Below are 576716 nucleotides of genomic sequence, written 5' to 3'. Positions count from 1 at the left end.
GGATGGGGTGGAATCTTCCCCTTCCCAGTAGGCTAAGAAAAAGCAATCTGCTGCTGCCTCTTCTAGCTTGTTAGCTCATCATCATTAATAAATTCTGCCATCTTGTCCTCACTCTGATATTGTTTGACCACACGTGTCCAAGTATTCATCTGTGAAATGTTTGAGGATCTAAGAAAAGACTTACAAATAATTGCCAACTCATATCTAGAATACCATCCCGTAGAAAGCTCACTTGACATCTACCCTGATGTTCTTGGGATTTGATTTTTAAAATACCTGTAACTGCTCACAAAGAAAGAAAACAAGGACAAGATTTTTTCATGGGTAGAGACCAGCAAATAAAACAGTCTATGTTTGAAGTGGACTGTTGGTATTCAAGCCCAAGGTTATTACTTTAAGGTATAGTAATAATATGTGACATAGATACCCATGAGTAATTGTTTACAAGACAAGAGACCATGTATTCCTGTACTGCTCAGGCCTTGTAAATGAACATTTGTTTATGGTTTTTTGAGATTTTTTTTTACAAACATGTTATGTAAAATCTGGGATGGAGGTGGTAACTGATAATGGAACTCAGTGATTTAATATATGCTATATTGAGATATCAATGTCTCAAAGTACTGGTACATTATTAAACAAATAATGTTTAATCTCTATCAAGATGACATTTCCCATTACAAAAGAAAGATATATTATAATTATTATTATTTTCATTGCATAAGTGTTACTTGATAGCCATGGCTCTCATAGGATTGATTCTTATTTGTGGAGGCCTTGATGCTAGAAGATTTATTTCATTTGCATGCAGGAACAGTGACATCTAGTGGACAGATAACTTTAAAAGGTTTAAAATTTGGGTTTTTTAAATTCCATTTTTCACTTTTCCTGATTTTTAAACACAGGAGTTTATCACATGGGACGGGAGGCTCTCAATTTCGAAAGAGAAAGCTAGCAATGTCAATTCAAAAATTCATGCAATTACGTGATTACTTATCACACCTTAAATTCACTGTAATGACCTCCCCGAACGTGGCCCATATTCTGTGCAAAGTAACCCATCACATCGGTGAGTTCTTAATTGCGAATTTGCACCCTTGCGCATGCTCAGTGAGACTCCAGATGACTGGAGCATAGCATATTTAGGCAAGTGAGAGATGAACCAAGGAACCCCACAATTTTCAAAAGGGGGGGGCAGGAAGAATGGTTGAAAGAACATGCTCTGTTCACATTAAAACGAGCATATATTCACTCTTGTCACATTAAAAGGTGAATATAATGGTTATCCAATAGCTCCGGGTCCATGCCTCTTAATTAGCAGGCAGCAGCCCCCCTTCAGCAATGCTGAAGGACAAGCAGAAGCAAAATTGAAGCGGAATTGCAGCGTGGCTTCATGGGAAACCCTCCCTTCCAGATTGGGGGGGGAACAGGACCAAAGGGCACATGCACATCACACTAAACAACAGCGCACTGAGTGTGAAGTTGCCTAGGAATAGGGCTTGTGACTTCGCTAATTCACCGAATTTACTTAACAGTGGATTGACTTGTGATTGCGTTTGGACTGCCAGCAATCGCGTGTGGTAACCTTTGCGCAATAACGTGAATATGCATGATTGCGTTCAGGATGACACTGGATTATACTTCCAATTTCAGTTGTGTGATATCCTCCACAGTAAGATTTATCATGTGGCTACAATGTAACTAAAAGATAGTAACACAGTGCTGAAATATTCTGAGACTTCTTCTTTCAAATGCATATGTCGCAATTCTTCCTCCCATCATCAATGCAGAGGTAGAGATTAGAATATATGCAGAGTCTTCGGAGCTTATTGCATGGACAAAAACCCCAGTTGCACACCAATGGGATGCAGCTGGGTTGTGGAATGCAGACAGGAATTATTGGAGCTAATTCACTGCCGATTCCGCTGGGCGAGTCCCAGGCAAACTTCAGAGACTGCTATTCAAAGCCAGGAACTTTCCGAAAAGCAGCCTCCGAAGTGCTCCTGGGACACGAGATGCAGTCGGGCTGCACTCACCTGGCGGAATCAGTGGCAAATTATGTGTGATAATTCCCACCTGCATCCTGCAACCCAGCTGCATCCTGTTGGGGTGTAGTCGGAAGTTTTGTCCATGTAATAAACTCCTTCCTGTCCCTTTATCTGGATTAGTCACCCAAATAAGATTCAGATCTAGTATTGTTGCTCTGATCTTCCTGAATCCTTTGGCAAAGTTTCTCATGGACATAATGAAACTGGCCATATTTTCAGCAAATCTGTCACACATGGCTACATCTGCACTACAGAAATAATGCAGTTTTAATGGGATTTGTAGTTTGCTATGAAATCAGAGATCTCCAACAGAGAAAGCTAAATATCTCACAAAACTACAAATCCTAGAATTCTATAGCACTGAGCCATGACAGTTAAAGTGGTGTCAAACTGCATTATTTCTGCAGTGCAGGTGCGGTCTATGTCTTAATTGTCATACTGGTGGCAGTGAGTTTTCACTGTTCCTGTATTGTCTTCATTCTGCTATTTTAACCTTCTTGTGGCAAACTATTTTCACCAAAACCCCACCATTCCAGACACACCAAAACTTGAAGAAGATGTTCATGTAAGAGAACATAAAAATATCTCCATGGCCTTAAAGACAACCAGATGCCTGATGGAATGAGCATAGAGCAAATTGCAAGGGCTCAGGGATCAATTGCAATCTGCATCTGTGAACAACCCTGACATAAGCCTGCATCTTCTGAGTTAGCTAACCCCATGCTCCATATCTGTCATGAGTAGAGAATAAGTCTTATTTGTTTAAATATATAAAAGAATACATATTATTTGATGTATGGGAAAGCAATAAAGAATCATGGAAAGATAAATAGGAAATTGCAATTAATAAAGTAGAAGGTAAAATGAGGTATGAAGAAGTAAAATATATAATTAATGATATTTTCCACATCTTCAATAATCATTATTAACTTGATTGTAATGTATTTCCCTCAAATGCTGATTTTGGGAGGGGGGGAGAGAGGAGAAAAGCATGTTATGAAATGTGGATTGTATAATTTGCATTATGTACTGTGTAATAAAAAGATAGATAGATAGATAGATAGATAGATAGATAGATAGATAGATAGATAGAAGCAAACATGAGCTAGAGAATCCCCATCCCTACTTCCATCTATTTAACAGCGGAACATGCTGCCTCAGAGTGTGGTGGAGTCTCCTTCTTTTGAGGTTTTTAAACAGAGGCTGGTTAGCCATCTGTCGGGAGTACTTTGATTGTCTCATATGCACTGCAGGGTGTTGAATTGGGTGGCCCTTGTGGTCTCTTCTATGATTCTAATGTAAAATACTTAGTATTACAGATAATTCTATCTTGTTCTTGGCTGGTGTACTTTAGGGCAGTGTGCCTAGGAAAGTTTTTCTAAATATTTATGTAAGAGGCAGCCCTATATACTGTCTAGACTACAAGATTTGGCAACATTCTAATGCATGTAATGTCTAGAATCTTCCAAACAGAGTTAGACCACTATCCATCATATTCAGTATCATCTGAATTTTGCAGATAATTTTCAAGGGCAAGCCCCATAGAATACAATGGAATAATCCAAAACACAAGATTTCTAGGATCACTGAAGGCAGATTATCTCTGTCCAGATAATGTCATAGCTGGTACATGAACCTAAGGTGGCAAATGTGTTCTGAGCATCAAAGACCACTCCAACCTCTAATAATGATGAATCAATGAGGATCCCGCAAATGGCAAATGTGATCCTCATGTAAAAGTATAACTCCTTCCAGAACATGTTCAGCATCATGCTTCTGGACAAGTGAATCACTCACTAATAGTACAGTGGGCCCTTGGTATCTACTGCAGTTTGGTTCCAGGACTCTCCATGGATACCAAAATACATAGATGCTCAAGTCTCATTATATACAAGGCTGTTGTAAAATAGTGTCCCTTATTTTAAAAATGGCTAAATTAAGGATTTTTGAAAAATATATATTTCAACAACAAGGGTGTTACGGTGGGAGTCTCCTACAGACCCCCAAGTCAGACTGAGGAATTGGATGATATCTTTCTAGAACAGATGACCACACAGTCAGAAAAGAGAGATGTAGTAGTGATGGGTGACTTCAACTATCCTGATATTTGCTGGAAGTCAAACTCAGCAAAATCCTCAAGGCCTAGCAAATTCCTCACTTGCCTGGAAGACAATTTCATGGTCCAAAAGGTGGAAGAGGCAACAAGGGGGTCAGCTATTTTAGATCTGATCCTAACCAACAAGGATGACTTGGCTAATGGGGTGCAGGTAGTGGGATCATTAGGTGGAAGTGACCATGTTCTCCTGGAGTTTGTAATACAGTGGAAAGGAGAAGCCAGGCAGAGTCAGACACGCATCCTAGACTTTAGGAGAGCGGATTTCAGTAAACTTAGAGAAGTATTGAGGGCGATTCCATGGTCAGAAATACTAAAAGATAAAGGAGTTCAGGACGGATGGGACTTTCTCAAAAGGGAGATACTGAAGGCACAATTTCAAACAGTTCCAGTGAGAAAGAAAAACGGGAGGTGTCTCAAGAAACCAGGATGGATGACTAAGGAACTTTCAACCGAGTTAAGTTTGAAACGGAACATGTATAAGAAATGGAAAAAGGGGGAAATCACGAGAAAGGAATTCAAAGAAATAGCAGGCATGTGTAGGGGTAAAGTCAGAAAAGCTAAAGCGCAGAATGAACTCAGGCTTGCTAGAGAGGTTAAGAACAATAAAAAGGGCTTTTTTGGATATGTCCGCAGCAAGAGGAAGAAGAAGGAAACGGTAGGGCCACTGCGTGGAGAAGATGGCAAAATGCTAACAGGAGATAGAGAAAAGGCAGAATTACTCAACACCTTCTTTGCCTCAGTCTTCTCAGAAAAGGCAAAGGGTGCTCAACCTGAGGATAATGGAGCAGAGGACAGAATAGGGGAATTTCAGCACAGAATAAGTAAAGAGATAGTAGAGGAACACCTTGTTAATCTAAATGAATTTAAGTCTCTGGGACCAGATGAACTCCATCCAAGGGTATTAAAAGAACTGGCAAAAATAATATCGGAGCCATTGGCAATCATATTTGAAAACTCCTGGAGAACAGGAGAGATCCCAGCAGACTGGCGGAGGGCAAACGTTGTCCCCATCTTCAAAAAGGGGAAAAAAGAGGATCCCAACAATTATCGTCCAGTTAGTCTGACATCAGTTCTAGGAAAGATTCTGGAGCAGATCATTAAACAGAGAGTCTGTGAACATCTAGAAGGCAATGCCATAATCACAAAAAGTCAACATGGGTTTCAGAGAAACAAGTCATGCCAGACAAATCTAATCTCTTTCTTTGATAAAATTACCAGCTTGGTAGATGAAGGGAATGCTGTGGATATAGTATATCTTGATTTCAGTAAGGCCTTTGACAAGGTTTCCCATGACATTCTTGCAAACAAGCTTGTAAAATGTGGGCTAGACAAAGGAACTGTTAAATGGATCTGTAATTGGTTGACCGGCCGAACCCAAAGGGTGCTCAACAATGGCTCCTTTTCATCCTGGAGAGAAGTGACCAGTGGGGTCCCACAGGGCTCTGTCCTGGGCCCAGTGCTATTCAACATCTTTATCAATGACCTGGATGACAGAATTGGGAGCATACTTATCAAATTTGCAGATGACACCAAATTAGGGGGAATAGCTAATACCCCAGAGGACAGGATCAAGATTCAAAATGACCTGAATAGACTAGAAAGCTGGGCCAAAGCTAACAAAATGAAATTCAACACAGAGAAATGTAAGGTATTGCACTTAGGGCGGAAAAATAAAATGCACAGATATAGGATGGGTGACACCTGGCTGAATGAAACTACGTGTGAAAGGGATCTAGGAGTCCAAGTAGACCACAAGTTGAACATGAGTGAACAGTGTGATGCGGCAGCTAAAAAGGCCAATGCAATTTTAGGCTGCATCAATAGAAGTATAGTGTCTAGACCAAGAGAAGTAATAGTGCCACTGTATTCTGCTTTGGTCAGGCCCCACCTAGAATATTGTGTCCAGTTCTGGGCGCCACAATTCAAAAAGGACATTGAGAAACTGGAGCGTGTCCAAAGGAGGGTGACAAAAATGGTGAAGGGTCTGTAAACCATGCCCTATGAGGAACGACTTAGGGAGCTGGGGATGTTTAGCCTGGAGAAAAGAAGGTTAAGAGGTGATATGATAGCCCTGTTTAAATATTTGAAAGGATGTCACATTGAGGAGGGAGCAAGCTTGTTTTCTGCTGCTCCAGAGAACAGGACCCGGAACAATGGATGCAAGCTACAGGAAAAGAGATTCCACCTGAACATTAGGAGGAACTTCCTGACAGTAAGGGCTGTTCGACAGTGGAATGCACTTCCTCGGAAGGTGATAGAGTCTCCTTCCTTGGAGGTCTTTAAACAGAGGCTGGATGGCCATCTGTCAGGGATGCTTTGATTTGGATTTCCTGCATGGCAGGGGGTTGGACTGGATGGCCCTAGTGGTCTCTTCCAACTCTACGATTCTATGATTCTATGATTCTAAGGTGTGGTTGGTGGAATCCATGGATGCAAAATCTGTGGATAAGAAAGGCCGACTTGTACTTCAGTTTGTCTTTCACCCTCAAGCGGTCCATTGTTGATTTAGCCCTTCCACTGCCTCATCTGGATTTGATTAAAGGAGGAGGGAAACTGGGTATCATCTGCAGATGATACTGCCCTCCAAAGCCTGGATGACCTTACTCAGATGTTTCATGTAGACACTAAATACAAGGCTTGTCTACAGAAAGGAAAATGAGTCCTTATCCTCAAATCTTATGTGATAAGGCCACACAGTGTACCAAACTCACAATATACCATCTTAACCTGAAATTTTAAACACTCACTATTTTTTGCAGAATTTGCAGGGAACTCTGGTGTTTCTGTAATGCTGACAATAAATCCACCCTGAATTCGGGAGTGGGGGCAGGACAGATCGCTGCCTGGGAGCTAAAACCATTTGCCTCAGTGTCCAGGTCAGTTCTCAGCCCAGAACAGTTACAGAAAGATTTTTTCCTCCTCGAAACTGCTGTAGTCTGGTGCCTCGTTTCTAATAACAGAGCAAGCAACTGTGCACTAGCAGCAGTGGTTCTGAAGAGGGAAAAACCTTTCTATAACCATTCAGGGTTGGGAACTGGCCCAGACATTGAGGGAAATGGCAGTAGCTGCTAGGCAGCAACCTTTCTTGGCTCTGATGGAGGAAAGGCAGCAGCAGCAGATGAAAGCAACTTCCACGTGCAGGGACATGTGCAGACAACTACCCGATGATCCTGTAGAGAAATGGATAGTTGGATGGCTCCTGGATGGGTCCAGGCCAGAACAGGTTGCGGAGTCTATTTGGATTTTTGCCCCTAGTGTAAACATGTCCAAGAACAGGAGTAGGCTGAGGTTAAAGTAGGGAATTTCATGGGTTCCCCATGGGACCTCAGAGTAATGATGCCATGTTTTTGAGCAAAAACCCATTAACACAGGCAAGCAGTGTCACCACCAATGCCCACCATAGAGAGCTTCTTCAGAACTTTATGATGGCTGGTAGTATTGAAAGCTGCTGGGAGATCCAGAAGGATCAAAAAAGTTGCATTCTCCTATCTTTCTTGGCAAAGACAAACAGGGTAAACAACGCAATTCTACTACTAAAACCATGCCTAAACACCAGTTGGCATTGATCTAGAAAATCATTTTTATCCAAGAGACTAGAATTATCTTTTGGATAAAAATGATTCTCTAGATCAATGTCAATTGGTCAATGTCAGTTCAGCAACCCACTCAGGCATCTTGCCCCAGAAGTAGATCTTCTGAGGCCAAGATTGCTTTTTTTCAGAAGTGTAACAGCCTCCTTTAATGTAGTTGGGTCTCCACCCTTCCCAAATAGGTGTTTAGCTCCTCCTAGACTCAGTCAGTCCTCTCTGCTCGCCATAGTCAGCAAGGATACTGGTAGCTAACAAGAGTTGACCAAGCATCCTGTCCACATCCTGAGGCTCTTAGAAACTGAAAGTTACCTAGCATCAACAGACCCACTGACTGATTGCATTAATTATTTACAAATGGTGAAAGATGCAAGCAACTTTGCCCTTGACACATAATAATAATAATAATAATAATAATAATAATATAGTTTATTTGTATCCTGCTTTTCCAAAATTTGATCAAAGCGGCAAACAATTATGTATAAGAACATTCCAATAAAATCAATTAAAAACAGCATTAAAAACAGCATAATAATAGTAACAACAAAAGGGCCAGATAGAAGGGGAAATCGATATATACAGTCCGGGGTCATCAATGAAAAGGGGTAAGAGAAGATTTTTCACAGTGGGAAGGCTTGGGAGAAGAAATACGTCTTCAGATTCTTTTTAAAAAAGAGCTAAGGATGTGGTGGAGCGGAGCTCATCTGGGAGACTATTCCAAGATCTAGGGGCCACGATAGAGAATGCCCTCTGTGAGGTCCTCGCATAGCGTGTCACTGGGACCTCCAACATTTTCTTCCCTGTAGATCTGAGTGTGCGGGGCGGATTATATGGGGAGAGGCGGTCCTCCAAGTACCTGGGCCCAAGCCATTTAGGGCTTTATAGGTCATTACCAACACCTTGTATTGAGCCTGGAAGCGAATAGGCAGCCAATGAAGATCTTTCAAGATGGGTGTTATATGGTCAGACCTGGAACAACCAGCGACCACTCTCACTGCCATATTCTGCACTAACTGTAGCTTCCGGGTTTGGTACAAGGGTTGCCCCATGTAGAGTGCATTGCAGAAATCCAATCGAGAGGTTACCAGAGCATGTACTACAGTTTCAAGGTCTCTCCGGTCCAGGTAGGGACGCAGCTGGCGTATCAGCCGAAGCTGATAACAAGCGCTCCTGACCGTCGCATCCACCTGAGATGTTAGCTGGAGCGACGAGTCCAGGAGCACTCCCAAGCTGCGAACCGAGTCCTTCAAGGGGAGCGTGACCCCGTTCAGGACCGGGTGGCAAATCTCACCACCCAGACCTGGGCAACCTATCGCCAGTACTTCCGTTTTCTCTGGATTCACACTGAGTTTGTTTTCCCTCATCCAGCCCATTAACGACTCCAAGCAGGCATTTAGAGGAGAGATGCTATCCCTAGTTACTGTATCAGTCGGGGACACAGAGAAACATATTTGGGTGTCATCAGCGTACTGATAACACCGCGCCCCGTGTCTCCGGATGATCTCTCCCAGCAGTTTCATGTAAATGTTAAATAGCATGGGGGACAGAATTGCTCCTTGAGGGACGCCAGATGTAAGCACCCTCTTGTCGGAGCAAACGTCCCCCAGCTGCACCATCTGGAATCTACCCGAGAGGTAGGAACGGAACCACTGGAGCGCAGTGCCCCCGATACCTAACTCCCTCAGGCGATCCAGAAGGATACCATGGTCAATGGTATCGAAAGCCACATGTCAGAGTAACATACTGAAAAATCCTATGCATCTCTTGTTGGGTCCTGAGGGTTTTCTATTGCTATTGAACTTGAGCCATTTAGAAAACCATGTGCCTTTTCAAACAACTTTGTCCCACCATGGGTTTTCCAAAGATGTATTTTGCAAGCACACATCTCTTGAGAGATACATTTGCAGGAGCTATGAGCATGGGTTATTAATTGCTGAGTTGTGATGAGTGTTGAATTTCCTTTTTTAATGTCATTTTTAAAAAAATTATTTGTTCTGCACAGGAATTTGTACAATTTTTATTTATCTCTTTGATTCACATCTTTCCATTCTGTAGGAGTTGGAATTCAGTTGGTGACTAAACACTACTGTTGAGCAGAATCTGAACCAGTGGTATCCAAAGAAAGGTTGGGGTACTTGGGAGTCCCCACCAACTGTGCCAGCTGCTCTTTAAAAGCCAAGGAATTTGTATAACTCACAGAAGCTTACAAGAGGCTGGGTAACTTGAGGATCATTTCCACTTGTGTATACCAGTACTAACTGAAGAGAACTCCAAGTAGGGGTGGATTAAACAAGGATTCATTTAAAAATATGCAACAGTGCAACCAAACATACAGTAGAAATTTAGACAGACACAACATTCAGAGCTAACCAAAATGGAAGTATAGAAATTGGATAGTGGGGGTTTAGGGGTGCAAAAGAGTGATAATTACCTGTCCTGGAGAGGTGACCATGAAAAGCAGGATGTGACTCAGACTGCAGTCTCAGGGTGACACAGTTAATACGCAGAGGACAGACTGGGGGCCAACTGTATGCAAGGAAGCTAGGTTTAAGACTGACGTTTATATCTGAGATCCTAGCCTCAAGGGGTGCTAGGTACTATATTTCAAGCTCTGATGCCTTTCTTATGGAATGGACAATGAAATTCTGGACTGATTTATGGTTTGAACTTTAGAGTTATGAAAACAATTATTGAATTTAGGACAACCCCAGGATAGATGGATAGGAAAGTTGGCTGGAAACATGGCAGGAGGTCAGTAGAGGATGTTGGCTTACTCCCCTTGGTGCAATGAGACCTCCTTTGTTTCATTGTGCAAGAGGATATGCAGAGAGCCTGAGGGAGGGAGGAGTGACAGCACACCCATTCAGTCTTTGCCTTTGCATTACCTTCCACATGTCTTTGGACCTCCATGTCCTTCCCATGGGATATTCACCTGAATTCCAAAGGCCACTGTGACCCGTTAAGAACAAGCCTGGCCCAAAACATGAAAATATGGAGACTCCAAATATAACAAAGGGTATGCAGAGTGTACTAGCACCGAGTAAGACTATTTGTTCACCTACCCCAGGAGTAGGCAACCTTTTTGAGCCGGGGGCCAGGTTGCTGTCCCTCAGACAACGGGGGGGGGGGGGGGGGCGAAGCCGGAGGGTGGAGCTTCCACCCTCCGGGGGCGGAGCCGCATGCAGGGGGTGGAGCTTCCACCCTCCGGGGGCGGAGCTGCATGCCAGAGGCGGAGCTTCCACCCTCCGGGGGCCAGGCCTCCTCCTCTTTGCCGGCCCCTGACGGGGCCCCAGGCCCTGTCAGAGGCCGGGAAAGAGCCGGTGGAGGCCGCCAGCACTCGAGGCCTCCCCCTCTTTGCTGGCCCCATCAGAGGCTGGCAAAAAAGCTGGCAGGGGCCACCAGTGCTGGAGGCCTCCCCCTCTTTGCTGGCCCCTGACGGGGCCCCAGGCCCCGTCAGAGGCCAGCAAAAAAGCCGGAGGGGACCGCCAGTGCTGGAGGCCTCCTCCTGTTTGCCGGCCCTTTTGCCGTTGCTGGAGTCCTCCAAGAGGGCTCCAGCGGCGGCAACGGGCCTCTTGGAGGGCCCCAGCGACGGCATTGGGCCTCCCAGAGGCCCACTGCCAACGTCGGAGCCCTCCTGGAGGGCCACAGCGACGGCAACTGGCCTCCCAGAGGCCCGCTGCCGCCGCTGGAGCCCTCCTGCAGGGCCACAGCGACGACAACGGGCCTCCCAGAGGCCCGCTGCTGCCATCGGAGCCCTGTTCGAGGGCTCTGGCGGCCGCAGTGGGCCTCCTGGAGGCCGAAGTCTCACGCGACCTTTTCTGTGGTCGCGCGAGACTTCGCCTCTGGGCGCCACCATTTTTTCACCCAAAATGGCGGCAAAGTCTCGTGCAACCTTGGGGAAGGTCACTTGAGACTTCGCTGCCATTTTGGGTGAAAAAATGGCGGCGCCCAGAGTGGCGAAAAGCCGCAATCAGCGGTGGTAGTGGTGGCGGCGGCAGCAGCCAGGGGCTAGACCAAAGGCATCCACGGGCGGCATGCGGCCCGTGGGCCAGAGGTTGCCGACCCCTGACCTACCCTGTCAATTTGCTTGCTCTGACTTGCAAACTGGTGTCTGGGGTTTCTGTCAGATTATCTCTCTGATCTTTTTAACTTGGATATGCCAGGGACTGGGTTTGGGACTTCCTGTCTGCAAGATATGTGTTTCATTCATTGAGTGATGACTTCTTGACATAAAAAGCATGGTGTTATGATTACTTTTCTCTTAAAAGTGAAAGAGGAAGCCTAGTCAAATGGCAGCTTCTAGGTGTGAACAATTTTAAATGTCTCACTCTCTGGAATGCTAGAAGTTAGAGGACTGAAGGCAATTTTCATCTGGACAGCAGCATTCTCATTTGAAGTGGCTATGTTTTGTTCCTCCTACCACCACAGCCACATCCCTGGGCCATTGGCAGGATTTCCTGTGTAAAGTAAAACTTGGAATGAATACAAAAATAGAGAAAAGTTTTTGAGAAATGTATCTCTTCTGAGTGAGGTAAGTCCTACCAAACCATTGCATTTTTGTCTAGTTCAGTGCAATCTGTGTTTTATATGTGATCTGATAAAATATGGGTTGATTTTTTAGGAGAATGCAGGGGTTCAGGAGGGCTTTGGGAGGCTGGCAGGGAGCTGAGAGTCCACATAAAAGCACTTGAAAGTTGCATGTGCTGTGTGGTCCACAGTTTTGGCCATCCTCTGACAAATCAATTCCCCAGTTGGATTGTTGCAGGGGGGAAAATTGGGCTGGAGGAATTATTCTGATAGTAACTACTAAAATTACATTTATAAATGAATCTGTCATCATAAAGAAGTTCTTCATCAACACTCACATTGTCTGAGCCACTGAAGAAACAACAGACAAAAGCTTTGTTTCAAACATGTATTATATAAGGCAATTAACAAAAAGTGAATTTTGAGTAAACAGTTGCATTTAATTACAAAGTAATTAGTAAAACTGCAGAAATACTGTTATTTGGCTAGTCTTTTGGAGCAGCCTTGGTGTTTGTTCCATACGTATTCTTTGGTGAAAGATTCCCTTCTGTTTCTCAAATGTAAGGAAGTCTTATGGGCCCCTTTTTTGCTAAAGCTTTCCCAGATTTTTGATAAGCTTTCTGTGCCATACATATATACCCACATTCCTGACAATGTTTGTTGTTGTGCTCCAAAAGAGAATAAAATTCCAAGAGCGTGATTTAGCCAAAGGAGAATAGTGCAGTCTATTTCTAATAGTGCAGATCCATGTATTTATACAGACATAAGTGCAACTTACTTTCAGATGGAATTACAAGCTGTCTCCTTGTTTCACATAAGCAAGTTAAGCATATGTTTAATTCTTCCTTAAAATGTCTCCCACTGAAACGTGCTTACAACATAGGGCAAAACTAAAGGGAAAAAAACCCCATAACTTCCCAGCAGAGCTAGCCAATGTGTCTCTTTTTCTTCTTCCTCTAGACCTAGAGTTATCACGGGGGGGGGGGGGGGGGCAATCTAGATCAGGAAGATAGAATGGGGAAGGGATGTGAATTGCTAACATGCTAACTAAATCAGCCTCCCATCCCACAAACAATTTACATCACCCCAAAGTGATCCATTAAGACAAATAACACTGCTGTAAATTGCAGTTCTGTGTCAAACTCACTTTTGCCTGTAATATTTGCTCCCTTTCATTTCTCTGCTCCTTTTGTAACTGGCTTCCACAGTCATGGTAAACCACAAAACCACAGTTTAAGCTATAACTTTGCGGTTTGTTTAGGAGTATGTTTTATTAAACTAGGTAGGATTCACTTCTAAATACACCAGGCAACAGATCATACAGGCAGATTTTTTTCATGGGTAGGATCAAAAGTCAGGTGGTAAATGAGCTAGCATGTTGTTGTGGTTTGAATGTTGGTCTAGGACACTGGGATACCAGAGTTTGCATCCTGCATGGCCATGGAAACCCATTGAGTGACCTTGGACAAGTCACATTCTCTCAGGTTCAGACGAAGGCAAGGGCAAACCCACTCTGAATAAATTATCCCAAGAAAACCTTGTGATAGGTTCACATTAGGGTCACCATAAGCTGGAAATGACTTGAAAGCACACACCAATAACAAAAGGGGTCATGGCCCAATCCTATGTTATTCTTTTCTATGCCTGATTCCTCAGATTGAAGTCCTGCTGAATTCAATTAAGTTTATTCCTATGTGAACATGCATAGGTTTGCAATCTAATAGACTGACAAAGGGTGGCGTGGGTGCTTCAGGTCCGCACACCACATGCCCTGATTCCGCCCCCAAGCTGGCATCACACCACCCACCCAAACAGATGGTAGGCAGCATTGAGACATTCCTGCAGTGCAGCGTTTAGAGGCCACACATCACAGAAACGTGGAAGAGCCGCCGGTGTTTTGAAAGGGGCAGCTTTTTTTCATCCCAAAAGGGAGCGGCATTTTGTGGCGTGTAGTTGCCACAGCCTTGATCTTGCTCTCAAAGGGGCAGCCAGAAGCTGCTCCTTCACAGCAGTCTGCTTCAACCCTTAGTGAATTGGGCTGAGTGCAGAACATCTATATTTGTGGTTATTACAAGCTCCACCTATATCACTCTAGTTTTTAATCTTCAACACATCTGTTGACTTGCCCACACCTCTAAGGACAATGATCTACTTTTTAACATAATGGTAAAATTGCTAGAAATTTATAACAAATCTACCACTTTTAAACCCTAGTTTCATGATTTACAGAATAATGTACAGCATTATGTGACTACTCAGAAGCATGCCCTATTGCTCTTGGATAGGTGTATATAGCATTGCTGCCTAAGGCCAAGCCAATATTTGAAATGCATGCTTATGCAATTTAATAAACAAAATTAAGCTCTAACATAGTTTTTTAAAAGTGTAGCTGGACTGCAGGGCAGTATCAAAATTCTTATGACTTCTGATGCTCTGTTTACATTGAAAATGATATATGAGATCTGTAATATTTCATTTACTGTAGACTGTTTTCTTCCTTGCTTTTTTATTTCTCCATGTCAGGAAGGATTATCTGGGAAGAGGTATGGAAAGATGTTTATATTGTACATTTATGAAAACACCACTGCATTGTAAAAGTAACAATATTCAACTTTTCATTAGATCATTAATATTGCTCTGAAAGAAACAATGAGGAACAAATCAGATGGATGCTTACTGTCACTGGGGGAAACAACATAAGCATTTACACTGGATGAACTAAATTCCTGTTGCAATGTGGGTAGCAATGTGGATTCAGCCAGTGCTCAAGGAACTGTTCTTCAGATCTCTGTTCCAACTGCTGAAGGTAAAGCAAGTATTCCTGTGGAAAGGAAACATTATTTAAGAAAACACCGTGGTGACACTGCCTTCCTCCAGTCCTTCCATTAAATTATTTACAAGATTGTCCTACTAAATTTACATGCTAACAGTGAACTCATTCTACAAGTAGGGATCCTTAAGTAGATAATGGCACCAGCCATACCAGATCTGTATGCTCTCCAACTATACCAGTTCAACAGAGACAGTCCTGATTAACCCACTGTTGCCCTACTTAAAATGTGCCAGCTTCCCTCTCTTCCTCTCAGTTTCCTCCTTTATTATTATTTTCAATTACTGCTAAATGAGTTCAAAGTGTAAAAGGGTTTGCATTCAGTCAGCAGAGGGGTGTTACCCAATGAAAGATGGGAGAACTGGGGCTTCCCCACCAGCTATCAGTGTTACTTCAAATGTTGAGGAAATTAGCTTTGGAAGATTCTAGGTAACCTTTAGGACCATTTGCACCTGTATATACCTGTAATAACAGAAGAGAACTCCAGGTTTGGGTGAATTAAGAGAATTTTATTTAGAAAAATGCAGAGTGCATTCACACACACACACACACACAGAGAGAGAGAGAGAGAGAGAGAGAGAGAGAGAGGCAATTTCACACAGACATATCATTCAGAGCTAACTGAAATGGAAATATGGACATGGGGTAGCAGAATTTGAGAGGTTTTGGGGAGTTATTTGAGAGGTTTAGGGAGTTATATTTACCTATCTGAAGACATTTGCCCCACCATGCCTCTCATATCGCATACCAAATTGCTGCTGCACTGCTGTCTGACCATCGCCTGTCCCCCAGCCATGCTTCTCCTGGTGATTTTGGTGGTACAGAAGCTTTCCATACTACCAAAATTGGCCGGCAGAGCAAGGCTGTGGGGCAGGTGATGGTCGGGTGGCAGCATAGCAGCAATTTTGTGTGTGATATCACCTGTTCTTCCCTGTTCTGGCCCAATCCCATCCCCTGCATGGCTTGGGCAAAAACGGCCAAGAGATAATCTTAGTTAGTGGCTATGATAGATGAGCTACTTCAAGGAAAAAAGGATTCACATTAACTCAGAACGTGACACCACAAGTGTTGCACAGACTAGGAAAATATCCAGTGTTCCATCTGGTCAGGTTCCTGGGGATCAGTTTCAGGCTAATGAAGCATTTGAATCATTCCATCCTTGCTCATCTTGACTGATAAGATCAAGCAGAGATGAATTGATTAGGTGGGTCCATTGGGTGGTACATGGTGCTTCTGTTTGTCAGAGACAGGTGCCTGATGCATTGAAGAATATATGCAGTTGGCTCTCTGTTATCTACGGATTCTGTATCCAGAGATTCAACTATCCAGGGCTTGAAAATATATTATATATATATATATATATATATATATATATATAAATCCAAAAAGCAAACTGATTTTGCCATTATTATATAAGAGACACCATTTTACTATGCCACAGTATATAATAGGACTTGAGTATCCACAGATTTTGTTATCTAGGGAAGGTCTTGGAACTAAACCCCATCAGATTCCAAGCCCACTGTGATATGATATAATATAATATGATATGATATGATATGAAAAAGAGGAGGAGGCTGTAGTATGTCCTTTCTCAAGAAGACATTGCTGGATCCAAAGGCACTACTGAACTACTGCCCCATTGCTGATATCACCTTTTTGAGCAAGGTGGTGGCTGAGCAACATCAGATGTTCTTGGAAAAAATAGATTACCAACTCTTTAACTCTGTTTTTAGACCAGAATATAATGCCAAAACAGCATTAACTGACAATCTATTTCAGGGACAGGATTGGGGGGGGGGGGGGGTTGTTATCATGTTGAGCTTCCTTGATCTCTCAGCAACTTTTGATAGAATTCAAAGATATGGCCATATTAGTCTGTAGAATCAGTATGTAGAGAAATCTTGTAGCTCCTTTGAGACTAATTGAAAGGAAGAAAGAAGTTGGCAGCATGAGCTTTTGTAGACTATGGGCTGGACAGACAGGGGGAAAGGGATGGACAGAGGCCACCCCTTTATCCCCCACATTGTTGCCGTGGCAACCGCAGGTCGCAGCAACAATGTGCTCAGAAAGGAGCTGCAAAACGCGGCTCCTTTTTCTGCCGCTGCAAAGGCGCCTTTAGCACCCTGGTGATGTCCGTTGTGCGCCACCCCATTTTGACATGGCGCACAACGCATGTCATTGGCATGTGTGCCATCTGAAGGCACACGCACCAAAATGGCGCCAGGAGAGCGCAGTAGGGCTCAGGCATGTGGGAACGCTCCACTCTCCCGAGCTCTTAAATCAGCCTCAGGAATGCACTATTTGCCCATCTCTATCGGCCCATGTCTGCATCAGACAGCCCTGAAGGAACAGCTTGATGCTGCCCCATTGAATTCCAGGTTGGGGCCATGGCAACCGCACTTTTGACCTGGCAAAAAAACGGCTTTTCTGCCACCACGGCTTTGTGATGCTTCTGCAGCGTACAGCGTATAAATACCATGCTGTCAGAGTGCTGCAAAGCCCAAGCTGCCAGGAAGCCGCCGCAAAGGGGTTGTCTGTTTCACCCCTGAGTCTATGTAGTTTATCACACTACTTATCTCCCACTCTGCTCCCATCGCCCCAGCGTCATCGATCTGTGATGGGAGCCTCCTGGTGGATTAAATTGGATTAAATCATTATTAAAAACAGGCCCTTTCTCTAACAATTAGGAGAGCGCTTCCAATGACGAAAACGGAAGTGTTCCCCTTTAAAAGCGCCGTCCGCAATCCCACCAGGAGGCTTCCGTCGCAGATCAATGACGCTGGGGCAACGGGAGCAGAGCAGGAGGTAAGTAGTGTGATAAACTCCTATGAAAGCTTATGCTGCCAACCTCTTTCTTTTAGTTAGTCTCAAAGGTGCTACAAGATCACTCTGCATACAGCAACTTTTGATATTATCCTACTGGACTGGCTCCATAAGATATGAGTAGAAGGCACTGTGTTACAATGCTTTCACTCAACCTCAGGATTGGTTCTAAAGAGTGGCACTGGGGGATTCCTCTTCAGCTCCATGGCTATTGAGCCATGAAATGGAACATGGTTCCATCTTCTCCTTCATGCCATTTATTATTTGTATGTCACTATACAATGTCATATAGATATAATGGGTGCGGTCATTACGAGTTTTGGGCGAGGCTGCCATCAGTATGCTGATAACAATAAGTCCTATTTTCCTTGCTGTTACGGTTAGCAGAAGCTGTGGAAGTGTTGGGTCACATGCTTTAATGGCCTGGATGAGGGCCAATGAAGTCAAGCTGAAACCAATGACAGATGCTCTGTGGACTGGTGGTTCTCAAGTCTGGAAACTGGATACATCACCCATGAATGCGGTTACACTTGCCCTGAGGGAGCAGGTGCACAGGTAAGCAATACTCCTAGATAACTTCTCTATTAGATGGATTTTTTTGGGTCTTAATGCCTGTGACAAGCTTTGACTGGCCCACCAGACACTGCATTTCCTGGACAAGGCTAACCTTACCACAGTAGTTTATGTACTGGAAATTTCCCAATTAAATTACACAATACGTACCAGGTGGAGCTACCTCTGTACTGACGGTTGTGCAAAAAGCAGTAACTGGGTTGCTGGGTGGAATGTTTTATAGAAAGCATACAATACTAATTTTCAAGTAATTGCACTGACTGTCATTGCATTTCTGATTTGAATTCAGAGTGCTAGTGGTTGCGTTTAAGGACCTGAATCTCAGTGCATGAAGGACTCTGTCTCTATACAGTATATACACCTGAATTAAGTCTGCGGTGGAGGGCCTCCCTTGTGTCCCACCAGTAGGTGCAACATACTGTGGGGGAATGTGGAAGAGTGCCTTCTCTGCCGTGGTACCTCATTTCTGGAATGCCCTGCCTCTGGAGGTCTAATTGGCACCAATGCTATCTTCATTCCAGCACCAAGTAAAAACACAACTTTTTTTTTAATTAATGCTTTTGAGTGTCTAATAATTTTATCCAATTTGTACATGTACAGTTTTCACATTTTTAACTTGTTGTATTGTTTAATATATTTTGTTTTGGTGAGCCTTCAAGTAGTTCCCCATGTACGGTGACTCCAAGGCAAACCTACATCATACTAACTTATAAACTATCTATGGGGTGATAGTTCTCAAACTATTTATTTAATACACTAATCCTTTGTTGTTTTAATTTTTTAAAATGATTTCATTGTATGACAATATGAGATTTCTTGATATAGGCTGGCAGAGATATAAACATTTTAATAATAAAGTCACAATATTTTTTAAAAAAAATAAATAAATAGAGGATTTATTTTATGCAGCTTTCATTCAGTTTTTATATTAATATACATGTTCAGTAAAAAAAAACAAAGAAACACCACTTCCTGAAGATGAATTGCTACTTTCTTATGATGCAGTCCTACAGATGCCTACTCAGAAGTAAGCCTTACAGAGTTCAGTGTGGTCTACTCCCTGATAGGTAGGTGCAGGATTGTATAGTCTAAACTAAAACTTGAGCCCATCAATTAGAATGGAGAAGTAAGGCATGATTCCCACATTTGGAGAAAGGTTTGGAAAGGGCACATAGGATACAGAGATACTTTCAATCGAGGCATCATAGAAATGATCCTCATGAATTCATTTTGACAAAACAATGTAATTTTTTACTAATTTTAAAGATTGCTTAGAACTTCCTATTAAGAGCCAATTAAAAAAGTGGGCCAGCACAAATAATTATGTGACTTAAATGAAATTTTAAAATCACCCGCATTGGTTCATCAGGGAAACCAGGTTTTCTTGGTCTGTCTTCACGACGGGTTCTCAAAAGCTGCTTGGCTTCTTTTTCTGGTAATATTGGTGAGGCATCTTAAAAAATACATTAAATTGACAAGGATAGTTAGGCTTTCAGGTATAGGATATAATGTTTGGAAGACATTTGTGCATATCTATGTATACATGCTCTGTGCGCATGTGTGTATTACAATACACAAAGTGTTCTTTCATTACACCATCCTCTCAAGAGGATATTGCATTCCAAGAGGCACAGATGCAATCTGAAACCATTTTAATAATAAACTAGAGCTTGCTTATAAATTCGACAAATTAAAGTCTACAAAACAAACATAGAACACACCTCTTTGCAAAATGAGTCAAATATAACAGCACCATCTAATTTGTGATCAGCTTCACTCCATTTTCACTGGGCACACAGCCCATTCCAATCCCTTTACCCCAATACATGCCACATTGGAAGGAATTAAAGGAATGTTTTTGCATAGATTTCAACTATTTTAGTTAGGACTGCTTGGCAAGATAAAAGACCTTTGTCATCATTATTATTAGCATTTGTATTGCTTTTTGCTTTGATAGTATTATCAAGCCAAAAAAATAAAAAATACATGGCAGCTGTAAAAAAAATTAAATCCAGTTCACATTCTATAAATGGATCCTATACAGCCTTACACAGAAGTAAGTCCATTGGATTCAAAGGCAGTCCCTCTCATGGACTCCAGAGAAGACATAGGACTGAAAGAACACACTATGATTGTACAAGGTAGGCTACCTTTGTACTCAAAGGTAGGCTCCACTGTACTGTATTCAGTAGGGAGCAGTTCTAGAAAGTGGAGGTTAGACTAGTAGTCACTATGTTGCTAATTGGTTTCTGCTGTTCATGATGTGCTGGATTTCTTTCAAGCCAGAAACGTTTCGGAATTCAGTAGGGCTTACTCCCAAGTAAGCATGCAAGACACTGAACCACTATTGCTCACTGTGGACTAGCTCCTACAGTAGCACTATGCTTACCCTCTGAAAAACTGTCATGGAAATCTGGGAGTATGTTACATTACACTGTCAATGTTCAATCAAACTATGGAGGGATTTAAATACAATATTACAGACTGGTGCCTGTAAGTACTTCAGATAGGCGAGTGCACATCCCCCAACCTAACCCTATACCCCAGCTAACAATAACACCTACCTATGAAAAAGATTAGAAGGGTCAAAATTAGAACAAAAGCTGTCTTCATTTTGATTCCGCTGTCTCTTGGTCTGCTCCTCCAAAGTGAATTACCCTGACCAAGGTATTAGCCTATTTGAGAAGCGGCTACGTCAGTCACAGATGTTTGTTTATTTTTCGACTACTATGACTTTAGAGTATGATTTTGAGGACATCTGGTCCTGGGTTTTGAATATGGCTATTGTAGGCTTCAACATTCTTTCAATGCTAATCTATTCCTTGGAAAAGGAAACAGAAAGGCCTTCTTTGCAGCATTACACTTCAACCATTTTTTAAAGGGAGCAAAGCTCAAAAAAGACAGACGTAAACAAGCCAAAGGATGCCAGAAAGGTGCAAAGCACTGCCTGTACTGCCTGAAATTATGTGTGTACATACTTAGTTCAAAGGCAGCTTAAGCAATACAAACATGTGCAACAGAATCATAATGAGCCATTGATCCCAGCGAACAGATGGATTCCAAAACAGCATGGGCTCTATAATCTCTGTCTCTTTCTAGAAAAAATAGCTTAACCACACCATTTTGACTTTCACCACCTTCTTGTGCTGTGAAAATTAATATAAGCTGCATTAATTTTCACAGACTTTCCAGTACAGAAGATCCAGGATTTACTACATAAACAGTAGCTGTTGACAACTGTTCCATTCTTCAGTCTACACTCATCCCTCCATATTTGCGGTTTTGATATTTGCAAATTTCATTATTCACAGGTTTGATTAATATGTTCTCTCTAGGAATATCTAAATCCTCCAGTGCAACTCTGTGGTCCACTTTAACTGAAAGTTGCACTGAAAGACCTAGAGATTCCTAGAGAGAATACGCTACTAGGCATTTGTAGCTCCTCTAGTGCAGTTCTATGGCCAGTGTCTGTTGGACGTTGACCACAGAGTTGCACTGGAGGACCTAGAGATTCCTAGAGAGGTGTCCTCTCAGGTAAAAACATGGTGTTTTGTTATTTGTGGTTTGTCCATATTCACGGGGCTCTTGTGCTCCTAACTCTAGTGAATATGGAGGGACAAGTGGAGTTCCTTTTAGTAAAGTTGCAAGCTGCCTCCAGATGAGGCATTTAGTGTGCAGTCCCCATGCCCCCTCCCCAAATTTTTTTTAAAAAATTACTTCATGCAAGTCCACATCTGAAGTTACTTCTTGCAACTTGTATGGTCAGAATCTCCCAATCACTGACCATATGGGCTTCTGACCATCAGATAAATTCTCATCTAATGACAACTTCCATTGGTAACTTTATGGCATCTTCCCACCTCTTCTTCTGTCTTGATTCTTATCACACATTTTTTTCTTGTCTTTTCCCCCTGCTTCGTCCATTAAGAAGAAAAAATCCCAAGAGTGAAACAAAGTCTTCTGATTGGTATGCTAGAAGCCATCCACTTGGATGTGGTTACCATCCTATTGTTGTTGTTGGGTGCCTTTGAGTTGTTTCCAACTTATGGCAACCCTAAGGGGACCTATCATGGGGTTTTCTTGGCAAGATTTGCTTGGAGGGGTTGCCTTTGCCTTCTGCTGAAAGAGTGTGAATTGCCCACAGAACCCAGTGGGTTTCCAAGGATGAACAGGGATTCAAACCCTGGTCTCTGAGTCATAGTCCAATCCTCAAACCACTACAACACACAGGCTCAGTCAGTCATGCACCAACCAAATTTCTCTAGAAAGAATAACATCGTAGACAGATGGATTTTTAAAATAAGCTTTGTGCATCATTCATCAATTTGTTTTAATGCAAGCTGTTGAGAATTACAGTCTGTTTCCTTGATGATGATTGTAATTATTACATCCCTGGCAAAGTATGCTCTCTCTGTGCCTTTTCACAACTGTTAATTGCAGCAGCATCACTAGGGCTGGAGTCACCCAGTGTGGTAACTCATGGTGTCACCCCACCATTGACCTCCTCCCATTACCACACCATACTGAATCCTTAGAAATGTATTTTTGTATCACTGTTACCCAGAAACCAAAGGTCCTGTAGATCACATAAACATCTAGCAACACTAAAATTAAATCTTTAGATTACAATATCATATACACAGTCTACATGTATTTATATGCACATAGTTTCATGTGGTTAAACTAAAATTTTGGTAAGATGTGATTTTTTAAAGGAAAATTTTAAAGAATAAAAAATTAATTTAAAATTTAAAATTTAATTTAAAAAAACCAAAACCTGGGGCCTTTTCTCTCTCCTCACACTGAGTCTCATTCCACTCACACTATCTCTTCTGCTATCATTCCACTCACACTATCTCTTCTGCTGAGACCTAGCATTTTAAAGGAACACAATCGAACACCACAGCCTGTTTCTGCCAAAAGGCAGATGTTTGGGGAGCAGTGGTGTCACACACACATCCTTAGTGTGTCACCTGGGGTGGTCCTAATCTACCTTATCTTTTTGTGACAGCCACTTTTTAAAAAAAGACCTTATTTTCTCCCTTTCCACCCAAAATGATGGTTCCCAGAAGGCATGATTTGGCTTAAAAAAGGAAGGAGTCAGAGGCAGGAGCTTGCTGACTTTGTAAAGGTAACTGTGGCCCCTGAGACATGGACGTAGCCAAGGGGGGGGGGTTGGGGTCTGGACCCCCCACTTCCATTAGAAAAATGAATGGTGTGTGCTGCTGCACCGCCACACCCAAGCCCCATTATAATGGTGGCACTTAGTCTGGACCCCCCCCCCCTTCCTAAAATCCTGGCTATGTCCCTGACTGAGATGTTCTTGGATGTCATCTCCTATCAGTCCTATGCAGCAGAATGGGATGGTGGGAGTTGCAGTACAGTATTTAAAGGGCCACAGTCATCCAGCCCACCCCAGAGTTTTAGCAACACTATTCCTCTTTCTTTTAAGCACTTGTTTAGCACTTTCCTCCTCTGAAACAACTTTTTAAAGAAAGCACTGAGGGAGTGCTATTTCTCTATGCTACTCAGTTCATGGCAGTACGGTTGGTCCACCGCTTTTGCAGCTGTCACTAATAACGGATTTGATTAATAGTTTCTAGGTCCTCTAGTGCAACTTTGCTCAATGCTGACCATAGAGTCACACAGGAGGACCTAGAGATTCCTAGGGAAGACTCTTCTCTAGGCCTTTGTAGGTCCTCCAGCACAAGTCTATGGTCAGCTTACACAGCAGATGTTGATCACAGAGTTGCACTGAGGAGCTAGAGATCCCTAGAGAGAGAGACGTTGAAAGTGTTGTTTTGATTTGCAGTTTTCCCACTGTCCCTGGGTCCTGCACTCCTAGCCCCAGCCAATGAGGAGGTCCACTGTCCTCCTGAACAGGGCCTCCTCACAGCAAGGGACATACCTTTTGAACATTCATATGAAGAAACCTTTCAGGATTTCATGGCCTGCATCCATGGTTTTTTGTGGGCTTTTCAGGCTCTGTGGCCATGTTCTGGAAGAGTTTGTTCCTGACGTTTCGCCAGCAGCTGTGGCTGGCATCTTCATTCTCTAAACGAATGAATGAACGTCAGGAATAAACCCGGGGGAATGGCTCCTAGCACTACCAACCAGAAAACATGGTTCAGCAGCAGCTCTTGGGCCTTGAGAGACCGCTTTAACTGCACCTGGCTCAATGCTAGGGAATTGTGGGAACTGTAGTTTTGTGAGAGATTTAGCCTTTTCTGTCAGAGCTCTGGTGCCACAAGGAGCGACAGTTCCCAGGATTCCCTAGCTCTGAGCCAGGGCAGTGAAAGCGGTCTCAAACTGGATTGTTTCTGCAGTGTGCCTTTTGGACCAGAGAAGGCCACAATAAACTACAAATCCCAGAACCCCACAGTAGACAGCCACAGGAGGAGTGCCAGAGTAGATTGGTGCCCCCGGTGGGTTTCATGGCCAAGCTGGGGCTCCCAGGGTGGGCCTCAAGGCACTAGGCTCCCTGCTCTCGGTCTCTGATGGGGCATTCTCCTCCCCTTGGCTTTGGCCCTGCTTTGCGAGGAGGGAGGGGCGGCCTGCTGCGATTGGTGGCCCGTTTCCTAGCAACTTCCCTCCTGCATTAGACGGAGGCGCTGTGAGTGGCCTCTTCCGCTTCCGCCCGCCCTTGGCTCAGTCACTCTTCGGCGCCCAGTGCCAGGGCGGCGGAGGAGTCGCCAGGAGGGTAAGGAGGAGGAGGAGGAGGGGAAAGGAGATGGAGGGCAGCCTGCGGGGGGTTAGTCACACGGGTCTCCCAGGCTGGGATGGGCAAGCCCTTGTGTGCCCCCTCCCTGCCACTCCCATCGCCCCTCCTCACCTTTGGCTGCCTGCAGGCTGAGGCTGGTGGGGTGCTTGTGAGTCATCACAGGGCGATACAGAAGGGGTTTCCATGGGGCTGCACCCTCCTCTGGCCAAGGGCAGGTGCCCCTTGGGGGTCATGTATACATATATATATCTATATCATTGGGCTGCTGCTCTTATTCATGCTTAGCACTTAGTGATGTTGGCTGAGGAGGATGGCAGGGACAGGGCAACAACATCTGGAGTGCCACACCTTTCTCTCTCCTCGCCCAAGTGGCAGAATAACAGGCACAGGCCTAGACACTCTGGAGATACATATCACACACACACACAAACATCCTTCCATATTGATATTTTCAGATTCAGTTATTCACAGATTTGATCAATGCGTTCTCTCTAGGAATATCTAGGTCCTCCAGGGCAACTCTATGGTCAACGTTAGCCAGAAGTTGCACTCAAGAACCCAGGGGTTCCTAGAGAGGACAGCCCACTAGGCCTTTGTAGCTCCTCCAGGGCAACTCTGTGGTCAATGCCTGTCAGACGCTGAGCACAGAGTTTGCACTGAAGGACCTAGATATTCCTAGAGAGGTGTCCTCGCATTTAAAAACACTGTGTTTTTGTTGTTTATTATTTTTCCACCTCCACGGGGGCTCAGTGCCCCTGACCCCAGAAAATGTGGATGGACAAGCGTATATACACACATGCATCCATGCACACATATATACAATTGTGTGTTCCGTGACTTCAAGTCATTTTCAACTTATGGCGACCCTGTCATGGGTTCCCCACTTCCATCCCCTTCTCCTTTTGTGTCATGTCTTTTTAGGTTGTAAGCCTGAAAGCAAGGAACTGTCAAATTAACTATCTGTAATCCACTCCAAGAGGCTTTGTGGCTGAAGAGTGGAGTATCACTGTAATAAATACACATTTTCTTGGCAAGATGTGTTCAGAGGGGGTTTGCCATTGCCTCCTCCTGAGGCTGAGAGCGTGTGACCTGCCCAAGGTCACCAGGGGGTTTCATGGCCAAGCTGGGAATCAAACCCTGATCTCCAGAGTTGTAGTTAAAACACTGAAACAGCTATGCCATGCTGACTCGTGTGTGTGTGTATATATATATATATGCACATGGAAGCGTGTGTGTGTGATTCTGAGCTGAGGGTGCATCTACACTGTTTGAAATAATGCAGTTTGACAGCTGTAGCTCCATCCTGTGGACTCCTGGGATTTGTATTTTCACAAGGTCTTTGCAATAGAGTGCTGGTGCCTCACCAAACTACAAATCCCAGGATTTTCTAGGAGAGTGACATGACAGTTAAAGTGGTATCAAGCTGCACTCTTTCTACAGTGCTGCTTGATACCATTTCCCAAGGGAAGGGCAGAGCTTGATGGAGAGAACAAAGTACTCCAGGTTGTGTGTGTGTGGTACTGACAATTGTTTTAAAGTATGTTTGAGCAAGTCTCGTGCTTTTCTCCCTCTCAAATTAATCTGTTTTTATTTCAGATGACTTAATTGGGAGCTGCAACAACATCCCGATCCATGATGCACAGACTCTGATAGAAATCTATTCTTGTACTGTCTTGGTTGGGAGTCATGATAGGCGCTGAATTATACTTCTTTAATTGAGCTTGAGTTTGTGTGAGCACAAAGTAGGAAACAAAGTGTTCTTGCCTATAGCCAGGAGAGAAACCAGATAGTGTTATTTGTAGTGAACAGAGAGAATGTGCTTGATTATTGTCTTCTTATAGTTGAGCTGGTTTAGCATTGGATTATTTGCCATTGGAGATGAGCTAAAGTGGTGAGCTGTAACAAGAAGGTGGACACAACTGTCACTATGACATGAAGTCTTTGGGGGAATGTCACTTCTGGAAAAACCAAGATGTGCTGAACATAATAATAAAACAGGAAATATGTCAACATTGTGGAGAGTATAGGAACTAGTGGCTAGGTTTACTGGTTTGTGAGGTGCTTGAAAGGAAAGATATGTTTTATTGCAAGAAATAGATGTTTAAGTATAATTTTTGTCGTGCCACAAATACAAGGGGAAAGTGAGGTTTGTGCTGCAAGGTCTGATGAAGAGGAGGCCAGGAAAGTGTCATTAGGTTGATAAAGTAATTCAGAACATGTATTCTTGGTTATTCAACTGTTGAGTCAAGTTGTTGATGAAATGTGATTATAATAGCAGTAGCCCTCCTCTGCAGCCTAGTACAGGTTAGCTCTCTCGTTTCTGGCCTAGTTTGACATTCAGAGAGCAGATAAGAAATCCAGATAGGATGGAAGGTGTTGAAACCAGCAGGACCTTCTCCACTTCAGGATTGTTTCCAGAATGGGGTCTCGCCTTCTGGACTCTATGTGCTGTGATCGTGCCAGTTCTGCTCACGTTATGGTGCAGCTTCCGGAGGTCCCGGAGACAAGGCCAAGTGCAGGACATCTTGCGCAAGAGCAAGCACGATTGGCAGGACACCGACCTCTTCAGCCAGCCCACCTATTGCTGCATCTGTGCTCAGCACATCCTTCAGGGAGCTTTTTGCAACTGCTGTGGACTGTGTGTTGACGAAGAGTGCCTGAAGAAGGCTGATCGTCGTTTCCACTGCAAGGAGATCATGATGAAGGGAGAAGGGGGCAGCCGAACTTCTATGGTACACCACTGGATCCGAGGCAATGTCCCACTGTGCAGCTACTGTGTTGTGTGCAAGCAGCAGTGTGGTAACCAGCCCAAGCTTTGTGATTACAGGTAACAAGGGGAGGACAAATCTGATAGCAATTTTGAAATAACACAAGGTTGACAGTATAATATTCACTCCCTTCATGTGCCTGAGGCTTAACCAGTGTCACATGTCCTATGTAACTTTCTTTCAGAGCATGGAAAGTTGCTTTTTAAACTGTGAGTCCAACCAGTGTGCCAACTGGCTATGCTAGCTTGGGGTTTCTGAGGGTTACAGTCCAAAAAAGAAACATTTCCAAGGTCTAGTTTCCCTTGAATACTACCATATCAGCCTGAACACACTTCAACTGATTTTGGAAGCTAAGTACTTGGGTGGGAGACCACAGTGGATCTACAGGCAAGTTTAGGAAAGAACTTTGTCCCAACCCCGGAGAGGAGCTGCCAGTCAGAGCTGTCAGAACTGGAGTAGATGGACCAGATGTTGTGACCTAGCATCAGGCAGCCACCTGTGTTCCCAGGTCTCAGTGGTATGGTAAGTGCGAAATCTTTGATGCTGCAAATCTTTTGGCTGACCTCTCCCATCAGTTCCATCCAGCATGGCCAATGGTAAGGGATTGTGGGAGCGGCAGTATAAAACATCTGAGGGACCAAGGTTTCCCAACCCTGGGCTAGAAATTTGAACAAATGAGCAAGGTATATGGATGATTTTCATAGGCCCACTTGTGCTAGCTTCTTTGCTAATTTAGGGTTGTTTGTAAATATGGTTTGGTCCTAGTATTGTACAACATGTGATTCTACTTTGCTGTGAAACCAATGGAGCCAGAGATACAGGATGCTTGAGTTGCAACCAATATTTGTTTGGGGTGATCCTTGGAGCAAAAGCCATCTGAAAATTAAAAACAGCATCTTCACAATTTTGGTAGAATTATGTGGTGTGTCCTCTAAACTGTTTTTTTTTAATAAAATAAAATCACTTTCCTCCTGCACCAACTCCTCAAATAAAATTTAATTCAAATATAAGCATTAAAAAGTAAAATAGTTTAAAATAAGCAGGGCACAATTTTGACAATAAGGACAAAAGAATCAGTGTCAAAGCTCAGTGTGGCCCAATAATGAATAAGTCATGAACTATGTATGACTCTGGAGGCCAGGGTTCTTATGAATGGATGAACCACAAAACACCTAAAGTTCTTCTCTTAAACAAGAAGTTATAGTGGTTTTCTTTTGCAATATTCATCAGTAGGTGCCCATGAGAGCAAGTGTGATGTAGTAGTTTGAATGTTGGACTGCAACTCTGGAGTCCTGGGTTCAGATCCCTCCTTAGACATGGAAACCCACTGAATGACCTTGGGGAAATCACACTTTCTCAACCTCAGAGGAAGGCAAAAGCAAAGCCCTCTAAACAAATCTTGCCAAGAAAACCTGTGATATAGTCGCCATAAGTTGGAAAGGACTTGAAAGCAGACAAGAACAGCAACATTACAAGGGTTTATTTTATGGATGGATGGGTGTGTATTTTTTGTTGTTCTGTTGCTGTTAAGATCACTAGCCTACTCAATGAATGCCCACCAAGCAAGCAGAGGGGATTCCTGGCAGAGGTACTTTCATTTAGTCCATTTCTGTAATCTTGCTCTATTCTCTGAAGACGCCAGCCACAGATGCTGGCGAAACGTCAAGAATAAACTCTTATAGAACATGGCCACATAGCCCGAAAAACCCACAAAAAACTATGGATGCCGGCCATGAAAGCCTTCGACTTCACCTTGCTCTATAGTCCTCATTTTTTTCTGTTCTTGCTCTCCAGGCATCCTTTCTTGGTAAATCTGTTCCATACTTGTGGTGAAGTGCAGTTCTTTTCTCTGAGGAGGGCTAGGTGCTATAAAGTTCTAATGCAATGATGATGTTTTTCTCTTCCTTTACATAACTTAGAGATGTTTTTCTTTGCGCTGTAGAACAGCAGCCTTTTCTGATGCTGAACCACCTGTAATTCCTTCATACATCATGAAAGCCACATACAGTATTTCCTTATTTCTTCATCTGTAGCCATACATATCTTGACCCTTTTCTCTCTAGAGTGCCTAGATGGATAGAGCTGTATTTTTGTGGAAAAAAAATAGTATTTTGATTGTCCAGAAGAGTTGATTTGGGTAAATATATCAAATGAGGCTTGCTGTGCATGATTACCAAAATACCCACTTTTGTAAAACCTGTGAAGAGAAGAGAAAACTGGTGTCTTCCTTGACATCTATTCATGTGCTGTTTGCCTATCTTTCTCCTTTAAAAGAACCAAACAAAGGAAACAGTGCAGGGATTAGTTACTGTTTTGAGATTGAGTTGTTCTTGGAAAGTAACATGGAAGGTGTGGCCAGTACCACACCACATAGAGTCCTGGAATCATTTGTTTCCACACTCTTGAAGGTTATTCTCATTTTATAGGTGAGCAGCAGGGCTGGCTTGCTGCCTGTGTTCCACTTTGCTGTAGTTTCTTAATGTCTCCGAAGACTGTACATCCACTATTATCCACTCTCTTGTGATGCTTTCAGTATGGAGCATGCCACCTTGCATGCACCTGTCCATACATGTCAGTATTCTTGAGCCTTTTTTTAACTAAACAAATATCCTCCAATGAATTACTTCTTTTAAAAAAGGCTTCTTGATTAAAGCTTTGTAGCAATACATCTTAAAGCATGTCGCCTAGTTATAAGACATGGCATCAGAAAGAGTACTGTTTACTCATGTATAAGTCTTGAAATTTTAGTTGAAAAATTCACACACACACACACACAAACCTGGGTCATCATATTCACAGATCAGTGTAATGACTGAACTCTAACTCTTACCAAAAAAAAAAAAAAAAAAAAAAGAACCATCCTCTTCTCTGAATAGAGTAATCAGGCATTAAGGATTTGAATAAGACATTTCTGTATGTTTGTCAGATTTTCTGGGTTAAAATCAAACAAAGTAATCACATTAAAGTTAATGGCTGTAATCACTGCTAACATAGTCACAATTTTTTTGCTTTGTCTTTACATCCTTCTTGACATGTGCACATTTTCTTAGCCCCACCTGCGTCTGGTCACCTCCCCCACACACTATATAGCCACTATTTACCGTAGCCTCCTCATCTATCCAGCCTTTAGGGTGAGCACAAGCAGTTATGCCTGCTGGAATTTTGTAAGTTATTTGGCATTGCTTTCCTTTGCATCGTTCTTTATCTCCTTGGCTACCTACCATCAATTTATCTACAGGTCATATCAAAATCCATAATTTTAGCCCCGAAACCCATCCTCAATTTACACATGAGCTAGACTTATAGTCAAATATATACTGCAAGTTTTAGAAAAGTATTAAGTCCTTTTGAAATGCATTTTGCTGTCTTTCATACTTCTACATGTAGGACAAAGAATTTATCTAGCACAGGAATGGAGAACCTGTGGCTTCAGTTGGTGCCACAATCTCATCATCCCTCACTGCTAGCCTTACTGATGAGGACTAATGAGAATTGGAGTCCCTCATATCTGGAGAACCAAAGATTCCCCATCCCATCCTAGCACAATGTCAATTCTAACTGAGTAGACCTCCCAAGGTATCTTGGGGTGGGTGTTGTGCATTCAACTGTGCCTGCTAGAACGCATGAATACAGTTTGGTGATTTTTTTTCCCCACTGGCTTGCTTGAAACACCATCTTGGAATCCATTCAAAAGCCAAAAGGTGATGGGCAGAGGGGTAACAGCTCTGTTATCTCACTTTTGTGCCTATAGGCAGAGATTGAAAATACTGGTTGCAAGTGAAAAGGATTTTGGGGTTAATGGATGGGGGGGGGGTGTCGGTGTTTTGTTTTGTTTTCTAATCAAAGATAATGTTGCTGGAACATAAATTGTACCTAGCAGTGTGATAGCCGAGCCCCTAATGCCAGACTGGAGGAGGCAAGCTGTAGATACTGAGTTGTATTGAGAAAATATTTCCTTTCATGTACTCAAAAGATTCAAAGCTGCTGCCAAATGGAGTCCCTGGTACTGGAAACTGGGCTCTGGGCAAAGCTCTGGCTCAAATAACAACACATTAAAGAGCTTTGTAACAAGCCTAATGTATTAAAAGTGGGCTTAGTTGATGTTGTATAATAATGTTGCAGCTGTGCACCAAAATTAGAATTTGTCAAATCCTTAATCAGCAGTGAAAGAATTGCCTGTTCAGAATGCTGGTGTGTCTGTAGCTATATGGAAGGTGCCCCAGCCATTCTAGTTCACAATTGGATTAGCACAGAGGCCACTAAAAATAGCAGTGAGAGCTTTTACGATTAACTCTTTGGGTATAGGGTATAGCAATCTCACCTCTCTGGCAGATTGTAATAGGCCATGCTATTGCCACTGCTGCTTTTTGTACCCTCTCAAAGTGATTTCTTAAGTCTAAATCCTGCTTCAGCACTGCAGTATCTGGGCCTTGATTATACAGACCCTAAAAATCCTACTCTCTGCAAAGACAGCATGAAATCTTTTTGTCAAGTGAATGATAGAACATTTTGCACATAGCCCAGAGCATGGTGAAAAAATACTTTTTTGAATTCTTTAACTCCTAGAACCCCCAGCCAGCCTATATATTGGCCATGATGTCTAGGGGATTCTTGGAATTGTAGTGCAAAAAGTGAACTTTTCCAGGCTTTGACATCACCCACAGCAAACTTGTCTATGTTGGGCATAATGATCTCCTAAGCTGCTGCCTCAAGGAAAAAATAAAGCCATTTGACACCACTTCAACTTCCATGGCTCAATGCTATGGAATCCTAGGATTTGTAGTTTGGGGGGCTCCAGAGCTTTCTGACAGAGAAGGCTAAATATCTCAGAAAACTACAAATCTCAGAGTTCCATAGCAGTGACTCACGGCAGTTAAAGTGGTGTTAAACTGCTTTATTTTTTTTGAAGTCTGGATATAGTCCTAGTTGGAGCAAAGGAACATTAAGGTGATTTTAGCGAATGTGCTTAACAATTCTTTTCATCGCCTCTTTTCTCTCCCTCCTATGAAACTCTCATGCCTTCCTCACTCTTCCTTCTCCTGAATGGAGTGGCTTTTGACTATATCAAAGAACACCCCTCTTCTCAGTAGCTGTGCTTCAACCTCCTCTTATGACTCTATAGAGTTTAAACAGTCAAGAAATTTTAAGAAATGCCAGTGCAGTTGTGAAACTGCTGCCATGTGGTTTTGCTGGCCCGGCAACTGTATGTCTAGTGTTGGGGAGATGGCAGGGAAAAAGTCAGGTGCACGTGTGCCATTTGGCAACTGTACCTAGGCAAATGGCATGGCCGAAACTCTCATGTGTTACAGTGCAGTGAATTTAATTGAGTTGCCCCTTTGTTCTTGTTCTTAAAATCTCAGTGCTTGAGACTTAATGCTAATAAGTTTTTTTCAAACTCTTTCCTTTTAGGATGGTTTTTTGTCTGCTTTCCAACTTAGGGTATGGTAGGTGATATGTATTTTTTTTTCTGCAATAGTCAGGGTGATAAACATTGTTTTCTTTTCAAAGGACAGTTTGCACTTTTTTCTGAATTCTAGCAGGCAACTGTAACCCCCATCTGATGGGCCAAATGTTGCCCATCTGCGGTTTGGAGGAAAAAATGGTCGCTTCTCAGAATTGGAAAGCCCCCCCCCCCCCCCCCCCGCTGTGGTTCTTAAGTCACTATGCCAAATGTCTCTTAAGTTTTCAGCCAAGCTTGACTTAACAGTTTCCTTTTAGCAGCCTAGCTTGTACGGTGTGAATTAAGGACCTCATTCACTCTGTGAATCCCAAATAGGTAGCATTTCACAACCTTTAAATATTAATAAGTTTGTACCAAAGTACACAATGTGCTTTGCACAGCAAGAAAATCTAAGGCATTAACTAATATGTATTTTCTTTCTGTCTGTTTTAGAATTCCAAAAACTATATTAGTATACAGCAGAGAAGGTCTAAAAATCAGTGAAAGCTTTTGAGATTGCCAAAATCTCTTCGCCAGGCAAGATGTAATAAAGACTGTTGTGGGGTGAGGGAAAGAAAGGGGGCAAACCTGAATCAATATTGAAGGCATGGCATCTGCATGGGCCTGTGGCCCATTCACACTACAGAATTATAGCATTATTATTCCACTTTAACGACTGTGGTTCCATTGTACGGAATCCTGGAATTTTCCCTTTACGGAGGGGGATTTAGAATTCTCAGCCAGAGAGCTCTAGTGCTTCTGACCAAAGTACAAGCCCAGGATTCCATAGGATGGTGCCATGACCATTGAAGTGGAATCATAGTGTGATAATTGTCTAGTGTGAATGGGCCTGTGGTCTTGGGGTTGAAATGGGGGAGACATTTAAAGGTTCTACCATGGGGTGGGGAAAGCACAACTCATGGGCTTCTCACAAACTTTTCTCTAAGCCATTTTGGCAACATGAAAAAAAATGTGTTTTTCACTGATGGTTTAAATCAGTGGTTCACAAACTTTGGTCCTCCAGTTATTTTAGACTTTTAACTCCCAGAGGTCCTAATCAGATTGGCCAACAGTTGGGAGTTCTGAGAGCTGAAATCCAAAACATCTGGAGGACCAAAGTTTGGGAGCCATTGGTTTAAATGGACCACAGAGTTCACCAGCCCACCTTCCAACTAATCAAAATAGAGAGAGAAGAAATCAAGCCAGAAATGAATCATCTGCATTGATTACTTAGACCCAAAATTCTATTTCAGGCACATGGAATAGAAGTTGTCCACCCCAGCTATATTACTGCCTTACTCTGAGGCTAAGATTGTGTGACATGCCAAAAGTACACAAAAAGACTCAACGCCAGCTCAGGTTCACCATAGAGTCACTATAAGTAAAAAATGACTTGAAGGCACACATCATCAACAACAACAACGAAATTTAATCAATTTTCTTCTTTTCAGGTGTGTTTGGTGTCAGCAAACAGTGCATGATGAATGCATGCAAAACTCTTTGAAGAATGAGCAGTGTGAATTTGGAGAATTTCGTAACCTCATCATCCCTCCATATTACTTATCAAGTGTCAGTCAGATGCGTAAAGACAAGCATATGGACTATGGAAAGGTAGGCCATGCTTTGTACCTGTATATTCTTGGACAGGCAAGTACATATTGAAAGTACAGTAAGTTGAGAGAGATCTTGAGTTTTGCTAAGGTGACCTTGGCAAGCCACAGCTATTCCATTCATGACCAAGACCTACAGAACAAAGGAGAAGGAACTGGAACCGTGAGTGCCCTTGTCATAGGATCCTTTCAGTCTACACAATCATAGCATAATGATTCCATTTTAACTGTCATGGTTCCATCCTATGGAATCCTGGGGCTTGTAGTCTGGGGATTCCATACACCCTTCTATCCACTGCTACTTCCAGGATTCCATAGCACAGAACTATGGGAGTTAAAATGGAATCATAGGGCCGGAATTGTGTTTTTATGAGAGGGCCCATGATTTGTGTTAGCCTATGAAGAGTACTGAATGCACCAATGCTGTATGTATCTACTAGAAAGATGGCCTTTTTTTGTAGTGGCATCCTGAGAGGCCCTGAAAAATTTCCTTTTTGGGAGGATGCAGCTCCCAGAATCTCCAAGCTAGCATGGCCATTCTTCCAAGTTTAGCGCCCTGTTACAAAATAGCATTTTGACACCATCTTGATTGTTTTCTCAGTGCCAAGTTAAAAAATTGTATTTTACAATCTGGGAATCTCATTTTTAAAATGTGCATATAGTTAAAGTAACACCAGGCCAGTTCATTGCCGACAGTTCTTGAAAAAGTCAGTTTGTGATGGCAAACACATACCTAAATGGAACGTATCACCTTTTTAAGTATTACATGGGAATGGAAAATCTGCGTTTTTATGTAAACTGGAAAGGCAGCTATTCTGTTGTAGCTACTCTTTCTGTGCTAATTGTAAGGATATGGTGTCTCTGTTACAATTTGAGAATGAATTTCCCAGCAATGCATTGAAGAGACAGGAAGGGAAAGCATTCAGTGCCTTTTCCTCCATGCTGTGTTGCACAGATGTAAGTGTAAGAAATTGTTTGGGGTTTTTTTCCCTTTCACAGCTAGCTTCCTCCTGTGGGAAAAATTGGACTCCTCTGATTGTTCTGGCTAATACTCGGAGTGGAAACAATATGGGGCAAACCTTGATGGGCCAGTTTAAAAACTTGCTAAACCCAATTCAGGTAATTGTTGTTTATTCAGTGAAATTGCAGGGCAAAGCATACTGTTTTCTAAGTGAAGTTATGTTAACATAGTTTAATATGTCCTTCTAATGTCCTTACGGTACATCTTGAATATGGTATGGAATAAGCTCCATCGAACATGAGTATTACTCCTGAATAAAGATGGCTAGGTTTGCACTGTTAGAGTCAGCATAGTGTAGTGGTTAAAGCAGAGTGGGAATCATGCAGCCCTCTAGATATTGTTAGACTGTAATTTTTACAATTCTTCACCACTGGTATAATGGGAGATGTAGTCCAGGAACATTTGGAGAACTTCATGGTTTCCATCCCTGGGTTAGAGTGTCAGGCTAAGGAGACCTGACTTCAAACTCTCATTCACCAAGGAAGCCATAGATCAAAACACCATACCACATTGGCTTGTGATATAACATACATAGCCATATTTTACCATAATTCCTCTATTAAACACAACATTTTTAATTTTGCTTTTTACAAATCTAGAATATCATGCAACCTTCCCTGAAACTGATACCTATTTACAAGAAAACAGTTCAAGCCTCTGCAGTCAGGCATTTTCATCTGTTCCTTTCTCCTAACCTCATTTAATTTAAGCCAGAGTTTGCTAAAAGAAGCTTGTTTCTGTTGCCAGGGCTCAGACTGAGAATGTATAAAAGGAAATACTATATATTACCATCAAACTGTGTGTTGTTGTTTTTTATGTATCAAGCAACCTTTTGTAATTTTGCCTAACTCTTAATACAAAAGCAGATTTCTATTCCAAGCTGTTTTCTCTTAAGGCAGTTACTGCTGCCTTTGCCAAAGAAACTGCAGGTGGCCTGAACAGCTAATTGGATTGTTTTCCTCTTATCCCAGCCGCTTCAGAAAAAGGAGGCAGTGAGGGCAAGGAGACTTTCTTCCAGAGATGGTTCCACATTCACAGACTGTATGCTGTCTATTGACAATCATTGTCTTGATTGTATTATTTTGCTGGGTATTTGGTCACTATCGGTGGTTCTATATGTGACCAGGAGCATCACAATGCAACCTCTGCAAAAACATGCCATTTTGTGAATGTGTGTTTCTACTTGTTTTGGATGTTGACCAGGACCTGGCTCTGCCATCTACAAAAAGAATGCATGACACATTGTTTTAACACTTCTGGGTTGGATGCTTCACTTTTTTTTATGTGAAACCTCATGTGTATACGTATGTGTGTATTTCTCTGTGTGTGTGTGTTTTGCAGAATGGTTTTAGTGCTATTGAAGCACATTTTCTGAATGGTTATACAGAAGGGCCCTCATTTCTAAATTGGCTATAAACTCCAGACAAGAATACTTTATTGGAAATTGAAAAGGTGTTTAAAAAGAGAAGAAACAGATACAGTTTTTCCCTCCTCCCTTATACATTTCCATAAGGCTTTGCTAGAATATTAAACTTCCTTTTTGGAAATGCTTAGGGCTTTTTCCCTCTGTGTTGTTACATGAGCTAACAAGGTGGGGGAGGAAGAAATATTTCAGGAAGCTTTGACAGAAGCCTGCTGTTTCTCAAGATTCCTGCTGGATTTCTCAGTTCTCTTCCCCAGAAACTCAAAACAACAAACCAAGTTCTTGAAATTCAGTACAAACAAACTGCAACTTAAATAGTCTCAAAAATTAGCACATTTGATGTCTTAAGTAATATTCTTTCACTTTCTCTTGTAAAGACATGACAGTAGAACATCACTGCATAGATTACAAATTTTGCTTAGTCCTAATTTATATGGTAATGTTAGTATTTCATAGTATTGAGTTGCTTCCTTGAAGCAGAGGCTACATCTGCATAGCAGAAATAATGCAGTTTGACACTGCTTTAGCTACCACAACTCAATGCTGTGGAATTCTGGGATTTGTAGTTTTGTGAGATATTTTTTTCCTTGGCTGTTAGAGAGCTCTGGTGCCACAAGATACTACAAACCCCATAGCATTAGACCATGGCAGTTAAAGCAGTGTCAAACTGCATTATTTCTGCAGTGCAGATGCAGCCAGGCAGCATTTGACCTGGAAGTAAAATAGCTTCCATCTTATGGCAGGGGGTTGGACTGGATGGCCCTTGTGGTCTCTTCCAACTCTACGATTCTATGATTCTATCAATAAACTCTCTCCCCCCATTATATATATGTATGTATGTATGTATGTATGTCTTAAATCTCTTCAGGTTTTTGAACTGACCAAAACAACACCTACAAAGGCACTCCAGCTTTGCACCTGGCTGCCTTGCAATTCTGCTAGAGTGCTGGTCTGTGGTGGAGATGGTACAGTGGGATGGGTCTTAGATGCAATCGATGACATGAAGATTAAGGTATGGTGTGCTACAGTGTTTTGGCAAACCCTTTTCCCCACTTCTGCACTAGTTTCTTTAGATTCTGTAGTTTCAAAATGCATCCTACTGAGTACTGCACGCTAGACAATCCAATGGTTAACCAATGGTTAACCAAATTACATATCTCCTTAAAGCAACAGTCCTCTTTAGAAAAACCGGAGGGGGGAAATCAATTTGGTCCATAAGTTTGGAAGTACAGTGTGAAAAATATTTCAGTTGAACTTGACCGTATCTTGCCATATGATGAAAAGACATTTTTACCACCTATTACAAGTACTGTAATTCTGTTACAAGTACTAACCATGAGCTTACTGGAGTATATGCATTGTGACACTCTAGTGTTACTAATTTAATGAACTATATGTCTTGGACCATGAACTATTATGATATAGTATATTACCTTATGATAAAGAACATTGGTTTAAATTTACAGGAATAGTGCTTTAGAATGCTCATAACTTATTATTATTTGTAAAAGAAGTATATTTTTACTTCAAATTTCTGGGGTTTATCTGTTTTATTCAGTGTACTTATCACACCCCAGAGGGTAATTTTGTTTTGTTTTTGATGTCTACTGCTTATTATAGTGTTATAGTAATAGTGTTCACATTGTTTTCAACTCATATTCTCTTTCTGAACACATTTATCCCTAACTCTTAATATGACAGCGAAGGGGCATCATGCATGAAACGTATTCTCTCAGCTTGCCAGGTTGAATCCCAGCTAGGCACAGAAGACAGATTTCAGGCCTCCTGAAAGCCCAACTTTCTTTTAGAGAATCTCTGCTCTTGATTGCTAGTGAGCATCCAGTTCCAGCTCCTACCAAAGACTTCCCCCATCTTGTCTCCCACTCTGTCTGTTAGTCACTAAAAGATATGTAACAACCCAGTAGAGAAAAATGCATGCTTCTTGCTTTATACTTTGTTATGAATATGCATTTTTGCCATCTGTTCTTATTAGACCCCCAGCAGTACCATTCAGTAGTAAGCCTTGAAGCAGGTTTTTTCAATTATTGGTATTTAAGATGTCTTTTACATTCTGGGATTAAATGTGGGAAGGCTGGGAGCATACAGAGATTTTTATGACTGACCGAATCCCTCTGTACGACAGGGACAAGAGCGGTACATCCCACAGGTGGCGATCTTACCATTGGGGACAGGTAATGATCTGTCGAACACCCTGGGTTGGGGTGCTGGATATGCTGGAGAGATTCCAGTAGAGCAGATTCTGCGCAATGTCATGGATGCTGATGGAATCAAGTTGGATAGGTGAGCTGCACAGCAGAAGGTCTCTAAGGGCTCATGCATACAAAGTAAAATGAGTGGCCAGAGGCCACTCCTACGCCGATCGCACTGGAACTGCAGTGACTGCACAAGCCTGATCCAGGCCACTGCTGTAGTCCTCAACGCAGCCACTAGTAGGAGCAGTGTTTCGCCACTCCTTTTTGTGCCAGCTCTTCTGTATTGGCACAGCCACGTTTAGGGCATGTGTTGTGTAAACACCATGCTCCCAACATGGCTTAAAGCCAGCACTTTTGGCCCATCTGTTTGGGGCCATAGATCACTGAACCTTATCCCTCGAGCCTCTATAAAATTTCAGTAGGAAACCTAGAGAACGTTTGGAGTCCTGACATCTGTCCTCACTTCTCTGTGGCTGTGCTTTGATTTCTGCATGAATTACCTGAATTTTGTTATGCTTGCTATGAGTACTTATTCTGAATGTAGGAAAAACAGAGTAATGGGCAGGGAAAGGAAAGAAGTCCAGCTTAATGGTTAAAAGGGTAAGGGGTCACAGAATAAGCAGCTGCCCACAGAAATGATGATAAAGAGATCACAGAGCCCTTTAGTAAGCAGCTTTGGAAGAACCTAACATTTCAGTTTTTATCCAATCTTGTGGCAACACAGGTGTGGCAGCATTCCTACCTTAGAACACTGCAGCAGGATCACAATGGTTTTAGGTGCTATGAAGCCGCAGTATGTGAGTGAGTGAATGAAAAAGTGACTGTGTTAATCTTTTTGTCTAAAGATTAATAAAGATTTAGGTATAGATGACAGTTATATAGATACTATGGAAATGCATTCCCTTTGACATGCTAGAACCCTCTAGATGACTTCATGCTCATCAGCTTTTAAAAATGTACAACTTAAGGATCCATCAAAGAATATAAATACCATTAAAAAAATAGAAGAACTGAAAACCTTATCAACAAGATCCAGTCCAGAATAATTTGTCCTTTTCTAAAGAAGTAAAAATCAGTTCTTTGCTTCATAGGCCTTCCAGAACATGTGGAATGCTAAATTTAAATCAAATGAATAAAGCAAATATCTTTGCCAGCCTCCCAAAGTAAGAGGATAACCTTAAGGAAAGAATTCAGGGAGCCACCAGTAAGAAAGCCCTGCCCTTTTGTAGCCGTGCACTCAGTCTCAATGGCTACTACAGGACTGATCAGATTGCCCAAGCATATGGGGGCAAGGAAATGCTGAGGTCCCCATATACAAGGAAATTCTAAAGATGCTCTCTTCATGAGATCTTTCTTAAGTTCCTAGCTCTTTAGGCCAGAATCTCATTGGGGCACTTGCACAAGCAGAAAAATAGTGACACACACACAAGCACATTCTCAGAGGTTGCCTAACTTTAGTGCTTAGTATATGTTTCCATTTCTCTCTATTTCACTTTGGTTGGTAGGGGGCTAACCGACTGTAATAGTCTTGGAGCAACATTACAACAAAAGGGAGCATTAGTTCTCTTATACTTTTGGTGGTGCCTATGAAATGAGGGGGAAACATACTGTATAATGTAGGAATACAACCTTTCCTGGCTCTTCAAGGTTTTTTTTTAAATGTTTGTCCATTTCTACCTTAAAATGTTAAGAACCTGTTATGAACCTGTTGTTTATGTTTTTCTTGTTACCTTTATTGTTGCATTTTACATTTGTAATATTTCATGTGAAACTTGGAAAAAGAGAGGGAATCTGTTATGAACAAGGAACATACTCTCTGTTCCTTGTTATAAAAGGTTGGCTTTAGTTCCTATGGGGAAAGGCTGATCTATCCCTATTCAAAGGCATGTAAATATATCATAGGACATAATGCATGGAGACCTGAGGGGCTCATCATCCATCATAGTTCCTAAAAGCAAATTTTAAAGAATGACTGGCTTTTAATAACAGTTTTAAGATGCAGAGGAATGCTAAGGGGGTCAATTGTATCCTTAATGTTTCAACTGTTGTTTTTATTAGGTCTTTTTAAAACCTGTCAGTTTTGTACATTTAATCTATATGCGAATTTATGACTTCTTTTTTCTTCCCTCCCCTCCCTATTTAGATGGAAGGTCCAGGTAACAAACAAAGGATACTACAATTTAAGAAAACTAAAGGTACAATTTGGAAAACATTAAAGTTTATAGATAGTAAATAAACTATTGTTTTCTGTTTTTCTTTTTGTTTACCTTGGAGATGTGCAGAAAATCAATCCCCATTACCAGTGGACAACTGTTTGTGATCCATCCTGAGTCTGCTGGTGAATGATATTCTTGTAATACAGGAAAATTGTGTACCTGATTCATCCTTTGAAGGATCTCTATAGTGGAGTTTCTTCTGCCTTTGTCTTTATACATTTATTGGAGATCTGAAATAAGGAGCTATTTAAAGCCTAGGGAACTTTTGAAAGTGAAATGAACTCTTGTTTGCTACTGTGAAAGGTTTTGCATGGCACAGGAGCACTCTTTTGCAGACTGGCAAGGTTTTATTTTCCTCAAGGATGTTGGACTGGGAAAAATGGGTAACATTTATATTTGGTCTTGTGCATTTCACTTTGCCCTCACTCTCTAGTGAAATGGAACACTCAGTGATGCCATAACATCAAATTTATCCCTATAGAGCATTGAGTGTGACTGGATCACCTAGAACTCTACCCTGTGCTATAATCCCACCATCCAGGAGCTCAGGAGGTTAGGACCACCCTGCCTCATATCCCTTAACACTCTATTATTGTTTTGTTCATTTAAAATATATTGATGTACCATGGAATTTGGAGTGGAGAGTGGGATTGCTGGTTGGCTAGCATCCTGTTGATTAGTCCTAACTAGAGTAGACTCATAGAATCAATTGTATAATGAATCAATGTGTAGGTAAATCCCATTGATTTAATGGGATTCTACTCTAGTCAATACTAGCAACAGGATTTAGGCCACTCAAATATAAAGTGGCCAATACTGAGACCTGGAATTAAGGTGAGAAAAGGTCCATTTTAGTAATCTTGGATGGTATTTAAAAACAAAAACAAGCCATGCCAGTGTCTGCCAAAACAGCATTGTGAATCTGAAAGAGAATCCCTTCAGAAGCAAAGAGTTTGGACACTTCCTTCCTGGTTCTAGTTAACTTAGGCCTGGTTCCCAGAAATGACAAAGGTACAAATGGTAAACCTATATCTCTTCTGCATTTATTTTGTTGCAGGTAGCTATGTGATAAAATTATCTTATGTTTAAAAGGTGGGGGGCGCGGTGTCCAGGCATATTTTCATCTACACTTCAGAAAGATGGCTAAGCCTGCTTGAGCCAAAAGGAAGAGTGCAACTCTTTTAACAAATAAACATACAGGAACCCTTTTCTTGGAAGAGCTTTCCATTATGTAAGCCTTCCCCTGCTGTCTGAGATGGTACAGTCCAGACACAAGTTTCCTATTTCATATGCTGTTTGTGAGTAGTAGAACACACGTGATTAAAGCCTCTCTACATCCCGACTTTACTGGCTGTACTGAAGGAATGTGAAATAATCAGATCTACCAGGAGCATGCAAAGTATGCCAGTGGGTATCTGAAGGTTCATAGATGGCCAGCAATACTCTACATTGCCCGGATTTAGCCTTATTCCTAACATTTGGCCATCACATTTTGTGTAACCTCATCCTGTGAGCTTTTCCTCAGAATCAACTAGTATTACATGAAACTAGTGTGAAGTAGCCCTAAAGAAAATCACTGATCTAATGTTATATTTTTTTAAAAAAAATGCTTTCTATGTCACATTTTGCATAAGAGATAATTTAACATTTGTGCAAAGATGGTTTATTAAAAAGATACAGTGTGGTCTGATGGCAAAGTGTGTGTGTGTGTGTGTGTGTGTGTGTGTGTGTGTGTGTGTATATATATATATATATATACACACACACATACATACATACATACATCCCTCTTATGTGTTTACTACACAATGGGGAACCTGTGATCCCCCAGGTGCTGGGTTTTAGTTTCCATTCTCCTTGATAGTTAGCCATGCTTCTGGGACAGATGGGATTTGGAGTCCAATAGCCTCACAGAGAGCAACAGATTCCCTACCCTTGGCTCACTATAATTGCATTATTGCCAGGATTTTTCATTGCTACTGTTCTCTCCTTTCTGCAGATCTTCACAATGAACAACTATTTTTCCATAGGACCAGATGCTCTCATGGCTTTAAACTTTCACACACATCGTGAGAAATCTCCCTCTCTGTTTTCTAGTAGGATCATTAACAAGGTATGTCGGGTAGAACCAAAATTTGCTGTATCCCAATGAGTCTTTCATAGTCTTTCCTCTAGATCAGGTTGGGCAACTGTGGTAGGTCTGGGAACCAATTTTGTGTCCTTGAGACCTCCCTGGGGGCTGCAGAAATTGCCAGATATAACAAGAAGAAAAAGTATTAGAAGTGGCTGGAAGTATACAGTCGACCCTCATTACCCATGGACTTTTTATCCATGGATTCAATCATCCAAGGCTTGGAGTGTGTGTGTGTGTATACACCAGTATTCCAAATTGCAATCCTTAATTTTGCCATTTTATATAAGGGGCACCATTTTAATATTCCATTGATTTAATGGGACTTGAGCATCCGCGGATTTTGTTATTCTTAAAATCCTATTATTATTATTATTATTATTATTATTATTATTATTATTATTTATTACATTAAACTGTATTGCTGGACCGTGTGAATTCTTTCAAAGGTAAATTGCTGCTCTGAAGGCTCCAGGAGAGGCGATTTGCCTTTCCTTTCCATTTTTGAAAATTTGATATTTATTATAATTTTTTTGGTGGTTGTTTTTGGTTTTTGCCAGAAAAAGCATGGAATCTGACAGGGAATAAGGGCTGCAGTTTGCAGTTACACCTTCTAGTTACATGCAGATATCTAATCAAAGCTGCTGTGTGTAATATGCTTTTTAAAAATCTACCAGGTTTGTTAGTCATAATAAAAAGTTTGTTGTTGTTGTTAACTGTCATCAAGTTGGCTTTGATGTATGGTTACTCCATGAATGAGAGATCTCCAAGTCCCCCTGTCTTCAACACAGGGCTGTGGCTTCCCTGATTTGAGTCCTTCCATCTGGAATGTAATTGCCCTCTTTTCCTACTGCCCTCTACCTTAGCAACTATTTCCAGTGAGCTATGTCAGTTCATGATGTCCAAAGTATGGCAGTATCAGTTTAGTCATCTTGGCTTCTGGAGGAAGTTCAGGTTTGATTTATTCTGGGATCTATTTATTTGTTTTTTAGGAGTCCATAGTATCCATAGAACAGTGGTACTCAGAACTTTTATCTTTGGGACCTCCAATTGACATCTAGATGCAGAAGTTGCATTCCCCCTCCACTCGACATAGTATGTGTATAAAAATATTTTAAATAAATAAAAATTATTTACTGTGTGTATTTTCGTCCGCACATTCTCATATATTCATATATTAACATTTTATAAAGAAATAACATTGTTCAACTTAGAATGGCTTTATTTAACTAAATTTAATATTTAACTCGACCCATGTGTAAATTTTACATATAAAAAAGTTTGGGAGGAGGAGACGGGGGAGGGATCAGGGCCGCCAGCTTTTGTAACCCCTTTGAGCATATCTTGTGATGCCCCACACCCACTGTTTGAAAACCACTGCCTTAGAACTCTTCTCCAGCACCACATTTCAAATGGGCTTATTTTCTTCCTATCAGCTTTCTTCACTGTCCAGCTTTCACAACCATACATACTGTAGAACTGGAAATATGATAGTACTGACAAACCTAACTCTAATATTCAATTATATATTTACACACTTCAGGATCTTGTCTAGTTCTTCATAGCTGTCCTTCCAAGTTATAGTCTTATTCTGATTTCTAAAGTAGTATAGTAGTGCCAGTAGTATTTAGGTTAATCGTGACCAATCTAGATCCCATTGTTTTTCTAGCAAGAGAGATTGCTTTAACTCAGGGTAGGCCCTGGGGCCTAATGTCACACTTCAAAGCTGTTTTTATAGTCCTCAGCCATTCCAGTCTCCCCAGAGACCGTTTTGTGGTTCCACAAAGCAATGAACTGACCCATATAGAAGCTTCCAGAAGTGGGGATTCGTCTTTTAGATTGGTATCCTGCAATACTGAACATTTTTTTAAAAATAAACTTTTTTTTTTCCAAAACCAGAAGTGGACTTATACCCAATTCTGGCTTTATTTCTAATCTTGTGGGGGAATTTCGCTATCAGTGAGGCCCTCAAGGGGGTCTCAGAAGCAGAGAATTGATCCAACTGCAGTTGCCCATTTCTGCCTTAACTGGTAATGTCAGCCATTGGGTTTTGAAGATTTACCACCACCAATTTTACCGCTTATTCTTTCTCAGTATGCCTAACTGAAGAGAAGTATTAATGTTCTATAATTATTATATTAGAGAGAGAGAGAGAGAGAGAGAGTGTTATAATGGAACTGAGCATTTAATGGAATTTATAGGTTTCCCATACAAATGTCGGAAGTATTTAAGCTATGATGATATTTCATGGTTGTGTAGTACAGATGCCCTTAAATTTGAAGATTCTAGCAAGAAGTTTCTGCCAAATAACTGGCTGTTGTTCATGGTTAGATACAAAGACTGCTAAGTGCAGCTGATAGCCAAGTAAAATAAGACTTAGGCCTGTTACAGACTGCCAAAATAAAGCTGCTTTGGGTCTCTTTGGAGGTATGCTATTTAAATGATGCATGCATCCTAAGAATCCAGAATCTGCACCAAAGCTGCTTAGGAATGGAGTGTGGCTTTGGCGCAACCTCCGGACTCTTAGGACCCATGCATCATTTAAATAGCATACCTCCAAAGAGACCCGAAGCAGCTTTATTTTGGCAGTCTGTAACAGGCCTTTGTCTGAATATTTTTAAAGTGGTATCAGCACAGTTGTGCTTTCCATTGTTTTTCCCCAATAGTTTTGAAAGGAAGACAGTAACTTTGTTAATGTTTCCATGTTAATACTGTGGGTCCTTGCTATCCACAGGGGTTCCAGGACCCCCTGTGGCTACCAAACTCCATGTATGTTCAAACACAATAGATAATAAAATGGTGTCCCTTATATAAAATGGCCAAATCAAGATTTGCTGTTTGGAATTTATATATTTTCGAATATTTTCAAGCTGTGCGTGCTGAATCCATGGATAAAAAATCCAGGGATACAGATCCAACTGTACATGTAAGGAAGTGGTAATCGATTACTGAAGATCTCAAACATAAGTGTATATTTATTTTTTGGTAACATAATAAGAATTGTTAGTATTGGTGTTTTAGGTTTCCCTCTTTCTTGGGGATATTAATGTTTAATCATGACAGTACTATCACTAGAACACTGGGAATCCAGGTCAGTGGAAGAAGCAGATCCACTTTGTCCAGTCCTTGTCTTTCACAACAAATCCTCCTTATCTCCTCTTCATCTCCTTTGTTTTTTTCTGCAGGCTGTTTATTTCTTTTATGGCACCAAAGATTGTTTAGTACAGGAATGTAAGGATTTGAACAAAAAGATTGAGGTAAGGCAGTTATTCCTACTTTTCTTAATTTATTTGTTGGTTTTCTCTGTGGGAAGAACATTAGTTTTTGGAAGGGCATAGGATATGATGCAGAATACAGCTAAGATACTTTAAATTGGTAGCGCAATAGTAATACCAATAGCAGTTGTACAGTACACTCAGAGAATGGCTTGTTGACCACCTGAGCAGGTGGAACTGTTGAAAGAATACAGTGAGTCTTTCCAGAGTGAGGATGGAGTTGCTGCAGTCACTGGAGTTTATCACACTGCCCTTTTTCCCAATCCTGGCACAGGCTGAAACCGTTGAAAAACAGATTTACACACTTGCCTGTCCAGGCAGGAGGCATCCTATACCTGATTCAGAAAATCCTGTTCTTTGCAAAGTACAGGAGAAGTCTGGATCGAGTACAGGATGCCTCCTGCCTGGGCACAGAGATGTGTGATAAAATCTGGTTTAAACAGTTTCAGCATTCGCCTGGCTCAGGAAAAAGGGCAGTGCGATAAACTCCATTAATAATTGAAAGCTTTTGGCTTGCCCTTTTCTCCTATCCACCCCTAGTCTGACACCTGCAGGGGCTTATTGGATCACCAAATCAGATTGTTTTGAAGCAGTTGGACTTCCCATAAATGGTGGCTTGGTTCCTCTTCCCAAGCCCATAGACCTAGTTTTGAACCAACACTTTTGTTCATGGAGCTTGGTAACAATTTGTTGTATGTCTTTAAAGCTAGAGTTGGATGGAGAGAGAATCGACCTACCAAGTTTGGAAGGGATCATAGTGCTGAATATTTCCTACTGGGGAGGAGGCTGTCGACTGTGGGAAGGAATGGGAGATGAGCTTTATCCTATGGCAAGGTAAGAGTCTGCTCTGTTGTACATGATCTGTATGAAATTCAAAGACATAGCCATATTAGACTGGAAAATCAGACTGCAAAGGAAACTTGTAGCATCTTTGGGACTAACATGCATCTAAGGAAGTTATGTGTATCTGAGGAAGTAAGCTCAAGTTTACGAAAACTCCTGCTACCAACTTCTTTCTTTTAGTTAGTCTCAAATGTGCTACAATATCCCTTTGTATAATGATCTGTATAGAATTAGCTATGTTTGGGGGCTCATATATTTAGGGGATGGCATACCAAGTCAACATTGCTTTGTTGTGTCATCTGTACTGTACCCATCATTGAGACGTCTTTAGGCAAGGGGCTTTCCCAACCCTTGATTGTGCTGCTATTACTCTGCCATCCTGGCTTTTTCTACTTCACATACACTAAAAATCCTTTCTGGCTTTCCCCCTGGGCTGTCCTGATCACTATCTTTTCAGACTCTTTTCCAGGAAAACAACAGGTTGACCCTTTTCACATTTTTAACCAAGTTTTCACAGAGGCTTCTAACATGCTAGACAGCCTAATGCACTCTGTGTGTGTGTGGGGTGGGGTGGGGGGGGGGCTTGTCCAGTTTCTTTGATGCTGCCACAAGTTAGTAAAAGAATAAGGAGAGCAAGCTGAGAGGACCTTTATTTTTTTCGCAGGGAAATAAAGGTCCTCTCAGCTTGCTCTCCTTATTCTTTTACTAGTTTGTGGAAGCATCAAAGAAACTGTACAAGCCCCCCCCACACACACACACATACACTGCTTTTTTGTTTTAAACAGCACACATGGGATACAGTAGAAATAGGGTGCACAGTAACGTTCCGGATATGCCTATGGAACCAGAGTGCCAGCAGCTACAGCTTTGCTTTGCACTGTACCCAATCATTTCCATGTTTTAAGTAAGAAAGAAAGGTGTAAAGTGTTGCTACTCTTGGCCACAGCCAAACATCAAGTTTCAAACACCCTGGGCTTTGGGGAATATAAGACTATGTGCCCCATAGTTTGACCCTAGTGGTTGCATATACTGGACTCAAACAGTTATTTGACGCTGTGTACTATAGTAAGTATCCAGTAATAAACATTACAATAAATACTAATAAAGTATCATTTGTTTGTTTGTTTCAGGCATGATGATGGATTGCTAGAAGTTGTTGGGGTTAATGGCTCCTTCCACTGTGCACAGATTCAAGTGAAGCTTGCAAATCCCATCCGGCTGGGCCAGGCTCATACTGTGAGGGTAGGTAACAGACCTTGGAGCAAGCTGATGGGACATGCATAGAAGTAATAGAAGAATCCTGAAAAAGAGCCTTTTCATGCCTCTTCATTCCAAAACCACTTCCTTGGAGACAGTAATAAAATCTGCATTTCTCAGGCTAGCCAGAATAGAGAAGCAGAGTCAGGAGGATTTGTTCGCCTTTTAATGATGGTGATGTATCCCATGCGTGTTGGCAAATATGGTTTGGGATTCAGCCATGTTTTAAATCTTGGCTGCTTTTAATGGGTGCTTTTGTTTGGAAAGGGCTTACAAAAAGGTAGTGGGATGTTGTGAAAGTTGTCTTGTTTTTATTTTCTTAATTTCAGCTGATCCTGAAAAATTCCAAGATGCCAATGCAGGTAGATGGAGAGCCCTGGGCACAAGGTCCCTGCACAGTTACAATAACTCACAAGACCCACGCACTGATGCTCTATCACTCAGGTGAACAGACGGACGATGATGATGAGGTCTCTAGTGTATCTGAACAGGAGCTAGCAAAAGATCAGACCGATGAGGACACATAGGTCTTGACCACATTTTCATATTCTATCTGGTAGTGGTAATACAGCTTGACTTTCACTGAAAAGCTTTGTGCTAAATATCCTGTCTACAATAGACCTCTTAAGACCATGCCATCTCTATACTTACCTGTGGCATGAAAATTAACCAAGCCATGCTTTTAGCGACCAAAGAAAGCTAGCATAGGCTTAGGTTGAGCATACATGTTTGCTTTGGTGTATATTGTCATGCGGAAGTAGGGATGAGAATCAGGGAGAGGCACTTTCATGTTCATGTGATAGTGACTGCCTCCCTCCCAACAACATTTCTTCTTTGCCAAACCCTTGGAATTTTTATATAGTTCTGTGGACTAGTTGCCTAGCATTTACCATTTGTCATAGCATAAATCTAGTCTTTAAGAGAACATAATATCATGCTACACTGTGCCTCACCAGAAGCACCCTGTGGGTTCAGGTGTGACTTCTCTTCCTCACAAATTCCCTCCTTTTCAGAACCAACTGTGATGCAGTCAGCACCAGTGTTTTGGCTACCCATAGTTAGGTTTGCAGTTGAAAGATGTTGTGGAGTTTGTATCTGAGAGGGGAAGAGTGCCTGAGCCCACAAGACACTCCTGATGAAGCTGAGACTACACTAGATAACAGCCAGCCTCACTGTCACTAGGAGAATCACTGGTTCTGTTGAGAACCTATATAGTTTATAGTTCTGCTTTCTTAGATACTGAGCAGAGTGAGATCTTAACTTGTATGTTACTTAATCAACCCAGACCTAATATTTGAAGTATTCACAGTTATCTAGTAGATTAATTGTGCTTCTTCACTGACTCATCAGAGATTAATAATCTCTGAATCATGGTTATTGGAGACAGTAGCTATGGATATGGGAAACAAGAGCTATGGAAATAAACTGCTAACCCTAATGTAGATAAGTTGCCCCTTGGACTCCCATACAGAATGGCTATGCCATTCTTCCGTTGGAAATTCAGGGTGAGCTCAAATAAACACACTGGCTGAGGGCAAGTCTCCTGTGACATACTTACACCATCATCTGGGCAGAGAAGTCTTCTCCCTCTTTCCCAGTACCTCCCTAGGTTTGTAACAGCTCATGGAACCCTGTCCCTATTCAATTGTGAGAGCAGACATTGTAAGTCTGTTCCTTCTTCCCCAGGTGTTCAAGGACAACCAGTACAAGCCTCAGTGCACTCCTGCCCACTGATCTGTGTCTGAAGGTAATAAGCTGTGCCATGAGCCTTTGCTGCTGTTGTGTACACATTTTACAAGGAGATCCTTTTGCAACATGCCCAAAAATACACTGAGACTAACACCTGCATATGTCACCTAGAGGATTCTAGCTATAAGTTGCTGGAAGAATTTGCAAAGTTTAACAAGCTGAGGATTTTGCAATATCTGCATTTGAAACAAATGGAAGGGAATGAGGCTTTAAATTCCAAAGAATTAGTAATTAAACTGTCCACAACTGCCAGCAGCAAATGAAAACATTATTGACATTCTCTGGCTTAGACTCCAAAAACAGGAAAAAGTCCTGCAATTCTGCAGAAGCTTCCACTGGAGCAAAGGTGGTAGGTGCTTTCTGACAAGCTTCCCCTTCAGCCCAATCCCACTCTCACTTCCCAGCTCTCCCTGCACTGTCCAGGAGGGTCCTCCAGCCCTACAATTCAGCTTTTCAGAAGGCTGATTTTGTAAGCGAAGTTCCACTGATAGGAACTTTAAATCTATGCCTGTGTAATGTATGCTTGTCTAGGTCACATGCAGTGCTTTTTCATTGTTGCGTTTGTCTGGGGCCACAAGCCATAGGAACACTCCCTGCACAAATTCCACCAAAGTGAATGGAAATTATCCAGGGATAGCAATTCTTTTTGTTTCAGTTGCTTTATACAGGACATGTTTCTGACAGATTAAGCTCTTGGTTGGAACACTGAATTTTTTTTCTTGTTACTTTAGGGCAGAGATGCCCCATTTTGGCACTTTGTGCTTAATAGCTCTGATGCATGTTGTCCACTTAGGTAATATAATCCCAAATTATAAAATAATTTTCTTATATAGCTTAAATTAAGACTGCCTCATTCATTTGAGTAAAGAGAAAGTGTTTAAACATTTTGATAAACCAGACTGATTTGATTTCTTAGCAATGAATGGTCTTGTGCCAGTTTCAAAACAAGTTTCTTGGTTTCATGTAGCTTACTATGTAGAAGAGACAGACCAAGTATTGCCCTTTGAAGGTATCAGGGATGATATGTCTAGGGTTTTTGCTGAATCGAGTTTTTTTTCCACTCAGGTATAGTAATATATTTTTGGTAATCCCTTTTACATCAAGCAGATGTGTCATTACACTATGCTTGTGACACTGTGTCTATTCTCTGAGACACAACTGTTGAAAGAAGATTAAATGTCCCCTTATTCACTGTTTATACTTCACTGGAATTTGTTACAATATTCTCTTGTACATACCTAAGTAATAAGAACAGTTTTGAATGTGTGTGAAAAGTCATTATCAGTGTGAGAGTACAATGGACCAAGAAATAGGCTAAGTGGGTGTTAAAGTTTAATGTGAGGTTAACAGATATCTAGTTATTCAAGTTCTGTTCCATTTATTTGAATGAGCCCTTTATTTTTGTATACCTGTTTATTTAAGTACTATGAATGTCTTGGTGTTTACATAGGCATAAAAATAAGTAGACCATTTTTGAAAGGAGCTTATTAGGTTTACTTCATTATTTCCTGCTTAAAGGAAGTATTAATGTTAGTTCAGTACAATGGAGGAGACAATGCTTTTTTCCACTGTTTATCATTCTGCTATCTAGAGTACTTCACTATGTCAGAACTATAATGGAAATTCCTGCTTTTGAGTACTTTCAGTACAATTGTAAGTAATATTCATCTAGCTGTTGAGGGAATGACTCCAACAACCATTGGATTGTGCAGAACTGAAATGTAACATTGCCTGCACTTGGGTTATACACACTGATTGAGGAATCTTTTTATATGAAATGAAGCAGTGAGCATATCTGCCTCCCAGTATGTGATACAGTATACTCTCTAGTTTTCAATCTCACCTTTCCCACAAGTGCCAAACACACTTCAAGGAAACAGTGAGGTGATTACCACAGAATTCTAAACCATGTGGTCTTCCAGATTTTATTGGACTACAGTTTCCATCAGTCTCAGCCAACAAAGCCATTGATAAGATACTATAGGAAGTTGCAGTCCAGCAGCAGAAGAGCACCACACATTCCCCACTCCTTCACTCAATTTAGCTCACAGATCTAAACCATGGTTTAGATCTGTGAGCACGGACCGGAAACCTCCAGTTCATGTGCTCTCCTCCCCTCATATACTGGGATATCTTTAGTTTTATTATTCCTGCCTTCTTATTACCTATGGACCTTATCCTGGTTTATAATAAATTGTGGTTAGTTAAAAAAGCTAGCTTCAGAAACAGTGTTGTGAAGCATCTTGTTGGAAAACTGACCAGAACTTGTGTCATGCCATAGTCACTGGTTCCTACAGTATATAAGGGCAAGTCAGCAGTCCTTGAGACTTAAATTCAACAATGTGAAAGTCCTTATCCTAGCATCGCTGGAGGAGGAGAAAGGAGTACAAGAGTCTGAGGCTTCTGTTCAAGTTGTGCCCATAATCTAGTATGAATATGTAAATTGGTTCCTGCGTCTATGCATTCTCCTTGCCACTGACATTAGGAGATACAAGAGGGTACCTACTGCCCAATTGCACATGGAATATTTTCATACTAATAAAGGGGCAAGACAATAGTCTACTCTTGTATGTCATAGTATGTGTTTATGTCTAATTTCTATATGTATTTCTGTAAATTTTCTATGGAACAAATTCTGTAGGGTATGACTGTATAATTGGATATAATATTTTGATTGTGTTGAACTACTGAACTTTGACCAGAATTGTAACACTGAGAATTACAAAATTCTAACACACCAGTTGACCAAAAGGGGGTGCTCAGCTACCAAATTCCACATTGCATTTGAACAGATTCCGTACCAGTTTACATTATGGGTAAATTAATTAAGCACTTATGTTTTTGAATGTTTTGCATCTTGTTTTGTTTTTGTTTGTTTGTTTGTTTTGCTTATATTTCACTACATTGTTTGCAAAAGAAATGAGTCTTTTCAAAAAAAGTTCCCAACTTGAATTGTTGGAAATTGTGGCATCCCTATTGCACACAGTTGTTTCTCTTGACCTGGTTTATTTATCTCAGTTGCCACATTAGAAGCTGCTTGGACATTGCTTCCACATGATGATAGATAGCATTGTAAAGTGATAGACTGTGGTGCACACACTGTCTAGCCTGTGCAGCATCCCAGTAGTGGCAGAATGGAGAGGCTCCATTTGATCCAGGCAACCTGTGTCCGTGGCTGTTCCCAACCATCCTTGTTTCTACATGGGGTACTTGCCACCTGGATGCTGTGGTGTCTGATTAGTGATTGTGATGGGCATATTTTGCTCTTCACTGCTAACCTCAAGATGCTAAGTGCCAACCTAACTCTAAGCTGGGAGAGTGGAACATGGGGCCCTGCAGATGTTGTTGACTTGCAATTTCCATCAACCCTTGCCACCATAGCTAATGATGAGGGATTATGGGAAGCACAATCCAGCAATTTATGGAGGGCTACCCTGTGCCCATTCACACTATACAGTCATAGCGCTATATTCCACTTTAAGTGCCATTGCTGTGTTCTATGGAATCCTGGGGCTTGCAGTTTGGGGACTGCAAATTAGGTGCTAGATCTCTCTGGATGATAATTTTAAACACCTATCTCTAAACTGTAAACCCCAGGATACCATAGGACTGAACTATGCCAGTTAAAGTGGAGTAATAGAGCTATGACTGCATAGTGTGAAAGGGCCCATGTTCCCCACTTCTGCTTTATACAGGAACTAGAGGTATGCCAGAATCTGCTAAGGGGATTGCTGCTCCCTTGCCTCTGTCATAATGTGGAAGCACAGAGTATTCTGAAGCAAATGCTACACAATTATTAATGTATGCACAAAGGTAATGTGACCATATTCTCTCTTCCATGCTATCTCAAATGACACTCAGGTTGCTTTGTGCTTGCTTCTTGTCTGAACTTTGCCTGTCTCTTTCCATCCCAAATACTGAACCTAATATTGTTTACATATCTCCTGGGGGCCAGAGGGAATCAAATAGGTCCTCCCACAGTTTTCTCTCAATGCTTTGAGCTGGCTTCAAGGTCTAGTTAGTCTTCATAACCCCAAGGCTGCTAGTTTATGGGCTCAGGCTAATGGAACTTTGCTTTATGGACAGAAGTCAGAAGAATACCCAGACATGCATTTTCTAGATCTCACTGTTTAGGGATTTCAAAAAGGAAATCTTTGGATTGTATGAAATACTTTGCTACTGAAATAAAGTGGTTGTTGCACTGAAACTTGAAGTCCAGATGTTGTACTGATCCCTTCTTTAATTTCTTGATCTTTTCTTGTACAGAATGCTTTCTAATCTGATTGTGGATGCTGAAAACAATGGGAAATGTGTAACTCTACCTACTCTAGTCAGAGTTCATACAGTAAGTATGAACTAAAACTGTTTCATTAGGGTTTTTTAATAATTAATTTAAAATCAGAATTAGTGTCTGTGAGCTTTTCATAGAGCTTCTTTCCCTTTCCCCTTCAAGTAGTTCTGATCTTATTGGGGGGGGGGGGGGGGATAAGGCTGGTCCTGACATTCATGTCCCCTTTTAGCATATTATCAAGCACAAAAAACTCATAAGGAAAAGAGGAAAAATTATGGTAGTTGTCCTTTTATGCTGGATTTTCAGGTACAAATGGCTTGTGCCGAATTTGCCAGCACAGCAAAAATGACCCACAAGTAATGAAAAATGAAATGCATAGATATAGGATGGGGGACACCTGCCTGAATGAGACAATGTGTGAAAAGGATCTAGGAGTCCAGGTAGACCACAAGTTGAGCATGAATCAGCAGTGCGATGCAGCAGCTAAAAAGGCCAATGCGATTTTAGGCTGCATCAATAGAAATATAGTGTCTAGGTCTGACCAATGCAGAATAGAGTGTTTCATTGTTCTTCAGCACATGCACTGCATATTTCTCAGGTAATTTCTGTTGCTTCAGATACTTGCACTCCATTTGTAATGTTTTTCCTCATTCATGTGATCCTAGTTATGGTCTTCCCATGGAAGACCTAGCTGCTTTGTGTTTTTCCTTTAATCCAGTTTAGCAGAAAACAGTACTTTATATGGGAAGAATCTGTTGTTCACTTTGCATTGTCAAGAAACCTATTAGCTTGATCTCATCTGTCTGAATTCTCTTCAGTTTAATTAACTAAACACAAAAGGTGTCTGAACATCTTTAGAGCATGCAAATACCAACAGTGGTATAAAAGAAGAAAAGAGTTTCAGTGCAATGTCTGTGTTAATTACCTGTTAATTATCTTAAAACCTAGATGACCCTAGTGTAGTGCTTGCAATCCCCACCCAACCATGCTTAATCTTGGTGCTAACATAGGCCTAAACCACAAATTAGTCTACAGTCCTATACATTCTGGGAGAAAATCTCATTGAACTCAGTGGGATATATGACTGAATGGATGTACATAGAGCTGTACTGTAAGGTATAGTGACTACCACTCTTGCAACTTCCTTACAGTTAACTGAAACTCTCACATAAAATATAGCTGTCAAATGAAAAAAATGTCTAGTGTCCTCATAGCCATTCCAAACCACATCCTAATTTTGACCTGTTTTGAGATTTGACATCTGATCCCTTTCGCGGGTTGACTGGTAATCCATATGGAATCAAAACAGCTGTAAGAGATTAAACGAAGCAACAACCACACATTCAAAGGAATCCAATTTTGTGGCCAGTAGTTTAATTCCCAAGCCCTAGTCTCTTGAACTTGTCCTCATGTTCTCATTTTACACAACTGCTGTTACATTTTAATCTAATTTTTGCAAATATGAGTTACCATTGCAAAGTATAGCTATAGTAAATGACCTATATCTCTCTCCTAAACAGTAGCATGGAAGCCTTGTATTGGTTTAATCCCCTGCTTCTGCTTATTTTATCCAAATGAACTGGCACAGTGTAATGACTAATGTCTCTTCTTACAAACATCAAAGCAGTCAAACCATGGGTAGGAGACTAGCAGTGTGAGGGAGGAGGAGGCTCCATCACCACCAGCACTCAATTTTATTTTTCTGTATGGCTGTCAACACACACCTCTGCTGTGTTTTACTAGAAATGAGGATCAAAAATGTTTGCTGGGATGTATCCAGGCAAATTTTCACTTCAGTCAAGGACATGTTAGGCAGCATTAGGCAAGCCTCTACCTTCTCAGCTTCCACCTCTTTCTATGCTTTGTTGTGTGCTTTCAAGTCATTTTCCATTTATGGCAACCCTATCATAAGGTTTTCTTGGCAAGTTTCTTGAGAAAAGGGTTGCCGTTGCTTCCTCTGAGGCTGAAAGAGTGTGATTTGGCCAGGGTCACCCAGTGGATTTACATACGATTCAAACCCTGGTCTCCAGAGTCCCAGTCCAACAGTCAAACCACTGCAAAACAAGGCTAAAAGTTCAGCCACAGATGTGAATTGTCCTGTTCCTGCTCTATCCCATCTTTCTATGACACTGGAGAAAATGTGCTAAAAGAGCTTTTTTAAAAGAATATCTGCTTTTTAATTTGTAAATAAGAATCCGTATTTTAATAGTTTTTTGTGGGTTTTTCGGGCTATGCCCGTATTTTAAAACTTCCTGAATTTGCTGTTGTTTCTGTCAACAGGAATGTGTCTCCATGTAGATTTGATGTGAAGGAAACTTGTGGATATTAGAATCTATGTCATCTGCTCTCTTGGGGGCGAGACACTAGTCTGAGTGTGGGTCTGTTTCCATAACTTGTGGGGGGGCAAGCTTACAATGAAATAAAGAAATTAAATAAACCATGGGGTTGTTCTCACTGGCTTATATTCCGGGTTACAAATCGAATTCAAGGTATAGTGTTCCTATTTGAACCCGAATTAACTCTAGAACAGTTCTAGAGTAACCCGCAATCATTTCCACTACGATCCGAATCAGAAATCGGGTTTTTTTAATCCGTGGTAGGGGCTTATAAAGTGGGTTAAAAAAATAGAAGAGTCAAACGTACTACTTTCCCTTGATTCGGGATAGGAATCAGAGTATTTAAATAGGAACGATCAGCCTCTGAAATCGGGTTAGCTGGATGGGAGGAGCGGAGCGCGATGGGCTGGCTCGGGGGAGTCGCCCTTTCTTGTCCTCATCCGTCATGGCCGTCGCCATCTTTGCTTCCCTCACCCCTTTGTCCTCAGCGGTCTTTCAATAAGAGATAAGGATTTATTTATTTTTTAATGGTTTACAGGCGCTTAATCTCTTCAGCACTTTAAGCGCCTGAAGTCCCGGCCGCTCAAGCGCCCGCATCTGTCAAAGGACTCTTAAAGGCTTCCCCCGGTGTGAGGAGAGCCATTGAACACCATTTGTAATGGGGGAGAGGCTGGATTCACAGCAATCTGGGGGAAAATAGAGCCTTTCCATCTCTCTTTCCCAATCTGGGGAGACATAGGAAACCCTGGAGATATATATATATGTGTGTGTGTGTGTGTGTGTGTGTGTGTGTGTGTGTGTGTGTGTATTCATCTGTCAAAGGACTCTTAAAGGCTTCCTCCGGTGTGAGGAGAGCCATTGAACACCATTTGTAATGGAGGAGAGGCTGGATGCACAGCAATCTGGGGGGAAATAGAGCCTTTCCATCTCTCTTTCCCAATCTGGACAGACATAGGAAACCCTGGATATGTGTGTGTGTGTGTGTGTGTGTGTGTGTGTGTGTGTGTGTATTCATCTGTCAAAGGACTCTTAAAGGCTTCCCTCGGTGTGAGGAGAGCCATTCAACACCATTTGTAACGGAGGAAAGGCTGGATGCACAGCAATCTCAGGGGAAATAGAGCCTTTCCATCTCTCTTTCCCAAACGGAATCTGCCTTCTCCTCCTTGATCCCATTTTCCAACCCTGGAAAGAGAATCTTTGAGGAAGAGTGCTCCCTCCCTGGGCTGTCCTTAGAGCCATGAAGCAGGGATATGTCCTGCAAAACCCATCCCATAGTTCCTCTGGAAGGAGCTTTCCCCAAATTCGCTTTGCCTGCAGCCTCCCCCATTGATCTCTGGGCTCTCTGGAGGGCTCCCTGGCTGTCTGTAGAGCCATGAAGCGGGGATATGTCCTGCAAAACCCATCCCGTAGTTCCTCTGGAAGGAACTTTCCCCAAATTCGCTTTGCCTGCAGCCTCCCCATTGATCTCTGGGCTCTCTGGAGGGCTCCCTGGCTGTCTGTAGAGCCATGAAGCGGGGATATGTCCTGCAAAACCCATCCCATAGTTCCCCTGGAAGGAGCTTTCCCCAAATTTGCTTTGCCTGCAGCCTCCCCCAGCCTCTCTGGGGTCTTTCCTCCAAGGCAGCAGCCTAGCAGAAGTGCTTTGGGGAGGCAGTTTTCTCTCTCTCTCAACCATCCTTCCCCACGAATAATTACAGGACTCATAGGCACTTTAAGCGCCTCCTCGTTGGCTCTTTTATAAAAAACCGTGAAATTTAAAAGTGACGTTATGATGACGTCGCTTTGATTGACAGCCCTAAAATGGTGAGTGGGAACGAAATAAGGCTAAAACCAGTTTATATATACACTGTTTTATTTGAATAGGAACGAAAGCGAATCACTTAAAGCAAATCAGTTGGTAAATGAGAACGAAGAAAAAAAAAGCGATTTGGAACGTGGGATAACACCCGTTGTATTTTGAATCGGTTTAACTGATACCGGTGTATTTTAAACCGTTGTAAATCACAAGTGAGAACACCCCCCATATTTACCAGTGAATGTTTGTGGTGCTTGCAGGAGGAGGAGAGTGCCCTTGGATGAGAGGCACTCGGGCTGCCTTAGGAAAGGCAACAGATGAAACACACACAAGAAGGCTACCACAATAATGCATATTATTGGTAGATTACATGTATTTGCACAGCATCGCTGCAAAGACATGCGTATATATAAGGTGTTGATCATTACCTATAAAGCCCTACATGGCTTGGGTCCAGCTTACCTGAGGGAACGCCTCCTCCCATACAATCCTTCCCACACTCTCAGGTCCTCTGGGAAGAATCTCTTGCAGTCTAAGAAAACCAGACTGGTAACAACTTCCCAGAGGATGTTTTCTGTTGCCGCTCCAAAAATCTGGAATGACCTGCCGAAGGAGATCTGCATTATAACATCTTTGGAGGCCTTTAAGAAGGCAATAAAAATGGATCTCTTCCGGCAGGCATTCCCAAATTGACCTCCTCGGAATGTTCACTCTCCAGTTGGGAATTGTCATTTTTAATGGTATTTTAAGGTGGGAGGGAGATAGGGAATTGGATTTCATATGTTATGCTATGTTACTTGTGGTTCGTTGTGTTTTATTTTTATTGTTCTTATGTTTGTTGTTACCTGCCTCAATCCAATACAAGGAGAGGTGGGATACAAATAATAATAATAATAATTATTATTATTATTACATACATGTGTGCTTTACACTAAATTGCTGGTTAAACTGGACTCTGTTTGGAAGATGGAAGATCTCCAAGGATACTTAGGAGTTATCTAGCTATTGGGCCAGCACTAGTCAGATTATTGGAAGGGCACCCATTGACAAAATGGTAGGAATATAACCTCCAAATAGTCACTTAAATTATTAGTCCTCATGTCAAGGGGAAACTTTTACTTTTTTATAACAATAAGAAATCACATTTCTTCCATAATCAATAAAATTGTCCTTTTAACAGAGTTCTGTATACATGTGGGTTACTGGGATGTCCTTCAGTGACAATAACATCAAGATATTAGGCATTCCACTTTATTCATTCATTTATTTAGAATATTTATATCTCACACTTCAGCTAAAAAGACTTGATGATTTGACAGTTTGCTGTCCTCAGGTTTATAATCTAAACTAGGACACAGAAAGGGAATGGAAGGAGGCAAGTAGATTAAGTCCAGCAGATTCTGGTTTGTCTTCTTTCCCTCAAAGATGAGAGCAGTAGTGGTTGGACTATGGAACGAGAGCCTTTCACCAGCTGCTGGGCCAAGGCATGGTGGAGATGTGCCTGGCTGCTTTTTTCTCTCTCAGAGACCAATAATAAGATAGTGGGAGATGTGGCGAGTAGGGAGTACTGCCATTCCCCAGGTTGCTAGGGTCCCATACCAGGCTGCTACTGGAAAAAAGAAATAGTGGTTATTCTCATGACATCATTGACATATTTTACTTGATGATCAAAATAAAACCCTTCAGAAGGGGTGCATTTGGCTTAATGGAACTATGGCCTTACCCTGTTCGTAGTTCAAAGCAAAAACAAACAAAACAAGCATTTTTCACATGCTGCAAAGCAGGTACACTACCACTTTTAGAAAACCACACCTCTATTCTGCTCAAAGAAAAATCACTGTTCTTTCTCAGAGGCACCCAATCTCAGGCACTGGCATTTACAACACATGTAGTGGCACATTTACACCTGTTCTGAATTTGCAGTTTAGGAACCTGTGGTGATTATTCCAGATGAATAATTCAGAGATTTCCAGAGAACCTTGTCTTTTCAATCTCTCTCTCTCTCTTTTTCTTTCTTTCTTTCTTTCTTTCTTTCTTTAAGGTTGCTGTCTACTGTGATTCAGGACCATTCTCTTTCCATTTTTAAGATAATTTTGAAAATGATATTACCATTTCACTTTTTGTTTTTGTATGCCCCACAGCTGTCATTTTCTCTGAGGTAATTTCAAACATTTAATCAACTGTCACCTTCCACGCCTGCATCCCTACTGTCTGGATATAATTGTTTTGCTGTTTGTATGTATAAAATGCCATGATTTGTGCTCTCTAGTTCACAGTGACTGACCTCTAAAAGCACCTTTTTCTTTGGCAGAATATGGTGATGTTATCTGTGTCCCTCATTTCTCCCAGAGCTGAGGCATAGAGGCTTTTGCTTAAAGCTGCAACTCCCACCTCTTGGTGCAGCTGTGGACAATGTGAGAACATTCTGTTGGCAATGAGGTAACAGATGGTCCTAAAAGTCTTGTTGCCCATGAGCCTCGTCTTATTGGGGAAGGGAGATGAACAATAGCATACAGAGCCAAGCATGTGCCACCCAACAGTGCGCAGAGCCATTGTTGAATCCCAAGTGCAAAATCCCAATTCCACGCTTAAGGGCGGCCCCAAAGGAACCTCACTCCTTCGAACCTGCAAAAGAGCAGCTCCCCATGTTGCACATTGAAGCCAAAGAAGGGCAATGCATATAGAAATCTAATTATTGGCAGGGACCAAGCAGGCTTTTAGCATGATAATCACAGGGCCCCTGGTGCTTTCTTGTGCACAGACCCCTGAAAGATGATCCTGAAAGCAAAAGTTAAAGCCGTTGAACTTCCATCAATCATTCAATGTTGGCTTTGATTGCACTGACAAGATTCGGTTTTGTTGGCTCTTAAAAGTGCAGTGAGAAACTCTTATTAATCCATTTAAGATTTTTTAAAAAAAAATAAGACAAAAAGGAGCTTGTCTCCTCATTAGCCATCAACCAGAGCCACAAAAGTGGAGAACAGGGCTTCCAACAAATGATGCCTTGAGGGATGGTTTCTCTACTGACCAATGTGGCAGTGAAGATTTCACACACTGCAGGGATCATTTCAAGGCCTGGGGATGACTTAGTGGGCATCAGACAAAATCAGTTACTGGGTGTAAAAGTCTGCAATGTTTATGAGCCTGGGGTGGGGAATTAGTGGTAACTGAATCCTGTCTCATTGCTGCACAATGCAAATCCATCCTTGCTGTTACTCAAAAGTAAGCCGCCCTGTGTTCAAAGGGGCATGTTTTCCTTTAAGTTGAGCTTACCTGAAACTGAAGTTTGCTAGGATGGCATGTCCCTTCCATGGTGATCAACTACAAGGAGTTGGATTAGACTTAAAACAGGTGGACATCTTCAGTGTGTCCAGTCCAGGGACCATCTTTCTGCCTCTGGGATCTTCTGGGTCAGAAAACAAAACACAATGATAAATCCTGGGAGTGGACATGTCTGTTTCTGATCTTAAAAGATGGGGGGGGGGGCTATTTGCTATTTGAAAGGTGAATTGCCACTCCTGAACAGTGCAGAAGTTTACAGAAACAGCCTTAAGGGTTGCACCTTGATCTTGTTCAGCACATTCAAAAAGAAATTGCCCCCTTGTAAAAGAAACTGAGCAAAAGAATTGAGCATCCCAGTCTCTTGCCTGTACCTTTGTGCCATGAAGATTAACAGTTAAGCCTGGCAAGTTTACGTTCAGCTAAAAGAGAGTAGCTAATCCTAGAGCAATTTTCCCAATCTTTATGACCTCCAGTTGCACCTCCCACCATCCCCAGCTAGTCCCTACTAAAGGAGACTAGTCGAAACTCATTTCTTAAGGGATTCCTACAAAAGATTGGTCAAGTATCTGTTTGGAGATGCTGGACAAGCTGGTTACAGGCTAAAAAAAAGGTGATGATTCATGAAGGATGAACTGTAGGATCAGACCCAGATCTTTGTAAACCACTATAAAAGAGACAACTTGCTTGAGTATGCATGTACATTCTTCCCCAGGGTAAGAAGTTTTTATCTCACAAAGTGAAAGTGTACCCACCCTTTTGCTTCCAGGATTCTACATCCATTCTCACAAGCTGCTTCTGCAGTGATCAGGTAACAGGGAATGAACACCATTGAATGAAACTGAGATGTCCCTTGCAGTCTGCAAAGCTGTTGCAAGGAACTGAGTTGTCATCTGTATGCTTGGTGGGAAATACCCAGATCAGTTAGAATTGCTTCTATAATCTATTTTCGGTCTATTTTTATTGCCAAGGTGAAGTTCTTGTGGGACTCTCTGCCTGAAGTGCCAAAAGAATCTAACCACTCTTGGGTATTATTCTGATTGGCAGGGAGAGGGATGTTTGTGGTTCTGCCTTAGGCAGCAAAATATTTTGAGCCAGCCTTCATCCTTACATCCCTCACTCTTTAATCACTCTTGCCTTTTTGTACTCAGACACAGTAATTTCACAACCTCTTACATTTGGTGAAGGAAAACAGGAGAGAAAGGAACAAAGGTGAAGCCAGACAGGGAGGCAGGTATTAATAAAGCCAGAAGGCAAGCTGCTGATGACTTTTCCAATGAAAATGTTTATTTTTTTAAATAACCAGGGAAGACAAAATGAGGGCATGCCCCCCCCCCCATGAAATCTGTCATTCAGTCTCCAAATTTCTAGCATTGCAGTAACTTAAAATTTCAATTGAAAATTTAGAAATACAGTTTAGGCATCCAAAGAAAAGGGCAAGCAAAGTGACCAAGGGAATGTGAACACAGAAAATAGAAGAGTTTTAGGTGTGGATGATTTTCAAGATCTTGCTCTACAATTTGGGCACTGAAAGAATTTTTTATTTTGAGGGCAGAATTCTTAGCTACACCCCTGGAAATATCAATTTCCATACAGCACACACACAGAGCCATATTTACGTCTTATATATTTGTACACTAAATAGGAAACATGAGGCATCTTGCCACAGATGGAACCTAGAAGCCAAAATCCAATTTGTGCCATACATTAGTTTACCCCAGTGTCACCAGCATATGTATTCTCTGCAATACCTTTCACCTCAGGCATGCAACAATAGCCCAGAAGAGCTCCTATTCCCAGGAGGGAAGTTCCTAGGTGTATCTCCAGCCTTCAGATCACTGATCGGCTGCTTAGGAGCGGGGGGGGGGGGGGGTGATCAGGCACATTCTGTTGTCCTTGTGCAAGGAAGTAGCAGCAGAAAAGTGTTGTTTACATTCTGCAAGTGGTCTAATTCAATCATAGCCAGAGATTCTTTTTTCCAGCGCTGGCCCTACCATTAGATAATGAGGCAACACCACAGGTAGCAGGTGCTTTGCGACAGCAATGGGACCACTTGCTGGTTTTACTGAGCCCTAGGTCATTCATTCCACTCTCTTGGAGGACAGGGTGGTCTGTGTGCCACCACATGCCTGTGTCCCCTAAACCAAGATGGCCAAAGTATGGTCCTGGGGCCCCATGTGGCCTCCAAGGCATTTTTGTATCTCTGGTCCTTCCCCAGAGATGCAAGGAAAGGTGGAGGGATGTAGAAAGAGAGGAAGACCTCAACCTAGATGGATAGACAGGGAGGCCATGGGTATGAATTTCCAGAATGTAAGCAGGGCAGTGGAGAGCAAAGAGTCATGGAGACATCTCATCCACAGGGTCACCATGAGTTGGAGGTGACCTGAACAATAAATTCTATGTTTTTAATTGTACTGTTCTTTTAATATTGTGAGCTGCTCTTGGTCCCATTTCTATTTATACAATAAATACAATTGGCCCTCTGTATCCATGGGTTTTTTTAATCCACAGATTCAACCATCCATAGCTAGAAAATATTTATATAAATTCCCATAGGCAAATCTTGATTAATGATGATGATGATGATGATGATGATAATAATAATAATAATATGCTTGTGATGCATCATCTTTATTAGTTGTAAACTTCCCTGAGAATCTCTTCGACTGAGGAAGAAACCATTGGAGCTCTGGGAAACTTCAGCTGGTACAAAATATGGCAGCCAGATTGATCACGGGAACTTCTAGGAATGACCATATAACACCGGTCTTGAAGTCCCTCCACTGGCTGCCTATTAGTTTCTGGACAAAGTACAAGGTGTTGGTGATTACCTTTAAAGCCCTACATGGCTTGGGCCCAGAGTACTTGAGGGAATGCCTTCTTCCCTATTGTCCGTCCCGCACACTAAGGTCCTCTGGAAGAAATCTACTACAGCCAAAAAAATCCAGGCTAACATGTGTCTCCCAGAGGGCCTTCTCTACTACTGCTCCTAAACTGCAGAACGACCTGCCGGAGGAGATCCGTCACATTTCCACTCTGGCAGCTTTCAAGAAAGCACTCAAGACGGATCTCTTTCGGCAGGCCTTTCCAACTTAGTTACCCTCCCCAGATATAGAGATAGTTGTCCCCTCATCTGTCTATTTTTCCCCTGCCAATGTTTCTGCCTATTTTTTGTTTGTTTTTAATGTTTTTAATGTTTTAATATTATTACTGTTTAATTCTGTTTTAGTACTGGGAATGGGTGGTAGGTCTAGGGTTTGATTTTTTAACTCTATTGTAATTTGTTGTATTTTATTGTTGTAACCCGCCCGGATTCTTCGTGATTGGGCGGGCTAGAAATAAATCTATGATGATGATGATGATGATGATGATGATGATGATGATGATGGAGATCAGGAGTTTATCCTGTAAATATCCTGGAAAAAATTGTGTAATTACACGAAACAATTTCACATGATGTCACACAAAACCCACCATTAAAGCAGTCACAAAGAAGCATTAACATGCATCTTTTTACTTTCGGGAGTTCAGTGACAATGCAATTCTGACATTACTTGAGCAATTGCATGTGATAATCATTCGCGCAATTGCTCGCCATTTTTGCTTCTCTGAAAATGCCAGCCACAGATGCTGATGAAACATCAGGAATAAACTCTTCTAGAACATGGCCACATAGCCTGAAAATCCCACAAAAAAAAACTATGGAATGCCAGCCATCAAAGCCTTCGACTTCACATTTTATTTGCGGGATGCTTGAAAGGTAAAGGTAAAGGTACTCCCTTGACATGAATGTCTAGTCGAAACCGGCTGTACGGGGGTGGTGCTCATCTCTGTTTCTAAGCCGAAGAGCCAGCGTTGTCTGAGGACTACTCTGGTGGCCATGTGGCCAGCATGACTGTTACCTTCCCACTGAGTCTGATCACACGCACCTTTTTGCAGCTCAGATCTGACGTGACTGCGGGTCCAATGATGCGAATTCATGTGATAACTTGATGTGTTATCAGACATGATTCCTTTCTATGGGGGCTCCTTCCGTGGTGCTTCCGCAGCGAATCTAAAGTGACTCCTCATTTTGATGAATTTGGGGGGGGGAAATGAATTCACAAAAAGCACTTTCAAGCTTACTTCGATTTCACTCTGAATTGGTCTGGTGTGGAATGCAACTTTGCTTCTGCTCTGGTACACCACTGCAAACTCCCCAGGTTGCAAATTTCCCATGATGCAGCGCTGCAATTTCCCCTCATTTCCTTTCGGTGATCCTTTCACTTTCAGAGCAACTCATTTTTTTTTTAATATATACATGTGTGTATGTGTGTGAATGTGAATATACAGATATGTCTGTCTGTCTGTCTATCTTTCTGTGTGTTGAAATTGCTGAAATGGAAGGCAAAATAAAAAGGGGGGATGAAGAAGACATAGAAATATTCATGAGGCAAACATTCAGGCAATCACGCAATTAGGAGCAACAGGGAACAAGAAGCCCTTTTTCACCCCAGAAACATACAAGGTCATGATGCGTTCAGCCCCCCACTGAGCATGTGCAAGGGTGCCGATTTGAATTGTTGAATCCCACCGGTGTGGTAATACAATTTGCACTCACTAAGCTTTGCTTGAATCCGCATCACGTGACTTGCCTTGGATTCGATTCCCCCTTGTTTTGGAAGGGCAACCAGGTGTGATAAAACATTCACATTATAATGTGAATTCGTATAGCTGAACCAGGAGTCACCCCGGATCTGAGCTGTAAAAATCTCCGTGTGATAAACACCACTGAGGAGTGGTACCTATCCATCTCCTTGCATTTGCATGCTTTCGAACCGCTAGGTTGGCAGAAGCTGGGACCAGTGACAAGAACTCACACCATCATGCAGCCCTCAAGCCTCGAAGTGCCAAGCCTCCAATCTTCTGATCATCACTAAGCTAAGCCACAGCATCTTAGTGCGCTTTAGATGTGCTTTAATCATGTTTTAATGCCTAAATTAGCCCTAGTGCGATAAACTCTTCAAGACTCTTCCACCAAGGTCCAACCTGCAGGCATGGTGTCTTCCAGATTGAAGCATCCCCCCCCTCCATCCTTGGGGCTCCCCTGGGTCCCTGGAACAAAAGGCTGCTCCCTATGCCTTGGCTGTTGGGATGCTGCTGGCCAATAAGCAGGAGGGCGGGCTGGGAAGGAGGGGGGACATCTGTCCACTCCAGGGCCGGTTCAAAAGCCTGGAGGGAAGAAGGAAGGAAGGAAGGAAGGAAGTCTCCCCTGTCCTTCCCTCCGCTGCTGTTGGGAAGAGGGAGCCACTTGCCAGCCAAGAGCCCCAGCAGCCCCTTCCTCTCCTCCCCGCTCTGGCTGGGGCCAAGGCCAAGGCCCATGTCCTTCCTGGGCGGGGAGAGGGCCCTGGTCCTCCTGGCCCTCCTCCTCCTGGCCTGCCATGAGCCCTGGGCCCAGGCCTCCGACTGCAGCTGGAAAGGCAGGTGAGCAGCTGGAAGGGGAAGGGAGGGAAGGGAGCCAGAGCAGAGGAAGCCCAAGAGGAGCAGGAACATTGCCCCTCCGCGCGCGCACACACATGTGTCCTCCTTTTCCCGGACACGTCCTCCATGTCGGCTTCCTGCCTCGGGGGACTTTCCCAAAGTCCCTCCGTTCTAAGAACGGCTAAAAAGAAGCAGGGGTTGCCCTTTCTGTGGTGCCAGCAGCAGCAGCGTTAGGGACTCGGGTTCGAATCCCGGCTCAGCTGTGGAAACTCATTGGGTGGCCTTGGGCAAGTAGTCACACTCTCTCAGCCTCGGAGGGTGGCCAGGGCAAAAACTTCCCTCTCAAGACCCTGGCCAAGAAAACCCCCATGAGAGGGGAACGACTCGAATAGGCACACAATAACAACAACAACAACCACAAAAGAAGCGGGGCTTTGCGTTCCTGGCAGCGTTTGGAGCTTTTGTTGGCTCCTGTCCTCCGTTTTTTCGTGAAGGTCCTCCATTTGGAGGCGCCTCAGCGTGACCAGAGGTCCTCCTTTTCCAGGATAGGTCCTACATGTCTAGGAGGAATTCCAAAATGCCCTCCATTTGGAGCAGGACAAGCAGGATTTACATTGATTTATTAGTGTCTTGAGCTTGTCTTTGGTCGTGTCCTCCATTTTTCTTGGACGTCCTCCATTTCCCTGTGCCTTGTCCTCCTTTGCGGTGAGGACCCCTGCTCACCTTGGATACATATGCTATCCTAGCTTTGGATACAAAAGTAACCCAGGTGGCTTCTTGTTGTTGTTGTTGTTGTTGTGTGCCTTCCAGTCATTTCCAACTTATGGCAAACCTATCCTGAGGTTTTCTTGCCAAGATTCGTTCAGAGGAGGTTTGCCATGGCTGAGAGAGTGTGACTGGCCCAAGGCCACCCAAGTCGATTTTCATGGCTGAGCCAAGATCCAGACCTAAGTCTCCAGAGTCCTAGTCCAAGACTCAAACCACTAGGCCACACCGCTTTAAATGCCATGGCTCAATGCTAAGCAACTCTGGGAATTGTAGGGTTTTTGTGAGACATTTAGGCTGCATCCATACTGGAAAAATAACCTTGTTTGGCACCGCATTAACTCTTTGTGGATCAAGGCTATGGAATTCTGGGAGTTAGAGTTTGTTGTGGGGCCGCTCTGGCCTTGAGCCACAAAGAGTTAAAGAGGTGCAAACAGGGTTATGTCTTCATTGTGGATACAGTAATCATCTTCTCAGTTGTTGTTGTTATTATGTTTCTTCAAATCATTTCCATTTCAAATCATGGGGTTTTCTTGGCAAGTTGTTTTCAGAGGGGGTTTGTCATTGCCACCCTCTCTGGTTGAGAGTGTGTGACTTGCCCGAGGTCCCCCAGTGGGTTCACATCATGACTAAATGATCGTTCAGCTCAGCCATAGTAAGTAGACTTATGGCTAGAACAGCATAAGTATTCATTTACTGCTTTTACATGCCACCTTTCTCCTGGTGTGGCTCACGCACACTAAAAATAACATTAGCTTTTAAAAATTAAATCAAAACACAATGAAAAGATCAGCGTTTTTTTGAAACTACAAATTAAACAATATAAAAACAATTTTAAAATAAAAAAGTTAAAACTAGAGTACCCACCCACCCATCGTAAGAAGGTTTCCTGCAAGCAATTACCCATAAATAGCCTGCTCAAGTTCGTCAATTGAATTTGAGTTAGTGTGCTGTGGTTTGATTATTGGACTATAAATCTGAAGACCAGGGTTCAAATCCCTGCGCAGCCATGGAAATCCATTGGGTAACCTTGGACAAGTCACACTCTCTCAGCCTCAGAGGAAAGCAAAGACAACCCTCACTGAAGAAATCTGGTGAAGAAAACCCTCTTATGGACCTGTGGTCGCCATAAGTCAGAAGTGACAGGGACGCAGCCAAGGGGGGGTTCTTGGGATCCAGACCCCCCCCTTCCGTTAGATAAAATCGATGGTGCATGCTGCCATGCCACCGCATCCAAGTCCCATTATAATGGTGGCACTTAGTCTGGACCAGGGATGTAGCCAAGGGGGGGGGGTTCTTGGGGTCTGGACCCCCCCCCCCTTCCATTAGAAAAATGAATGGTGCGTGCTGCTGCACCACCGCGCCCAAGCCCCATTATAATGGTGGCACTTAGTCTGGACCCCCCCTTCCTAAAATCCTGGCTACATCCCTGTCTGGACCCCCCCTTCCCAAAATCCTGGCTACATCCCTGGAAGTGACTTGGAGGCACACAGCAACAAACAACAATGGAAACCTGGGAGTATTACACTGCACAATAAAAGTTAAATTACAACAAAATAAAGTTGTACGGCCCACAAGCCAAATAAAGTGCTGAGTAGGCTAGCCACTTTTAGTTCAAGTCACTTTGCTTGAGAGACATCAAATTTTGTGTTTAACTTTCCCATCAAAACCAGTGCTTCATTTAGTTCGATTTTGCCCTAATTATTATTACGCTTGACAAATAACTGCTATTTTTTGAAGTGAATTGAATGAATCTAAATTTTATATACCAGCTTTGTGCTATGTTTTTACATATCTGGTAAATTTAAGGATCCAGTCATCATGGCAAAGTTACTTTTAAATCCCATTAGTTGTAGTAGAAGGAATTTACTATTTTCCTGATAATGACCAGATTTTTTGCAATAATTAAATGTGTGTTCTATCTACACAAATAAACTTAAAATATCATTTAACTGAAGTGCATACCTGAATACTAAACCATTTAATTTAAAAACACTGAAACTCACGTTTTCATCTGAAAAGGCCTTATGCATTTGTTGGCAAACTAAAAATGTCTAGATTCACATCTGTATTCTGACGCATGTAGCTGGTGATATTATTAACTGTTTTAACTTGTAACGATTAGATGCATATTTACTGTTTTCTTCCAAGTTTAAGACTTATCTGTAGTTTATCTCCTTTGACCCAAAGGCTGCAAGTACACTGTAGAAATAATCCAGGTTGACACCACTTTAACTGCCATGACTCAGTGCTATGGAATCCTGGGATTTGTAGTTTGTTTTGACACCAGCAACAGAGAAGGCTAAATGTCTCACAAAACTATAATTCCCAGAATTCAATAGCACTGAACCAGGGCAGTTAAAGTGGTGTCAACCTGGATTACTTCTGCAGTGCAGATGCAGCCAAAGACTATCTTTATAACTAGGCAATCCATTTACTCCATGCTGGCTATAGCTCCATGCACTGGCAGTTGGTGGCTCCCATGTCGGTGGGGTTGTGAATCCACTTTGGGATTTTCTCTGAACTAGCCTAATTTGATGGAGGCCAACCTTATCTGGAGAGTACGGTTCAGCAGTTTGTTTGATAGCGTGTTTCAAGCTTGGGATTCACCAAGCTTGGGATTCACCAGCCAGTACTAGACGCTTTCATTCTTCATAAACATTCAAACCAATTTCATGCTCCCTATGAGACCTGATTAAGTCTCTATATGCATCCCTGAGCAGTTGGCAAGGCAATTGGCTCCGCCACGGGACAAAAACCCTGGACAATCCCAATATCTGTATGCTTAGATAGGGGAGTACAACTCAAGATGAGTCTTGGACCTTTTACTGCTTTAGGCAAAGAACAAGATGGTGTCTCTCCCATTTCATGTTGTGGTGCAAAGAGGTATGGTATGTGCCTGGGATCTACCCTGACTTGCCTCCTCTTCCTAGTGCAGTGGTACAGTAGGGCTGCCTGCCACCAAGCCTTTCACTGGAGACTGAATCCTTCTCAGGGGATGTAAGGGTTCAACACCTTCCCTCTCTCTCCTATGGCTATTGGGAACACAGAATAATTCTTATAGGGTTCCTGGTAGTCCTGGCCATGGAGATGTGTGACCAGAACTTCCCCTTCATTCTCCCAAAAGCAAGCTTTTGTAGGTACTAATAAAGAGTTCAGGGTGGGGGGCATTTGAGTCAAGTCCCTTACCATCCTGAATAGCATAGCTGGATGAGACTTCGTAGACGCAATAAATGCAAAATAGAAAGACGTCTTAGCTGCATCTATTGCCACTCCATAGGATTTAAGAAAAATCCTATGGCGTGTCTTATCAGGCATGAGTCGATATTTCTGCCAGTGACGCTCTAGCCGTTGTCCAGCCCACTTCATAATTTTGAGATCTTGAGTATACCACGAATTGCAATTAGAAGCAGGTTGGAAAGGACGCAGAGCTATAGTGTCTATAGCTCTGGTAAGATTGTTGTTCCAAGTTTTAAGCAGAGATTCAACAGAATCGCTGGCATTACCAACCATCAAACCCTCTAGGGCCTCTTGGAACCTAATAGGTTCCATTTGCCTTCAAGGGCGGACCTTTTTAATGGGTCCTCCACCCCAGTGGGGGGGAATAGTGACCTTCAGCCCGGCCTTGACCAGGAAGTGATCCATCCATGACAAAGTGGAAATATTAATTACCTCTGCCCACGGATATGACTGCTCCATACAGAAGACCACATCGAGAGTATGACCTGCACAATGTGTGGGCTCAGAGACTATCTGGGAAAGGCCCATGTTTGTCATGGTGTCCATTAACTCCCAAGCTGCACCAGATAAGTTCGTTAAACTGGCCTCGAGGGGGATGTCTAGGCAACTCCAACAGCAGCTCCGATATCAGGAGTTGAAAGACCAAAATTTGCTGTGTAAGATTACTTCATTGGCAAAATATTCATGGTACAATTGTGGTGAAATCCAGTCTCCCTCTATGTCTACTTACATTTTTTGTAAGAGTTCAGTTACTGAAGAATAACTGTTAGCTCAATATGTTAATGTAATAAAAATTTTGTTATCATAAATACAAAATATTTTCTACACTCTTTGTCACACTTTTGACATCCCAATGTCCCATTTTTATCTCAAGGAAATATGGTCATCCTATAGGAAACAAAACCCTGTGGATGGCAGAGCCAGTCAGCTCTCTCCACTTTCACATCTCCCATTGACTAACACAAATCCTAAACCTTATTCATTTGCCCTGATTTAACATTTCCTGTAGCCTGGTTGAAGAAGTCTTTCAGGGTCATTGCTCATGTCTAGAAGTCAACTGGACATTTCAATGCTTCTTTTTTCAACAGTAGTGATGATGTGGTTAGGGATATTGGGCTCCCCTGAGGTTCTGGACATGGCAGTTCTAACAAAACTGAAATCTCATTAGATCTGCCTTTCTCTGCCTCCCTCTTCTCCCTTCATATCCCACTTATCCTGGTTTTTCACCCTGTTTCCTTCCAGTGGATTGAGTTGGGAGCCCCACTCTCGAGCTGTGGAGCAGGTCCACCTCCGCTGCACTGAGGGCTTCCTGGAATGGATGTACCCAACAAGAGCCCTCCGTGTTATCCTGGAGCCCAACCTCTCCAACGCCCAACACACCACCATATGCATCAAGCCATCCAACAACTTTCAAGGGGCCAACATTTATGTGGAGCGAGACGGACAGCTGCACCTGTTGGTGAGTGACACTGAGGAACTCCGCCTGCATCATGTGTCCTGCTTCAGCACCCCTGCCCCTCACCGGGTGGCCCTCTTCCTACAGGCCAGCCCCCAGAAGGACATCAGTCGCAAGACTGCCAGTTTCCAGTATGAGTTATTCAGCAACCAGAGTGCCACCGGTCCAGACCTCCAGAAAATGGCCCTTGTAGAAGGTAAGCCCTGGGAAAGGAAGTGCCTCATTACATCTTTAATGTTGTTGAATATCATATTATATTGATATTTTGCTAATATGTAATCCTAGGTCTTCAAGGCAGCTTACTTTATGAAAAGCTACATTCTGACTTTGCACCAGAATGACATCGATGTTGGTGCCAATCTGGCCCATGATGGGAAGGTTGTTCTGTAACCAGGGTGCCACAACACAAAAGGCTCTATGCATAGCATGCTGGAGGAAGCTACAGCTGACATAACTATCAAAGTTATGGGTAGCAAAGGCTGTGGACATTAGGTGACCTATCTTCCAGGTCTGCTTGGGAGGCCAGTGAAACAGGAATTGGGAAACATTTTGCATGTTCAAGATGTGGCAGAAATATAACTGTACAATTCTTGGAGTTCTGCTGTACAAAGCTTCTTTATACAGTCCGTCCTCGCCTTACGCGGGGGATCCGTTCCAGATCCCTCCACGTAAGGTGAATTCCGCCTATGATCGAGCCCCATTGGAAACAATGGGGCTCATGCGCGGCGGCACGGGCGCGCGCGGGGCGCAACAGGCGCGCGCGCCCATTCAATTGAATGGGACGCGCCGCCCCTTCTGCCCCACACGCGCCCCGCGGCTTGAGCACGTATGCTCATGGCTGCGTATGGCGTGCCCACGTATGGCGCGGGCGCACTGTATATTTATTGTGCTTGAGCCAGATGTTCTTGACTCCTCAGACTTTCAGGGCAGCTCATTAAACCAGGCTGTCTGCATTCAATCTATTCAAGAGTCCACTTGACCCCTCAAGAGGCTTTAATCTTCTGTTTGATATCTTTGCTCTCCAGCCATGTGCCACCCTTGTGACAACATGGAACTTCTCATGGCCATTTGCAGCAGCGATTTTGGTGAGTAAACCATTTTAAAGGTACTCAATATACTCAGGACCAGCTCTACCAACAGGCAGGATTAATCAGGTGCTTTGGGCAGCTGATCTTAGGTGTCTTGAAACAGGAGTCAATCGTTATTTACTTTATTATTGTATTGTTACTGCCAGGGAGGAGGATTTATGATTATACAAGTTTTTGCCTCCTAGCCTTTGGGTGCTATGCACTAAGACATGATGAAGCACCGTTTGCTTTGTTAATTCAGGCAGCGGCATTTCTTGGGACGGCCATGGATATACTAACAGCTCAAATCCCATTTACTTGTAGATGATGGGAACATTAAGAATATTCATCATTTTTATATCCTTGGTGAAAAGGGGTATGTCAACACTTGGGAAAGCCTATTGAGAAAAGAGACAGTGGCTAGATTCTTCACATTTCACAACCTCTTCTGGGAAAATTATTTTGCCCATAATTACATGAGAATTATTTTCCTGCACATAAGATGTGTTTTCTGCAGAGGAAAACAGATTTATGTGGAAGAACCACACATTATTTCTGTGCAAAATGTTCCAAAAGTCAACCAAAGTGTGAGCATTGGTTAAAACTGTACCAAAACTCTTGTAACTCTGGGAGCAGAGAAAATACTGCTGACATTATTCATTCTAATATGCAAAGAGCAAGTAAGCCAAGATTCACAACCCTAGTCGATGGATAAATAAACTCACTAGCTATACAGTAGTTACATAACTACGAGAGCTACTGTCTTAGGCCATAAGCCATAAGAAATCAGCCTGTTCTGATTTCTATAGCTAAGCTACAGCTAGCTAGTTGTTTCTTTTCGCAGAGGTGATCAGCTCCCCTGTATTAACCTGATGAAGTTAACTGTGTCTCAAGCAAGGCACGCTCCTCTTTGCTAGGCCCACACATACAAGCAAGAGACTGACAGATGTGGTGCTGAAGGACATACAATGGGGGGCATTTATGTTTAAAGCACCAACAGACCAGAAGAAATAGCTCTTTGAGTGGACTCTATTTATGGTTTAACATCCCTGTCCTGAGTTCACCATTCCCTATCATCAAGAGGTTCTGGGGTGTGTTTTTTTTTTTTGGGGGGGGGGGATTGTTTGTGAGGCTGGGGTAAGATAAAATAGCTACTAATGAAAGTGTAAATGACCTTCAAAGTGAATTGGAGCTTTATGGGTTTCTGAAGAGGGTGGTCTTCAGTCACTCGACCAGGGAGACCAGGGACTGTGCCAGAGCAATTCAGAGCAAGATGAACAAGAGCATTACAGCCTGTCAATAGACTTGACTGCATCTGGTATAAAATGCTACACAAAGCCAGGTGGGGGATGGAAGGGGGAAAAGAGCAGGGGACATCTGTTATGCTAAAAGGCTAGCATCTCCAGGAAATTGGATTAGCCAAAGAAGTTCCTGAAATCTTCCAAAAGAAGTTCTTTGTGCCCTTGACATGAGTGGGATAATTATCCCCAAAGGGGAAGACTTAAACTGATGCCTTATTCTGCATGAAAACTATTTGATTTTGGGGGAAGTGCTACAAATGAAAATTTGGAAAGGGCCTTCTAGCCAATCATGTTTGTGACAATTAGACTTAATTCAGCTGTAGCTTTTTAAAAAACAAAAACAAAATGAAAGAGTATCTGACAGGAAGAATCAAATACAGTACATACTTTCAGTAATCATCTGAATGATTTAGACTCCAGGTTTTGATTTAGTTTCTAAATCAGTGAGGAATTCACTACTTTATATACTCACTAGGGCTGATGGGAGTTGCATCCCATAATATCTGGAGGGCCACCTGTTTCCCATCCATTTGAGTACATCATTACAAATAGGATGAAGCTAGATGTGTATGTGATGTACTATTCTAAACCCCTCAAACCATCTGAGATGGCAGTATGAAAAATTCCACTCCAAAGAGTCACACATTTCTGCTTATCTCTCATAGCTTGCTGCTATCAGTCAGGCTTAACCTATACGTTTCAACAGAATTCTGAGTCTGGAACTCCCAGTGGGATTGTCTTCAGCACAAAGGGAATAGGAATAGAAACTGATGGTTTCTTTTGATGGAAGCAATTGATGACTTCTTCATCAGGCAAAGATGTTAAAAATCATAGCGGAGAAAAGTGGTGATGATATTAGAGTCCCAGGCCAACAAAGATAAAACTCTTTCATTGGACTACGATTTGAGACTACAATTTGGCACATTTTGCCTGTTTTTGTTGTTGTGTGCCTTCAAGTTGTATCTGACTTATAGCGACCCTAAGGCAATACCTATACATCACCTAAAAGTTTTGCCAAATGTAACAGTACAGAGATGCCTTGAGAAATTCAATATTTTCTGCCTAAGAAAGGAGCAGATAGCTTCACACAGGACAGAAGAAACCTGAATCTGAATAAAGTTACCTTTCTGTTGTTAATGGGAGTTGAAATAGTATTACCTGTAGTTTTTTGTGGGTTTGGGGGGCTATGAGGCTGTGTTCTGGAAGATTTCTCTGAAGAAGCCAGCCACAGCTGCTGGTGAAACATCAGGAATAAATTCTTTTAGAACACGGACTCATAGCCCGAAAAACCCACAAAAAACTATGGATGCCAGCTGTGAAAGCCTTCGACGTCGCAGTATTACCTGTCTTTTAGTCCTCACATGGCCAACAGTGGGAGTGGCCTCTGCCTACATAGAAATCCTTTTGTACCATCTTAATTGACAACTTCTCAGACAGAATGTAGACCTGTGACTCTAACAGCATCACTATTTCTCTTTTCTACAATTTTTAACATCAAGAAGCTTTGAAAGTTTCCATAGTGCATTATATTCTTTGAGGTTGGCCCCAAAGAGCACCAGCTCCAATTTGTTGATTTTGCATTTTGTTGTATTATGTTGCACAACCAACATGGTTACACCTGAATATTTTTTACAGTGGTGAGAGGATCAATCCAAAATGTTACACATGATTCCGAGAATCACATCTCCCAGGTTGACGTCAATGTACAGCAGGTCTACAGGCAGAAAAACCGTATCTTTCAGCAAGATAAACTGACTGGAGAGTGGAGAGGGACCATCAAAATCTTGCTGCAGTGTAAGGTGAAGAAAGGTACAGGAGACTTCCTCTTCACAGGCAATGAACACTTTGGTGAAGCTTGGTTAGGCTGTGCTCCAAGATTTAAAGACTTTAGTGCTGTATATCAAAGAGCCAGAGAGAAAGGAGCAAACCCCTGCGAGTTTCATTTTTACTAATGAAGCAGTATCAAGGAAATGGATTTCAGAATTTATTTTCATTTTTATTTTTTGGTATAGAAGAAAGGTACTGATAATGAGATTTGGTACAGGTGGAATGTTTACATGTTATGTGTTCAAGCCAGCTACTAAAGGGCAGGTTTGCATCAGGAAGCCTTTGTCAGAGATTCATCTTTGTCAGAGATTCAAATCTTGGGTAAGCTACCTTCTTCTCACCACATTTGCAAATCTGTAAAAAAAGGAACAGTAGTGACCTACCTCACAGGGCTGTTGTGAGGACAAACAATAAAGAATATAAAGCACCTTGCAAGTTAAATAAAGACTGAAAAATACTAAGTGACAGTTATCAAGCCTCTACAATTGCAAGAACATATTCTGAATTTCAGATAGAAAATACTGGACCTTCATGGAATATACAATATAAAGAGTATTTTTAGTATTTATATACTAAATATAAAAGTATTTTAAAAGACTAAAAATAAGGAGAGTTTTTATGGTTGTAGTGATCAGAGCACTGGAACAGGGCTCTGGGAAAATAAAGATCAAATCCCTGCCACAGCTGCAAAATTCATTGGGTTACCTCAGAACAGTTGTGTTGTCTCAGAAAGAAGCTGTGAGGATAAAAATGGGGGAAAGGAGAGCTACATATGCATCATCAGCGAATTGGTGCAAAAGCAAAATCTAAATGAAGCTAATAAATAATTAAGTCCAAGTAGTACTTCAGTCTGGGTGTGTGCGTGTAATATGTACTTGGCTGGAGATGTGAAACTTCCAGATCTTCTCTAATAAAGCAAGTATCTCTTTGCATATGCAAAGCTGTCTTCACTTAACTAAAATGAAGTGCTCTGGTGGGTGTTGTCTTTAGCCTTCACAGAGGCTTTTGCTCAAATTGGTATTTCCCCCCAGACACAACATTGCAGTACAGATTCACCTGCAACATCTCATGGGCTTCTGTGTCCAGGAAAAGGAAAACCCATAAACACACTGATGTCACGTTACAGCTGTTTTAATTGGCTGGATACAAGTAGAGAAATGGAGGAGATGCAGGCCTTCTTTGTTGTTGCTGTTGTTGTTGTTAGGAAAGGCATCATAGCCTCTGTAGTGGCTTGTTTCACCGTCTTTATTTTGAAAGGTGGGGAATATGTGGCCCTCCAGAAGCTGGACTGTTTCTCTTATCAATCTTGGCTGTTATAGACAAGAGTTATACAAGGGGCTTACAGGAATTACAGACCAACATCAAGAGGGCCACATCTTCCTCACTTCAGGGATAGGCTGTTTCAGGTGCCATATTCATTTCATAATGCATATACTTCTCTACATATACTTCTTTCAAATGGTAGCAATATACCTAGCACTTTGCACAAGTGCACAGAAACAAGATTGTAAAATTATCACCTTGGAATGGCCAAATGAGATAAAAGGGGCCTATCCCCTTTCTCCCAGCTTTGACTTCACTACTTGACTTCTCCCTTTGGTTTGGACCCAATGCAAAATGCTAGATGGAAGACATGGAGGGGTATGGAGCAAGCAGCAGAATTGGGCAATGTGGAGAGGCAGCAACGCAGGGGGCTTCCAAGACAGAGCCCCCCTGCCCTGGCTAGCTGGTGGGTCTTGGCAGGGCCCCAACAAGAGTGGCCCCAGCAGCAAAGCCTGGCTGTTTCCAGAATTAAGCAAAATACTTGTGTCAAATGTTTAAAAAGCATTTATGCAGGGATATGCTAAGACAAGGGCGGCCAAAGTGTCACTCTCCAGATGTTAGTGGACTGCAGCTCCCACCATTCGTTACTACTGGCTATGATGACTAGGGCTCTTGGGAGTTGCAGTCCACGAACATCTGGAGATCCCCATGATTACCACCCTTGAGCAGAGGGTATCTTGGAAACCTACATTTCAACCTTCTGTCCAAGAAGAATTTCAATGTGTTCTCCATTTTGAGCATGACTAAGAAGCATGATTTACATTTATATCAGTGTTTTAAGCTTTTATTTATATCCAACATTTTTCTTGAACATCCTACATTGTGTGGTGCCTTGTCCTCCCCTGCAGTTAGGACATCTGGTCACACTAGTCGCATGTAAACAAAGTAACAGGTGTTATGGTACATTTATAAAAGAGATAGAAAGTCCCAGCTGACACATTGTATTAGACGGTCCATGTGTTTTAAGGTAGATTTTCCCAAAAAAGTAGAAAAGATATGGAACAGAGGTGATCCATTCTCCCTTTTTAAAGGAGAGATGGGCAGCTGGGTCAGGAAATATGAACCTCTACTTGCTAGTTAACTACTTCCCCTGCTTCAAGAACAGACAGTTTACTTCCCTCCACAGGTTTCAAATAATAATTCCCACCAACCCCAGGACCCAGGCAAGGTCTTACTGGGGTTGAGTCCTAAACATCTGGAGGGCAGTCAGTTCTCCATCCTGCCCGAGGATATCAGAGCTGGGTTTAATTTCCAGATGTCGAACTCAATATCAGTGTTGAAGGGACTACTGGCAAATCATGCCATTAATAACGCCATTATATCCCTCTTTATGCAGCACTACTGTAGCTTGTTTTTGTCATTTAAATTAAATCCATCTCACTCTACTTTCTTTGCGTGATTAGGTGAGATTTGAATCCAAACCTTTATGTTTTGCTATTGTATCTAACTAAGCAGGCCATGATCATCCACTTTACTGGAGAATTAACAGTTTCAGAACACTATCTGACACTAGCCTTTGTACAACCTTTTGTGGCCCAGTAAAATGAAAAAGGCAAGACTTGTTAGTAAAAGACAATGCATATGTTTAGGATTCTCAACACTTTTCCTTAAGATGGATTTTAGGACTGCAGTGTTCAGAGTCAACATGATGAAGTGGCTTGAGTGCTGGAGTAGGTCTGGTAGTTTTGTTGCTGTGTGCCTTCAAGTTGCTTCCAGTGTACGGCAACATTTTAAAATACTCATAATAACAGAGTCAACACAAAAAAACAGGAACCAGTTTGCAAAAAGAGCTATCTCTGCTTTCAAAAATGGAGCACCCACTTTATATATGAGTGAACACCTCTGAAACATGTCATCCCTCTGCAGTCAACTGAGGCAATCATACAAGTACTCTGATGAAAAAAATTGGATCATAATAGTTTTCTTATAACTTTCATTTACACACACAGGCAGATTAAAAATAGCAGAAGTCATCAAAACGTTAAAAGTTTGTTTTTTAAATCATCTGAATGTGAGCATTTGTGGTGTCAAGCATAAAAACTCACACATTTCATTGACAAAATGTCAAGTGCTACAACTCTGGGTAAAGTTCAGTGGCATTAAAGTTAGTGTTTTATCGCTAACATCAGCAGAAGGCACTAGAAATATTTTTATTCAGATACATTTGTATTAATTATATAGTGTGGCATTTGAAGCACCATTTAGAATATTTTTAATAGTGTTAATTTTTAAACTGGACACTCACACACATGTGCAAAGACACACACACACATACACACCTCTTGGCTGAATGAGCTTGAATCATTTTGGAACCATGAGTCTCTAGTGTTGCCATTTTGCTCCTAAATTATCTACTTCTTTTCAAATAGCTTTTATTATTTTAATGCAGGATCCTCCCACCCTCCCACAGCTTTTTAGACTAGCTCACATAATTGCCTATATTTTATGTAAATGGAATTGTTACACCGTAAAATGATATACAAATGTGTCTACCACACAAAGTCCAATAAAGAGCCTGAATGAGCCCATTATTTACAAGGAAAGAGCATCTGATAGCAGCCTGGGAAACACAGACCTGACAGATGCAGGCCCGTGACAAGGCCTGAAAAGGTGAATGCCCTCAGCTCGAATAGACCGCAGTTAATTGACTTTTAAAATAACTCCTTTTTTCACAGTTCTCCTTGGCTGAGCAGGATTCACAAATTGCTGTCTTGAACTTTTAATGGGACAAAATAGCCGCCAATGAAAGTCTAAATGACACGGACTTTGAAAGGGGACCATACAATGACCACCCCGTGACATGTTTTTAAGTGACATATTGATTATTTGAGAAAAAGCAGCCACTCAATTGAAGATAGAGGAGAAAGGGAGGTGATGAGCTGGGGTGGTAGAAGCCATGGAAATCCTGTGTGTGCGCATGCATGTACACACACGTGTACATCCACATAAAGCAAAGGTAGGAACTGTGTGGCCCTCCAGATGTTGGGCTGCAACTTCCAGCTGCCCTAACCAGCTTACTCATGTTGTGAAATGCTGGGAGTTGCAGTGCAGTATCTAGAAAGTCAGACAATTCCACCAGCATGGCAAAAAGCACAGTTTAAATACTTTATTCGTGATTCAGTGAAATACCCATGCCTAATGTCATGTCTGTGATTCAGTATTGAGATCTCTGGATGAAGACTGGTACTTTTAAAAATCCTGTAGCAAACTCACTAACTGTACTTAGTTGGGAAATTAGTATAGACAAACCTATGACATGATGAGGTAAAATTTGGCTGGGTTGCAATGACACCCAAGCAGAACCAGCACACAAGCTAAAAGTCCACTCCCTGTGGGTTATGTCCACATCAGGCCTTATATGGTATTCATGGGATCTGGATCAAAGACTTTCCACTTGTAGACCCTGTCCTTCGTAAGTTTTTATTCTTTGCTACGTCCTGCTGATTTCAATTATTCTCACATTCTTAAGACTTTGTCCCAGAAGGGCTGGAAAATGGAATTAGAGCAGGATAATAGCATCTGTGGCCATGCCTCATCATATGACACCGTGTCTGTCCAGTAGCTGATTTGTAGTCTATCCATTGCTGGAGTGCTCTTTCTCATTGATGGGCAAAACCCATTAACACCTCCCAATCCTGCTTCTTTTCCACTTTGATTAATGTGTGATAAGTTTCTCCCAAAGCAGTTCCAATAAGTAGGCCATCACATGGTGCCAGTGGGCATGATTCTGCTCCTATCCCCCTATCCTCTAATTCCAAACAGGTTGCTTTTATGTTTATTTTTTTAAAAAATCTTTATTTTTTTCCTTAATGGATTTCCATGATTGCAAAATTGTACTAAAAATGAAAAGAAATAAAGATCAAAAGGTATGCTGGGAAATGGTTAAAGCAGGATATCAGGGCTATGGAGGCTGGTGTGCAGAAGGCAGAGGCTGAGGTAGAAGAAACACCATTGCACTTTTGAAGAGCTATGTGATAATTACTGTCCCAAGCCAGTATGTTGTGACAGTTAGAGGCAACTTGCTTGCATTTCATACAAATGTCACTACATGATAATGATAACAATAATAATTTATTGAACTTTCAATGAATTAGATTTGTTGTAATGAATGAGATCTGATAACTAGGCTAGGTGGTTTTAGATACATTACATTTGTCGCAGTCTGAGATGGCAAAAAGCAGGTTACAAATGAAGGAAAAGAAAAGCAAGACCCTAGCAAAAATAAGACACCCTTTTTGCTATTTACTTCTAATCTGAATTTCTTAAAATCACAGATCAACATTATTTGCAATCTGTACAGTGGGCCTTAGTATCTGCTGGGGTTTGGTTCCAGGACCCTCCTGTGGATACCAAAATTCATGGATGCTGATGTCACACTAAATCCAGTGGTGTAGTAAAATGGCAGCCCTTATCTAAAATGGCAAAATCAAGATTTGCTTTTTGGATTTTTAAAAAATATATTTTCAAGTCATGGATGCTTGAACCCGTGAAGGCAGAATCTGTGGATACAGAGGGCCAACTGTAGAGACATTTGCTAGTTATTCTGTAGAACTGCATACATAATTTTCAAAATTACACAGTGAAACACCTAGGCATAGTCATTTAAATTTTGTTCCATGTAGCCTTTCAACCCAAATATTCCTGCATACTGAAACAATTTATGTCAGGAGTACTAGAAACCATGAGGCTGTTTTCCACCCATTCTGTATGCAAAAAAGCTTGCAAAATGCAAAATGTGTTAATTTCCTAGATCCAAGCACAAACAGCAGAGAGTATTGCTTTTTAAGTATAGAGTTTCACATAATCAGAGAAAAATACTGAGATCACACAGGGGTGTATGACTGACCCTTCACTTCAACTGACTGATTGAGATGGTGGTTCCACTGGAGAAGATCCAGAAAGCTGGGTAGAGAGCTTCTGTGAACTGGGCCTGAAACATGTGGAGGAGGGTCATTTTCTCAGCGACACCAAAGAAAATCACAAAGCCACCTTTACAGTTCAGGAGTACACCAATCTTCTGCACCTTGGTGTTCGGCAGGCACTCCTCAATGTCATTGTGCCATGCAGAGATCCGGGCATTGAACCATTCAATGCACCACGAGCTGCTATTGCGCCCTAAGCGGCTGTCAACTCCTTGCCTGGGCATGCTCCCATAGCAGACGCCAATTCCACAGAAGTTGCTGTGCTCTATCTCGACTTCCCAGTAATAGATGCCCTTTTTGAAACACTGGAAGGCTACCACTTGGGAGCAGTAGGTGAAGCGATGAGGGTGGTAGCTGTAATTCTGGGGGATATCCGACACAGACATTTTGGTGTTTTTCTCTGATATAATCACTTTCTCATGGGCTGTGTTGTAATCCAGACTGAATTTTGTAGCAACTGCAGAAAAATAAGTTCATACCAGAGAAGTCAGAAGACCAAAGCACTACACCTATAAATGCACACCAAAGGCAACAGGAGAATAGTAGCAGCACTGATTCTAGCAATGTGAAGTGCACATCCCAGATTTTCAACCATTCAGCTCCACTGGATGACCCCAGAGTTGTGGAACAGAAAGGAAGAAAAATCTTTTCCCTACATGCTTTACTCCAAAGCATACCAAATTTTCAAAACCTCCATCATGTCCCCACCCCCCAGCCCTACACTCAGTATGTATGTACATATATATGCATATGTATGACTAACATCTGCTTTGTTTACTTAATAATGAAACTCGTTTACCACTTTATTTAGGATCTGCCCACCTGGAGAGAATATTTTGAATTCCTTTGCATTCCCTTTTTGGTTTCACTATTTTAATAATTTGGCAACACCAGAAAGCCTGTCCAAATTGCTGCTCACCTCAACTTCAAAATGTTTATGTTAGGAAGCACCAGTGCCACCCTCTGGGGATGCCACTTCTTTGGTCTCACAATTGTGAGAATTCTCCACTTAGTCTTCTTCTCTACACTCTGTTTTTTCACCAGTTATTGATCAGTAAGTGCACTTGTCTTCTTTTCCCATGGCTGTTAAAAGCCAAGATGAATAAACTTAGACCGCCATGAAAAGACAGGACTCACTAGAAAAGACATTGATGCTTGGAAAGGGGGAGGGCAGCAAGAAAATAGAAAATTCCAGTTTGTCAAAAGTTTTGGAAAGTTCAAATACACAGCATCTATAACTTCTATCCACAGGATTTTTGATGCTCTAAAACAGGCAGGTGAACTGTGGATTTTTAGATGTTGTTGGACTGCAATTCCCACCATCCTTTGCTATCAAAGCTGATGTTAAGGAATGACAGAAGCTGCAGTCCAACAGCATCTGGACACTACATTTTGCATAATACATCTGTTCTTTATGTTTTATGATTTGATCTTTAACAATCTTATCTGACAGCTTACCGAGAACAGACATTGAGATAACTGCTCTGTCATTTCCTGGATTGCCTGAGCTCTTCTAAAAAGTTGGGGCTACTCTGGTTTGCTTCCTAATACAGCTGAAGGTGGCAAAGTGCTGGGGAGAGTGAGGTGGGCTACTGGAAAACAGACAGGGACGCTTTACAGACCGTCCCAAAGGGCGGTCTGAAAAGTGCCCTCATTTGCTGCGCAGAGGAGCCTCAGCCTCCAAACCACGCGGCTCCTCCGCGAAGCAAAAAGAAGCCACAAAAAGCGCTTCTTTTTGCGCCACGGAAATGATGCCGCAAGGTGCCAATGGCGTACTCACGGCATCACTTCCGCTGTGCGACATGCAGACGCTAGGTGTCCGTGCCGTCAAAATGGTGGTGCCCATGTAGAATGGGCGCTGCCATTTTGTACGCGCTTGGCGCGTACTAAGTTTAGGGGCATCCAGAAAGAACGCCCCTTTCTAACCCTAGTACGTGCTGAGCACGTACTAGGGTGCCCGTCTGTAACGGACCTAGATGACTCTGACACTCAGGCACTTACATTCCAAAAGCTCCTCTCTTGATTTATTTAAAAAGGTTTCCAGAGTCTCCGACTGAGTCCGTGGCAGAGACCTGCTTGAACTCCGTTCTTTCCGGCTGGGACTTTGTGCTGTAGAAAAGAAAACAAGAGTGGGGGAGGGTGAGATGAAGTTCAGTCCTGATCCTGGGGGAAAGGCAGAATATAAATAAAGAGGAAGGGATGATGGGATAGATGGATGGACAGATGAAAAAAATGCTTGAAAATCATATTCAAATATTAAAATAAATAAGCTGATCTGGCTGCTTACAAAGATTTACACAACTCTGGAATCCAGGTTGCCCAAATATCACCTGACAGTGTAGACCCAGCCACAGCCATTCAGAAGTAGATCTCCTCAGTTTCAACAGGGCTTATTACCCCCTCCTTCCCAAATCACTGGAAGGTGTGCACAATGTGCTTGAAGACTACACACACTTCCAGCCCTGGAAGACAACAGACTTTGATGAGGCCCATCCAAGGGAGCCACTGAATAACATCTACCCAGGATAACAAATGCCCTCACTCCTGACTGTGCTCCCTGAGCCCAGCGTTCACTAACACATCTGAAGAAAGGAAGACTTTCTCCATTTCACCCCTGTGCTCACTGCTGATCTGATGAGGCAGCAGGCAGGAAGGAGAAAGAGGGGTTTTAATCATTATTCACCTTAAGCCTCCAAAGGTTCTGGGAGCTAAATGCACCTAACAGACAAAACTCAAGAGGCATCCTGGACAATAAAATAAAGTGAAGGCAGTGATATATTACATGTGATATGTTAATTTTTGTCTATTGTTAACAAAATAATGGAAACCATTTGGAGAACTTAATTGGAAGAGAGTGTATAAAGAAAATAACTAAAGCCCAGATCTAAAAACAGTCACCTTATTTGCTCATATCACTATGACCACACATGCATTTTTGATCAAACAAACCTGTTCTCCAATATTCATGCCCACTTCACAATCATCTGACTCTAATGCTCCCTCTGGTGGTCTGCCCACACCAAACCTGATGTAGTTTGCATTGCAACCCGCAAATGAGGTGAGAAATAAAACTATACTCTATCACTGTTTAATCTCATACATTTCTTCGTGACACTTATACACAGTTTTGAAAGGAATGGCAAAGAAAGGAGGTAGGGAAGGAGAAGATTAGAACTCTATAGTATATCCTCTAGAAATTCAAAAGCTCTTACACTGTACACTTACCACCATATTTGCATGGTCCCTTCCCTTTACAAAATGCTGAATGAACTTTGTATGTGTTCTTACAACAGAACCTCAAAGTATGCTTTAGTTACTCTCATTTTACATGTGAGAAATGGAGGTCAAGAACTCAGCTGCCAATGTGGGAATAGAAGAAATCCTATGCATGTGTTTATTTGAAAGACCATATCTCCCAGTATGAACCTATTAAAAGCCATAAGATCATCTGGAGAGGCCCTCCTCTCTGTCCCACCACCTTCTCAGGCTTGTTTGGTGGGAACAAAGAAGAGGGCCTTCCCAGTGGCTGCTCCCAGACTTTGGAACTCTCCCCCCAATAGAGGCCATGCTTGCTTGGTCCTTGCTCTCCTTCTGATGGCAAGTAAAAACATTTTTGTGCTGCCAAGCCTTTACAAATAGTACAGGTTGGGTTCTTAATGCTATGTAGTGCTGGTTTGAAAATTTTAAGGTTATGTATATAGTTTTATTTCTATTGTTTCAATGTTTTAGTATTTTAACTGCTTTAATAAGTAACATTTTGCTTTGATCTTCTTTTTTACTATACACACACACACACACAATCATGATTTAAAAATAAAGAAAAAGGATATTTTTCTGTATTCTAACAAACATAAAATTATCTTCAATATTTTGTATTCTGTCTTTCTTCTTCTCCAACCTTATGTGTATTTATATTTTACCATATACCTCTGCATTACCCATCTCTATTTAACATATGTCTCTATATTTTCATGCATCATCATCCTTGTTAAATTATACTTGATCTTCTGATTGCATTTTATGCATTTAATGAGTGATGTTTTAATATTCTGCTAGTTTAATGCTATTTTAATGTGCACTTTTGTATGTTTTTAATTGTACTGTTTTAATTTATAAGCCACTTTACATCCCAATTTTTGGGGAAAAGAAGGATATAAATAAATATAACAACAACTACACTCCACATGGGAGGTGTGTGAGGAGGGGCTAAGTACCTCTAGGCCCACTGTCATGTCCCTATCACCAGCGCCATTGCTCTCTACACAATGGAAGGTGGAACCTTCTGCATTCCCATCCATTCCCTCTCAGCCATTTAGACCTCCGACTGTGTGAGAAGCCTACACAAATACAGCTAGGGTAGCCACTATCGGAGTTTGCCCTCCAACACATTTAAGACAGTGGGGCTAGTGAGAGGAAAGTGACACAGAAAGCTCACAAGAACATCTCCACATTACCTTCATGTGGGGCTAATGCCATGAAGGAAGCAAATCTTCCTCAAAGGTTAAAATGAAGGAGTCAGTTCTCTCTGTTGTTGCTGTGAACATTCAAGTTGTTTCCAACTTATGGTGACCCTAAGGGATACCTATCACAGGGTTTTCTGGGGCTGAGAGGATGGTCCAAAACACACTGAAGAAATAATCCGGTTTGAGGCAGCTTTAATTGCCCTGGCCCAATGCTAGGGAATTATGGGAATTGTAGTTTGGTGAGACATTGAGCCTTCTCTGTCAGACAGTTCTGGGGCCACAATAAACTACAATTCCCAGGATCAACTAGCACTGAGCCAGGGCAGTTAAAGCAGTCCACATAATCCATATCAGATTATTTCTGCAGTGTGTTTTGGACCTATGTGAATTGCCAAAGGTCAGTGAGTTTCAACCCCTGATATCCATATAATTTTGTCACTTCTGCTAGCCCAGCCCACCAAACCCACACAGGTTCTGACGAATTTCTTTCCATCTGATATGCTCAGAAAATAAGATAAAGATAGGCTAGCTGTTCCTCATATCTTCTAATATGTATCAGTGGGAAGAAAGGGAAATTGTCACTTTCATAGGATCAAACTTACAGCGTTTAGCAGGTCTGCTTCTCCGCTCTGGAAAAAAAAAAGAGAGAAATAGTATCTGATTTAGTTGATGGAGAATACAATGCAATATTTTAAAACAAATTCCTCAGCATATGAAAAGAAAGGGGCAACAGTGATTAAAGATGAAGGACTGCTGGTAGCTGTACTGAAACATCTAACTAGCAAAGTGGTTTTAGATGACAGTAAGGAATCGAGCTGACATATAGGAAGCAAAATACAAAGACTCATCCTTACCCAGAGTCAAGATGAACACAGTCAAAAGGAAAATATAACAGTCACAGCAATAATACAGCAGACAGAGGAGCAAAACTCTTTCATTATATTTTTGTTGTTGTTGTGGCCTTCAAGTCATTTCCAAGTTATCGTGACCCTATCATGGGTTTTCTGGGGCTGAGAATGTGCGATTTGCTCAAGCTCATCCAGTGGGTTTCTATGGCTGAGCGAGGAATCAACCCTGGTTTCCAGAGTCATAATCTAATGCTCAAACCACTACAACACAGTCACCCACTTTAGGTAAAATCTTCTTCCTTTAATACAAGGAGAACCTGGAAAGAAACTCTGCCTCACATAGTATATTCTTTAACTGCATAATGAAATCTTGGCAAGGAAAGGGCTCCTAAATCAAGCTGCAGAAACCTTGCTGGTACAGCCTGGTTTGTATCAAGGTAAGTTTTCTCTGGTCTTTCTTGAAATTTTCCTTTCATGCACTGGTTGAGTAGGGTTACAGCACTCATTTCTGAATGCTTTGTAAGGGCAAAGGGCAAACACAGGGCATAAGCCAAATGAACAGCAGACTCATAAGCATGACTGCATACAAAGAGGATGGGGTCACCACCAATCACCCTAAACCTACAAATTTTCCTGCCTTCTTTTACACTTCAGTAGCCTCAATGCTTGTGGAAACTGCCCTCAGCACTCACTGGTGTCAGTAGCAGCAGTAGCCTCGTTTGCAGACGTCTCCCATGAAGAATTTGCTGGAACACTGCCTCCTTTTGGAGCATCTTTGAAAAAGACAATGACACACACAAACAAAGCAAACTAAAGAGTAGGATTTAACAAAGAAGTGAGTGTGGAAGGGGAAATGCAAGGAATTTGCTTCTTCCACAATACCAGGTCATACTTACCATGGCAGAGGAACAGGAGTAATTCCATTTACTATACAGCAGGAACCATCTACCTGTTACCAAGGGTGCCTCTTAAAGGAGACACTACCAAGTATACTTGGATTACTTGTTAGCAAAGTTCCTAAAATGATTCCAAATGAAAGGCCATATAATTCCAAGGATAGGAATTATGTGGCCTGTATGTGGATCTTTGGGGGAGCCTAGGGTAGAATGGGACCTCAACAACTACCCAAAGGTCAAGACATCCCCTAAAGGGTTTTATCTGGCTGGAAAAAAGGTGTTTGTTGACCAACTCCCCATATTTTTGGTGTAAAAACACTTTAGTGGGGTTACTAGCTGCTGTTTGCTAGGCTCCCCACCGCAACCCTCCCCCAACCCATCATGTATAAGAAATGGAAAAATGGGGAAATCACCAAAGGGGAACTTAAATTGCTAGCATGTGTAGGGGTAAAGTCAGAAAAGCTAAAGCGCAGAATGAACTCAGGCTTGCTAGAGAGGTTAAGAACAATAAAAAGGGCTTTTTTGGATATGTCCGCAGTTCATAAGGTCCTGAAGACTTATATTCATTTAGATTAACCAGATATTCCTGTACTATCTATTTACTTATTCTCTGCTGAATTTTCCCTATTCTGTCCTCTGCTCCATTTTCCTCAGGTTGAGCACCCTTTGCCTTTTCTGAGAAGACTGAGGCAAAGAAGGTGTTGATTAATTCTGCCTTTTCTCTGCCCCCTGTTAGCATTTTGCCATCTTCTCCACACAGTTGCCCTACCATTTCCTTCTTCTTTCTTTTGCTGCAGACTCTCTTTGGGACACTCAGAGGCCGGCAAACACTGAAGGGCGGCACACAGATGCACCTGCCTCAGGCTGCTGTTCTCCGAAGCCCATTTGCCAGCCTCTGAGTGTCCTGCCTCTGGCACCTGCCCTCTGGACAGCTGGAGGCCAGGAAAGGGGGGGGGGGGGCGAAAGCCCTGCCCCCTGGAGGGAAACCTCACCCTCTAAAGAGCAGAAGTCCCACCCCCCGGAGGCCGGAAGCCCCACCACTGGCACCAGGTAGAGCCCGGTACCATAAAAAATCAGTTGGGGCACATGGCCCCAAACAGGTTCGCCATCACTGCTCTAGCATTATCTCTGGTCAAAGTTTCCAACATTAAGCAGATTTTAAGAAGTAGTAGAAACTATTTGGACAGGGACAGCATGACAAAAGACGTTTGCATAGACACTACAAAAAATTATGCTTCTGTCACAGCATCTTACACTTTAAAGAGAGTTGGAGACATATATGCTACTCTCAAAGAAACACAGGTCAGGCCACATGCTTTACTTAGGCCCTGTGCAGTTCGATACTTTGGGCCAACCTGGGGGCAGAGTCGGGGCATAGCCATGACCACATGGCTCCACACAACATGGTGTGTGGCGTCACAGCGCTCCTCTAGCACTGTGTCCGTATGATGCAGCGCCAAAGGAGTGCCTTAAAGCCGTGGTGCTGTGGTTATCACGCCCTTTCCAGGGTGCAGAAAGAAGCTGCTCTTTGCGGCTCCTTTTCACACCCTGGAAAGGCCAGATTAGGGCCATGGTGTGCAGTTCCGATCTGGCTGTAAAAGGGGCAGCTGGCGGCCGCCCCTTCAGGGCTGTGTGTACAGCCCCTTACTTACTTAGTGAAGTGTTCTTTTTTACAGTCTGTAGGTTGGGCTTCCCCTGTGAGCTTCCTGCAAGGAAAGAGGAGAGCGGAGGGAGGGAGGGGGGGGGGTAGACAGACCAGACAGAGTTAGAATCATAGAACTGGAAAGGACCATAAATTGCTTAAATAAGGAGAAGACACATTCCATAAATAAATAATTCACCTTCTGTTTTCTTCTCTTCAGGGTGAGTCAAATATTGTTTCAGAGTTTCTTTCAGGTCAAAGACTTTTTGAAAAACAGTTTGTATCAACTTTTGATCCAAATCTATTTTGGGAATGAATACATCTTTGATTTGCATCTGCCCTAATTTTGCTGATTTCTGTGGAGAAAAAAAGATATTCATGAGATCTGGATCCTTCAAGCTTGTCAGTCACAGATTGCACACTGTCCATCTGAAGTAGAACAGCTAAAGTAATTTTAAGCACGAAGTAGGCCTTTCCTTCTCTAAATGAAAAAAAGGGGGACAGTGGGAGCACAGTTCATCTATTGGAAGAGCTAAGCTAAGGTCAAAATTTTATAGATGCTTACTAGGAATTAAGACAAAATTAATTAAAATATATTTTAGGATTGGGTTGCACAGGTCAATTTATACATCCTAAATGCATATACACTACAGCAGGGGAAAAGGCCATAAATGCTAGTACAAAATATCATGCTTGAAGCTGCCATCCTTGCCTGTTGCAGCGGATTCTCTCTCCAAAGAAGCCATTTGGGTCACAATTCCAGAGTGTTCTCAGCATGACTTAACTCATAGGGTTGTTTTGAGGATAATAGGAAGAGGAAGAGAGCCATGTACACTTCCTACAAATAAAAATTATATTTCTATCTACTTGCCCACCACCACCACCACCATCATACCTGCCCATCCCCATGGGAACATATTAATGGCTAGATGGATTTTCACTCATGTGCTGGGCAGCATGATCAGCATATGACCACCATAACATATGGGCAGTCATCCCCCAGAGCAGTTGACAATGAACAAACATTAACAATGGTTAATGATTTTGCTGTGCAGAGCTGGGTAGTACAGGTAGTAAATAACATAAACCCAATATTTACAGGGAATCCACTTCTAACTGTAGCTTCCTAGTGTATGCATCTAGCAAGGACAGTATAATTTTAGTATGTTAGAGCGAACACCATGTTTGGATGATGAGAGGACCTTAAACATGAAATGGTCCAAAGAATGAACCTTCCTATTAGACAAATAGAATTACTGTTTATTTTTTTCATTCACAAAAAAGGTCAGCTGTGGATACAAGAGTTTATGTCTAGCTGATGTGAAACAAGTGATAGTTTTATTGAGGAAGTAACTCTGTGAACGGAGGGAAGGACCTGAGAGAGCCTTTAGGCTGCCTGTTCAGAAGTTAAAGGAGTTCCATGAAGCTGACAATTACCCTTAAGAAAGCGATGTCATCGTCTTCTGACAAGACCATTTCAATTTGGTCTCTCTCGCCTTGGATTTCATTTTTCTTCTTGCCAAGGACTTTAGAGACAAAATCATATTTATCTAGGACTCTTTTCTCTTCTGCGAGGACCTTCTTCACACATTCCTTTTCTACTTCTTGAATTAAAGCTATCATTTCCAGGAATTCAGACTTTAGCAAATCCACCTTCTGTAAGGCTATACCCTGGAAAGACAAAAAGCTGTATGGAAATCATGTTCAGAATGGCTGCAGGGGCAAAGAGTGACTTCCCTCCTCTATTTATACCGATACAGCTTGATCGTATATATCAGGAGAAGTAAAATCATCATGGAAGTTAAAGTGGAATATTAAGCAAAGCATTCCAGATTGAACAAAGAGTATTGTACAATTCATGTACACATGCAGTCAGTGTAAAACAGTGAATTCAATGAGTCAGTGCTTACTGATGTAGAAAATGAAATGCACCTCTCTTTTCTTTACTTAAAATAATTGTAGCCCATCTTGTATCACAAGATCTCAGGGTGGTGTAGAAATCAGTTTAAAATGATTTGTAAAAGCTACAAATGAGATAGGGAGCCCTTCAGGTACACAAAACCTGGTTGGACTTTATCACACAGGGACCTATGTGCTTGCATCCTGAAAATGGTTAAAGTGTTGGCATCTCGGAAAAGCATACAAATGTGCAATTGATTATCATACACAGGGCACAACAATGTGTTAAAAGCATGTTACTATTGCAACAGAGTGGGTCGAAAGCACATTTGTTTTTCAGACAGATGAGGAAAAATCCCGTTGATGGCTTGGAAATAACTGTTTTGAACATGCACACAGAGACAGTAGTTGCGTCACCAGAAGTCACCCAGAGAAATAAGTAATTTTAGTTACACAATTTTCTTTATAAAGTGTCCCTGCCTCTACTCAGCAGCTAATTTTGTTTTATTTATATACCGCTATTCCAAAGATCATAGCGGTGAACAGCAAGTAAGCTAATTAGCAAGTAAGCTAATTTGCCCCCAACAGTCTGGGTACTCATTTTTAGCGACCTCGGAAGGATGCAAGCCTGAGTCAAGCTTGGGCCCTTTTGCTGGTCTTGAACTCGCAACCTTGTGGTTTTGAGTGAATAGCTGCAGTACAGGCATTTAACCACTGCGCCACCAGGGCACCAGCTAAAGGCTAATGGGAAAGGCTTAAGGAGGAGACCCAAGGTATTGAAGATATAAATATCGTGGTTTGACTCATGACCCGCTCAGCCATGAAACCCACTTGTAAGTCACACGCTCTCAGCCTCAGGGGAAGCCAATGGCAAACCTCCTCTAACCAAATCTTGCCAATGGGGATAGAAAGTTGTTTCTTACACTGGTTTGTTTCTGCTGCACCTGGACTTGGTCCAAGGACTGTAAAGCCTTTTTATTTAGCCCATCGAGTTCTGTCAATTTTTTCTTTAGCTGCAGCTGTAACAGAAGAAAAGAAAGTCTTCATTTAAAACACAGAACAGCCATTTCCATTCCAGCAGGGCTGTCACTTTCAAGCATTTACTTCACAAACGTGAGCTCACAGAAACCGATAAGCTCCATTTAGAGATGGATCTCTGCCTCAGGATTCTGGTTAAAGTGTCACATTTGCAGGTAAAGTTCTTGTTATTTTTTAAAGGGTAGCAAACGTTAGACATCCTAGTTTGAGTTAAGGCGTGTCGCCTGCTTCCTCAGCAATGCAGATCCCAATAAAGAGGGACACTGAGTAATAATCAATTTCAGACGTAAGAGAAGCATGAAATCAAATCAAGCTTTCTATTCTATGTCAATGGAGGCACTTCTTTCGACTCCAACCCAACCCACAACGTTCCTCAGCAGAATCTTTCCCTCCCTCCGGGCAGCTGAGGGGGAAGGAAGGAGCCACCCCTGCTCCTAGGGCTGCCTGAGCCCTCTGCCTCTGTCCCTCCATCTAAGGCCAAGGCCCTTGGGGGGTGTCCTCTGTCTCGGGGAGGGGGGTCCCAGGGGGGCAGCAGCCCCTGTGTTCCAGGCCCAGGGCAAAGCAGAGCCAGCAGCAGCAGGAGGCTGAGCCCCTCTGCCAGCCCCAGTCCACTGACCTCCCCCCCTCCTTGGCTCTCTTTAGAGCACCCAATCCCTAGGGAGAGAGGGCCATCCTGGGCAGCAGCCCTTGCCTCTCCTCCTTCCTTCCTTCCTTCCTTCCAGGGAGGCCTGGGGGCGGCAGCAGGCCCTGCCGGTGCCGGGGTCTGGTCTCACCTGCTGCTGGGCCCTAGCCTGGGGGAGGGCGAGGGGGGCAGGGCAGGCGAGGCCTTGGTGCCGGGGGCGGCAGTCGGGGCAGAGCAGGGCGGCGTGGAGGGGCGCGGGGCAGTAGCCGTCGAGGAGGCGGCCGTGCTCGGGGCAGGTCTGGCCGGGGAGGTCGCGGAGGGGCGGCCGGAGGAGGCGGTGGTGCTGGCGGAAGGCCGGGCTCTGCAGGTGGGGCCGCAGGTGCTCGGCGCAGAAGGAGGCCAGGCAGGTCAGGCAGCTGTGCGTGGCCTCCGACGGAGGAGAGCCCAGGCAGGCGTCGCAGGGCACCGGGGGGGACGCCGCCGCCGCCGCCGCCGCCGCCGCCGGGGCTCTCTGGCCGCCCTCCGGGGGCTCCCGGGCCTCCTCGGCCATCTGCTCCAGGACCCGGCAGAGGAGGCTGTTGGTGGCCAGGGCGGAGGGCCGGGCGTCGAAGGGGCTCCTGCACTGCGGGCAAGAGAGGAGCGGCGGGGAGGAGGAGGCCTCCCAAAGGGCCTGGAGGCAGCCCCGGCAGAAGTTGTGGCCGCAGGGGGTGGTGACGGGGCTCCGGAGGAGGCTCAGGCAGATGGGGCACTCCAGCTCCTCCGACAGACAAGCAGAAGCCATGCTCTTCAGCTGAGGGCTTCTCCTCCGACGGCTGCAGCGGGAAGAAGGAGAAGGGGGCCCCGAAAGCGAAACTTATGGAGCCAGGGAGAAGGAGAGGGAGGGAGGGAGGGAGGGAGTTCCCCGAAGTCACGCGGGGAAGGAGGGCACCAGCCCCGATGCCAGCAGCACCGCGCCCTCGGGACCAGGGCAGAGTCCGGGGCGGGCCCCCGGCTTTGCGGGAGAAAGAAGAAAGGGCGCCCTCCCTCGATCTTCCCCGGCGGCGGCCTTTCCGCTTTCTCCCGTTTCTCCTCCTGGCATCAGGCAAAAGGAAGGGAGCTGCCCAAGGCGAAGCTCCTGGGGTCACAATGCCAAACAACGACAAAGAAGAAGCCGGGCAACAGCTGTAGGGCTTCTTCTCCCTTTTTGTTGTTGTTGTTTTAATGGTGTTTTGCATGTCGACCTGTCCTACCCAGCCTCCAGCCTCGAGGAGAGGCGGGGGAGAAAGAACCATCCTCACCATCGCCATCCTCCCTTCTGCCCCCCCCCCCCGGTGAGCCTGGTCCAAAGGGCGCCCCTTCGGCCCAGAGGGCAGCCCGCTTTTCCCGGGCGCCAGATGCCAGGAGGAGCCTCTCCTCCAGACTGAGGAGGGAGTGCCAAAGGATCCCCAGAGGGCAGAGCCCCAGCCAGGAGCTTCGTCGGACCCCCGGCCTGTTGCCTTGTTGGGCAGCCCCCTCCCTTGGCCTCAGGTTAGGACCAGCTCTAATGCCTGATGCTACGCAGCAGCCTCCGGGGAGAAACTGCAAAGGCAGAAACGCTGCCCAGCAGCAGACCAGTCTGCAAAAGGCCTGCCTTCCTCCTTCATCCCGGAGGGAGGGAGGGAGGGGTGCCACTGCTGCTGCCCCTGATGCGGAGAAATGCGCTTCGCCCTTCCTTCTCTTGCCCCTCAGGTATGGAAAGACCTGCCAGAGGAGATGCGGAACATTCCCAACCTTGAGGGCTTCCAAAAAGCGCTCAAGACAGACCTCTTCCGGCAGGCCTTCCCCAATTAACTTCTCTGCCCCATCAACTGCCTGCCTGCTTGACCTGTTTATGGGCATTTGGTCTGAAATATCATTTTCAATCTGAGGGTGGCTGGGTGGGTTTTAGGTTACAAGGCTTTTATGATGTTCATCATTGGTGGGCCCATACAGACAGGCCAAAATAATGCTGCTTCAGGTCACTTTGGAGGTATGCTGTTAACATGATGCATGCGTCCTAAGAGGCTGGAAGCCACGCCAAAGCCATGCTCCAGTCCTATGGACTACATTATTATTGTTGTTATTATTATGTTGTGGAGCACTGGCACTGAAAAGTGGCTCTGGGGCCTCCCACTACTAGCTTCATGAGGCACTAGTCCCAAGCAAGTCTCCCACAGCCACCTTACTCTTCCTACTAACAGTCGGTGTTGGAATAGGTAGCGATTTTGCATGCTGAAGCCTTCTAGGAATATAAAAGCATGTCTGTCATAGTTTTACTGCTTACTAACAGCCCCCCCCCCCCATCTCATTTCCTGTTTACTAAGAGCAAACATTTTGGCCCTGAGAGAATCGCCATTCTTCCCTATCACCTTTCTTCTTATTTTATTTATTTACAGAATTTATACTCCACCCTTCAGCTCTAATGGCTCTCAGAGCAGCTTACAATTATTATTAATATTTAGACGGTTCCCTGTCCTCAGGCTTACAATTTAAAAAGACACAAGCTAAAAGGAGAAGGGAATGGTGGTGGGAAGGGGATCAGGTCCAGCAGTTCTTCTCTCCCTCTGAGGCCTGGACCAAGGCAGGCGGACTGGAGGGAGGGCTGGGCTTCTTAATCAAGGCCAAGCCCAATGGAGCTGGGCCTGCATCTCTCCCTCCATGACTGGATGGCACCAGGTGGACTGGAGGGAGGGTTCGGCTTCTTAGAAGGCACTTGGAAGGCAGAGGTCCAAATAGCAGTAAAACCACCACCAGCAGCAGCAGCTTCTTCTTTCCTCTGGCCCCAGATAGTCACTGTGGTCCTCCCATTCTTTCTGCTGAGGTGTTTTACAGCAGAGCCCTGTCAGGTCCTGGTTTTATAGCCCTAGCCTGCAAAGCAGCTGTGAGTGCTGGCACAGTGCCTACTGAGTCAGGCCCTTGGTCCTGAAGAGAGAGGAATTCATTTGGAAGGCAGAGGTCCAAGTAGCAATAGAACCAGCAGCTTCTTCCTCCCCCTGGACTCCTGATAGTCACTGTGACCCCCCTTCTCTCTCTGCTGGGGTGTTTTACGCTCTTCCCTCCCTCAGAGCCCACAGCAGTGGCAGTTGGAATGGAGGGAGGCTGCCTCACCAGCTGCTGGGACTGGCAATGATGGCTGTTCTTGTCTGGAGAACCATGCCTTGCCTTGCATGCTGAGGGGAAACTTTCTTAAGAAGCATCTAGTCTATTTTTCTACCTCATCTTCTTTGCAACATGAAGCTAGACCTGTGTATTTCTTCATACACATGATTTTGTGAGGAAACTTACTATTTTTATTCTAACTAAGAGACTTTGTCTTATTTTGGGGGCATGTGGGCTGGAAGATAAATGGGCCTAGCTTTTCCTGCTCACCTATATTCCCCTGTATCTGCTCTGCCAATGAGATTAAACAATCTCTCCTACTTTCCTGAGTAACGAATCTCAGGAAAGGACAATTCCAATGCCCACTAGCCCCATGCGGCAATAGTCCCAAGTAAGTCTCACATGGTCACCTCACTCTTCCTACTCATAGTAGGGCCAGGCTTCAAGCCAGGTGAGGATTAGGACCAACTGGCTCGGAGCTTCCCTAAGGCAGAAAAGAAACAAAAGTGTTGAAATTAAAACGAAATTTAAAAATAAGAAGAAAATAAAATTAAAATAATTAAATTACAAACTTTTCAATTTTGTATTGTCCTTGTATAGGGACAATACATTTAAATAAAATATAAACTACGTTTAATTAAAAAATTAAATACAAAAGAAAACAACATGTAGGTTAAAAATAAAATTCTTCAAAATGTGAGCATAATGTTGCTTGTGCAGGAAATTAATGCTATGGTCCTATACCTGCTGCAGTCTTTTGCAGGTTCTTCTTTTCTTCTAGGTAGCCAGGGGAGAACAAGTATACATCACTACATGATTCATTATGTTTATTTTGCTGAATGTACACTTGTCAGGGAGGGACTGATCCCTCCTGGCAACAGCATATTCAGGTAGGATTAGAACCCAAACAGACAAGGGAGAAAAGGGAGAGCAGATACAAACATGCAATGGGAGCCCCGGGTTTTGCCTAAAGCATGATTCTCAAATAGCCAGATGAGGAAACAATTTACCCAGGAACTTCCAAAAACCGCAAAATGGGGTGTAGAATCATAGAGTTGGAAGAGACCGCAAGGGCCATCCAGTATAACCCCCTGCCATGCAGGAACTCTCAATCAAAGCATACCCAACAGATGGCCATCCAGTCTCTCTCGCATACCTTCCCTCCTCCCACCACTTCTCTCTCTCTTTCTCCTCCCACATGGAACCAAGAAAACCATGTTAAATGTTTGTTATTGCTCCAGAAAAGAGAGCGTATTTTTGAGAAATAATAAAGCCTTCACATAGTTGTTTTGATTCCATGTGGGTGATCTTAATGCTGGACACAACCTGAAGTGTGTTGTACAGGATCACAGACATAAAGACAGGATAGGCAGATGTATTATTGTATGAACTGGCCCATAGTGGAGCATGCTCTTCAGTTTTCTGCTGACATCATTTTTAATGGGCAATAAAACCTAAATGTTAATTAGAATGCACTTTTTATTCATCTTCTAAATTTTGCCCAACATTCGTATGTGGAGCTTATAAAGCAAACTGATGAATTATAACTGCCTTTTGCTCTGTATAGCTGACACCAAAGAAAAATATTGCCTGTTCTTCCCTTATTTTTGGAAGTTGTCTTTTCCTCAAGAAGTGTTTTATAGTAAAACCAGGAGATCAAATGAGACATTCAATATCTCATTTGTCAAAATATAGAGAAAACTACTCTCTTATTTTTTTTAAAAAAAATGGAAATCATGCTATCTTTTCATCTGAAGATGAAAAGGGATTTCTTTTTCAAATAATATCTATCGAAGGCTGATTTTGAAATGATTGTTTTCATCTCTTGCATGGAGGAAGCTGGAAAGGGTTGTAGTGTGAGACCATTACCTCCTTGGCTAAATTTGTTAGCCAAAGTGAAACATGTGTGGCACCTGAGAGTAGATAAGATTCTTCTATAGCTGGGTGAGGAAAGTGCATGCATATGCCCCCCCATCGACCCTCAACGCCACTCCATGGGGGGGGGGGGGGATAATTGCCAAATGTTCATTGGGGAGGGCATGGTAGGCAATGTCATCTTGAATTCAGCCCCTCCCTGGCCTTTTTAAATCCTATGAGATGTATTGTTTAAAACAGGAAGTCAAGTGGAAGCTGGGATGTAGTGGCTCAGCAGTTAAGATGCTGACTTTGACAAGTACAAGATCGGCAGGTCAGCAGTTCAAGACCCAAGTGCTGCCTGATGAGGTAAGCTCCCTTCACTAGTCCCAGGTTCTTCCAATTAGCAGTTTGAAATCATGTAAAATTCAAGTAGAGATAGATAGGTACCACTTCAGTGAGAAGGTAACAGTGTTCTGTGCAGTTATGCTGGCCACACGACCGCAGAGTTGTCTTTGATAATGCTGGCTCTTCAGCTTAGCAATGGAGAGGAGCATCGCCTCTGCATTTGGACATGACTTGACAACTGTCAAAGGGGAACTCTTTACCTCTAAAGTGGAAGCTATACAGGATGACTAGATTTCACAACCACAAAGTAGGACTGATTTTAAGCTCTTCTTGCAAATAATTCAGCCTCTTAGGAAGTTGGAAAAACACTCTAGAGAAAACTTAAGAAGTGACAAAATAATGATATCAAGGGGGAAAGGACTGTGGTGCTCTCTGTAAACCCAGAGGACCAGAGGTGGAGACTAGCTTGATCATATTCAGGCCTCCTGAGCCTAAATGTTGTTCTTGGAAAATTTCTTCAGAGGGAGGTTGCCACTGCCATCCTCTGGGACTGAGTGTGACTTGCCCAAGGTCACCCATTTGATTTCCATTGCCATGCCGGGATTTGAACACTAGTCTCCAGAGTTGTAGTCCAACGCTCAAACCATTAAGCCACGCTGGCTCATGCAAAGTATGTTATCAGGTGCGTGTTATCGGGTGGAAAAGGAATTCACAGAAATGGAGTGGGGCCAGGGATGAATTGGGAAGCTGACCTGGAAAACAGCAGGAGTACTGCTGCTTGGTGAGGGCACATGAAGCATTTATTACAGCAACTACACATACATCCCATTGCATGATTGTTGTCATATGGATACCTACCAAAAATGATACATACCATACATATGTGTAGGCAGAAGAAAATATAATGTATAAGGCACCATTTAGTTTCAACTAGCAGTGAAAAATTATATTCAAGTCACACCAGGCACTTAAAGGTATGTGTTTGTTACAAAATCTCATAGCATCCAACCAAATTCCACAACTAAACCATGGTGAACACCAGGTGAAAGGCAGCACTGTCCACTAAAAAAGACATTTCTGTTGTTCAATAGATGGCATTGTATTTTCTGTTACTGCAACCAGTCCATAGCGTTTAGTGACAAGTTAGCTCATACTGTTTGTTGATATATACAGCTGGGTGTGCACAATCCTTGATATTGCAAAGAATGATAAGAATTTGATAAAGTAAGTCACGCAAGTGAACAGGATGATATCTTCCTTTATTCAGAAACTAAGCTAAATGAGTGTGGTCAGACTTAATAGGGAGCCAGAGTGGTGTTGTGGTTTGAGCATTGGGACTCAGAGTCTGGAGACCAAGGTTTGACTCCCCACTTAGCCTTGGAAATCTACTGAGTGACCTTGGGCAAGTCACATTTTCTCAGCCTCTGAGGAAGGCAAAGGGAAAACCCCTCTGACCAAACCTTTTCAAGAAAACCCTATGATAGGTTCACCTTAGGGTCACCACAATTCAGGATGACCAATGTCCTAACTGCAAAGGAAGACAAGGCACTGCAAAATGTAGGACATTTCCAAGAAAATGTCGACATGGCCAAACACTCATAGAAATGTAAATTCCCTCTTCTTAGTTCTGCTCAAAACGGAGGACATTTTGAAGTGCCTCCTGGACAGAAATGGAGAACAGCTCCTGGAAAGGAGGATGGTTGGTCACCCTGCCATAAGTCAGAAATGACCTAAAAGTAGGCAACAGCAACAATAGCCTTTCCTGCTCATCTAGTTCACTGGATGGGCTCCAAGGCATTCCTTTGCAAAGAATGTCTCTGAATGTGGTTCAGTGCAGAGGGCAGATGAATAGCAAAGGGTTGTGCTCTCTGGTTCGGCTGAAGTTCTAGATCTGTTATTTATTTATTTATTTGAAGGAGGCTGAGCAGGAGCTCCAACTCTTCCCTGGCCAGAGATCTGACAGTGAAACTCAGAGCCAGAGGGAGCTTCCAGATAGTACTCAGGAAGCCCAAGCCTGGTGGCCAGTGAATGGGCAAGTGGAAGCCCCGCCAAGGCCAATGGATCGCCTCTCCCTCCAATCAATAGTCGACAAGGACTGACTTTGCTGGAGATGTCTTGAGATAAGGGCTATCCTCAACCTTTTCCCACCACAAGCTCACTTTTGCCCACATGCCAGAGACTGCATCACATGGCAGAAATAATTCGGTATGATGCCACTTGAACTATGATGGCTCAATGCTGGGAGAGTCTGGAAACTGTAGTTGGTGGTGGCACCAGAACACTGAGATTTTGTAAGGCAAGAACCACATAACTCCATTAGTGGTTATTTATGCTGTGCTGCAGCCATGAATATCTTGGCATTCATTCTGCTTATGGATATCCCAAAAGCGACAGAACAATGGACTAGATAGGTCCCTCATCTGACAAGGGCATATTCAGGTAGTGAGTATTTACAGGACTAGAAGCCATAGCCAGATGAGGAGACAATTCTCTCAGGAACCTCCAAGAACCAGCAAATGTTATCAGGTGGAAAAGAAATTTACAGAAAGGGGTGCGAGTAGTATGAAATGACAGAATAATTCTTCTCATGCCTGAAGAATGCTGGGCAATAAAATTACTGTTCTCTCCGCATGAAAAGTGTGAGATAATTACAAGCTTGTCCCTTCCAAGGGACACTGATCAGCCTTTCCAATCAGGGGCAGGAAATTCCTTTTGAACACACAATTTTGACACTTCATTGGCAAGGGAGCTTTACCTTCACTAGTGTGTGAAAACTCACACCCTCTTGCACACCTGTGGCTTTATTTCACTGGTGCTGTAAAATAATAACTTTGAGAATGACAAGCTTCAAAAGGAATTTCCTACTCCTTTACTTCATTTGCAAGTGAACCATGCGAACATTCTCACACTTAGGCAGTCATGTAGCACATTTCTCGGCTTTTACATAAAACAAAGTGGCTGAAAATCCACAATTCGTCTGTTTAGAGGGTCATGACAAATTATTGTCACATCACTAGATAGGAGGAAGATGAATTGGCTCACTTGAGGCCCTGCAGCTGACTAGGAAAGTAACCAGACTGTTTTTTGGTGAGGGAACATGAAGCTTTTTATACATCAGTCCCACCTCACTATTGTATGGGTCCAGAAACATGGACACCTATCAAAAAGTAAACATATATAAAAATGTGCAGAAAGAAATGATAATGGCGGGTTATAGACCGCCGCTTTGAGGCGGTCTGCCGCCGCCACCGCCGTTTGCTCCGTAAGGGAGCCGTCGCAGCCACACCGCGCGGCTCCCTTACGGAGCAAAAAAGAAGCTCCAAAATGGAGCTTCTTTCTGCGGCGCCCTAATGACGTCGCGAGGTGCCGCTGGCGCACTCGTGACGTCATTAGCGCCGCGACACGTTCAGACGCACAGCGTCCAATACGTAAAGATGGCGCCGGCCGTGTGGAACGGCCGGCGCCATATTGTACGGACAGTCCGTACTAGAGCCAGGGGCGTCTAGAAGAAACGCTCCTTTTTTAAAATGAGACGTCCTGCGGACGTCCCAAGCGGTGGTCTATAACCCGCCAATATATAAGGCACCACTGAAGTTCAACTTATACTGTTTGCTGCTGGGTGTTGGTAAGTAATAAGAATGCGACAAAGTAAATCACTCCAGTGAATTGTATAATGTCCTCCTTTATTAAGAAACACAGGGGCTAAACAGACCCTGATAAAGCCTTATTGAGGCCTTGGCAAGCACACACCATGCCCTAATCCGGCCAGAATCTGGCCCAAATACGGGTGGCAAAGAGTTGCTCCTATTTGGGGTGGGTTGAAGCCGCCCTATTGTAACTTCAGCCGGCTTCCAGCCAACTTGGGGAGGTGTGGTGTCTCAATGCCACACCCCCAGGTTGCCCCAAAGCCATCTGGTATGTAATCGTTGGCACTACTTCCTGGCAACTTGAGGGTGTGGCATGTGTAAACACCACGTTCCCAAGCCAGCTTGAAGCCTGCTGAAGCTGCCAGTCTGTTTGAGCCCATAACTATATTTCATCACATAGAGAGTAGTCAGAGTTAATAAAGAGCCAGCATGAGGAAAAGGTCTGAGTGTTGGATCCACTGCACCACCAACCCACTGCACATCCCATGATACAAAATGACAATCAACATGGGGTGTCGCCAACAATACAATGCATTTAATCATAACATTAACAAACTGGCTGGCCCAACAGAGCCATGGAGGAAGAGGGGGCAGGGGGCATGTACAGGGGCCTCCGTGATTGTGCCAATATGTCATTGGGTGCACCAATAGGCCAGATGGGTGGTTGATTGTTTGTCAGTTGAGAGGGTAGTTTCACAGCTGGGTCATCAAATGGGCTGGCAGGTGAGTGGGATGTGATTGGAGGCTACTGACCTCACATCCATGCACACGTGTTTGGGATGGAAGACAAAATGATGATGATGATGATGGCACAGTGCAGGTTGTACCCACTAATGGCCCATTTTGGCAGGTCTGTCCTTTCAGAACAATTATGAATTCCTGTGGGTGTTCAACCTATTGTGTAAGCCAGAAGTGTGATCAGTGGGTTCTCACTGCAAAATGGGAAACCCCAGAGATGTCAGCTTTTCCCATCTACTCAGGCCCATAATCAGTAGGAAACACCCTAAAAAGCTATTTCAGGGGTGCATTTCTCAGCTCCAACAGCCGATGAAAGAAGAATAAAATGTCAGGCATCAGACATGTTTGCTGTCTACAGTGATGGCACGGAGGGCTCTACCTCCATTCTCCCCTAGAAAAATTAAAAGGCCAAGAAATTCATGGCTTTCTTTAACAGTATTTAAAGAATTATTTTCATTTAAATCATGTTTGAAGAGTAAAGGACTGGGAAAGCACTGATGAATCCATCAAAAAACCATCATGTCCCTCTTCTATTTTTTGATTGATTTTTAAGGAATCTTGAAGTTGTTAGGGGCTTTGGGGGTCTTGCCTAGGATTTTTTTGTTTTTTTATAGAGGAGGCTCAGGAAAGTCTCTGGAGTCTTCAAAAATTGGAGTTTGGGACCACATGCAGCCCATGGTTGCACTTTCCTCACCCCATCCCTAAAGCAGGGAGAAAATGCAGCCTTTCAGAGGCTTTTGGACAGTACTTCTCACAATTCCTTGCCACTGGCTGTATGGGAGTTGCACTACAGCCACATCTAGAGGGTTGTATCTTCCCCATCCGACCCATATGTATGTATAACTAGGGTACAGTGGATAAATGGCCCCAGAATATGTACATGGGAGAAAAAGACTTCTGATGAAGAAGAAGTGCAAATCTCAGCTGATCTGCATGTTGCCAGAAAAGCTTTGGCTTAGACCTACAACTAAGGATCCAGGCTCAATTACTAGCATCTCATAATATTCTCAGGTGCCTGAAACTGTGCCTGAAACACACACACACACAAACTATAAACAGCAATCAGAATATTGGGCTGGGTGAACCAGTCCTCTGACTGCATTAGTGTTGGTGGTGTTTTCACCTAGGATAGGTACACAGGGAAGCATGGACATCAGCTTTGAAGAATCATTGTTTGCTTTTTTATAAGCAGCATATATGCCTGAAAGGATCAAAACTTAATGTTAGACCTAACCAAACCAATTGTGTTTTGTTTTAATACACACCGCCCATCTAAATATGTTAATAAAGCCTCTTACCCCATAGTTTGACATCAGCCATGTTTGACATCTTGCTGTACATGCTCTTTTTATGGTTGTACTTAAACACAGTTTAAGTGCTTTTTAAAGTTTTCATACCTTAAAGGCAATTTTCTCTTGTGTTCAGCAACTGGGTGCTTGATTCAGAAGTTAGTGAACCTGTGTAGAAATTCAGAGAAGAAGAAGAAAGGGGGAAAGTGGATTTTACATTATGCTCCCTACCAATGCATGTGCTTCAGTATTTCCACAGAATACAATTTCAAACTCCACAGTCTCTTTAGCAAGACCCCTGGAACTTCTGGAGGCATGGGAAATAGGTCTTGTTGAGAAACAGTATCCACATATTTGGAATCCTAACAGTGCTGATACAAAGTGTTAAGATTGCAAATGCGAACAAGACATGGCTCTACCTGCTTCAACATGGCTATTATTCTAGTGTCCCTGAATTATTGGAAAACATGAAAAACGGAGTGTGTGGTACACACACACACACACACGAACTGTTTCTGTACTATAACCAAGTGACCAAAATGGATAACTTTAAACAAACGGGCAAAAAAACAGTCCTCACTGGAGGAAGACTAGCCAATGTATCAGGATTGCTGATACATTCTGCATCTGAGCACAATTAAGCAGCAAGAATGTATATTTATAAGTAGCGAGGGGGCGCTCGAGAGCAGTCGTGCGTGACGTCAGCGCTTAGTCTCTCTAATAATGACTCCCTCCTCCTCCTCCAGAGCAATCCAGCGCCTCTTCCGAGAGGGGGCGCTCGAGAGCAGGCGTGCGTGACGTCAGCGCTTAGTCTCTCTAATAATGACTCCCTCCTCCTCCTCCAGAGCAATCCAGCGCCTCTTCCGAGAGGGGGCGCTCGAGAGCAGGCGTGCGTGACGTCAGCGCTTAGTCTCTCTAATAATGACTCCCTCCTCCTCCTCCAGAGCAATCCAGCGCCTCTTCCGAGAGGGGGCGCTCGAGAGCAGGCGTGCGTGAGTGACGTCACTCCCATCCCCGAGTCCTGCTCGCTTTCCCCCTTCCTTTGTCCGGCGCCGCGCTCCGTAGCCCTTCCTGCGCGATCAAAATGGCGGCGGCAGCGGCCGGCGGTGGCGGCGAGGCTCCGCTGCGTCTGCGTCTGCTGTTCGACTTCCCTCCTCCGGGGACGCCGTCCTGCGGCGTGTGCTGGCTGCTGCTGGAGCCCAGCCAGGCGCGGCTCATCACCGACCTGATCAGCCTGATCCGGGAGAAGTTCGGCTTCAGCCGCCACGCCAAGCTCAGCCTCTTCCTGGAGGGGGCGCTGCTGCCGCCCACGGAGAGCGCCCGCCTGGTCAGGGACAACGACGCCCTCCGGTAAGGAGTCAGGATGCAGGCCAGGAACCAGGGAGCCCCGCCCCGCGCTCTCAGTCAAAGCATCCCCATCCAGCCTCTGCTTAAAGGCCTCCGAGGAAGGAGTGTGCTCCAGTTCCTCCTAATGTTGAAGTGGAATCGCTTTCCCTGGAGCTACATCCATTGCTCCCTGTTCTGTTCTCTGGAGCAGCAGGAAACAAGCTCCTTCCATCCTCAAGACAGGCATTCAAGGACACCCCCACATATAAAAGCTAAAAATCACTTATATAAACACAGGGTGACCAGCAGTCCTCCTTTTCCAGGACACGTCCTACTTTCAGCCTCCTGTCCAGGAGGAGTTCCGAAACGTCCTCCGTTTTGAGCATATGCTCAACAGCATGCTTAAAATGGAGGCTATTTGGAATTCTCCTGGACAGGAGGCTGAAAGTAGGAGAGGTCCTGGGGAAGGAGGACTGCTGGTCTCCCTGCCTCCGAACAACTCCTGCCGAGAAAACCCATAATAGGTTCGCCTTGGGGTCACCATACGTCAGAAACTACCTGAAGACACACAACAAGAACGACAGTCATGCCCCTTGGTGGCCTGAATATCCTGAAGGCACCCTGGGATAACCAGGGAACTAAGGTCGTATGTAATATAATCTCATAAATTGGAATAAGACAGTTTTGCCAGTGTCGCTGCTTTCTTTGCTGCAAACTTCGTAGTATTGAGGGTTGGCTGAAATTGGGTTTTCATTTTCTCATAACACTAACATGTAAATGATGCTGTATCGTTCAAATTTCTTTCTCTGTGTTAAATTTGACAGAGTTAAACTGGAAGAAGTTATTGGAGAAGGCAGTTACAATGAAATCACCAATGGTTTCAGTAACGTGTCAAAAAAACAGAAAAGACGTCACAGGCAAAAGTCGGAAGCAAATGATTCTGAAAGTGATTATGAAGAGCATAGGAAAAGGAAGAGGAGCAAACCGCACAGTAAGCATTCTTCCAGCCAGGAAGAGAATGCTGCAGGTATTTGGGACTCGGCACCACTTACGAAAAGGAAGAAAGCAGTGGCTGAATTAGATTGTGTTACAGATGGTAAGAGGGGTGACAATACTCATTCCAAGAAGCTTAAAAAAAGGGATCAAAGAGAGAGGGAGCAGGAGACAGAAACACACAGAAAGAAGAAAAAAGCAAGGACACTTAAAGAAAAGAACATTTTACAGAAGACCAACAACACTTTGCCTTTGAGTTCCAGACAAAAAAACACAGCAAAAAACACAGTAGCACGATCGAGCATAAAAAACGGTCAATCCTCAAGCGAATCTTCCACTTCATCATCAACCAGTGATGATAATATAGCAGACACGAAACAAAAACACACGCTCACAACTAAGGTGGCATCACAGCACATAAAGAAGTCACAGCTAGTATCTCCTGTTACATCTGTTTCTCCTGGTAAAGTTACTGCCAAACTTAAAGACAGACAATCTCTTGAGAGAGCAAAAAGTAAGAAGGCCAAAAGCCAGTCCTCTAGCTCAGGCAGTGATTCTACTTCAGGGGAAGAGGAAAGCCAGCAGAGTGGGAACCTGAAAAATAAAACTTCAAATAATAATCGAGGAACTGGGACTGATGTAACTTCAAAGACCAAAGCAAAAACCTCCTCTTCTGAGTCTGAGAGTTCAGAATCAGAAACGTATGTTATTAAAAAGCCCAAGATGACTGCTATAGTCAGTCGGTCCTTAGGAGGAACTGGCAACCAACAAGTGGTACCTGCCACTTGTGGACTAAATACAGGTTCCAGTGACAATATAAGGGGCCGTGGAAGAGGAGATAGCCCCTTTTGGAGAGGGCCTAGGGTTCGTGGATGCCGGGGGATGTTCCGGGGCCGAGGGAGGGGAAGAGGAGAAAGCACTAACTCATTCTATAATTATACCAGTGAACACCAAAAAGAGCAACAGTTAAATGAAGCAGCGACAAACACTTCAGTTATTATCCAGGTGAGTCCAATTGCAATCTGGCAACATAACATAATTAGATTAAGATGATTAACAAAATGAGAAGCAAACTAGTATAAGCACTTGTAGGATCTGCATCCCAAACTGTTTGCATGCAAGCATCCCATCAGCTAAATTCCACGATCCATGAGATAACAGCTGGTGTCACATTTTATGAGTTTTCAGTGCCAGTTAAGACCTACTTATTCAGCCAGACTTTGGATCCAGGATTCTGTATTCTTTAAATGCTTTTTTTTACTCTGTTTGTGCTGTCCTTTGCTTTTGCTATGTTATTGTTTAGAGTGGACTATATGATTTTATTGTATTTTATTCTGTTATTTGGCATTATGTTGTAATAAAATGGATTAACAACATGAATGAAAAATAATAGAACCTATCTGAACATGGAAATGGTGCGTCTACCTCTATAGTGCAAATTTATCCTGCCATATATTGGCTGACATCGTTTTGCTTAGTGCTAACTAGAGTAGACCCATTCAATCGAATGCTAAATCGTGAATTAACATGTAAGTAAATATCATTGATTGAATGGATGTACTTCAGTCAGAACTAACAACAAAATATGGACCTTTGGCCCAGAACACATGGGCCAAAAGCAGCAGCTCCGGCTGCTTTGGGAGCATGGTATATTGATGACACATGCCCCCAAAGCAGCCGGAAGCTGTGCTGGGGCCACATTCTGGTCCAAAGGACTGGATCAAAAAGGAGTAAATTTAAACTGACTTCTGGTGACAGAATCACCACAGGTTGCAGGCTGCTCTGAGAGCAGGCAGTGTGGTCACCACAGTCTCGGCCAGAGCAGTCAGAGGTCATTCCTTCATGGCCGTCTGCTCTGCACTTTTGTCTTCAATGCAGTTTTTGTACTTTTTATTGAGTTTGTTATAATGACAGTTTTTCTTAACCATTGTTTCATAGAATTCAGTGGAGGTTCAAAAGAAGGACTATAGCATATTACCTCTGTTAGCTGCCCCTCCACAAGTAGGACAGAAAATTGCTTTTAAGGTATGTAATTTTAACAAGGCACTTAAACCATATTTCAGTTGTGTAGAGCGTGTTATTCTAATAGCATTGGAAAAGACTTCATGGCTGGTGTCAAACATGCAGTAAGAGGTTGTATAACATAATTAGATGGGTATGGTATATCAAAACAGGACAATTGGGTTTGTTAGTTCTGTCATTAAGTCTCCACTCTATCAGGCATATATCTTGCTTATAAATAAGTTAACTGAGGCCCTGTACAGCCTGGCACCTTGGGCCAGCTGGGGGGTGGAGTCAGAGCGTGGTGTCTTCATGACGCATGCCCCAGCTCTGCCCCCAGCGCACAGCATCATGGTACTCCTCCAGTGCTGCATCCATACGACGCAGCGTCAAAGAAGTGGCATATAGCCATGGCGCCGCAGCTATGGCACTCTTTCCAGGGCACAAAAGGATCAGTTTTTGAGGCTCCTTTTCGCACCCTGGAAAAGCCAGATCGGGACCATGGAATGCAGTTGCTACAGCCCCGATCCGGCTGAAGAAGGGGTGGCTGGAGGCTGCGCCTTCGTGGTTGTTTGTACAGCCCCTGTTTCTTCAAAGCTAATGTGCTTGCTTTCATGTGTACATATCCTAGGTGAAAACTAACACCATCAATTCTGGTATCTTATGCAGTCAGATGAGTGGTTCATTTAGCCCAGTACTGTGTATCCTGATAACTGTTCGCAGTTTGTTGGGTTTGAGGCAGAAGTTCAGGCACCTTCATCACGAGATACTAGGGTCTGAGTCTGGAATCTTAGATGTACATATGAGCCAATGCTCCTCTTCTGCCAACATGTAGTTCAGCTGTGATTTGCACTTCCTCTTCTTTAGAAGTCTTTTTCTCCAGGTTATATATTCTGGGCCCATTTATCCACCATACGTCTGTTGTATATACTTTTGGGCTTAAGGGTACATGCAACCCTTCAGACATTGTTGGAGTGAAACTCCCATACAGCCAGTGGTGAGGAATTGCAAGAAGTACTGTCCAAAAGCATCTGGAAGGCTGCATTTCCCCTGCTTTAGGAGTGGGGTGGGGAAAGTGCAGCAATGGGTTGCATGTGCCCCCAAGTCCTGTTTTTGCAGCCTTCAGAGACTTTCCTGAGTCCCTTCCAATTTAAAAAAATTGGTCAGTCCCCCCAAAATTATAGAGCAATCCCACAACAACTTTGAAATCCCTTTAAAAATCAGCCAAAAAAATAGCAAAGGAACAAGATGGTTTTTTGTGGATTCATCTGTGTTTTTACCAGTCTTAAGCTCTTCAGATAGGGTGCAATTTAAATGAAAATAATTCACTGAATATTGTTAAATATTGTTAAAGAAATCCATGAATTTCTTGACCTTTAAATTTTTATATGAAAGAATGGTGGTGGAGCCTTGGCTAAATAATGTCATCACTGTAGACAGTAAGCATTTCATTTTTCTTTTGTCAGCTGTTGGAACTAACCGAGAATTACACACCTGAAGTGTCAGATTATAAGGTATTGCTGCTAATCCTTTAGTGTGTTTTCCTACTGATTATGTATTAGTAGTTTAATATGGCCATTTCTCAGTGCTTATAGTAATGGTGGTTAAGAAACAGTAAGGATATATCTACATTCATTAGTCTAGCCATTACATCAACCTTGCCTACCCAACCAAACTGCAAATATAGTGAAAATACTGCTGGCCTATCTTAAAAGGATTATCAAAATAATTGTATGTAAAGCTTGTCTGAGTATTTTGAGTGGTGGTGGTAAATTCATTTAGAAGAAGGGCATATTATGATAATTTTGTTTTGATTTTGGAGTTTTTCTTCTTAATCTACAAACTGCATTGAAATCCTCTTGGCAGAAACGCAGCCTATAAATCGCTTCCTTTTGCTGAAAGTTTGTAAGCGTCTTTATGCCCTGATGGAAGGTGGAGCCCACATTCAACCAAAATTCATGGTGAAACTTATTATTTAAACATACTGGCTTGTTCCTGTAAACAATACTTTTATAGCTTTTTGTGTAAATGTTGGTTTTTTGTGCAAATCTCCATATTTGGGGGGCAAAAAATATATTTTTAAAAAGTTCCAAAATCATCCCCAAATGCAAGAATTTCCACTCATAAGAAAACCTCTGGAGTCATTCTTGTAGTTTACAAGAAAGAAATTAACAGGGGCAGACTATTTTCACCTGTGAAAACAATCCAAAATTCTAAGCTATGGCATATACATAATTGCATTTATTTGTGGGATTTCTGTCTAGAAAGGTCAGATTGTAGAGAGCTGGTAGAGCTGGTTTCTCCCAACTTCAGCAAAATTTACAAGGACAATGCTTGTTTCCCCTTAGGACTGAATAGCATTAATTCACTGAATATGGAGACGTGAAAAGGGAACACCACTAGAAGGCTCCCTACCTCTGTTCACCTTGCTATTGAGGATCAAGCTCAGTATCTTTGCTGCTATTATCCTGTGTTTTTTTCTGGGTCACTGGAGTTTGAGCATTAAGTGTGCGTATGTAATCAGGTTACATTGCGTTATACTGAAGTGTTGTATCAGACTTTTTCCTCTGGTAAAAACACATAGACAGGTAAATTAAGCAAATTATGTTTGACTTATCATAATTGACACTACGTAATCTTGTTCTGTTTTGTAAGGAAGGAAAAATTGTCAGTTGGAACCCTGCTAACAAGCAGTTAGAACTGGAAATTCTTTCTTTTTCATCAGGTGAGTTTTGTGCAGTTTCAGAGATAAATATGAAAATATATGTTACTCTTGTGAACAAGGGCAGCTTACTAATGTTGATATTTCTAATTTTATATAATTCTGGTTTTAAGGACAAATTATTTATACAGAACTGTTGGCAATATAAACACAGATATACCTCAATTAATAGATGTGTTCCTTCAACAGAAACTTTAATAGGAGAGGCAGAAATAATATGGAAAGACTAGGGATAGGTTCCTACATCACAAAAAAGGAGTGGTTCAACCTATTTCAGCGAACATTTTATTTATATTTTGGTCTGCACATGTGAAAGATTGGATAAGACGTGCATTTTGAACCTTCTAGAGACCACTTGAAAGCTTTTCCCAGAATGCATCCAGGGATTTTTTTTAACCAGCCTCCAATTTCCTTACAATTCTGAGCTCAAACTTTATTGCGTTGTTTGCTGGAGATACACTGTGGCAACATAAAACTGAAAGTATATACAGTCATCCCTCCATATTTGCGGATTTGATATTTGCAGATTTGATTATTCACGGATTTCATTAATATGTTCTCTCTAGGACTGTCTAGGTCCTCCAGTGCAACTCTGTGGTCAACTTGAACTAAATGTTGCACTGAAAGACCATTTGTAGCTACTCCAGTGCCATTCTATGGTCAGTGTATGTTGGACATTGACCACAGAGTTGCACTGGAGGACCTAGAGATTCCTAGAGAGGTGTCCTCAGGTAAAAACAGTGTTTTTGTTATTTGTGGTTTTTCCATATTCACGGGGGTCTTGTTCCCCTAACCCTAGCGAATATGGAGGGACAACTGTATTTCTCTATCTTCCTTCAGTATCCTCCCAACGCCCCCCGCCGCCTCCTCGCCGGACTCCGCAGCCAAGCCGCGCTTCTGCCGGGCGGCCTCCTCCCGGGGTGTCGGAGGTGCGCATCTGCGCACCGCCCCGGGAGCGCCGCCCACGGACTGTAGAGCCACCGCTGCGGGACTCTTTACTTTTTGCTGCTTTGGCCTTTGGCGGCAGCCGGGGAGCGGGCCCTTTAAGACTCCTGGGGGGAAGGCAGGGAGTGAGAGCTCGCCAGGTGAGAGCGGCGAGCTCAAAAGCCGGACGCTCGGACCTCCCTGACACGCCCCCCGCTGCCTCCTCACCGGACTCCGCAGCCAAGCCGCGCTTCTGCCGGGCGGCCTCCTCCCGGGGTGTCGGAGGTGCGCATCTGCGCACCGCCCCGGGAGCACCGCCCACGGACTGTAGAGCCACCGCTGCGGGACTCCGCATCTGCGCAGCTGCGCAGTTTTTACTGGGCTAGGGAGGTTGTGGGTCAGCTTGGGCAGAGGATGCCTGCGGTGGCTAACCTCTGCCCCTTATTTGCTGGTGTAGGGTGGGGGGGAGGTCATGGACGCGGGGGATGCATGGGCTGGGGAGGAAGGGGATAACATCACTTTGAGCGGAGCTCCTATTGAGGCTGTGTGGGGCAGGGGGAGGTATGGCGGTGGGAGGAGGGACTTGCGTTCCAGGGGAAGGCGAGATCGATGCCTCATATCCATCTCTCCTTCCTGTCCCCCTCCCAACCTAAGGGACCTGAGGGTTGCTCCAACCGTGCCACAAACCCTGTCGCTGCTCCTGTGCAATGCCAGATCAATTAACAACAAGACCCACATCCTCCACGACCTGTTGGAGGACCGAAGTTGTGATCTGCCTTGCATTACTGAGACCTGGCTGGGGCCTGAAGGGGATGCTGTGTGGGCTCAGGCCCTGCCTGCCAGGTTCTCGGTGAAGGACCAGCCCAGGTTAGGTGGGCGGGGGGGGTGTGTGGCCTTGATACATAGGAACACCGTGTCCCTCACCAGGAACCACATCCGACAGATGTCCTATATCGAGTGTATTTACCTGACCCTAAAGGCGAGGGACAGTCTAGGGATTCTGTTGGTGTATCGGCCACCCCGTGCGCTAACGGACTCCCTTAACGAGCTGACACAGCTGGTCGCTGAACTGATGCTGGAGACGCCCAGGCTTCTTGTCCTGGGCGACTTCAACATCTCCTTCACGGCCAGCTATGTTCCACCCGGTGCAGCTCGCAAATTCATGGACACCATGGCTGCCATGGGCCTGTCCCAGCTAATTCAGGGTCCTACGCATTGTGCGGGTAATACTCTCGATTTGGTCTTCTGTTCTTATGCGGAAAATCCGTGGGTGGAAATATCTGATATTTCCCCCTTGCCATGGACGGATCATTTCCTGGTCGAGGTGAAAATCAAGGTCTCTACCCAGATCCCTCCCGGGGGTGGTGGACCTATTAGGATGGTCCACCCTCGAAGGCTAATGGAACCTGACCGGTTCCAGGAAGCCCTAGAGGGACACATGGTTGGAAGTGACGGCGATTCTGTTGATGCCCTGACTGATATCTGGAATACCAGTCTCTCGAGGGCTATACACAGTATCGCTCCCAAGCGCCCTCTCAGACCCGCTTCCAAACGCAAGCCCTGGTATACGGAAGATCTCCGGGCAAGGAAGCGGGAGCTGCGACGGCTAGAGTACCGTTGGCGGAAACACCTTCGCTTAGACGACAAGACTCTCCTAGCCCAACGGTTAGAGGACTATGGAGAGGCGATACGAGCAGCAAAGAATTCGTTCTATGGTGCTCGTATCGCGTCCGCGGAGTCGCGTCCAGCAGAGTTGTTCAGGGTAGTTAGGGAGCTTACTCAGCTCCCTCCTACCCTGAACCAGATCCTTGAACCTTCTAAGGCCTGCTGTGACTTATTTAATGACTTCTTCGTGGATAAAACTTCTCGGATAAGCGAAGGTCTTAACGCCGACATTCAGGCAGAACCTAGCGTAGAGGTGTCCAGGGCCTCCGTGGACTTTATTAAGCTGGATCGGTTTGAGTTGGTAAGTACCGATGATGTGGACAAGATCCTCGGAAGTGTTCGGAAGACAACCTGCTCTCTCGATCCCTGTCCCTCGTGGCTAGCAGCCCAGGGGGGACCGGCTGTAACTTCATTGTTACGCCGGATAATTAACACATCTCTGAGGGAAGGGCAATTTCCATCTGTTCTTAAATTGGCCCTAGTAAAACCTTTATTAAAAAAGCCCTCCCTCGACCCCCTGGTATATAATAATTATCGGCCAGTTTCACTGCTGCCATTTTTGGGGAAGGTGATCGAGAGGGCGGTTGCAATCCAGCTTCAGGGGGTCTTGGATGAAACGGATTATCTGGACCCATTTCAAACTGGCTTTCGGGCGGGTTATGGGGTTGAGTCGGCCATGGTCGCCTTGGTCGATGATCTCCGTCTGGGCATCGACAGGGGAAGCGTGTCCCTGTTGGTGCTCTTGGACATCTCAGCGGCTTTCGATACCATAGACCATGGTATCCTTCTGGGGCGCCTGGCAGAGGTGGGAATCGGGGGCACTGCGCTCCAGTGGTTCCGGTCCTACCTCTCCGGGAGGTCCCAGATGGTGCAGCTGGGAGACGTGTGCTCCGACGAGAGGGCCCTTAAAACTGGGGTCCCTCAAGGAGCCATTCTGTCTCCCATGCTATTTAACATTTACATGAAACCGCTGGGAGAGATCATCCGGAGACATGGGGCGCGGGGTTATCAGTACGCTGATGACACCCAGATTATTTTCTCTATGTCTCCGACTGATGCAGTGACTGAGGATGGCGTCTCTCCTCTCGTGGCCTGTCTGGAGTCAGTAATGGGCTGGATGAGGGAAAACCGACTCAAGCTGAATCCAGAGAAAACGGAGGTACTCATGATAGGTTCCCCTGGTCCAGGAATGACGGTGGTTCCACCTGTCCTGAACGGGGTCACGCTCTCTGTGAAGGACTCCGTGCGCAGTCTGGGGGTGCTTCTTGACTCGTCCCTTCACCTGACTGCTCAGGTGAATGCGACGGTCAAGAGCACCTGTTATCAGCTTCGGCTTATTCGCCAGCTGCGCCCATACCTGGCCCAGAGGGACCTTGAAACAGTGGTACATGCCCTGGTAACCTCGAGACTGGATTTCTGCAATGGACTCTACATGGGGTAGCCCTTATACCAAACCCGGAAGCTTCAAATGGTGCAGAACATGGCAGCTAGGCTGGTTACTGGTATGTCCAGGGCCAGCCATATAACACCGGTTTTAAAAGACTTCCATTGGCTGCCCATTCGCTTCCGGGCGCAATATAAGGTGTTGGTGATGACCTATAAAGCCCTAAATGGCTTGGGCCCAGGATACCTGAAGGACCGCCTCTCCCCGTACATTCCGCCCCGCACCCTCAGAACATCTGGGCAGCAACTACTTAGGGTTCCCGGGGCGAGATTGTCCTCCACTTCTAGGAGGACTTTTTCCATCGCCGCCCCGGCCCTTTGGAATACGCTGCCCATAGAGCTCCGCTCAGCTACCTCCCTGGCCCAATTCAAACGGGATCTGAAGACCTACCTGTTTCAGATAGCATTCCCCGAATAAGGTCCCATAGCGCCCCCCCCCCCCCCCCGCCGCACAGGCAATGGATTGGCTAACCCGGGGGCTTTTGCTTTTGTCTTGCTTTTGTTTTTGTTTTTTTGTTTTTGATTTTGTTTTATTGTATGATTTATGTAATTTTGGCATGGTTTTAATTGAATATTGTGTATTTTAATTGTTGTAAACCGCCCTGATCTTATGGAAGGGCGGTATATAAATAAAATTTTTATTATTATTATTTAATGTGGTAAAAAACCTCTAGCTAGATAGAGTATGAAAAGGAAAAGTGGGCAAGGCAGGCATAAAAAGACTTTATACATAGAAATTTCTTTTTTAGAGGGTTTGTAAACTGAGGTATGCCTGCATCACAAAGTTAATTTTTATTTTGTTGTATGTGTTTTTAGTTGCAAAAGAGCCAGGAAAGTTTGATCTGGTATACCAATCTGCTGATGGAGCTGAAACAGTAGAATATGCCGTATCTCAAGACAGAAAGGTATATTAGCACTTTCTTGAAATTGTTTTGCAGTAGAAGAACGGTGCTTATGAGAATTGTAGAATCGGAAGAGACCACAAAGACCACCCAATCCAACCCCTTGCCATGCAGGAAGACACAATCAAAGCACTCCTGACAAATGGCTATCCAGCCTCTGTTTACAAATCTCCAAGGAAAAAGACTCCACCACTCTCCAAGGAAATGTGTTCCACTGTCAACCAGCTCTTACTGTTAGGAAATTATTCTTAATGTTTAGGTGGAATCTCTTTTCATGTCGTTTGCATCCATTACTCTTGGTCCTGTTCTCTGGAGCAGCAGAAAACAAGCTTGTTCCATCCTCAATATAACATCCCACCCAATATTTAAACATGGCTGCCATTCCACTCCTTAACTTTCTCTTCCCCAGGCTAAACATACCCAGCTCCCTAACCTGCTCCTCATAGGGAATGGTTTCTGGACCTTTCACCATTTTGGTCAACCCCCTCTGGACATTCTCCAGCTTGTCCACATCCTTCCAAAATTGTGTTACCTCTTCATGGCCATGCTATCTGGGTGATTTGGGAAGCTGCATTTCACAGAATTTCCAGTATCTGTAGAATATAAAATCAACCTAAAACATTTTATCACATACTATGTTTGTAAGGCAATCTAATCTCATTGTGATGTCTGCATGTAGCAAAGGGTTGGGCAGCCTGTAAGGCTGTTTTTATGGTTCCAGATTTTTTTAAAAAACGCCCCTAAATGCTTTTGAGGAGATTTGGGGAGCAGGCAATATTGCCAACCGCCAGGCCATTTTAGTCTCAGAATAAGACATTCTTTTCAAACAAACAAACTAGGACGTAAATCAGAAGTGACTTCCAGATTACTTCTAGCTGTTAAAAATGCTTCTGGCCCCTTTCTGCATTCTTTAGAAGAGTCTTCAGGTGCAGAAGGCTTTTTTTGAATTTTTTGTGGGGGTGCAGCTGGAGTATAGTCTTTCAGGTATTCTGAGAGCCAATGCGGCCTCTGACCCCTGACAGTTTCCCACACCTAACACAAGTGGTTCCTACACCTAGTTGTATAATTTATCTGCATTGTACAAAAGAGGTCAGGGTGGGGAGCATTTTTCAGCATGGGAGGCTGCTAGGAAACCCTTCCTGTGGTTCATGCCATCTTTGGAGGCGACTGAAGCACAAAATTCAGAATATCAGAAATTGTCTGCCTGCCTACTTGCTGAGATTAGAGGAATAAGATGAGGTGCACTGGAGGTGTTTCACATCACTGTTTACAGCTGGGAAATAGCAATCTATATGGGGCTTGCTGTGAAGGAGAAATTTGAATCATTCCACTCTCTCAGTAATCTTCATACGAAGGGCTGTTTCCCTACAGCTTTTAGCACAAGGGGAAACTGCAGATTGTTCTTTATTCCACATCTTAAAAGTGGGCAGAGCAGACTGAGGCTCTATAGACTTGTCTGTATATGTGATAGAATTTCAAGTTGGTGATTTAGTTCCCAGAATTACCTAAGAATATAGAATGTTGTATGCTGTGTATATACAAAACACTGATTAAAATTTATTTTCTCGTGCTATCAAAAGTGCAGATGTTTTGTATATTTCAGCTTTGGCTTCCTTAATTTCAGTCCCAGACTAAAACTGGAATTAAAGGCAGATTTGTCCTCCAAACATTTTATAGATTGGTATTGCATAGCTCTCTTATTTTGTGCAAAAGCATGTTTTTAATATCGGTTACTGAACTGGCATTTAAAAGGTTTTAATGACATTGACACTGTGTGTATTTTTGCCCATGCTGAATTGTATACTTTTTCTCTTTCAGATTACTGAAAGTTGGGATGCACTGATTGAGCCAAGACTAATAGTTGATTCTCTTAATAATGAATCAGGCACTGAAAATGGAAACCCTTCAAATGTGAACAAACAGGCTCCATGCATAAATAGTTTGTAAAGTACTTTCCTTCTGCACATTGCTTCTTTTAAATAAAGGATTTTCAAAAATTAGAGAGGCTTGTTGGACTAGGATTCTGGAGATCAGGGTTTGAATTTCCACTCAGCCATGGAAACCCACTGGGTAACCTTGGGCAAGTCACAGCCTTAGGAAGGCAAGGACAAACTCCCCTCTGAAAAACTTATGCCAAGAAAACCCTGTGATAGGTTCGCCTTAGGATCACCATAAGTCAGAAATGACTTCAAGGCACAGAACAACAACAGAGAATATAAACAATTTGCCAGTACCTTCCATGTTAACTGATAATATAAGCATCTATACCACTTCATATGTTCTTGGGAGTAAATCTCAAGTGGGACTAACATCTGAATAAGCATGTATAAATATGGACTTTTAAAAGATCTGCTGTATAATAACAGCATAATATTCATACGTAGCTAGCTGAAGTACACTTTAATGCTTTTTTTCCACTGAGTGCCACGAGAGGTGGATCATTATTGGTTACAAATTCAGTAAACATAACAAGAGGATGAAAACTGTTTACCCTCCCCAGCTAGTTGAAAGATCACCTTATTGGTTTGGCCTAAAGTCTGGTTTAACCATTTTGTTACTTATTTTAAGCAGAGCTTCTTGATCTTGCAGATGTTACACTGGTGTTGCCTTCTGTGAGACTGAGATGTTTCTGCTCCTGACTGAGAAACTAGAGTCCATTTCAAGTATTAATCTCTGTAACATAGCAATTTCCTTGAAAAGAATGCACATATGGGCCAATCCTGCATTAATATAGGCAAGTGGTGCATCCCTGTAGGCTTTGGCCTATAGTTTGCACAGCAGTGCTATTCCACCACATCAGCCACTGCCATGTGAAATAACTAGGCAGCCTCAACAATGTAGTTTTTGCATATATCTACATTACCACTTGTGTCAGCTGACCAGATGGAACTAGTCTTGCTGTGACAGTCATGTCATAGAGGTAATGCACAGAGATGAGAAGCAAGAAACATGAAAGAAGAATGGGTGGCAGATCCACAGTGAAAACCTGAGTCCATGGGTTGGCATCTACTTGGGAAGCAATCCCCCCCCTTAAAAAACTGCAGGCAAACCCCGCATCCTAGCAAGATGAAGTAGCGCTGCTTTCCATTGCAATCATCCTCAAAATGGTGACAGGAAGTGATATTGCATGGACATGCAGGTATTTGGGGGTAGTATGAAATTCTGGGGTGCTTGTGGGGGTGGGGATAATTATGTGTACTTGGGGAACAGATAGCATTTGGGGTTTTTTAGGTATGGTTTGGGGAGAAAATTGCCTTTAAAACAAATTGGGGAGGTGGGGGTTCAGGAGTTGCACACAGGCTTTAGGCTGCAATTTGCTCAATGCTGCTATATGGGCTTTCTTGGACGTAAGCACCACTGAGTTCTGTGGCACCTACTTCCAGTTTATTGTGCATAGGATTGCTACCTAAGTAATAGAATATAGCAAACTATTATTCATAGCAATGAGAGACCATAAACAGCTAGAAATAGTAACTGTATAAGAAGAAAACAGTTGCACAGACTGCTCTGTTAATAAATGCTATCTAATCAGGGCTTCATCGACACTGCAGAATTAATGCAGTTTGACACTACATTAACTGCTATGGCTCAATGCTATGGAATTCTGGGATCTGTAGTTTTGTGAGATAGTTAGCTTTCTCTGCCAGACAGCTCTGGTACTCCAACAAACTTCAGTTCTATAGGATGACCAAGTGGTGTCAAACTGGTTTAATTTTCTAGTGTGGCAGCAGTTTAGGATTGTAATCTCTTGGAAAGATCGCGGTTTCCATTTCTTGGCCAGCAAATTATGTTCTTTTAAGTCTTGCTAGCAATTACATTCTTTAATGAAATAGTGCATCACAATAACAGTCTCAGAGAAATGGGAAATACAGGTGAAATAATGACAGACAAACCAGAGGAACACCAAAGCATCAGTGTAGGCTGTTGAACTGGAATTGTATCAAAATGTAAAAGAGTAGTGGTATAGAGCACTAGGCCAAATAATCATAACACGAAGCTGTGTAAATAATAATCCCACTGCAAGAAGACAATCACCATATATGTAACATACATATACAGAGAGGTGTAACATAAGACCAAATGTATGACAAAGCTCAAATAGTATATATGATGTAAATACTTGTGAATAATGGAAATTCAGGAATTATGGATGTGGATGAAGAGATGTGGGTGGGGCATTCATTCTCTGCAACATCCTAGCAGCACACGTGTCTCTATGCAGGTTTCGTTTCTCCAAACAAAATACAATCAACTCCAGACTTTACTTTAACTCAAAAATGATTAACTTTTACAACAACCAACAGCGTATCTGAGCCCGGGTTACTTCACCACAAGACCCAGTCCGTTTCCAACTTGTTCACCCTTCACAACTCCTCAGGCTCTGCACCAGAGTGTCTTCCTCCTTGTCCCTTTTCCAGCTCTGCCTTCTCTTTCAGGTCAGGGCCAGGTCTCTGCTCCCCTTTGGGGTCCCACCATTCACCTTCTAGTATTTCCTTTGACTGCCTCCTTCACTCCCCTTCATGTGGGTATTGGAAGTCTCCTTCTCTTCTGGGGTCTGGTAATACAATTTCGGCATGGGGTTCTACCCTCAACAAATTGTGGTGTCCTTGCAGTATCACAGGGCAGCCTAATCATCCTGGGCTCCTGAGGATGCCAACTCTCCCTCTCGCGACTGCCTCCACGTATTCCCGTCTTCCATGTTCTCCTCTCCTCCCCATGTCCACCTGTACTAGGGTTAGCCTAGTACGTACTGGCAGCCCAAAATGGCGGCACCCTGTACATACAGGCACTGCCATTTTGTTGTGATGGATGCCTAGCATCCACACGTCCCGGTGTCTTTGTGACACTGCAGTGCGCCATTGGCGCATTGTGGCGTCACAAACGTGCCACAAAAAGAACCTGCTTGTGGGTTCTTTTTGTTCCGTGACACAGCCGCACGGTTTGTCCTGTCCCTGCACTGCCCTCGCAGAACAAACCAGGGCAGTGCAGGGACGTAGCTAGGATTTTGGGAAGGGGGGGTCCAGACTAAGTGCCACCATTATAATGGGGCTTGGGTGCAGCGGCGCAGCAGCATGCACCATTCATTTTTCTAATGGAAGGGGGGGTCCGGACCCCAAGGACCCCCCCCCTTGGCTACATCCCTGGGCAGTGGGAGACCGCCCTTTTTGGGCAGTCTGTATCCCATCAAGGTAAGATGATTCATACTGACATACATTTCTATTGGTGGTACTGGAAATAAACCATACATTGTGAAGACAGGCTCAAATGTTAAGCACTTGAGGTGGTACTAATTCAAAGGACAGATTTTGCAATGAATGGCAGTAGTAGCTAAAACTGTTTAAGTCTTGCAAAATGCATACAGTACCCAGAGGAAAAGAGTGGTTGATTTAAAAGTCTGATAAGTCCCAGAAATGCATGCCTTAGCCTTTACAATATGAATGGGGGGCGGGCAGTATTGACTTCATAGTGTTTGCTGTACACTGAATACTGAGAAGTTCAACAATGTAAACAACACTGTAATAGAATATATGGAAATATATTTTTTCCTTGATCTACTATTTTTACTCTTCTCTATGCTAATGGCAATACATATATTTTATGAAAAACTGAATTGCTTAAAAAGTAGGAAATTGTGCATTTAACATTTGATTAGGATATATCTACAAAAACTATACTATGTTGACCATATTATCAACTGCACACCAGACTATAGGCTGTATTGCTCCTAATGAAAATCTTAAGGTGGTATCACATTTGAATAAGATGCTGTTCCTTCTGTGCAGCTTTTGCAGTATAAAAAAATTAACTGCAGTGACCATGATGTGAAGCGATGTGAATGTATATTCAGAGGAAAACACTTGGGTTCTTGGGTGCTGCCTATTGTGCAGCTTAAATAGCATAGTTCCTCAGATAAAGAGTTACCATTGATTATATTTCCTAGGTTCATTGCCACTGCAGAAATGTAAACATGAAGCTTTGTGACAAAGTTCAGAGCTGATGCAGGGAATAGCACAAACAAGGCTGCAGGAAAACTATTCAGAGCTGTCAGCGCATTGCTGAGAGAGCAACGTCTGATCCCTCCTTTTCCAGTTTTACATTTGGGCACTGACAGCCAGTGTGTAGTGGTTTAAGCACTGGACTAGGACTGGAGGCCAGGGTTCAACTCCCTATTCAGTCATGTAAACCCACTAGGTGACCTTGGGCAAGTCATACTCTCTCAGCCTCAGAGCTGTCGAAAGCTCCCCCCCACCAAACCTTGCGAAGATAACCCTGTGATGCCTTATAGCCACCTTAAGTCTAAAACTACTTTGAAAGCACACAACAACTAGGACATCCCTGGTGTTCTGACTATTGATACCTGTGTTCATTTGCTCCTCCCTCCCTCAATTTCTCCCTTTGTGTCACAGGTGTACTTCCTGATGTTGGTGGCTTTTGTTCACTGGAACTCCTCAGATTTCCACAGGAGAAAATTCTTTTGTTCATCTGATGTTCTTGTAGCTCTCTTTTTAATCAAATGATTGAGGTATCTCTTAAAGGTCTTGCTTGGCCCCATGATAAAATCTCACTTTTTAAATTGCTTGATGCCCACAGTTGCCATTTCTGTATCCCTTGCTTTATTACTTCTGTGAGCTGCTTCCTGGCATATATTAGGTGGTGACATCACTGTTCTGAAACCTTTAAACTACATACCTTTTGAATGTATACAAATAAGAACCTCGGCACTGTCAGAGAGGACAGCTCTTTGCAATTAATCTGTTTGGTGGATTGAACCAAATTCAGTGGTATTCTTTGTAAAGGTATGCATTGGAGCCCACACAGGGGAACTGGATGAGCAGGGAAGGGTGGTGTTAAATCTGTTATGTACTTTCAAATCATTTCTGGCATATGGTGATCCTAATGTGAACCTGTCACAAGGTTGTCTTGGCAAGGTTTGTTCAGAGGGATTTTGCCATTGCCTTCTTTTGAGGCTCAGAACATGTGACTAGCTACAGGTTACCCAGTGAGTTTCCATGGCTGAGTGGGGAGTCGGACCTTGGTCTCCAAATGAGTCCCAGTCCTCAAACCACTACATGTTGACTCCCTGTTAAGTCTGACCAAACTAAATAATTTACAAAATTTAGGTTAATTTCTTAATAAAGAATATCATACTATTCACTGGAGTGGTTTTCTTTATCACATTCCTTATTTTATGCAATACCAAGGATCTAAAACAATCAAGTGTATGAACAAATAGTACAAGCTAACCTTTCATTAAATTTTATGGTTTGGTTCCTGTAGCAGAAAGCAATTACATGCTGGACAGTGCAAATATCTTCTTAGTGGAAGGTGCTATGTTTCAGCTGGTGTTCACCATGGTTCAGTCATGGAATTGGCTTGGATGCTATGAGAGTTTCTAACAAAAACATACCTCTACCTCTAAGCATATGGTGAGTGTATTTTTCTCACCACTGGTTGAAACTGAATGGTGCCTTGACTCCTCATCTGGTTGCGGATCCTCTTGCTTTATAAGGTATTTCCCACAATACCTGGGATTCTATGACATGTTTATATCCTCCTCTTCTTTTGCCTTTCTCTGTTTGGGTTCTATTCCTGTAAATACTACCTGAATATGCTGTTGCCAGGAGGGATCAGTCCCTCCCTGACAAGTGTACATTCAGCAAAATAAACATAATGAATCATGCAGTGATGTATATTTGTTCTCCCCTGGCTACCAGGGGGAAAAAAGAGAATGATGAGCACACAAGAAATAAGAGTTTCATAAGAACACAAGGTGAGCCTTGCAGGATCAGACAAGAGGTCATTGCTTTATCCCCACAGTGGCTTTTGGGGTACCCAGAATCAAGATTGATGCCTATATCCTACATGGCTGCAGCACAGCATTAATAGCCAGAGTTGTATTCTGTTACACAGTCCCCATAATAAGTATGACTACTGTGCAATGTACGTGGGTCAGTAGTAAATGCACATGGCTGAGCCTCCACTGTGCAAGAGCAATGTACAATGCACAGTGGCAATGTGCAGAGGCTCTAAAATGATGGCACATATTGATCAGGCTGAACATTTAACCACTATAACATGTGCAATAGTTCCACATGGGGAATAATACATCTGCCATCAGCTGGATGTGACTGTTGCACATCGTCTACAAAAGCCACACTATCTATGGTACAACTTACCCCATGGATGTCACTAACAGGGTGCCAGCCAAACGGTATAATGGTGCCCCCTTTTGTCCTCCCAGGCAACATCCAGGCCAAGCATATTCCTGTAACGTAATTTTGTTGCTTCCACATGATCGCTCTAGAGCAGGGTTTCTCATGCAAGATTCCCTGGAGCTCCAGGGTTCCACAGGATACTGTGATTTTTTTAAAAAAAAGCAACAACACTTTAAGCTGTAGCTATAATATTTTTTATGCAGGGGTGGCCGAGTCCTAAAAGTTATTTCAAGTATTTTTCCAGGGTAAACAGTTCGAGAAAGGCTGTTCCAGAGCATGGACTGAGCGGGGAAATTGACTCCATGGAGGAGCACAGACGTTATTTCTGTGCTTGACCCATGTGGTAATAAGTGAGCCATTCGCATGTTCAAGCCAGGATTCACTCCAGGCTCGGAAAAGTTCCTTTTTTGCACTATAATTCCCAGAATCATGTGGTATTAATAAACCGAAGTCCAAGGAAGAAACTTTTCCCAGCTCTGAGCATGCAAGTTATCATTTGGGTGGGTACAGGGTTGGACTGGGTGGCCTTTGGTGGCCTCTTCCAACTCTATGATTCTAATCTATTCTGATAGCCATCCTCTCTCAAGGGTCTTAGTACATCCTAAGTCTTTGGCGACCAAATCTAAATGCCAGATGACCAGTTCAAGCCCCCAACCAAGTTCCTCCTGGTACTTGAAACATGGGCCGTTCGCTCAGTGTTATTTCTTCCCATGCAGACAGAATCCAGGATGCATTTTATCAGTTGTGTAGGCCAGGCCCAGGTTGATCAGATGTCCTAACCACACAAAAGGTACTTCAAAAATGAAGGATATTCAAGACAAACGGAGGACATGACCAAATGAAAGCTGCATACACTCATAGAAATGCAGACCAGATGTCCTCATTTTCCAGGACATGTCCTACATTTCAGCCTTCTGTCCAGGAGGAATTCTCAAATGTTGTCTACTTTGAGCAGGACTAAAAGCAGATTTTTATATTTATAGGAGTGTTTTCAGCTTTTATTTGGTAATGTCCTATATTGTTCTCAAATGTCCTACACTTTGCAGTGCCTTCTCCATCTCTGTGGTTATGACACCTGGTCACCCTCTATACAAGTAAACCTATGCTTCTTAGTCCTGCTCAAAATGAAGGACCTTTCAGAATTCCCCCCAGACAGAAGGCTGAAATGGAAGATATGTCCTGGAAAAGAAGGACAACGAGTTACTCTGCATTTCTATTAGAGTATTTAGCTTTTTAGTTGTCCATGTTTTCAATTTTGAGCAAGACTAAGAAGCAGGAATTTATATTAGTGTCCTGGGGTTTTATTTGGTAATGACTAAGGAGGAGGAATTTACATTTATACAGTGTGACCATATGTCCAAACCAGGTCATGGCTGAAAGCTAAAATGATAAAGCAAAATAAAAGCTAAAACACTATTATTTTTAAATTGTACTGTGCTTTTTAAGATTGTAAGCCACTTTGACATCAGAGTATTGGGAGGAAAGTGGGATAATAATAATAATAATAATAATAGAAATGCAGTGTGACCAAGCGTCCTCCTTTTCCAATGTCCTAGATTTCAGCCTTCCGTCCAGAAGGAATTCCAAAATACCTTCCATTTTGAGCCTGACAAAGAAGCACAGATTTACATTTGTACCATCTTTTTTAGCATTTATGTGGTAAATGTCTGACATTTTTCTTGAATGCCCTAGATTTTTGCAGTGCCTTGTCCTCCTCTGTCACCCTGGATAAATGTGAAGTCATCCTTATTAGGCTCAAAGTGGAAGGCGTTTTGAAATTCTTCCTGGACAGTAGGCTGAAATGGAGGCCAGGTCCTGGAAAAGGAGGATGTGTCTGGTCACCCTGGCCAGAGAGGGCCCCATCCATTGCAGTGAACGGGGCTGCCTTTGGACCTAAGATGAGCTTCCGCAAAGGAGGCCACCATCAGCTGCGGGGCTTGAACATTTCTTCCCCTCTGAAGGCTGGGCAGTGGTGTCCCTAGGCTTGGTGTCACTTTGTGCGGTAACTCATGGTGTCACCCGCCCTCCATTGACTTCTTCCCATTTCACCCCATATAGAATCCTTAAAGGTAAAGGTACTCCCTTGACATGAATGTCTAGTTGTAACTGACCATAGGGGTGGTGCTCATCTCCGTTTCTAAGCCAAAGAGCCAGCGTTATCTGAGGACTACTCTGGTGGCCATGTGGCCAGCATGACTCCAGCGAACACTGTTACCTTCCCACTGAGGAGTGGTACTTATCCATCTCCTTGCATTTGCTTGCTTTTGAACGGCTAGGTTGGCAGAAGCTGGGACGAGTGACAAGAGCTCACCCCATTGTGCAGCACTCAGGCCTCGAAGTGCCTTGATCGTCGCATTGCCAGAACCAGCACTAAGCTACTGCATCCCTAGTAAGAGCAAGACTCCTTAGGAATGCTTTTTTGTACTAATGTCCCTTGCCAATCCTAATTCCCATAGACCCCTGAACATCATGCTAACAGCTGTGACACAAACAACTAGCAAGATCAAAACTATACCTTCAAATTGCAATATTGTTGGCACAACCTAAATGTTCCTACATATGCGCAGTGGAGATTGGCTTAAAATGTGATGTTGTGAAAAAGAAATTTTTAAAAGAATTTCTTTAAATCAAAAATTTCAATTTTAAAAATATTAAAATTTTAAAATTTTAATTTAAAAATAATAAATTGGGGCCACTTCTTTTTGCTTCCCCGCCTGTTTCCGCCCAAATGCAGGCCTTTGAGGAGGAGGAGGAGGAGGAGGCGGACTGGGTTTGCCCTGGAGCAGGGCTGCCCTCCTGCCTCCCCGCGTGACTTCGGGGAACTCCCGCCTCCTCCTCCTCCTGGTCCTTAAGTTTCGCTTTCGTCCTCCCCTTCCTTTCTTCTTCCCGCTGCTGCCGCTGGAGCTGAGCCCTGCTGCTGGGCTGAGAGCATGGCTTCTTCTTCTTCTTCTTCTTCTGCCTCTGCCTCTGCCTCTCCTTCGCTGCTGCTGCCGCCGCCGTCGGGGTTCCTGGAGGAAGAGCTGGAGTGCCCCATCTGCCTGAGCCTCCTCCAGAACCCCGTCACCATCCGCTGCGGCCACAACTTCTGCCGGGGCTGCCTCCAGGCCCTTTGGGAGGCCTCCTTGTCCTCCTTGTCCTCGCCCTCCTCCCCCGCTGCGCCCCTCCGCTGCCCCCAGTGCAGGAGCCCCTTCGACGCCCGGCCCTCCGCCCTCACCACCAACACCCTCCTCTGCAGGGTCCTCCAGCAGGTGGCCCGCCCCAAGGAGAGCCCCCAGGGGCCCAGGCCCGACCCCAAGGAGGCCCCCGACCACCCCCTCCCCAGCCCCACGACCCGCCCCGACGGCCCTGGCCCAGGGACCCACACGGAAGCCAAGGCCCAGAAGCAGGTGAGAGCCCCCAGGACTGCCTGCCCTCTTCCTCCTCCTCTGGGCCTGAGCCTCCTTCCCCGGGCCTCCCAGGAAGGGCTGCTGCCCAGGGGGCCTCTCTCTCCCTAGGGATTGGGTGCTCTAAAGAGAGCCAAGGGGGGGTCAGTGGACTGGGGCTGGCAGAGGGGCTCAGCCTCCTGCTGCTGCTGACTCTGCTTTGCCCTGGGCCTGGAACACAGGGGCTGCTGCCCCCCTGGGACCCCCCTCCCCGAGACAGAGGACACCCCCCAAGGGCCTTGGCCTTAGATGGAGGGACAGAGGCAGAGGGCTCAGGCAGCCCAAGGAGCAGGGGTGGCTCCTTCCTTCCTCCTCAGCTGCCCTGGGACCCTCCTTGTCTGGGAATGGCCAAGGACAGCCTCCCACCCCCAGGGCCTCCTTGAAAGGCAGTGAGGGGTGTGTGTGTTGGGGATCATCTTGCCTTTGGCCCCAGAGTGCCTAAGGTCTTGGGCTGGCCCTCAGTAGCCTACAGCCTTGTGTTGAAAACAGTGAAAACAGAAAGCAAAGAGCCAGCCTGGGGTAGTGATTTAAGTGTTGGGCTTGGACTCTGGGAAACCAGGATTCAGCTCCTCAATTGGCCATGAAACCCACTGAGTGACCTTGGGCAAGTCACACTCTCTCAGCCTCTGAGGAAGGCAAAGGCAACCCCCCTCTGAACAGATCTTGCCAAGAGGCAGGATCACCTTGGCATCTTTGTAAGCCATTAACATAAGATCAGTGAAACGAGTTGTAGGAGGAGGCCATGCCCATCTCAGAAACCAAGCAGCTTGTAACCTAAATGGGCTGATTTACAAGACTGATCCAGCGCTGAGATTGGAAGCCTCTTGGCCTCTACAGATGAAGCTGAGAAATGGCCAGGAATAGCCCCATCATCTTAGCCTGTGGATTTCCTGCATTAACAGGACTGGACTCAATGGTCTTTTGGGTACCATCCCAGTCTGTGATCTTAGGCTCATATCCTGCCTGCTAGGACCTGGGCAAAAAGCTAAGGATTCAAAGAATCAGAAGGAAACAGTGGTATAAGAGGAGAAAGCTAAGGCGGGAGTCAGTGGACCATTACTAGGCTATGAGCAGCTAGTATTGCCAGATTATATGTGTACAACTGGCAAAGGCATACAGAACTTCCACAGGTATTAAGTCTGTTTTATGTTATGCCAACCTTTTTCCTTGTCCAGGACCCAGCAGTGTCTTGATGTATTAGATGGGAACACCCATCATCCCCAGCCAGCCTGGCCAGTGGCCATGAGAGTTCAGCACATCTACTGAGAAACACATAGATTGTGGGGTGGAGTAGAAAAAAGGACTGTGTTGGCATGTAACAGAAAGCTTAATTTGACTAGACTTTATGCTTCTCTGGTGCATGAATTTGACTATGATTCAGTGTCACTCTCTTGTGATTTGTATTGCTCAGGAAGCAGGATACACACCCGATCTGAAACAAGGGAGGATAACCTTTGCTACCCTTTTAAAAAAATTAAGAGCTTTAGCTGCAAATGTGACCTTTTAAGCAGAATCCTGAGGCAGAAATTAGTTTGTAAATGGAGCATAACATTTTCTGTTAACTCACATTTGCAAAGTAAAGGGCCTGAAAGTAATACCTCTGCAGGAATGGAAATGGCTGGTCTGAGTTTTAAATGTGGAACTTTCTTCTCTTTTGTTACAGTTGCAGCTGAAGAAAAGATTGACAGAACTAGATGCGCTAAATGAAAAAGCTTTGCAGTCTTTGGACCAAGTACAAGTGTTGCAGAAAAAAACCAGTGTAAGAAACAACTCCCTCCCATGTTTGTGAAAAAAAAATGATTATATTTTTCTGAGAGCAGTTCTAAATGGATTGGGTTGGGACCTGGGTAGCTGAAAGATGGCATTCAATGCCATGTGGATGTCCAACCTTGTGGCACCCAGACATCTGAAAACAGAGAGAGAGAGACATCTTTCTCAAGCATGGTTGCCCTGTTTGTGGAAGAGGGAGAGAAGGCTCTCTTGATTGTGGGAGCCTGTTTGTTGAATGCCTTCTCTACAGAGGCAATGATTTCTTATCATTTGGCTTTAACCTCACATATTTGTTAGCTGACTATAGATTGTATCTGTCCTGCTGAACTTTATTCTTTAATTTTTACTGTTTGTCTGAAGTTTACTCTGGCCAACATCCAGTTGCTACTCTCAGCCAGAGAGTTGTATGTCTTTGTTCGTCAGAGCTTTCTCCAGTTCTTTCATAGCTGCCCTTCTCATTTCTAATCTTATTCTTATTCTTGACTACAGTCTCCATTCTGGTCAATGTTTGATCCTAGATATGAGAATCTTTGACTGTTTCAATTTCCTCATTGTCTGGGCTGAATTTGTCTATTTCTTCTATGATCATTATTTTTGTTTTCTTTATGTTCACACCTGCCTTTGCACTTTCATCTTTGACCTTCCTTATTAACTGTTCCAATTCCTGGATGTCTTCTACTAATATTATAGTGTTGTCTGCATATCTTAGGTTGTTAATATTGCTTCTTCTTGTCTTAACTCCTCCTTTTTCTGATTCCAGTTCTGCTCTTCTTAGGATTTTTCCAGCATATAAATTAAACAAGTAAGGTGATAGGATGCATCCTTGCCTGATCCCTTTGCCTATTGAGAACCACTTGTGTTTCCCCAAATTCTGTTCTGACAGTGGCCTCTTGTCCTTGATACAGATTCCTCAGGACTATCAGATGTAGTGGCATCCCCACATCTTTGAGTGCGTTCCATAGCTTTTTGTGATCTATACAGTCAAATGCTTTGCTGTAGTCTATAAAACACATGCTGATTCTTTTTTTTTTTTAATTCTTTGGTGCACTCCATTAGCCAACATATATTTGCAATGTATTCCCTAGTGTTCCTTTCTTTTCCTCTGGAATTTCTCTCTCCACATATAGCATATATTCTATGCTGCAGAATTTTGAGCATTATTTTGCTGACATGTGAAATTAGTGCCTTCATCTTAACTCTGATTTTTGTTATGAGCAGTTCATGGTCTGGTTTTGGAAACAAGGATAGAGCTTCATCATCTTCTACTTCCAGTTATGTAGTCTATCTGGTTTTTGTGTTTAGCAAAACAATTCCATAGTAGCCATCCAGAAACTGACCCTCTTATCATTCTTAGAAAATGCCATTCTTAAGACTAATTTCAAATCACCTTCTAGAAACTGACTGCAATGTAATGTAAACAGGGGAAGAATTCTTCCTGTGCTAATAATGTAACTTCATTTGGAAGAGTTAGGGGCTAAACAGATCAGCATTTAACACCAGCCTTGGGGCAGGGGGTGGTGGCGCCCACACGCTGCACACCCCGATGATGCCCGGACACCAGTGTCACGCTGCCTGCCTGACTAGATGCCCCTTCTTCAGTGCAGCATTTAGACATGTTGTGCCAAAGAATCAGCGAAAAGCCACTCCAGCCAGGACAACTTTTCACTGCTTTCAGAAAGAGTAGCCCTTTTTGGGCCAACGAAGTGCTGGATTTGGCCAACAGCGTGCTATTGCCATGGGCCTGATCCAGTGCTCCCAGAGGCAGTGCAAAGCCACTTTATCAGGGTGGTCTGTTTTGCCCCTTAGTTGGTCCAATTATATTTCATTTAGAAGGTGCCTTTGTATATGCAAATTAAGTTTAGGCTGTTTTAATAAAGGCCATTCACATTCACATTTATTTTTTTAAAAATGTTACACCTAAAAGTAGATGTGGCCAATTGCTCTTGAAAAGACTACATTTTTGTTTTTATCTGATTAGTCATTTGGCTTTATGAGGCACAACAGTAGTCTTCAATACCTTCAGTCCATTCATGTTGATACAGTTATTTTCTGTTTCCTTAGTGACATGACATTATAATGTGACAAGACGACAGGGTAAAGGAATTCTTTATTTTATATCCGCAAGTGGGATATGCAAGACTGCAAATAATTGTTGTGGTTTATCCCTGCCCCATGAGAGGAATGCTCCTTTCTCCCCAAACCCACCTCCAGTTTCTTCTTAATTCTTAGTGAACACATTCCACATTTATTTATTTACAGTATTTATACCCTGCCCTTCAGCCCTAAAGGCTTTCAGCGGCTTACAATTATTATTATTTTTAATAAGACGATTCCCTTTCTTCAGGCTCACAATCTAAAAAGACACGACACAAAAGGAGAAGGGAATGGTGGTGGGGAAGGGGATCAGGTCCAGCAGCTCTTCTCTTCCTCTGAGGCCTGGACCAAGGCAGATGGACTGGAGGAAGGGCTCAGCTTCTTAATCATGACCAGGAAGTATACAATTCTTCTTGTCCACTTTTGTTGGGGATGGGAGTTACATTTTTATTTTTTTACTGTACCAGGTTTTGTGTACATGAGTGGCTCACTATCTTATTTATGGCTTTTTCAAATAATTTAAAATTGATTGTATTTCTATGCCAGCCTGAGATCTTGTGGTACAAGGTAGGATATACCTATTTTAAGTAAAGAAGAGTTGTTTCAGTTTTCACATCAATAAGACTGACACACTGAATTCACTATTTTACATAGAATGTATATGTATATGAATTGTACATTACTCTTTGTTCAGTCTGGAAAAGTCTGTTTAGTATTCATCTTCCAACGATGATTTGAATTGTCTTGATATTTGAGATCAAACTGTATCAGTAGAAATCAGAGAGGGAGTCACTTTTTGACCCTGTCAGCCAGTCTAAACTTGACTTCCATACAACCTTTTGTCTCTCCAGGATATAGCCTCACAGAAATTGGATTTGCTGAAATCTGAATTCCTGGAAATGATAGCTTTAATTCATGAAGAAGAAAGGGAATGTGTGAAGAAGGTCCTCGCAGAAGAGAAAAGAGTCCTAGATAAATATGATTTTGTCTCTAAAGTCCTTGGCAAGAAGAAAAATGAAATCCAAGGCGAGAGAGACCAAATTGAAATGGTCTTGTCAGAAGATGATGATATCGCTTTCTTAAGGGTAATTGTCAGCTTCATGGAACTCCTTTAACTTCTGAACAGGCAGCCTAAAGGCTCTCTCAGGTCCTTCCCCTCTGTTTACAGAGTTGCTTCCTCAATAAAACTACCAGTTGTTTCATACCAGCTGACCTCTTTAGTGGATGGAAAAATACAGTGATTCTGTCTGCCTATAAGTTAAATCATGCTGAGAAAGAGAGAGAGAGAGAGAGAATGGGTCAATGTCGCTCAATGGGTTTTGTGGATCACAACTGGATCCAGAAGCTGAATCTCTCATGTTATAGCCCAACACTCTCAAATGTGACCCACATAACTAATTTTAAGTGAGAATATGCTGCAAAAGGAAAGGATGGAAGGTTCAAACATGACATTTGGTACTAGCATTTATGGTTTTCTTCCCCCGCTGTAATGTGTATGTGTTTAGGGAAAATGACCTATATAAAGTGACCTGTGCAGTCCAATCTTAAAACAGAGCTGAATTAATTTTGACTTATTTCCTGGTGTGTATAAAATGTTCACTATAGCTTAGCTGTCCCAACAGGTGAGCTGTTCTCCCACTGTCCTCTGTGTGCGAGTGTTTTCATTTAGAGAAGAAAAGGCCCATTCGTGCTTAAAGTTACTCTAGCTGTCATATTGCAGATGGATAGTAGCATTCTGTGACTGATAAGCTAGAAAGAACTAGACTTCATGAATACTTTTTCCCTCCATAGAAATCGGCAAAATTGGGGCAGATACAAGTCAAAGATGTATTCATTCCCAAAATAGATTTGGATCAAAAGTTGATACATACTGTTTATCAGAAAGCCTTTGGCCTGAAGGAAACTGTGAAACAATATTTGACTCCGCCTGAAGAGAAGAAAACAGAAGGTGATATATTTATTTAAGGAATGCACCTTATATTTATATTTATTTTAGCAATGTATACATGCACACATATTATACTAGCTTCAGTTCAAAAAATTGGAATGAGTGTTGGCAGACTATATGGGCTTTATGTGGATGTCCCAAAGGATCATGACTGGAGAGGCATGCCCCACTGAGCTTGAGCTTGCAGGTTCAGAACAGTAGTTGAATTCTGGCTGGGAGTGCAAGGCTTGGTTCTTTTGGTAAAGAGGTAATATTTCAGTCTTTCATCTGTAAAATGGGTAGATTAATGGCATTCACACTGTTGCACTGTGGTCTTGACAGCTTATTCTGCTAGCACAACAATTTGTTATCAATCTGTAGGTGTGTAGCTGGTCCAACAGAATAATTCCAGGGATAGGATGCAGAGGTTGGGCCAAATCTATGAGGAAAAACTTTTTTTCCATGTTGTCTAGGGCACAGGGCTGTACAATGTAGCATTTATCCTGGCCCAACAGGGCATTTCTATGTGTAGAAATATGTACTACATAGATCTGGTAACAGTTCAGTCCTAGTTCTTTGTGTGTGCATGTATGATTTGGCTGCCACTTACTAGATTGCTTCACATTTAGCTTTTTTTTCTGCCATGCCTTTGTCCAAGCATTTTACTCCTCCTTCCATTCTCTGTCTCCTTTGTAAGTTACTGTTCTTACTTTTCATGACAAAGTTCAGTTTTCATTTATCTCAGTGGTTGGGTGTAGGTTGACTGTCTAGATAGATGTATAGATAAATAGGATGCATGTTGAGTCCAGAACAGCCTCGGGCCTGCTGTTTATGGAAAAGGAAATGTGTATTGCTAATCCTATTCAGCTGACTTTGTTTGGAAAATTAGAAATTAAGTAAATATCAGCTCCTTACTACACACATAATGGGTTAGATCCAGAGTTGTGCCAAGCAAGATTGAATACTCTGTCCCAAGATTCTGCTCTGGAGCCTTCATTGTGGATCCCTCCACATTGAGGGCCCCGTATCCCTGCCACAGAAGCATGCAAGTCAGTTTTCAAAGCTGCAAAGTGGTTTTCTGGGTTTTTTGGGGTGTGAGGGTTGTAACAGAAGCTGTATAAAAGCTTTCTTTTGGTCCATAGGAAATTATCTGTTAGCAGGTGTGACACTATGTTTTCCCAGTGACTTCAGCTCCAGGTCCTTAAGTTTAAGGCTGGTTTCCACTGGGTCTGAAGCCAACTACAAAGTCCTGTTGTCAACAGGCAATTTCATGTTATATGCAGATCTGTGTATGACACCACCAAATGTACACCCTTTGTTTTATTACTTGCTCTTCGCTCCTGGACTTACCATGTAATCATGTCAGTTATGTTCATTCACACACACACACACACACCCCATATATATATATATATATATATATATATATATATATATATTCTGCCTATCAGCCTGTTTGTCTGTCTATGCTTTCCTTGCAGGAACCTCAAAGGGGAAGCCCAAACTACAGACCCAGTCCTCACAGTGTGCAAAAACAATCACTGCATTAAGTAAGTAAAAAAGTAATGCACGTGGCCTGACTTCTGTTTCTTTGACAGTAACATATATGTCTTCAACTCTCTTTAAAATGTAAGGTGCTGTGACAAAAACATAATTTCTTACGGTGTACATGCAAACATTTTTTTGTCATGCTGTCCCTGTCCTAATAGTTTCTGCAGTTTCTGGAAGTGTGCTTCTCTTTGAAAACTGTGCTTGACAGAGATGATGCTATAGCATTTACGTATCATTAGCAGTTATGCCTCCTCCATTGTTTTTTCAGGGTGTAGAAGGCCTAGATTTTTATATTTAAGGAAGACTACTTGTCTCTAGTTTATAATGTCAGAGTTCATGCTGAACATTTGAGTCCTATACGAGGGTTTTTTTCTCTTGAAATTTGATCTTGAAAAGTGAGCATTGTAGCAAGCAGAAGATGGTGTTTGCTGGATGTCCCCATAGTTACAGGTAACTTAAAAACAACCCTCTCCCCAAAGCAATGATAACCTGAAATAACTGTAGATCTTCATAGAAAAGCACTCTTGTGATCTGGAGCAAGTTGAGAAGCCAGAGAGAACTGTTTCTGCAAGAAGACAGGAGGGACAGGCAAACTTTTGATAGTACACACTATTCTATGTGTTTGGCCTTGCATCACACAGTACACCATGTAGTGATCAAATAAAACAGAGTCTATATCCATGGATTCAATCAACAATTGTTCAAAAATATTCATAGCCCCCCCCCCCCCCCCAATCTCAAAAGCACACCTTGATTTTTCTGGACATATTGGTCAGGTTCTCATGTGACAGTAAAGACAGAATTCGATTTGCAGTTTTGGCATACCATGGTACCTGCCATTTGATTGATCCTGCTTATTTCCAAAATTAAATGGACTAGATCAGGATGGGCACACTCTGGAGCACTATTCAGTTTTCTGCTCAGCCACAGGTGTAGCCATGATTTTGGTAATGAGAGTTGCCAATGCATCCTATTCCATCACTTTTTGAGCTGTTTGGGGATAGGAGGTGGGGTAATTTGGGGCCAAAGAACCCCCCAAACAGCATCTAGCAGCCCCACAAAAGTATTTTTATACTGAAAATATGGGGAATTAGTCCAGATACAGCTCTTTTTTGGGTGTCAGAATTGTAAGTAGTTGGGTTCCCATTCTACCCTAGACTCCCCTCAAAGATCCACATGCAAGCCACACAATCTCTACCCCCTGATTATATAGGCTGTCATTTGGATTCATCAGGGTAGCTCTTGTTAGGATTAATGAAGCAAGATTTGAAGAGTCAAGAAAACATCACAGTGAGTTTAACTGACAGTTTATTCAGATTCCAAAACAGAGGTCCACGATGGACCAGTTAGCGTCCAATCTAATTTCCCACAAAATGATGCACACTTTAAAAGCTCTTCCCATCCAACCCCTCCTTCCTCACTATACTTATGAATAGTGTAGGAGATGCCACTTTTCCCTCCACCATGGCAAGTATGACCTGGTTTTGTAGAAGAAGAAAATTCCTTGCGTTTCCCCTTCCACGGTCACTTCTTTGTTAAATCCTACTCCTGTGGTTATGTTGTTTGTGAGTGTCATTGTCTTTTTCAAAGATGCTCCAAAAAGAGATAGTGTTCCATCAAATTCTTCAATGGGGACAGCTATAGAGGAGGCTGCTGCTGCTGCTGCTGCTATTGCAACCAGTGAGGGCTGAGGACAGTTTGCACAAGTAGTGGTGCTACTGAGCTGTAAAAGAAGGCAGGAAGATTCTTAGTGTTAAGGTGCTTGACCAGAAGACTAAAGGCTTTTCTCATGTCTCTCTCACAAGAAAAAAAAACAGAAGGGAGTTATACAGTCAGCCCTCCACATTTGCAGCTTTGACTTTTACGAATTTGATTATTTGTAGATTTTGATTAATATGTTCTCTCTAGGAATCTTTAGCTTCTCCAGAGACATTCTGCTGGACATTGACGATAGAGCTGTGCTGGATAACCTAAAAGTTCTGAGAGAAAACACTTCTCAAGGCATTTGTAGGTCCTCCAGCATAATTCTATGTCAGATGCTGACCACAGAGTTCCGATGGAAGACAGAGAGATTCCTAGAGAGATGTTCTCTCAAGTTAAAAATAATTGTTTTGTAACAGAAATTTCAGGAAACTTAAAAATCTAGGACTGACAGAGCAAAAGAATTGGCAAGAGGACCTAGTAATTGAAAATCCATAAGTTTATTTCCAATTGTCGACAAAGGAAAACATTGAACTCAGTGGAATTCAAGTTCCAAAAAGCTGAGGCCCCGAACAAGACAAAATGGCTCTTTTTATATTATTGAAGACAAAGAAGCTTCTTCAATACACCTCATTGGCTAATTACAATTTAAACATACAGAATTCTTACAATCAGAACAGAAATACATGCATACATTAAAACTGCATCATCACTCCTTACCCCCTCCTTTAGGAATTCAGGAGTCTCCTTCTAACCTTGCTTCTGAATGTCAACTATGTATCCTATCTCAGTAGTTTATGTTATGTCTTTTTACTGGTGCCAGCTTCCATCCAGGTCAAGATGCACTCGTTATTCCTTTGCTCTAGTTTTTTATAAACTCCAAGCCTCTATTTAAAAAACTATCTCTCTGGCTGACAAAGGTGACTCCATCTTTCTATAGCTTTCTTTATTTCAACAAAGAATTTCCACCAGTTTTTTGTATTTGCAGTTTTCCCACTTTCACAGGGGTTCTGTGCCCCTAACCCCAGCAAATGTGGAGGGTCCATTGTATATTGTCATCCAGCTTGTCCCTTCCCATTTTAGTGTGCCTGAGTATCAGTAGCTGAGGAGTAGGAGATGAAGGGAGCAGCTACTCTCATGTCCTGTTCATGGCCTTTCCAAACGGTTGCCACTGTGAGAACAAAAAATGCTGGAGGAGAGAAGCCTTTGTTGTGATGGTTTAGCATGGCTCTTCTTATTGGTGCATCTCCACCACTATATAGGTTAAGCAATCAATGTTTATTGATTAGCCCTTAGACAATATCAAAATAACACAAAAGCAGATAAAACAAGCTATAAAAAAGTTCTACAGGTTAAGCAAAGATGAGGTGAGTAACTTGTGGCTTGTGAACCACTGTGTGCCCTCAGCCATTTTCTGCAGCCCATGCTTAGTCTGCTTAAACAAATTACTGCAGGAACGGGTACCATATTTTAACCTAAAACACCATATGAATTTGACTGCCTTCCCCACTCTACTCCTTGTCCACCCACCACTTCCAGAACATCTGGTGACTTCTGAGAGTTTGCACTCTGGTAATTTTAAATTCTTGCAGCCGGGAAGGAACTTGTCTTCCCCCCCTCCCCCCCCCCCCGCCGGTACTCCACAAACTGATAGCATACACCCAGGGGGCATTCACACTCAGTTTTTTGTCCCAAGGAGATGCTGATAGCCACGCTGGTGCATATCAGGATCGTTGTTCCCATTATGTTTTGGGTTCATGAATCTCTCTGAGTCATTTTAACCTTTGTATTATTCACCCATGCCATCGTTTTGGCATAAAATAGTGCTGCCTCCATTCCCTTGAATGACACAGAGTGACTCGAATCGATTCGGAAGAGTATTCACACTGACAAAGTTGCAGATTGATATGGATCTTTCAGGAAAACTCAGAAAAAAAACTACAGTGGGCCCTCGCCTTATGCAGGGATCCGTTCTGGATCCCTCCGCGTAAGGCGAATTCCGCCTATGCTCAAGCCCCATTGTAAACAATGGGGCTTGTGCACGGCGGCGCAGTGGCGCGTGGGGCGCAATGGGCGCATGCGGCCATTCAATTTAATGGGACGTGCCGCCCCTTCCGCCCCGTGCACGCCCCGCGGCTTGAGCGCGTATGCTCAAGCCGCGTAAGGCGTGCCCGCATATGACACGGGCGCGCTGTATTATGAAATATCCTGGGTGAAGTGAGGGTTTTGGTAGCCCCCCAGCTCCAAAGTGCACTGAATGCATTTGGGGTGGGTGTGAATACCAGGGAAATAACCTGGAATCATTCTAGATTATTTTCATAGTGTGAATGGGGCCCCATTAACATTTCCAGTGTGATCATAAAACTCAAAAGGTGGTGGTGGCAGCCACATCACCTCTTCATACGTAGTCATCCTTATGAGTCTGCTACTCATCTGGCTTATGCCCTGTATTTGACCTTACAAAGCATTCAGAAATGAGTGCTATAACCTTACTCAGCCAATGATTGAAAGGAAGATTTCAAAGAAAGCCAGAGAAAGCATACCTAGATACAAAACAGACTGTACCAGCAAGGTTTGTGCAGACTGATTAGGAGCCCTTTCCTTGCCATGATTTCATGATGCAATTGAAGAACATGCTATATGAGACAGAGTTTCTTTCCTTTTATGGAAGAAATTATTACATAAAATGAGTGATTGCTGATATAGTTGAAGCTGTTCTTAGATTATTTTTATGTTGGTAAAATGTAATGCAAAGATTTTGCTCCTCTATCTGCTGGGTGTTGCTGTGGTTGTTACATTTTCCTTCTGTCTGTATTTGTTAAAAATGTTTCCTATATTTCCACTTCTACTTCTTTCCACCATGCAAAACCACTTTGCTAGTTAAAAGTTTCAGTGGATGTTGCCAGGGGTCTTTCACCTTTAATCATGGTTGACCCTTTCTTTTCATATGTTGAGGAATCCCTTTTAAAATATTGCATTCTGTTCCCCAGCAACTAAATCAGATACTATTTCTTTCCTTTTTTCCAGAGCGGAGAAGCAGACCTGATAAACGCTGTAAGTTTAATCCTATGAAGGTGATACTTTCCCATCCTTCCTAATGACCCATATGATGAAATCTGAGGAACAGTTAACCTATCTTTATTGCTTATTTTCTGAGAATATCAGGGAATATTTTTACTTCCCACTTCATTTGTGGGTTGTGAACCACATCAGGTTTGACTTGGGCAAACCACCAGAGGGAGCATTATAAGTGGTGAAGTGAAGCAGGCATGAACATTTGGAGAGTGTGTTTGTTTGATCAAAAATGCATATTTGCATACTGATATAGGCAAATAAGGTAACTTCTTTGCATCTGGGGTTTAGTTATTTTCTTGATATTCTATCTTCCAATTAAATCCCCCAATTTATTTAGTTTTAAACAATAGACAAGAATTAACATCTGACTTGTAAGGTATCACTGCCATCATGCCCCTCACTTGAGTCTTGCTTGTTAGGTGCTTTTAGCTTCTAGAAGTTTTGGAGGCTCAAGTTGAATAATAATTATTAAAACCCCTCTTTCTCCCTCCTGCCTGCTACCTCATTAGGTCAGCAGTGGCCACAGGATAGAAATGGAGAAAGCGTTTCTTTCTTCAGAGATGTTTCTGAGCACAGGGCTCAAGTTTTTGTGTCCGGAGTGAGGGGGTTTCCCAACATGGGTGCATGTTATTCAGTACCCCCTTTGGGTGGGTCTGTTGTCTTCCAAAGCTGGAAGTGTATGTAGTCTTCATCACTTTGTGCATACCTTCCAGTGGTTGGGGGGAGGAGTGAGCCTTGCTGAAACTGAGCAGCAATACTTCTGAATGGAAGTGGCTGGGTCTAGACTATAAGATAATGTGTGCAATCTAGATTCTAGGGTTGTGTAGATATTTGCAGATAGCCAAATCAACTTATGTACAGTCGGTCCTCCTTATACGCGGATTTGAGCATACGCGCATGGCAAATCCGGAAGTTGTCCCCAAAGGCGGCGTGCGTGTACGTGCGCCGCCATTGAGGACAACTTCCCTCTCCTCCCCCCAACTCTTTCCTTCCCTCCCTCCCTCCTTACTTACCTTTTCCTCGCCGGTGCCGCGTCGCTGCTGCTGCTGCCGCCACCTCAGCCGGAGCCAGGGGGAAGGCCGGGTGGGGGTTTTGGAGGCCGAGAAGCCTCCAGTCTGCCACCCGGCCCTTCTGCGGCGGCGGCAGCGGAGCACCAGCGCCAGAGGCCTCTTCGGCCCCCACTCCGCCGCCGCCGCCAGCACCTCTATGCAAGGGCCGGGTGGTGGGCTGGAGGCCTCTTGGCCTTCAGTCCGCCACTCGGCCCCTGCATCGAGGTGCAGGCGCCGGCGGCGGAGAGGGGGCCGAAGAGGCCTCTGGCGCTTGGCCTCCTCCTCTCCACGGCACCGCCACCGCTGCCAGGAGAAAGGCCGGGTGCTGTTCCTGGAGGCCTCCAGGAGCAGCACCAGGCCTTTCCCCTGGCAGTAGCCGCGGAGGGGAGGCCTCTGGCGCTGGAGGACCAGCGCCAGAGGCCCCCTCTCCGCTGCCATCGCTGCCAGGGGAGAGGCCGAGTGCTGCTCCTGGAGTCCTCCAGGAACAGCACCCGGCCTTTCTCCTGGCAGCGGTGGCGGCGCCGTGGAGAGGAGGAGGAGGAGGCCGAGCGCCAGAGGCCTCTTCGGCCCCCACTCCGCCGGTGCCGCCAGCACCTCTGTGCAAGGGCCGAGTGGCGGACTGGAGGCCAAGAGGCCTCCAGCCCACCACCCGGCCCTTGCACAGAGGTGCTGGCGGCGGCGGCGGAGTGGGGGCCGAAGAGGCCTCTGGCGCTGGTGCTCCGCTGCCGCCGCCGCCGCCGCCGCAGAAAGGCCAGGTGGCAGGCTGGAGGCTTCTTGGCCTCCAAAACCCCCACCTGGCCTTCCCCCCGGCTCCGGCTGAGGCAGTGGCGGCAGCAGCAGCGACGCGGCACCGGCGAGGAAAAGGTAAGTAAGGAGGGAGGGAGGGAGGGAGGGATGGAAAGAGTTGGGGGGAGGAGAGGGGAGGGAGGGAAGTTGTCCCCAATGGTGACGCGTGTGCAAGCGCGCCGCCATTGGGGACAATGGGACTTGAGCATACGCGGATTTTGGTATACGCGGGGGGGTCCGGAACGGATCCCCCGCGTATACCAAGGATGCACTGTAATGAAAGATTTGAATCCACTTTTCAGGCAGATTTTTTATTTTAAAAAAAGCACACTGTCCTCATACTCCTCAGCCATCCATCCAAATCTACTCGTATTTTCCACTTCTTGATTTATACTTTATTTTCCCTAGAATCAAATGCATCTCTCTACCCCTCACCCCCATTTTCTTCCTTAACCTACAGCACAAAGTCCCAGCCAGAGAGAACGGAGCTCTAGCAGGTCTCTGCCACAGACTCATTCGGGGACTCTGGAAACATTTTTAAATAAATCAAGAGAGGAGCTTTTGGAATGTAAGTGCCTGAGTGTCAGAATCATCTAGTCCATTTTCCAGGACCCCACCCCACTCTCCCCAACATTTTTCCATATTCAGCTGGATTGGGGAACAAACCACAGTAACCTCAACTTTTTAGAAGGGTTCAGGCAATCCAGGAAATTACAGGGCATTTGGCTAAATGTCTGTTTTAGGTAGACTGGCTAAAGATAAGATTGCTAAGGATAAAATCATAAAACAGAGAAAAGATGTATCAGCAAAATGTAGCATCCAGTGTTGTTGGACTCCAAATTCTAGAATTCCTCACCATCAGCTTTGATGGCAAGGAATGATGGGAATTACAGTCCAACAACAGCTGGAGAGCAACAGTTAGCCAGCTCTGTTTTAGAACGTCAACAATTCTATGGATAGTAGGGATCCTATAGATGTTATGTATTTGGGCTTTCCTAAAGCTTTTGACAAAACCACTGTTTAAACTAAAGTACTATGGGAAAAAGAAGGCAGGTGCTCTTACTAATCAGTAACAATTGAAAGAATAGGAAGCAGAGAGGAAGAGTAAATGGAGAATTTTTACAGTGGTGAGACCAAAGAAGTGGCATCCCCAGATAGTGGGACTGTTGCTCAGTTAGCACTCCTATCCATGGAGTCTACATCCATGGATTCACCCTTCCAAAATATTTCCACAGGGGGTCCAAACCCCAGCAGATACCAAGGGACCACTTGAAGTTTGGGTCACCAGCAGTTTGGCCAGGTTTGCTGCTACCAAATTATTAAGAGAGTAAAAAAGAGGATTGCAAAGGAGTCCAAAATATTCTCTTCAGGGGGATGAATAGGAAATAAAGTGGCAAATGAGGTTCTGTATAAGCAGCCAATGTACATGGTGAGATCAGTACATATGTGCATATATATGTATGGCTATCATGTGCATTGGTTACTTACGGTTACCACATGGTTCTGAGCTGACAGTAACTGGCTGGGAAAATTATCAGGGAGCTAGTTACAGTAGTTGGGGCTTTTTAGTTACCAAACAAATGTGCATAGAGGTGGCATGAACAGGATGGGGGTTTAGAACATTATGAATGCTTTGGAGAAAGCATGTAGAGAGAAGATTTTTCTTCCTTTCCATTCCACAACCCTGGGGTCATTCAGTGAAGCTCTGTAGTTGAAAATCTGGGTTGTACACTTCACATTGCCTAGAATCAGAATTTATTTTTTCGCAGTTGCTACAAAATTCACTTTGGATTACAACACGGCCCATAAGAAAGTGAGTTTATCGGAGAGAAACACCAAAATGTCTGTGTCGGATATCCCCCAGAACTACAGCCACCACCCTCAGCGCTTCACGTACTGCTCCCAAGTGGTAGCCTTCCAGTGTGTCAAGAGGGGCATCCATTACTGGGAAGTCGAGATAGAGCACAACAACTTCTGTGGAATTGGCGTCTGCTATGGGAGCATGCCCAGGCAAGGAGTTGACAGCCGCTTAGGGCGCAATAGCAGCTCGTGGTGCATTGAATGGTTCAATGCCCGGATCTCTGCATGGCACAATGACATCGAGGAGTGCCTGCCCAACACCAAGGTGCAGAAGATTGGCATTCTACTGAATTATGAGGGTGGCTTTGTGATTTTCTTTGGGGTCGCTGAGAAAATGACCCTCCTCTACAAGTACCAGGCACAGTTCACAGAGGCCCTCTACCCAGCCTTCTGGATCTTCTCCAGTGGAACCACCATCTCAATCAGTCAATTGACGTGAAGGGCCAGGCACACCACCCTTTCCAGCTCACATTGGCATCCTTATGTTAACACCCGTGTCTGTATTGGAGCCCAATTCTTTATATAGCTTTATTGTTTAATTCAGTGCAAAGTTATATATTCTGAAATTTTGGGTTTGCTTTTTGAATGTTTCAAATTGCTTGTGAAATTCTTGGTGGAGGGAAGTCAGTGGGCATATGGCTTACTGTATCCTCTTAGTCACTCCTGGGAAAGGACAGGTAAAGGCAAGTCAAGCAGAAGATTCCCCTATTTCTTCCTTAATGCACAGTCAGAAGGACAGGGTGGTGATCTCTGTTTCTTTGGCACAAGCCTGTGTTTTCTCCAATGGCAGGGCATGCATGTGGCCATGCTGCCATTAGGGACAGTCCCCATTGTCCCCAGTGGTGGCATATGCATGTGGCTATAGTGGCATTACAGACAACTGGACTTAAGCTGAAGTCTCACAGTATGGCTACATGCATGCACCACCACTGGGGACAACAAAACGTGAGCATCACAGGTTTTGTTATCCGCAGGGCTCTTGAATGGATCCCTCGTGAATCCCAAGGGCCAGCTGTACAGTCATTCGTTCACCTCCTCTCTCACTTGTATGGATCAATGGAAGGGAGTTGTATCTTGATCAATGAAACCAGAGCTGGGTCATGAAAGTGGTGGGGCTTTCCTTGTACTGAACACTGTTGTGATTCAGCTGTTGTCTATGCTGCACCATTGACAGTTCTTTCCATTGGGAAGTGAATATCAGGCAAGGGGATCCATGTGAAAGAGAAGAGATAAAATATTATATCTTCTATTTCACAGCACTACTTAGCAGTAATGGAACACTTTGAAAGTAACACTTGGAATTCTGAAACCTCCATGGTGTGACAAAGTCCTCAAATGCTTTGAAGGGATTTTCCTCTTAACCTCTTAAGAGGTAGAGAAGTCCCTCTTCTCATATCGCATAAGTCTTCTCTTAGCTTAATGCAGTGCTTCATAGTCCTGCATATTTAAGAAACTGGAGCTATTGAGGGTTTTGATTAATTCATGTGTAATTACAGGGAATCTGATGTCAAAATATATTTTGGATATCGAAACCCACCACCATAACCAGTCCATTTTAAGTGTACTCATCTGTGTGGCTGCTTGAGAGAGAAACTTTGTTCTCTTTGTATTTGAAGAACTTTGTAGAGCTTTGTGCCTCTGCTATGGTTCTTCACAATATTATGAATACCAGGAGGATGCAGTGAATAGGAATGTGGAATTTTACAGGTTAGCCCTGAAGCATAAAACTTTAGGACAGCATTGGAGCTTTGCTCCAACCTTTGTTGGAAGTGATTAGATCCCTTTCGTTTGCCATGTACAGGTCTCAAAGTGTAGTCTTCTCTAGCATTTGGCTTTGAAGAGATACTTAAAAATCACTTGGTTGATTTGCAAGGAGTGTGAAAAACCTGTCAGTGTTGCAAAGCTAATCATGTTTCTAAGCTATCCTTCCCAGCTGGCATTTCAACTTTAATGTATGAAGTGTATTTTTATCACTAAAATAGTGGTCAGCCTTCTGAGGAGCATAGGAAACTGATAGGCTGTGGTCTCTTGGACAACTTTGTTTTAGCTTTCTTGGAACTGTGATTCCCCCTCCCTTTGGAACTGGATACAGCATGAGTGTAATGATTGTGCATCCTCAACAATTGTGTACAACTTTGTTGCTTTCCTCCCATTAAAGAGGAAAAACAAATTAGATGCACTGCCAAGGTTATATCAATGTATATATGCCTTGGGCTGTGGACTAGTAGGAAACAATACTGTCTTCCCATTCTTGGACCAGCACATAGGGAACAGAAAGGATGCTTGACCGATATGTGCTGCCCTTTTCAAGAATCTCAAAGTAGAGGAAAGTGTGTGCATGTGCACACACACATACAAGAAAGGTAAAATGAATTGGGTAGTATAGAGGACAGCATGGTTGTTGTAAGTTGGCTTGTGTGTTAAAAGTAAAAAAATAAGTCATGGGTTCCTTCTTGGCCTTAACTCAGTCTTAGGATCCCATCGGGGTAAGAATTTCTGTCCAAAAGCTGAAATGGTACACCTCAAGATGCCTGTGTTTGTTCATTAAATGACTTATCAATATTTCTGAAATCTAAGGCTCAGGTTGCCAAGACCTTGGGAAACAGTCTGGGGAGCATAGCAAAATTCAGTAAATCTGGGCAAAGAATAATAGAAAGACATCTCAGAATTACTGCATAGCTAGTTTAGGAAAGCAGCAGCAAGATCAGGACTGAGCTGAAACTGAGCAGAGTTTAAAGCAAAATGATTGAGATGAAGACTGGATAGGTTCTTGCTCTATACAGCAAATATGTCCTTGATGTTCAAGAGCTACAGGGTCCTATAACCCCTGTGAAAAGCCTTGAAATATTTATTGTAGGATCTGAGAATGTTTTCCTTCATGAAGAAGGATTATTGTTGTTCTCTGTTTCCTGCTGGTTGTTCTGAAGAAGTGCTTTTGTGAGCACTTTTGCTCAAAAGGAGTCTCTTTAACCTTTCTTCTTACAAATGATCATTGGGATTTAGGTACACTTTTTGTGTGCTAAAACAAATCCTAGAAGATAAAAGGAATAGTGGATCCAGTCTCTTTTATCAAAAGGTTGTTGGATTTGGGATGTGTTCACTGTGGTGACTTTGCTGGCATCCAAGAGTCTTTGTGCTATGATTGTGATAGATGTTTCTGATCAATATAGTTATATTTGTAGAGTTATAATCTTGCAGTTATACAATTGTCTTACAGTTATACATGAATAGCTCTCATAAGAAAAAAAAATCACTGTACCTCATGGCAAGGTTGTGGAATAATTGATTGTGAGTATAAAGCATTTGTTTCACTGGAAGTGAGCCAAGCTTCATGACTTGGTTTGCTTTTGAAGTCAGTGGTTCTCTGACTTAGAAGCACACCACTGTATGAGCTGAAGGTTTTTTCTGACCTGGTGAAACCCTTTGCTTAAAAAACAATGCTCTCTGATTCCCATGTTTGGATGTTGGAAATTAACACATTTTGTAAACTTTTCCACATACAGAATTAGTTAAAAGCAGTCTCAGGGTTACCAGTGATGCTGGCAGAAATGGTTTCAGCATGCAGGAATATTTGGACTGAAACATTACATAGAATAATGAACATTTAAATGGCTATGCCTAGGTCCCACTGTGTGATCTCTAAAATGATGTATGCAAATCTACAGAATATCCAGCAAATGCCAGTATTTCAGATTATAAATAACAACATTGATCTGTGGGTGATTTTAAGATTGGCTCTTATTTTTTCTAGGGTCTTGCTTTTGTTTTCCTTGATTTGTAACTTGCCTTTTGTCATCTCAAACAGTGACAAATGTAATATATCCAAGGCTACCTTGCCTGGTTATACAGTGCCTCAAATCTCATTCACTGAAAGTTCAATAAATTGTGATTATCATTATCATGGACTAATGTTTGTGGAAAACATAAACATGTTGCCTCTAAATTTGTAAAAGTAATTTAATTCAGTGGGATGTAGCAGAGAATAAAACCATGCTTAGGACAGAAATGTACAGTTGAACTGTGAATGGGAAAGTCTTTGATCCAGATCCCATGAATGCCACAAAAGGCCTCATGTGGATTTGATCCATTGAGAGTGTATTTTGAGATTGTGTGCTGCTTCTGCCTGGGTGTCATTCTACCCACATACATTTTACCTCACCATGTTGTAGTTTCATCAGTACTGATTTTTCCACTAACCACAGTTGGTTAGTTTGTTAGATGATTTTAAAAAGTACCAGTCTTCATCCAGAGATCTCACTACTGACATGACTGCAGTTACAGTTTGATATTTCAGTGAATCATGAATAATGTATTCAAACTGTGCTTATTGCCATGCTGGTGGAATCATTTGCCTTTCTAGATACTGTACCGCACCTCCCAACATTTCACAACATGAGTAAGCTGGTTAGGGCAGCTGGGAGTTGCAGCCCAAAATCTGGAGGGCTGCTTAATTCCTATCCCTGCTTTATGTGGATGTACAACATCGGGAGGGTCATATAATTCCTACCCCTGATTTATGTGGACGGGGACATGTACACACACATACACAGAGGATTTCCATGGCTTCCACCACCCCAGTTCATCACCTCCCTTTCTCCTTTATTTTGAATTAAGAGGCTGCTACTTATTAAATAATACATCACTTAAAAACATGTCATGATGTGGTTATTGTATGCTTTCAAAGTCTGTGTCATTTAGACTTTCATTGGCAGCTATTTTGTCCCATTAAAAGTTCAAGACAGCAATTTGTGCTCAGCCAAGGAGAACTGTGAAAAAAGGAGTTATTTTAAAAGTCAATCAACTGGTCTATTGGAGCTGAGGGCATTCACTTTTCCAGGCCTTGTCACAGGCCTGCATCTGTCAGGTCTGTGTTTCCCAGGCTGCTATCATGTGCTCTAGCCTTGTAAAGAATGGGCTTATTCAGGGTCTTTAACTGATTTTGGCCCTGGACAGATGGGCCCGTTATGGTGACGTGCTAGGGATGCCTCGGGGTGGCGTGTGCACACGCCCCGCAACCCTAGCACATTATGAGGACATCGCAGCTGCGCAGCACCATCTGCACGCACAGCTATGACGTTGCAGCAGCACAGTGTCCAAACAGCGCTGCGCAGCTGTGACGCCATCATGCCACCTCTGGTGGTTTGTAGCAGTGCAACTGCACCGCAAAAAGGAGCTGCTTCTGGGTGCTCCTTTTTTACTGCACAGCAGTGTCACGCAATTTGGTTGCTGTGGCGCTGCTGTGGATCAAAGAGAGGCACCTCCCCAGCCCCTCTTTTTGGCACTCTGTACCCCACCTTTGTTTGGTAGACATATTTGTGTATCATTTTATGGTGTAACAATAAATGATGTCTAGGCAATTATATGCGCAAATCTAAAAAGCTGTGGGAGGATGGGAGGAGCTTGCTGAGTAAAAAATGAGTTGGAGGCACACAACAACAATTGAAAAGAAGTAGAAAATTTAGGAGAAGAAATTGTAACGCTAGAGACTCATCGTTCCAAAACAATTCAAGCTCATTCAGTCAAAGATGTCTGTCTGTGTGCATTCCACAGCTTAAAAATTAACACTATTAAAAATATTCCCAATGTTGATTTAAATACCACCCATTTAATTAATAAAAATGTTTGTGTCTGAATGAAAACATTTCTGTTGCCTTCTGCTGAAGTTAGTGATAAAACATCAACTAACTTTAATGCCACTGAATTTTACCCAGAGTTGTAACACTAGTCATTTTGTTACACTGAACTAATGATTTGTCAATGAAATTTGTGAGCTTTTGTGCTTGGCAACATAAATGCTCATAGTCAAGCAGATTTTTAAAAACTTAAAATGCTCTGATGGCAATACTGAATTTTGCTATTTTTAATGTGCTTATAGTGGTTTGAGCATAGGACTTCAACTCTGGAGATCAGGGTTCAATTCCCCACTCGGCCATGGAAACCTGTTGGGTGATCTTGGGTGAGTTGCACACTCACAGCCCCAGAAAACCCCATGAAAGGTTCACCTGAAAGGTATAGGTAATGGTAGTCCCTTGACATGAATGTCTAGCTGTAACCAACTGTGTGGGTGGCGTTCATCTCAGTTTCGAAGCCGAAGAGCCAGCCTTCTGAGGACTGCTCTGGTGGTCATGTGGCTAGCATGACTGCACTGAATGCTGTTACCTTCCTACTGTGAAGTGGTACCTATCTGTCTACTTGCATTTGCATGCTTTCTAACTGCTAGGTTGGCAGAAGCTGGGACTAGTGGCAGTTCACACCATCATTCAGCACTCGGGCCTGGAAGTGCCAACCTTCTGATCTTCCGATCATCAGAACTGGCATCATAACCACTACGCGACTACATCCCTTAGGTTCATCTTAGATTCACCTTAGAGTTGCCATAAATCAGAAACGTCTGGAAGGCACTCAACAACAACAAAAGCAAAGATGATGCTAATACAAGCAATAGATTTCTTGCATTTGCATCCATAGCAGAACACATCCATGGTCAACTTGTACTATTTTTGCACCTAAGCAGAGAGGAGTCGTATGTCAAGTGAGTCTAACAGTTGCCCTGTATAGCTTAGCCTTTGCATATGTGCCATGGATTCAGTGCCTTTGTTATAACATGGAAACTTGTTTTCTCTGAAAACACAAAATATACTCTTGCAAGGTCAAGGTCCTCTTGTATCTTGTTTCCAAGATACCCACAGTTCAAGGGTGAGAATCATGGGGATCTCCAGATGTTGTTGGACTGCAACTCCCAGCAGCCCTAGCCAGCATAGTCAGTGGTGAGGAATGGTGGGAGTTGCAGTCCAACAACATCTGGAGAGTGACACTTTGGCCACCCCTGTTTTAGCCTATCCCTGCATAAATGCTTTTTAAACATTTGAGACAAGTATTTTGCTTAATTCTGGAGACAGCCAAGCTTTGCTGCCGGGGCCACTCTTGCTGGGGCCCTGCCAAGACCCACCAGCTAGCCAGGGTAGGGGAGCTCTGTCTTGGAAGCCCCCTGGGTTGCTGCCTCTCCACATTGCCCAGCTTTGCTGCCTGTTCAATACCCCTCTGTGTCCTCCACCTAGCATTTTCAGATTGGGTCCAGAGGGAGAAAATCAGGCAGTGAAGCAAAAGCATGTAGAAAGGGAATGGGCCCCTTTTATCCTGTTTGGCCATTCCAGGGTGATGATTTTACAATCTTGTTTCTGTGCGCTTGTGCGAAGTATATTGCACCCACTTAAGTATATTGCAGTCACTTAAAAATATGGTATGTGTAAAAATACTGTATATGCATTATGAAATGAATATGGCACCTGAAACAGCCTAGTCCTGGAGTGAGAAAGGCGTGGCCTTCCTGATGTTGGCCTGCAATTCCTGAAATCCCCTTGTATTGCTCTTGTCTATGACAGCCAAGACTGATGAAAGAACACATCCAATTTCTGGAGGACCAAATATTCCCCATCTCAACCTACTGTGCACAGCATAACTGAACTTGGAATTAATTGGCTTCAAAAAAGATGCTTGTAGTGAATCCTTTCCTTAAAAACTGGCTTGTTTTCTCTGAAAACACAAAATATACTCATGCAAGGTCCATTATGAACCCTGGATACCTAGGTTTGATTCCCAGCTCCACCATAAAACCCACTGGGTGACCTTGGGCAAGTCACACACTCTCAGCCTCAGGGGAAGGCAATAGCAAACCTCTGAATAAATCTTGCCAAGAAAAATCCATCATAGGATTTCCTTACGGTCACTATAAGTTGGACACAACTAGAAGGCATACAATAACCTTATGATTATACATTAGCAAGGATTAACTTTTAATATAACTATTATAACTTCAACTTTTTAGTTAACATTACAATTATGAAGTATGGCTCATCTAATTGGTGGAAGAAGACTATTACATGGTTCAGGTGCTGGCTCATACAGTACAGGCATTTAACCACTGCACCACCAGGGTCAAATACTCAAACTACTGCACCATACTGGGCTTCTTAGGCAAGGAAGAGTCAAGAGGTGGTTTTGCCAGTTCCTGTCTCTGCAATATAGCATGCAGCACCTGGTATTCATTGGGGACTCCCATCCAGGTACTAAACAGAGCTGACCCTACTTAGCTGCTAGCCCTAAAAATTACCGGGTTTAAAGTGGAAGCTGTTCATAGATTGTAAGCCGGAGGGCAGGGAACCGTCCAATTAAAAAGATTGTATGTACAGCGCTGTGTAAATTTACAGCGCTTTATAAATAAAGGTTAATAATAATAATAATAATGATAATAATAGATCCAAGGTTGGTAAATTATCTACTAAAAGAACATCCTGCCCCACACCAATACAATGACATGTAAATTAACAGTGAAAACAAGAAACAGGAATATATGTTTAGACTGTCTGTAGGATGTTTGAGATCTTGTGGCACCATGAAAATAAGCCTCTCTAGTTTTAAACAGAGATATGGTCTTCCTTCCTTGCACATTCCTCCCTCTTTCTCAGAACTGATTATTAATGCGAATTTCCTGTGATTGGATACAAGTTTAGGTGCAATTCAGGATGCATCTGCACTGCAGAAATAATGCAGTTTGACAGTGCTTTAGTTGATATGGCCAAATGCCATTGAATTCTGGGATTTGTAGTTTTGTGAAATATTTAACCTTGCCTATTAGAGGGCTCTGGTCCCATGACAAACTACAGATCCCAGGATTTCATAGCATTGAGCCGCAGCAGTTAAGTGTTGTCAAACTGCATTATTTCTGCAATGCAGATGCAGTCCAGAGCTCTTCAAATCAATATGAATAAATGTGCCTAACTATGTACTATAGGATCAAGTTGCAAGTGGGTGAAACTTTCCCCGGCTCTTATCTTACTGGGAGGAAAGGCTTCACAAGCTAGACTGCTGCTTAAAGGCTAGCCGCCATCAGATTCAGTGGTATCGTCTGTATACAGCAAGGGGGAGAATTCAGACTATTGTTGGAGCACTGGAGACCCACTTCCAAAAATGTTTTTAGAACTCAAAATGCTCCCAGATCTTCTAGGCCTGTGTGTCTTCAACACCAGAGATTGATTTCTGTTTTACTTCCTCATCAGTTTTCAAATAAGTACAGTAGTCGTATTAGTCTCTTGCAACATAAAAAGGAAGAAGGAAGGGAGGGAGAGGGGGGGGAATGCAGCAACACTTTTAAGACTAACTAGTTTTTTCACTCTTATCACTGTACTGTATCTGAAGAAGTGGATTGATATCCTCAAAAACTCATGTTAAAATAAAGGCCAATTTGCCTTAAAGGTACTGCTATATTCTTTTCTTTTTCTTGTTTCCTTTACAAAACCTCTTCCTCCTTTTTTTTTTGGGGGGGGGAGTTAAAAGAGGTCTTTTCTGGACCTAAAGCAGCTCAGAGATTTTAGAAAGGACTGAGAGAACCCAAAGCCAGCCACCCCACCCCCACATCCCCACCCCCAACATGGCAAGATGACTATCCCTTACCTGCTAAAGGCTGTAGAGGGAAATTTGAGAGTTAGAAAATAATTTGAAAAGCTTAAAATGTGGCAGAAAGATACAGCATTCCAAATTCCAGTGAGGACACTTGTAGTCTTTGGTAGCTGCCCACCCCAGTATGGATCCAGACTTCTGTAATGTGAATGTGTTTTCCTTAGCATGGGCCTTTCTTCACTTTGCCTCTCTTGCTTTTGGCTTTGCTAGGCAAATATAGAGCCAGTGTCACATAGTGGTTTGAGCATTGGATTCTGACTCTGGAGACCATTGGGTGACCTTGGGCAAGTCACACTCTCTCAGCCTCAGGAGAAGGCAATGACAAACTCCCTCTGAAGATACTTTCCAGGAAAACCCTATGATAGGTTCTCCTTAGGGTTGCCAAAAGTTGGAAAAAATTTGAAGGCACACAACAACAACATCAAGAACAACAGCCAAATATCGTGAATGATCATCTTAAGGAACAGGCTGATTGTTACTGGATGCCACTTAAGGAAGAGGCTGGATATTTTCTTCAGGCACCACTATGTGGAATGTAACACTCATGAAAATTTGTGGGAAAAGCAGAGATTCATTTTCCATTTTAAATAAGGGCAGAGAGATGAGTCGGAGGTCTCACTGTACTTGGGCTGCACCACTTGAGAATGCTGTTAAGGACCTCAGGTGTGATTGAACCTCCTTATGCAACTGAGTAGGTGAAAATCAATACCAGAATATGTCTTCCCATAACATTTTGATGTAAAGCATTTCAGAACAACCTGGCATACAGCTCAACTGTATCGGCTGAACTTCCTCTCTGCCTTTCATCAGCCATTGTTTGTCTGGGGGTTTTGGTGGTGGAATGAGCTGGCAATTGCATGTAACACAGTCAATTTATTTAATACATGTAAATCTAGCTTTTCTTCTGCTATGGGAATTAAAGCAGCAGACTTGGGATCCCCACATGGTCTCCTATCTGGACATTAGCTTTAGCATGATGTTTCCATTGTGTACTGTACTTCCTCAAACCATGCCCTAAGATGGCTTTCCTTATCCAAGTGCTCTCTGGATGTTTTGGGCCTCAGCTCCTTTCAGCCCCAACCAGCATAAACAATGATCAGGGAGTTAAAGTCCAAAATGTATGGAAGACACCAAACTGGAGAAGGATTTTTGCATACAACACTGGATTTCTGATTCCTGTGGGTTAAGGCTGTATTTCCTTGATTGGACGCACTGTAAATACAGGGAATCTTGGCACCACTGCTTGGGAATTAAAGAGATGTTTCACTTTGACTAGTGGCAGCCTTTTCTTTCACTTTGCCAGGTCATTTTGTCCTGCTGCTGTGCTTGTGTCTGTTGTGTCTGATGGTATCTTCTATGTTTTTTTGTTTGCTGCTGTTCTGTTTCTTTGTGAAAGTACAAGCTGTCCATATATCTTGGCTTAGGGAAAGTTTGTACAGATTTGAAAGTGCCTATGTTTAACTTTTGGGAGACTTTGTTTTCAGTAACAAATGACGGGAGGATATGCGTGTGTGTGTGTGTGCATGTTATTTCTTGCTACAACTGAATGTGGCAAGGTAGTGTGGGTGTTAAGAACTAGAATACACTTCAAATTACACTGCTCAGAGGTGGTGAGAGCTGGCGCTGGGCCTCATGCAAAATGTATGATCGAGGCAAGCCTTCCTCCTTAAATTTAGCAACAGACATTATAGCCACTCTTTGGGCTGTTGATATACTAAAAATTATTTCGGAATACTTTGCATGATTTTTCACTGTCCTGAGCCCCCAGAAGCCCAGGGTTCTAGGGTGCAACTACACTGCAGTTTGACACCACTTTAAGTGCAGTAGCTTCATCCTATGGAATCCTGGGATTTGTTGTTTTACAAGGTCTTGAATCTTCTCTGCCAAAGAGGGCTGGTGCCTCACAAAACTACAGATACCAGGATTCTGTAGGATGGGCCTATGGCAGTTAAAGTGGTATTAAGCGGCATTATTTGTACAGTATAGAAGAACTCCTACAAGAGCCAGTGTGGCATAGGCCGCCCAGGTGGAAAAATACAATGCGATATGACGCGAATACTAATTGGCAAAGCGTATTCAGAGAGCGCGGGTGTGAATGAACGATGCGATATAATGTTAATACACATCGACCAATGCGAACTGAACCTACTTCCGCGCTCAAAAAATCCCAGTGTGGTAAGGTCCATAGTGGTTTGAGGATTGGAGTCCAGGGTTTGAATGCCAGCTCAGCCATGGAATCCCACTGGGTGATCTTGGGCAAGTCACACTCTGTCAGCCTCAGAGGATGCCAATGGCAAACTTCCTCTGAAAAAGCTTGCCAAGAAAATCTCATGGTGAATTCACCTTAGAAACTATTTGAAAAGAGGGTGGGGGGGGGGGGGACTAAGTTTAAAATATTTTGAGGCCTGCTGTCTGTTATGGATGAAAGATTGGATTACACTGGAAAACAGAAATTTATTAGACTTAGAGGGAGACGGAATAAACCTAGGTTGGCATGATGCATAGCATATTTATGGGGAAATTTAACAAAACAAAACTGTTATTAATCACTGTATCAGGAAACCCTTGAATTTATAAAGATATGTTCTCCCAAAAATAAGTGGACGAGTCTCTCCTCATGAAGCCTTTTATAGGAAAGAAATGAGTGGTGATATTAAATGGCTTAGGTATGAAGATATCTGGGAAATAACAGATAGCCAAGTTGAAATAAAAACAAGAGAGAAATTAATTAGAGAAGGGTGGAATATTAATTGGTTCACATATAGACAGATTTTTGAAAGATTCAAAATGGATGCAAAAATATATGATTTTGAATTGGATGGTGATAAATCTGATCTAGGTAAAATTATGACTAAGGAAAAAGAAAAATTAATTGGAAAATTCTATGCGGTACTCTTAAAATTGGAAATTGAAGATGAGGTTGTTGTCAAAGAACAGATTATTAAATGGGCTAAATGTTTTGGTCATCCCATACAATTAATCCAATGGGAAAAGTTATGGAAGGATGTTGGTAGATTGATGATTTCTCAAAATATAATAGAAAATTTCTATAAGATGTTTTATTTTTGGTATCTTTCCCCATACAAATTGGCAAAAATATATAAAACAAAAAAGAGACCTGCTGGAAGTGTAAAAACGAAAAAGGTACTTTCCTTCACTGTTGGTGGACATGTAATAGAGCAAAAAATTATTGGAAAATGGTAAATGATACAATCAATAGCGTATTGGGAACAAAATTAAGTTTAAATCCAGAGTTTTATTTACTAGGCCTAATGGGAAATGAGGTAAAAAGAGATGAAGAAAAAATTGTTTTTATATGATATCTTTAGCCGCCTGGATATGTTTTGCCCAGAAATGGAAAAGTGAACAAATCCCAACTAAAGAAGATTGGTTATCAAAACTGTATGAAGGTATGGGAATGGATATTTTAACACATGCTTTATGAAATGATTTTGATAGTAAAGTTATGAAAGGATGGAGAAAAGTTATAACCTTTTTTGAATTAGAGTGGGGGGAAATAGCAGTAGTTAACCTCAAAATCACCTACCTCAAGTCTGCCTCAAGTAAGATGGGTTTTCGTGAAAAATAAATGTAAAGGACAATCAAAACAAAATAAATAAGATAGTTAGATAATATAGTTAAACATGATAGCCAAGAACTGACACCTTTGAACAAAGTTGGTAGGAAGGAAGTTAGTATGTATGGTAGAAAATTAGTAAAAGGAAGAATGGAGAAGGAAGACAAAGAGTGAATGCGGAAGATGTTGTATTGGATGGTGAAAGAAAATAATAAGAATAGGTAAGAAGACTAGAAAATATTAGAAATAAGCACAGTTTTGAACTCTGTTTTTATTTTCTGGAACTACATTTAAGTGTATTTAAATTGCAGAATGTTTGATGATTGTGTGGTAAATTCATGTGTATGTGCATGTAAATCTTTGTGTGTGATTTGTATTATTTTGTTTTGTTTTGAATTTTAAAACAATATTTGTTTTAAAAAAACTATTTGAAGACACACAACAACAACAACAACAACAACAACAAAGATGCACCCCCCAGAGAGATCTGGAGCCTCCTCGCCCCAGCCCTGACAGTGCACCATCCTTTGCGTAGTATTTTCTTGTGCTTTGGGTTCATGGCCCAGTCATTAAAAAGGCTGCCAGCAACAGTCTAAAACTGTTTTAAACCCAGATCTCTCACTCTGTTTTTGGCTGGGCATCAAAGCTGAGTAGAAAAGAACAAAACATATTAGGCAAATTGGCTATTCTCGAACAGCACAGGAAGCTAGTCTTAACAGCACTGCATATAAGAAACACTCCAGCTCTTCCATTTGCATAGCCAGCTCTCTGTCAGTTTCAGCAGCAGCACTTGCATTTTCGACACTCAGCCATCCCTCCTTCAGTACAAACTTGTTCACATTACTAATTGCCACCGGCCCAGTTTTACAGTGTGAGTGCAGGCTCATATGTTTAGTGTGAAACATGTGTATCCTGTGCACAATGATCTTGCACCACAATGAAACCCCACTGGGTGTTCTTGGGCAAGTCACATTCTCTCAAATCAGGGTGACTAGAGGTCATAACCGCAAAGGAGGACCAGGCAGTGCAAAATGTACGATAGTCAAGAAAAATGTTGGACATTTACCACATAAAACATATAAATCATATAAAATAAGCATATAAATACAATAATATAAGTGTAAATTCCTAGTCATGCTCAGAATGGAGGATGTTTTGGACAATTAAAAATATTAGTGTTTAGCTTTTATTTTGCTTTTATGTTTTTAGCTTTCAACCTTGTCCTCCTGTGTAGTTTGGACATCTGGCCACACTGTATACATGTACATTCCTCCTCTTTAGTCATGCTCAAAAAATGGAGGCTGTTTTGGAATTCCTGCTGGACAGAAAGCTGAAATGTAGGACATGTCCTTGAACAGGAGGACTTTAGGTCATTGTGCCTATATATTAGTGTTTACCTTTTACAGGTATTTTGCTTTTTTGTTTTTACGCTTTTAGCCTTGTCCTCTTTTGTGGTTAGGACATCTGGTCACACTGTATAAATGTAACTTCCTCTAGTCATGCTCAGAAAAATGGAGGACATTTTGGAGAAGAAATGAGTAGAGAAGGAAAGAGGAGAAGAATGATAGGAAGGAAGGATAGAGAAAGAGGAATGAAAGAAGGAAGGGAGAAGTGGAGAAATGGAAGGATAGAGAGGTATGGAGAGCATAGGAGATGGATAAAAGAAGTGAAGGGAAATGGAAAGGTTAAAAGTGAGAGAAAGGAAAGAGCTGGAAGGATAAGGTAACAATGTGATAGGATAGCACAATATATGTTTATTCAAGAGTATGTGCATGTAAATTTGTTATTTGTTAAGTTCTGATATGAAAGTATGAAGTGTCATGATGGCATGATTTTTTCCTGTATATTTTATGGGTTTTTTTAAATAATAAAATTTAATTTTTTAAAAAAGGAATTCCTCCTGGGCAGAAGGCAGAAATGTTGGGCACATCCTGGAAAATGAAGAGATCTGGTCACTCTCTCTCAGCCTCAGAGGATGGCCATGGCAAACCTCCTCTGAGGAAACCTGCCAAGAAAACCCTTGGGAAGGCAGACAACAGCCACCCACCCAGCCAGTCCACCAAGCTTTTGGGACCTAGCTGTGTCCAAACTAGGGCTTGGCTGCTGCACTTCCCAGGCAGAGGCAGGAAGGAAGGAAGGAAGGAAGGGGGCGCCCCTGGGCAGGCCCTGATCTGCATAAAGCTGCCTGTCTCTCAGAGGCGTTCCCCACTTCCCCTTCTTTTCTAGGCAGCTGACAAGGGACTGGAGTCATATGATTTCCAGCCAGGGAAGCACCACAGCAGCTGGGCTTTTGCAAAAATGTTGCAGAGCAAGCATCCGCTTCTGCTCCTCTCCCTGCTGGCTCTGAGCTCAGGTAAGGCTTAACAGGAACAAGCCCTGTCTCTCTGTGTCTGTGTGTTTCTTTCTTAAAAACAGGAGAGGGGACTCCAGTTCAGCTGCAGTTCACAAGTAGTCTCCAGGGTGATCAGGAGTCCTATATGTCAACCTTCTGTCCAGGAAGAATTCCCAAATGTCCTCCATGTTGAGCAGAACCAAGAAGCAGGGAATTTACATTTCTGTGGGTGTAGCTTTTTATTTGGTCGTGTCCCCCCAATTTTTTGAATGTCCTCCATGTTGTACAGGACTAAGAATCAGGGATTTACATTGCTACGATATTTACACTGAAATAACATAATGTATACCTTTGCTTTTACATAATGTATATATTTACATGACATGTTAGACTGTTTATTTGGGCATGCCCTCTGTTTTCCCTGGAATGTCCTCCACATTGAGCATGACTAAGAAGCATGGGTTTATATTTCTGTGAGTGTGTTTAGCTTTTATTTGATCGTGTCCCCCATTTATCTTGAATGCCCTCCATTTTGAGCATGATTGGGAAGCAGGCATCTACATTTTCTATGAGTGTTTTTAACTTTTATTTGGTCACATCCTACATTTTGCTTGAAGGTTCTACGTTTTGCAGCACCGTGCCCTCCTTTGTGGCTAGGTCACCCTGTAGGTGTCTCTGTTTTCATCACTGCACGTACGGTCCAAGTGCCAATAACTTTTAGGAACTAGAATTTTATTGATTTAAAGAAAAATTACTATGCATGTAAAAAAATATCAAAACCCACACACATATATATTAGCATCTCAGTACTGAGAGCCAGCGTGGCATAGTGGTTTGAGGGCAGAACTACACCTCTGGAGACCAGAGTTCGATTCCCAGCTTGGCCATGAAACCTACTGGGTGACTCTCTCAGCCTCTGGGAAGGCAATGGCAAACCTCCTCTGAACAAGCCTTGCCAAGAAAACATCAGGACAGGTTTGCCTTAGGGTTGCCATAAAGTGGAAACCACTTAAAGGCACACAACAACTACTGGCATACATTCTCTTCAAATCACCACATCTTCTAATACCATCCCACCTGACAGACTTCTTCTTTCCTTAGTCCTTTTATATTTCTTCCCCAACTCCTTTTTTATCTCTTTTGTCACACATTTATCTTCCCTTTTACGTATACAAAAAATCTTCATCCTACTTACTCTAATTTTCACTATCACTTACTCCTGTTAATACAATGATGGGACCACTGACAGAAGGACAGGGTAAGCAAAGAATGGGGCAAGGACAGGGGTGATTTCTCCTTATCCTGTGTGATAATCTCCTTAGACTACCCTTAGGTTAGTGTTCAGTTTTATTTCTTTGCACTTTGAGATTTTGTCTAGTTGTTTCATAGCTGTCCTTCCCAGTCCCAATCTTCTCCTGATTACTTTATTGCAGCCTCCATTCTGGTCATTGTTGGATCCATGGTATGAGAAATGAAACTTTCCCTGCTGCCTTTGAGAAATTGCAGACTACCTTGACCTGTGTAGACAAATTTCTGAACTCAGATTCAGCTCAATTTGAATTAACTATTCATTTGTTAAACTCCCTGCATGAATGGAATTGGTCCCTCTTTCGTGGACTCATTTCTCCCTGCGTTTCAGCTGTGGAATCAATAGATGTGAAGGATGGGTGCGGGGCAGGTCCTGGCTTGTCACATCATCTGAACAACTTGCATGGGGGAAATAAGAGTTGCATTGGCTAAGACTGTCAGCGCAACTGCTGGGGTCCAACAACCCTTGTCAGCAACTCAAACGAGTCCTGGGGTTAAAACATACCCTTGGAGCAGAGCTGGCAAATTTCCAGAAGCCGAAGCGTGGCTCCCAGAGTCCAATTGGGATGACAGCAACTGGATGTCTTCCAGGAACTGCAGCAATGCAGGAACCTCCAGGGACACACAGCAAACCGATGCTGTAGCTTCTTCTGATAAACCACCAGAGAAACAAAAGTCCCCAAAGTGCTCTTTATTCACAGTGCTATAATACAATACTAGATCTCTCAAACTCCACAACATACCAATCCAACTCCTACTTCAAACCCACACCACACCCTTGCAACCCCTGGGTTTATATAGTCTCCAGACCATGTGGTCTCCCAAACCCAGTGAGTTCAGGCGTGTAGCCATGTCATGTGTCTCCTCTGCAATCCAGACACATGTTTCATCAGCCATGGCTACGTGCACTTGGACACTGAAGTGTCCTTGGCCCAACGAGCATCAGCTGTGGATGATCAGCCTTGCCACTGTGCTGAATGCTCATGGCCAAACACACACACACACACACATATCAAGCATTTCCCTGTGTGCTGTGTTTTAACCCTTCAAATCCTGACAAAGACTTCCTTGTGTACATGCTGCTATCAAAAACAGTGGAGTGGTGTCCTTTGTACCAGCTTTGTTTCCCCTCTGTATCCTAGCACAATACCTTCTCCTGGTGTACTAAGCCAGAAGGGCTGCCCTTTGGATGCCTGCTTTGATTGAGTGAGAGCTGAGAATCCTTAGGAAATGCAGACCACAATGTTCAATCCTTTCATAGGCTGCTTAAGCATGCAAATTGATTTTAAAATATCTTCAGTTAATTTGGTAGAATTTTTATTGGTTTCAGTTCACATGCTTCTTTAAAATGGTCAAGTCAAGTTTATTGTAATGAAGCAGGCAGCCATTGTTGCCAGTGTTTGCATCTGTGCCTTCAAGTCGCCTGCCAACTTACAGTGACTCCATGAATTTTTCATAGTTTCCTTAGGCAAAGTGGTTTTGCTAGTTCCTTCCTCTAAAATGTAGTATAGAGCGACTGGTATTCTTTGGTTGTCTCCCATCCAAGTACTAACCAGGGCTGACTCTGCTTTGCTTTCAAGAGCTGTTGCGATCAGGTGCCTGTAGAGTATTTAGGCCTATTTTACATTCAGACTAACTTCAGGAGGAGAATACTGTTATGTTAATTCAAATTAATCCCTTTAATGTTTTCCCACAACTACAAGCCATCTTGTTGTTGCTGCTATGTGTTGTCAGCGTAGCACATAAAATTTAGCTGTTTTAAAATATCTGTTAACATCATTCAAACAATCAGTTTTCCAGATTAACAGCAATGGTTCTCTTTAACAGATCCAACTCAGGAAAAAAAAACACCTTTATGCTAACTAAGATCATGATAGGTTACACTTTCAAAGATAAAATGGGACAAAATCTTCAGGAGTAAAAAAATAAAAACTCTATTCCACTTACAGGACAGCTGGGCAAAATTGGGCCCTCAGATTTTTCTTTTAAAAAAATTGGACTGCAAGTCTCATAATTTTCAGCATTACCATGCTGGCTAGGGCTGATGAGAGTTTAAGACAAAAATATGTGGAGGGCCATAGCTGCACACTCCTGCCTTGGAGCAGTCATCCTTCTCTAAACAGGCATGTAATCTGATGTAGAAATTCAACAGGGAGTAATTATTTGCACTAAAAATTGTTAGCTGTGTACTGTACCTTTTGAATTTTTGCCCAAGGAAATTGTTACAGGCCAAGGAGAGGTGGAGAGGTGGCATTGTTTTCTGGGAGTGGTTCACTCACAACCATGGCTTTCCACCTACACATGGGTGGAGAAACTACTGTCTCACAAAGTAATTGCATTGGCTTGAGCAGGAGTACTGTGGCGTAACATTGTGGAGGAGAGTGCCCTTCAGAAGGTTGGTGGAAGAGGTTATGAAAGCTGATGGGGAGTGGATTAGAAACCTACATAACAGTGCAAAGCTCTTGCAAAGGGATTGGTTTCTGTGCCCATGTTTGCCAAACTGTGTTGCTGGAATGAAACCTGGTCTGCTTAAGACTCTCTTTCTGGACAGGAGCTATCACAACTACTTTCCACTTACATCGTTTCTCCAGACTTTGGAAAAATTATTTTTGACTTCAACTCCCAGAACTCCAACATGTTGTAGTGGTTTGAGCATTGGACTACAACTCTGGAGATCAGGGTTCGATTCCCCGCTTGATCATGAAACTCACTGGATGACCTCGGTCAAGTCACATGCTCTTAGCCTTAGAGGAGAGCAATGGCAAACCCCCTCTGAACAAATTTTGCCAAGAAGACCCCCTATATGGCCTTAAGGTTGCTGTAAGTCAGAAATGACTTGAAGGCACACAATAACAATAAATTCAGAATTTCCCCAGGTGGCAAACCCACTGCCTGATTCTGGGAGCTGTAGACAAAAAAACATTCTTTTGAGTTCACCTATCTCTTGTTATCTCTCTCAGATGGGAAGGAAACTAGAACTGTAGAGTGTGCATCACTTAAAAGCATGTCAGAATTAACCACAATAAAAGCCACCTGCTGGAGCAAGTAAAGCAAACTTTACTAAAAGTAGGACCTTTGGCTTTCCAGATGTTTTAGATTTCCTCACCCAGAAGTACTAGCCAGCATGGCAATAGAAAGGGATTGTGAGAGTTTTAGTCCCCAAAGATATGGAGAACCAAACATTCTTCGCCCATACCTTAAGAGACATATTTCTGGGGTGGTGCTGCCTGCTAGTAGCCTTAGTCATGGAATGCCAATAAGAAAATAACAGTCATTTTGCCAATGATTCATGCTGGACCTGCAAACAGTAATGGAAAAGAATACCCTGGATGTGAAGGAGGACAACTTTGTTTGGCTGTGCAAAGGGAATTCTGGCTTGCCTTGTAGAAGTAAGCAAAGTCACATCCACTGAATTTTCGTTCTCCTTTATAGCTTCTGAAGATCCTGGTAATCTATAGCACTTTGTTTGCTTATTTTGTTTATGTATATTTACTCAGGAGGAAGACCTTTTCTGTGTTCAGTGCAATGTTATTATTATTATCATGATATTTATCTGTATCCTGCTTCCCCCCCCCCAAATTGGGATTTAAAGCAGCTTATAGTTTAAAAGCACAGTACAATTAAAAACTTACAAATGTGACAACTAAAATAGAATTAAATTATTACAATATTAAAACAGATAATTTGTTTAAAAATAGAATATGAACAATTTAAAAAGGTAAAAGCACTTAAAAACCATTCACTTCAAAATAGTACAACACCCCTAGGACATTTTTTTGATTGATTGAAATTTTATTTATATACCGCCGTTCCTATGATCACGGCGGTTTACAAACAGAATAAGATACAATACGATACAGGTTACAAATATAATACAATAAAAATCAGAGTTTAAAAATCAAAATTAACAGCTAAAGTCCTTCATAAAAAAAAATCGTATACTACTATATATCATTAAAATCCATCATTAATCAATTTGTTAAAATCTGTTTTAAAAGCCTGTCTGAACAAAAAGATCTTAGCCTGCTGGCAGAAGGACAAGGAAGGGGCCATCCCTGGGAAGGGAATTCCAGAGTCCAGGGACAACCATCAAGAAGGCCCTCTCTCGTGTCCCCATCAACCATGCTTGCGATAGTGGTGGGAATGAGAGAAGGGCCTCTCCTGAAGATCTCAGAGCCCAGACCTGAGACATATAGTGCTTTATAGGTCATAACCAGCACATTAAATTGTGCCTGGAAGCAAACTGGCAACCAGTGGAGCTGTTTCAACAGGGGCACTGTGTGGTCTCTGTAATGTGCCCCGGTTAACAGCCTGGCTGCAGCTCTTTGGACCAGCTGAAGTTTCTGAACACTCTTCAAAGGCAGCCCCAAGTAGAACCTGTTACAGTACTCAAATGGGATGTAACTAAGCCATGAACCACAAATGCATGAACTAATGTTCAATTGTGAGTATGTATTTTCCCTGGATAATGATTAACCTTCCATTTTGGAGCCAAGCCCTCCCTCCAGTCCATCTGCCTTGGTCCAGGCCTCGGAGGTAGAGAGGAACTGCTGGACCCTCTTACCCTTTCCCTCCACCACTCCCTTCTCCTTCTGTGTCATGTCTTTTTAGATTGTAAGCCTGAGGGCAGGGAACCGTCTAACTAAAAAGATTGCATGTACAGCGCTGTGTAAATTTACAGCGCTTCATAAATAAAGGTTAATAATAATAATAATAATAATAATAATAATAATAATAATCCCATATCCGGACTCATAGTTAAATCTTGAGATTGGCTACCTCCACACAGGAGAATGTGCCCTTCTTTTTGGACCCTTCTCTTTGAACTGCAGGATATTGTAGGTGGTGCTGGTGGATATTGGGGCATGCAGCGGGAGGAGCAGCTGTCTCCTCTGTATTCAAAAATAAAGCACTGGGATAAATCCATATGATAGGGAGAGAACCAAGAGAGATTTCTTTTCCTGGTGGTGCTATATTTCTTCTGAGGAGGGAGAGCATGGTTCAGACAATGTTATCTCCTACCTGCCATCAATAGGAGTAAACTCCCCCTTTTTGTGCATGTTTAGACCAAGCCATAGTCTCCTTTTCCTGGCACCTTGTATGCTCTCAGAAGGCAAGAATGAAGTTCCTGCATAGCTACATTCTGTTGAAATGCATGAGTGCAACAAAAAAGTACAAGTCTCATAGCATTGAACCAAGGCAGTTAAGTGGTGTCAAAGTGGATTATTTCTGTAGTGTAGATGTAACCTAAGAGAATATAACTAAATAATGCTATGGTGTCTTACGTTCCTTCCCACCCCATGTGATTATTTTGGAAAAATACATATATTTCCAGAGGTCACTAGTTATACACCTTCATAGGTCTCAAAGGCTCAAATTCTTTCAAACACCATTGTTGGGAAAATGGCAGCAAAAACCTTTTCTACATTTCAACCTTGAATGTGTCCAAGACAAGCTTCTCAGGGTGCACTATATTGAACCTTTGGAACAGAGAAAAAAATGTTTAGCTTTGACTAAGGATGTAAATCATTGCTTTTAAAATTCTTATGAGTAACATCTCATAATTTCAGATGTCTTCTTCTCATTGGGTAAGACAGAGCTTTTGTGCATTTTTGATAATTTTTCACAACTCGGGTCTCTTTGTTGAATTTTTTTTTTTTTACATTAAGTCTTGCAAGGGAAAAAAACCCTCTAATAGTGAAAAATTGTGCAGTTGTTGGCCTTCTTCTCCACAGGGTGGCTTGGTGTGTTAAGATCCTTTCTCACTTGAGGATAAAAATAAATAAATAAATATAAGCAAACATTCTTTACCTCTCGACTTTTGACAATAATTTATTCCAGCCTTTTCAGGGCTGGCCCCATCTTTCCAATAATGAACCATAAGGTATACCTTAGTCTGGAGCCACCTGTCACTGGCAAACCTTTTTTCAGGGAGTTTTGTCTAAATGGTGCAGAAAAAAGAAAAGAAAAGAAATGACTCTTGTGTGTTAGTAAAAGTTAGATAAGCATGCCTTCTTTTTGACCTTGCAAAGCAAAATTCCTTTTCATAAGAATCCCTTTTCCCCACAAAGAATTTTTAAGTTGTCCTTGTGTCCTTATTTAGAATGGCAAATGAATGCTGAGCCTTTGTGATGTATAGTATGTGGTGTTAAGGAAAAAGCAACATGGGACATACAGTGATTGAAATAAAACATGTATGTGAGAGTCAGAGTGACTCAGCAGAAGCCAATGGAGAACCACACAGGTGTACATGGTAATAGAATTAACAAGTCCTGAGTGCCAAGGACAAGAAATGCATAGTGAATAATTGGACACACCTGACAATTGTAAAGTGGTCAAGGATGAGATGATGAAATCATCTAATCTGGATAGAAACAAGAGAACCAATGGGAATGACGTACACGCCTACTGGGTGGAAACAGACCACAGTAGGTGGTACCTTGGTTTGACTATAATAATGACTATGAATCCCAGTATGTTTTGTGGGTAGTAGCAGTGGGTAGTAGTAGTGGATTGGAGAGTGAGGAGTTGAGTATTGTTGGATAGTTTGGAGCTGTGTATATAGTAGAATAAAGTAGATCTTTTATATAAGACTACTGAGTTGTCTGGTGTCTTGGGTGAAGCTACAAGAACCAGCAGGACCCTGGTGAAGAAGGGTGAAGACTTCTGTGGAAGCAAGAGTGAGAAGGCTTGGAGAGTTTGTCAGGGTCTTCAGCCTATTCTCTGCAACTCTTGCAAAGCTTTAACAACTGGCCAAAACTGGTCAGCGTGGTGCACAACCAGGTGGTGAGTTCCAGGCCAGAGGTGAAGAGCCACAACTCCCATCATCCCTGACAAGGGTTATGGGCCCAGTCACTGCAGCACCCAGCATCCACAGAAGCTGAAAGTTCCAGAGAGTGGAAGACAGATCAGAGCAAGCTTTTTACGCTGCACTGATAAGCTCCGTGAGTAACTCCTCCTGTATTTTGATTAAGCCCAAAAGGGGTCAGCTGTGCATACTCAGAAGGACTGTGTCAATTGAGTCACTGCACAAATTAAAATGGAGATTTTGAAGTTTAGCAAATTGAATAGAAGCAACTACTCCACCTGGAAGATTTATGCCCAGTCTCTGCTTGTAAAAGAAAGTTTATGGGACACTGTTCTAGCCGGGCTGCCAGCCGATGCTAATGCAGCTACGAAAGAAAAAGATAGTAAAGCAAAGGCTTGTCTTTTCCTAATGCTGGAAGAAGACTTGATTAACGACGTTAGAGATAAGGAAACCGCCAAAGATGTGTGGGACACTCTGCAGAGATTACACACTCCTTCTACTGCCTTTGCAAAAATGCTATGGTCAAAAAGAATTTATAGACAAAAGATGGAGAAGGGCCAGTGTGTCGTGGAGCATTTGAAAAAGATGCAAGATTTGTTTGTGCAAGCTGAGCTTAGAGGCGTGGAAATTGGCAGAGAACAACAGTGTTACATCTTGATTGAGTCCCTAGACTCTACTTGGGGCAACATCACAAATGCTCTGCAGAACTTACCAACTGAAGAATTAACGAGAGACTTAGTTGTGGCCAGAATTCTGGAAGAAAACCAGAGGAGACTGTCTGAGAGAGATGACGCAGCAACTTCCAGGACTGTGCCAAGGGAGCAAGCCAAGCCTGATGTGCGTGGGATGGTCCAGGCAGCTTCTTCAAGGGAGCAACGGAGATGTTTCTACTGCAAAAAGATAGGACACCTGCAGAGGCACTGTAATCTTTTGGCTGCTGATAGAAGCAAGCAACAGAGCAGGTGGCAACCTCGACATGACCAGAGGCAGAAGCAATCCAAGCCGCCATTTTTGAAGGACAATAAGAATAATAATAAGGGGTTTGCAACAATGATAAAGGAAAAACAAAAAGCAAACTCTAAATGGCTTGTAGATTCAGGAGCTTCGTCCTCTATGTGTAACAACATTAACTTAATTAGTGAGAGAAAGCCAGCAAATGTTAATGCCGTAGTTTTGGCAGATGGGAATGAGCTTAGTACTGTGAATCAAATGGGAACAGTTTACATTCCAGGGCTGAAAGAAAACTTTAATGATGTTTTGCATGTTAAGGAATTAGAAAACAATTTGTTATCAGTAAGCAAATTAACAGACAGAGACTATATAGTAACTTTTGAAAAGAACCTGTGTAAAATAACTTTGAATGGGGAACTGCGTGGCATAGGCTTAAAGAAAGATAAGCTTTATTTTCTGGAAGAGAATGTTGATAGTTATAAGATAGAGAATGCTAATACTGTAGATAATGTTCCGTTGCACAAAGACTGCATACATGAACTGCACAGAAAATTTGGCCATGCAAGCTTTAAGTGTTTGAAGAGTTTAATAAGCATGTGTCCAGATTTGAAAGTGGCAGAATGTAAAAATCATTTAGACTGTACTGTATGTAACCAAGTGAAGGTCAGAGCATATCCAGTTGCTAAGAAGTCTAAAAGGATTGCTCAGAGACCATTTCAATATGTACATGCGGATGTAGCCCAAGCCAATTGTTTGTCACTAGGGGGAAGCAAATATTTTCTGGTAATTGTTGATAGATTTTCAAGATTTGCATATGTAAGAATACTGAAAAATAAGTCAGAAGCTGGACAAAGTTTAAAAGCATGGGTCAGGATGATAGAAAGAAGGTTTGATAGTCAAGTTGGGACTATTGTCACAGATAGAGGTGGCGAATTTTTAAATAACCAACTGTACAATTGGTTTCAGAAAGTGGGGATAAGGCATGAAACCACCAATCCTGCTTGTCCAAGTGAGGATGGTTTAGCAGAGAGAAAAATCCAGGACATCAAAAGGATTTCTGCATGTATGATGGCAGATGCAGGCGTAGGTGAAAGTCTCTGGGGAGAAGCTACGCTGACTGCAATACATATAAGTAATAGGATGTACCACTCTGAGATTGAAGACATTCCCTACAGGGTTTTGTATGGGAGAGTGCCAAATTTCAAATATCTAAGAGTGTTTGGTCAATTTGCACATGTGTACATACCTGCCTGTTTCAGAAGGAAAGGAGAAGCCAAAAGCAAAAGGCTAATGTTCCTAGGGTATTCAGGGAACAGCTACAAGTTTCTAATGAGAGGAAAAGAGATACAGTACTCCAGGTCTGCAAATTTTGAGAGACATGCTGGCTGGGACAAGCTGCATGCCAATAAGGAAGTGTTCTTGAGATTAGGTAGCTCAAGTGAGCAGCAAGCACAGACTGAACCAACTTCAGGAAACGGAGGGGTATCAGTCAAGCCAGAAGCCTCTACTAGCAGTAGTGGTAGTACCTCAGATGGAGAGTCACAAACAAGACCAGTGACCACTAGAATGACAGAGGACAAGAGATTTAGCAAAAAGACAACATCCACTAGTGCAGACAGTGATGAGGAAAGAGGCAGAACGACAGAATTCGTACCCAGGCGAAGTCACAGAGTTAGAAAGTCACCAGATAGGTTTGTTGTGACACAGGCAAGAGCTTGTACAGTTATAGAAGAGCCTGAAAGTTTTGAAGAATTGGAAACCTTTTCTAGGGAAGAACAGGAAAGATGGTGTGAAGCAATGGATAGTGAATTTAGTTGCTTGGTGAACAAAGATGTTTTTGAAGTTGTGGATAGACCCAAAGATAAGAAAGTGATTGGTTGTAAATGGGTGTATAAGAGAAAGGAAATGCCTGATGGTAGCATTAAGTACAAAGCAAGATTGGTAGCTAAGGGTTTTGCACAACAGCAATATGAGAATTATGATAAGACTTATTCTCCAACAGCAAAGCCAGAAAGTTTGAGAATGGTGTTAGCTGTAGCAGCAAGAAGGAATTTAGTAGTAGAGCATTTTGATTTTGAAACGGCTTACTTAAATGCAAATTTGGATGAAGAAATTTTTATGGAACAGCCACAAGGTTTTGAAGAGAATGGAAGTCAGAAAGTTTATAGATTGAAGAAGGCATTGTATGGTTTGAAACAAAGTGCCAGAGCATGGAATTTGTGCATCAATGATGAGCTAGTGAAGCTAGGTTACAAGAGAAGCGTGGCAGATGCTTGTGTATATACAAAAGGAGACATAGTGCTTGTGATTTATGTTGATGACTTGTGCGTGGCAGCAAAGTCAAAACAGGACATAGAGTCAGTCAAGAGAGAATTGTCAGAAAAGTTTGTTTTGAAGGATTTAGGTTTGTTGAAGTCATATTTAGGCATTAATGTTGAGTGGACACAAGAAGGACATTGTTTGTTAAGCCAGAGAAAGAAGATAGAGAACTTGATAAAAAAGTGTGGACTACAGAATGCTAAGACAGTTAGAGCTCCAATGACAACTGGTTTCGTTTCTGAGCCAACAACCAGAGATTTTGAGGACAAAACATTTTTCAGGAGCGTAATAGGATCTTTACAATTCATTTCTTGCCACACTAGACCAGACATTGCGTATTCTGTGAACATTTTATCTAGAAGAGTTTCTAATCCTAAAATTGAGGATTGGACAGCCGTGAAACATTTGTTGAGATACTTGAAAGGGACTTTAGACAAGAAGTTGATCATAAGAAGCAGCAACGCTGATCTAGATTGTTTTGTTGACAGTTCGTTTGCATCAGAATCAGGAGACAAGAAGTCAGTCACAGGAATGATAATCAAGTATAGTGAAAGTCCCATAGTTTGGAGAAGTAGAAAACAAACAAACGTAGCGTTAAGTACAACTGAGGCAGAATTTGCAGCACTGAACGAAATAGTGAACGAGGTACAGTGGATTGAACAATTGTTAATTGACCTGAATGAAAATTTCAGAGTACCAGTGGAAATTCAAGAAGATTCACAATCATGCATAGCAATGGCTGAAACAGAAAGTTTGAAAAACAGAACCAAATATGTGGGTGTAAGATACCAAAATGTAAGAGACATGGTACAAAAAGGAGAAATAGAGTTAAGGTACATAGAGACACAATATAACATTGCAGATTTGTTCACGAAAGCACTAACAGTGGAGAAACATGAAAGGTTAACACAAATGGTTGGAATGACATTTTAAGTCACATACAATATTTTATTTCGGAGGGGATTGTTAAGGAAAAAGCAACATGGGACATACAGTGATTGAAATAAAACATGTATGTGAGAGTCAGAGTGACTCAGCAGAAGCCAATGGAGAACCACACAGGTGTACATGGTAATAGAATTAACAAGTCCTGAGTGCCAAGGACAAGAAATGCATAGTGAATAATTGGACACACCTGACAATTGTAAAGTGGTCAAGGATGAGATGATGAAATCATCTAATCTGGATAGAAACAAGAGAACCAATGGGAATGACGTACACGCCTACTGGGTGGAAACAGACCACAGTAGGTGGTACCTTGGTTTGACTATAATAATGACTATGAATCCCAGTATGTTTTGTGGGTAGTAGCAGTGGGTAGTAGTAGTGGATTGGAGAGTGAGGAGTTGAGTATTGTTGGATAGTTTGGAGCTGTGTATATAGTAGAATAAAGTAGATCTTTTATATAAGACTACTGAGTTGTCTGGTGTCTTGGGTGAAGCTACAAGAACCAGCAGGACCCTGGTGAAGAAGGGTGAAGACTTCTGTGGAAGCAAGAGTGAGAAGGCTTGGAGAGTTTGTCAGGGTCTTCAGCCTATTCTCTGCAACTCTTGCAAAGCTTTAACAACTGGCCAAAACTGGTCAGCGTGGTGCACAACCAGGTGGTGAGTTCCAGGCCAGAGGTGAAGAGCCACAACTCCCATCATCCCTGACATGTGGTACTTTTCCTTCTAGGTTATTTGATAAAGGACCCCAAAGAACCAAAACAGGCATGGGGGTATGTTCCTGTCAGAAGCAATGCAAGTATGTTCTGGTGGCTGTATTATGCAGACAACCCTACACAGAATTTCACAAAGCTTCCTCTTATCATGTGGCTTCAGGTACGTTTGTACAGGGTGTGTTTTGTAATATTTGGAAGAGTTATGCTAGCTTAATTTTTGTAGCAGTATACTGTGGTCAACAGGAGTGCTTTAGCTATGAAGAAGTGAAATGTCAAATCTCTATAGCAGGGGTAGGCAACCTTTTTGAGCCGGGGGCCAGGTTGCTGTCCCTCAGACAACTGGGGGACCAAAGCCGGGGGGGTGGAGCTTCCACCCTCTGGGGGTGGGGCTGTGTGCCGGGGGCGGAGCTTCCACCCCCTGGAAGCCAGGCCTCCTCCTCTTTGGCGGGCCCCTGACGGGGCCCCAGGCCCTGTCAGAGGCCGGGAAAGAGCCGGCGGGGGCCGCCAGTGCTGGAGGCCTCACCCTCTTTGCCGGCCCCTGATGGGGCCCCAGGCCCCGTCAAAGGCCGGCAAAAAAATCAGCGGGGGCCGCCAGTGCTGGAGGCTTTCCCCTCTTTGCCAGACCCTGACGCCAGAGGCCCGCTGCCGCCGCCAGAACCCTCTTGGAGAGCCCCAGGGAAGGCAACGGGCCTCCCAGAGGCTCGCTGTAGCTGCCTGAGCCTTCCTGGAGGGCCCCAGTGAAGGCATCAGGCCTCTGGGAGGCCTGCTGCCGCCGCCGGAGCCCTCCTGAAGGGCCTCAGCAACGGCAACAGGCCTCCCAGAGGCCCGCTGCCACTGTTGGAGTCCTGTTTGAGGGCTCCGGCAGCCGCAGCGGGCCTCAGTGAAGTCTCGCGCGACCTTTCTTGTGGTCGCGTGAGACTTTGCCTCTAGGCGCTGCCATTTTTTTCAAAATGGTGGCGAAGTCTCGTGCGACCTCGGGGAAGGTCGCGCGAGACTTTGCCGCCATTTTGGAAAAAATGACGGCGCCTGGGAGCCGGGAAAAGCCGCAATCGGCGGCGGCAGCAGGGGCAGGCAGGGGCTGGCCAAAAGGCCTCCGTGGGCCACATCCGGCCCGCGGGCCGGAGGTTGCCGACCCCTGCTCTATAGCATATCCTGTCAGCCAACCCCTGACCTGGGAGTATAGTTCTCTCATTATCAAATGGGTTGAAATCATGCCTTGTTTCCAGACAAAACTCAAAAGGATCCAGAGGACAGCATCTCCCAAGTGTAACACACTCTGCATTTTCCCACAGGCTTGGGGGAAAAATACAGTTAAAAAATGTACCCCCAAATCTTTGGGTTTTTTTTAGCTTAAACAATTTTCTTGCACTAATGGTTTATTGCCAACTTATACCCACATTTATTACATTAGGCGCTACATCCTTTTCTGCTCTCACTTTTTTATTATCAAAAGATATTGTTGGACTGCAGCTTCCAGAAGCCCTCGCCAGTATAGCCAATGGTGAGAAATTGTGGTGGCTACAATCTAATAACATCGGGGGTCCATGTTCTTCACAACTGCTTTCAAGAAGAGAATTTTACACAGGTGCATTAGCTTTGCAAACAAAATCCCGGGCTTGATCTTGCACTCAGGTGATTCCCTCTTTGCCATTTCTGGATCCAGATGAGACTGTAGGCATGTAAAACAGTTGTGAGAAACATGTGGCCCTCCAGATATTGTTGAACTGCAACTCTTACCAGCAGGGCCAAAGGGGAGGGATGATGGGAGATGCAGTCTAAAGCATCAGGAAAACAAAAGATTCCTAACGTCTAGACTGGGAATGCTCTGGGAGGTGGATACATTCATATGGAGCTGATCTTGCTTTTCCTGTTGTGGATATGCTTGTTTCTTGAAGGCGCTTGTATTTTTTTTTTAATTTTATTGAAACTTAAAACAGACAATCAAATATACAAACACCAAACATACACAATAACACACTTACATACTCGATGCATTAACATATTTACAATGGGGATTCAAAAAGAGAAAATAGTAATAATGATATATTGAGAGATAACCCATCATTAAAATAATACGTTTTTATATAGGGAATATTACTCTATGATCACTTTCTTTCCCCACTCCTATATTTCCCTTCTTCATCTTTCCCTTCTCCTATTCCTTGCTTTACTTCTTAACCATCTCCTGCTTCTTTCCTTCTCATCTTAACTATCTTTGATCCTCCATTGTTTCCTTCTCTTTCCATCAAATTCCTTCTAAAACCTCTTCCCCCTTATTACTACTTACTTTTCTTTTCCAGTTCCCCATTCCCTGCGATTACTACGCCTTCATCTTCACGCTTACAAACCTTCACTCTGTCACTTTCTCCTCTTCTTCTACCACTTACTCTCACCTTTCATCACTTACTTTACACTCTCTTGAACACTCTTCCTCCATCCTCTACCTTCATTCACTTCATTCTTCCCTGACTTCTCTCTCTAATCTTACTAGATATCTTTGTCTTTTCTACTTTGAGTGTCCCTTTTATTTCTTTATATTCATTTCTTTATTTGAAATCAATCCACAGCAGTAATATATCTCTCTCTCTCTTTTTCTCTTTCTCCTTATCTTGAACCTCGGATTATTTAGATTTTGTTACTCCCTATTTTTGATCCTCTACGTATCCCATTCTAATTTAATATTTCCTTTTTCTTTGCAATTCTTCAAATCCTACATTAGAGTATTTACTTTACTCTCTTAACTTTGTCATTAGATCAATCTTTCACACGTGCGTGTTTCTATCTTCTAACTTATTATTATTGCATTTTAAAACCCACTGTTGCTATTTTTCCCCATTCCTTCTCTAGGTATTTCAAAACTATATTCCATTTGTCTTCTACTTCGTCCACTACATGATCTCTAAGTATTAATGTCATTTTGTCCATCTCGATTGCCTCGTATAGCCTACTTAGCCAATCTCTCCTACTTGGAATTGTTTTCCCTTTCCACTTTTGTGTCAAAGCCAATCTTGCCGTCGAAATTAAATAATATAAGATCTTTCCATATTTCCTATCCACTTCCTCCTCCCACATATTTAGTAAAAAAGTTTCTGGTAAAAATTTTATATTAGTTTGAAAAATTGAATTAATCGTCTCGTGCACTTTCTTTATTCTTTAACCAATTTACATGTCCACAAAAAATGATATAGGGTTCCAGGTTCTTTTTGACACTTCCAACATAGGTTACTTGTTGATTTGTAAATTTTGGATATTCTTTCAGGCGCTTGTATTTTGATCAAGCAGGAATTCAGCCAGTGAAAATTTTTTCATCCCTGCATGTTCAGGTCATGAAATCCTATGCCTGCTAAATTTCTTTTTGTTGGGCTGCTGCTAAAGGCTTGAAGCTCTCTTTGGGGAGGAGAGGTATCATGGAGGACTGATAGTCTCAACAGGTGCAGTAATTCTGCTTGTGAAAAACAGCATACTGTGTTATCAAGGTTTCTGAGGAGAGCACATTCGGGCTAAGCTATTTTTCAACTGTATAATTCTGAGAGATAACTCTCACTCCCACTTTCAGAAAGGAACAGTGCCTACAAAGGGCTTTTGTGGAGAGAAAGAACATACTTTCTGATGTGTATTTTTTTCCCTCCTCTTCTTTTCCCACCTGTGTGCGGTTTTGTAGGGAGGTCCTGGAGCCTCAGGCTGTGGATATGGGAACTTTGAAGAGATTGGCCCTTTAGATGCTGATCTAAAACCAAGAAGGACAACTTGGGTATGTATGTGTCATGACTTATCACTAGAAAATCTAGCTTTTGCTTGTTGGCTGAGCAGTTAGCCACCCTCATTCACATACTAATATACTTAGGCCTCATTTACACTCAGGTTTTTGCGCTATATCAGTTCAGATTGCACAGTCAATTCAACATCGAATAGATGTTCACACTATGTTTGCCACAATTGAGACTGTCCATGTTCACATTAAAGTTCACATTTAAATTTGTAACCAATTGAATATGGTGATCAGAGCCAGCACCCAGGAAGGAGGGGCAGGGGACAGAGGGGTGGAACATACGCATCCCACAGGTCTTGGCAAGCTACCATTCTGTTTCCCCTCTCAGCACTTGCAGTTCCATGGAGCTCCTTGTGATTTCAGATTTCCCACACTGTCAAATAGTTCCTTTTCCCCTGCTGGCCAGAGGTCAGGGAAGTGGGGGGGGGGTTCCTTGGGGGAGCATGGTGCAGCATGTTTTCAAAAAACTTTGACAGCTTCTGTGCATTGTCGCTTTTGTGTCGGTTTGCAGGGGGGTCATGGGTACTGTGGGGGGGATTCTTTGATGGCATGCATGGATTCACAGAAGCTGTCAATGTTTAAAAAAACAAAACATGCCACACCATGTCCCCCCAAGGAACCACCCCCACATACCCCAACACGGAAAAGGGAACTGATTCACTGGCATAAGCGGAAAACAGCTGCACGGTGATTTAAAGGGACCACTTGACAGCACAGGAAATTTGAAATCACAAAGAGCCCCATCGAACTGCGAGGGCTGAGAGGAGAAACAGAATGTGAATGAGGCACCTATAACCTGGTTTCCAAACCGTGTTAAATCGTAGTGTGAATGAGGCCTTAAACTGGGAGTTGGGGTAAGGATAGGAAGTGTTCTGTGCTATTTAAGCTGAAGAGTTCTCCCAGATCTTAATTTCTAGATGTTGCTTTTGTTTGTGTCATATTGCATTTTTAAAAACTCGTTTTGCTTTTGTTCTCATATATTGCAATCCTTCCTGCAATCCTTTCCCTTGAGTATCTACATATGGCCTATTTTAAACTGACACTGATTGTATGACTTTCACAAGAGCTTGTCACTCCTCTCCCCCCCCCCCCATGTAAGGTGAAGCATTTTTCAACACTTAACACGGTAGGAGGGGAAATATCGTTTGCTCTTTTCTGTTTTATGATGGTGGAAAGGTCATGAGTACCATTTCAGATTTATTTGTTTTATTTTTGTCTGTCTTGAAACCTTATGAAATCCCAAAGGCTTACTCTTGGATATATTGAAAGCAGAGCTTGGGAAACCTTTCTGAAGTATAGCTCTCAGATTTGCCCAGCTACCACAGCCCTGGAATATGCTGGCTGGGGAATTCTGGGAGCTGTGACACCATAAAGTAATTTTTCCAAAGTATGACTGAAAGTCAGATGTGTCAAAAAGAAGTGCATATTGCAAACATTCACTTTCATTTCATTCTATTTACACTTCAGCTGTTCACCATAAAACAGTGCCTAAAAACTGAAATTAGTCCACTTACAAAATAGCAACACTGTTTTCTGTTTTGCCTCATAAGTACTATGGAGAGTTTGAATCTGGCTGTTGAAATCCACTGAAACTAAAGTGAAAAGGTATATGAAGAAACCTGGAAGGGTTTTCTTCACTGAATGCATTGTTGTGTTTGTGTTGCTAAGGCCTGACTGAACAACATGACTGTTCATTCATATGTGTGTAGTTGGAATGACTAAAGATTTATTCTGCTTGCTTTTGGTGATGCAGCTGCAGGCAGCAAGTGTCCTGTTTGTTGATAACCCTGTTGGCACTGGATACAGTTATGTGAATGATACCCTGGCCTATGCCACAGATCTCTGCACTGTCACTTCAGATATGATGGTAGTTCTTAGAGAGTTCTTCAGGTCTAAGACAGAATTCCAGGTAAGTATGTTTACTGGCTTGCTTTCCCATGGGAGAATCCCTTTAAAATTTTAGCAGTTATTGTTTTCGCAAGCACTGCAAAGAGCCCATTGGATCAGCACCACAGAAACAAGTACCCACCGTGAGTCATTCTGAGACCCATTTATACATAATTATAGGTGCTGGCAGCTCTTATTTCTCTGTCATAGTAAGGTAAAATGTATGATGTGTCAATGTGTTGTGCATTTTGCCACTCACTACCCCAGCGCCACTATTTCTACAGTGTAGGATAGTGTTTCTGCCTGGGAAGCTCCACTTCTCATCTTGTATTTCAAGTTCCCAGTCTTTTCAAAGAAGGCTTGCAAACCTATGAGCCAGTCCATGCTGAAGTCTCCAAAGGCAACACAGGAGTGAGTAGGTTTTCACAGGAAGTGAGAGTTCAGGGGCATGCACAGCACTTGGTTTAATTTTTCTTTTTTCACAATAGTTGCCCACCCACCCCCAGATCTTCTCTTCCTTAACTGAAAGCCAGTGTGGTGTAGTGTCTGAGTGAAAGAAAAGAATTCACATACATATCTACTTGTTCAGCCATTTAGTTTACTGTGGATCAATGACTCATCTTATATGGTTGTGATGAGAATTAATTGGAAATACCAGATATTCTGAGCTGATGATAAGATAAAAAAATTGTTCAACCCATGATGTTTTTTGAGTTTACTTTGTCACTTGCCAAAGATAGTGGAGATAGTGAAAGATAGTGGGTGGAGAAAAACAAAAACATAGAGAACGCTCTTATGTGTTCTTATGGTTGCGAAAGGAAGTCATGGTTCTATATTTCTGTCTTGTTCTTGAGAATAATTCCGATTTTGCTGTTGTGTTTATGGGCTCAATCTGAGGATGTACAAACAGGAGGTTTTATTTCAGAAGTTACCCCAACATGTTTCAGTTGACAAATATTTAAGCCATCTTCTTTAGAGACTGTTTCAAAAGGGGAAAAAAGACAATACACATAGATTATTAAGTATAAACAAAATACGATGTTACTAATGTACGTATATCATCCCTTTTCTTATTTTTACTGCCCCTGAAGAAGGCTATGTAAACACTTCCTGGCTGAAATGTGTTAGGTTAAAGACGTGTTTCTAGAATAAAACCTTCTTTTTACACCCCGATCCTTAGTCTATCTTTCATATCTGGTTGTACTAGATGTTTCCAGGCTTCGCTTGTTTGTTTTTTTGTTGTGCTGTGGGCACCAAGCAGGATGAAAAATGGGTTTTTTATTTATCAAACGTGAATAAAGTATACAGTGGTCAAAGCCTAACTGTTACTGTGTGGCTTTCCTTGTAGCAAATCCCTTTCTACATCTTCTCAGAATCTTATGGAGGAAAAATGGCAGCTGCCATTGCTTTGGAACTTCATAAGGTAAAGAAAATACTTTCCTGCTAAAGAGAATGAATACTTTCTTAGTAGCATACCTGTTTTGATGTGTCTTCAGCAACATTTTGGGGGGTGGGAGGCAGATGTAACACATGTATTTACATTGGATTCTTTACTTGTAGTTGAGTCTGTGTGATACAGAGATTAGAATATTCAACTAGGACTGTGAAGACTGAGGTTCAAGTGTTGCATGGAGCTATGAAACTCAGTAGCTTTCTTTGTGCTGTTCACAATTGACACCACTGGATTTTGAAAAGGAAATTTAGAGTAGGAGAGCCATATGTTGAGCTCATTGGAGAAAAGGGGAAGGAGTAACAAATTTATATAATAAAAGAATGGACTCATGTCTGTGGGAGGCATAATGTATCAGGACATTGTGCTAAATGGCTCTGATTTTGACTACTATTGCTGCCCAAGTTTAAGTGGCAAGTTTCATATGGAAATTCCAAATGGGTGACTTCCTAGAAACAAAAAAATGGCTGCTGTAAGCTCATGAGAAAATATTAGTTTACAGAAATAGAAAACAGGACAGGGCTCTCCAGTCCAAAACACACTGCAGAAATAATCCAGTTTGAGATCACTTTAACTGCCCTGACTGTTTTACTGTAAGCCGCCTCAGTCCTAGTTGGAGTAGGCGGGATATAAATAAAAGATGATGATGATGATGATGATGATGACGACACTTCAAACAATAAAAAAATCTAGAATTCCATAACCTGTTTTAGACTACAACTCCTACCACTCATCACCCCACATAGCCACAGGAGTCACAAGTGATGGTTCCAAAACATCTGGTGGACACCCAAGTTGGAGAAGGATGGCATAAACATACACAACAGCAAGTAGAATACTGGTTCAGCAAGTGATCCAGCCCATAAACATACTTTTCCCCTGTCTGACCTCCTTTGAAATTTTATTTTAAAGAGACCCACCATATACATATGTATGTGTGATGCTTGAATGGCAAACACATGAAACTGTATTATATTAAGATACTTGTTTTTCTGGCCTGATGCTTAGTACAAAGTATGCATCAGTCAATAAAGTAGATGTGTTCCTAGGCATTACTTCTTTAACAGAAAATTTGGTACCAGAAGCAGAAATAACAAGGAAATCAATGGGATAGGTTCTGTATCAAAAGAAAAGAACAGTTCAGTATGTTCCAGCAAACTCTCTGTCTAAAACTAGCACTATGCACGTGTGAAATGAAACAATGAGGTCAGATAAGCCTTGCATAATAAGTAAACAAAAACATTTTGTACTTTCCAGAGATCATTTGAAAACTTCTTCCAAAATGTGTCCAGGATTTTTCTTTTTCTTTCACCAGCTTCCATTTTTCTCATGATTTCCATTTTGGTGGCCAAACATATACAGTAGACCCTTGGTATCTGCTGGGGTTTGTTCCAGGACCCTTCCCCTGTGGATACCAAATCTGTGGATGCTCAAGTCCCTTCAAATACAATGGCATAGTCAGTTGGTGTCCCTTATACAAAATGGCAAAATCAAGGTTTGCATACTGGAATTTTTTAAAAATATATTTTCAACCCATGGCTGCTTTAACATGCTGGACATGTAAGCTTATCTACTTGCCCTGTTTCTCTCTGTTATGCTGTTAATGCATGCTCAGTAAGGGATTCTGGAGACAGCTGCTGTTTATTTTGCTTGTTAAAAGCAGGCAAACATAGCTAAAGTAGGATCAGCTAGAGTAAAATCCAATTCTTTCCCATCTCAAACATCTATTGTAATGTTTACTGTAGACACACTGCTACCACCTGACACTAAAAGTATGTGTTTGTACATCTTTCCTTCACCATCTTCCCAATGCTGACAGTGCTAAAAAAAAAAAGACCACATTCTAGCTCAACAGAAGACAAGAAAAGAAAGGGGGGGGGGGTATGGACAGGCATTTAAAAACTGTTAAAAGGAACTTCTTTTTCAGGAGCTTTGGCCCCATACAGACAGGCCAAAATAAAGCTGTTTTGGGCCAGTTTGGAGGTATGCTGTTTAAATGATGCATGTGTCCTAAGAGTCTGGAAGCTGCACCAAAGCTGCACTCCAGTCCTTAGGACTGGATAGTGGCTTTGGTGTGGCTTCTGGACTCTTAGGGCACATGCATCATTTAAACAGCATACTTCCAAAGTGGCCCAAAACAGCTTTATTTTGGCCTGTCTGTATGGGGTCTTTGTTAAGCTAAATATGCCTGTATTATTTTCTTTGACTGACAAAAGCTCTTGAGGTCTCAGCCAAGAGTTTTACCTGATTTCCCAGAGACTGAATCTGGTCATGCTTTGCATGCAGAGTATGTGCTGAGACACTGTAGTGTGCTTTGAGACTTCATCCTACTAATTTAAATAAATACACATTAAATTAATTAAAATACACTGTGCCAGGAATTTATGTGTGTGAGGTTCCTGATGACAAAGCACAGGTACTTCCTAATAAGCTTTCTCCACAACACATTCAGCATCAATTGAAGAAATTTACTGAGGTGTGGTGATGGCTATGTTAGTCTGTTTCAGCAAAAACAGCAGAGAGTATTTCCACAGGGCTCTCTTGGTTGCTTTCATATCAGTTGAATAATGTGTTTTCCCTTGGTTGAACTTGAAACCACACCAACAATCTGCAGAACTAGGTGTGTGTGTGTATTTAAAAACACCTTTTAAATGTTGCTTCTGGACCTAAAACAAACTGTCCATATACTCTTCACAACAATGATAGTGCCATCAAATTGGCTTTACCACACTTAAAATGTTATGTGTTTCTGTCCTGCATTGCCATAAACTGCCTGGACACAATCTCACATTCTCTCTCTCTTTTCCCCTACAAGTCTATTCAAGCTGGAACAATCAAATGCAATTTTCTCGGGGTAGCCCTGGGTGATTCGTGGATTTCTCCTCTAGGTATGTTGACAAAAGTTTTCAGAACTTCTTGTGTTTGGGAGAAGGAGAGGGTATGAGTTCTTGTCATTCATTTTGTAATGATTCAAAGAAAAGTATTTTCCCAATAAGAGTTTTGTATTGCATGTGCTTATGTGTAGATATGTTAAATGATTCTCTGAACATTTCAAGATGGTAAAGGAGATAAAAATCATTGGTCAGGACAATCCACTTGCAAGGCAGTACAGAATTATACCCCATTGGTTCAGTGGGACTTACTTTCAGGTAAACATGCAGAGTAATGACTGAAACCTTCCTTCTCCTACTCTGTATTAAATGGAACAAGTGAGATCTGCCACCATCATCACCTTGCAAAAAGGCACCACTGTAGCATATCTCTGTTGTACATGTATGATGGCTAGAAAAATAAAAACAGCATCCAAAACAGAAGTCTCTGTCCTAATCTGGGTCTGTCTACAAAATGTGATTTTATTTATAGTTTCCTCTTGGTCATTTAAGGATTTTACCACCATTCAAGCAACAGTCGTGCTAGAAAAAAATAAAATGGGAACATACTGCTTGCAGAGAAACCATCATGGAACCTCTCCTCGATCACTACTGGGGCTCCTGCCCCCATCACACTCTCTTCCTGACTATCCTATAACCCCATCTCCATGCCTTATGCTCTACCCACCACCCCTTTAAGTAATTTTTCAAAATCCCCACTATTTCCCTGAAAACCAGAGCATTACTACCATGCTTGAAGTAAAATAAATAAATAAATAAATAAATAAATAAATAAATAAATAAATAAATAAATGTTAATCAGGGTTCTTGGAAATAATGAGGGGAAATTGAAATGGGTAATGAGGGAACACTGGCAGCACATGACTGGCAATCCCACAACTGTCGCGGGACCAATACTCTGCACCCTGGGGACTTGCGTGCTTGCCAGGTCATTGACAACTTTCACCCATCAATGGAAAGGAACAGGTAGTGGACAGAGCTGCTACAGGTCAGAGGCATTGTCATGGAATAAGTATTGCCAGAGCCACTTATTTTCTGGTGTAATCACTGTTTAAAAGCCACATGTAGTAATGTCCTAAAACATGGTATACAGTATAACTTTCCTGAGGTCTCAGAGTCAAACAACACCCCACTCCAGCCAGACAGAAGAGGCCTGCACCTCCCCTATGACCTTCCTCTGCCCCTGAAAAGGGACCCTTGCACCCTAATTTTCAGTTTTAAACCTCTGTGATTTAAAACAGTAAATGGCAGGATAAAAAAGAAACCTGACAAAAATGCCACATCCCAGGTGCAAGGACCTTTTTCAGTAATCAAGGAGACTGGAGCGGGGCTGGGGCCATTGGAAGGTTGCCTGCACCACTGGGCAACAATTTATTCACTGCTTATTTAAAAGAACAGTTGCACCCAAGTCAGCAGAGCAAGAGGTTTCTGTATGAGACTGAATGCTGCAGTATTAACACTAGACTACTGTTTAACCTGGGCTCTCAGAACATCTTGCAATAGGAAGAAACAATTAATTGCTCTACAGGTTCTCCTTATATAGTATTCCTCAACCTAATCTGTAATAAGGGAATAAAAGTATGAGTAGCACAGCAAAGTGATTGTTAAGGTAGTGGCATCATTAGGGGGTGAAGTGGATGCAGACTGCAGCAGGTGATATAGGGGGGTGGGGGTGGGGTGACACCACTGCTCCCCAAAGATCTCCCTTTTAGCAGAAGTGGGCTGTGGTATTTACATATTTCCATTTAAAATGCTTAAGAGATGGTGTGAGTGAGGTGAGGAGAGTATAGGAGAGGTCCCAGGTTTTTACATATTGAGTTATTTTTTTAATTAAATTTTCTTTAAAAACATCAAATCTTACCAAGTTTTCACTTTAACTACATGAAACTATGTACGTGTAAATACATTTAGGCTGTTCGTATGATATTTTACTTTTCTAGTTGTTTATCTTACAACATTGCCATTACATTCAGTGATATATGGGAATTATGATTTATGAAAGTAGTACAAAAAGCATTACTAAAGAGTCTGATGGTGCTGTATGGGAGGAGATTAATGGTGGGTGACACCATGAGTTACCACACTGAGTGATGCCTAGTGTTAAGGTGCTCCCTTTGGTTTTGGCCCAGATTGGACAATGTTGCTAGTTTGTTAAAAACCAGTGGCCTATGGACCAGTGCTGGTCCGCAAACCATCAGTTGCTCCTCCATGGAGTTTCCAGGAAAGAAATAAGCAGTTGTACAAAGATGATGCTCATTTCAAAATATTGGGGAGGGAGAATGGTGGTTTTGCATATCAGAAAGCCTGATAAGAAGCACTGTTATAAACACTGTTGGTTGAAAGCATGAGGGAGTGTGTCACCGACCCACCCCTGCCCTTCATTGCTGACATATGTCATGGACACTCATCTCCTTGTCCACAATGGAAAGACTTTTATTCTATCTGTAGGTACATAAAATCTTTTCTGTCACAGAAAGATGAAATCCATGTGTAGAGATAATTGGTATGAGGAGAGATGGTAGAAAAATTCATCTGGGCCAGGTTCCCTTCTGTGTGCAGAACTAGAGTGGCAGTTTTTCAACAAGAAACTGGTACAGTCACCCAGTCTGGATTGGAATCAAGTACTGGATCTACCCTTCCTGTCCAGCTGTGCTTTGTTCCAAATAAAGATGTCCAGTTTAAGCAGAGATTTTAGTGGATTATGCCTAGTAGCAATTCCTACTATTTAAAAAGTTTATTGCATCATGACAGTTCTTAATTTTTGCACTCTTTAGATTCTGTGCTTTCCTGGGGGCCTTATCTTTACAGCACTGTAAGTATTTACTTTGTCCTACTGCATCAGTTCTTTTCACATTTTCAGTTTTCATGAGAATTGCTGGACTAGAACAAATCTAATCCAGGATTCTTGTTTTCCAAAGGCAGCCAGATGTTCTTGGAAAGCTTAAAAGCGCCCCCCTTGTTTGTTTTGTGCATCTGGTAGGATTATTGACAAAATGTTTGCCATATGATACAATCTATATTTATTGAGTGTAGCCACAGGCTACGCATTATAACTGGGGGGGGGGGGGAAATCTGAAACACAGGTTTCATTGCAATTAAGCCCCCCTTCCTATTTATTTTATAGAAGACAACTAAAATAAACTGTACTTCCAGTGATTTCTCGATGTTTAATTGATTTACGTTAATGAGTAGTGTTTACAAACAATGATAATTTATTTAAAATATGTGCATAAATGTTCTCTGTTGTTGCAAATGCAGTAATGCAGTAAGGTAAAACTGTAATTGTACAGTACATGCTGTAGTGATTCCTGGTTTGGTTTGTTTTTCCATATGTGCGCCACAGTCTTTGCTTGATGATAAAGGTTTAAAGGAAGTGACTACTGCTGCTAAAAAAATCCTGGATGCTATGAATAAAAGAGAATTCAAACTGGCTACATTGCTTTGGAGTAAGGCAGAGGATATCATAGAAGAGGTAAGGTGGCTGTTTTGTGGTGAACTCAGGTGAGCATATTAGCTGGAGGAGGGAAGGAATGCATAATGCTTTTTCACAGATTGATGACACCTTCACCCATTTTAATGGACCTTACCGCATTGTCCCCTAGGATATGATGGGGGCATGATAAAAGGGAATGGGATGAGAACAAAATGGATGCTATCGCCCATTCTACCATACAGCAGAACACTGGCGGCGGAAGTTCCCATTGCGTTCCAGATCCGTCCCAGAGGAGGCGATTTTCAGGAACTGTTTAGAAGCATTCCTGAAAATCGCCTCCTCTGGGATGGATCCGGAACCCAATGGGAACTTCCGGTGGTGGCATTGTGCTGTAAGGTAGAACACCCATTCTGTTCTTATCCCACCCCCTTTCATCATGCCCCCATCATGTCCCAAGAGGCAATGCAGTAAGGTTCAATATTAGAGCAAGAGTGGATGAGCTGCAAGCATCCTATCCTGGCCATTTTGGAAAAGCCCCCAGCCAACCCAAAATAATAATAATAAAAAGAAATAGGGAGGAAATTTGTTAAATGCCCCTCACACCTCCTAGGAAGGAGGTTTTAAACAGTTTTGAAAGGCCTCTCTTGGTGCTAGAACAGCCCACCCACTCTCTCTTATGGCAACATTTATCATGCTGTGTGTGGGAATTTTAGGGCAAAAAGTTTCTTTAAAAACATTTTAGAGGGGGTATAGTGTGAATATAGACCCCTGATGTCTTGCAGTGGGCTGATGCAGCTCTCTTAACCTCTGGCAGCTACCCACACCATAGTAGAGGAGCAGAAAAGATTTGTTTCCCCAGATTCAATTAGCTAACAGCACAGGCAGAGTGAAGACCGGCTACAAGGCTGCATCTGACTACAGAAACTGCCTAACTTGGTGTCATCATCTGCAACACAATTAAAGATACAGGAATCCTGCTTACTTTACATCTTGTGACCTGTGCACTGGGCTGAATCCAGGAGAGTTTTTGTGGAAGGGGGTTGTGCTGAGGTGTAGCCATGTCTGCTGGTGAGAAGCAGATTTTGTGACTGTTCTCACTATATTCTTCCATGTCTTCTAGAATACAAATGGCGTGAATTTCTATAACATTCTAACTCAGGAAACTACTTCAAAGGTTGCTGTGGCATCACCAGGAAGTGAAACATTCCCCTTCTGTAAGTGGAGAGAGAGATTGCTCTGTGGGAAGCATCCTCTTTTAAAGGGTGTTTTCCTGCTGCAAGACATCCCTTTGTACTGGAGTTTTTATTTAGAAGATCAAGGGCATCCCTGCTCTATAAGTGTTAAACAGGTTTAGCACTTATCTCTTCTCTATAGAAATCTTGCAAACTATAGTTTTTGAAGCAAGCTGGGATTTACAGAATAAATCTCAGCACCCTTATTTTTTTAGTAGTCTGTTATTTTATTTCATACATTCATATAATGTTTCCCACCATTATGATCAAGATGGTGAATGCACATACAAAAATGAAATTGTTTCTGCCAATAAGACTGTAACTGACTAGCTCAGGCTGCAAGTAAAGCCTGTATGAAAAAGTTATTTATTTATTTAGAGTATTTATACCCCATTCTTCAGCCACAGAGGCTCTCAGAGCAGTTTATAGATTGTTAATTTGACAGTTCCCTGCCCTCGGGCTTACAATTTAAAAAGACATGACACAAAAGCAGAAGCAGACTTGTAGATGCCCTGCCTCATGTCACTAGGAATTGTATCTTAATGTTTTAATCTGTTGTAATATTGCCTCAGGATTTTCTTGATGAAGAGTGTGTGTGTGCACGCATGTGCACGTATAAAATCACAGAATCTGTATTTATATGTGTGTCTATGGGGTATTCCTACACTACTCCAGTCCCCTGCCATGGAATACACAACTAAAGCACTCCTGAAAGATGCCCATCCAAGCTCTGTTTAAAGACCTCCAGAGAAGGAGAATCCATCACCTCATAGTCTATTTCACTGTTGAACAGTTCTTATACGATGGAAGTTCTACCTAACATTAAGGTGTAATCTTTTTTCTTGTACCTTGAATCCATTGGCTTGTGTTCTATCTCTGGGACAGCAGAAAACCAGCTTGCTCCGTCTTTAGTATGACATCCCTTCAGCTATTTCAAGACAGCAATCATATCCCTTCTCAGCCTTCTGTTCTCCAAACTAAACATACTCAACTCCCTCAGTTGTTCCTTATAAAGCCTGGATTCCAGACCTTAGAAATGTTCTCCATCTCTATAACTTATTGTGATGAAAATGAGACAGGATGTTGGGAGAGGAAAACTTGCAGAGATGACGTGGGGTATTCGAAGTGTTCCTGCAGCCACATGTTGCCCCCTACTGCTTTGCTTTCACGTCTCGGAGAGTCCAACTCTGGAAAGGCAGTTAGAGAAAAAACGTTTCAGAGGGAAATTAATGGACAAGAGAAATAGTGTAGGAATACCCCCACACACACACACACACAAATACACATACAGACACATGCCTTTTTGGGAGGGGGGGGGTCTCCTGCAAATTTCTTCCCACCTTCACTTTGGGTGGCAAACATGGCGTTAGAAATCTCATGTTTTCTGTACAAAGTCCAGGAACTATATTATTGGATTATATGAAGAGAAACGGATGCTTGTCTGATGCTAAATCTTGTTTCTCATTGTGAAGCCTTTTCTATGTGCATTTTAGTTTTAGTTTTGCTCATAGAATGTTTTATTCTTCCCTGGCTAAATGTACTACAAAACCCTTCCTTGTTTTGTTTTGGAGCTTGAAAAAAAGTAGAAAACCTTTCTCCTGTAACGTCCCTTGAAGATTTGGAATGAAAGGGCAGGGGGCTTTTAAATAAACTGTCTTCTCTCTGAACAAGCTGTCTAATGCAAATCGCCAAACCATTTTTTCTCTCTCTTTCTTTTTCCTTCTTCTTAAGTAAAACTCTTCCAACGTCATGTTCAGTATCAAAATAAAGACAAGCTGAGTGACTTGATGAATGGGCCCATCAGGAAGAAGCTCAAAATAATTCCAGACCATGTGAAATGGGGAGGTACTGTGATATCTTTCAGACTATATCTAAAGACCATCTAGTAAGACAATGTTTCCTATTTTCTTGACTGCTTAGAAAATAATGATGTCATTACTTTTTGATAGAATATGTGTCTCTAATCTGATTCTTCTGCTTTGAGGGGACTAAAATTACATTTTCACATAGTGTCAGTTGTTATCTGTATCAGGCAGACTGGCGAAGTGTATTTGTCTTGTTGAGATAGTTTAAGAAACCATGTGAAAGTATTCTTACTCAGCTATTTTAATCTCTTCTAATGAGAAGAAAGTTAACTGCTCAAGAGTTGCACTTCTAGTTTAGGATGTAAAAGGACAGTGCAATTAAACTAAGAGGGTAAGTTGTTTGTTTGTTTGTTGCATGTGTTTTCTTCCTTTCTTCCAGTGTGCTTGAGTTGGAGTACAAAGTTTCTTTCCTTTTCCTCCTATCATCATAGTGACCCTATACAGTCGTGCTGAGAGAAAGTGACTGGCTGGAGGTCACCTAGTGGGTTTTGTGACTCAGTGAGGACCGGAACATATATGTTCCAAGTTCCAGTCTAACATGGTATGGGAGGGGGCAGGTTGCTTCAGTCTTCTACCTGTAAAACTAGTTAGCCATTTTTGATATTTGTTCAAGATGCTGTGGTGATGGTTGTGTATTTTCAAAGTATCATAATGACATAGGAGTTTGGGTTTTGTCCAACAAGTATGAAGTAGGGCTATGATGGGGGAACTTTTTATGAGAGACAGCCACAGCTCCCCTGTAGTAGTATTATTACACTAGAAAAACACCAGTGTGGTGTAATGGTTTAAGTGCTGGACTAGGACTCCAGGAAGTCAGGGTTCAAATTCCATTCACTTATGGAAACTCACTGGCTGACCTTGGGCAAGTGACACTCTCTCAGCCTCAGAAAAAAGCAGACATTCCCACCCCAACAAATCTTACCAAGAAAACACGATGATAGTTTCACTTTACAGTTGCCATAAGTTGGAACTGACTTGAAGGTACACAGCAACCACACTCCAGCCCTAGTCCTCCATCATCAGTGTGGCAGCCAGGCAGATGATGCAGAAGAGAAGAAGGGGACTGTTGGGACTGGTTTCTTATCAGAAATGTTTCCTTAGGGGAGGGAGACCTCAGAAGCTTCAGGAATTATAGATGGGCAGAGTTTAACCATCCTAAAGGCTAACAGGATTGTTGAGTGCCTGAAGTAAAGTAGCAAATAATCCACACACCCCCATAACACCTGAAGCTACTTTATTTTGACACATGATTCAGCAATTCCCAGCTACAGCCTTCTCTGTCAGTAAAAATAAAACAACTTACTGCTTCAAGGAGCTACCTTGTTCTGTCTAATGTTAGGGCCAGCCCTGAAGGCTGATAATAGTAGTTATCTCTTCTCTGAAGTCACCAAATAACCTCAGTTACAGACTAGGAAAAATAGGAATCTAATTTCTCACTACCTTCACCAGAATACAATTCCCTGGATACTTTGGGGGAAACCTCAAGCAACTAAATGGCATGAAACTTGTGTTAAGTTTTGAAGAAAGATATTCTTAAATGTACAGACAGGATTTACAAGTTGGTTAATCCAAAGGTGAAGAGAATAATGAAGTTGCTAGACTCTTAATAAATATTATTTTTGTTTGATTAAAACTGCAAGAACTGGTCTTAAACTTTTGCTTGTTTGCAAGTTTTCAATTAAATAAGGGTTTATTGCAAGTATTCCATATCTCCCTGGAGTTCACAGATAATTAGATTCCCACATTATTTCAATAATGATTTGGAGCCCTGAAGTAATTAGCTTTAAGAAAGCCAGTGCATAGTCAGGCTTCCAAATGCTTTCAGTGAAAAGAAATTAAACTAAAAGTGATAACAGATAACATTTGCAGTTGCTTATTTGGTCTAAATAGTTGCTTTAAAAAAACCTCTGAATTCAAGCTCTGAAAACCATTCTGCAACTTTTCTGGAATCTTCTCTTAGAAAGGGGGGGAAGCCGTCTGTATGAGATATGAATTGGCTGGAAGCACTCACATACATGGGAGCTAGTGTGGTGTAGTGATTTGAGCGGACTCTGAAGAGCAGGATTCTAATGTTAATATCTATCTTTGCTTTATTGAAGCACACTTTAGTTGTTCAAACTCTGGCTAATCCTAAAAAGATTTTGCTGTGGGTCAGGTGGAGAGGAGGTTTTTCTTATTTCTGTAGAGAAAAGTGAATCTTAGGTCTTAGTAGATATGAAGGATTGAAGAATCACTTTCTTGAGAATTATCCACTTTGTAGAGAAGGAGAGCTTGGCAAACTAGCTGATCCTGGCAACCAAATTCATCCTCCATTTTCATTTTGATGGTGAATAATTTTTCCTGTTGACAATCTCTTTCAAGGCAGATACCAAGGAACAATTTAGCTTTTTTTTAAATGATAAAAGAACTATGGTGAATTGATACCGGTTAGGATCCCCATATCCAGAAATGTTACTTTTTGGAATTACAGCTCCCAGAATACCCTTCTCAATTTAGATTATGTGAATAGTATAACAAACATGCATAGCTCTCTCAGGGCCCATGTTTCTTTACAAAACATAAAAGGTCTGGTCCGTGACCAAAAGTGCCTATAATCTAAAATGAGAAATAGTGAAAGATTTTTCATACCTGGGATTAAGCACCAATAGAAACAGAGGCTGCAGTGAGGAAATAAGATTAAATTAAGAATGAGGAGAGTGGCTATGAAAGAACGAGAAAAGATTATAAAATGGAAAGGTATACATGGTCTAGGGCAGGGGTAGGCAACCTTTTTGAGCCGGGGGCCGGGTTGCTGTCCCTCAGACAACTGGGGGGCTGAAGCCGGGGGGAGCTTCCACCCTCCAGGGGCGGGGCCGCATGCCGGGGATGGAATTTCCACCCTCCGGGGGCAGAGCCACATGCTGGGGGCAGAGCTTGCACCCTCCGGGTGCGGGGCTTTCTGTGCTCCCTTTCCCAATCTCCAGCTGTCTGAGAGACAGCTAGAAGTGGGGGGGGGGGTTTGGGAGAGGGGGTGACAGGCGCACGCCTGCTCCTCCTGCCCTTCCTTGGCCCCCAGCTGCCTCTCAGAGACAGCTGGGGACCAGTAAGGGCCCGTGAGGGGCAGGAGCAACAGGTGCGCGGCCCCTGCTCCTTTCCTCGGGGCTTCGCCAGGCCTGAGGTGTCCTCCGAAGGACACCTCAGGTCAGATGAACCCCCTCGGGGAGGAGGAGGCGTGTGCCCGCCCTCTCCTCCTCGGTCCCTTCCTTCGGCCGAACGGGCTCCAAGGGGCCAGGGAAGGCCAGGGAAGGAGCGCGAGGGCCGTCCGCAATCACCGCGATCGTGCCTGGCCCTCCACCTTCTTCCCTGGCCTCTAAGGAGGCCCGGGCCTCCTTAAAGGCCAGGGAAGGAGCGTGATCGGTGGCATTCGGCGGCAGGACCGGGCTGGGGCCGGTCCCAAGGCCTCGCCGGGCCGCACCCGGCCCGTGGGCCATAGATTGCCGACCCCTGGTCTAGGGTAATGTATTGCAAATTATACTGTCTTTGCTTACTTATTGTTGTGCTCCTTCAAGTCATTTCCAGCTTATGGCAAGCCTAAACCAAATCTATTGCAGGATTTTCTTGACAAGCATTGTTCAGTGCAGATTTGTCATTGTCTTTTTCTGAGGCTAAGAAAGTGGGACGTATCCAAGTTTCTTGCTAAAAAGGATTTAAGCTCTGCTCTCATGGAGTCCTAATCCAATACTCAAACCACTATACCACATTGGCTCTATGCTTCAAGTTGTCTTCTGACAGAGAGGTGGGGTAAAATAAAGTTTTATTATTTATTATTATTGTTATCAAGAAAGGTTCTTTCCTTTCCATTTTTTGCATTCCCTTCCAGGTCAATCCCAAAATGTATTTATGAATATGGCTGAAGACTTCATGAAGCATGCAATTGATATTGTAGATGACTTGCTGGAAGCCAATGTCAATGTTACTGTCTATAATGGGCAGTTGGATCTCATCGTTTCTACCATAGGTAAGGATATTTTCTTATGCAAATGGATCAATAATGGAAGTATTGCTAGATACAGTTGGCCCTCTGTACCAACAGATTTTGTATCCACATACTCAACCATCCACAGCTTGAAAATGTTAAATAATATAATTTCCAAAAGCAAACCTTGTTTTTGCCATTTTCTGTAAGATACACTATTTCACTTTGCCATTGTATTTAATGGGACTTGAATATCCAGAGATTTTGGTATCTACAGTGCACCCTTTGTTTACACGGGGGATCCATTCCAGACTCCCCCGTGTAAAACAAATAACGCGTATGCTCGAGCCCCATTTAAATGAATGGGGCTCTTGCATGTGGTGGCGCAGCGATGTGTGCGTGCCATGGGTGCGTGCTCCATTCGTCCCTATGGGATGTGCCGCCCCTTCCTCCCCGCACGGCTTTCAGTGTATGCTGAAAGCTGCGTAAAGCACACCCATGTATGATGCGGGCGCACTGTACTCAAGGTTTTGGAACCAATCCCCAGTGGATACAAGGGCTCACTGTATTATTTATTTGAAATTAAAGCTATATGTCATGAAGTGGAGATAATATGTGGTGTGCCATGGTATGGAGATATATAAGGAAGAAGGAATATGTTGTTTTACACAACTGTTATAAGTGTGCCATATCTGATGTAGCTATGGGATCACTGGAAACTGGGATTTAACTTCTGTGTGTTCAGTAATTTAATGCCTTACATGAACTAAGCAGTTTACTGCCACACATTTTACAAGTCCTCATGTGGTGAATGGTGACTGAAGAGATGACTGCTTAAGTTCTTCTTAAGACTTGATCTCCCTTCAGTACTTTGGATGATTATTCAGTTGTGTAAGTTATCGTGTGTATTGGTTAATATGTGGGGATATTAAATTGTTTTAAAATTTTTATTATAAATGTTTTTAATTTGTTTTCTCTAGAAGCTACCTTGGGTCCCACCCTGGGAGAAAGGGGGCATATAAATGATGTAAATAAATAAGTAATATTTGTAGCAGCAAAGCCTAATGCAAGTTGGATGGTGCAGGTGATGACTAGGATGTTAATGAATATTTTATCAGCTCAGGAAACACTATAATCAGCAACAAAATAGTCACAATCCATCTTCTGTAAGGAAGGGGAAAATGAGTGGTTGCAGTTTGGCTAGGATTTTAGGATTATACAAGTGCCATAAAGACAAGCTGAGAATAAGAAAACTGGAATTTTGTGAGGGAGGGAAGGGAACAGAAGGACACCAGAATAATGAAAACAAAGTAATGAACAAAAATAGGCAGTGGATTGAGAGGAAAGTAACTGGAAGAGAAGAGAAAAACTGATGAAAATGTATACTCCATTGGAGAGGGAGAGGAAATGACTCAAGAGGTTCAGGATAAGAGCAATTCATGAACATAGTAGATGTGAGCCCCACTGACTATAAATTCCCATCTACATTCTATTCGCTCAAGTATGTCTTAAGTGACTCACTGATCATATAATGGGAATCCTTGAGCAATTGCAATCCACCTTTTAAATATCTCTGCAGTATTTCATCTTCTTGTCAGTGAAGTCACTCCTTCATTTCTGGTTACCATCTTTAGTACCCATGTTTTACACCACATTTCAGTTTGAATATTATAGCCTTACATTGTGTGCCTGAATCTTGGACTCACTTGTTTCCCCCTTTCCCATTGCCTCTCTGCTTCTTCCATGCAGTCATTAGGTAGAAACTTGAAACCTTGATTTCCATTTTCAGTAAATAGAACAGGCCAGCATCTTAAGCCATGGCGTGAAGATCCTAGTTCTGAACAGGTGACCATGGTTTCCTTGTTTGGGCAAAATGAGAAAATTATTACTAGTCTGAGACACTTTCGCTTATTGTATGTATTGCATTTAGGGAGAAAAGAATGGGACTGTGCAGTAGCACAAAGCTTATTCATTAAACCAAGACAGGATCATCCAAACTGTTCACTGGCTTGAAGGCACACAACAACAACTATAACAGCAACCAGACAGTCAGTAAAAAGGTGGCATTTAAGTAGCACAGTTGCCAAGTATTAACATGATAAGTGTTGTTGTTGTTTTTGTTGTTGTGTGCCCCCAAGCCATTTCCGACCTATCATGGAGTTCTCTTGGCAGGTTTCTTTAGAGGTGTCCTTGCCATCCTCTGAGGCTGAGAGAGTGTGACTTTCCCAAAGTCACCCAGTGAGTTTTTATGGCTGATCCAGGATTTGAACCCTGGTCCCCATTATATCACACTGGCTTTCAACATGATAGTTAATACTTGGCAATTAACATATCTCTCTCATCAGTATCTACCTACTATAAAAATCTAGCAATAAAAATTTAGCTGCATCTAATACTTGTCAGTCAGTGAGAGTGAGTGTTCTATAAGTGGCTTACAGTGATATTTTTCTTTAACAACAATCCTCTGAACAGACAACAAAGCCAAACAAGGCTGCTGTAATTATGAAAACAGATTTTAACATTTTAATGCTGAGATTTTAAATTTTATAATCTAATGCTTTCTAAATTGTTGACTCTAATCATTGTCATGGTGTTATGATCTGTCCCCTGCTTATATTGCAGTATGGTTTTAATCAGGATAGAGTAATTTATTCTTAGGTTGAGGATGGGAAGCGATGATGGAGGCTCTGTAATGGAAATGGAAATGATATGACCAGTTAATCCTGCTTCAAGCTTTTTCCTCTTTATTTCCCCCCCCCCCCTTTATAATCCATTTCCTTTATAATCCATTTATTGTACTGTTGAGAATGGTGCCTGGTAGAACTGGGTGCTGGTTTTTCTCATGAGCATTTATTTCAGAGGACTGATTATCATTTTTTGCTTATACATTCAGGCCAAGAAGCATGGCTCCGGAAACTGAAATGGCCAAAGCTGAAAAAATTTAGCACACAGAAATGGCAGGCATTATATACTTCCCCAGAATCCAGCGAGACAGCTGCTTTCCATAAGTCCTATGATAACTTAGACTTCTTCTGGATCCTTAAGGCTGGACACATGGTAAACTCACTTCTGTGCTTTAGGAGGAAAAAGAAATCAGAATACTTTTAAAAATAACTTTCTGTGTTTGAATGCTTCTGTTACAGTCAATTAATTGCAATTATTAAGAAGTTGTGTAGGTGGCAGAAAGCCAGTTCAATACTCCGGCAAGAAAAAGTGTAGCAATGTATATGGATGGAGAATTTTCACACATGCTCGAATTAGATATCTCACAGCAATAAGGCAAAAGGAGTCGGTTCTTATCGCCGTTCAGTTTTTTTTGAAGGAGTAAGGAACGTGCGAGAATTAACTTTTTATTGGCGGGGTACATACCGCCACTTTGCGCCGCTCTGCCGCCGCCGCCAGTAGGTCCGCGGGGGAGCCGGAGCCTTCACACGGCCCGACTCCCGCGCGGACCGAAAAAGAAGCTCCAAAATGGAGCTTCTTTTTTCGTCGCGTTTGCGACGTAGCGAGGCGCCAGGGGCGCGCTCGCTACGTCACAAGCGGCGCGACACGTCTGGACGCTGTGCGTCCAGTACGTCAAGATGGCGGCGCCCATGTGGAAGGGGCGCCGCCATCTTGTACGTATTCTATACGTACTAGGGTTAGGGGGGTGCGGAAGCACCGCCCCTTCCTAACCCTAGTACGTATGGAAGACGTACTAAATGGCGGTATGTATCCCGCCATTGGCTGCTTTTTACAGCATAAAAGGCTGAATCAGACATGGTGATGATTGATTATTAGATCATTCCTATTCAAGAGATTAGGCTGCAGTAAGCAGAGACCTTTCATTTTACCATAATGGTATGAGAAAACTGCACTGGACTGGGTTGAACTCTCAGCCCTTGAAATCAGAGGGCCTACAAGTGCATAGCTTCTGTTGGATCGCACTTAAAAATACTTGGCCTTGGATTTCTTCTTTCTTTTTCTTTTTCTTCCCCTCTCCTCAAAAGCAGTCTGGAAAAATGTTGTGACCTCTTTGACTTGTTTCCTTTAAATTGGAATGAACAATACTGTAAAAAAAGAGGAATGAGTTTCTTGTGTTTGGGTAGTATAGTCCAAAAAGTAACTTTTACAAGCTTTGTATTATTTTCCTGTTCCTCCTCCCCCTAAAAAAAGGTGGGCTAATGTGTAGTGGCTAATTCAGAAATTGTCTGCAACTGCTAATAACTGTCTTGTCCTTCTCCTATTAGGTGCCAGCTGACCAAGGTGATATGGCACTGAAAATGGTGAGGATAGTGACACATCAAAACCATTAACAAAATTGGAACCAGCTGGTTTGGCTTCCCAGTAAAACTGCAGCATGCTGTTCGAGTGGGCCCTGACCCTCTTCATTGCACATTGAACTGCAGGAGGAACGATTGCTGTTCAGCATCTAGTGTGTCTTTCTGCTATCTGGTACTATGCAAGACATTTTAAGGAGATGAAGATATATTATCTTTTATATGGAATTTTCTGCCCCTGCATTAATTACTCTGCTGACTTTCAATGCGATAAATAATTCACCGAAGACCTGTTTTCTTCTGTCTTACCTCTTTTATGAAAAGTGAAAAGCTTTTGATCAACTAGAGTAGAGGTATAGTTCTTAAGGTCTCAAACTCAAGAGAGGAATAGTGGATGGATTGTCTTTGTCAGACCACACTGTTTGCTATAAATTACCAGAGGCAATTTTGTGGGTTAGTATGTATGTCCTACATACTAAGGCTGCGAAATGTTCTACTTGGAGTAGCTTTGCAGTTAGCCTCCACCCCCCACGGGAGCTGCTCAATCTCATGCCAGCACTCCCCCTGGCTGTGCCAGCTCTCCCTGGACTGGGCAGATTCTCCCCAGGCCTGTGGGGGCATGGCTGTGGCCCTCACAGACATCCTTCTGGCCCCAGACTTCCAGAAACCCCACCAGAAGTCCGGGGTCAGAAGTCCCGCCTACCCCAGAAGTCCTGTGCCCCACACTGGATGTCACCCATTGTGGGGATGTCACTGACTCTCAGATAACCAGTCACATTTGGCTTCATACTTGCTTTTTACAGCCCATTGCAATTTGATGTAAAAAAAAAAAAACCCTAGAGAACTACATAATAATAATAATAATAATAATAATAATAATAAGATTTATTTGTATACCGCTTTTCCTACAATCAAAGCGGTTTACAGCATACATATGCATATACAACAACAAAGCAAGTAACAAAGTTCAATACAACCATAACAGTAATGCAAAATACATATGCATATACATTAACCTTAAAGGAACTGCGCCCTCCCCGAAGGCATCCAACTCCATCCTGGCCTCTGAGGGGGAGAGAAAGGTAGGCCAATGCCATCAGGCCTCCCTTAAAGGAACTGCGCCCTCCCCGAAGGCATCCAACTCCATCCTGGCCTCAGGGGGAGAGAAGGGTGGGCCAATGCCATCAGTTCCTTTAAGGGAGGCCTGATATAATATAACTTTGTTACTTGCTTTGTTGTTGTATATCCATATTATGGGTTAACCAGTGTTCTTGGAGTGCTTGCAAACATTGTTACTGTAATGAAATGTTAGCTATGTGTACTGATGTTATACAAGGACTCAGTGTCTGTGCACTGGCCTGTTGTTGGTCCATAATATATGGGAGGTTGTCAGAGTTGGACATTTCTGGCCTCATATTGTTTGCTCTGGCAGCAGTCTGCACAGTCCCTGAAGCAGAGAGAAGTCTTCTCTTGCCACCTGCTACCTGATTCTTTAAAATAGGGGATGCCAGCAATTCATGCTGAAGATGCTGAGATGTTTTACCTAACATTATATGACCAGTCAGTTATGGATATTTTGTTATCAGAATACCAGACTAGGGGAACAGTGGAGTTGACCAAGTCACAGTGCTGCTGAATTCCACTTAATATCACTATGTTCAGTATTCTTTCCTGTGGTTCAAATTTTATGTCCCATTGGGCAATCACAATAAGAGAAGTCACACTTCAATGAGTGTTCCTGTTCTAGTTTCATTTCTACTGTTTGCAATCTCATTGTCTGCTCTGAATAAGGAGCAGACAACCTCATGCCTCTACAAAATAACAGAAAAATGAAGGAAATGATCTTGCTGGATAATCTTGAAACAAATACAGAAACCTTGCTCAGCAAATGGTTGTCCCATTTTCTTCTCATTCTCTAGCTGGAAAATTGGTATATTCTATAGCTGGTAAGTCCCAGGTTTAAATGATGATACCTCACCTGAAAAACTAAAGTTTCCAGGAGAGGTATAACTGAAAACATGATTTATGTTGGCAGTGAAATTCACTTGCTTCTTTCTACGTGTATCTAATGCATGTCTTTTTAATGACTCGAAATACTAATAAAACCCAGGGATGAAACCACATCTCATTCGTTATATGAAGTCTGAAAGTGTAACTTTTTAAAGCACAGAATTCAAGCTGAATGTATGGTTTTAATGAGTGTTAAATTTAGGAAGCATGCCTAGCTGGCTCTTCTGCACATGCATTTAACATGCATTTTCACACTTGAAACTTTTTGGTTTCAAAACAGAGTTTCTGCCTTTCTCTCAAGTTGCCCTTTGTGGAGGCCCAGACGTCACATCCCTGAGCCCACTGTTTCACTAGGCTTGGAATGGAAACCTAGCAAACCATCTGAGATCCATTTAACAGTCCTGGTGGCTTCCGCTGTAACAGCATGGTCTGCTTTGCTACACATTTGTTGCTCTTTAAGAAGTGGTTTCATTTAGTGCTTTGGGTATACCACAGTTTTGTTAAAGCCTATAACACAGTATTTAACATAGACTTCAATTTGAGAAACTCTGCCTTTAACATTTTTATTTGTAATAGGCAAGTTAATAGCCCTGATGGCTGTGGAGATTTCCCTGGACATTTCCCTGGACTTCCACAGTGTTTGTTTCAGAACCCTGGCTGAATTGCTGAATAAGGGCCCAAACAGACAGGCCAAAATAAAGCTGCTTCGGGTCACTTTGGAGGTATGCTGTTTAAATGCTGCATGCGTCCTAAGAGGCCAGAAGCAGCAAGGATACCTGAGTCTGAAGAACAACCATCTTTATGAGGGTTTTGAAAACGTTACTGTGGCGGGATACAGACGGGCAAAAAGGGGTGTATTCATGACGTCATGAAGGTAGAGCCTTCAGACGGCCCTTACCTGAATGCCGTCATGAACGCGCCGCCCGCACGCCCCAAGCGGAAAGAAGCGGCATTAAAAAGGTGCTGCTTTTTTCCGCTGCTTTTTGATATGCGGCGTACGTGCGCATCTCCGTATATAAGCTGCTGCACCGGTACGCCAGAATTGCCACGCCGCAAATATAAGTTGCCCGTTTAAAAGCTCCGTGTCAGCTGCGTCGCATATTGGGTCGGGGTCTGGGACATGCGTGGTTTGCAGTCAGGCTTTAATTGCAGCGTCCGCTGCCATGCAGCTGTGGAAGCTGCGGCACAGCTGCGGCGCATTTTAAGTCTCGTAACCCTAACCCTAGAGCTCCATGTGCGCATGCGTTGTTGGAATCGCGGCGGATGTTTTGGTTGTAGAAAGTGATAAGGGAAAGTTTGGAATTTAAAGTGACCCCCTACACACATTCCTGCGCCATTTTCACCTGGGAACGGGCACAGTTCGGCTGCTCCTGGCACAGCTGTGCGGCGGCTCCCCTTTGGCACCAGGCAGGATGGCACAGTCATCCACCAGCACCCCGAAAAAAGGCAGGGGGACGTCTTGGTCTCATGCGGAGACGGCTGACCTTATAGCTATATGGTCACAGCCAAACATTCTGCAAAAATTGGAGCAGTCCTACCTGAATGCTGACACATATCGAGAAGTGGAAGAAGCCATGAGAGCCAAGGGCCACAACAGAACTTTGGAGGAGTGTCGCCGAAAATGCAAGTCGCTAAAATCTCAATACAAACAATACAGAGATGCCCAGGCCAGAGGTACTAAGAAGGGCACCCCCCTGCCCTTTTACAAGGAGCTGCATGCTTTCATTAAAAGTGATGGAAGCATCAGACCCAATAGACTAGCCACAAGTGGGGAACGTGTGAGGGTCCCGGTGGGCCAGCCAGCCAGAGCCGAGCCTGTGGCGGTGGAGGAGGAGGACGAGACCCCGGACCTTGAATGTGCCCAAGACCTTTTGATGCCCCCTCAGGGTAAGATGCGCCAGGGCCCCTGGGGGGAAGGGAGGGGGAAATGGGGGAAGGGGAAGATGTGGTCCTGGGGTGGGCACAGGGCAGAGATGACCCATGTCCCTTGTCATACAGATGAGGATCAGGAGGAGGAGGAACACCCCGACTCGGGCAATTCCTCCAGCAGCCAGAGACCTCTGGATCCCCGCGCCCTGCTCAGACAAATGTCTGCTGGGGCCGGGAGCTCTAGAAGGAGACCACCATCTCGTGCTGGGTCCTCTTCCACGACCAGCAGCTACCGTGACCGCTCACCTGTCTCCCGGGCCAGTGCACCCGCCAGCGATGGCAGTGAGGCCGAAGAGAGTATGCAAGGTAAACCCTATATTTATGTTTATAACTGCATGGCTCAACTGCGCAATTGTGGCATGTTTCTTTCACTGCTTACTGTGCTGGTATGTATGCAAGGTTACTGTGGAAGTAGGATTGTGAGTGTCCCTGGCATGGTCATGTGCTGCATGTGTCCCACATTCCTAAGGCACCCCTCCCTTGCATGTAAATCTCTCCTTTCCCCATGCCCTTAGTTTGAAGCTCTACCCTTTGCCACAGCTTTGAGTGAGAGTTCCTGCATGGCAGAATGGGGTTGGACTAGATGGCCCTCAGGGTCTCTGCTAACTGTAGGCTTCTGTGACTCTCTGCTTGTATGTCCCATAGTAGGAGGACGAACTGAAGCAGAAGAAGAAGGAGAAGGAGAACCACCTCCAGCTAATCCCATAGCTGCCATGTCAGCAGAGGAGAGACTTGCCACCAAGAAGAAAAGGGTGCGTCCGTCAGCAGCTACTAAAACTGTGGCGGCTGTGGATCAGCTCAAGGCTTGCTCAGAAGAGCACATGGCAGCACTGATGCAGCAGGGGCAGTGAGCCTTTGAGGACAGGGAGAAGGGCAGACAGTCCCGCAGGGAGCTCATGGAAAGGGCACTGGGATTTCAAGAGACGGCACTAGGATTTCAAGAGAGGACACTGGGAGTTCATGAGAGGAACCTAGAAGTTCATGTGAGGGCACTGGGATTTCAAGAGAGGAACCTAGAAGTTCAAGAGAGGGCCGTTCAGAACCAGGAGAGATCAATAGACAGGTCAGACCAGGAGCAGAGGCGACTCAACACCACCTTGGAAGCGCAGACTGTTCTGATGGGGCAAATGCTGGAGATCATGAGGGGAGGGCAGGGTGGCCCGAGACGCAGAAGGGTACGTAGGGAGCAGGGTGGAAGAGGCAGGGCTGTCCCCAGGGTCGTGGACGAAGGGGTTGAGCAGCAGGAGCCCCCAGCAAGAGCTGGAAGAGCCAGGGCTGTCCCCAGGGTCGTGGAGGAAGGAGTAGGGCAGCAGGAGCCCCCAGCAAGAGCAATCCTTCCAGCTGAGGAGCAGGGAGTTGCCATGGAGGTGGAGTTGTCTCAGCAGCCTCTTGCTGGGCCATCCTCCAGCCTCTTCAGTGACTCTGTGGCAGTCCCACTGCCCACACCCCGCCCCCAAAGGCAAAGGGCAACTAGAGGGGGCCTGGGATCAAGGGGCAGGGAGCACTGACAAGGCACTAGGTCCCATGATGTCCCATAAAGACATCATTTCGCCTCCCAGGGCATGTGTTCCCTCCCAGCCCTATCTACTCTAGTCTACCCTTCCTGTTCTCTCCTCCCACCATGCCTGGCTCACTGGTCCCCAAACCAGCAATGTCCAAACTCTGTCCTTCCAGGCGTTTGGACTTCATCTCCCAGAATCCCCAGCCACCTTGCCCTGTGGTCTGGGATTCTGGGAGATGAAGTCCAAACGCCTGGAAGGACAGAGTTTGGACATTGCTACCTCCCAGCACTCCTGCCTAGCTTTAGACTGCACAGTTGCGCCTAAGCTGTCACATTCACACTCACAGCCACACTGCCGCAGTTGTGCATAATGAACCACACAAGTTTTTTTAAAAATAATTTTTTTTATTAATAACAACAATAAAAAATTTTTCTATATACAATATGTACAAAGGGAAGGGGGATGGTAAAGGGTGGTGGTGAAAGGGGATGGCACAGGGGGCAGGGGAGGGAAGCTGCTTCAGGGAGGGGGAGGAGGCGGTGGGGCGGGCAGCCGGCGGAGGATCTCTTGCAGAGTCTCCTCCATGGAGGAGACTCTCTCCGCCAGCTTGTCCACCTTCTCCTCCAGGGCAGCGAACCTCCGCTCCGTCCGGTTCTCTGTGGGGGGAAAAGAAAGAGGATGGTTAGGGTCAGCCTGTGGAGCCCATCACCCACTCCCACAGGCAGGGTTTCTGGGTGCCCCCGCTCCCTTCCCTGGGTTCACCTCCGCACTTACCTTGCTGCCGGGCTTGGAGGACTCGATCCAGGGTCCTGGCATCGAGGGCCAAGTCCCCTGGCTCCCCTGGCAGGCGGCGGCTCGGGCCAGGCTCCTCAGCGGCGGCGACAGCAGCAAGGACTTCAAGCCCTGCAAAAGAGGAAGAAAAGGCCCAAGTTACCATGCTGGCATGGCAGACGAGGGCACAAGTGTCGTGGGGGCTGCAGTCAGGCAACCCCCACCCCTCACCCTAGGGACCTACCAGCCGCCAGAGGAGCCTGCTCTGGCTGCGGAGGGGCCACAGCAGCTGGTCCTGGCTGTGGCCCACCCTCGGGGACATCGTCGTCCCCCGAGGATGGTGGAGAGGGCGACCTGGCACGGTGCCCTCCCTCCCTCTGCCTCCGCCTCGGCCGCACGCCTGCAGAAGGGAAGAGGAGGGATGGCATTGGCACCATGCAGGAAGGAGAGGAGGGCAAGGGAAGGGTCAAGGAGGGTAGGACGGCATGGCAAGAGCTCTGGCTTACCTGGAGGACGGCGATCTTCCGGTCTGGGCCGATCTCCCCTGATCCACAGGTCCTTCAGCCGCTCAAAGAATGGTGGCCGCCTGTCAACCGGGGGGTGCTCCCCGAAGTCTTCGAGGGTTTCGAAGAAAGATGCCTTCAGAGTTTTAAACTTTACTCTGCACTGATGCATCTTTCTTCAAAACCCTTGCTCTTCGAGGGCACGGGATGCCTGGAGAAAATGCCCCCGGTTGGGCTTGTTTGTGCTGGCCATCACCCTTCGAGCGGCTGCCTGCGGCATCAGGGAGTCCAGGAGGATCCCGACCTCCTCATCGGACCAGTAGGTGATGCGGACCGGGACCCTCCTGCGTGGCGCTGCCATGTTGATCGCCGTCCTGGGGTCTTGCACAGTTGCGCACGGGTATATATGGGCACCTGTGGCTCAGGGCCGTTAGGCCAAGGTGGTCCTAGGCCAATGAAAGCTTTCAGAGGAGCAGTTTGAATCTCTCCCCCAATAGATGCCCTCTGGGTGCCCTATTGATACATTCAAATGGGCCATTAGGAAACCTTGAATTTGAGGGGGATTGATACATTGTCAAAGGGGCAATTGGCAGTTGGAGCTGATGTATCTTTTTCACCCAGGAAAACAGGCGCCAGGAGACCTTTTGTGTGTGTGTGTTTGTGTGTGTCCCCCTCAGGCACGTGGCAAAACATGCCCACAGCACAGATCAGGAATGATAGGCAGACACAGGCTGTGGATAATGGGATACATTTATTCATGTGCTTATGCTATTACAGGACATTGCACTCTGACATCACAGATGATGGCACAGGAGCCATCCTTCAGATTCTCCTTGTCAGAAAAAAATCTGCCAGGGCATTCCTCACATCCTCCCCTGCTGCCTTCTTGGCATTCTCTTCATCCGCCGTGATTGCTCCCAGGGTGGGCAGCACAAAACGGCGCCTATATCGCATGCCCTCATCCAGGACCCTGCCCTTGGTCTCACAGATGTTGTGCAGAATGACACATGATGCCAGGATGGGCACCACGTTCTCCTCTGCCACCAGGAGTGGGGCAGTGAGACAGCACCATCTCGCCTTCAATCTGCCAAACGATCTCTCCACGGCCCCCCTCACGCGATTCAACTTCTTGTTGAAGAGCTTCTGTTTGGGAGTGCGGGGGGTCTTAAACGGTGTCATGAGCCACTTCCGAATGGGGTAGGCACAGTCAGCCAGTATCAGGGGCCCGATCTGCTGGCCTCTGATGTTGATGCTGGGGTTCCCTTGCACATAGATGCCAGCCTCCATGGCCTCGTAGATGAGAGAATTCTGTGCCACCCTGGCATCGTGGGCTGACCCATGCCATCCGAGCTCCACGTCCACGAACCTTCCTGTGTGGTCACATGTCCCTTGCAGGATGACAGAATAGGAGCCCCCTCTGTTGACATAGGCATTCCTCAGCCCCAAGGGTGGTATGATCAGGCAGTGGCACCCGTCCATGAGGCCAACCACTTGTGGGATGCCGCGGCGACCAAAGGCATCCATAATCTATGGGGGAAAGAAAGGGAGAGAAACAGAGGAATTGACATGACAACTCTTTTACACGTGCGCAACTGCACCATAGCAAGAACAGCAAATGTACAGTGAGGGGGTGACACTTGACACAGAATATCACAGAGCTGCCAAAGATGAAAGGGAAGGTGGTCTGACTGTCCCTACCTCACGTGCGTTCCCCAGGTACACGGTCCGTGACAGCAGCAGCTTCTCCATGGCCAGGGCAAACTCCACCACAATCTCCCCCACGGTGGCAATGCCAGTCCCAAACAGCGCCCCCGTCACAATGTAGCTGGACTTGTGTGCCAGTGAAAAGACACCAATGGTCACTCTCTTCTCCACCGGGATGGCTTTCCTCATCACTGTGTCTGCCTTCTCCAGTTCTGGGCGCAGGATGCCCACTAGCCTGTGGAAGAGGGCACGGGGCATTCGGAAGAAATGCCTCCATTGCTCATCAGACCATATGGTTGACACAAAGTTGTCCCACAAGTCTTGGGATGCAGGGACCTTCCAGCACCGGCGGAGGCGTGCCACTCTGGCCAGGGCCATGGCACCGCCAACAGTAGCCTGATGAAGTGCTATGGCAGCCACTGCCGTGCGCTGTTCTGTGTCATCATCATCATCACTACTGCTGTCATCCAAGTCTACAGCTGTTATGGTGGTGGATGATGGGACCTCCATTGCAGCGGCAATGGAGGCGGAGGGGCTGGAGGGGTCGGAGGGGGCAGAGGAGGCGGAGGAGGCGGAGAAGACGGCGGTGGCACCGGCGACAGCTGTGGCTGTGGATTGCAGCTTCAGGAAGACCACAGGGAACAAAGGAGAGGAGGCATCCATGATGCCAGTGGTGGCACTCGCAATGCGCAAGCGGGCAAGGATGCCAACACCAGCTGATCACCAGCTGGCAGGAGGCCACCTTTGTTCTTGGGCAGGGCGGGGAAAAAAGTTTAAAGGGGCCTGGGCGCTTTAAATGTGCACATGCGCACTTCGCAGCCGGCAAAAGGGAAATTGCCGGCTGGTGCTAGACTGCCGCAGCTGCGCACTTCTCATGCGGCAAAAGAAAAAAAAAGCCGCGGTTTGGGCCGCCCGTGCGGAAGCTGCCTCTTTCTTTGCGGCGTCCTCCGAGGCGGCGGTATAGAAGCTACGGGTCCGAAACGGACCCAGGTGAGGCGTCTTCACTGCCCCCCGTGTGGAAGCCCCGACACCTGAAGCACGCCCCCGGGGCGGGCGGTCTGGAGGCTCCGTATTCAGCAGAATACACCTCCAAGACGTCTTCTCCTGCCCGTTTGTATCCCGCCAAAGGTTGCTGCTGGGAAGAAAACCGAGAACACTGACTGAAAGATTTCCAGATGGGTTAGGCGGGAACATCAGTTGAGTAAAAGGTTTCAAAAGGACATGGAACGTATTGCTGGTCAGACATCAACCCTTGACTGTGGAGACAATAGAAAATACATAATAATAAATAACAATAATAAAACTTTTATTTATACCCCACTTTTTGTAATAAAACCAAGTGGCTTACATAATTAAAAAAACATCTGACATACAATACTTAATATTATAATGTCCCCCGCTTTAAAATAAAATTAAACAAATTACAATTAAAATTAATTTTCAAATAACTATTAATATCAATTAAACAATGGGCAGAATAGTAGGATGATACGTGGTGTGAGGGAGTAGTCATTTTTATAGCGGAGTGCTTTTATTCAGGAAAGGCCTGGAAGCAAGAAAGTGTCCAAAGAAACTCTTTCAGAATGGTTTTTAACTATTATCACAGACCTGCGACACAGAATAAAGATTATGAAACAGCAACCTGTGTTGACTTTGACAGTGAGAGGGGATCTTTGACAGTGAGAGACTTGCTACTCTGAATCCATCAAATGGCACTGTTTTCCTTGGCCCGTTACACAGTCCCATTCTTTTCTCCCTAAATGCAATACATACACTGTTTTCCTTGGCCCGGGCAAGAAGTACGTGCTTGGCGCGTACAAAATGGCAGCACCCATCTTACACGGGCGGCGCCATCTTGACATCACAGACGCCTAGCGTCTGCACGTCGCGTGGCGGAAGTGACGTCGTGAGCACCATTGGCTACTTGTGGCACCATTTCCCCGGCGCAAAAAGAAGCTGCATTTTGCAGCTTCTTTTTTGTTGCGTCTGGGAATTGTGCGGTTTGTCTGCTGCGGTTCCCAGACGCAGCAACCAGCGGCGCCGACAGAGCACCCTTTTTGGATGCTCTGTAAAGCACCCTTGTTTCTTTTATCTTTCAAAGATTTCTAAATGAAACATAATTCCCCACTAGGTGACACTGCTGTCTTTGTATCAGAATGTAAAATTGCTGAAGTAGACTTTCTCAGCTGCAGCAATTTATTTCTTCACAAGATGGCCCCATTGTACTTGGTTTTTTTACAGATTCGGACTCCTCAACATTTCCAATATTTTTTTTTCTTCAGCAAGCTTCACAAGGAGCTTCATGGCACAAAGAAAGATGAGAATTAACGGGCTATTTGTACTCAAGCTTGTAATATGTTTACTTTAGTTAATTCTTCAGAGTCATTGTGGTGTAGTGGTTTCAGCCTTGGACTATGGTCCAAAACACACTGCTGAAATAATCCAATTTGTGACCTATTTAACTGCCCTGGCTCAATGCTAAGGAATTCTGGGAATTGTAGTTTTGTGAGACATTTAGCCTTCTCTGTCAGAGAGCTCTGGGGCTATAAGAAACTACAATTCCCTGGATTCCCTAGCTCTGAGCCACGCCAGTTAAGATGGTCTCAAACTGGATTATTTCTGTTTTGGATCTATGAATCTGGAGACAGGGCTTGAACCCCAGTTTGGCAATGTAACCCACCTAGGTGACCCTGGGCAAGTCACACACACTCTATTTCAAAGGCTGGCAATGGCAAAATCCACTCTGAACAAAACTTGCCAAGAAAACCCTATGATAGGTTCACGTTAGGATCGCCAAAAGTCAGAAATGCGTTGAAGGCACATATAACAACAAGGTTAAATCTCAACTTATAATATTTGATGTGTGATAAATATTTGTTTAAAGAAAACCTTTTAATGCCTCATTCCCACTTACCTTTAGAACCGATTCCTGGACCAATTCCTGAAATGGGTTCAGCAAAAAACGTGGTTCCCATTGTGTTTGCGCCAGTTTCAGGAATCGGTTCAGGAATCGGCCAAGGGAATGAGGTGATGGGGGGCAGCTGCAATGGCCCAGCCCGTCACTGGCCTCTCCTGGTCCTCATGTCCCTGGCCCAGTCTTCTTACCGGTTTCCCTGTGGCCTCCTTCCATTCCCCACAGCTAGGGAAGCGGGAAAGGAGGTTGCAGAGAAGCCAAGGAACGGGAGGTTCCCACTGGGCTGAATTGATTTATTTCTAAATAAATTTATTCAGTCCAAACAAACACCTCATTTTACCAGCGACTTTTTGACGCCAGTTCAATGGGCAAAAACCATGGTCCCCCTTTCCATGTCACTTCAGTGATTTGAATTAAGTAGGAACCATGCTGGTTTAAATCACGATCCGGTTTAAACCATAGTGGGAATAAGGCCTGACCATTACTGGAAGCAGTAATCACCACCAGATGATACTGCTGTTCTTGCTTCTTTATACTTCAACAAAATCTGAATGTAATGATATATAGTTTTTTTTAAAAAAACATATCTGCAGGGGATACGCCTGGGACATTCCACAGATAACAAAACATGTGAACTGTAGCCAACACTGCTTTTCTTACATGAAATACATGACACAGGCATTGCAGCAGCTGAAAAATTTCAATATTGACTTTCTAACATATTGTCAGAAGGTGAAACAGAATTGGAAGGAGGGCCATCAAAAAGTGGTCCTAGATTATAGAGCCAGGACTATGTTGATGGTTTTATTTGAGAAGCAGATGTTGTTAATGGTTCAGTTTCAGGAACAGCCAATGTCAATAGTTGAGGGTCCACAAAGGCTGAAGGTTTAATTGCTGAAACCTTTTTGGAACTATGTTGTGATTGGCAGTTGTCTTTTTCTTTTTAACTCATCAATCAGGGACGTAGCCAAGGGGGGGTTCTTGGGGTCCGGACCCCCCCTTCTGTTAGATAAAATGAATGGTGTGTGCTGCTGCACTGCTGTACCCAAGCCCCATTATAATGGTGGCACTTAGTCTGGACCCCCCCTTCCCAAAATCCTGGCTACATCTCTGCATCAATGGCCCTAAGCAAATGGGCAGAATAGCATGGGCCAAGCCTGTATTATCCTGTACTGCGTCAGTTTCCAGGCTGGCATGGTGACAGGCAGGTGTTTACGCACCTGCCTGCTGCTATACCATAGAGCTGCTACCACCACACACCTCATACGTGCCTCCACGACCACATCTACTGAGAAAACTCCTGTCACAGTCTGTAAGAATGAAAACGGGGTATCTGGTTACACCCACATGGCCAGGCACCCCATTTGACATCACAGGCCATGATGGGGGTCTTCTCAGCAGACATGATGGCAGTTATGGGACGTGTGTGTTCATCTGATCTGCTGGCTATCGCCATGAAGTTTCCTAGAAACTCAGCAGCAAACAGCCTGCATTTTTAGACCCGGTTATGGCCCTTTGGGATACGGTAGCTTAGTGGCTGAGATGCCAATTCTGATGAACAGAAGATCAGAAAGTTGGCAGTTCGAGGCTTGGTTGCTGCATGATGGGGTGAGCTCCCGTCACTAGTGCTGCCTATTAGTTTCCAGGCACAGTACAAGGAGTTGGTCATTACCTTTAAAGCCCTCCATGGCTTGGGCCCAACCTATTTAAGGAATCGCCTCCTTCTGTATAATCCACCCCGTGCACTCAGATCCTCTGGGAGGAATTTGTTGCAGTCCACAAAGACCAGATTGATGGCTACCTCCCAAATGACTTTTTCCGTGATCACTCACACCTTATGAAATGGCCTGCCGGACAAGATCTGTCAAGTTACCAACCTAGAGAACTGCAAGAAAGCTGTAAAGACGGATCTCTTCCGGCAGGCCTTCCCGGAATAGAACCCGACCACGTAAAGATCCCCCCACAGACATATATAAGTGAAGACTCTGCCCATCGTTATTCTGTCATTGTACTATTGTTAGATTTTATTGCCTGTAATTTTAATGGATAGAACTGTTTAATTATTTTTAAGCGGGGGGGGGGGGGTTGCATATATTGTTGTATTTTTTAAAGGTTGTACGCCACTTTGTGGTAACAAAAAGCGGGATAAAAATAAAAGTTTTATTATTATATTATATTATATTATTTATTATAGTCCCAGCTTCTGCCAACCTAGCAGTTCAAAAGCATGCAAATGCAAGTAGATAAATAGGTACCACTTCTTGGTGGGAAGGTAACAGCATTCGGTGCAGTCATGCTGGCCACATGACCAGCAGAGCAGTCCTCAGACAACACTGGCTCTTCTGCTTAGAAACAGAGATGAACACCACCTCCTAAAGTTGGTTACAACTAAACATTCATGTCAAGGGACTACCTTTACCTTTTAAGGCCCTTTGGGCTGGGATAGGGCCAGATCCACTGGATCTGCATCTAGTCTGCTGGGTTCTAGCTCTGGACTAATGACCTGTGTGGTTCCTACAGCCCCAAGTGTTCCTGCAAAAGTTGTGATCATATGGATGATGCTGAGTTCCAACCAAGAATTGTATTCCATAATGTTGTCCTTTAATGTCTGTGCAATTTGAAATACATCAGCAAATTTCTCCAACATTGCTGGTTCTGCTTCCATTTCTTCTTCTTCCTCTTCCTCTGAAGATGTCTTAACAAGTTCCTCCAATTCCTTATTGACTAACACTTCTTCATGTTGATGTGTTCCTCCACTTCCTCATCCAGCAGATTGGAAAATCCTTTTTCACCAACTTGTCTTGCTGCATCAGTGATTCTCCTAACTTTCTCCATCGATCCCTGACAAGGTGTGAAAATCCTCCACAGCATCACTTCATAAATTCTTCCAGCAGGCATTTACATTTTTTGATTTTAATTCATACATTGCAGCTTTTATGAATGTCATGGCATCAGCAACAGTGAAGGATTTCCAGGACCATATTATGTCCACAGTAGGGGCTACATTAATTGCTGCTATAATGCAATCAAATACCAGAAGTGTGTATGTGGTCTTGACAAAATAAATCAAGGGTCTAAATCAATGAGGTCATGTTGGGAGATTAAAAAACAACGACATTTTCATTTTTATAGCAAAGAGAGTCAGGATGCCCAGGTGCATTGTCTACTTTTAATATGACTTACAATGCCACACCTTTCCTTCACTTTTTTTCCCACTTCAAGGATGAAACCATTCTGTAAACAAGATAGCTGTCACCCATGTCTTCTTATTATGCTGCAAAAACACAGGCTGATAATGTTTGGTTTTGGTTTTAAGAATGCATGGTTCTTTGACAGGTACACTATGCTTGGCTTTACCATATGACCGAGTTGCTTCATAGGACCAGAGTTAAACTGTCCTTCCACGCTCCAAGCCAAGCTGTGAGGCTCCTGTGTTTGTGCCTGTGCCTTTTACCATCTGGGCAGCAGCTGAGGCAAGGAACTTGGACAGGGGGCGGGGCCAAGGCTTTGAGGCTTCTTCTGCCCTGCTGCATCACCACCAGCCAGCTCCAAGCCAAGCTGTGAGGCTCCTGTGTTTGTGCCTGTGCCTTTTATCATCTGGGCAGCAGCTGAGGCAAGGAACTTGGTCCCACCCCCGTTTGTGTGCCCTCCGAAGGACTGTTGCTGTGTTGCTGTGGCCGGGTGGCTCTCTGGGTTGGGTGTTAGGATTGCGCAGCTGCGCACCAACCTAGAGAAGCCGCCTCATAGAGGGCGTTGGGGGGAGGGTCCTTTGCTAGCTGTGTCGCAGCAGAGGAATGATTGGAGCTGTATCTATTCTCTGCTGCTGTGTTGCTTGGTGGGGGGGAGAGCTTATGGATGTGGGAAGCCCGCAGTTGGGGGAGGTAGCGGGTGATGGTTTTGGTGTGAGTGGAGCTCCAATTGGAATAGTGTGGGGCAGGGGGAGATATAGCAGTAGGAGAGTGGAGTCTCATCGGAAGGGAAGGCGAGATCGATGCGTAATATCTATCTCTCCTTCCATCCACTCTCCTAACCAAAGAGATCTGAGGGTCAGTCCAACTGTACCACAAATCCTGTCTCTGCTCCTGTGCAATGCCAGGTCTGTAAAAAATAAGACCCACATAGTTCACGATCTACTGGATGATAAGAGCTGTGACCTGGCTTGCATCACTGAGACCTTGGGCCTGAAAGTGAAGCTGTGTGGGCACAGGCCCTTCCTGCCGGGTACTCAGTCAAGGACCAGACCAGGTTAGGTGGGCGGGGGGGGGGGGGGTGTTGCCTTGATCCATAAGAACACCCTTTCCTTAACCAGGAACCATGTCCGGCAAACTACCTATATAGAATGTATTTGCCTCAGAAGCTTGCTCAAAAAACCACAGGAGACCAAATTGGAAGAAAGGCCACAACTTTATTAAGCAAACCATTGGAAGGGTTGGCATAAAGCATAAGGTCAGGATCTGAAAATATCAGACAACCCCATGTTTGTCTGATAGCAAAACCTGGTACCCACCAGGCATTGGGATGACCTAGGGGCTAATGAACACCGCTTGACCGCACCACTGCCGTGTGTTCACATATTCTCAAAGCCCCTGGTCACCGGGAGGCGTCCTTGCATTAAGGCCCCCGCAATGGCCATACGCTTGCCCAATTTGCCCCCGGGTCCCTACTGACTCCCAACCCAGAGCTCCGTAGCCCTGGTACCACACCGTGCAGATCCTGGCCTATGCTGCCGCCACAAAAGCCGTTACCAAAACGGCTACCGCCAACCCTGCCAAGAGCGAAGTCAGTGCTCGCCGCAGAAGTCCAAGTGCGGACGAACATAAACCGAATAGGCCTTAGATTTCCATCTCCCAATGCGCTTGATATCACGCACCTGCATACCCGCGCGAGAGGCAGCAGTGGCCGCACCAATGCGGAAAGAATGTCCCCCAAAAGCAGCAGCTGGGAGCCCCAAAGCATGAAAAGATTTCTTTAACACAGCAACGAATTGGTACCTAGTCAAAGGAGTACCATCCATGTGAACAAACAAAAACCTGTCGACCGGAGGCCGAATTTTCCAGTAATCCCGCAAGGCTTTTACAGCACAGACAGGAGAGCCATGCAAACGACGCAACTCAACTGTCTGTCCCGCCCCCAGCTGATCGCACTTGGACCTGCGCACCGTTAAATATATACCATGTCTCGTGAACGAAACGTCAGAGGCACAAAATGCACGGCCTGACGTATCGCTCTTGGACCCAGCCACCAGCTCTCCCAATCTGAATGCCCCAAAAAATGCAACAGCATAAGCAGCATAAAACAGTTTACATTCAAAATTGGAAGAACAAATAACAGGCAATTGCAAACAGAGCTTAGATAACAGTTGATAACAAATCGGCCTGCGAACATCTTTGGCCGCAGCATAAATCCGTTTCCAGCCCTCAACAGCCCTTTTGACCAAAAATGAAGAGCAAGGATCAACAAATCCGCCCGCCTTTGAAAAGAAAGTGATCCCAGCAAGGTGAATCGACATAGTCTTGGGAGCAACGTTGGAATGTCTGAGCCAAACCAAGAAGCGTAACACCACATCAGCATGCACCGGCCAAAGAGGCTGCATGCCCACCGCAGCATAAAATTCAAACAATTTTTTGATGGCATGCTTATATGTCTTAAGAGTGGACGGTGCAATAGAAGAAATCACTCCCTCCATCACTTCAGACATCCAACCTCCCATAAGGCAACAGGAAACTGAGTGGGGCACAGGTCGGCCTCCGGAGCCAACTGACGAAATCGCTGTTCCTGGAAACGAGAAATAGCGTCTGCAATGTTATTTTGTACTCCAGGAATATGGCGGGCTGTGAAGGAAATGTTATTGATGAGACAGCATAAAACAAATTTACGAACCAGAGCCATAACTCTCTCAGATTTAGAGGACTGTTTGTTTATGACAGCAACCACAGCCTGGTTATCACACCAGAAACAAACCCGCTTATTTTTAAACTCAGAGCACCAAATGTGAATGGCCACCACAATAGGAAAAAGTTCTAGGAACGTCATGTCCCGTAGAACACCAGTTCCATGCCAGGACTCAGGCCATCTCTGAGCGCACCAGTGGCCCTGGAAATAAATTCCAAATCCGATTCCCCCTGCTGCATCAGAAAAAACCTGCAACTTGTCACCGAGGCACCATGTCCTTTGCCAGATGGCGACACCATTAAAACTTTCCAGGAATTGGAGCCAGATTTGAAGATCCAACTTAATGGGTCTGGTAACCCTAACATGATGATGCAGCAACTTAGGGCCAGCCAAAGACCTGGCGAGCCTCGCACAAAATGGCCTGCCTGGCGTAACAACTTTACAGGCAAAGTTGAGATGACCCAGCAAGGATTGAACCTGTTTAAGTCTGAGCTTAACAGAACTCAAAGCATGTTGAATTAACTCACACAGAGTAGCAATTTTGTCAAAAGGCAAAGCAGATAAACCTTTAAGGGAGTCCAATTGAATGCCTAAAAAGGACATGGACGTGGATGGACCTTCGGTCTTATTAGCTGCCAAAGGCACCCCAATTTCTTGAGCCATCACCTTAAAAGTGTCCAACAGCTGCGCACACCTGGGAGAATTGGCAGGGCCCACAAAAAAGAAATCGTCCAGATAATGGGTCACCAAAGGCGAGGAAGCTCTCTTTTTCAATTCCCACTCTAGGAAAGTGCTAAATGACTCAAAGGCCGCACAGCTGATAGAACAGCCCATTGGCATGGCCTTATCAAAATACCAGTTACCCTCAAACTGGAAACCCAATAGATGGAAATCGTCAGGATGAACTGGTAGCAACCTAAAGGCAGATTGAATGTCACACTTAGCCATGAGAGCACCTTTTCCACACGCCTTAACAAGCCTGACCGCATGATCAAAAGAGGAGTATTTAACAGAACACAGCTCGTCAGGAATGGCGTCATTGACAGAGGATCCAGGCGGATAGGAAAGGTGATGAATAATCCGAAATTCACCAGGCGCCTTCTTAGGGACGACACCCAGCGGGGAAATATGTAAATTAGGCAAAGGTAATTCAGAAAAGGGGCCAGCAACCCGTCCAGCCGAGATCTCTTTTAGGATTTTTGTCCTAAGAACCTCAGGCATAGACCTGGCAGATTGCAAATTCCTTGGAAAATTATGGGCCAGGGGAGCTGAAACCGGGATTCGAAAACCAACCGAAAAACCATTGGACAGGTAAGCAGCAGCCTCCCGATTGGGATAGCTAGCCAGCAACCTAATGAGAGCCTCAGGTTTGATAGGAGAAAAGGCCCTAGAAAAAACAGATGATGAAGAAAAGGCAACTGAATCATTTATGGCCCCCTGCCATTCCAGCCTCTGAACCTCCTGATCCTTCCTTTTTGCCGGCAGTTGCTGAGGCAGGGCGCCCACCCCGAAAGGGCTGAGACACCTGATTAGGCCGGGCGCAAGAGGACTTAGCATGGGGCCCCTTACAATTCATACAACAATGTTCATATTTACACTGAACACGCGTACAACGCCCAGCATTAAAGTCCCAGCATGGCAAAATACGAGAACTCTTCTTTGCATTGTCCTTTAGGGAGCCCTTAAATCTGGCTTGCGTGCCCACTTCAAGCAGCCAGATCTCATTATGTAGCAAGTCCCATCGCTCCCGAGAGTTTTGAGATGCATGCTGCCGGAATGCAGCGTCGTAAGCGATGGCCGCCGCATCGCCCGCAAAGGCTTTTGCACGAAGAACATTCAACAGATGACTGTCCAGGTGCCAAGCACGTTCCGGGAAGGCCATAGAAACAACGGCCTTAAAGACCGTGAAACCTTCCAACCAATTAGCAAAGGTACGATCCGCAGGAGCAACCTTAGACTCGTGCTTGGACTTCTTGGTCGAAGTCACTGCAACTGCCTCTTGACCCTTCGGCTGGAGAAGGGAAAAGACATCAACATAACACCCCCGCAGGATATTTTTGCGGACTTTTCTAGGCAAGTGTGCCCCAGGTGGGCGCTCACCAGGAGAGCAGATGGGGAAATCAGCTGTAGAAGAATCAACCCACACACCCTGAAGTCCAGGACGCCAAGCCCTCTTTTTGATGGCCCAGCGAGGCAAACCAGGCACCAAAGCGTGCTCAACCCAAAAACCCTCCCTCCCGATTGGCACAGAAAGATGATTGCCACCTTCAGACGCCGGCAGCCGCGCCCCGTCACCATGGGATCTGCGCCTCCTTTTCTTGGCCTTGCGTTTTCGCTTCCTTTCCCTCCGCCGCGAAGACGCAGAAGATGGACCTCCATCATCGTCATCATCAGAAGACGAAGAAGACGAGCTCGACAAAGAAGAACTGGACGAGCTGGACACACAACCCGAAACTGGTTGGGATGGCGACACGACGCTGGCAGCTTGACCCCGCGATAACTGTGACACAGGAACAGACGAGCTGGCCACATGGCGTCTACATGGCTGACCAGAGGGAGGGGCAGGCGAAGCCTCAACAGTAGACCGATTAGACATAGTTGCTTGATTAATCAGCTCTGCAATAGATCTAGACAGAGCATCCAACGCCTCAGGCGACAGGCCACCAGACACACTAGGTTGAGAAGAAGCCTCGATGGCTATCGGCAAAGCAGAATGTCTCTGGTCATGAGATGAGCCCCCGCTGACACGAACTGACCGACCAGGACATGAAGACTCATCACCGGTACTGGCCGCCGACCCCACAGGCTCAGGGGCAGGAGAAACCTTAACACCCCCAGTCTTTTTGGGCCTTTTAGAAGGCATGATGACGCAACCAACAATTTCCTGGTCCTTAGCAACTCAGCAGTCAAAGGGGAGGCACAAAAGACAAAATTGTCCAATAAAAGTGTCAGCAGATTGAAGCCACAGAGGTCACTATAGGACAAAAGCAACCAGCCCAGGAAGAAAGGTGGGGGCTGCTGAGAGAAAAAACAGATGAGGAACAATAGGAGGCTGCCTCCCTAGCACTAAATGGCCAGCAGAGAAAACAAGGGGGGGGGGGGGGGGAAACACCCCACAAGATGGTGGATTTCACCCAAACAAAATGGCGGTTCCCGCCCAAACAAAATGGCGGTTCCCGCCTAAACAAAATGGCGGCTCCCGCCTAAACAAAATGGCGGTTCCCGCCTAAACAAAATGGCGGCTCGCGCCAAAACAAGATGGCGGCTCCCGCTCAAAAACAGGAGCGGTTCCCGCCCAAACAAAATGGCGGGCGGGCCCAAAAGGAGCAGCCGCCTAGGCCAAAAGGCCTAAAAGAAAGCCCCAAAAAACAGAGGGGGCCGTCGGCAAGGCCGCGGACCAGTGTAAAGATGGCCCTAGTGGGACGGGGATGGGGGGAAGAAAAACCGCCCCCCACCTGCTCCGCCCCACTCACCCCGGTCCAGATCGGCCTGAGAAAAAAAAAGGGAGAGAGGGCGGCGCAGAAGCACACAGCCGACTGCTCCCTATAGCTTGGCTCCTTCCACCGCTGGAGCCAAGCGCCGACTGAGGGCCGGAGCCGGCCGCGCGGCCTTATAAAGGCCCCGGCTCCGCCCCCAGATCACCTGATCTGGGAGACTCCTCCTCCTGGGCAACTAGCCAATGAGCTGCCCTGGAGGACCGGAACTCCCGGACCATAGAGCCCGGCCCCCAGAGCGTCATGGGGCGGGAGCGGCATACTTCCGCCCCACACACCAATCAGGGGCCGGGGCAAGCCCCAGAGGCATCTGGGGCTTGTAGTTCTCGCCGCATCTAGCGGCAAAGCGGCCTGCCTGCCGAGCCAGGCGGCCGCTTTTTACCTGACTCTAAAGGCCAGAGATAGCTTAGGGATTCTGTTGGTTTACCGGCCACCCCGTGCGCTAACAGACTCCCTGGCCGAGCTGACACAGCTGGTCTCGGAGCTGGTGTTGGAGTCCCCTAGGCTTTGTGTCCTGGGGGACCTCAACATCCCCTTCGAGGCCAGCCAAGGTCCATCTGGTGCAGCTCAGGAGTTCATGGCTACCATGACTGCCATGGGCCTATCTCAACTGGTCTTGGGGCCCACGCATTCTGCTGGTAATACACTTGATATGGTCTTTTGTACGGACATGGAGAATCCGTAGGCGGAGGTAACTAATATCTCCGCCTTGTCATGGACAGACCATTTCCTGGTTGAGGTTAAATTCAAGGCTTCTACCCAGATCCCTCCCGGGGGTGGCGGACCTATTAGAATGGTCCACCCTCGAAGGCTGATGGAACCCAAAAGGTTCCAAGAGGCCCTAGAGGGGTATATGGTTGGAACTGACGGCGATTCTGTTGATGCCCTGACAAACATCTGGGATACTGATCTCTCCAGGGCTATACACAGTATCGCTCCCAAGCGTCCTCTCAGGCCTGCTTCCAAAAAACAGCCCTGGTATACGGAAGACCTCAGGGGAAGGAAGTGGGTTCTGCGACGATTAGAGCGCAACTGGCAAAGACATCAGGACTTAGCTGACAAGGCACTCCTAGACTCTCTTTTGAAGGCCTACGGAGTGGCAATAAGTGCAGCAAAGAATTTGTTCTTTGCTGCACGTATCGCATCCGCGGAGTCGCGTCCGGCAAAGCTGTTCAGGGTAGTGAGGGAGCTGACTCAGCTTCCCTCCTCCCTGAACTCTATTTTGGAACCATCCAAGGCCTGCTGTGATGAGTTTAACAACTTCTTCGCGGATAAAACCTCTCGGATAAGGGCTGATCTCGACGCCAGTATTTCTTCAGGATCCAGAATAGAGGTCTCCAGAGCTTCCATGGACTCAATTGTACTGGATCATTTTGAGTTTGTGAGTACTGAGGAAGTGGACAAGATCCTTAGAAGTGTTAGGAAGACAATGTGCTCTCTCGATCCCTGTCCCTCTTGGCTAGCGGCTCAGGGGGGTGCGGCGGTAACTATTATGTTGCGCCGCATAATCAATTCATCTTTTAGGGAAGGGCGATTTCCATCCAGCTTAAAATTGGCCATTGTAAAACCGCTGTTAAAAAAGCCCTCCCTAGACCCCCTCATTCATAACAATTATCGGCCTGTTTCGCTGCTGCCTTTTTTGGGGAAGGTGATCGAGAGGGCGGTTGCCATTCAGCTTCAATCGATCTTGGATGATACTGATTTTCTAGACCCATTTCAAACTGGCTTCCGGGCGGGCTATGGAGTTGAGACTGCCATGGTCGCCTTGGTCGATGATCTCCGTCTGGGCATGGACAGGGGTAGCGTGTCCCTGTTAGTGCTCTTAGACATCTCAGCGGCTTTCGATACCATTGACCATGGTATCCTTCTGGAACGCCTGAAGGAGTTAGGTATCGGGGGCACTGCGCTCCAGTGGTTCCGTTCCTACCTCTCGGGTAGATTCCAGATGGTGCAGCTGGGGGACGTGTGCTCCGATAGGAGGGCGCTTACATCTGGCGTCCCTCAAGAAGCGATTCTGTCCCCCATGCTATTTAACATTTACATGAAACCGCTGGGAGAGATCATCCAGAGACACAGGGCGCGGTGTTATCAGTACACTGATGACACCCAAATATGTTTGTCTGTGTCTCCGACTGATGCAGTGACCAGGGATGGCATCTCTCCTCTAGATGCCTGTCTGGAGTCAGTAATGGGCTGGATGAGGGAAAACAGCTTGAGTCCAGAGAAAACAGAAGTACTTGTGATAGGTTCCCTGGGCCCGGGGATGGAAATTTGTCCACCTGTCCTGAATGGGGTCACGCTTCCCCTGAAGGACTCTGTTCGCAGTCTGGGGGTGCTCCTGGACTCGTCGCTCCACCTGACATCTCAGGTGGATGCGACAGTCAGGAGCACTTGTTATCAGCTTTGGCTGATACACTAGCTGCGACCCTACCTGGGCCGGGGGGACCTTGAAACGGTGGTACACGCTCTGGTAACCTCTCGGTTGGATTTCTGTAACGCGCTCTACATGGGGCAACCCTTGTACCAATCCCGGAAGCTTCAATTAGTGCAGAACATGGCAGCCAGGCTGGTCACTGGATGCCCCAGGACCAACCATATAACACCGGTTTTACAAGATCTACACTGGCTGCCCATTCGCTTCCGGGCGCAATACAAGGTGTTGGTTATTACCTATAAAGTCCTAAATGGCTTGGGCCCAGGGTACTTGGAGGATCGCCTCTCCCCATATAATCTGCCCCGCACTCTCAGGTTGGCCGGGAAGCAATTGCTGAGAGTTCCAGCTACGAAATACTCTGTGACTGCACAAAGGGCATTTTCCAGCTCGGCCCCGCAGCTCTGGAACTCCCTTCCCGGTGAGCTCCGCTCAGTCACCTCCCTTGACTCATTCAGGAAGAGGCTAAAAACCTTCCTCTTCCAACAGGCTTTCCCCCAGACAATGTAACATCTGCTCTCTCCCCGATCTATTGTTGCACCTGCACTTTATGATAGCCACTGTTGTGCTTTTAATTTTGTAATTTTTTATCCTGTTTTTAACTTGTTTTATTGCATTGTCTGCGCTTTTATATATGAATACTGTTGTAAAATTTCTACACTGTTGTACTTGCTGTAACCCACTTTGATCTGCAAAGGAAAAGCGGGATACAAATAAACATTTTATTATTATTATTTTATTTATGCCTTTATGCTGCCTTTGCAGTTTTAGGAATGTAAAAGTGGGCATTTCCCCCTGGAAGAGCCTGGTTTCATCACAGTTGAACACCTCCTTTGGATGGTATCCTTTCTCCTCAATCAATTTCTTAAACTCTTCTGTAAATGTGGCAGCAGCTTTTCATTGGAAGGCACAGACTATCACTTTAATATTTTAAAATGGTCAGTTGGCAACGTTAGACCCAATGCTTGATATCTTTTGCCCACCCACTCATGTCGTTAGGACCATTTAGTTCATTACTTCCAGAGGTCAAATCTCTTCCTTTTTGAGAATAAAGATAGTTAGCCACAACCATATTGTATTGTGCAAGAACATAAGAGGCTTTAGGAAGAGGGACAAACCTCAGAGGTTGGCCACATGAATAATCTCAGGCTCAGTATCCAGTATTGCTGGGATGCATTGGGAAGGGCCCTTGTCTGAAGTCCTGGAAAGCAGCTGACTGCCATTCAGCATGGACAATATTGATTTAAATGGACAAACAGTTTGAATTGGTGTTAGGCAGCTTCTGAACTAGAGTGTGTGCTCATGGGAAACCGGATGCTAGGACTGGAGTGGAGCTGAATCTGTGAAAAACACTTTGAGGAAAATTCTGTGTGTTTAGAATAAGGTACTGTCACCGTACAATCATCTGTATCAATGAATTCTTTATCCATAGATACATACATCCACAGCTTGATTTTGCCATTTTATACAAGGGACATCATTTGACTATACCATTGTATTTAATGGAACTTGAGCATCCATGAATTTTTGTATCCATAAGGGAGTCCTGGAACCAAATCCCAGTGGATTCCAATGGCCTAAAATCTAGTGTCATCCTATTGAACAACCGCAGCTCTCTAGACCTTAATTAGAATGCCCTAGGGCCAGAAGCTAATATTATTGTTATGGGGGAAAGAATGGAATTAGAAACACATAAAAAAACAATGCTTCGTTAATCTCTTCTTCAGAAATGTTATACAGTGTGTGTGTGCGTTCCCCAGCCTGTGAAACCATTAAAGGCATTGCTACTGCATCTTGGAAGGCAACCCAAATTACAACTGATAAGGCCATCCAGCCTTTGGGTAATGCATTTTCTACACAAGCCATCATGACACCAGTTCCACATTGAGTAAATAAATAGAAGTGACATTGATTGGAAAACATCTGGCTCAGATAAAAATTGGGCGAGTGCTAGAGACACCAGAGAGCCTTGCAGCAAAATTTCTCTTTTCTAAGTCACTAACCTTTAACAAGCAAAGATGACAAACCCATCATAAGTGATATTTCAGGAGCTGAGAAGGCACCTCTCCTTCCCTAAATTCTCTGTTTCGTATAGCATGTGATCCAAGTGGAGGATATTTCTGGTAGTGACTAATACAACAGATGACACATTATGATCCATCTACACGCTGCTTTTCATCAGGGTTATTTTGCATCCAACCCCACTTGAAGTCAGCCCCACAAGCCATCACACAGAGCCCACCCTGCATTGTGGCTGCAGACACTGCTGCTCTCTCAAAGCCCTGTCCCCAAAATCTATGTGCACAACACACACACCAAGGGATTGCTTCTCAGTTATGTTACATTTGTGGGCAAAGTTAAGAAATCTTTGTAGGGGTCAGAGCTTAGAAGAGTTACTTTTCAGACTCCTAGAATCCCCCCAACCAGCATGGCCACTGTGATAATAACTTGGGACATAGTAGGAGGAAATGTGTGAGCATGGGTGACTGCAGCCCCCTCTTTTTTCCTTGTCTTCTGTTTAGCTGGAGGTTTGTTTTTTTTAGTGTATCAGTGTTGGGAGGATGGGAAGGAAGGCTGGAGAAACACAGAATTTCCATGTCAGATTGCAGCAACATGTCTGCAATAAACAATGCAATAAAGGCTTTAGTTGTTCAGCAAGATGTGAGCAGGGCTGTGGATAAAAGGGTGACATAGATTTCTCATTTGTTGGAGTGCTATAAGTCAAATTTGACATGATGACAGTTATCAACAATTGTGGCCATTGCCACCCATGAAGCAGAAGGCTACTTTAGAATTTCTGGGACAGAGTATGTGACACACACATTTCTGTCTCTCGACAGAAGAAAACAGTCAAGAAAGAGGCTGCTACTTTGGACAGCATCTGCTTCCTGATGTGCCTTATTCTGCTTGGATCATCCACTGTACTATCTCTGTCCCTTCCAATGTGGTGGGAATATGCAAACTCTTTTAAGAAAGATGCTATCATTAACTGCACCCCTACCACTTTAACAAACAATTTCTATGTTCTGAAATATTAAAGATTACACTAGTTCCTTGTTGATATCTATATCTATATCCCTGTAGTTTTCAGTTGAAATATAATTATTTCATCATACTAATGTTACTTTTCCCCAAGGTATAATTTGTTTTTATTCGCACAGTTAGTAAAATGGTATGATTTATAACAACATACTTAAAGCACTACATTTAAGATTTTTATGTGAGTTTTCATGGCTCTCTGTATAGGAGTGCACACTCATGAGGAGGTTTAGAATTTGCCATCTTGGGACTGGCACATATGTTATGCTTACTTACTGTGTTACATCTACTCTATGTTATCTCATTTGGCAGCTCTTGCCATGCGATAGTTATTCTGTTTGTGGTGCCTCTGTCTGTATTCTGTGTGGTTTTCTCTACATTGCTGGAAATGTCCAAGAAAGGAAGGTGAGGGTGAAAGAAAAGCCCTTCTTTGTCTGATACCCAGGAAAACTTGCTACTTGGAGGAGACAGTACTCCAATACTTGACAGGTAAATAGTCTGACTTAGGCTGCCACCCTATTGGTAAGTCTTAACTAGAATAAAACCATTCAGTCATTTTTTGAATGGCAAGTCAATACATAAATAATGCTGGTTGTTTCAATAAGTCTACTCTAGCCAGACTAACAACTGTATCTCTGCTACATGGTTATAGCAGTTTGGTTCCATTTTAACTACTATTAATCATGGAATTTGTACTTTGGTGAGGTCCATAGAATGCTAAGAGCTCTTGTGCTTTAGGACTAGTACTCTCCAGCAGAGAATTCCATTTGCATCACAAAACTACTAATTCCACGACCCCTTAGGAAGGGGTTGTGACAGTTAAAGTGGTATCAGATTGCTATAATTATGTAGTCCAGTCTCAATCTAAAGGAGCTACTTATATCCCTATATACAAACTCGAGCTGTAACTGAAGTGCAGTGTGTCTTTTTCTCCTTTTTGTTAACTTTTATTCCATGCACAACTGCATACCTCTAAAAATAACATGGCATAATGGGGGGGGGGGGGGAGTATTTCTATTACCTTGGGACTTGATCCATTAAAGAAGTGCACATTTACATTTGTATCCATTAAGGCAGGAGCATGGGGAGGGGCAGGAGTGAAGTTTTTGCGCAAACAAATTATCTTCATTGGAAAGATTGTACATTTCTCTCTTTCTTGTTTTTCTCAGCAATCCCACAACACTACTGCACAGTATGCAGTAATAATTACTTATTTGTTTGTTTCAATATCTTGCTTTACTTTGGCACACTGGATTTTCTGAGGAAGTGGAGAGTAAAGGGAGAGAAAATTTTAAGGGAACAAATGCTGAAAAGGGGACAGATTCATGCCTCCCCCACCAGAAGACTATAAAAAGTATAACATATATGACTCCGAGAAAAATATGCTTTTCATGGTGCAAAAATATGCTACCAGAGGGGGAAACCAATAACAACAACAACAATTTTTGCAGACAAATAAATCAACACCGTCAAATGTATTTGAGGCTCCAGCTATGTTGGAGCTTCAGTGCTGACTCAAATTTGACCATGAAACTAATAAGAGATGAGCAAACAGGCTTGTTTGGCATTTTTTGTGGGAAAGACAAGGGCTGAGAACTTTCTTCTCAGTTTTATGAGATGAGGCCTACACTTTAGTAGCAGCATGAGACACAGTTCAAGCCAAGCTTTGGAAACAAAATATATATATACTTTAAGAAAAGGCAGTTTGGCTCTCCAAGCCAACAATGCCAAGAAATGGTCTCTTTGTTTAATCTTGGGGGGAAAGGATGGTTGCAATGGATAGGGAGGTTTCTTCAGCTTTCCTCCCTCCTTTCTTTCTCAATAGTCAATATACTTCCAACCCCTAACCATTGCACTCCCATAACAGCCCAGCTTCTCCCATTCTCAGACTACTTTAACTTCTCTGGATGAAAAAAACCCCATCAGTCCCAGACACTGTAGCTCAGCCTAGGGATGGGGGGAACTGTAGTGAAGCAACATGAAAGCTATACCTGTGGCTCAGACTTTAATAAGTGTTGGAAAGTAATGTATCCCAGAATGTTAGCCCTTGGGTGGGAAAAATATTTAAAATATCAAAAGCTAAAACTGTTAGGAATTAGCCTTTAGCAGAGTAGGAGAAAAGCATGCCCCAATCTGATGATGCTTCCCCAAGGTTTAAAACTGATTCAAAAACCAAACAATGCAGACAGTTTAAGGGTACAAACTTAGAAAAGTTTACTAATGGCTTTATATTTGTATTTATATTTATATTTGCCTATAGAAAGCCTATATCCTAACTAACTAATGAAAAAATTAGGCAAAAGAAAAGAGCTCTTGCCTTTAACTCACCATCTTGTTTGATGAGACAGAGGTGTGGGACAGACTGCCCCAAAAGGGCAGACTCCTGGCGCCTGTTTTTCCTACAGAGGGAAGCTGCAGCCACCAAACTACAATGCTTCCTACTGGCGGAAAAAGAACTCATGACAAATGGGTTCTTCTAAAACCATGGTAGCGGCGTAACCAGTGCGCCACTGGTACACTGGTTATGTAAGCACTGTGCAGCACCGTGTGGATGCCACGCAGCGCTTACGTAACAATGGTAGCACCCATGTATACAGGGTGTCGCCATTGTTACGCTCTCATCACGTTCTAGGGTTGCTGCCCCCAGGCAACCCTAGCACGTGACAAGGGCATCGCAAAGGGCCCATATGTACCAGGCCAGAGATTGGAAAAAAGGAAAAGAATGGTGAAGAAGGTGGAAGAGCACAAGACTAAGAAGGGGGTGAATCTTTATATGACTTTAGGAAGTTTTCCAAGTCACATGGTCTAGTGATACACCAATGGTATTTATAACCATGCATTTGAAAGGATAGTAAGAGCAGAGGGGAAAAGAAAAAGAAGGATCTTACATGCAGGAGATGCTTCAGCCTGCATACTTAGCCATGGTGACTGGGGGATTCTAGGAACTGTTAACTAAAAAAGTAAATTTTCCAAGCTCTGGAGAATGCCAAACCCTAATGGTGAACTGAGAGAGAAACAAGTTCAACACATTCCTAAAATGGAATTGTGCATGAGTGTGCTCAGGCCTGCTCACAAACAAGATTCTGGAAGTTGAAATGGGATCTGAGAAGAAGGTCCACTGAACTTCATGGAGCTTATTTTTAAGTTTGACGTGTATCAGATGACAGCCTTGGTCAACCAGGAACAAATGGGAAGGGGCAACTAAGTCATGTGTTTGACTGTCCAACAAAAGTAGAAATATGCATGGATGGACTGGTACTTTATAGCTCTCCTTATCTATCCCACAGATATCTGGTGGCTCTCAGCAATTAGAAGTGGGGACTAGGCTGGGTTGGGGGGGGAGGACAGAAGGAGGAATAAAATAGCCTCCACAAAAAAAATAAGGAACCATTGTATTTATACACCTGCTCTTGAGTTCCTCATTATTTACAGAACACCAGATCATAGAGATGGCTGAGACTGCTCAAAAGAAAAGGCAGAACATCTAAAGACTGCAAATGTCCCACATATGTGAAGATAACATGGTTGGATTTACTCCTGAGCAGACTTTGCAAGGACTACACTTTCTCCACATGGTGGCATCATTAGGATTGGTGTCACTCCCTCTGAGCCTTTCATCCTCTCCCTACTAAACTGGTATGCAAAATTTCTAATGAAAATAAAATGGTATATAATGCTACATGAGAGAGCCTGCAGTCCTTGACTTATTTTGGGAGAACAGTGGGATATAAATCCCATAAATAAATATTTTGCTTAACATGCAGACTGAAGATGAATTCTGAGAAAGGTGAAAGCGTACTAAATAATGGTCAAATCTGAGTTGGCCCTACTCCTAATAAATATATTGTTTCTCTCTTTCTGTGTGGATGTCCCCCCAAATGAACCAGAATGAATACCTGCAATGTTTATGACTTATATCCTAGTTGGAGTCAAGCCACTGAATCAATTGCTGAATGATGTCAGCTCTTAGGTAACTTTGATTGCTTCAGTGGGTCTACTCTAGTTGAGTAGCCATTGTGTTTAGGGCTGCATTCATATTGAAGAAGTAATCTGGTGTGACGCCACTTTAACTGTCCTGGCTCAATGCTATGGAATTCTGGGAATTGTAGTTGGCTGTGGTTTCAGAGTGGAGCAGAGCTGTGCTCTGAGGCCACAACCACCTACAATTCCCAGAATTTCACAGCATTGAGCCAGAGCAATTAAAATGGTGGCAAACTGGATCATTTCTGCAAAATGGATGCAGCACTTGTCTATGTAATTTACAGTAACGTATTCCAGACTAAACAATGTTCTTACCATCACATGGGGGAAGACCTTTGCTCCTTCCATGCCTAACTTTCTGTTCTCAGATTAATTTCCTATCTCCCTCTCTCCCTCATTCCTCCCTATTCTCTGATTCTTCACCTCCCACAGGAATCACAGCTAAACACCCTTGCATTGTCTCCCGAGGCACTTTCTACAGCACCACCCCACTTCTTCTTCCTTGCTGTTTCAGAGACCTCATCAGCATTTGCACACAGTTGAATGGCAGCCATCAAACTTCAGTCATTCAGCTCCTTGTCATCACTGGCAGAGATGTGCAGTTCTTTCAGAATTCAAGTTCCCTCAGTGTCAGGAAAGGAAAGGTTTCTGCTTTCTTACATACAGCATAACCATCCAGTTAACCTACTTCTGTAGGAAATGTACATCAGTGTGGTAAGCTCTGGGTAGTGATATCCAGAATCACTAACAAAAGCTGCAAGGGGGGAAAAAATCAATACGGTCGGATTCCCCCAAACAAATAGCTGTGTTGCTATTTCTATCACTATTTCTTCTTCAAACCCAGATTATTCTCTCATGGGCTTCAAATCTGTCTCGTTCCTTCCAGTACTGAAAGCCTTGAAAACATGCTGTTATAGTGAAGTCAGTGTTGGAAGCATGGCCAAGCAATAAACTGAGATTTGAACCCAAGGTGCAAACTAGGAATTTGAATGCAAAAATTCTTGATTCAAGTTGAGCACTCTGTCCATCAGCCCAGTCTTTTGCAACCTGAGGCCTTCCAGATATGTTAGCCATTGGCCATACTGATTAGGAATGATGGAGACTGTAGTTATCTGGAGAATACTGGTGGAGAAAGACTCCAAATTTTTGAAATCTCATTGGTAAGCATTTTCTGTCACTAGTATCTGCTTCAGCTAAGCTGGATGCCACAACACAAAGTACAAGACAGCAGAAAGGTACTATGTATGGCACAAGCCAGCAGCCCATGAAAGGAAAATATTCAGAACAGACTGTTCACTTGAATGGACAGATGCTCTCCCAGAAAGCCATGTTGACTTTCTGCCCCTCAACATTAAATACTGCATAGTGACCAAGTGACTGCAGAAGATATTTGAATGGTAAGGAAGGAGGAAAGTCTCCAGCTCCTCTGCAACTATGTCCAAAGAGCACATAGAATAGTAAAGATAAGACTAGGAAAGGATTGGTAAAGCACATGAAATTTCCATGTTCCTTGCAACAAACAAGGCAAACAGTAACTCTGAATTTCCATGTGTTTAATTTCTTATGCTTTGTCAAGAAAGGATATATTTGACAACTCAGGTTAAAGCAAGTGACGCATCTGTTGGGACAAGATTGTTGTGTTTGTGGGTGATTTATATTTTATCTTTCTTGCTTAAAAAAAACTCAGAAGGTAGCTTACAAAAATGTGCAATGTCACTAAAAAACACACACTTCAACCGTAGCAAGAAAAAGGGGTGATAGTAAAATGCAAACTCTTAAAGTCACTAGTAAAAATACCAAAAACAAAACCCATCAGATTGGGTATGAAGCAGAGAAAAGCATTGTATTGGAAAAATAAGACTTAACTCACTTCCCTGCTCCCTTCTAGTTCAGAATTTCCAGGCCTGGAAAATGGGCATGGAATAATTTTTATTATTGGAATCAAGAAATGAATAAGATGCACTTTGATCACAAACCTAGGTGTTAATATCCCTAGAAAAAGGGAGAGGGAGAAAAACTGGCTTTCAACGTCAAAGTAACACATTCTGAAACATCACTCACAGAAATTACAAGAGATGTTAAAAGAGCTGTAATAGCCATGTGAACTCATTAACAAGCAGGCTTCTGCTAGCAGGTTGTAGAAACCCTGGCTAGACTCCAGGCATCCAGGTACCTGGATTTTATTAGTCTCCAGTTCTAGCTTGGAAAGCTTTAATCAACATTTATATGACTAGTCCTAAAATAAGAGAGAGACAGAATTTTCCAAATCCCAGCTCTTCCCTGTAATCATGATACCCTCCAGATGTTTTAGACTACAATAATCCTTGACCACTGGCCATGATGACTAGGTCTTACGGAAACTAGACCAAGACAACTGGAGAAGCCACTATGGGGCTGGACAAGAAAGCAAAACTAAAAAGAATCCTATAGTACCTTTAAGACTAAATCATTTATTTTAGCATGCAAAGGGATATTGTAGCATCTTTGAGAGAAACTGAGAGAAAGCTGGTAGTATGATCTTTCTTGGGGTGAATAGCAATAGCAGGTACATTTCTATACCGCTTATCAATGCATTTAAGCGCTCCCTAAGCGGTTTACAAATTGTAAGCTAATTGCCCCCAACAATCTGGGTACTCATTTTAGCAACCTCGGAAGGATGCAAGCCTGAGTCGAGCTTGAGCCCTTTTGCTGGTATTGAACTCGCAAACTATGGTTTGTGAGTGAGTGGCTGCAGTACAGGCATTTAACCACTGCACCACCAGGGCTCGTCCTTCCACATTCACTGGGGCTGGGGGCACAGGACCCACCTGAATGTGGAAAAACCACAAATCACAAAAACACCTCTTTAGGAATCTCTGGGTCCTCCAGTGCAACTCTGTGGCCATGACCATAGAATTGCACTGAAGGAGCTACAAATGCCTAGCTGAGTGTTTTCCCTAGGAATCTCTAGGTCCTTCAGTGGGATTTTTGGCTAAAGTTGACCATAAAGTTGTGCTGGAGAACCTAGATATTCCTAGAGAGAATGTATTAATCAAATCTGTGAATAATCAAATCTGCAAAAGCCAATGCTGCAAATGTGGAGGGACAAGTGTAGTTGGTTGTGGCCCCAGAGCACAGTGCCAACCCCACTCTTAGGTCCCATCACTTATTATTGTTGTTGTTGTTATATTCTTTTATATCCTGCTCTTCTCCCAGGACTGGGACTCAGGGCAGCTTCCAACATTAAAAAACAAAATAGCCTGGACCTGAGCCATATCAAGACAATCTATATTCCATTCCACCAGCTGCATGGTTTCAGCCTCAGGGCCTACTTAGAAGCAGGAGTTTACACTTCTATATGGAGCTTATCACACGAAAGACACTGGGAATTCATCCTGTGGATATCCCTGAAAAATCACGTAATTACTGTGAAGAAGAGGCAGTATTGTGCCAGGCTAACAACTGCCAATCAGGAATTAGTTGGTGGCAGCCAATAGAAGGTTGGCTGGTAAGAAGAGAAAAATGCTGTTAGTGACAGTTGGAAGTCAGTTAGGGTTTTGTTTTCAGACAGTTAGGGTCTGGTTGAGGGACAGTCCAGAGGTTAGGGACTGTGAGAGCTAAAGTTGGGAAAAAATCAACTTACCTCTGTGACATGGACTGATAGGGAACAAGTTCAAAAGTGAGGGACTTAGTTCCAGTACATCACTCCAAGTGAGGGAGTTTTAGAAATAATAATAATAATGATGATGATGATGATGATGATGATGATGACTGTGTGGGGGGTCCTGAGTAACAATAACTAATATTCTCTGGGGAAAGTTGTGTAAAGGAAACATTGTGATAAAGTGGAAACGAATGAAGGAAAACCTTCAAGTGAAACAAGTAACACAAATGCCTGAAGTAACAGTTGTCTTAGTCATCTACAACTAAGTAAACAATGTTTGAAACATCTCCTTAATAAAGTTTTGTTATTATTTTAATAAAAGCTTTTCTGCTGGTTGAATATATTTATCACGCTACCAATAGCCAAACAGAATTAAAGAGTCGAATAAAAGTGGCAGGAACACAAGTTAAATAGAGTACTGATTACAAGCAAGTCATAGTGACATAATTTGGGCGGTAGCAGTGGGATAAAAAGGCCCAGGGCACTGTTAACCAAAAAAGAACAGTGTTTAGAAATAAAGAAGTCGTCACAATTATGCATAACGATTTCACAAAATGATGTCACAAAAATCCCACCATGAAAGAGGTCACAAAGATGCCTTGACACACATCTTTTTACTTTCAGCAGCAACACATTTCTGACATCATTTCGATCTCAATTTGTAGCGACCCCATGGATACATCAATTCCATAAAGTTATAGTCTACTGTTGGTCTTTACTACATTTGCCTTTCCTTCATGGGGCAGGGAAATGTATATACCCAATTATAAGCTGACCTCATGTGTAAGTCAAGGGCAGCTTTTGGGACCAAAATTATGGATTTTGATAAGATAGTCAAGGGTAATACTTAGGGGCATGTAGTGACATCTCCAAGACCCCATGTGCTTGGCTGCTCGGTTTAGGTCCTGTAGATTTAGGCCTGAGGTTCCTTTGATTGAGTTGATCTGGTGTGAGAACCGTTCGCGCAATGGGAAGAGGCCACAACCGAGTACAGTTGCCGGAATCCCATAGCACGGGACAGTTAAAAGTGGCGTTGAAACCGGGTTATTTCTGCAGTGTGGATGCAGCAGGCGTAGCTCTGCTCAGAAGGATGTTGAGAAACTGGAGCGTGTCCAAAGGAGGGTGACTAAAATGGTGAAGGATCTGGAAACCATGTCCTCTGTGAGGAACGACTGAGGGAGCTGGGGATGTTTAGCCTGGAGAAGAGAAGGTTAAGAGGTGATATGATAGCCCTTGTTTAAAAACTTGAAGGGATGTCATATTGAGGAGGGAGCAAGCTTGTTTTCTGCAGCTCCAGAGAACAGGACCCCGAGCAATGGATGCAAGCTACAGGAAAAGAGATTCCACCTCAACATAAGGGCTGTTTTGACAGTGGAACACACTCCCTTAAGTGTAGTGGAATCTCCTTCCTTGGAGGTCTTCAAGCAGAGGCTGGATGGCCACCTGTCACAGGGGGTGCTTTAATTGTGAGTTCCTGCATGGCAAAATGGGGTTGGACTGGATGGTCCTTGTGGTCTCTTCCAACACTATGATTCTATGAATGGAGGGCGGTTTGGGATCCCTCCAGGAAGAGGGGGCTGAAATGGGAGTACAGTACATGTGCTGGGAAAGGAGGAGGGCTGGTCCCCCTGGGTCCCTCCCTGCCAGTCAAGCCAGCCATCCTGCTGCTGCTGCTCCTGCTGCTGCCTTTGATGTGCATCCTTCCTGCCCGCCTTGGTCCATTGTTCCTCCTCCTCCTCCGCTGATGTCACTGAGCTGCTGGGGCTGGAGGCAGCGAGCATGGCTGCTGGAGGGCTGTCTGCTTCTGCCTCTGCCGCTGCTGCTGCGATGGCTGGCCAGCGCCTTTCCCCCTTGGCTCCCACCTGAGCCCCCTCCCCTCCCTCCGCCATGGAGGCCCCCAGCCTCAGGCATTTCTTGCAGAAGCTCAAGGAGGTCTTCGACGTCTGCGATGAGGATGCCGATGGCTTCATCCGGGTGGAGCATTTCGTGGCCCTGGGGCTCCAGTTTGGGCAGGGAGAGGAGGAGGAGGTAAGGCACCACATACGACACAGGAGAGAGAGGGATGCTGGAGCCACACTGGGGGAATCGCCCGGTTTCATCCCGCTCTAACTGCCCGGGCTCTCCATTCTATGGGATTTTAGGAAGGGGAGTTTGGTCCCCCTGTCCGCCTCCAAAGCCCCTTATTCAGAGGCACCGGATGGAGAGGGTGCCTCATCATCCCAAAGGAGGGCAAAATGTAGGACATCGCAGAGGGGGAAATGGAGGACAGGGCCAAAATGAAAGCGCCTAGAAATATCAATTTCGAGTCAGGCTGGAAATGGAGGGGCTTATGGAACTGATCCTGGAAATGAAGGTGGAAATGTAGGACAGGTCCTAGAAACGGGGGAGGTGCCTGCTCACCCTGCCCTTAAATCTTTCCTCTGCTCAGATTTCTGCCCTCCTTGACCAGAATAGACCTGGGTTTGGTATTTTCCAGGAAGGGTGCTAGGAGGATGTGAAGTGACAGCATGCCTCTAAGCATGTGCAGAGGGGTTTTTCCCCCCTCTCTCCATGTGTTGTGTGCCATCAAGTCATTTTCTGACTTATGGCAACCCTAAGGCCATGAGGTTTTCTTGGCAAAATTTCTTCAGAGGAGGTTTTGCACTTGCCTTTTCCCTGAGGCTGAGAGAGTGTGACTGGCCCAAGGTCACCCAGTGGGTTTCATGCTGAGCTGGGAATCAAATTCTGGTCTCCAGTGTTGTAGTCCAATGGTCAAACCACTATGCCACATCTCTCCCTCTAGCCACTGTAATTCCACCTGTTTGAGAGGAAAGAAGGGCCTTTGTGTGGCTTGAACCTTCCAGGGGATTACAGTTCAGAAAGTCAGCCTGGAGGGATCCTAGGGGTCATTTAGCCCAGACTCTGCCAGGACAACTAAAGCATCCCTGAAGGGCTGGACATCCAACCTCTGCTTGGAAAGCTCCAGCAAAGGAGATTCTGCCACCTTCCAAGGCAGCCTGGCAGCTCTCACTGTGAGGAAGCCTCTCCCAATGTTTCAAGAATCCTCCCTTGCAATTTGAAGATGCCCCTGTTGCTGTTGGTGTTGGGTAGGTGCTTAGAAATTACTGTATATACTCACAAGTGAGTCTAGAAATTTTAGTCAAAAAATTGACCCACAAAACCAGAGTCAATTTATCCACGGGTCAATATACATACTTTAACTCTTATTTAACAAGGAACCATCCCTAGGTGAAAGTCAAGAGTGTGATCTGACCTGGAAGCAGTAACCCCTCTCTCCTCTTTCATCCTTTAGTGTGAGCACAGTTATGTCTGCTGGATTGTTGTAAATTCTTTGGCTCTGTTTTCTTTTGCTTCATCCCTTAGATCCTTTGCTACATACCCCTATGTATTACCCTCAATTTATCACATCAAAATCCATAATTTTGGCCCCAAAAGCCTCCCTCAACTTACACAAGAGGTCAGTTTATAGTTGGGTATATACAGTATATTTCCCTGCCCTGTGCAGAAGAGGCAAATGTAGTAAAGGCCCACGGTAGACTATAACTTTCAGAAATTGAAATGGTGGCAAGTCTACTATCAGCCCTGTAACGCTGGACTTTATGGCTGAAGTCCTGTGTGCCAGGAGCAGGAGGTATATACAAGTGTCGCGGAAGAACACAAGGCCCTTGTACAGAGATGTCAGGAGCCCCATAGAAGCCATTTCTCTCATAGGCCTCCAGTTTACCTTCTAGGTACCAGGTGTATGGCCTTGAATCTTGCATGTGGTAGTAGGACATGTTCAGGAAGGGAGGCAATGTGCCCAGCACTTTAGAGCAGCCATAGCAGGCTGCCATGTATAATATAGAGCAGCCCTGTGTACCTGTTGTGAGCACTGGTGACTTCTGACTATTACTTATTTGCTTCTTAGTGCTCTTTGTTTGCGATATTGCACCTTGGACAATCATCATCATCATCATCACCATCATTTATTTATTTATTTGCTACCTCTCCTGGAAATAATGTGCCTTTATTCTGTCATCAACTCCTATGCACGTTCAGTTGGCTACTTGGCTTTAAAAAATCCCTGTTCCCCACTCCCTTCTACAGGTACATGTCTTACCTGCTTCGTCTCCCATATACACCTTTTTCATGATTTTGCTAGGACTTTACAGGTTTCAACAAGTGATTTCACCAAGAATGTCAATATCTTTAGGGAAAAGCTCTTGTTCAAATTATTGCTTTTATTACCTGTATGTAAACAGAACACACTTGTTTTCTCTAAAATGGTATTAGAGAGAGAGAGAGAGAGAGAGAGAGAGACATTGAGCAGGAATGCTTGAGTTGTTTCAGTATTGGTTTAGCCACAAACTTATGTGAATGTAAGGAGGGTTTGTATGATGTACTTGCTCAAAGTGTTTGCTCTTGGAGCACTAGCATCATTAAGGTCTATAGTTGTACTACAGAGTGGGATGAATGTCTTGTAAAGGAAGTTCAAAGCATGGAGCCCTGGGACTGCCAAATAATTATTACATTGTTGCAGCCAGCTAAAGTCAGGGGGATTATTTTAAAGCCAGTGGTTTGAAGAGTGAAGCATTACATTGTAATCTTCAGATAGGAAACTAAAATGTAAAAATCTGGAATAACTGGTTTTTAAGATTGTAATTGGTTTTGTTACTGAATGGAAACTGGACATACCATAACCAGTTTGAACATTGAAGATGTTTCTTTTGGTGGGGGTGGGTGGGATTGGTTGGTTTACAATCTATGGCCTCTACAAGACAACATTCCTATCAACAAGGACTATAATACGGCATTTGGCTTCCATGGGTGATAACATTGCAGCTTTTAAAGTTGCCATTCATTGCTTTTACTTACATGTCTGATCCAAACATGCTCAGAATCAATTATTGTTTGCAATATACTTCTGGTTCTTGCTTGTGTCAGTCTTGCACTGTGGGTCTCCTGCTGCAAGGTACTGTTGTTGTATAAATATTAAAATGAGTGGATGAAGAATAATGGGTTTGACACCAATGGGCTTAACAATGTTGTTGGTGTTTTTTTTAATGATTTCACAAACTAACCTGTCTGTGTATTGCTTGTTTTTGCAATCTTTTAAAAAACCTTTGCAAAAATATCATCTCTTTTCTAACAAACTGCCATGATCAAGATAAAATTTGGGAGGTTTTAAGAATGTTTTAATAAACCTTGTGTGTGCATGTGCCTTCAAGTCACCTGTTGACTTATGGCAACCTCATAAATTCCATACGGTTGTCTTGTGCATGTTTTCCCCTTCTTTAAAGAAAATCCAAGTAGACATGCTACATGAAAATGTACATTAGAATAAAAGATGGGCATTTGTTTTACATTCACCAATTATATCCCACTTTGTCTTCCTCACTGGGGGAAATGAGTAATTGCCTGGCCCATGCAAAACTGTGGTGACTGGATGCAAAGAGGTACTTCTGATATTCATGTGAAGGAAGATAATTTGATAGATGCAACTTTCTTTTATGTGCATGATATTTTTTATTATAATAACCCTCAAAATGGTTTACATCACATGAAAACTGCTTATACCAACCTGAAGCAGAACTACAGAATAGATGTAAAACATTGTCTACAGGATGTGTGTGTGAGAGAGTGTGTATATAAACATTTTATGGTTCTTGCTTGCATCTGTCAATGATTGTGTGTTCAAAGGTAGAACACTATGGGAAGAAAAGAATGTTCATTTGCTAACTCATAAGCTCTGCAAAAAGAGAGCTTTGATGTGATGCTTGAAACTGAACAATTAGGCCAAGTGAGGTAATCCAAATGGGCAACAGGAGCAGCCTTCAACTGCTACTTTTGAATTTCCTGCCTGTTCACTATTGCTGGGGGTTCAGAGCTGTATCTTTCACACTATTGTCCTTGTTGTTGTTGTTGTTGTGGTGGTGGTGGTGGTGATGTGCCTTCAAGATATTTCCAGGTTATGGCAATCCTAAAGCAACCCTATCACATGGTTTTCTCTGCAAGATTTGTTTGGAGGAGATTTACCATTGCCTTCCTCTGAAGCTGAGAGAGTGTGACTTGCCCAAGGTCACCCAGTGGATTTCCATGGCCAAGCATGTATTGAAAGTGTGGCCTCTAGAGTGATAGTCCAACACTCAAACCACTATCCCAGAGTTGTGTCTTTCACACAGCCATTCTGTGACCACAAAACTAGACTGTTTACTCAGGTATAGTGGATTCCACTGGTAGTCTAGACTAAGAAGAGGGAGCTATTATGTCTTTCATCTCAGGATGTGAAATGTCTTGGGATGGCCCTAAACTCTTGTTGTTGTTGTGTGCCTTCAAGTTGTTTTTGACTTATGATGACCCTAAGATGAACTTATCATGGGGTTTTCTTGGCAAGATTTGTTCAGAGTAGTTTTGCCATTGCCTTCCCCTGAGGCTGAGAGAGTGTGATTTGCCCAAGATTTCTCAATGGGTTTCATGGCTGAGTGTGGAATCAAACCCTGGTCTCCATAGTCATCATCCAGTGCTCAAGCCCCTATGCCATGCTGGCTGTACATACCTCTTAAAAGGTACAGTTGTCCCGCAGCTGATCACCCTATGCAAGTGTTTGTGTTGTACAGCTGCATTAGTGGCATCCTTGCAACTGCCTGGAATTGTCACATTGGTTTGACAGTCTTGATGTTTTTGTGGTTGTGTTAGACCCCTTAAAATTGGTCAGGGTTACAAAGCATTGGGGAAGGACTGAGGATAACAAGATGGGTCGGGCATTATCTGAAAATAGACAACTTCCTTCTGATGGAGAGTTTGAACCAAGCACATGCAAAGCAAAATGGAAAAACCTGAAGTAAATGTTATATTTTTTCCAGTGATCTGGGCTACATGTTTGTGTGGAGGGAGACAGTTTATTATATTACATTTTTATCATTCACTTTCCCCAAGGAGTTCATCTTAATCCCATTGAGTCCCACAAATTATGGCAGTGGTGGCTGATAGTTTCTACAGCAGTGTCACAATAAACTCACTCCATCTTTTAACCCAATTGTCAAGTTCCTGTATTCTATCCATAAAATAGGTTCACTACCTGAGATAACTCCTTAAAAGTTTGAAGTAAAGGTTGGAATGGGTATGCTGCCTCACTAACATAGGAGCGAGCAGCTGTTGAAGGTAGGGTAGGCTGAGAGAAGGCAATAGGTACAAGACTGCATGTTATGCTTTAAATTTCAAGCCTGAGGAGATGTGAACAGGCATCTCTCCAGTCCTAGACTGATACTCTAACTACTTCACCTTTGAAACTCACTAGAAGGTAGGATGTACGTGCCACACATCTTTGCCAGACAGGACAACACACAAGTTGTAATTTTTTAGTTTACTGTACAATAAGATTTCCTGTGTTTGTACTATTACCCTATTGGTCCATTTAGTCTTACATCTTTGTGTATGTGTGAGGAAAGGAGTTGTCTTCCCTTTACATAGCATCTATTGAAACATTGCTAACTTCTTAGTAGTCACTGATTTTCTGCTTATAAAAGGAGCTTGATCTGCCAGGGGTTCAGATAATAACATTTCTCTTCAAATCATGAGAATCATCACTAGTTTATTTCTGCAAAGTAAGATGCTGTTAAAAGCCAGCAGCAAGTTGGGCCTGGTTTTCCAATCAGTTGTCAACCTTTTTATTTCACACTTGCTTCTGCAGATTAGAAAAAAATAGTATTCAATAACTCTGTAGTAACTGAGTTTGATGTGCTCTGGGTCACTGCAACAGTCCATTCCATTACCTGTTTGAAATTTATTAACCAAGAGTTTCTTAGCTGCAGCTTTGTAGTGATGTAGCTGAAGACTTTGGATGTGGATGTAGAATGCTGGTGTCTTTTTAGGAAAAAACCTTCAGATTAAATATGACTTTGGCCCGTTACAAACGGGCATAAAAGTACAGACTGGGTCTGTACTAGGGTTAGGAAGGGGCGTCACTTCTTGACGCCCCTAACCCTAGTACGGACCCAGTCCGTACAAAATGGTAGTGCCCTATGCACATGGGTGCTGCCATGACTACATCACGACCGCGTCGCCTCTAAACGGGGTGGCGCGGTTGTGACATAGCGGGGCCTTGCGAGGGCACCTAGGGCACTCTTTCTGCGGCCCCGGAAGGAGCTCCGTTTCGGAGCTCCTTCCAGCTTTGCATTGCTGGGCGCAGCCTTTACATGGCTGTGCCAGCAATGCAGAGGAGAAAGGGGCCAAGCGGCCCGTTTCTCCTCCTCCCTGCGACCGCCAGGTGTCCTTGGGGCTTGAAGCCCAAGGACACCCCTTTCCAGGCCGCAGGGAAGCAGCCTTTTGCAGCTTCCCCGCAGCCTGGAAAGCGGTGGATCGGGGCCTCGGAGGCTGCCGTTGTGGCAGCTGAGGCCCCGATCCAGCGGGGAAAGGTCCGGTTACAGGCCGCCCCAAATGGGCGGTCTGTAAGGCGCCTTAGTTACTGATTTTATGCCATATGTTGCTTTTGATTTTTTAAAATTTTGCTGTGTGATACACATTATATTCCCATAGTCATCCTGTTTGTCCATTTAGCCTTACAACCATGTGGCCTAGTGAGGAAAGGGATTGCTTGCCCTTTTGTTTTGTGACGATAGGGCTCTTATTTCAAAAAGCTCTATGAATGGAAAATTCTATAGATGAAGCATTTTGGTCTCTGTGCATCACTTTTTGCAGAGGGAAAGTTGCTGCATGTTGTGCCTCCGTTTTAGCTGTTAGCTTGGGCGTGTTTGTTAATGACCAGAGGTGACTTAATAGTGCTGGATAAGCATGGAAATGTAACTTGAGTCTGGCTGCCATAAGCTCACAGCATACCTTTCTAGAGCTGGGGGTTCTGAAGATTGGTAGTGCACACACAGGTAACCTCCAAGCTGCACTTCTCCAATATACTATAATTTGGGGTATGTCTGTGCCAAGTTGAGCAACTTCAATTAGTTCAAAACAAGGCAGCTAGATTCTGTCATATCAGTCATAAATGCCATGAACTGTTGGATGTCTTGACAGTCTGGCAGCCTGTTAAAGAGGGATAGAAATTGTGCAGGTCTCCAGAAGATGTTGGGCAAGGAGTCCCAGCAGCTCTAGCCAGGATAGCTCAGAGTGGGAGATGCTGGAAGCTGCAGTTCAACAATGTCTGGAGGGACTTATGATTCCCACCTTGGATATAGAATGATGTCTGTACATAAGGTTTGGTTATCTGTGTTTGTTCAAAGTTGCTCCTGAGAAAAAGGGAGAGATAATGAGCCCTGTGTTTGCTGTCAAGAGATGCCAGAGCAGACTGTGACTGCACCATCTGCATGCAGTGTGGTACAAGGCCACCCCTTTGGCCTCCAGGGTATGTTGCAGAAATGCCCATGTACTTAACAGATAGACCCCTTGAGACAGTCAATCCTACTTACTCAGTCTAGATCTCTGGAGGCAACCTGGGCATGTGCACCCAGTGGTATAGTAAAGGTAGGATTCTTGGGGTCGAAGTACTAGGGCTTATTGATTAAGAAGGATGAGTGTACCTACTGTTTTCTCTGACAGAACAGGAGTGGACAATAGTGGAGGTGGCATTTCTTGTCCCTGCACCCCTTGGGTAGCCTTACAGGCATGCCTTACATGATTGCAGGTGACATCCTATCACTCTGCTGTATTAAAACAGATTAATCACCTTGTCCACACTGAAAGTGGGACAAACTAGATGTAACACATTTTCCAAATAGGGCATCTGTATTTGTCTGTTGTGATAAAAATGACAAGGAGACCTGTAGCACCTCAAAGACTTAACACATTTATTTCTATGTCTCTTTCTTCTGTGCTTCTTTTAAAGCCAAAAATAGAACTAGTAGACTACATGTTTCTGTAGAGAAAAGGAGGGGCTTCTCAGCTGGAGGAAGAACAGTTAATTTCAGCTTTTCAAAATCCCCTTCCCTAAGAGGCTTTTTGGTCTGCAGAAGGAAGTATTTAGGGGTACTCATTGTACCTTTCTTTTTCAGTTTGGAAATCAGCATAGCATGGTGCTGTCTTCAGTGCACACATGGGAAATGAGGGAGCTGAGCATCCCCTTCTTCCTTGTTTATCTGCACTTGTTTGCAGCCTGTATGGCTGCTTTACAATAATAAAAATCATTAAAAAAAACCTTGCACACAGACACACAGAGACAGCCCAAACTGGCAAGACAAAGAGGAGGAACTATGGGCCCAAACAGACAGGCCAAATTAAAGCTGATTCAGGTCACTTTGGGGGTATGCTGTTTAAATGACACATACATCTTAAGAGGCCAGAAGCTGCACCAAAGCCATGTTTCAGTCCTTAGGACTGGAGTGTGGCTTTGGTGTGGCTTCCAGCCTCTTAGGATGCATGCATCATTTAAACAGCACACTTCCAAAGTGACCCGAAGCAGCTTTATTTTGGCCTGTCTGTTTGGACCTTATATTATTTCTTTATATATCTCTTAATTGTACTTAAATTAGAACTGCCCACAGTCCAGTGCTGAAGATTATATGGTAACCTGACATTCTGATTCAAGCAGTTTAAAAGGAATCCACAAACAATTTATGGCTGTAAATTTAATCAAGTTAGACTATCTATTGAGGCCTAAATATCCTGAAGGCACCAGATCCCATCTGGTCTCAAAGGCTAAGCAGGGCCACTTGTAGCTGCTTCAATCCAGCCACATGTTGTAAAGACTTTGATCCACATTACATAATGCTTGTCAGGTAAGCTTGGAGAAAGTAATCTACCTGATAAAAATGGGGAGAATTATATCTATTGCACTGAGCTACTTACAAAAAAAAATACTTCAGGATTGTTACCTCTTCCACCTACCCTCCCCAGGGCCAAAGACCTATTAGCTAGAGCTTTCTGGAAAATAAACTTAGAATTAAAGATACCTGATCCCAAGAATTGGTTTTCAGTACTAGAGCTGAGTGGCATTCAGACAAATCCTTATTCCCTAAGTTTCTTTATTTCATCAGTACAGTATTACTTAGGTGGTAGTTGGTTCATTGTGTTCCTACTGGTTTATAGATTACTGCTGGAATTTGGTACAAATTTCCCTAGAAGAAAATCGTAGTGAGCTCAGTGAAAGCTATTAGTGAGTAGTAGATCTATAGAGAATCTTAATAGGTTCATTTCTCTAAAAGTAATATGCAGTACTTGGTAATACAGCATTGCTTTCTGCATCATTACCAGCTGAAGTGTGTGTGTGTGTGTGTGTGTGTGTGTGTGTGTGTGTGTACAAGAAAAAGCTTGGTGTACTCAATTAACTGTGGGAAGGAGGGAATTATTAGAGAGATGAATGAACACAGGAAATGTCAGACACAATTGCTGGCCATATAATGCATGGTTTTACAAGAACAGTGTGGTTGTAAATAGAATGCACAATATCATACATCTCTATTACTTCCGATTCAAAATATAATTAAAGGCATTCACTTGAAAATAAGCAGGGAAAGGGTTCCCCTGCCCTCCGCCTTTCAAGATTAATTTTGTCTTGGTTTTACTTAAGCACAGCAAGAATCCTCATTCTAGGAAGCAAGTTTGGGTATAGTCCTGCACATGGTTAGTCAGTAGACTGCAAAGTCAAAAGAGAGTGACCGTTTATTCAGTGGAACTTACTTCAAAGTAAGGATATGCAAGATTATGCTTTTACTATTGTAGAGTTTGTAGTAACAGTAACCTCTATCAGCGTGTTTGTATTTTGGGGTAGATGGTTTCCACTATGTCCTCCAAAAACTGATGTGTTTGGATCCATTTTCATCTTAAAGTCAAGCAAGCAAAACTAATTTAATCTTCCTTTTCATTCACATCTGTTTGGGGATGAGATGTGGCTTTAATATTATGGCTATGTAACTGGGCAATGTATACATTTTAATCCTGTGTGAAGTTGAAACTATGGGCCAGGATGCTCTATGACAATAAGTGGAATATACTACAAGATCAAGAAGAAATTAAAAAAAAAATTGGATGTGACACAAAGAAGAGTTATATAAAAGAGATGAAAAAATGAATGACACATGAAATGAAGAACCATACAAAGATGAATCCCAAATTCTAGAAAGCAAGGTGGAAGCTGCAATAAGGGAATCTGGTAAGAAAACATCATATCAACTCAAGATGTATTGTGGACTGCTAGGCTTCATGAATTGTTATGTGCCTTTGAGTTGGCTGACTCTTTGCAAACTTATCATAGGCTTTATTCAGAAGAGAATTGCGACTACCTTCCTCTGAGGCTGAGAGAGTGTGACCTACCTAATGTCACCAAATGAGTTTACATGATTTGAGTAGGGATCTTCTTATTCAACAGACCTCTATAAATCATAATACCACACTGGATCCTTCTTGAGTGTTCTGTCATTCCTAGTAACATACCAGATAGGGTTGCCATATCCCCAAGGCACCCAGTATCCATTTGGACCATCACCAGGACTGGATTCAAAGCTTTCATTCTTTAAAAAAAGTAAGTCTCTAGCTCTTGTAGGAACTATGATATGGGACTAAATGTGAAATTGTCTGTGAAATTGTGTGAGAAACAAATCCAACCCACCCTTTCAAGCACAAGGGAAGTGAGAGGCAGCATTTAAGAAGCGGGGGGGGGGGGGGTATATTGTAAAGGTACAAGATGAAGTACAGGAGAGAGTTAAGAGGGAAGAAAGGATGAGTGGTGTGAGCAGTGGCATGTAAGAAGTCAGAGAGGGATGTATTGCATAAGGTGAACATAGAAAATGGGCAGGAAGGGAAGTGAGCGGGGTGAGTAGCAGAGAACAATAAGCAACAGGCTTGTAAGGCAAATTTGCTAAGAGGCAGTGGTGTACCAAGGTCACACAACAAAGCTTAGTTTTTACTGGTTCTCTCAGGACAGTGGAAACTAAAAATTGGTATGAAGGCAATGGAGTCATTAGGGTTGGCATCACCCAGTGCAGTAACTCATAATTTCACTCCCACTTGCCTCTTCCATACCACACCATACAGAATCCTAAGTAATATTTTTGTACTAATGTTACTCATAAATGGTAATACCTGTATATCACTGAATGTAATGGCTAGCAAAATCAAAATTATACCTTTAAATTATAAAACCACATGCACAGCCTAAATGCATTTACATGTAATTGTTTCATGAGGTTAAAGTGAACATTTTGTAAGATGTGGTTTTTTAAAAAAAATATTAAAAATAATTTTTAAAAGTTTTTAAATTAAATTTTACAATTTATAATTATTATTTTTTCCAAAAACCCAAGGCATCTCCTTTCTCCTCCCACAGTGTCCCACCACACTAACACCATCTTTTCAGCTTTTTAAAGGGATGCATACAAATGTCACAGTCCATTTCTGGCCCAAAGCAGATGTTTGGGGAGCAGTGGTGTCACCCCCCCCCCCTTAGGATGTCATTTGATGTGGCCCACATCCCCCCATATTCGCAGGGACATCCCTGTATGAAGGCTGAAATATAGTGGAAGAAAACAATGCAATGATGAATGTGCTGAATTTGCATAATTAAAGTGCAAACTAGAATAATTTGCATAATATCCAAATTAGATGCCTGGATTTGAAGAAGTGAAATGTGGCAACACAAATGCCACATGAATGTGAGTAGAAAAGGCTTCCAAGGCTTGTGTATATATTACAGTTTTTTTTTTCCATTTTTTATTATAGAACTTATATTTACATAAAGAGAAACACATTCAATCATACTTGTTTTCTCATAATAAAGCAATCTTATCCCACTTCTCCTTGTATTGTTGCGTGGATCTATTGTTTTTATACATAAATATCATATCCAAGTTTGCTAAATCTTTCACTTTGGCAATCCATTCCGCTTTTTTGGGGATTCTGCTAGATTTCCAATATTTAGCCCAGAGCAGCCTAGCGGCTGTTATCATATATAAGAGAGTACTTATCTCATCTTGAACTAAATTACCTTGGATATCATATATATTACAGTTTTGCCTTTCACTTGCAGCTTTTCCTTTCACTTGCCTTTCACTTGCAGGTAATTGCTGGCAGTTCGAAGAGGATTTTGCTTTTCTTGGATGTTCCATAACATCTGGCAATCAGCATTCTGTCCCAGTGCATACACACACACACACACACACACAAAGGTGTTTGATACTCCAAGCATCACATGCTGTATTCTGCTATCCTTTGTTGCTGATATGATATATTGTCTTGTATTTTTGGTGTGACTTCATTCTTAAACCAATACTTGGCCTTTGTATCTTTCACAGTTTCTACAGATTCAGTACTTACTTACTCTTTTCCTTGTGACAAGCTGCAAAAACCGTATCTTCTGCTCAGTGACTGAGGGCATGGGATCCCATTTCTTAGTCAAGGAAGATCATAGTCACACATATTGGATTCCATCTCATCTATACTATCTCTATAGGAAAAATGAAGCGAAAGGAGTCTCATTGTGTTGCTAAACAAGCCCTTAGACCAGCAATGGGAATCACACAGCCTCTAGATGTACAGTAATTGGTCAGCAACTCCCAGGTTTTCTGGGTAGAACTGCTGGGAATTGCTGTCCAAAAACACCTGGAAAGCCACATGATCCCCATTCTTGATTTAGCCAGTGTTTCTGAGGAAGATTACTATGTTATGGTTGCTTCATTGCTAGGGCAGCCAACTTTTTTTTGGTATGATTTCTGTGCCTTTTTGAAAGCCACTTCACCAGGAACTCAAAGATATAGCCATGTTAGTCTGTAGAATCAGTACATAGAGAGATCTTGTAGCACCTTTGAGACTAACTAAAAGAAAGAAATTGGCAGCACGAGCTTTCATAGACTTCAGTCTACTTCCTTAGATGCATCTGCCAATTTCTTTCTTTCAGTTAGTCTCAAAGGTGCTACAAGATCTCTCTACGTACTGATTTACCAGGAACTGTTTAGCAAGTGAAACTTCTCCTGATGTACAGTTGAAATTATAGGAAAGTCTCACAAGCAGTTTCTCCTTGTCAAGCAGATGTTAAAGACACATGCTTATTAACATACTTGTGATTTGTCTGTTGGAAAACATCTTTTGTTTGCTGTTAAATGTCTGTTGAACTTAATTAAGTCATATAACTTGCAGATGATCTCCATTATGAGAGGGTGTATCTGCACAGGCCAGAATACTCCTGGAACAGCCTGGAATATTCTGGTCCCAGAGCTGCCCTGAAGTCCCCATCACCCAGGATCCTCTGCTGTGATGCCCAGGTGGCTACTGTGCTACCCAGCACTGCTGCTACACTTGGTTTTCCATTTTTTTTAATTTGGAGCAAGAGCAAGAGCAAACAGAAGCTGCTAAGAATACAAACTTTTTGGCTTGTGGATTTTAAAAAAAGAATACTTACAGAAATGAGTGGTAAAAATAACCCAAGCAAGCATGTTTCCAGCAACTTCACAGTGATGGAATAATTAGTTTCTTGCTATAGTTTCAGAGCAGTGGGGTGCACTTCCAGTAGGGACACAGATTAAAGAAGGATGCTTTTATTTCATAAAGCACTTTGGCAGACATCTCAGTTGCTTCAGTGCCAGGAAAGCTTACTATCTTGGCTCCGTTAAAAGAAAATCCATCTGAATCCTAAAGGAAGCCAAGAAGTAGTTCTGTCGTGATTTTTTTTTATTTCTAGTGCCTTAATTTGTACACCATACCATCAAAGGCTTCTTGTACCCGGGGTTATAAAGACAGTCACCAGCGATGTGCTTTCTTGGATGAAACTGAACTTGATTTGTTTCCCACATGAAATGGTCACAGTTTGATGGGCCAGTTGTGTTTTTCATGAGAGCAGCCTCTAGTGGTACATCTACTAAGCAGCCGTCAAGAGGAAAGATATGTTCCCAACACTGTCCAATATTGGACATTGTGTCCAACAGGAACATATGATATTGCCTAGACCTTTGATCCATCTAGCGTAGGAGTGAGGGATGTTTGATTGTTTATGTTGAGGAAAGCATATCCTTCAGAGGAAAGCACTGATCAACCTGCCAAATAAATCTTGCCAGGAGAAATTGCCATGATAGGTTCACCTTAGGGTCATCATTGGCATTCACAGACCAACAATGTCAAGACCATTTCCAATACACCCCTGTTGAAAATTCCTGCCACAATCCTGGGTAATTGGGTTTAGGACAAGAAAATCCTATTTGCATATACTGACCCTTTTTAAATATAAGTGGAGGACATGCGTTGGGAGGGAAGACATGCATATGAAAGTAAGGATGAATCGCCTGTCCCCCAATTAGAAGAAGGGCCCATTTATGTGCTTGGGGTCCCCAGACCATGTTCAATTTTTGTGTGGGGGCAAAGAGGAAAGGAAGCAGTATTCTCCAGTATGGAAAGATTTCTACACAATTCCTGATTCTAATCTGCACGTCAGGAATGATGATTCTGCAGTGAGAAGTTGTGGGAATTGTTGTACTAAGAGGAAATTTTTCAAGCCCTGCCTCTGAGGTCAGGAGCCCTTAAGATAATAAAAAATGCCTGGCAGGACTCATCTCTCATGGACCCTGGATCCAGTGTAAGGACTTCATCACAAGTGACTCTTGAACTAGCATTAAAGTTGGAAAATAGCACCTTTTGTGACACTTATCCCACAAGGCTGCCTCTGTCTCATCACTGACCTGCGGCCAAAGTATTGTTAAAGTGCACTTTTTCATTGATGGGGAAAACCCCTCAATAAGCTCTCAAATATGCTGCTTTAGCATTAGTCCTCAGGTGTAACAAGTTCCTTCCATGGACAGTCACGTGCTACCCAACATCTTGTGGGTGAAAGGGTAATAAAGTAGTTGGATGGAGGGAGGTACATATTATGTATTGTACTTTACAGTGAGTAAAATTGTTGGTCCATCAAGCTCAGTATTGCCTGTTCTGATGGGCAGCCATTCTTCCATTCTTCTCTCATCAAGTCTCTATATCAAGGTAAATCAAAGATTTCCTGGGAAAACTTAGGTTTTTTATGAGACATATATATACTCCAGGGTTGGAAAGATAAACATTCACTATTTATCTGAATGTCTTACTGTTCAGTCTAGATTTGAAAGTAGATTTTATAGTCCTTATTTCTATTGGTATCCTTTTGGTCAGCAGACAGATTGCATTATTGTTCAATTCCAATTAATTTCTTAATCAACTCTTGTTGTTTCTTATTTTTCTTTCCCCCCTCTTTCCCTTTCCCTTTTTATGTGTCTTTGCTAAAATAATTAAAACCTAAGAGAGAGGAGAGGAGGAAGGAAATAAAGAAAGATCAAACAGTGCTCATAATATCTAGAGGGAACCATTAAAGTAGCAGCAGTTTGATCCTTGTTAATCCAAAATGACAAATCCCTTTTAATCCACACACATTTGCTGTCTTCATTTGAGTAATTACAAGTGTAGAAAGTTTTTCCCCTCTGAAAAATCGAAACTGATTATTATGAAAAGAAGATTGCATTTAGCCTTGTACTTACAGGTTATTTGTCCACATGTTATAGGGGTGTGTTGTAAACCCAAGAGTAGATAGGCATGGCTTAATTATTTGCTCCTCTTCTCAGAATTAGAAGGAAAGTGGCCACAGTAATCACATTTTTTATTTATTTAATACCCCTTCAACCAGTCCTCTAGGCACTGTATAACAATTTAAAATATGATAAAGAGACAGGAGAAATGACAATAAATAACTAAAATCCAGCAGAGTACCTTTCCATGGTGGTACGATGGCATGCTCCTGTGAGACAAGAGGCTATGCACTAGAACATTCCAGAATGTTTTAAATCAACGTTGGAGATGTCAAAATAAGAAGGGCTTCTCATTTTCATATGTAGTGGACTTGTAAGAAGATGAAAAGTTACTGGTCTAAGGTTTATATATTAATCCAAAAAATGTTAAAAGGAGAATTTTTAATTTACTAGAAATATTTTTGTTGGGCATGATGAATAGAGAGCTGGAGAGTATGGATTACTTCTTTAATATATGACTACAGCAGTAAGAATATTGTTTGCTCAAACTTGGAAATGGACTGAAGCATCAATGATGGAAGAATGGATTTTTTAAGGTCACAGAGATTTAGTCCAAATAGTCAAGTTAATATGGGTTCTAAAAGATAAGACAATTGAAGACTTTTTAAAAGAGTGGAAAAGGTAATGGATTTTTGAACAATAAGAAATCTGATTATATAATGTTTGGGGTTTGTTTTATTTTTTTAAGTAATTTCAGTAGGATTATTTAGTGGGATCTAAATGGAATAATAATATTTCTTCCCCTTTTTACTTTTCTTTCTCATTTGTCATAATGTTTTAAATCTGACGTGGGAAGTCAGAGCCCTATTGTGTGTTAGTCAGGCATTGCGTGACTATCATTTGTTATTTGACATTTTTAATTTGTTTCCTGCCTTACTTTATTGAACCCTTTCCTGTATTGTCATATATTATTTATATGTATTATGCTATTATTTCTTAGATTGTATGCCATAGACAGGTTTACTTTATCTATTTTATTCTTTGCATGTACAGCACTGTGTAAATCTACAGTGCTATATAAATAAAGCATAATAATAATAATAATAATAATAATAATAATAGTTATTTGTTTTTCTTTCTTTCTGTTGTTTTATGTTTGGAATGTATATTACATTGACTGTAGATTGTAAATTAGATTATGTTAAAATTAATAAAAATAATATAAAAAACTAAACTAAACTAATGACCAGAGATGAGTTAGAAAAACCTTAAAGCAGATGATGAAGACATTGAAATTTTTCAAGATTTTCCATACTTTGGCTCAGTCATTAATCAGAATGCAGACTGCAGTAAAAAAAATCAGAAGAAGACTGGAACTTGGAAGGGCAGCTATGAAGTAACAACACAAAATCTTAAAGTGCAAACATATATAACTGAATACTAAAGTTAGGAAAGGCCACACCATCATATTTTTCATTTCTATGTATGGTTATAAAAGCTGGACAGTGAATGAAGCTGATATGAAGAAAATAAACTCATTTGAAATATCTAAGACAGAGGAGAGGAGGAGGGAAATAAAGAAAGATCAAACAGTGCTCATAATATCTAGAGGGAACCATTAAAGGAGCAGCAGTTTGATCCTTGTTAATCCAAAACATTAATCCAAAATGAGAACAGTTCTATGGATACCATGGGCTGCTAAAAAGGTTTGCCCTTTGTATACACAGTCTTACACTCTTCTCTTACTGGTCCTCTCATTTTATTGAAGTAAAGCAAAGGGCAAACCAAGAAGAGATTCAGTGAAGCAGTGATTTAGAGAGAGCAAGGCAAGGTGCAAGAGAGCAATGATGAGGAAGGAAGAACAAAGGCTGCCAGCAGCTATTTCTTTGTCTTCATAATACATAGATAGGACAGTGATAGTTCTGACACATATCTGGAAATCACATGACCCCCCAGATGTGGAACTGGAAGTCCCATAGCTCTAGTGCAAGGGTGGGAATCATATGACCCTCCAGATATTATGGGAGTTCAACCTCCATCAGTCATAGCTGACATGGCCAATTGTAAAGGATAACGGGAGCTGCAGTACAGCAATAAGAGCTACACATTGTGTATATACCTGTTCTAGAAGGACAGACCCTGAAAAAATGGAGGTGATCAAGTGGTCTCAGATGAACATTTATTCTAAGTTATATGGATACTAATGTATAAAGGACATTGTGGGTAGAAGAGGAGTGAGTTCTGACAGTACTGGAGTGGAGGCAAATTGTTGACCAAGTTGGTGCTTTTGTGTGTGTGTGTGTGTGTGTATGTGGGTCTTAAGAGACTCAGGAGATTAAGGGCAGTGCTCTAAGGCCTAAATATATTTCCAAGACACTGCAGGTGCTTCTACATAGTCAATTCCAAGTGCTAACAATGTAAAAAGAGCATGCAGCTCTTCTGTCTTTCCCTCTGTAACAAGAGTTTTCTGGGGTACAGGAAAGATGGAAGAAGGAGTTGGAGAGTGCAGATGTGCTTCTCCCTCCCCCAGTAAAATTCTAAACATGAGGTTGGGTGATTCATACAATGAAAGCTTGGTCTGGAAGAATGCTGAGTTTTTCTGGGGTTCCCAATGATTCTATGATCCTATATCTGAAATGGGTACCAGAATGGAACTTTGGTCAGCCCTCTTGGCAGACTCTTAATTTCCCCACCCTTTTCCTGGTGCTTCTATTGCCATGTTTCTTTTATTTCCTTGCATATTTATCATAAGTGAGTGGCTGTCACTGATTTTTATCCTAGCTGGCCTAATTCCCCTGCTGCTATTCTCAATATAGTAATTTGTGCATCAAATTAGTTCCTTTCAGCAGGAGACTTGGGCTTTACCAGAGTCATTCTGAATGGAAATAAGCAGAAATGATTTATGCAACCAGCCTGGCAGAAGCCTGCTTCAAATGAGTTGATACAATACAATAACGCGACTACAAATTTCTTTGGATGTTGGCTGAAAAAAAAAGACTACAGGTTTTTTCACACTTCTCTGGGTGAATTGTGCCCTTTTGTTTAGCAATATGCAGCATTCATGGTGCTTCTCCATAAGCTGGGACTTGGCTGCTGTTTACAGTAAGACAGAAATGAGAAGGGAATCTCTGGAGCAGTTAAAAACATGTCCACAATCTATTGGTGGTTTCTTTGTGCTTTTGTGTGTGTGTGAGGGGGAGGCGAAGGGGGGAGAAATAAAATTGCAAGGTGTCCTAGGCAGAGTGTAATTCCCTGGGAGGCATATTCAGGGGTTGATACCATACAGCAAAATAAAACAAAATCCACAATCCACAAAAAAGTGATACTTTTATTGCCCAGCCAAAATACACAGAAAACATCAAGCAGGCTTTTGAAGTGCCACTGCTTGTTCATCAGGCAGAAAAATGTTAAAAAATCATACAGGAGAAGAAAAGAAAAAACAAGTGACGGTGCTGGAATCATAGACCTATGTGTTGTATCAGATATTATTTCTCTTGTTGCTCAGTTGGTTTGGAGGGATCTTAGTGCAGACAGAAGCCATACCAGGTCCAAATCACACCTGTATATATACCTAGAACCGTGTCTTGGGGACAGAAACCAAGGCTTGAAAGGATTAGATTCTTGCTTAATGGTTTTCAAGGGGGAGAAGAATGGTATGAAGTGAATGGTTGGGTGAATGGGTGTGAGTGCGCTGGATAAAAGGGATCAGCATTCCTTGCCGGAGCATCCTCATCCCAGGTAGTCAAAAAAACCACCTTCCTTGGCCAGGATCCTCTCACCTCCTGTAACAACAAAGGGATGATGCTGGGGACTCAGGAAATCCCATCAGGGTGGGTGCCCTCCAACTCCCATGCTAGCACAAACCGGTTTTCCAAACTGAAAAGTTCAGGTGTCCACAGCTGGGTTAGTGCTAGGTCACCCCCAGCTTCCCTTTTAATATTAATTTGATGTGAAATATGAGGGGCAATCAGAGGCCTGATCTTGGGATATCACCATTTCTGCTTCTGTTTGGGAAGCAGTGGTGCCACTCTTCCCTTAGAGTGTCACGTTAGGGCAGCCTACATCCCCATACCCCCATAGTGATGCACCTGCTGACTACATAGCATCAGGCATTTCTGCACAATCCAGAACACCAGGCATGACAGGCATTTCTTATTCCTACTTTTCTTCCATGTGAAGGAAAAAGAAGGGTAGATCCTTGGAATCAGTATTTAGATGGTGAGCCCTTTCTTCAGCCATAAATTCCATTGATTCAGTAGGTCTAGTCTAGTACAACCAACAGGATTGAGATAATCAGTTCCATGTTCACAATGGGCAGTGATTCTGGGTGTGCATGGAGTTCTCAGGATGCATCAAAGCCACCAGGGTCAAATCACATGGCTGGGCATTTCATTCTGACCTCAGAGTGAGTAATGTGCAGTAGCAGCAGATGCACTGGGCAACAGAGCAGGATGGGTTTTAACCAGCCACATTGGCAGGATACAGATGGGCAGGGGAAGACGTCTTGGAGGTGTATTCTGCTGAATACGGAGCCTCCAGACCGCCCACCCCGGGGGCGTGGCTCAGGTGATGGGGCTTCCACATGGGGGGCAGTGAAGACGCCTCACCTGGGGCCGTTTCTGACCCGCAGTTTCCAAACCGCCACCTCGGAGGACGCTGCAAAGAGAGAGGCAGCTTCCTCACGGGCGGCCAAAAACGGGGCTTTTTTTTTCTTTTGCCAGCTGGCGGATGCGCAGCTGCGCAGCTGCAGCGCTAAGCAGCGGCGGCAAAAAGCCTATGTGCACATTTAAAGTGCCCAAGCCCCTTTAAAACTTTTCCCCCCGCTCTGCCCAAGAACAATGGTGGTCTCCTGCCAGCTGGTGATCAGCTGGTGTTGGCATCCTTGTCCTCTTGCACTTTGCCAGTGTCACCAGCATCATGGATGCCTCCTCTCCTTTGGTCCCCGCGCTACTGCTGAATCTGCAATGCACAGCCACAGCTGTCGCCGCTGCCACCGCTGTCCCCCTGCCATCCCCCATCACCTCCCTTGTATATATGTAAATATTTACAGTTTTAGTGGTTTTTATTGTTAGGTGAAAATAGCACAGGAATGTGTGTAGGGGCTTACTTTAAAGTCCAAACTTTCCAAGCAGCGCATGCGTACATGTTGCTCTAGGGTTAGGGTTAGGGTTAGGGTTACGAGTCTTAAAATGCGCTGCAGCTGTGCTGCAGCTTCCACACCTGCATGGCAGCTGACGCTGCAATTAAAGCCTGACTGCAAACTGCGCATGTTCCAGGACCCCGACTCATTATGCGACGCAGCTGACTCGGAGCTTTTAAATGGGCAACTTAAATTAGCGGCGTAGCAATTCTGGCATACCGGTGCAGCAGCTTACAGACGGAGCTGCGCAGCTGCGCATCAAATGGAAAAGAAGCGGAGAAAAGCAGCACCTTTTTAATGCCGTTTCTTCCCGCTTGGGGCGTGCGGGGGGCGTGTTCATGGCGGCATTCAGGTAAGGCCCGTCTGAAGGCTCTACCTTCATGACGTCATGAATACACCCCTTTTTGCCCGTCTGTATCCCGCCATGGTGTTGAAACAGAGGGCTCTAAATCTTCAAGGAAGATCCAGAGAAAAAGTGAGGGTTTTTGTTTTTTTTACTCTGTTCTAACAGTGTTATACCCCATGTTTGGTGCTGAATGGGTCAGACATCATCCAGTCTCTTCAAGTCAAACCCAGGGATTAGGCCCTGTATCATCTTGGATTCCCTGTTAAGAGGACATTTGCCCCATGCAGACACTTCTACATTAGTCCAAGAACTGAGCATATAATTGTCATTTCCTGTCCAGTTTACTCTTACAATATATCATTGAAAAACATAATCATTTGACCAGCCATGCTGCATACACTCTTTGTGAAACACAATGAGCTTCAGTCAGTTACCATGCAACATTTAGTTTTCATCTAGAAATGTAAATTATATTTCAACATAAGTGTTACCATTTAAAGAACTGGCATAAACCAGGAACCCTAGCAAATGCAAATAAGCATCCATTTCTCCCCTCCTTCTTTGACTTCCACTGTAGCAGAGTTAAGAAAGTTGTGGCCCTCCAGTAGTTGGTGGACTGTATTTCCATCACCATGCCTCACTGATTGGGCTGGCCTGAACTGATGGGAATAGTTGTCCAATAACACTTGGAAGGCCATATTTTGCTCATCACTATCCCATGGTAATTGTAAAACATGAAAGCCTCTTTATGACCTCACTCCTTTGCTGGAAAAATAACATTAAGACTCTGTTTGCATGGGCCAAATAAACCAGCCTCCCCATGTCCTCTTGGTACCAAATCCAGATGATGCAGGCCCCAATCCCCAGATTTGGCCTGAACAGTGTGAATGATGTTTAGCCCATACAGCACTAAATCCAGGGTATATAACTCCCTTAGAATGGAGTAAAATGACTCCCTGTTTCTTTCGGATCATCCCAGAAGACTCAGAGGCCTCCATTCCAACACCAGGTGGCTGGCTAAAATGCATCCTGCTTTGCTACCTGGCACATCTGCTGCTACCATGTGTTGCTCATTCTGAGGTCAGAATGAGGGACATAGCCATGTGACAGTCACTGGGCACCTTGACAGTGGTGAACACACCAGTAGGCAGAGTGAGACATGTATGCAAACAGCTTCTCAGTGTCAGAACAATAACAGTTCCCTCGTCAGGGCAACTCTGGGGCCAGAATACTTTGGTCAGGCCTTGGAGTATTCATGCCCATGCAGACAGGGCCCTAGTTAACCTGGTGCTCTGTAGATGAAGCTGTTCGTGCTGGGGGGAATAAAACCTCTGAAGTTGCATTCCAGGACATGCATGCTCTCTGACTTCAGGCAGCTCTCCTGTACATCTCCCTCTGGTTAACACCCTTATTGAAAATAAGCTTTAGACTGAGGATCTTATGTAAAGGACCCAAAACAACAGAAGCAGTAAGGATCTTTCCATGGGCATTTCAGGCTGTCCCCGTTGCTTTTTTGTCTTGAGGGAGTAAAGCTATGTACACATGTGGCCTTTGGGGTGAATGGGGAACTGCTTGTGAAAAGGGTTTATTTCTTGGATCCCTTCTTACACAAAGTAAAACATGTAACCACAAGCAAAACATGAAGTTACATTGCCAGGATGCCCCAGCTGAATTCTAGCCATTGGCTTTAATTCTGCACCCACTTACCTGAGAGTAATCTTGTTTGAACTGAATGATATGTATGTCTTAGAAATCTACAGTTGCAGTCTTCTTGATGTTCAATTGCTTCTCTCATCAGCTCTAGCCTGCTTAGCCAGTACTAAGGGATGATTCTGCACAATAGCTATAAGGCCACAAAGTTGGCCATTCTTGCTGTAGACAGAGGAAGTTGAAGAAAGAGGAAAATGTTCAATTAGTCTGGACATCTCTTTCCTTCTCTTTGATGGGATTCCTCCTTTACACTAGTACTTATTTCTCTCCAGCCACCTCATATTTTAAACTATCTGTGCCTTTTGCTTTCACAAGTCTTTCAAAGAAGTTGTTATTCTCTGTATGTGTGCACTCTGAGGAACACTTGCTGCCTAACACACCAGAGCTTTGCATAAAGTAGAATTGCGATTCCTACGGAGGCTCATAAAACCTTGGTTAAATGGGTCATTCACTGCATCAGACAACACAAACAATCTCAGTTGCTTTTCAAAAAGAGATGGGGTTGGATCAGGCTTCACCTGACACTGACGCATATGCCTCCCACCAATGGAAAACAGCACTGGTTGCTTGCTTAAACACTGTGATCTCTCTTTATTCTCTCCTCCTTTTTTATTTTGGAAACAGTCATTCAGGACATGGAGGTGTAAGTCACAGAATGTGTGTGTGTGTTTGTGTGTGCCAGTACACATATGCTAAAGTTAATACAGCTTGCTGGTATGACTTGTCATCACTGTCTTTGGGTTTATGCTAAATTGTGTGATAAATATTCAGACTGCCATCTCAAGGATCTGAAATGGAAGATTAACTATCCCAAGCTTTAGAGTTAACACAGTGAAAGATATTGCAAAAACCTCCCATTCCAGAAGTTCGATAATTTGTGGTACGTAATTCAACCTGTCAACGTATTGGAAGAATATTTTTATCAATTAATCATCTACAGCCTTAACTGATGTGATTCATCATATTTAAATTCACATGGTGCTAAAATATGAACATAGGTGTCTTTCATGAGCAAATCCTCCAAATGGAATTACCACATCTTTTTCTCTTTACAAAAAGTTATGAGGAACAAATGACACAGAAAACTGAAAGGATTTAATCTTTCCCTCTGCATTGTTTTCTTGCAGAAAATATCTCTCACAACAGAGAAAGAGAGCTCAGGAGAGAGGGCGAGAACTGTTCTTTACTGTTTGCCTGTATGGTTTTTGTGTCGTGTGTTCATAAGGGACACACAGTAGGGCCGAATAGCAATTAGGCTGGTCATATTGATTGAGAAAACAATGGAGGTATGTAAGCCAAACATACATATTGGGTATAGCTTGGAAAAGGTGTATTTTGGGACTACAGCTCTCAGAAACCCTCAGTCAGCATGGCTAATGGCTATTGTGGCTGGGAAATTCAGGGCATTATAATCCCAGAAATAATTTTCTAATCTTTGCTAGTGAGACTCACAAAGATCCAAGTTTTTGCTAAAAGACTTCCACTTATACCAGTGGTTCTTAACCATTTGTGGGTCATGAACCCCTTTGAGAATGCGATGAAAACATGGGAGCTGCTCAACACTATTTTAAAAGGAAGGAGGAGATCAAAGGTAAACCGTTTAAATCCTATTTGTTAAAAATTAGAGTAGTGCTGCTGTATCAATGGGATTTACCTGTGTGTTGACTTACCATTCAACAATGGATTCAGTGTATCTAGTTGGGACTAACCAAGAGGATTCCAGCCTTATGGGTCCCCAAACCCTTGCCATAGATCCTTCCCAGAGGGTCAGGGACCCCAGGTTAAGATTCCCTTTCCCTTTTCAGAAGGGAAATGGAATTTAGGCCTGCCAAAAGGTGTTTTTTTCCCTTGGTTAAATGGTAAAATTTATCTGTAGTTTTGGAGAGAGAAATCCCAGAGGTCCAAGCAGGGTTCAGGAAAGAAAGGGGCATTAGGGACCACACTGCAAATATACAATGGCTAATGGAGCATGGCAGGGAGTTCCAAAAGAAAATTAGCATATGCTTTATAGACTATAGCAAAGCCATTGATTGCATAGATCACAAAAGGCTATGGAAAGCCCTTAAAGACATGGGAGTTCCAATACATCTGATAGTCCTGATGAGGAATCTGTAAACAGGACAAGAGGCTACTGTCAGGACAGAGCATGGAGAAACAGAATGGTTCCCAACTGGCAAAGGGCTCAGAAAAGGCTGCATCATATCACTCTACCTATTCAACTTATATGCAGAACATATTATAAGAAAAGCAGGCTTGGATACAGAAGAAGGAGGAGAGAAAATAGGAGGAAGGAATATCAACAATCTAAGATATGCAAATAATACCATAGTACTAGTAGAAAACCTCATAGGCTTGGAACATCTACTAAGGAAGATCAAAGAAGAAAGTGCAAAGGCAGGCTTAATGTTGAACATTAAAAAAAACCCAAAAATAATGACCAGCGAGGACCTTCACAAGGTCAACCTAGACAATAAAGAAATAGAAATAGTAAAAGAATTCTCATACCTGGGATCAAACATCTATCAATGCCAGGAAATCAGTAGAAGATTAAGGATGGGGAGGGCAGCCATGAAAGAACTAGAAAAGATTCTAAAATGCAAAGGTATACAACTGAGCACAAAAGTTAGAATCATACAAGCCATTGTGTTCCCTATTACTATGTATGGATGTAAGAGCTGGACAGTTAAGAAAGATGATAGGAAGAAAATTCATCCATTTGAGATGTGGTGCTAGAGAACAGTGCTGAGGATCCCATGGACAGCCAAAAGGACAAAAAATGGGTCCTACAGCAGATCAAGCCGGAAACCTTCCTGGAAGCCAAGATGACCAAACTGAGGCTGTCATACTTTGGACACATCATGAGAAAGGAGGATTCATTGGAAAAGACAACAATTCTGGAGAAGGTGGAGAGAAGTAGGAAGAGAGGAAGACCACATGCCAGATGGATAGACTCTATTAAGGAGGTCACAGGCATGAGTTTACAGGACCTAAGCAGGGCAGTGGAGAATAGGGAGTCTTGGAGATGTCTCATCCATAGGGTCGCCATGGGTTGAGATGGACTTGAGGGCAGTTAACAACAAGAACAACAACCCAAAAGCACACCTTGACTCCGCCATTTTATATAAGGACCACCTTATTTAATGGGACTTGAGCATCCACTGATTTTGATATCCACGAAGGGGGCCTGGAACCCAACCTCAGCAGATACCAAGGGCCCACTGTACTTATGAACATAGTTCAATCAAGTTTCCATATAGAACACCAATATCTACTTTAATGTGGAACCAGTTTATGAGAAATAAAGGCAGAAGGGCAGGACCACAATGCATTGACACACTCTCCCTTCTCTTTACGTATTATCTATTAGGATAACATTGCCTAGAGATGCAGAAAAACTAGGTATGCATCTCTGGGTAGAACTCAGGGTGATTTCCTGTACAGTCACCCCTCCTTATCCATGGATTTTTTAATCCACAAATTCAAGCATTCATGGCTTGAAAATGATTTAAAAATATATAAATTCCAGAAAGCAAACCTTGATTTTGCCATTTTATAAGAAAAGCAGGCTGGGATACAGAAGAGGGAGGAGTGAAAATAGGAGGAAGAAATATCAACAATCTGAGATATGCTGATGTGACCATAATACTAGCAGAGAACCTCACAGACCTGGAACAACTACTAAGGAAGATCAAAGAAGAAAGTGCAAAGGCAGGCTTACTGCTGAACCTAAAGAAAACAAAAATAATGACCACAGAGAATTTACACACATTCAAACTAGACAATGAGGAAATAGAAATAGTAATCCCTCATATCTAGGATTAAACATTGATCAGAATGGGAACTGCAGCCAGGAAATCAGAAGAAGATTAAGAATGGGGAAGTGGCTATGAAAGAACTAGTAAAGGTCCTAATATACAAAGACATACAACTCAGCACAAAAGTCAGAATCATACAAGCCATTGTATTCCCTATTACCATGTACGGATGTGAGAGATGGACAGTCAAGAAAGAAGATAGGAGGAAAATCAACTCATTTGAGATGTAGTGCTGGAGAAGAGTGCTGAGGCTCCCATGGACAGCCCAGAGGACAAATAAATGGGTCCTAGAGTAGTTCAAGCCAGAAATCTTCGGGGAAGCAAAGATTACAAAACTGAGGCTGTTATACTTCAGGCACATCATGAGAAGGCTCGACTCATTGGAAAAAACAATAATGTTGTGAAAGGTGGAGGGAAGTAGAAAGAGAGGAAGGCCACATGCTAAGTGGATGGACTTTATTAAAGAGACCACAAATATTAGTTTGCAGGAGCTGGGCAGAGCAGTAGAGGACAGGGGGGCCTGGAGATGTCTCATCTATAGGGTCACCATGGATTGAGATAGATGTGAAGGCAGCTAATCACAACAACAATAAAGTTTTGGAAGCTGGCTTGCTATTAGCTGTAGTGGCTTCTTTCTTTCTTTCTTTCTTTCTTTCTTTCTTTCTTTCTTTCTCTCTCTCTTTCTTTCTTTCTTTCTGAGCCTCGCATAATGGCTGCAGTGACAGGTCTCCTGGGCTGGTGATTCATTCACCATTTTGTTTCCCTTAGAACACAAAATTCATAGCATTCAGTCAGGGGCACTGCAGAAGCAGGCTTGGCACCCCCACCTGGACAATGAAACAGAAGCTCTCCTTTTGTCTTTGTCAATGGCATGCCCTGTTCTACCATAGAAATGTGAACCAATTGTATTGCTATTCTCCCCTTTGCTTTGCCAACAGAGCAATACTCCTGTTGCTACCCCTGGAACAGCTGGCATAGGTATCCTTGAGTAGGAATTCAGCCCCTTCCTGGATTTTTCCTTCCGTTCCAACACCTCTTCCAGCCTCTCTATTCACTCTGGTTGCTATTTTTACCTACCTCAGTCCTGAATTTCCTATTGCTGTGTTTATGCCTCTACTCTAGACACAGAGCTCCCAGATCTCCCTATCTCCCAGACCAAAAAAATATTGTGCAGTTGTTTTTCTCCTAAGTGAATTTCTTTGTAGGAAGATGTCAGATGGGTGAAGTAATGGACAAGCACAGAAAGGTTAAAACTGGAAGGTATTTCCATCTGGACCCCCTGTAGAATTCTGTGAATGAAGCAAGGCATTTGCACAATAAATCTCTTGTCTCAAAGCACCCTGGATTGAACTTGATAGATCACTAAATTGAAGCATCTTGTTCCTTTAGCCGGCTCAGAATGAATGCAACACAAATGCAATTAATGTGCATTTTTGTTCTGTAAACATCATCCATCACTGTTGGCTTCCATCACATGCATCACTAATATGCTATCCAGCTTCAGAGAGTGGGTGAATTGCACCTTTGCAGGTGTCTGGGAAATCTCTGAACTGCCAAGCTCCAAGGTGATCATCTTCTTGGCTTCCCTTGGAAACAATTTATTGCTTGTATTTTCCATCTTCTTACCCCTCACACACACAAAATTGGCAGCATCCTTTGGCATCAAATGGAACATCATTAAGAGACTTAATACACTCTCTGGCTTGTTCACATGTATCTAGTTTATTATTCCTGTTAACATTTTGGATCTTACTAAGTAAAAGCCAACCTATGTATGTGGAAAGGACTTTTCCAAGTAGTGTAAATTGCATACATAGCCCTGGAGCTATGCAGTGCTCAGTTCAGGTTTATAAATAATAACTTGTTCGATGTTTCTGGAAACTAGGAAATTGTTTCAAGTAACTAGGCAAAGAAGCATATAGACTGCAATAGTTGGCTCATTCTCTCTACCCACTCCCCTTTTCATATAGACCATCAATGCATTACAAGGACTAACTGATGAACAAGGTGCTTCTAGCTCGATAGCTCCTATACTACCAGTCAAAAGACATCATGTAGCTGTTCTGTTCATCCTCTTCCTTCTTAACCTTTGGGGGATTTTTGTTAGAAATTCAAAGGAGGGATGAATCATAGAGAAGTGAGATGCTGGCATCAGCCATCCCTTACTGGGATTGTTTTAACTTGTTGTAGACCAGAGTTCAAATTCCCACTTAGCTATGGAAAATCTTGGGCAAGTCACACTATCTCAGCTTCAAAAGAAGCAAAAGCAAATCCCTTCTGAACAAATCTTGCCAAGAAAACCCTGTGACTTAGCATTACTATAAGCTGGAAATTACATGAAGGCATACCACCACCACCACTACAACAACAAATACCCTAGTTAAGGATGAAATATACAATCCATGTTATTAGTTTTGCACTAATTAACTAGCACTTTTATACATATTCTTAAAAAAATCTTGCTTTTCTTTTCAAAGCCATTCTAGTTGAGGCACCCAGCGTAACAGTAGTGTGTGTGTGTGTGTGTGTGTTTGTGTGTGTAAAATAAACTAGAAGCTAGTCCATTATTCCTGCTGTTTGCTCTATGTGTCAGTTGCACTAGCTTATCCTTTTTCTCTGCTTTGCAAAGATACACAGCTCAATTATCCCTTCTCATTTGCTAAGGGACTCTGCAACAACTACTGCATATACTCATCTATAAGTCTAAAAATTTATGCCCAAAAATTGACCCCCAAATCCTTGATTGACTTATTTACTGGTCAGTATGGTAATGTGTCTATTTCTCACATCTGTACATCGTGATGGGGAATATAATGGGTTGGATATTTCTAACTTTGGTTCTCAGTTGTATATCTTTACACTTTAGGATCTTGTCTAGTTCTTGCCCTTCCCATTCTTAGTTTCCTTATTTCTTTTTTTTTAATTGAGCTGTATTTAATCAAAACAAAGTTGTAAGTTTCTTACATTTTTGCCTATTAATAAACTATTTAACTAATATATTAGCTCAACCTGACTCATGTATTCCTTCCTGTATATGATCCCTTCTTTTTGTATATCGTTCTTGTAAGTCCAAACTTTATTTTATCCATATTTTCCTTGTATCTTGTATTTGTTGTTGGTTTCTCGCCCCCTCCCCCTTTTCCATGAAATGCTTTTCTTCTTCATATCTTCTTTAAGTTCTTCCAGTATCTTTTCTTTACATTAGTTTCCTTATTTCTTGACTGTAGTCTCTGTTCGGATCAGTGTTTTATCCAAGGTACAGGAAATCTTTAACTATTTCAATTTCCCCATTATCTAGGTTATATTTGTGTTAATGAGTCTAAATTCAAGATCAGGCCACCTCAACTTAATTTGTATTACAACAGAAATATCTCACAATCAAATCCATATTGCCCAAAATCCATTTGCAGCCTAAATTCAGAGGGAATCAGTGTGCATGTGGGAGACAGTGGCAGATAGTGTTATTGTCCTTGCTAATAAAAAAGTCAGAAGGTCTTTGACCCTATGTGCCCTGGCTCCACGATTATATGGTACAGAACACCCAATATGTAAGTAAAGATAGAATGCATACAACAGAATTTTGGGTCATTGATCAAAGGCTGATGGCAGGACATGCAGGGAGAAGAAATTATACATTGTGATCTGCTGCTGTGTCTGGAGAAGGGAACAATATGTTTTGGTTAGCCTCAGCTCAACCCAGGGAGAAGGAGAAGGAGAGAGGAGGGTGAGGGAGTTCATTCCTCTGCATCGCTCTGCATATTGCTGCAGTGTTCTTGAGGCGACAGCAATGTGGTGATTATGAGTCATCTGTGTGGCCAGGTTTTCAAGTAGTCTCCCTGTTTTTCAATTAATAGCAGAAAGTGGTGGATTTTGTTAACATGCAGGCAGGGGGCCTGTAATTGATTTTTTGTAGATATAAAGATTTGGAGGAGGAGGAGATTGCCAAGAAAGAACGGGGGGAAAAACCTGAGTGCAAATCTTGTAGTGCCTTCAGGGAGCTGTTAGAAACAGAAATACAAGGCTGTTAGGAAGTAAGAGGTAGAGTCCTCCCCTTGTTGCCCAAAGATTATTAAGGTAAAGAAAGAAGGTTTTAGAAAGGGGATGAAAAGAAATATACCTGCGGGGTGTTTATGTGGATAGTCAGAGGAAATCTTGGCTGGTTTTTCCATAGAGAAAGCTAGGAATGGGAAATGTGAATGAGTGAACAGGAAAGGAGAAGAGCACAGAGCTACCTACTCCAAGGAAACATTGTTGTTCTCATCCTTGTAGACCCAACAGTTGTTGGAAGCATGCAGCCCTCCAGAGGTTCTTGAACTCCCAGCATCCCCATTGGCTTTGCAAGCTAAGGCAGATGGGAGCTGCACTGAAACATTTACAGAGCAGCATGATTCTCATTCCTGCCTTATACCACCCTGCACTAGCAAAGTGCTCTCTTTTCTACTTTAATACAAACTAGGACATGGGTTTTGTCATAAATAAGAGAAGAAGAGCTAGTTCCTTCAACTCTGAAATGCAGCCCAAATCCACAGATTCAGAGCTGGCCCAAGACATTATGCTGCTTCACAATAGGGCTGATTATGGGTAGATTTAAAACAGAGGCCAGTGGGAATCTATGAAACATGTGGTAATTTGAAATACTGAATGACTTCCCTAAGGATATTATTGCACTGCCTTTCCTCCAAGCCTCAGCGAGGGCTGAAACCTTTTTGGGGGAAAATTAATGGGTGTTATCGCATACCCATTTGGCATCCCATACTTCTCTGGCACATTTTTAAAGAATGGGACCCCCCCCTTCTTTCAAAAAGTGCTGGAGAAGTATGGATTGGGTACAGGATGCCAAGATTGGTACAGTATGTCTCCGGACAGGGCATGGAGGTGTGCAATAACACCCATTTTAAAAAAGTTTTCAAAAGTTTCAGCCCTCACTGAGGCTGGGAGGAAAGGCAGTGAGCTAATCTCCCTAGTCAGGGTCAGAGACAGAAAATAGTTAGATGCAGATCAGATAGTTAGGATTAGGAATGAGTGTCAAGGTTAGGAATATGTGTGAGAGTTAATTAGGATCAGTCAGGCAGACAGTGCCCATGATGGTAATATAGTTGGCCCTCAGTATCTAAGGATTCTGCATCCATGGATTGAACAATCCACATCTTGAAAATACATTTCAGAATTCAGAAAGCAAACATTGATTTTGCCATTTTACTACCCCATTGTAATGGAATTGAGCATTCACAAATTTTGGTATCCATGCAGGATCCTAGAACCAAACTCCAGTGGATACGAAGGGTCCACTTTAGTTACTCAAGGGTGATGGTGTCTAGTGGTGGGAAGGAGTGAATAAAGTCTCATGCAGGAACCATGAGAGCTTCTCATTTTAGGCCACAGCTGTGGGGCAGGAGCAGATCCTCAAATTTGGTGGCAGTGATGGGACAGGTAGACAACCCATACCATTGGTGGTAGCAGTGGGATACAAACCAAAGTGTATAATTCAAAGCAAAATGTATATTGCAATCCAAAGACTGTGTTAAAAACAGATTTGTGATCCAAATAGAGAGCCCTGATGGTGTAGTGGTTAAATGCCAGTACCACAGCCACTCACTCACAAACCACAAGGTTGTGCGTTCAATCCCAGCCAGGGGTTCAGGGACGACTCAGTCTTGCATCCTTCCGAAGTTGCTAAAATGAGTACCCAGTTTGTTGGGGGCAATTAGCTTACAGTTGTAAATCGCTTAGAGACTGTTCAGTGAGGTATGAAGTGGTATATTAATGAAGCTGCTATTGTGTTGCATATTGTGTGCATCTTGGTTTATCTTCTTTTCCTCTTTTATGAGTTATTCTTCTTGTGTGTGTTTTCCATTACCTATGCTGCTATCCCATTTTGCAGGAGTCTGTAAATGCTGTCCCTGCTAACATTTTAGTGGGCAAGAGAAAGTCAAACAAATATCACAGTGAAAAGGTCAAAAAAGACATGAGTGATTCTATTAACATTTTAAAGAGAGGAATTCACACATTAAATTTGTTTGCATTTAAGCTGCAGTTTTCTTCTGTGGCATGAAATCAAACATACAGAAATCTCTTCAGGTTTGGCATCTGAAAGGCTATTGCATGATTTATAAGAGGCACTGCAGTGTTATGCCATCTTAAATTTAACTAGAGTATCCTTGGTGCAGAGAGAGTACATGTTGCTCAGAATATAGGTTGCTTGAAAGACAGTAACAAAATTCAGTTGGATTGAAATAAGGAGACTGTTAAATATAATAACTGCCTATTTGCACTGGAGACCAGGGTTCAAATGGCTGCTTGGCAATGGAAATCCACTGTGTGACCTTTGGCAAGTCATGCTCTCTCAGCCTCAGGGGAAGGCAAAGGCAACCCCCATCTGAACAAACCTTCCCAAGAAAACCCTGTGACAAGATTGGCTTAGAGTCACCATAAATTGGAAATGACTTGAAGGCACACCACCACTACTGCCTATTTGAATTGGAAGAGCAGAGCTTTGACATCCTTTGTTTTACAATCTACAGGACTAAAACATAGTTGTATCCACCCTTCATTTGAATTGATGCTCCTTTGTTTTCACTTCTGATTGAGATGCTTTTTTGTTAATTGGATTTAGGGGAGGGTGCAGCACTTCCTTTATTTAATTTGGAAAAAAAAAACACAAAAAATATTCTGCAAACCTCTTCAACCATCCAAATATGGAATTAGGTCTGGGTTAAAGCCTACTGAGGTAGGGTGGCCAGATAGGACAGAGGGCAGGGCTCCTGCACCTTTAACAGGAATGTAGTGGTGGATTTGAGAGCCAGTGTGGTGTCATGGTTTGAGTGCTGGACTACAGCTCTGGAGACCAGAGTTCGATTCTCTACTCAGCCATGGAAACCCACTTGGTTATCTTGGGCAAGTCATACACTCTCATCCTCATAAATCCTTAGGGTCACCATAAGTCAGAAATAACTTGAAGGCATACAATAACAGATAGTGAATTTCAGCCTGTATGAATGAATGAATGAATGAAAGTTTATTTCTAGACCGCTATTCCTTAGAGATCATAGCGGTTTACAAAATTTAACATCAAAAGACAATACAAAGTGAAAGCCCATAACCCAACAATAAAAAACCCACACGTTCCACTTAAAAACAATACAACAATTCTAAAAACATTCTAAACAATCATTCAATATAAAAACCAATTAAAACCCATTAAAACACATATAACAAATTAGCTGGATCGAACAAAATGCATAGAGAGAAAGGGATAACATCAAGGCACGTGTGGCTTGCACATAATTCTATACTTACTGAAATTTTCTCTCCTGCATAACTACAAATGGTGTGGGATGTGTTTCTTTTCACAGTCCCTGAAATCAGTGGGTGCAAGCTCAAGCAGCTCAGTACTGAGTTTACTCTTTCATGTTTGAATGAGAGAACTTTTCAAACAACAAAATTTTCAGAAATTCTGCATAATATTTGGATATGGTATTGCATTCATATTTTAAATATTTTACTTAACCATTTAAACATTATATATATGTGTGTGTGTGTGTGTGTGTGTGTGTGTGTTATGTTTAAATATATATAATTGGCAATATGTATTATGAAATTATACTGCCCCAGTGTTACAAATAAATGTATCAACAATTATCACCCTGCCTATGTTTTTGCAATTCTCTGTACTGTTAAAATGCTGTATGTCACTACTGTCTAAACTTACTTTATAGCATCTATGGGTTCTTCCAGTGGGGCAAATGTGTCAGGAGATTGTGTTATTTGTTGCTGTAGTTTCTGATTTTTTGTTTTTTGTTGTGTTTTTTTAAAGTAAAAAATATTCCTGTTGTCCCAGACTATTTTCTGGCAAGTCCCAGCTCCAGATGAAATATTTTATTCTCATCCTCATGGGGGTTTCTTTTTAATTCCAAAACAGAACACACACACACACACACACACACATACACACACCAACAAATACTCTTTGCTGCTTTTTCTTTTTTATGATTATTATTTAGATTTAATGCATCAGTGGATCAATGAACTTTTTCACTGTAGCACTACATATCCCCTCCAAAAGAGAGAAAAAGAGAGGAGGAGACTGAATTTGCCCTTTGGCTACTTAGCTATGCTGGCTAGGAATTGAAGTCCAATAACATACAGAGAACTGCACCATTCCCATCTCCAGTCTAAAGTGAGATTAGACACCAGTAGCTCATTTTATCTCTCTCTGTATTTAGTCCTGGATTAACAGACATCTCTGTCAGTAATGAATGCTTCTTCTCTATCTTCATAACTCAAAAATTTGGTTTAACAATATAATGCTTTAAAAAATAATTGAATGATATCAGTGAAAGTATCATTTCTTCCTAATTGATTTAAGTGTGTATGTGTGTGTGATTGAGGGAAATGTTAACTTTTCCTATTGCTGTATTAATTTGTGATCCTAAATGGTGGTACAAAATGGCATTGCAGCCTTAAGATCGAGATGTCAATGCAAACCATCTCAGCTGTTTAAGTCTACTGGTGCTGATGAGTTTTTGAAGAATCACTCATGCCCCTTGGAACACTGGGGCCCGGCCTGCATGGGCCAAAAGGCCTCTTTCCCTCCCATTCTAGTGTCATCCTGTTTGGACAATGCAAGGCCCAAATCCCAGTTTTGGTTTGGGCATTCTGGACCACAACTGGCACATACCACACCAGGACCAGGGCGTAACACACTTACAGTGGAGTAAAAATCTTACCTGTTGCTCCAGAACTTCCCAGAAGATCTGGAGCTCTCCGTTTCCACTGTCTGCATGGACAGCACAGCATGTTCATCCACTTCCACCACAGGTCATCCATTCTGAGGTCATAATGGTGTGCCTAATTTGCGACCATTGCTAGGTGCCTCATTCTGACTGGTGGCAGTGGCAGCAGATGCAACAGGTCACCCAGCAGGCTGCCTGTACAGACAGCTGCTGTGCAATGGAAACGAAGGCAAAAGTGACAGGAGAGGGGCAGCTGTGGGGCCAAATGTGGGACAGCTAGATGTGACAACTATGGGGCCAGGATACTCTAGGCTGTCCCTGGAGTATTCTGGCCAGTGCAGAGAACCCTAGTATGTTTCCTAAGGAGATTTTAATTCGGTATTTGCCATTCCTCAAACAGAAGCTTACTACAGAGTCCAGCCATTATTTTCTGTGTTTGAAACCCTGCTGTGATTTATTACTGCTTCTCCAGTCCTTTTTCTTATTATGAAAAAAAAGTCTGTCAATGATGAAAAGGTGGAATTGCTCCAAAGTACCTTTTAACTGATAGACAGGAGGTCACTATGGAGGTTAATATTTTTTAGGTCATTGTAAGTCAAAATTGACTTAATGGCAAATAACAAATCAGTGCAGACACATAAGATATATTCACCTCAAATCTTCAGCTAGAAGGGTAACCCAAGGAGATGAAGCAACACATCTTTTGACTGATAGCACTGTCCAGAAAGACTCACAGCCTGATAAACTACTGGTTTAAACAAGTTGCACAAGTGGATTAGGAAACTGCCATTATTTTCAGGGGCTGCTGCAGTTGGTAGGCCAATTGGAGTCAAGGGCAAGTTAAGAGCATTCTAGAGAGAGTGCTACTTGATCTCTTGTGGCCAACAAATGGAGACTGCAGATGCAAGTGTGGTTGGGAAATAACACATATCTGCAGCCCAGCAGAGATGAGATCAGGCACTGCTATCCTTCTGATGTGGAGTGAATGCCAAGTTTGCCACCTGCTAGAGTCACCTTCCTCCCAACAGTGGGGTGTATGCCAAAACCATTGTTTTGACTTCACTGCCTGCTTTCCTTTTAAAAAGGGAACCCCTGCAGAGAACTGAAGGCTGTGGAAACAACTAACAACAACAACAAAAAGGAAACTAAGACTAAATTCTGAATCATCTCCTTGGGCTACCCTTCTGACTGAAAATATGAATCAAATTTGCCATACATGGGTGTATTTGTTGTTTGCCATCAAGTTGGCTTTTACCTATGGCAACCTTAAGAATGAGTGACCTCCATGAGCCCTGGGAATCAACAGCCCTGCTCAGGTTGTACAAACTCTGTGTGTATGCACACTTGCACACACACGCACCAATTGATTTGCACATTATAATGGGCATCACTGGCACATTATGTTCCTTTCATTGGTAATGTGAGGGAGTGAGGGAAATAGAGATCAAAAAGGTTTTGAAGAAGAGTGATGCAAAACTGCAGAAAGCTCTTTGGCTCATACAGAAGGATTAGCAATTCTGGCCACAGACCATCCATGCTCCTGCCTCAGTCACTACTGTCAAGACAAGGATGCTCTATTCACAAAAGACAGCAAGTAAGAATGGGGCACATAAGAAAAGAGGTAGGAATCCCTCTGTAACCAGTTTAGAACACAAGTAATTATTTCTCCAGTAGTGTTTTTAGGGAGTTTTAGACTCTAGACTTTTTGGTTCTTTGATAATTTTGTCTTCCTAGGTCAGTACTTCTTAATCTCTTTAAGGCTCATAGAATGCTTTGAGAATCTGATGAAAACTATGGACCCTTTCTCAGAAAAAGGCATTTGAACACAATTTTCAAAGTAACAGAGGAAATTGAAGAAATTTCTCCCACTCTCTCCCCTCCTCCCTCCATCCTTCTCCCTCAGTGTCAAGTCCAGGACAGTACCAAGTTCAGAAAATCAAGCTTCAGTAGTTAAAAGTCAGAAAAACTTTATTTATCTATAGATCCAGGCCAGTGATGTTCATTGTCAGAACTGACCAGCAAGCATTAAAATTACCTAATTAAACTGCATACAAGTTCAAACTTCAGGTGGGCTTGATTCTTATTCATTGCAATTAATAAACACACTTAATAAAATTACAATTAATAAACACAATCAATAAACACACATTACAATTAATAAACTACAACCCTCTCTTTCCCACATTACCCCCTTTTTTGTTGTTTAAGCTCAGATTCTTTCACAGAAGCAACCTTGATGAAGCTTGTCTCATGCTAGCCTCCCTTCCATTATTATCTCAGCATCTGTGCCTGAGATTACCATGATTTAGCAATTCCATTTCCACCCTATAATCCATCATACCTGATTCCCAACATTTATGATAGGAAAGTTGCCTATGCAACTCTTGACACTCCTACTTGCACACTTGCACCTAGTTCACAGAGCTCCTGAAGGCCATGGATGGATGCCTATGTAAAGAACCCCTGGTTTAGATGGTTAAATATATTAAGAATTCCCACAGTACCATCTCCACTGATAAATATACTGTACTGTATATAGTGCAACCAGATTCTATGTGTATTTACTCAAAGGTAACTCTCAACGTGTTGACTAGTGCTTATTCCAGAATATGCTCATAGGTCTACCACCTCAGTGGTCCTGCGGCCTCCCAGATAAAAAGAGATGAGAGTGCCACCTAAAGAGTGGTGCACTGTATCAGCCCAGCAAAACCAGGTGATCTGATAAGTCAGTAGAAAGTCCTCAGCTCTCTTCTCTAGTCCTCAGAGGAGAGGGAGGAATTTCAGGACAAGGGCATTGCATTAATAATCCTTGCCTCTTGTGGCTACTGTACATCTTTTGTTGTTCAAAGCTTGGGTTGAGAACTGGAGAGGAATCTTTAATGGTTGTGTAGAGGAGGGAATTTCAGCAGGCTGGATGACAGCTGCTAAAATTACTTTTTTTATACAATCATTAAAAGTACAGAAGTCCTCTCCAGATTGGCAACCAATCGGGCAACCTTATTCAAAGCAGAACTTGGAAAACATCTTCAGTTGAACTAAATTCCCATCAGTTCTTAAAAGCAAAATGGCAAAAGTGTTAAAAACTCAACTGGAAAAATGGGGGGGGGGGGGGTGTTTGTTCAGTGCAATGCTTGGAAAGCTAGATTTCCATCCAGAGAAATATATTCTCATTTATGTTCAATTTGATGTTTATTATATGAATGATATGGTCTGAGCAAATGTGGTTGATGCTTAATGACCTCACAATTTTTAAACAGAAGCTGGATGGCCATCTGTCTGAGGTGCCTTCATTGTGTCTTCCTATTGGACAGGATGGCCATTGTGGTCTCTTCCAACTATGATTCTATGATCACCAGGGCTAAAAAAAATCCTGCTTCATCATGCAGTGACTTTAGATCTTAGGTTTTGGTCCTGAAATCTCAGCACCTCAGATGTTTCTGACTTGGCAGTCCCATGCAGGGAAGATCTCTAAACACTCATGGGTCATAAGTCACTGGAATAAAAGAGAAGCCACCTGGAAATTAGTAGTACAGTGGTCATGAAGCCAAAGAATCAGTCAGTCCCCTGGAAAAGCCAAGGTAGACAGAAGGATGTACAAAAGACTAGTCAGGGTCCAGATCCAGGGACCCAGAAAGCAGGGCAGAATCCCTGAGGTAGCTTGGGTGTCTTTTCCACCCAGTGGGAGATAAACATTGCTTCCAACAGCTGATGAACGTCTGCTGCCTGCCTTATGTACAGTGAGAATGGGTAAGGAATCAAAATGAATGAAACAAAATTACCCCTCCTTTTCTGAACAATCAGAGTCACATACAGAATCCTAGATTGGATGTCCTTGGGCATATTCAGGAGGGGGAAATTCTATGCACTCTGGAGAACCATCTCCTCCACACAGACAAGGGTTATTAAATGAGCCATCATCCACTTAGCTCAAGAAGGAGATGCTTAACCTTTTACAACCAGCAATGTGGAGGCTTCTCACCAATCCTGCCACTGGCAGACAAAAAGGAAAGAAGCTGTAAACACTGCTGCTTTTGAGGGAGATAATTATAAGGTACAAAATTGATCTGACGCTTGAATGACAGTAGACCTCACTGCTTTCAGAGAAAGGAAATGGGTAAATGTACTGTATCCATCTAAGCCTGAAAAAAGTAACCGTTGCAGCATAAAAAGGAAAAGGAGAAGAGTTTTTAATAACCTCAGTTTATTAAGCATATTTATACAGTTGCTCCTATATAAATATGCTTAATAACTGGACACTTTAATATCATTCTCTATTGCGTCTGAGGAACTGGATTGATATCTATGGAAGCTCATGCTATAATATAAATCAATTAGTCTTAAAGGTCTCTTTTTTCCTTTTCATCTAAGCTTAAGGCTCTGTTAGAATCATTAATACATTCTCACTTCTTTCCATTTATTTTTTTTTTAAAAAAATCCCAATTCAGTGAAAAGGACAAAATAACAGAAACACTGTATTTGCTGCTACCTAGGGACTTTAGCATCTACACCTGTTGATAGGGCATGTGACTATTCAGAAGTAAGCCCCACTGGATTCATTGGGCCTTTACATACCCTCAAATTGTCGAGATTTGGCAGGGACAGTCCTAATAAATCCTCTGTCACCTCACTTTTTCAGCTGCTTTAAAATGTACCATTGTTTCTCTTTTTTCTCTCACTTTACCCCTGTGTCCTCAGCTTATTTCAATTGCTGCAAACTGAATTCTAAGTGCAAAATATTTTTTACTCAGTAAACTCAGCAGGGGGGAGGAGAGGCATGAGTCTTGATCCAGGCCAAAACTTCAGTTTATGTGTTCTTCCTTATTAATAACTTTTGCCATCTGGACCTTACACTGATGACACACAGGTTGACTCCCATTGCTATCTTTAAGGTATCACAAGTGTCCTTACTGTTTTTGCTATAAGACTACATTCACTCTATGGAACCTGTAACTAAAACAGTCTAAGAAGAGTATCTAAATTCAGCAGCAAAACATAGATTACATCAGTGACAAGAGCCAAATGAATTAGCTACAGCTGTATAGACTTATCTACATCCTGCCTCCCCAACTCATCACCAAAACTAGGTTACCTCATTTTGAATAACTATCTGGTAGCATGAATCCACTGGAAATGATAATCACAAAGGAACTTGTATCCTATTACTGCACAGTCTCCTGAGACCAACACTAGTAATTCATATCTCCCACTACTCCCATTAGCAATTACCACAAGCAGTAAGCTTTGAGCCAGGATGGCTGGAGATGCTTTGACTGCTCATGCATGTTTTGTCCTGCATGGCTTGACCTGAAGCAGCTGGCAACTTCTGAACTCTGACAGTATAAATTTATCAGTGCTGGGCTCAGATTCTCTGGATTATGGTTATGACTCTCATAAAACATCTCTCTGCAGCAGGAAGCTGTACAGTTCAAGTGTAAAAGAGCAGAACAGTTTCACTGCTCTTAAAAAAACACGAGGCTAAAAAACTCAGTGATGTGTTGCAGTTTGTCACAATTCATTACAAAGCCATTTGTGGAGAAAATTCAGCATGAAGGCATTGTGCAGATTGGAGTATGCTTTGTGCTGGATCCATTCATGTGTGCGTTGGAAGAGCAAACGCCTAACTACAGGGCGAGTTCATCTGGCAGATGCTGTGGGGTGACATGTAGTAGTAGAGGGCACAAATGCAGATACAATGTAGATTGTCCTGAATCCCACTTGTTTATCTGCTCTCCTCAGAAAATACTTTTCCTTTCAACAGTGCAAATAGTCCTGTACATGGAGTAGGGAAAAGCACCACTTTGTCTTTTGCCTTCAGTAGCTAATTCTCTTGGATCCATCTTGGAATTTTCCCTGCCTACCTGGTACACCTTACTAATGTTCTCATGGAAGCTGGTACCCAAAATGCTAGGGTCCTGGAAGAGGACCCACAAATTAATATGTTTAGGGGAATTTTAATAGCTCAAATAAAATTATATTTTGGCAAAAGCAACATTCAGCCTTGAATCTTAACCCTTTTTAAACCAGTTCCAAATCACACAGAAACTCCAAAGGCAAGTCCAAATGAGTTTTGTAGTTTTAGTAAGGGAATAAGCAGTACATACACATAAGCACATGTACACACACATACACACAAGAGCTAACAAAACAAAGGTGGAAGATGATGCATAGTAAAAGGCCTTTCTAACAGTGATACATTACCAGTTTGTGAGGCTTGGTTCCAATTTATGGAGGTCTGGAACAGAAATAGACTCAATAGCTGACTTGACATGTGGGATCGGCCAGCTTATTGAAGTATAGTGAAACTGACAGAGTGGATGTCTGGATCCAAACTAGACCAAGGGGTTACTGTGTGGGCACTTATATGCATACCCAAAATCATCTCCTGGGGCCAGAAATCAAGGACTGAATGGATTAACTCTATCCCAAATGGTTTTCCAGGAAGGAAGAGTGGATGGGAGTTGCAGTAAATGTGTCAATAATTGGTTTGCATATCTTAGGTAAAAGGTTGATAGCTGTAGTAAATATTTGGAGATTGGCGTGACTTCCTTAGACAAAAAGCAAACTTCGGCCCTTGTAGAAGTGTCCCCTGTCTTTGTAAGCACCACCATCTCCTTTGACCAGAATCCCATCATCACCCTCCATAGATCAAAGAGATTATGCTGATGTCTTGGGTGATCTCATTGGAGTGGGTGCCTTGTTTTTCTTCCCTTGTTGGAGCCAACTGGTCTAGGGCCAGATGTCCACTGTAGGGGCAGTCCAGGTCATTCACCTGTCACACTCCTCAGTGTCCCTTTTAATATTAAGTTGATATCGAATATAAGAGGGGTGATTCTGAGGGTCCAGGCTATTCAAATAGACCCCACATCATCTGTAAAACCAATTAATATCCCAAATTAGTTCTGAGAAGTAACTACATGATTGGGGTTTACATGGATAGGCCTGTTAGAAGGTTACAACCAAGGATGCTGGAGGCATGGGAGGTCTCCTTTTGCTCCCTTCTACACATATGAAATGGCTTCAGGGACAAGTATTGACCAATCAAGCCCAATGTAAGGCAAACCATCAGATTTCATCATAAGCATTCCACACCATTCATATGTGTTTTAGAGGCTAATTTTTAAGCGTTCCTGACAAATGCATACTAGTTCACTCACTAATCATAAGCAGTCTCTTGCCACGGTTATCACTTTCTGTTGTAGAAAATTTGGGGAAATCAAGAGTAATGAATTACTCCTGCATTTACAGATAGTGTTGATAAGATTAAAGCAGGTATTCCCAGTTCATTTGGCTAAACTCTGCTAAATCAAACAAACCAGAAGGAAGAAGACAGTGCGATTTCATCCAATAGCAGTCTGTATAACATTGTCAATAAAGGTTTCAGTTTTAAGACTGCCAGCTGTGGTGGTGTTGCTTTAGTGGTCCTGCTTCCCTGCTTTTAATTTCAACCCAGCATGCAGAAATTTAACAAACAAAGCTTTTCTTGGCACGGAGATTAAAGCTGCCATTCTGTACCCACTAGCCAGGCAGGACTTAAAGTAACTCCTGAGACGACAATGGTGTTATTCACACGGAGGTTTTTGCAGCTCTCATCCGAAGCCACTGCGGGTCCAACAATGCGAATTCATGTGATAACGTGATGTATTACCACACATTATTGCTTTCTATGGGAGGTCATTCCGAGGTGCTTCCGCAGTGAATCCGAAGTGACTCCTCATTTTGGTGAATTCAGTAACAAGCGAATTCACAAAAATTGCTTCTAAGCTCTCTTCAATTTCACTCCAAATTGGTCTGGTGTGGAATGCAACTTTGCTTCCATCCTGGTACATTCCCCCCAAACTCCCAAGGTCCCACATTTCCCATGATGCTGCACTGCAATTTTGCCCTATTTGCTTCCGGTGCTCGGAAGGGTAGATTTAGATGTAGATGACAGGGATGAAGGGAATGAAACAGGAGGCTGGAGGGAGAGATGGGAGTAAAGGAGGGGGCCACCAGAGGGTTGGGGCAGAGGCACCAACTCTCAGAATTCTATAGCCTCAAGCCAAGGACCCCACAACAAACTCCAACTCCTAGAATTATAATAATAATAATAATAAGGGAGTGGTGGTGGGGAAGGGGCCTGTCTAGTAGGATAATACATATAAAATACATAGCAATATAGGAAATTATTCAATAAAACAGGCACCAAAAGAACATCAAATAGTAAGCAACAATTATGCAATGCCTGGGAAGGCTTCTCTGAACAGGATGGTCTTCAACTCCGTTTTGAAGCTGGTTAAAGAAGTGATGGCTCTTGCTCGCGGGGGAAGAAGGTTCCAGGAGTGAGGGGCAGCGAGTGAAAAGGGGCGAATCCGGGATGGGGCAGAGGAAATCCTGGGCTGAGACAGCAGACCTTGACTACCAGAATGGAGGGCCCGAGTGGGAAGGTGAGGAGAAAGAAGGTCTGATAAGTAAGGAGGGGCCAGCCCATGGAGGGCTTTGAACGTCGACAGCAGGAGCTTGTACTGAATGCAGAAAGGGAGGGGGAGCCAGTGAAGGGATGCCAACACAGGAGAGATGTGGTCAGAGCGGTGGGCGGATGTGATAATGCGTGCAGCTGAAAGCTGGACAGAGATTAAAGGATGGAGGTGAGAAAGAGGAAGCCCAGCCAGGAGGACGTTACAGTAATCAAGTCGTGAGATCACTAGGGCATGGACCAGGATCTTGGCAGTAGAGGCGGAAAGATAAGGTCGGATTTTCGCAATATTGTACAAAAAGAATCTACAAGCCTTGGCTGTGGTCTGGATCTGAGGGATACACGACAGAGAAGAATCAAAGATAAAACCAAGACTGCGGGCTTGCTGGACTGGTTGAATAGAAATGTTGTCCACAGAGACAGAAAAGGAGTGTTGAAGAGTGGACTTAGGAGGAAAGACAAGAAGCTCCATCTTGGACATGTTGAGCTTTAAACGCCGATGGCGCATCCACTGCGAGACAGCTGTGAGGCAAGACAAGACTTGCTGTTCAAGCCTTGGAGAAAGGTCAGGGGTGGAAAGATACAACTGGGTGTCATTGGCATACAGATGGTAGGAGAAACCAAAAGAGCTGATGAGTTTACCTAAGGACAGTGTGTAGAGAGAAAACAGAAGGGAACCCAGAACAGAGCCCTGGGGAACTCCAACAGATAAGGGAACAGGAGAAGTAGTCTGACCACCTTCAACCACTGCAAAAGATCTGTCTGACAAATAAGATCTAAACCAGTCGAGAACAAAGTCTGAGAACCCAAGGTCAGAGAGTATGTCAACTAGGAGACAGTGATCAACGGTGTCAAAGGCTGCAGACAAATCAAGAAGGATGAGAACAGAGTAAAGGCCATTAGCCTTGGCCTGTAAAAGGTCATTTGAAATCTTAGTGAGAGCTGTCTCAGTAGAATGCCTTGGGCGGAAACCAGACTGAAAGGGATTGAAGATGGAGTTGGCTTCAAGAAACTCAAGACAGCGCGAATAAACAACCCGTTCCAAAACCTTAGAAAGAAAGGGAAGAAGAGAAATCGGACGATAGCTAGACAAAGAGGAGGGGTCGAGAGAAGGTTTTTTCAGAATTGGGGAAATGAGAGCATGTTTGAAGTCTGACGGGAAGGAGCCTGTAGAGAGAGAGAGAGAGATTGAAGATATGGAGAAGTGAGGGCAGAAAAGAGGGAGCTATAGAAATTAGAAGACGAGTAGGAATTGGATCAAGAGGACAGGTTGCAGGTTTGGAAGAGTTCACAAGTGTAGAGAGTTCATCCAAAGAAGCAGGAGGAAACACAGAAATTTTTTTAGGGGAGGGCGAAAGAAGATTATGAGCAGAAGAGGAATCAGGAAGGACTATCTCAGAGCGAATGGTGGTAATCTTACAGATGAAATAATTAGCAAAGTCATTAGGAGAGAATGATGAAGAGACAGCAGGAGAGGGAGGTTTAAGCAACGAGTTGAAGATGGAGAACAAACGCTGCGGGCGCCTCTCATTGGCGGAGATCAATGATTTGTAATAATTCTGTTTTGCCATAGACAGGGCACGTGAGAAGGAAGAAAAAACAATTTGGGATGAATAAAATCAGCCCACTGTTTGGACTTTCTCCAAAGACGTTCGGCCGCTCTAGAGCAGGACTGGAGAAACTTGATGATAGGGGTAAGCCAGGGCTGAGGCCTAGTCTTAGAGGAAGAAGTGCATACAGAGACAGGGGCAAAATGGTCAAGAGTCGAGGAGAGAGTGGAGTTAAATAAAGACATTGCTGAATCAGCAGAGTCCCCGAGATTTAGGGAAGAGAGAGATGAGTCCAGGGTCTGACCAAGATGGTTAGAGTCAACAGATTGAAGGTTATGAAAATGGCGTTGAACAGTATAATAATAATTTGTTTTATTTATATACCGCTATTCCAAAGATCATGAAAAGGAGGTGGAGTATGAGTAAGAGCAAAGGAGATTAAATGATGGTCAGATAGTGGAAAGTCAAGTGCCAGGTAGTCAGAAATGGCACAGTTTGCAGCAAGAACTAGGTCAAGACAGTGACCAAGAGAATGAGTTGAAGAGTTGGAATGTGGTTGGAGGCCAAAAGAAGCTAGAAGAGCGTTAAAGCGAGATGTTATAGGATTAATGGAATCATCAATGTGAATATTAAAGTCACCTAGGATCGAAGTGGGGACTGAATCTGAAAGAAAGAATGTCAGCCATGATTCGAAGTCTGAGAGGAACTGGGTGGCAGAGCCAGGCGATAGATAACTGCGACCCGGAGCTGTAAAGGAAAAAAGAGCCTAATAGGATGAAACTCAAAAGAAGAGAAATGATAGCTGGGTGGGGAAAGGTAGAACTTGAAACTGGCAGGAGTTAGATAGCAAGATACCAACCCCTCCTCCTCGACCCTCAGGGTGGCTTGTGTGGGTGAAGGAGAGACCACCAAAAGAAAGGGCAGTGGAGGTAGCAGTATCATGGGCTGGGAGCCAGGTTTCTGTGAGAGCGAGGAGATTAAAGGATTTGGAGAGAAAAAGGTCATGGATTGCTGCTGCTTTAGGGGCAGCAGAGCGGCAGTTCCAGAGGGAACAGAGGAATGGAAGCAAGGAGACAGGGAGAGGCCGAATGGGGATCAGGTTAGGAGAAATGTGTGGAGCCATGGGAAGGATGGGATTCACTACGCAGTGATCAACAGGAGAATGTGTGACAATGGGAGAGACAGGAAAGAAAAAAGGAGAGGTGTAGCTGGCTCTCTTTCTCAGGTGTTAGAGCAGTTAGAGTCTATTGCCAGCTCAGGCCTTCAGAAGAAGAGTCCAATGCAAGCAGGAGGTGGGCCTGAGGGAGCAGAAAGTCTTACTTGCTCTTGCTTCCTGCGGAAAAAAGTCCAGTGCAAGCAGGAAGGTCTTTCAGCACAGGTCTTTCTTGCCTTTGTTCCTGTGGAGAATTCTGGGAGGAACAGGAAAGGTCTTTGCAAGCAGAGGAGGTCTTTCTTGCCTTTGTTCCTGTGGAGAATTCTGGGAGCAACAGGAAAGGTCTTTGCAGGCAGGGGAGGTCTTTCTTGCCTTTGTTCCTGTGGAGAATGATGATGATGATGATGATGATGATGATGATAATTTTGCCAGTGATACATTCAGATGAAGCAGAGGGCATGTAGGGATAGGTGACATTGCCTATCATTTATGTTGAGGCTAGCATTCACATGAAACTGGAAAGGGATGGAGGGAATAAAATGGAGGGTAGATTTAGATCTACATGACAGGGGTAGAGGGAATGAAAGGAGGGTAGATCTAGATCTAGATGACAGAGATGGAGGGAATGAAAAGGAGGGTAGATTTAGATCTAGATGACAGGGGTGGAGAGAATGAAAAGAAGGGTAGATCTAGATCTAGATGACAGGGATGGAGGGAATGAAACAGGAGGCTGGAGGGAGAGATGGGAGAAAAGGAGGGGACCATTGGAGGCTGGGGCTAGAGATGACAGGAACAATTCATGTGAGGCTAGCATTCATGTGAAAGTGGAACCCGGAAGTGGCCCTCTTCTTCACCCCAGAAGCGTAAAAGGTCTCTATGCGTTCAGACCCCCACCAAGCATGTGCAAGGGTCCCAATTCAAATCGTTGAACCCACATGGTATGTACTGGTGTGGTAATTCAAAGTGCTTTCGCGCCGCTTTGATTTAGGAATCACCACAATTTCGTTCTTCACATGTGATAATTCATCACGTGAATTGCCTTGGATTTGAAGTGACCCTGCTTCACCCTCACTATGGAAGTGCTTTGAATTGGGGCTCCTGTTTCACGTGTGATAAGGCTAAATGACCTGAAGCCTGTTGTTAATCCCCTCTAGAATAGACCTGTTGAATCAATGGGATTTACTTATGGGTTGACTCACAATTCACCAATTGATTCCAGTGGTCACTTGGAACTAACTAAGAGATCTTGTAGCACCTCTGAGCCTAAATGAGAGAAAGGCATTTGTAGCATAAGCTTTCATGGGCTCAGTCTACTTTATAGGGTTAAGGTTGGTGAACAGGATTGTAGCTCAATGATCTGAAAAATGACACCTGCTTAATTTCTGCAGTTTTCTACAAATGATCAAAACCTGTGGTGACTGAGAATGTGTGTTTGGCATCCTTGTTCAAGACATTATAAAAGGAAGAGAATACCTAAATTCTTCAGGGCCTAAGAATCAGGTAACCCATTAGAGAGGTAAAACAGAGCAAATGTTCATACAGAAGCAGGAAGATATATTTGCTTTGCAGTCCACCCTCACCAGCCCAACTACTTAGAAAACTGTGCTCTCTATTTTCTTGCTGCTGCATTTGCCAGGACTGCACATTTTCCCCCAGATGCATATTTTGTCTCCAACAGCAGACTAAGACCAAAACCTGAATCTACTCTCTTGATTTCTATGATCAAATGATGGGGACTCAGTGCAGCTTCTCAAGCTGTCCACTGTTCAATGCAGCTTCCCAAGCTGCCTGTTCTTCCCTACATTCACTCCTGTCATGCTTCATACAAAATAGTATAGCCCATCAAATTCAGAAGGCTAGAAAAAGGTATCAAGGGGGATGAAGCAATTCTGCATTAAGGAAGCACAGACCACCATTTAGTGTCCTTTAAAGCTAAGGAAAAAGCAGCATGGGAGGGGGCAAGATAAAGAAATACTGAATTATAGAGAGTGTAAATAGGGAGTATTTTTCCCTGTCTCATAATGGTAGAACCCAAACTCCATCCACTGAAGCTGTATGATGGGAGATTCAGAACAACAAATGGCTGTGCAAAGTAGATTTTCACATAGTAGATGGTTAAGTTGTATAAATCCTACAAGATGCAATGATGGTCACCAGGTGGATGTCTTTAAAGGGGGGCTGGACAAGTTCAGGAAGGAAAAACAGGCCAGCAAAATCTACTAGTCCCAATGGTTGTATACAACTGCAATTACTAGAAGATGTATGCTTCTCGATACCAGTATCTGGGGCCAAGTTTCCTTGCCATTGGAATCTAAGTGGCCTTTGCTTCTGATCCAACAAAGTCCTTATGTTCTTAATTGGTCACCATAATTTAAGATTTAGAGGGGTTTCCATGAGACAAAACATCTTTACTGTTGTAGCCGTCATGCTTTGCAATGCCCTGTCAAATTCAGATACTCCCCCTATCACTGCTTTCATGTTGGAGACAGGAGACTTTCAGTTCATGGTTGATTCCCTCCCCCCAGCATTTTCAGAGCAGAAGGGAAATTAAGCCATTAGTTAATTTGGGAAACTATGTTATAGTCCATGCTAAAAAAAATTGGCAAGAGAGTTTAGTCAGTTTTGTTCATATTAAATACATTACCATCACATGCCTCTTTGTGAGTTTTTATGAAAAATGGCATTTGCGCAACCATTGTGAACTGAAATATTTAAAATTTGAAAAAAATTGAAATAAGGCCTCATCCAGTTGGCATAAAAGGTGCGAAGTAGCACAAGAAAATTGATATAATCTGTTTCTTGCCTGTAAGATGGGGAGCTTGCATGGCACTAAAGTACATTGGCAGAATAAATTCCCCACTGTTTGAAAAAAGGTGCAAATCGTACGATTGTCACTTAAACACCTCAGTCACAATGTCAGCATTCATTGCAGCTGCCTTTCAAGGTGTGAAAAAAAAGACATATTGTGACCTTGTACAGTAAACTTTGCTTTGGAATTATGTTATCACCCTCCCAGTGGCAAGATTCCATCATTAATTAAATTGTCTGAAGTTTATATCTACAAAATTGGCAGGTGACCCAACCCAGACAAGCCCATCAGTTTGGATGGGCAGCCCATTTGATTGAACAGATTGATTGATTGATGGGCAGCCCATCAGGGGATTTGTCAACTGTTTTACTTCCTTATTTATTTGGCTTCTATCCTGCCTTTCCACTAAAAATAGTGCTCAGGACAGCTAGCAAGATAATACAGATAATAAAACATTGCAATTGAAACATAAAAAGGCATAAAATCATAGAATCAGAGATGGAAGGACCAGGAGAACCATGCAGTCCAATCCACAGGCATGCAAGAATACATAAATAAAGCACTCTGGAAAGGTTCCCATCCAACTTCTGTTTAAAGACCTCCAATGAAGGACGGACCATGACACTGTGAGGCAGAACACTGGGTACTATGCAATAACAAAGAGAACTGAGGGCTTAATTAAAGTGACAACTCAGGGGTCATTCTCAGTGGCAGGATGAATCACTTTGTGATTTGTTCCTGCCCCGGTTTGGAAAGCGATTTCAAAAGACCCCTAGTTCTCTTTATGAAAGGTTTTTTTCCCCTTAACATGTGTGACTGGGTTTTTTTTTAGGCGATTGTGGTTCCCACTGGCAGCACCACTTTAAACTCCCCTGTCAATCATCTGATGTAAGCCCGGCCTGGAAATGGGGGGGGTGGAGGCAGAGAGAATGTGTTCTGAGGCTGGGAGAGTGTGAGGCTGAGATAGTGTGACAAGGAGGGTGGCAATAGAGCAAGGCAAGGCTGGGGGGAGCAGAGAAGAGGAGGAGGATGAGATGGAGGCAAGGCTGGGAAGGGAGCTTGGGGGCCAGGGAAGGGACATCGCCAGGCCGGGAAGGGAGAAGACGGAAATGGAGGGCACTGGGACCCAGGGAGGCTTGTGAGAAGGAGGACAAGGCATGTTTTCTTTTCTTTCTTTTCTTTTTTCTTTTTTGTACAAACAATTAAGCGCTTAAGGACAGAGTGGTTTAGCACCTTTGCAAGTAGTTACTAAACCATTCTGTCGCTTCATTGCTTAGTTTTATTTTTTTTTTTTTTTTAAAAAAAGGAACCAAATATCATACCAATAATGACAAGACAGCACTCAGGGGCAGGGGGGATGACATCTCCCAAAAAATGGGGAGGGAAGATAAACACCCTTCTGCCATTAGTCCCTCCCCTCCAGAATGCTGCGATTCCAATCTTTCGTTCCCACTTGCTCGACAAGCTTTGGAATCACGTTTTTCCCAAAAGATCCTCTTTTTAGCTGGTGTCTGGAAAAAACAGGTTTTTTGCTTTTGCCTCGCTTCATCATGACAGATGCGATCACATCACAACAGGAACTGGTTTAAAATGGGAATGAGGGCCATTTAATTCGCTCAGCAATCCAATTCTTTTTATAGTGGGAATGGGGCTTCAGATTTCTGTACAGCCATTGGATCACCTAAATCCCCATTTCCTAGGGAAGGAATGGCAGACAGTCCTATTAACTCAAAAGGAAAGTCCACACAGGTCTTCTCTCTCTCTCTTTTTTTATCCTTCTGTTAAGCTAAGCAGTCCAAGCACTTATCTGCAGATGTTTGCCGAAGCTGACTCTCAACTCGTTAATGATTAAAGAGACTGCAGCACCATTCAGAATTCATAATGGAAAGCAAACAGAGAGTTACATAACACCATAAAGCTTCTTTGCTTGTTGAAGAAGAAAGTGCATATATAAGAATCCCAAGGCAGGCTGAGATGCTTCATAAAAGATGCACAACTGTAAGTTACGTATCACAACAGGAACTCATGTCTGTGTTAGCAGAGGTTCGACTTGTGTGGCAGAGAGAGAGAGATACCTACCATGATTTGTAAATAGTCCACCAAGTACATATTGAAGCTTTAATTTCTGAAGTGAGAGAACTACTCAACTGTTATAGGTGCTATGGTGTTCTCAACTACCATTTTGACACACATTCCAACCTCTAAGATGACACTGATGTGCAGGGACTGGGTGGCCACATGCACTCTGCCACAAAAGAAAAAAACACACCAAATTTGTGTGTGCCTATTTAGAACTATAGATGTTGTTGGTGTTGTTGTGTACCTTCAAGTCATTTCCGACTTACGGCAACCATAAGGCAAGCCTATCACAGAGTTTTCTTGGCAAGTTTCTTCAGAAGGGGCTTGCTATTGCCATCCCCTGAGCCTGAGAGAGTGTGACTTGCCCAAGATCACCCAGTGGGCTTCCATTACTGAGTGGGGATTCAAACCCTGCTCTCCAGAGTCATAGCCCGATGCTCAAACTGCTACACTGTGCTGGCTCTCTCCTCCACATATTTAATTTTAAAATAGTATTAATTGTTTCAGCATTTGTATCTATACATGATACAGAAATAATACAATTTTAAAATTACATATGTAGAATACGAATGTAGAAATGTAAACTCACAAACGTTGATACTATAAATGTAGATTCTAGAGGTTTTAAAAGATGTGCATTCCCTCCACCCTCATGGGGAATACTGTGGAAAGGTTATATGTGTATCAGTTCAGTCACCTGCTCACTGTATTTCCCACAGTTTATCAACAGGTGCCAACTATTGATAGGCAATTTCAAAGTCTTTTTCTTAGGACTTTAGAGATATCTAGAATCATAGAACAGAATCATAGAATAATAGAGTTGGAAGAGACCGCAAGGGCCATCCAGTCCAACCCCCTGCCATGCAGGAAATCCAAATCAAAGCATCCCCAACAGATGACAGATGGCCATCCAGCCTCTTTACCCTTTGCATGACATACACACTGGCAGCTGACAGTTTCCATATTAGTGGAGGAAAGAATCTGCTCTGGGCTTGAGTCCAAATATCAAACTATCTTTTCAACAGCAGAAATTCTCTTTCAAGTTCAGGTTGAAACCCATAATAGATTCATTGATATAAAAGCCCCAGTCCCTGCACACAGAAATATCTTGTGTGGCCACACAATAACCAGCAAAGTGGCACAGGTCTGCATGTTGGCCTGAAGTGCAGAGTGTAGTCTCATTCTTAGTGATGAAGTAAGACAACTGCCAGTCTGATCAGCGCCAGTGAAGGTTGGGGCTTTGGTTATCTCAGGTAGCAAAATGTCTTAGGTTAGTTTAGGATAGCTGACCTCTTCCCTTTGTTAGTGGGTCACTTAGTCCATCTCATATCAAGGCTGGATCAAACTTGTTTTCTGTTGCTCCAGTTCAATGGATTCCTATTACAGAAAAAGAGATGCCATCTAAACATTAGTAAGAACATCCTGACGGTAAGCTCTGTTCAACATTGAAATGCACTGCCTCTGAGAGTGGTTGGATCTCCTTCTTTTAAACAGAGACTGGGTGGCCATCTGTTGGGAGGACTTTGATTCTGTATTCCTTCATGGCAGGGTATTGGACAGGATGGCCCTTATGGACTCTTCCAACTCTATGATTTTATGATTCTGCCTCAATACCAGCAAGTCAAGTTGGCTACTTCTGGATATTGTCAGGATTCAGACAGAAGATATTATCTGCTGTATCAGAATAGGAGCCAACCAATCTCCTCAGTTTATAAGGACTTGATGGCCTGTTACAGACTGCCAAAATAAAGCTGCTTCGGGTCTCTTTGGAGGCATGCTATTTAAATGATGCATGGGTCCTAAGAGTCCAGAGGTCGCACCAAAGCCACTCTCCATTCCTAAGCACCGGAGTGCAGCTTTGGTGCAGCTTCCGGATTCTTAAGAGGCATGCATCATTTAAATAGCATACCTGCAAAGAGACCCGAAGCAGCTTTATTTTGGCAGTCTGTAACAGGCCGATAGATTGTGTTTAAAGAAAGACAGAAAAAGGCATGGATGTTTCGCTTTAGGAGAAAGAGAGAGAGGAAAAAGTGAAAACTCTTGTTAAGGGTATAACCTCCCAAGCCAAGAATCAAAGGAAGAACTGAGAGTATTATTCAAAATGGTCTCATCTTTCGTCCGCGTGTTAGCCTGCTGTGATAGCAGTTCTCTGGGATAATTCAGTGTTACCCAAAGGTTGACTACAGAAGAACTAGGAGCTCAGTGTGCCTTTATGAACTTTTTATAGATTTTTCTTGGCAGAGAATTATTTTTAATTTTTAGTACAAATCTGCTACAACACTGCAAAAAAACCACCACCACCACAACAACAACAACCTCGAATACTGTGAATGGTTGAGGCAAGTGACAAGAGGAGATTGAGAGCAGGCTGGAATCCTGCTGAGGAGAGTTTCAGTGCCAAGACTTGGCCCACCACCAACCCATCTTCTCCTCAAATAATTCCCTTGACTAACAGCCATTCTGGTGATACCCAGCATTATCTTCAGACTTTAGAAAAGGCCAGCAACATGTTATGGATGTGGAAAACAGACAGATGTGTTGGAAGAAGAGGTTTCTGCACTTCTTGCTGCTCTCTTGTCCACTAGGGATGAGATGGTTTATACAGAGAGAGATTAGGACCTTTTGACTTCCTCTCCTGCTTGCGTTTGCATCTCGTGTCAGCCACCTATCCCAAAAGCAGACAACATTGTCTGGTTCAGCCAGGGTTAAAAAAGTGACTGCCTTCTGTTGTGAAAGAAAAAGAATTGTTCCAAATGGAACTGGATCTCTTCCTGTCTGTTCTTTGATGAGTGAAGACATACCTCAACATGTCTCCTTCCTATCCTTTTCTTTTTTAGATTAGTTTGGAAAGGATCAGGCTATTTCTACCCAAGAATATAGATCCTTAATTGTTCCTCTTGTTGTGGATTCAAAACTTTTTTCTGCCTGCAATTTGGTGTTTTCAAACTCATCATCCCAAGATGGGCACCTCCTCTGTGACTGGAGTAAAGACTCTAGCAGGCCTTTCATTCCAATCATAATCTCTCATGATCCATCCCTTCTAACAAGATGGAGGGCTTTCTTCCAGCCTGATTACTTAGGTTCTTGGACCTTCATGCTTCCCATCCCTACCGCCTCTGGCATCAAGACATGGGAGCAATATGAAAGGTAGAGCCACTACAGCTCTTCTGCGTAATTGTTGCCCATTGCCTCATCTAAAAGACAGCTCTGAGAAGCTCCAGCTGTTTGAGCCACAATTATCTTGTTCTCTTCTGACAAGGTGACATTAAGGAGGCTGGGCCTCTCCTGATTCCAATCAAACCCTTAAATCCTAGTACTCAGACAGCAGCAACAACAACAACAGAAACTTTGCTGAAATTATAATTGCTTCTACATTTGGCATTTAATTTCCCACTTGTCTCATTGTTTATCCAATTATAGATATTGGACCCATACAGACAGGCCAAAATAAAGCTGCTTCGGGTCACTTTGGAGGTATGCTATTTAAATGCTACATGCATCCTAAGAGGCCAGAAGCCATGCCAAAGCCATGCTTCAGTCCTAAGAACTGCAGCGTAGCTTTGACGCAGCTTCTGGCCTCTTAGGATGCAGGCATCATTTAAACAGCATACCTCCAAAGTGACCTGAAGCAGCTTTATTTTGGCCTGTCTGTATGGGCCCATTGTTAACTTTTAAAAAAACCCTGAACAACTACTCTGGAGAGGGAGGGGGAAAAACTACCCTATACAGGGGCTCTATGGTTTCATAGCAGGGTTGTTGCTCAGAAATAGGGGTTTCTGGCAAGCCCCTAATTCTTCATATGAAGAAGCATGTCTATCTCTTTGTTTGGTGTTCATAGAATCACAGAGTTGAACCACCCAACCCAACCCTTTATCATGCAGAATACACAATCAAAACACCTTCAACATACAGCCTCTATTTAAAATCCTCCAAAGAGATTTCACCACTCTCTGAGGCAGCATATTCCACTGTCGAACAGCTTTTACTGTCAGGAAGGTCTTCCTAATGTTTAGGTGGAATATTTTTTTCTGTTGCTTGAATCCAATGCTCCATGTCCTAGTCTCTGGAGCAGCAGAAAATAAGCTTGCTCCAGCCTTGTTAGGATATTGGATCCTAAGAAAATGCACAGTTGTGGGACAAACGTGACAGCGTTACCAGAGGTCACAAGGAAGCCACGATGAGCCAGTGTTTGGGCCATGATGAGTCACAGGATGTGACATCATCGTATGGCAGAATGGCATACTGCATAGGGGACATGTACACACGTTACACACTGGGAAGAGGCTGGACTAAATGCCTGAGGATGGCACATGTATATAAGGGAGGAACCTCAGTGAGTGTACAGTGTGGGTGGATGGTGTTATGTGTATAGTGAGAGACTCTGTTGGTGAGACCAAGATATGTAAAGGTTGGAACGATAAGTAAAAGCCTCCTTGCAAGAACTCAGCATGTTGACTTGTTTGCTGCTTCTGGAAGTGGGAGAAAGAGTTCTCCAGCCTGCACCAAGCTCCGTGTGATTCCTTTAGTGGTTAGCCTGGTGCAAAGTTTCAGCGTGATGCACTGCAGTCTGGAGGTCGCACAATCGCACTATGACATCCCTTGAAATATATAAATATGGCTATCATGTCACCCCATAATCTTTCTTCTCTTTTTCACGCTAAACCTTCCCAGCTCCCCAAGCCACTCTTCACAGGTTATGGTTTTCAGACCTTTCACCATTTTGGTCACACTACTCTGGACACTCTCCAGTGTGTCCATATCCTTCTTGAACTGCGGTGCCCAGAACTGGACACAGTATTCCAGTTGAGGTCTGATGTGGAGTTAGGCATTTCTTGGTATATCCTCTCATACTGTCTTTCAGCCAGAGCTGAGGTGACAAACCATGTATGGCAATCATTTGGCTCTCCCCATGTTGTTGAATTTCAGCTCCCAGTTTTCCTCACCATTGACTATGCTAGCAAGGGCTTCTGGGAGCTGTAGTTCAATGACATCTGTGGGGGACTAACAATTCCACCTCTGCAATAGGCTATGCATGAAATCCCTCTGCCTCCCTGCCCAAACCCATTAGAAGCATCTGTCCTGACACCAAGGGACAGATACATTAATGAAAGTGGCAGTTTTAAAGCTCCAGCTGCCAAGATGCTCATGCCCTTGAGTCTAGAAGGTCAACAGATCAGGTGTTAGAAGACTTGCAGTCAAGGCATTCCAGATCATCCTGGCACTAACTGATCTAGAGGCCCTTTTACCCTACACAATTTTAGTGCTATGGTTTTTTGTGTTACCGCTATGACTGCAACCTATAGTAACTTTTTTTTTGGGGGGGGGGGTTGTAGTTTGATTAGAGGCAACAGAGACTGAAGATACTAAAGGCCCTGCCCAGGATTCCATGGGATGTTGTCATGGCAATTAAAGTGGAATTATAACTGTATAGTGTAAAAGCTTTTCAGATTCATAGCTAGGGATGACCAAATGTGTGTCTCATAGTGGGTGAGGGAGGTCCTCAGTAGAATTAAGCTTAGAAGCTTCTGTGCCTTCTCTGACTTTGCCCCCTCAAGAAGGGTCAGACTACAAGTCTCACCATCCTCAAACAATATGGTTATGACTTGGGAGCTTGGGAGAATTGTAGTTGCAGCACATCTGGAGGGCATCTGTTTGGGGAAAGATATGTAGATGTGGAGCATTTCCTCTCAAAAAGCCAAGGGAAGCTTAAGGTAAAGGTTGTGAGGACACTGAGCTGCTGCGGAGGGCTGTCATTTTTTATATCAGTCAGAATGAGAACCATTGGGGCATATTGCAGCTGCAGAAATGATATCTAAAAGAGAAGACAGGAAAACACTGTTCTCTCTCTCTCGCTCTTCTCTTCCCTATCCCATTGCATTTTCATTTACCACTGTGATTTCTCTAGGGACTATGGTTATGTAAGTATGGCAGGGTGCCTCTTAGAAGCTGTGTGTGACCTGGTTTGCGATGAGGCACAATTTGTTCTTCTTCCTTCTTCATTTTGTCATGCTCATAACACTGTTGGTGAGATAGTAGGCCTCTGAATTTTATTTGTAACTTTTGCATTCATCTGGTACCTTTCAAAGGGAAATTTTGGACTACACATGTCATAAACTCCTACCAGCATAGTCAATAGTCAAGGAAGATGAAACTTGTAGTCCAGAGCATCTGGACAGCATCAGGTTGGGGACATATTTAATATGTTCACTCTGTTGCTTTCATAATTCTCATAACAGCCACATAAGGTAGGAGAGTGTGATTCCTATCACCTTACAGTCAGGGCTGAGGTAACTCTCACAAGGTCAGTCACAGGTCTTTGCAGCCAAGGTGAGATTTCAACCAGGATCTAATAATGTTGCACCTCACACTCTTCAATGCATTAACAAAAGCTCATCTTTTGTGTGAGTATCTGCTTCGTCTCCCCTTTTAATTTCCATTTTCAGGAAGAAAGAAGCTGAACAGAATAGCTACATGATGTCATTTTATTGCTAGTGCTGGGAGCTATGCCGCATGTAGCCCTTGTGATGCATTGATGATCTGTATCTAGCTGAATCCAGACAAAATGAAGGTACTTACAGTAGGGGCTCCCAAACCAGGCATTGGGTGGCAACCTCCAGTCCTAGAGGGGATCACACTCTCCTCAAAGGCCTGTGTTCACAGTCTGGGGATGCTTCTTGATCTGTCACTTCACATGAAAAACCAGGTGAGTGTGACGGTCAAGAGCGCCTGTTAAAAGCTTCAGCTGATACTCCAGCTGTGCCCTTTCCTGGTACCAGGAGACCTGGAAACTGTAGTACATGCACTGGTAACCTCACAACTTGATTTTTGTAATGCACTCTACATGGGGTTACCCTTGTGCCTAGTCTGGAAACTTCAATTGGTATAGAATATGGTAGCCAGACTGGTTCCTGGATCATCTAGGAGCGATCATATAACACCAATACTGAAGTCATTCCACTGGCTGCCTATTGGTTTCCAGGCACAGTACAAGATGTTGGTTATCACCTTTAAAGTCCTACATAGCTTGGGCCCAACTTAAGCAATCAAGACAGATCTCTTCTGGTAGGCTTTACCAGAATAAGTCCTCGGCCACATAATGATCACTCCATATACCATGGACACTTTCGCACTATGTTTGGATTCTGCCCATGATTATCCCATTTTACTATATTTTAATGTGACTTATGTAATTTTAATTCTCAACTGTTTAATTCTTTTTTAAGGTAGGGATACTGTGTATATTTTGTATGATTTTATATGCTGTTCTCCGCTTTGATTGTTTCTACAAAAGGCGGGATATAAATAAAAGTTTTATTATTTGTTTATTATTATATGAAAAAGTGTTGTAGGGATGAATGAGCCAGTTATTTCAGTCTGTATCCCCTTCTCTAAGACCAGGGTCCCTATCCTATTGGTACCATAAAATGTCAATCATGTGGTCTGACCCAATCAGGTCCACTGAAACTGATGGTGTTAACAACCTTTGCATGCCTTAGACTCAGTGGTATTTTAGATTGCATGTACTTCATAGGAGTTTAGACCACATCATGATTATGGTCACTTCGTGTTTGTTTGTTTGTTCATATCCAGCTCTTCCTGGGTCATGTAGGAATTCCTTTATTCTCTGGTGTTGCATGTGCTCATTTGCTCTATCTCTCCTTCCTTGCCCTCCATGAAGCATGTGGTCAGCAGAGCTCTCTCTGGATGAGACATCTAACCATCCTAAAAGCTTGTAGTACTGTCTTCTTTACTTACCTTCCTCTGTCTAGAAGATGAACCTGTGTTGATTATGCACAAGTATTCATGAGTAAAATACTTTTATATACCTTATGAGGATGACTAAGGAGCTTATTGCATGAGGAAAGAAAGAGGAAGTTCAACCAGATAGTAGTAGCTTTCTATGTGCCTTTACACATCACATTGTAGTTCTTCAGTTCTCTTTCCACAGGAGACAGTCATAAAAGCAAATATTTTGTTGGGTGTATTTTTCCAGTTAGGAAAACCAAGATTCACTTTTACAATCATCTACTGCAGGAAGAGAATGGAAGAACTATGACATCATGTGGCAAGGACATAGAAAAGTGCTACTCCTTCTTTTTTTCTTTGTGTGATAAATTCCTAAGTTTGCTAGATATAGTGTTTGTGGGTGCAGTAGACTGGAAAACTGTTCAAACCTTCTGCCTAGAGCATTAGAAACTCTGCTTGAGAGAGATCCATTAAATCTCTCATATTTCCCAATAGGTTATGGACCCAAGTAAGAACAGTTAACCAGACTGGGCTTTGTTTTCCTTTTGTTCTTTTTTTATAGCATTTTCCCCCTATCAGGTACCTACAGGAGCAGTCCCCATCCCCGCCCCAGGTGCCTACCTGAGTATTCTTTTTCCTGTGTTACTGATACTGTGAGCAGCTTAAATTAGATCTTTGCAGGGGCAGCCTGTGGTCTGAGCAAGAGACTGAATATCTGGTCCTGAAATGGTGGGGTGAGCCTCCCACACCCTGCTCAGGCCTTATTCTTTCTGTTCCAAACCAAGAAAACTTTTCCAATATTGGTAGCTTTGGTTTACAAGTCTTTACTTAAAATAAATCTAATGTTTGTTTTACTTCTACCCTACTTCAATACTTGATTAATCATTCTAGCTATCAGGCAGTTTGTCTTCAGAGAGCCAATATGCACAGTCATTATGTGGGAAGTATCGATGGGAAATGCACTTGAAAATCCCATAGATACCAATTCTGACAGCCTTTCTCACTCACTTTCCAACCACCATGTGTAAAGTTACACTTCAGTGGCAAGTGTTAAGTCTCCTCCTCCCTCCCATAATACATCCTCAAAGTTTAATTCAGTGTCTGGCAGCTGGTACAACACAACCAGCTGGCTGCGGGAAATGAAACAAAACATACAAAATTTATTTCTTACATTTCTAGTTTGATCTTCCTCCAAGAAGCTTAAGAGAGACAGATAGTATTCCTGCCTCCATTTTATTCTCACAATAGCCCTGTGAGATCAGTCAGGCTGACAGAGAGTAAATGTCCCTGAGTCACTTAATCTGCAAGCTTCTTGCTTCTGTAAAGATATTTAACTCAACTCTCCCTTGAACACTGATTAATCTGAGAAGTGACTGATGTATAAAACATGGTGTTCACCTTTCTCTACATTTGCAGAAAGTGGCTAGGTATCAAACATGCAGCTAAATATTATGTATAGAAATTGTTATATATCTAGGTATCAAACATGCAGCTAAATATTATGTATAGAAATTGTTATATATCTAGATTTATAGAAATAAATCATCCTTCTACACTACTCAGCCTGGCAGATGCTCCACTCCAACATCTGCCCCCTTTGCTGAAAGTCACTCTTATTGGAACTGTCTTCTTTCTTAATGTTGAAGTCCAAGGTTGACATCATCAGATACCTGCCTAGGCCTATATCTCAAAGTTATTGTTCTCTCACTGCAATCTTAATCATATTTACCTGTGAATAAGTATAACTGACTTATGTCAGAAGTCAAAACCAACTGGATGGCAAATAAAGTTCTGCTGAACTCAATGGAGCTTCCTTCTGAAGAGACATCTACTGAATTAATCTGTCAGACAATCTCGTAATTCTCACTTTTCATAGTAGAAGAATCCTGCTTTTGTTATATAAATATGAAAACTTTATTTACTTGCTTTTCTTAGCCCTCTCCTTTTCTTCTGCTTACTCATAAGAGTACAAAGGTAGAATAACTCACTAAAAGTAGTGAAGAGCTATAGTCTGTACCTCTTAGTAATTCAAGATGAGTTTTTCTGGCCTCCTGTGAGCAGTAGTTCTTTATGAGCAAATGCTTTTTTACTACCACCTGTCTCCTCTTTTGAGAGAAATCTCTTCTCCAAATAGAAATTCCAGTCACTTGCCACAAGTACCAAGTCACATAGATTTACGGCACATGGAGTAGGAGGGGGGAAACAAAAAGAACCAGGAGCCATGGCTACAGCAGGAAGCCTTATGGAATATGACGCAGCCAGTATGTTCTCTGCAAGCAAACTCTTCAGGGAAGAAAATGAGATGTCAGGGAGGCTTGAGATGAAAGGACTGGTACTCTGACAAGAGGAGCATGACTTTGGGGATTCACTCCTAGGCTATTGGGTTAGGGTTACAAGATCCTGGTTGAGATGCCCCACCTATACCTTTAAGAGTGGTTTTAGATGACAGCCAGTGTGGTGTAGCAATAGCAATAGCATTTACATTTCTATACCACTTCATAGTGAACTCATACTCTCTAAGCAGTTTGTAAGCCAGTTGCCCTGAACAAACTGGGTACAGATTTTACCAATCTACGAAAAGAAGAAAGACTGAGTCAACCTAGAACCTTCTGGGATCAGACTTACAGTGTTGTGGCTGCAGTATCGACATTTAACCACTGTGCCACCAGGGTTTCTCAGTAGCTGGACTAAGATGGATTAAGTGCTGGACTAAGGACTTTACCATATAAAGCTAAAAAGCAGAATTTTAACAGGATAAATGTGCCTTTGGCAGGTATCTATCTGACGATGTTGTGCCTGTCATGCTTTCACCCTGATACTATAGTGCACCTTTTCATTGATGGACAAAACCCATCAGTGAGCTCTCAACTGCCCTATTATTGTGTGAAAAGCCTTTTCCCTACAATTCCAACATTATACCAATCATGTGGCAGAACAGGGTCTGATTCTCCTGCCTTCTCTGCCCCCACTCACTATTCCAAAGCAGGCTAACTCCATACCTGTTGGCTGTGTTTTTTAAAAATCTTTTCTTCTTGTTTTTTTTTTTTTTTTTTTTTTGCATACTGACAGCAAAATGATAAAGTAAAATAAAAATAATTTTAATAATTTTAAATCATTTTTGCTGTAATTACACAAGCACAACAAAATTAAAATAAATAAACCAAAAGGCACAGAGTTAGCCTGCTTTGGAATAGTGAGTTGGAGGGGGAGAGAGGAGGAGAATCAGACTCTGTTATGGCACTGACTGATGAAATGCCAGAACTGAAGTGAAAAGGCTTATCACACCCCGGGGGCGGGAGCAGTGTGTTTCCAAGCAGTTCAATAAAAGAGGGTTCTGATAAGAAATGTTTTAAAGTGGTATGTCCCTGTTTCCTTTCATAATGCAATTGCTGTGAGACACAAGGCTGATGTGACAATAGTGTAGCACTATGGAGCCCAGAGTTCAAATCCTTGCTCAGCCTTGGAAACCCACTGGGTGATCCTCAGCAAGTCTGACTCAACCTCAAAGGAAGGAAATAGCAGACCTCCTGTTTGATGGTAAAAATATTGGCCGTGTTGGCAAGGGGAATTGGGGAATTGTAGTTCCGGTTATAGCAAAAAGTGTAGATGTGCAGGCTAATAAAAAGTAAAAAAGCCACAGCTGCAGATGGGGATGGATGATATGGAGATCTGTATCAGAGATCAAAGGTAACCAGCCTGGGCTCCCCTCCAGGATGGAATAAAACTGACTTGAGCATAAATTTGGAGGGGCGTGTGGTTTCCATACTCAGTCTATTGCTGTCCCCTGCACACTGGAAATTTACTGCTTTTTCACCAACAAAACTGTCCCTGCAGCCCAAAGACTGAAAAACTAGGACACAAAGAAGGCTTTATTTCCATCCATTCTTTCTGGTTTGTTTTCACGTTTTCTCCACAGGGAAATGTTTCCTTTTATGCCTCAGAAGAAAGTTTTCTGAGCCTCCCAAAGGCTTATCTGGGGGCGGAGTTAACAACATACACCCCTAAATATACCTCACCTAGAACTACTGCATATGTAATTGTTTTGCAGAGCCTGAGAAGAACTAGTGGCTGGTTGATTTGACTGGAGGGAATGTCATCCTGATTAGCAATTGTATCCTGCTACTGTCTCTTGATAGCAGATTTCCTTTCATACATTTCTGAACAGGGGTCTTCTGTATATGCTGCTGTGGTGGGTTTCCTCTCACTTTTACTCCTGAGTAGGAAGTGGTAACCCTGAAGATCATCTAGCTGAGCTGCCACCACCTCATTGATTTTAACTCCTCTTTTCCAATAATTTAGTGGGAAGTTACTGGAGGGAAGTTGACTTGTGCTTTTGCCACCCCTGACTTTGCAGAGGCTTTCTCTCCCCACTCCTCCTCATGATAAGAATCCTATGCCAGTGGGCACAAACACTGAGCAAAAGGCACATGAAAGCATGTGGGAGATAGAAGGTCTTAAAGGAAAGCTTTTTTTATTCAAACAATCAACCTACATTGACAACATGTATCTTTTTACATGAAAGCACCATCCTTCTGGCAGTTACTTACAAGCAGTTACAGGGTTACAAAACAGTCCAAGTCATATTCAGCCAAGTTTTTAAAAGAACCATAATTTCCCTAATGCATCTAAGACATTACTACCCTACTTACAATACAGGTTTTCTGGGCTTTGGATGTCCATGGGGGAAACAGGGAATCCAGCCTACAACTAAGGACAGCCCACTAGGTGCAGCAGGCACCTCAGTCCCAAGTCTCTCTTTGGCGCTCTGTACCTGTGGTCCCTCTGGGATTTCTGTAACCACTTCTAGAAAGGATCTGGAGCTTGGCACTGGTCAACCTCATTGGCTAGTTTCTCTGTGACTCATCTATGAGGTTAGCCCATAATAAATGTAATCTAACCCAACATCTCATTAAGCTTTTGCTTATTATTATTATTATTATTATTCTTTATCTGGAGGGGAGACTTTACCCCTCAGCTGTGCTGCCCTGTTAATAGGAGAGCCCATTATCTCAGTGGCATGCTTCTTTGAGCTCAGGCCTTTGGAGGATTATAAACAGGCACACAAGGGCAGGAAGCTTTTCAAGCATTTCTGTCCGTCGTACTAAAATCTAGGCCAAGATGAATGTCTCATTTCCACTCTTCCCATTATCCTTCCCCAATTCCAATGAACACCCTGATTTCCCCAAAGTGGTAGCATTATTGGAGGAGTGGAAAGAGCAATGCAGTGAGAGCAACCCTTGGGATAATACCATCTTGCATGGGCCACTTGGCCTATCTTCCTGGCATAAGGAAGGGAAGTAGAAAGGGCAAAGCCCCCTCTTTAGGTCTCCCTATCTGCCTCTGATGCCACTTAACTAATTTTGGAGGGGAGGATGGGGGGCAGAGGCATTTGAGGGTTTATGAAGGAGGGGGTTCTGAACCTCATATTGACTTTGGAAATGAGCTGTTCAAGGTGACTATTTGGATTACAGTTTCTTTAGTCCACCAGAGGCCACTCTGACTGCCAGATTCTGGGAGCTGTATTCCAAAAAAAGCAACTTTTCCAAGCAAGGAGGAGGAGGAGAAAATAACGCAGTTAAGTTCAAATGCATTCAGAAGGAAGCACAGACAAGGTGACTATCTCTATGTCAATCTCTTGTAGTAGAACATAAGAACTGTTTCTGCTTAAAACCACTGAATTTCAATGAGACAAGCTTTGATCTATTTATCTATCTATCTATTGCATTTCTTTGCCGCCTTTCTCTCAGATGGGACTCAAGGCAGCTCATGGTGATTTTTCTCTGACGGCTCTTTCACATATGCAAGTCAACACTTGATGGAGTTTAGCTTTTACTTAGTAATCAGTATCCTTGTATAAATGAACTTTTCAACTCATACCTGTAATAATAAGTTTGGATTTTTGAGAGTTTTTCCCAGATGGAACACACATACAGAACTCTCTCTCATGTATTTGTGTATGAGCATCTAATGCCACATGCAAAGATGGCAAGAGGCAGGGGACTCAATACACGTACACAGGCCAATGGAGATCTGAGAGGGAAGTACTTGTCCCTCTCAAAGAAGGCTGGGAATCAAGTGGCCCTCCAGAAATATTTGGCATGCTTCTCTCCTTATCTCTCATCGTGAGGTATGCTGTCTGGGACTGTCTGGGAGCAACATCTGGTGGGCCACATGATTCCCATTCTTGCTGTAAAAGGATTAGGAGGTCAGAGCCAGGAGCATCTGCTCTTCTGATAGGGAAGTCTTGGGGTGGGTGTTTAAATGAGAAGCGTTCTTTAAAAACTGACAGCAGTCCATGGTGCTGAACTGCTATTCCATTTTCCTGCTTATCGCTGTAGATGCCACCCAACTGGAATCCTAGAAGCCTCAGCCAGATGCTGTTATTAAGTTTAGACATGATTGTATTTGTATTTCAGGCTTGCTGAAGAAATTAGTTTTTTTTCCCCAAGTAGGGGTAAAGACATAATCCTAAAATCCTGTCTTTTAATGCAAATGTTATTTTCCCACCCCACATCAAGTTGATTAAAAAAACAAAAAGCTTATTTCAGCTCTGGCTATGCCTTAGTTATATCTGGACTGGACTGCTGCCTTGTGCATTGTGTGGAGCTTCCCCCTAAGGGATCTTTTCAAACTTTAACAGGCCATGAATGTGGCTGCTATATTGCATGATATATTTCGCATGTTGTGAAACAACTTGACCGGCTGACAGTTTGTTTTGGGGCATCATGAAAAGTGTGTCTGATTGCCTTGAAAGCCTTGAATGTTTTAGGTCCAGAACACCTAAAGAACAGCCTCCTTCCACACTAGTTGGCCTGACATTTGTTAAAGAGGTCTTTTTTGTGTCTTGCCTGAAGGCTTGGTTGGGGTCGATAAGAGAAAGTGCCTTCTCAGTGGCTGCACCCAAGTGGCATCACACCTATGTAGTTCAGATGCCTATTTAGCCTTTAACCTCCTTTCACTGGCTAGAAAGAGTTTTTCTTCTCCACCAACAAGTGGGCTTTTCCCTTTCTGTGTAGAAGAGTGTTTGTTTCTGCCTGTTCTGTGTGCTTCCCTAGTATTTTGTTTTATATTCTGATTTCATGGCAGGGGTGGGAATCATGCAGAGCAATCCTTCAGATGCTGTTGAACTGCAACTGCCAGCCATCCTTACTGTTGGGTATGCAGGCTAGGGCTGCTGGGAGTGATAGTCCAGCAGCATCTTGTTTTATGGTGTCACTATGATTGTAATGGTCATAAGTCACCCTGAGTCATGTATTTGAATTAGGAGAGTGAGGCAGATTACATTTAAAACTAAAAACATAGAAAGCTATGATAAAAGTATACTTCTTTACTGGCAGGTAAAATTATAGTAATTAATAATTAGTAATCAATGATGATACAGAAAATAGTAATCAATGCAAGAAAAAGAGCTCCATTAAAATCTGAAAGGACACATTGCATATTCTCATTCTGATTGGCCCCCACAACTGATGGGTCTTTAGTCTGATCTAATAAGGAGATTCTTGTGTGTGTGTGTATGCGTTTTTTAATAGAAGGAAAACTAATGGACATGAGTTCCACCAGCAGGAATGAAGGCAACAGACCCTTTGCAATATATATCCAACACAGCACCGTATCTAAACTGACATAATTGTCCCTGCCAATGCTGAATACTCCTGCCCTGGGCCTGGAAAGCATTCACTTCCCTGACATTTCCACAAATCTTTGCTGGTGGAACTGATGACACAATGTGTTTATCTACTCCTTCAGCCCTCTTAACCCTTCATGGGCATGGCAGCCTTTTAAAGAGTACCAGTATCTCAGATGACATGGATCTTATTTTTTCTAATGTTCCCAAATTATTACTTTCAAATGTGTGGGCAGTACACATTGTGGATATATTCCAACAAGAATAATTGTACAGTGGGTCCTTGCTATCTGCTGGGGTTAGGTTCCAGGAGCCCCCATGGATACCAAAATCAATGGATGCTCAAATCCCATTATATACAATAGCATAGTTAAATGCTGTCCCTTATATAAAATAGCAAAATCAAGGTTTGCTATTTGGGATTAATATATTTTTGGAATATTTTCAGGCCATGGATAATTGCATCCGTGGGTAATGAAATCCATGGATATGGAGAGCTGACTGAAAAGTCTTTTTGTGCCACAAGTCCCATTCATGTCTATACTGAGCACATTCCAGAAATATTGATGTCCGCTGACTTCCATGTCAGTGGGATGGTGAAGCCACTGTGAGTTTCAGCCTGAACATTAAAGAGGCTACGATGCTGAATAATACACTGAAAATGAGTTCAGAGCCTTGTATAGATCTTTTACATTTCAGACTGAAAGCCAAAGCAGATTCACTACCACTGACAAGACACCACTGGCCACAACTGAAGACCCTACAAAAGGGATTTTATGATAAGGGGAAGGACACATGAGATTACCCTCAGTGGTCACACTACATTAGATGTGCTTCAGTAATGGGACAGTATGGAGCACTTTAGGGAATCTTTTCACATAGCTTCACTGGGCTATCAATCACATGGACAAATATCTTTGTGAAGGGAGAATGCAGCCGAACCTTTAGTTCACATTTCTGCTGTGTGGAGTTTTTCCCCAGTAACATTGAAATGGCAGTGTCTTAGAACGTAGTGCTTCTAAAACTATCTGGTGTGGGGAACCAGAATTTATTTGTCCCTAATGTGCCATGGTCTGGTATCATATTTGTGCTCATTGAGTACCACTGTTTCTTTGTGAAAATTCTTTAGGGGCTGGCAGTTGATGGCTCATGGTCCAGCACTGGCCCATGTACCACCACTTTTAGTGGTACTGCTATAATCCACCCAGATTAAAGCCAAACAAAATAAAAATGCAAAGATAAACCACTCTAACCATTTTACTTGTTACAAAAATAAGAAAGAAAACAATTGCTGTTTTTTCCCCTCTTTTTCCCTGTTTTGTTTGTAACATCTTGGCTGGTGAAGAAGCCCATGGAGCTTCAAAAGCTTGCAACAAGTATATTGTGCATTTCGGTTGACCAATAAAGGTATCACTGATGGATTTTTGTTTGTATTTGTTAAATGGCCAACACAGCTACCCCTGCATATTTTCCATCTTATTTGTTAGTCCTTTAAGAAGTCTTTGGTGGTTTTGCTCACATTTAAGAAATGAGAAAATTGAGAATCTAGGTCATGTCAGGATTCAACAACTGCCAGTGTCTTCCGCTTTGTTTTTTAGCCTTGCTCTGTAGTGAAATGCACATATTCCAATTTCTTGCTTTCTGAAATGCAATTGGGTTGTTTCTGTTCCTACCCTCATATTATTATTATTCTATAATGTTTCCAGGAGATGATCCATATTTCCTCTTGCCCTTTATATGCACACATGAGCAGACAGCAATGTTGCACACACACACACACACACACACACACACACACTGTCCAATTGCACCAAATTAAAATGTAGATCTTGATATCTATGATATGGAGATAATGTGCCCCCAAACAAGCAGAAATGTAGTACCAAGACTTTGGCTCTCTAGAGTATTGGCAGGGAGCAGCCTTTTTCAGTGCCTCTTCTAAACATGCTGGCAGATTTACACTGCCCCAATATGATGTAAGACCATGTCTATGGTGTGCAAGATCATGTTTGAAACTGAAGCCTGTATGAATTTCACTATGTTTGTGCACACTGCAAGTGTGCTGGCCAGGTGCAGTTCCCTTTTGTTGGGTGTTCAATGGGTGGAAGGGATGCATTTCTCTACTACAAATGTGTTGGCAGATATAGCATATACCCACCATTTGGTGTGTTGTTGTGTGCCTTCAAGTCCTTTCTCATTTATGGCAGCCCCAAGGCAACCCTATCATGACACTTTTTGGCAAGATTTGTTCAGAGGGAGTTTGCCATTGCCTTCTCCTGAGGTTGAGAGGGTATGACTTGCGCAAGGTCACCCAGTGGGTTTCTGTAGCTGAGTGAGGATTTAAACCCTGGTGTCCCAGTGTCCTAATCCTACACCCAAACCACTACACCATGCAGACTCTTACACATGCCATTGGCTCTTTTAATCTTTGATGAACACTGCAGCTTTCAAGACATTGCCAGCAACTCATTTCATCTGCACTTTTTTGTCATCTACATTTTGAGTGATAATTCTCAAACACCAAGGGGAGGAACCCATAACATGTCAGCGTGGGAGACAAAGCACATGTTAAATGGTTGGAACTATATGAACAGAATATAGATAATTCCTTATTCATTTTTGAAATGACAGTTTTAATCTGAGATAAATGCTCACAGTTTTAAAATATTTGAATTCCTATTACTGCTCCTTTTGGATTCCTCAACTATGGCATGAACAAAATGGGAGATGAAGCACATGTTATGCTGCTGGTACTATATGAACAGATCCTCATTTATTTTTTAAAAAAATTACCGAGGGGGGAAACACCAAAATCCTCCCAACCTCCCATATCCCAAGGGAAAAAAACATTGCCCATTATCTAATGCTTTCTTCTTTTTTTCCTAGGTGGAAAAATTTGCCAAATGCTTGGATCCAAATGACTTGGGCAAGATCAACTTCAAAGATTTCTGTCATGGAGTGTTTGCTATGAAAGGTAGGCATTGTGATTGTTTCTTTTGCTATTGCCAGTGTCATCATCTTCATCCTTTTCTGTATCATTAGCCTTACCTTTAACATTGTCATTGCCCTTAAGGGGATTTGGAGTTGGTGCTCCTGGTAGTCTCCTATTAAGGTACTGTTAAGGGATTGAGCAGGTCTACCTCTCCTTAATTTCAATATAGGAATAAATGCTCCCAGTCACACTACTGAACCAAATCATTACTGAAGACCTATACCTGGGGTAGACAACTTCTGAGGATCACAGTACAATTTTGGCCTTCTCAGAGACAGTCTTGGAACCCAACCCACCCCTCATAGCCTAAATTAACCCAAAATTGGACCAAGTTGTTAAGGGTTGGTTTTGCCACTCTCCCAAATTTGGGTGGGTGTGGATCAAAGGACACTAGTACCCTAGCATGTAGGCTGCCCTTTGTTCACTGTTCACCCCAGCCCTCAGTAATCATGTAAGTATTGCAGCTTGTCTACTTGAATAGATTCAGGAGCTCCATTCAGTGCTTAAAAGTACTTAGGACAGAGGATGTACTTGCTAGCTTTTTCCCCTTCATTAACACCCCAACTCCATGCAGCCTTTCAGAGGACTGGAGGAAAAGATCTGGAATGGTAAACGTGCTTTGTGGGATTTAGAACACTGCAGAACCCAGTGGTATGAGGATGGAAGGCCAGCAAACATCTCCCTACTCATCATGTCAGCAGCTGAACATCCAGATAGAGCTATAATGTTTTAATTTAAGAACTATATTCAGAGGGCAGGATCCAACTCTACACTTCCACTGGTGGAACAGCACACTCCAGCTGAAGGGGTGATCTCCCCTTCCCATGACAGCCCTTCTCATCCCATGTACCAGAAAAGCCTGTTCCAGATGGAAATCCCTCTGGGATTGCAGTTCAGGCATCTCTGAGGGCTTTAGTGAAGAGGGGAAAGGAAGAGGGTCCTATCACACAACTGTGACATCTGATGGCAGTGAATTTACTCTGAGCTGTTCAAGGTGCTTTCAGTTGCTGACAGAAAGAGAGCAAAGATGGAGACATCCTAGTCTTTCTAGACAATGAGTTCCAAAGACTGGGAGCAGCCACCAAGGAGGCCCTCTCCCTTGTTCCCACCAAATGAGCCTGAGAAGGTGGTGGGACAGAGAGAAGGGCCTCTTTAGATTATTGTAAAGCTCTAATAGACTCATAAAGGAAGATACAGTCCTTCAAATAGCCTGGACCCAAGCCATATAGGGCTTTATAGGTCATCACCCTATATGAAATGGACCAGCAGCCAAGGGAGTAACAAGGGAGTTGTTTGCCCCCTGTAGCTAGTCCCAGTTAGCAGTCTGGCAGCAGCCCTTTGAGCCAATTGATGCATCTGAGGACTTTCAAAGGGAGACCCACACAGAGCGTGTTAAAGGGAAAGGGGAAGGTAACCTTTGTTCTCCTTTCCCTGGTAATGTAATGCATCATTTTATGTAACTGATGAAGTTTGCTGATGTCCATGGAAGTTTATGTCATAATATATCTATAAGTCTTTAAGATGCCATAATGCATTTGTAAATCTTTGATAAGTTCCAGTGTTTTATTTCCTAAGCTTTGAACACACACACACACACACACACACACTTGAAAGATGATCACCCTCTAGTGGCTATGTCTAAAAGTTCCCTTTCCTTATAAAATTATCTTCCTTTCTGAAATGAAATTATCATCATCATCATCAGGATCGAGGTAGGGAACAACAATTAACAGACAACAACATCAGTTAAAACAGACGTCAGTTTAAAAGGACAACTGAGATGGACACATGTTAAAACAATCCATATTTAAAATTCATCATTTAAAATTGGCAATTTAAAAATCATCTGGATAAGCCTGCCAGAAGAGACTGGTTTGTAATGCTCTTTTAAATTCAAACAGCATATTCAGCTGTCAAATAACTTGAAATGATTTTTACCACCATTTTTTAAAAATCCTACTAATTTAACTATAAATTTGAATGCTTCTTTATTTGTAAATTCCAGCCAGAGTGTAAATGGTATCCAATAAATAAATAAATACTTGGCAAATTTATTTCCTAAGAGTACAAGTGCTATACAGGTTGTGTGAAACATTCTCTCTCCAGACCAACCTGAAGTTCACAGATGCTTCTTAAAGCAAATAACAAAGGTTTTTAAAAGGAGGTGGAACTAATGCTCCCAATATTAGCAAATATAGACATTAATATTGGAAAATGCTCCCTTAGATTTCCCCAATCCCATGTGCCAAACTACAGGTCCCATTATTATTAGCCAACACAGCCACCTGCCATCTATGAGTCTATAGTCTAAACAGTGATTCCCAAACTTTGGTTCTCCTGGTGTTTTGGATTTCATCTCCCAGAAGCCCTAGATGACTTAGCCAACAGCCAGGAATTCTGGGAGCTGAAGTCTAAAACATCTGAAGGACCAAAGTTTGGGAATCACAGGTGGAGAGCAGAGAGCATGTTGCTCTAGTTAGAAAATCAGTGTTTGGAATGTAATACAGAGAAAAGTGGTGAAATGTTCACAATTTAGTGGTTGCAACTAAATGCGAAGAGACCATCTAGTTGACTCTGCTTGTTTCTAGCAGCAGCATTCAGTTTTCTCACAGCTTTTCCTGTCTTTCAGGTGGTAACAAAGTCAGCCTAAGCCCAGCTCAGGCTCCAGAGTCTTCAATCACCAGAACTCCTGATTCTCTAAGTTGGGAGCACCTGCCCATTTTACATCACCACCAGAATTCTTTTTTCCTCTTTCTCTGGATAATATCTTCTTTCAGCACAGTGCTTGTTCAGCCTTTCCCTTCTGCTCACTTTCCTACCCACCACTTACCAGGCAGTAAGGCCTTCTCTCTCACACACATGCTGTCCTAACATTTGAAGAAGAGGGTTGGTGAGAGGGCTCTACAGAGGAAAGTAGCAGTTGTACTTTGCAACTGATTTTTTTTACCATTCCTCTGGCTCACGTGGAACTGCCTAGAGACCCTCCAGAGAAATCAATATGCCAGGTCTAACTGCAATTTATATGTTAAATCAGGGAAGCCTGCCATCTAGTAACTGAAGTTGGTATTCTAGGTGCAGGCAAATTTAAATGGACTAAAAATTGTAGATGCATTTGAACAACTGAATATAATAATAATAATAATAATAATAATAATAATCATCATCATCATCATCATCTTATTTCTGTTTCCCACCTCTCCCAATGGATCGAACAGGGATTGCAAGCATAAAACCACAATAACATCTAGATTACAATAAAATATAATCACTTAAAAATACAATTCAGGACGATAAAAACATAATCTAACATGCAGTATTACAGCCATATGTAGGATTTTCCTTAGGTTCCTCATAGAAGATCGGGTGGGTAGGCCCGCCGGAAGAGATCTGTCTCTAGTGCCTTCTTAAAGGCATTTAAGGTGGTAATAAGATGGATCTCTTCCGGCAAGTTGTTCCATAACTTAGGGACTATGGCTGCATAAGCTGTGTGCGAAGTTGTTGTTAATCTGGTCTTTGGGTATTCTAATAAATTCTTCCCAGATGTTCTGAGAGTGCGGGGCGGATTGTGTAGGGAGAGGCATTCCCTCAAGTAACTTGGGCCTAAGTCATGTTGGGCTTTAAAGGTAATAACCAACACTTTGTATTGCACCTGGAAGCTAATTGGCAACCAATGAAGGGATTTTAGAACCGGTGTTATGTTGTCTGACCTAGATGTTCCAGTGACCAGTCTAGCTGCTGCATTTTGAACTAGCTGAAGCTTCCAAACTTGGTACAAAGGTAGCCCCATATAAAGCACATTACAGAAATCAAGACATGAGATTACCAGTACATGTACCACTGTTTCAAGGTCCTTTCGGTCCAGGTAGGGACGCAGTTGGCATATCAGCCAAAGCTGGTACCAAGCTGAATAACCATGAAGTGCCCACCCCTAGGGTCTCCTTAGTACACATGCCGGTTATCAAGTGTCTAGATTTATCAATCATGGACCTATGATGAGGTCTCTCTCCCTCTCACCCCCCCCCCCCCCCCAATTCGTACAGGTTAAACATCCAATCAGTTGTGCATTGCCTCTTAGTATTGCTGTTTTCTGGGCAGCAAAATTTCAGTAACTATCAAGCATCTCACTAAAATCAGACCAGGACAGAAACCTGCTATAAGTGTTCTACCAATATTTTGGTTTGTTTGCTTTTTGCATTTCTGCAGATCTGGAAGAATTTGCAGTAGCATTTATGCATGCATAGACAATCCCCTCCATCCCTCCTTCCCTCCTTAACAACCAGATACAAGATGCCTACTTGCACATCTTACAGTACAGAGAAGGGAAAGTCAAAATTGTTCTTTCCTTTGTGTCTAATGGTGATGCATTAATTCCACACATTGGCATATTCTAGGCTGTCAGCCAAGTGCATGTCTGCATTAGGAAAACATATGTATATGTGTCTCAGGCTAACCTGGGTCAATACAGTCACCCATTTGTATTGTGCTCGCCATGCAAACCTTCCAGGATGCCTGTAAAATAAAAAACAACAACCTGGAAATGGGATTTCATGGATAAGCAACACCTTATTCAAATTGGCAAATGAACCTTAGGCAAACCGATTGGCAAATTATCTGCATGGCCACAGAGAACTTCCATGTATGCTGGGAAAGAATCAGGAGGAGATGGTTCTGGCCTTCATGGCTTACTAATAGGCTTTCTGGAGACACCTGACTGGCAATTTCAGGAAGTGATGCTGGACTTGTTGTGGGCCTTCAAGTCATTTCTCAATTATGGCAACTCTAAGGCAAACCCATGATGGGGTTTTCCTGGCAAAATTTGTTCAAAGGAGTTTGCCTTTGCCTTCCTATGAGGCAGAAAGAGTGTAACTTGCCTGAGATGACCCAGTGGGTTTCCATGGCTGAGCAGAGATTTGAATCCTGGTCTCCAAAGTCATAGCCTAATGCTCAAACTACTACATCATGCTGTCTCCTGAACTTAAATCTCATCCAGCATCAGGATTCTTGTTGTGTTCACCTCCAAAAATAAGCCAGCACCTGGACAGAAAACCACCAAGCCAAGGACAAGAGAGCCAATGTGACATACTGGCTTGAGTATTGGCCTATGACTCTGGAGACCAGGATTCAATTCCCAGCTTAGCCATGAAACCCACTGGATGACTTTTGGCAAGTCAAATGCTCTCAGCCTGGAGAGACAATGGCAAACCTCCTCTGAACAAATATTGCCAATAAAACTCCATGATAGTTTCAGCTTGAGGCAGTGGTTGTCAACCTTCCTAATGCTACAACCCTTTAATACAGTTCATCATGTTGTAGTGACCCCCCCACACACACACACACCATAAAATTATGTCCTAAAACCATCGGAAATATGTGTTTTCTGATGGTCTTAGATGACCCTTGTGAAAGGGCTGGTTGACCCCCATAGGTTGAGAACCGCAGTCTTAGGGTCTTCACAAGTTGGGACCGACTTGAAATCACACAACAACAACAAGAACAACAACAACAATGAGATTATGTGCATCATTCTGAGTTGCTTGGAGAAAAGTCTTTATTTATTTATTTACAGTATTTATACCCTGCTCTTTAGCCCTAAAGGCTCTCAGAGCAGCTTACAATTATTATTAATTTTAATTATACAGTTCTCTCTGCTCAGGCTCATAAAACGAGAAGGGAATGGTGGCAGGGAAGAGATCAAGTCCAGTGGTTCTTCTCTCCCCCTGAGGCCTGGACCAAGGCAGATGGACTGGAGGGAGGGCCCTTCTTCTTGCTCTGGCTAGCCCTGATGGAGTTGGGCCTACCTTTTCACTCCCTCCCAGGTTGGATGATGTCAGATGGAATGGAGGGAGGGTTCTTCTTCTTGAGGCTAGGCCTGATGGAGTTGGTTAAAACCAACCATGATAAGTGAACAAGTGCAAAAATAAGTGCAAGTGCTAAGTAAGGCAACTTGAACCCCCTCTCCTAATACAGCACAGAAGTGAAGACTCTTTGGGTCACAATTGTTTTAGTGTACAATTCCCATCAGCCTCACTCTGGATAGCCAATGATATGGAATTCTAGGAGATGTGGTCCAAAACATCTAGAAGCCAAAGGTAAAGGTGTATGTAGTTTACTAGCTTCCATTGGTTTCTTTCCTGGTCTTAATGTCTGCTGTCTTTCCTAACCTGTGGTGGAGAGTATCAAGAGAGCACAGCAAGTGAGGGAAAGAGGCAGGCAAATAGGTTAGGGAGGAAGAATTGCCTTTATTTCCCCCTCATACTGAAGAATAGAAAGATGTGTGTACTCTGTTTGATCTGCAAGGTGACAATCCTAAACTGGGATGCACCAAGACAGAAGCCTCTCTGGGAGTGTCTAAGATTCAGATGGCTCTTTGGACAGGATTTGGCAGGTGGCAACAGTATGGTCCTTGGGCTTCATGTGGCTCACCATGGCCTTTGGCATACCCCCAGCACTCCAACATCCCATCAAAAAAAATGTGGTGCCTAATATGACCAGTCCTATCCCCAGAAGTCTCCAGAGCCATTTAAAGCCTATTTCATCCTCTCAGGAGACTGTTTTAGCATTTGCCCTCAAAGCTAGAGGAAATGGGGGTATAGCTCCCCAACATCCAGAAACTATGTGAAAACCTGTCCCCAAACCCCAGCGGCCACCCAACTGTACTGTGGGGCAACTTCCCACCACTTGTTGCCTTTTGAAAGTTTTGGATTCATGATGCCCGTTGGCCAGGCTGGCTAAGGTTTATTGAAGTTGTAATCCAAAATCTTGTGAGGGAGTCGTCAAGTTGGAGAAGACTGCTCTAAGGAATGCTAGAATTTTAACCCAACATGGTGATGCCTGTCAATCCTGAGCCCCCTTATTTTCCTTTACAGAAGTAGAATGAATTGTAATTAAACCTTTATTACTTTCATAAGCTTTTAGATAAAGGGACTGCTTTATTACTGCCTCAAGGCAATGTTTAGTGTATTACAGAAGGGAGAGTTTGACTGATGGCTGCAAATACTGTTGCTGTGATAAATTACAGTGCCGGATGCCCTCCAATAGACCAGTTTGCATATATTACTATATGCCACAAACTTGTTTGAGCTCTCTCCCTCTCCCCCCACTTTCTCCCTCTCTTTCTGCCTGGATAATGCACATTAATGAATGTACCTCACCCCACCATGGTCTCTTGCGGTGAGCTTGGCAGCGTGTGTGAAACTCATTTATTCTTTAAAGACTCTCCTGAGACACAATGGTAGAAGGCAGTGTGAAGACTAATGAGCAGATGAAGAGAGAATTAAATTACTTTCTGCAACAGGACTATGGAAGGACCCCTGTAAGGGGGGAAAAGCCATCTAGAAATATATTATTATAATTACTGTGTAAAACAAACAGCGGTTGCTTGCAATTAATAATTAGTAGGCTACCCCCATTCCTGCTCCTTCCTCCTGGGGTCTTGGAGGAAAAGGCCAATATTGGACGTAAATTCTGTCATCATGAGTAGCTCCCTGCCCAGTTCTGAAATTTACCACATGAAAACATTATCTGTGTATGTACATGAAGCTGTAATTATAATTAATACTGTGTTGGATTTGCTGTTGGCAAAGAAGAAAACTGCTCACCAGGCACACCTCGCCTAGCCATCTTGCCATGTAAGAAAAGCAGCCTTTCGCCTCGCATGTAGTCAACTCCAACAAAAACTCAGAGACATTCAAAACAAGTGGTGGATCAATTTAGCAGAAAAGACACAACGTTGTGCAGATATGGGTGATTCCAGAGGATTTTATGAGGCTCTTAAAGTAGTGTTTGGACCTACATATCAGATCCAAAGTTCCCTATACAGTACAGATGGTCAAACACTAATCACAGATAAAGCTTCCATTCTGAACCGATGGGCTGAACATTTCCAAAGCCTCTTTAGTGCCAACTGAGTAGTCCAAGACTCATCTATTCAACATATGACACAACAACCGATGAAGAAGGAATTGGACATAGCTCCCACTTTGGAAGAAACCGTTAAGGCCATACAGCAGATGAAAAATGGCAAGGCTACCAGGATCGATGGAATTCCACCTGAAGCTTGGAAACATGGAGGTCATGTACTTCATGCTAAACTCCACGAGCTCCTTGTGAGTTGCTGGGAAAAAGGTGAACTGCCATCAGATCTCCGAGATGCAGTCATCATCACCCTGTACAAGAAAAAAGGAGCAAATCGGATTGCTCAAACTATTGAGGTATAACACTGCTCTCCATTGCTGGAAAAATCCTTGCAAGGATACTGCTGAACAGATTAGTCCCTGCTATCGCAGAAGAACTTCTCCCTGAAAGCCAATGCGGCTTTAGAGCTAATAGGAGCACTACAGACATGGTATTTGCCCTTAGACAACTGCAAGAGAAATGTAGAGAGCAGAACAAAGGACTCTATGTAACATTTGTTGACCTCACCAAAGCCTTCTACACAGTGAGTAGAAAAGGTCTGTGGCAGATCCTGGAATGACTAGGATGCCCCCCCAAATTCCTCAAAATTATCATCCTGCTACATGAAGGCCAGCAAGGTCAAGTCAGATATGGCAATGCTCTCTCGGAGCCTTTTCTAATAACTAATGGTGTAAAACAAGGTTGTGTTCTCGCTCCAACTCCATTTACAATCTTCTTCAGCATGATGCTCCAAGGGGTTACGGCAGATCTCAAAGAAGAAGATGGCATTTATATATGCTATCGTACTGATGGTAGCCTGTTTAACTTAAGCCGCCTGAGGGCCCACACTAAGACTCTAAACTATCTAGTCCAGTGATGGTGAACCTTTTAGAGGCCGAGTGCCCAAACTGCAACCCAAAACCCACTTATTTATTGCGAAGTGCCATGTTCCTCTGGCTTTCTAGTAACAAACTCTGGCAAACTCTGTGCTGGGGCGATGGCACATGTGCCCACAGAGAGGGCTCTTAGTGCCACCTCTGGCACGCGTGCCATAGGTTCACCATCACTGATCTAGTCTATGAGCTGCTTTTTGCTGATGATGCTGCCCTCGTTGCCCATACGGGAGCAGCTCTGCAGCGCCTAACATCTTGTTTTGCAACAGCTGCAGAGCTCTTTGGGCTGGAAGTCAGTCTGAAGAAAACGGAAGTTCTTTACCAGCCGGCACCTCAGGAAGAACACTACCATCCCCACATCACTGTAGGCACATCTGTGCTTAAGTCTGTCCAGCAGTTCACCTACCTGGGAAGCATCATCTCCTCAGATGCCAAGATTGATAAAGAGATCAATCACAGACTGGCAAAGGCATATAGTGCATTCGGAAGGCTTCACAAAAGAGTCTGGAGTAACAAACACTTGAGGCGAAGCACAAAAATCAGTGGGTATAGAGCCATTGTACTGTCTATTCTCCTCTATGGGTCTGAAACATGGGTCACCTATCGCCAACACCTATGACTCCTTGAACGCTTTCATCAGCGCTGTTTACGCACAATTCTAAATATACACTGGACTGACTATGTGACAAATGTTGCTGTCCTTGAGCATGCAGGGATCACCAGCATTGAGGCCATGCTATTGAGGATGCAGCTGCGCTAGGCAGGACACGTTTCTAGGATGAAGGACCATCACCTCCCAAAAATAGTATTCTACGGTGAACTCGGCACGGGTCAGCGTAAGAGGGGCACCCCAAAGAAGAGATACAAGGACTTCCTGAAACAACATCTCAGGCTTGGCCAAATTGATCACCAACAATGGTCCGCCCTGGCCTCACATCAGGAGGCATGGAGACGCACTATCCACGATGCTGCAGCATTTTTCGAAAGCTCACGGCGAACGAGTCTCGAAGAGAAACAACAACGCAGAAAGAACCACAACCCGGAAACATCACCCAAGGAGATTTTCCGCTGTGCTTTCTGCAACTGGACCTGTTTGTCCCGGATTGGCCTTTTTAGTCACCAACGCACTTGTACAAAGCGCGGGATGAGTCCTTCCTGAATCTTCGTTCGTGAAGCAAAGCCAGAGAGAGAGGAATTTGTAAGCTGGTTTACTAGAGGGACACAGTGGCTCAAGTGGTTAAGACACTGACTCTATTGATTGCAAGATCAGCAGGTTGGCAGTTCGAGGCCCAGATGCAGTATGATGGGGTGAGCTCCCATCACTAGGCCCAGCTTCTGCCAACCTATCAGTTCAAAAGCATGCAAATCCAAGTAGATAAATAGGTACCACTCTGGTGGGAAGGTAAACAGCATTCTGTACAATCATGCTGACCATATGATCACAGAGTAGTCTCTGACAACACTGGCCTTTCTGCTTAGTAACAGAAATTAGCACCACGACTTGACAACCTTGTCAATGGGGAATACCTTTTACCTTACTAGAGGGTGCCAGAGTCTGCTACTGACCACCAATGCATGGGAAAGAACTCTCTACCTTTCCCAAAGGGCACTGCAAGGAGGCAAAGATGGGATGTTAATTCAGTGCCATTGATTTAATTTAGTGTGTGTATGCCTATGTGTACATGCCCTGAAGCCTCCTGTTGTGTTATAGTGACCCCCTGAATTTCATAGGGTTTTCTTAAGCAAGGAATACTCAGAGGTAGTTTTGCCAGTTCCTTCCTGTGAAATATAGTCCATAGCACCTGAGATTCATTGGCAGTCTACCATCCAAATACTAACCAAAGCTGACCTTGCTTAGATTCCAAGATCAGGTGGGATTTAGTACCTTTTTGGTACCAGTTACACATCTGTTCCCAAAGAGGCAGGCTGTGATGTTTCCAAAAATATCATTAGAAAACTTGGCCCAATGAACATACTGCCTATGACTGGGCATTCAATGGAGCCTTGAGGCTTTAAGTGTTGAGAAACTGGAGTGTGTCCAAAGGAGGGCAACCAAAATGGTGAAGGGTCTGGAAACCATGTCCTGTGAGGAACGACTTAGGGAGCTGGGGATGTTTAGCCTGGAGAAGAGAAGGTTAAGAGGTGATATGATAGTCCTGTTTAAATACTTGAAGGGATGTCATATTGAGGACGAAGCTAGCTTGTTTTCTGCTGCTCCAGAGACTAGGACCTGGAGCAATGGATGCAAGCTCCAGGAAAAGAGATTCCACCTCAACATTAGGAGGAACTTCGTGACAGTAAGGGCTGTTCGACAGTGAAACACACTCCCTTGGAGTGTAGTGGAGTCTCCTTCTTTAGAGGTTTTTAAACAGAGGCTGGATGGCCATCTGTCTGGGATGCTTTGATTTAGATGTCCTGCATGGCAGGGGATTGGACTGGATGGCTTTTGCGGTCTTTTCCAACGCTATGATTCTAGCAGGGGTGAGGAAAGTGATGCATGTAGCCCTGAGACTCCTTTTCGCACACCACCAAAGGCCCCCTCAGGAGGCCTCCAAAAGGAATTCAACTGATTTTTTGACCTTCAAACAAGGCAAACTGCCACAAAAATGCAGTGTTTGAGATGCCCCCATTACCCACTATCCCACACCATCCCCTGAAAAGGGTGGAAATGGGCAGTTCTTGGGCAGTTGCACCAGGAATTATGCTGTTGTCCACTGCTGTCCTAGAGGCTTCTTTCAAACACTCCAGCATGGCCAAATGGTAGCTTTAAAACTCTAAAGTTGGCTGGTGGTGGTATTTTTGGAATGTTAAGACATCATGTGTTGGTTTATAATCCTAATCCTCAAATGCTTCTGCCTTTGCCGGCACCAAGAATTCCTTCCCTGATACTGGCTGAGATAGAATGGAAGACCATTTTTGCCCCAACAGTCCTCAGCTAGTCAGTCAAGTACCTTCTACAACTAGTGTCAGGACGATGGTCCTCCAGGTTAGGATAGTGTCACTTCCAGGTTTGCTTTCATGTTAACACTTCTCTTTCAAAAACTGGAGAAGTGGAATAGGAGAAGAATTAGTGATAGTTCTCACATTTTTATATGGAGTGGGGAATGCCATCCTTTGCAGAAATCATACCACCTCACATACCATCTGCCCTTTGCTACAAATTTTGGCACCTTGCTTTAGAAGACCCTGATGTAAGACAGAGATGAGGGAACTTTGCCACCCATCCCTAATAGCCTTCAACTGTTCTGATTTGGCAGGAATAGTCCTGTTTAACCCTCTTGTGCCATTTTGTCACCTCCTCCCAATTTCCTCCTTTGTCTTCAGCTTACTTCACTTGCTGCAAACTGAGTTCATAGTGTAAAACTAATGGGCATTTAGTTAACTCAGCAGGGGGAGAGAAGAGGGAAAGATGTTTCCCTTCCTAGTAGGCTCTGGCAAAAGCAAACTGCTGCAGCCTCTCTTATCTTGTTTGTTCTTCTTCATTAATAACTTTTGCCATCTGTGGTGTTGTTTGGCCACATGTGTGCTACTTTCCTGCAAAGCTGGAGAGTATATTATCCAGTTGTTTGGGGCTACAACACATGCACTCCCTGACCATTGATGATCCTGGGTAGGACTGACAGAAGTTATAGCCCAAGAACATATGGAAGTCCAAGAATTTTTTACCCCTGCTTTAAGCCTCAGACCCTCAAATTCCAGTACTTACACATTTTTTGCTTGTTGACAGCTCTTAAAAAGGAATTTATGCCTTTGTCAGCAGGCTTCCTCTTTTCTTTTCTCACAGCCATTATTTAGCATTAGGAAAGATGTCACTTGAAAAATGCTCCTCAGGATGGACCATAATGCATGCAACATCTGCTTCCTTGGTCTTCTTCTTTTTGTTATCATTTGCCTGCATGCCAAGAGAAATAAGAAAAGCCTTCTCACATCAAGGGATTATATTATTCTGTCAAAACTCCTCTCATTCCCCAAGAGATTTTTTTTAATCTAAGCAGCCAGTGTGCTGTGTTTCTTCTTCTCCCCCAGAGCTACTACCCTATCTTTTCTTTCTTCTTTCACCTGAAGCCTAAAGTGAATAATATGCAAAATTTGGCATGCAATGCTTTCCCTGACATCTCTGTTCTCATTTGCAACTGGCAATTACAAGGCGCAAACACCACAGCCAAAAATACTATTAGAAAAAGAATGGTTGTAAGGTCATTGTGACCACAAGATAGCTAAATAGAGTCACTCGTTGATTTTAAAATAACCTGGCTTCTTCTGTAGTCGAGGGGCAAGAACTCACCTGGGAATTCATTACATTTCTATATTTATCTTCGATTCTTAAGTTACCTTCTTTCAAAACATCTGAGATTAGCTTTAACATGCTTGGTATGAAGCAAATCCAAAAACAGATAAGAGAATGTTAAGTATTACCCAAGTCAATGTTGCTCTCTCGAATGAAGGGACCTCATGGATTTGGACCTTAGTGGGCAGGGAGGAGAGGACTTTAACCTTTCTCAGTGCCCTAAATCAGGTCAGGACCAAAGTGATCCGTTTGTTTAGGATATCACCTTTGTGCAAACACACACATGCACAGACACAGACACAAGGTGGCATTTGTTATCTGGGTTAGGAACACCATTGAAACAAAAAGTAAGAGTACCCCAAACTATGATCCCAGTTGGGATCAGAACTCCTGCATGTACAAGAAAGAAAGAAAGAAAGAAAGAAAGAAAGAAAGAAAGAAAGAAACTCCAGCATTTCACAGCTGAAAACTGGGACATGTATGGCCAAGCAACATCAGTATGTGGTCAAGATTGCAAAAGTTATTTGTGAGGGAGGACAAGCAAGGAGAAAAAGATTACAGCAATTTGCTTTTGCCTAAGGTTACTGGGAAGGGCAAGATTCCCTCTTCTTACTTTCTCCTTTTTAACTGAGTGAAAACTATTTTTCCACTTCAAACTCCATTTGCAGCTATAGAAGTAAGCTGAGGACTAAGGCAGAAAGTAGGAGGAGGAAAGAGAAACTGAGAGGTTTTAAAAGCAGCTGAAAATTGGGATGGCAGAGAATTAGTTGGGACTGTCCCTTACAAATCAGTAAAGTTGGAGGGTATAGCATTGGTCACTATGCCTTTGAAAAGAGGGCTAGGCCCTCAGTCCATGAAAAATCATTAAGAAAACTTCAGTTGATATTGACACCAGGCCATCAGATATGGGTGATGGTAGTAGTGCAGTGTTGCACATGTTTTTGAATTCCTGTTCCTATGATCATCATCCAGTATAGCCAATGTTGAGGAACATTGAGAGTTGGAGTCCAACAATGTCAAGGGGGTAAAAGTTGACCATTGCTGTATTAGCCTCAGAAGCAGTAACTAAATTTCCCTCTTTCTTTATATCAAGATTAGAGTAAGTTGCTTTGTGGTTTATTTTTCTTCTTTACTCATCTGACCACATTAATCCTTTGTTTCATGAACTTCTTTGGGTACATTTGCTTTTTGGGGCTTGAATTTTAAATGTATCTCCCTCTCATCATTTGTTCACTTGATGCTCCTTATCTTTTCACTGAACATAGGCCCGGTACAAACAGGTCCTTTGAGGTGCACCCATGACGTGCTAGGGTTGCTCGGGGGTGGAGCGTGCACACACCCTGCAACCCTAGCACATCATGGGCACGCCACAGCTGTGCGTCACTATCCAGATGGTGTGCACAGCAATGATGTGCCAGCACTGCAGCGTCCAAATGGTGCTGCACCGCTGGCACGTCATTGCACTGTCACTGGCGCTTTGGTGTGGCGCAAATGCCACTTCTGCATGCTGCTTTCTTGCTGCACAGCAGCACCACACAATTTGGTTGCTGCGACGCTGCTGCGGAGCAAGGAGAGACGCCTCCCTGGCACCTCTTTTTGGCACTCTGAACTGCTCCATACTTAACTGATATGTTCTCTTCTGTCTCCTCCTTTCTCCTGGTCTCTGCCTCCTTGTTAACCAGAAGCAAATCTTGCCTCCTGTTGCTCTATTAGTCCTTATCTTTGGAATTCTCTTATGACTGATATTGCTTCTACAGCTGCACTGTCTGCATTTCAATTACTTCCTAATTTCTCACCTGTTTCTTTAGGCTATCCTAGCTAAATTTTTCTTTCACTGTTGGCCTCTTTTTGTACATCAGCTGAACTGTATAATCATTCCTTACCTTAGATATCCTTACGTAGAATAGCTGCAGTGATGTCCTAATGGGAGGGCGGCACTCTGTCTCTGGTGCAAAAAAAGGGTGCAGTGACAGCTCCTCGGTCCTCCTTCCCTCCCGCACAGAGGTTCCAAAAAAGAGAAGGGGTGGACTGTGAGGAATGCAAGTGGAACAGATGACACCCAACTTGTCCAAGGAAAGCCAATAGTTCTCATACTTGGGATCAAACATGCTAGGAATGGGGGCTGCAGCCAGGAAATCAGAAAGAGAGTAGGTATGAAAGAGCTAGAAAAGATCCTAAAATGGAAAGATATACAACTGAGCACAAAAGTTAGAATCATATAAGCCATTGTATTCCTTATTGCCATGTATGGATGTGAGAGCAGGACAGTTAAGAAACAAGATAGATTTTTTTAAATTAATTTGAGATGCTGGAGAAGATTGCTGAGGATTCCCTGGACAACCAAAAAGACAAACAAATGGGTCCTAGAACAGATCAAACCAGAAATCTCCCTGGAAGCCAAGATAACAAAACTGAGGCTGTTATACTTCAGGCACTTCATGAGAAGGCTCAACTCACTGGGAAAAAAACAATAATGCTAGGAAAGGTGGAGAAAGGAGACGGAGAGGAGAGCCACATGTTAGATAGATGGATGCTATTAAGGAGGTCATGAGTATGAATTAAATAATAATAAATAAAATAATAAAATTTTTATTTATATACCGCTCCTTCCCAAGATCAGGGCGGTTCACAAGAAAATAACAACAATACAAATGAACAACATACACTGGCAGTAACGAAGCAGATTAGTGGTCAGGGAGTCTTGGAGATGTCTCAACCACAGGGTTGCCATGCATCCATCGACTTGAGGGTAGTCAACAACAACAACAAAAATGCAAAGAAGGTGGGAGGAGATGGAGGTGGAGTGACCATGGGCTCAGTTTTCTTTGGAAAATGACACCATTCATCATCAAAGAAGTAGCTCTGCTAGTCTGTTGCAGAAGAAGGGGCGAAAAGGTGGGGGTTTCTAATAGTTCCTTTAAGAATGACTAGCTGATATTTTAGCATGAGCTCTTATGGATATCAACCCACTTGTTCAGATTCAATGACTGAGGAAGTGGAGTGATAAAAGCTCATGTTAAAATATAAATCAATCAGTCTTAAAGGAGCTGCAGCTTCCTTGCCCTTCTCTTTTATTTTTCCTATATCCTCAAATGCGTTATGGTTTTCTTTATTCAGTGTCTTTACTTCTCTGTCAAATGATGAGTCTGATGAAAATTTCAAGTGTTTTTTTTTTGGGGGGGGGGGGGGTTATCCAAGGCTCATATTATAGGGCTCCCATAAGACCAGAATGGATTAAACCCAGTTTCTAGGCATTCTGCCAAGTACCTGTGAAAACAATAAATCAGGAATAACTTGGAAAAGTTACTTTTTAAACTGCAATTCTCAGAAGTCCACACCCAGCATGACAGTTTTTGGAAGTTGAAGTCCACACAGTGACTTTTCCAAGCTGTGGATTCAAGTAATGGCTTACTGTGGACACAATACTGGACAATCCAGATCATCACAATATCCCAAACACCCTCTTTGTTGTTCTTCCAGCTGAGGCCTACACCTGTATTTGAATCCTAAATTATTCCAGTGAGGCAACACTAAATATCTGTCCTTTTCTTGTTCTGTTTTTAAGGCTGTGAGGAGTTGCTGAAAGATGCATTGTCTGTTGAAAGCCTTGGCCCTCAATGCTATGAGACTGAATATGTGGATTACTACTACCAGGTAAAATGCATCACCTTTCTAATAATCCACCCTATTAAATTCTGGGACTGTCATGTATTCCTATCATTTCTTCAGCTTTGGACAAGGCCTCTTTTTGCTCATGTTATTCAGGTGCAGTTTCTGGAGAGTGGGCACAGTGGTGGTTGGGTTATAGCAAAAGTACTGGGAGATCCAAGCAGTTTCTTTGAAATCTTGAGGTCATTTCAAGTATCATGAGCATTTGAATTTCAAGAGCTATATCTGGAGACAAGAAATATTGCGTTCATGCCAATCCATACGGGGAAAAGAATGAACATTGAATGGCTGAGGTTATTCACTTTCTGATCCATTGCTTAATGGTTAAAGTAACAATGTTTGAAATGGAAATTGCCTGGAAAGGGCAAAATGTTTCTGTTTTGCCAACTGATCAATGAATATGCTTTCAACATTTTGACCACAAGTTTTATCTTGGTAGTCCCTTAGATTCCTTATGTCTAGGGAGACATGACAATGGGACTAATACCACTGCGTCAGTATGATTGTGACCGATATGTGCGACCTCCATGAAAGCTTATCACAAAGCAGATTGTGGTAAATGTTGTTGTTGTTTTTTCTAAAGTCAAGTTTTGTAGCTGGAATATTCTGCTTAAGCTTTGGTGAAACTTTGAGGGATGGCATGATTCCGAATAACACCAGATGAGACTGCAAACTGTGTCTGTGCCTTCAATTCACCTGTCGACTTATGGTGAGCCCATGAATTTTATAAGGTTTTCTTAGGCAAGAAATATTCAACAGGTTATATAGCCTACACACCAGGTTCTGGCTGATGGTCTTCCATTCAAGTACTAACCAGAGCTGGCTCTGCTTAGCTTCCAAGATGAGACAGGATCTGGCGCCTTTAGGGAATTTAGGCTGCACACCCCTGTTAATACTTTGATACTTCCTCAACTAGGATTTGGTTTATGATTCCTTTGTGTTCATGGTCAAGGTAAAGAGCAGTAAATGAATAGATATTTTTGCACTGATTTTTGGTGTGTGTATGCTGAAGGTGTAGGGGTTCTCATTCAAAGCTGCAACTGCCAATGCAGAAAGCTGAGTAATTATTTTGTAATAAAAGAATGTGATGTAGTGCATGAATGTCACATTTCACTTTTCCATGGGAACAGGTATTTGTAGACCTACCAAACATCATTGTTTTGTTGCTAAGAAGGTAATGAGAGGGTGATCGTAGCTGAATTCCTATAAAGGCCAGAAGCCACCTCAAGTAGTCTGCTACCTGGGGAGGAGGAACAAATGCTCCCCCCTCCACATAATCAAGAAACATAAATCCTAAAAGCAGCCCAGATTATTCTGGCACATGAGACAGAAAATTGTACATTCACTTCTCACTTTCCATGATGCTAAAAATACAAGAATAACTAACTAAATATATCCAGGGTAGCTGTGTTGGCTATATAGCAAAATACAATAACATTCAAAATCCACAAAACAGTGATATTATGCACAAAATGCATAAGGCAAGCATTCAAAGCTCCTCTGGCTTCTTCACCAGTGTTGAAAAATCTTACAGGAGGAGGGGAACCATGAGTGTTAGTCACATTTTGTCACAATGTTGTTGTGTTGTTCTGTGTTCAGATGACGTCGAGTGATATCTATGCAGGCAGGACCCTCCACCTTCTGGCCATGTGGCACTGGGAACAAAACATTACAGAGTCCAGGAGAAAAAAATTGAATTTCATTAGCAATACAAAAAGGTGCTTCCTCTGAGATCCAAGATCACAGCCCCTTTTGTTACACAGAGAACACTGGATCTCTCAAGAGAAGCCTCTGTGCACTGGTGTCCCACACCAGGGTGTCACCTCTCTCTGTGGAATAAAGCCACATAGGGCAAGGACTGGGGGGAGCTGAGTCCTCTCCCTCCCTGCTGTGTCCCATGACACAGGGCAGAGAGGTGGGGGTGGTCATCAGGTGACACCCCTCCTTCAGTAGAGTCATCCCCCTTCAGTGGTGTCTTCTGGTGCGGGCCAGACCCCCCTAGTGATGCTACTGCCTCATGCTTTTACATTAGGAAAGTTGTATGTGCTGTTTTAATAAAACATGCCAAATGTAGTCCCAATTTTTTTTATTAAAAATGTTTTACCTTTGTTGGAGATAGAAACTTCAAAAAATAAAGTCCCAGTTCATTGCCTCCCTCTTTAGGATTCTGCTAGAGTGGCTAAAATGTAATTAAACATGTAACCATTTTGCTACCCTTTTATGACATCCAGAATCTGCAGGTGAGGCAGGTACTTCCCTTTGCCTTGTGGTAAATGCAAGTACCAGGATGACCTAGCTAAGAAGCAGTGACTCACGTACACCAATTTCCACACTCAGAGATATTATTAGCTCAATACCTGTAGTTTTGCTCAGTAAACTGGAAACAGTAACCTGTTCCGGAAGCAGTAGGGACCATGCTTGGTTAAATTCATGTAACTCCTACACTGATTAACAGTATCACACAACAATGACTTTTTTGTGTTCTTGATTGCCCAGAGGTACAAATAATGTGAGGATGTCTTTACCATAATTATCACCCAGAAGGAAGAATAGATAGAAGCAAGGGGTGAGAATGTAAAAAATGAAAATTGCAAGCAGCCATTCCTACTTGGAAAGTAATCATGGGAACACACAAAGTACCCTCAGGGTTGAGTGACCACTTTGCTGAAGACAGGTCTCCATTTGAAGAAATCCCAGAGGACAGTTCTCTAATTTTCAGGAATTCTTCCTTTGAAAGACTGTCCAGCCTACATCACATCTGATGTTTAAAATAAATAAATAAGGACTAATTTTCTGTGTGCATTTTTGCACTCTTTTTAATGACATATTTCCTCTTGTTATGTATTATCTCATGTATAAACACACCACCACCACCACTGCAAGATGGTGTGCTGATTTCTTCCACATTGGAATGGGTTCTGCTATCGAGCGCAGGAAGGTGCAGTAAGGTATAGAGCCAGTTTATCCCATCAAATCCATCACTTTCCCTTTAAATATATTTATTATTTTGATCATTGCTTCCTTTCTTTGAGTTTTTGACTGGACTCAATGAGCACAGATAGACAGTGAAAGATTTTGCATTAACCAGGCATTTGGTTTCTGCCAGGCAGCTCATTCTCCACATTTCCTGGTACTCATCTTCAATGAAATAGAAATCAATAATTCCCAGGCTGACTGCCATGGACTTTTCCCTTCATATTTGCTAACCACTGCCAAAGAGAAGTCTTAAACTTTGCTGTTCTGTGCAGACACACTGCACAGCATCAAACTGTCAGTTCTGGTAGACTGACTTGTCACTGGACTTGAGAGCTGAGAATTGATCCTGCCCCCTGCCCTGGGGCCAGAGCAGGAGCAGCAACTTCCATCACCATTGCAAGCTTGGTGTGATTCCTTGCTAAGCAATAAAACCTGGCAAATGACTGTTCAGCAGTGTAAACTTCCCAAATCCCTGAGCCCAACACAGTAGAGATGGGTGGTAGAGGAGACAGGAGGAACACAGTGATCTGTGGAGATCACTGAGTAAAACACCACTGACACATGACCTGTGTGCCAAGGATACCAGTCTCCCAGGTAGCACCTTACCTGTCCAAGGTTGGACAGGCATTGTGTCTTAGCTGTTTTGCTTTAGCTTATGTTGTAAGTCACTAGCTGGAGCAGGTCCAGAGGAGAGTGACCAAAATGGTGAAAGATCTGGAAATCGTGCTGTATGAGGAGTGGCTTAAGGAGCTGGATACGTTTAGTGTGGAGAAGAAAAGGTTAAGAAGTGACATTATAGTCATGTTTAAATACTGGAAAGGATGTCATATTGAGGATGGAGCAAGCTTGTTTTCTACTGCTCCAGAGACTAGGACACAGAGTAGTGGGTTTAAACTTCAGGACAAGAGATTTGACATAAATATTAGGAAGAACTTCCTGATAGTAAGAACTGTGAAACCATGGAATACTCCACCTTGGAGGTGGTGGTGTCTCCTTCTTTAGAGGATTTTAAACAGAGGCTGGATGGGCATTTGTTGAGAATGCTTTGATTGTGTATTCCTACATAGCAGGGGGTTGGACAAGATGACTCTTGTGGTCTCTTCCAACTCTATAATTCTATGAGTCCCAAGGGTAGGATAAATTTAAAAAATAAATACAGTCAGTCCTCCATATCCATGGATTCAACCATCCACAATTTGAAAATATTTAAAAATATATAAATTCCAAAAAGCAAATATGATTTTGCCATTGTATTTACTGGGAACTGAGTATCCATGCATTTTGTTATCCACGGGAGTCCTAGAACCAAACCTCAGTGGATACCAAAGGCCCCCTGCAATGCCATTCCCAGTTTTTGCCCTCTGACGAGGTTGCTTCTTTCTCTTTAATTGTAGAGCTGGCCTATATCTACTATCTCATCCTACTGCATGAACCCCAAATCTTGAGTTCTTGCCACCACCCACCTCTCCATGTCATCTGATCAGATAATGCTATGTCTAGTTGTATAATTTACTGATACAAACACTGCCTTGAAAGTGGTCTCAAAACAGAGAAAAGTGGAGCTTATTAACACCACCATCAGCCCCGGCTCCTAGGCAGTGTGTCATGTGCTTTCCTGACTAAATGCAGGATTGAGTTTTTGACGTATCATTGCCAACATCACTTTTTGCATGTTTTCAGGGGCATGGTGAAATCTGGATCCTCTATGTGGCACATGACTGGCTTCAGATGGGCCTGAGACCAAATCAGTGACATCACTAGGAGTGGCATCACTCAGTGGAGTAATGTACAGAGGGTCCTTAGTATCCGCTGGCGTTTATTTCCACAACCACCATCACCCCAGTGGATAACAAAATCAGTGGATTCTGAATTCCCATTGAATACAATGAGATAGTAAAATGGTGTCCTTTATATACAATGACAAAATCAAGGGTTGCTTTTTGGAATTCATATATTTTTTGAATATTTTCAAGCCGTGGATGCTTGAATCAGTGGATAAAACATCAGTAGATACAGAAGGCTGACTAGAGATTATCACATCGCCTCTTTCCTGATCTGGGCACGGGCTGAGACTGGGCTGGGAAGATGTGCTACAGCACAGCTCCATGCCCAGATCATTACCATCCTGTCCCCGATCGGAATGGCTCCCATGATAGAAAAGAAGCATTTTTAGCCAGGAACAGGAGAAGGATGGGGTGGTAATGATGTGGGCACAGAGCTGTGTGGTAGCACATCTTCCCAGCCTAGTCTCAGCCCGTGCCCAGATTGGGGGAAAGCCAGTAGTGTGATAATCTCCATAGTTTCATGTGGTTAAAGTAAACATTTGGGAAAATGTGATTTTTTTAAAAAGAAAATTTAAAAAACAGTAATTTTAATAAAAAATTAAAAATTAAAATAAGGTCTCTGCTTTCTCCTCTCACTGAGCCTCATCCCACTCATCCCATTTCTTCTGACGCATTCCAGCATTTTAAAGGGAGGCAAGCTAACACCACAGCCCATTTCTGCCAAAAAGCAGATGCTTGGGAAGCAGTGGTGTCACCTGCCCCTTAGGGTGCCACTTGGTGCAGCCCACACACCGCTGTTAATGCCTCTGGGCCAAACCATGTGAATACTTCCCCCCTAGCTATCATGTATTCAGCCTGTGTGACCTGTCTGTTTGAAACTCTCCACTATTTCCCACAAGTGCAATAGTAGGAAAAGGCCACAAGGTGTCAGTGTGAGGCAAAAAATAGGCATTGTGCTCTATTTTCCCTTTTGCTTCAGCAAGCAGCCCCTGCCTATGGGAAGCAGTGGGACTCCAATCCCTCCACCCCCAGAAGAGCAAGAGAGGAAGAAAGATGTTATTTTCAGCCTCCTTGGGGATTCAGATTTGTCAAGAACATAGAGAGTGTCTCATAATGTGATTTAGCACATCGTAGCTGCTAATTTAATGTTGAATAGCAGAATGGGTCCTTATACAGTATGGTCTCTTAGGCCCCAGGTGTTATTGAGGCAAGGAATTAATCAAACAGGGAGCTCCTATTTCCCTCTTAACTATTTCCTACAATTTGTGTTCTTTGCTTCTCTTCTCTGTTTTTTCCGGAGCCCCACCATTTCCTCTTGCTGAATTCTTGGCTATGCTGACCATGGGAAGGCGCAAAGGGGAACATGTCAAAAGAGTCAAACGGCTAATATGTTGCCACTGTGGAAAAGACTTTTTCATTTTCCCTTTGCTCATCTTATTTTCATCCAGAGCTTGTAAACACTGCAGGTTTTGGACTACAGTCCCAAAAATCTCCCAGCACGTATGGTTGTGCTGGCTAGAGATGTTGTGAGGTTATAGTCCAGCCAGTAATATTTCTAAGCTCATGCTTTGTCCAGATGTTTTCTACAAAGATTCTTGCTGACTTTAGTTGGAAATGGCCTCTCTCTTTCTCTCTGTTAAATTCTATATTCTGCCTTGGATACAAATGGCTGAAAGATGTTTCTGAATGTCTGAATAATAGCAATACCACCAGGATGGTGTTGTGTTTGCATGACAGATCATGTGATTATGCAGTCAAACTAAAAGAATAATAGCAACAATCACTTCTTTCACACAGTCTCAAAGGTGCTACAAAATCCTTTGCATACTGATATTCCAGACTAACACAGCTAGGTCTCTGAATTCTAACCACCACAGACAGTTGATGCCATCCATGGAAGAAAGAGAATGGAGGCTTGCCCCCAGAGCTTGGCACAGAGCTGTCAGATGAGGGTTTTGGGTTTTGGCTCATTTAAATACCTCTGATGGTGGAACATACAGTTACCAGGTGATTCAGAGTTTGGGAAATATACTTTCTGGGGGCAATAAACTCTGGAAAACTTGTGTCCTTGCTGGTTGTGGAATTATGAAAGTTTTTTTTAAAGCAACAGTTCCCAAAATCTGAGTTGATTCCTCATCAGGGACTGAATATTGCCTTGGAGGTATGGTTCCTGTTGTCTTGGCTCCCACAAATCTACAAGTTCCCCACCTTTTCCAGCAGAACTTCACGTGATGAAGTTTCATTATAAAAAAATATTCATTTAGACTTTAGATTATTTTTACCATTCATGTCTGCCTAAGCCTTCCAGCCCCCAAACCTCCATCCACTAGATCATGTTGACTTTGTACACTGCAATAAAAATACACTTCCACTTTTTATAAACAGACATCTTGCACATCAGAATCTTGCACATCAGAATCTAAGACTTGTTTCTGCACCCTCTTACCCAATTTCCAGCAATTTATTATGTTAGAGAGTTTGCTCTGACAAAGGTTTCTTCATTCAATGTGTATATAGGTGTGTGAATATGAATATGAACCTATTGCCTTCCAAATGTCACACCCCTATCAGCCCTGCTCTGCAGAGCCTTTGCAACAGAGTAAACACACCTATGTGTTATTTCTTGGTGCAAACTGTTGCATAACTGTTGTACAAATGCTGTTCTTCCACTGATTTCAGGGGGTGTCCTACATACAAAGTCAGTTCCATATATCAAGCATGTGTGCTTTTGAACTTGGACTGCTGTGTAGCTCTGTTTCGTGGTTATTTTTTGTATATAAAGACCAGTCTGGTGCTCCCTAATTTTGAATAATATGAAGTTTGGACAGTCCAACCAGAGTAGACCCACTGAATCAGTGGAATTTACAGAGATGCTGTAAAGGCTTTGTTGCTGTGCTGTTGTATAGTTTCACATAGTTTTCGACTTATGGTGACCATGGAGTTGACATTGTATTACTCACTGAAGGTGAATCAGTGGGTTTCCATGCCCAAGCAGGAAATTGAACCCTGAACTCCAAAGTGATAGTCCAACACTCAAACCATTACACCATGCTGGCACATTTACCAAATGTCTTTTGAGTCAGTGGGTTTACTCTAGCTGGGACTAGCAGGTGGTTTTTGGTGACAGTGGCTAGTTTGTTAGGCTTCTCATATGGAGCTGCCACCAAAGGCTTTTGGCTGCTTTCTTTTCCTTTTCCTTTTCCTTTCCTTTTCCTTTCTTTCTCTGTTCTTTCTGTAGCCTCTCTGCCACCCGCCCCATCCCTTTTTCTTAGCTGTCAATATACCTCCTTAGCAAGGTAAGAAGATCTAATTGCATTTCAAAAGGTGTCAGCCAAGTCTGGGAGCATTTTCTGCTTGCCCTGCCAAGTGATTAAATACACAGCATGAACAGTAGGGGGAAAATAGCTGAAACATGACAAATAAATTGGGTCGGCTTCTGGGACCGAGCCCAGTACATCAGATGATCTACTGCTTAGAAAATATTTGTAGGAGCAATTAGTGGATCCCCCACTGGTGTCTGAATCCTTCCTTCCCTCCCTCTCCCCCAGACCTGTTGAAAGGGTTGCTTGACCATCTTTTGCTGTCACCAAGAGTAGGTCAGAGAGAAAGTGAGGACACATGGTAGCAAGCAATTAGCAACTGAAAGGAAGGAGAGAAGGGATTCTGTAAAGAGTGGATGAAAATAAATAGAGCTTGGGAACGTTGCTTTATTTGGATTCCAATTCCCAGAATCCCTTAGGAGGAACTGGAGGATTCTGGGAGCAACAGACAACTCCCCCCCTAACTTTCCTGGGTTCTAATCGTAAGTTAACACCTTGTCAGAGCTGGAACCTGAAAGAACACAAAACTTGGGAGGAGGTATAGCAGTAGCAGGCAGTTGTGTTGTCTTTTCCCTTTTGTTGCAGAAAGCAAGGAGATGAGAAATATTTAGCACTGTGGCGATACATTTTTGAAAAGAGCATGTGCTTTAGAAAGAAAGAAAGAGCAACCAGTGGAAAGAAATTATTTGCTTGTATTCCTCATGGCAGTCCCCATAGCCAAGCCCATGAAAAAACAGATCAAAAATGAAGGCAGCTCTGCCAATCAACTTTACAAGTTTACAAACCCATTCTAGCACCTTTTTAGCTCTACGAGGAACAGGTCTGTTTTAAGGCTAAAAGGCCTAAACTGTCCTTTCAAGACCAACACACCATCGGTTTCTGGGACAGTTAATAATAATAATTTAAAAAAATATTTATATCGCGCCCCTCTACAAGATGCAATCAGGGCGGCTTACAAAGATTAAAAAACATGTATTCCAAAACCCTCAATCCCGCCTCTTAAAATACAATTAAATGATATAAGAATTTTTTTTAAAAATCATATATGAAAATAAAATAATTTTAAATATATATTTCAATCTGAGCCCTCACACTTCCCATACTTTCAGTTTTCCTTTCATTTCCCAGCTTCCTCATGTATACATCCATCCATTTGTTATTGTTGTGTGCCTTCAAGTCATTTCAAACGTTTTCTGATCCTGCAGCAGGAGTTTCTTGGTGGGTTTTGTCCATTCATCCATCACCTTATTTATAAGCCACCTTTCTCCCAGACTGGCACTCAAGAGGGCTCACAAAAAATAGAAAATTGCAATAAGAATACTGTACATATTTAAAACATACAAACCTGAGATCAGAACAGTATTAAACTAACAACAGAATTTAAACTATTTAATTTTTTTACTTTAACAAAAAGTTTAAAAACAGTACAGCAGCATAAAGAGCCCTTCTCTTGTTAACAATCAGTTCTCAAAAGCTTGCTGGAATAGAATGGTCTTCACCAGCCTCCAAAAAGCCAGGAAAGAAGAAGACATTTTAACTTCCCCAGGGAAGGAGTTCCAAAATGTGGGAGCAGCCACTGAGAAGGCTCTCTACCTCATTCGCACCAAACATGTCTGTAACAGCTGTGGGATAGAGACAAATACCTCCCCTGAGGATCTTGGAGCTCAGGCAGGCTCATCTGGGAAGATACTACACTACAGATAGCCTGGACCTGAGCCATATAGAGCTTTATAGGTCAATTAAAGCCCCTTTTCTCAGAATAAAGATAATGTTTATATTAGTAATTAAAGGGTATGCTTTAAGTTCAGTCATTTTAGCTGGTTTTAGGTAAGGAAAAACACTCAAATGATTAATCTTGCAGAATCCTTTATTAGCTCAGATTGAATATTTCCCGACTGAGTTGTCATTTGGACCTATCTTGCCAGTATCTCCTTGACTTTGGACAAGCAACTAGGAGACCAGAGTCAAATATCTATTAATCCTGCCAGCATACTGTCAGAACACAACAGTATTCTAGAATAGCAGCATGATCTCTGTTGTAGGTGCCATGTAGAACTGGTGCAATACCTGCCTGAGATGTCAATAGTGCTCTTTACTGTCTCCCACTCAAATTTTTAAGGGCTTTTCTCTTCCTGAATATGGTTATATTTCCAGATGTGTGGCATTTATCTAAAGACAAAAGCTCCCACTTCCTTCCTTTGCACGCAAATCATAGTCAAAAGCTATCTGCTCAGCATATGTTCTAATTTCTAGGCTCAAAGACATTTGTTTTCACTTCCAGGGGATCAATTTTATGAATTCTAAGGACGAGAAATTCAGGAGTGAACCAATTTGCTGAGGGAGACTATGAGCACTCACAAAACATTTTTAAAGTAAAAGTTGAACCTGGAGTTGATCAACAATGCTTATATGGAGGCTGGATTTTCACACAAAGGAATGGACTGAAAAGTCTTTTTTCAACCCATCAAACTTGACAGGATGCCTTCTTTCAGACATAGTTTAATTTTGCCAGTATTTTTTATCTGTCTACAACTTCTTTTGTGGGGCTGCAGTGAAAGGTGAAGGGTTGAAGGTCTTGTATGCTGAATTCTTCAGTTTAAGACTAAACGGGATGTGACATACAATGAATTTTTGAATTTGCCATGCACAAATATTTAGATGCAAATAGCAAAGGCTAAACTATGCATCTGGCAAGGAGGCAGAGTTAACTCTTTCTTTCCCTTGAGTGACCCTGAAGAAAACTGTTTGTTAAAGGGTGTGGTTTGTATTGGTTGGAAATCAAATCCCACACTGCTGCCATAAAAGGGAGCATATAAATCTTTTAAATAAATACAGTAAATGCCGTTGTGATCTTAATCTGGCCTGTAAAACAAAGATCCTCCACCATTGCCTTTGCACAGATAATTTGAATTATATTTCTTCAGTTTAGTTTTTTTTTATGTCCTATATACATTCTGAACAAAATTTAGTGTCAGATTTTTTATTCAGTGAAGTCCAAAGGAATTGATAAATAGTGCAGAAAGCTTTAGTGTAAAGTCTCATATTCTACATCCAGTGCTGTACCATAGCCAAGACTCTAAAGATTTCTGAGGACAATAATATGTCTGAGCATCCTGAAATATCTAGGACACTTTTACTGTCATGTGCAATAATCAGGACTCCCATGTGAATTTGCTAGGCCTGAGGCCCTTGCTCTGTATCCTATTTCTTTCAGAGGTTCAATTGACTGGGATAGGAGACAGGGTGTTTCAAGTGGTGGCACCCAGTTTAATGAAACTCCCTCTTCTCAAGCAGTGGGATCCCTGCCTATGGTGTCACCCAATGCAGGGATGGGGCTTCCTGGGGTGGGGCAAGGGTGTCAGGGGCACCAACGAGATGTGGTTGGGGCAAACTCAGCCCTCCCTCACCATGGTCACATTCACCTCATGGTGAGAACGAGGCAACAGCAAGGAAGTGCAGGAGGGGATGAAGGCAACCAGGTGTCACCCTTCTTCTGGGTGTCACCCAGTGCAGGCCACCCCCCTGCATCCCCTAATGAAGCCACTGCTCTCAAGGCTTTTGGGTAAATGGTGAAGACTTTTTTGTTTAATCAGCCATCAAGAGTGACCTTGTGATCATTTGAAGGTGTTCACAAGTCAGAAGATACTCTTGTACCTTGGGCAGCGAGGTGTTATAAAGGAGAGCAGATACCTCCTTCACTTAGCTTTCCATTGGCTGATAAATATAAGGGGTTGTGGTCTCTCTCTCTCTCTCTTTCACACACACACACACACACACACACACACCAAGGCTGGAGCATCTTCACTGCAGAACTGGGGAAGGGGAGAGAGAAAAAGAGGTGACGCTGGCCTCTTTCTCAGTTGGCACTGGCAGTCACCAACTGAGTCCCAACATCAGCATTTGACCACTGCAGGTAGTTGCTGAATTTTCAGCCAGCTTTCCTGCGCAGCTTTGTATGTCATTGAGACAGCAGATAGCATCGGAAGGGAACTACCATATATACTGAACTATAAGTTAATTTCATGTATAAGTCAAGGGCAGCTTTGGAGGACAATGTTATGAATTTTTATATGACTACTGGATAAATTGAGGGTAAAATTTAGGGGGATGTAACAAAAGATATAAAAGGCAAAGCAAATTAAAACAATGCCAAAGAACTTACAAAATTTGGGCAACTGTAACTTTTTGTGCTCACACACCCTATAGACTGGATGGATGAGGAGGGAACTATGGTAAATTGTGACTGTGTGGTGTATGGAAGAGGTGATCAGGCTAAGAAAATGTGCATGTGTCAAAAAGAATGAAAAGTCAAAGCAAAGAAAATGGTGACTATGGCTACATCCACGGTGCAAAAATAGTCCAGTTTGACACCGCTTTAACTGCCCTGGCTGAATACTATGCAGTTCTGGGAATTGTAGTTTGCTGTAGCTATGGAATTCTGGGAATTGTAGTAGCACCAGAGCTCTCTTGGCAGAGAAGGCTAAACGTCTCACAAAACTACAGTTCTCAGAATTTATAGCATTGAGCCATAGCAGTTAAAGTTGTTCCAACCTGGATGTTATAGAGGAGTAGGATTATTTCTGCAGTAGGATTATTTTTGAAGGATGCTGCCTATATTAGCAGTAATTATAGCCTTTAATGTGATAACTTTGTCTGATTTTAACCCAAAAAAGCTGACAAATGTACACAGATGTCTTATTCAAATCCTTCATATCCCAATTCCTCTTAGCACTCCTTTGTGGGAAAATGCTAAAGAGCTGCCACAGCCACCATTTTTTCTGCCCAGGTATTCAAAAATGCCAGAAGTGGCAGAGAGAGCAGAGGGATTCAGTGCTTCTTTAGGTTCTCCTGGAATGGCCAAAGTTCTTACCTTTCACCATTCTACTCAGAGAAGGGGAATGGTTCTTTTTTCTTTTTTCTTTTTTTTTTTTCTTTCTTTTTTTTATGCAAGTTATGGTACAGTACTTACAGTGACCCATGGATAAGTCGACCCAGGTTTTTGGGTCAATTTTTTGTTAAAATTTCTAAACTTATAAATGGGTATATACAAGATAACAGCAGATTGCCATGTGTGCCACTGGGAAGACAAGTAGTGTTTAGTTCAATTGTTTTTTTCTCATCAACAATGGAAAATAGTGGAGATGCCATCTCCATGCCAATCTCCAGGGTGTGGGATGCGGGAAAGGGACCATTCCTGCCCTCCCTTCATGACAGAGCTATTTACATTATAGTATTTCTCTCTCTCTCTCTCTCTCTCTTTCTTTCTTTCTTTCTTTCTTTCTTTCTTTGTCTCTCTCTCTCTCTCTTTCTTTTCTTCTTAAATAAATAATATTTGCTGTGTTTTTAAAATGCATTTTTTAAATTTAAATCTGTACTTCCTTGAAGGACAAAAGGATTTTGGTGGTGCATTATTTCCTTCCTTCCTTCCTTCCTTCCTTCCTTCCTTCCTTCCTTCCTAGTGGTGCATTATCCCTTCCCTCCCCTCCCTCCCTCCTTCCTTCCTTCCTTCCTTCCTTCCTTCCTTCCTTCTTTTTTCCCTTCTTGTGATGCACAAGTGGTACCCTAACAACTATTCAAATTCATGCAACCTTTTTTTTCCTTTTTCTGCTGCTGGGATGCCTTAATGACTCCTATGTTAATGCTTAGAGAGCCAGCACAGTGTAGTGGCTTGAGCACTGGACTACAACTATAGAGCCCAGGGTTTGAATCACTGCTCAGCCTTGGAGAACCACTGGGTGACCTTGGTCAAGTCACATTCTCTCAGCCTCAGAGGAAGATTAAGGCGAAGCCCCTCTGAACAATTCTTTCCAAGAAATGCCATGATAGGGTCTCCTTAGAATTGCCTTAAATCCAAAACAGCTTGAAGGCACACAACAAAATTAGCAATGCTCCGTGCATTTTTTTAGTTAAGATTTTTATTTATTTGTAGGCAGTAAAGCTTCTGTGAAGGCTGAAAGACAGGCTATAAATTACTTTATAAATAGATTAACAATCTATTTATATGGACACCACTTACTGTTCCCAAACAGCTGATCCTGGGTGAGCTCAGCACCCTGTGGTCAGTGAATGTTGGCCTACAAGACTATTTAACAGACCAAAAATAATAATAATTGTCCAGAGGCCCTATTCTTGCAAAATGTCTTGGCTCTGACTGACAGGTTTATATGGTCCAAATTAATCTCTGATTAATTCTGACTTTTAAAAAAAGAAAGCAAATGCCTTTGGTGATTTTGCTACAAAACAAACGTTTTGTTCCCTTTGTTTTTGACAGCGTGACTGCTTGTAGGAGAATAAAGGCACACATATCTCACATTAGAAATGACAATGTCCAAAAACAGTGTCAGAACACGTCACTCTCTGAGGATACATGATCACTGACCTCAAAGTACCTGCTGTGGAACAAAGAAATTTCAAAGAAAGACTAGAAAGGGAAACAGCTGAATTGGAATATTTTCACAAATTTGAGCCCTTTAGCAGAAGTTTGAACTAAGATATTGGCTTTATAGACAACTACATATATTAATAAGCTTGTTTTCATTATAGTTGCATATGTAACAACAACAACAAAAACCTTTGTCCAGAAAAGATTCTGCCTTAATAGAATTAACTTCCCAGAAAAGAGAGTGAATTATTTTCATACTTCGGAGGTAATTGCACCTTAAAAGCCCTGTTTATTAGCTTAAAATGCCAGAAGGTTTGGCTAAAACATGCTTTTTAGGGTTTATGGCTGCTCTTACAACTGTCCTTTTCTGTATCTCACTTTATGCATACCCCACCTTCACAACTTTGGAAATGCCTTTATACTTGAAGCTTGAATAATGTGTTCCATCAATGCATTTGAAAAAGTGCAGTGTAATCCATGAAAATTCATGCTACAATAAATGGGAAATGAAACAAACAAGTCTTAAAGCTGAAACAAAGCTCTTTTTAGCTGTATATCTTTATATTTTAAGATCTAGCTCTTTCATGACTGCCCTTCCCATTCCTGGTCTTCTTCTGATTTCTTGGCTACTGTCTCCACTCTGATCAGTTTTTGATTGAAGGTATGGGAACACTTTTACTATTCCATTTTTTCATTCTCTAGCTTGACCTTCATGGTCATTATTTTTGTTTTATTTATGTTCAGCATTAAGTCTGCCTTTGCACATTCTATATTATTCCTAATACTTTCCTATTATTAATGGACTAAGTTTGGGATGGTGGTAGTTTGATACTGATTATTTTCTTTTATCCATTTGTAAACATTGTAAGGTGAATTCTTTTTTTACCAGATGTCTCCTCAGCCACAAGACCCCTCAACCACTGCCAAATATATTTCTTATCCAGACCTCCTGGCAGGCCACATCTGTGCTTGCCCTTTGTAGGAGCTTGGGAAGTTAAGAACAACTCATTCACTTCTTCAAAACCCTGCCTGTCAACTGCAATCTGTTTTATATTAGATCTGATGTACTGTAGTTACCTGAATAAATTAGATCTGATGATCCACAGCTAGACCTGAAATCCTCAAGGGAATCCACATAAAGAATGCAATCATATTTGCATCTTACCTTTTAGAGAAATGAATTCCACCCTTTCATACTTAAGTAGTGTACTTGGGCTGCTTCCAGACAGAGGGCTCATCATGCTACAAATCAAAAAGACATTGTATATCTCATTAATCTATCTTTTCTTCCTTGGAAGGAAATTCTAGTGTGAAAAAATCTGGAAGATATAGTGGGAAAGTACAGAAGGATTACAGATGAACAACAATAATATCTGAATCAGAGCTTGGAAAAGCTAATTTTGGGGACTACAACTCCCAGGATGCTTCTTGGGATGCTCTGGGAGTTTTGTCCCAAAAATAGCCCCATCAAGTTCTGATCTGGACACTCATACCTTGTAAATTTCTGTGTTTGAGATGGGTTGACAATAGGACAAAAGCCTCATTCAGAAGCATGCTTTGGACTCTATCAAATGTTTTCTCTGTCTCAGTCTCAGCAGTCTGTTGTAAAGGTCAGAGGATATGTAGACCCAGAAAGGGACAGTTTCAGGGGTCAGCCTACCTAAAGCCCATACTTGAGTATCTGTGTCCCTTGACTCTGTTACTTCTCCTCTCATCATTGCTACCTGGTTCCCTGCTCTCTTCTTCTGACCCAGATGGAGAGCATGATTGAATGATGGAGCCAAGGAGTAGGAAAAATACTTCCTGATCTCTCAGAACCAACTTGAATGTGACAAGTTGCAATTCAGTGTGTTGCTGCTTTTTCCTGCCAAAATTTTACATGCGTGTGATGCATAAGACACCCAGCATGGTGTAGTGGTTTGAATATTGGACTATGACTTTGGAGACCATGGTTCGATTCCCAGCACTGCCATGAAACCCACTGAGTGACCTTAGGCAAGTCACATGCTCTCAGCCTCTGAAGAAGGCAATGGCAAAACTCCTAATAAATCTTGCCAAGAATATCATCTGATAGATTTGCATCAGGGTCACCATAAGTTGGAAACAACTTGAAGGCATACATCACCACACCACCATCATGTGATATATACTGTATATATCCTCAAAACCAAGCAGAAAGTGGGCAGCAATTTATGCATTCAGTCTAAAAAGACTGAATATGAAAAAAGAACACACATAATGTCATGTCTAATGAGAACACTGGTTTTCATGATCTACTATTGCAGCCAACTTATTCCTCTAAAAGTATTATGAATAACTATTTAGAACTTTTAATAAAATATTTTTATGTAAAGATGCACACGAAAAAAGAATTGTTTGAGTATGAATTGCCACATTTGTGTGAAGTGTGACAGAGTGGAATATATTTTTAAAATCTTGTGCATAATATTTTTACATTTTATACAAAATCTTTAAAAACTGAATATACAAATCACTAGTCTTCAACTTGTTCATTTAAAAAAAAAATATTGCCAGGAGGCCTGGCAGCTGTTGAACAAGGATGAACAGGTATTGAACAAGGTTGAATGCTATGGTGTAGTGATTTGAGGGAATTCCAAAAGAAAATCAGCATGTGCTTTATAGACTGACTGCATAGCTCCTGAAAGGCTATGGAACACCCTTAAAAACATGGGAATGCCAATAGATCTGATAGTTCTGATGAGGAATCTGTACTTAGGACAAGAGGCTATTGTCAGAACAGAATATGGAGAAACAGATTGGTTCCCAGTTGGCAAAGGGATCAGGCAAGGCTGCATCCTTTCACCCTATCTGTTCAATTTGTATACAGAACATGTTATAAGAAAAGCAGGCTTGGACACAGAAGAAGGAGGAGTAAAAATAGGAGGAAGGAATATCAACAATCTAAGATATGCAGATGACACCATAGTACTAGCAGAAAGCCTCCCAGACTTGGAACAACTACTAAGGAAGATCAAGGAAGAAAGTGCAAAAGCAGGCTTACTGCTGAACATAAAACAAAAATAATGACCACTAAGAATCTCCACATATTCAGCCTAATTTTAATTGTTAGAACTCTTTAATCCTTTTTTAAGGGGGGGGGGAGATTGTATATATTGCGGTATCATTTTAATGTTGTATGCCCCTTTGACTGTTTTAACAAAAAGCGGGATATAAATAAAAGTTTTATTTATTTATTATTTAGACAATGAAGAAATAGAAAGAGTTCTCATACCTGGGATTGAACATTGATAAAAACAGGAACTGCAGCCAGGAAATCAGAAGAAGATTAAAAGAATGGAGAGGGTGGCTATGAAAGAACTGAAAAAATGCCTAAAGTGCAAAGATATACAACTGAGCCCAAAGGTTATAATCATACAAGTGGTGATTGCCATGTATTCCTGTTACCATGTATGGATGTGAGAGCTGGACAGTTAAGAAACAAGATAAGAAGAAAATCAATGCATTTGGGATGTTGGTGCTGGAGAAGAGTGTTCAGGATCCTGTGGATGGCCAAAAAGACACGCAAATGAGCCCTAGAGCAGATCAAGCCAGAAATCTCCCTGGAAGCCAAGATGACAAAACTTAGGCTGTCATACTTTGGACACATCATGACAAGTGCTTCTCTGTCCTAGGGCAGCTACAGGCTTGTGGACCATGGTAGCAGAGAAAAGGTTTTTAAAAAATCTCCAAATGTTTCTATCCCACTTGCCTTCCATCCAGACAACATGGGGAAATATTTTCACCACAAAAAGGGTGGCAGGGAAGGAGAAATTCTGTTCCTGGAAGTATTTAGGAGCGACAGTTCCCCTTCAAAATAAGATGCATCCACGATAGCTTTTTAAAAAATAAAGTACAATAAAACAAGATAATAATTTTTTAAAAAAGAAAACAAGAAGTAATCTCCTGACATTTCCAGTTGTTGTTTCATTAAGAACTTTTAGAATTCTGAATTAAATTTATCATAAATTTAATAAATAAACGAAATTATTTGAAAAAGGGAGGGGATTAGTGTGGCCCATGATGGCTTGGGTTATACAACCCAGCTCGTGTTTTAAAATCCATATGGGAAAGGCTTTCTCTCAGTCCCACCACCTTGGGAGGTGTCAGGACTCCAGAGGAAGCCTTCTCCATGGTTGCTCCCAGTTTGTGGAACCCCCTGATTTTATTGAGGCAGGCCTTTAAAATTTAAATTATATGGAAGTAGAGTGGAGATCCAGCATGGTGCAGTAGTTTGAGTGTTGGACTATGACTCTGGAGATCAGGGTTTGATTTCCTGCTAAGCCCTGGAAACCAACGGGATGATCTTGGACGAGTCACACACACTCAGTCCCAGAAAAAACCCACAATAGGTTCACCTTAGGATCACCATAAGTCAGGAATAACTTGAAGCCACACAACAACAAGAAAAGGTGTATGCAAAAGGATATACTGTTATTTTTTATCCTTCATTAGTGATTATATTTTAAATGTTTTTCAACTGTTTTTAACCTTTTAAAATGATACTGTGATTTAATTCTTTTTTAACATTTGTAAATTAATATGTTAGATTGATTTTTCTTAAATTATTGCAAGTTGCCTTGAATCCCATCTCAGGGGGATGGTGGCATATAAATTCAATAAACAAACAAACAAACAATAGTGCCCAGGCAGCCTGGCCTTGCCATATAGCTAAGCTTTACAGAGAATAGATTGGATGGTTGGGCACCACTTTGATTCCTAACAATTACTGAAAAGTGTTGACACTAAATCTTTGCCATTGGGACAGGAGTCAGAGAGAAACTCTGAGCCTCCATTCTTCAGTGATCTTCTGCATCTTCCCCAGGAAAAATCCACACATACACACACACCTTTGAGAACTGTGACCTAGGGGCATTCTGCTTTCTTTCACATGGGATTACATTTGAAATTTGAACTAGAAAGTTACACACTATCTTTTTTTTATAGTTATAATCATATTTAAAAGTTAGATGGAAATGTCAATAGATGGGCCAGTATTTCTTTCTCTGACCTAAGGTATATTGTCTCCAGCAAGTGCAATCCATTCAGCAATTTGTCTTTGCCATCTTTCCCCCACAGCATCCTAAAAGCAGTTTAACTACGATTTCAAAGAAATCCCCAGTGGACAATTACCCAGCATGGCAAAAGAGTAATGTCCCACCTAGTTGGGTCTAATTTAAATGGAAATTGCCTGTGTTCACCTGACAGTCTGCTGAATTATAGGGTGAATTTGTACAGCCACATACTAAGAACCTATTCTACCTCACCTTTTTAGTACATAAAACACTCACATAAATATATAATCAACCTCTTCAGGCTCTAAACACAACAATAATTTTAATAAAAGGGTCCATCTGCCTTGTTCCTTAAGCACATATCACAATGCATTTCTGGAGAATAGTCTTGTATTTAATAAAAATGATGCCTGTTTTCAGTAAAGTAGGCAACAACTTTGTATGGCACCATGGTAAGAGCCCCTGGTGGGGTTAGAAAATTTAATCAATAATGTTTTTTCCCCTTTGGCTTCTTTAACTACACTGGATGAACGTAGTGGAATACATTTGCAAGTACAATGATCTCTTTCTTCTTTTGTGACTCCATGTCCCAAATGTAGTATCAAACACAGGATCAGAATTCTTCTACACCTTACCATTCATTTTTCAAAACTTCAGCCATTTCGTTACTGATAATATTGGTAGACTGTTCTTCAGCCCAAAGACTCATGGAATGGCAGACATAACAATCAGTTAAAAGAGACAGCCCCTAAGTACAGGCTTAAATCTGAAAAGATGAAATGAAGGGGGGGGGGGGAGATGAGAACAGAATAAAAGCAATTAGTCTTTCAAGAGGATGAGTGGGATAGCCTTGCTTCTACTCTGATTTCCCTCTGTGGCAGCCTACTGGAATGGCTATTACAAATTGTTGTTTCATTGTGTGCCTTCAAATCGTTTCTGACTTATGGCAACCCTAAGGTGACCCTATCATGAGGTTTTCTTGGCAAGATTTGTTCAGAGGAAGTTTGCCATTGCCTTCCCCGAGGCTGAGAGGGTGTGACTTGCCCAAGATCAGCTGATGAGTTACATGGCTGAGCTGGAAATTGAGATCTGGTCTACAGAGTCATACTCCGTCAAACTACTATGCAATGCTGGCTCTCAATAGGACTGACCATTTATGGGGAATGATATGCTCTACCTTCCAAACTGAAATCTGGCCTTTGGGTCTTGGACAATGCACAGACACCCTGCCATTCCAAATAATGGCATTTGCCATCAATATTGCAGCCTCCCCATTTCCCCAAAAGCACAGTTATCAAATGCACTTTTTCAGAAGACAGGAAAGTAGGACTGCTCTATTTATGTTGACTCCTTTTCCCTACTCATATCAAGATTCTGATTTATAGTGTTTCTTTCCTGCACCAGATCCAAACAATCAGCCATTCCCCCCCCCCCCTTCCAATAACTGTGGTTTTGTTTTTCTAATACTGTCCCAGAAAGGTTCACACAACACTTAGTTCAATCCATTTTTAAAGAATGTCCAGAGATAGGGTAGGAAGACATGATGTGTGAGTAAATCAGAACATCCATTATCATTGGTACAACATATAAGAGAACAGGTCCCTGTTCCAAGAAGCTTACAATCTGGGGGTGCTGCAATAACAACAGCAGTAGTTTGTGGATATTGCAATGGACTGATGGAGTGAGGAATTAGAATGATGAGCTACACATAGATCAGATGTCACTGTACCATGTCTTGTCTTTGATCTTTGTGTATCAATGATCCAAGAGAACATTTGCTCTTTTCCTTCAGGAACAATTTCTTTTGACTACAAATCCATTGCCATAGACAGATGGATGTGAAGATCAAAATATAGAGATATGTCTTCATTCCTCTTGGAACAGAATGGATCTGGGGACATCTGTTAGGGATGGACACAACATTTTTAAAAGGTCAAAATGTGTTTCTGTAGGGTCAAGAAACCTCACAAGGAGAAATCTGGACTGATGAGGATCTTCACAGTTCAGGACTGGATTTGCATAAAAAGCACACATGGGTTGTATTTTTGTTTTTGGTTTTGCATGGGAAATAACATTTTTGTGCAGAAAAGGCTATTTTCTGTGCAAAGCAAACTCCCATGGGAAAAAATTGATCAGACATATATCTCAAGCTTTATTATTCTCTGGACAGAAAACAGTATTATTATTATTATTATTATTATTATTATTATTATTAACACATAAAATAATATTTCTGTGCAGAAAATGCACTCTCCTGCACAGAAAACATAGTTTTTCACACACACACACACACACACACACACACACACACACACAATCACATACTATTTTATTACCCAATAAGTCCTGAGCTGCAAATAGTCTTTGAAAACTACTAGAAAGAAATTACTTCTCACAGAAGGAAGAGAATTATTAAAATTACTTGTTGCTTCCTTCAGGAATGAAATTATCAAAGACTCTGGACTCTGTGTATGTGTGTGTGATTCCTTTTAATTTAAGAAAATCAGAAGGGCTGTAGAAGAGCATCCTTTCAGCTTTCCATAGACAAACCAGTTCAGAGTGCTCCAGTGAGCTGTGGAGTACTGTTCTGGAAGAAGGATGGAACAGGAATGAGCCAAGTTTTGATTGTTTTCAATTAGAGAAGCAACACACGATTGATTTTCTAGCACTCTGCAGTTAAGTGCAGTCAGTGTTTCAAATAATAGCTCTTCCTTGCACCTTGCCTTTGCCTTGCCATCTCTGTTTTATGAAATCAGTAAAAGCAAGTCCGTTGTAAAAAGAAAAATGAGTGTGTATGAAGCTTAACACAGCTCCCTTGCTGAAGGTCGTCAAGCAGAGGTTGGAAAACAGAGGCTCTAGCTTGCGATTTCCTATGTTGAGCCAGTGTTTGGGCCAGATGACCTGCAAGACCCACTCTGGCTCACTGAAGTATTGGTTAAAGTGTTGGACTAGGATCCAAGTTGAAATCTTCACTTGTTTTAATTAGGAAAGAGAACAACTAAAAGGTATTTCTATAAAAGGTTCAGAATATAAAATAACAAGTCTATGTTGGCGACTTACTAATTATTTTGGAAAGTCTCATGGATAATATCCAAAGATTGTTGGAAATACTCGAAGAATTTGGTCGATATTCAGGTTTTAAGATAAATTACACAAAATCAGTAATATTGTCATTAAATATGACAAAAAAAGGAGAAGGAACTTCAAATAAACTCGAGCTTTTAAAAGAAAATCAAATATCTTGGAATATATCTCAGAACTTTATGACAACAATTATCAACGGATTCGGAAAGAAATTAAAAGAGAATTGGAGAAATGGTCTCATTTGAATTTATCACTCATGGTCAGGATAGCTTCAATAAAAATGAATGTTTTGCCAAAGCTCATGTTTTTCTTTCAAAATTTACCCATTATTATTGACTTACCTTTGCAACAACAGGAAAAGGACATTTAAAATTCAGTTGGGTTGGGAAAAAGCCAAGGATACATTAGAAAATAATGAAGGATGTTAAAGAAAGAGGTGGATTAGGTGTCCTGGACATACAAGATTTATTATTATTCATGCTGTATTGAGTGGTTAAAAGACTGGATATATTTGAATGATGAGAGATTACTTACTTTGGAGGGATTCAACATAAAGTATGGGTGGCATGGTTATTTGAGGTATAGTAAAACTGAAATTAATAAAGAGTTTAATGATCATATAATTAGGTGTTCACTATTGAGAATATGGAATAAATGCAAAAGAACAAAGAAGTATTGGTTAGAAGTCCATAAAACAATACAGATAATTTTTCAAATAAAAATCGAGTTAGAACTTGAGCTCTTTCTTAATTTATCTTAAAATATATGTTATATTTAATAAGTGCTGCAAGAATGGTTTTTGCACAGAACTAGAAAGACTCTGGGTTACCGAAAATTGATGAAAGGCTTACAAAATCACTAGATATGATGGAAATAGATAGGCTGACAATGTTAATTAAAGAAAAACCAATTGGAAAAAGGGAATAAGATTGGGCATTAGTGTTAAAGTATTGCAAGAAGAAATGGTCTACTTAAAAAGTTTGTCAATATAAATAAAAGGGAATAAAGGAAAGGAATCGATATTGGATATAAGTTAAAAACTATTTTACAAATAAGGAATACGCTAAGGGATGACAAAGGAAGGAGGTGGATTATGGGGTAGGAAATAAAAGTAAACAAAGCCTATTTATTTATTTATTTATTTATTTATTTATTTATTAAATGGATAACTTGAAAGAAAGTGGAAATGAATGGAAGATGGTAATTATTTTTAAGAAGTGAATTGGACTAATTATTATTACGAGAAATGAAGAAAATATTGAAAATAGCAATTACAAACAAGATGATTGTATCTTTGTGTTTTGTAAGAAACGTGGGGTGGGGGGAGAGTTTTGAAATGAATTGGAAATGGAAACCAACTGTAATTTATAAGAAGATGTAAATGATATTGTGAACTGGTTCAAATTTTAAAATTATTAATAATAATAAAAAAGAAATCTCCACTTGGTCATAAAGCTCACTGGGCAGCCTTGGGTCAGTCCTCTTTCAGGCTAGACTCTGAGGTTTGCTGTAGGTATAAAAATGCGGAGAAGAGGTCTACATATAGGAGTGCGCTCCATGGAGGAAAAGTGGGATATAAGCGTAACAAAATTATGGTCATCATCATATCATCATCCTATGATTCAGGCATGGAGCACATGTTTCATGTGCAGGAGGTTCTAGTGGCTACTCCCAACTTGGGGAATTCTCTCCCATGGGAGGCTCTGCTAGCCCCCTGCCTACAGCAGGCAAAGGATTTTTAAAATTAATTTATTTAAGCTGACCTTTGGATTTTAAGTTACAATATCAAAAGGATCTTTTTAATGGTGCATATTATGCATCTTTCTACTATATTTTAAGGTGTTTTTAACTGCTGTAATTTAGTGTTTTTAATAGAACTGTTTATTTTGTTTTGTTTAAAAAAACTCTTTTGCTTCTAATAGGTTTTTAGTATACTTTGTTTTTAACTTGATGTGAGCCACCTTGAGTCCTGTGTCAGGAGAAAGGTAGGCTATAAATAAAATAAAATAAACTCTTCAGTCCTCCATTAAAAGAATCATGTAGATATAAGTAAAAGATTAATTTGCTCTTGAGACCCAGAATAGACAGCCCTTGGTTAGATGAACCAAAGTTTGCACCTTTGTGTGAACTCTGCCAAAATCAGGTTTCATGATAACTGATTGGACAGGGGACTTTAGTGTGTGTGTGTGTGTGTGTGTGTGTGTGTGTGTGTTTTTAGGCTGGGTAGGCTGGGTAGAATACTTCATTCTTTATTTTTGGCTGTGTGATTCCCAGTTCCAGCAACTTTTTTCTGACATTTCACAGCCATGCTGAGAAAAAGACAGGGCACCCAAGGACAGCCATCTTACTTAACAGGGCAAGCCACATGGACCACACAGTTCTGTTCTCCACCATCTGCTGTCAGGATTCCTCACTACCTGAAACATCTGTCTTCCCATATCTAAGAGTAGTCTGGCTGAGCCAGCATGGAGTAGTGGTTTGAGCATTGCACTATGACTCTGGAGATCAGGGTTTTAATTCCTGCTGGGCTATGAAACCCACTGGGTGACCTTGGGCAAGTCACATGCTCTCAGCCTCAGAGGATGGCAATGACAAACTTCCTCTGAACAAATCTTTTCAAGAAAACCCCATGATAGGTTTGCCATAGGATTGCCATAAGTTGGATAAGATTTGAAGACACACAACAACAACAACAACAAACAAATAAAGGAGGAAGTCCACTGAAACAGTAATCCACTGTGCTTATTTGTATGGATAAGAAAAAACAAACAGACCAGGGATTGGGGAAATGGTGTCTTCTCTAGAGCACCAAAGCACATGAAATCCATCCATCTTAAAAAAAATAGGGCATAAATACAGTTTCGTTACTCACCAGATATATATATATATATATATATATATATATATATATATATATATATAATCCCCTGGATCAAGCTTAACAATCCTCACTGTATCTGCATAGACCAATTTCTTCTTGGCAGAAAGCTGAAGAAATGCATCCTAAGCACAGTTACTATGGAGTAAATCCCACTGAATTCAGGAGGGCTTCTAACAACAAAACCTGAAGGAGTACTTTACTTCTTGATATAGCCAATCTGGAAAGGCTGAAAACCTATACATGCCTATAACTATGTATAGGATGGGACTGTTAGATATGAGAGGGAGTTATGCAGCTACTCAGATGTAGTTGAATTGTTAAGTCCCAGGAGCCCTAGCCAGTAGAGTCAATGGTGAGGATGGCTGGGAGGTACAATCAAACAGCATCTGGAGGGCCTTATGATTCCAACCTGTGTTAAATAAATAAAACATGTTCAAATTTTGTAGGATGGGGTGAGTCCCAGGGGTGAACAGTCAGAAGACTAATGAACAGTGTGAAATGCACCTCCCTAAAATTTACTTGGTCCAGGAATGTGAAATTTGGCGCTGGACCTCAGGACTCCTCAGCTTTAGGAACTTTTGCTAATGCTGAGTTATGATAGGAGCTGTAGTACAACATCTGAAGGGCCGCAGGTTGCTCACTCCTGACCTTGGAAAGGTTAGATTGATTAGATGGAGATGATGCTATAAGCAATCTTAAATAGAAATTACAACCATGTATTTTTACAGTTCAAAACTACTTTTGCCCTCCTAGCATGCTGAAAGGGTTTCATCTAATATGATGGTTATTCAGTTACAAAACTGGGCTAGGGGACCAGAGGTGTAATGAAAGATATGCAACAAAAAGTAGCAACTGTAAGAGGTTTGCTCTCGAGGGATCTGAGGAGCTCAGTAGACAGCTACTGAGATAACACTGTGAAATTTCAATTAAAAATTTAAATGTGAAGCCAGTTTTCCTATGTCCAATGTACCCAAGTCCTCCTAAATGCATTTGGAAATCTTACTGTAATGATTTATTAGTTGTGGGTATTTATCAGATACATGTATATCCTGCCTCTGCCCCAGTGAGGACAAGATGACTTATGTGATTCTCCCATTGTGTAATCAAAACAACCCTGGGAATAAAGCACCCTGAGAAAGAGTGATGTCCCCAAATTCACCCAGTGTGTCCCCAAATTCACCCAGTGTGTCATTCAGTGAGTAGTGATTTGACCTCCAAAGTTCCAGTTTAGCAATCTGAATACTGAGCCACATGGGTTCTCACATTACTCTTGTGTCTGTGTTTACTTTATGGAACTGTTGCTACTTCTCCATCTTGAGCAACCCTTTCTCCCTCTCTCTCCTCCCCCTTCCCCATCTTCCTGGCCTACTTCTTTTCTATGTGCTTGAAAGAGTGTTTGGGGCATTCTGAAACATAACTGGGTCAGAGGCACTGAATCAGAAAGTTAAGTGTATGGTGAACAACCCTCAGGCTTTTGTAGTAAGGCATTGCCTAAATGGGTGGGTGGGATGTATGGATCAACCCAGACAGTATAGAATGTTTACATGTCCCTTAAGGATTTTAGCCAAAATTCTCCACTGGTGTAGAATGTGACATTGCTTCATTATAACATTGACATTTTATTTATTTTCTTTTGCAGCTGTTACACTCACTGCTCCACTCCCATGGGGAACCTAAATCTATCTGTTAATAAGAACTGGAGGAGATGGTGTATTAAATTAATGGACATTATGTATTGTTAAGTTCTCAGGTTTCCAGTGATTTGATGTGGCTAATTCACAATTGCATTTAGGCCTTAGTCTGACTTATGGGCTCTACAGACCACCAGCCATAAAGGCTGGCCTGGGGGAGGAGTCGGGGCACGGTGTCCACACGATGCATGCTCTGACTCTGCCCTCAGGCCAGTGTGATGCTGTGTGCCATGCCACACAGCAAGCAGCATCACGGCACTTCTCTGGTATTGTGTCTGGATGACACAGTGCCAAAGGAGCACTGAAAAGCCACAGCGCCAGCGGGGTGCATTCTGGGGTGCAAAAGGCAGATGCTTTTTGCAGCTCCTTTTTGCAGCATGGAAAGGTGAGATCAGGGCATGTAGTTGCCACAGCCCCAATCCAGCACTAAAAGGGGTGGCTGCAGGCCGCCCTTTAGGGGTAGTTTGTCAAGCCCCTAAGTGCAGAGCTGCAGCACCTTAAGACTAGTGAACTTATTATGGTGTATGCTTTCATGGACTAAAGGTCACTTAATCAGAAAACTGAAGTATTATCTTCAGCTGTTGTTGTTATGTGTCTTAAAGTGACTTATGGCAACCCTAGGGCAAACCTATCATTGGGTAAGCATCACAGGCTGCATCAGTGTCTGCAGTGGATTTTTGCCTGTCCCCTACAGCTCACTGTGTGCTCCCCACAGATTTGCTATGACTCTCCTTTGGTGGGTGCCATTCTACCAGAGAACCTGGACCGCTGGATCCCACATCAGAATATAGTCCTGATATGTATATATAGTCCGCCCTTCTCGCATGTGGGGCGCACGCCATGGGAGCGCGCCCCATTCATGTGAATAGGACGCACTGCTCCTTGTGCCCTGTGTGCTCCCGCACGGCTTTGAGCATATGCTCAAAGTTGCGTATAGCACACCCGCGTATAATGCAGGTGCACTGTATATGCAGAACTACATGCATTTCCCCCGTCTATTCCATTGATGTCTAGATGCAGCTCTGGTGGAACCATTGGCTTAAGCACATGCCCAAAGAGCTTATTGTCTCCTCCAGTGGTGTCCTGAGATCTCCCACTACTTAAGATAGGAAGAGAAATACCAACAGCACTCCATTCTCATATTGTCATTCACAATGCACTATCCTTTCCTCCCAATTACTCTCTCTTCATCTTTCTTCCCTTGCTTGCCTAGTTAACTCGGTGCCATCCTATCTTCTCCTTTATCCATCTAGCCTCCCTCACCCCATTCACTCCTTTGGTCTCATTGTAGCCTTTCCTCTATATAAAGCAATGTCAAATATACAAAGTAGCCACTATTGTTCTCCCCAGAGAGATCCAGACCACAAATGCCTGTGATCGTCCAAGGCACCAAATCTACAATGCTGGACTTTGGGATCCTTCAGAGCCAGGCATTTTTGTCTTAGCCAGTTCTGGTGAAGAAGATTGTCTGGAGCACCACTGGCAATGGTAGGAGCCTCTCTTGAAAGAAGGAGTACAGCACAGGTCTCCTCCTTCTAGTGCTTCACCACCTGAGGTAGCCACATGACTCTGACTGGATGGCCACATCCATTTATTGGTAATCCACATCCACTTATTGGTAATATGTGTGTGTGTAGTGTGCCTTCAAGTCATTATGGAAACTCTAAAAGAAGAACCTATTATGACGTTTTCTTGTCGAGATTTGTTCAGTGGAGGTTTGCCATTGCCATCATCTGAGACTGAGAACATGTGACTTGTGCAAGGTCATCTAGTGAGATTCCATGGCTGAGCTGGAAACTGAACCTTGGTATCCAGAGTCGTAATCCAACAGTCAAACCACTATGCCTTACTGGCTCTTACTGGTAATGCTGTTATGCCATTATGGTGGCATAACAATGTGGCGCAATGAGGAATGAATGCTGAAATATAATCTGTATGCTGACATGATTTGCAATATTAGATCTCCAAAGGAGTGTTGGCACCAGAATCTTTGGTATGCCAAAACCTATCATGTCAATATGTTTTATTTACTACAGGTAATAGTGAGCAATTCTCCTTCTGCTTTTCTTCTTTTTCACTGGCATTATGATATAGTGGGGGAGGGAAGTTTGTGGTGAAGTTTGTGGCTCTCCGACCTGCTGGTGCAGAATTATTACAGCGTGTTCAACTGAATTTCATCTCACTGCATTTTAACAGAGGGGTGACATCACACATTATGAATCAAGAGGGGCTTGAACTGAAAGCCATTGACCTACTTTTCTTTACGTACATGATGTCCTTTGTCCATTTAAAGTGGCCAATTAGCATGTCTTCAAAGATGAGCTCTCAAATGAAAGAAATCAGCTTGGGGAAACATCTCTCTTTATGCATTTACAATAGAGGAGGAGGAAAGGAGGAATAAATAAAACTGATGAAATATATCATGAGCACCAAGGAAGAGGAGGCACTGTGTCAAAAAAAACCCAAAACCAAATCCACACATCCAAAGACTCTATTAACAGTATAATGATATGTGTTTGTTTGGAAGAAAGTTTCATAGAGTTCAGCAGGACTTGCTCCAAGACAAGTGTATATAGAATTGCAAATGTATGGAAGCCAAAACTATTAGAAGACAATCTGAGAATGGGATTCTCCCCTCAATAATTTTAGAAGACTATAATCTCTAAAACTACTGCTGGGAGATGTTTTGGTCCTGGGGCAAATTTGCCTCAGAAGCGGGCCAGAAACTGGATGATGCTAGAGGGTTATCTGTACTGTTGCCAGATTTTGAAAACAGCAGCAAGGGATAGTCAAAATTCATGACATGCAGGGCTGACAATCAGGAGGTAGCTATTAACAAGTTTGTGTTCTTCCTAAATATGAAAGTACTAATTTCAGCTAACGTAGCCATGGATTTCTCAGTAAAATTAGCACATAATCCAGATTCCAAAATCGCATGATACACACATTTCTGTCTTTAGGAAGAACCCATATTCCCAAAATACAGGATTTTTTTCAAACATCTTTTTCAGTTAGTAAAAAAGGAAAAGCTTTCCTAACTTCATAGGAGCATCTCTTATAATAAACAATACCTGCCTGCCCTATAAGGTACAAGTTTTCCAACCCACAAATAAGGAGTGTTTCTTGTAATAATGGACACTTGGCAATCCTAGTTACCTAGCTCATTAGCTATCTAGTTATCTAGTAAGTGTTAGACTAGGGCGTCTGAAATTGTATATATATACATACACACCTTTCTTTAAATTGCTGTAGGAAAACTCAGGCAATAAAAATAATATTAATAATAAAAAACTGTATTGTATTTAATAAAAAAATAATGATGGAACTATAAAGGTGTTAACAATAACAAACAATTTCATAACTTCAACCACTCATTAAAAAATATAGTATCTAGAATGAATATATGTTCACAATACAACCACCCAGTGAGATGACACTGAATCAGTGTGGAAATTTCCATATATAGTTAGTTATGCTCCTGTTGCTCTCAGAGCTTGAAATACTAAACACTGTACACACCTTGTAACAACAACAACAAACCCAGTTTAGGTTAAATTTGTTTTCCACTTGTCAGCCTTCAACACTGAAACACTGTGGACTTCAAAAAAGACAGTGCACAGTGGGACCTCCACTTCTCAGATGCCTGACATGTATCTATTTTATCAGCGTAAAGTATTGATTTAAAGGACACCTAAATTGCTAGCTTTTTGCCTGCTCAAATCTGTCCACTTCCACACTTCTCCTGCTAATAAGCATGTTCAAGTGTTAAGATCTGTAGACCCATTGTTTTCCAGGGAGGAAGAAGCTACACAACCAAGAAGTGGAATTCTTTGCATATTTCTTCATAATAACAGATGACAATTATTATTGTCATCTTTCCAGGAATACCCTTGAATCATGACTTGCACAACTTTCAATCCTTCTCTTCTCTTCTTCAGTGTGCATACTGTGCTGCTAGATTAGAGAGAAGTGTAGCATTAAGTGTCACCAGATGGGTACACAGCCATACCTCATTTTAATCTGATCCTGGTGCCATGTCCTACAGCAGATAAGCTAACAGAGGCTAGGATTCAATGACATAAAGTTAGTGATGACAGACTTACCTTGTGGTTGGAGGAGGGTGCCCATATAGCAATAACCAAATTACAAAGGTAGTCTTTTCTAATAAACCTCAAACTGTTGCTCCTTGCCTTCAACTTTATATTATGAAAGTTAGACTGCTGTAATACATGCTACTTGGGACTTTGGATGACTGTTCAAGAGTTTTTTATGATCCTCTGAAAGGGTCTTATATTTCTGCCCATCTAAACCAGTAACATCTGTTCCAATTACCAGTGGATACGATCACAGGAAGTACTCATTCCCAGTCCTCCCATCTAAGAGCCTTTTAACTAGAGAAAGGCTGGTGAATTTCAGATGGAGAAATTAAGAAAGTAAATTTGGAATAATTTCTGTGCACATGTATGATCTGTCACCCTGATATTTCAGAGACTGGACCACCAGAAATAAATTGCGTAAGTATTCTGCTATCCACAATGGCTCATATTTGGTTCTGGGTATTACTTACTTATAGAATCATAAAATCATAGTTGTGGAAGAGGCCACAAGGGCCATCCAATCCAACCCCCTGCCATGTAGGAATACACAGTCAAAATACTCTAGACAGATGGCCACCCACCCTCTGTTTAAAAACCTCCAAAGAATAAAATCCATCACTCTCCGAGGCAGCATGTTCCATTGTCAAACAGCTCCTATGGCTGGGAAACTTGGATGGAATCTCTTTTCCTGTAGCTTGAATCCATTGCACCATGTTCTAGTGTCTGGAGCAGTAGAATGCAAGTTTGCTCCATCCTCAATATGGCCATTTTAACATGGCTATCATGTCACATTTTCATTGCCCTCCTCTGGACATGTCCCAATTTGTCAACATCCCTCCTGTTTGTATGGTGCTGTGCAACTGCGGCGTGCTGACGACGTGCTAGGGTTGCAGGGCGTGTGCACGCGCCGCCCCGAGGCAACCCTAGCATGTCATGGATGCGCTGCAAAGGGCCCATCTATACAGGACCTTAAGTACCTTACACATATCATCTTCTACCTTCTCAAACCCTCTACACTTACTGCATCCCTTTAACTTTCTTTCCCTTCTTCCTTCCAATCCCCATTCTACTCTTCTGACATAATTCTTCATACTCTTTTAAACATCTTCACACTTTCCTGTTTCTTCTTTCACACTCATTCATACAAACTGACTTCCTTCCTACCAATGCTTGTCTGATTTATGTTAGTTTTGACTTTCTTAACTCTAAAATGAATAGTAGGTCCAATCTCCTTTTATTTTAATGTAAAGTAGTAGTCGCTATTTAACCCCAATTCTCTTCTAAAAATTTAATTACTTCATCCCATTTGCCTATGAATTGTTCCTTGTTTTTATTTCTTAATGCCTGCATTAATTTACCCATTTCTATCCCATCATATAGTTTCATCATCCAATCTTCCTTCGACAGAATATCATTACATTTCCATTTTTGGGCAAAGCACATCCAAGCAAGAGATATCCTGTAGAATACAACTTTTTCTTGTTTGGCACTAAATTCATCACCAAATATCCCTAATAAATAAAATTCTGGTTTTAAATGTAGTGTAACTTTTAAGATTTCGCCAATAATACCATTTATCATTGACCAGTACTGTTTCACCCATTTACAAGTCCACCAACAGTGGTAAAAAGTACCTATTTCTTCTTTGCATTTCCAACACATGTTGCTTCTTGTTTTATAAATCTTTGCAAGCTTATCAGGTCACAAATACCACTGGTAGAACATTTTATAGATTTTTTTTCTCAAATTTTGGGAAACCGTATATTTGAAACTGTTCCTCCAAACTTTTTCCCATTGGGACATTAGAATAGGGTGTCCAATGTTTTTTGCCCATTTAATCATCTGATACTTAACCACTTCTTCTTCTGTGTCCTTGTTTTCAACCATCATTAAATGTTGTGGGGAGGGGGTATACTGTCTAAGAGGCTCATAGATTAGGTACCAGGTCTGCCATGATGATCTTCTGTGTCTTTTTTTGAAGTCCACAGTGCTTTAGTGCTAAACGTTGAAGCTCTCTTTCCCATATCCACCAGAATTCAGGTCAGATTTCTAGGCAGGACAATATAAAATAGGAAAGGAAAGACTATAGAAGATAGAGCGCCCTCCCTCCATAACTGTCATCTTTCGGCCTGTGAGGGAGAGAATAGGCTGGCCCAGCGTCATCAGGGGTTCGCCTGAAGATAGAGCGCCCTCCCTCCATAACTGTCATCTTTCGGCCTATGAGGGAGAGAGTAGGCTGGCCCAGCATCATCAGGGCTAGCCTGAAGAAAGAGGCTCCTCCCTCCATAACTGTCATTTTCCGGCCTGCGAGGGAGTTGACCAGGCAGGCCCAGCTCTATCAGGGCTAGCCTGAAGATAGAGCACCCTCCCTCCGTAACTGTCATCTTTCAGCCAATGAGGGAGAGAATAGGCTGGCCCAGTGTCATCAGGGCTAGCCTGAAGAAGAAGAGCCCTCCCTTCGGTCCATCTGCCTTGATCCAGGCCTGAGAGGGAGAGAAGAATGCTGGACCTGATCCCCTCCCCCCTCACCATTCCCTTCTCCTTTTGTGTCATGTCTTTTAGATTGTAAGCCTGAGGTCAGGGAACTGTCGATTATCCCCTCTGTTGTAAACCGTTCGGATTCCCAGTGATTGGGCGGTATATAAATAAAACCTATTATTATTATTATTATTATTATTATTATTTGAAAACATTTGGAAAATGGTGAAAAAGCAGATTGCACAAGTGATGGAAACTTGTATGAACAGAATTGTAGGTGGGTAAAATCTTCACAATTCAAGACTTTTTCTGCACAAAAAATGTGCACGAGTTGTTTAATAGACAGAGTTTCTCCATAGAAAAGAACATTTTCTGCAAAGAAAAATAAAATTTCTGCATGGAAAACAACTTTTATGCACATGGGGAGAAGGCAGATTGCAATACCATCATAATCTAAATGATTTTATCACTGAAGGGCTCAGTCATGAAATCCACGTAGGCAGCCTTTCCTAATATTGGTCAGACTAGCTGAAGATGATGAAAGTTGCAGTACAGCAACATCTGGAGAACCTACATGGGGGAAGGTTAATTCAGAGAGGCCATGCAAATGAGTAGGCATCTCATTTTGCAAAGCATGCCAAGAATCAATAAAAAAAATTAAGGATTTTGAAAATGTTTGCCCAAAAGCCGTTTAGTTTCAGCTGAATGCAGATATTTTTCGGTGTGCAAACACAACCCAAACACAGCCATTGCAGAATTGGACTAGGGGTCAAGGTTCACCTCCTGCCCAATTCTGTTTACAATTTCCATTTGAAACCCCTATTTAAAACCAACAGAAAATGGAATTCCGCTACACCCCCAAAATCCATTCTTGTTATTTCCTTCTTGTTCTGCTATTCTTCTTCTTCTTCCACTGAAATCCTTTCAGCCAATCGGGATTCAAGTCATGTGCCTGTGCTCTGCACTGAGCCGCCAAATTCTGTGGCAGTTCCCAGCCTTTTCTTCCCTATCCTCATTCCAGGGTTGTGGTCACTAATCTTGCTGCAGCTGCTGCAAAGGGAATAGGGAAATGAAGGAGAACCACTCAGCAGCTTTTCTTTTCTCTTAACACCATACATTCAACAGCCTCTGTGCAGCAATGGACCCACTGACAAATCCATCTGATTACTTGGCACTGTTGTTTTAATTAGAAGAAAACAACTAGTGTAGTGAGCAGTCTGGCTTCTGCATGGAAGGAACACAGTAATCAATATGCTGATGTGTGTTTTTTTAAGACAAGCAAAACAGCCTTTCTGGTTTAAAAAAAACATTTGATAAAAACTGAGCACCATGCACAAAATTTTGGGGCATGTTTTGCAGCAAAATGATGGAGGAAAACAGGACTTCTGTTTCAATCAACCTCTGGATTACACATTGCATGGAATATTTCTCAGGGTGATGATGGTGAGAAGCCATCTCCTTACATGTCAGCTAGTCTATGCAAAGATGTCTGCATTACAGCTCAACTACTTTTTGTTTATGGCTACTGTTTAGATAATTTTCATCGCCTGCTCTTTGTGCATCTATATTCCATCCAGTCCTCCAGATTACACTTGTCCCTCCATATTTGCTGGGGTTAGGGGCACAAGACCACTGTGAATATGGAAAAACCGCAAATATCAAAAGCACTTTTTTTTTTTACCTGAGAGAACACCTTTCTAGGAATCTCTAGGTCCTCCAGTACAACTCTGTGGTCAACATCTGACAGACACTGACCACAAAACACACTGGAGGAGCTACAAAGGGCTAGTAGAGGATTCTCTCTAGGAATCTCTAGGTCTTTCAGTGCAACTTGTAGTTAAAGTTGACCACTGGAGGTCCTAAATATTCCAAGAGAAAACATATTACTCAAATCCATGAATAATCAAATCCACAAAGTCAAAGCCACAAATATGGAGGAATGAGTGTATAATTCCAATGCTCACTAGAATTCATTGAGATCTTAAACCCTGCCTCTTGTACAGTACAGAGGCTTCCCCCACACACACACTCTCTCTATATATATATATGTGTGTGTGTGTGTGTGTGTGTGTGTGTGTGTGTTTAACTGCTTATTGATGATAGGATGTTTGCATTACCACCCAGCTACTACTTGTTAATAACCACTAGTAATGTTTTACTTTTTGTGTCTCACTTCCCCTATTTGTACTTGTACACTCTTCATGAAAAAATGTATATAAATATCTGTTAGCTGAGAGAACACTCCATGCTTCTGATGATGTGTGCTTCAGTACACAAAAATGTATGTCAAACTACATTTGTTAGTCTTTAAGAATGCACTAGACTCCTTGTTGTTTTTGCTTCACATGATATGGAACATGAGTGCCTCCAAGCATTTTCAGTGTTCCTGAGTCTAAACTCAAATTGCTTGGAGCAGTCTTTTTCAACTGTGTAACTGTGGACAGCAGGCTAGTTCGCTAGAGCTTTTTGTTATGCCCTTGCAGCCATGGTGGGCATGAATTCCAAAGTGGCCAAACCTGATTCCTGTAAATTTTGTTAGCTATCTTTCTTTGTGATGTCCAAATTAAAATAATCTCATCTTACACAAAGATGTAGTGTATCCAGTCAAAATGTGGGGACTCTTTGATCAGGAGAGGAATTAATGCCATCTGCCACTCCTCCACATCTGAGCATAGCTATAATTCACACTGTGTTGCATCTTTAAGGCTAACTGGTTACTATTTGAACTTTTGTGGACAGTAACCCACATCTTCAGATGCATTATAGAGTGAGCATCCAAAAAAGTGAATTTATATCTACAAAAGCTTGTGCAAAAGTAAAAATCAGTTAGACTTAAAAAAATGCTGCTATATTCCCTTCTCCCCATTTTCCCTCCTTCTTCACCAGGGACATAACCAGGGATGTGCAGGGGTACAAACCACACAAGGTGACACCCTACGGGAGAGGTGATACCACTGTTCCCAAAACACCTGCCTTTTGGCAGAAATGGGCTGTGGTGTTATGCCTGCATACATTTAAAATGCTGAAGAAATTGTGTGAGTAGAGTAGAGCAAGGCTCAGTGGGAAAAGAAAGGAGAGGCCCCAGGGTGTGTTTTTTTCAATTAATTTTTTCAATTAATCTTTAGTTATTTTTATATTTTCTTTAAAAACATCACATCATCAGATTTTACATTAACTATATGAATATATGTGTAATTTGTGTATGATGTCATTTAAAGGTATAATTTCAATTTTGCTAGCTGTTTATTTCACAACTATTGCCATTATATTCAGTGATATATGGGAATTATGATTTATGAGTAACATTAGTACAGAGACCATTACTAAGGATTCTGTATGAGATGATGTGGAAGGTCTACAGGTAGGTCACACTATGAGTTACTGCACCAGGTGACACCAACCCTAGTGATGCCACTGCCCTTCTCCTTCCCTTCTCTTCCTCCTTTTTTAAGCTGCAAGAGACCAACATGGCTATGGCTTTGAAAATTCCTCTGAAATGTAGCCTACAGTACCTGGTATTCATTGATGATCTCCCATCCAAGTACTAACCAGAGCTCACCCTCCTTTGCTTCCAATATCAGAGAGGATCTGGTACCTTTAGGGTATTTATGCCTTTTAATTCCCCCTGTTTGTGGTGATTATTGTGTTTCCAAGGCAGTAATATATTGTTGTGGGTCATCCTTGTTATTATGCAATGTATTTTGGGTAAATTTGGTCTTAAATGAGCAATTATGGCCCATTAGGTTTACAAAAGACCTGTTTTGGTGGATATGGAAACCATTAAAATGATTTTGATGATATGGATCAATACAGCTACTTGAATTCTTAGACTCCTCCTATTGGGAGTGTCATGAGGAGCACCAGCATTTTTAAATTTAAGAGTACACACCTCCAAGCTAAAGAGCAAATATAAAATAAGGACACAATTCAGGACATAACTATTAATGTTTTAGAATTTACTGCACTGAATGGAATTTAAGCATTCATTGCTGTGGGCTAGCCAGAGTCATCTATGCAACTGTGGATCCATTTTATTTCAGCAAAATGTATGTGGGTGCAACCAAAGCTCCTGAATCCACCCCCATTTCCTCATCTGATGCTGCCTTTTGCTGTTTCCGCATTTATTGCCTTCACTCCTTTGGCGTGCTTCCTAAAATGTAAGCCTAGAACATTTGTCAGTTGTTCTGTTAGCCCAGAGCCTTTCCATGTTCAACTTCCTTTGCCAAATTTCTAGTCTGAGCCATACATTTGCCTGTCACATCTGGTGACTTTGAGCTCTTTGTATTTTGTCTTTGGGCTCAACCTAAAATGAAAGGTTTATTTTCCTTCCCTGGAGGAACAAGCATTTTCCTGCTACAGTAAAAGTGTGTGGACTTCTGAAATGTGAATGATTGCCTGTACTGCTGCTTTATCACCAGTGCTCTAGTAGTGCTATCAGGGCTGGATGTTTAGAGCATAACACAGCAAAATAAAATAGGAAAGACCCGAAATGTATCAAATATAGATGATTTTTTGAGGTAGTGTATATTACTTTATGAAGTTCTTTCCTCTCACTGCCATTGGTATAGTGGTGTATACCACCGTACAGATCTTCCTCATGACAGTCCCCTAGCCACATTCTCAAAAAGACTTCAAGAATCCAGATAGGTATATTGATCTATAACAACAAACTACTTCTAGCAGTGTTTATCTCCATCAGGAATAGGTCTTTTGTAAAACTACTGGTTTTAATTCAAAACTAAGCCCTCTTTCCAATACTTTCCATTGCAACACAGATAGCTCATAACAGTACATTGTTACTGGAAAAAATGTGCTTTTCCCTAGAAAAGGAATGAGTGTGGGTAGAAAATGGCATCTCCATCCCTGCTAAACCACAAGTCCTGGTGCTTCAACCCTGTGAGTCTTGGCTCCACTATGGGCTGGAACAGATGGCCTGTAAAAGACACCTTCAGGGCATCATCAGAGCATGGCGTTTACATGCCACATGCTCTGATGATGCCCTGAAGCCACCTAGAAGCCAGGCAGCTGCCCAGACATGAGTGGCTACAAGATGCTCTGGTGGCGTGGTGTTTATATGCCGCACGCCACTGGGGCAGCTCGCAGCCGGCTTCAAGATATGGCAGGGCGAGAAAACCTGGCTTTTTGCCTGCCAAAAAAGGAACAGATCTTCAAGCTGCCCCTTCAGGGCCGTCTGTTTCCCCCCAATATCACTATTTCCTATAAAACAAATCTAAAGACAAATATTGCCTGATTTCACCATGGAACACACCTGATCTTTCTTTCTATTTCACAGCTTTAAAGAGCTCTAAAGGGCAGCTGAATGAAAAAAACATTAATACATTGGACATGTCATCATCATTTCATTATTTAAAGGAGGATTATGAATATTTTCTGATTTTATAAATTAAAGATAATGTTAACTATTTTGCATTGTGCCAATGGTTTCATATTAGTTCAGCAAATGCAGGTAACATTTTAATGCTACTATTTGGCTGCAAGGGTAGTGCACATTAGGCCCCCAGGTGGGAAACAAAAGATAGGGGTTTGCATTCCTTTTGGAGGGGCTATTGGAATTCTGCAAAGCTTTGATTCATGTTCTGATTTGTTACTTCATCTACAGCTGGTTTCCAAGTTCCTCCTAGCTCTGAGTAGCTAGGCATCAGCTTAAAAAAAGAAAAGAAAAGAAAAACCAACAGCACCAGGAGTCACATAGGGACACATTATTATGATGATGCACCTTTGAAATTGTGGCCAAGTGTTATCTCATCTCTGCACCCAGCCATCATTAGTCCTTCCAACCTAATCCTTTTGACCTATTTTCTTAACAATGGTCACGTCTGAGCATGTGTTTTCAAGGTGACCAGCCCCCAATGTTCAGGACTGGATATGGAGAGGCCAATTTTGCTTTTATTGGGATGTCATTTAAAAGATAGATCATCAGCCTTTTCAAAGAGCTAAAAGACAGCTTGAAAATAGGAGCATTAATGAGGCTTAGTGCTAGGAAAGGGTGTTCTGGTTCAACTGGGGTGCAAGCAGAGACACTGGGGTGCTTGACTCACAGCTTCTTCCACTGTTATCTGGAAATTCTCCTGCTTTATGCAAGACCAATTGAAAAAGATGACTGAACATAAGGAGATAAGAAGAGCACTATGGGATCATACCAATACTTCTATCTAGTCCAGCATTCTGTCTCGAAGGGGCTGAACAGAGGACAGTCCTGATTAATTCTCTGCCAGTCTACTTTTCAACTACTTTTCATATGTCCCAGTTTCTCTCTCCTTCTGTAACTTATTCCCTTCATCTTCAGCTTCCTTCAGCTACTACAAAATCAAATCAAAGTATAAAAGTAGTTTATACTATACTTAATGAGTGCAGCAGGAGCAGGGAGGAGGGGAGATGACAGAAACCTGCCGTTCCCAGTAGACTACAAAAACAGACTAATGTAGCTTCTCCTATCTTACGTGATCTTCCCCATTAATAATGTTTGCCATCTTCACCATACCATGTTTCTACCATTGATGGGAGGTAAAGTGGGCCACTTTGGCCTGATCTCATGGGAAAGTGACTGGTTTCCATGTCTGCCAAGTGTTGTTTAATATAGTCTTGCTCTCTCTCTCTCTCTCTCTCTCTCTGTGTGTGTGTGGGGGGGGGGGGACACTGTACTTTATTGGGTTATTAGCAAAGTCCACTAATATGTTTCCACAAATTATGGAGCCTTAGTACAATGGTATTTTTGGTTTTGTCCCACTCAAGTTCTGGAAATGCAACTGGAAATGATGTTGCATTGCTTCTTGTTTCATTTTTGGTAGCTTTTTGCCATTTTGCAATTGTAAAGGTTTGGGGCTATGTAGGTTGCTTGAGAATTGTGGGGACAAAAATGCTGCATGTGGGGTTTGTCTCACACTTATTATTGAGTACAGACCATCTAAAACAGGACATCATACCCTCCAACTGTCCCAGTTTGAAAGAGAGAGTCCCAATCCATCTTCTGTCATCCCGCCTTTTTAACTACCTTTAAAATGTCCCAGTTGCAATAGCAAGTACATTTCCATACCACTACTCAGTGAACTAGCACTCCCTAAGTGGTTTACTGTATGTAAGCCAATTGCCCGAACAAGCTGGGTACTCATTTTACCAGCCTATTAAAGGATGGAGGGCTGAGTGTACCCTGGAACCCGGCCTTGAATTCACAACCTTGTGGCTGTGAGTCACTGCAGCCCCAACATTTAATCTCTGTGCCACCAGGGCTCCTTTAAAAAATGTGCACTCTCCTCCCCACACTTTCTCCCTTTGTCCTCAGCCTGCTTTAGTGGCTTCAAACTACTATTGCAAAATAGTAGTTTGCACTCAATTCAGTGAGGGGAGAGGAGAGGAGGGGAGCAGGGTGGAATCTTGCCCTTCCCAGCAGGCTCAGGCAAAAGCAAACTTCTGCAGCCTCTCCTAGCCTGTGTGTCCTTCCTCGTTATTAACTTTTGCCATCTTGATCACTTTCTTTTCATCTGTGAATGTTAGAGGATATGGCACACTGACAAATACTTGCTAAATCCTAAACGTTTGGATGTTCAAAAAAGCATAGTAATCACTTAGGGAGCTGCAGTACCCACACAGTGTCTTCAGATTATCAAAAGAAGGGTGATTACAGTGACAGGATAATAAATAACAATATTCTACTTTTATCATGTATCCAGGGTGGGTAGAGGTAACAACCCTGTGTATCTTAGCAGTCAGGTAAATGGCACACTCTCTTCCCACTTTTGGGGGGGTCTAAGAGGGAGAACCATCTTCTTAACTTTTGGGCTAGAAAAACATTGATTAAAAATAAAGGGGCATTCTGTGTTTGATTTGGCATATCAAAAGGTTCTCTCTCTCTCTCTCTCTCTCTCTCTCTCTCTCTCTCTCTCTCTCTCTCTCTCTCTCTCTTTGTGTGTTTGAGAGAGATAGAAACCCTCAAAAAAGATAATGGTATTACAGGATCAGAGTTGGGGAAATGTTTGTGGACTCCAAAGATGAGAATTCACCAGATCCCATTGACATTTGCAAAAGTAATTTTCCTGTTGAGGTCACCAGCTATCCCAGTCCAGGATGCTTGTAGTGTTGAAGAAATAAACTATTCATAGTCATCTGTGAATCATGCTGCTCATTTCACCCCTTCACTATTCTATAGTATATTGTATCATTAAGCTGATCAAGTTCTGGTCTCTGGACAAAAGATGAGAGTTCCTGCTTGTTCCCTGGGCTTCTGACATTTAAATCAATGGATTAATCAGATTTCTGCAGAAGAAGGGGAAAGAATACCCATGTCCTATTAAACATAAATATTTACAATAATCTCCCCTGTCCATCTGAGACTGAGCTATTTTCTCATTACACTTGCACAGACATGACCATATTGATCCCTGTATAATTTATGATGATCTGTGAGAGCAGTTTGTCTTGCCACCAGGGTGCTGGCTGTGAGAGACTGCTGGCCAGGTGTTTCTGCTGGGATCTGCCATAGATCATCATGGGCTTAATGGAAGCCTCCTTAACATTGACAACTCTCCCTGAGGCAGATTGCTTTTACTTTTCACACAGGAGCCTTCTGGGAAGAGGCAAGCAATGATCCCAGCCCTGTGAAACCAAATAGTTTGCAGTATTCCACCTTAGCAGTGGCTTAATAAAAGACAGCCATAGGGAGGTTGGTGTTCTAACTTCCTATGTACCTGCATGGCATCTGCTATCAGCAAGTGGTCAGTGTGTACAGTTGTCTCTTACCTTTCCAGCTGAGATTCCAGAATATGATTTTGCAAACTGTCAGGGCAAGATCTGTTCAAGAAACCACCTGGAAGCTGTACTTGGCCATTCTCTTGCATATCCTATGATTTCAGTTCCATATTCTTCTACACCTCCCTTTGCCTTGTTTCTTGATTTCCTTGCCTTTCCTTCTTCCAATCCTACCTGAACACTTTGGGCTTTTTTTAAAAAAAGAAGTTACTGAGTATAATTAACAGAGATATTATCACGAAAGACATGGAATATGTATAATTGTATGATTTATGTTCTGTACATTTTTATATATGTCTGCCTGGCTTACTCATCCATTAGTAAAGGACAGTATGAAATGCATGCAGTATTAGAATCTGTTCTAAATAGCCAATGGCAAAAATTGGAGTTGATCTGTTAATAATTATGTGAAATGGTCTTGCTTGGCTTCTGTTCGCAGGGTAGCCATGGGGAGTATTTTGTTCTGCTGCTACATTTTTGAGGTTTTTGCATTTCTTTCCTCCCCCTTGTGAATATTTTAAATCAAATTGGATGGTGTGGTTAATTGCACTGAACTTTTCAGGAACCTCAGTCTTATTCATAGTACTAGCTTTCTTTCAGCCAGTGAATTAGGCTGCAAATCATATGCACACATAACTGTAGATATGTTCCATTTGCAACAGAGGAATTTGCCATATACCCAGAGCATAGGGTTGCCATCCCCGAGGACCATCAAACCAGGAAAAATGTAGGACAAGGTTTTAAAATGTAGGACTTTTAAAAAAAAAAATCCTGGCCAGGAAATTTAAAAAAAAAAGGTCCTACATTTTAAAACCTTGTCCAAGGCCTCCCTGGGGCCTGGGAGACAGCGTCTCCCAAGCCCCAGCGAAGCCTTGGAGGACTCCGCGATCGCGGAGCCGCCTCCAGGCCTCACTGGGGGGGAATCCTGGGGGTGGGGCCAAACCGGGGCGGGACCGTGCAGACCCACCCCAAACCGGGAAAGTCCCGCCCCCAGGCGGGATATGGCAAGCCTACCAGAGCATGATGTTTCTCCATCTAGCTCTGTCTTGAATAACATGATGGGCAGTGGCTTACTAGGGCCTCAGAGAAATATCTGCACCAACAGCTTCTCCTTGATACTTTCTTATCTGAAGATGCTGGTGGCTGAGTTTTAGGCCATCTACATCTAAAGAATTGGGTCCGCTACTGAACTAGGGTTCCTCTTCATTGAACATAGTAAGACTTCTGAGTAAATATCTCCACAGACAGACAGACAGACAGACAGACAGACAGACAGATTATGTACTGTATATATTCATGTATAAGTCTAAAAATGTTAGTCAAAAATTTTGACCTACAAAAACTGAGTTGACTTATCCATTGATCAACATAAATACTGTACTTTAACTCTTATTTTTAAACAGGAACCATCCTCTGGTGCACTCTGAGCAATACTCTGGTGTAGAGATGCTAGAAGCTTTCATAAAGGAGCATTAGGAATATAGGTGAAAGAACTCTTGAGCAGCCCTATATGGAAAGCAGTGTCCCTTATTAAGAGGGGTAAAGTTGCTTATGCTTGAAAATGACTGTGGGGGACTCTCACAGCATACACTTGGCTTAAGAGAGGAGCTTCCCTCTTCATCCCCTTTCTCATGCTGGGGCCACTGTGCAGTCACATCACCCAATTTCTTTTCTCCTCCACATGCCTTTCAGGGTTCCCCTGCCTTTGCTAAAAGCATAATCAACTATTGTTGTATTGGCCTGGACTGTTTCAATGCACCCAAGCTTAATCCCAAATTGAAAGTCTATTGTGTGCCAAGACATCAGTGTGGCATTGTGTGAATTGCTTCACATGCACAAAGAGATCAAGGTGGCTTGCGATTTACAAGTAGCTTAACAAACCTATTTATTCTGTACATTTCATTTCCATTCTATCACAAAGGTGGGAAAGAAGTAAATTGAGAGAGTTAACCTGCCCTGTGAAGCTGTGGTAGCTTTTGCTGCAGATCATCATAGGGAAATGTGAACTGTAGTGTGGTTAGAAATGTTTTGGGGTTTTGTTTTGTTTTGTGCATGTTTTGTGCATGTTTTTGACAGGCATGGAGCAGCAAGAGTGGGAGTGGGGTAATGCAACATAATGGTAGACCTATAAAAGAAGAATAACTTCTTCTGAGTCAGCTTTGCTTGGCTAAAATAGCTGCTTGCAGATGGCTTGGGGGAGATGTGTGATGTAAAACAGACTGACTTGCAAAATGCTGATGGTGCCCATGTAACCAAAACGAAAAAAGGAGGTAGATGTACAGAGAACTTTGTGTGCCTACAGAATTGTTAACACATATAAGGTACATTTGAGAAATACTTTCAGTAAAGGTATTTGGTACAAAACCAGAATTGGGCATCTCTTCCTTTTTTTTTTCTCAGCTCCAAACTGAAAAATAAATAAATATTGAACTCTGGAGCTGCACCTCATTATTACTTATGGTGCATTATTTGTATTTTATTATTGTAAAGTGTGGTGCTAATAGGCTTTAAACAAGTCACTTAGCCTGAGCTGAATGAGTATTGGGGATCCAAATACATTACATTTTCCATGGCTCCAAGAACATGCAGAGGCAAAATTCCTTGCACATCCAGCCTCCTGCATAACCCAGGACTGTTCTTTTCACACAAACACAGCCAATTGTGGGGGAAAGGAAGTACAGAAGTCTCTTTCTACAGTTGGCCTTCTGCATCCACATATTCCGTATCCACAGATTCAACCATCCATGAATCAAAAAATATTTTAAAAATATATAAATTCCAAAAAGCAAACTTTGATTTTACCATTTTATATAAGGGACATCTTTTAATAATAATAATAATAATAATAATAATAGGTTTTATTTATATACCGCCCAATCACTGGGAATCTGAGCGGTTTACAATAGAGGGGATAACAGACAGTTCCCTGCCCACAGGCTTACAATCTAAAAGACACGACACAAAGGAGAAGGGAATGGTGAGGGGGGGAGGGAATCAGGTCCAGCATTCTTCTCTCCCTCTGAGGCCTGGACCAAGGCAGATGGACCGGAGGGAGGGCTCTTCTTCTTCAGGCTAGCCCCTGATGGAACTGGGCCAGCCTACTCTCTCCCTCAGAGGCCGAACGATGACAGTTGGGGAGGGAGGAGCCTCTTTCTTCAGGCTAGCCCCTGATGGTACTTGGCCAGCCTTCTCTCTCCCTCAGAGGCCGAAAGATGACAGTTGGGGAGGGAGGAGCCTCTTTGGGGATGTCATTGTATTTAATGGGACTTGAGCATCCATGGATTTTGGTATCCACAGGAGGTCCCAGAACCAAAACCCAGCAGATACCAAGGGCCCACTGTACTCCTGAAGTTGTCTGTATCGCAAGAAAGGATCATTGTGAGCACTGCCATGCCTTATGCTTGTGGTTATTAATTATCCTCAAGTCAAGACTGACTTATGAGAGGTCTCCAAGTCACCTTGCTATGAACAGCCCTTCTCAGGTCTTTCAGACTCAGGGCCATGTCTTCCTTGATTGAGTCCATCCACCTCTTTTTCTGCTGCCTTCTAACCTTGCCAAGCATTGTTTACTTTTCAAGTGAGTCATGTCTTTCCGAAGTATAACAGTCTCAGCTTAGTCATCATGGCTGTTAAGGACACAAAGATGAAAGTGCAAAGGCAGGTCTGATGCTGAACATAAAGAAAACAAAAATAATGACTACAGAAGAAATACACAAATTCAGTCTAGACAACGAGGAAATTGAAAGAGTCAAAGAATTCCCATATCTAGGATCAAACATTAACCAGAATGGTGACTGCAGTCAAGAAATAAGAAGAAGACTACAAATGGGAAGGGCAGTTATGAAAGAACTGGAAAAGATACTGAAGAGCAAAGACATACAACTGAGCACTAAAGTCAGAATTGTCCAGGCCATTGTATTCCCAATTACCATGTACGGATGTGAGAGCTGGACAGTGAAGGAAACAGACAGAATGAAATTCAAAATGTGGTGCTGGAGAAGAGTGCTTAGGATATTGTGAAGAGCCAAGAAGACAAACAAATGGGTTCTTGAACAAATCAGACCAGAGCTTTCCTTGGAAGCAAAGATGATCAAATTGAAACTATCATACTTTAGAAGGCATGGTTCACTGGAAAAAAACAATAATGCTAGGAAAAGTAGAGGGTAGAAGAGAGGAAGACCACAAACTAGGTGGATAGACTTGATCAGCGGGGTTATGGGCAAGGGCTTTCAGGATCTGGGCAAGGCAGTGGAGGATAGGGATTCTTGGATATGTCTCATCCACAGGGTCAACATGAGGTGGAGCTGACTTGAGGGCAGCTAACAACAACAATTTAGAATTATCAACCAGAGTACTCTACTCCCACACCAAACTACAAATCCCATAGAATGCAGTTAAAATGGAATAATATTAATATAGTTGTGAAGGGGATCTTTCTATGCCACGATCCTCTAAACAAGCCTGCTTTCTTTGGTATGGTAGAGAACATAATCCCATAACCAGTGTTGAGGTAAGAATCAGCTGTCAGCAGAGTCAATTACTGTATGTGGGATGCCATCTTATCCTTTGTGTTAGCCCTGGTCACTGGCATGTTTCGAGGCATGAGCACCCCTTTGAAATCCTTGAAGGAAAAGAAGTCCATGAGAATGTGTTTTATATAACTGTAGTTCATCAGGCTGACACTTGTTTGTCAATTTTTCCTTGTGCACCATTCAAAGTGGTGCTGGGGTGGCAGGGTATGTTCCAGTGATGAACTGGCTGAATGCGGAACACTCAGCCTCTGTATAAGAAAATATTAATGCATTTTTCTTACAAACACCTTTTTAAAAGGTTAATTAAATGGGAAAGGAATAGACAGAGGACTGTTTTATTACAATCTCCATGTCAGAAATGTCATTTAATTTTTTAGTGAAAGCCAGAGAGGATCTATCATGTGAAATGTCATCTTCTTCTTTGAAAAACTACACAATTTAACACACTGCTAATTGAGGGATAATTACACTGCCTGTTAAGATGCCTTTAAAAATTCTTGAAAGAGATTCATAGATCATCTTTCTTTTCTTTTTCTGTTTAAAGGCACCTTCTGTAATATAAATTGCTTCCACATAGTAGCTACTGCGTACTAAATCAGATATTAGAAGTAAAAACTAAATGCTTGCTTTCCCTTTGGGATTCTCTCAGCAAATCAGTCATGTTCTTCTGCTTAAGGAAGGAATATTTTAACATATATTAACATTATCCAGGTAGATGATATGGTTAATGCATGCTATCTATCGTTCATCACACAATTATCTCAAAACTGCATCTTAGGGGCCAATAAATCAGAAAGATTATGTCATTAGTGTTAGGGTTGCCATAATTCCCTACCTCAAAACTGGGAAATTGTACAGCAAAATGTAGGACATTCAAAAAAATGGAGGGCACACCCAATTAAAAGTCAAACACATTAATAAATTTTAAAACAACCATTAAGCCCCCCTCCCAGGCCCTGGGCCTCCCTGCTGCTCATCCGCCATCCCGAAAATGCAGCAAGGTTGGTGGAGGTGGCAGCAGAAGGCCTAACATCCACCCCAAGCCCCCTTACCTTATCTTCTGGGGCTTCTACAAAGGCCCAAGCAGGATGCTGCTTCCAAGGTCTCCCTGGGGCTGGTGGAGGTATAGACCCAGGCACGGAGCGCAGCACCACCGCCGAGGCCTCCCCAGGGCTGGCGGACGCCTCGGCCCAGGCATGGAGTGCAGCAATGCCACTAAGGCCTTCCAGGCTGGTGGAGGCCTCGGCCCAGGCCTGGAGCGTGGCACTGCCACCAAGGCCTCCCCGGGGCTGGCAGACGCCTCGGCCCAGGCCTGGAGTGTGGTGATGCCGCCAAGGCCTCCCCAGGGCTGGCAGACGCCTCGGCCCAGACCTGGAGTGTGGCGCCGTCACCAAGGCCTCCCTGGGGCTGGCAGAGGCCTTGAGTAGAGTGCCACCTCCTCCAGTCCAGGAGAGGCCTAGCCAGCCGCACAGGCTAGACCTGGAGGAGGCAGCGCTGCGCTCGGGGCCTCCGCCTCTGCCCCCTCCAGCCCTGGGGTGGGGAGTACATCTTGGAGGGGGAAGGAGGAGGAGGGGCTGGGCCCAGAGGAGGCTTTCTGCCTTGTTCCAGGCCTATTTTCTCCATCAGACTGGAGATTTACAAAATGTGGCCTGGAGCAAGGCCGAAATTCGGGACTGGAGGGTCAAAAATGCCCAATCGGGATGGGACATTTTTGAACCCTCCAATCCGGGATTGTCCCGCCCAAAACCGGGAAATGGCAACCCTACGTGGACTGCTAAAAAGACAAATAAAAGGGTCCTAAAGCAAATGAAGCCTGAACTCTCCCTATAAGCCAAGATGACTAAACTGAGACTGTCATACTTTGGCCATATCATGAGAAGACATGACTTACTAGAAAAGACAATAATGCTTGGTAAGGTAGAAGGCAGTAGGAAAAGAGGAAGACCCCATTCCAGACAGATAGAGCCAATCAAAGAAGTAGGGGGACTTAGCAACAACCACCACCAAAGAACAGACAGTAACAAGTCTGTCCATTTCATGGTTGTGTAAATGAGAGAAAGTGAACAGGTGCAGGTTGTCCAGACGCAAAAATTGTGCCAACCCAAATTTTCCTACCCTGTGCAGCTATGAAAGGTAAAAAAGCTCTGTCCTCATCATACTACAGAAAAGAAAGTAGGGAGGTTATTATGTACATAGTGACATGCTTTGGGGGAACATGCTTGTTCCTAATCACACTAAACTTTAGTGGCAAGAGAAAAACATTGTTTGATAAGGTGTCTAAACTTACTATTCTTAAAAGGTAAAGGTAGTCCCTTGACATGAATGTCTAGTCATTACCGACTGTAGGGGGCGATGCTCATCTCGGTTTCTAAGCCGAAGAGCCAGCGTTGTCCAAGGACTGTTCTGGTGGTCATGTGGCCAGCATGACTGCACCGAACGCTTCCCACTCTCTATCTACTTGCATTTCCATGCTTTCAAAATGCTAGGTTGGCAGAAGCTGAGACTAGTGATGGGAGCTTACGCCATCATGCAGCACTCAGGCCTCAAACTGCCACCCTTCCGATCTTCTGATCATCAGAACTGGCGGCTTAACCACTAAGCCACCGCATCCTCTTTCTCTGAAGATACCAGCCACATATGCTGGCAAAACACCAGGAATAAACTCTTGTAGAACATGGTCACATAGCCCCAAAAACCTACAGAAAACTATAGCCCAAAAAACCTACAGAAAATCACTGCATCCTATTTTCCCCTCCTCTTATTTTGCATGCAGATAAATGTGTTTCCTGGTAATCCTGACAACTGCTGTTATGTAAAGGGAAACTGGCCTAGTGCTAATTGGTTATGACGTGGCTATGTAGATTGGAGAGGGAGTGGATGGCCTCTGTTTGCTTTCTCAACAAAAGAATCAGCCATCATTGCAAGCTTTGGAGCCCAGAAACAGCTCCTGGCTAGGGGCCCATAGAGAGTATATTGTCTTACATTGAGCAGGGTGAAGAGAAGGTCAGCTACTGCTTCTAGCCTGCACAGTGGAGGCAAATCCCAGTGCTGCATTCAAGCTGATATGGCCCTCTGAATAGGCTTAACATAAATTCCATTACCCATCTTATGCTGTAAAAACAGAGTCTTATAACAACTTCCAGTGGGGCAGCTATATTGGTCTGTTATAGCAAAACCAACAGGAAGACCTGTGGCACCTTAACGATTAACAAATTTATTACAGTCAAGTTTTTTGTGAACTGTAGCTCACTTCCTTATACAGGCATGAGGTATAGTCTATAATATCAGGGATACCCATGGTGGCAGTACATGTTGTGGGACTTTAAGCATTGAGCTCAGAGAGAAATTAAATACAGAAAGTACTGGCAGTGGCAATTGTATTATTAGGCTTATCCAGAAAGGGCGGGGGAAGTCCCTGAAATTTTTGAGACTTTCCAGTTCTTTTTATTTTGATTTTACCTGTATATTCAGAGTTTTGCATTCAAACTCTTACTTGAACTATCCTAGGTTTCCCTTCCTCCTCCTCTTTCCAGTGATCACCCATCACATCTAGACTCAGGTAGTATTTCAAAAATCAGCTTTCGCCCATTTTCATTCAGCTTGTTGCAATTATTATTCAGGAATTATAGTCAAAGTGTTAAAATGCAGTAGCAATATTACACTATTTAAGGTTAAGCATAAGGTTATTTTTCATGTATTAGTAGCATTCCTCTTTCTCTTCCTTGATCTCTGTTGACTCTGGGTCGTGGGAACATTCACAGGTAAAACAGAAAATGTCTGGGAGCTGGAGATTTGGAAGGTAAAGCCCAGGGCTCCTGGGTAGAATCTGGACTAGGGGGAGTTTTGATGGAAGGGAAACTAACCAATCCTTTGGCTGCAGCCTTCTAGTTTATATAATAATTATCTTCATCAGCACATTTTAAATGATCATCCCAAGGCTGCCAGGCATTAAATAAAAATGGTCACCCATCTAGTGAAATGTCATCCCATTTAATGTCTCCTGATCTCAGTGGCTAAGTGTATGGTACTGTATATGCATAACAAAATATTCTTATGCACATTTACTTGGCAACATATTTCACTGTCTCCAAATGGCCTTACTCCCAAGTAAATATATTAGAACATTGCATTGTAGCCATTTTAATTTTATATATATATATATATATATATATATATATATATATATATATATATATAAAAATAATATTTAGGAATTAATTCACATACTACAAAGATTAATAAATATATATGTTGAAAAATTTATCACTGTGGTCATTTTAAAAAGAAAAGAAAATGCAAGAGGGTTTTTTTTAAGACTGAAACTAGAAAACCCAGTATTTGCTTTTATGTTCATTCAAGTCATTTCTGATTTATGGTGGCCCTAAGGTAACTCTATCATGGGGTTTTCTTGGCACGATTTGTTCAGAGGTGGATTGCCTTTGCTTTCCTCTGGAACTGAGGGAATGTGACTTGCTGAAGGCCACCCAGTGGGTTTCCATGGATGAGTGGGGATTCGAACCCTGATCTTCCACAGTCCTAGACAAACACTCAAGCCACTATGCCACTGTGGCTGAAGACCCAGGATCCTAATCACTATATAGTAAATAAGACTTCTTTGCAATATTTGTAAACTTCTCTGTAAAATTAGCTCAGAAGCCTTTTTGTTAGACATGTTTTGGATACATCTTGATAAAGACAGTGTGAAAAATTTGCTCCATCAAGTTCTTTTAACAGAATTAACAAATCCATGCCTCCAGGACCAGAAACAGAAGTGGATGCAACATGCCATTTCTGTGCTAGCATTGTCTTCCACAAAAGAAGAAAAATATGTTTCACATGTGCATTTGAAAAATGAGCAAAAACCACTGCATAGATGTCTAAACTGCATGCCATACTTTAGTAAACTGAATATGCATAAGATGCAGAGATGGAAAGGGGGCAAGTCCAGGAGAAATGACAAATGTTCCCATCCCTGATCTCTAAAAGCTAAAAAGTAGCTAAAAGTAGTGTTTTCTATAAATAAAATATAGGTTTCTAAATTAAGGGGAAATAGCCTACCTTGCACTTGTTCCACTAATATGCACACAACACAGAGATAAGTATATAAGTAGAGAACCATGTGTTGGCTCTATACAGTGCTGTCCCCACAAAATTTTGATTGGCAGAGGTCAGCCATTGCATAAATATGAATGATGCTTGTCTTGGTGGTGGTCCAAGATACTATGTTTTCCAGCATGTTGGGTTTTATTTTACTTTGAGCAAAGGCCACAAAGTCTATCTCGATCCATTTAAACCATTCATTTCCTCAGGAATGCTACAAGACCATTGGCGTCTACAGTCAGCATGCATGAAGAAACAGTCTTCATACTTTCAAAGAGAGGGAGTGGATTCTCCTGGTTGGCAGCTCCCTGGCTTTGCATCCTTTGGGGTTCTTTGCATTCTTTGGGGTTGGAAGCTAGCAATCCATATTTGCAAGTATGCTATTAATAACAGGCATGGGCAAGATGCTCTGCCAATATGACTTCAGGTTATATTCTGGCCTTCATGCCATTTTGATTATATGATGGAACAGATGTCTTTCCAGAAGCCTCAGGACCCCACCTTATAGCATATGCTCACTTTCGTTTGTCTGCCAAGTTATCCCAGTCCACTATGTGGAATATTCTGCTGGCTCTCTCTTCTTCTTTGGTTTTATTAGCAAATTGTGGGGCTCATGTCTATTACATACATTTCTAGCCAGGAAAAAAGGATTTGTAGTCATAAGAACCCAAATCATTCCCTTTATTTACTTTTGTTGTTTTTTTAAAATTATATCTTTCTACAAAAAGCTTCTGAGCGTGGCTTGCAAATAAAAAGCACCATTAAAATATCCCTGCTATGATGAGAGGTTGTAGTGATTCATATATGTATGTAGATTATGGTGGGTGAAGTGCAGCCTTCCATATGTTGTTGGGCTACAGTTCCCAGCAGCCATAGCCAAAATAGGCAATGGTGAGAGAATGCTAGGAGCTGCAGGTCATCAAAATGTGCACTTTGCCCTCCATCCCAACCTCATGTTTCCTGAAAGAAAACAAATTCTGACAGGTATCCTTAAATATAATGAACCATGTAGATCCCTATTTCTCATCTATTGCTCCAGTCATATTCCCTTCTTTTTAAGGTTGAGGAGTTCCCAAGAGTTGGAGTGATGGGAGGACTGCGCAGGTACTCCATGTTCCTACACAGTGCCTCACCCTCTTGCTGCTATGCTACGGCATGGTAGGAGAACAACAAAAATGACACTTTCCCATTTACAACAGTGTGTGGAATGCAAGATCATATTCAAGGACCCTATTCCACTTAAAAGAAAGTGTGCTCTCCACACACCTTGGTGTTTCTTCTTTAAAAGTAAACCACTTCTTTGCTCCTGCCAGTTCAACAGTGTGGCAACAAATTTGGCAGCAGGGGACTGGTGAACGGCATTTAAAACAGGAGTTCTTACTGCCTGCAAGCCACATATTGTCCAACCTTGCTTTAAGCATGTGCACTTGTCTTTCTTATCATACACAGGCTTCCTTCTTTTCTACACCTGATAGATACAGATGTTGTGTGTAAGTCCATTTCCTTTATATTATGGCTATTTTGAATATTGAATTCACAAGTGTTAAATAAAAGATAGAGAAAATTCTTCAGGGTGAATCAATATGCATAGGGATCCACATCATTTAGGGAAATATATATTGTCCACAAAGAAAACATTAAAACCCACAGTAGCAACACCATAGCCTCCCATTCCAGACATTAAGATTACTAATACAGGTAATGATCCTGACGGAGAGAAAATCACTAGGGGGCAGGAATTTCAGGAAGTAAATCTCTGGAGTGGGGAAGTTCAGCACTCCTCACTCATGTATCCCATTTTTCTGTAAAGCTTAGATCATACACACATGTACACACACCCTTCTCTTTCTGTACCACTGTGGAAGTTTCATGTTTAATCACATGGAACTGCCACTATCACATCTACCTAAGCTATTAAACCAAACCATAACGCCTTCCAAGAAGCCTTTACATTAGGCTTAGGTGTCTCCGGTCAAGACTGTTCTGGGCCCTGAGATTTCAGAGTCAAAATGAGATCCTTTGTGATGTCACAAGGAGTGGTGTGAGGCCATTAAGTGTTCTCCATTAGGCATCAAAGAATGTGCAATTCAAATAAAAACATGAATTCTAACAAATATATCTACCCACACTCTTCAAGGCAGTTCTTTCACCTACAGATTCCTTCCCTTTGGACAAGAGAAGAAGGGCCAGCTCCCATAGTATGGTAGCCTGAGTGAGTCAGGCTCCAAACCATGTGAGGGTTTTTTTTCAGGGGAGTTTCATGAGAGCCTTACGTGAGATTCATTTTGATGTTTGTTAGAGATGTTTGGATTCATTTTTTTAAATGAAGTTTCATTTTAAAACATTATAGAACTGGAAAGTGTTTGAATCCCCCCTGAGGATGTGGGATTGCAATGCCAATTACTGTTTTAAACTGCAGTCTCAAAACTTCCAACCTTCACTAAGCCAGCTTTTAGTCCCCCATCCCCAAAATTTAAAAAATCCACTCCAAATTAGGGATGGCGTCTGTGACTGTTTCTTTCTTTCCTGGGCACAGAATATTTAATGAATGCTAACCAGTGCTATTACGAGAGAAACAACATGTATCCCCAAAGCAAAAATACTGTTTTCATATCAGGCCAATTAGATTTATTGTACAACACCCTTGTACAGAATTTTGTTTAAAATAGCAATGATGTTGAATTCTGGAAGATTTCCGTAGCTGATAGTTGTACTTTATAGACATGTAAATTTAAGAGCAAGCATATTATGTCAGTATGTAGGCATTAGTAGACCAGGGAGGCATAAAATGCTGAGACATTAAATCACGCTCCTTACCAATTAAACATAAGGAATTAGCTGATCTTCAGAGTAATTTGGAAAATGCATGTGTACCTAAATTCAGCCGAAGTTTTGGAAAGCATCTAAACAAAGGAAGAGAGTTACAAAACTTATACAAGTTGTGGACAGTAGCTCCAAAGGAGAAATGGCTTCCAATACTGGATAACTGCACAGAAACCTAGACTCAACAGAGCACCTCCAGAGCAGCTGGATTGCACATGTGCAGTTCTTCTTATACAGTGGAATCCAGCTTCTTCATCAACTTGTCCCACCCCTTTTCTGCATCTCATGGTTTACATGTGTAGTCTTGGCTATTGGCATTAACCAGTGGAATCAGTAAGGCTGCCCGATCAGGACTTACTGATCCTGAGATTTCAAGGCCAAACCCTCAGACACAGGGTGCATCCACACTGCAGAAATAAAGCAGTTTGACACTACTTTAAGTACTGTAGCTTCATCCTATGGAATCTTGGGATTTGTCCTTTTACAGTGCCTTAAGCCTTTTCTGCCAAAGAGTGCTGGTGCCTCACAAAGCTACAAATCCCAGGATTATGTAGGATGATGCCATGGGAATTAAAGTAGTGTCAAATTACAGTATTTCTTTAGTGTAGTAGATGCACCCTTGGAGATAGCCCCATATGATGTCAAAGGAGTTGACAATGTCACAAAGGTGATGTTATAAGTGGAGACCTTGGTGATGTAATTAAGATTGTACATTAAGTATCTACCACAGTTGTACAGAGTACATCATTCATACAGCGGGCCCTCAGATGTAAGCATGTGCGGATGGTAAGCTAATGGGGGGGGGGGGGTGGCAGAGGAGGAGGAAGAAGGAAGAAGAGGAAGAGGATGAGTACAACAAGGCGAAGGATGAGGAGGAAGAGGAAAAAAGATGGCTGTAATTGTGCAGTGGCTGCAGTGGCGAGAAGAAGAGGAAAAATTGGAAGAGGAGGAGGCACCTGTCAAGGGGACCCCTGGCCCTGGCACATCTGGGGCCCCTCTATTCTGGGGGGGGTTGAGGAACCCCGGGGCTTCAGGTGGCTGGGGGGGTGTGTGTCAGAGTCCTATTGTCCCCAATGGTGGCACAGCTGCATGGGACTTGAGCATCCACAGATTTTGGTATCCATGGGGAGGGGTCCGGAGTAGATCCCCCACAGATACCAAGGGCCCACTGTATAAATAACACTAGGTCTAACAAATGTAGATACATATCAATAGGGTTATTCACACTATGTTATAAACCAGTTTCCAAACCAGTTTAAAAGGAAATCATTCACACTTGCGCCGGTTTTTCCTGAGCCAAATTCCAGGGAGGCTGGCACAAATCCGCCCCAATCTGGTTCTTTTGGAACCAGGAATTTCCCCACATCTTTTCAAAAGAACTGAACTTTTTTTACCAGCCACCAATGGAAACTTGCTGTCGATTCAATTTGGAGCACAGGAAAGAAAGGTTTAATGTTTAACAGGGAGCAGATCATGCCCACTCATTTGCTCTCTCTCTCTGCCAGACAAGCACCAATGTTTTTCATTCCTGGCACTCGGTTGCAGGAGTGAAAAAAGCAGCTCCAGAAATGCAGTGGATTCAAACTTCCCGCTCTTTAGAAAGTGGTCTCTTTAAATTGCAGCCTGACTTTTTTCCTCTTTTGCTGGTGATTTAGTCCCCTTATCTGCACCGTTGTCTGAGGGCGTGCCATTGCCAACCTCTGAGGTTGATTGGGGAGGGGGCAAACAGTGTGACATAGGTGCACATCATTTGATTGACACTTTAAAAAAACCTGAGAACAATCAAAATGGCAGCTCCATTTAAATTGATACAAATGGTTATGTAAACTTCATGAGGTTTAAATTGCCACAGAGAGATTCGAGCAGGGTAAACATGGTGGGAACTTTGATTTAGTATTTCATCATCAAATCTCCCTGGATCTACTCATCACAAAAACTTGCTAGTGTGAATGAGCCCTATATCTGATTGTCTTTTTGTCTGTCTGTCTATCTGTCCACACACACACACACACACACACACACACACACACACACACACACACTTAAAGGCATCTCTCACTCTGAGATTTATTCCTTTTCCCCTAAAGACTCGAGAAGAAAATCCAGGCTCTGAGATGCAAGGCCATACCTGAAGATTTGGCAACTCTAGGTATCACAAACAAACAAATACCCTTTCTGTGTGTCCTGTCTCCTTAAACGTTTGATCTTTAGCAGGTGCAGGACACATTCTTAGAGGAGATCATATTGTCCCTGCATGGCAAAAATATTCACTTGAAGATTTACTGGTTACGACTGGATTATGATCCTCTCATACATATAAAACAGCTCTGCTTAACAAGGCTATGAAATTTATTCCTGCTGTCTCCCTAAACCCAACTGCAGTAAATTGTGCAGGTAATATGTTAATTTGATTTACGTTCTATGCTCTATCACTACTTGATGTTTTTATCCAGAGTCTGTCTATCACAGCTATTAATCATATACAACTTGACAGCAACTTGTTTAACTCAACAGCAACACATGGTGGAAGATTATGGAGGCCACAGTTCACCATATCTGGAGTGCACAAGGTTAGGAAAGGCTTCCCTAAATTTTTTAAAACTTCTATCATCTGCTAACATTTGTAGGTAGTCATTTTACCACCCAAAAGTACCAAAGGAAAAATTTAAAAGTTTAGAATTATGAATTAGCCACAATTTCAATACATTTGAAATAATTTATAAAACCCAATTACTAATCAAATAAAAGCATTAAAACAGGCCATCAGCAGATCAATAACAAATCATAAAGTGTTGAAGAAGGCAATAGAACCTTAGGGGGTGGTGTACTGTTTTCAAGTGTATTTTTTTAAGTAAAACAGCCCTGCTTAACAAGGCTGCAAAATTTGTTGCACTGTCTTTTAATTAATTAAACTAATTAATATTTAATTCTATTTTAATGGTCACTTTTGTATGTTTTTAATTGTACAGTGCTTTTAAATTGTAAGACACTATGAGTCTTATTTTTAGGAGGAAAGCAGGATATAAATATAACAACAACAACAACAACAACAACAACAATAGTCTATCTAGTCTTAATATAAATACATTTTCAGCAGGTTTGAGGACAAATTTATAATTACAGTTTCAGGAAACAGAAACTTTATTGGAGGCTCATAAAGTATCTTGCCTTTTTAACATGGGCATATCAGACATAAAACATTCCCTTACACTGCATCAGACTGTTGTTCCTTCTTGCGCAATACTCTTGACACTGACTGGTAGCATTCTTCAGAGTTTCAGGCAGGACTCTTTCCTAACCCTAGGATTTCTTGATTGGCTCCCATCCAGAGTCCTAGAATTCCCCAGCTATACCCAACCCTAGTTAGCTTCCAAAATCAAGTGAGATCTGGTATGTTTGAGACGATATGGTGGTATTGTTCAAGTGCTCATTGTTTTCATAATGAAAATATTCTGAGGAATTTGTTGGAACACCAAATATCTGTATGATCCACAGGGTCCACAGAATGGAAACAGATTCAGTTTCCATGCTCATAATTATTTATCTGGAGTAGAATGAACCACTTGTCAAAAAAGATCCATATGGTGTGGTGGCTAGAGATTTGAGCTGGGACTTAGGAGAGCCAGGTTCTAATTGCCACTAAGTCCTGAAACTCCCTGGGTGGCCTTGAACTAGCCACTCTTCCTCAGTGCTTGGAAATGTTTCTTTTTTGGTCTGCACGTCCTAAATTTCCTCAGACAGCAAACTCAGTAGCCATATTCAATGGAGTGGTAGTCCAAACACAGGTAATAAGGGATACAGCCATGGTGGATGTTGAGAAGAAAATTAATGATGAATGGCAATTGGTGTTTGAATATATCAGGAAACAATGTAAAGAAATAATACTGTAAAATAGTGATATCGATAAATTTGATGATAGATTGTACTGATTTGTTAATAATTTGTATGTTGATTATCTGCTGAAGAAGCGTAGTATACACAATGAAGTAATTGTAATAAGATAGAGAAAGTGAAGTATTTAAAGATGGAGAATGTACTTAGGAAAACTCTTAGTATAGAATAGATCAAACAGAACATATATAAGAGATACAAGAACATTATAATTTGAGCAAAGAGGATGGAAGTCTCAGGATGTGTGAGAATGAGTTAGAGTTGTATGATAGATGATAGTTTAGATGTAGAGGTAATTAGGCGATAGTAGATGATAAGATGGTAAATTGAGTTCCTTTTTCTTTTCTTTCTTTCTTTTTCTTTTTTATTCTCGTTAGTAGGTATAGGGGGTCGGGGGGAGGGAAAGGGGGGTGAGGAATACGTAGAATAAATGACTTGGGAGGGGAAGGGTAGGGGTGGATGCCATGTTTGTGTATGTTTGTTGGACTGTATATATTTGTATTGTTTGTATTAAAATTAAAAAAAAAATGAATGGTGCGTGCTTCTGTGCCGCCATGCCCAAGCCTCATTATAATGGTGGCACTTAGTCTGGACCCCCACCCCCTTCCTAAAATCCTGGCTACGTCCCTGTACAGAGCAGTTAGCTTTGTTTCATAATTCCAACTGTTCTGATTTGACAAGGAAAATCCTGATTAATCCTCTGTCCCACTTTTTCAGCTGCTTTTAAAACGTCCCAGTTTCTCTCTCCTCCTCCCACTTTCCACTCTCATCCTGGCTTACTCCAGCTGCTGCTAACTGATTTAAAGTGCAAAAATGGCTTGCATTCAACTCACTGGGAGAGAAAGGAGAGGAGGTACAGAATCTTGCCATTCCCTATAGTCTCAGGCAAAAGCAAACTGCTGCAGTCTCTCCTACCTTTGTTCCTCATTAATAACCTTTGCCATCTTGACCATACACTGATGTTGCTTGGCCACACGGATTTCATCTGAGAATTGTTGGAGGGTGTAGCATTGTTTAGCTGAAAGTTACCTTTTTTGTATACCACCAGTTCATATACCACCAGTTCACACATTACAATTTCTTCTCTGAGCATATCTACCAGAAGACACTGGGGAACCAGTTATAGGCAGGTCTCCTTATTTACACCCATAGCAAATATGTGGCTGTCATCCCAATATCTGCTGGAAGGTGTGGCATAATGAATATCACTGAGTCTTCCATAAATACATTTCTTCCATTTCTCACAGACTGTTGAGAGGTCACAGACAAAGTGTTGATTAATAATTACGAGCTCATTTTGCCTTAGCACTTTTGAAATAATAAGAGATGGATATCAGAGCCATGTTCCAGGAAATTTAACCAGAATGATTGGCTGGATGTTTCACAGAATACGACATATCAGGACTATGCTTCAGAGGCATAAACATATGATATGGCAGTATATTTGTCTACATGTAATTTCCCCATTGAAAATAGTAACAGAGGGATTACATCAAGTCATCCCAAACTCTTTGCTAGAACTAATTGAAAAACATTACTCCTGTTCAGTCTTGTATGTCATGGTGAAAAATATAATCTAGAGAAAATTTGTTATTTCATTCAGTGATGGCTTCATGAAATATTGAACTTGTCATCAGCTGTGGAAGTTTCAGATGACTGAATATCTATTGGTTACAGATGAGTCCTGTAGATTGGTTGCCAGCATCCCACATTAAATGCAGGCCATTTCCACATAAGTCACTAGCAATTATAAATGCTGAGAGTTAAATAATCATGGTAGGCTAATCGAAACAGACATGCACTGATATTAGCTGATCCACTAATAGTTCATCCTAACAAAAGAAAAATATTGCAAAGTCATCCAAGCAGCTGCATAAGCAATGCGTTTTCTTCAGAGTGAAGTCATCCATCAACATGACACCAGATGGTCTTGAGCAGCCATGACAGCCTAGGAGGGCAGGGAAAGACCAGCTCCCTATCCTCCTATACCAGATGGAGATGAACTAAAGATTCAGGAACCAGGTCATGCAAGACTCAAGGCTATTTGGTCCATCACTGTCATAATGGGCCATGATTTAAATCAACCAATATTATGAATCACTTTATACCATGTTTCATATTAGAGATTGTTACTAATTTTACTGTTCTTGGATATTTTGTGTTTTGTACAATACATATATATGAGCTAATTAGGAGCTATCCTAGCAATGTGGAAATAGGAGGAGGGTTAAAATCAGGACATTGCCTTGCCAAATAAGAATTTTATCCCTCCCTGGAATGAAATTTTTCTTCAGTCTTCAAATTTCCAGCATCACAGAGAATGAGACATTGAAAGTACTGTCAGCCCTCCATATCCATTGATTCTGCATCCACAGATTCAACCAATGGTTTGAAAATATCCCCCTCCCCCAAAAAATCCCCCAAACAAATCTTAATTTTGCCATTTTATATACAAGACCATTTACTATGCTATTGTATATAATGGAACTTGAGAAAACATTTTGTGATCCACTGGGGTGGGGTGGGGGTCCTGGAACCAAACCACAGTGGATACCAAGGCCCCACTGTAGTTCACACCTACAACTGGAGAAATAATCTAGTTTGACATCACTAACTGTCATGGCTCAATATTATGGAATTCTAGTAACTGTAGTTTGTTGTGGCACCAAAGCTCTGCTCTGGTGCCACAACAACCTACAAATCCCAAAATTCCATAGCATTGAGCCATGGCAGTTAGTGGTGTCAAACTGGATTATTTCTCCAGTGTGGATGCAGCCTTGGGCAAAAGCAACTGATGCAGGCTAAATCTACTGGGGAGGGAAAGATTCTGCCTCTCCCTCCTTCCCCCCTGTTGAGTTAATTGAATGCAAACTACTTTGCACATGGAATCAGTTTGTAGCAATGTAAGTAAACTGAGGACAAGGAGGAAAGTGGGAGAAGAGAGAAACAAGGACCTTTTAAAAGTAGCCAAAAAAGTGGGACAGCAGACAATAAACTGAGACAGCCTCGGCCAACTCAGGACAGTTGAATGGTATGTAGTTCTTACAAACAACTAAGAATTTTCTACATGCCAGGTGGAATTGTGAGAGTTTTTGTGCACTTTTAATTTCAGGACCTTTTCTGGAAAAATGCTCCTTGAGCAAAAACCTTTTTGCTTAATACAGCACCATTTACTGGGGGGGGGGGGGATCTTTGTTTAAATGAAATTTTGACAAGTGATCACAAACTGAGAAAAATCTCACAGTATTTGACTGGATGTTTCATAGTATCCTCACTGAGGAATACTGTTTATGATACTAGTTAGTCCAGGAGAGCGTAAAAAGCCGTTATGAATTCTTCTGGACAAGGATGTTAAGCTGCAGTTGTCCTGTCTCATTCATGGAAGTTTACAGTGGGGAGCAGATGAGAAATCTGTTTGTAATCTTCTTGTGCATCTCACTCTTTGTATTATTATTATTATTATTATTATTATTATTATTTTATAGTAACAGAAAAAAGCACTATGCTTTTTTTCAATTCCCTCCTCCTTTTCACCTACTATTCACTACATTGTCTCCGATGAAGAACTGATGCAGCTCAGAATGAAATGAAATTCCGATTATCTTCTTCAATCATTTCACTTATTGCTGGTCTTGACTTTGAAGTATAAAATGTCTGAAAGTAGCAAAGAATAGAATAGAATAGAAGTTTATTGTTAAAAGGTAAAAGCCGTCACAATATAAAATAGATCCAAACAGTAAATACAAAAATAGTATATAAAAAAAAAAAACAAGGCACAAAAACCACAAATAAAACAACATGATAAAATTAGTAAGAGACACCCATCAACAAAAAACAATAATACATCATAAATTATAAAATAATAAAAGCATAAAACTAGAATGGTTCTAGTCATTCTGATCGAGAAAGCTAATTCTAATCTTGCTAGCAGCTAAAACAAATTTTGCTACCATAAAAGTAACAAATACATTGTTGCCAGCCAAAAGGACACAAATCTGCTGAAAGCAAGATCTATCAGAAAGGAATTTTAAAATACATTAAAGAAACCTTTGTCTAGGAGATATATACAGAGGACAATGTAAAAGGTAATATTCGATATTCTCTACTTCCCCGGTTTTGCAGATACGCTTGAGTTTATCAAACAGGAGGAATTTCTCTTAAATTCGAATGAAAAGAAAATGGGGCCAAAACTCATTCACTTAAAGTCGCTAGTTTCGCGCAATTCCATGAATACGCATTGCATTCTAACTGGCACCCCATTGCCCAAAAATAGCATGCCATTGCCTGAATTTGCATGTGGCAGCCTATCACGCAATAACGTTAAACCCCATGATTGCGTTCAGATTGTCATTGGATTATACTTCCAATTCCCCTTGTCTGATAAACTCCATAGTCTTAGATGGACAGGATTGTTATTATAGCTGCCTGTCAAATAGGCAGAAGGCATACACTGGTACCTTAGAGCAGTAAATGCTTTTCTAGCAGGGGCCAGAGTAAGATTAATAAAGTAATGCTCTAACCCAAACGGTGTCTTGTACAATGGGTACCAAAAAGAAAAAGAAGAGTTTGAGTAGCAAAGAAATTCTGGCCCTTTGCAAACAAAATAAAAGTACTGCATTGCCATTTGAGGAAATAAAAATCTAGACTGGGAAATGCTACAGGCACCTTCTTTTCCTGATTTAATATGATGACCAGAGTTGCAGAATCTGTGGCCCTCCCAATGTTGATGAATTACTTCTCCCACAATCCCTCACCAATGGACAAGCTGGCTTTGGATGATGGGACCTGGAGTTCAACATCATCTGGAACATAAAACATAATGAATATGAGAGTGAAGCCAGATGTAGTAGTGGTGACACCGCAGTGCCATTTGTGAAAAATAGCATCAATATGTTTTGCCTTATTTTATTGCCGAAATAATGTAGCCAGCTGAACAATAGCATTAATCACAAATACTTTCATTTTGCAATTCTTGTGTTTTAAGATGGATCATTCTTAAAGAATCGTCCAGTTGTTCCTGTTCTAATCCAGGAAATAATCATCATTCAAAATCATTTGAGGAGCCAATTTGAAAGATGTGATGAATAGATATGAAACAGTCATGCTTATACCTGAAACAGTCATGTTTATACCTGGAACAAAATGGATGTCCAGTTGTAAAGTGCAGGATCCTTCTCATCCCCCATAGCTTCACTCTTTGCTGGTTCTCTGCTCAAGCTCTTCCTTCCTATGCTGATCGCCAACACCAGATTTGATCTCGATACATGGAGATGGCAGCGGGGGAATTCAGACTAAAATATAGCTCTTTGTGGCTGTTTTTCTGTTGCTCACAACTCAGTGCTTCACTTCCATTCCTCTTTTTGTGCTTCTTGGCATTAATTAATTAATTGTCTCACCATTCTCATGGCACAAGATTCAAAGCAGCTCACATCCATTTAAAACAAAGTACAGTTTTTAAAACTATTAATACAAAAGCTTAAAAAGAATTAAACTGAGGTTGTATATAAAACACACAAATTAAAAACAGTTGGAGAAGCATGTTTAAAATATATTGAAAAAGAAACACAATGCTCCACCATTAAAGACTGCATCTGCTGCAAGGAATTAGAACCGAATACCTACCTTAATAAAAAGGTCTTTGCCTGCTGGTGGAAAGGCAACCAAACCTCTCATGGAAGGGAGTCCCACAGCCTGGGAGCAGCCACCAAGAAGTCTCTCTCCTGAGCCCTCACCAAACATACCTGCAAAGGTGATAGGACCAAGAAAAGCCCTTTCCCAAAGATTTTAAATCTCAGACAAGCTTGCATAGGGAGATGACATTTTTCCGATAGTCTGGACCCAAACTGTGTATGGCTTTTAATGTTGACAGACTTTTCACAGTTATTTTGTTCTTTTTGGTTGGGGTAGTACTGACGATGTTACTTTTATTATTTATTTTTACCACAGCTTGTGTAGCCTTAGTATTATAGAAAAACCGCACAACTTTGCTTATTGTGTGCAGCCTTGAACTCAGTGCCATAAGGCAGGATGTTAATCATGTAGAGAACAAATCATGTTATATATAGTCCTTCTTAGGCAACCTGAAGAAGAAATGATAGTGTTTTTTCTCCTGTTAGGTTCCAACAGAGGAGGTTTTTCCTTCCTTTTTTCATCAAATATTACTTTGGAACATTGCCGCTGGTGCTGCTAAGGCTGGACCTCAGTGGTGAAGTCCAGGGCCATACAGGTATGGAAGAGAATTAATTATTACTCAAAGTAGGCAGTTGATGGGAAAAGCAGCAGATATGCCTGGCATCAGCAGTGGGTGTGGGGCCAACACTGGCACCCCAGAGCCCATTGGGGCTGATGCTGATCACACAGTGGATGCATCTACACTGCAGAAATAATGCAGTTTGATACCATTTTGTGTGCTGTAGCTCCACCTTGTGGAATACTGGAATTTGTAGTTTTAAAAGGCGTTTAGTCTTCTCTGCCAAAAAGTGCTGGTGCCTCACTAAAACTGCAAATCCCAGGATTCTGTAAGATGGACCAATGGGAGATAAAGTGCTGTCAAACTGCATTATTTCTACAATATAGATGGACCCAATGTCTTGTCTTCTTTCTTTTTTTTAAGGCGTGAGTGACCAGGCTCGTACCTGGTTACAGGTGCTCATCTGAGACTCTGCATCAGTGGATATAGGGCCAAACACACTGCAAAAATAATCCAGTTTCAGACTACTTTAACTGCCCTGGCTTCGGTTCTAAGGAATCCTGGGAATTGTAGCTTATTGTGACACCAAACCTTCTCTGACAGAGAAGGTTATATGCCTTACAAAACTATGGTTCCCAGAATTCTCTAGCATTGAGCAGGGCAGTTAAAGCAGTCTCATACTGGATTATTTCCACAGTGTGTTATGGACCATACCTCCAGCATGTAGCTATAATATAGCTTCTCATGCAAGAGAGCCCTCAAACCCATTTTTCAGTGTGCCAGCTCTGCTCCCTAATATGGGGTTGATAGAAAATGGGTGGAGAAGCAGACATAGCCAGATATTTTCCATTAGCTGAACACACAGTGATAGACATCCTATTTACAGCCTGGGAATCGTCGGAAGATCCCAGAGGATGATGTTGGTGCTATGTTTCTCTGTTGCTCCCCCTTTCTTCACTGACAATTAAAACATACCTTTACGCTGCAGTCCTGATTCAGATGAAAACATGTGCATGTTAAAGGCTGACATGCACTAATCAAAGTGTTTAGATTACCCCATGCTCATTCTTCCCCAATGGCTGGTTGCAATCCATAAATGTAATTCTCCCATGTCAATTAACAAAAATGGAAACTAAATTCAAATGATCTTAAACAAGCGGATTCATCCTAATCTTCAGTAAAAAATATAAAAACATTATTAATATGAAGGTGCAGCCAGATGCAATAGGGGTGACAGTGCAGCACAATTTGTGACAAATAGCATCAATATGTTCTGCCTTATTTTATTGCTGAAATAATGTAACCAGCTGAATAATAGCATTAATCACAAATGCTTTCATTTCACAGTTCTTATTTCTTAAAATGGAGCATTCTTAAAGAATCACCCAGTCGTTCCTGTTCTACCCCATCTGATGCAAATATTATGTGCTTTATTTGCATCTCTGCAGGGATGTTCTAACAGGAATGAGACTCTAATGTACAGCATAATTTAACAGAGTTGAATTACATACACCCCACAAGTATTATGTAGAGATTAGCTGAACATCATACAAGCAGGGTTTGATTTACCTTGGGGTTGTGTTCTCAGACTCACAATGCAAATTGAGACCTACACAAATGAGGGGGCCAATTCCATTGGGATGTGTGCTGATGGAGCTGAAGTAGCCAGAAGTTACTGATTTTACTCAACCTGCCATCAGTTTTAAAGAGGTTAGAAGAAGGAGAATACACTAGAGCCCCTCTGTCCTAGGCTGGAGAAATGGGCAGATGCTCTCCAGAGGGAACAGAAGGTGCAGCAATTGCTGGTCCCAAGAGGCCCTGGTTGGGGGGGACCTGGCTTGCCATTAGATGACAGTTGCTCTTCAGAAGAGCACACAAATTGAGAGCAACTGGTAGGATCTGTGTTGTTCTGCTGTGCCTTTTCCAGCAGGCATCCCAGCTGCAGAGAACACATTAGGAGAGAGAAAGGCAGCACATCCATGGTGTCCTTTCCAGCAGGCCTGCCATATGAGAGCACACTTCAGTTGCTCAACACCTCACCCACCATGCAAGCAAAGAAAGCCCCCTTCCAGCCACACCAAAATTCCAGTTTCTCTTTCTGCCTCACACACCACCTAAATAGGCAAAGAAAACACCTTCTTCCAACCAATGGCAGGATTTGAGTTTATCCCTTCATTTCATACTCCCTTCTAACTAGGTAAAGGAAACCCCTTCTTTCCAGCAATTCCAAGATGCAGTTGCTTTCTCCCACTCCCCTGGCCTTGTTGTTGTGTTTCCAACTTGTCAGCCCTATCATGGGGTTTTCTTGTCAAATTTCTTTAGAGGGATTTTGCTGTTGAGACTCAGAGTGAGTGACTTGCCCAAAGTCACCCAGTGTGTTTACATGGCTGAGTCATGATTCAATCCCTGATCTCCAGAGTCAAAGGAGATTATCAGACAGGAGCAAAGTGTCCTTAACCTGTCATATTCATGCAGTCGGGGGGAAGATTATCACATCCCTGTGTGATTATCCCATTTTTCTTTCGTCAGTAAAGAGTAATGGATCCATCATTTGGTATTAACAGAAACTCACGTTAATATCAAATGACAGGCCCATTACTCTTTATGGATGTGAGAATAATGGGATAAGCATGCAGGGGTGTGAGCGAATACCATGGGTTAAAGACAGGAGCAATCCACTTTGATCTTCTATGCGATAATCTCCATAGTCCAGCACTCAAACCACTACTCCATGCTGTCTGTCTCACCTGGACTGCTAGAAGAAAGCCAGTCCAAAAAGTTTTCTTACCACTCAAAACTCTGTACCAAAACTCCAAATGGCCTTGCTACTTTACCTTACTCTCCTAGTTCTCTCGTCTTTGCTTCCATCCTTGCTTAACTGGACAGACACACAAGGAGAGCTATGTGTTGTGGTGAGATTATGGTGAGTGCTAGTTCAGTGCTAATATAGAAATGTACTTGTTATTACTATTGCTACTGAGACCTTTATTTTGTTATTTATTTCTAGAGAAATGTTGTAAATCTGAATTATTGTATACCACAATGCAAATTCAGACATGCCTATGGTTGGGAAATCTGAAGGGGACTGGTGCATATTAAGGCAAGTAGGTAGTAGTCTTTTGAGTTTTGCTGTAGTCCATATATAAAATGAGAAACCACATTTTGTCTATATATGAAAATGCACAACAAGTATTAGAGTATTAGGGAGATGACCCTTCTAACTTTGCACCCCAGTTCAGATGAGAATGCATAGTGGCAAGTCTTGAGCTAGTCTGGTGAAGGGAAAACATTGTCAAAAAGGGAGAAACCCAACAATTATCACCCCATCAGTCTGACATCAATACCAGGAAAGATTCTAGAGCAGATCACAAAACACAGAGTTTGTGAACATTTAGAAGCAGTGTTTCCAACAAGCCTCGAAGATATTCCTGGAATTTTTTTACAAAAATCCAAAATCCCTGGAATTCCCCAATATTTATCAGAATATTAAGTCAAAATCCCTGGAAAGAAATTAATTAAATTCCCTGGATTTTGGGGAATTCCCCAGAAATTGGCAATGCTGTTTAGAAGGCAATGCCATAATCACAAAAAGTCAACATGGGTCTCTGAGAAACAAGTCATGCCAGACTAATCTGATCTCCTTTTTTGATAAAATTACCAATTTCAGTAAGGCCTTTGACAATGTCCCCCATGACATTCTTGCAGACAAGCTGATAAAATGTGGGCTAGCCAATGTGACTGTTAGATGGATTTGCTATTGGTTGACCAGCCGAACCCAAAGGGTGCTCAACAATGGTTCCTTTTCATCCGGCAGAGAAGTGACCAGTGGGGTTCTGTTCTGGGCCCAGTGCTATTCAACATCCTAATATGGGAATCTGTGACTGAGTGTGCATCTACACTGTAGAAATAATGCTGTTTTACACCACTTTATGTACTGCTCCTATGGAATCCTGGGATTTGTAGTTTTACAAGGTCGTTAGCCTTCTCTGGCAAAGGTGCCTCATAAAACTACAAATCCCAGGGTGCTGTAGGATGGGGCCATGACACTTAAAGTGGTGTCAAACTGCATTATTTCTACAGTGTAGATGCATCCTTAAAACGTAAGAGTATTAAATCCCTGGTTTTATTCCCCCCCCCCCCACCTTTCATTATTGTTGTGGGATATGTGGGTTTTTCAGCCATTTGTAGTACTTAAAAACTTGAAAATCCTGCTTGACCAAGGAAAACACTAGGATAAAAGCAATACCTTCACATTACTTTCATCTGCCTAGGTCCTGCTTCCAGCCTCAGGGGATCATACAGCCTCATTTGCAAGCCAGCTTCAAACTGAGAGAGCTGTTCTCAGGATTTGCCATATAATTTTAAGCTGCTAGTCTGTGACCCAGGAGTGAAAAGCAGCCGCAAACTTCCACATGTTGTTGAACCACGATTCCCAACATTCTTCACCATTGACTATGGGATGTGCGGTCCAAAAGCATCTGGAGAAATGCATAATGCCACCTTAGGTTAAAATTCCCCAGACACACTCCCAGAGTCTTTCCTGATCCAATCAGTGCCCCTTCCCCACCAGTTGTCATATTCCCTGTGCAAGACATCTGAATATACATTGGCCATATGAAAAAGAAGACAAGGTTCCTGTGTTTGTAATAGTTGTGGGAAAGAAGTAATTTCCACAGGTATCACATGCAATGCAAGCATTGCCTGCTGAAATTCTTTTTTTCTTTACAACTGGTAAAGGGACAGGAATCCTGTCCTCTTTTTCATAATTCCTGGTTACTACTACATAATATAAGACAGTCCAGGGACATACGTTAGCTATCCATTTTAAGGGATTGACTTTTGTGTGTGGCAGGATGTGGCCAGGACTCCACTTCAGGATATAAACAGTGATGAAAAAGAAAACAGTCCTGCAGCCCTCTTGTACCCAGTGCTGTGTGAAGCCCAGTGCAGAACTTTTTACTCCAAGTATGACTACCTAGTGTTCAATGGTGCCTCATTGAAAGGAAGCAAAAAGCAGGCTTCTAGCCATGTCTGAATGGATGGAAGCATATGCCTGTAAGTGGCCTGAAGCACAGATGTGCTTTGAGCATAGTGGGTTCATTGTGCCAAGGGAAGCCAAGGAGCCCCTCAAGTGAAGCCTTGTTGTTTTATAGAGGTTTGATGCTAACAGCCAGAGAGGACAGATTGCTTTCACTATTGATTGCCCTGGTCTTGCTTTTATTGAAAGCACATGGCACATGCTTCATTTCTGGGGCTGCCTTTTATTAAAATTGACAAAGAAAGAGATCTATCATTTCAGGAGAAGAGTCCCAAGGGTTACTCAAGGTGGTGCATTTCTGACCTAAAAAGAAATGATGGTAGCGCTTTTTATTGTTTTTGATCCACAGATGCTTTTAGAGCACTAATGAAAGCAAATCAATTACAGAGCTCACCTCTGGTTTTGAAACTCTGGGCTTCTGGGAGTTTAAATGTTCCATACATTCTAGAAGTAAAGTCTAGGAGAAGATTGCAAGGGTGAAGAGGAAGAACAATATATTAGATAGACAGGGAGAGAGAAATTCTGCATTAAGTGTATTTGTCTTCAGCATACACTTGGTATCATGTGAAAATACTGAGATTCAGGAATTAATTCTTCCTACCCCATCCCTTTCTCTGTGCAAATATAAATTTCTGTTCAAACATACACACACATTTCATTTCTACCTTTTGAATGAGGTATGTGTGTTTCAGGGGCAATCTATGGCTCAGATCCAGTTATTAAACCCAGTTGAATCAATGGGGATTAACACAAGGATTGACTTAGTGGGTCACCTATTGATTCAGTGGGTCTGCTCAAATTAGGACTAGCAATTGAATTTAGACCTAAAACGTTTTAATGTCTTCGACTAAAAATTCAAAAAAGAGCCCCTGGTGGTGACTATTTTTAAAAAGACAAGGGAAATAATAGTCAGCTTGCAGTTCTTTAATGATATCCTGAAATGTGCTGGCTATAATAGGCTACTTCACACAGCCTAATGGTATACCTGACCTTAACATGATCTGATGCTTTATTGAACAGAGTCAGGAAAGCCTCTAAGGCTCAGGTATAAGGATCTGGTGCAAAGGTATGCTTCTCTCTGCACTGCCATTTTAGAAAGTAACCATACCACACAAGATATATTTTGTCAGAGAATAACTGATTACAGAGAAAAACAGAACAGGAAACCTTCCCATTGAGCCCCATTCTAAGACTGTGGGAGGAGCCCCATCCCATCTGCATACCACAATCTCAGTGCTCTACAGATATTTAAAATCACTGAGAATTTGGGTAGTAAGTACAGCAAGGAGGAGAGAAAAGAGCAGCTGTGCTCCACTTGCCAGGGTTACGATGTTGCTTTATTGAGTGTTCCACATCCTTTTTTCCTATAGTTTAACAGCCACAGTGTTTATGTGGCAATATAATATTACAGGACCAGCAACTCCATTAGGCAAAGTGAGGAAAGTGGCAGCAAAATGTTGAAGGAGAGAGCTCTGTGGCATATGACCTGCCTTGTGTCCCCCTTCCCAACTCACCTGTTGCCCCCAGGTGCTGTGAAGGACAGTGTTCCCTTCAGCTGTTTTGTGTGCAGTATGGAAGGGGATACCATCTTGCTCTTCAAGACAGATAGCAAAATGACTGCAGCTCTGTCTGCACAAGCAAGAGTATTCTGACCTCAGAACTACCACAACTTCCACCTGTTTCCTGGCTCTCTATTCCTGCAACATAGTGGCTGTCTCCATGGGCATCCTCCTGAGCCACTCAGCACGTCTACCACAAGTCACACACTTTGGATGTCAGAATCAGGCACTCAGAGACAATCACATGCCTGGGCACTTCATTTGGTATGTTTTTAAAATGCAGTTTAAGGTTGTAATACCCCAGTTGTCTGAATACGGTAATGCCAGAACTAGAGGGTGCAGGGGGTGCCTTTTGGCCTATGCATATAGGGCTTGGGGCTAGCCCTAAAGAATCAGATCATCAGATGGTGAAATACTACTAAGAATAAGAATGTTGGTGTGTGATGTTTAGTTTTTACAAATAGAAAGTAAAAGCTCCATTATGCTCAGTGGGAGCTAGGAAGAGATTGCAAAAGGCAGGGGCTGTATCCTTAATAAGGCATTATTTCCCACAAATACACACATATACCAGTGTATCAAGCCATGTACTTCTCCAAACAAGGATAAGGATCCATCATTCTACAGATGGCCACTGTCCTGGAAAAGAAGTTGACTGAGAACTATGGTCAATGGTGGGCAGAGCCAGTAGAGAAAATGAATGGGTTTTGCTATTCTGAATATTATACAGAACCTCCAACTTTCTTTGTGACACTCCATCTTTGTGGGCTACATAAAATTAGGCCAAGGGTGTAGGTTCTCTACAGCATGTGTATTCATTGTCAACTCACCAGTTGTAGTTCTATACAATGGATGTGATTACTATTTAAAACAACAAAGTGGTCCTTAACATTTAAGCACCGCTGAGAAGAATGTGTCTGACCTGCAGTCATGCTATTTCTACTGTCATTATGAGGTTTTGAAAGTAACCACAATAAATGCTTTTGAGCAACACTGCTTTCTCCCCCTCTCTCTTTCCCCTTCTTTTCCTTCTTCATCTTTTGCAGTTCCAAGGCAAGGTGTGATAATATTTGTGAATTTCCTCCACCCAGCCCTGAAATCTGCCATGGCAACCCTACCAGTTGGTTTTCATTAGCATTTCTTATGTTTTCCCTGTGAGGGAAAGCGGGCCTTTGATTGTTAGCATTTCAAAACTGTATGTGGACTGCAGAACTCACAACATAATCCTATCCTTGTTTACTTAGAAGCAAAACTATATATCTATATTTTTGCAACATCCTTCCATGAAGTGGGATAACATGCTTCCTAATGAGAGTGAGACTGACAGTGGTATTTACTTCCTGATATAATCACCTTCAGTGAAGAATCTAGCGCTAAGGAAAGAAAACAAAGCAAAATGGAAATGGTTGCAAAAACCAACTATAATAGAAGTTGAGTGCACTCTAATATTTGGAAAATATTTGCATGAACTATATCAGTGCCATAGCACTTCCTTGGCATACAGAACTTCTCTAGTAAGTTCCTGGTATCCCCGGAGGAAAAAAGTCTTGGGTTCTTCTCAGCCTTGCTACCTGTCTTTTGGGAACTGATGCCAGTTAGAATATACTGCAGTGAGTTAGAAAGATAGCTCAGTATGAAATGTCTTCTCTCAGTCCCATCACTTTCACAGGTGGCTGCAGCAGGGCCTTCTTGGTGGCTACCTCTAGTCTCTACAGAGGCTGCAATGGCCCCCTGCTTGAAGCCCTAGAGCTGCAGGATTTTTTAAGGGCTTTTAAAAGGGTGCTGGACTATTTCAATCGCACTGTTGTAAATTGCTTTTAATCATTATTAAGTGTATGCTTTAAAATGTTTTAATATTGTTAATTTGTAGTTATTCTGTGCCTTCAAGACATTTCCAACTTATGGTGACCCTGAGGCGAATCTATCATAGGGTTTTCTAGGCAAGTTTCTTCAGAGGGGATTTGCCATCCTCTGAGACTGAGAGACTTATGCAAGGTCACCCAGTAGATTTCCATGGCTGAGACAGGATTTGAACTCCGATCTCCCAGTGTCCTAGTCCAGCACTCAAATCTTACACCATGCTGGCCCTGATTCTGTTTCACTATTGTTCTTTTGTATCTACTTAATTATATTGTATTCATTTTAATTTGTAAGCTACCTTGAACCCCAATTTGGGGGGGGGGGTATAAATCCAATCAATAATAATAATAATAATAATAATAATAATAATAATAAACTAGGGAAAATGTTTTTGATAACTGCAAATCCCAGAATCGTCAGCCACCATGGCCAATGGCCATACTCAAAGTTGTAGTCCAAAAAAGCTTGTTTTTCCAAGGTCTGTTCATATGTTTGAAACAGATTACAAAAACCATTAGCACTTTCCTGTATTGAGTTGGAAAGATCTGGTTCATATCCTTTCGATAACTGTACTGGAACACCTGGAGTTGTTTCACGGAGGTGGTCCTGGGAGCTTGTGTTTTGCAGCAGTGACATCTCCAGTTAAAAACAAACCCACCATTGTCTTGTCTGAATGCTGGATTGTCACAGCTTGTCTCCTTAATGACCTCCATCCTTCAGGAAACAATAGGGCCATAAGATTCAACAGTAGCTGCCTTGCCTTCCTCCTCCCCTTTCCTCTCTATGGCCCTCATGCACCTCGCCTGACTCTTTAGCCATCAAATGATGTTAGCAGGGTGGACCAGATGTTCTATGCTCAATTGACATCTGGACAGCCATGACATTTCTCCTTATTCCATTTTATTTGTCAATTTGTGTTTGGAGACTGTTGGGCTTGGACTCTGGAAGACCAAAGTTTAAATCCCTACTCAACCATGGATACTTGCTGGGTGACCATGAGCAAGTTACACTCTTGCAGTCACAGCAGAAGGCAATGGCAAACCCCCTCTGAACAAATCTTGGCAAGAAAACCCCTGATAGGGTCACTTTAGGGTTGTCATAAGTAGGAAATGACTTGAAGGCACACAACAACAACAGAAAATAGTTGACTAGCAAGCATTAAAAACACAAAAAGAAAGGAAAAGAGCAGATCTTGCAAAATTACTATTTAAAAGTAGTTATAAGTCAATTTTCCTCATTCCCCCCCCAATCACCAGTAGTTTTTGGATGTTCTTGTTGTTATTTGCCCTGAAGTTGGCTTTCATTTACGGCAACCCTGTGAATAAGCCAACGTGGCATAGTAGTTTGAGTGTTGGATTGTGACTCTGGAGACCAGGGCTGGGTTCCCAGCTTGGCCATGAAACCTACTGGGTGATCTTGGGCAGGTCACAGCCTCAGGGGAAGGCAATGACAAACCTTCTCTGAATAAATCTTGCCAAGAAAACCCCATGCTAGGGTCACCTTAGGGTTGCTGTAAGTTGAAAATGACTTGAACGCACACAACAATCAATGAATGAGAGATTTGCAAACTCAGGGCAGCCAGCCATGGCTTCCTTGGCTGCATTAATCTACCTATAGAACATTCTTCTTTTCCTACTGCCTTCAGCTTTACTGAGCATTATCATCTTTTCCAGTGCCGTCTCATGTGATCTAAGGTACGATAGCTTCAGTTGGAGTTGTGAGTGTTTGTGTTATCCATTACAGTTTTTAAAAAGTAACTCTTTCTTTACTCATTATTCATAAGTGAATTGAAAAAATAACCTTTATTTATTTTAAAAAATATTTTCCTAAATTCTTAAAAAAGATAAAGTGAATGGAAATTCTTCTCCATTTTTACTGGTAACAAAAATTATTATTCAGTAGGTAGAGATCCTTGTATTGTGTGAATAGTATTATTTTCATTTATTATTATTATTATTAACCTTTATTTATAAAGCGCTGTAAATTTACACAGCGCTGTACATACAATCTTTTTAATTGGACAGATCCCTGCCCTCAGGCTTACAATCTAAAAAGACACGACACAAAGGGAGTGGGGGTGGGGAGGGGGTATCTCTAGTAGGATAATACATATAAAATACATAGCAATACAGGAAATGATTCAATAAAACAGGGAAGAAAAGATCATCAAATAGCAAGTGACAATTACGCAATGCCTGGGAACGCTGCCCTGAACAGGATGGTCTTCAACTCCGTTTTGAAGCTGGTTAAAGAAGTGATGGCTCTTGCTCGCGAGGGAAGAAGGTTCCAGGAGTGAGGGGCAGCAAGTGAAAAGGGGCGAATCCGGGATGGGGCAGAGGAAATCCTGGGCTGTGACAGCAGACCTTGACTACAAGAACGGAGGGCCCTAGCGGAAAGGTGAGGAGAAAGAAGGTCTGATAAGTAAGAAAGGGCCAGCCCATGGAGGGCTTTGAACGTCGACAGCAGGAGCTTGTACTGAATGTGGAAAGGGAGGGGGAGCCAGTGAAGGGATGCCAGCAAAGGAGAGATGTGGTCAGAGCGGTGGGTGGAAGTGATAATGCGTGCAGCTGAATGCTGGACAGAAATTAAAGGACGGAGGTGAGAAAGAGGAAGCCCAGCCAGGAGGACGTTACAGTAATCCAGTCGTGAGATCACTAGGGCATGGACCAGGATCTTGGCAGTAGAGGCGGAGAGATAAGGTCGGATTTTGGCAATATTGTATAAAAAGAATCTACAAGCCTTGGCTGTGGTCTGGATCTGAGGGATACACGACAGAGAAGAGTCAAAGATAAAACCAAGACTGCGGGCTTGCTGGACTGGTTGAATAGAAATGTTGTCCACAGAGACAGAAAAGGAGTGTTGAAGGGTGGGCTTAGGAGGAAAGACAAGAAGCTTCATATAGTAAATGGGATGGTTAACAAAGGAAAACACAAGCTGCTGCCACACTGCAGAATTAACGCAGTTTGACACCACTTTAACTGCCATGGCTGCATCCTATGGAATCTTGGGATTTGTAGTTTGTTGTGGCACCAGAGCTCTCTGACAGAGAAGACTATCTCACAAAACTACATATCCCAGAATCCCATGGCATTGAGTCATGGAAGCTAAAGCAGTGTCAAACTGCATTAATTCTGCAATGTAGATGCAGTCCTAGAAACAGAGAGGAAGGCATAACTAATATAATTTACTGACATCATGGCTGTAATGAGATTTGATTAGAGATTTACAGTTCACACATTACATGACTGCTCATTGCTACTCTTCTGCTCTGACCTCATCACCGTTTTCCAGAACACAAAGTGAAAGGTAGAGCAATAGATTTTCAAAAATTCTTGTAATTTATTTCCATTCCCTCTGAAACTGAATATAAATGTTCACTTTCCAGCCATCACTGTGGGTTACAGAGGAGCGCACTGTGGACTCAGTTTGTGCTCAGATTGTTGGAATTTAAGCTGCATCTGCACCGCAGAAATAATGCAGTTTGATACTGCTTTAACTGCCATAGCTCAATGCTGTGGAATGCTGGGATTTGTTGTTCAGTGGGACACCAAAGCCCTCTGAGAGAGAAGGCTAAATAGCTCCTTGGGCTGTTGCAAAGATAAAGTGGAAAAGAAGAGAACCATGTATACCACCTTGTGCTCACTGGCGAAAAGGCGGGATGTATTAATGTAACAAATAACTAAAATGTATCACTTTCAATATGAATATTCTCAGGGTGTCTCACATATCAACTGAATAAATAAACTTTACATAATTAGTATCAATTTCTCCCATTTTGGCTCTTGTTTCTTGCTGATAATAACTTAATAACTTTAGTTACCCTGGAACTAAAGGGCAAGTTTGCAGTGGAAGAATCATTAACTGCTTCTTTAAGGCGCTGATGGGAAATGAAATCTTAATTCAAGAGACTGCTATATAATAATAATAATAATAATTTTTTATTTATATACCTCCCTGTGGCGAACCAATCCGGGCGGTTTACAACATTAAAATAACATACAGCATAAAAACAATATATTTCCCTCCCCCCTTAAAAAGTTATTAAACTGCATATCTAATTTAAAACCACAATAACTAGTTAAAACAACAATAAATTAAACAAAATAATAGCAACCAATAAACCACTGCAACTTCAGTTCTAAAGAAAAGAAAAGGGGGCTTTGGAGACATTACTGAGCGTAGGGGGGGAAATCCTGAGATCCTGAGGCCGGGATATTTCAGTCTGGGAAGGCCTGCCTGAAGAGATCCGTCTTGACAGCCTTTTTGAAGCTGTCCAAAGATGTTAATTGATGGATCTCGTCCGGCAGGCCGTTCCAGAGCCTAGGGGTGACAGCAGAAAAAGCCCTCTGGGAAGTCGCCACAAGCCTCGATTTTTGAGGCTGCAACAAGTTCCTCCCAGAGGACTGGAGGGTGAGGGGAGGATTGTATGGGAAGAGACGGTCTCTGAGATAGCTTGGACCCAAGCCATTTAGGGCTTTAAAGGTAATAACCAACACCTTGTACTGGGCCCAGAAACCAATAGGCAGCCAGTGGAGGGACCTCAGAACCAGAGTGATGTGGTCCCTTCTAGATGTTCCTGACACAAGTCTGGCTGCCATGTTTTGAACCAGCTGTAGTTTCTGAACCAGGCACAAGGGTAGCCCCGTGTAGAGTGCATTACAGAAGTCAAGGCATGAGGTTACCAGCGCGTGCACAACAGTCTCGAGATCCCTTACTTCCAGAAAAGGGTGCAGCTGGCCTATCAGCCGAAGCTGATAACAGGCGCTCCTGACCGTCGCATTCACCTGATTTGTCATCAGGAGCGACGAGTCAAGGAGCACCCCCAGACTGCGAACATGGTCACTGGAGGAGAGTGTGATCTCATCCAGAACTGGTGGTTGCAACCCAATTCTTGGTTTCGGGGCCGCTACCGTGAGCACCTCCGTCTTGTTCGGATTCAGCTTCAATCTGTTTTTCCTCATCCAGCCCATTACTGCCCGAAGACATTCATTGAGAGAAGAGATGCCATTAGAATTTGAGGCCGACGAACGAGACATGGAGAAATAGATTTGGGTGTCATCAGCGTACTGATAGCACCCAGCACCATAACTCCGTATGATCTCACCCAGCAGCTTCATATAGATGTTAAACAACATTGGGGGAAAAATAGCTCCCTGAGGGACCCCACAAAGGAGCTCCCTCTTTCTGGAGCTACTGTCCCCGAGCAGCACCCTCTGGGACCTGCCCGAGAGGAAGGACCGGAACCACTGCAATGCAGTGCCTCTGATACCTAATCCCCCCAAGCGGTCCAGGAGGATGTCGTGATCTATCGTATCGAAAGCCGCTGAGAGGTCTAAGAGCACCAACTGGGTCACACTACCCCTGTCAATGCTGAGACGCAGATCGTCAGTCAAGGCAACCATGGCAATCGAATGGGTCCACCACCCCCGGTGGGGCAGATATTGGCTCTCAGTGCCGTCTTGACCAGGAAATGATCCGTCCATGACAATGCGGAGGTACTTACCACCTCCGCCCACGGATATTCCTGTTCCGTACTAAAGACCGCATCAAGTGTATGACCTGCACAATGTGTGGGCCCAATGACCATTTGGGATAGGCCCATGTTTGTCATGGTCTCCATGAACTCCCGAGCCGCGCCTGTTAAGCTGGTCTCGAGCGGAATGTTGAAGTCCCCCAAAACTAAAAGTCTGGGGGACTCCAACAGTAGCTCAGAAACGAGCTGTGTCAGCTCAGTCAGGGAGTCTGCTAGACAACGGCGTGGTCGGTAGACTAGCAAAATCCCCAGATTATCCCTGGTCTTCAGGCTGATAGTTTCAGAGGTGTTTCCAGGGCCTGTACATAGAATTCATTTATTTACTTAGTAGTTTAGTCCATCAGTGCCAGGAGATAATGTGTTCTGAGATGGCTTTGCTCTGCTGTGTTTACTTTCCATGGTGCACTCTCTGCCCTGATCTAGATTCCACTATTAATGTGGAGCTCCTGCATGAGAAGGTATTTCCATTCACATCAGTGGAAGAAAGAGATCCATAGACCCTTCCTTTTACATTTGAGGAGTTTCCCCTTCCATTAAAGTCCATAGGAAAGCCCAAGCCGTTGAGGCAGTCTTGTGTGAACATTAAAGCATACTTCAGATTTAGAGATACTATATATATTCTTGCATCCATCACCATATGGAGGAAAAACATAAAAATTTTCCTTCGTATTATGTTACATGTGAATGGAAATGCATGGATTTCACTGCTTATTCACTTGGTGTACCCTTGCTGGGGGTTGCAGCCAGTAATGGCTTCCTGCTATTTGTGTGTGTGTGTGTGTGTGTGCCTTCAAGTTGCCTATCAGCTTATGGCAACCCCATAATTTTCATTGGGTTTTCCTAGGCAAGGAATACTTAGAGGTGGTTCTGCCAGTTCCTTCCTCTGAAATGTAGCTTACCTGAACCCTTGTATTCATTGGTGGTCTTCCATCCATATACTAACCAGAGCTGACCTTGCTTAGCTTTCAAGATCAGATAGAATCTGGTGCCTTTATGGTATTTAGGTGATATTTGCACCTAATTTGTCTGGTGTTTGCACACAGCGAAATATGCACTGTCTGCAGCTGTCAATATAAGACCATTTATATCCACGTTTCATGCTTTTCCCTATTTGAAATTGCATGAAATTGTAAAATGCAGTCTGAAGAACCCTAAGACAAACTGTCAAATGGAGTTGCAGGTTCTGGTAGTGAATGTTCAGTGTCCTGCTGTGCAAATGACGCTGAGAGCATCTCAGAAGAATGGTGGGGATGAAATCTAACAAAGAAAGAAAGTGGTGAATCAGGATGCCTATATGGATGGGCAATGAAACTAGGAGCTCTTTCAGTCTACACAGTTATAGCACTGTTATTCCACTGTAATTGTTGTGGCTGTATCCTAAGGAATCCTGGGCACTGTAAGTTTTGAGGCACTGACTAGAGAAACTCTCCTAGTTTCTCGGTGCTCCTCCCAATTTCCCTCTTTGTCCTCAGCTTGCTTCAATTGGTACAAAATGATTTCCAAGTGCAAAAGTGGCAGGGGAGAAAGGAGTGGGGGGCATAATCTTGCCCTTCCTAGTAGACTCAGGCAAAAGAAAACTGCTGCAGCCCTCCTAACTTGTATAGTCTTCCTCATTGATAGCTTTTGCTATCTCTACCACACACTTGTTTCTTGGCCACACCTTTTTTCATCTGTGGAACTGTTGCAGGATAAGCATTTAAACATAGCTTTGTGTGATATATGAATCCTGAACAATGATTACATTCTGAGTTTGCACATTATAGGAATCTAAGGCCTGGGACAGACCACCTGAAAAGGGAGGCCTGCGGGCAGCCTACTTTCCTCCAGAAGGAAGCTGCAGCCGCCAAACCACATGCCTTCTCTCTGGAGGAAAAAGAACCCGGGAAAAGCGGGTTCCTTTTCCACCGCAGGGCGGACGTAACGAGTGTAACAACCGTGACATGTGGACACCGTGCATCACTTACGTCACAATGGCGGCGCCTGTGTACATGGGGTGGCGCCATTGTAACGCCGCCCGTACGTAGTAGGCTTAGGAACCGTGTGGTTGCTGCACGGTCAATAACCCTAAGATCTGCGCCGGTACACCGCTTGTTGGCAGTATGTACCGCACCATTGTAGCAAAACACTGTTGGAATATCAGTCTGCTTGCAGAAAGAGATGAGTGTTTACATCCTGTCTGTAAAGCTAGAGTTTTAGCTTAGTGTAATTTGTAAACTGGGTTTTTTTTTTTATTTGACAGTGTAGGTAACATCTCCATATGAGAGACTATGGCATTGCTTTGTGTTTTGGTCTTGTGAAAAGCAAATTTTCTTAACCTTTAACAAAAACAATGATGTAAACAGGATTTTGCTGAAATATGAGGAAAAATACATCTTGCAATTCCTATGGCTTAATCAAATCCATGTCCTATCAATACCCATAGAGGGCATGATCGATTTAAGAGTCATACCTTTGTTATCACTTTGGTGGGTTTATATCAACAAGACGCCTATAAATTCGTAATTATTGCAAGAAATCATATGATCCAGGCCTAACATTCACTTCATGTATTAAACATGAGTATATAGCACTCTAGCAGCCACCAATAAAACATGTTTTCTATCAAGCCTTTTCTCATTAAACATTTATTACTTATATATGTTTGTGTGGTACACATGTTATTTGAGAACATAGCTTTGTTCAAGCAATCATTTTAAATGCATACACTGACAGGTTCTGAAATAAGGCTGGATGATGAAGAATATATTGAGACATTTCACACTTAAATCCACAGGGTAATTATGAAAAATTTGCCTTTTAGACACCTTTTTATTTGTGACAGACTTTAAAAAAAATGTCATTGGCTAAACCATTACTTTAAACTGTTTTATGCTGTAAAAGTAAGGATTTACTCTTGATTAAGCCCAAGGGTCCATATAGGGTTCTGCCTCAAACTAAATAACTTGTAATTTGCTGTGCTTTCATCATACTCCACTGCTACTTAGGTAGCTGCCTCACTCTGTCTAATGACAAGGTTGGCCATGGGTATAAAGCAGGAATGAAAAAAAAAACAGGTTGCATGTGCCGCTTACAAGCCCTAAGTGAAAGCCAAGCCCATCCAAGCCCCCCAGACCCTGAAAAAAGGTTTTTTAAAGGTCAATTTTCAGTTGTTGTTTTTTGCCGCCAAATCAACTAAAATAATTTTTAAAACCAAATAGAAATGCAGTGGTTTGGTTCCATCCAAACACCCTGAAAACATTTTTGAAAGATGGGGCGGGGGGGGGGGGAATCTGCCAAAAACTGGCCAAAAAGGTAGTTGAAAGTGATGTTATATCACTTCTGATATGCCAAAATGTGCTGGTGCATCCAGATGGGTGGGCACATGGGGGGGATAGGCTCTGACCCTTGTGCAGTTGCCCACCTCTGACAGAGAATGTGCTCTGAAATCTTTTAAAGATCTCCACCATTAAGTTTAGTCACAAGGAGGAAGAATTTGGAAGTTCCTGATCTCTGTTATCCCTTGTTATCCCTTGATGCAAGTTTGCGACCACTTGTTATCTGGTCAGAAGCTCTTATTTACATCCGGATAACCCTGAATTTACTATATAATTATTTAAACAACCTTTGTTTCTCAGGCCTGCAGACTCATAGCCAGAGTTTGCTGCAGTCTTGTAAATAATTAGTCAAAGGATCGTCATATTCTTCTTCAATTTATTCATCATTTCCTATTTTTCTAAAGCCAATTTCCCAATTAGTTGTCCAGTGTGCAAAAATGGTATTTGCATAATTACAAACTGAATAAGAAAAGCCAAAATTTAAAACTGCTGTCACCAAACAGGCACAGTTGTACTTTGACTGTTTAATGATCCCTGAATGTGTGGTTCTGTATGTATGTGCAGGTACCTGGATGTGTGTACTGAAGATTTTCCAGAACTATAGAATAAAGTCCATACTCATTTGCCTTTTGAATCCATTTATGACTGGTTTTGACATGGGCAATAGCCCCAGGTAGTGATAGCAAAGGAACAAGCTTATGTCAAAATTAGACCTTGTTTAATGTTCTCATTGTCATTTATTTTTCTCCACATCACTGCATAATTTACACAATAATGAAGAATTTGCATAATATAGAGCCAGAATTTGCAAGACTTTACCAAGGAAGGAAGTTACTGCGAGCAATTTTTGAAAGCAGAAGCATTGTCATGTGATAACTATTGCAAAGTGTATGTGGCAACAGATATACTTTTGTTGTTTATTTGAGAGATCAGGAGAGTTTTTCTTACCCAAGAGCAAGATGGAAAATATACACCTGGGAAGTGTTCCTTCAGTGTGAAAGTAACATAGAAGAGGTAGCAATGCCCCAGGTTAGTGGGGAAGCCCATAGTTAATTAAAGTATTTTCAATTTATTTCTTCTGGTATATCTTGGTACCAGAAGTACATTCTTTTAGTTTGTTGTTGTATGCCTTCAAGTTGTTTCTGACTTAACCCTAAGGCAAACCTGTCCTGGGGTTTTCTTGGCAAGGAAAAGGGGGTAAACTCCCTTCAGAGGGGTGTTTACCATTGCCATCCTCTGAGGCTGAGAAAGTATGACTTGCCCAGGGTCACCCAGTGGATTTACATGGCTAATTTGGGATTTGGTTTCCAATGTCACAGTCCAACACTCAAACCATTACATCACAGTGGTATTTGGTAAAAAATATTTTCAACGTATTTCTTCTGAAAGTGAGTCACTTCCAGAAGAAATACACAGAAAATCCAATGCCAGCCTCAGAGAATGGCAATGGCAAGCCCCTTCTGAAAAAAAATTCCAAGAAAACCCCAAGATAGCTTTGCCTTAGAGTCGCCATAAGTCAGAAATGACTTGAACACAAATGGAAAATCACGCAAAGTAAGATACAGTGAAGAGATACAAGCACACATTCACACCTACTCTGCACCACATCATATGGCATACTGGATACACCTTTAATATGCTTCCTTTTACTAGCATAACACTCTCAGGGCTGTGTGAGTAACCTTCCAAGGAAACAGCATTGGCTAATAAGGTACCTCATGTTGCCCATCATAACATTCTAGTCACAGAATCTGGGTGGTTGTTGTTCATGATGCAGTGCAGGGAAGTATGAGTGCTTTCTTACAGATCTGCTTATGATTACACTGCAGCAAACCCATCTCCTTTGTAGGAAGACCACATAGCTGAGTTTCAACACTCATCAATTCTCAATGCATCCCTGCAGGGAAATGTTGCATTGATTTTAGCAAGACTGATTCCAAGTAAAGCATGCAGGAGTCACAACTGCAATTTCTCCTTTTGCTTCCGCCACAACCCCTGTGCAGATCGAAAGGGAATGTATGCATGTACATTTGAAAAAAGAATTCCACTTCTTGCACGGTGTCTGTTTTTCTTTGTGTCCTGCAGAGCATGTGTGGGAAGAGAAGAAAGAAAATATATTGCTTTACTGTACACATGCAAGAATAATTTTTCTTTGATCACATTTTCTCACACATAGAGGCATGACATTTGGGGAGTGATCTGGAAAAGCCGGATTCTGAATACTCACTGTCTTTCTGGTAGGCTTCTGTCTTAATTACCCTCTTTTCAAACTAGTACACCAGGCAGAAGCAGCTTCAGTGTTGTGGATGGCAGTTCTCACAAGCAACAAGCATGGCTACTGGAAGTTCAAGTTGCTGAGCTGTGCTATTTTAGCGGGAATGGAGCAGAACAGCTAGGGAATAGAGAAATTAGGGCATGCTACAGTACTGGATAATTAATGTTGGTGAGACAGAAGCAGAGATGGCAATCTGAGCTGCTCGGCTTTGTCTGTCTACAGGAGACTTTAAAAGTGGCCACCATTGGCATTTTCAGTGCATCTGCTGAAAAGTGTCATCCTTTCCATGTTCACCCTTTCCCAAAAAATGTGCTACTCAGAACAGCAATAAGGACGGGTTGATGGGGGATAGGGTTGGCCAAATATATTTTGCTGCCTGAGACAGAATATCAAATGCACACACACAAACACGTGGCAATAGTAACTAGGACTGCCCAATTTATTTGGGTACCTGAGGAAGAAAATTGCACAAGCACTTGTCAAGATGGACAAAAGATACAATGGTAAACTTGAGGAACAAATAAGATACCACACTTTCATGTTCTCCCAGATCTCAGCTGCCTCATCTGGCCCAAACTGTAGGGCTGACCCTGGTAGAAGATGGGATTTTATATGGTAGGAGGAAAGAAAGATTACAGGAAAGGGAGGTTTCCATCAAAATTGAGGTAATGTGGCTTGTTGTGTGCCTTCAAATTGTTTCTGACTTATGGTTCTGACTTATCATGGGGTTTTCTTGGCAGCTTTCTTCAGAAGGTGTTTGCCATTGCTATGCTCTGAGCCTGAGCGTGTGTGACTTGGCCAGGGTCACCCAGTGGGTTACAGGGCCAAGCTGGGAATCAAACCCTGATCTCTAGAGTCGTGGTCCAACACTCAAACCATTAAGCCATTCTGTTTCCCATCACCATCTATGCATCTGAGAACTTGACAGTGAAGAAAGCTGATAAAAAGAAAATCAACTCAAATCATTAGAAAAGCAAAAACACTAAGAAAGGTAGAAGATAGTAGAAAGAGAGGAGGACTGCATGCCAGACTCAATCAGGGAGACCACTGGCCTGAGCCTGCAGGACCTGAGCAGAGCATTAGAGGACAGGGGGTCTTGGAGATGTCTCATCCATGGGGTTGCCATGAGTCGAGGTCAGTTTGAGAAAAGTTAACAATGCCAGCAAACTGGAGATGGATGCTGAGGATACTGTGGACAGCCAAAAAGACAAATAAATGGGTCCTAGAACAGATCAAGTCTGAAATTTCTCTGGAAGCCAAGATGACGAAACTGAGATTGTCATACTTCATATCATGAGAAGGCAGGACTCGCTAGAAAATATGATAATGCTAGGAAAGGTAGAAGGTAGTTGAAAGAGAGGCGGACCACCGATCAGACAGATTGATTCAATGGGGCCTGAGTCTGCAGGATCTGAGCAATGGAGGACAGGGGGTCTTGCAGGTGACTCACCATCCACAGGATTGTCATGAGTGGAGGCTGACTGGAGGGCAGCTAACAACAACAACAACAAACAACAGTATACATATCCCACTCACTTCCATGCCAGCATTCTCTGAAGATGCCAGCCACAGCTGCTGGCAAAACGTCTTCTAGAACATGGCCACATAGCCCCCAACTCCCACAAAAAACTATGGATGCCGGCCGTGAAAGCCTTCAATTTCACAAACAACAGCAAACCTGGCAGTTAAAGCAGTCTCAAACAGCATTCAAGCTGCAGTGCAGATGCAGCCTAGCTAGTCCAGCCCATGCTGCAGCCCAGCTCCTTCTCCTGAGCAGTTTTGTTTTCCAGTTCCTCAGCTCTCCCTCCCATCCCTCCCAGGGTGACCACAAGGGAGGACAAGGCACCGCAAAACATAGGACATTCATTAAAAATGGAGGGCATTACAAAATAAAAACTCAACACACTAAATGCCTCCTTCGTAGTCCTGCTGAGAATGGAGGACATTTGAGCATTCTTCCTGGACAGAAGGCTGAAACGTAGGACAGGTCCTGGAAAACCACAGGGTGTCCACAAGTCAAGATCTACTTGAGGGCTGCTAAGAGAGGTTGCACAGATATCCTAATTGCAAAAGAAGACAAAGCACCACAAAAGTTGGACATCCAAGGAAAATGTAGGACATGACAAAAGAAATGCTTGAAAAACACTCATACAAATATAAATGTGGGCCTCTTAGTGATGCTCAAATTGGAGGACATTTTGAAACATCCTGGTGACATTCCAGTGAGTCCTGCCTCCTCATGACACAACTAAAGTATGCCAGCGCCATGAGAGGTCCTGGAAATAGAGGCCCTCTGGTCACCCTGAGGACAACAACAAGGCCCTGCAAAATGTAGGATGCGCAATAAAAATGGAGGGCATGATCAAACAAAAACCTCAAAACACTCATGTAATTGTAAAACCATGCTTCTAAGGCCCAAAACACCTTGCAGAAATAATCCATTTTGAGACCCCTATCTCAATGCTAGGGGATTATGGGAATTGTAGTTTTGTGAGACGTTGAGCCTGAGTTTTTTGTGGGTTTTTCTGGCTATGAGGCCATGTTCTAGAAGAGTTTCTTCTTGATGTTTTGCCAGCAGATATGGCTGACATCTTCAGAGATTGCTGGCATGGAAGAGAGTGGGCTAGATATATATATATATATACACACACACACATACACACATACATATATACACTATAGGTATATATACTGTTGGTTGAGAGAATGCTGGCATGGGAGTGAGTAGGACACACACACACACACACATATATATATATACTGTTGGTTGAGAGAATGTGATTCAGAGCCTTCTCTGTCAGAGAGAGCCCTGGCGCCACAATAAAACCCCAATTCCCAGGATTCCCTAGCCCTGAACCAGGGCAGTTAAAGCGGTCTCAAAGTGGGTTATTCCTGCAGTGTGTTTTGCGGAGGACGCTTTGGCTGAAAACGTAGGGCACCTTGGAGAGCCCTCCTCAGTCCTCACCTTTCTGGGGCTCCTGGCCCCGCCCCCTTTGCGAACCTTCGCAACCCGAACGCTCCAGGCCCCTCCCCCGGAGGCATTGTGACATCACCGGGACGGATACAATGAAGCGCCCGGGGGCGCTTAGCAACAGCCCTCGGGCGATGTGGGGGGGCCGGAGAGCGAGGGGGCGTGGCTTGGGCGCCAGTGCCAACTGTTGCCCTGCTGCTGCTGCTGCTGCTGCAAGGAAGAGAGAGGCAGAGAGCGGAGGAGGAGGAGGAGGCGCCTTCCCTTCCCTTGCCTTCCTTCTCCCAGCAGCGGAGGAGCCTCGCTGTCCATCCAGGTAGTAAGGGGACCTCCAAGGAAGGAGGTACAGGGCACTGGGGAGGGCTTTGGCCTGGAGCAGGGGCTGCCCCCGGGCGTCCTCCTTTTCCCGGACGCGCCCTACATTTCAGCCCCCCTCTCCAGGAGGACCCTCCAAAGTGTCCTCCATTTTTGAGCCTGGTTTTATACTTTTGAGTGCTTTTGAGCTTCATCTTTGTTTGTTTTGTGGTCATGCCCTACATATTTTATTTGCCTTCCTTTCCTCGTCTGTCCTCCATTTTTGGAGCATGGCTAAGAAGCATGCTTTTCTAGTTGTTACATGTCCTACATGTCCTCCCTTTTGAGAGCATGGGTCGTGAGTGCTTTGAGCATCCTATTTTGGCCATGCCCTACATTTCTTCTTCGTCCATGCCCTTCATTTTGAGCTAAGAAGCATGGGTTTTGCATTTCTGCATTAGGCTTTGGAGCTTTCTATTGAGTCCTGTCCTCTACTTTTCTTGAACGACCTCCCTTTTGAGGTGCCTTGTCCTCCTTTTCCAGGATATCCCCTCCACTTTCAACCTTCTGCCCAGGAGGGCGTCCAAAAGGTCCTCCATTTTGAGCAGGGCTTAAGAAGCGTGGTGTTTCTAGGAGTGCTTTGAGCTTTCGAATTCCCTTTCCTTTCCTTCTTTTAACGTTCTCCATTTTGGGGGTGCATCTTTTTTTTGAAGGGGAGAGAAATAGGAAGAGGGCGACCTGGTGTCCTAAGCCCAAAGGAGGAAAAAGGCACCGCGGAATGGAGGACGTGCGAGCAACAATGGAGGACAGGCCCAAAGGAAAGCTAGCAGCACTCCTAGAAGTGGAAATCCATTGCTTTCTTAGCCCTGTTCCAAAGGGAGGACCTGCTGGAATTCCTCCTGGAGAGGGAAAGTTCAAATGGAGGACCGGTCCGGAAAAAGGAGGACGCCTGCCCCTCCCCGGATGGGAGGGAATGACTGTCTTTGTGAGGACCCCCCTCCCTTAAAAAAGCGTTGCCTCCCCTTCTTCCCCTTTTGGCCTTTTTTTGGGGGAGGTCAAAGTGTAGCAGAAGAGAAGAGGGGGATCTCTTTGTTAGGGCTGGCACGTGTCCCCAGGATTCCCCTCCTGCCCTTGCAGCCCCTCCAAGCAGATTAGACACTGAAATCCCTCCAGATTTCACTTGGATGTTATTGGTAGTGGCTGGTTTGGGAGAAGAAAGGAAAAGAGGGGCTGAGGGACTGTGGGGGCTGCTTTCCCAGGTTGCCTTTGCAGGGAGAAGGGGTTTCTGTTGTGTAGTAGTTGGGGATCTGCATCCACACTGGAGAACTAACTCAGCTTCAGACCACTTGGACTGCCCCTGGCTCCATGAATTCTGAGAATGGTTGTTGGTTGTGGAACCAGAGGTCCCATAGCATGCTTAAGCCCACTCTGAGCAGTCTGCTCAGCCTTCTTAATTTGGTGCATAATGTCCTCTTCCATCCTTTTCTCTCTCTGGTCTTTTGAGTGCCTGTGAATAGTGGCAGTGCATTGGTGTCAGTCCAAGGTAAATGATCTTAAAGGCTCTCCTCTCCGGTCTATTCTGTCCAGATCTTGGCAAGAAAAGTGGAATTGGGACAGGACGGAGTCCAGGTGACTGAATGATAATGATCAGGATGACAGGGCAGTATGTCTCCTTTTTTACTCTTCTGTCCTGTATGCATGCACATATGCACCCACCTGCACAACCCGCCGTTGCAGGATGCTTGCAGAGTTTCTGGCCAAGGGTAAAGATCTGTGCTGGCTGATGTTTGCTTGGAGAAAGCTATCCTGGGTTCCTGCTTTTGGGGACTTGGGGGAAATCCAAACTGTGTCAGACAGTGTGTGGGCAGAGAGGTTGGGAACAGCAGGAGATGTACCAGCATCTCCTTGTGACATTTCAAACCCTTCTGCAAGGGAGGTTGGTGACATTGTTTGTTCAGCAGCCTGAAGAATGAATGGGTGTTTCTACTTTACATTTTGGGAGATAAGCCTGACAGTCTCTAGAGAAAATCTCATATTCTGTGAAACAGCTCTGTGGTCGTTCGTATCCGTAGCCATGATATACATCTTACCACAGTGCCTATGAGAGCCAGCGTAAGGTAGTGGTTTGAGCTAGAAACGATGACTCTGGAGACCAGGGTTCAAATCCAAGCTCTGCCATGGAAACCCACTGGGTGACCTTGTGCAAGTCATACACTCTTAGCCTCAGTGGATGGCAATGGCAACCGCTCTCTTTATAAATAAAGGTTAATAATAATAATAATAATAATAATAAATTGCCAAGAAAACATTGTGATGGGTTTTCTTTAGGGTCACCGTAAGTCGGAAGTGACTTGAAGGCAAACAACAACAACACCTATACAGTGTTTAGTCTAACAATGGCATTCAGTGCTTTAGGATGCAGCTATGACTGGGAACTTGGGTGACATTAAATGGGGATTAGATGAATTTGAAGAGAAGGAGGCCCCCTCTGGCTGCTAGTCACAAGGTTCCTATAGAGTATATATGTCTCCTGAAGACCAGTTGCTGCAGAATGTAAATAGAAGAAGGGTCCTGTTTCCCTCAAATTGTGCTGGTGAATGTCATATAGGCTGGCTTTCCTGGGACTAAACAGGTTTTTGGTCTGATCTTCTAACAGAGCTCTTCCTAGTTTTTTTTTTTTTTAAAAGTTTCTGTTTCTTACAGCAGCTCTTCTGAGGTTGGCTAAGGGAAAATCAATCAATGGGGATTTCTGGCTGAGCACTAGTCATGCATCTCTAGGTTTCTGAAAAGGTTCAGTGCCTTTATGGGTCAGTAGGGGTGCTTGTAGTTGGCCACTTCTTTGAATAATGAAACTTCTGGGTCTAGAAATGTGTGACTAACGCAGGGGGGAACAGATTGTTGCTGCATGATCATGGAATCATAGAGTTGGAAGAGACCACAAGAACCATCCAGTCCAACAATCATGCATGATAGCTAAGTTAGACCAAGTCCAAGTCATGTATGTCACATGTGGTTTGCATGCTTATTCCAAGCACACTGGTCGGAAGTGTCACATTTCAACACAATTTGCATTTGGTTATACACTTTGGTCTGTGTTTTGAAGTGGTATTTGCATGGCTATTACTCCAGAAGACAGGGTGTCTCTAGAGCTGTGTGTTTCTACTTCCAGTTTTTACCAGCAGAACAAGATTTTTCAAAATCTGGTCTGTTTGTAGTTTAGCAGCTATATAGTTACACCAGACAAAGAGAAGAGTTGCCCTTTACTATTAAGAGCCTTAGTCAAAGGGAACCCCTTGTTTCTTAGAAAGTTTGAAGAGGCTGCCATACTAGGCTGGGCCAGTTGGTGCACTGCTGGCTGGGCAGACTTAGTCAATCTCTGCTGTGCGGCAAAATGTATCGGCTCCGGTTTTCTGATCTATTACCTGCTGCATCATTTGCTAGAGCTGCTGACAGTGAAGGATTTGGGAGTCTTCTGAGGATGTCAGCCCTGAAATGATGTCAACTTGTCAGCTATGGCAGAAAATGGTTTGGCACAGAGTGGTGGGTTTTGCTTTGTGTTTTAGGGTATGCCAGAGTTTTGCTGAAGCAGTGGTTGTCATCAGGGCAGGAATCTAGGACCCTGAACAGCAGACCAAGCAAACAAGCCCTCTCACAGTCAGCACACACACACAACCAGCTGGCTTAAGTGAAGGCATGCAGATTGCAGTGCTTGAGAAATTATTCTTCAGAAGAATTAATGCAGTGATGTGCTGAATCCGTCCATAACTGAACACAGTGATAGATGGTTGCAGCATGGCATTTAATGCATTCTTTTGAAAAGTTCCTCCTTACAAAGATAACTCTGCCATCACTATATTGGGAGAGGGCCATTCCACATCACAGATTTATAGCACTAGTTGTTATTGTTGTATGCCTTCAAGTTGTTTCCAACTTATGGCAACCCTAAGGCAACCCTATAGTGGGGATTTTTTGGCAAGATTTGTTCAAGGTTTGCCATTGCCTTCCCATAAAGCTGAAAGCATGTGACTTTCCCAAGGTCACCTGATTGGTTTCATGGCCGAGCTGGGAATTGGACCCTGATCTCCAGTTGTGATCCAGCACTCAAACCACTACACCATGCTGGCTCTTTAGTATTCCCCTTTAATTGCCATGGATTTATCTAATGGAATCCTGGGATTTATAGTTTAGTAAGGCACTAAAACACTCTCACAGAGAATTCTAAACCGTCTCCCCTAAACTGTAAGTCCCTACATTCCATTGGGTAGAACTGTGTGGTGTATTCCTGCATGATAGGGTTTTGGACCAGGTTTCACTTCTGGTCTCTTCCAACTCCATGATTTTATGATTCTGTGACAGTTAAAGTGGAGTCATACTACTATAATTCTGTACTGTGCAGGGCACTAACACCATTAAGGCAAGAGTCTAAAATAATATTAACTTCACCAGTGCTTGGAAGTGCCTGAGGAAAATTAGTTACAGTAACCAAGGTACCTAAAAAAATGAATTTCCCACCTTCTATTAACCTTTTCATACAACATTCAGCCACAATAAATTCATAGAATCATAGAGTTGGAAGAGACCACAAGGGCCATCCAGCCCAACCCCCTGCCATGCAGGAACTCACAATCAAAGCATCCCTGACAAATGGCCATCCAGCCTCTGTTTAAAGACCTTCAAGAGAGGAGACTCCACTACACTCCGAGGGAGTGTCGAACAGCCCTTACTGTCAGGAAGTTCCTCCTAATGTTGAGGTGGAATCTCTTTTCTTGTAGCTTGCATCCATTGTTCGGGGTCCTATTCTCTGGAGCAGCAGAAAACAAGCTTGTTCCCTCCTCAATATGACATCCCTTCAAATATTTAAACAGGGCTATCATATCACCTCTTAACCTTCTTTTCTCCAGGCTAAACATCCCCAGCTACCTAAGTCATTCCTCATAGGGCATCATTTCCAGACCCTTCACCATTTTAGTCACCCTCCTTCGGACACGCTCCAGTTTCTCAATGTCTATTTTGAATTGTGATGCCCAGAACGACACAATATTCCAGGTGGGACCTGGCTAAAGCAGAATAGATTGGCACTATTACTTCCCTTGATCTAGCCCCCATTGATACAGCCTAGAATCGTATTGGCCTTTTTAGCTGCTGCATCACACTGTTGACTCATGTTCAACTTGTGGTCTACTTGGACTCCTAGATCTCTTTCACATTTTGTCTTGTTCAGCCAGGTGTCTTCCATCCTATATCTGTGCATTTCATTTTTCTGCCCTCAGTACCTTACATTTCTCCATGTTGAAATTCATTTTATTAGCTTTAGCCCAGCTTTCTAATCTATTAAGGTCATCTTGAATTTTGATCCTGTCCTCTGGGGTATTAGCTATTCCTCCTAATTTGGTGTCATCTTCAAATTTGATAAGTATGCCCCCAATTCTGGCATCCAAGTCATTGATAAAGATGTTGAATAGCACTGGGCCCAGGACAGAACCCTGTGGGACCCCACTGGTCACTTCTCTCTAGGATGAAAAGGAACCATTGTTGAGCACCCTTTGTGTTCGACTGGTCGGCCAATTACAAATCCATGTCTAGCCCACATTTTTCAAGCTTGTTGGGTGTGTTAGATGTTTCAAAATTGTTGAGTGTGTGCTGAGCGTTGTCCAAAATGAGTGATAGTGGGAGCAAGGGAGGCAGGCAGAGATAACCCCTGGGATCCTGCTTCTACTTGGTTGCCCCACTTCGTGCCCTCCATGGGCCGTTACCACCAGTTACCCTGTGGAGAGGTCTATCAGGAGCCAATTCCAGTAGATTGCACTGTTTTGAGTGAATGGATCTTTTGTTGATCTACTCCATCTTAAAAATGTTGTAAGCAAAAACTGTGAGTCAAAGGGGAAATCAAAATTTGTTGAATAAATAATTGAGGTCCAAGAGGTCTGGCCATATGTGTCCAATAGCTATATGCTTTAGAGCTGTGGTTCTCAAACTGTGGGCCACCAGTTGTTTGGAACTTCATTTCCCATAACCCTTGACTATTGGCCATGCTGGTTGAAACTTCCAGGACTTGAGGACCATAGGATGAGAACCATTGCTCTAGAAAAGTTCCCAGAATCTGCTAGGAGACAGGTTCCTTGAAAGTAGGGATATTAAAAATCTGCAGTATTGATGATCTCTTGGGCTGATGTCTCCTCTTTGTGTATGGGAATGTAAATCTATGTATGTGGCTCAGCTTCCTGTTGAGCTAGTAAGAAGAAACTTGTTGGTTTGCTGGCTTCCTCCCCCCCCCCCCCCCTTTTCTTCTAGTGGAGATATCGCATTTCATGAGAGGCTGTGAGAGCATCTGGTTTATTTGCAAAAGCTGAATAAGCCTGAGTATATTGTACAAATTTTAGTGGTTTTCCCTTGAGGCAACTCAAGAGTCACAAATGTTCTTGTTCTTGTTGCTCATATTTGGGGTTGAGAAAGCAGAAGCTTGCCCATCCATTTATTCCTGCTCACATTGGCTGGTAGTGACAGTCCTGAATTTTTACCTTATATAAATATAAATGCATCATTTTTAAAAAAAAAAAAAATCTGGGTATATCTTCCTGAAATGGTTGACCATTTCACCCATTTGAATAGGACAGAACTGACTTAGCATTGGCTGTGTTTAAGACATTACAGTAACATTCTTCCCATACCTGTCTACTGAAGGAAGTGAAATGGCAGGACATGAAGCATAACTCCTCCTGCCTATGGGAAACTGCTTTCGCCTTTCTAGGGAAAATCCTTTTGAGCCAGGTTAAGCAAACCTGGCAGAAATAGCAATAACATTTTAGCATTTATATTTCTATACCACTTATCAGTCAACTCAGCACTCTCTAAGCCACACAATCTGTAAGCCAGTTGCCCCCAACAAGCTGGGTATTCATTTGACTGATCTATGAAAGAATGGAAGTCTAAGTCAGTCTTGGAGCCCTGGGATCGAACTCATAACCTTGTGGCTGCAATACTGGCATGTAAACACTGCCTCACCAGGGCTCCTTTGCCAGGTAATCAAAAGAGCAGGGGCTGGATAGATTTTCTTACAAGTACAGGAATGATCAGAAATCAGGTATGCATGATCTATATTTTTTTAGTACAAAACCCAAGATCTCTCTTATACACACTGTACATTAGAACAGTATGTGCCTACGCATTTATTTTGAGCTAAGAACTGAATGGAGTATGCAGTCAGTGGTATAGTGGAGGAAAGGTTCACAAGGTCAAAGAGCTAAGATTTTTTTTGATTAGCAAGGACAATAACTTGGTCTACCACTCTCCTGGGGCTTCTTGTTTTCCCTGAATTTTGCTGCAATTTCCCCTGTATGGAGAGAAAATGAATTTTTCCAACAACATTGTAGTTTATGCTCTCTCTCTATTGTAATCCAAAGTGTTTTGGGGTGGCATGCTCTTGAGTTTTTGAGACCCATTCATTTGACAAAAAAACCCTGCTCCTAGTAGAGGTGAAAATTGCCCAAAAATATTGTTATTATTTTAAATATAGTTCAGTACAATACAGTTGGGAGCCAGGGTGATGTTGTAGTTTAGTGTTGGACTTAGACTGTGGGAGACCAGGATTTGAATTCTTCACTCAGCTGTGGAAACCCACTGGCTTACCTTGAGCAAGGCACACTCTCACTCTGCATAAGGGGAAGGCAATGGCAAACCCCTTCCAAACAAATTTTGCCAAGAAAGTCCAGCAACAGGGCTACCATAAGTTGGAGCTGCCTTGAAGGCACAGAAGAAGAACAACCCAGCAGCCTGCATTTTTGGACTCTCCTTGGCAGTGTTGCTTTTGGGATTGTCATGATTAGATTCTGCATTTTAAAATTCACCACTGCACTATTTGCATAGTTCTTCTTTTTGCATAAACATGGATTTCTGGTTATCTTCCTTTGTTTCAGAAGTCTCATTTAAGTGGTTACAGGTCAGCAGGGGAATTATCTTCTTGCTCCTGCTGTTGTTGCTGTTGTTGTTGTTATTGTGTGCCTTAAAGTCATTTCTGACTTATGATAACCTTAAGGCAAACCTATCATGGGGTTTTCTTGGCAAAATTTGTTCAGAGAAGGTCTGCCATAGCCTTCCCCTGAGGCTGAGAATGTGTGACTTGCCCAAGGTCACCCAGTGGATTTCATGCCCAGGCAAGGAATTGAACCCTGGTCTCCAAAGTCATAGTCCAATGCTCAAACCACTATGCCACACTGGCTTTCATCTTGTTATTTTCATTATAAAAAGGGTGAGAATTGCACCTGAAGTTCTCCGCTTTCCAGTGATGGCTTCTATGGCAGTGAATCTAGTTCAGGTTTTAGCAGATTTAAAAAAATCTTCAAGATGATGAATCTACTTAAGAATAGACTTCAGTACCTTTAAATCCTGGTGTGGAATCACCACTACAGTGATATGGGAGGCACCAGCACCACTGTCATCTTCTTTCATATGCCATCATTGCTGCTGTTGTTAACTATCCTCAACTATGATTCATGTTGACCCTATGGATGAGACAGCTCCAAGACACCCTGTGTCCCCCAGAGCTCTGTTCAGGTACTTTAAATTTAGGCCTGGGACCTCCCTGATTGAGTCTGTCTATCTGACATGCAATCTTGCTCTGTTTCTACTACCCTTTACCTTTCCTAGCATTATTGTCTTTTCGAGTGAGTCCTGCCTCCTCACGATGTGGCCAAAGTATGACTACTTCAGTTTCATTGTCTTGGCTTCCAGGGAGAGTTCAGGTTTGATCTGTTCTAGGATCCATTTGTTTGTCTTTTTGGCCATCCACCTTATCCTCAGCACTCTTCTCCAGCATCACATCTCAAATGAGTTAATTTTCTTCCTATCAGCTTTCTTCACAATCCAGCTCTCATATCTGTACATGGTAATGGGGAATATAGTGGACTGGACAATTCTAACCTTGGTAATCAATTGTATATCTTTATACTTTAGGATCTTGTATAGTTCTTTCATAGCTGCCTTTCCTATTCCTAATCATCTTCTTATTTCTTGACTGCTGTCACTGTTCTTATTAATGTTTGATCCAAGGTACAAGAACTCTTTTAACTATTTCAGTTTCCTCATTATCTAGGTTGAACATATGTAGATCCTCCATTGTCATTATTTTTGTTTTCTTTATGCCATCTTTAGTATGGCATTTTAGTATCTTCTCTCATACTGTGTGATGCATATTGATCCTCCTGCTCTCTGCAGTCAATTGCATTATTGGGTTTAGGCATGATATTTTTTCTGACACAAACTAATACAGGACTACCATGAATTTAATCACTGTAATATGAATAGCAATCAGCTAATATTAATTTGGAACATTAAATGCTTTAATGACAAAATATCATAGCATAATGAATAAATGATACAACAGTGTGATTATGACAATTATAACATTTTAACAATATAAATATAATCAATATTTTTAATACTACAAATGCAACTTTATCACTACAACAAAAAATGATACTTTCTAACTTACTGACAAGCATAATGCCTATTATACCTATGGTTTAAGTGCACATCCATAAAAATATGGCCATATATAGTTATAAAGTTTGTTAATATCTGCACCACCCCTCCTTCTGTGACTGTGTTTTTTGGAAATCTCATAAAAAGTTCTTTAATCAATAACCATATTAAAGCCTCCAAAAGCCACAGAGGTATACAGCTCTTTCAAGAAATGGTGTAATGGATCAAATAGAAATTAATTTAATCCTCTTATATTGTGTTGCAAAAATCTTTGAAGCTGCCCACAAATTAAATAGCATGTTGAGTCATTCAAAAGCAGATATTTTTTCTCCCTGGGTCAAAAGATAAGATGGTTCCCCCACCCTTCTTTGTGTGCAGGTTCCAGTTGGACTGGTGGCATCAAACCTTACTCCAGTATTGGCAATGGGATTAGGTCTTCTGACACACGAGGGCAGAAGGCAGGCTTGAAAGCTGTGCAGAAGAAGCTCCTCTGTGTTCTCCAAGAGAGGAGAAAGACTGGGGCTGAGGTGGATGAGAAAGGACTGCAATCTAGCATTTGCTGCCCTAAGACAGGTTCCACACTCTTCCTCTAGACAGGATCAGCTTTGACCATTGGAATCTGCAAAGTTCTGATATGGGAATAGCATCACAGTGTCTAACAAAGAGCATTTGCACTTCTGAGCTCATGTGGGAATAGGCAGCCTCTGGGGTATTTTGGCCCGAAGCCATCAAGTGCTTTAAAAGTTAAACAAACAAAATCCTGCACCTTGATTTGGATCCAGAAGCTGATTAGTAACCAAAGCAGTTGTAGCAGGATGAGCTGGATATATTCCAATCTTTTATCCTTTACTAGGGGAGGGATAATCAACATCCTGGTACAATATTGCCTCCTTCCCTCACTCCCCATATTTATTGTAGGTTGGACTGTTGAGATTATGCACGGTACTGCCATGAGCTTCCAAAAACACTGCACACATTCAGTAGATTTGACTTCAGTCAGCCATTCAAGCTAGTTATTAATCCTGGGTCAGGTATGTGTGGTCCGCTAAGCAGCAGATATTTCTCTGCCTGTAATGATCTTTGCTCTTTGATACGCATGCCTTCCTGGGTATTGGCTCTAGGGCCCTGGGGAAAAAATAATACTGCTTCTTGCAAGAATGTGTGTGAATTCCCCTGTGCCTGAGTGTGGCTGATACCTTGTGGAATTGGTGGCGGCGTGGGCAGGAGAACAGATGTAGAGCCAGGGGGCCACAAAGGTAGAGCCAAAAGTAAACCATCACATAATTCTGTTCCCCATTTTTGACTGCACATCCCAGAATCACTGACTGTTTGCTGTGGTGGCTGGGGAGTTTGAAAATTGAAGTCTAATGATATCTGGAGATCTGAGTTTAAGAGCCATTTCTCTAGATCAGGGGTAGGCAACCTGCGGCCCACGGGCCGGATGCAGCCCGGCGAGGCCTTGGGACCGGCCCCAGCCCGGTCCTGCCACTGACTGCCGCCGGGGCCTTTGGCGTCTCGCGCGAGGGGCATGGTGGGGCAATTGTCTATAGAAGCCTCAGAAACATGCATTTATCTTAACATTTTTTTAAAAATCAGCAAATTTTTTCACGTGTCCTCCATTTTTTATTTAAAAAGTGCCCTCCATTTGAAAATTTTGTCCTACATTTGTCCCAGCTTATTTATTTATTTAATTTTTAAAAAATTGTTTACTTATTTATTTTTTGGCTTCGGCCCCCCAGTTGTCTGAGGGACAGCAACCCGGCCCCCGGCTCAAAAGGGTTGCCTACCCCTGCTCTAGATAATGCACTTGGGAGTGCTTTGAACACAGAAATTGTTGTACATGGCAAAACATTCTTTTTTCAGTATAAAGGGGGGGATCATTAGCTACCTTATCACTGTTAATCCCAAACTATTGCCGTATAATATAGTTCCATAACACTAAATGGAAGTAAGTTCCAGTGAACTCAGTGGGTCTTGCTTCTGAGAAGACATGCATATGCCTGAGCTATTAATTTACCAAACACCCCTTCTAAGAAATGAACTATCAGGAAACCAGCTGATGAGAAAGGCAAGGAAGAGTACACATTTGTACTGTTTCATATTTTCTCCTATGGAGGGATGAGCAGAATGGGGATTTTGTAAAACAAAACAATAACCGGGCAGGGAAAAAGAGAAGAAATATCATCATTTGCAAATGCTGGATATAATTTCACTTAATTAGACATCACCTCTTCACCATTTTGCCCCATTGAGAAAACAAAGCTCTTTAAACATAAGTTACCTAGCTATCCAAAGCTGTTTCAGCCCAATGGAAAGAAGGGGAGATGTTGCTGTGTGTGCACATGTGCATGCATGCCTTCAAGTCACCCATCGATTTATAGTAACCAAATCCTGTTGCTAGTCCTGACTAGAGTAGACCTATTGAATTAATGGGGTTTACTTAAGTGAATTGAATTGAATGTATTCTCATTGGGATCCATTCCGTTCAATCCACTTAGGTAAATCCCATTAATTCAGTGTGTCTACTCTAGTCAGGACTAGCAACAGCATTTAGTCTTCTGACTGTTGGGCCTGAGGATCTTAGAAGCTATGTAATGTCAGCTCTGACTAGTACTTGGATGGAAGACCATCAACAAATACCTGGTGCTGTAGGCTAAATTTTAGAGGAAGTAACTGGCAAAACCACCTCTTGAGTATTCCTTGCCCAAGAAAGCCCTATGAAATTCATGGGGTCACCAAGTCAACAGGAGACTTGAAGGCATAGACACAAACACACTCAGTGTGGAAATAACCAACAGGATGTTAGCCAGTATGTTGTGCACCTGTGCAGTTTCCTCTTTTTTAAAAAAGTGAACAGACCTCACAGTCTGGAGAGGTCGTTTGCAGGATTTGCTGTTTAATATTGAAAGGGACAGTAGTTGAAGAGAACTAAATCCTTCCCCTTTATTCATATTTGCACTGTCAGGGTGGGTTCAAGACCTTTTGCTGCCTGAGGCAGAACAGAAAATGACACTCACACAACAAGATGCTTAGTACCTGTGACAGAAACCCTATCCAGGTTGGACCCCTGTCATCCCACCTCTTGGGCTCCTATTACTCTCCTTTCCCTTTTACCCTTAAGATCCCTCTTAACATTTGGTCCTGAAGGTGACTAGTGTCCTGGACAAGTGTCTGTGTTGATAAATGGATTCATTGTGATAAAGTGTGACCAGTTTTCCTTGTAAATTACACAAGCCTGTGACTAATTTCCCCCCAACATTGCAGCTGCTATAAATGTATTTTGGGGTGCTGAATTTTGAAAAATAAACAATAAAAATGCCCTGCCACAAATAGTTCTTTTTCAGATTTGTTATTTGTACCAATTCTGTTGTTACTCAGCTTTGATTAAGCGCAGACAGTGATGTGCCAGTGTGATTTCTTTTAGTGCTTTTGAATGGGGTTTTGCATGTCATATCAGTGAATTGAAGTGTATTGAAAATCTGTTAGAAGACTTTAAGCCTTTCCTTGCTCTTTGCAGGATAATTCTTTGTAGGATCATTTCATCCAGTCACATATTACAACCCAAAAAACTCTAAGCAAGTTTTGAAAAAATTGTATGTGATGGAGCAAATCTGAACTCATTTTCTGGATTTTAAAACGCCAGCTTCCTGAAGTACCAAAACATCTATCTGTAGGCCTGAACTTTGAGAACAGTGCCCTAGAAGCCATAAGGAGGCCCCTTTAAGACCTGCTTGGCAGTATGCAAACAGGCTAGAGAGAGCAAAAAATTCCTTAGCCATCCATGGCTTACTGAAATTATGGTTTTGTGCAGCCAGTCTTTAACTATAACTTAAATAAATAATGTTTAACCATGGCTAAAAAACAAACAGACCATCTTGGTGTCTACATAGGATCTAAGTAGCAGACATGCAGAATTAATTTACATTCCATTTCAGCTTCTTGGCATATGTCCACCACGTTTCCAATGGTAGAAAGCATGACTCATGACTTTTGTGGAAAGTGCAAATCACATTTGAGACAGGTCTCTTACAGACTAGTAGAGGATAGTTTAAAAAAAATGATTAGAGATTAGTGCCTTGTTTGTGCTTGTTTTCCAGCCCTAAATTTGTTAAGATAGCACTCTATTCATTTGCTCTATCTGTGTATCTAGCACAAAGAGATCTTGTTTCCTGACCAGCTATAATCTTTGTGATTTAGTGCAATGTATTCTTTATGACATTGTTTTAGAATCCAGAATGCAAAATAGGACAGTTCCTTCTTCAAACTGCAACTAGAATGGCCTGTAATGTTAAATTGCCCATTCATTCTGCTAATTAGCAACTAAATTAACTGGTGGAATTGATTCCTCTCCCCCAACCCACCCCTTGCTTTCTGAATAACAATGTTCAGTCTTATCTCCTGATGGAATATTGACACAGTTACATAATTTGCCATGGGTCACTGCTGAGCTAAGTATGATCTAAACGTATTCTGTCCAAACATTGACCCATGTTTAGCTGTCTGGTGGATTTTAAATTTGGAAATGCAGCCTTTTGTTATGAAAAGGATAGACTTGTTTCTCCTAGTATACAGGAAGGCTTACATTCCTGATAGACTGCTCAACATTTATAGTTTCAGATGGCTAGACTTCATACATGTTAGAAGTTTTGCAAAAATCTTCATGAATCCAAGAATGACAAGACCAAACATATAAAAATCCTTAAGAAGCACCACCACGACCCAGCAATAATGATAAATGCCATGCCATACTTAGTTCCTGGGAGTCAGTCTCAACAACTCAGTATAATTCATTTTCAGCAGGAATGCATAGAAATGCATGTGGGGTTGTTGTCCAATTAAGAAAAGTTTAATGAGTTAATTGTAGGGATGGAATAAATCTGCATAAATCAAGAGTGTTAAAGAGAAAGGTCTGTGTTTTGATTCACACTAGTGCATATGGGTTGTGGCATCCTGGTTTTCCCTTTTCTCCCCCACAGAAGTAGGGAGGGAAGATAAATGCAGTTAGGTGTTTGGCCAATATGCGGCACTTTTTTTGGTCAGCTCAATTTTTTTATCCAGTTGCTTATTTGGTTAAACGTTATAGCCCTTAAAACAGCCATTTTTGTTCCCTTTCTTCCTCTCTCTCTTTCTGAGTTTAAACATTGAGTAATTGATTCACATTCCTTACCTTTGACCATCTGCACATGCTTTGCTCTCCCTCCAAGTTCTTCCTTTTTCCATTCGACCCCATTTCTTAGGAAGCAGCACTTCTGGGGTGTGGTGTGAAGTAGTGGTTTGAGTGCTAGACTAGAACTCCTGGAAACCAGGGCTTGAATCCCTGCTCAAACCATGGAAACCCACTAGGTGACCTTGGTCAATTCCCACTCTCTCTGCCTCAGAGGAAAGCAATGGCAAACCTTCTGTGAATAATAGATCTTGCTTTTAAAAAGCACCCTTGGATAGGGTCACCATAATATATTGTAGTCGGTTTGAAGGCATATAACAGTTCTGTGGGAAATAAGTTGAGTTTTATGGGGAGGCTTTAACCAAATCACTAACCATATCACCAAATCACATGTGAAGAGCAGATAAAATGCCCTTCGCTGTTTCACTGTTCAGTCCTGTCAGAGGATATGGCTGATGGCATTTTTGCAGCCTGATGCCCAGGATAAAATGACACTGTCTTCCACCATTCCACATACAGAAGTCTTCTCTCCCCTAAATTACAGTTGAATCTCACTTTGATACTCACAATGGGATTGTGTTGTCTGCCACACCTAAGAAAGGCAAATACGTGAAGGGAGTGCAGGAGAGAGTGCAATAACACCCATGCATCTGTTTTCCAGCTCAGAACCTTGTCCTCCCAACACCTAGCAATAGCAAGTACATTTCTATACCTCCTATCAGTGCACTTATGCACTCCCAAGCAGTTTACAGTGTGTAAGCCAATTGCCCCCAACAAGCTGGGTATTAATTGTAGCAACCTTGGAAGGATGCAAAGCTGAGTCAACCTTGGAGCCCTGCCTGTAATCGAACTCACAACCTTGTGGCTGCGGTACCAGCATTTAATCACTGTGCCACCAGGGCTTCTTACACCTCACTAGTACAATCCAGTCCCTTAGAATTTCCTGCCTGAGGCACAAACGTCACTTTACCCAATGGACCTGGCACATAAGGACTCTGCTTTTGCTATGTCACAAAAATTCTGAGAGGAGAAGGCTTGCATACACCCAAAGTGTGGGTGCCCCAGAGCCTCTGCTTGTCCCAATTTGGCCAGTTAATCCTCTGTCATCCTACTTTCTGAGCTGCTTTTAAAATGTCCCAGTTTCTCTCTCCTCCTTCCACTTCCCTTTGTCATTGGTTAACTTCTGTTGCTGGAAATGAGTTCTAAGTGCAAAAGGTTATACTCAGCTCAATGGAGGCAGAGGAGGGGGGCAGAATCTTCCCAGTAGGCTCAGGCAAAGGGAAACTGCTGCAGCCTCTCCTAGCTTGTGTGTTCTTTCTCATTAATAATTTCTGCCAGTTTGACAACATCATGTCCACATGCATGACCTCGTGGCCACATGTGTCCAAAGTTTTTTCTGTGAAAGGTTGGAGGGTATGATGCCCTCACTATCACCTCCACCATTTCATACTTCAAGAAAGGAGTTACCTTTTGAAGAAGAGGGTAAGGAAACAGTGGGTGGAGTTGGTTTTCCCACTGTAGATGAGACTTGGGATACCAGTTCTACAGTACCCATTAAAAGCCTGAAGTTTCTTCTTGGCTTTGTAAAATTTTAGCAAAATTACAAATCCAACGTTCTGGAATTTTAACTAAATAATTTCAAATGTGTTCACTGTATCAGAAATTATTGTTGTACTGTAGTCATTTTATCTAATAAAAAATGAATGCAATAGCTAGGTCTTCCAACCGCAGTTGGTGTCTTGTCCATCACAAGGATGCTTCTGAATAGCTTCTCCCTGGGATTTCTTCATTCCACAGTTGTAGCTGTAGCTGCATGGCATAGTTTCCATGCAGAGGGATGCCATAATATAAGCCGTACACCCTGCACATTGCCACAGAGGTGTGCAGAGAAGGGGAATATAAAGGTACCGGTAAAGGTACCGTATATACTTGACTATAAGTCGACCTCATGTATAAGTTGAGGGCAGGGTTTTGGGCCAAAATTATGGATTTTGCCATGACCCGTGGATAAGTCAGGGTAAAACTTGGAGGCTCCTTCAGTGTGTTTGTGTGTGTGTACAGCAAGAGGGACTCTAAATGAGGCTTTTTGCTTCAGTGTTTCAACTTTGGTTTCATCTTGGCTCTCCAGACAGCAGCTGCCAGCATGCTGTTTGACATCAATCAATCACCCAGGACCCTTCCTGCTTGGCTCAACAGAGAAAGAAACTCTGGCTACACTGCAAGGGAAAATCTGAAAGAACTGCTATCGTATTACCATACTGACTTGTAAATAAGTCAACCTGGGATTTTGGGATCAATTTTTTTAGGCATAAATTTTTAGACTTATGGAAGAGTATATATGGTATATATGTTTTCAGTAGCATTAAGTTTAATTTGAGAGCCAGGGTGGTGCAAATGCCTGACTGTTGGACTAGAACTTGGTCAGACAAGGTTTTGAATCTCCATTTGGCCATGGAAACTCATTGTGTTACCTTGGGCAAGTCCCATTCCCTCTGCCTTATTAGAAGAAGGCAATGGCAAGCCCTTATGAACAAATACTGCCAACAAAACCCTATGGTGGAGCTAGCACTGTGTAGTGGTATTAGCATTAAACTACAACTCTGGAGACGAGGTTATGATTCCCTTGCTCAGCCATGGAAACCCACTGGGTGACCTTGAGCAAGTCATACACTCAGCTTCAGAAGAAGGCAAAGGCAAGCCCTTTCTTTAAAAAATCTTGCCAAGAAACCTGCATGATAGGGTCACCTTAAAGTTGCCATAATTGAGGGCACCCAACAACATGGCTGCATAAATTGGAGTGTATGTGAAATCAGATAACAACAGCTGCAGCAACAGTTCAATTTAGTGTGCTATGGTTCTGCTACCTGTTGACCATCCACATGCTGCACATGCATGCACACACACAGGGGCCTACATTTTCATATTTATATTTGGTCAAATTAGCATTCTGTCTGCCTTGTTGCCTGAATGCTTCTCCCTCCTCCCCCAAGAGAGAGAGAGAGAGAGAAAATCCTTATAATATTTAAAATTTTACTTCATTTGTCAGCTTTTGTGTTTCTTGATTAATGTATTGGAAGTGTAGGTCTCTTGTATAAAATAGCAAATAGCTTTTTGGAATTTATTTTTTAATATTTTCAAGCTGTAGATGGTTGAATCTGTGCATTAAAAAAAGGTGGATATAGAGGGCCCACTGTATAACAGCCCAAAGGAAACCATTGAGGTCATGAATGAGATCAGGCCACTGTCAATCTTTTAGACTCTAAACTTTAGAGAGCAGATGGCATGCTTTAATTCCAAAATGCATCTTCCCAGCTGAAAAGAGCGGGAGATCTAGATAGAAATGTGGAAAACTGATGAATTTGTTATCGAGCCATTCAGTTTCTGTTATCTCATTTTAACTTGATACCATCTTTGGAACAAAGAGCCTTTTAATTATTGTACGCAGCAACTTCAGTCAGTCACTTGGGTTTTTGAGTCAGTCTCTATAATTCTGAGTTTTCTACTGATTTATATTTCACAGGGACCGACATTTTCATATTTATATTTGGTTAAATTAGCAATCTGTCTGCCTTGTTGCCTGAATGCTTCTCCCTCCTCCCCCAAAACATGCTTTGCCTGTCTTCACACTTTTACTGTGGTGCTGCAAGAAAGATGCTTTTTACAAGCATGAACTTGAAGTGTGTGAATGAGATGCAATTTGTGTGGTAGACTCCATTGCCTTGGGAACTAATTGGGTTGTATTTATGGCGTCTCTTAGTCTTAAAAACACATTTTTAATATGAAAGCAGAAAACTGTATCAAAATATCCAAAACCTTTTCAAAAATCATGTGGCATTTGGGCTGAAAAACAATTTAAATGGGCTGAATAAATGTATGAGCCGATAGTGCTGTTGTTACTTTGATTTTGGTACCTGAGCTGCACAGGCACATCTTTCCCCCTGAAAATTTATCCTCTCAAATAGTCCACACACAAAATTAAATGTCAAAGTATGTTTGAGACCTGTTTTGGTGTGTTGTGATGACATGCTTGCTGAAGAATTAATGAAAAATTAACTTCAATGTTTACATGTTGTTACAGCTCAGATAACATGCTTTTCATAATGGCATTGGTTTCAATACTGTTTTCTTGCCTGTTTATGTTTTAAAATATGGTAATAGTTTAAAGACCTTGCCATTCTCACTAGGGCATCCTGGGAGTTGTAGCCAAGAAAGGAATGTTTACAAGCTCTGTTCAGAACTGGAAAATGGGGTTTGTGCTGTGAAACGTATGTACCTATTCTCATTTTCAGACAAAATCCATTGTATTGTGCCTGCCAACAAACACATTTGGCGGTGAAGGCTTGCATTTGCTACAGATTCAGTTCTCACATTTGAAAGAATAGTATGCCTGTTTATGTAGATACAGCTACAGTTTACACTGTAAATTTGTTACATGTGGGCTCTGACATGTATGAGTGAGCCAAAAAGGGTAAATATGACAGAGATCTTTCATTAAAAGGAGGAAGGAAAAGGGAGGAGTAAACAGAAATGTTGCATCTTGCATTTCATGTTATCTTGCATTGTCTCACATACAAACATTTCTGTCAAACTAGTTTTTGCACTGAGTTGCATGACACCAGACCTTACCTGGAATCTCTATTTTCAGGGCTTGGGATTGTCATGCCTAGAAGTGGGCAAGATGGATCTGTGACAGATTTCTTAACAGAAAAAGCATTAAGTTGCTCCAGGGCCCAAAGCTGTAGTTTGGCAGTAGTGGGTTGCAAATTATGTAATTTTGAGCAACTAAAGCATTTTGCTGTGCTCTTCTGACTTGCATCACATATTCAGTGTGGTGCCTTTATACCTCATCTTCAATATGCAATCAGATATTGGCCTTGATAGTGAGGGGTTCTTACTGGCCGAAGTGGGCAGGGGAACAACTGTGTGTCCCCTGAAAAATTATTGTGATGGGTTTGGGGAACAGTGCAGAGGTGATGCTAGAGGAGACAGAGTGAAGGAAGGATTCAGAAAAGTCTCTCCTTTTCTATCAGTGGCTTTTTTTGTACTTTATACATAATCTGGCAACATACCTTTTTATGGGAGTTAGCTCAGAACAACATACCATTTTTCTATCAAGATCAATGCAATTTGTGTGTGTGTGTGTGTGTGTGTGTGTGTGTGTATTCTTCAAGGAGAAGATGACTATGGCTGCATCCACACTGCTGAAATAATCCAGGTTGATATCACTTTAACTGCCTTGGCTTAATGCTATGGAATTCTGGGAATTGTAGTCCTGTGTGACATTTAACCTTCTTTGTTACAGAGCTCTGTTGCCACGTACAGAATTCCATAAAATGCAGCCATGGCAGTTAAAGTGGTGTCAAATTGGATTATTTCCGCAGAGCATGGCAGCATACTTAGAACCATAATGTCTGTACCGGTAATTCTACCTGTTAAGCCAAGAGCTAGGGAGATTTCTTTTTAAAAGTATTTAGTTACATTTTCAGGCCTCTTCTCCCCCACCAAGTAGTTTGTCAGTATAGTCATGATTATTAAAATGAAGCATTTTCATTGTTTAAAAGTAACTACAGTAGTAACTAGGGTGGTGGCTTTTAGATTTGCTTTTTAAAAATCTGAATGTTCGACTCTGTAGTAAAAATTAAACCATTCATATCCTGCCACTATAAAAACAACTTTAAAAAATTAAGTTTATTCCACAGAAGGAGTATGGTAACAAATCATTACATTACACCACAGCCATAATATACATTAGTTATGTCTTGTGTAGTGCAGAAAGGAATTAATTGCAAATTCAATTAACTCTTTTTTGTAACATGTTATTTCAAATTCTTATTAAGCCCAGCCTTTTTATACACACCCATAAGCACTCAGCAATCTCCACAAGAATATGTCTTATTTCACATATAACTGGAAAAGATGGCTTAGAGCTAATGTGCCTGCACTGCGGTACATCACCTGGAGGAAGATGCCCCCCTTCCATTTTGTTATTGTATGCCTTCCAATCATCTCTGACATCTGGGAACCCCAAAGTGAATCTATCATGGGGTTTCTGGCCAAAATTTGTTCAGAGAACGTTTGCCTTTGTCTTCCTCTGAGGCTGAGAGAGTACGACTTGCTGAAGGCCACCCAGTGGGTTTCCATGGCCAAGTGGGTATTTGAACCCTGTTCTCCCAGTGTCTTAGTCCAACACTCAAACCATTACACCAAGCTGGGTTTCTAGTGAGGGCCAAACTAGGGGTGATGGTAGTTGATCTTTCGACTTTAAAAAGAGGCTAAATACACCACCACGTCATGCCTTCAATTTGAAGCATAGCAATGGCACTGGGAGAGGAAGCTCTCTTCCATTTTCTCCTTGGACCATTTTTCCAGTCCACATTGCCCCATGGATTTGCTTTTTGCCCTCTGGGAGAAAAATGCAGGTATGCCTGTGATTCCTTCACTTTTCGTAATTTTTTCAACAGGGTTGTCAGTTCCAGGAACAAGTCCAGAGTTCTGTGTTATATTACACTGCTTTTGCTGTAGTATGCCTTTTCCCAGAGTAGCTATAGTGTTTAGCTTTCTAAATCTAAACTAGAAACATATACACAAACATGCATTCGGTGTCAGTTCAGTTCAAACATTTACTCTTGCAACAAATAAACAAGGCTTTCACTATTCATCACCACATCCTTCCACAAGCACATGTGTTGCAACTCTGTATCTTGTTCTTGAACCTTGAGGCGTCTCAAGGAAAAAGGACACTTCAATGCTTTAATCAAAATGATAGCTAGAACCAACATCTCGCATAATATTAAACTGAGACAGTTTGCAGCACACTCGGAAAAGTATTTCCTAAAACAAACAATTGCTTCAGCCTTACATTACAGTTGCTCTTCCTCTTTCTGATATTTTTACCATGAGCCCCAGTATGTGGATAAACCCAAGCTTTGAAGTGCTTCTTTTTGGACAACTTTAATCCTCACTGGCCATGCTGGCTTGGGGATTATGGAAGTTGCAGTCCAAAACCCCTAGCTTCTCCAAGCTCTGACATAAAAAAGTTTATTTGCTTTGAAGTAAATGACATTCTTAGGGTGAAAATAAACAATTGGCCTTTCCTCCCTCCCCCCTCCCTGTTTATTATGAGAAAGGGAGTTGTATTAGCACCATATACAGAAGGCTGTCACAATTGCCCAGGCCTAGCAAGTAAATGTTTGTAAGCATATCTGTTTTGACCATATCCCATGTCAGCTTCTTAGGTGCCAAGTTAAGTGTAAAAAGGCCCTTAAAATATCTGTAAAATGAATCTACAAGTAGACTAGGATTTACTAATCTCAGAACACTCTGCCATGTCATAGAGGATACCAGAACTCCTTATATGCTGGAAAGATGCTAACAGACAGTAGCGATGTGGAATGGAGATATTTCAGAAAGTGTTTTTTTTTCCTGCTACTGTCTTTTTTTGTTTTGTTTTGTTTTGTTTCCAAAAACAAATTACTCTTTCCTTTGACCTGTCCATCAAGAAACTGTTTACAGAAAATCCACATCACTGACCACTGGTTGAAAGTATGGCTTGCCCAAGTCAACCAGTGGGTTTTTATGGCCAAGCAGGAATTTGAACCCTGATCTCCAGAGTCATAGTCACCCAAACAACTACACCATGCTGGCTTTTACTACCACATTAAGCAGGCATGTTAGATTATCTACCTAGTCTAATTATATTTGTCACCTTTTTAGTAGTTCATGTTCAGTATCTTTGTTTTTATAGGTTGTTATCCTACTGACACCCCTTTGATACATTCAAAATAAATTCACAGTGAACACTGTTCACCAAAAAATGTAGTACTTTGAATAGGGCCTTGCATGTCAATTTGTCTGGCACTTCGGACTGCCAGTTAAAATGACAGGTAGCATAAAAGTAAACTTTCCTTGTATATCCTGCCCTAGCTCCACATGCCAGACTAACTGTTTCAGCTTTTACCTTGCCAGCACTAGAAACTGACACAAGTCTGCCTCAGTTTAAATGTCCCAGCAGGAGTACAAAGCTACTTTTCATGTTCTCTCCTTTTTGCCTTCTGCCCACAGGCCTCAAGTATGACGAGCAAACCAGGGAGAGAAAAGGGAGATTATTTTCAGGGGTGTATCTGGCCTCCAAGCCTTTACAGTGCTGTAGTGAATGTATTTTTTCCCCTTCCACTCTTGAACTTGAATAGTGTTACTTGACTGGTGTTAATTGCTCAGTGGGGTTTCACAGAATCTAATATTATTTATTCAGCTTGGTTATGTCGGAAAATCTCATGCAGGAAATGTATGTAGTTTGCTTTCAGAGCTGTAGAATTTGGCTGCGGTGGGCAGTTGGCAGTTACTTTCTTTCCTAGTTGTTGGTGGCAAGGTGTCAGCGAGAGTTGGTGAGCCTTCAAAGTGTGAACCTTTTTTTAAATATAGGGATGCATTGTGAAAACACAATATTTTATTTTCTTTCTTTCCTACCTGCTTTTACTCGCAGCCCCCATTCAGTCTCAGTGTTGTTTAAGAGGGATAGGCAATGTTGGATCCTCCCAAGAGCTGCTGGACTGCAAATTCCATCAATCCTATCCCCTCATAGCAAATGGTGAAGGATGGCGGGAGTAGCAGACTAATGACATCTGCAGTGTCACAGGCTGTCCACCCCTCTTTCAAAGGGTTCTGGAAGGGAGACAGGAATAGCCTTCAGAAGACAGCTCTTCTTGTTCAATAGGGTTGAGTCCTGGAGGTTTCCAACCAACTCAAGAACAGTTGCCTTCTGCCCATCTTCCCCTAACCTTTCCTCCAGGCATATAGGAGAAGGAAGAGTTGCTTGGTGAGGAGGTGGGATGCTGTGGGAGCTATTTAGGATATCAGACAGAATATAAGGGGGAATCAGGAAAGTAATCACTTGAACTTTTGTAAACTTGGTTGGGCTAGAGATCTAGCTTACATTCTTGTGTCCTTTGATTTAACATATTAAAATAAGAAGTACTACATTCAAATCCATCATAGCTCAAAACCTGTGTGACTTTCAAAATCTAAATTATAAAAAATACTTAATATCAATTAATTAATTTATGAATTTATACATTCCTAAATGTATACATTTAAATGTATAAATTTTAAAAAGAAAGAAAGAAAGAAAATGTGTTACATTAAGACACAAGTTAGGATTATCTCATGCTGGCTGAAGCTCCATAAAGCTGGAAATTTCAAATATTCGAGGCAGTGTACAGTAGGTAAACCATAGCTGTTATAATATATTTTAAGTCAACTATGATTATGGCAGCCCTATTATAAGGTTTTCTCAGCAGGATTTACTCAGAGGAGGTTTGTCATTGCCTTCCTCTGAGGCAGAGAGAATGTTGCCCAGGGTCATCTAGTAGATTTCCATGACTGAGCAGGGATTCGAAATGTGGTCTCCCAGACTCCTAGCCCAATACTCAAACTGCTACACCACTCTGGCTCATTTAACCATGGTAAAACCCTAGGAAATTCATGATAGGCAACTTGAATGCACATGCACACACACACATACACACACAGGGTTTGGTGTTGTGGTTTGAGTGTTGGACTAAGCCTCTGGGAGAGTGGGATTCAAATCCCTACTTGGCCAGTGGGCAGGACACACTTTCTCAGCCTTAGAGGGAGGTAAAAAGGTAAGCCTCATCTGAGTAAATCTTACTGAGGAAACCCAGTGAGAAGGCTGCCATAATGTGGAAAGAGTAGCATGAGAGCTTTGGCTGCTGCTGGTACTTCATGTACTTGTGGGACATTTTACTACATAAAACATTGGGAGCTGGTCATCAAATTCTGTAATCCTACACACACTCTCTTGGAAACTGCTTCTTCACATACATCCATAGGATCACATTTCAGAGGCCTGAGGACATCATTTCTTACTTTCTCTCTGGGGTTTTAAATTTTAAACTCCCTGCAGTGCAGATTGTCTGGCTTCTCACAACATGATGTGCCTGAGCATTTTTAGCAGCCCTTGCTGCCTCTTTCTTTCTGCACACCCAATGGTGCTAAAGAAACCTCCCCCCCCCCCCCCCCATTCAACAGGCTATTTAAAACAAAATAGAACAAGGAAACCTGTTTCCCTGCTTCAAACAGTGTTTGGGCCTGTGACTGCCAAGCCTAACACATCTCCATGCACCACCTGTCCCTCATTGGTGTGCAAGGGTAGCTTTTCTAACACTTTGTGTGTTTGTTTATTTGGGGAACTGGACAACTCTGGGCAGCTGCAGCCTGGGAAAGGAGAGGTTGAGATGGCCAGGCGAGTAGCAAACAGATCATTAAACTTCATGAGCAGAATAATGGGGTTGGAGTATAAAAGCTATTCACTTGCCATCCAATAAAAACACATCCTTTCAATTTCTGTTCTCCTCTTGCTTGTCCCACACTGCCCTCTTTTCACCCATTTTCCACCTCTCCCTTGTCATAGCTATGGTCTCCTACCTCCCTTCTCAATTCCTGATCATCTTTATGGGCAATCCCTAGACTTTGCTGTTAATGAAACCTTGACATGATCATAGGAAAAATGGTATTAAGCGTCATATATAAAGCACCCAGCATGCCAATATTGGTTGGAGTGTTGGACTATGACTCTGGAGACAAGGGTTTCATTCCCAGTTTAGCCGTGAAACCCCCCAGGTGACCTTGGGCAAGTCACACTCTCAGCCTCTGGGGAAGGCAATAGCAAACCTCCTCTGAACAAATCTAGCCAAGCAAACCCCATCATAGGTCATCTTAGGGTTGCCATGAGTTGGAGATGACTTGAAGGCAGGCAACACACACACATTGCAAACTGCCCTATGTAATATTTGAGGTGTGAAGATTCAGTGGACTCAAGCTACCCTTTACTGCTGTGTGTGCTTCTGTATTCTTTTGTTGTTTATTTTTTGTCTGTTATTAGTGTATTAGTTTCTTTTACATCCTGTTTTTCCTCTAGTGAGCTCAAAGCAGAATGTCAGGTTTTTCTTCTGCCCACTTTATCCTCACAACTCTGTAAGGATAGTTAGGCTGAGAGATAGAGACTGACCTAGTGCCACCCAATTTTAACTGAGTATAGTGACCTAAACTTGGACCTCAGGTTCCAGTCCAACAAACCTTGACTGTTATGTTTCTTAGGGCCTTCAGCAGCCTTTCTCAACTGAAATAATGAGAAATTCACCATGGCAGGCTTAGATCCCCACAACCTTGTTCAACACAGGCCCGGTAGAGACGGACGGCTCCCACTTGTTGGTGCCGCAGCAGTTTGGTGTTTTTTTTCAGCGTCGTAAAGGGGAAAGGGCACCGCCATGATGCCACTTCCTGGACAGGAGTGGAGAGGAGGCCGGCATGATGACGGAGTCCATACGGACTAGGGTTCCGGAGTGTGCAATTAGTGCGTGCTCTGGAACCTTAGAATCGCCATGGGCACATCGCTCCCTGCCCATGTGTACCGGGCCACAGTTGCTAACCATTAGTGAGGTTGACAGTCCTAGGTTTTTTTTCATTTTTATTTTATTTTTTAATGTTTATTGAATATTGGCAGCTCTAGCTGACATGCTCAAATTGGCATTGCCACCTGCTCTGGGTCTCTACATTGGAGAATGACTAGGAGCCACTCCTTTAGATTTCCCACAGTGCCCCTGAGCACCCAGCATAATATGATTTAATGAGATACTGACAACAGAGAATGCTACTTCATTCTTTGTTTTTAAAATAGAAAACAAAAAGGAGTCAGACAACCCACTTCTAGGGTCTTGCTTGTGAAGACAATCTTTCTTGGATCTTGCTTCTTCAACATATACTGTACCTTCCATTTATTTCCCTCCTTCCTTTTATCCTGACATTCCTTTCTTTCTCACAATATTTTCTCTCCACTTCGAGTCCTGGCATTCTACTCCTACCCAATCACTTTGTGATTCCCATTCTTCATCTCCTTACTTCTACACCTTTTTATTAATATCCCCATGCTCTTCCATTTTCATCCAATCCCTCTCCCACCTAGTGTTTTCTTCTCTCTCTCTCTCTCTCTTTTGTATTTTGGGAGTCCAAAAAAGTAATTTTTCCAAGATCTTTTCTTTAGCCACCTCAACATTTCTCCTTCCCCATCCCTCCCCCCTGTTGGTTAAAAGCACAGAGTTGATTGAGTCAGATGTCACGATGTAGGCCTTCATACACAGTTATACTGTAACTTCCAGCACTCCTCATCATTGACCATGCTGGCAAGGATTGATGGAAACTGCATTAAAACAAGATGGGAAGAACTGTGCTTTGCCCAGCCCTGGCTTACTGGAAAAATGTATCTTTTTTATCCAGGAATCACAGCCACAAGGAAGCTATATCTTTTGATGTTGTAATTAGCAGAACGATTTGTAGCCAGGGTTTAGAATATCTGAATAGAGTGGCTTATTACAGATATATAGAACATTAATAGGCAGAACATAGATTTCTGTTGGTAGATCCACAGGAGTTTTGTTTTTTTTAAACAGCAAAATAGGTTTTCACAACTTCTCCATCAGACTATTGGAATGTCAGATAACGATATACTGTGACTTGTAGAAGTATTCATCCCTCCCCTTCATTTTTCCACTTTATGTTGTGTTGCAACCTGGAATTGAAAAGGATTAATTGGCATTGATATCAATTGATGTATACAAGATACTCACCACTGTCAAAGTGATTATTATTATGGTGGTGGTGCAAAGCTTAATTATTTTGGGCCTCTTGTCTTCTCATCCTACTCAGGTCCTCTTTGAGGTGCTCTTGGACTTCAAAGCATCCATTTGTTCAAACCTGGCTATGATTAGACAATAAAGATAGATAATGTGCTGTTAGGTCCCACTGGGTTTCCATGGCCAAGTGAGGATTTGAACTCTGGTCTCCAGAGTCGTAGTCCAAGCTCAAACCACCACACTATGCTGACTCTTCCCATAATGAGAGATGAGTGCAAAGAGTTCTGGGGTGAAAAAGGGAATTCCTTATGCACTTTAGGGTGTGCATCCTTTACCTTAATGGCCAGCCCTACCATTAAGAAGGGTGAGACAACCATCTCAAGAAGCAGGCATCAACTGGCATCAACAGCATCTCCTTGGGCATTCCACTTTCTTGGAGGAAAGTGCTATGGGTACCACAGAGCCTGCCCTGTACCACATAAACTAGCCTACTGCCCTCAAATATGTGTGTTAATGGGGAGGGAGAGGCTGTTCAGTTGTTGGAGTCAAAGGACCCTTGCATACAGAAGGGGCCCTACACAGTTACAGCTCTGTTATTCCAGTTTAACTGTCATGACTTAATCCTGTGGAATCCTGGGATTGGTAGTTTGGTGAGGCACCAGACGTGCTCTCTGGTTTATGATACTAAATGCTTCACTCTGTACTACAGCTCTCAGAATTCCACAGCATGGAACCATGACAGTTAAAGTGGAATCACAGAACTATAACTGTGTAGTGTGAAAGGGCATAAGGATCTTGGAACCAAACCCCAGTGCCTGCTGCATTCTAAAATTTAAGGCCCATCATTGAGAAGAGAAACTATGAGTCAAGTAGCTTCAGCACCACCCTTATGACTGTCTGCCTCTGCCTCTGACATAGTACCTCTCTGTGCTGAATTCAAGTGGTATTCTGGGAAAATCAAAATGGCAGTGACTGCAGCCCCTGACTCCATAATTTTCTTCTTAGCATTGGGCTGAGAGAACATTAGTCAGTGGAAATGAGTTTTTGCTCCTCTCAGTGCACCTGCCCTTCAGCTGTCTCTTCACATCCCAGTCTACCCACCCTGGGGAAATGTCCTTTGGAGGAACCACCGGGGTGGAACCCAAGGGCCACAGCCATGCTAGTGGGCCATGTTAGGAACAGTAGTCAAACACATTCAGAAGTCACCATTGCTCGATCAGGTTGGTTCAGATGCTATTTCAGTAAGTATTTGGTAAAGCAGGGCAGGATTAAAACACTTCATGCTGCCAGATTTAAGACTGAAGAAGCAGATTTAAATTTATATTTCCACATTTCTAAATTGTATTGACTATTATCAGACCTAGTGCAAACCTCAGTTTACTATTATTATTCCTCCTCCTCCCCCTCTTCCTCCTCCGCCACTGCCAGATTGGAATATACTGGGACCTACCATCTCATTCTTTTGATTTTCTTCAGTAGTTATCTTATGAAACAGATAAATAATGTACATTGTGCAAAACATGAGCTGTTTGGTACCATGGGACTCTTTTCAAAAAACTGAACATCTCTACAAGTTATTCTTAAAAGTCAGTGAATCACAGAATTGCAATATATAGAATCACAGAGATGCACTAGATGGCCTTTGCAATCCTTTCCAACTCTATGATCTTGCCCATTCTTCGGGGAAGCTAAAGTATTGTGTTGTCTTTAAAAATGACTATAGCAGATCATGGGGTTGTGATAGACAGTTCCAGTACTGACACATCTTGTTCTGATATGTTAGCACCTAGTATTTAGTGTGAGAGCCAGTGTGATATAGTGGTTTGAGTGTTGGACTATGACTCTGGATACCCAGACTAAACTGCATGGTAGTTTGGCCATGCAACCCACTGGGTGACCTTGGGCAAGTCACATGCTCTTAGCCTCAGGGGAAGGCAATGGCAAACCTCCTCTGAATGAATGTTGCCAAGAAAAACACATGATAGGTTCGCCTTAGAGTCAACATAAATCAGAAACAACTTGAAGGCACACAACACATTGTGATCACTAACAGAGTATTTAGTGTCGTATCAAAAGGTTATATTAGTGAAAACTTGTTGTCTGTCATTCGTCATTGTAGAGCGAAAAAATTGTATTCTAGAAACTGAGTTCAAAGTTCTGTAAGTATTTAGTATATGCAGACTAGAACAGAAATCTTTCTAAGAAGAAAAGCTACAAGTATGTTTCTGATTCTGAATACATTTCTAAAAAATTTTCTTCTCCCTTCTCCCCATGTAATTTTGCTAACTTTGGTATTTCTGATGCTAGACTCCTACTATAGGTTTTGCTGACAGTCTTCCAGGAAGAAAATGGGTAGATAAGAACTTGTTTTTCTGATAGTTATTGTTACAGGGAGTTTTGAAAACTAGAGTTGCAGTCATACATCTTATCAGATTAAACTTGCAAGGGAAAATCACTAGGTCAAAAGTGGACTTTGTTCTTTCAAAATGAGAGAGATGAAGCTCACCATTCAAACACTGTGTGTGTCTCAAGAGTAGGCTGTTACTTATCTGCTAGTGACTTGTTTTATAATGGTAGTAACACTTAACACTGCCAGCACAGAAACCAGTTCACAAGTCTCCATCAACCCCTTTATAGACCCTAGTGTGCTATTTGAAAATTAGTGTGTCAGAATCTGCTCAGAACCTTTATCCTTATTTTCATTTAGACTTTGTAGTTTCCATCATTCCTTAAGTTCAGAAATTTCCTTCTGATACATAGACCTCTGTGAAACTGGTTATAAACAAAGACCTAGCCAGTTTCACTTTGTTTTAATTTCTCCAAAGACAGGCTTCTCCAGGTGTCTGCTTGCATTCTGGACTGTAACTAGTTCTTTAGCTACCCAAACTGGAAGGCATTCAAGGTATTGTCATCTTGGGCTTTGCTAAAGTAGTTTGGAAACAGGAAGTCACTAAGTTCCATGTGCAATCCTAGAGTGAAAAGGCTATAAGAAAGCAGAAAGTAATGTAGCAAGTCATTGAACTACATTGGGCTCTTCCATGTCTCAGCAGCACACTCCAGGTCACAACCCAGACTAAACTGTATGGAAATATTATTTGTTGATGATTTAAGAGTACTGAACCAGCCCAAACATACACACTTCCATTGAATGTACTGTGCTGGTCTATTTGAAAACATATGTGCCCAGATTTCAAATGGTCACATCCCAAACTCCACTTCACCCCTTGTGAGCTGAATTAGGGAGTGGCCTGGATAAGGTGTGGGTTTTGTCTGTCAAAACTGAATCCAGTTATGTGTGTCAGCAAAATCACAGCATGTCAACTTACATTGTTATTTGTGAAATTTAAAAAAGGGATAGCCTTTGGATCCTCTCAGCAGTCATCCACCGGAACCACCACAAAGTAATTTCTAACCCTTCCCTCTCTCTCTTTATCTCCTAGGGCCCTGAAATCCAAGACGGTGGCTATTTGGACAGTGAAAGTGCATACAGTGAATCAGATCTCTTTCCTGATGAGGACAACATGACCCTGGCCCAACAGGAAGTCCACCATGAGTCAGATATGGACAGTGCCATTGAAAGTGCTCACAGCTCAGAAGCATCAGATGTGTGCAGCAGAAACGAAGAGAAGGATGGCGGGCTGGGTGGCCTCTTCTTGCCTGGAGATAAGTAAGTGAAACATTTGAACTAAGATGATGTTTCAGATATTGCTTTCTATCTTTCAAGACATACTGGCCTGGTCCTTCCAGCTTTGCATTCCCCTGTTGTTCTTCCTCACAGTAGGTAGTGATGGAACTGTTGCTTTCATATCATTGGCTGCCAGTGGAGATTGGAGTATAGAATGTCAGGATCATATACCCCCTTAGGAGAGATGCGGAGCAATTTGACATCAATCCATTTTAGATACCTGATTCCTCTATGGTAGGAGTGGACAGTCCTCAACATTGTAGAGCTAATGGTCCCGCCAGTTCTAGCCATCAGTTAGTAGTGAATTGTGATGGAATATGCAGTCCAAGAACATCTGCAGGCCACATGTTTCTTGACCCTCCTCTATGGGCAGGAAAATCTTATTAGCACATCAGTCTCTTTTTCCTCTCCTCTCCCCACTCAGTTGGGTGGAATATAAGTAAAGGATAAAAGTTTTATCTATCAGGGATTGGTCAAACAAAAAGTGCAGGTATATTTCTTCTCTGTGGTCCAACAGAAAAGCAGAGGCAAATACAGAAGTGAGGAAACTAAATGGTTCCTAAGCTGGGCAGAAAACAAAGCAAGACTAAGTAGCAACAAGCACAGAATGATAGCACTTGCTCTGTGAAGCAAGCAGGGACTTTGGCAGACAGGGAAAATCTTTGAAGGGTACCTGGGACCAGTCATGCAAAGTAAGCTCTATTGAGCTTGTTTGCACTCAGGAAGCACACAGACTGTGCATGACATGAGGGAATGGGGAGATAATGACTAAGAGGGGATACAGACAGGCGTCTCTATTCCGCCCATCTTTGCCCCTCAGCGGTGCTGCACCAACCGCACGTGCAGCACTGATGCACTTCTTAAAAAGAAGCCACCTAGGTGGCTTCTTTTTATGAGCACCATAATGGCACTCGCGCATCATGACACTGCTGCTTCTGGCGAGCACTGTATGAGCGCACAAACGCCTGTGTGTCTTCTTTGCGTTCCCTGTGTGGGCAGGGCAACGCAAGATGGTGCACGGGCTCAGCCCTCCGGAGCCCTAAAATCGGCCCCAGGCCAGCATTTTGCACCAGTCTATACTGGGCCTAAGTAAGCAAAATTCTTCTTCAGCTGCAAACTTGAGACTCTCTGCCTTCAACAGTCCTTGCAGGTTCTGCTTGTATTCTGATGCTTGTTACATTTCTGTTCCACTTTTCCTCTACATGAACCCAGCAGAACATACTTCTGGACTGGGAAATATGTGGCCCTTTAGGTGTTAAATCTCCTTTTCCCATTAGTCCCAGTCAGTATGACTGGTGGTATGGGGTGATGGAAGTAGTAGTTCACCAACTGTGGAGATCCCTTATCTCAGACTCTGGCATACAAGGTTCTCTTCTCATTTCACAACAAGGATGCAAAATAGATTTGGCTCAGAGAGAATAATTTCTCCAAAGACATCCAATGAGCTTTGCTGTTGAATGAACAGTCCCATTTAGACATTGTAAGCTATGAGGAAGGGCTAGTTGTCATCCTTCTGGTGGGTCACATCGGTGCGTTTGCACCCCACCAAATGTGGTTTTATTTTTGGCTGTTTAGGGGAGGAAAGGTAATTCACCACATTGGGGCGAAGGGGTGGAGGTGATTGACAGGCATTGAGGGAGTCAAAAATCTGTCATTTAAAAAATAATAAATTGGGAAGTTTGGATCTCAAAAATTGTTTGGGGGAAGCATTGATCTTTGGGCTGCACTTGCCTACCCCTGCACTAACCATTGCTCAGTGCGACTGTGTGGGGCTTCCCCTTCCCTCTTTCTTTAAGGGGCAGGGAACTCATGACCAAGCCTCCATCTGAGGTTACTGGCCTAGTGCAGTTCTGGAATAGGTTGCACCTAGCAAACATTTGTTTCTGGTCCAGTGACAGCTGTTACAAGACAGAGCCAGGGTATTGGAGGCTAAAGATGTTATGTGTCAACATATAACTTGTTAAAACTAGAATTATAGTAGCAGACTATGAGACCAGATTTTGCAAGCTCACATTAGTCTCTAAAACTAGGGCTTACAGAAAGTAATATAGGCTTTCCCATGAAGGTACAGTGGGGAAGATCTCAAGGACAGCATTTCAGACAGGTGTTGAGAAGAATGATTTCAGCAGGGAAGACAACACTGGGCATGTTCCAAGGACCCAGATCTGTATGTAAATCACAAAGTGGTAGGTTTTAGGAGTGTTTCTTGCTATTCCCTTTTGTATATGTCTGTGATGATTGAAGAAAAAGAAGAAGTACAGTCGGCCCCCAGTATCTGTGAACTTGTCATCCAAGGATCTGAGCATCCATGGATGGCAAGCCCCCATTGTCCCCAGTGATGGCGCATGCATACAGCTGCACCACCGTTGGGGACGTCACCTGAAGTCCCACTGTCCCTAATGGCAGTGCACCCACATGCACGTGCCACCATTTGTGACAATGCAAGCTTGAGAGCACCTGCAGATTTTGGTATCCATGATGGTGTGGGCCCCAGAACAAATACCCCATGGATACTGAGGGCTGACTGTAGTTATATACATCCCATCTTTTCCCTAGCTCTGGCACTTAAAATGGCTTACTAAACAGATACAGCTAATACAAAAGTTAAAATACAGTTAAACTTTCAATAGAATTAAAAGCTTGCTCATTTTTTAAAGTAAAAACAGCAACAGACAATACTGCACATTATTCAAGGCCCTTTCCCCCTAAGCAGTCAGCTCTCAAAGACCTGTTGGAACAAAAAGATCTGCCAATAGGATAGGAAGGATGGGGCCAGACTGACCTCTCTATGGAGGCAATTCCAGAGCTTGGGAGCAGCCACCGAGAAGCACCTCTCCTATATTACCACCAAACGTGCTTATACTCACACACATATATATAGCATTTTTGAAATGCACAGGATAAGTCTTTTTCGATATGCGTACCTAGTATAGGTCACTTCTGTGAACTGTTTATAAAAGGAGGGCAGCCACTAAAGGACTAAGAGCCACTCCTACGCCCATCTTTTTGGCCCTCCAGTTTCTTGTCTGGTTTATAACAACAGCCATTCAGTGATGTAAAACCAATTAACTGAGTCAAAGAAAGGCAACCTTAAAAAATAACTCCATGTGGTCTGAAACACAGCGATGAGGGTTCTGGTTTTATTTTGTTTGTTTGTTTTAAACTTTGGGGGCCAAGAACAGAATTCTCCCATTAACTTTATCATTATTACTTTAATTCCCTCTCCTATACCCATTTTCTTCAAGTGGGCAATGGGTATGACCTGATTTTGAAAGCACCTCCTTTTGGCCATGAAAGTGGAAGCATTAGATGCTCCCTTGTGTGTGTGCCCTGATGTTCCCCTTCTCCACCCAAGGTCCAGTCCCCTCAATCCCTCCGCAGCATCAGACCTTTCCACCTATTCCACTGCCTCTTTGATCAGTAATGAAGAACAGTTTGAAGACTATGGAGAAGGTGACGATGTGGACTTCACTCCCAGCAGCCCATGCCCTGATGATGAAAGCAGAACTAATGCCTATTCTGATCTTGGCTCATCTGTTTCTTCCAGGTTGGTTATTTCTGTCAGTTTAACACACACACACCCCTTAACACCTTGCATGAGATGCACTGCATGCCAGCTTGATTCTGGTGACTCTGGGGGTGATTTTGTTTCTGTGAACATAAAAGCCAGACTTGCCTCTGCATTCCTTTTCAGTTTGGACTGAATATACCAATAAAAAAATTGGGCAGAATATTACCTACCACTTTTCACAAACTCTGAAAGCAGGCTTCTTTAATGCATATTTTCATTACAACTCCCATAAGCTTTGTAGCCAGTATGGTTGATGATGGGGGTGATTGGAGATGTAGGGTTGCAAACAAGGGTGCCAGGCTGTAGAAGGCTATCCTAATGGGATCACTTGAAACATGACACATCATCTTATCCCAGTTTACAAAACTGCAGGCTGGAATCCCCAAAACGTTTTCTTCTGTCTACTGTTTTGTTTTTTTTAAATACCATCTTCTGCAAGGGGGAGGGGGCGCTTAGAAGAATAGCAAGAATATCTGAAGAATAGCAAAATAATTTTACTTTAAATGTTTAGGCTTGTTTAAATTGAGCGTTATTGTCTATGATGGCATGGAGTGCCTGGAGGCTTTCTGTATATGATTATGTGAACTAATGACTGCTGTTATGTGATTATGGAATGTCCCAGGGCTTTCATGCTGCACAGCTATAGTGCTATGAATTCCACTTTAATTGCCAATGGCAACCACCTCTGGAACCCTAGGATTGGCAGTTGTGGATGGGGTGTTGAGAACCTTCAGGCAAAGAATTCTTCTCTGGTGCCTCTGAACAAACTACAAAAAACAAAATAAAACCAGAATTTCACAGGATGGAACTGTGGCTGTTAAAGTGCTAGCATAAAACGATACCTGTGCAGCGAGAAAGGGTCCCAGGTTAAAGGAGTGCTGTGAGGAGTTTAGGCAGAGCTAGAGGAGTATAGGCTAGGGCCTCTCCAAACGTGTCAACACAAATAGAGAACCCAGAAGAAACAATCTTGCTCACTCAGAAGGATTTTGGCTAGTTTCACACACCTCTACCTGTCAAATCATAGAGTTACCACAAAGCAAGAGATGTTCTTTTGTTTCATCTTTGGATAGAGAGCTCAGACTCTGAAGTGATATCAATAAACTGTTTCCAGAGAGTGACTGATCTTGAAAGATGACTTTTTAGATTATGTCTGAGAATGTCACTCCTCAAAGAAATGAACTTGGGTGGGGGATTCTGTTAAAGAAAATTAGCAATTATATTAAGAATCACAAAAGTAGGAGTAGGCAACTTGTGGCTCTCCAGATATTGGATTGCAACTCCCCTGAGCTCTAGCCAGCAAAGCATATGAAGATGGGTGTTGTAATGCATCTGAAGAAACAGGCATTATCTATCTTTGTTTTAAAGGTTTGTAGAGAGACACATTTAGTTGACCATGCCTCTAATGGCTATGGCTCTAATCTATTTTTGACATCACCCTGGATTCAAAGAAAAATCTAACACCAGACAGTGTTTGCTATGACTTGTAGTATTAAATGTCATGGATTTGAGGGCATCACAGATATGGGGTCAGAGAAATGTAAAAAAATTTTCAAACAGGTGTTAAGATGTGTCTAGAAAGCAAACACGTAACGCCTGGCCACAAATGCTGTGATAATAGGAGCAGTGTGGGTGCCTCTATTTGAAAAGAATAAATATGATTTTTTTTAAAAAAAAAAATTAATTTGTGCATACAGGACCCCATGATCATCTCTATGCCTTTGCATTCACAGTGCTGGTCAAACCCCAAGAAAAATGAGACATCTTTATAATAGTGAGCTCTTGGATGTCTACTGCACACAGTGCTGCAAGAAAATCAACCTGCTTAATGACTTGGAAGCCAGACTGAAAAACCTGAAGGCAAACAGGTGAGTGAGCACAGTGGCATCCCGGCAGACCGTGCAGGAGCACATTTCTCTGAACATCCCTGGATCCTCTAATTTTTAATGGTGAAGCTTAGTTATTTTGAGTAATGAGGATGAGTCAGAATCTGAGTATATTATTGTGGTAAGCTAAATAAATGAGCTTCAATTCTGTACTCACTTACCCAGGAGTAAGTCCCTCTCAATTCACTGAAACTAACTTCTGAATAGATCCATACAGGACTACATTGTGAGTTTGCCAATTTGGCTTTGAATTTATTAAATGTGCATATTAGTGATGTTAGTTCCCTCTTGAGCTATTGAAAGAACTGTATTGCAGTTTATGATTTAATAAAGAAAGGCTGTCACTTCTAGGGGACAAACCATCTTAAGCTATCTCATTTTCTTTCCTTGTTGTTGTTGTTGTTGTTGTCATTATTCACCATCAAGTCAGCTTTGGCTTATGGTGACCCTATGAATGAGAAAACTCTGGTCATCAATAGCCCTGCTCAGTTCTTGCAAACTCAGGACCTCAGCTTTCTTTAAAATGTCAGAATGCCAAAACAGCTTTGAGAAATAAACCAGTGTGTCCTTAATTGGCAAGGCAATCAGTTAAAATTCAGTTTATCTGATTACCAAGCTTTAATTTACTCACTAATTCAATTAAATCCAGTTGCAACCCTAAAACACATAAATATATTTAACTGTAAGCTGCTCAGAAGCCATGTTTGTGTGAGACATTAGCTTCTTATCTTACACATCTCCTCAGGCACTGAACACTGGCAAAGGTTCTGAGGCAAGTTAAATCCATGCTGTCTTAAACCTGGAAGAATATACTGCTGCAGCACTGCAGAATGAGTCATTCTGTGCAGTCTCTAGCTTCTTCTCACTGAACAAAAACTATTCTTTCTTGCTTTTGCGATTGGGAGCAAGAGTGACCAATAAACTAGCATAGCTTTATAAGAATTGCAATCCAAAAACATCTGGAGGGCCCCCCAGGTTGCATACCCCTCTCTTAATGGAAAGCATTTGATGGTCCAGACAACCTTGCCTATGTAAACTAGGTCCCAACTAAGAGAAATCTGATTGATCATGATTATTTATTTTGATATTTAAAAAATCAAAAATTCTCTTTTCTGTAATTGAATGGAGGCATCTTTTTTTCCTAAATTTCCTCCCTGATTTATGTTAATATGCTAAGTATTTTATCTTTATTGATTTTTTTTCCCTGTTGACTCAGTTCTTGTTTTACCTGCCTGCACATTTGCCATTGCAAAGACTTTTCTTGATAAACCTGAACGAAGGCCTATTCCCATAAAATGCAAAGGGCATATGGTCAGATTAAGGGAAGGGTGGGAGGGTTTTCTGCCACACAGTTTAGAATCTTTTTGTGGAACTCCTGCTTTTCCATAAGAAACCAGCAATTCAGATTTCTTTTCTCTCCTGAGAGCCTATGGAAGAAATAAAGCTATGAATGGCTACTGATCATGAAGGGTGTTTGCCTTTCTGTATCAGAGGCAGTATACCTCAAAAATGTCATTTACTTTGGGGAAAGGCAGAAAGTCTTCTGCATTACATGATCATAAAGGTTAAATTGCAGATTAAGATTAACTGAATTTATGTCTTCTGTTTTTGTTTCTTCTAGTCCAAACAGAAAAATATCTAGCACAGCTTTTGGAAGGTAAGAAACATTCTGCCCTTATTTTTATCTGACACCATCATTTACAGTTTATGTTCTCTGAATGGAAACACATTCAACCATTTGACAATGTAGGAAAGAGCTGTGTGAGTTTTGAATGGTAGTTAAATTTGTATCAGAGGCCATTCCATTTGCTCTTAATTCAGAGATAGACAACTTCAGACCTTAAGCTGTTTCAGCATAGCTCCTGCTGCACCAGAACCAGAAGGCAAAAAATCACTGGGTGAAACTTTTTCTTGTCTCTTGGTATGCCTTCTGGGAAAAGCTGTTGAATTTCTACTTGGCTGGGGCCATGATATGGCACTTAATTTGGTTGCCTATCCTGTGAATGATTCTGCTTCCTGTAATACATCAGTTGCCACCAATGATTGGAGATAAGAGCAGGATTCATCTGTCACACAATCTTAGTTGGAAGAGTCTTCCCACACCTTTTGTGAGATAGAATGAGGAACCTAGATAGGTCAAATTAAGGCCAAGACATTGAGGTCCCTGTTCTAAAACTACTACTGTTTCCTTGCCTTTCCAGAAGGAAAGGATAAAGGGATACATTTTAGTCCTATTCAGTTATCACAAGTAGTGTTAACAGCAAAATGTGTATGCAGAAGGCATGCTGCCTCCAACACAGGTGTTTTTGAAGGCCCTCTTTTTACAGAAGTTTGTGCAATGCATGCAGAGGCTACAGACAGGACTCCCCAGCATATACAACCATCAGAGTAGTGCTCTGTGTACCTTGTGCCATTTTTATAACAACTGAAACTGGGCTTGGGACTTTGCCGGATTTATGCTTCAACTGTCAATCTGAAAGGAAAGTTGCATACAGAAGCAACATGGTATATGTGAAAGATTGCCATTTATAAAATCCATGTGAGTTTACAATTTTATTTCAGGGGTGGCAAACTGTGGCCTACAGACCACATGCAGCTTCCTAGAGGACCTAGTGCAGGATTCCCATGAACTTCTACACCCCCAGCTGCTTTGGGCCCAGGGAGTGGTTTTTTGTTGTATTTTTTCAAAATTAGAAATAACTGGGGATGGAAAGCAATTCCTATCAGCCCTAAATCATTTGGGAGGAAGGCAGAAATGTAATAAAATTGCCCCCTCCATGTCCTGTAGAAGGTATAACGGGCCTTTTTCAATTCCCAAAAGGTTTTTTGGAGGGTATTGGAGGAAAAGCTGTGGTTCTCTGAAATCCAGTGGAAAGTATGTACAGCCCTTAGAAGTATGTGTAGCCAAGCCCTGGATTAAAAATTGTTATATAGACCCTCATTTCTGGGAAGTTTCACATTTAAATATTGGCACTGATGATTTGGGTTTTATGAGTTCCTTTTCAATGTTGGAAGCTTCCCCACCAAGGGGACACACCAGGATTCCCTTGCTTGCTTACCAACTGCCTTTCCAAGGGCCCAACAGCTTTCCTCTTGTCTTTCCCTGATAGACAGCTGTTCCATAACAGCAACTTCAGCAGCAGCAATGGCAGCACAGAGGACCTATTTCGAGACAGCATAGATTCATGTGACAACGATATCACAGAAAAGGTGAGAAGATCTAGAGATTTATCAATTAACCATAAATATCTATGAGTTTGCAAGAAAGAGGCTATCTTGATCCAGTGCAAGCTCAGTGTGATTTCTTTTAATAATGTAAAATGTTTGAGCCATTAATGTTGGGAGGGGATGTGCACAAAACTCTCCCTCCCTCCCTCCCTCCCTGTGTGTATGTGTATCTGTAAATAATGATACTGCCGTCCCCCAACCTCCAGATATGGTGCACTAGAACTCCCATAATCATTGTAGAGCATGGATGTTGACTGTGGATTATGAGAGCTATATTCCAACTCATCTGAAAGGGGGCCATATTGAAGAACAGTGAACCAATACACTGACAATGCCTAGCTTCTTCATTTTCCATAGGGAAGATACTTATTTCCTCTTTTCTTTCTCTAGGTGACTTATCTAGAAAAAAAAGTGACAGAGCTGGAAAATGATAGCATGACAAATGGTGACCTGAAGAGCAAATTGAAACAGGAGAACACACATCTAGTACATAGGTAAATCTAGCATGCTGCCCACTGTTGCCTCTCTGTCATCTCTAAAGGCAAAGCTTATCAAGAGAAACGTCAGAAAGCAAAAACCTGGTGGGTCACAAAGTGCTAATGTTCAGTTCTATCTTCTGCCTGTCTTCTTTGGAAGCCAATCCCCACCTTCCCAAATAGAGTTGATTCAAAGATTTATTAAAACTATAGTAAGGGGAAGGTGCTTTAATAATGAGTTGCTTTGGCAGGAGATGAAATAGGCCTGGCATACACCTCCTGGGCAGACTCCATGAGTCTATAGGTGTGACATGTCTATCCTCTGGTGAGCATCATCACAGGAAGAAAAGCAACCTTCAAGCCCAGTCAGAAGTGGAAAAAGTATTGGCTAGGCATAATTTAACAGGGCCCAGAACATGTGTCAAAACACCATCTTTCATTTTGTTGGCTTTCCCCTTTATCCACCTGCCTGCATTTTAGTCAATGGGTCATATGACTGGAAATGGCCAAAGGCCAAGCGGAAAAACTGGTAAGTCTCCCCACCTCCCGCATTGCCTCCAGTGCCTAAGAAACAGGTTTGTTGTGTGCCAAGTCACTTCCAACTTATGGCAACCCTTTGGTCTCTCAGGGTTTTCTGGAGCTGAGAGTGTCGAGACCATGTGGCACCCTGGTCTGGAAAATGACATGGATGTGGCCACTAGGTGGAACTGAAGTAGAAGTTATTACAGTCCAAGTGGCAGGTGCATGAGTCAGCATGTGGTGAGCTGTGCATCATGGGAAGTCTCATGCAACATGCACAATAGGTGAAGCCAGCCAGAGGTGCATCATGGGTAGTATTTTGATGCAACAGGTACTGGGTATGAAACCAGCCAGGTTTCATTGGTAGCATGGCTGTCACATGACTTCTAGGAAGACCACCTATAAAAGGGAGAGAGTCACTATCTCCATTGTTGGGTTGTTGTGGCCGGCAGTTGGCTAAGCACTTTGTTGGTCTGTATAGTTGTGAGTATTCTAGACGGCTGTCTGATACTCGGTATAATCTTTGTATATAGTTCTGCAACAAAGATTAAAAGCCTTCATGTTGAGTGAAGTCTTGCTGTCCAGAGATTCATTCCTTGAAGCTGGGAGCTCAAGGCTGCATCCTGTGTGTGGGAGGAATTTTCCTGTGCAGCTCAGAGCTGCAGGCTCTTCACAAAAACCTTCTTCTAGGCATTCCTGCCTATATGCATCATCTCTGCATGTGTGCATTCGAGACACAGCTCGTCTCTACACCCCAACAGAGAGTGCGTGATTTGCCCAAGGTCCCGCACTGTATTTCCATGGCCAAGTGGGGATTCAAACTCTGGTCTCTGTCCTAGTCTGATGTGCAAACCACAACACCATGCTGTACATCATCCATATAGGAGGCTGAGAGGGTCTGCTTCATCTGATTGAGAAGAAAAAGGAAGGCAGAGTAATGTATGCTGTCCATATAGCCAAGCCCCTACTGAAAAAAAGAGCAAAGTTGTCCAAGTAGGCACAGGAACAGGAAGCAAACATTGGCTAAAACTGCAGAATGAAGAGTAAAGAAGCTAGAGAGAAGTCTTAATCCTACCCACTGCCCCCCAAACCTGTTAGAAATGGACAGCTACTAGTTGTGTCAATGGGGCAACAGCTTTTTTTGGTTATTGGGTAACTTCCCCCATCCTCAGTGGTTGCAGCTCTTCATTCATTCTATTTCTACAGTATATCAATTTTCCTTCAATCAGTTCAAAACAGCTTACATATCAATCCTTGTCTCTACTTTTTCCTCACAACAGTCCCACAAAGTAGGATTGGATGAGAAAGTGTGACTGGCTGGAGGTCATCCAGTGGCTTTCATGGGCCAGTGAGGACTTGAATGTGGATCGTCCAAGTCCTAGTCCATCAGTTTTACCACTAAATGACCCTGAAGCAAGAACAGAGCTCAAACTAGGCTACAAGAAATGGTTGGGAAACTTACTTCTTTAGACTGCAACTCCCAGACTGCAATTCTAGACATATTTGCCTATGGATAAGCCCCATCGAATTCAGTGGGGATTACTTCTGTGTAGACATACATGTAATTGTACTGATGAAATCCTAGACATGCTAGGGAATTCTGAGAGCTACAGTCTTAAAAAGTAACTTTTCTAAATACAGGCTACAAGATACAGTTGTATAATGTGAGGGGAAGAAGCCCTAATTTTGTTTAAGAAATATCCTAATGTAAAGTACAGATGGAACAGAAGAAATCTTTATTCTGGCAGGGCTGGATGGGATTCACAACCACTTGGAGGTGCAAAGGAAAAAAATGTTGAGGTTGGAGTTCACAGCAGAGAGCCTTGGAGCCATTCTTTCTCCAGGTTTACAGCTTCTTTTTATTGCACATCTTTCTTTGTAGCAGAACAAATAAGTGTTGGCTTAGTACCTACAGAATTGCAATAAATGGGAGTTTCATGAATGCTCAGGTTGTAGAGGTGAGGTCCTACAAAGCATGGTGAAAATGTCTATAAAATCCGGGAACAACACCCTTTTTATCTGCTGTTGGCAGTTGCCAAATCTAGTGGTTACTATAATGGATATGTTATTTCCATATGTATGAGTAGAACTGTTATCTAAATAAGTGACATGGTTTTGCCAGAGTCCATGAACTGGAAGAACTCTTGAAAGATCAAGAGACGTCAGCTACACAGACTCTGGAAGAAGAGGTAAAGAGGCACCGAGAAGCATACAGCAAGTCTGAAAAAGAGAAAAGCACTGAAATAGAACTGCTAAACACAAGGTACAATTTATAACTTTGCAGCCATTGCCTCATAAGAATGACTTACAGACCAACTAGATACCAAGATAAATGTATCACCTGCTGTTAAACTATTTTCCTCCCACAATGGGCACCCAAGTTTACATACCTCAGCAAATTACCCTCTGGTTTACTTTCCAAGAAAGCTAAATGCACAATAAGTAGCTCTAGACAGTCACATGCCAATGACAAACAGACTTCTTTCACAGTTTGATAGAGCATCTCTTCTAAAAGGATGCTCAAGATATTGTTTAGTTTGACTCTTACTCTACAAAGTACTGGAGCACTTTGGTTGTTTTGCAATTACAGACCTAAGTACCAATTCACATATGTATTTGCCCAGCAGTATCCCCTTTCTTAATTCAATTCCTATAGTAACATCAATGCAGCCAGTGTTCTGAGACTATCAGGGTTGTGATATACAGAAACTCATGTTGGACTTTTAACTTCCCCACCCCTCTGTAGACTTATTGATTTCTGCTTCCTTCCAAAAGAGGAAACACTTCATTTCTAAATTGTGTTGGCCTTTCATAAACCTTTGAGAAACCTTGTTTCTCCTTCACCATCTTGTTTATTTGTATGCTTCCAGCTCATGATGGAAACACTTTTTGTATACTCTGTCTATACAGAAGGAAAGCTTTTTTTCTGTACAGTCCTTTACTATTCTCCTTTGATTTCAGGGTTCAGCAGCTTGAAGAGGAAAACTGTGAGCTGAAAACCACCGTCTTACGACTGAAATCACAAACTGAGAAGCTGGATGAGGTAATAGTACTCTTGAATGCTTGCACCCACCAAATCAACACTAATTTTCAGGCTCTACACTGCTTAATTGAAAATTGGATTGATGGCTTTTTGGATCAGGTTGTGTGGTCCATTAATGCAGTGTTGATGTGATCAGACATTAGACCTATGGAGAGATGCTGTGATTGAATGGTAGAGTGTTACCTATTTATTGATTTGTTGGTACTTGCTAGTGATCAAAGAAGATGCTCCCAAGAGTCATGCACATGAATATATAGTAGAGCAGAATTTATTCTCATGTTCTGAAATAAAACCTAAGATTTTCATGTGAGAGATTCATCTAAAGCTGAGATCTGATACTTTCTTGGGTCAAGAAGGCTGCTTCAGGTCTCCCCACAGTGTCCCTTGGGGGCCTGTCTACATTCAGTGACATCTTAATGGATCTCCATAGTGCAGAAACATGCCAAAGTAACTTCTCATATGATAGATCCTTATAGGTTTGTGGAGAGAGTGTCCACAGAGTTCCTGGAAGCTACTGATGCTTTACTGTACAATTTTACCCATGTTGGTGGTAGTGGAAGTTGCAAAAGAGAAACAAAAGGGTCATCCATGACCTACATGTTGCCTTGGTCTGAAGTCACCCGTACTGGAGAACCTTGCAGCTTCAGTCTTTTATTTTTTTTCCCTTTGTATTTGTTGCACTTGTATTCTGACTGTGGACTAATGAGCTCAAAGGAGTGTACTGCCCGTAAGGTTTGTGCCCATGAAGCTGTAGGTTCAAACACCACAGTTCTCCCAGCCAAAAGAGAAGGGGCATAGCTTAGTGATAGAATACATGCATGGCTGGAGGTGAAAAGGCTCAATCTGCAAGGTTCTCCAATAAGGGTGACTTCAGACCAAGGCAACACGTAGGTTATGTAGGGATGGCCCTTTCATCCTTCTTTTGCAGCCTGCATTACCACCATGGGAAAAACTGTAGAGCAAAGCATCACTAGGTTCCAGAAACTCTGAGAGACACTCTGCTCCACAGTCCCACAGGGCTCTATGATATGAGAGGTTATCATGGTGCACTATGGAGAGCCACCACAGGTGTCACTGAATGTGGACAGGTCCCAGTGGACATTGTGGAAGGGGATCTGATTAAGCTTTCCTGGCCTCAAGAAGTACCAGTCTCCATCTTTAGATGAACCTCTCACATGAAAAGCTTGGATCTTATTTCAGAACATGGGAATAAATTCTGCTTGTGCATGGCTCTTCATATTATCTTCTTTAATCAATACCTGCAACCTGGAGAGGGGTATTGTGCCCAATCAAAAGCAGCTTTGCATCTCAGATGTACAGAAAATTCCTAGGTTAAAAATTAACATATATATGTATTCCATAAGCTCTCCTCACAAATATATGCCTTCTAGATGTTTCCTAGGAACAGCCCAAGGGTGCTTAATAGTTTCATACCAAGGAGCAGAACTGCAGGCACAGCTGCTCCTGTTACATGGGGGGTGAGGGGGGCAAGGGGTGGAGAGGAATCTTAATCTGCCTCCAAGCTGTTTGCACAGGAGCAGGCCTTCCTTTATTAGGGTGGGAAGTATCAGCCTTTTTAGCAGAACAGCAAAGCTGATGCAGCCTCCTGGCATGTTTTATTGCTGACTTAAACCAGAAAATTGAGTTAATTATTGAGGGGGAGTATGCTGGAGCCTCATCCAGCCATGACCTCTTTTCCTTTTTATTACTTCCTAACAGGCTTATCGGCCTGATGCTGTGATGATAAGGTAGCTGGATAGGTAATAGACAAGCAGTGTTTTTGGAAAAGAAAAATGGTGAAATTGAGGAGGAGTAGGCAGGCTTCAGATTTTCAGAGTCTATTTTGTCAGAGCTTGGGAAAGTTCCTTTTTTGAACCATAGGATTTTTCTTTTGTTTTGAATTGTTTTTGCTTGGGGGGATTCTAGGAACTGTCATTCAACAGAGTAACGTATCCAACATTTGGTCTTTTGCTACACATTCAAGAGCCAGGTTAGGGTAGGATAGGGGAGGGGATGGATATGGACAGAATTTAAGGAATGCAGTGCCTCTAAGCACATGCTCCACATAGATGTTGCTTTGGAAACCAGAATTGAGATCGTGGTCCTTTTGCATACTGATCCAGTCCTAAATCTACTCCCTCCTCTATGAAAAAGCTCTCATCATCTTAGCAGCCTGCTGTTTCTTTTATTTTTAAAAGGGAAAGCAGTTTGGTTAAACACTGAGAGTTAGAAATAAATGCCATTCTCCTGTGGTTCCCTATCTATCCCACATCCATCCCTGATGTAGGGATAAGAAAATGGTAACCTGACCTTGAGAAAATCACACACACTCAGCCTCAGAGGATGGCATTGGCACCCCTCTCCAAAGAAACTTGCAGAGAAAATCCTGTGATAGGTTCACCTTAAGGTTGCCTTACGTCAGAAATAATTTGAAGGCACACAACAACAACAACAACAATCTAAGGGGTTCTATCCAGCAGGATCTAACAATCTTATTAGAACGGTTCCTTTTCAAAATGTAGTTAAGGTAGAGGGGAGCCACACGTTTGAATGTTCACCTATGCCAAGAATCCTAACCCAGGAAAAATGAGTGTGCCAACAAAGAAGGATCCGGAGTTTTGTTAGTCCTGCAGTGATAGTTTTGTGTGTGTAAAGTTGGTATTGTTTCATTTTATGCTGGGTGATATATGGTGTGATGATCCCTGGGGTCCAAGCAGCCAGACAGCAACCCTGTTCTTGGCCCTTAGCCCCAGCAGATCCTTTAATTTCCCCATGTCTCCTGGGTCTCTGTTCCCGCTCCCTGCTGAACTGAATGAGAACTCTTGAGATCCTCTAGTCACACTGCCTCCGCCCAGTGAATCTATAATGAATTCTCCTTAGCACACACTGGGACTTTCTAAGGACTTATAGGCCCGTTACAGACCGCCCAAAAGGGGCGGTCTTGGGCCGCTGCCGGTTGCAGCGCAGAGGAGCTGCAGCAGCCAAACCGCGCGACTCCTCCGCGCTGCAAAAAAAAAGCGCGGAAATCGCGCTCCTTCGGGCAACCTGGAAGAGACGTCGCAAGTGCCAAAGCGCGCACTCGCGGCGTCTCTTCTGGGTTGGGACGTGCGGACGTCAAGATGGCAGCGCCCATCTGTATAGGGCGCCGCCATTTTGACATATCGATTACGCGCGAGGGGCAAGGCGTGTCCGGAAGCACCGCCCCTTGCGCGTAATTGCGATGACGGCGCCTCTTGCGCCCGTCTGTAACGCGCCATAGTTTTCTTCCCTTGCTAACCTAAGCAAGCAACAACCAAGCTAAGACACATGTATAGGAGCACAGAGATGGCAGATACTTTTAAAGAAAGTATTTATTTTAACTAGACAGAACAGAACAATAAGATATCATCCATGCAAGGCCTCCTGGCCTTGCAGGTACAGTATGCATAGTTATAAGATGTTCATTTCAGGCAAGCCAATGGATAAAAATAACAAACCCTAAATGCTCTAGCTGACACATTCGCAAGCTACTCACACAGGAATGGAATCTGCAGTCCCTGATTGGTTTTTGGATGTGAAGAGCTGGCCCCCTTGCCTAGCTGAAACCACATCCCTGAGGCCTGCCTTTTTACCACAGGCCCAACACTGCAACTTTCCCAACAAGCTAGACTCACACTGCAGAGACACACCGCATGGTCTGAGAAGCCTTTTATAGCTCTCTGTTGGAAGATTCTGGAAACTCTGGGTCCTGCTCAACTGATTGGCCAGTTGGGCCTTAAGTCAGCTATGTTGTAACTACTCATTAGCATCTACCTCTCCCCCAGCTTAATTCTTTGTTGTCTGAGAGAAGTTCTCCAATCACTGGAGGCCCAGTCATTACATTTGGGCACATATATTACTTGTCCTTCTAGGAATGGAGGATGATGCCCTTCCAGAAGGGTGGTATATTGCTGCTGTTTTTTCTCCTGAGCATATCAAAACAGTTTTCAGAGCTTTGTTTTCTCTTTTCTCAGGAGAGACAGCGAATGTCCGACCGATTGGAAGATACCAGTCTACGGCTCAAGGATGAGATGGACTTATACAAAAGAATGATGGACAAACTGAGACAAAACAGGCTGGAATTTAACAAGGAGAGGGAGGCTACTCAGGAGGTGGATGAGTCTCCTCTTATATATTTCATTATAAAAAATGTTATTTATTTAAAAGTATAGTTGTTGTAGATTAGACTGAACATTGCATCTTTCTCATGACACAGATATTTTGCATGGTAAGAAAGTGAAATTATTTTTTAAAAAATTATGTAAAAATGCATACTTCTGTTGCTTTGAAGCAGGAGTTGTCAGGAAGTGGCAACACTTCTCAGACTGACCTTCTCAGGACTTCTGCAGTAAGAAGAATGGTGATGAGAAAGATCAAGGCACTGAGGTTTAGCACCATGAACTGCAGAGTTTAAAACATCACTGTTTGGGAACCATTCTGTTTAGTACTGTTCCATTGTCTCTTTCACCCTTCCCAATACTTTCTGATAATTTTTCTGAGGCTTTGGTGACCTGCAAATCAACATCTAAAAACATGATTTGTTTTCATTGGATGTTGTTTTTGTTTTATTTCATGGAGGTATCTTACTGTTTTTGTGTTGGTTTTGGCTACCTTGATCACCATTTGATAGAATGATAAGATACAAAATTAACAAATAAATTGACAGCCTGTGCTAGAATCCCCACCATTCAACACCCCCAGACACAGTTGCCTCTGAAATGCAAGGAGAGCAAAACTTGACTGTCTATGGACAGGGGAATCCCCATTCTTCCCTGCTTCAGCTCAGTTTAGAATAGGCCCAGTTCAGAGTTACATTAACATAGGAATCCTACCATACATCTTATCTAGTTTGCTGTTGTCTCTACTGCCTGGTAATAGTTTGTTATAACTACGTTATTGGCAGGGAGCCCTACTTGAAGATGCTGCCTGCATGCAAAGTATGTGCTCTGCCACTAATTTGTGGGGGTTTTTTTGGACTCTTACCTAAATTAACCTGATTAAAGTCCATCCCATGTCGAAATCAAGCCTGGTAGAGTCTACCCATCACTTTCTTCCCTGGCCAGTGACGACTAATGGCTTCCATGTCAATGGGGTAGTAAATCCACACTAGGTTTTATCCTGAACTTTAAAGGGCTCTCCAGGGTTCTGAAATCCCACTCAAAAATGGGTTGATTCCCTGGGATGGTTCTTGTAAAATTTAGACTAAAACCCATAGTAGATTCACTGCTCCACTGACATCTAGGCTCCAAAACACACTGCAAATATATTCCTGTTTGAGACTGCTTTATCTGCCTGCGGTCAGTGCTAAGGAATCTTGGGAACTGTAGTTTATTGTGGCACCAGATCTATTTTGACATACATATACAGACTGCCAAAATAAAGCTGCTTCGGGTCTCTTTGGAGGTATGCTATTTAAATGATGCATGGGTCCTAAGAGTCCGGAGGTCGCACCAAAGCCACACTCCATTCCTAAGCACTGGAGTGCAGCATTGGTGCAGCTTCCGGATTCTTGGGATACATGCATCATTTAAACAGCATACCTCCAAAGAGACCCAAAGCAGCTTTATTTTGGCAGTCTGTAACAGGCCATAGTTTCCTCAGCTATCTGAAGTATCCATATGGAAAGAGTTCTGTTTGATTAAGAGCCCTTCACTAGGTTCTTTTAGGTGTGCTGGAGCTTATTTCTGTCAAACACATTTATATTCCTTACACTGTCAGTTGGTTTTATGCCCCAGATTTTGATGTGTTGCTTAATGAATTGGTCTTTTGTATCGCTATTTCTCTTCAGCTTATTGAGGATTTGCGAAAGGAGTTGGAACACCTGCAGTTGTATAAGCTTGAGTGTGAACGACCTGGAAGAGGGAGAAGTTCTTCATCTAGCTTGAGTGAATTTAATGCGAAGGCAAGAGAAGTGGAAATGGAGCATGAAATTAAGCGGCTAAAGCAGGTGAGTTGTAGCTGGGCACAGAGCCCAACATCCCTCTGCCTATCTCCAGAGACTGATGCACTCAGAAACTATATTTTTTGTCATGCTAAGAAGCTTTCAAATAGTGCCTTTGAGGTGTTACAAACCGCCGCTTTGCGGCGGTCTCCTGGCGCTGCTGTTTGCTCCGCGAGGGAGCCGCCGCAGCCAAACTGCGCGGTTCCCTTACGGAGCAAAAAAGAAGCTCCAAAATGGAGCTTCTTCTGGCGACGCGCTAATGATACCGCGAGGCACCAATGGCGCACTCACAACGTCATTAGCACCGCGCGACGTGCGGACGCATAGCATCCGTTATGTCAAGATGGCGGTGGCCGTGTGGAAAGGCCACCGCCATTTGTTACGGACAGAGTCCGTAACAGGAATAGGGGCGTCTGGAAGAGACGCCCCTTTTTTAAACTGGGACGTCCCAAGTGGCAGTTTGTAACCCGCCTTGGTCTTTAAAGTGTTACATACATCTAGATGAGGACTAAGCTTAGATGTTACTTTTTTGAATTATAAATCTGAGAATCCCCATGCTGGCTGCAGGATTCTAGATACTAGTAGTCAAAAAAGTAACTTTCCTGAACTATAGACATGGGCAGTGAGGTTAGTTTTCTGAAAAAAGTAGAATGGGAAACTTTTTTGAAAAACATTCTTGTGCTCTAATAAATGTTCTATCCAAACACATTCAAAGCTTTGACATGGAAATTATTTCTTATTGGAATATTTCTAATGCTATAAATAAAACACCATATTAAATAAAGGTTAATAATAATAATGTTCCATTATATTTCACAAAAATATCTACATATGAAAGACCCCTCTTTAGGACATATACTGAAAAAGAATTGTACTTGAAACTTGTACCAGTTTAACTTTCTTTTGTGTGCATATGTGTCTTCAAGTCGCATGTTAACTTATCGTGGCCCCATGAATTTTATAGGGTTTTCTTAGGCAAGGAATACTCAGGAGTGGTTTTACCAATTCCTTCCTCAGAAATATAGCCTATAGCACCTTCTTTGGTGGTTTCCCATCCTGGTGCTAGACAGAGCTTACTCTGCTTAGCTTCCAAGATCAGACAGGATCTAGTGACTTTTGGATATTTAATTTTAATTAATTAAAACTATAACTGTAACTATAACCATGGTAACTTCAGCTTCATTCACTCACTGTCTGCACTACATACCAGTTCATTTCAAGCTGAGAAAAAGCTGATTCAGTACAATTAGGTAAGTCTTCTATTTCATTAAAGCAGTGATTCCCAAACTGAAGTATTTTGGACTTCAGCTCCCAGAATTCCCAGCCATTATGCCCAATGGTCTGGAATTCTGAGAGCTGAAGTCCAAAACACCTGAAAAGCCAAAGTTTGGGAATCACTGAGTTAAAGAATGGACATGTGTCTGTGTGTGCAAGCAACCTACCATATTTTATCTTTACTACTTATGCTGATTCATAAGCTGAGTTTATCAGTGCCTTCATTTGTTAGTCTATTCCTCTGAGCACTAGGGTTTGCTAATTCTTAGAAGAATAATCAGAAATTCATATCCTATATTTAGCCATCTAACATGATTAATTGCAACTGTCCAAACAACTCTGGATGAATTTTTGTGTTAGTGTGTGTATGGTATAGAAAATTTTCCACCTCACATCTCTGGATATGGGTATGCACAAGGCCTCATTTGTAAGTTAGCAGTGAAATCTGACAGGTGTCTAGTCAGGAACTCAACAACCAGGTTGCATATATCACACTTATCTGGTTTTGTGTGAATTTGAAGTGCATCTTTACTCTAGTACACATTATTGTTCCATATAACCACCAATTGACATTTGCCACTCATGAAATTGATGTGGGAGGCTGCTGGATCCCCTGTGTGTCAACCATTCATGAAAATTTTGTATGAGGGTCTGGCCCACAAGCTCAGGGTTTTGGAGCATTGATTTCACAGCTGTGTGAAAAACCATAGTTAGCTCTTAAATGTAAATGAAACTGACTGAAAGGAATCAAAACTTTGTCAAGGTACTTTGTTTGACTACAAGTCCCAGAATCCCACAGCAAGCTTAGCCTTGGGTTTTCTGGCTGAGGCATTTTGGGACATGTAGTCCAAAAATACCTTTTTCAAGTAATAGGTAGTCTTTACATGGGAAATTACAGCAGTGGCACCACAAGTTCCAATAAAGAGGGAGACCTGTTGTTCTCCCACTATAGCTATTTTTTTTTTTTTTTTTGCAAGGGGCAGTTGGTTGCTTGAGGACTACCTATTGCCCCATTAGCACTGAAGCAGGCTAGCTCTTGTATACAGTTGACCCTTGTTATACACTGGTGTTTGGTTCCAAGATCCCCCGTGGATAACAAAATCCGTGTATGCTAAAGTCCCATTAAATATAATGACATAGCAAAATGGTGTCCCTTATAAAAAATGGAAAATCAAGGTTTGATATTTGAAATTTATACTTTTTTTTGAACATTTTCAAACTGTGGATGAAGTCCCTTTAGTATTTCAAAACTGAATTGTTCCTTATTTAGTCAAAGGTGAAATTTGCTTCCTTTCTCATCTCCTTCTTTCCATAGGAGAATCAGAAGCTTCGTGACCAAAACGATGACCTGAATGGGCAGATTCTTAGCCTGAGTCTTTATGAAGCCAAGAACCTTTTTGCAACACAGACAAAAGCCCAGTCGTTGGCTGCTGAAATTGATTCTGCCTCCAGAGATGAGGTAAAGTGCTTAAATGAGCATACTGGAAAAAGAATGAGAGAAATCCCAGTGGCCAGACTCCAATGTTAAGCAAACAAGTAACAGATTAACTGTAAGCTCTAAACTTTGAAACTCAGTTTTAAGTACTGCCAAAGTTGCATTGGCAGATTTATATTTCAACATTGATTTTGGTTTAGCCAACGTGTGGGTTCTCCCATGCATTAGGAGTGAACAAAATTCCTATGACTTTTGCATTTCCTAGGGACATGGTGGCTCAGCAGTTAAGACACTGACTCTGATGGTTGCAAGATTTGTGGGTTGGCACTTCGAGATGCAAGTGCCACATGATGTGGTGAGCACCCGTCACTAGTCCCAGCTTCTGCCAACCTAGCAGTTTGAAAGCATGTACAAATGTAAGTAGATAAATACATCCCACTTCAATGGGAAGGTAACAGCATTCCATGTATTAATGCTGGCCACATGATCATGGGATCATCTTTGACAACACTGGCTCCCTTGGCTTAGTGATGGAAATGAGCACTGCCCGTACAGTCAGACATGACTTGACAAACTTATCAAAGGGGAAACCTTTACCTTTTCCTTAATGTCCAATTACAGGGAGCCATCTTGGGGAGTCTTCAATTTATGTTTCTGCCCCCTTGTCCACTTATTGGCAAACTTTCTGTGAGGCTTGAGAAACAGAAGGGAAAGACACTGTGCACATGGGTATCCTCCCTTGGACTTCTTTTGTGCCTGCACTGGAGAAGCACATGTGGCCCCTTAATCTGATTTGTCCACCTGTTTTGTATACTTACAACATCTGTACTTTAAGCAAAAATCCATAAAGACCCAAGTACTTGTAGAAGTGCCTAATAATCTTATTGTGCTTTTAAAAATTGGAGGACAAAATAAAAATAGATTAGGAAATTAGAAACTGAGAGAAACCAACACTAAGAGATTCATCAGTCTCTAATGTTGAATAGTCTCCTTAGCTCTTAAGAGTCAGAGCAATTCCATATGGCCAGCACTGTCTGCAACAATTCCAGCATTCAGCAGGCACGAAGTGTTCTACCAGCATATCTCAATGGATAATGATCATGTCTTCTCCCTTGCTGTATACAGATTTAAGTGTCACTCAGACATGTTTAATTAAGCCTGCGTGTTAGGATGCTGAAATATCAATGTAAACTTTTCAGATACAGACTTACTAAAAAAATCATTTTCCCAGTTATATTTATTCAAGTGAGAATGTGATTTAAGATAAAGGAGCTTTTGGATGGGGACAGGAAACAAAGGCATAAGATTCAAGAGGTTTCTATGTGCATGAACTTTCAAAGTTTCTAAAGATAAAACTCAGTAGAAAATAAATGGACCTGGCATATAGCAAATTAGTCACTTCCCCACATCTGTCATATTCTAGTATGATCATAAAATAGACACCTCAAATGATTTATGCTTATCAGGACTGATTTGATTCTTAAAGGGGCAGTGTTAGCCCTCAACCCAGTCTTCTTTCTGCCATGTATATGTGCCTTTGTCCTTTATTCCTGTGGGGAAAAGTAGCACATTGCATGGGAAGAGGGGCACAGAAGGGAAGGGACAGACAGAGGGGAAAGGTAATGGTGAGAAGAACAACCTCCCAAGTATCCTTGAAAGTAGACAGTCCAGCTTCCACCACCTTGAAGAGAGAGCAACTTCTTTTAGGGCTGGCTCTCCCACTAGGTAGAATAAGATAGCTGCCTCAAGGAGCTAGATTTTGGAGGTGGGGTAGAAATTGCAGAAGCAGCATCACCAGCCATTCCCCTTACTCTGCCCCACCACACTATTCTTCTCCATTGGGGTGACATAACTGTGCATGCCAGCTATAGAGCCTCTAAGTCAGTCACATACACACACATGTTCAGAGTACTGCTATGCAGCAAAAGAAGAAATAGGTGAAATGCAGCTGTGGGGCCATGTGCAGCCCCCAAAAATCTATTTTAGAAACTCTTATCCTCTCCCTCTGTTAGCTTCCCATTGAAGTGGGATGTATTTTTCTGGCAAAATGGGGAGTGAATTGCCTCTCCTGGAGACTTCCAGGGACAGCAGGTTACCGCTTAAACAGATTTTGGGACACCTTGTGCTTTTAAAAAAATGTAAAACTTGTTTTTCTAAGCCATAAACAGCCAAAATAATGGGTTTGTTTCCCCCTCCCCCCACCAGCCCTCTATTTTTGGAAGTCCATTCAAGCTCTGGAGAGTGTCGGGGCAGAAAACTGATCTCCAGATCTGCCAGAGTTGCCCATCCCTAAACTATCAAAGTAAAAGTAAAGGTAGTCTCTTGATATGAATTTCTAGTCATAACTGACTGTAGGGAGTGGTGCGCATCTCCATTACTAAGCCGAAGAGCCAGCGTTGTCCGAGAACTACTCCAGTGGTCATGTGGCCAGAATGACTGCACCAAATGCTGTTACCTTTCCACCAAAGTGGTACCTATTTATCTACTTGCATTTGCATGCTTTCGAACTGCTAGGTTGGCAGAAGCTGGGACTAGTGATAGGAGTTCACCCCATCATGCAGCACCCAGACCTCGAAGTGCCAACCTTCCAGTCTTCCAATCATCAGAGTTGGTGTCTTAACCACTAAGCTGCCGCTTCCCTTTATCCCTGAACTATAGGCTGGTTTTATTCTCAGTACTTCCACAAAGTTGTATATTAGCCCCCAGAATTACAGGTGGGGAAATTGGGGCAGATCTCACTTTTGAAGAATGGGCTGAATTGCCTCTTTCTCTACCTGAAGGGAGTAATTCTCATTACAGACAAAAGCAGAGTGAAGTACTTCCCATTCTCCTCACTGTGCCTAAAATAATAATAATAATAATTATTATTATTATTATTATTATTATTATTATTATCTTAAAAGACCTGCCATTTTTTTTTTGTTAAATTGACATGCCTCCACAGTTAGTTAAAGGGCTGAAGGTCAAAGGTACATCTGGACCTTTTGGTTTATTTGTGTTTACTACTGTATATCCTGAACTATAAATCGAGGGCAGGTTTGTGGACAAAATTATGATTTTGATATGACCCATGGATAAATCAAGGCTAAAACCTAGGGGCATATAACAAATGATCTAAAGGCTGAAATAATGGAAAATGATGCCAAAGAACATACAAAGTTCCATCAGGTGTAACTGCTCACCCTAAAGGCTAAATGGATGAGAGAGTACCTGGGGCGCCGGGGGAGGGAGGTGTCAGTGATTCCAGGACAGAATACACTCTTGACTTTCATCAAGAGATTGTTCCTTTTTAAACAAGAATTAAACTACAGTACTCATATTGACCTGTGGATAAGCCGACTCAGATTTTTTGTTCAACTTTTTTACTAAAATTTCTACACATATATATGTATATATACAGTAATCTGGAGTGGTTTGGCCATCCTGGAACAGATGTTTTAATTTAGCCCTTCTCTTTTCCTTGTTCCAGCTCATGGAAGCCCTTAAAGAACAGGAGGAGATCAACTACAGACTGCGCCAGTACATGGACAAGATCATCCTAGCCATTCTGGACCACAACCCATCCATCCTGGAGATCAAAAACTGAGGATCTGGGGTCAGAAAGGGAAACCAGCAGGGACTTATGTACCTGATAAGATGCCATTGGACCCAAATATCACTCTGCTACTGTAAATGAACCTATAAATATATATATATGTGTTATATATATAAAATGAAAACCTTGTGTGGATACACAGGGCATGTTTATATGATGTTTGTTACACTTTTGTCTGTGAATCATAATTGGCTTGGTCAGGTTTCATGCACTTTCACCACTTGGAGGTGTTGTGATGGGGGCGGAGACAGACTGTTACAGGATTGTATTGAAATAACTGTAGCTGGATTTGCACTGTTTTAGATACTGGACAAAAAATGACACTACCTCTAGAGATGTGAGGATAAAAGACAGTGGATACATATCTAGTGCCAATTCTCCTCCTCCCCCACAAACCATGCTCACATCTTTATCAGCAGTTCTTCCCCTCATCTTAGAAATGTGTTGCACGTCCAAGTTCAATTCACTGGTGCTGAGTATGTTGATTTTGGGGGGTGTTTTTGTTTTCCTGGCATTATGCTGCTGAAGCTGCAGGAAGATCAGTGATATCATTGTTTCTTCAAAAAGACTGTAAGACACAAAAGGGGAAAGAGTAGAGAACTGGATATATTATTTTGTTTTTAAGCATCTTTAAAATATCTAGTATCTTAGATCTCTTTCACATCATGCAGTTATAGCTTTATGACTCCACTAATTGCCATGGCTCCTAGGATTGGCAGTGAAGGGAGGGGGCCTTTGGCATCCTCAGCCAGGGATCCCCTCTGGTGCCCCTGACCAAACTCCATGTCCCAGCATTCCAAAGTATGTTGCCATGGCAATTAAAGTGGAATCATAGCGCTAGAATTGTGAAATGTGAAAGACATGTAAATGGCCATAAAACCTTGATAGCGGTTGGCAGCCAGAAGTATTACTCCCATCTGCACATACAGGCATGCACCTTTTGCCAACATTCTGCCGTGCTTCAGATCTACAAAATTGTTTGTTACATATCTTTCTATACTTCAGGTTTACTAACTGCCCTAAAAATGGTACTGGCAAGAACAGTCTTTTCCAACCTGACACCTTCCTGACATGTCAGCTGATTAACTTTCAGAATCCTTCAGCTAACTTTCAGGTCCCAGAATCCCACAGCCATCATGGCCAATTCTGGGAGTTGTAGGCTGGATAGTGGATTCTGGGTATGGCGATTTAGCACATGTGGAAGATACTAGATAGTGGAAGGACTGTGTTGACAGAGATTAGGTTTTGAACTGCACTGGGCAAGAAAGGCATCCTGAAACTCACTGTACTGTGACAACCTTGGCAACCCCTGTATTAAACTGTGGAGCCAGCCCAGAGAGCTGCTTTGCTGCCCATTTAAGGACTGCACATTAGAAGTTCTGTATCACCTTCTTAACATTAGAAATCAACAGGCCTAGACTTGGGGTTTGAGAGGTGTTTGTTGGGGGTTTGTATTGTTGCATCTCAGTGCCCAGAAGTTTCTCCAATCTCCACTGGTTTCAGCCTTGCTTTGCAGTTATTATCAGTTCAACACCACTGGAGGCACAGATTAATTATTTAATAGTGGCAATCGTACAGATGCTTGCCTTAATGAGATTTCCAGGGACCTAAGGCTGAACTCAGTCCCTGTGCTTACTGAAGAGCAATGTTTTTAAAATTCTTCACTGAGACTTTAGAACAAAAGTTTGTTTATGCACCACATTATTTATTCAGCATGGTAGCTCAGTTTTATTCAAGTCACAGCAGAGCATGAGAGCTGGTTGCATGTCTGATCTGTGGGTCAGGAAAAACTAGGAGTGCTCACCCAATGAAGGCTGCATAGTCAACTTTGGCACAGTTTGAAAAAGCTACATTTTGAGACTTCAGTTCCCAGAATCCTCCAGTCAGCTTGGCCAGTGGCTGTGCAGGCTGGGGCATTCTCAGAGGTGTAGTTCCCAAACGAAAGTTATCAAAGCTTTGTCTGCAGTTACAGAAAAGTAACTTTCCATCTGGAATCACAACTACTATCTGAAAGCATTCCCAAGGTCACTCTGGCTCATTCTTTCTTTTCTCATTCACCATTTTGTAATTTTTTAACATTGTTTTCAATGTACATCATCGAACAGGCTGACTACAGCAGGGAAATCACTAAGAGTCGAACCACAACCTCAGTAGAAGGCAAGTTTGCTTCTTCCAGTTAAAGGATGCCCTGTAAAGGCTGCTTCACACATGACTGCCTTTCTGCATGGAGTTGCTCTCTGTGTAGGAAATAGCATGAAAGCTGCATGTGTATTGTTGCATGTGACAATCAGGCACATATAAGTCCATGTATTTGTGTGTGTGTGTGTGTGTGTGTGTGTGTGTGTGTGTGTGTAAGAGAGGGAGAGACTGTGGTTGTCTAAGGCAAGTTTTGTGCTATTCCCTACTTGCCAAGGCAGTTCACATGCAGAAAATAGAAAATGCATAATGTGTAAAACAGCTATACAGCTGGAAAGATTCCTGTATCTGTAAATACGTGTAGTATTAATTACTGCGAGCTGATCTCAAGCTTACAGTTCCAAGTTAAAGCATATCTTGTTTTTGAACAGGCACTAAATTTGATGTGTACATTTTATTTTAAGCCTAGGAACAGTAGCTAGGGGGAAAAAATGAAAACATCAACTCTCTAGTGTTGATCAGTTTGATGCTATATTCAATGCACTAAAACAGCATTTTAAGGGTATGTAGCAAGTGAATCTAGTTCTTCTGGTAGACTACTGGTGATTTGCTGAGACTGACAGGGAATTTTTATTCCAGTTATTTTCTAATACTGGGAATGAAATGGATCCCCTCCTCCTCTAAATTAAGCTGCAGAAATAAAAACAGTACTTGATAAGCAGGGATTGGATACCTAAGCTCAGAACTCTTTCATTGTATGCCTTTTGTGCTGAGCTCTAGTTAGTGAATCTCAGGCGCGTTACAGACCACCCAGAAGGGGCAGTCTGCCACCGCCGCCATTTGCAGTGCAGAGGAGCCCCAGCGTCCAAACCGCGAGGCTCCTTCGCGCTGCAAATAAGCACCCAAATGGCGCTTCTGTTTGCGGCGCAGATATGACACCGCGAGGCGCCAATGGCACACTCGCAGCATCATATGTGCTGTGCGGCATGCGGACGCAGGGCATCCGCTACGTAAAAATGGCGGCCCCCATGTGGAACGGGCGCCACCATTTTGTATGAACTCGGTCCATATTAAGGTTAGGGGCATCCGGAAGGGATGCCCCTTTCTAACCCTAATATGGATCCAGTCCGTACTTTATGCCCATCTGTAATGGGCCTCAGATTCCAGGGAAATATAGATTCCACAGGCAGTCCACCCACCCAGTTCTTCCAAGCTTTCTTTTAGCTTTCTTCATACCATTGAGATACAAAGTATGTTGGAGGACATTCCCATGAGTCTTCCCCCTTCTCCTCCTCAGTATATAAAGATGTTTTCATCAGAATCATCATAGAAATTTTGGGTGCTCTGGAACTTTTCAGTCAAAGATGTTATTTTTCTGCATCTCTTTCTATTGTTGGGTGCCATTTTCCCCTTTGTTTCTTTGGAAAAGAAATGTGAAGAAAATGTATAGTTAAGTAGGGATGAGCTACTGGGCTAGTAAAACAGTGTATGGCATTCCTCAGACCTTTGGTGGTTATTAAGACCATTCTTACTCCTAGCTCTCATTGCAGGAGATTTTGGAAAAAAATTTTGGCTGTGTCCAGAGGCAGAACAATTTCTAAAGGAGACTTTGTGGTCCTGCATGAGTCAAAGAGTGGAGAAACCCCTGACAGAAATTATTTCTGGTTTTCTACCATAGGTTCCAGTGATCTCTAGCTTAAGATCGCTAATGATTTTTAAACTTACTTTGCCATCATCTCTGCATTTAACACTTGCATTTGATGGGCTTGACATTGAGTCCATGATCTTACAGTCCTTTTTAATCACACAGACATGCAGGTTCCTCCCCACTGCCCTTCCAAGGATGACCAGTGGATTCACAAAATCACTAAAATGGACTAGAATGCATTATGCCATATTATCTTCTTTGTTCTGTGAACAACAAAAAGTATTTAAATTTAAATGCCTAAATTGAATTATTAGTGCTGAATAGACTCATTGAATCAATGTAGCTTACAAAAAGGGGAAATCTACAAGCTCCTATTGATTTATTGGGTATACTTCATTGGAACTAAGAACTGGATTTTAGGCCTACTTTATTCAAGGGCGAATAAACTCATATGTGCTGCAGTATCTTCACTTTCCACTCCATAAATAACTTGTTTTAACACTTTGTGACTCTCTGGGGAAAGGTGAGGGTGGATCCTCCCAACATTTAAAGTGATTTGACTTTGGCTCATGAAGTAAGTGATGGCTTTGGCCATGTTTACAGGGCTGGAGGTAAAGTGTTTGATGTGATGACAATTTTAATAATATGACATTTTTTCTTTAAATGCTGAAAGGACTGGGCATGTTGAGATTTGAGAAGTGCAGAGATGCTGAAAGTTGAGAGAGGGGAGTGAAGAGGGAAAGTGCTTGTGTTGGCTGGAAGCAGGAGGTAAGGAACTGGAGAAACTGAAGGAAAGGTTTTGTGTTAAACACAAGGGTTAGCTGTTCTGTCTTGGAGGACTATGGTGTGTTTTCCAAGAGCTGTGAGGAGAAAGATTTTAAATAGTTTTGATAAAGCAAGTGTTGTAGAGAGGTTTAAGTTAGAGCAATCTTCTTCAACCTAGTGTCCTCTGGAATGCCAGACTACAGCTCCCATTTTCCCCATCCAGTATGCCCACATGGGACATGGGAGTAGAAGTCTAATACATATGAAGACACTGGGTTAGAGTACCTCTGATCCATTACAAGATACTGAATGATGACTTCTTCGAGTCCTCAGCCCAATAACTATTTGAGATCATCTTTACATGAGCTTTCATAAGTAATGTGCCAATTTTGGTTTTGTTTATAGCTATTGATGCCAATGATGTTGCACACAAACATGGGTGATATGTCTAATGGCCAACTATCTTTTCTAGCCTAGTGCCTTTGTCTTGAGACTGCCATTTTGAAAGAATGGTAACAGAATCTGGCTTGCTTGTTTAGATTTCTTGAAACTACACATTCCTATGCTCCCCCTCCCTAAAAATATACAATTTCCAAATCATGGATTAGGATCAGCAATGGCTGGGAGGTTCTTTGAGAAGTCATTAGTTGAACTGTATGTGCCATGCAGTACAAAGATACATTGTTTAGATGAAAACATTATCTGCGTGGATGAATTTGCTAAGGACGTTTGAGATTTTCTCATCTCTGTATATGTGAATAAAGACAGAAGGAACTGAATTTAGTTGGAAGAAGAGAAGGCTGGAAGCTGGTCTACTATCATACTGAGCCTGTGCTCCTACATGTATTTACTTCAGAGAAAGTCAGTCCTTTTAAGTAGGCATACACAGGATTGCTCTACCAATCAGGTTCATGAAAGGTTTCTTTGTGTCAGCATAGTAAGGAATCCACATCTGCCTGGCATGGGCAAGTCAAAGGGAGAAAGAAGACAAACTGCAGTCAGAATATTGAGGCTTGTAGAACTTTCTAGCCAGAAGAGTTTCTCAGGGGAGTTGTAGAATCTGTAGGAGTTTTTAATAACTAAACACTTAAAAGCAGTGTAGGTGAATGGTTGGATTAGGTGGGTTTAATCAATGAAGCAGGAGATGTAACAAGGGTGTTCCAGCCCTTTAGCCCATGGCAAGTCAACTGGAGAGTAAAGAGTGGATGTATGTGTCTTTATTCACAAAGGTGCCTTAAGAAGGATTCTTACTGCTGGCTTGACCCATCAGATACCACCCAACTGTTTTGTTTTGGTTTTAATTATTCTGTATCTTGATTCAGATTGTATTGATCAGCACAACTCTTGCAAATGACTTGTACCAAAACATCTGCTTATATCAACAATGTCACACTGAAGGAGGGGAATTTTATTAATTTGTAATCTCTCTATTATGAGGAAAAAACACATCATAAGATATGAAGTTTCAGCCGCAGGGTGTCATACAAATCCTTCTCTCTGACATATCATATGAACCAACTGAACCAGAATAGTAGCAAAGGGTACTGCCAGTTCACTTGGATTTGTAGACCAATCCAGAATGAGGCTCTCAATATAATCCACATACAAATCTAAGCAAGAGATGCAGTGGCAAGAGTGGATGATTATGATCAAACAATAAGATGCCACAATGCTTTTTTTTTTTTTTTTAATTTTTGTGGAGCGGGTCAAGGGGCGGGGGGGGGGGGGGAAGAGACAAAAGCCTAACAATATTTTTTTTCTCACCACAATTATTTTCCATTTTCTTATCAGAACATTAATGCACTTGCTTGAATGAAAATCAGCTTTATACTCTTGGTTCAACGTCCTTGTTTCTGCTGAGTTTAACTAGAATCCAGTATCAAGGGCAGCTGCAAAACTATATTGCTAAGAGCTGCCCTTGTTGTATTTGAGGGAGGCAACTTGGTCTTGAGTGAACAAGATCTGTTAGCTTTACAAAATCTTTCAGGGCAGCTTTACACTGTTGCTTCTTAAACATACTTGAGGCCTTTTTGATCCAGGTTTACTGATGCTTTTATAGAATCCCAGGCATCAGATATTGAAACAATAAGTGGTCAACTAGGAAGTTATTATTATTATTATTATTATTATTATTATTATTATTATTATTATTGTGATCTGATGGCTTGATGTGTGTTGATGGAATTTCACTTTTACTTAAATACTGCAGTTGGTTAAAACTATTACTTTGCATTCCTCAGAATCCCTCTGTGTCTTCCTCTTGCCACCCAGGCTTGGAAAATTAACTTGTGATCACTGAAAAAGAATAGTTGTATCATTAAACAGCATTTATATTAGCCCTTAGGGTCAATTACTAATGCCAACTAAAGTAGACCCACTGAATGGGAACATGCTAAATCAATGCACCTACTCTTGTTGGGACTAGCAGTCAGATATAGGCCTATAACAACAGCTTGATGTTAAAGTAGGATTCTTTGTAGGAATTAAGACACATCACCAGTTCAAAAGTTCATGACAGTCCTGTTGACAGTGAGGGCTGGTGGCATCCACATAACAGTGAATCCACGGTGGGTTTAAATTCATACTTTGAAGGAGCTGTCCAAGATGTTGACCTTATCTGGGGAAAGAGTTCAGCACTTTGGACTGGGTTTTTTTGAAGTTTGGGCTAAAAACTGGAGCAAGCCACCAGCTGCTGCAGAGTGTTGGCTTGAGGTAGTTGGGTAGTTAGAAACGCTGAGTTGAAAGGGAGAAATACAGTACTTTGGAACTGTGTTGTCCTGAACTATGGAATACAGCAGCCATTTCTGTATGTATCGTTTAAAATCAGAGAGAACCTCAGCGAGTAATATTCATCTCAGCAGGGAAATATCCATGAATAAGCAAAGTCAAGACAATTGACGTTTCCTTGTCTACTATGGTGCAGGCTTGAGCTAGCACTTAACTGCATTTCACCAATTATAAAAAGGGCATGTTTATGAAAGCTACAAATAGCACATGACTTTTAAATGTGAGTGGCTCGGGTTGATTGACAAAATTGAAAAGGTGAGTTGGAGATTAACTTCTGGTGGGAAACCTGGCAGCCAAAAATCAACTCTAGTCTTGGTTGCAGAACACATAGAGCACATGTCAAGAAGGAGAAAAAACCAGCAAATATTTGTTTAAAAGTATTTAGATCTTCCATTGGTGTAAAAATAGTTGTCTGTACAGATAAGCAAGTGGTGCAAGCTTTTTTACTTTGGTTCTAGTGAAGACACAAGCAGCACAGGAACATCCATGCACTTGGGAGAAAAACAATTCAAGCAACCAAACGTTTTCACAAAGAAGGTCACAACAGGGAAAATGGGGAAATCCTACAAGTTTCCCCCTCCTAAGCCATTGGTGCCATCAGGATAATTGCTCAGTTTCATTACCCCACCTTGTAAAATTAACACTCTGCCACTTCAAGCTATGCTACAAGGCAGAACATAACTTCAAAGCTATGCTACAAGGCAGAACATACACTGCACTTCCTGTATGTTTCAGTACTGATATACTGAGAATTGCTGTAAGCATTTATTGTGGGAGCCATTAGTTTTGCTTTTTTGCACCAACTGTACCTATGAATAAGGGTGAGATTTTTATGTTTTTTTTTAATTGTTTTGCATGATTATAGTTTTTAGTATTTGTGCCTTCAACTTGACTGTGTACAGATTTCTCTTTTTTCACCTTTGATCAGCTACTTGCCACAAGTTTTATATATTTTGAAGGTCATTTGTTTGTTTGTTCTTTGTTCTGGCACTGCCTCCCCCCAAAAAATATCTATTGTAAATCTGTATATATAAAATAGAACTGAGTTTGTATTTCATGTGCCTCAATAGGATGTTTAAAAAAGAAAGAAAATCTATTCATTTTTGTACAGATATTTTCTTTTCTTTCTTGCTTTTCCTAGATGATCTACATCTTGTCCTGAGTATTTAGCAAGTTTTTGAATAAGTAGTTAATCTGTCTTCTTTTGGAATTGTTGTGTTGAATGGATGGAGTAATTCTCTCTCTTTCTCTCAGTCTTTTTGTAAAAGCTGTCTTGTCTCTTTTACACACTCACACATGTGATCCTTCCTGGTTTGTTGTTATTTATAATGAGTTGCATCTTTTGTCCGTTTTTAAAGTCTGGAACAAATTAAATTGATGGCTTACCCTACCCAAATAATGTATTCTGTTCACTTTTAAGAGGGGGTTAGCTGCTTCTTCAGTCCAGGTGAATAGAAGTCAAATTTTCTCCTGCTAGACTTTGTGTTTAAAGTTGGTTCTCTTATCCCCAATCCACCATCCATCTTGCAGTATGAAGATAACCAGGAATTGGGAATTGACTCTGTAAAGTAATTAATTTCTATTATAGTTCTGACATCCCAAACAGTAGTTAAGTACCATAAAAGTTACAGTTGTTAAGGACAATTATTTATTTTGGATTGGAATGACTCATCAGCAAGTGGAGCAGCCTTCAGTGGGGTCCAGGAGGCCAAAAACCAGCTGCTGGGCCCACAGAGATTGCCCACAATGGACCTAGTCTCTCAGACCAATTCATGTGCACATGATCACTGCACTGTCTCTAAAACAATAACAGGAAAGTGAGCGGCTAAAAATGCTAGAGAGATGCAGGAGGGACAGTTAGAGAGTTTGTGTGTATATTTCTTCTGATCTAATCCCCTGAGCCCCGCCTTAAACTCCAGGTAGCTAGAACTAGGTGTCCGTAAAGACACACAAATTTTACTTTAAAAATGCCTTGGCTCCAGCTCTAGTCCAGTAACCCGTTCCCCACAATAGAAGAGACTGTCTTCTTAGGAATATGTCTAACTGATATGTCAACCTCAATTTATGTCAACCTTCTCAGTGTTTTCTTGGTAAAAATTTGTGCAGAGGAGGCTTGCCATTGCCTTCCTTGAAGGATGAGAGAATGTGACTTTCATTGCTAAGTGGGGATTCAAACCCTGGTTGGCCTCCCAGTCATCTTCCAATACTCAAATCACTATACCATATGCCATGGAATTAAGTGGTGAAGTGTGGGCAGTCCTCTGTCTCTAACTATGGAACTACACTGATATACCTGAATTAATGAAGTACATGTGTTGCTGGGCATGATTTCTTCAACAAAACATTTGGAACCAGAGGCAAAGATAACATAGAACAGGGATAGATTCCTGCCATGAAGAGTCACTCAACATGTTTCAGAATTTTTTTAATTCACAACTAACAATATGCAGATGTGAAAAGAAACAAAAACATTTACACATTTTCTATAGACCACTTGAAGACTTCTTTCAAAATCCATCCAGGCATGACTTTTCCTTTTACTAGCCTCCACTGTTCTTAAGCTTTCCATTTTGTTGGCAAGACACTATGCATTTTGAACTCATTGGGGATGGCTAGTGAGGAAGGCTTGTTCTCTCTGTTTTTCTGCTCACAGATGCTCAGTAGGATTCTAAAGGCAGATGCTGCTTACTTGCCTGTTGTAGGAAGGAACATATGGCTATATTAGGATTAGCTACATTAGAATCCCATTCTTTCCCAGCTAAAGCTGTATTGCACTGTTATCCCAGGTGCACTGCTGCAACCCACTAGCAACAGTCTGTTTCTCCAGGCCTCCTCCATCATTCTCCAAATGCTGATGCTGCTAAAGAAATTCAGCTAGACATACGAGGAGGAAAGGGGGAGATAAGTTAAACAAAGCTTCTTTGTCATGGGCATTGTTAATGGAGGTCAGCCTGTATTAGATTCCCTTATCCATATACCATCTTCATTCTGACTAGCAGATGGTATGTCCAGTTGATTGTGTGGGGCCAGATATTACCTGGGCAATACCCAGGTTTTCTGTATAGCTATGAGTTCCTCAGCCATTCTTTCCAGTGAGGAGTAAAACAAACAGCTTCATCAATATATCTGAGATTATTTTAGCCAGCTCAGAAGGGGGAGACTGTTGGTCAGCAGGACACCATCCACAGAATCTGTATCCTTTTCCAGTTTCAGAAACATATGCGCACAGGCTGAATGGGTTACCTGCTCAGGATACTGATGGGCCCTAGTAGACCACCACCACCTCATCCCCCAGGGTGAGCATAGTGCTGCATGAAGACACCTGATGCATCTAAATGAGGCCAATTCAGCCTCCTGGTACACTCAGCCAGCACTCTGTGATACATTACCATGTTATCACAATCTCCTGGTTCAAATGGATGATAACATGTTTTCCCATTGATGGCTATAGGATCGATCAGCAAGATATTCAAGCATGGAGGTTACAAGGGCATTCCTGGTTGAGATAAGATTATCCATAAAGCAGATTTAGCAATAGTTATTAAAGAAAGAGCAATGATGTTGACTTTTGCATTTGGCTATTCTATCTTTCTCCGGCCTTCAGCAGCAGAAACTGTTGCTTTATATTACATCAAATGAGCAATCTTTCATTTTCCTCTTTTTCAGCCCAGACTCACTGTGACAGTTTTCAGATGAAGGGCAATAAATTCAAATAAAATGCCATGGTGTGCATAGGAAATCTTAATTCACAAAATAGCAGTAGTCTGCTAATACAGTTGGCCTTCCATATCCACAGATTTTTTTTGTCCACAGATTCAAGCCTCCATGGCTTGTAAATATTTTAAATATATATAAATTCCAAAAATCAAACCTTTAGTTTGCCATTTTATATAAGGGACACAATTTTACTATGCCATTATATTTAATGAGACATCCATGGATTTTGATATCCAAAAAAAAAGGGGGGGGGGTGTCTTGGAACCAAACCCAAGAACATGTCAAGGGCCCACTGTGTTCACAAGAAGTAAACCACAGATTCAAATACCCTTCAGTAACCTTTTATTACAAAAGTACTGTTTTGACTCTATATCTTGTGTACCTAAAGCAAGATAACTTGCTAAGAAAATAAGAATTGTTTTGCCCCCATTGTTAGTGTGATGTGTGCACTATGAAGCTGAGATGAAATGGAAAACCCATTTTGTGAAAAACATTGGCCCTGATGAAATGTACTATCCTGGCAGGAAGCTTTGCCCATTCAGAGGGAGGTGGGGAGTGCTCTGCTTTCCTTCTAATTTGTTTTCTTGATATCTATCATAGCCACATCTGAGTGACAATATATTGTAGTTTAAGAAAGACTAGTCAAAGTGAGAGCACTACTCCCTGCCCTCATTCTGATATAGCTTTGTGGTGTCATCATGCAGTCAAATTTATAACAGAACTTTTTCAAGTGTGTAATTTTCCAAAGAACCAATGGAGTGTGGTGGCTTAAGTGCTGGACTAGCACTCCAAGAGATTGGGGTTCAAATCTCCCCTCAGCCATGGAAACCTGCTGAGTTAACATTGGACAAGTTACACACTCTCAGCCTCAGACAAAAGCAATGGCAAAGTTCTTGGCAAGAAAATGCTATGACATTCTTTTTGGAATTTATATTTTTTAACATTTTCAAGGCATTGTAGCTTGAATTTGTGGATAAAGAATCCATCGATATGGAGGGTTGGCTGTATTTCTGCTTTTATAAATGTATAGGCCTACTTGAATAGCGTCCTAGTCTGTGCTGGAACTTGGTGCAGTTTCAGGCGTTCCCAAGACTTCATCTGGTGATGAACACTTCCCAGCTTACTGCTATAACTTTTACTGGTGGTAAATGATGCAGCAGATGGTATACAGTAGAGCAGCATTCCACCATAATCCCCTCATAGCTCATAGTAGAGCTGGACACCTAAACAACTAATTCTACTCAATTGGCAGCTGGTGATCAAATTTCCCATAACTAATTATATGCCTTCTAAGTGGGGGTCTCCCCATAGGCAAACCCAAATGGAAGATAGACTCCCAAGTGTTATGTAGTGCAGAAACAAACAATGCATATTGTTTGCAATATGCAAACAAAGTTCTCAAGCATTAACTATTCTCCTTTCTCCCATAGCTAACAGAAGAACTGTACAAGCAGGTTAATAACAAGAGAGAGAAAAAATCACTCCCTCAGTCTCTTCTCAGCTTCAAAGAGCCAAGCTAATGCAAAAAGTCTCAAAGGTGATCACTGATACTCTACCACTGGACAGCTAATATGCTTTGGCCATGCCGCTAATAAGGACTCCAAAACCCATCTGCCTCAATGACAAAAGCCCAACTCATAATTGTCCACTATTACCAGGGACAAAATATAGGACAAATTCTAGACCAAACTGTAGGACAACTGCAGGACAAAACTCAGCCCAAAACGTAGGACATTTAAGATCCTCCATTTTTCTTAAATGTCCTACATTTTGGGCTGAGTTTTGTCCTGCAGTTGTCCTACAGTTTGGTCTAGAATTTGTTCCACATTTTGTTCCTGGTAATAGTGGACAATTATGGCAACCCTAACTCACTACACCCCATCCCTGTACTCTCTTCTTCAGTTGTGTGTTTGAAACATGTTTACATAAGTGTTATAAAAGTGATATTTATAATCCCTCTGTGTATTTTAATATATTCATTTACAGTATTTAAAATATGCACACTCTGTCTTTTCAACTTCAGTGGGGATCTCAAAGCACATTATGACAGAAATTAAGTGAACCACAATATAGGCCTAAAACAGGCTGAGCATGCTAAGCACATTTACTCAGAAGTGAGTTCCTACTGTATTCAGGCTTATTTCCAAAAAAGCATACAGTGCATAAGAAGACAGACTAAAATACCAGAAAAAGCAGCAATAACACAACAGAATCATCTTTAATTGCTAAAGGCCTTGACAGCTCCACCCCAACAGAAAGTTTTAAACTGCACTCCAAAAGATAAAAGATAAGCAACCAAACACATCTCTATGGGGAGCCTTCCCAAAAGCAGCTCACCGCCCCATCCCCATGTAATTTCAGCATCTTAGCTTCTGAAGGCTAGAAAGACCAGAGTGAAGGCCACCCATGGAAGCAATGGTCATGGTGGTTGTTGTTAACCACCTTCGAGATGATCCTGACTCATGGTGACCCTGTGGATGAGACATCTCCAAGACTCCCTCCCTATCCTTCACTTGTCTGCTTAGGTCCTGCAAATTCATACCCATGACCTCCCTAATGGAGTCCACCCACCTACCATGTGGCCTTCCGCTCTTTATACATCCCTCCACCTTTCCTGGCATTATATTTTCTAATGTTTCATGCCTTCTCATGATGTCACCAAAGTATGACAGCCTCAACTTTATCATCTTGGCTTTCAGGGAAAATTCAGGCTTAATCTGTTCAAGGACCCATTTGTTTCTCTTTTGGCTTATCCTCAGCACTCTTCTCTAGCACCACATTTCAAATGAATTGATTTTCCTTTTTATCCACTTTCCTCACTGGCCAACTCTTACATCCATGCATTGTACGTAATAGGGAATACAATAGTTTGTACAATTCTAACTTTTGTGCCCAGATTTTACCAATTGTAGTGGAGGTTCTTTAGATGATGAATGTGTCTCTGTATATCACTTACAATGGTGTAATGGAGGAGCCAAAGTCCTGAGACTTTTTTTTTTAGCAGGGACTATGTTGCACGCATCCTTGTTTCTGCTGAGTTTAGCTAGAATCCAGTAACAAGGGCAGGGGAATGGCATTCAGCTGCAATCATATATTGCTAAGACCTACCCTTGTTGTATTTGAGGGTGTCTGCTTGATCTTAAGTGAGCAAGACCCATTAGCTTTACAAAAGACCTGAAAAACAGCTGTAAACTGTTTTACATCAACACAGCTGCCCGAAATGTTCAGCAGTGAGGGTGGTGTTACAGACACTGTTCTTGGGGCCCTTTCACACTCCAGGATTATAGTGCTAGGATTCCACTTTAACTGCCATAGTTCCATCCTATGGAATCCTGGGATTTGTAGTTTGGCCAGAAGCACTACAGCTCCTTAGCTGAAAATTCTAAAGGACAGCGCTATGACAATTAAAGTAAAATCATGAGAGCCTGAACTTCAGAATTTGCCACTACAACACTGGTTACTTCACTTCAGTTTCAAAACAGAGTCTGCCCAGCCCGCCTGCATTTAAGGCTATGCACTGAATCACAGGCCCTATACAGACAGGCCAAAATAAAGCTGCTTCAGGTCACTTTGGAGGTATGGTGTTTCAATGATGCATGCGTCCTAAGTGTCTGGAAGCTGCACCAAAGCTGCACTCCAGTCCTTAGGACTGGAGCGTGGCTTTGGTGCGGCTTCTGGACTCTTATGACGCATGTATCATTTAAACAGCACACCTCCAAAGTGACTCGAAGCCGCTTTATTTTGGTCTGTCTGTATCAGGCCACAGTCTTAACAGATGGGGAGGCTCATAGGTTCTATTAACAACAACAACCACAACAAAAATGACTTATTTATGTGCCGCCTACTCCGACTAGGACTGAGGCATCTTACAGTAAAACAGTCCAATACATAGTAAAATAACAATATACAATAATCCCAAATTCTACCCTCCCCTCCCTAAAATAACAATTAAATCACAAATACATTAAAAGATTCATACTAAAATCAATTAGGTCAACTAAAACCGGAAGGAAGGATGGAGTACTAGATAATCGATAGTCAATTCAATGGGTAGCTGCAACCTATTCTGGAAACCCTCTGTGAAGTGTTAATGAGAGTCAGGAAATTGTGTGTTTTAACAATCTGAGCCACAGCACAGCCCCAAAAACCCTTTGGAAAATGTTAATGTCCAAAACTGACATAGTATGTTTGTTTGTTTGTTTGTTTTTTAAAAAAAGGCAAACATTAATTGCTGTTTTTTTAAAATGTCATTATTAGAAGTTACTCCAGTAGATGGCACCCTGAGATCTTTCTTGGCCTTTTGAAGACAGGGAAGGGGGCGGGGAGGAGAGGGAAGCAATAAATGAGAGACAGGAATCTGAAATTTGGAAACTACCACAAGGCCAAAGAAAATACACATGCACTGAAAGCAAAGTGTAGATAGGAAAGAAAGAAAGCTTTCTGTGTCATGAATAGATTGTTATAACTGTCAAATGAAGGAAAATGCTCACATTATTTGGATATTGGGCTACAACTGGCCCAGTCAGTAGCCATGCTGGTTGGGGCAGGGGATACTGGGAGTTCTTATTTTAAAAAAGTTGGTTTCCCAAGTTCTGATAGAGTTGTAGATTCCTGTAAATCAATGGTGCCTGAACAGGTTAGTCCCGGGCCCACTTTTCTGTCCCTGGGAACCTACAAGAGCTACACAGACTGCCAAAAGGCCAAAAAGTGGAGAGGGGGACAAAAACACCCAGATGAGGCCAAGTGCATTCCTCATTTTAAAAATGATGAGAACAGAAAAGGTTCCAAGGCAGCTTCTGCATATTCCAACTAATATAAAGACGTTATATGCACTGACCCAGTGCAGAGCCACCATCTGTCAAAACATAGCAAAAAAAAGCTCATAGTACCAAAACCTTCAATGTGCATCATGTAAGCCCCACCAACATTTCAACAATAACAACAAAATTAAATATCAAGGCTGTCACTTTGTCCCTACTTACCTGAGAATATCCAACCTGCCATTGATCCAAATGGGACTTACTTCTGAGAAGACACCAGAAGTGTAAGGTGGATGACTCAGACCACTGGTCTTTCTTCCTAGGATAAGTAGGGGCTTCACTCAGTGGCATCACTAGGGTTGGCATCACCCAGTGCTATAACTCATGATATCACCCCATCCCACATTAACATACACACACCCGTAGTACAAAAAAAATTAAGCATTCTGTATGGTGTAGTATGTAGTATCATCAATTATAATTCCCATTTATCACTAAATGTCGTGGTAATAGTTGTGACATAAAAAACTAGCACAATACCCCCACAGTGATGCCCCTGGCTTCACTAGCGCTGCTAGTGTCAGTGGGGTCCTCCTTCCTAGTTCCAGCTGGATCTGCCTGGGATTAAACTGGGGATGTTCTGCACATCAAACATGGACTCTGTCCCTGAGCTACTGAGTTTGGAACAAAGTCTTTTCCCAGAAAAGAATACAGGAATCAAACCTGGGACCTTCCAAAATGCAAAGTCTTGCACTGAGCTCTAGCCCAGAATCTTTTTAAAAAGTGTTACGGGTATCCATCTTTTCATTCAAATGTTTCATGAATGGAAGCTCCTCTCCTGCTTAAGAGTCCTGAGATTCTGAAAGGGGCAAGCAAATTCAGGTCAAAGTACTGCCTTAGAGGTGGAGCTATGCTCCATCTCTTGATCTTCTAATCTGTAAAAGCCATCTTAAAAGCCATCCAGATGCACCTAGTGACAGAGATCTACAGTGCTGGAGAATGGGGCATGCAGGATGATATGACCAGCCCTCCTGCCAGAAAACAGCAGAGCAACAGTTATGACAGAACCCTACAGGAGTTCTTGTTTCTGCTCCTTGCACCATTGCACATTGGCAGAAAGGGGGGGGGGGGGTCACACCATCCTGAAAACCGTCCCTTTGTACACCACTGCACTGTAACTCGTTTAAATCCAGTGTGAATAGGACTGCACTTCATTTCACAGAAAGCACAAACAACTATGTCTCAGAAGTGGCAGCAGCCCAAGGTTGTTTCCCCTCATCTCCTCTATAATATGTAATTAAGATACAGGTGGCTTCTGCATTCACAGAGTTAACCATCCACAGCTTGAAAATACCCCCTCCCTCGCCTGCCCAAAGAAATTCCCAAAAGCAAACATTGATGTTGCCATTTTATATAAGGAACAACATTTTACTATGCCATTGTATATAATGGGATGTGAGCATCTAAAGATTTTGATATCCAGGGGGGGGGGGGGGGGGCAGGATCCTGGAACCAAACCCCAGGTGGATACCAAGGGCCCACTGTGCTACACTTGATCTTAGCCAAAACTGAGCCAATTAGGGACATCTGCTGTGTGTGTGTGTGTGTGTGTGTGTGTGGAGTCTGGGTTCCATGAGCACTGAAAGACTGAATTCCTTTTGTTCCAACAGTTCTAGACCGGAAAGCCTAAAGTATTGGTGCAACTGGACTGTAGAAATAATGCAGCTGACATGGCCCCATCCTCCAGAATCAAAGGTGCTACAAGATCCCTTGGGGACTGACAGAGGAGTTTAATTGGGGTGAATTTAAACTGTCAGAATTTTAATTTTAAATAAATATATAATATGTAATTATTAACAAAACTGTTGGGAAAATGTAGTTCTTTCTTGAGGATCGTTAGGAAAGTAAGCAAGATTGTTTAATCTTACTAGCAGAGTTCACATAGCGGAATATAAGGGCAAGCAGGAAAACTCAACTAGCTCCACTCCTCTCCCAGCCACGTGTCCCCAATAAAAACACAGTCACTTGGTTAAAAGTGAAAAAGAAACGAGTTTACTTACAAAATCATGTGTATGAAGAGATACACAGCTCTAACTTCATGTTGCAAGAAAAATGAGGTAGAAAGGTAGTCTACATGTATCTTAGGAAAGGATGCTGCCTCAGCATCCTTCATCAGCTCCAGACACAGGCAAGGAGATTAGTAGGTAAGTAGATAGTAATGGCGACTCATCCTTGCTTTCTTCTTCTCCAGGGAACAAAAAGGTTAGGTGTCCTCCTCATGAGTAAACAGGAAATGAGGAGGGGCAATGAGTAGGGGTTGTTAGTAAGCAATAAAATACCATAGACATGCATTACTAGAAGGTCTCAGCATGCGAAGTTGCTATATCCCAACAAAAATACACACACACACACACAATTCCTGTGTCCCTTTATATACATCTTCTTTGTCACGTACCATTTCAAATATCACAACAATAACCTTTGTTTACTTCTGACTTACGGCGGCCATACCATGGGGGTTCCTGGGGCTGAGAGTGTGGGCCTTGCCCACAGGGTTTTCATGGCTGAGCCCTGGTCTCCACAGTTGAAGTCCAATCCTAAACCACTGCACCACACTGGCTCTTACTGAAGTGTACTGGGGCCTAAAGGAAAAGTAGTCAGTTCCCATCCAAAACAGCTCAGTGTGGTAATGTGGTTTGTCCGACCTGCTCTGTAGATTGCTGCACTACCCTCTTACAGTGCTGCTATTCCACTTTGACTGCTCTGGCTTCCTCCTGTTGCATTCTGGGGTTTGTAGTTCAATGAGGCCTAAGAGCTCTCTGGCTGAGAATGATAAAGGCCCCTCCCTCAACTACAAACCCCAGAATGCAACAGGAGGAAGCCAGAGCCGTTAAAGCGGCATAGCAGTGCTATAAGAATGTAGTGTGATAATCTGCCAGAGGGGTCCCGTCCTTCATTCCAACCTTCTCTCCAGGAGGAGTCCCACAAAGCCCTCCATTTTGAGCACCACTTTGGGAATGACGCTTATAGGAGCGCTTTCAGCTTTTATTTAAGTCACGTCCTCCATATTTATTTAATTTGTTCCTTTCTGGGGCTGCATCCACCCTTCAGGATTAATCCGGTTCGACCGCGCTTTAAACAACCGCCACAGCTTCCTGCTGCTAAGGGATTCTCCTGGGGCCTCCTGCAGCATGGCGACTTTCTCTGTCATTCAGGGGGAACTGTGGTGCCACAAGACACTACAAATCCCAAGGTTCCATAGCAAGGAGCCAAGGCAGCTAAAGCGGTGTGAAAGTGGATTAATTCCGTAGTGTGGACGCAGCTCCCTTCTAGCAAAGGGGCGACTCGGTCTGGGCAGGCAATAGGCGGCTAATTGGGGAGTCTTTTCTGAGGGGAGCCTCTCGGCTTCAGTTGGAAGGAAGGAAGGAAGGAAGGAAGGAAGGAAGGGGGAGGGAGGGAGGGAAGGAAAGAAGGAAGAAAGAGGGAAGGGAGAAAAGGAAGGAAGGAGGGAGGGGAAGTAGGAAGGAAGAGGGAGGCAGGGAAAAAAGGAAGGAAGAGGGAGGGAGGGAGGGAGGCGAAGAAGGAAGGAAGAGGGAAGGAAGGAGGGAGGGAAAGTAGGAAGGAAGAGGGAGGCAGGGAAAGTAGGAAGGAAGAGGGAGGGAGGGAGGGGAAGAAGGAAGGAAGAGGGAAGGAAGGAAGGAGGGAGGGAAAGTAGGAAGGAAGAGGGAGGCAGGGAAAGTAGGAAGGAAGAGGGAGGGAGGGAGGGGAAGAAGGAAGGAAGAGGGAAGGAAGGAAGGAGGGAGGGAAAGTAGGAAGGAAGAGGGAGGCAGGGAAAGTAGGAAGGAAGAGGGAGGGAGGGAGGGAGGGGAAGAAGGAAGGAAGAGGGAAGGAAGGAAGGAGGGAGGGAAAGTAGGAAGGAAGAGGGAAGGAAGGAAGGAAGAGGGTGGGAGGGAAAGAACGAAGCAAGAGGGAGGGAGGGAGGGAAAAAGGAAAGAAGAGGGAAGGAAGGAGGGAGGGAAAGTAGGAAGGAAGAGGGAGGGAGGGAGGGAGGGAGGGAGGGAGGGAAAGAAGGAAGAAAGGAAAGAGGAAAGCAGGCAGGTAAGAGGAAGGAGGAAGGGGGCCAGGCAGGCAGGGAGGCCGTCGGTCCCTGCGTGGCCTGCTTTCCCCTTCCCTGGGTCCTTGGGCGGAGGAGAGGGGGCCTGGCGTTCCTCCTCCCTGCCGCTGGGGCTGCCTCCCCCTGGCGGCCTCCTTCCCTGCGTGTAGCCCGTCAGGCGCGGTGGCCAAGTGGTAAGGCGTCGGTCTCGTAAACCGAAGATCGCGGGTTCGAACCCCGTCCGTGCCTCGCCTTTGGCCCCGCTCCCTCCCTCGCTCGCGGCCTCTCTTGCTGCCCGGGGCTCCTGGGGAAGAAGGGAGGGGCGCAGGCAGAGAGGGCCCCGGACGAGCCCCTTTTTCTTTTCCAGCCTGGCTCCTCTCCCTGGACCGACTCCGCCGGCTCCTCCGCTTGCAGGAACAATCCGGTTCGACACCGCTTTAGTCCCATGGCTCAAGGCTGTGGCATTCTGGGACTTATAGTGTGGACTCTTATGGCACCAGAGCTCTCTCTGACAGAGAAGGCTGAATGTCTCGCAATGCTACAGACGCCTGGCACGGACTCCTGGCGGTTGTCTAAAGCGGGGTCGAACCGGATTAATTCTGAAGCCTGGATGCAGCCCCAGAAAGGGAAGGCCAAGGCCGCCGCAAAACGTTAAAGGGAGGGCATGGACAAATAAAAGGTGCGCCCTGGTGCCACAACAAACTGCAACTCCCAGAATTCCATAGCCTTGCGCCATGGCAGCTAAAGCGCCACCAAACCGGATGCAGCCTCAAAAGTGCTGCAAAATCCCTTTGCATCCAGGGGAAGGTTTGACCGGCAGACACAGCGTTGCAATGAGGTCTAGATACGGATTAGAGTCGGAGCTTCCAGACGACGGTGGTGCGACGGAGCCGAGCAACATCCAGAGCGCTTTCCTTTCTCTCCCTCTGCCTGGGAAAGGGCTAATATGACAGGAGTTGCCCATAGAGAATCACTGGGGAATACCTGCCCAAGGACCCCCCAGCGTATTATACCCCAATGGACAAGTATAGTTTCTCTATAGGCAAGTATTCCTCTATGCTTCCTATTTGTAAATATTCCCCAATGATTCCCTATGGGCAAGTCTTCTCCAATGATTGCTTATGGGCAAGTACTGTCATTTCTTTTAGTACGTTCCAATATTAGCCTTGCAAAGAAAAGAGAAAACCCCTCAGAGCCACTGTCCTCCTCCTCCTCCTCTTCTTCTTCTTCTACTGATTTGAAAGGGATCCCAAGGAGGAGGAGGCGTCCTCGTTTCATGCTGGATTTCTGCTGCCTGGTGGTCTTTCTAGCAGACAAATGAATCCATCTTTTGGGGAGGCTTCCTCCCTCTCTCTCTCCCTCCCTCTCTCTCTCTCTCTCTCTCACACACACACACCCCTTGGACTTAGGTTGGCCATGTGGGCCATTGAGGCTTTTCCTTCAGAGGTTGGATGGCTGCCTGGTGGGGATGCTTTACCTGTGGATTTCCAGCGTCTGGGGGTTGGACTACATGGCCTTTGGGGAGTGCTTCTGACTCAGATGCATCTGAGGAAGTAGACTTTAGTCTAGGAAAGCTCCTGCTGCCAGTTTCTTTCCAAAGGGGCTCCAAGATCTCTCTCTACATACTGATTCTACAGACTAACACAGCTATGTCTTTGAATTCTCAGCCTCAGGGGAAGGCAAAGGCAAATCCCTTCTGAACAAGTATCTAGAGAGATCTTGTAGTATCTTGCAGTGACCAAATGCATCTGAGGAAGTAGTTTGAAGTCCAGGAAAGTTCCTGCTGGCAACTTCTTTCTTCCAGTGAGTCTCAAAGGGGCTACAAAATCTGTCTGAAATACTGATTCCACTGACTAAGAGGGCCATATCATTGAATTCCGACTCTACAGTTCTCCCATTCTGTGGTTCAGTGGTTCCCAACCTTACTAATGCCGCGACCCTTTAATACAGTTCCTCATGTTGTGGTGACCCAAACCCATGAAATTATTAAAGGGTCATTGGACCCCCAAAGGGGTCCCGACCCACAGATTGGGAACCACTGCTTTGGTTCATCATGGAAGAAGAGAAGAAGGAGAGAGGCTCCTTTGCTTTGGGCCGCAGGACAGACGGTTATGGGAGTGGGTTTGAATTTTGCTACCACAACAAACTACCATTCCCAGAATTCCATAGCATGGAGCCATGGTGGTTAAAGCCATGCCAACCTGGATTATTTCTGTAGTGTGGACGCAACCTGTTTGAAAACTGCTGCCTCACGTTTTAGGTTATTTCAAAATTTTACTCAATTCCTGAAGAAAAGCTGAAAGGAAATTGAGATTCCAAATACCGATAGCAGCTTGTTTTTAATGTAACAAAAGTTCATTATTACTTATTACACTCGAGTGTAGAGAAATGGGACTATTAACCCACCCACTCCCCTGAGAATTCTCACCCCCCAATAAATTTTTCTTTAGTCCCCAAATTTCTAGCATTTCTAAGAATGAGATGCTGGAATTTCTTCCACCCACAACTCCTATATTTGCTTTTTCTGCTTTCCCTTGGTCACTTTGTCTCTTCCCTTTCTTTGGAGGCCTAAATTGTATTCCTAAATAACCAACTGAAGTGTTAGTTGGAGACTGAAGGAGAGAGGCAAAATTGGGAGACAAAATTCTCTTTTGGGGCAGGAGACAATGTCCTCATTTCCCCCCATCCCTGTAGCTACATCCCTGAAAAAGTTTCTAAAGGATCTCTCCAAAATCGGAGAATGGGCCTTCGGATGGGAAAGACACATTTACTCTGCAGACCAGGGTTTGAATCCCAGCTTGGCCATGGAAACCCAAAGAGTGACCTTAGGCAAGTCACACTCTCATGGCCTCAGAGGATGACAACAGCAAACCCGCTCTGAAGAAATCTGACAAGAAAACCCTATGATAAGTTTGCCTTAGGGTCACCATAACTTGGAAAGAACTTGAAGGCACACAACAACAACTTTAAGTTAATACATGTGTGTGTGTGTGCCTTCAAGTCATCTGTCATACTCAGAGGTGGTTTTGCCAGTCCCTTCCTCTGAAATTTAGCCTACAGCACCTGGTATTCATTGGCAGTCTCCCATCCAGGTACTAACCAAGGAAGATCTACTTATCGTCCATGATCAGAGGAGTTCTGGTTCCAAATTATTCCGGTCCAGATTTTGAGAGAATTGGGTGATCATAATTAACTTTCATGGGAACTCCAATTAATGCTCCTTTCTGCAAGTGTGCTCCTTGTGGGAAAATCAAGGTACAACTATAAGGGGGGAAATTGTAGTTTTATCTCTATGTGTAAGAAAGAACAATAAATATGGTAAATATGCTTTCACCTTTTTGCATTTTCCACTACTCTGGTAAATACTAGGTAAATGCACTAAGTAAATCCACAAAGGCAGGGCAGCCATCAATCATGGAATGCCCTCCTCCAAATGAAAATCAGGCTGACTCCAATCTTGTAAAGCTTCCTGTTGGCATGTCTTCTTTTTTCCGGCCTTTAGTTTTTGAAATTGGTTTTAACATTGTTTTTAATATCTCTCTGAAATGAGGAATTATTTACAATTCAATGCACTCAAGCAGGCACTCTTTGCTTAACAGAAAGGCCATCTCTAATAAAAAAAATTCCATAGAGTTGATAACTTGCCCAGTATCCAGTGCCTTAATTAGGTGTTTACATACCCTAAAGGCACCACCAGAGTCAGCCCTTGTCAGTATTTGGATGGGAGACCACCAATGAATACCAGGTGCTATAGGCTGTATTTCAGAGGATGGAACTGGCAAAGCCACCTCTTGGATATTCCTTGCCAAAGAAAACCCTCGGAAATGCATGGGGTTGCCACAAGTCAATAGGAGACTTGAAGGCACGCATGCACACAAATGGCTTGGATCTAGGATAATATGAGGACTACTACTCACTTGCTAAGATGTGGCGTAGAGGCCATTGTCTCACCCATGCAGAAGACACGCCAGGTTGGAATGACCAGTTTTCAGTTGTTTGGTCCAATTAAAAAATATAGCCGTGGGCTGGTACCAACCAGCCCTTTCCGACGCCCTCGTCACGTGCTAGGGTTGCCTTAGGGTGGCACTTCCAGACGCCCCTCAACCCTAGCACGTGATGAGGATGTCAAAATGGCGGCACCCTGAACACATGGACGCCACCGTTGTTATGCAAGCGCCACGTGGCAGCCACGGTGTAAAAAGAACCTGCTTTTCACACATTCTTTTACTCCGCAGGGAAGCCGCGTGGTTTGGTGGCTGCAGCTTCCCTGAGAAAACAGGTGCTGGCAGGGCGCCACTTTTCAGCACTCTGTACCGCAGCATAGTTAATCTTTAAAATCAGTGTGTAGAGAGATGCATCTTTGGGATTTAACTGAAAGAAAGAAATCAGCAGTATGACTTTAGTCTAGGAAATCTGCTGCTGCCAACTTCTTTCTTTCAGTTATACTCAAAGGTGCTGCATACTCTCTACATACTGATTGTTTGATTCAAGTTAGACATCTTTTCCTCTCCCTTGCAATTTTTCATTAATAAGTAAAGACTGGATTTGGCAATCCTGGGTCCTCAAGATTTTTTACAACTCCAATTGACTGCACCCAGTATGGCCACTGAGAGTAGAAAATACAATCCAAAACATTTGGAAGGCCAAAGGTTCCCTGCCCTTGCTAAAGACTTTTCTATTCCTGTTAGTTGTATCTACTACAGCTCTTTCTATATTCTAAATATTGTGTGTGCACTGGAGGGGTGAGAGAAATCCTCAAGCAACCACAGAAAGCAGAAACTGAGACACAACAATGGGAAGAATTCAGTCTGCCGAATTCTTTGTTTTCATGCAGTTGATAAATAAAAACACAAGGGAATTGTTGCCCAGGGAAACAGTTGCCAATTTTATGTCTTAAATTTGTTCATGAATACTTTATTTATATATGATATTATTAGTACACTAAAAACAAAATCCATTCACATTCCAGTCTAATGTAAACTAGAACATGTAAAAATCAGTAGTGTGGGATGGAGAGGCTAAGCAAAGAGGGAGAAACCAAAGAAAGAAAGAAATACATGAGTGGAAACAATCACATCAGATAGATCTCAGTATGGCTCAATTTATGATGGGTTACCCTGAATCTATTAAAACAACCCACATTACAGTTTGAAAAATTAATTCTAGATTGGTAATCTAGTGCTTTGCAAATGTAGTGTCACTGTTCAATGGACCTCACTTGCTAGTAATTATTTATTCTTAGAGGCGGGGGGTAATAAATTAGTAATTGCATTTAGGACAGCAACTTTCAACTCACCTGGACATATATTACAGGTTGAGCCTCTATTAGCCAAACTGCTTGAGACCAGAGGTGTTTTGAATTTCAGACTTTTAAAATTTTCATTTTGGAATACCTGTGTTGGCATATATTAGAGATGGGACCCAAGTCTAAACAAAGAATTCATACACGATATATACATCACCTGAAGGTAATTTTGAACAATGTTTTTAATAATTTTATGCATGAAATAAAGTGTGTGTACTCTGTACAGATTTGAACTAAAACATTCTCATTCCCAGAATAAATTACTCGGCCATGTAGTGACCATTCTGTCAGTAATAAAACACTAACAGTTATTTCTGTTTAGTTCCTGTAATACAAAACATCCTGGTATGTCGTTAAAGTTCAAGGCTGTACATGTCTACTAAGAAGTAAGGGCCATTGTATTCATTTGGGGTTGTTCAAGAAAGTAAGTGCATTCACGCATCTTTAATAGATTTGGGGCACATCCAGACTGATTGAAAAATCCCAGATTTTGTTTGTGTTCTTTCTGGTTTTATACTGGGTTAAAATAAACAGACCTGGGGAGCTGGTATAATAAGCCTCTGATCATAACAGGAGCTGACTGAAAATATTCTAGGATAAACAAAATGTGCATGGATCTCCAAAATAAAATCAGAAAGAACACAAAATCTGGGACAGTGGGGGCTCTGGATGCACCCTAAAGCAGTCTGGATATGCTCTTAGATTTATCTGATATTTCCTAATATGTGGTCTATCACACATTATACATTGAAGTCAGCATGTTGAATCAATTTTTTTTTTTTTTTTTTTTTTTTGTATTTTGTCTGCTGTTGGATTTCAAATGGTTTCCTTGAAGGTTTTACAAGTAGAGAGCCAGCATGGTGTAGTGGTTTGAGCGTTGGACTACAACTCAGGAGACCAGGGTTCGATTCCCCACTCAGTCATGAAACCTACTGGATGACCTTGGGCAAGTCATATGCTTTCAGAGGAAGGCAATGACAACCCATTCTGAACAAATTTTGCCAAAAAAACCCCATGATAGGTTCACTGTAGGGTCACCATAAGTCAGAAATGACTTAAAGACACACAACAACAACAAGTAGTGAAACAACCGTTGCCAAAGTAAAAATAGATTTCCATTGCTTAGCAAGTAATAGTTGTCCTTTACAAAATTAGATTATGTAATTGTAGATTTGGGTGGCAATCAAAACGCCATCTGATCCAAACCTGTGCTGATGCACAAAATCCTCAGCTACAGCATACCTGGCAGAATGTCACCCAACAAAGAAGAGTCCACCACCTTCTGAGGTTGTCTATTCCACTACCCACTGCCTCTTATCTTCAGGAAGCTCTAATGTTTAGCTGGAATTTCTTTTCTTATTTGAATCCTTTGGCTCACTTTCTGCTCTCTGGCATTGCAGAAAACAAGGTTGCTCTATCTTTCACCTCACAGTCATTCAAATACTACAAGATGGCTGTCGTATCACCTCTCAGTCTTCTCTGGGCTGTATGCATCCAATAGTAGCTTCTTATGGGGCTTGGTTTCCAGACTCTTTACTATATTTGTCATCCTCCTCTGTGCAGGTTCCAGCTTGTCAATATCCTTCTTAAACTAAGGTAGGCTAACTTGTAGGTGTGAAGGCAAATTTTCTGCCCCTGACATCCTCTGGGTGGGATGCATACAAACTGCCAAAATGCAGAAGAAGAAAAGGTGGCCAAAAGGACAGTTCAGGTTTTGAAAAATGAATTACTATTTTTATGTTAATAGTGCCACAACCACCTGCAGTCTAGTTAAAAGCCCAATAGCCACTGTTGGAGGATTCTAGGAATGGCAATTTGTCACCTTTTTTGCTAAGAGGTGGGGCTGCAAAAATAAACAAGGCTGCACTTTGCTCACTCCTGAGCTGAAACTGGTTTCTGGAAGTGGACACAGGACCACTCTATTGAATTTTGGCCTGTTTGAGAGAAAACAGAGCCCAGAATCATGTTAGTAACATATATTCACATAAGACTTGAATTCTGTTGCTAGTCCTGTCTAGAACAGACTCATTAAATCAATGGGATGTACTGTGTTCATTTATCATTCACCAATTGATTGAATAGGACTAACCAAGAAGATTCCAGCCTAATCATGGTTTGTGTGTGTGTGTGTGTGTGTGTGTGCGCGCGCGCACACACACACGCACACACACATATGATCAGTGTACATGCCCTTTGAGGAGCAGTTTAGGGAGCTACGTATGTTTAGCTTGAGGAAGAGAAGGTTAAGAGGTGACGTGATAGTCATGCTCTAATATTTGAAGAGATGTCATATTGAGGATTGATCAAGAGTATCTTCTGCTGCTCCACAGACAGAACAATGGATTCAAACTGCAGGAAAAGAAATTTCACCTAAACTTTAAGAAGAACTTCCTGACAGTAAAAGCTGTTCGACAGTGGAACATACTGCCTCGGAGTGTGATGGAGTCTCGTTAGAGATTTTTAAACAGATGCTGGATGGGCATCTGTCAGGAGTGCTTTGCTTGTGTCTTCTTGCATGGCATGGATGGCCCTTGGAGTCTTTTCCAACTCTGTAATTCAGTATGCTTTTTTGGGGGTGGAGTGCAAGGTAGTATCTGTAGTTCTTTGCACAATGTCCAAAACTCTCCCCTAGCCATAGCTGTCAAGCTCTGGGAATGGACATGGCTATTGCTTACAGGCAAGAAGGAGGACGAGTGGGGAGGCAATTCAACTGTTGGAATGTCAAAGGGACAGGATAGAAGATTGTGTTCTGCCTGTAAGTGTACTCTTATTTCCTTCCCACTCTAAGGCCCGTTACAAACGGGCATAAAGTACGGACTGGGTCCATATTAGGGTTAGAAAGGGGCATCCCTTCTGGATGCCCCAACCCTAATACAGACCCAGTCCGTACAAAATGGTGGCGCCCATTCCACACGGGGGCCGCCATCTTTACGTAGCGGATGCACTGTGTCTGCACGTCGCACAGCGCATATGATGCTGTGAGTGCGCCATTGGTGCTTCTTATTTGCAGCGCAGAGGAGCCTTGTGGTTTGGACGCTGGGGCTCCTCCACGCTGCAAATGGCGGCGGCGGCAGACTGCCCCTTCTGGGTGGTCTGTAACGCACCTAAGTCTCCAGATGAGCTGGTTCATCAAAATCTTCATCAACATCTGAAGTGCTTCCATGTTGTCTCCACCACCACCACCCAGGAGGGGCTGTTGGAGAGATGCAAAGGACTACTTGCACCCCATCAAAAAAAATGCATATATGGGGATGGGGTGGACACAGAACTGCATGGGAGAGAGCATTATGTTGACCTGCTTGATGTAAGATCTCAGTCAGAATGTGAAATTATCCTTACTCATTAGGAGCCTAAGTATTTAAGAGTGCAATCTTTTGCCCATTTTTCTGGAAGTAAGGCTCATGTAACTCATATGAAACTTAAATTCTGAATGGACGTTAAAGCTTCGAGGTGTCCGTTATTGTAAGAGATGCCCCTTACTTGAGGGTTGAAAAGCTTGTCCCTTATAGGGCTGGCAAGTGTCCCTTGTTATAAGGTTTTCCCTTCTTTGAGGGTTTGAAAACTTTTCCTTTTATATATATACACTGGACAAGATGCAAAAAGTAAATAAATCCATATATTTAGAGGTGGGCCCTGCATAAAGACAGAAAAGTGTGTATCATGTAATTGATAGATGTGGGCAATGTGTTGATTTTACAGAGAAAAACACAGCTAAATTAACTGAAATCAATACTTCATTTGGTACTTAGGTAGAACAGAAACTTGTTAACAGCTACTTCCTGCATGTCATGAATTTTGACATTCCTTATTTCTGTTTTGAAAACAGGGAAGACTAGTGCACATGTGTGGGATTACTCTGCAAAACTGACAAGTCATAACAGCTGGATTCTGATCTGCAGTCCTTATTATCATACTTTGGCTTCATGCATCATGCAAGGGACTGTATTTTTAAAAGCACGTACTCCTTAGTGAAGAAGTTGTCTGCCTCTGTACTTGCTTTACAAATTTGTGAATGCGTGGAAGAGCCTGTGTGATGGCAACAGCTCCTGTGCGTTTGGCTCACGACAGTAAGAATAAAGTGCTCACTCATCTCTCTCTGTCTTTCTCTTCTGCAACATACATGCTCAGTGCTACCAAGTGCTGGAAAGAGGGTGAGCTAAGCTTCTGATTCAGCACATGATTGCCCTGACGGTTGCACCACTTGAGGCGGAGGGACCTCCTGGAATTTGACCTCCTTGGTTTTGCGCAAGATCAGGGAGGAAGCAACACATACTTTCAATTCTGTACAGCAGCCACAGAGCTCAAACAAGGCATATGTTGGAATTCCAGTGGAAATTGCAAGGGAACAAAGCTTCAATTCTGAGGAGACCCCCCCCCTCCATTGCCCATCTCCTCAAAAGGGCTGCAGGCATCTCCTCCACCCCAGCTAGGGAAAAGACTGCCTACAACTGACTATGCAACATAAGAAGGGAGAAACGATTCATTAAACCTTAAGGCACCCAGGAGCAATTTATAACCCTCCATGGGTTGCAATATTGCAACTCTTATCAGCCCTTGCCAGCACAGCCAATAGCAATAGGGACAATGGGAATTGTAGTCCAACCACATCTCAATGGCTTCAGTTTGCTTTGCCTGCCCTGCCAAGTCATTTGATGCTAGAGTTAATCAGATCTGGTTGAAAGAGCAGAAAAATAACTTCTTGATAGGTGTATTAATATTTATTTCAGACATCACAGTCTGCTTCCCCTACAAAAGACTTCTCAGTTTTTATACAGCAACAATGAATAATGTTTTTATACAGCAACAATGTATAAAAACTGAGAAAGCACAGAACAGCAGAACATTACAGCACAAGTTACCAGCAAATGGAAGTGGCCAGAAACAAAAGAACTTTGGCCACCTTAGTATAAACTGGAATGAGGAGGCCCCAAAAAAAATCACAAGAGAGAGTCTTGCACAGCCTTAACAAGGCCCTATTCCTAGTCATGCCCAGCTGCACCTCTGGTGCCAGGGCAGTGCTAAGTCTCCCATTTAGCAAAGTCCTGTTGATTTGAATGGAGAATCAGCCCAAGGAATACCCAGTGCTGTGGGCTATATTTCACAGGGAGGAATTGGCAAAACCTTGCCTATGGCGGGTTACACACCGCCATTAAAGTACATGTGGAGCGCGTACTAGGGTTAGGAAGGGACGGTGCTTCCGCACCCCCTAACCCTAGCACGCGCTCCGCTCACACAAAATGGCGGCAGCCATTCCACACGGCCGCCACCATGATGCGGACGTGACACCATCGCTCTGCACATGGGCGTTTAATGTGCCCTTTGCGCGGAGCAGGAAGGAGCTCCGTTTTGGAGCTCCTTCCTGGTTTGCGTCACTGGTTTGCGTTGCTGGGCACAGCCTTCAGACAGCTGCGCCCAGCAACGCAAGGGAGAAAGGGGCCAAGCGGCCCCTTTCTCCTCCTCCCCGCTGCCGTGGGGTGTCCTTGGGGCTTGAAGCCCCAAGGACACCCCTTTCCAGGCTGCGGGGAAGCGGCCTTTTGCCGCTTCCCCGCAGCCCAGAAAGCGGCGGATCGGGGCCTCAGCGGCTGCCGTTCTGGCCACTGAGGCCCTGATACACCAGGGAAAGGCACGCCTACAGGCCGCCCCAAAGAGGCGGTCTGTAACGTGCCTATGATAACCTTATGAAATTAAGGGAGTTACAGCTGACAGCTGATTTGAAGGCACAAACACACACAACATGCAATAATATGTATTGGTCAAATGGCAGCTTTTCAATTTGCAGATAGGAAAGTTCACTTTTTGAAATGCCTCCTTGTGTGTGTTTTTTTATTCATTTCTTTTACTATGCTACCTGAATATCAGAAATGGTCTGCTGTGTTGGTTTTCTGGCTGAGTCCATTCAAACACCTGAGCATGCTGTGCCATTCTGCTTCATCCAAAGACCAGACAGTCTCCAAGCACTGGATTCAATGTGACTTCTAAACAGAGCTTGGAAAAGTTATTTTGGGGACAACAATTGTCAGAATCCACAACCAGCATGACACCTGACCATGCTGGGAGTTGCAATCCAAAAAGCCACTTTTCCATTTTGGGAAGTTGTTGATAAGAAAGTAACTTTTCTGATCTCTCTGGCTGAGTAATTCTATAAGGTTGTAAAGGCTGTCTGCATTTCCCACTAAGTTAATAAGGCTTCAAAGCACCTGGCTGTGACTGGATTCTGGCCCTGGTTCTCTTTTCTGGCTGTCTGAGCCCTACAGTTTCCATCGTCCACATGGTGGATTAATAAGAACAGATGAAGGCTCAATGCAGGCTCAAATTGCTGCCCCATTTATATTGTGGGAGTCAGGTTTATGGAAAGTCCCTAGCTGCAGTGCTAAGTGTTAGGCCTACAAAGCTTTAACTGTTTACGTGGGGCCATTAATCAACTAAAGCTTTCATTAGAAATTTAAAAATAATCCCGTTAATCAGTAGGGCTGACAACAGCATGCAGGGACTCTTGAAAGAGCGGCCACCATCTATAACACCAACACCACCAATATTTTTATACTGTCCTTCAACAGAACTTCCAAAGTGGTTTACAAACCAAGTGAAAACAGGCTCCGCAGAAGACTTGGTTCATAAGGGAGCAGGCAGCTTGTGAGGTAGCAAGATAAAAACAGAGAGCCAGCGGTTTCTGAGGTAACACGATAAAACAGGCCATCTACAAAGCCAGGCAGATTGAGATACAAGCAGGTGGTTTCTGGGCAACAAGATAAAATAGAGAGCCAGTGGTATCTGAGGTAACAAGCTGAAACAGGCCTCCTAGAATGTCATGCAGATTCATACAGGAAAAAGGACTAGTTTCTGAGGTAAACAGGGCCGTTCTTGCTATGCAATTATAGCACAATGATCCCATGCTTTAACTTTCATGGATGTATCCCGAGGGATCCTGGGTATGAAGAAGAAGTCTAGTGGTTCCCAAACTTTGGTCCTCCAGATGTTTTGGATCTCAGCAGCCACAATTCCTGACTGCTAGCCAAGCTGGCTAGGGCTTCTGGGCACTGAAGTCCAAAATATCTGGAGGACCATATTTGGGGATCACTGCACTAGAGACACTAAATACCCACTTTAAATTGCAAATCTCAGGATTCTATAGAATGAAATTGCAACAGTTCAAATGAAATCACAGTGCTATAATTGTGTACTGTAAATGGGCCCTGGTCCTAAACTATAGCTCTTAGGCAAGGGCCCAGAGCTACCAGCCGGAAGAGAGTCAACAGCTGAATATGCTGTCTGAATTTAGAAGAGCATTAAAAATCAGTCTGTTCTGGCAGGTTTATCCAGATGATTTTTAAATTATGAATTTTAAATGTGGATTGTTTTATTATGTATACATCTGATATGTGTTTTCACTGGTGTCTTTTTAATTGTTGTTCCTTGTCTGTTAATTTTGTTGTTCCCCACCTCAATCCACAGGGAGAGGTGGGTAAGAAATAAAGATGATGACGACGATGACGACGACAATGATGGTTACAGCAGGAGGAAAAGTTTGCCAACTGAGAGTGGACTGAGGAGAGGTAAATTGCTGGACTAAACTCAGTAACCACTGGTTGCCAGCTATATTCTTAGGTTTCTGAATCCTGAACAGATAACCTCTTGCTTCTTTCAGCCATGCAGCCCCATCTCATGTGCCTTTCACCAAAAGTGAATCCCAGTGAATTCAACGGAAATTGCTCCCAAGTGAAAAAATCTAAATATAATTCTATGATTCTATGTAGAGTTGGCACTAAGTAAATTGTACTGGTCTGTGTATATATTATTTCAATCCAGCCAAAATGTTATTAAAATCTTTGCTCTGGTTTAAATAGGCAGTCCAATCTATATTTGAGTTGTAGAATTCTAAATTCCATTTACAGAACATGGATTAAAGGAGACCAAACCTGGATCTGGATGGTGGAGATAAAAAAAAAATCATATCAGTGCCCAGACACAAACTCTCTAGTTAGCTGATTAACTCACAAGCAATTCCTGCCCCCATCAGTAAAACTGGGATCAGTCTGCACTCACAGAAGGATGAATTTGCAGATGAGACAGAGCTATATAAATGGTTAAGGCTACTGGTCTTCTGTATATGTCAACAGACATCCTGCTGTTATGCAGATCTTTTGGCAAATACATGCAGTCTTTCACCTCCTAAGTATAAGTACATTTCCCATTAAAATTTGTTGACCTGACATACACACACACACACTCCTTTGATTGCTCAAGTGGTTAACAATGTTACACTTGCAAATTACCAAATACATAAAAATGTACAGAGCTTATTTGGGAGACTGAAGCTAATAAGGACAGGGAAAAGATGACTCCAAATCCCCAACAGAGAAAAAACTTCAGTGTGAATAATACCAGCATGTTGAGTTAATCTCCAGGATGTGGGATTACTATGGGATAAAGGGCATTTCCCCACCAACAGCTGCTCAAGTCTGTGCATATTATTATTGGTACATGTAAATTGTTGTTCAAGCTGCAATAATTTCAACAGCACACGGCATCATGTCAACCATGGTCAATTGTAATTGCATCTGGTGAGGCAAGCTGGCCCTTACGAGCAATTGCCATTAATAGCCACATTCCTGAATAGGAGAGCTACAATTTCACACAGAGAGGCAGAAACGAATGCACTGGTATATGGATGAGTGGGGGGGGGGGGGCAGGAAGGGAGTTGCTTTTCCACATGGTGTGTGTGTGTGTGTGTGTTGTGTGCCTTCAAATCATTTTTTACTTATGGCGACCATAAGGTGAACCTATCATAGAGTTTTCTTGGCAAGATCAGTTCAGAGGAGGTTTGCCATTGCCTTCCCCTGAAACCAAGTGTGTGACTTGCCCATGGTATCAAGTGGGTTTCATGGCCCAGTTGGGAATCAAACCTTGATTTCCAGTTATAGTCTGACATTCAAACTATTATGCCATGCCTGCTCTGCTAAGCCAAAGAACTGTAGGCCAGATTCATGGTATGTGCAAATCCTCCACATCTTTAACTGGAAAAAACTTTTAGGGGGAAGCCTTTCGAATCACCACCACTGCCTTCTTGCCAGCCTACAAGAATGCCAATATTTGCAGTAGGTATCAATACTCATGCAAGAAAATCAATTTGGAAAATTAGGAGGATCAGCTGAAGCAAGCACTTGGCCAAAGACCAACATTCAAAAGCAACACTCAATTTATGTAGAAGTAGCTTCCCTGTAATTTTTATCAGGGATCTGACAGAAACCATTTTAAAAAGGGTGGCTGGAAAGAGAATCTCCAGCTTGTAGGTCTAATTGGACTCACAGAGGTCCAGATCAGGTACCTCTCATGTTCAGGTCTCTGCTACTCCCTAAAAAAACATCTTGCAAAATCCCAATCCTTTACCTCCCTTGCCCTCCTGGGTGACACACTACACACTCTCAGGGCTTCCACAAGTCCCTGGAATCAATTGTTGGCAGTGCAATGTATTTCCATCCTCCTCTCTGTGCCAGGAAGTACCAGAAACGTGAAATAGGAGGCTCTTTTGGGAAAAAAGGGATGGGGCAGGTCAACACTCATTCCCATTAAAACAGAGGGTACAAAAGCTCCACCCAAAGCTTTGCTAGAGATCCTAGTCTGTCCCATGGACAGCTGAAGGTGGAACAATCTAGCCTGTCCTAACCCACCCCTATTACCAATCTCTGTTTAAGGAGAGATAGATGTGAGTAAAGCAGTTTTCTGTTTTCATTTAAAAAATAAATAAATGAGGACTAAATGTTTGGTTGATTGATATATCCAACTTAAAACTCTTAGGAGTTTATCAAACAAGCAAAATTGGAAGTTTAAAGGGGGTAAATCTCATGTTTATTGCACAAATCAAGCTTAATTGTGAAATTGGTTTTCACATGAAGTCACATGCAATCCACTATTAATCCAATAAGAAAGAGACATGATCCAGCATATAGGCATTCACGGGAAAATATCGTGAATTCATTTTTGCTTCATTCACAAATTTGCTTTGTTTGAGCAATTGCTATAGTGTGAAAGCCAACTGTGGTTTATTCATGGGATAATCATCAATTTTGAGCTTGTTGTCAGATTTCCCATGGTTTGTTTATTGGGGTGAGCTTACCTCCAGTTTGCTTTGTGGTCAGACATGGCTGGCTGGCAAGAGGGTTGCAGCATTTAATGCTCTGGGTTATCTATTTTTGGTATTGTTATGTTCCTTTATGCATGTGGCAAGAAATGCAGGGATGGGTTGGAGGTCATTGAAATAAATCGTTAAGATGAGGATGATGAGGATGAGTACAGTGAGCCCTTGGTATCCACTGGAGTTTGGTTCCAGGCCACCACTGTGGATCTTGGTGATGCAATAATTACTCATGCATGCATGCACAAAAGCTGCTATTTCCAAACTATTAGCAGGGTATTCACGCATCTGTGTGAAAACCAAAGGCATGTTCTATCCTCTTTACCACATTGGTAATGCACTTTTAACACATTATTGTCAGCTATGTGTGAAAACCATTTGTGCATTTGTGCACTTTTGCACAATGCGGATGCTTTAATACTTTAATGAGATGGTGGCACATATGGTCGCCATGTGATAAACTCCTTAGATTAATTAAAAGGTGTTCCTCTCCACCCACAATTGATTATTTTTCCTATGAGAACATGAAAAACAGCAGACGCCAAACACCAAAGAGGTATCCCCATCCTTCCTACAGCACGAATACTTCTTCTAGAATGCTACTGTATATCCACCTAAAAAACAAATAGAATTGTTTCAGTGAAAAGCTTATTACCTCTATGTTGGTACATCCCTATGTTGTGCTTGTGCTTGTGTGTTCTATGCATTTCACATTGCTTTTTACAATAAGTCACTAACCCTCACAGCTTTTTGGCTGTCTTCTGTGTAAATTGTTTACAAAACCAACCTGTGGCTTCTGTGCTCAATGGAAAAATGGATGCCCCTAGGTTATTTTTGGTGTAACCCTTCAGTGGGATGGAAGAAACCAAAGCTTTCCCTAGGTGAAATGGGTCCTGCCAAGAGCAGGAGGTTTCTGCTCCAGCTGAGTGTATATAGGGGGATGGTCTTTCTCTCCCTGCTTGCTATAAATTAATTTCAACCTCATATAATTAAGGGCTTATATGTCTTGGGTGGAGATCTAATGAGAATGTTGCATCAGATTCTTGGACTTAGGTGTGTTCGCTACAATGCTTGTCAAGATGCTATTTTCAGTAGCAGGTTTTAATCCATTGTTCCATGCCTCTCACTGTCAAACAAGTTATTCATACATTAGTTGTCAGGGTGCCAAATTGGCATGAATGATATCTTTTACATTTATTTTTAGAGATGTGACAGTTAGAATGTGTCACAACCTGTTGGGGTTGTGATCACATCTGAACTGAATGTGTAATTAATCCTTTCCCTCACCTCCTCCTGCTCTGCGCTCCCCTTTTCCAGACACACTGACAAACAGAAGGGAGGTAGATTCCTGCAATCCCATTAGTTTAGCTTCCAGCTCCCTGGAGAGCTTCCAGCAGCTATGTAGCCTTATCCCCAGAATGATCCTGAAGCAGGGCCACAACCTTCCACACAGAACAAGGATGCGCAAAGTAGCGCCCTCCAGATATTTTTGAACCGCAACTCTCAGCTTTCCTCACTTTTGACTGTGCTTGCTGTGGCTGATTGATACTGATTGTTTCATTGGTTGATGTTATAGTCTGCCTTTCTCCCAAGGCAGCTTATGGGAGATACAGTCCAACATCTGGAGGGCCAAACGTAGCTTACCCTTGCCTTAGGGATCTGTGCCCATGCCCCATGGATTTAAGTGGAAGTTGTGCAAGAAGAGAATCATAAGTCTTGTGCAACCATTTCAGTAGCCTTGCAGAAGAGAACTTCTTCATTGATTGTGACCTGTTTTTTATTTTTAATCTTCACACCGATTCATGCTATCATATTTAGAGTAACAATATGAATCTCTCTCTCTCTCTCTCTCTCTCTCTCTCTCTCTCTCTCTCTCTGTGTGTGTGTGTGTGTGTGTGTGTGTGTGTGTAAAAATATCATTCTTTAGCCCACTCTTCAGGTGCAAAGGTTTTCAAAAGACCTCACATATCTGTCTAATCTAGTGATAGTTCAGGACAGTCCCATTAATTTCAGTTAGGGAGCTGAGCACATGTTCAAATCCCCCTTGTTGAAATTAAGGTGGCATAAAAGTACTACTAATTGTGACTGCCTAGGCCCCAGCAAGTTTTCCATAGCCCACTGGACTTTCATTCTGAGCGTGGAACTTCAAATCCTTACAGTCTGGTTTATTTTTGTTTTGTTTTTTGGAGGAAGGGGTGAAAAACCAATAGGGCTGATTGAGCAAGAAACATCTCCTCACTCATGTTCTCCTTGAGTAGCTGCCACTTAAACCTTGCCCAGCCACCACGGCTCTATTTTTATATAGTTTAGCTGAAACCATTCCAAAGCATCCAGGCAGTTGAAGACAGGGACAGCCCTACCATTACACACAGGGAGGCCAGCTCAGGCAACAGATTTAGGATCCCTTCATGAAAGACAGCAAATTGTTAGCTATTTGATATGTTGTTCTTGTATTTTGACAGCCACGGAACAGAGAGAGGGGCTTTGGGGATATTCTGCCTCCTGCACTAAAATATATTTTGCAGGGCCTTGAGTACCTCGACTAGAATGGGTGATGTGGCACTATTTCTGTTCCTCTTGAGGCACAAAAAAGCCATCATGGCCTAGCTTTTGTTAAACACATAGGGAAGGTATCTATTCATATAGTTATGAAATATGAATGGAACAGATTCCCCAGGGAAGTGCTGCTAAGCTCTCCATTACTGCAAACCTCACTTCTGGAAGGACCCCTCATGGACCCTGGAAGAAAGGGGGCACAGACCCCCACAAGTCGAGGCTAGGAGGGATTAAGTTGCCACCAGTCTAGTAGATGGACAGGTAATGATTTAATGTAATGTCACAATGATAAGTAATAAATAGCCATCACACCAATTTGCCATCAAGAGAATTTTACGTTTCTAAAATGTTGCATTACATCCCACTCTCTTTTCTGGGCTGACACTTGTTAATCCAAATTGGCTAGTAGGGCCAACAGAGGTGATACAATAATGATCACACCAAGTCTCTGTTAAAATGATCCCTTCCTTGTAGTGTATTCTGTTTGCCTTTTGTATTGCTGTTTTGGGTCCAAAACACACTGCAGAAATAATCCAGTTTGAGATCCCTTTAACTGCCCTGGCACAATGCTAGGGAATTCTGGGAATTGTAGTTTTGTGACATTGAGCTTTCTCTATCAGGGAACTCTGGTGCTGCAATAAACTATAATTCCCAGAATTCCCTAGCACTGAGCCAGGGCAGTTAAAGCAGTCTCAAACTCAATTATTTGTGCAGTGTGTTTTGGACCCAGCTCAGGGGTCATTCCCACTTACCTATAAAGCGGGTCATGATCCAAATTTAGGGTGCATCTTTCCCACTGAAGCTCAAATTTAATCTCCATTACCCCTCATTCATTCCCACAGCATCTCGAATTAGAATCGAGTTAAATTGTTTAAACTGGATTATCAGCCTATAATTCTGTTTTAAAAAATAGTAGTTTATAACGCGAGTTATTTTTGAAAGCAGGGTACGATTCGCTGAATCCGAATGGGAACGAAAGGGTGCCTGATTCAGGAACCTGGAGATGGGAGGAGCAGCGCTCAAGGGGCTGGCCTGGGGGTGTCGCCCTCTTTGGTCTCTTTCTGCATTGCCAGCACCATTTTCTTCAATTCGCATAGACTTTCCCCTGGTGGATTGCAACCTCCCCTCTGCTCCTCATTCATAGACCGATGTGTGAGGAGAGCCATTGAACACCATTTTAAACTATTCTTTTTTCTTTTTTCACCTCTGCCTGAGCGCCTGAGCAGCAGATGGGCTTTGCAGGACATGCCTGCTTGATCGCCCCCCAGACAGCCCAGAGAGCAATGGGGGAGGCAAAGCAATTTTTGGGAAAGGAGGCTCATTCCAGAGGAACTATGGGATGGGCATTGTAGGACATCCCTGCTTGATCGCCCTCCAAACAGCCCAAGGAGCAATGGGGGAGGAAAAGATTCTCTCCCCATTAATGAAGCCCGCTGCCTTCTCCTCCTTGATCCGATTTGCCAAGCCTCCTTCTAGTCTGGGGAGACACAACAGAAGAGCCTTGGATGCAGTCAATTTTCATTGGCTGCCCCCCCCTCAAAAAAAAACCCAAGACTTGTGACATCTGAAGCCTAAGCACTTGATTGACAGCTTGTGGACACAAATGGGAACGGGGGCAAGTTAATCCACTTTAAAATAAAGCGATTTAAAATAAATGGGAACGAAAACAAGGTTTAAATGAATCGAGGTAATTTGCCCCTTTTGGTAATGGAAACGAAGGGAAAAATTCAAATTATTCCAGGAACATAATCAGAATCAGAATCGCTCCAATATCGTTTTATCTGCCAAGTGGGAACGCCCCCTCAGTCATTTTAACTCTGGTTGGCAGCAGGTCTCTCGTTTCAATTATACTTTCCTGTCACCTGCTACAACCTGATCCTTCTTCAAGAGCCAAGGATGAATCTGGGACTTTTTGCATGCCAAGCTTGTGTACTACTTCCAAACTCTGTGCCCTCTGCCCCCCTTTTGAATAGGCTCCAGTGACTTATTTTTTACTTGAAATGTTCCAGGACCATTCAGGAGCACCTTACTTGAAATGATGCCAGTGGAGAACTTTCTCACAAATGAAGACCAGTTTCTCATAACAACAGGTTTATAATTTCTTTAATCCTTGTTTGTTACATTTATACCCCATCATCTGCTGGATCTCTAAAAATCATGTCAAGAGTAAAAGATAATCATATATCTTCCCACCATCTCAACCAGACAGTTGTGATTAATCCTCTGCTTCTGCTACTCAGTTTCAGCTGCTTTTAAAATGCCCCACTTCTCCTCCAACTTTCCCCCATTGTCTTCAGCTTATTTCAGCTGCTGCCAGTTGAGTGCAAAGTGCAGACGTTTGCACTCTGTTAATTCAGCAGGAGGAGAGAGGGTCCAATCTTGCCCTTTTCAGCAGGTTCAGGCAAAAACAAAGTGCCATAGTCTCTCCTAGCCTGCGTATTATTCCTCATTAATTACTTTTGCCATCTTGACCACAGTTTGATACTCCCTAGACATAAATGTCCCAGTTTTCATCTGCAAAATGTTGGGGGATAAGCAGCAAGAATGGGCCTGATGAGTGTAACTGTAAAAATTAAATTTGGCATACATGTTAATTACTTGAGGACAGCAGGATCAAGGAATGTCTTACATGTGCAAATAAGTCACCACAGATCAAGTAGCATTTATTTATTTATTTATTTATTTATTTATTTATTTATTTATTTATTTAACTTACATCCTGCCTTTCTCCCAAATTGGAATTCAAGGCAGCCTTGTTGTTGTGTGCCTTCAAGTCATTTCTGACTTACGGCAACCCTAAGGAAAACCTATCATGAGGTTTTCTTGACAAGATTTGTTCAGAAGTGGTTTGCCATTGCATTTCCCTCAGGATGAGAGCATGTGATCGGCCCAAGGTTGTCCAATGGGTTTTATTGCTGTACTTGGAATCATACCCTGGTGTCCAAAGTCCAACACTCAAATCACTACACTACCATTCTCCCAAAATGGGATCTGAGGCAGCTTACAATATTAAAAAAAAAAACTTTTAAAACATTGATATCAAAAGTTAAAAGAGAATTAAATATAAGTATTATTAAAAACATGGTTAAAATAATTAAAATACTTAAAACATTTTAACAACATTAAAAGATGTAAAAAATCTAAAACTACAGCATACCACATTACACAGAGAGAGACAATAGGACTACCTGATATAGAGAAAACAGCTAAAAACAGTGGGGCTGAATTGTCACAAAATACAAGTGGTACAGTCCTAAGATTAAAAACCTAGTTTTACTCATTGTTGTGCTAGCTTTGCTAATTAACACTCTAGCTTTGTGAATTAATATTTGATATAGAAGAGGCAACCACTGTTTCAGTTCAGGCCAAACCAGTGTAATAAAAGTTCATACTCGCATCTCTCTGCAAACTACAGTCAGCCCTCCATATCCATGGTTTGAAAATATTTTTAAAAAATAAAACTTCCAAAAGGCGAACCTTGATTTTACAATTTTATCTAAAGGATACCATTTTACTATGCCATTGTATTTAATGGGACTTGAGCATCCATGGATTTTGGTATCTGCGGGGTGGGAGTCCTGGAACAAAACCTCAATAGATACCAAGGGCCCACTGTACCTCTCTGTGATAACTTTTGATATGTTTATAAGTCTTATGATTCCTCTGGAGCCTGTGGGCAGAAGTTGAGCCTACAAATAAAAAAAAATGAATGCATTCACTGGTCCTTTGAAGGCCTTTTCATTTTTCAAAGCTAGGAAATCAAAATGCAGATTGTTAGTTATTTTGCATTTCATCAGCTTAACCACTTGTTTTAATTATGTTTTTAGTCTGATCTGAGCAGTGGCAGGGACGTAGCCAGGATTTTAGGAAGGGGGGTCCAGACTAAGTGCCACCATTATATTGGGGCTTGGGTGCGGTGGCGCAGCAGCACGCACCATTCATTTTTCTAACGGAAGGGGGGGTCCGGACCCAAGAACCCCCCCTTGGCTACGTCCCTGGCAGTGGTGAACATTAGAAAAAAATAAATATAAAATAAATGCAACGATTAACAAAAAACATAACTAAAACAGAAATGAAAGGAAGCAAACAACACAGCAACTTGGCACAAAGCAGCAATGAAATAATAATAATAATAATAATAATAATAATAATTGTTATTGTTAAAAGTTTATGGTAATATCCACCAAAGAGACTTCCCATGATATCTAAATACCAGAGCCTGGAAAAGTGAGTTTCAGAGATTACAGTAACAAGAATCCATCCAGCCATGACAGTTGCTCTAAGGTGCATCTACATTGTAGAAATAATGCAATTTGATACCCGGGATTTGTAGTTTTGTGAGGCATCAGCATGCTTTGGCAAAGAAGGCTAAAGACCTTGTAAAACTACAACTCCCAGGATTCCATAGGATGAAGCTACACCACTTAAAATGGTGTCAAACTGCATTATTTCTACAGAGTAGATGCAGCCTAAGAGTTGTAGTCCAAAAATGTAAATTTCTCAGAAGCTCCTTCTTGTCTCTGTTTAGGAGCAGAAAATGGAATAAACGGATTCATAGCACTGAGAGCTGACTGCCTGAAAGCACCTTCTGTCTGATTTGTTTTTAAATTTACACGCATACACACACACACAAATTGTGGGTGTTTTTTAAGACATTTCCTACAGCCATGTAGAGTACAAACAATTTGGGCAGTTTGTGTTGACCCATATCTATACATGCGTATCATGCCTGTGTGTGTATTCTTAGCATGTGTGCACCAGAATGTAGCATAATACCCAGTTTATAAGGAGAATCTAATAAAAAGCCATAGACGAGTGAACTATCAAAGCAGTTAGCTTGTTGGACTTTTCCAGGAATGAAAAGAGGTTGTGCTGGAAAGAGAAAATGAGGAACAATCTCATGCCTCCAAAGAGTGTAAGGCCACCAGTTCAAGATTTCCAGGAAGTACTACGAAGAAGCCCTCTGATCAAAGTCAATAACCTCGTTTTAGCCATTTTCATTAACTACCAGGAGCAGCCCTTTTAGAGAGCTACAGCTTCTTAATTGCCCATTAAGGACCAAAATGGTTGCACTATCCAACAGGGATTGCTCACAGTGCCATTAAGCTTCCAGGGAAAATCCACCTCACTCCACACACACGCACAATGAGAAGTGTAGCTAAACTCAAGAGGGACAGAGAGGCAGGAGACCCCATCCTCACTGCAATTTTGTATTTTTAAAGGATCTTTGCTAACAAGGGGCATATGGGTGTGTATGTCTGGACAGTGAAGAAAGCTGCAGACAAAAATTGGAGTCACACACACACACGTTTCCTCTTTTTACCCTGTAAGAAAGTTTAAGAGTTTCAGCACCACACATTTCTGAAGTTCAAGTTTCAAATAGCCCTTGAAGAAGGCCTATGAGAGTATAAACAGACTGGAATGCTTTGGGCTTTGAGGCATGTCTCAAGTAGGAAAAAAAAAATTCAACTCATTTGAAATGTGGTTCTGGAGGAGAGTTCTATGGGTAGCATGAGTTCCTAAAATGATAAATGAACGAGTCTGAGAGCAAATCAAGCATTAACTCTTCATAGAAGTGAAGATTACTAAATTCTAATCTGCACTGCAGAAATAATGCAGCTTGATAGTGCTTTAACTGCCATGGCTCAATGCTATGGAATTATGCATTCTGTAGTTGCGGCACCAGAGCTCTCTGACACAGAATGTTAAATATCTCGCAAAACTAGAAATCCCAGAATAACATAGCATTGTGCCATGGTGGTTAAAGTGCTGTCAAACTGCACTCTGCAGTGCAGATTAGACCAAAACCAAAACTGTCTTACTTTGGATAGACAATATAAACCGCGAATTTGTAATCAAAACTCATTATTGTTATGCGAAGATTTCTATTATATATATATATATATATATATATATATATCACAAATTGATCTGTAATTGATTTGCCTATAAGAATTTGAATAAGTGTATTATGTACTATATAGATTAATAAAATTTACTTTAAAAAATACTTTGAACATATCATGTGATGACATGACTTACAGGAAATGATCATGAAGCTTGTAAAGTGGAAGGCAGCAGGAAAAGAGTGCATTCCAGATGGATAGATTCAATCAAGGAAGCCAGGGCCCTGAGTCTGCAAGACCTGAACAGGGCCATGGATGCCTGGGGCTCTCGCAGGTCTTTCATTCATAACATCACCATAAGTCTAAGTTGACCATAGAGCAAATAACAATAAAAGAGGGGTGTGACTCCCATTGGACTATGAGGGGGCCAGCACCTTCCACACCCTTAGACCCTGTCCTGACAGCCATTAGGCTATGGGAAGAGGATTTGCACTCCTTACCCCTCAACTGAGGGCCAGCATGGTGTGGTGGTTTAAGCATTGGACTAGGACTCTGGGGATGAAGATCTGAATCCCACTCGTCTATGGAAACCCACTGGCTGATCTTGGGCACGTCACATGTTCTCAGCCTCAGGGGAAGGCAAGTGCAAATCCCCTCTGAAGAAATCTTGCCAAGAAAACCCGGATAGGGTCCGCCATAAGCCAGAAACAACTTGAAGGCCCACAACACAAATGCACACAGAGTGTGGCCTTGGGGCTGCCATAAGTTGGAAGGCACACAACAACAACAACCCTTAGGTGGCACCTCTTCTCTAGTCCTGGTTCCACTAACACCCAGACTGCTGCAGGATGACCAAATGTCCTAGCCGCAAAGGAGGAAAGTCACCATAAGAAAAATGGAGAACATTGAACATGACCGAATAAAAGCTAAAAACTCTCACAGAAATATAATAAAACCCTTCTTCTTTGGCTGCATCCACACTGCAGAAATAATCCAGTTTGAAACCACTTTCGCCACTGTGGCTCAGTGCTATGGAATTCTGTGAACCATAGTTTTGTGAGACATGTTTTTCACTGTGTGTTTTAACTTATAATGTTTAATTATTATTTTTTAACTTTTTGTAATTAACTTTTTTTTAGTAACTTCTGTCTTTTTTCAATTATTCTGTCTTTTTCAATTATGGTAACCCACCTCATAACCCTCATTGTGGGAGCAAGGCGGGATAGAAAACCTTGAAATAAAATAAATAATAACAATAAAAATTAGCCTTCTCTGTGAAGAGAGTTCTGGTGCCACAACAAAGATTCCCTGAATTCCACAGCACCGAGGCATGGAAATTGGGGTCAAACTATATTATTCCTGCAGTGCAGATGAAGCCTTTAGCCATGCTCCAAATTGGGAAAGCTTCGGAATTCCTCCTGGAGAGAAGGCTGAAATGTGGGGCATGAGGTCCTGGAAAAGGAGGACCTGAGGTCACCCCTGGCCTTTGCAGCTGCAGGGGAGGGATCGGAGGGGCAGGGAATGAATGCACCCCCTTTTTATAATACACACACACACACGCACATATTATTATTATTAATTATTATTATATTACATTATATATAATATACTATATTATTATTATTATTATTATTATTATTATTATTATTATTGGCTCTCTTTCCCACTCTCCGGTTGCAACGCTAGAGGGCCATCTCTTCCCTTCCTTGCCAAGGAAAGGGAGCAAGGAAAAATCCAAAGAAGAAGAAGAAGAAGAAGAAGAAGAAGCCTCATCTGAATGCTCAGATGGCAGCAAAGCAAGGGAGGGGGAGAGAGAAGAGAAAAGAGAATCCTGGAAAGGCGAAGATGGTGTCAAGATCTGCAGAAGGCAGGAAGGAAAGGGGTTGCAAGGCGATGGATCTTCCAAGGTGGAAGAGGAAGGGAAGCAAAAAGGAATCCGTGGTGCCTTTTTCTGGAGGGGGGAGGGAGGGGTGGGGAGGCGCTCCATTATTTGGGATGGCGTCTCTCTCTCTCTTTCTGCCCTGTAAATCTGCCAAGCGAAAATTGCACCATCGGAGTCTAAAACTTCAGTGGGTGGGGACCCGGCGGGTGCTTCCTTAAACAGGCAGCAGGAGCAGGAGAAGCAGCAGCAGCAGCAGCAGCAGCCAAGGCGAAGGGAGCAGCGAAGGGCCAGGAGCCACAGCAGAAGGGCCAGCCGGGTGCCCAGGAGGGGGGTCCCTGGCACCTGGGCACACCACGCAGCAAACTTTCCAGGGAGCCTTCCTCGCCGCCGCCGCCGCCGCAAGTTGGAGGAGCCTTGGAACCGGAGTCACGCCAGAAAGAAGGGACCTCTCCCCAGCCCACCCCAAGGGCCCCGCTTCCCTGGGATGCCACTCCCACGCCCCTTGGCCCCCCTCCCTTTTTCATGCACTTCTGGACAGGTCTCCCCCTTCTCCTCCTTTTTCTCCTTCTCCTTCTTCTCCTGCTTCCCCGCCCTTTATTAACACGCGGGAAGAGTGTGTCCCCACAACACCCACCAGGCTTTGGAAAGCCATATAGATCTCTATTGGGCTCTTACCCCAATCTGCCTCCCCCTCTTTAGGCTTTTTTCACCCCCGACCGCGTCCCAACCGAGAAGCCGCTTCGTTTGCTGGACCCCTTGACAGAAGGTAAGAAGGAAGGCTGTCGGGGGGGGGGGGGGGAGAAGGGCTGTACTACGCACGCGTGGCTTGCCTGGGCTGAAGTAGTTAGTATTATTATCATCATCATCATTATTATTTCTCTTGGAAGACTGGTCAGTTTCACTCCCCGCGTGTCCACTTCGCGATATTAATGTCAGAGGGAACTGGGGCAGGCGCGCGTTCACTTTCAACCGGGTTTGTCGCGGAATGAACTCGCTTTTGACCACCTTCCATAGCTCAGGCGTTGTCGGAAGGGCCAAGTACGCGCAGGGAAGGTATCTCGGAAGGAAGAGAAAGAGAGAGGGGTCTTCCTTTCGAAAGCCGCCACGAAAACCCGTGTTCCGACGGGATCCCTGTGGTCAAGGCACCCCGACACGTGTCGGGCCTCTGGATGGGAAAACAAGCGAACCGCCCACGCCCCCCAAAGCCGCCTAGTTTGGATGCCAGAGGTCCAGAACGCACACCGAAGACGTATAATCCGGGTTGAGACTGCTTTAACTGCCCTGGCTCTTTGCTATGGAATTCTGGGAGTTGGAGTTTGTTGTGAGGCCCCACAACAAACTCCAACTCCCAGAATTCCATAGCAAAGAGCCAGACAGAGAGTTAAAGCGGAGCCAAACCGGGATACTGCTACAATGTGGACACAGCCTGTGAAATCCTTCCGACTTTGTATCCCCTGAAGCAGTTCCTGGCGGCCGTCCTTCTTGTGGGGGGTTTGGGGCTGGGTCTTTGCGGGCGAGATGAGAAGTTTGTGCCTTCAACTGGCCTACAAAGTCCCAGTTCCCGGCCCCTATGACTTTCCCTGGGCGCCGCTCCGCGAAGAAAAGGGACCAGAAACGCGCGTGGCAGCTGGAGGAGCCTCCCACTTTCCTTGCTTCATGTCTGGATGGAAAGAGGGCCAGTTGCCATACATTACATCCCCCTCATTCCTGGACCTCTCGATTCTCTCTCTCTCTCTCTCTCTCTCTTTTTTAATCGCTTTAAAAGTTGGAGGTTAGCACACTTCTCTGTCCTCTAAATGCCTTTATCACTTCAGAATTACACTGTTATTTTTTAAAGTTTTTTTAAAAGAGAAAAACATGGTAAAACTGATTTCCCCGCTGCGTCCATGCGCAAGGTATGGACGCTCCCAAATGTGCAAGTCATGCTAAGTAAACCTGACTCAAGGCCCCATATCTTAATTTTTCTCATGTTTCCCCACTCCCTTTTCCCTTTTATCTTTCTTCATATTCAACATAATGAAGGGGTAACAAATAACTGCGTATGATACACCCATATGCAGCTGTGTGGGTTATATTTTCTTTTAATCACTGTCGACGGGTGGTTTGCACTTTTCCTCTCGCAATGCGAGGGCCGCCATAAACCCTCTGTACCACTATATAACATTTCACATGTCTGCTTATGTAGTGGATCACGTACGCATAACGTGCCATTTAAAACAACAGCAACAAACGGCTAATATTGTATGATTATATGTATTTCTTTCAAAAGACGCATCTTGTCGTTTTTGTTACTAGTGTTAAGTAACTTTTTTTAAAAATGCAACCTGTATTTTTAACAACGGCGACGTTTCCCACTCTTTTTGGTGTGTGTACATTTTTGTATCGCACGCAGTTTGGAAAATCCTTTCGCTAAAAAGTAGTATTCATTATTGCCGGGGAGGGAGGAATAATATCCGTGCGGCCTATGAATATTACTCAGAAGTTAAACCAGTGGGGCTTACTCCCAAGTGCAAAAGGATGCCATCTTTGAGTAGTCTTCTCAGTTTTCAACCCCGAAGGAAAAGCTGTAAATCAGTATGATTAGCTATTCCTGCCATAACTAATGTGGACTTTATGGTATACTAGTCAGATGTCCCATGACACATAACTGCGTTACAGCTTGTGCTTTTCCACATAAATCTTCAAGACGGTGGAGGGTAGGTAGCTGGGGACTCAAAGCACTCAAATGGTTTAAAGATTTAAAGATTTCTTTGAAATCAACCTCTGACCACTTTCCATTTTCCTATTTCGTTGGGAGAAATGAAAACCTCGCGGCCTTTTCCCTAGAAGAGCTGTGTCTCTGAACTCTGTGTTCAGATTACGCAACAGATCGGACTTGTATCCATCAGCTGATAGACAGCAGTAGCTATATTCGACCCACCCCCCGTTTCGCCAACAAAATAAAATCCCTCTTTGCTTTTTAAAACTTAACTTTAGGGTTGATCTTTACTTGTCCTTTATGCATAAATCGATTCCAGTTATATGTATCATAAGGTAAATATCACATCATTAAAAAAACAACCACACAGTTAAGGAGAAAATGTTATTATAGGCAGAGTGGGCTTAATAAATTAAATTATTGCAATTGAGTTTGTAAAAAGTTTTTTTGTTCAATCACTCTGGGCCCCACAACAAACTCCAACTCCCAGAATTCCATAGCCTTGAGCCAGGGCACTTAGAGTGGTGCCAAACCAGGTTATCTCTCCATACAGTATGTTATTTTTCTATAGGGCTTAGTTTTACATTTATACTTTTCAGAGAGCCTCCACTAAGAAAGAGAAACCTAAAAACATAATTATCAGTATTTTTAATTAATTAATTAATTAATTAATTTCTATGCTGCCTTTCTCCCAGAAAGGGACCCAAGGCAGCTCACGTGTATTACATTTTTATATATTATATATTTATATATTAAATATAAGTTTTCTAGTACTATTTTTTCAGGTCAATAATTTCACATGGTTTTGAACAATTGTCACATGCATATACAGAAAAGTATGTGTAATATACTTTACCATACAAGTTGAGTCTCTTTATCCGAAACGCTTGGGGCCAGAAGTGGGTTTTTGGGGGATTTTGGAATATTTGCATATACATAATGAGATATCTTGGAGATGGGACCCAAGTCTAAATGAAAGTAATTTATGTTTCTTATACACTTATACACATAGCCTGATGGTGTTTTATATATAATATATATGAAACAAAGGTTTTACTGAACCGTCAGAAAGCAAAAGTGTCACTATCATAGTCACCCATGTGATAGATTTTGGAATATTTCAGATTTTGAAATTCTGGATAGGGGAGAGTCAACCTATATATCTAAACTCGTTTTCAAGCTTCTGAGTAGTTTCTAACAAGCGGCTCTGTGCTTCCCTACAATAACATAACATGAATCCACTTTATTTGACGGGACTTGATTGTATTCTCTACCAAGCATACACCGAATTACAGTCATGCAAAGTGGTCTTGTGTATGGTTAACAAGGCCTGTTGTGTTCTTTACACTTTCTTCCACAGAACTATATAAGACATAATGCTGTGTACATATACATGGTAATAAGGCCTACTGAATTTAGGACTAAACTCCTAATGTAAACTCATATTTTGGCAGTCCGGTCTACTCAGGGATAAAAATATTGCAGTGTTCCAGACCTTGTAGAACTGGAACTCCCAGCATTCCTTGCAAATGGTTATACAGTATTGGCTAAGGCTTCTAGGTAATGCAGTACATCATTCCCACTCCCATGTAAACTCAAATGAATGTCTCATTGGATTGTACATTGTGAATTAATTCCAGGTTCCACTTACTAAGGAGCAAGCTCTATTGAACATGTGCGCGCACATGCACACACATACAGAGGGGAGGGGGAGAGAAGATTGTGCAATTACTTCTATTTAGTAAAGAAGAAGAAGAAAACTTAATCTCATCAGCACTGCAGAAATAATGCAGTTTGACACTGCTTTAACTGCCATGGCTCAGTGCTATGGAATCCTGGGATTTGTAGTTTGTTGTGTTACCAGAGCCCACTGACATAGAAGACTAAATGTCTCACAAAACTTACAAATCCCAGAATTCCAGAGCACTGAACCTTGGCAGTTAAAATGGTATCAAACTGTATTATTTCTGCAATGCAGATTACATAGATCTTTCTTAGTTTAGATATGTTTTTCTCCAGAAATGGAAGTCCAAGCATAAAATATTAACTCCAAGTTGACTTTTTATTTGATGTATCTAGTTTTATATCTCCTGTTTTAGCTATTTTGGACATACTAGAGTGCAGTGGCAGTGAGAAAATGTATTAAAAAGAAAGAGTAAAAATGCAATTAATATTCCAAAACCTAGACCTCCTCAATGCCAAAGCAAGATAGAAACCTAGATTTAATACCCCAAACCTAAATTATTTCATGGAAGTTGTTATTGTTATATGCCTTCAAGCTGTTACAGCAACGTTAAGACAAACCTATCATAGAGTTTTCTTGGCAAGATTTGTTTAGAGGGGGGTTCTATTAATTTCTACTAATTTCAACAAACCATCTGTCAAAGAAGCGTTAATATACTTTCATGATATAATAGCTCTAACTGAACTAGTACTTGTTAGCAGTGAGTGTAAATAAGACCACTCACTGCCTACTGCATGCATCTCCTTTCAAAAGGGGACTCTAACAGGGCCTACACACAGATACATTCCAATGTGTATGAAAGACTGTTTCCATTCATCAGCCCCAGCCTTTTCTTTATGTGCACTCAGCAGGGCAATGACAGTTACTGGGCTGTCAAAAATAGCAGGGTAGCTTTGTCAACAAAAAAAGTGATTTCAACTTTAAAAAAATAACCTGTTTCTCTTGCTCCCCTTTCCCTGAACACATGCATGAAGCAGATGTGCAAACTGAAACCCAGCAAGGGTTGGGAAGCGAGGAGGAGGAAGCATCATCACTGGTGACACTTTTGTCCCAATGGCCTCCAAATTTGCTATTCTAAATTTCTCTTTAGATCTCTAGGAATTTGTGGTTTATCAAAGCAATCTAACTCAACTACTGCAGCGTGTTTGATTACCACCACGCTGCCTGTGTCAAACTTTAAAATATTCTTTCAGGCTCTGATTTCCATCAGAGTTAACTAAGTCCCAAACACACTGCAGAAATAGTCTAGTTTGTGACCATTTTAACTGCTCTGGCTCAGTGCTAGGGAATCCTGGGAACTGAGGTTTGTGTGGCACTAGAGCTCTCTGACAGAGAAGACAAAATGTCTCACAAAACTACAGTTCTCAGAATTCCCTAGCATTGAGCCAGGGCAGTTAAAGTGGTTGAAAACTGGATTATTTCTGCAGTGTGTTTTGGACCTAGGGTGCTAGGAAAAGAGTACTTAAACCTTCGTAGGTGAGACATCAGTTCTGCTTGTATTGCAGTTATGAAAGAGAAAAGGTGTCTCCTCAGAGGTACCATTTATTTTGGTGATCGTAAGTTGGAAAGTTTACTTTTTAAGACTATAGCTCCTAGAATCACCCAGCCAACTGGAGATTCTTGGAATTAATGTCCAAAAGGTAACTTTTCCAAGCTCCGATATTGTCCCCCCACCAAACAAATAAGATAATGTGAAGTCAAAGGCTTTCATGGCCGGCATCCATAGTTTTTTGTGGGTTTTTCGGGCTATGTGGCCATGTTCTATAAGAGTTTATTCCTGACGTTTCGCCCGCATCTGTGGTTGGCATCTCTGAAGATGCCAGCCACAGATGCCGGAGAAACATCAGGAATAAACACTTATAGAACATGGCCACATAGCCCGAAAAACCCACAAAAAACTATAAATAAGATAATGATAAAGTACACAGTATACAGTATACAAGTTTTAAGTTTCTGCTATAATCAAATGTAAATGTGAATTTGGTTACATCAGTCCATATGTACTCTGAAAACAGGCCCCATTCACACTATACAAATATAGTGCTATAGTTTGTCACGGTTACATCCTATGGAATCTTGGGATCTGTAGTTTGGTGAGGGACTAGAGGAGCTCCCTGACAGAATTCTAAATGCCCCTCCATCTACTGCCAGTCCCAGGATTCCTTAGGACAGAATCATGGCAGTTAAAGTAGAATCATAGCACTATCATTGTGTAGTGTGAATGGGCCACTGCAATGCATGCATAGAGATCTGCTAATTTTGGAAGAGAAAGACTGGCCAAGGTAAAAATGACACAGGAAGTCTATGATGAACAGTACAGTCTTATTCATGTCTACTCAGATGTTAAACTTCAGTGATCGAAGTTAATATTGATATCTATATATCCACAACTCTCTTTGTCTCTCTCTCTCTTGGGCACAGAAAATAGAGGGGTACAGAAAGCGAAAAGTGTATTTCTAGGAGCTGAGTGCACTTTGTCTTAGAAGTTTGTTAGATGTTTGAAAGAAAAACCACTGTAAAGCTACCAACTTAATTGTTTTCTGTGAAGCAAGTTATGTTGGGTTTGGTAGAGTTGGCTTTTAAGCAAGCATGCTTTGGGTTGCTTTCGATTTCCAGATTTCTGTGTATGTTTTAGTTGTGATTTGTATGTGGAAAAAGGCCTTTCCTGAAGGTGATTCCAGGAATCCAGCAACCGAAGGAAGAGAGGTCTTGTTCTCTGTTCCCTTCCACCAAGCTGCCTGTGTCAAACTTTAAAATAACTAAGGTGCTAAGAAAGGAGCACTTTCCCACTCCACTTTATTTTCAACTCCAAATTATTAGCTCAACTGCTACACTGAAGGGAGGGATATTGGCACCCCCACACATTGTTTCTGCTGTAAAGGGGCAGGAATATAAGCACTGTACGGCAGTGAATTCACTGGGAGGGGTGGAACTTCATGCCTATTCTGGAGCAGAAGTGGGGGATAGGTTACCCTCTCAATGTTGTTAGGACTGCAGTTCCCATCATCAGTTACTATTGGTTTTGGTGGCTAGGGCTAATGGAGTTGCACCTTTAACACTATCCCTGTACCAGTTCTCCTACTAGATTTGCAAGCATGTTTGTGTGTGTGTACACACACACACACACACACTCTATTAGGAATATACTTCAAAGAAGAGGAATAAAAAAAACTATGCATGGGATACAGGAGCCATTCTCATGGCAGCTACCCTTTATTTACACTTACTCCTTTTAGCTTTGGTCCCACAGAAGTTAGAAAGTACCTTTTATTTCACTGTTTGTTCATTTAAAATGATGCATCTCAAACAATGGGGTGGGACCCCCAGGGAGAGTGTGAGAGTTGCTTAAGTGAGGTGGAAAATGTGGAGGCCCTGATCCCTCCTCTTCCTAAAGTTTTTTACACTATGTGTAAAATTTACAAATGTGTGGAGTTAAATATTAAATTTACTTAAATAAAACTGTTTAATTTGAACAATACTACTTCCTTATAAAATGTTAAAATATAAATATACATGAATATACATGAATGTGTGAATGAAATACACTCTCATATTTTTGTTCATATACTACATGTTGGGCAGCACCCACATGTAGATGTAAAGGAGGGTCCCAAGGGTAAAAAGTGTGTACCACTGATTTAAAATGTTTTTATCTGAATCTGACCATTCAGCTGAAAAGGCTCCCAGAGCAGCTTGCATGAGATCAGTAACAAACAAGACACAGGCAAGGAGAATACTGTCTCTGCTCCATGCTGCCTGTTCATGTCAGAATCCCAGGCCAGGCCTGGCAACTTTTGCCTTCTATTGATTTCACGTTAAATCTTTTCCTGGAGTCTGGTGGGAGTGGGGTTGATGGAAGGCAGAGGAGCCAAAAATGTTAGATGAGTAGGACAGATTTCTGCTTCAAAAGATAAGGGCACCTTTTACCAAATCCAAATTTCATTGCTTTCCCACCATTCCATTCTCAGCAATATGTTTGAGCTTCAGTCTTTTGGGATAGGAACTGTCATTTTGTTTCAGTTTTCAAAGAGATAGTTGTGTTGGTATGTTTTGGCAATGGAGGAAAAGTAGTCTTGTGGAACTTTTAAGATTAACAGATTTTAGTATGAGTTTTCATTGGTTCCAGTCCGCTTCTTCATATGCATTGATACATCAAGCCTGAGATGTAAATGTGCAATATACATGGTTGTGTGTGTGTGGGGGGGGGGGGGGATCAGAGTAAAATGACAACCTTATTATTAATGCTGATTGTAAACCTTCAAAGGGCTGATTCACATAAACATCCTGGAATCCATAAACTAACGCACTAAAAATAATGTGAAAATGAAACTGAACTAAAAATAATCATTTATTTAATTAATAAACTGCCTTTCTCTTACTGTGGCATGGAAGGTGGCTTGCAGAGGCTGAAAATAAAATAAACTAAAAACTAAAATTAATTATAATCCATAAACTAACAAATATGCTAGGATTGCCTGTGATGTTTCTTTTTAGTCTTTGGGATATTTAACAGAGGTAGAGATACTTCACTGGCTTAGTTAATTTTAAAAAGGAGAAATCTCTTGAAATAGTTTTAAAAAGTAGATTCTTTGGGAGAGAGATACTGTAATTCTCTTTGGTATATGTTAAATTCTTGCAACATTTTGGCATTTCCAAGAGTAAGTAAAGTACCCCAATATATTTTTAAAGGACTGTTATATCATGGTGTGTGTATAAGTGTCAGAGAGAGAATGCTGTGCCATATAATCTCACAGACTTCTTTATTTGCATGGCTTGCAACGGTCTGCACAAAAGAGACCACTTTTCCTGCTCAGCAAAATGTACATGAGGAAAGAATGCCAGCTCTGCTGGAGGAGATCTGTAAACATACAATGAGCTTTATGCAGCCACAGAGTTTGCCACTGTGGCCTGCAAACTTTGAAAGAGAGAAGAGAACTTCCAAAACACATGCTGAAGCTATGCTGAGGAACCATGGCCCATCGTGACCCCCAGTAGATACCATTCATGTGTCACATGGTGTTTGGAAACATACACTTAGGAGGGACTGTAGCACAGAGAACATAATTTTGCATGCAGAAGGTTCCAGATTTAATGCCCAGCATCTCCTGTTACAAGGATCAGGTGATAGGAAAGGCCGTGTCTGCCTGAAAGCCTAGTGAACTGCTGTGATTCAGAGCAGACAGTGTGGAGCTAGATGGACAGATAGTCTGGATTGGTCTCAGGCAGCTCCTTGTCTCCTTACCTCATGTGTTTACTGCAGCAAAACACATAATTGGTATAGAGATGACTGTGGAGCAACTTTGTGCTTTATGAGAGAAAAAACAGCAGCTTGGGCTAGGGTTCCCAGATCTGTTTGTAAGGATGCCTGTCTGGGCATGTTGTTCTCCATTTATATATTTGCTGTGAGAAAGATTAGCATGACGCCATCATTTTTGCAGCAATTCTGGCTCACTTGTAAAATGTGGAGCCATCCTGGGAGGCTTGTTTGAGCTCTGTCTGACTAAAAAACATTCGTCCTTTAAGGTCCCTTTTAAAGGACAAAGGGTAAGCTTTTGAGTCATACAGGACTCTTTTGAAGCTTGCTGGGCTTCTTAAAGGGGAGTTTCGAGAACAGTTTGATGTAGCACAGGTGGCTGGCTACTTGAGGGAAAGTCCTGTTAGCTGTGGAGAAGCCATGGGGCATGTAGAAAAGGAAGTTGTCTTCACTGCTGCAGTTGTATAGATTATGCTAATAAGTTGTGTAAATAAGAGTTATCCCTTTCAACCCATCCTGTTGTGATACTTAGAAAAGAAGATGTTTCCTTTCACCAGGTCTTTGTTAAACTGAGGCTGGAAAGATGTATCTCTCCAGATGTTTTTGGACTGCACCTGCCATCAGCCCTAGTCTTGGGGGATCATGGGAGTTCCAGTTCAAGAACATCAAGAGGGCCTCCAGATATCTACTTAAAATATCACACATTTTGTGGTGTGAACATGGTAGAAACTCATGTCCTTTGATGTGAAGGCCTTTATCTCTAATCCTTTAATGACAGAGAGATGAGCAGCTCAGCTGGGGCTGGTCAGTAAGGTTGCCAAATGACTGGGGAAAAGCCCGTCTGGTTTGTTCTTGTGACTTAAACAACAACGTGATGTGCAGAACTCAGCAGGTGAAAGCTTTCCACAGCCCAGAGAGAAATATTATCAGTGGCAAATGTCTGCACGTCAAGCTGCTGTTCAAAACACAGAACGAGGAGCCAGCTGAAAATCTGCCAAGTCTCTCATGCTCTGTCAGCAGCAATTCAGTCAGCAGCAAACTTCTTCATGGAGTACAGGCAAGCTGGGCACCTTTCTGGGCACACCCACATGGCACATGGAGAATCTGATTTACAGTGTCTAAGAGCCTGTGCACAATGCAGTTTGAAAAGTACCATATTTATATTTTCTTTTCAACACATATTTGAAAGGAAAGCAAACTGTTATCGGAAACGAAATCCTCCCTTTCTCACTGTGCTTTGCATTCTCCTGTACAGGCAGTTGGCTAACAGGGCATTCTTACTTGACAAGGACAATTGTGTCCAGTTGGAAACTACTACTACTACTACTACTACTACAGTTTTTTATTATCTTTTTTTATATCCCACCCCCCACCCCCCAAGATTGGGACTCAAGGTGGCTTACAAATTTAAATTATTGCAGTATAATTAAAAACATATAATCTTTACTGATGGCTTTGATGTTGGTGAGACAGAAGGAAATACCACAAACAGTCAAAAAGAGTTAAAAGGCTGGAGCAATTGGCCAACATTATATTGGATTTGTTTTCTGAAGCAATGTCTGGAATTAACATGTTACAAATAATCATGTTATTTTGTGCATTATTTCTGAGAGTTAATAAGCATAATGATGCTCATTTTGGGAAGTGGAAATGAATAATGTCCACTTGCAAACCCTAAAATGTTGCTTGTGGGGGAATTTTGACTATTTTTTAGGCCAATTCTGTACTTACAAGTGTACCAGTGTGTCTCAAATAGCTAGTAACAGTGTCCAGCTCCTTTCTAACATATTGTAAGTAGCAAATGCTATTTAAAAAAGAAACATTCCATGCTCTGCACTAGTATAAATGATTAGGAAATGTTGCTCCAGGCCTAGCTGGCCTGGTTTACAAACGTGTTCTTCTACCTTGTCATTCCTGCACTACTTAAACAGATTCCTGACCTAAGCCCTTGTTTTCCCTGTCTCAGATAAAGAATCCTGCCTATCTCATACAAGGTGGGATTCCTTCTTTATTTGAGATAAGAGTGAAGCATAACTCAACATCAGTTCTTGGGATAAAATAAGAAGAAAATCTAAATATATAATGTTATAGTTCTCCTGCTTTCTCAGTGTTAGAGTCTTTATATCACTCAATGCTATATGCCCTCAGGAATGGAGTTGCCATAAGCTAGTTTGTTGTTGGTGTGCTTCACTCACCAGCAGTATCCAGCAGAATTGTGAGCACCAGAATCCAGATATTAGACAAAAACTGGAGAACCTATGGCCTTCCAGATGGTATTGGACTACATCTCTCATCACCATAATCTATGGGAGTTGGAATACAACAATGCTCGGAGGGCTACAGATTTCCCAGTCCTGTATCAGAAAACACTGGAAATTTCAGAGACCAGTTCTAATCCTGTGTCCTAGTCAAACAAGTCCCACTGTGTTACTTGGGAGTAAGCTTCACTGAAGAATGCCTAACCTAGGTTTTATCTACGAGTAAAATATGTTGAAAGACTTAAACACCCTAAAGTCACCAGATCCTGTCTGATCTTAGAAGCTAAGCAGGTTCAGCCCTGGTTAGTGCTTAGATGGGAGACAACCAAGGAATACAAGGTGCTGCATGCTATATTTTGAAGGAAAAAACTGGCAAAGCCACCTCTGAATGCCTAAGAAAACCCTTTAAAATTTATTGGGTCGCCATAAGTTGACATGTAACTTGAAGGCATATACATACACACAAGGTATGTTGAGTGGAACAATGCTTTGTTCTGGATGAATATGTTTAAGGTCTTATTGCTAGTGTTTCATTTCTAAAATGGAATAGGTGTACTTGCACATTGGAATGGTGGGTTATTGTGTGAGATTCTAAAAAAAAAAAAAAAAAAGCCAAGAATCTAAAAAAAAATACTTACAGGAGTACAATTTAGCTCTTTTTTGCCATGGGGACACCATTTTCCCCATAATAAAATACAGAATGTTTACTGGTGTGATGTGCTGGGAAGGGCCTGGAGTACACATATTTCATTTGCTTTATTTATGGAAATTTATGGAACCCCATAAAGCCTATATCTGGAAATCTCAGGGCAGTGTACAATAAAATCAATTTAAGAGAATGCTTAATAACAATAATCTTAAAGAGTAAAATATATATTTAAGCCCATGTCACTTAAAACCAGACAATTTAGTATCTGGGAGCTGTATGCACCCCATGGGTTGCAGTTTCCCTGTACCTGCTTTACATAAAGAAATGTACTGTGAAGTTGCTACAACTAAAGCAAAGCAAACAGGAATCAACAACAAAGAAGGAGAAGAAACTATAGAAGCATGCCAGGTGCATACAAAATCAATAGTTGGGTAAATTTATTAGGACCAACTGGAATGCAACAAAAGTGTGCAAGCTTTCAAGTTCTACAGGATTTTTCATTAGGCAAGCTGGTTTTAAAAATTCAGGGATTGAGAGGGAAAGCCCCCTTCCTCAATTGGCCAGATGTGGCCGTGAAACCTGCAGTTTAATGCATGTTTGAAATGGAGATTTGCAGTCTGAATAAAGTACTATAGTCACTCCTGAGTATAGCAAGCATTAGATCACATCTAGCAATGAATTCTGGGTCAAAGAAATAGAAATGGCTGGGCCTGTTTTCTGGAAGTGTGAAGGGCAGCATGAGTTGAGATGTGCCTTTTTTTGAGCTGGACAAATTACACAGGTCCCTGAGCAACAGTGCGCTGCCCACACGTAGTAGGGCTCGGGACCATGTGGTTGGTGCGTGGCCCTGAGCCCTACTATCACCGCCAAGACATCGCATCCTGGTGGTGTGTACCGAGCCATAGTATTGAGGGTGGGATTTGTGGAATACCCACCATAAAATCTAATATCCTAATGGAAACTGACTAGTTTGTTAGTCGCAAGGATTGTATACCTTACATAACTATAGTTGACCCTCTGTAGTCACTTATTTTTTAAATCCATGTATTCAATCATTCATGGCTTGAAAATACTATATATATTTTCAACACATACATACATCCAATAAGCAAACCTTGATTTTGCCATTTAGTTTAACAGACACCATTTCACTGTGCCATTGTATTTAATGAAATTTGAGTATCCACAGATTTTGTTATTTGCAAGGAGTCCTGGAACCAAACCACAGTGGATTCCAAGGGCCCAATGTATAACAATTTTATAGTGCTTTAAAATGTTCCAGTTTCTCTCTCTCCTCCTTCCACTTTCCCCCTTTGTCACCAGCTTACTTCAGTTGCTGCCAACTGAGTTCAAAGTGCAAAAATATTTTGCACTCAGTTTACTCAGCAGTGAGGATATGAGAGGAGACTAGTAGACTCAGGCAAAAGCAATCTCTTGCAGTCTCCCCTCACTTATTTGTTCTTTTTGATGGATAACTTTTGCCATGTTGACCATACTCCGATGTTGATTGGCCACATGTATCCTCATTTTCCCCTGTAAAATATTAGAGGGTATGGGATCAGAGCTATCATGAATATTTCCTGTGACTATGGTTTTAAAAAAAAAAAAGCTTCCAGGATGACTGGAATTGTCATTGCCAGAGTGGATCTGCAATCCTCCACTTCACATATTATATTTCTTTATGCTCTGCGATGGAGAATGTGCAGTTCCCCAGTTGTTATTGGGATCCAGCTCCTATCAGCTTAACCAGTATGGTGTATGATTGGGGATAATAGGAATTGTAGACCAACAAATTCTGGAGAATCATTTTCCCCCACCATCTATCCTAGACACATGTGTTTATTTAGTGAGAGATCCTATGGGGTGTTTACCAATAAATAAATGAACAAACATATCAGGGATGATAGGATGCAGAGCCAATCTAGGCTGACATAAATTGACAATCAGTTAACTCAGCAGAGGGGAGATTCTCATCACAAGAATATGCAGTATCATATTCAAACCAAAGTTCTAGAGATGTGGATTTAAATCTTGGTGATTTCTTAGCAGCTTTGCTTGAACAAACATTTAGAAAAGATTACCTAGTGAAGGACCATATGCTGTAAACCATAGATGAATGTACTAAATTGGACCTATGCAAATTATAAGTCTAAGAGAGTGCAGTGCAACTCATGTGGGCAGGATAGCCCTCCAGGAACCCCATAACGCCTCTTTTTGCTGTCTTCATCATGCCTAAGACTTCACAAAGCCAGCTTCATGTTAAGCACCTGGCAGGCCACAATATACAATGTGACTGGTGGGCAGGTTTTGGCTAGATGGACTATTAATAGATCAGCTTGGGTTAAACTGCCTGGCAATCATAGGGCTGCTGCCAAGGTGATTTTCCCCTATTCACTGAAGTTGGTAAAATTTACTGTTTTTCCAAACTAGTGGAATTCCATTAGCACTTGAAGCAGCTCTTCCTTCTGTAAGGATTGCACTTTTCATTGCCATTTGCCAACTGTTCCTATAGAGTAGCTTTGGTTTACTTTTGTTTCTTTTCAACTTGACATCACTTTTTTTCAGACATTGAAAAGGTTAATTTTGAGGTCTGCAAGTTCTTGGTTCTTCAGCTAACATGACCAGTGGCCAAGCAAAATGGAGGATTCTGGCACTTGTAGTCTAAAACCTTTTCCCAAGTTCTGCTTTCAATCATCTTCCCATCAAAACTTTATTCAGTCATCACATTCAACAACAGTTACACACAATGAAATTGTTGACTTTGGCGCGTTACAGACCGCCCAAAACGGGCGGTCTCACACCGCTGCCGGTTGCTGCGTCCGGGAACCGGGTGCAGCAAGAAAGAAGCGCCAAAATGGCGCTTCTTCCTGCGCCCTGGAAGAGGCGCCACAAGGCGCGCACTCACAGCGCCACTTCCGGCGCACAACGTCCGGATGCTGCGCGTCTGCGACGTCAAAATGGCAGCGCCCATCTGTATGCGGTGCCACCATTTGGACGTACTCGTTACACGCGAGGGGCAAGGTGCGTCAGGAAGCACCGCCCCTTGCATGTAACAACGGCGTCTCATTGGCCCGTCTGTAATGTGCCTTTGGGGAAGAAGGTCAGATAATTTCTCTTCCCCATCTCTTCCCCCCCCCCGCCACCCCCAAATTTAAACCCTATGAATTTTTATTGTGCAGCAAAGGTGACATTTCCAGCATTCTAAAAGAGCTGGTAAATATTTGGCAGACCTTACTCAGTGGTTGTAGACAAATGAGCTGTATCTTCTTATCTGTGATAAGAGCAGAAACAAAACTATCAGGTAGTCTACTTGGTGCTAAGGAGGGAGTGGAGGGGGGAAATGAATGAGTCAACCCAGACTGCATTGATGAAAGAAATGCAGTGGAAATACAAAACATTAACTTTTTCCAGTGCCTCAAAACTGATCCTGGATCAATGTGATTTATTTTCCCCTAGAGATGGTTTTGTAAAGCATAAAATCTAAGAAGCGAGAGAGGGAGAAGTGAGTAGCTAGGTCACTGTGGTCTCTTTTCTGGCTTCCTTTTTCTGATTTTACTTGTCAACCCCCACTGCACAACATACCAGATTGTTTGCTTTCTTATGGATGTCTCAGGCCTTTCAGCTTCTGCCATGCTTTTTATGCCACTATCTGATCATTGTTTAGGTGGCAGAAGAAGGGGCATTTGAAATGCAAGTGAGCACATTGGGAATTGTAAATTGCGTAGCAGCACTGCAAAACTCAGCTGAAGCTGAAAACACACTGAGAACAGAGATCAGTGGTATTGTAAGGTTTGCAATGTATTTTAGAAGCAAATGCCTCAGTCCAAGGACTTGAACGATCATCATGATCTGTTTGTGAAAGCCAGCTTTCCCCCCAGATCTGTAAACTAGCGAGAAGATAATACATCTGTGTATGAACCTTTTGGGTGTGGGTTGCCGAAGGTGTGATTTCAGTTTTAAGGGCAGGAGAGTTTTAGAGTTACTGAGAGAATTTCAAGTTTCCAGGCTGACCCTTAATTTCTGCACTTTGTTTGTTTACCTTCTTTCTGATGTTTGCTTGTTTAGAACATGAGAGTTTCCAGTAAATAATCCAGCTTAATGTATGTGATCCAATCCAGGAATTGCTAGTGTAAATTGAAACCCTCCTGATTCCTCTGCGGGTGCTCCCTGGATCTTCTTCTAAGAATGTTTGCCTTTGGTGATTCTGCTTCCAACTTTGTTTGCTCTTGTTTAAGTGCCTCCAGAAGCTTGGATTCCAGTCTTTCTGATACCATCCCAGTAGTCTTGTGGTTTATTGGAAATGGCAAAAGCAATGAATGGAGAAAAAACAAATTAAAAAGGTCCTCTTCCATTTTTATGATGATTAAATGCTCCCCAGGCTAGAGGAATAGGACATCACACAGAATCTTGCTGCACATATTACATTATTTTTAGGAAAGGGATGCCCCAGGTTAGTTAAAACTGAGATGAGCCTTAAATCTCTAGAATGCAGGAGAGCATTGGCAGGTGTGTCTTTAAGGGAGTGTGAGGAGTGTGGACTCTACCAGTTGACACCCACAGTGTGTGTGGGGTGTGTGTGTGTGACACCACTGCTTCCAAAATAGAAATAGGCTGTGGAGGTCAACTGTGTCCCTTTAAATTGCTGGAGATGGTGCGAGTGGGGTGAGGTTAAGTTAATGGGATGAGGAAAGAGAAAGGAGAGGCCTTAGGGATTTTTTTTATTTTAAATTTTAAAATTTTAAATTAGAAGGATAAATTTATTCTTTTAAATTGTTATTTGAAAGCATCACATCTTAGCAAATGTTTGCTTTGACTACATGAAACTATGTACACATAAATATATTTAGGCTGTGCATTTAATATTGTACTTTAAAGGTATAATTTTAATTTGGTAGTAGTTTACGTCACAACTATTTCCATTACATTTAGAGATATACTGGAATTATGATTAATGAAGAATAAAAGTTCAAAAACATTACTAAGGATTCTGCAAGGCGTGGTATGGGAGAAGGTGAATGGGGAGGTGACATTATTATTATTATTATTATTATTATTATTATTATCATCATCATCATGCATTACTGCTTTGAGTGATGCCAACCCTAGTGATGCCACTGGGCATTGGGATGAACTAGAAGCTTGCATCCAAGGAACACCTTGTTTGTAACTAATCAACATGTGAAATTCAGCTCTGTGGATCACTTTCCACCAGGATTATACCTATGGGTAGTATGGCAAAATGAGGTCATTGCCCCTAATAGTAATTCTGCCTTCCTCTTTCATATTTTCCCTCAATCGCCACATTTCTAGTATTTAAGGAACTTAAAATTTCAGTTAAACAATTAGAAATGCAGATTAAGCATGCAAAGAAAAGGGGCAAACATAGTGGGGAAGGGAATGCAAATATAAGGTAGCAAATAAAGAATGTGTGAATGTGAATGATTTTCAGTGACTCACTCCCTGAAAGTCTGTTTCTGGTGGCAGAATTATTCTTTGGGGGAGCAATGCCTTCATTTGGTCTCCTCCTCCAGAGCCACATTTCTCTGTTTTGGTACCCTGTTTCTCCTTTTGGGCTGGTAGGTTGCTGTGCTCCACCAAAAACCAGTACTGGACATTCTTTGCAACCCTAAGAGATTTAGCAGCTTTTCCCACTAGTGAACCTATGGGCTTCCTTGCCTAGAGTCTCACACTCTCTAAGCATTCTTTTCTTGCCTGCTTCATTCAGATCTACTACACTACAGAAATATAACAGAAACTGTCATGGCTCCATCCTGTAGAACCCTGGGATTTGAAGTTTGATGACGTTGCCAGCATGGTGTAAGGTTTGAGTGTTGGACTATGACTCTGGAAACCAGGGTTTGATTCCCAGCTCAGCCATGAAACCCACTGGGTGACCTTGAGCAAGTCACATGCTCTCAGCCTCAGAGGAAGGCAATGGCAAACCTCCGCTGAACAAATCTTCCCATTAAAACCCCTTGATAGTTTTGCCTGAGAGTCACCATAAGTCGGAAACAACTTGAATGCACTTAACAACAGCCAACAACAACAAGTATTCAGCCTGGTCTGTCAGAGACCTCTGATACCTCACCAAATGACAGATCTCTTTCTGTAGGATAGAGCCATGACAGTTAAAGTGGTGTCAAACTACTTTATTTCTGCAGAGTGGACACATCCCTTCTTGCTCATTAGCCCTTTCCTCCACTTCTTGTCACTGCTATTTCCCTTCAATGTCCACTCTTCTTCAGGGCTTTTTTTCTCTCTCCAACGATTTAGGCTGCACAAGCTTTCCATTAACCACCTTGCCTCTGAGATCTCTGCTCTATTCCTCACCAATTTGACCATTCAGCATAGAAAAAGCTGGCCAGAATTTCCTCCCCAATTACCCAGAAAAACATTACATGGTATACACATAAACAAACACACATCAGCATTATTAACAATTACTTTATTTATTTATTTCATTTATATGCCACCTTTCTCCCTGGAGGGACCCAAGGCAGCTCACAGATAAAAAAAACATTTAAAATCGCAAAAAATTCAAAACAATTAAAACATCTATATCCAATAAGAAAATCACATAAAATATACAAAAGTTAAAAACATAATCTAAAACAACAACCCCCTCTTCTGTTATTTAACAGAAAGGTCCTTGTTACCTTTAAAAAATAACATACAATATGTAACATTGTCACTTGATGTGCATTGCTTCCAAGCCCACTCCAGGGTTTGGTGACCAAGGTAATACTGCAATCTTACACAGGTTGTTTCACCATTGTGCACTAGGAATGCCAGTATATTTTATTTGAAAATGAATTTTGTCTGATTTACAAATCTATTAAATGGCTGAACTGCCTACATGTCACTTCTGCAAATCTAAAATGCCCTCTGCTTACTGTAAACTAGGGACCTTTTCACACTATGATTCCACTTTGAACTTCCATGCCTGCTTTCTATGGAATCCTGGAATCTGTAGTTTAGAAAGAGGCATTTAGAATTCTCAGCCAATCCAAAGATTTCATAGGATGCAACAATGGCTGTAAAGGTGGAGTCATAAGACTATCATGTACAACAGTGGGAAAAGGTCCATTGTGCATTCACAAAAGCTTCATGCTGCTGGAGTGTGCTGTTACAATGCCATGTCAAGGTTGAATGCTCCTCTGCACACACAGTGCCACCTATGAGAGGGGTGGGAATGCTTGATCTTCCAGATGTTTTAGATTTAAGTTCCCATAATTCTTTAGTATGGGCCATGGGAGGTGTAGCAAGTAGAATTACAGGCCTAAAGCCAATTCTAGAGTAAAGCCAGTGGAACTAATATATGGATTCAAACTACAGGAAAAGACATTCTAACCAAAGTTTAGGAAGAACTGCCTGACAGTAAGAGCTGTTCGACAGTGGAGCATCCTCTTCAGAATGTGGTGGAGACACCTTCTGTGGAGGTTTTTAAACACCGGCTACATGGCCATTTTGGGGGATTGCTCTGATTGTGTCTTCCTGCATGGCAGGGGTTTGGATTGGATGGCTCTTGTGCTCTTTTCCAACTCTTATGATTCTATGACTTACCATTATCCCTTTTACACATTGCTCTGGGTCTACTCTAGCTAGGACTGACAATTGCATTTGGGGCAAAGGTTCTATAATCTGAATGGTGTAAGACTGCCTCCTTCATACTCTCTGACTGTCGCAATTTGGCAGGGACAGCCCTAATTGAGCCTTTGCTATCCCACTTTTTCAACTGCTCTTAAAATGTCCCAGTTTCTCCTTTCCCCCTCCCATTTACCCCTTTGTCATCAGTTTACTTTACTTGCTGGAAACTAAGTTAAAAGTGAAAAAGTAGCTTGCAGACTCTCATGTTGCTTGGCCATATGTGTCATGGTTTCCATCACTGAAATGTTGAAAGGTATGCAACACCTGGGCTACAGAGTTGGCAATGCCTCCACAATTAGCTGCAATGAATAAATTCATTCATTAGATTATCAGAACGCAGTGTAAGGTGGGTCATACTTAACCTCAGCAGACTTCAGGTGGGGAAAACTACTAAATGCATTACATTGTTTTGTAATGTGGAAATAAATTTCTGCATCTGTTAGTTGCAATGGCTTAATTCTGGAATAAACGCAGTGCCATCAGATTGGAGACCCTTGATATGATGAGAACAATATTTTGTTAGAGGCATTATAATTTTAAAAATCTCCTTTATGGATTCCCTGTTTAAAAAGCCATTAGGCTCCCCTTCAGCCTTCCTGTACAAAGTTCATACTTTTAGAAAAACTAAAACAGCAAAGTGTTTTCTTTTCTTTCTTTTTTTTTAATCACAAGGTTTGCAATATTTCCCTCAAAAGGGAGGGTTTAGGCCTCCTCTGGAATTTTCAAGATATGAGTAGATCTCAGTCAAGTCACAGCTTTTGGCACAAAATCCCTAATAAAAATTGCTTTTGCATGGAAAGAGCTTTAAAATGATTATATATTTTTCTTTCACAACAGCTAGGTTTGGCAGACATTTTAAAGAGATCATCTTTATTCCAGGACTTCAGTTCTCTAGAGGACATATATATAAAATAATGGATGTTTCTTATTTCAGTAAAACCCCATTCTAGTGTGCCCCGTATTTTCTGAAAGTTTGATTTGGCAACATTAGCAGTATAATTCTATAATGATTTAGTTGCAAAGTATTGCTTTCTAATTTACTGAACAGAAAATGGGAGCAGAGAGAGAGAGTTCATGACAGTACACAAGATTATGTTCTAGTTTATATCTTTAGCACAGTGACTGTTTTAAAGGCAAAGTAGGTGTACCCTTTCTGTGTTCATACTGCTTGGATGTATTGCTGTTAATCTTCAAATGTATAACAAGCAATGTACCAGGTAAGTTTTTTACAACATGAATCTGATAAATTGTTCCAGCCCAAGGATGGTGAATGTGTGAACCGTAATTCCATGATCCTTCACTATTGGCTTTGCTGGCTGAGGTAGATGGAAGAGGCAATCCAGCAATGCTGAAAAGTAGCAACTTTCATACCCTTTGTCAGACATGGTGAAGTGCCTTTGAATTTAATAGGCTAGTTAAAATATGTGATTATGGCTACAGTCCACTGTACACTTACTATGGAATAAGTACCAATGAACAGCACAGAATAAGTAAAAACGTAGTACAGGAATACATTTGTAATCTAAATTAATTTAAATCTCTGGGACCAGATGAACTACATCCAAGGGTACTAAAAGAGCTGGCAAATGTAATCTCAGAGTCCTTGGCAAAAATCTTTGAGAACTCCTGGAGAACAGGAGAAGTCTCAGCAGACTGGAGGAGGGCAAATGTTGTCCCCATCTTAAAAAAAAAAAAAAAGGGGGGGGGAAGTATCCTAACTGGACAATTATCATCCAGTTAGTTTGACATCAATACCAGGAAAAATTCTAGAGAAGAACATTAAACAGAGAGTCTGTGAACATTTAGAAGGGAATACCATAATCACAAAAAGTCAGCATGGGTTTCTGAGAAAAAAGTCATGTCAGACTAATCAGATCTCTTTTTTTGATAAAATTACCAACACTGGATATTGCATATCATTATTTCAGTGAGCCCATTAACAAAGTCCCCCATGGCATTCTTGCAAACAAGCTAATAAAATGTGGTTTGGCAAGGCAACTGGTAAATGGATTTGTAATTGGTTCACCAGCCAAATCCAAAAGGTGCTCAGCAATGGCTCCTCTTTATCTTGAAGAGAAGTGGCCAGTGGGGTCCCACAGGGTTCTGTCCTGGGGCCCAGAGCTATTCAACATCTTTATCAATGACTTAGATGAAAGAATAGGGGGCACGCTTATCAAATTTGCAGATGATACCAAATTAGGAGGAGTAGCTAATACCCCAGAGGATGAAAATTCAAAATGAACTTAATAGATTAGAAAGCTGGGCCAAAGCTAACAAAATGAATTTCAAGACAGAAAGGTAAGGTACTGTACTTAGGGCAAAAAAAAAAAAAAAATGAAATGCATAGATATAGGATGGGGGACACTTGGCTGAATGAGATTACATGTGAAAGGGATCTAGGAATCCTAGTACAGTATACCAAAAATTGAACATGAGTCAACAGTGTGATGCAGCAGCTAAAAAGGCCAGTGTGATTCTAGGCTGCATCAATAGGGGCTAGATCAAGGGAAGTAATAGTGCCACTCCATTCTGCCTTGGTCAGGCCCCACCTGGACTATTGTATCCAGTTCTGGGCAGCACAATTCAAAAAGGATGTTGAGAAACTGAAGCATGTCCAGAGGAGGGTGACTAAAATGGTGAAGGGTCTGGAAACCATGCCTTATGAAGAAAGACTTAGGGAGCTGGGCATATTTAGCCTGGGAAAGAGATGGTTAGAGGGTGACATCACAGCCCTCTTTAAATATTTGAAGGGGTGTAACATTGAGGATGGAGCGAGTTTGTTTTCTGCTGCTCCAGAGAACAGGACCCAGAACAATGGATGCAAGCTCCAGGAACAGAGATTCAACCTCAACATTAGGAGGAACTTCCTGACAGTAAGGGCTGTTCTTGGAGGTCTTTAAGCAGAGGCTGGATGACCATCTGTCGGGGATGCTTTGATTGTGATTTCCTGCATGGCAGGAGATTGGACTGGATGGCCCTTGTGGTCTCTTCCAACTCTATGATTCTTTGAATTCAGAAGGAGCTTACTTCTGAGTAAACAAATTATGTGTTTAGTAGACTGCACATCTCTCCCAGTGGTGTTCACATATGGCTGGATTATGCCCTGAATGCATAGCTGTAATGTACAAACTAACTCCACTCCAGGAAAACAAGTCTTCAGCAGATTCAAAAAAGTTTTTATTCTGTAAGCAGATACAAGTACATAGTTGTTGTCAGAACTGAAAGGTCCCCCCTCCCAGGTTATACCATATACTTAGAGTTCAAACTATTCACCAGTTACCAAGTTTTTATCCCATTTGTCAACAACTCAAAACATACTGTCTTCCCAGGTCTCATCCCTCCTTCTCTCCCCACCCCCCACCAAACAACAGCTCCCCAAAAGAATATCCTTGGTATTTGAGCATATATTTCCTCCCCACACATCTGCTCCTTATCCCAGGCCACTACAGATATACAATAATTTCTTTTCCCAACATCACCAAGAAGATAGTATAACCCATCATCCCGCATTAACACACTTATGCCCAAGAACAGCAGTTAAGCATGGCAGGACCATGTCTAGACCAATATCCTGACAACTGTCCTAACCCTTTCCAACAAATTGTTTTTTCACCTCAATTCCACCTTCTTTTTACATGAGCATTAGAAAAGGAAGTAATCAGATTACTGAGACTCTTAAGGGAGAAATTTACAAATGCAAAGAAAGGAATAACCTGCAGTTATTTCCAGCTGACAGAATACCACAATGCTCCAAAGATATTACTCATCTTAACATCTGTTGTGGACCACCAATCCCCCTTCCACACACACACATATGTAACTGGTAATATTCTTGAGACACAGGTCCTTCACCCAAATGCTGGCTTAGGACCTGATTGTTATTTGTATAGGTTGCCATACTCTCAGTTTGTCCTGTTTTTTCCTGGATTCTAAGCATGCCACTGAGTTCCTGTTTAGACCATAATCTGTCTGAGATGCCAAGATTTCCATTTTTTAAAAGTAGATTTCTAGCCTTTGTAGGAACTGATATATGGGACAAAATGTGGAGACATTCTTCTGTTCATTTTTTCTGCTAGAAAAAGGTCCACCCTGTCTTTTAGGTGTGAGGGGAAGGAACTGTAACCCATGAAAGCAGGAGAGTGCAAGATACAAGGGAAAGCATCGTGAGGGCACAATGCGAGGCATGGGAGTGACTATGAGGGAAGAGGAGTGGAAAGTGTAAGTGGTGGAATGGAGGAAACAAGGGAGATGCAAGAGGTGAAGTTGGAAATAGGAGGGAAGCAGAATGAGCAACACAAGCAACAGCATATAGGAAGCAAGGGAGAAAGAGCATAAGGTGAAGTAAGGGAGGAAGTAGGAGAGAAGGAAGAGTAGACGGTGCAAGCAATGGAGAGCAATAAATAAGGGAACTTTAAGGCAGGTTTGGTAAAAGACACAGGTCTCATTGTTTACGGCAAATACATTACTGACACCAAAAAGCTATGTTTCTTCAGTCTCCCTTGATCATCCTCCCAATGCTAGTGCTACAAACAATAGTTCCAGCTAGACAGAAGACAAAGAAGAAAAAGGAGGTTGGGTGGACAAACAAATTAAAAGAAAACAAGCTTCTTTGTTAGTAGCTTTGCAGACTGAGGTATGCCAGTATATGATGTGGTTTAAAAGGGTTATTGCTGTTGTTGAAATGATTGTGCTGTTCACCTTACTTCTAGCACACCCTGCTACAGAAACCAATCCAGGGCAGACCTTTATAAAGTAAATGAATACCTTGGAGAAGACAGGGACCTTCATTGTGTACTTAGCAGTGTTTTAAATCCTCAAAAACATTTTTCCACTGGAAGAGTATGCCCAAGTGTGAGACTGAGAATCCATCATCTTAGATTTTTCTTGAGACCAGATGAAAAGTAATAAACAAAAAATAATCTCAAACTGAATCCATGAACACACACTCTTTCACTCATACATCCATTTGCTGAAAACTTTGCAATTACTGTAGTTTAACCTTCCATCTTATGTAATAGCAATTTTTTAAAAAATATATTTTTATTAAACACACCCACTTAAGTACATAAAACAGAAAAAAAACATACACACACTAACAAAAAGCATACCCCAACATAATAATAACTACACATATAACTTTGACTTATCCCCTAACTGAAAACCTGTAATTCAAATTATATAAAACTTCCTGAATGCTGGTTTAAGTTACACTTCTACTATAAAGCATATGCTATTAACCTCATAATATTACTTTTAGTAGCAATGTTTTTCAAAGTCTGTCTAAGAAGTAGTTGACTTAGCATGAAAGTAGCAACGTTTTCTAAAAATGAACCTCCTCCAATTTACTACTACCACTGTGAGAAACAAACTTCTTTGGAATCCAGAATTTTGAAATTGAAAAAACTAAGTTCACAAGTTGATTTGATTAAATTTACGGTTAGCTACAGGGTTAAGTTTCAGTACATAAGCACAATATTGAAAGGAATAAATTCCAGAAGCTGCTAACTTCCCGACATTGTTACAGGGCTGTGATGGGTTTGCCTTTTGCTATAACATCTGGAATAATATTGTATTTCCACCAAGAGGAATTTTCCTCAAAAAGAGTGATGATGGGCTGAGATTTGAAGGATAAAGGGACCTTAATATATTACCCATTTAAAACCAAGTACTTTGATTTAATCAGATTAAGAGTATATACTCTAGACCACCCTACATTTATTAATTTCATTTTAGAACATTTTAACCTCCATTCTCTACTAATAATCATGCCAGTTAAATAGTGATGAGCTCATCACCCTTCCCCTCTTTTCAGTACATGGATATGGATGATCTGCTTTAGATAATGCATGCAGCACCAGGACGGAACAGTTACTCTGGAACCAATTAATTAAAATTGAATAAATTAATGTGTATCCACAAATCTTTACCTTGTCTAGGGAAGAATCCAGTCAAAGTCTAAATACTTTTATTTAATTCATGTTGCAGGAAGATCTGGAAAATAGGTAGTGGTGCCAAAGAGAGAAATCCCTTGCTTGCTACCATGTAATGTTTGGTGACACCACAACAAAGCTGGGAAATGCATGGCACTCCAAATGCAACTCTCATCATCCTTCACTATGGCTGTATTGGCCAAGACTAATGGGTGCTGTAGTCCAACCAACAGACAGGAGGCACACATATTCCCCACCCCTACTGCAACAGGGTCTGAAAAATGCTCAGGTTTGTTAAACTATGTACAGTGGGTCCTTGTTATCCACTGGGGTTTGGTTCCAGGAAACCCCTGCCCCCCCCCCCCCATGGATAATAAAATCTATAGATGCTGAAGTCCCATTAAATATAATGGCACAGTAAAACAGTATCTCTTATATAAAATGGAAAATCAGAGTTTCCTATTTGGAATTTATACTTCTTAAAAAATATATTTTCAAGCTGTGGATGCTTGAATCCATGGATAAGGAGGGCCGACTGTACATTTGTTCAGTTGTGTATGTTACACATTGTCAGCCTGCCAGTATGGCAGAGCCTGCAACTCACACAGTTCTACAGAGAATTACATTTGTACATAAAATCTCATTCAGTAGCCTCAGGAAATGTCAGTTCCAGTCAGAGTGTAAAGAGGATCCTCACCCTCATCATTCACTTCACAGCATGTCAGCAAGACGTTGCTCATGTGAATTTTCCCCCCTCGATGCTGACATGAATTTGTTTCTGCTCCTGGGAAACAGTGTGCCTATTTGGGAGCCTGCCGGACAACTGAATGAGGTTCAGTGCCTTGGGAAATGGGCCACAAAGCTTTGGTAGGAGCATTCTGAGGCCATGCACTACTTTAGTTTAGGCACTGTGGACTGTTTTGAATTTGCACCATCTAAAACAAACTTTGTCCTCTCCTGTCCATGTGATTTAAAGTCTAAAATCAACATGGGCTAGAGTAGATGTTTAATTTTAAACTGCCCCTTTCTTGCTTTCTGTTCCACATGAACAACAATCAAGAGAAGTGTATTTCAGGCAAGAACCCCTTCTTAGGATCAAAAAGCAAATCACAGGATAAAACTTGAGGTGCCTCCCCTCCCTATACTGTGTAGAGCAGTGAGAACTATGTTGCGGTACAGACTGCCAAAAAGCGGTGTACCAGTACTGATATTAGGGTTAGGGAGCACGCACCATAGACACACTCCCTAACCCTAATAGGTACCGCCGCCAGCATAATGGCGGCGCCCTGGGTACATGGGCACTGCCATTATGACATCACAGCGACGCCATGTCCAAACAGCGCAGTGCGGGCGTGACATCTTCGCACTGCATCAAGCCGCTTGTGGCGGCCTAACAGCAGCACCGCAAGGAGCTCCAAAACAGAGCTCCTTCTTGGGGAGCGCCTTGTTCCCACAGCCACCAAACAGCTACGGGAACGAAGCCGGGGGGAAAGGGCTGAGCAGCCCCTTTCTCTCCTGGCAGCGGCTCCCCGGGGTATCCTGGGGCATGAAACCCCAAGGACACCCCTTTTTGGGACCAGGGAGAAGCAGCATTCTTCCGCTTCTCCCTGGTCCCGAAAAGCGCTGGATTGGGATCTTTGGGCTGCTGCTGTGGCTGCCCTGGCCTCAATGCGTGGCACAAAGGGGCAGCTGCAGGTCCTCTCAAAGGGGTGGTCTGTATCCCGCCTATGTTTGGCTATTCTGTGAAAGGGCTGCAAAGGGTTGGTCCAGTCCATATTAAGAGGACATTATTTTAGGGTAAGGGTGGGATCTAAGTTTCCCTTATGATTATGACTCTTTATTATTATTGATATATATCACTTCAAAGAGCAGGTTGGAGATCAAATACTTGAATGCTCCCAACTCACTTAAAACAACTCTGTGCATGCTAAACCACCATCCAGTGGGTGTCGTAATATACCTGGGGAACTGAGAAGCCATGTGGTTCACCAGAAGTCAAGAGGTTGAGAGCCATGCTATCAGTCTGAAGCAGGAGAGCCAAAATCGACAGGGTGTGTGTGTGCACAGAACAGGAGTCTGTATTCAAGAACAGGGCAAAGTCTGAGTGGCTTGGATATCTCCTACAAAGTGGACAATCCACATGATTTCCAGCAGATGTACAGCGTTTGCTGCCTGCCTTATCTAGAGAGGCAGATTCTTCAGTGCAAACAGCTGGATCCACACCAACTCAGCTGCAGATGTGCCGGGCTTCTCCCCAAACACTCCAGTCCTGCAAGTGAGACACAACAGTGAGGAATTTGTAACCTAGTCTTTTCTTTAATATTTAAAGATAGAGCCATGTTAGTCTGTAGAATTAATATTTTAATAGTTTCTTTAATATGTTAGTTTTGAGTGGAATTAAAGAAGTCTTTTCACTCTCATGCAATGACACAAAAGGCGGCTTACATCTTAAATCAAATGGCAGAATACAAAAAATAAAAGTATTTAAAGCCCAGAGATTTTAAACCACCCGCAGCAGTCAAATCAAGATCCTGGCAAAGTCTGTGTTAGTACTGTACTGTTGTCTTCATTGCCTTCCCCAAAGCAGGAAGTGGTGGAGCCAGGCAACCTTCTCTAGGGAGTAGATCCCAAATTTAATAACAAACACAGATGGGTTGGAAATTAATTCTTAAAGGTAACGGCAAGGTGTTCTTTCTGGCTATTGGAAAGGACTGGGATTGGAAGTCACAAGGACTTGAAGAGGGATGTTAAATGATCTGAGCTACTAGAGAGAATGCTTTTAACAGTACATGGAAAGGGAAGGAAGAATTAACATGTGATGAGGTAAGGCCAAAGAGGAGACAACTGAAGTATGCAAAATGAGAGTTCACCCGAGCCTAGGAATGGGTGAGAATTTAATCTCACTTGATTTCAGATAAGAATTAACCAAACTTGCAGAACGTGGTTTTAGCAGGATAAAATTTCTAAGAATCCCCTAGTCCTAGCTGGAGGGGGGAGATGGGGAGCTGTAGTCCCACAGATCCAACACCCCCAAACTCAACAAATCTCATATTTGAGGTGGAATGAGCTCTGTGGCCAGGAGTTTTCATCTTTAAAGGTTTGTACTTTAGAAAGGGATGTAAAACCTTTCACACTGGATCTCCTCATGTCCCATTTCTTCAGTTTCTTGCCTTCCAAGATATTTCCATCTGAGATCTATTAACAGGAAAGAGCTGGAGAATCCAGGTACAAAAACCTATGAACTAAGGAAGGTTCACCTTTGGATAGTGCAATGCTATTCCTTTCTGTGTATTTATGTGTTAAATGTGTATATGTATCCCCCTCCACATTTATGAAAAGGACAGGCACTGCATGCATAGACATGTCTGGGGCCTTATGCTGCAATCCATGAGGTTGTGATTGTTATCTGTGCAGGTACACAAGCAAGCTGAAACATTAGCAAACCTTTTGTGGCACTAATACAACTCATGATGTCTGACTCAGCTATCTTTCTGCTTCTTTCTGTACATTTTCCCAAGGCAGTGGCTTCCAAGAGCAGCCTTCCCCAACCAAATATCATGGACTACGATTCCCATCATTCTCTGTCAGAATGGGCATTTTGACAGGGAGGACATGGGAGTTGTGATCCAGAATACCTAAATGTTCAGCCTCTGGTTTGGGAAGGCCAGTGTCTATTTCAAAGTAGAATAACATCCAAAATTCACAAAACAGCAATACCTTTATTTGGACACCCAAAATGCACAAAATAATGATGCAAACTTTCGAAGCTCCACTGGCTTCTTCATCAGGCAAAGGTGTTAAAATGATACAGGGGTGGGGGAGGTTTTCTTCTCTATGATTTTTAACAACTCTATATTATTAACTCGATTGTTAACTCGATATCATTTGCCTCATGAAAAAGCCAGTTGAGCTTCGAAATCTTTCATCTTTTCATTTTGTTCATTTTGGATGGTCCAATAAAGTTTTGTGGATTTTGGATATTATTGTTCTTTGCTATATCACCGACACAGCTACCCCTGAATATAGTACCTATTTCACTTTTCCTTTTTTCAGTTGTACCACCACCATTATGAGATTTTTCCAAGGTACTCCCTGGATTTCTCTTTAGGAATGGGTTTCCCTATTCATTTTTACAGCCACCGTAGCAGCTGTTTTCTTTATTAAAGTTTTAGCAAACCAAACAATAAGATAGATGACTGTTTGTCACAACTCATCAAGGAGTTCTTTTGGGACATTTACTTTGGTGCTACAGCCTTGTCTAGTTTATATTTTGTTAACTCGCTATCAATTCAGAAGGCCTAGGGGGAGCTTCATCGCCTGAGATTTATTTGCTGCGATGTGCTGCATTGTTTCCATTTAATATGAAACCAGGGTAAAAATCCTGCAGTCAACTCTTTTGTGTGTGCGTGTTCGCACACAGTTGTAACCATATGGACTTGCTTACTGTTATGAACTGGTATTGGACTGTAGTGCCTAGAAAAGTTAATTTGTCCTACAGCTCCCAGAAGCTAGAAGCCAGTGCAGCTATGATAGTTGGGAGATTGTGGGAGCTTTATTCCAAAAAGTAGTTTCCAAGCTCTGAGTCAAGACAAACTGGGAGCAGTTTGTCATAAAAAGAAATCATGATTACTGATTTCCAAAACCAAAAATAAAATGAGGGGTGAACACAATGCAAAGTCCTTTCCCTTCTTGTCTTCCAGTATCACTCAGTAACATTCTCTTCCCCTCCCCAAGACCTGTTTCCATACTTCTGTGTTTATGGATGTTTCTGACAAGATATTTGGCTCACCCAATTGTGCATTTTAATAAGAGCTTAGGGCAAGTAAAACCAGTCCAGAGTGAACAAACCAAGCAAGATGAAAGCTTGTCTGGGGAGAAATCATTGCAAGCAAATTGTCCAGGCTTGAATACACTTTTTAAAAAGTGATTTTGAGGTCTTTCCATTCAAAAGCCATTATTAGTATTAGATCATGACTGCATCCGCACTACAGAAATAATGCAATTTGCCACTGCTTTAAGTGCCATGGCTCAGTGTTATGAAATTCTCAGATTTGTAGATTTGTTGGATATTTTGCCTTTTCTGTCAGAGAACTCTGGTGCCACAACAAAATACAAATTCCATGATTCCATAACATCTAGCCATTGCAGTTAAAGTGGTATCAAATTTTATTATTTTTGCAGTGCAGATGCAGCCAAAGAATTAACATGTATCAAATGGATATAGCTGTAAGCAGACTGGTTTGTATCTTTTTCTACAGCTGACAGGGTGTGCTAGTCACTATTGAGTGAAACTGGCTATGGCTACATCTGCATGGCAGAATTAATCCAGTTTGACACTGCTTTAACTGCCATGGCTCAGTGCTATGCAATTCTGGGAATGATAGTTTGCTGTGGTATTGCATTATCTTTGTAGTGCAACTGCAGCATATAATGTCAACATACTATTTTCAGTGCTACTGCCATCAACATTATGCTCTTTTTGATGTGTTCTCTAAGAGATTGGGCAAATCTATATTCCAGAGCCCAAAGGTAGCAGGGCAAAGATTGGGCTGTATGACTTTGGAGACACGGTTGGCCAATTCCCCCCTAGACTCTCTGAAGACTTCCTAACAATCTCTTATCAAAGATCAAAGTAGTCAGAACCCCATATCTGATTAACCCCGCTCCCATTTAAAAAAAAAAAGATATTGCTACGTAGTAAGACGTAAGGCTAAATAGGGCTTCCAGGATCATTATTCTGTATTCATAATATATTTCGTGTTGGGTAGGAGACTATTAGAGCTGCAAAAATGAAGGTGAGTTGGTGATGTACTTTTCCATTCTGTTGAGGCTGGAGGAAAGAAGGGATAGAGTATACATTTCTCTGGCAAATGTGGAAGATGTTTAAACTAAGTCTGCCAAAACTAGTAGGGGTTTGTTGTGAAGGAAACTGATTTTGTCCTGTGAAGTTGGTTCTTTCTCTGTAGTACTTAGAACAGATGAAAAGACAGTCAGCAACTGATTATTTTTTTTAAAGGCATAAAATGGGGAGGGGAAAAGAAAAAGTATTCACGCAAATGAAGTATAAGATGTTTGTGGGAGGAGAGAAATAACAACCAGCTGTTTAACCATATAGGTGAAATGGGAAATACATGATGAACTAGTAGATCAAAGCTCACTTAGATATTATTCACCAGTTGCTTTGTGTATAATCTTTTATAGTGTGTGGTGAATTTGGCAGGTGACATGCTTCAATTGATAGACATGTTTGGCCTCTTCTGTAACAACTCTTATGAAAAATGTTACCCTAAAAATATGAAAACATGAGTCAGTCCTTGTGGAATCTTAATAGAATCCATGAGAATAGAAACACAATGAAAATATTTTCACAAGACCAGCTTTTAAAGCAGGAAACCATCCTTTAAGAATGTGTCGTGAGTGTGGGATAGACACTGCAAACACCCATAAAAAGTCCAGTTATAAACTTAAATCCTGTTGCTGATCTCAATAAGAGCACACCCCTGAATCAGTGAGAACTTGGTAAATCATCACTCGTGTTAGCTTCATTGAATTGGAAAGTTTACTCTAGTTCCTCAATTTGTGTAGGAAAAGAAAGAATGTCAGAAAGAAGACTAAGACCCGTTCCACACGGGCATATCGTACGTGCGGAGCGCGTACTAGGGTTAGGAAGGGGCATGACTTCTTCACACCCCCAACCCTAGTGGCGGCACCCTATACTGATGGGGGCCGCCATGTTGACGCCGCGGACGCATAGCGTCAGGACGTCACACCGCAGAAATGACGCGGCGAGTGCACCATTGTCACCTCACCGTGTCATTTCCACGATGCAAGAAGAAGCGTCATTTTGGCGCTTCTTAACGGCGGCGGGAAGCCTCGCGGTTTGGCCGCTGGGGCTTCTCGCCGCCACTAATGATGGCACAGGCAGACCGCTGCTTTCCGGTGGTCTGTAATGCGCCTATGAGCCCAAACAGACAGACCAAAATAAAGCTGCTTCTGGTCACTTTGGAGGTATGCTGTTTAAATGACGCATGTCCTAAGAGGCTGGAAGCCGCGCCAAAGCCACGCTGTAGTCCTATGAACTGGAGCACAGTTTTGGCACAGCTTCTGGCCTCTTAAGATGTGTGTGTCATTTAAACATCATACCTCCAAAGTATGAAGCAACTTTATTTGGGCCTGCCTATTTGGGCCTTAAGTTTAAACTTTCATCCTAAGATGTTAAGACATTTAAAATGTGGGGTGAGGAGCATTATGCAGCCCCTCACCTGCCATCTGTAATAATCCACAGCCTATGGGAAACCGTACCACTTGATTCTGGGCTGCATCTGCACTGCAGAAATAATCCAGTTTGACACCACTTTAACTGCCATGGCTGCTATGGAATTCTGGGAACTGTAGTTTGTTGTGGCACCAGAGCTCTCTGACAGATAAGGCTAAATGTTTCGCAAAGCTACAATTCATAGAATTCCATAGCAATGAGCCATGGCAGTTGAAGTGGTGTCAAACTGGATTATTTCTACAGTGCAGATACAGTCCTGCTGAACATATAACTGGCCCTTGAGGGAAAGAGGAATGAAGGTACTCCACAGATCCATGTTCACCAGCCCACATCCAGTCACAGAAGTCTAACAATTTTATCAAACCAAGCTTGTAAGGCTCGAACGGTGTTTGTGTAGGGAACGCAGACATGCTTGATTGGGGACAGTCATTATCACACAGCTCTCCCAAGTGTGATAGTGCTACTTCTGTCTCAGCTTCTGCTGGCCTCCATAGCCCTGCGTCCCTGCTCTAACCCCTTCACAGCATGCCTTTTGGTCTGTATTCATTTTTATTTATGTTTTATTTTTAGCTCAATTGCATCATCATGGCAATCTGTTAAGTAGAAAACAAAAAAAGAAAAGTATTTAAAAAATAATAATAATAAAGAAAACGGCCTGCTTGGGAATAGCAGGGGGAGGGGAGAGAAGGGGATAGGAGTATAATCACACACACCCTTACATCATGTGACTGTCTTCATATCAGAACTGCAGCAGGAGGAGTTTAGCATACATGAATGGAAGTGGAAAAGCAGCAGGATTGGGAGGCTTGATGGGTTTTGCCCATCAATTAGGAAGTGCATTCCAGTAGCAGGTGGAATACAGACCAGCTACTCGACGGACACAGCATCATGCGTTAAGCTGCAGGCACAGACACTACTATTCTGCTCTAATTCCACTTTTCAGTTCCCCATGTGATAATGTCCTAAGATTGGCATGCATCATTTTTTGTGCTGATTATCAACATTTGTGGTCGTAATGGTTTGAGTTGGACTACAACTCTGGAGACCAGGATTCAGTTCCCAGCTCACCCATAACACCCACAGGGTGACCTTGGGCAAGTCACACTCTCTCAGCTTCAGAGGAAGGCAATGGCAAATCTCCTCTGGACAAATCTTGTCAAGAAAATGCCATGATAGGTTTGCCTTTGAGTTACCATAAGTCAGAAACCACTGGATGTCACACATCAACAACTACCCTATAACCTTTTTCACTTCCATAGGGTTCTAAGAAGCTAAAGGTTCTTCCTTCCAAAAGATCTTGGATATTGATTTGTTGCACTTTAGGATGATGGCTTCTAAATAGAGCATGGAAATAAAGTAGCTGTAAATAATGTGAAAGGGAGGGGAGAAAAACAATCTATCAGCACCTTTTAGACTAACTGATTTTTATTTTAGCATTAATTTTCAAGGCTATCAATCCACTTCCTCAGATGCAATGACAGAGTATATTCAAGCTTCAAGTTTTTAATGCATATTTATATAGCTGTGGGCATGGGATAGAATGTCATGGGATCCAGAAAAATGTAATTTGTATCTGTCACCCTAAGGGGTGTATGAATTTTCACTGTGCGTATTTGAAGGGCTGTGTGATAATACACGGCAAATGCTATTTTTGTCTGCATTAGTAGAAGTGTAATTTCCACGTCAAAGGAAGTAATAGTCACACTATATTCTGCACTGGTTGGGCCTCATCTGGAGCACTTCAGTTCTGGGTACCTCATTTCAAAAAAGGATATAGACAAGTTGGAGCAGGTTCAGAGAAGGGCAAGAAGGATTATAGGAGGTATGAAGAACAAAAGATATGAGGAAAAGTTGAAGGAGCTGGGATTGTTCAAGTTGGGCAAGAAGAGTGAAGGGTGATATGACTGCACTCTTTAAAACCTCAAGGGCTGTCATAGGTCCTGTCAACACATACCAAATAAAATTTTCTCCCCTGTGTCCTCTTAGTGAGGAGTCTGGATGCCACACAGGACCCAGTGCCTAATTCTAGTGCAAGCAGTCTGTGTGACATCCAGCCAGTTCAGCACCAAACCAAGGTATAACATCTATAAGAAAGGTTTTTAAAAACCTCACAGCGTGCTCTGGATCTTCCTGGAAGGACCAGGTCTAACGGTTTTAAGTTGCATGAGGTAGATTTAGATTGAATATTATTGGGAGGAATGCCTTGATAGTAGTAGTGGTTCAGCAATGGAACCGATTGCCTAGTGAGGTGGTGGGATCTCCTTCTCTGATATCTTCAAAAAGAGTCTGGAGAGCTACCTGTTCTGGAGATGCTTTAGTTGGAGATCCTGCACAGAGCAGGGGTTTGGACTGAATGACCCATGAGGCCAAATCCAGCTCTATGATTCTATGATTTAATATCAAGTTACTTGTAATTATTTTAAAATTATGTTGCAATTGCAACATACCAAGGGTTAATGTCAAATCGTTTTACTGAGTAAATGCAATGTGTTTTAGAAACACATATGGCTGTAAAATGTGTGGCCTCACTGCTTAGTATGTCTTGTAGCAAAGGCTAGAAGTTTGTTGTGTTCTCAGGTTCTCTTTATAAAAGTAATTAAATATGCCTATTTTAATTACTTTTGAATAGTGAGATATCATTGGGTTGTGTTTTAAAAACTGCATTTGTAACCGTAATTAGATGTGGCAAGTGGCTGCAGGGGGAGAAGGAGATAATATAATTGAACAGTTTTAAAAGTTATCTTTCCAAGCTCTGCTTCTAAAAATATAGTGAGCTAACAATTTACTATTAGTAGATTAAGGCTGTATTAATGTTGCCCTAGCTGGATGTGACCCAGCTAGGAGTGTCAATTCAGGATCATCCCAGACCCTATATTTTCAGAGCCAAAACCTGATCCTAGGAATGGGTCCTGGTGATGTCATTAAGTGTAACACATTTAGTACCAATCACAGTTGGTTACCTGCTTGGGGAGATGAGGGGCTTCTACCCAGAAGGTGGATGCAAAGCAGAGTAGGGGGTGAGCCCTGGCACCACAATAACTGGAAGGGAAGAAGGTGACATAAGTAAATATGTAGACACCCTGGAATCTTTTCAGTTTGCAACAACAAATCAGTGAAGCCTTGTAAATTATGGTAAGCTGGAGATCTGCACACAGCCCTTTCTTCTTACCTGGAGCTGAGCCAACCAACTGAAGAATTTGCACCCTTATCTCCTGCCTGAAAAAAGCTCACAAAAACTAAAGACTTTGGGCCCAGCTCTGAGATCTGGCTACTCTAGATCCGTTTGCTATAATAAGGGGCTTATATTTGATAAGCAACATAACTGTGTCACATAGACTATTTCATGGGATGCCGTTGTAATGAGACAATGTAGACAGTTCTGTAGAAGCATCTGACCTCTTGTGTAGAAATTAATACTAATGAATTGTTCCAAAACAGAATTTTGTAAGAGTACTGCAAGAGAGTATGTACTAGTCAGTGATTTCTCCTCAATGTGCAGTTAAAGCCAAGATGACGATTGAATCCTCACTGAAGTTGTATATAACGGAAGTCAGTGTAGCCTACTCCTGGTTTGAACAAGTAGCTACAGTTGCAAATGAACCAAATGTCTTTCCGTGCACATACAAGTCCAGTGTATATTTATTTAGAACTAAGTCCCACTATGCCAGCATGGTGTAGTGGTTTGAGCATTGGACAATGACTCTGGAGAGCAAGATTCCCTATTCAGCCATAGAAGCCCACTGGATGACCTTGGTCAAGTCACACTCTCACAGCCTCAGAGGAAGGTAAACTCCCTCTGAACAAATCTTGTCAAGAAAACCCAATGATAGGGTTGCCATAAGTTGGAAATGACTTGAGGGCACACAACAACAAGAAATTCCACTATGTTCATTAAATGAGTGGACATTTGGTGTTACAGACAAACACCAGAAAAGCACTAGAGGAACATGCAAACCCAACATTCTGTTTTAAATCGTGGTCATTCCCATATGTTTATGGGAAATCTTCAAGCACAGAATTAAGTCAACAACTATCTCTTGATAACCTGTTTTTCATCATATTGCCTGGCTTGCCATTTTGTTACAATGCGGACTAGAATCCTGAAGCAGGTTTGCATAAAATCATGATCCTTATTGCTCCCAAGCAGTTGTGTACTACTCAGACACATTATTTCAGACTGATGAAAGAGGAGCTATAGCGGAAGAATTGGAGGTCTTTGTTTCTGTGGGTTCAAGACTAAAATGCCAAAAAATCTGTAGTGAAGAGTTAATGAGTATTGCCATAATAGGGATGGAGGGCATGTGGCCCACCAGACATTGATGAGCTGCAAACGTTAATGACACTACCATTGGCTAGGCTAGTGAGGGCTAAGGACAGTTGCAGCGCAATAACATCTGGAAGGCCATATGCTCTCCACCCCTGGTGTGTCACAAGAGGCCTTGCACAAGAAGACATCGACCTTTACACAAGGAGAACACTCAGACTGAGGGCTTTGCAAGGAGATGGTTCTGCTTTAAAGAGGTTGTTTATCATATAAGCGATGTAGAAATTAGGAAAAATATTAGGCTACAGTGAGCAATCTTTTTGGCAATGCAATTACCCTTCTTATTTTCCTTCATGACTAAAATGTGCCCTTTCATGAATCTGCTGGCAATAAACAACATGTGATTGAATTGGGGAGGGGTGTTTGGGTAGCAGCCACAATTTATCGATTATTTTCGTTCACAACAGCCACTTGTCTTATAGGATGCTTGCAACCAAACCAACAAAGTCCCTCTCTCAAATTTCCCTTCACTCCCACCCTCTCCCTCCAACACTACCCATACCTGGCAGGGCTGGTTATTAAAAAATGAGTTTGGTGTGCCAGATATTAATTGAAATCTTATGGTTTGTTGATGTTACAAGTGGCTTTTCCCCTGCTACTACTGCTCCAATTGGCTTAATTCGATGGGTCATGTGGATTTCTTGCTGAAAAGACAGTGTGTTTATTTTTCACGGCTTGCCAGAGCATTAGTTTCATTAGCAAAGCCCATAAAAGAGCTCTCCAAGATGATTTAAGGGCTGATGTAGAATTAAATCTTGTATCAGCAAGTTTTCCTGAAATGCCATGAAGAAACCTACAGGCACAGCTGTGGTTTGTTCTGGCCAACCTGTCCATTGTACTGCTGTCAAGAGGCACAAAAGTTACAAGTAGTGCTCTGTGAATGGCCTAGCCCTAAATAACTTAAAGGCACCAGATCCTGTCTGATCTTGGAAGTTAAGCAGGGTCTGCCCAAGTTAGTACTTGGATGGGAAAATATCAGGAGCTGGAAGCTTTATTTCAATTGAAGGAAATAGCAAAACTACCTCTAATATTCCTTGCCTAAGAAAAAGCTCTATGAAACACACACACAGGGGTGTGTTTTTCTACCATTGCCTTGCCATGACTGGGTACTGCTCCTTTTGACTCCTGGAACAATACAATTTGTTCACATTTTGAGATATTGTCCTGTACTAATTATAATAGACACATTTAATCATATGCTGACCTAAGTTGTAATCCTGTGCAATTCCAACTAATGCAGCCTCCCTCAACTCAAGGTTCTTCAGATGTGTTGTAGCACAGGGCCCATCATCCATACTCAGCATGGTCACATTGCTAAGAATTATTAGATTTGTAATCCAACACATTTGGAATCCCCCAGGTTGGGACACACTGGAGTGATGTGTGGATTTTCTTTTTCCATAGCCGTATGCTCCCCCCCCCCCCCAGTTCAATCTGAATAAGGAAGGAATTCTATGCTGATCAGGTGGAAAGTTACAAGACACCCTAGCTATAAATCCTAGCAATTGAAATGTGACTTGACACAAATAAGGACAACTGACACAGGATCTATTTATTACACCCAGTCACATGGTGGGTTCCTTCTAGTAATAAGAATACTTGGCATTTTCTTCTGTGGCACTCAGAACGCTTCACAGACGCAAGGTAACAAATCCCTTGGACGGAATTTTCCCCGGCCTCCCACCACAGCTGTATATGGTAAGCCATCGGATAAGAAAGGGATTTTGTCTTGTTTTGTTTAGGATTTCAGGAATAGACTGAAAAGGCAACACAAGAGACAAGCCTCAAGCTGGTCTCTCAAAAGAATTTATTTGTGAGGCCTTCAGTGTGAACAACAGCCAGTTTGGTGTAGTGATTTGAGTGTTGCGCTAAGACTCTGGGAGACCAAGATTCAAATCCTTGCTCAGCCATGGTGGAAATGCACTGGGTGACCTTTGACATGCCACACTTTCTCAACCTCAGAAGAAGGCAATGGCAAACACCTTTAAACAGATTTTGCAAAGAAAATCCTGTGATAGGGCCTCCATAAGTGAAGGCACACAACAACAATAGTGCCAATGTGTGGTCATTCAAAATAACAATACTAATAGGGCATTAGTTTTAGTAACAGTAATCTATATCAATTAAAGTCCCATCATTGGATTTCTAGTATGACAGACCTTTCTTACCTGTCTTACTTCTTGCAGCCGTCTGGAAAATGGCTTCATAGGGTTTTTTAGCATTCTGGGGCAGATTTTTTAGGCCCACACAGGTGGTTCCAGGGTTGGATGTTGATTTTCCCCCTTTCAGTTCTGCTAATGGAAGCATTTGTACAAGTGGAAGCACCCTATTGGTCCTGGCCCTTATACTATATTTCTATTCCTCTCAGTTTCAGCCTTTATTCCATCAGGCAACTTAACCCATAAGTCCCAAACTATGTGCAATCAGACATTCAGGGAGGTAATTTTGGACTTTGGACCAAAGCTTGTAGAGTTTCTTTTTGAAAGTATTTTATTCACTTACTTGTTACAGAAAACATTGGCCTGTTGCCATTACTTGTTACTGTGATGAGAAAAAGTCATTTATTGTACTATTTTTGGTACTAGTCATTGTTTTTCCATTACTTTTGTTTGGTGATAACAAAATGCCTGGACAAGTAGAATGATCATACAGTTTTCATGCGAAACCTTGGGGCTTTCAGAGAGCTTGAAAAGTTAGTTGTTAAGAGTTATTCATTCTCATTTCTAAAGTAACACATTGTGTTATTAGTGCTGCTGTTTGTTTCTTTTCTGTTCCTGTATTTTACTTTTTTGAGAAGGAAAACCTTCAGGTTGATAAAGAAAGTGGCATAAATCTTGGATGTGAAAATGCTCATAAAACTGCCCTATAAAAATAAGGTTTGCAAGTAACTAAAAGTCATTACTGATGACACTAAAAAGTTTATTTTTACTTTTTGTGTTATTTTTGATATGTAGCTTCTTTATATCGTTGTTACCACTCCCAAACAACTAGTTACAGGTAATTGTACTACTTGTAACTTGTAACATTATTTCCATGTTGTGCTCTGAACTGAACTATTTCCCCTCCTTCTCCTATCCATAGACATCATGACAGGCATTACTTCAAAGTGTGATGTGCCAACCTTAATATGTTCAAGGGCTCTCCTGCTCAATCTGTGGACTGGGGGCCCTAGACACCTACTCCGAGAGCACCATTGGCAATATGCTTTCACAAGTACAGAATGAGCATCACCCAGAAAGTCACATTGCACCTGACATATCTAGAATGAAAATACATTGTATAATTCTCAGCAACATCAATTTGCTCACCTTTTGTGTAACATCAAGTCAGCTATCATTTAGTCATTCTGCTTTTCTTGGGAAGCTTAGTGAATGTACTTTCTTTCTGTTCATAAACCAAAACCATTTGTTCTTCACAGCAAGCAAACATTTTCTCACTCCTCTGCAGCAGTGCTCCTCACATTTAATGATATCGCATTGACTTGCATTAGGCAGCACTGGGGAAGAATTGGTTTCTATTTGTTTATGCCACTTATGACCCAGACAGCCCTATTGCTAAATTTAAATGAACTGTCTAGACTTCCAGGGAATTAATCAAGCAATAAAATAACGGTGTCCCTATGCTTTATGACAACCAACCCAAAGTTGCAGTATATTGTAGATGCCCAGCAACATCAGTGGGAAGATTATCTGATCCTAGAGCTTTTTTAAAATCAGGTGTGGGGCTGATACGAGAGTGGGTTGTCCTCTCCATTGAGTAAGTTCTGAAGACAGGAGGAGGAAACTGTTGGGCCTAATCTTATGTCTTTAGCAACAGCCTGCTCTGCAGACATCAGTGTGGAGACTGGCATTCTTTATATTGTTGCTCCCAGGCCTGTGAGAGTCACTCATCCTTGAGGTTATGGCAGCTGTCTGGAGGCTATGGAAAAATGATCCATAAGGAAATGAACTGGAAGTCACTTCCTATTTTGACAAAAGGCTTCCCGTGGATCTAAGGGTGAGGGCTTTGTGAAATTGCCCTGTATGCCCCACAGAGGGCAACAAAAGTGGCCTTGAGGGCAGCACTTTCCTCACCCCTACTTTCAGTGAATCACAGCTGCCTAGAAGCAAGATAGGTGCCAGTTCTATGGGAGGAAAAGATACAAAGGGCAAGGAACATATGGTCATCCAGTTGCTGGGGTGAACCTGCCCAGTCATCCCTCACCATTTGCTATGTAGAGTAGAGCTGATGTCAACAGTGGTCCAACAGTATCTGGAGGACCATATGTCTCCCTTTCCTGAGTTGTATGAACAGCCTCAAACCATTGATTGGAACTGCTCCCAGTTGTATGGGAGCTACTCACTGAGAGAATGCTTCAATGGGCACCACTATGTGTATTCCTTCAACTGCATGCTGCACTCCAATCCGGCGCTTTGCTAGTTCTAAAAAGAATGGCAAAATGCCACTCCTGTTAGAGCTGGCAAAAAGCTGCCCTTGCCATAGCAGTGGTGGCTTTTCAGTGTTTCCTTGGCACAGCATGTATAAATGCTGCTGCAAAGGGGTGCTGTTACACCATGCGGTCGGGTGCTCAGCGTGATGCCGGCACCTGGGCAGAGTTGGGACGTGCAGCGTACAGTCACCATGCCCCCACTTCACCCTGATGCCGGGGTTTCTAGCTGGTCTGTTCTGCCCCTTATGTAGTCTAGCGTGGGGGGGGGGGACTTGTTTGCACTACATTGAATAGCAGCAATAACAAAGATATAGCTCTCTATGCAATGGCAACTGTTTATTTAAAGACAACTCAATGGATTTCAAAACACATTCTTTAGATTTCAGCCTTAGATTTGCTACTATATGGAGATATAGCTATCTGTCTGGCTAGTTTACAGCTTGGTTTTTATACTACTGAGGTACACACATGTGCCTTTTAAGCTTTCTGCATTGCTGTGTTCAGGAATTTTTGAGATTTCAGGACTAAAACCTGAGATCTAGGGATGGCCCCTGGTATTTTCATTAAGTATTATGTATTTATTACCAGCTGCAGTTGCTCACAGTTTGTCATTCAAACCAACAAATGCACACCTATATTTATTTGTTATGAAACTGAAACAGAACCCTTAGCTAAAGAGGCTTTTTCCAGATCAAGGTGAAATGGAAGAATTATTTCTTCTCACCTATTTAGTGGGTTAAAGAACATTTAATGTAGCCTACTTGCTTCTAACCAGAGGGTGGGTGCAGATGAGAGTGGAAGGTGAGACCTGGCAACACAAGAAATGGGAATGAAAGAGGAAACTAACTAAAAAAATACACATACCCCCTCCCCAAGACTCTTTGGAACAACAAATTGATTAAGGTTTGCAAATTGCAATTTGCTATTTTGCCAGTTGAACTGTAGATTTGCATACAGCCCTTCCCTCTTGCAATCTTGTCTCCTGCCTAGAGATGACCATGAAACTGGAGACTCAGGGCCAGGTCTTGATATCCTGCACTCCTACCATTGATTTTTGGCCGCTTTGGCTGAGGGGAACTGCAATCCAGCAACATCTGGAAGGCTAGACATTCCTTGTTCCTGCATTAATCCCTTAAAACCCCAATTTCATAGGACTTTCCATTGTTCAACAACAAGTAATAAGATGATCTGGAAGGATATGTCAAATAGAACATAGGATGAGAAGGTGCACATCTTCAGTTTGGAATCACTCCAATATGGAATGGAGGAAGTGTTGTGAAGACCTAATGTAGGTAGTGGTCACACACACACACACACACACACACACACAGGAAAGGAGATCTTAGGTCACATCCAAGTCTACTGGGAAAAAGGAAAAAATGTACTTTTTGTTGTGTAAAATAGTAATTTAAGTGGTGTAGGTTTATAGTGTTCTTTATTGACAAGTCTGTTTGTCATACTGGACTAGAAGATAATGGAAAGGGGAGTTTCAAGCTATGATAAGATGTCTTTGTTGTTGGTTCAACAAGCAGATGTTGTTTGCCTTTTGCAGTGACAAACATTGCACAAGCCATTTCCCCCAAGAAACCACATAGATAGTACTGCTCTATAGAAATTAATGAGATCGCCATAAACTGGCAGGCAACTTGAAGGCATACACACATAGCATCCTTATCACCTTATCAGCTGTAAATCAGTTTCAAATGTGAGCTATCTTGTAAAGAACTGGGCAGGGCCCACTCAAAATCTCTGATACTAATTTTATTAGTGTTAATAACTAAATGGAACCTCCATGTACAGACACAGTATCCCTCTCAATGCCAGACACCACAGATAACTGTTAGGGGATGCAACCTATTCCCTTCATGCCCTACCTGTAATTTTCTAGAAACAGTTGGTTAGCAGCTGTACATTGGAGCCCTTCCCATCTTCAGGGGCATGGTTGGGGGTGGGCACAGATGGGAAGAAATATGGGAGCTCAGGCTCATATTTGCCAATGAGTGGCAACATGTGTGCACCTGTATTAGAGCACCCATAAATGTGCAGTTGCATTTGTTAATATGAGGTGGGGTGATCCACGGGGGCTCCAGTATGCAGATGGCTAGTCCACCAATACAGCAGGCTCACTGTAGTAGGAAACAATGCTAATCTGGATGGACTTTGGAGAGATCCAGGAAGGCAGTTCTTTTAGCACCCATATGTTTTATGGCTATTTTTAATTTAATTTTTTTAAAGTCATATAAGCATATTGGCTGGCATTTGGTATTGCAGTTATGGGTTTCTAACCTAGAGTTACTAATCTGTAACTGCTCCATATTCAGAAGTCCTGCTGTTGTTCTTGTTGTTGTTTTGTGTCATCAAGTTGGTTCTGATTTATGTTGCCCCTAAGGTGAAGCAATCATGGGGTTTTCTTGGCAAGATTTGTTCAGAAGAGGTTATTATTGTTGTTGTTGTTGTTGTTGTTGTTATTATCATTAACCTTTATTTATATAGCACTGTAGATTTGCACAGCGCTGTACATAAAAACAACAAATATAAAAGAGTAAACCTGCCTATAGCATACAATCTAAGAAATGATAGGATAATACAAATAAAATACATAGCAATACAGGAAATGGTTCAATAAAACAGGCAACAAAAAGAACATCAGATAGCAAGTGACAATCACGCAATGTCTGGGAATGCTTCTCTGAACAGGATGGTCTTCAATTCCGTTTTGAAGCTGGTTAAAGAAGTGATGGCCCTTGCTCACGGGGGAAGAAGGTTCCAGGAGTGAGGGGCAGCAAGTGAAAAGGGGTGAATCCTAGATGGGGTAGAGAAAATCCTGGGCTGGGACAGCCGACCCTGATTACCAGAACGGAGGGCCGGAGTGGGAAGGTGAGAAAGAAGGTCTATAAATACCTACCTACCTACCTACCTACCTACCTACCTACATAAATAAATAAATAAGGTCTGATAAATAAGGGGGGGCCAACCCATGGAGGGCTTTGAACGTCGACAGCAGGAGCTTGTACTGAATACGGAAAGGGAGGGGGAGCCAGTGAAAGGATGCCAACAAAGGAGAGATATGGTCAGAGCGGTGGGCGGATGTGATAATGTGTGCAGCTGAATGCTGGACAGAAATTAAAGGACGGAGGTGAGAAAGAGTAAGCCCAGCCAGGAGGATGTTACAGTAATCAAGTCGTGATACCACTAGGGCATAGACCAAAATCTTGGCAGTAGAGGCAGAGAGATATGGTCAGATTTTGGCAATATTGTATAAAAAGAATCTACAAGCCTTGGCTGTGGTCTGGATCTGAGGGGTACACGACAGAGAAGAGTCAAAGATTAAACCAAGACTACGGGCTTGCTGGACTGGTTGAAAAGAAATGTTGTCCTCAGAGACAGAAAAGGAGTGTTGAAGGATGAACTTGCTTTCACTTGAGGCTGAGAGAGCGTGACTTGCCCAAGGTTACCCAGTGGGTTTTATGGCCAAGCTGGAAATCGAACCCTGGTCTCCAGTGTCATAGTCCAACTCTCAAACCATTACACCACACTGGTTGTCTTTTTAAATGTTCCCCAGACCTCCTTAAAAGCGAGCACCTTTGGTCTGTCTATTCAGCTGTGATCTTGGGGTGCAAGAAGGATGTTTCCAGCACCCTGCCACCAGCAATAATCAAAAGCAGGATCCGGGTTGCAAATTCTTTGTCGCAGCCTGGCTCACTGTTGAGAGAGGGGTAGAAACAGCTTCATCCTTACAACCTGATCAGCAGCTGAATGTATCTTCTTCACCCAGTGTGGTTGCTGGCTGTTAAGGTGGACTGAGAGTGCATAGGTCAGGAAATGTTACTTAGTACTAATGTAGAATATTGATGATAATAATTCTTTCAATAGCAATAGCAATAGCATTTACATTTCTGTACTGCTTGTCAGTGAACTCAGAACTCTCTTAGCCATTTACAGTGTGCAAATTGCCCCCAATAAGCTGGATACTCATTTTACTGACCTATGAAAGGATGGAAGGCTAAGTCAACCTTGGAGACCTGGGATTGAACTGATAACCTTGTGGCTGCAGTACCGGCATGTAACCAGTGCGCCACCAGGGCTCCTTTTCAGCCCTAATAAGTGTCCACGAATTAGCTTACAACATAAACATCAAATAACATAAGTTTAAAGCATTAAAGTCAAGGGTGCAGAGTTTAAAACTACTAAAAGGAAGATGGAATAAGAATATTTTCACTGACTACCAAAATGCCACCAGAGAATGAGACTAGTTTCTCATTCCTTGGAAGGAAAGTTTTGTAATGGGTACAGTCACAGAAAAGGCCTTGTCTCATGTTCCCACCAATGTAACTTATTTTGGTAGTGGGATATAAAACAGGGCCACTGAAGATGATCATAACCTATGGACAGAGATTGGGGGAATTACTTTTTGAATTACAACTCCCAGTATCCGTCAGCCTTTATGGCCAATGTCTTTGCAGGTTGTGAGATAGTGGGAATTATAGTCCAAAAAAGCTAAATTCTCCAAATTTTTCCCGACAAGCCATTTCCATATGGGAGGAAGCAATGTTTCAGATATTTTGGCTGTAAGCCATGTGGGGCTTTAGACCTTGAACAAGGTCCAAAAGCAAATCAGAAGCTAATGCTGTTGACATAAAACAGAAGTTATGTGGGCTAAGAGGCATGCCCAAGCTGCAGTCAAGGGCAGATCCACACAGTGCACATTGGAGTAGTCTGATCAGGAGGGGGCATCACTGTGTCCAGATCTGCTTGTAAACTCTTGAGGGGTATAGCTGGTACACTGCCCAAAGCTGAGCAAAGGCAGTCCTAGCCAGTAGAAATTCTCATAGCTGATCATAACATGTAGTTTCAGAGCAGTGAATGACTTCCCTTTCCATCCTTTTCCTTTATTTGTTTTATATCCCATCTTTCTCCCAAGTCAAGATTCAAGGTGATTTACAGCCAATGAAAAATGCAACCATTAAAACAACAACAACAACAACAACAATAATAATACTTTATTCTTATATACCGCTATTCCTTTTTCAAGATCATAGCAGTGTACACGTTAAAAGACAGTATAAAAACAGCAACAACCAGCGTTAAAACATCAAATAACAATCTAAAAACAGATAATAAAACATCAACTCATAGGGGGGAAAGCTTGACGGAAAAGGAAAGTTTTTAGCATCCTCTTAAATCTATCAAGGGATGAGGCTGTGCGGAGCTCGTCGGGCAGGGTATTCCATAATCTGGGGGCTGAGATTGAAAATGCCCTCTGTGTTGCACTATAATGAGCACTTGGAATAGACAAAAGATGTTTCCCACCCGACCTGAGAGTGAGGGGCAGATTGTACGACAACAGCAACACCATCCAACATTTCATTGGTTAAAACAAGGACACTCTTGAAAGACCCTATTTTTATGTCAAGGATTACTGTCAGAACACCCTTGTTACTCTTACCTTCTGGATCCATCTTTTTCTGTGTTAGCATGCCCTTGAGTTTTTCAAAGGCCAAGGTGTGTTTCATCACAGATGTCATAGGAAAGTACCTGTTCTACAGTATGTTAACAAGAACAAGCAATGACAATGTATGAGGAGGCAAGTTACGAACTCCCATTGTAATGCCTTGGTGTAAAGACACCAGGGTTTGTGTTCATGTGTATTAGAGACCCAAAAACTCACCTTGGGAAGACAACTGAAAGGTGAAAATTCTAGAAATTCACACAAGAGCAGCCTTGACAATAGGGCATGTCACAGCTGCCTCGGGTGGAAGATACTGAGGTACTGCAGCAGCACCACCAACCTCTCAATCAGTCCTCCTTAGATGTCCCAGCCATTTCCCTCCGCTGGAGGATTGAGCCATGTGTGCCTTGTGTCCTGCCATACATCGTCTAAATGAGCCTTTCCTTATGCCTTCGAGTGTTGTAGAACAGTGATGCTCAGGCATTATTGAACACCATTCAAGTCTCTTGTTATATTGTGGTCAGGGAATCTAGTGAAGCAACCAGGCATCTGACAAAAGAGTAAAATGTATAAAAGTAATTCTTTTTCAGGGTGAAATAGAATGTGGTGGCAGGAGCTCCAGCTGCCATGGTCATGTAGAAAAGAGGAATTTTTCCACAGACAAAGGGGTGCAGGAATGAGGAGTCTTACTTGGCAAAATTACTTTTTAAATTACAGCTCCTGGATTCCCCCAGCAAGCATGACCAGTGGTTCTACTGGCTGAGGATGCTGGGACCTGTCATCCAAAAATATCCAAGATGTGTGACACATAGCTTGATTTCTCTGTAGTCTCTCCCTTGCCATTAAAATGTCCTTCTTGGCTGAATTCTTGATGTCAGAACTCACGGTCACTCTAAACAATGGGTGGGTACATTGAGAACAGACAGATGGATTGACCTCTCAAGGTCCCATCTCAGCTGCTTATCTCAGAGCGTCCCATTACCAGGAAAGTGTTAGCAATGTCATTTTCAAGCACCCCATCTTCAGCACCTCAGGAACACTTTAGTTGGGGCAGTGCTAAGCTAAAAAAACAGGATTTGGGGGTTATGTTCACTTGTTAAATGTAAATAGGCATCCCCTATAGTAATAAGATCATAAGTCTAGCTTATGATCTTGTAACTAATGAACAGGATACTAGCTCATATGTTTTGCTTATGGTAGCGACATTTCCCCAAGTGGTGAAAGTTGTCTGTTTTTATGATAGCATGTGATTTTTTCTACCTAAGTATCTAGCATTTGACATGCTTTGTTTTGTGGTGGGTCAGTGATAAGCAACAATAGGCTTAATTGGCAAGTCTGATTGCAAAGGAAGATATTTCTAAGAGATTACAATTTTGGGGGCGGGAGCTTTGTGAAAGAAAAATCAGGTTAAAAGCAGGAAGGTACTACTCCCTACCTCTCACCTCAATGTACAGTGTAACCCTTATAAGTTACTTTGTTGGGATGAAATGCACTTGGGGAAAAAGCCAGAGCAGCTGAACTTGTGGCTACAGCTAAACTGGTTGGCTGAAGCTTCCATCATCTTCATACAGTATGGCTCCTGTGGGAGGGTTCCAAGTTGGGAAAGGCTGAGCTAGAGAACAGCTATCACTGGGCATTGGAATGGTTCAATATCAATGTGCCATTTTCTGTTAAAATGGGATCCCCAGCTCCTTTCTCTGTGATGGTGGCTGTTTTTAGACATAAAGAATGCCAATGCACTTGTCTAGTTTGGCCCTTAGTTCACCGGGAGCTTTGTTCTTCATGGAGAAGGGTAGAATGCAGAGGCTTCCAGGAAGATTGGATCTGTTTTGTTTAATGCAATTTGGTCACAAAGGCACACTCTTTCCTTGATTTGTCCCTTCTCACTTGGTCTGTGAATCGCATCTGCACATAAATAATGGTGAGATAATCACAGAGGGCTTGAAAGAATTAGGCAAGTTACTGTTTCAATTATTCTTGCAATGTTTTATGGAAAAACTGCATAAGGTGTTTGATTAGCCCTGTCTTGGATGGTCGTCCTCTTCTGCTGAACATGCAGCTTTGGGAGAGACGCACAAGGAGTGGTGAGGGAGGAAGGGAACACCCACCTACCCAGTCAACTAGACTGACTCTCTCTCTCTCTCTCTCTCTCTCTCTCTCTCTCATGCTTTCTTATTACTGGGCAATTCTGAATTTTATCAGTGAATTTGTTAAACTATAGATGTTGAATTTTCTTCACAGCCATTTAAATAATGAGAAATACACTTTATTCTAACCCTGTATATTTCTGAAATACAGTGTGCTCTAATTTTAGGGCCATGATGGGCAATGTGTAGACAATGCTATTCTAAGTACCACTCCTAGCAAACCTTGGCATCATAACCAATTGTGAAAGACAATGGGAGTTATAGTCCCACAATATTTGGAGGACACATGAATCCTACTCATCCTAGAAGGATCATGATTTTGTTTACTAAAAACCAAATAGTAGAAATTCTCAGTTAATGATAAAAATTTTATGTCCAGAATCTACCAGTAGCTGAAAATATCTGCTGCCCCCCCCCCCAATCAAAATGTACATAGGCTTTCCATAATCCTCTGGTAGGCCACAGAGTGCTGAAACAGGTAGATTTTTTTGGTTAGATTTAGGGCTTTTCTTACATTAGGTTTTTTAACTGCTGAAACACTGGTTGTTAAAGCCCCAAATCCAGCAAAAACAAACCACTAAATGGCAGAGTTTTATTCTACTAGGCATATATACACAGAGACATCAAATGGTTAGCTGCTTTCATGAGTGAAAATGTTGGTAAATATCTATGGCACTGGTGTCCGAGTGGTTCACCAAAGGCGCCTCTCATAAATTCAGAGGAAGATTGACTCCAGATCATGAGCCATTCCTTCATTATTTTCTCTGCATCAGAGATCCAAAAAAGGGATTTTAAAAGCCAAGTGAAAACATAAAGAACTCACAGACAATGTGTTGGATCCAAACATTAGACTGCACTCAGTAGCCCTAGGCCCTGGACAAACGGGCCTATAAGGCGCCCTCATCACGTGCTAGGGGTTGGCCGAGGGCGCACTGCCCATACATGCCTCACCCCTAGCACGTGACGAGGGCGTCAAAATGGCGGTGCCCTGTACACACGGGCACCGCCATTTTGACATGACGGATGCTTAGCGTTCGCACGTCTTGCCCCCTTGTGATGTCGCAAGTGTGCCATTGGCGCACTGCAGCATCACAGGGGCGCTGCAGAAAGAACCCGCTTTTTGCGGGTTCCTTTTGCTGTGTGAGGAAGCCATGTGGTTTGTCCGCTGCTGCTTCCTCACGCAGCAAAACAAGGTGCCGGCAGACCGCCCTTTTTGGGCGGTGTGTACCCTGCCATAGTGTCATTATGTAGGAAGAGTAAGAGTGTGCTCAGTTCACTTTCCTTTGACTTAGGCCTCTTTCACACTACACATTTAAAGTGCTATGATTCCACTTTGGAATCCTGGCACTGGCAGTTTAAGGAAGGCTATGTAGGGTTCATGGCCTAGTATCCTAAAGGGACTAGATCCCGTCTGATCTTGGAAACTGAGTACGGTTAGTATTTGGTTTGTATGGGAAACTGCCAACAAATACCGCATGCTTTAGGCTAAAATTTGGACTGGAAGGCACTGGCAAAACCACCTAAGAAAACCTTATGAAATTCATAGGGTCAAGTCAAGTCAACAACCAAGTTGAAGGTGAGTGCACGTGTGTGAATGCGCACACATACTTAGAGTTCTCCACCAGAGAGTGCCCTTGGTAGGATCTCACCAAACTACCAAGGATTCCATAGGACATGGCCGTGTCAGTAAAAGTGCATACTTTCCAATAACCACAGATCATCTGGGATGACCCTATCTACTCTTTTGCATTCCTAGATTCTCAGATTGGTTAGAGAAGACCAAGCCTTTTTAAAAATTTCCTTTAAACAACCAAACGCTGCTGATTTACTTTGCATTTAATTAAGCCAGCAATACATTACTGATATGGTCTCCCCCTCGCCCCGCTGGATTTCCCAAATTCAGTACATAAATTGCAAGGATTCCCTGCTTAAATTAAAGCTTTTGCCCAGTTTTAGCTACCTCACTCCCTTTTGGCCACACACTGTTGTACAGCCATGTGTCCCATTTTCCTCTGTGAAGTATTGGAGGTTATAAAAGTGGTATCAAAGTGCTATATTTATATAGTGTGAAGCAGGAGTCACAAGCATGACCATACTCTAGTATGGGTGTGTGTGGAGGGGAGAAGATGGACGAGGAAAGCTAAAATGTGAATTTCAGGATTTCAGAGTCAAAGGGTCAGGTCAGGATATGGGAAACTATGCACATAGTTTTTTTTCTTTCTGCTCATTTTCATATTAGCATGTGAGAGTTGCAACTCTAGGAAAGGAGTAGTCACACACATTCAACCTGAAATCTCATATTGAGCAGAATGAGAAGCAGTGCATATTAGAACCTGGCATGAGAGGATGCATGGGTGAGACCAGTGACACAGAAATGTGAAGTGGAAATGAAAATGTTGGCATTTATTTTTATTTTAAAAAAATCTAAGTCAAACTCTAGAATTTGTAGCAAGATATTATGGCACCTGTCATCAAGACTCTTTCCTCCCCACCCACAACCTCCAATTCCCTGGCTGGTTTCTCCACCTGCCAGGTCTGACCCTGCCATCATGCAAAGTGAGACTAGGAAAGATGACCTAATATCATAAAATAGGAACAGGTCATTAGTTTGTGTGTGCGTGTGTTTCCAGGGAGAAATACTTGTGGAATTGTTTTTGTTGGCCAATATTGAGCAATGTGCACCTAGAATGGGGAGAGGGTCAGGATTTTCTACTTCACCATAAGGAAGAAAATGTGCTTGGTTGCCTGTAACCTGGCGTGGCCAAAGGATGGCCACTTTTTGAAATTTTAAGTGAGTAGGAAGACTTTTTGGGTCTCTGGGGGCCCCTAAAAACATGGCGAAAAATGTTCTCCCATGCCCCTTAAAGGATGCTCAGGCAATTTCTTTTTAGTTTGTCATTTTGTAGAGAGATACAGCCCTCCAAAGTCTCTTGGAGAGTACTATTATAACCCCCTAGCCCCAATAACTGCCCACCACTGCTCTCAGCCTTTCCCCACCCTGTTGCAGTTGATAGTGCTAGTTCCTCACCCCAAAATGGTGGTGAGGGGAAAGGACTTCCATGTTCTTTTGGCAACCTTACATGTTTTTTACACAACTAAATTCACTGCATGTGAAGTAATTCTTCCCTGCCCCATTTTTTTCTTGGGCATGCTGATGGGACCCTTGTTTGCAGCCAACACACACACCCTCCTACTAGCTCAATATGGTCCAGCCCCAGAATTGGGCCTTTCTCCTTTTGCCACATACCTGGAGCCATTGCATTTATCTTCAGGGGCTCTGCAAAGCATGGCTGATGCAGACTTGAGTGGGACTATTAAGTTATGCTCTTATTTGGGTTGAATCCTGATTTCATGTTTCCTTGGAGATGTACAGTATAATTTTAAAGATGATGATCAGCCTGATCATGCTTTTCAAGTATAACTGTGACACAAGGCTCTATTCATAAAAGATACTGTGTCCTTCCAGAGGATAAATACCATAGCTAACTCATTTTGGAAGGCTTGCTTTTCCAGTGCCTCTCAGAATATAGGCAAGAATTTGGAGCAGAGTCATGCATGAACTGTTTCTTTACAGGCATGCGTTCACTCTCTCTTTCTCTCTCAATCTCTCCCCCCCCCCCCACACACACACACACAGAGGCACAGATTTTTTTTCCTGCTAGTTCAGTTGACTTGTTTACTATCAGGTAACTGGGCAACCCAGGAGCAATGTTAAAAAAAAACTTTGGACAGTTTTGGAAAAAATATCATTTTGGACTGCAGTAGACAAATAACATAACAAATAATTTGAATAACAAAAATGAACTACTTTTTAAGACTAACTTTCAAAGATCTCAAATTTCTAGAAGTTCAAAGGTCCCACTCTCTAGCTGTATTAGCATGGTACTTATCCAAGAATTTTCCTGTTACTGAAGAAGCAGTGAGTTTAGTCATAGCCTACTTCAATGCAACTGAAGTGTTTGAAATTTTATAAAACACATTATGCTGCTGAATATAGAATCAAACAGCCTAAAGTTCAAATAGTGTGAGGAGTCACCCCAGGAAGATGAAACAGTGTGAAAGGTGTAAATATTATAACAGTGAACAAACATAACTACATTGGTATTTAATTTCCATTAATTATTTCTTTTGTTTCTAATAGTCTCATCTTTTTTCTGTATCCGGGTACAAGAAACTTAACAGTACAGTTAAACAGATCTAAAATTTTGAAAGAAAATGTAATATCGAATTTCTTCTGTGAATACACACTTCTTTTGCACTCGAGCCTTAAGGCCAAACACTCTAGGCCAGTGACGATGAATATTTTAGAGACAGAGTGCCCAAACTCAGTGGCGTTCCTGTACCGGGTGTCACTGGGTGCTGGGGAAGGGACTTCCAGGGGGAAAGCACACAAGAAAAAAATGGAGGACCTAACCAAATAAAAGTTCTAAAGAAAAAATAAAACATAAAAAACCCCACTCATATAAATATTAAATCATCCTTCTTAGCCCTGCTCAGTATGGAGGACATTTTGGACAACCTTCTGGATGGGAGGCTGAAAGGGAGGAGAGTAACAGCAGACTGGAAAGTAGGTTTTTGAAGCTGATCCTAGGATTTGGATAAATTGATAATGGTCTTCATCGAAGCTGTGTGCCCTCTTTTACAGAGGGCAGTCCTTTGTTTAAAAGGCTGCCATTCAAAATTACGGTATAAGAATGTTAAAAAAAAACTATGAGAAGGAAGAGCTGGAACCCATCGAGTCTCCTCTTTATTATCCTTCTGGGTGATGTACTTGTGGCTGTCTCAACAGTCTTTCAGCTATCCCAGCCAGTCCTAGCTTGTTTAAAAGCATTTAACTGAAAACATTTTTACATTTTTAGTTACCTTGCTTAACAAATGCAAACTTGTTTGGACATCAGAACTCCATCTTTAGTCACCATGTCATATGAAATGGGCTTGTTTGTTTAAAATCATATGTGCCATGCTTTTGTGCAGGAAATGTCCTGGGCAGCTAACAAAAAGGAGAAAGGGAAAATGAAACAAGCAAAATCACATTGTAAAAAGTTGGTACTATGAGTGTTTGCTTCACATTCATTACACATAAAGTGCCTATTCCCTTTTTTAATGAATAAGACAGCTATCAGTGTGGATTATCATACTTTCAAACTGTCCTGATTTGGCAGTGACTACCCTGATTAATCCTCTTTCATCTCCACTTGTTCAGCTACTGTTAAAATGTCCCAGTTTCTCTCTCCCACTTTCCATCTTTGTCCTCAACTCAGTCTAAACTGAGTTCAGAATGCAAAAGTAGTGTCCATGCAGTTAACTTGGGAAGGGAAGAGGCTGGAGAGGAGGGATAGAGTCTTGGTCTTCCTCATAGCCGCAGGCAAAAGTAAACTGCTTCAGCCTCTCCTCGCTTGTCTGTTCTTCCTCATTAATAATGTCTGCTATGTTCACCATACTCTGATGTCCCAGTTTTCATCTGTGAAATGTTGGAGGGCACAGGTGATTAGAGTGATATTCTGCTGCATTGGCTTAAACAATGATTTTTTATTGGGGAAACCAAAAGAGGATCAAAGGATCAGTCTCTTGGGGGCACTTTATACCTTCCTTTCCTTTGCGTACCATCGCCTGTGTAGTATTTATTCACTTTACTCTATTTATATCCTGCCCTTCATAAAACTCCCAGAATAGGCAACATAATGCAATAAAATACAACAAATAACCATCTAATAAAGTGAATAAATGATCAGAAGTAAACAATCCAGTCCAGTGGGAACTAACTACTAAAAATACCCAAGTAAACAAATGGAATGATGATTTAAGTTTCTTCCTGGCATGCCTCTTGGCAGAGACATTCCAAAGCCAGGGTCTACCATGGAGCAGGACTTACTTACTGTGTTGTGTTGTTGTGTGCCTTTAAGTAATTTCCAACTTACAGCAACCCTAAGGTGAACCTGTCACAGGGTTACCCTGGCAAAGTTTGTTTAGAGGGAGTTTTCTGTTACCTTCCTCTGAGGCTGAGAGAACGTAACATGCCCAAGGGCATCCAGTGGGTTTCCATGAGTGAGTGAGTATTAGACAACTAGTGAGTTGTCTAAGGGTCTGCTTAGTTTCTGCAAATCCAAGCCCATGACCTGTCTGATTGAGTCGATCCATCTGGTGAGTGGTATGTCTCACTTTCTACTACTTCCTACCTTTCCTAACATTTTGGTCTGTTCTCTTCTTACCCCCTCGCCTGTTCCTGTTCTTCTCCCCTCCCCCCCCCAGGCCCTCAGCTGTCTCCAGAGAGGCAGCTGAAGGCCCAGGAGAGTGGGGGGAAGAAGTCCTGCCTCCAGAAGGCAGAAGACTCACCTCGGAATTCTCCTCCCCTCCCCACAGAAGTCATACCTCTGGTACTGGGTAACACCTGGTGCTGGAATGCTTTTTAGTTTGGGCACTTAGTCCTTAAAAGGTTTGCCATCACTGCCTTAGTGCCTCATCCTTTCCTTAACCTCCCTTGCATCTCTGGGAGTAGTTGGATATGTAGCATGGTCATTTTCAACACTGTTCGAATATTAGCATCACAGCTACTTTGACCCTTATGGGGATTGGCTGCAATCCTGTCCCAAGCCTGAGACCCTATTCTGTGAGAGATTTCATGTGCGGTAGAGCAAAGGGGTAGGGATCCTGGTGCCCTGCTGCTATGGGGGCTACAAATCCCATCATCTCTGATCAATGGTCAGGGAAGATGAGAGTTGTGGTCCAAAATGTGTGGAAGCCAATATGTCTGGAAGGCCTACTCTTGCTGTACAATGCTGTAGTGTCCATGTGTATGTATGTACATATGTATGTTTACTCACTCACTTAAAGGGATAAGAGGGTGACACACGGAAATGTCAGTGACAGTTTAATTGAACCATGTCAAGAGCGCAGGGAAAATCAAAGCGTCTGTGGCTCAGGCAAGTTTTCAATGTTGCTCTGCAATTTGCTGTTACATTCTGATACAGGGCTGGTAGGAGGGCTGTGTTTATACTGTAGTAGAAAATATGTAACCTCAGTGTAGCCAAACAAAGCAAAGATTTTCAGTTCATTTCACCTCTGGAGACACAATGCGAGGCATCAAGAGGCAGCAAGAAAAATGAGGGACTTTCAGGGGCAGCTGTGTTTTACTAACCCAGTCATAATGCCCCTAAAAATCCTTATTGTTCTTGCAATGTTCAACTATGATAATCTGCAAAGGGAGGCTTTGGAAGGTGAGTATCTATTTGCGGAATAATGGAACTTGCATGGGATGGCTCTCACATATCCAAAAGGCTACTGTCAAAGAAGTGCGGTGGAACATTTACCAACAAAAAACAAAATTGGGGGTTGTCTGTATATGGTGAAGCTCCCTTGTTTCTGAAAAACTAGATATTCATAGAGAAGTGGTATTGGGAAGCACCACTGATGAATTTTACTGAATGTATCATTTTTCTTTTCATGGTTCAAATGGACAGGGCATGCAGGGGAAAAGGTTTCAACTGTGTGAGGTTTCAAGCCAAAGCGTGCTTTGACTATTGCTGACTGGCTAGTATCTGTGATGATCCCTCCACCCCATCCACAATGCACAGCACAATTTTACAATATATTTTAAAAAATAGAACATTTAATAACACATGTTATTACATGTACATGTATTGCTTTTTAAAAGCATGTCAGGAGAAGAAAAATTAATGGCTGGTACTCAGTTTGGTCAATATTTGCATGCCCAATGTGCAAATTGCAAAATTGCAAGGAGGATTTGGCTGGAAAAAATGTGACTGCCATTGTCTTTCAATATTACACCTGTCTTTACCTTTACCTTCTCTAATTGGAACTCCATTAATATTGCTGAGCTGAAGTGATCTGAGCTTTCAGCTTCTTATCTGGTAACATCATATATATCCAACTGTTTGGATTGTGTATGTATGCATGCTTGTTTTATAGTTGAACAGATTTTTGACGAGTACACTGTGAATCTCTATTGCTTGATTTCCTTGCTTGCCAAATGTTGCGTTTGTCAGTGGCACTGCTAAATGAATAATTCCACTCCTGTTGGGTTCTGATATACACGTGGAGCGCCTTCAGAAAATAGGAGAAGAATCTGCAGAAATACTTGGACCTACTTCTGCAAAGTCCTGTGTACCCATTGGAGGTCCTTGTGCACCACAGATCTACTGTGGGTCAATTCATAGCATGGCTGGTTTAGTGTTTATGACCCCTGATCTGAGGACTGCTCCAATGAATGAGGCTGTATTTTGAAAATGTCTCTGCCAAGGAAATTCTAATCCTATGCCAAGGAAAGCTGAAATTGTCTTATTTTGCTTATTGTGCAAACATTAAGCAAATTTGCATATGCACCCTTGATTTTCATTGTTGTTGTTTTTTCTGTTTCTGCAAGTCATGATGCAGAACTCTGAAAAACACACCCTTACATAAAGTCCCTGACAAATCACATTCAGCTTATTCACACAGCTGCTGAGATTTTGCTAGGCAATGCCTGCTCATTCTCAAGCATCATTGCAATGCTGAATGCTTGACACTTTTTAAAAAAGAATGCTGAATATATCTCCTGTACTGTTTCCTGAACTTTGTATGGCAGTCATTGTGCAATCCACACAGTCTTACATGTGGGCTACTGGAAGCATTTGATATCTAATTCATTTGAACATTCAAATCTTGAGAAGTGTGCTTGAGCAGTTGATTTCCCCGGCTCATTCTGGAATCTAATCTAGTTTTGTATTTCTTTTTGTTTAGGTCCACAGGACTCGCTTCCTATGAAGTGCCTCTTGATTTTGAGTGTATACATACCAGTGCAACGTACGTCTGTGCCACTGAGATTGTACTCCCTAGAATAGTTCTATCCATGTTTTGCTATGTGTATACTAAACTTCCCAAAGCTGGTCCTGTATTTAGGTCTAAGTAAGGAATGTCTAGATTAGAGCTGATATACAGTAGAGCTTTTTGATTCATTTAGCATATAACTGGTTATTAGCTGACTTGATACAAAGAGCTCTGGTGCCACAACAAACTACAAATCCCAGAATTCCATAGTATTGAGCCATGGCAGTTAAAGTAGTGAGAAACTGCATTATTTCTGCAGTGAAGATTAAATAATAGTGGCATACCTGTTGCTATTGCCATTCTTAATCTACCAGTTTACAGTTAAGAAAGGCAATCAAACTTTATTTTATTCTGTTTCAATATTTATATCCCATCCTGTATCATGAGAATTTGATTTGGCATACAATAAAATCCCCTCAACAAATAAAAACAATTTAAGACAACAGAAATAATTTAAACACAAAAAGTATATCAAAGAGTTTGACAAATTAAAACCAAGAGTGTTTAAAGCCAGTTAATGCAGGGGGAAAATTGTTTCTCTTCCTATAAGGTCTGCAATTTTTTCAACCCCCATTTCATTCCACGTGACTCCATGAAAAATGACAGGAATCCCATATGAAAATTCTTACTCATGTCCATATAGCTAAAAATTCTTCTATATCTCTCTAACATAAATTTTGTGCAAGAATTTCCACTAATATAAACATTTGAGCAGACATTTTGTGATTGGAAAATTGCATTGGTAGAAATTCATAGAAGTATGAGCATTAATTAGTGGTTGCCTTCTGGTTCACATGTTGGTTCAGAAATTGCAGTAGACATATGTGAACCAAACAAAATTCTCCCCGATCCCTAGAATGTGGTTCCACTCCACAGGCATAGCCATCTATAGATGTGGGGAATGTTAAAAGAACTTACACTTCAAACCAGCCTAACAAACCCTTTGGGCCCCATCACCCAATAGAGATACACAAAGTCTTATCAGAAGATTTCTACACACAGTATTAAAACCATGATTACACCTGGAAAAAGGCAGGTTTGGTGATACTTATCACACGACACTGCCCCTGACCCAGTGTGCTGTGTCTCCCAACCACAATGAGGGCATCTCTGTTCTATTGTCATCACTGTGGTTTATCATCATCATCCTACCTCCCACCAATGGAGACTCAAAGCAGCTTGCAATTTTAAAAAATACAGTTCAAAACATATATAAAAAATAAAATAAAAATAAAATTATTTTTATTCATAGTACAAAACATAGCATAAAAATAGAACTAACAGCATTAGAACACAGTGCTCATTAAAAGAATAAACGGCAATTTAAAAAGATAAAAACACTTAAAAACAGTACTATTAAAACAGTACAACACCCCCAGGTTTTAAAAGCCTGTCGGAATAAATATGCGGAAATCCTTCAATGTGCTCTCAATAGCACAAGTCCCTAAGGATGAAACATCACTGCCAGTCATGTGGCGTCAGTGTCCCTTCCTCTCCTTGTGCCCCCTCCTCCTCGCTATTCCCAAGCAGCCCATTTACATCCCCCTCTCCATTTATTTTCTTTTAAAAAACTTTTTAACTGACATCACTGTAGCAGAACTCTGGAATGCAACAAGTTAAAAGATAAATAAATAATATGAAAAATAAAAATACCAAAAAGCATGCTAGGTAGGCCATAAGGCATGGAGGCAGGGTTAAAGGGGACTCAGGAAGAGAGTGCAATGGTGGCAGCAGCCCCAGTTGCATGATTCTGAAGATGTGTGATATTGGACCTCTGAACGTGGTGTGTTTCCATTTTCCCCTTTCAATGTGATCACTGTGAGAATGTGGCTCATGTGGTAAAGGTCTCCGTTAATTTGTAAGATTGCCCATCAGCAAAAATGGTGGGCCATTTTATATTCAGCTCCCTGTTCCTGTACAGCCAATGGATTATCTGATGGAAATGCCCTGGCTTTGGATCTAGTTACATTTCTAATTCTCCATCAGCCCAAGAGACAACAGATTTGAGCAGAGATTTTAATCCTGATTTCCCAAACCAAATTAGACATGTGTGCAGAAATTTACTTCTGTGTGCACACATGACCACAAACAGAGCAATTACTTCTGGCAATTGCCATGTATGCCAGCACTGTGTGAAAATACTAATTTAAAAATAAAAGTTGTTGAAAATATATGTGATTTCTTTGTTTGTTTATTGCATTTGTATCTTTGTTCATTGCACTTGTATCATGGTATTCCTTCAGGGTGCTCAATTACGCACATGAAGGATTGTTCCATTTGATCCTCACAGCCACCTTCTGAGGTAGGTTATACTGACAGAGAGTGGTTGGCTAAGGGTCACCTAGACTAGAGAGAGAGAGCAACAGAATTGAGCAAAGATTTTAATCCTGATTTCCCAAACCAAGTTAGACATTTTAAAATAAATATACAATGTTTCTTAGGAACCTACTCACTAGAAAAGGTGTGGGGGAAAGGAGAGGCACATCTTCTCATACTCTGTATAATATCAGTTCCATGGAAATACTTAAGACAAGTAAAATCACATATTACAATGGACCCTTGGTATCTGCTGAGGTTTGGTTCCAGGACCCCCAGTGGATAACAAAACCTATGGATGCTCAAGTCCCATTATATACAATTGCACAGTGAGATGGTATTCCTTGTATAAAATGGCAAAATCAAGGTTTGTTTTTTGGAATTTATCTATTTTTAAAATATTTTTCAAACTGCAGATGCTTGAATCTGTGGATAAAAAAATCTGTGGAGGGCTGACTGTACTGTTCAAACCACATATTACTGTTCAGCATTAGATATTTATGAATTGATTTAGACAAATGTATGTAAGTAAAGTGATACACATGGCAGAGCAGAACGTGGCAGTAATGTATTATTTGTTACAAGTTCAAGAAGTAACTTTTTTGCAGTAACAAGCTGGAACAGTGGTATGTACTTTCTTGCCTGCAATAGCCAGGTCTGTGATTCATTACTTTTCAGTGTAACATAATGAAATTCCTACCTGTTATTCATTTCTAAATATGCTTTGACTCAGTCTGGGGGGGGGGGGGGGGGGTCACATAGGTGACTACCCCTTGTGCCCTTCTTTTTGGGTATTGGGGAAATAGTGAGAAAATTAACTATCAATATAGAGGGAGGATGAAATTACACATTGAAAACATGAGTTGCACTAGGACATTAACGTTAGTTGTATTTTTTTAAAAAATTAAACTTTCCTTTATTAATCCCAAATGGAAAAGATTGCTACCTGTGCCAAAAGGAGAAAGAAAAAGGGTGTGTCAGTGTGATGGGGAAGTAGCTGGCTGCTTCAGACACTGGCCCAGGGCATGCTCTTGGACTGGCTGTGTTGGTATCAGCTTAAGAGAGTTAGGAGGAGTGAGGGATTTTCTGGATTCCTCAGAAATGAGAAAAGGATAGCATTTTACTGTATTTTTCAATGGGTATCAGGGAGGATAGATGTATGAATATTAATTCATCCAATGACAGCTGTGAAAAAGGCAAATTCCATGCATGGGATTATTAAAACAGGGAATGAAAATAAAACCCAGTGTTGCAATCCCTCTATACAGATCTATGATAACAGCTACACGTAAGGTACTCTTTTTGTTGGTGTCTCTCTCTCTTAATGGAAAGACATTGCAAAACTAGGAAAAGGGAAGAACAATGGAACCAAAATGACCTAGGAGGTTGGGACACTTATGAAGAAAGAATGAAGTAATTGGGAAATTTCAGTTTCGAGGGAAAGATGGGTAAAAAAGGTATGATAAAGCTTTATAGAATTATGCATGGTGTGGGGAAAGTGGGTGAAGAAGAGGTTTTCTCATTTACCTTAGAACTCAGGGTTACCCAATGAAAATGACCAAGAATAAATTCTGTAGAGAAAAAAAAATCACTGTTCAAACAGTACATACTTAACATGCCATATAATGGGCCTGAACAGACAGGCCAAAATAAAGCTGCTTAGGGTCACTTTGGAGGTATGCTGTTTAAATGATGCATGCATCCTAAGAGGCCGGAAGCCACGCAAAAGCCATGCTCCAGTCCTTAATAGTGCAATAAATGCATATTTATTTTTTTCATCATTTGAACCTTATTAATGAACTCAAGATCTTAACATCTGATCAATATTTTTATTGGATCATACCATTTAGATACAGGAAGAACAACACCTCTTATTGATGTTTTCCTTCTTTTGAAGTTTGTTTGAACATCAATGTAAAAACAAAACAAAAATTCCTGACAGAATAAGATGACGCAAGTATATCAAGTGTCAACAAAAAAAAGCTGCCATACAGTAAAAAATATATATACTAGCAACTTGCATAGGAAAATACTATCTTTTCAAGAAGAGTTTATCATGCCACATTACTTTTTGGTGCCTTGATCACCACTGCTCCTGTGCATCTGTGTCTCACCTCTAGACTTTTGGGAACATGACACACCGCAGGCGCTCTGCTCCAAAGCTTCTTCACATACTGCCTAAATGTCTTCTCTCAGTGGAGAGGTGAGAAGGAAGGGTCAGCCTGTTTTTCTTGGCAAGGCGTGTGGATGTGATTAGCTTTATCTCTGTTTGGATTGTTGTGTTTAACATAGAGGACAGGGCATTACCTCACCATGGAGCAGGCTGCAGACCAAAAAGCGATTACTCTGGAATATTTTTAGTGCTCAAAACAGGAAAAGGGCTGCTATGGCTAAAAACATTCTGCAATACATCTTCCTTCTCTCTCTCTCTCTCTCTCTCTCTCTCTCTCTCTCTCTTTTCTTGGTTGCCATGTTTATCTTCTTGTTCTACTTTTCATAGTGCCCAGGATGATTGTTTATTTGAGAAAGGAGATGGTTATACCCTGGTTCTTACATGGTAATGATTTTCCTCAGCTTCTTACATGGTAATAATTTTCCTCAGCTTCCCCTGGATAATAAATTACTGTATGCATAGCTGTTAAGGCTAGAAGGAATTTTGGTTGTATCTGGTCTAAAACTAGAATACAGACTGCAGCTTTCCCTAGCTTGGTGAACTCCAGATGCGTTGGACTACAAGTCCCTTCAACCCCAGTCACAAAAATAAAATGGTACATCTAATACATTCTTTCTACTTACAGTGGCAGAAGTGAATTGTAGCTCTTTTCAAATATATATATATATATATATATATATATATATATATATATGTTCCTGTACATGTGTTCATTTCCCTTATGTTTCGCCTGTTTTGCTTCTGCATCAGGGACAACTGCACTAATAGACAAAATGAAGTGGCCCCTTAAGCAATAGATCTGAGACTGCATCTACACTGCAGAATTAATGCAGTTTGATACTAATTGAACTGCCATGGCTCAATGCTATGGAGTTCTGCAATCTGTCATTCTGTGAGCCATTTAGCCTTCTCGGTCAGAGTGCTCTGATGCCACAATTACAAATGCCAGGATGCCATAACATTGAGCCATGGTATTTTAAGCAGTGTCTACTACATTATTTCTGCACTGCAAATGCAACTTACGATATGAAAGGAGAGAAAATAATTAGATATGGGCGTTATGACAGATTAAGAGTTCCTGTATGGCCCTTGTGGTATCTTCCAACTCTGCCATTCTATGATTCTATCAAGGACATGTTCATAACGGTGGGCTGAAAAAATAATCCTGGCAGCAGAGTGTTGCACTGATGTCAAGTGGGCAAGATGGGAAAGAAGAAGCCCCGTCAACAGAAAATTACAATAATCCAGGTGAGAAACGACCAAAGTGTGAACCAGTGCCTTGGCAGTAAAAACTGAAAGAAAAGGTCTGATTCTCACTAAGGAGTTTATCACATGGGAGGGAAGCACCTGCATCCTATGAATAAATAGGTATTAAATCCATGAATATCCTGCAAGAGCGGGATTGTTTTCAGATAATAATAATAATAATAGTTTTATTTATATCCCACTTTTTGTTTAAAACAAAGCGGCTTAGAAAAGTTAAAATACAACCATATATACAAATATTCCCCCCAGATGACGTTGCGCAAATTCGCCATTATCCTGGCATTAATCCATGAATAAAGTGGCCAAATCTCACCGCTTTTTATTTTTGAAATTTTCCTAAAAATAAAAAGTGGTGCGATTTGGCTGCTTTATTCATGGGTTAATGCCAGGGTAATAGTAACATCACGTAACATTGTTTGAAAACAATCCCATTCTTGTGGGATATTCATGGGATTTAATCCCCATTTATTCATGGAATGCACGTGCTTCCCTTCCATGTGATAAACTCCTAAGTTATAAAGATGGAATTGATATGACTTGGCCATGGCCTGGATCTGTGGAATGAAAGAAAGAGAAGAATCAAAAATGAAAACAAGACTGCATGCTTCCTTCACTAGCTGGATATTCGTGCCGTTAATTGTGATTGAAAATGAATAATGCAGAGCTGGCTTGGAAGGAAAAACAAGTAGCTCAGTCTTGGCCATGTTGGGCTTCAAGGGGGCAGGCAAAGAGCTCCTTGTCGTGAATAGCACACCAGCAACTGTTAATATCTGATGCATGATACCCTGCCCAAAGTGGACCTATTTGGACTAACTGGTTGTATCTTTTTTGCTTCCACCATAGGCTTTTATATCATGGATTCCTGCAGCTGACCCCCCCCCCCCCCCGCTGTGCTCCCCACCCTAGATTCAAAAGCACCCACCAATTTCACTTCATCCCATCATTAAAAATAAGTACTCTTTTGTAAACAGAAATGCTTCTACAATATCTTTATTATACACACCTAAGTTTTAGTTCCCCCTTGGAATCATGCCTCTGGGGGCGAGAGCCTTGCTTTCCCCACTGTTGTCTCAGCTCTGGTTTGATGTTTGAATGGCTCCACCAAGATTCATGGAGGAGATTTTGCAGGAGGGGTAGCTGTGGGTGCAGTGGAGAATATATTTTTCAATAATGAGCTACTAGACTGAGGTGCATAACATCAGCGGTGCCTCTGTTCTCCTAGTTATACTCATTGCATTCAAGAGCACCTTAAGAGATGTCCTTCACTAAGGATGACTCAGCCTTCTTCAAACAAATGGAACAAATGGGGCTGGCTTTACCACAAGGCAAATTGAAGCAACTGCTTCAGATGATAGATACTGAGCTCCTCCTGTGATCCCAGACATTTCCCACCATTGGGGAAAAAATGTGGTATGCCACACAACCAGTCTTGTGCTACTAAAATCATGTGCTCTCTTAGGTACAAACAGGGCTGAATTAACCATTAAGCAAAATAAGTACATGCTTAGGGCAGCAAAGGAAGGAGGGCACTACAAAAATTTCCATTGGCAGAATTACCATGGACTGTATGGTGCAAAACTGCAAATGG

At 42.4% G+C, this 576716-nt stretch overlaps 8 protein-coding genes, 3 long non-coding RNA genes and 1 other non-coding gene across 24 annotated transcripts; 9 read left to right on the top strand and 3 right to left on the bottom strand.

Moving 5' to 3' along the window:
* Window positions 1-12596: 12596 nt before the first annotated feature.
* CUNH17orf67 (chromosome unknown C17orf67 homolog) lies at window positions 12597-21227 on the bottom strand. Its single transcript, XM_089478266.1, has 4 exons — window positions 21072-21227; window positions 19860-19960; window positions 14956-15099; window positions 12597-14811 (listed from the first exon to the last, which is right to left on the bottom strand). Exons 1-3 carry the CDS (start codon window positions 21118-21120, stop codon window positions 14983-14985), a joined length of 267 nt encoding a protein of 88 aa, XP_089334392.1. The 5' UTR covers window positions 21121-21227; the 3' UTR covers window positions 12597-14811; window positions 14956-14982.
* Window positions 21228-25144: 3917 nt separating this feature from the next.
* DGKE (diacylglycerol kinase epsilon) lies at window positions 25145-73597 on the top strand. 3 transcript variants are annotated; one of them, XR_016271817.1, is made up of 14 exons: window positions 25145-25207; window positions 26825-28055; window positions 34888-35047; window positions 36046-36165; window positions 38359-38502; window positions 39634-39791; window positions 41847-41898; window positions 43919-44032; window positions 47236-47307; window positions 48032-48159; window positions 49299-49410; window positions 49755-49869; window positions 55441-55519; window positions 73583-73597. XR_016271817.1 is itself a non-coding variant. In XM_089478234.1 (12 exons), exons 2-12 carry the CDS (start codon window positions 27595-27597, stop codon window positions 49950-49952), a joined length of 1719 nt encoding a protein of 572 aa, XP_089334360.1. In that variant the 5' UTR covers window positions 25145-25207; window positions 26825-27594; the 3' UTR covers window positions 49953-55387. The 3 variants fall into 3 exon arrangements, 1 of the variants encoding a protein (XP_089334360.1); XR_016271815.1 differs by lacking the exon at window positions 73583-73597 and adding an exon at window positions 57746-57863; XM_089478234.1 differs by lacking the exons at window positions 55441-55519; window positions 73583-73597 and having other exon boundaries at window positions 49755-55387.
* LOC149322467 (meteorin-like protein) lies at window positions 68107-78452 on the top strand. The gene is made up of 4 exons (XM_089478254.1): window positions 68107-68338; window positions 73583-73992; window positions 74822-74881; window positions 77800-78452. The coding sequence occupies exons 1-4, from the start codon at window positions 68235-68237 to the stop codon at window positions 78114-78116; spliced, it is 891 nt and encodes a 296-aa protein (XP_089334380.1). The 5' UTR covers window positions 68107-68234; the 3' UTR covers window positions 78117-78452.
* A 4914-nt stretch (window positions 78453-83366) lies between these two features.
* LOC149322466 (E3 ubiquitin/ISG15 ligase TRIM25-like) lies at window positions 83367-96496 on the bottom strand. Of its 2 annotated transcripts, XM_089478214.1 has the most exons (9): window positions 95796-96496; window positions 94908-95003; window positions 93523-93756; window positions 92285-92441; window positions 92096-92149; window positions 90240-90320; window positions 89302-89328; window positions 86238-86345; window positions 83367-84693 (listed from the first exon to the last, which is right to left on the bottom strand). In XM_089478214.1, the coding sequence occupies exons 1-9, from the start codon at window positions 96423-96425 to the stop codon at window positions 84164-84166; spliced, it is 1917 nt and encodes a 638-aa protein (XP_089334340.1). In that variant the 5' UTR covers window positions 96426-96496; the 3' UTR covers window positions 83367-84163. The 2 variants fall into 2 exon arrangements, with proteins under 2 accessions (XP_089334340.1, XP_089334347.1); XM_089478221.1 differs by lacking the exon at window positions 90240-90320.
* A 39-nt stretch (window positions 96497-96535) lies between these two features.
* LOC149322465 (uncharacterized) lies at window positions 96536-103679 on the top strand. The gene is made up of 3 exons (XR_016279901.1): window positions 96536-96807; window positions 100856-100963; window positions 102859-103679. It is a non-coding gene; the product is annotated as an uncharacterized LOC149322465 (long non-coding RNA).
* Window positions 103680-107656: 3977 nt separating this feature from the next.
* On the top strand, window positions 107657-120592 carry COIL (coilin). Of its 2 annotated transcripts, XM_089478202.1 has the most exons (7): window positions 107659-107966; window positions 108767-109940; window positions 110874-110960; window positions 112403-112450; window positions 113592-113661; window positions 118507-118595; window positions 120411-120592. In XM_089478202.1, the coding sequence occupies exons 1-7, from the start codon at window positions 107701-107703 to the stop codon at window positions 120537-120539; spliced, it is 1863 nt and encodes a 620-aa protein (XP_089334328.1). In that variant the 5' UTR covers window positions 107659-107700; the 3' UTR covers window positions 120540-120592. The 2 variants fall into 2 exon arrangements, 1 of the variants encoding a protein (XP_089334328.1); XR_016271810.1 differs by lacking the exons at window positions 118507-118595; window positions 120411-120592 and adding an exon at window positions 113285-113444 and having other exon boundaries at window positions 107657-107966.
* A 9146-nt stretch (window positions 120593-129738) lies between these two features.
* Window positions 129739-149941, top strand: LOC149322463 (E3 ubiquitin/ISG15 ligase TRIM25-like). Its single transcript, XM_089527470.1, has 8 exons — window positions 129739-130194; window positions 131894-131989; window positions 134946-135179; window positions 135886-136042; window positions 137503-137571; window positions 142301-142327; window positions 144644-144751; window positions 145953-149941. Exons 1-8 carry the CDS (start codon window positions 129739-129741, stop codon window positions 146480-146482), a joined length of 1677 nt encoding a protein of 558 aa, XP_089383596.1. The 3' UTR covers window positions 146483-149941.
* An 11372-nt stretch (window positions 149942-161313) lies between these two features.
* SCPEP1 (serine carboxypeptidase 1) lies at window positions 161314-201330 on the top strand. Of its 2 annotated transcripts, XM_089478180.1 has the most exons (13): window positions 161314-161429; window positions 174469-174614; window positions 178116-178205; window positions 179977-180132; window positions 181459-181533; window positions 184376-184448; window positions 187226-187263; window positions 187795-187923; window positions 189005-189098; window positions 190848-190961; window positions 194841-194978; window positions 197830-197993; window positions 199166-201330. In XM_089478180.1, exons 1-13 carry the CDS (start codon window positions 161375-161377, stop codon window positions 199229-199231), a joined length of 1338 nt encoding a protein of 445 aa, XP_089334306.1. In that variant the 5' UTR covers window positions 161314-161374; the 3' UTR covers window positions 199232-201330. The 2 variants fall into 2 exon arrangements, with proteins under 2 accessions (XP_089334306.1, XP_089334316.1); XM_089478190.1 differs by lacking the exons at window positions 161314-161429; window positions 174469-174614 and adding an exon at window positions 175891-175955.
* Window positions 201331-234856: 33526 nt separating this feature from the next.
* On the top strand, window positions 234857-465530 carry RAB11FIP4 (RAB11 family interacting protein 4). Of its 6 annotated transcripts, none has more exons than XM_089478111.1 (15): window positions 234857-235036; window positions 304450-304537; window positions 321195-321283; window positions 439890-440116; window positions 443556-443681; window positions 445436-445570; window positions 447210-447245; window positions 448699-448798; window positions 449207-449310; window positions 451934-452074; window positions 452773-452854; window positions 456847-456984; window positions 458661-458819; window positions 461404-461547; window positions 464993-465530. In XM_089478111.1, the coding sequence occupies exons 1-15, from the start codon at window positions 234896-234898 to the stop codon at window positions 465107-465109; spliced, it is 1827 nt and encodes a 608-aa protein (XP_089334237.1). In that variant the 5' UTR covers window positions 234857-234895; the 3' UTR covers window positions 465110-465530. The 6 variants fall into 6 exon arrangements, with proteins under 6 accessions (XP_089334237.1, XP_089334244.1, XP_089334234.1 ...); XM_089478108.1 differs by having other exon boundaries at window positions 234860-235036; window positions 443490-443681; XM_089478118.1 differs by lacking the exon at window positions 443556-443681.
* On the bottom strand, window positions 361289-369435 carry LOC149322461 (uncharacterized). The gene is made up of 3 exons (XR_016271804.1): window positions 369372-369435; window positions 363779-363975; window positions 361289-361344 (listed from the first exon to the last, which is right to left on the bottom strand). It is a non-coding gene; the product is annotated as an uncharacterized LOC149322461 (long non-coding RNA).
* Window positions 465531-485201: 19671 nt separating the features above from the next.
* Window positions 485202-485273, top strand: TRNAT-CGU (transfer RNA threonine (anticodon CGU)). The gene has a single exon. It is a non-coding gene; the product is annotated as a tRNA-Thr (tRNA).
* Window positions 485274-510845: 25572 nt separating this feature from the next.
* On the top strand, window positions 510846-576095 carry LOC149322458 (uncharacterized). 3 transcript variants are annotated; one of them, XR_016271801.1, is made up of 4 exons: window positions 510846-511511; window positions 569287-569349; window positions 571617-571675; window positions 575972-576095. It is a non-coding gene; the product is annotated as an uncharacterized LOC149322458 (long non-coding RNA). The 3 variants fall into 3 exon arrangements; XR_016271800.1 differs by lacking the exon at window positions 575972-576095 and adding an exon at window positions 574190-574247; XR_016271799.1 differs by lacking the exons at window positions 571617-571675; window positions 575972-576095 and having other exon boundaries at window positions 569287-571547.
* Window positions 576096-576716: the final 621 nt, after the last annotated feature.

Source organism: Sceloporus occidentalis, unplaced genomic scaffold, assembly GCF_023333645.1.
Source record: "Sceloporus occidentalis isolate IW3139 unplaced genomic scaffold, rSceOcc1.0.p SCAF_1, whole genome shotgun sequence".
Lineage (NCBI taxonomy): Eukaryota > Metazoa > Chordata > Lepidosauria > Squamata > Phrynosomatidae > Sceloporus > Sceloporus occidentalis.
This window is presented reverse-complemented; position numbering and strand designations above follow the sequence as displayed.

Excerpts from the sequence above, each read along its gene's own strand:
- RAB11FIP4 (XM_089478108.1), top strand. The coding sequence starts at position 234,896 with ATGGAGGCCCCCAGCCTCAGGCATTTCTTGCAGAAGCTCAAGGAGGTC. Across the intron at positions 321,284-439,889 it reads ATGTGGATTACTACTACCAG|GGCCCTGAAATCCAAGACGG; the intron begins GTAAAATGCATC and ends TTTATCTCCTAG. Across the intron at positions 440,117-443,489 it reads CTCTTCTTGCCTGGAGATAA|GTCCAGTCCCCTCAATCCCT; the intron begins GTAAGTGAAACA and ends TCTCCACCCAAG.
- LOC149322466 (XM_089478214.1), bottom strand. The coding sequence starts at position 96,425 with ATGGCTTCTGCTTGTCTGTCGGAGGAGCTGGAGTGCCCCATCTGCCTG. Across the intron at positions 92,150-92,284 it reads TGAAGAGAAGAAAACAGAAG|GAAGCTCACAGGGGAAGCCC; the intron begins GTGAATTATTTA and ends CTTTCCTTGCAG. Across the intron at positions 86,346-89,301 it reads AAGCAGACCTGCTAAACGCT|CACAAAGTCCCAGCCGGAAA; the intron begins GTAAGTTTGATC and ends TCTTTTCTACAG.
- COIL (XM_089478202.1), top strand. The coding sequence starts at position 107,701 with ATGGCGGCGGCAGCGGCCGGCGGTGGCGGCGAGGCTCCGCTGCGTCTG. Across the intron at positions 112,451-113,591 it reads CTGAAGTGTCAGATTATAAG|GAAGGAAAAATTGTCAGTTG; the intron begins GTATTGCTGCTA and ends CTGTTTTGTAAG. Across the intron at positions 113,662-118,506 it reads AATTCTTTCTTTTTCATCAG|TTGCAAAAGAGCCAGGAAAG; the intron begins GTGAGTTTTGTG and ends ATGTGTTTTTAG.
- LOC149322463 (XM_089527470.1), top strand. The coding sequence starts at position 129,739 with ATGGCTTCTTCTTCTTCTTCTTCTTCTGCCTCTGCCTCTGCCTCTCCT. Across the intron at positions 131,990-134,945 it reads TGTTGCAGAAAAAAACCAGT|GATATAGCCTCACAGAAATT; the intron begins GTAAGAAACAAC and ends TTGTCTCTCCAG. Across the intron at positions 142,328-144,643 it reads AAGCAGACCTGATAAACGCT|CACAAAGTCCCAGCCAGAGA; the intron begins GTAAGTTTAATC and ends CTTAACCTACAG.
- SCPEP1 (XM_089478180.1), top strand. The coding sequence starts at position 161,375 with ATGTTGCAGAGCAAGCATCCGCTTCTGCTCCTCTCCCTGCTGGCTCTG. Across the intron at positions 161,430-174,468 it reads CCTGCTGGCTCTGAGCTCAG|GTTATTTGATAAAGGACCCC; the intron begins GTAAGGCTTAAC and ends TTTTCCTTCTAG. Across the intron at positions 194,979-197,829 it reads TCTCATCGTTTCTACCATAG|GCCAAGAAGCATGGCTCCGG; the intron begins GTAAGGATATTT and ends TTATACATTCAG.
- DGKE (XM_089478234.1), top strand. The coding sequence starts at position 27,595 with ATGGAAGGTGTTGAAACCAGCAGGACCTTCTCCACTTCAGGATTGTTT. Across the intron at positions 38,503-39,633 it reads TCGATGACATGAAGATTAAG|GGACAAGAGCGGTACATCCC; the intron begins GTATGGTGTGCT and ends TCTGTACGACAG. Across the intron at positions 47,308-48,031 it reads ATTTGAACAAAAAGATTGAG|CTAGAGTTGGATGGAGAGAG; the intron begins GTAAGGCAGTTA and ends ATGTCTTTAAAG.
- CUNH17orf67 (XM_089478266.1), bottom strand. The coding sequence starts at position 21,120 with ATGAAGACAGCTTTTGTTCTAATTTTGACCCTTCTAATCTTTTTCATA. Across the intron at positions 19,961-21,071 it reads CCTTCTAATCTTTTTCATAG|ATGCCTCACCAATATTACCA; the intron begins GTAGGTGTTATT and ends GTATTTTTTAAG. Across the intron at positions 15,100-19,859 it reads TCCCTGATGAACCAATGCGG|GAATACTTGCTTTACCTTCA; the intron begins GTGATTTTAAAA and ends TCCTTTCCACAG.
- LOC149322467 (XM_089478254.1), top strand. The coding sequence starts at position 68,235 with ATGTCCTTCCTGGGCGGGGAGAGGGCCCTGGTCCTCCTGGCCCTCCTC. Across the intron at positions 68,339-73,582 it reads GACTGCAGCTGGAAAGGCAG|TGGATTGAGTTGGGAGCCCC; the intron begins GTGAGCAGCTGG and ends GTTTCCTTCCAG. Across the intron at positions 73,993-74,821 it reads GAAAATGGCCCTTGTAGAAG|CCATGTGCCACCCTTGTGAC; the intron begins GTAAGCCCTGGG and ends TTTGCTCTCCAG.